The sequence below is a fragment of the Larus michahellis genome, chromosome 8 (genome assembly GCF_964199755.1).
Source record: "Larus michahellis chromosome 8, bLarMic1.1, whole genome shotgun sequence".
Classification (NCBI taxonomy): domain Eukaryota; kingdom Metazoa; phylum Chordata; class Aves; order Charadriiformes; family Laridae; genus Larus; species Larus michahellis.
The window spans coordinates 50,876,888-51,314,788 of NC_133903.1; the positions used below are offsets into that span (position 1 = coordinate 50,876,888).

The 437,901-nt window shown below is 41.4% G+C and overlaps 7 protein-coding genes and 1 long non-coding RNA gene across 21 annotated transcripts; 4 read left to right on the plus strand and 4 right to left on the minus strand.

The window, feature by feature from the left end:
• The first annotated feature begins 284 nt into the window (after nt 1–284).
• PODN (podocan) lies at nt 285–27,663 on the plus strand. Of its 4 annotated transcripts, none has more exons than XM_074596680.1 (11): nt 285–626; nt 4,104–4,363; nt 6,044–6,137; nt 7,731–7,795; nt 12,030–12,139; nt 14,399–14,555; nt 16,564–16,679; nt 18,698–19,355; nt 22,029–22,177; nt 24,032–24,233; nt 25,557–27,663. In XM_074596680.1, the coding sequence occupies exons 2-10, from the start codon at nt 4,109–4,111 to the stop codon at nt 24,198–24,200; spliced, it is 1,773 nt and encodes a 590-aa protein (XP_074452781.1). In that variant the 5' UTR covers nt 285–626; nt 4,104–4,108; the 3' UTR covers nt 24,201–24,233; nt 25,557–27,663. The 4 variants fall into 4 exon arrangements, with proteins under 4 accessions (XP_074452781.1, XP_074452783.1, XP_074452784.1 ...); XM_074596682.1 differs by having other exon boundaries at nt 464–594; XM_074596683.1 differs by having other exon boundaries at nt 479–663.
• A 5,036-nt stretch (nt 27,664–32,699) lies between these two features.
• Nucleotides 32,700–92,604, minus strand: SLC1A7 (solute carrier family 1 member 7). 3 transcript variants are annotated; one of them, XM_074596684.1, is made up of 11 exons: nt 92,392–92,604; nt 91,236–91,315; nt 76,182–76,397; nt 63,901–63,943; nt 62,786–63,005; nt 59,121–59,220; nt 57,285–57,518; nt 47,684–47,878; nt 44,351–44,485; nt 40,474–40,573; nt 32,700–38,408 (listed from the first exon to the last, which is right to left on the minus strand). In XM_074596684.1, exons 1-11 carry the CDS (start codon nt 92,530–92,532, stop codon nt 38,172–38,174), a joined length of 1,701 nt encoding a protein of 566 aa, XP_074452785.1. In that variant the 5' UTR covers nt 92,533–92,604; the 3' UTR covers nt 32,700–38,171. The 3 variants fall into 3 exon arrangements, with proteins under 3 accessions (XP_074452785.1, XP_074452787.1, XP_074452786.1); XM_074596686.1 differs by lacking the exon at nt 76,182–76,397; XM_074596685.1 differs by lacking the exon at nt 44,351–44,485.
• Nucleotides 92,605–93,938: 1,334 nt separating this feature from the next.
• Nucleotides 93,939–109,225, plus strand: CPT2 (carnitine palmitoyltransferase 2). 4 transcript variants are annotated; one of them, XR_012588631.1, is made up of 7 exons: nt 94,154–94,312; nt 95,236–95,316; nt 95,431–95,537; nt 97,780–99,084; nt 99,969–100,168; nt 101,494–101,640; nt 109,088–109,225. XR_012588631.1 is itself a non-coding variant. In XM_074597050.1 (6 exons), the coding sequence occupies exons 1-6, from the start codon at nt 94,179–94,181 to the stop codon at nt 106,785–106,787; spliced, it is 1,854 nt and encodes a 617-aa protein (XP_074453151.1). In that variant the 5' UTR covers nt 94,154–94,178; the 3' UTR covers nt 106,788–107,724. The 4 variants fall into 4 exon arrangements, 3 of the variants coding, with proteins under 3 accessions (XP_074453148.1, XP_074453151.1, XP_074453149.1); XM_074597050.1 differs by lacking the exons at nt 101,494–101,640; nt 109,088–109,225 and adding an exon at nt 106,761–107,724; XM_074597048.1 differs by lacking the exon at nt 109,088–109,225 and having other exon boundaries at nt 101,494–102,511.
• Nucleotides 102,797–110,618, minus strand: CZIB (CXXC motif containing zinc binding protein). 3 transcript variants are annotated; one of them, XM_074597051.1, is made up of 8 exons: nt 110,330–110,618; nt 110,154–110,237; nt 109,108–109,164; nt 108,250–108,331; nt 107,727–107,758; nt 107,241–107,318; nt 103,873–103,938; nt 102,797–103,039 (listed from the first exon to the last, which is right to left on the minus strand). In XM_074597051.1, exons 1-8 carry the CDS (start codon nt 110,333–110,335, stop codon nt 102,962–102,964), a joined length of 483 nt encoding a protein of 160 aa, XP_074453152.1. In that variant the 5' UTR covers nt 110,336–110,618; the 3' UTR covers nt 102,797–102,961. The 3 variants fall into 3 exon arrangements, with proteins under 3 accessions (XP_074453152.1, XP_074453154.1, XP_074453153.1); XM_074597053.1 differs by lacking the exon at nt 103,873–103,938 and having other exon boundaries at nt 110,330–110,596; XM_074597052.1 differs by lacking the exons at nt 102,797–103,039; nt 103,873–103,938 and adding an exon at nt 104,021–105,391 and having other exon boundaries at nt 110,330–110,596.
• A 148-nt stretch (nt 110,619–110,766) lies between these two features.
• Nucleotides 110,767–113,411, minus strand: MAGOH (mago homolog, exon junction complex subunit). Its single transcript, XM_074597011.1, has 5 exons — nt 113,255–113,411; nt 113,034–113,092; nt 112,780–112,890; nt 112,404–112,486; nt 110,767–111,810 (listed from the first exon to the last, which is right to left on the minus strand). Exons 1-5 carry the CDS (start codon nt 113,340–113,342, stop codon nt 111,711–111,713), a joined length of 441 nt encoding a protein of 146 aa, XP_074453112.1. The 5' UTR covers nt 113,343–113,411; the 3' UTR covers nt 110,767–111,710.
• Nucleotides 113,412–113,456: 45 nt separating this feature from the next.
• On the plus strand, nt 113,457–122,741 carry LOC141747160 (uncharacterized). Its single transcript, XR_012588626.1, has 8 exons — nt 113,457–113,700; nt 116,395–116,472; nt 116,566–116,647; nt 117,218–117,282; nt 120,207–120,280; nt 120,859–120,928; nt 121,804–121,922; nt 122,247–122,741. It is a non-coding gene; the product is annotated as an uncharacterized LOC141747160 (long non-coding RNA).
• Nucleotides 122,742–134,369: 11,628 nt separating this feature from the next.
• Nucleotides 134,370–324,696, minus strand: LRP8 (LDL receptor related protein 8). Of its 4 annotated transcripts, none has more exons than XM_074597007.1 (19): nt 324,538–324,696; nt 323,581–323,700; nt 212,327–212,449; nt 179,343–179,471; nt 161,792–162,154; nt 155,288–155,410; nt 154,816–154,935; nt 151,766–151,885; nt 151,511–151,636; nt 149,493–149,664; nt 146,496–146,723; nt 145,799–145,917; nt 144,209–144,348; nt 141,671–141,812; nt 141,082–141,234; nt 140,187–140,417; nt 138,131–138,199; nt 137,765–137,937; nt 134,370–136,744 (listed from the first exon to the last, which is right to left on the minus strand). In XM_074597007.1, exons 1-19 carry the CDS (start codon nt 324,605–324,607, stop codon nt 136,706–136,708), a joined length of 2,760 nt encoding a protein of 919 aa, XP_074453108.1. In that variant the 5' UTR covers nt 324,608–324,696; the 3' UTR covers nt 134,370–136,705. The 4 variants fall into 4 exon arrangements, with proteins under 4 accessions (XP_074453108.1, XP_074453107.1, XP_074453110.1 ...); XM_074597006.1 differs by having other exon boundaries at nt 154,813–154,935; XM_074597009.1 differs by lacking the exon at nt 154,816–154,935.
• A 74,446-nt stretch (nt 324,697–399,142) lies between these two features.
• DMRTB1 (DMRT like family B with proline rich C-terminal 1) lies at nt 399,143–406,587 on the plus strand. Its single transcript, XM_074598114.1, has 4 exons — nt 399,143–399,548; nt 401,251–401,483; nt 403,126–403,270; nt 406,481–406,587. The coding sequence occupies exons 1-4, from the start codon at nt 399,143–399,145 to the stop codon at nt 406,585–406,587; spliced, it is 891 nt and encodes a 296-aa protein (XP_074454215.1).
• Nucleotides 406,588–437,901: the final 31,314 nt, after the last annotated feature.

Consider the following 437,901-nt stretch of genomic DNA (forward strand, 5'->3'; position numbering starts at 1 on the left):
CCCCCTAAAGGAGGCATAATGCCCCTCTTTTTATAATGTAGTACCTCAAGATGCTACATGACAGCGAAGTACTATACTTACACAACAAAAACACAGATAAAAATGCAGTTTTGGCGAAAGGTGAATCCTGCTCTCTTCCTCTCCTTTGTGATCTGCTCTGGCATCAATAGGGAGCTGGGTAATTGCCCTCCTCCTCCTCCTCTCTGTCTCCAGACTGGGGTAAGATGGGCTGGTGCCCCAACATAAGCATGTTTTTTTTCTCCTCCCTGAAAACACTGTGTCAATTCTGTTGTATAGACTCAGGATACTGTAATTAATAAAGGGTAGCAGGCAAATGCATCCTGGATCTCTGAATCACTAAGAAAAAGCAGCCAGCTATACTTTGTTTTTATTTTTGTTCTAGTAAAAACGCATTTCCCGCACTAACTTTTGAAACTTACACGTGGCACAGAGGGGGATCAGTTCCAGTTGATATGAGCCTGGAAGAAGAGAGGGAGGAAATAACTTAATTGCTTTAGACTTTAGTTCAGCTGGAGTCGAGAGGAAAGAATCAGTGTCCCGCTTTTGGAATTCAGCAAGAAGGTCGTGTTCTTGGTGAGAACTGATCCTCTGCAGATTTTGTGGAGGTACTGTACGGAGCGCTGTGGGGCATTCACAAAACAGGTGGCTTTATATTTAAAATAGTAACTCTGCTGTCAGTGACAAAAATCTTTGTTGCTTTCTTGGAATTCTTGTTGCACTTTGATCGTACTGTGTTTTGAACAGCACGTTCCTCCCTTTTTTACCAAGAGGGGAGAAATAAGAAACGGGAGGCTTCTGGGGTAAACATAACCTGGGCTGGAGCGAGAGAGTGTGTGTGTGTGTGTGTGGTGGAGGGTTGTTTTGATGTTTAGTGCTGTAATATGGGGCTTAGAAGATAAAAAAGAGATTAGGTGCAGGGGGTGTTATATCAAATTTGGGGACTTTGCCTCTAAGACGTTAGTTTCAGCCTATCTACCCCTGGTCACTGAAGATCAGTTGATGGGTTGAAAACCAGGGGGAGTTAAAGGGGAGGGAGATGAAATGCAGGAAAAACTGCTGATCTGCTTGTTCCTGGCTAATTTGAACCAGACCCCCAGGGAATGGGAGGACATGCCCACCTGGAATTCAGATTTTCAGTTGAATGCAGCTAAAGTTAAAGATTTGGTAACAGATAGTGCAGCTCCGATATCCTGCAATGAAATGCTAAAGCACACACTGTCTCTGCTTCTCTTCTGTCAATTCCAGCATGCTTTCTTTTGGCATCTCTCATGGATCTTGCAAACTGTGTTGACAAAAAGCAATGGGAGATTGTTTTTTGCCCTAAGTCTTTATATTCAGACTATAGCTGCTTCCTCTTTCCTACTCACATTTTCCCATATGGTGACTTTGGAAAATTCCTCTCCGATTTTGTTGGGAAGTGCAGGAAACTCTCGTTGGTAGAGGGTTGCCTGTTACTCTCTCTCTAATTCTGCTGCTCACATCTGGAAAGGATCTGGCTTGGAAAGGGGAGACTCACTCTGAGCTCAGCGCATGTAACTGACATGGCATGAGCCGAGGGAGCCTGTGGGGGCAAGAGAAATGTTCTTCTCCATTCATCTGATTTCTGACAGCAAAGGTGAGTTTTTCAGCACTTTATTTTTGTCTAAATGCTGGGTTGTCAGACAACATCCAGCAGCCTGCCTTTCAGCTGCAGCTTTTAGAAAGGATATTAAATGTAAGTAACAAACTCGGTTAACCTGTTGATACTGAAGGAGAGGATGTTTTTCCATCTGTGTGTGTGTGTCCTGTGAGAATGTGCGTGGAGAATAACAGATACAGAGAAGAGATATTATGAATATGATTCTGTTGTTTATTGAGGTAACTGTAATCACTGAGAAGTATACAGTAACTCCTGAAACTTCAGCTTACTTCTTGAGACCGTGCCTTTTGCAGCGCTCTGCCTCTGGTGCTGTGTGGCAGCAAAGTGCAGAAATCAGTGGAGGTTTTCCCCAGGCTCAGAAAGATGCAACCACAGAACCCCCTGAGCTGCTTTCAGTGTAACTTCAGTCTTTGGGTGGAAGGACCTGGTCCAAAGCCCACTGGCAGCGAGGGAAGAGGACTCTTTCTAGTGGGTTTTGAGCTACTCCTTTAATAAGGTTTCTTAGTAAGGCTTTGGATCAGGCCCATGGGAATAAGTTTAAATGGAGTGAGTTACTTCAGACTTTCTTTGAACTAAAAGAAAATCAAAATCATGCCTGGTTTTACTGCCTGCGCTCCAGATGTAAGCAGATGTTTCTGTATCCAAAGTGTCTCCCTGTGGCACCAGAGCAGCATTCACTTCAAAGGCATTGTAACAGAAGCATGCATATTGATGACAACAGGGTGAGATTGCTTCAGAAATTTTAGTGTGCAATAGGTACAACATTTCATGTTAATTTTTAAACATCTTTTCAGCTATTTATGTGGAAAAGTCAGCTCATTGCAAATCTATAGAGCCGAATATCAACCATGATGTAACTATGTGCTATGGGAACAGTGTTGCTATTGTTACAGCAGGGCTGATTGTGACCTGCATGTAAGAAGTTGTTTGTTTTTTGTTTGGTTTCTTTTTTAAGTCTTTATAAGGGTGAGCTGATATAGAGGAAAAATATGTTTTTAGAGATCTGATATCTCATAGTTTCTGAGATTACTTTCTGAGATTATTTTCTCTAAGATTTCTGAAATATTTTCTGAGATTAGGTCACCAAATACTAAGGATTTTACTAATCCGCTGTTGGCATATTCATATGGCCAATTTTGATCTCACTATTAATATCTAGCTGCCATATAAGGAACACCAGCTGATCTCTGGAATGTTTTATAACAGAGATTAATCTCATTATATTCAGCTTTCACAGATATGGAAGCTGTGGAATAGTGGAGCAGGGGGAAGAGGGATCAAGCAAACAATGTTAAATGCTTAAAATCACCCAGCATGTTAGTAGCAAGGACCAGGACCAAAGCAAAACCATCTGCGTCTTGGGATGCTCTGTCCTGTAGTCCCACCTTCTCCCATTTCTTCAAGGATAAATCAGCGTTTAAAGAGATTTTTAAAGATTTTTATAACCATGACTGAGAGCAGGATCTCATGCTTCCCAAGCACCCAAAGTCTGTGAGAGCCCTAGAGAGAGTTTCAGCTGGTGCAAAGCAGCAAAGCCCCGTGCATGTAAACAGAGATGTGCCAGTTCTGATGGCTGCCAGTCTGGCTCTGGGAGGTTCTTCTTTCCGATGCAAAGAAGGAACCTGGGCTGGCAGAGGTGAACAGAGTACTTATTTTGTATTAAGGTCATGAATGCATTGTGCTTTTTCACCTTAAATACCAGCCTAAATAAGAATTTCTCATTGCTGTTGAATGCTTCGGCGAAGAATAGCCAAAAGGATAAAAGACAAGCCCTTACTGCAAATCATTATGTGTGAAACCTGAGAAGGGCAAGAAATGAGACGAGGGGGCTGGATTAGGGCCAGCTGGACGGTCCAGGAGACCTCAACTTCTGTTTCAATTATTTTAACCTGCTGCCAGAAAGATAAAAGCTGAACGTTAGCCAGGCCTCTAAGGTTCAGATCAGCACTGCCCAAAATCAATAGGAAGCCCATTTTGTTTTCAGTAGCCATGAGATTTTGTTATTGTTCGATGGAGGTGAAGCAGCCCCTCGAGAGGCATCCTGACAGCGTGAGTCACTTGTTTCCAGCATACCTTGTTTACATTAACCAGAGGGGTTTCTTCCCTATGCAAAACCGCGAGGAACAGTACGACCAACAGTTCCATAGAAATAACATTGCATAACCTCCTCTATAAATCTCCGGGATCATCTGGTGTTTTCTCAGTAGGGAAGAAAAAAAAAGGCAATAAATAACTTGAGGGAGTCAGGGAGGGTGTGTGGGATGCTGCCAGGCCGCCGGGGACCCGCTGGCCGGTCAAGCTCGAGGGGCAGCGCTGGGGCCGGTGGCATCCCGGTCCCCGAACCCCTTGAGATGATGTGAGAGCACCCAGGGGAGGCGGGAGGTGGGGGGGTCTCGGCCGCCCCCCGCCGGGCCTGACCCCTGGCCGTGCTCTCGCCTTGCAGGGGCGATGCCGGCCGGCGGCCGGGCGCTGCTGGCGCTGGGGCTCCTGACGCTGGGCTGCGCCGCCGCCGCCCGCCCGCCGTCCGCCGCCGACAACGACTTCCCCGAGGGCGGCCCCGAGCGGCGGCGGCCGCCCGTCCCGGCCCCCGCCTGCCCCCGCGACTGCGGCTGCAGCCAGGAGGGCGTCGTGGACTGCGGCGGCATCGACCTGAAGGAGTTCCCGCTCCTGCTGCCGGAGCTGACCAACCACCTCTCCCTGCAGGTAAGGGAGCCCGGCCCCGCCCCGCCCCGGCCGCCTGAGGGGTCTCCCCGGGCCGCGCAGGCCCCAGTCCCCGCCTTGGCCTGGGCCCGGCTCCGTCCCGCATCTCGGAGGCGCAGCAGGCCCAGCACTCGCCCTCCGCCAACGCGCCCGGTCATCGGCGTCGGTGCTCTTCCCTACACACCCAGGGAGGAGGAAAGATAAGAAATCTTTCTCCTTAGTCTCTCCCCAGCTCCAAGGGAAGAATTTTTGTCCAAAGTAATAATCACCCTTTCTGGTGAAGGCCTTTCATTTTGCGGTGTCTTCGAAGAGCGTGGGCTAAATTGCGTTATTAACGAGAAGCTTTCTCACAGCACTACCTGTTAGCTGAAGTGTTGTAAACATGGTGTCCCAGTCCAGACAGGGACCCAGCCAGTGTCCCCCAGAGCCCCGTCTCCCCCACGCCCTCTCCCTGCAGCAGGTGGGCTCAGCGAGGAGCAGGGGTGACAGGGCTGGAGCCACCCGTCACACTGAGCGCCATCACCTGTGACATCCAGACTTGCTGGGCTGTCTGCTGCTGGGACACTCTTGGGTCATTTTACCCAGGAAACTCCTATCGTGCCTGCAGGAGACGTCACATCTTGTCAGGACAAGGGCAGGTAATGAAATGAGCTTCAGGCCTCAGGTGGAAGCAGCAGTCCATGTGACACTGTCGGCAGGTTTCCGTGCTCTGCTGTCAGCTAATCTATCCCTCTGACCGGCATTTGGGCAGCCATCCTTTCCCTGCCTGTGCTCGGTCTCCTGAGGACGTGGGCAGGACCAGAGCATGGCAGCCCCATGTCCGTTCCTCCTCTGAGCAGTGGCTCCAGGCTTCTCCATAAGGCTTCTTTGGCCCTTAACCAGCTGCTTTTTGCTTATTGCTCCCATTTGCCAGTTCTCTTCGATGGATAAATTGCAGGTTTTTTTCAGAGCTTTCCGTCCAAGTGCAGCACAGTTAGAAAAACTGTAATATAAGCTGGCACCTTCCTCGGCAGATCTGTCCCAGGCGTGTGCTAGCCATGGCTCCTGCCTCTACTGCCAACAGCAAAGAAGCTTTTTGGAGCAGCAGCTGTCACTTTCTGTGTATTGACCTGGCTTCCAGCCCAGTGGGTCCTCGACTGGTCCCCTAGATGCTAAAACACTAGAATCACTCATTAATGGTCTAAATGTTAGTCAGCATGTTAATGAGAATCTGACGGCAGTCACCCCTGACAGTAAAACCAGAGAAAGTGAGCCGGGTTTGACTCTCCCTGCCCACAGTGAGTGGTTTTTAAAACAACATGTAAATAAGAGAAGTAATAAACTTGGAAATCCACACTGCCAGCCTTGTCACAAATGCTTTGCTGCATCTACGAGGTTCGGCTGCGGCAGATGGATTATGGGCCTTGCCAGGCATAGTCACACTCCTTGTGTGCTACCAGTGCATAAGCTGGATATTTCTGGAGATGAGCACAAGCTACAGAACTTGGTTCAGGCCTTCAAATGCTGCTGGGTTTGGATGTCTCGATTTTGAGATCTGAGCTTGGCTTATTATGGAGAGAAGTCTGTTGACAATGATTTGACATGGTGAGTGAATTTCCAAATTTTATTGGAGTTCACAGTCTGGGCTTATTTGGATCCTTCTTGGATTACTTTGCTGATGATTAATACTCTCCATTTTCTTAGAATAACCAGATAGAAGAAATCTTCCCAGAAGAGCTCGCTCGTCTTTACAGACTGGAAACTCTCAATTTGCAAAACAACAGGCTAACTTCAAAAGGTAAGCCGGCAGAGCCGTGAATTGGACAGAGCCTGTGCCTTCACGACCCCAGCTTGTCCAGTTGCACCAGTGACAGCTGATAAGGAAGGCCAGGAGGAGTGATGGACTGACTAGATTGGAGTGGTTAGCTATAAACCGCGCTCCTTTGGCCATCAGACAGATCATGGAGGCACTTTATCATCCGAAACATAATACTCAGTGTGTAAGAATGCAGCCTTATGGAACCAGTGGAGGAGACCTGGCAGCAGCACTGCATGCTGCGGCGTGAGATCTTATTCAGGAAACTCCCTCTGGTCCCACAGGCACATCAATGCAATGCACTTGAGAACCAGAAATGTCTACATGCTGAATGGTTTCCTTTCGACTGCCCTTGTTTCATAATCCATTTGTTTAGTTCAGTCTAGTCAGTCAGTGCAGTTTAGTCCAGTTCGGCCCTTGTAAAATTGAATATAAATAATAATGTATTAAAAATAAAGCAACTTCTGCCCTTTTTCTAAAACTGTTTTGATTTTTGTAGTCAGGTTTTGCTTGCTAAGTCACATGCTTATTAGAGAAATTTGACAAGGGGTTAGTAAGGAAAGCAAAAGAAACAGAGGAGTTGGAGTAAATCGTAAGAGAGGAGGATATGCAATACAAAAAATGTAATTGTTGTTGTTTGTCACCCAGTTGCTCTGAATGCTGTTGCTCTCCTTATTCCAATGATACAGAACAACCTTTACTGAGAACGTGGGCACACTACGCATGGCACCCAAACCATATCACTCATGTAGCAGAAAGAAGGCTGTGCTTAATAGATTCAGACTTTGACATTATTACCTTTGGGGCTTGATGTTTCTTTCACAAGCTTCAGCGCAGCCCTGATTTCCAATATGTTTTGACATGGGAAATAGCTTCACCTTTGACTTACGGTTACCTAAGTGCCAGGTGAAAATGTTATTTGTGGCCTTTCCATTGTGACAGCAATTGTGCTTGTGTGATCAGCCGGACATGGAGTGATTCAGATGAAAAGTAATAATTATTGGGGGAGGGTAAACTCTGAGTTGGATCAGCTCTCTGAGCTGGTTACTGCATGGCTATCATCTGCATTGCGGCAGAGCAGAACAAGAGAAGGGTTATGACATGCAGATAGTGGTGTTATTTTGGCAACATCATGGTCATAGATCAGATTGATCTGAGCATTAAACAACCTGAGATTACATCCTTCCAAGAAGAAAGATTGGCAGATTATGAGCAAATGACAAAAGAAACTTCTCAGATAGCATGATTGCTGCAAGCACTGATAATAGCCCTACAGCGAGTCTGCACAGTTCCGTACCTGACCCCTGCCAGTGGGGCTGGCCACAAGCCTTGCATGCTTAGGACTTTTAATGGTCTTCCATTGCTCTTAACAGTATGTGTTTTGCATATTTTTTTTTTTATTTAAAAAAAACTCCAAAAGACAACAGTAAGTCTGAGTCAGACTGTTCCAGTGGCACTGAAAAATATTTAAATCTCACATTAAAGATATCTGAAAGAGAAAGCTACCCTCTGGTATTTTCACTCAGAGAGGCAATAAAGTGCCAATGTGACTGATTAGTTATTCCTGTTTTTAAGGGTTGCCAGAGGAAGCATTTGAGCATCTGGAGAACCTGAATTACCTGTACCTGGCAAACAATAAGGTAAGAGGCTCACTAGGCATTCAGAGTTCTTTTCTAATTGGGTTCTGAAAGTTAAATGAGCAAGTCTTCAATTCTTTTAAAATACATATCCTACATAAGTAAAATTGCGCTGAAGTGATATTCTAATGCAGGTTCATCTAAGGTCAAGACAATCAGTATGCTAAAAAATTAGAGGCTACACAGGCTGGTATATTTTAAACACTTATTTATTTGTGCAACTGGTGAAAGGTGTCCCTTGTGTGTGTAGGGAGGTACAGAGACCCCCTGCATTTATAAATTACCGTAGTCTTCAGTAGGCTTTGGATCAGCTGCATGCAGATTTGGTAGCTGCCTGCATGCCAATATGCTGTGGGGTGATGAGATGTGAAATGCTGCATATCTCATCACATGAAGCTGGTTGAAAAATCTGTGAACAAACGCGTCCTAATACCTGTATTTGAGCCATCAAAATCTGTAAAAAGCTATCCAGTTTCCCCTGACTCCTGTTCTTATTATGTTTGATGTGGGGGGATACCCACACACAGTGAAACTGCGCAAGTATGAATTTATTCTTTTGGCTGCAGTGGTAGGAGCTGAATTTCTTTTTTAATGGAGAAGATCCTAGGTGCTTTCCTATTAATGACCCAAGTTGGATGTCATGACAGGAGCACGTGTTTCCTGCCAAGGCTAGGAAACGAACTTCTCCCATACCCATACATCTGGGTGATTTCCATTATGGCTTTCTTTATCCCCAGTATCATCCACAAATGTTTTCTACAGAAGAAACTGGGATGCCACAGAAAAATATAAGTTAAAACATCAGGCAGAGCTCCATTAGTCTGCAAAAACAGCGCCCTTTCATCCATCTATCCCTCCTCCTCTCTCTGTCTATATATATATTTATACACATGTCTGTACATATATTTTAGTATCCTCCTAAAATCCGTGACCTTCTGATGTTTTGTTTATATACATGTGGCCACATTCAGGTTTCATTCAGGCCAAGACATATCCAGAATCACTCCATAGATTTGCGTATGGAGTGATTAAGAATAGAACCCATTCCTTAGTACAGTAACACTGTGTTCTTTTCTCCCTTTCAAGCACCATTTCCATATAACAATCTTGGCAGTTAATAACTCCATAAAAAGGAACAAGCCAGACTGTGACTAATATTCCAGAACTTTGCACTCCAATTTTCCCTGTGTGACAAAACAAAGTGTTTGGTTTTTCTGGCTTTACTGCAGAGAGAAAAAGATCCCAAAAGAAAATGCAAACATCAGCGAATGTCAGAACTAGTTACAGTGAGAAGTTGTGGACCCACAGAAATAACACATTTCTTTATAAATCACAAGCCAGGACAAACCAGATTGGCTTCAAACTGCATCCACTCTCCAGCAGGAAACATTGCAGATCAAGTAACTGTGGTGTCTGGAGGAGAGCAGGGATTTGCTGGTAGTTTGCTGCTTGTTTTATGGATTATCTTAATGCTGCTTTATCTACAATTGTGATCCCATCAGATGTAGCTAAATTATCTTTCGTTAAACTAGCATAGTTGGTCAGAAAGAAGAAATACAATAGGCTAAAAGCCTTCTGTGGCTTATGAGTAGCAAGTACTTCAAGTAAGGAATGGACGCTGTCGTTTTTAATTTTTCACCCCACTCCCATAATTTGTATCTGTCACGTAGTATGCTCAGTAAGCCTTGTTAATAACAGACATCTCTTCCGCCAAACTGTAGACCAGTTCCCGAGCTGTCATTATTGTTTAGTATAAGCTGGTGATTTTGGTGTTAGGTCTTAACGTTTCCCAGTATCCCCAAAGTGATATGGGATTCACCTCGATCCAGTGCTTCTGTTTACATCAAAGCTTATTATAAGCAAGAAAACTTGTTCCAAACCTGGTAACAACTTCTGTATAATCCTTCTGAGTTCATTGGTTAACTCATTAGTTAGCAGAGAAACACTATCGTATCGAAAGAAAGATCCAGCAGTAAAGCTGCAAGAAAATCGCAGCTGGAGCAATGCAGATTGCCACTTACTAGGTGATATACTAGACAGAGCTACTCAGTCAACTTTATTTTTGCTAACAGTTAACAACAATCCAGCGTTAATCCTTCAAGCAGGCAACCAGTGGAGATCAATCAGTCTCATGACTAAGTGCTGAAATGCCAAAGCAAAGTCCTGAGCAAGTGAAAACTCTTTTTGGATGAAACTTTCTCTTTCCTCTTTCTTGTGGTTCTGATGGCTCTCATTCCACATATCTGAGCCATGCCCTTTGTTTTGTATAAAAGTTGGGACCTAATAGACTGTGTTTCAGGAGAAAAGCTTTAATGTGCCACCGTGTATGAAAGTGATTAAATCTGTTTCCTGTGTCTGAATTCTCAACTTTATGTTATGGTAGAGATATATTTCTTTCTGAGGCACTGACAGACCTACCTAGTCTGAGACGGGTGCCTTTATCCACTACCCTGGAATCATATCTCCCAGGTCAGGAGGTGAGAGATTGCTGGTAAAGCTAATAGCAGTAACTGTGGCAACTGCAGTAATATGTTAACTGGCCATTTCCACTGCTTACGTACTGTCTGGAAGTACTGATAGGAATGTGATTTGTGGGGAAGATCTTTCTTGTGCTTGTGACCATTAAACATTTAAGACAGCTTAAGGATGGAGGTTTTGGCACAGGTGAAAATGAAAAACAGTAAATAATGTACTTTGATCCTTTAAAAAATGGGACCATATTGTGAGTCAGTAAATTGCAAGTTCATGGATATAGTCCATCAATGTACACTTGACAAACAAGTAGAGAGACATCTAGGCACCCTTTAGGTAAACACATAGTTTAAGGCTTGGGTTAGTAAGTTCTCCAATAAAGTGTCTTTTCTCTCTCACATTATTCATCTTTTAAATATTTATGGGTTTACATTATTATTAACTAATTGCAGTTTTATTGTAATAAAAAATTGAAAAATATGTTTTCTCATCATGTGAGTCTTGCTGTGCCTAGCTGGCTGTAAGGACTAGGTCCTCTTTCACACAACAGTGCTGTGAGGAAGAAGCTTTACAGAGTCAAAGAATTTCAAGGCAAGTGTCTTCCATTGGCCAGAGTTTCCCATCCTGATCTCAAAGCTTTAGGTGACAAAGACTTCAGGATCTCCCTAGAAAAGATGTTCTCTCCAGAGCCTTTCAAAGCGTACGTAAAATATTTTAAGAGTGGTCTCATTAGTACTGTAATTAACGTCTGTAACCACAGTGATCGCACCTGCCTACTGCAATTCAGTAAGTAGTCTTCTGCTTACGTACTCAAGGGTCATATCTACTACAGCACTGGGTTAAGAATTTGATTCCCAAGGGCTTAATCTTGATGCATAGATCTTCTGGGTTTATGCTTTCCAGAAAGCCATCCTCCAGCCTGTATTGTAACCTGTATTCTTGATTTCTAGGTGAATAACTTGGCTATTAGTAGCCACTCAGTGAACCTAGCTATTGTATTATCTGGATGCTCTGTAAAACTGAGCTTTTTCAATCGTTAGTTTTCACTCCATGATTTCTGTTCCAATGCAGACGTTCCTAGCGTTCATTTTTCAAATCATTGATAAAAATAGCAATAGACCAAGAGCAAACACAGCAAGTCCTATACCTCTAGTCAACTATAAAGTTTTGGAGACAGGACTTTTCTGTATTTTGTTTCTGCTACATCAGTTGTTCAATGAACAAAAGTATCACTGTACAGTGGATCTTTGCTTTGAAGTCCCATTTGATATTGCACCATTTGGTTCAGAAGCATCCCTGTCCTTTGGGAACCTGAATCCTCTGTTGAAAAGATCATCATAAATGGATGCAATATTGGAACAGACATATGAAGTCACACTTCGGTCCTCCTCCCCAGTATACTTTCTGTATACTTCCTGTGAGGTGGGTCGGATTTTTTTTGGCACAGCAGACCGAGGAATTAGGAACAATAATAAGCAACGTGTTTGCTCTCTGAATAACAATTTCTTGATTTCTTCCATCAAAAAGAGACAGGACTCTTCCAACCAAAACAAACATTCACATATCTTGGAGCAAAAGTCTGTCTCCTTCCTGGAGAGATTAGTGAGCAAGGACAATTTGTTTTCATTCGTGCAATCTGCATTCAGTGTCATTTATTTTTGCCTGTTGGAGAAAATAAATTTGCAAGTGTTTTGTTGCTGGTCTAATACTTGGTTAAAAAATAAGTTGCATTTAATTGGAATTCCCTTGTATATTTCTTTTACAGCTAACAGTGGCTCCGAAGTTCCTACCAAATACCTTGATCAGTGCAGATTTTGCAGCCAATTATCTCACTAAGATATATGGGCTCACATTTGGACAGAAGCCAAACTTGAGGTAAGGGATTGGGAAGTAAAACAATAATAGTGTTCTGCCACTGCTTGGAGGCCATTGGTGAGAGATAAGAAACTATCTGACTAAACCATGTTATTGCCTACTTATGTTTTTTGGAAAGAAGCGGACTATTTGTCATTCTCAGCATGAAAGATCAAATAATCTCTCAGACAAACACATTCCAAGGGCTTTTACTAGCTGCCAGACACTTTTGCATATATAAAAATTAAATTGTCTCCATTTTATTTGTGTATCAGTTATGAGTCGAAAGGAACAGCCTTGGTTTCTCAGAATGGAGATTAACTGTTTATAAATTCCTACTTTTAGTCCATTCATTAAAAAAAAAATAGAATCAGATTGAGAGTACAGTACTCGGTGCAGCTGAATATAACTCAACTATATTAAAACGAAGCACTTTAGCACCTTCAGTAGTGGTTCGTACCCTTAGATCGTGTTTTAAAGGTCTCTCTGCTAGTTTCAGGTGGTGATTTTCTCAGCTGGGTCCAGTGCAGCACATTGGCTCATCTCAAATTCAGATGCACGCAGACCGCCTCCTGTGAGATACGGTCTTTTCCAAAGGCACTTGGGGTAATCTAGATGGACACTGCAGCATCTAAATCCTGCAAAGACATCTCAAACTCTGTTTTGTAGCCATTTATGCATCCAAGTTTGGAAGCAGTTAATAATAGCTGACCCAGTTGAGCTCCTAGAGCCCAGTCTTGTGATGAACTGAAGAACTCTCAGTTCCCACTGAATTCCTTGAGAGCTGAAGTTACTCTGCACTTACTAGGCCTTCAGTCTCATAGGCTCTTGGTAGCTGAAAAGCTGAGTCAGTCACTGATTGCTGTCAATATCTCATCATGAAAGAAGCTAGATTTACACATCTGTTCTTCCTTAATCTGAGTTGCAGAAGCTGCTGTGTTTTGATTTTATATTAACATTTTTCAACTCTTCTGAAGTGATTTTCACACTCTCCTATACCAACACTAATTTTAATCAGAATTGTAACTCATTGATTTCTGAGATTGCTGATATAAAATCCCAACACAGTTGTTTCGGTTGGTTTATTTGCCCCCAGCAGAGTTCATGGTCTCAGACTGATTATTTGGAAAGCAAGGTTTTCAGAAAGGCAAATATTTGCGAGTTAAAAGTACAGCTGACCCTGCAGGGTGAACAATATTTTCAGTGTGGCTCTGAACTCCCTGGAGTGTGTGATCACATGATTGTGTTTCCATACTGAGCCGTTCCTTCCTTCCAGAAAGATGTTGCCAAGTTCTCTGCAACTGGTAGTGTATCAAAGAACAAGTTAAAAAAGTGTACCGTGCACTGTGCTCTTTTGCAGTTTTAACCTGCTGCATCTCGGCGTACACACAGGAAAGGAAGGGGTAATCGAAGTCAGTAAACGCCTATAATTTCTTTTGTTAAAAAGAAGTCAGATGAATTAATTTAGCAGTTAAACCAATGAAAAGCAGGAATAACTTCATAGGGGTAAATTGTTTTATACAGAATTAAAACCTGTGTCAGAAAGAATTAATCCATTTTAAAAAATCTGTTTGGAGAAACTCTTCTGTGAATATTAAATGTTAAATTTAAGAAGGGCAAAGGTAAAATAAGAAACCCTCTTTTCTCTCGATCCCTAAGGGTCATTAAAACCCCAGATTCTTCCAGGTTGAGTAAATCTGGTCTGTCTTTCTGTCAGTACTCTATGCCTTTCTGAGTTCTAGGAGTAGGAGAGAAACTGTTCCCTGGGGTATTTCCAGCCTTCATGGAAGCAGAAAGAATGGAGGGGTAAGAGACGGCCCTTTCTTAAGAGATTTACAGGTTGATTTTTGCAAGCCCAAGAAGCCGAGATTTGATTCCAAATAGAAGTTAAAATTGGGGGCATATCTGTTAATCAGATATGAGTTCTAACCTTCTTGAGTGAGGCCACCACACCGGCATTCTTTGTTTCAAAGCACTGCACAATCCCAGACTTGCACTCAGTTTCTTATTAAGAAGTTAAGGCCACTTGTGAAATCTGTATTTATGTGCAGGTTTGGACTTTGAATAGGCCTAAACTTCAGAGAATATTTGGACCAACCATTTGGTTTAGCATCTATATCCCTTGCTAAATTAAAGGGCATGTTTTAGAAATAAATCTAATTATCTCAAGGAAAGAAGAAAAGATTGGAATACAGCTTTTAAACAGCTTTCTCTTTGTAAATGAAAAAAACCCCAGATCCCACTACCTGTTTAACTTCATCTTTTTTCTCCTTCCGACAGATCTGTGTATCTTCATAACAACAAACTTTCAGATGCTGGGTTACCTGATAATATGTTCAATGGCTCTGATAACGTGGAGATACTCATCATGTCCAGCAATTTCTTGAAGTATGTTCCAAAGAATCTTCCTCCAGCACTATATAAATTACACTTAAAGGTAATGACAACAAGATTTTGTATTCCTTTACGATTGTGACAAAGTCCTGTGTTTGTATGGGATTCAGACCACACAGCCAAGCCATTTCAGTGCACTTGGAAACATTCCCAGGCCCTTTTTAAGTCTTGTCTGTTATATCCTCAACAGTAGCTGTCTCCCATGTCCTGACTTTTTTCTTCAGAAGTAACAGTGTGTTTTTTGCAAAACAGCAAAATGTTCACGGGATAAAAATGCTTTTCTGTGTTGTCAGGGGAATGTATTGCAAATACCTGTGTGGTAGCACTGTTGGTCTCTTCCCTGCGCATAATGGTATTAATACATGTTAGTACAAGAAGGTAGATCATTCTCCATGGCCATCCAGTGACTTGCCTCCCAGTTAAGTTTGCCATTGATGCTGTGTTTCCTGACAGCTGCTTATCCACCATGTACTGGCTTTGCTCACTAACTCATTTCACATAGACTACTGTTTCCTAGCATCAGTGATTTTTGTTTGCTACTGAGCTGGCAATTCAGGAAACACAGAGCAAGTTTGGATCAGTGATTCTTTACTGCTACAACTTCTCCAGCAATAATGCAATAGCAGAAGTTGTGGTATTAACTAGTCTCCAGCATTTTTAATTTTGTGTCATCTGATTTTGATAAAAACACTTCATCATGTCTGTACTGGAGATCTCAGCCTTGTTAATGATGGAAGAGCTGCAGTGGTGGGGAATCCTCGTTCCGCTTGTTCCTTGTGTTGACAGCTCCTTGGACGTGTGTAAACTGGAGGCTGTTATCAGCCCCTGGACTCAGGCAGTTCTGTGTTGCCTCCCAGCTTTCTTTTCCCTTGAAGGTTTCACCACCAATTCCCATTAAAGTCTTCTAGAAAACAGACTTCTCCAGCTTGAAGAAAAGTAAAGGCAAACAGTCCGATCCTTTAAATTGCTGGAATTTCTCTGCAAAGTGTGAAGTTACTAGTCCCCTGCATTTTATTGCCATTTATAGGTAGTCATTATCTCCCAAAGGGATCTCAGACTTCGAGGACTACACTTTGAACTTGTATCCTTCCCTGCTGTCCCCAGTTGTGTTAAGGGCAAAGGAGCTGAAGAGAGAAACGAGCATTTTGTTTTCAAGTGCACTGCCTGTCAGTAATAACATTTACCTTGATATTTTGTGAAAAAAACAGGACAATGAGAAATGAGACAGCCGATAGTGAACCAAAAGTGTCCAAAAGGTTTACTTTAGACGTGACAGATCTTTTTGTGTCTTTCACTATTCACTGAGACATTCAGACTAAGTGAATGGTGAGTGGTATCCACTTTATATTGGTTAGCACATAAATCTAGTCCAGTCTGTCCATCATGTTATTGCGTATGTGTGGATTGTGGGAATTTCAACAAATTCAGTGTCAGTGTTTCATATATCCTTCTATAATTCCTAGTGGTTTATATATTTTCTATATAAATATAATTCCTACAGTTCCTGTATGGAATTTCTAGGTGGAATTTAATTTTATATTTTGTTTGTGTCTGCCTGCTGGCTACTCCAAAGCCATACTAAGGCAATAGGAGTAATTATTTTGTAATCTGCATTGCAGGAACTGTACCTTTTGGATTGCCATTAATGCTGGAAGGATGGCTCGTTGCCAGCTTCCAATCTAATTCTTCTTTATGGTGAAATCTGTCTTACAAAATTGAGAAATTTTGAGCAAACTCCAGAGGTAGTTACCTAGATTACATTATACATTTGCACATGGGCGGAAGGACTAAGAATACAAAATGAAACTGTCCGGCGCAGGGGCAAATTCTAACTCCTTACACCAAAGATTCCATAGGAAATCAATAAAAACAGGTTGCAATATTTCAGTCTAGTATTTGTATTTATTTCTTAAGCAGAATTATAATGCCCACTGAAATATCGTATGGCTAGCCCTTTTGAAGTTTAAGTGCCTGGTGTTAGTTGAGCAGAACCTGAATGCCCTGTGTTGTTCCGTGACAAATAATGTGTTTTGTGCTTCTGGTCACTCTAGAACAACAAGCTAGAGAAGATTCCCAAAGGAGCCTTCAGTGAACTTACAGGTCTGCGGGAGCTGTATTTACAGAATAACTACTTGACTAATGAAGGAATGGATAACGAAACTTTCTGGTGAGACTGAGATCTGCACTTTGCACCTCTATTTGTGTCTGTCTATCTCTTCTGGTACAGTAGTATATCTACTAAAACCAGTACATCTTCAAAAGTACATTTATTAAAAGCTGCATGATATTACGCATTTCTCTATAGTCTATAGGAAAATACTTAGATTCAGATGCCGCCATTCAAAATCGAAGGTCTGGGTGAGTGGTTTGAATACACACTGCAGAATACCTTTATACAAAACACACAACACTGAACATCAGGCTGCACCACTCCCTGATTGCCCCAGACCCAGTCATACCAGGTACTAAGTGCCTTCTGTGAAAAGGCCATCTAGAATGATGTTGAAGCTGATCTTTTTTCTTCCAAACCAGTCAAAATTGAGGCTACTTGGGACTTTACAGTTTCAAGGGCAATTCACTGGAAGTTAAGGCCAGACCTTCATCTTCACAAAAGCCACTTCTGTGTTTCTGTGAAGGTGACTTGAAAACAGCCACAGACACACAGTGATGAATACAGCTCATACAGCTGTACCCCAGTGCAGATGGATTGCTGGAATAAGAGGGGATGCAATGGTGCTGCTCAATAGCCAGATGGCTGCAAAGGCTTTGCTACAAACTGGTACAACAGAAATAGCCTTTGGCTGTCCTAAATTTAGCCTGGGACTTGGCTCTTCAAAAAATTAACATTTGTGACTCTGCTTGCACTCTCAGAGTGCTGCCCTTCTTCTACCTCAAAATCCAGATCACATAATCTGTCCTGCCCATAACTTAATTGTGGAAACTTTTCTGATTTCCAAACATGAAAATGTATTGAACTGTGCTTTCCCTTTCCGTATCCCACTCCCAGAAACCTCCCTTAGTAATTTCCCATAGCTGTGTTGTGTCCACCTCCAGGTGATGTTGGACATATCGTTTCTGTTAAGATTTTGATGAACAGAGTACAGTGGCTGTAGCTAAGGCACCAGTCACAGTCGGCAGAGGGGGTGGATATTGCTCCTTGCTCTCGTGATACTCTCTGTAGAGCACAGCACAGTGCTATTGAGATGTACCTAAGCTGGGGAACTGTTATAACTTGCAGCAATGAAGTGCTTTATGCAGAGAGTACATTTGCTCATTCAGAGCATCCTTGGATAGCTGTGAATAGCAGTGTAGTAACCAGTAAGTAATGTCTGTAATGCATTAGTTCCTGTATTTCCTGAAAACTTTCTAGTCATCTGCAGTGGGTTATGGAGTGCCATGCAGATTAAAAGTCTCATTTGAACTGAGAAACTGATTTGAAATACAAGGGAATAGAGGACTCCTCAGTCCTGGCATATAATACCATTGATCCACATCCAGTTGGTATAAGTGTCTGGTCTGAGGATTTATTTTAGTTTCAACTGAGTCTGTGGAATCCAGATTCAGTAGCTTACACAAAGCAGCTCTAGCCCTGACTCACTTCCATAATGCTGGAGGGTCAGGAGAAGTTCACTACCTTAGCCTAGGACACTGAATTAGCATTTCTGCTTTTCATAAGAGTAATACTTCATCATCTAAAAAGCAGGCCCGCTTTTCAGTTTCAATATACATTTTCAGAGAGACAAAAATTACTCATGCTCAGGCTATGTTTCTGTGAAACAGCTAAATTCTGTGTTCTGACGGTGCTCCCATGGCATCTTTCTCGTGCTCTTTGTTCACTGAAATTGCTCATGTGTTGCTACCTGTGGTGTCAAATGAGAGAACAGTAGACTGCAGGACTGATCTCAGGTCTCAGCCCAGTGTCAGTTTGGATGTCTGTGGACTCTAGCACGTTCTCTTGCTAGTGTGGCTGGGGAGCAATGGCAGCGCCTAGTCCTAATCGCTGATGGCAGTATGGGAGCCCCTTTTTTTACTGTCCACATCAGTCATATCATGAGACAAAAAAGGGCAGTAACAGGAGCTGTGCCGGGGAGAAAGACTCTGAAGCAAAGATTGTAAAAATCATAGGGGAAATTGGTTATTGTTTCACCTTGCAGAATCTAAATAGAGAGTGTTTTCTTTCCTAAGGAAATTGTCTAGTCTTGAATATCTGGATTTGTCCAGCAATAACCTCTCACAAATCCCAAGTGGTTTACCTCGAAACATCGTCCTCCTCCACCTGGAGAAGAATGCAATTAAGGTGATTGGCAGAGATGTCTTGACCCAAATTAAGAACCTGGAGTACCTACTGCTCCACAATAACAAACTAAAAGCCCGAGGTATTCACCCATTAGCCTTCCATGGCTTAAAGAAGCTGCACACTGTCCACCTGTACAACAACATGCTGGAAAGGATTCCCAGTGGGCTGCCCCGGCGAGTGAAAACACTTATGATCCTTCATAACCAGATCTCTGAGATTAACAGGAATGACTTTGCTACCACTTACTTCCTTGAAGAGCTGAACCTGAGCTACAATAAGCTCAAAAGTCCCCAGATCCATCGGGAGGCCTTCCGTAAACTGAGGCAACTAAAGTCCTTGGATCTTTCTGGAAACAATCTCCACACGGTGCCCTTTGGCTTTCCAAAGAACTTGCAGATTCTGAAGCTGAAGGAGAACGAGATAAGCAGCATCCCAAAAGGGACTTTGTCTGGGATGACAAAGCTGCGGGAACTGTATTTGAGCAACAATAAACTGAAAGTAAATTCCATTTATTCAAGAGCGTGGAGAGAACTCAGCAGTCTCCAGGTAGAAACATCCCCTTCTCTAATTGTTTTGGTAATGCTGATGTCCTCGTCTGTCTGCCTAAGCCAATTTGTGTAGCTCCAGTACTAGCCGTGCTTGGCCCTCATGTTTTGGGCTTGCATTGTAGGCGATACACCTTCTGTTTCTAGAGTAGAAATTTTGTGCTGTTGTGCTGGAGGTGGGTACCTCCCACTAATGACCAGGGTGGTGGTCCACCACATACTGCTAGTTCTGGGAAACCTAAAGACATCCTTGTTTCTGAACCCTAACAGTGTCTTACATTTTCAGATAAACATTAGTGAATGTTGTCATTAAAACTGAAATTATGCCTTTCAAATAGCTTGTCTCCCAAAAGATTTAAAATCAGCTCTGAGGAGAGACAGCAGGAGGAAGGAATGCATAAACAAAAACACTCTTAATTCTCAAAGCTCCCACATCAGCTTATAGTCAGACGGGCCAAGCTGTAGGATTTAGCAGCTCAGCTGGCTAAGGCACCTGGAAGCAGCTAGGAGGTCTGGATTCAATCAGCAGTCCTCTCATTTGCTTAATTGTTGGAGAAAGTTAAACAGAAACCAGAAGGCAGGCAGGAACAATCACATTTGTGCTGTGCAAAATGAGCTTTCAGAATTGTTACACTGGCTGAAGGATTTGTCTGCATTTCCTTTTAAGCAACAGCCTGTTTCCTGCAGTAGAAGGTATTACCTATGTCATATGGCAGCCATCTATGGTGCATATGGTTAGGTCACTGTACAGGCAAAGTTTGTACATCTCAGAGCAGATCAGGGATAAGGAACGTGGAGCATATGTCACTCTGGCCGCCAGTGTGTTTTCAGACAATTCAAATGCTTACTTATGTGAACACTTCTTTTTCTGGTGTTTCTGGGAATAAACAATAGCATGTCTTTCAGTTAATGTAAATCAGCAATGCAGCAACAGTATCTATAGAGCTGTTGGTTTGCATCAGCTGCAAATTATTATTACATTTTGCATTTGTTTGATATGTGTATGTGTGTGTGTCTGCGCACGCATGCGTGCAAGTGTTTCTAAGATGAAAAGCAGTCTCGAAGGAAGATGCTGTTGAGAATTACAGATGCTGGAATTGTTTCACTGCAGTAGCTTAATGAAATGTAAGCACTGTCACCTTGGTTGTTTGTTTTTCGAACAAAAATGGGTCACGAGACTCATTAGGCAGCTTTAGTTGTTGGTTGGAATGACAAGTTTTCCTTCTCAAAAGGTTTGATTCATAGCTACTTCGCATTACTTTTATTCTAGTGTCACTCCCTTGTAGTCAGCATCAAGCCAGAGTAACGTGTTGCTGAATCAACCATTGGCCCTTCAGTTGTACTTACTCCATAGTAAGCCCTGTTCATATTAAACAAGATTAAGATAATAGCGCATACTTGAAATTCTGTTAGATTAACAGTGCATTTTTGGCTGTTGCTTTTTTTCTGGAACAGTTACTATTTGATATTTCCATGATAGTATATATGAATCTTTTTTATCATTAAGGCTTAACTGTGCAATTTGTTTATGACTTGGTTCACTGGAGTGGATTTGACAAATAACCATCACATAAGATCCTGATGGTGCATGTATTTAGCATTCGCTTCAGTCCACACTGTTTCCATGGAAATCACCGAAGACTGTCTGCAATTGCAAAGCTAGACATTTACATAATTGTTTGCCAGACTGGGATTATGCGGAGAATAAAAACACTAAAAACATGACAATCGTTTGCAGAAGTGTAGCTCTGAATAATGTGTAACTCGTATGTCAGCTTGGTGCTATGAAAATGCTACAACACAGGATAACAAAACACGTATTTTGATCCATTTCCTTGCTTAAAATTCATCTGAGAAATGATCATGTCCTTTAGTCCTGACATCTTCATACCTTGGTCCATGTTAGAATATTTCCATGTGTTTTCAGATGTAACTCTAAATAATATAACCTTAGCTAGTGAAGTGTTTGCAGTAGCAGCTTCCAAGGAATTCCTATGCATGTCTGAAACCCAGTCTGGTTTTAATTCACTTTAAGCAGGCACGGGCTAGAGCCTGGGGACTTCTCAGTGTTGGGACTCCTAAACAAAACAGCATGATGTCTCATGTGAAATCGTAATGCTAAATGGCAGTGTAAGAGAGCAGAATTCTCATTGCCACACTTAAGGGTAGATTAAATTAGTTTATGCTACACTAAATATCACTTCAGTTTTCTGCCATGAGCTCAAGCTGAGCCTTTCTGCATGGCTGACAATTTACAGTTTCCACCGTACACACAGTGTTTGTCATTTTCCTGACCTCACCAGCAGGGAGAGGTTCTGAAACAGACTCGCCAATGTACCATATAAAAAATAAAGCCCATTTCCAGATGATTTTCAAATACAACAAATCCTGGATAAGCTTTGGATAAACATCTCACTTCTGCACTGTTACTATACAAGTTTTTTTATAAGTGCATACATATATATATATATGGGTTTTTTATAGACTTATATGTATGTGTGTGTATAGATATATATATATATATATATAAAACAATGAATAAACTTCCAGAGGGAGGGAGAGGGGTGTATACAGCCATCCTTTGGAAGCTTATTTGTTGTCAAGTCTCTTTTTGCACTGCTGCTAATATTTAAATACATTATTTTTTTTAACCCCTTCTTGTCTCTTCTTGCAGTCACTGGACATGGCTGGCAACCAGCTGACTTCTATCCCACTAGGCCTGCCGGAATCTCTAGAATATCTATATCTTCAGAACAACAAGATCACAACGATTTCAGAGAATGCTTTCGAATCCACACCCAAAATAAAGGGGATTTACCTCAGGTAGGATCAAGTTTCCACTTCAACACACAAGATTTTTTCTTCTTTATCCACTTTATAATTGTTTACTTTTTGGAAAATATTTAAATTCCTAACTTCATAAATAAGCAACTTAGTTTCATCATACATTACTATAAAACACTGTTCACCTGCTCAGAAAAGACACGGATACACATAATAGGCACTTTCTGTTTGGAGATTTTGTCCGTTCTGTGCTTATTAGAATGGCTTAGGCATGTTACAAATTTTGGGAAATTAACATTTAACCATTATGTCGTATTCCAATACTCAGCTGTGAACTAAAAGTTTACAGTTCACATGCAGGACTACAGCTTCACCTGTGTCTGTTAGCCCCGGACTTTGACAAAATCCTCCTCTAATGAGGTGTGTGTGACTAATCTTGAAGTCCGTCCCTTGATAGTTTTGTCAGAAACAAGTGACAAGTTACAACTGTGCCAATTATGTAACTAAGTTTAGAAAGCTTTTCTTTTTTTTTTTTCCTACTCTCAGTTGGATGAAGACCTTGTTTTTATAGGTGGCAGATAACTGACCTTTTTTACATGTAATGTAAAGACACAGTAATATAACCAATTTAAGCAGAGTTTTATGCCACAAGAAGTGCAGCCAGAATCTGGCCAAGTAATATATTAAATTTTAATCTGATGGAACATTATTGAAAATATTGCTTAGAAGTAATTTATGAAACCCTGTGGAATATGTGATTAAGCTGACCTATGCATGTGTTCAAAAAGCCTAGGCTGCACAAGTCTAAATATGGCCTTATTTTGTCTGTATGCAACGAAACTGTTCTCTAGTTCTGAATCATACTTTTTGGGATGAATGATTCCATACCAAGCAAATAAAATTGCGAAGTCTGGTGTAAATTAGAGCAGTCTGTCTATTCAGCTGCTCACATTTATGAGATTTTAGTGAATGCTTGGATGCAAACCAGAAACCACATACCACATTCTATATTTCTATATAAAGAGAAAAAAGGAATTTGCAAAACTGTTTTGCTAACATATTTAGGAGGCAACTCCACCCAAGCTAAGTTGTATTTCTTAATGGGAGGCTATTAATCACTGCAGTGCTGTGAAACAATAATATACATCTGGAATATTAGAATATGATTTTAAACATATTTGAGAGTAACAGACCAAGCAGTATATGTGAGAAGTTCTTAAATTGCCGATTAGTTGATTTATATTCTCGGAAACCCAAATAACAGATGAAAAATTATTGCAGGTTACTTGGTTTCTAAAGGGATACTTTGTGTTTTGAGTTTTGTGGGAGAAGAATTAAACTATCAAGGGATAACACAGAATTGCATGAAAAAGCAAGTTACACTTTGAAATGTGGGCTATGGAGCAGAAGCCTTTCCGCTCTGGGAAAGAGAAAGCAGAATACCAAGAGAAAGAATTTGTGGGGGAGGAATTCCAATACTGTGTTTTTTTTCCTTGCAGAATACAGTTGTAGAAGGGGGAAGAGGGGCTTGGGTGGAGGAAAGTAGGAGTCTTTTGAAAGCTTGGCAAATGAACTTGAAATTGGTGGGAGATACTTAATGTTTCCCAGTATTTTCCTGCAAGGTTCTTTGTGATGATACACAGTGCTGTGAGCAAACTTTGTTCAGTCACTGCATTTGCCTGCTTGCTAATCAGTACCTGCTTTCCCTTCCTTTTTCCATCCAGAGGAGTCAGTACTCCTGGAGGGCTGTTGTGGGTCAGTGTAAAGTTAGAGTAACTTGGGTCAGTGTAAGTTACAGTAACTCTACAGAATGCTTTCCTCCTAGTCTCATTTCTGTGTTGGATATAAAAATGGGTTTATTTTAACAGGAAGGCCTTTTTGTTTTGTTTAAAGGTTTAATAAGATTGCAGTTGGAGCACTGAAGGAAAGTATCTTCCAAAACCTAAAGCACTTACAGGTACTGGATATTGAAGGGAACCTGGAATTCAGCAACAGTTCAAAGAATAAGGATGACTCAGAAGAGGAAATGGAAGATGAGGAAGAGGAAGAAGAACTGAGATAAAATGTGAACTTACACAAGCACATCATGTGGGAGGTAACAACTGTAGTTTAGTTAAATTAAAGACCCAGTTCTCGGACTCTTGTCTGAGATAATAATTGCAACGTACAAGTATGATTGAAACATAACAAGTGGGTGTCTGAGCCCTAGACTCAAAGACTTTCACTAAAACATGACTGGGAATTGCAGAATCAAAAAGGGTTGAAAACACATTATTTTGTAAAATGAAACAGTCAGTATATATCTGTGTTTTATTAGAGGCAGTGGACTGTCCACAGGGGCTTCTGCTTACAGCCACAGAGATACAGTAGGTAAATATGAAGGTCATTATTTACTAGTTCTGATAGCAAATAATGAAAAGGTATTTCATTATATTTTTAAGCAGCTATTTCAAAAAGAAAACAAAGAACAAACTGTGAAGCTTACTGATGCAGAGGACCATGTGAGCTGAAAATGGATTAGAAAAATTAGACAAACTAAAGGAAGATAGACCCATCAGTGTCTGTTAAACATGGCATTGAGATTATGACCTCTGTCTCAAGCAGTAGTCCTCAAATCACTGACCACTTGGAGTGGGAAGATAATACTATACTCAGCATATTTCTTATGGAAAAAATATCTAGTTCAGGTCACTTTTTGAGACAGTATTGTAGGAATGGATTGATGAATGGTCCAGGATAGCCAGTTCTCACAACAGCCTGTGCTTTTGCTACTGGTACGTCTTGGTGAGGGTTCATTGCTCACTTCACCCAGATTCACTGAAAGGCCTCTGCCCAGTTACAAGTTGTGATTGCTGCTGACTTTGACCCCAGACTGGTAATCTTGAAATTAAGATCTCAGTATTTCATAAACAATCTGGCCAGCCACTCCATCTCTCTAGTTGAACCTCTTTTCAATAATTGCAAAAGAAAAGATGAAGGGAGAGTGATGTTTGAAGAATATGCAATTTTCCATAAGAATAGGTATCTGCTTTATGCATCTCAAACATTTTATGTTCAAAGATGATGAGGTTCAAGTCACTACTGTCTACTTTTGGAGATCTAAACTCTAAGACTTGAAAAAAAATGTTTACTTTTGTCCCTAATCAACGTATTGTCATGGAGAACAACATGAGGAAGAGCTAGGAATAGTGCTAATATGATGGGGCTTGAAAAGGCCAGAAGCTACTTGGAAATTTAAACATTAGACCTCCCTGCTGGTGTGAGAGAAGAAATATTTTAAATCTACAGCCTTAGAATGCATATAACTTCTGAATCAACGCATCTCTGGTTCGGTTTGGGACAGCAGGTATTAAGTTCAGCATATTCTGAATTCTGTATTCCATTATGTAATTGGTTTTGTTTTTCTGATGTTTTGCAGGAAAGCATATGGAAAATTACATATATGTCTATGTGTATATATCTATATAGATATACAGAGAACACTTAGCAAAACGTGCAATGAATTACGCAGAAACTGTCATGGCACTGGGCCAGGCTCATGGAAGACAGTGTGTTACAGTGCCTTATTCAGGGAGAGACCCTGAATGCCTTTCCAAAGCTTCCAGATCATCTTATACAAGACCCAGGATCATAAGGGATTGCTCTGGAACTCACAAAAGCTGGCTTTTGTTTCTTCTGTTTCTATTCCTTCACTCTTTCCATCTGTAATAACAATATGGGACTGTTTTGAACACATGCCTTCAAATGCTGTTTTTGTCACTGCATTTTAAGTGAACCATGTATATGCTTTTCCTCCACCCCAAAGAAGCTGTTGTTTATCAGGTGAGATGGATATTTGCAGTACTTTCATGCGTGGAGCAGTATATGAGGCGTTTTGGCTATCAAGCAGCAGTAATAATTCTGGATGCAACTATTCCTCTGTTATAACAATGTGTATATTTGGATGAGAAAAACAAAGTAAGGCTGGATCCCATAATATTTTATCTTTACTGCCAAAGCCTGCAGTATATGCCTGTTTTAGAAAGGTTTTAAGATAAAACTATTGCTCTTGTGAATATATATAAAAATCTGTATGTCTGCCTTCCAGAGCTTTGGGAAAGTTTCTGTCTTGCTGTTTGCCCATGTGGCAGTTTTGTGAATGTCTCCGAAGGTATGTCCAGAAGATTGCGTAACAGTATGCAGTTTAATATATGTGGTAGAATTTTTCATATATTGTATATCATTCACATTAAGAGTCAGAATTGAGACTAATGAAGCAAAAGAGATAAGTGAGTGCGGCGTGTCTTAGGAGAAAACTGTTAAGCATCAAGAGAAATTTCTTTGTTTAGTTCAAGTGTGGAGACAGTGTCTGCTGTCATACTTTCTTAAGGCCTCACCTGGTTTATGGTGTTGAGCATTTTCAGCTCCTGTTGGAATCGTGGAAAATATGGAAACGAAGAAAAAGACGACCTGCAGAGAGTTGCTTACTTGATTATAATGTCCTTCATCTGAGGTAGCTAATCTGCTTGAGGAAATGGTCTTTTCTTTTGAGGATTTCTGATTGAACACATGTTGTTTTGCATGCTGCATTCCAGGATTTACTTGGAAACACAGTTGGCTTAATTTTTCACCAGCTGTTTTTCGTGCTGGAGAAGATCTAGTTCCACACTCTCCCTTTGGGTTCCCATAGCACATGACAGTACTTTCAAGCTGATATTTCCTACCTTAGACAATTCAACACCATCATGAATCGTAGAAGGCAAGATTGCTTCCTGAAAAAAGTCAAATCTTGGCCCCCAAAAAATTGCAAAACCCCACGTTTTTGAATATCAGCTACACAGCTGAGCAATAAAATAGCCTTCCAGCTGACCTTTGGGATAGATTTCTATGTAAAATGTTTTCAGAACATAGCTCAAATCAATTAGCCATCTCCAGCAAACTCCAGTGGAAGTTTTGCTAGTTTATTAGCAAAACCAATTTATTATACTCTCAAACACTAAAAATATGCAGATTTGTGTAGTTTCGTGGAGAACTGTTGAATTATCTTTAAACTTCAATCCCTTACGCTATGATTCTGTGTGAAGTTGGGGGCCCCAGACTCCCTTTGAATCCCTTGAGAGTCTGAGAATGCAGAGGTGAAGGTACATTTTAGCACCTTGTAGGATCAGGCCCAAAATTTCAGGATGATACATGCACTGTTAAACTTCTTAAATGAAGTGTCAGCCTTTGCCAAAGGAGACCCACCTACAGTCAAAGGGGAATATCCCGTAGACCAGTAGAGTTAGGAAACCCTTTTCCAAGTTTATTTCAAAATAATTGTACACTAAATCTGTCCTTTAAAAGGGACAATGTTTCCCAGCAGGAAAAAAAAACAAAAAAAAGACACCCCTTCCCCCCAGTAAAAGCCTCAACTGCCTCCTCCCCTGAGAGAAATGTCTTTTGATTGTCATGTAAGAGATTGATGAGGTAGAATCACAGGCTTGGTTCCTCGCTTATCTGGTATCATCAACACCTGTGACATTGGACATAAAACTGTCAAACCAAAATGGTAGTTTGTTTCTTTCTTTCAAAGGGATAAGAAGCTCCATGAGAGATGATGAGGAAGAGTCAGAAGTCCACGAGACAAAGCCCACATATTTTTCTTAGCTGTGGGTGGCACCTGTAATCCCAAGGTCCAGACCTTGGGTGGAGCAGGACCCAGAAACAGGGTCTTTATTATTCCCTGTAGTGAAAACGGGGAGTGTTGGGAAGTTGGCCTCTCCTTAGGCCACAAAGTGTGGCCAGAGACAATATAAATGTTGTTTTCATGTAACTTTCTTCCCATGAATTGCTTGGATTTGGGAAAGAGACAAATGGAAAGTTTTTAAAGCTGAGATGGATAAATGGATAGTGAAAACTTGAAGTTTAAAACATTCAGTTGGCAACTTTATTCCTAAGTATGTGTTTGCATATGCTTGGTATTCATGCGTGGTCTGTATGCAAACTGTGGTCTGAGTTTACTTGCTGTTTTTCTTTTAAAGGCCATGTTTCCTCCTTACAGACAATACTGCACAAAATGGGGGGGAGGGAGTGGGATTTTTCCTGAGACTGGATGTGATTTTTCACAGCAACAGGAGTACAAATGCAGCACGTGAGCTATAAAGAACTCAACAAGCACCAAAAATAACCCCTGGATAATGAGCTTTTATTTCAGACAGTGGGATTGGAGCCCAGCTGCATCTGCAATGCGGACGGGCCATTCTGCAGCCATTTTCCCCCTCATCCCTGTTACTTCGGGCTCCTCGCCCCCGTGGCTGTCCCCTCCTGAGGGCTGGGGCACCCGGTGCCCACTCCCTCCCCTCGCTCCTGCCCCGCTCTCCTCTGGGTAACGCCAAAGGTTTGTTCTTTGGGGATTTCCAGGAAAAAGAAGGCCAAGAATAATTGTATCTTCCCCAAAGGTTTTATCTCCCCGCAAAGGGGTTATGACCCCTTTTCTCTCCCTGGGTGCCAGGAGGGGCTGTGGGGCCCACACTGAGGGGAAGGGGTCAGACTGGATCTGCGGAGCCTGTTTCCCTCTGCTCCCCACGTTCACAGAAGTGGAGGGCTTCTCCTGCCCCAAAAATGCCCCACAAAGGAGCTGTTGCCGTCCCACCTGCTGTGAGGAGAGGAGAAGCTGCGGCCCTGGTGGCTCCTCTGTGGGGATGGAGGTAGGGCGAGGCCGAGGCCTTCACTGCTCCAAGATGGCGCCCTGCGAGACCCTCTGTGAGGGACAGCAGGACCTCACGGGTGACTGGATGTCCCCAGCCTTGGCTGGCAGGAGAGGTGAGTTGTGGGGGACGCCAGCAGCCATGCTGCCACGGGGGAGGCAAGGTGAGGGGCTCGGGGTGGTGGAGGAAGAAGCCCCTTTGTGGTGTGGTGAGGGGGCTCTTGCTCTGCCTCAAGGGCCTTGCCAAACCATGCTGTGTTGTTTGGGGTTTAAGTGCTATGTTTAATTGAAAAGAGGTGCTTTACACAGTAAGTAAATACTCTTTTAAGGAAAAATGAGTTAAGAAAGAAAAAAAAGTGCTCCAAAGGAAAACTTTTGACCAAATTTGAATGGGGATGTGGTGGGGCAGGAGGAAGGCTGTAAAGGGCTCCCTTGGGAGAGCAGCAGCAGCTCCTAAGGAACCACCAACTGCAGATCTCTGGCAGTGGTGCAGCCTCTCCGCAGGGCTGCTTCCACCGAGAATTCCCAACCACCCTCCTCGCAGCCGGCTCTGGGTCAGACAGCCATGCCGGGGTGAAGATCTGCTGTGTCTTCTGAGATTTGGGGACTTAGAGATTATTATTGTTAGCTCCCACCCATAAATGCTTCAGGATTGTCCATTAGAAGTGCTATCGGTGAAAGGATCCTCCAACTTCTGCAGGTGCTGAAGCATTGGGCTGGCAGACCTGCTCCTAAGGCTTCAGTGGTACAACCCCCCTCCTCCTCTTCTGCTGCTTTGCAAGAGGGATAGAGAGGACTTTTTCCTGAAAAAGCTGAGGATCTGGAGTAGCAGAAGTAAGGTATGTGGAGTGAGGCTATGGACATGTATTAACAAAGTGGATGAGAACAGGCAGTGTCCTCCTCCCTGGGACCCAGCTGCCATTTCTTCTGCTCCTCAGTGGTCCATGCAGAGCAGGGAGCTAGGAGGGACCTGACTGAAACTTCAAAATTGTTCTCTTTTGACAATGGTTCCTGATGGTCAATAAGAGTTTAGTTTATGATGCTTTGTCACCATGGTGACTGAGCTTACTGATGTTTTTACAAATTTTGCTTACAAAAAAGTAATTATTTTACAAATAATATTTTTGATGGGAAGCAGTCTCTTAGAAAGCTTCTATGATCTAGTCCAATATCCTATTAATTGGTTGCACTCTATACTGTAATATTGATGAGTCTTTCTCCCCTGGTTTGGGAATAGTTGTCCTAAAAACTTAAAACATATATAGAGTTTTATATAATACAAATCTAGCCTTGTTTTTTTTTCAAGATATTTCCTCCTCTACTGGGATTAATTTATGGACATAATTGTAATTTCTTTATTATGTTGCTAATATAAGAACAGTGAGTGAATTCCCTGAAGAGATCCATTTCCTTCAGTGAGGAAAATATTGGTATGCCCTGTAGCTCTGATTCATACTGCTATTGTAAAGTCAGCCAGCTGTGGGATATATGTGGAGGCAGTGGATGATACATGTGTTCTAATAATCCAGTATACAAAGTGTTTCCATAAAAATTCTTCGGTAGTATCCAAGGACGTTAAACAGTCCATCAATAAAGTCCTTCTTTAAATGGTTTTGAATCAGGCAAAGGCTGTTTTAATGCACAGTTGCACAGGCTATCTCAAGTTTTCCCCGTGGTAGTTCAAGAATCTGTTTTTAGCATATGATTATGATACTGCTGAGAACGTTGATAAAAATGCAGACCGATTTGCAGTATTCTCAGCTCCAGTTGCAGACAATAAATGAATGGGTCTTATGCTTTTATTACTTAGGATATAATTGCAGGTTTGTTGACAGTCACCAAAGATATTAGCTTTAAAAAATCTTTACTTAGAATATATCTTTTATATAGAATTAAAATTATCTTTGATTACTTATGTAGCAATCTAGGTCTCTCCCCTTTTTTGTGGAGGACCTCCGTTTTGTGTCTGTTTAATTCAAATGCAGCAGTGGGATAAAACCCAAAGCACTTCACTGCTAAAGACAGTAGAGTTGCTGCACCATGAGGCACAGTCATCATCCACAGCTTAAAAGATTTGGCACGCGAAGACACACTTTGATTGTTCCTATTCTCTCTGTAAAGCAGGTAGGAGGAACCAAAGTGAATCTCTCAATGCGAAATCAAGAAGGAACAGCCGAAGTGAGTCTTCTAGGTTGTTCCCACCTACTTTACAGAGATGGGACAAACAAAACTTCTTGTATGCAGATAATCTCTAATACCTTTTGTGAAATTTACTCTGGACAGCTGCAGATTACTTGTGCAAAAAGTATGGTATGGAGCTGTACATTAGTCCTGTGCACAGCACCAGTGAGAAAATAACAACTGAGAATACGCAGTCACAGTGGAAATTCTCTCCATCAGAGAGCTTTGAGACTTCCTTTCTGAACTTTCTGCTTAGAGCTAGCTCCAGCCCCAGTGCTGGACGGATACCCTGCTGTCCATCTTGATTCCTCCCTCCCCAGGTGTTTGGTTAGGAAGGATTTCATGTCAGAGAAGATTGATGTCAGAAGATTGGATTTATTCTAAAACAAAGATCATACATTTACTGATTAAACTACCAATAAAATATAACTACCCAAATCTCTGTATTTTGAATTTGTTTTCAAGAAAACTAATGAAATGCAAAAGAACTATTTAAAGTATTTAAATAGAAAAGAAGGTGGAAGTTTATGGTTGAAAATATTCAGTTTGACTTAGTTCTGTATAATTTCCGCATGTTTTTAATAGCCTAGTGGTAAAACCCAATAAAACCACTAGAAGCAATGAAATCATAATGAAACATCTCAAGGTCAGTCTTGTTTTTCTTTTGGTTTTGCCATCTAGCCCATACAGTATTTGTAGCAGATGTAATGTGAGATATCTGTGAACATAAAACACTTCTTGTTTTGCTTCCCCTGCTTTTTCCATCTTATTAAAATACCCTTCTTGGGGGGGGGGGGGGAAAGGGGAAGGCTAAAAAAATACGGAGTTGTTATATCCTTATTAGGAAAGTTCAAAAGCAACAATTAACTACAGTAAGTTTCACGTGGTGGGTCAAATCCTGGCTTTCAGCTAGTGTGTGCAGACACATACAAGCGTATGTTTAATTCTTAAATGAAATGCAGATACCTCTTTGTGATGAAAAATGACACTTTTCAAAGCAACAGATGCAGAACTCTAACTTACAGAAGAAAAACTCCTATGATGGAACCTGAAAAGCAGAACTGTGACCTACCCTCAGCACATCTGTAATTCCCAGGGGCATGAGAAGTCTAGGATTTTGTAATGACTTAATTGAAAAACACTTCAGCAACAGTATTTGCTTGTTTTTTTGCTGGACTGAATGCTCCATACTAGTTTGGAAGGAAGGACAGCATGGCCTACCACCAAAAGTGTTTGTCAGAGTACAAGTTTTCATCGTATCACAAACAGGAGAAGGAAAAGAGTTGTTCCATTAACTGCATGGTCTATTACAATAGTTTTCAGTGATTGAGAGACAGCCAAGAATTAGCTGTGAAGGGGTGACCAGTGAGTCACAGATGCTGTGGATACCTGCAGACCTGTTTGCTTTGTCTTTAGCAGCTGTCTGCAAGCAGAAGCTTTGTGAGGAGAGGGGTGGCTTGTTCCATCCCTACATCTCCAGCTGTTGATACCCTTTCATCTTGGAACCAGCAAGAAAATTAGGTTTGATTCTATTGCAGGAGAAGTGATTAAACACTCTTCTTCTTCACCATCTTGTCTTCCTGAAGCCTTCTTTATTCCTTCCCCAAAATACCACTCTCTGAGAAACAGACTGTTACGATTTTACTTTGACAGCCTGTAAAATATCTGAAATACCCTGTGACACAAATCTGCCGAAAGTCTCAGCTGTGCCAAATCCATTGCTATATATCATCTTCCAGGCTGTGGAGATGCTACTTTATAAATGATGGAATCTGAGGTTTTTTCACTTGAAACAGGAGCCTGGCAATTCCTGTGAATACTGTGGGTAGTGATCCTGTGCTTCCAGAGAGACCGAAGTGGCTAATCCAAGGTAATTAGATGAGTCCCCTGTAACGCGTTATGTAACTGTCTCAGTCTTCAGCTGACTTATCCTTACCATGCAACACCCCGTTGAATTAGAAAACTGCTTTTTCTCTGTTTATAGATGGGAAGCAAACCCTGCGTTCTTGTGGTCACTTGACCATGAGGTCACATGAGAAGTCTGAGATAGTGAATAATGAACCGAACTTAAGCAGTGACCACCCTTCCTGTTCTATTGATCTCATCCATTTGGGGTTTTGTGGGACAAACCCTCTTATAAATTCCAGAAGTATCAATCAGTATGGTCCAAAGTAGTTATTGAGGAATGTAATTTTGAGCATATATTGCCTCCTAAATTGTATGTGAAATCATAGGCTTAAAGTGAGAAATTTAATACATGTATTTCATTTGCAGCTTGGCCCTTAGTGAATGGATACATTAAATTTGTCTATTCTGTGGCCTCTTTTTCAAATGCGGTGAAGTCAGATATTTTCCAGCCGTTACTGTTGCAAAAACACGTGCTCTCCCACTGCAAGATATGCAGCAGTAGCATCCCTGTGGAAAAACCTACATTGCTTTCTCTCCTCACTGTACTCAGTCCTCAGCTGGAGGGCTGTGATCTCAGCCAGCCTAGTGCCTGCAGAGGAAACCCAGCAATTCCTCATTGCCACTGTGACTGTAATGAAAGATAGCTGTCTTGATGTAAAAATGCACCTGGTTGTTCAGTAGAGACACAGACATGGGAGTGCTTAGCATTGGGCAAGATGAAAGGCAGCCTGAGTTTTCCAGATTCAATTCATTTCCCAGGTTACACATTTTGCTTGCACACATCAGCCACCTTCTGCTAGTAGTTACCTCATTTTTATGGAAAGCACAGAAAGGACTGAGGTAATTTCCAAGACTATCCATCTGGCTTGAAGATGAAGCTTTCCGTCTGCTTTGAAAGTGTTACAAATCAGTTCACTGTTGTTAAAAGGGGACTAAAGTTAAATCTTTGTTATAGAACTGAAAGAGAGAGCTCATCAAATGGTGATGTTACAGAGTTACTGTATTTTCTGTGTTTTAGAATTGCTAGTATAGCATGGAGGGAATCTACGATTTAATGTTTTAGCTAATTATTTAGATCATCTTATTTGCATGTTGGGATACATATTCAGGTGACACAAACCAAGCGTAGCAGCAATTAAGTCATTTAAGTGGCATCAATTAAGACTAGCTGAGAATATGAGTAACTATATTAGTTCCATAAACTTCTATATTTGGGTTGGCAGCCTAAAACTCTTGGGATTTAGTGGGATGTGTTAAGTGCTCTGGTTGTGTCTCTTTCTCCCAGTTCTAATTCTTGCACAAGGATTTATTACAGCAATTCAACACTCAGAATTTCCTTGGCATTGGCAAAATCCTCAAGAGCCTGTTTTAAGATGTCTTTAATGATGTTTTATGCCACAACAATCTGCAGTGGCTTCTTTCCTCTCAGTAGTATCTCTAGAGCAATGCAGTTGCAAAATAATCAGCATTAGACGATGGTTTCTGATAAGTATTTTTAATTTGGATTACTTCCTAAATTATTTCTTCCATAGCTGTATACAATGCATCACCCTTCTTAATTATCTTCTCTCCTTCTTCAGCACCCTCCCCTAGTGTGTCTCGAGGACATTTTAATTGGCCAAGTTCCCTTTCTTTTTAGCAGCGGGAGGCAACTTCAAAATACAGTTGAATGTTGCCAGTTAAGAAATATGTTCTTTCCACATATACTTGAAAGTATTCCATGCAAACTGTTGTAATTAGTGATTGATTGGTTGATTGATTGACTTTTGTAATTTAAAAGTTTTGAGATTATAAAGGTCACATTTGTTTTTATGCTTGGAAAGTAGGAGAAACATATTTACCAACACAAAGCTTGCACTCTAACTTGATAGTCAACAGCTTCATTATTTTTGTTGGAAGAAAGTGTGACTGTAGCTGGAAAATGTGAACCTTGTATCAAGCTGCTTGACAACAAACACTATGAGACACAGAAAATAGCTAAAATGGAGGAAAGCTTACCATAAAAATTGTTTTAACTTCAGTGTTTACCTCTCCACTGTTAACAGTGGTGTCTCGTGTTCTTAGCACAGAATGTAGAAGCAGTCAGATGCTGAAGTCGAGGTCACACTAAGCAACATATATTTACCAGAACAAAGAACTAAAGTCCCGTAGGCCTCTAGTTCGCAGTATTTGATACCACGAACTATAAAGGTCAGGTGAGAAACTGAACCACTGCCTTCCTCCCAGCTGGTTCACATTGCAGCTACCACTGATGCAAAGCCCTAGGTAACATCAACAGAAAATAAACTTGCCCCAAAAAGAGTTTGTAAAAGCAAAATGTAAGACATCAAACAGTAGCTCCAAACTACGGGAGACAGTGACTCACCAACATAACGGAAAGTTATGATTGGTGTAAATTTTTAGGGTTAATGGCAGGCACATATTGGTATAAACCACAAGTTTTAAAGAGTCAAACAATATAATGTAAAAAAAGATAATGCATTTCAAATTTGCAAGGCAAAACTGTACCATCTATGAATAGAGTTTGAATGCAGAAGGTTAATTTTAAAACAGCCTGTTGATTCCATAAAAATATGCCTTCACACATGAGACTTTCACATTCCCTACTTGCCAAACAAAGAGTAAAGGACAAAAGTGTGGTTTTCATTATTGTATAGGACTTGTGTAGCACGACCAGCTGCTTATTCTGGTCTATGATGCTTTATCTCATCTGAAGTTCTCCTCGTGGAAATTGCAGCTTCTTAGCACAGGGGTTGGTTTAGACCTCTTGACCTATGACTAAGTTGAAGAGTGACAGACTAAGCAAGCTGTATCAACAAGCAGGCAAAAGGATTTGCACTTTGTAGTGAGCCAAAGGTGGCTGGAGAAGGTGGTGGTGGTAAGGCTAGCAGCACTTTCTGCTTGACAGGTCATGGCACCTTGGCATGATGTGTGGGCAAACTCATCCAAAAGCTCTTAGTTTGGAACTACTCATTCCAAATCTTGGATCTACTTGTTCTCTTTCTTCATCATTTCTATCTGTGCAAAGTGATTGTGAAGTGATGGATGACTGGCAGAATTTTACTATCACTTCACATAGCCGTAATTGCCTGTGTGAAGTTGAAACTTTTTGTTATGCTCTCTTTGCTGGCAGTCAGCATGCAGAGGTACTGGTTGTACTGCCTTCTCCACGTGCGCTTAGGCTGTTTCATCCCTGCTCGTTCTTGTCCCTGTGTCACCCCTTGTCGCGGAGTTGTGTTGACACAACTGTCTGTTAGAACTCTGCTAAAAAACATATGTGAACTGGTTTGAATTAAAAAAACTTCTCATTTGATTCTTTGTCTGGCCTCATAAATAATTGGGTTTGTACAGCTGGGAGAGGAGGGGAGGCAGTGCAGGGAGGAATGGACAGCTGGGGAAGGAAACATAAAGGGGACCTCTTGGAGCTGCCAGTGCTGTTGAAAGTGTCAGATGCCATCTGTGTTTGTCAGCTAGTGCTTCTTCCCATTCAGAGAGGCACAGACCAGCCTCAGCTCTCCCAAATCACTCATTTTAATGGCACTCTGCAGAGCAGGTCCACTACAGGACTTGTGCAGGAGCAAATTGTCCTGAATAATTTCAGTTCTTCCCTATTCTTTGTGTTCAGTGTTTGTTGTTTTCACTTGAGGACCAAACGAGGAAAATAGTTGCCAACTGTATGTATTTTCAATTTAATACATAATTTCTGAGGTATTATAGGCAAATAAGATGTATGTTTGTTCTTTCTGGCTGTACCATTTGATATATAAGCTACCTCTACTACAGCCCTCTGAAGCAACTAATTAATGTATGACAAAAGAAATGGTCTGAACAGGAGCCCTCAAATAAGAGGTGAACATGCGTATCCCAGGAAAACCATTAATCATGTGCATGAAACACTTCTGCTTCTGGTGAGTGCAGAAATTCTCCTTTTTGACTGCGTCATTTTTTTTCTACGGATGAGAATAGCATATTATAATACCAGGCACATGTTATCTTAAACTGATATGCCACAAGTAGCTAAATATAATATGTCTAGTGTATTGGTATGAACTAGTATGTAATCTCTGGATTGAATCCCAACTTTTCAAAAGGTCTCCTCACTTTCACTCTCCATTTTGGCAGAGAAATAAGAAGACAGTAATAATAGAAGTGGACAGAAAGCCTATTTTTGAAATGGCAGGTTTATTAGAAATGTTCTCTATTCACAAACATTGGAAACATACTCAGCAGATTTTATTGTAACTGAAAGATTCAGTAGATAGTGGAAAGGGAGTAACTGTCAATGTAGATTAACCACTGAATTATGAGAAATAACAGGCCAGTTTCCACAGCAAACTCCTCACAAAATGACAATATTACTCAGCATCACTGGGTTCCAGTTTGTGTTCAGTCTGCCCTTAAGATGAAGCGCATGGTTCAAGAGCTTGAGTTTTGGGTTTATAATATTTACAGTAGAACTGCCTACAGATTACAGGAGGGAACACGTTAGCACCAGTGTTTATGGATTAGGGCTCACGTCGCCTCTGCCACTGCATGTGCATGGTACTGACTCTACTGAAGAGTTAGGTTAAAAAAAGGTTAATAAATCTGGCACTTGGAAGGCAAACTGTGCTCTGCAGTGACCTAGGAATCCTTCATTTTATATGTGACACTTGAATGCCTGTCTCTGAAGGCTGACCATCAGATTTACCCTAATGTGCTTTCTTGCAAAAATGCGTGCTTTGCTTCACCTCTTCTTGAAGTGTTATTTAGTAATATATGTAACTCCTTGACATCAGGAAATCAGTGTGATTTTCTTACTGCTGTTCTAAAACTAAGCACAAACTCTATATTTAGCAAACATTAGACAAAATTAGTATCTTTAGCAGTTTTGGTGAAACATTTTCACATAGCAAAAAATCTACATAAATACAGTGTTCATCATTACTGAAATTCACAAAAAAAGGCTTTGGTTAGAAAATTAAAAAGGGTCAAATAAAAAAAAAACTTTAAAAAAAAGAAGCCAAAGGAGTGTCAAATACTATATTGGAGTCAAACGAGTGCAGAATAAAACAGTAGTTGTCCATTAGTTAATTTTTCAGTATTAAAATCTTCCACCTAAAGAAGCCCATCTCTTGCAAGCTGCGTGCCTTTCCTGACGTTCACAGCTGGTCTCCTTGTTCCAGTACAAGCAGGGTGGCGATAATTCCACATTTTCCTTTTCAAGGCAAAGAGTCCCTCTTCCAGCTGTGAGGTAGAGATTGGGTATCAGGTCCCTGGAGATACCACTGAGTGTAGCTTTTACACATTTGTTTCTAGTTCATTTATTTCAATAGTGCAGTGGTCTTTACTGTTGGATTTCTTAGTGTGATTCTCCACTGGACTTTCTTCTTGCTCCACTTGTACGGGTATGTGATGCTGAAACCCTTTCACCGTTTCTGGTCCACGAGATTCATTCATGGTCTTCACACAGCCATTTCTCTGGTAAGCCACAATCTGATGGACGTTAATAGGCTTAGTTTCACAGATCAATGGCACCTATGTGAAAAGCATTAAGATTTGGAATGCCACTGTTTGCTGTATACAACAGGAAAGGAATTTTTACTTCGAAAACCTGTGGTCCGCTTTACAGTCATCATAGGGCCTCCATAGAATTCCAGGACCTGTTTCTCATATACACTAAAGCATCTTTGCACCACCTGGATAAAGTGAAGGTGTCTCTACATCTGTAAAAATGCAAATTCTATCACAATTCTAATTTAACTTATACCCACAGGAATAACTGCTTGCATCAGTAAAGCAATAGAAGTAGGGTAAATAAAGACTACAATTTCAGGGCTAAATTCAAAAGATATGGACTCTCAATGTCCAAGTGCTTGCTCTTGAGTGCAATTACATAGACCAGTAAGTATTTGTTGTTGTCTTCTGCCTTTCATCTAACCCAATAAACTAACACCTGTCTTTTCAGTTTGCCCTATTTCAAAAGAAATAGAGGATTTTATTGACTGATTCATAAGTTAAATATTGAACTGTCCTTTAAATCAAACCAGAAGTTCTGATGGGGAAAACAAGACGCAAATACTGGCAGAGAAAAGAGGTGGGCTTGCAGCTGAGAAAATTTGGCCTTTGGGTATACATTACTAACTCCACAAATTACGCAGCCAAAACGTATGGCAGAGTAATGGTATATTTTAATACAATTATAGAGCATGATGCAAAGAAAAATCTCATCATGGATGACTAAATAATCCCTTAGGAGGAATTTTATATTCTTCAAACATCTCCTCTTGAGTTCTGACTGAGTTCTAAAGACAGCAATGAAATGTCAGGAGGCCTGTGTTATGCAGGAACTCAGACTTCACTTCTGGCTTTGTAACAGATGACATACATTACCATTAAGGTTGTATGTTTAGGTTTTTTGCAGCTAGCTATATGTGTAGCCCATATATTCAGGCCTGATCCTGTCATCAGTAATTACTACAGGTGCTAAGTACCTCAGAGGATAAGGCCTGTCTTTCTGTATAAAACTTGAAAGAGCAGGAATTTTAAATGAATGTCGCAGGAAGGCACGAGAATGGGATTTACCAGAAAAACTGTCTGTAAAATGTGACAAATAGTAATAGAAATAGAACTTTGCTATAAATACTGTTATTCTTCGTAGAATACTATAAGGCATGAAACATGCCTTGTGAAAATCAGTCCTGATGAAGAAACTTCTCTGCATAAACTACTCTGTCTTTGTGGAAGAAAGGTGGTGAGAGTCTGCCATGAGCTGAAATGGTTGGAGATTAGCACCTCCAAGCATGATGGGCACATGGAATTAGGAATCTCCTTTGTCAAGGATTTGAAGGAGGAGTTCCTGGTAAAAGGAAAGACTGAATGATGCATGACAAGGACAAAAGAAAAAAGTATAGGGGTGGAGAGAGGCAGGGGCAGAATACAGAGTGTATGTGGCATATGGAATAAGGTATAGAGAAGGAAAAACAAAGATGTAAGGAGGGACTTGTACTAAATATAGAAGGCATGAAGGTGTCTGAGAAGTCAAGAATGCAGCAATGTGCTCATGCTAGATGAGAAAGGAAATTATTGCAATGGTGGCTTCAGATTATGCTAACACAGAGGCTCAAAATAGGGTAGTTGCTTTTGTTATGAGCTTATTGATTATGCATATACACACTCATAAATACCTTTACCTCCCCCTACACACAAATACTCAAGGACATTTGTCACCCTGCTCTGTTGCTGTTCACATTTTTAGAAGAAGGATGACTTATTGGCCAGTCAGGACTTGGGTACTGAGTGTGGAACCCACAGTTCCAGCAGCTCTGCATTGGCAGGACAGTACAGCTGCTTCTCCTGCTCCTGTCCCCAGTGTGCCAGACACAGCTGGCTGGCAAGCTTTGAACTTGAGTAGGGTTTTCCATGCCCTCATGGAAAAGGACCCCTCCACCCCATCTGGCTAAACAGTACATTGCCCAGTTCTGTCCTCTCTCTGAAACACCTTTTATAAACTAGATGAAACAAATATGGGAGGCTGGGAGCTCGCGGGTTCTTTGCCTTAATATGGCACATGCTGGCACACCCTGGTTCATGGCGTTGTTACCTCATCACCGTCCTTGATAAACTCCTTCCGGCAGATGTGGGCCATGATCCCAGCAGCCAGCGCATCTCCCAGGACATTGATCATTGTTCTAAACCTGTCTCTGGAAAATGAAATAGCGACGGTAAGTTGTTGGCTCTTTGGGTCCATTCCTATGCCTTCATTGTTGCAGTAATTATAACTGAAGGCCAGTTTTGCTGTTTTTATGAGCTAACCAGTTTAGAAATGGCAGTAAGGAGTTTGGCATGGGGCAGACACTAGTTACTGAGCTGCTCAGTTGGGTTTTCCAGCCTTTTCTGAGCACTGTGTGCTGTGCTGCCACATACTTTAATTTGTAACTGAGCTGACTAGAGCAGCTATGCCTCCCTATACATACAAGCTGATTCAGCACTGAAAAGGTTTAACACAGCAGATCAAGATGGCATTTACATGGTTTTTATGTTAAGGTCCAGTATTGTGGCCTGATTTGGAGGCTGGTGCTGCACATGTCTTAACTCAATACACATAGAGGGCAGGCAGTACAACCAGTACCTTGTATTAGTTATCGAGGCCCCAATCTCAGCAACCAAAGTGCTAGTTAAGAAGATTATTGTATTGGTAGAATATGCAGAATAAAACCAAAATTATTCAGAAGATTGCTCAATAACTACACTCACAAACTAAGCAGGCACTGACCGTATTTAAATCATGTTCATTTTTGAAAAAGCTGTGGTTGCTATGGCTACCAGTGGCTCTTAAAGATTCTTCGTTTTCAGTTATCATCTTTTCCAATTTAAAATTGTATGCTTGACAGTACTTTGTATACATACAGTTTCACTATTCTTCATTTATGGGATCATTTCTTCCCTGTTTATGTCTTCTACACACTGTCTAAAAAATAAATTATTAAAATACAGACTATAAATACACAAAAGTAAGTGGTTGTCATGGACAAGTGTTACACTTGAAACAGCTTGGAATCTATTAGTTAAAATTGATGAGATTTCAAATAGACAATATAGCTTTTAAGTCTGAAATATATCATATCTTTTCCAAGAAAAACCTACACAAATGAAAACTGTGTCATATTATTAACTTAATTTATAAATGGGGGTTATAAAATGGAGGTTCAGAAATCTCCAGATGTTTGGCTTATTAAAGTCAGTGACGGTCCAATATCAACAGCCCAGATTTCTGATCCTGTATCTTAATATAGAAAAGAATTGAAACTGTGTGCTGATTTTTTTCCCCATATTTTAAGCATGTACTCTGTGCATGCAAATGTTTATGCAGTTGCTTGCCTAATTAGCGTGAAAGTTCCTACATGAAAGGTTATTTGCACATGCGGTTACCCAAATTCTACATGCAATTGCAAGTAACTTCAGCAATAATATTCCAAAGCCTACACCTGGATGTGGTTGTTGACTCCAACACTTTTTTGCTGAATCCATATTTCCAATTCCTGCTGTTCTGATTTTAGGTTTTGCCTTGAGGAAAATTCCCACAAAAATATGTTATGCGGGGAAAAATACCGTTACAGCATATATTGATAGATGTTCCTGTTACCAAGTACACACACAGACTTTTTTTTTTTTTCCTTGGTTGATCATCAGATTTGGATTCTTGGAAAGATATTTTGGGTTGTTAATTCTGGCTTGTGCAAAGAGTCACCTGTGGTAGAGAAGAAGCTGTATGAGCAGAGCTCAAGAGTTTGCATTCCCTTTTGGGCTCTGATTAGCATCTCTTCTGAAGACAGGATTTTTCTGAGGAAACAGTGCACCACACTGAAACTCTAAAGAAAATAAATTGCCTGGCACGTTGTTTGACCCGTTCTATTCCATATTTCTGTGTGTACAGAGTAGTCTGCACTATGCATGAGTAGAACCACACCACACATTACTGACATTTCTCCACTAAGAGGCCAACCTGCTGCTAGCGGCATTTCTTTCAGTGCGAACACGAGTCAGGTGTTGCAGTGGTATTTCAGCTTTAGATTATATTATTAAAGATGCAAAACTTTTACCTTGTGTTTAATAAATTAGCTGAGAAACATTTTGATTTTCTTCTTTATGTCTCTAGGCACTAGCTAAAGGTATGAAGTTCACATACATGTTATGGCTACCTACATGAGTTGTAATACCTGCAGTACATTGTAATGGGTATTTCAGTCTCTTGAGATCATCTAACCAGCCTTCTTTAAGCATTCTTCATACTTCAGTACTTCCAAAACTAATAATGAAAATATTCATTATGTCAACCATGTTGACACTTTGCATCTGCAGGCTCTTGAAACCACCAAGTGCCGAAATATAGAAATATACTTTTTGTATGAAAGGTCATCTGCAAAAGACAGAAAATTGAGTCTGTTCCTTGCTCACTTTTTAATACCATCTGGAATTACAGCCTGAAAAAGTTTTTTGTCTGTTGTTTTGAAAAGTTTTGTAAGACAAAAAGTAGCATCATTCCCATATATGCTGGAAGACTTACTGGAAAAACAGTGAAATGTTGATGTTGCAAGAGCTGGGCAAAAACTAAGCAATATAGAGGGAAAAGGCTTTTGTAATACAGCTTAAAATACTTTGATTTTGTTGTGCTTCATTAACTATTGAGCTTCAGTGACTAGCATTAGAAAGGCTGCTTTGTTAAAATCTGAACTGCCATTCACAAGTTTAGGTGGCCACAGCAGGTATTATTTTTCCTTCACATAAGAATATTCCTGGTATTCCTAAAATAAAGCATGTCTTAAAATATGCATACAACACAACACTCATTAATAATAATAATAACCATCATCATCATCATCTATTACACCGAACAGGAAAGTAAATAATTTCTTCCCACAATTCTTTGTACAAAAAAATCAGTGGCTTCAAATTGAATAAAATAGGATATATAACAGAATGGACTTGTAACACATTTTTACCCAGAACCTCAATGTAAGGAAACTCCAACTGTATTAATGGAGACATATTTTTTATTTAATCTATATAAAATAATTTGGATTCTTTCCTTGTGGATGTATACACTAGTTATGTCGTTAATTGAAATGCTAATGAGCTAGGGACCAGTATTTTATGATTCATCTTCCTAGACTATTCAAAAATTTTTGATGGACATTTATGTAGAAGTTAAGAGTTCAAATAAACCGATCCTTGTGAATTTTTAAAGTGGCTCTTCTCTTGGGTAACACAAATCTCTCTTATTCTGAGTGTGTTAAGTTTTAGCCTCTGCCTCTGCTGTTAAATCCTCAGTGATTAGGGATGCAGCAAAGCAACCTCTCTACAGAATGGCTGCACTTGCAAAACATAGCTCTGCATAGGGGGCTACAAATTGCTGCTGCCTTTTTAGCACTGAAATCAGAGTGAGCAGAATTGCCTCAGGATCTGTGATAAAAAGAAGACACGCAGTGCATTGCAAGTATTTCATCCAGGTTGTCTATATCATGGTTCTAGTTACAGTAGTAGTAGTAGCTATCACACCTGTGATCTGACTTAAGGTATTTACTTTGGTCTACTTCATCCTCCTTCTCAGTGAATGTGAAGAACAATTGATCACTGTCCTCTCCAGCACAATTTTATCTATATCAGAAACTGCTCTGGTGACCTCTTTCAGCCTGCTCCAGTTTTAGACTAAACGAACGCAGTTCTTCAGCCTTTCCATGTAGGTCATACTGTCCAAGTCTCATCTACACTCTCTCATTTGTTTATGTCTTTTTCAAATAGACATTTCAAATGCCCACTTCAGCAGAGTACTTAATCTGAGGCCACATTAGCACCATTCCAAGCAAAATAATTACTTTCCATGCCTTTTCTGTATATTTGTATTATTATGCCCCTGGAGACCATTTGCCTTTTTAGCAATGTTGCCACACAGGAAACTGCAAAAGCTTAAAGTTACTTACAGTGCCCAGTCGACGGCAATAATCAACGTGATGTCATCTGTTGGGAGCCCAACGGAGGTCAGAACGATGACCATCGTCACCAGGCCAGCTTGCGGGATACCTGCAGCACCTATGCTTGCAGCTGTTGCTGTGATACTTTAACAAAGAAAGAAAGGAAGGAGCTTTACCAGTGATGGGTTGCTCTGCAAGAAACAACACTGTGTTTCTACAGCAGCTTTCCTAAACCATAATCCTTCTTACACAAGCCACTGCATAGAAGTGTCAGTGTTTTGTGGACAGAAGCCAGGTCAGAGAGCAAGAACGAGCCAAACTGTGTGCCCAATGCTAAATTCTCACCCTCTACCTTTGCAGCCTTGGTGTTGGTGGGGCAGTTCAGTGTTATCTCTTAAAATTACAAGTGCAGAGATGGCGGGGCAGCCAGGCTGTCGGCTGTCAGGCGGTCTGAATTACGTCATCTTCTTGTGGGTCATGGCACCACACAGCGCTGTGTGCCATGAATCTGCCAGCACTCCTCATTGCTGCTTCACCCTTGGCAGCAGAGCTCCCAGCAGACATCTCTGAGTCATCACCAGCAGTTCCTGTGCCAGGCAAATCCGTGGCTGGCTGTGACTGGGCCCTTTAATGTCAATCCATCACAAAGACGCTAGGCCAAGGGTAAAGAGGCTGTGCCAAGGGTGAAGTCCTTGCACAGCACATGGCTTTGCATGCTTGGATCTAAATATGAAGCAAGCGTGAATGTGGCTGTACCTCTTCAGTTTCTGGAAAGTATTTTTACTTGACCTTCACACCAATTTTTCAGCCAGGCAAGCAGAAATGAATGTGAGACCAGGGCAAGAGTGGACCTGGCAGGTTTAACATTTTTTTCATAATGCTATTTTTAGGGGAGAGATTTCATTGCTTTTTCCAGGAGCAAAAGTGACCGGATATATTCATTTCCGCCCATCTGGCCATTTCCAAGAGCTAGGCCATCCAGCAGTAAGACAAAAACCGAATGTTGACAATTGTAAAAGGATGACATAAAGCATATACACTGATAATCCACTGCCTTCATCAATCCAGAATTTCAGAGCTTTTTGGCAAGCAGCTAAGTCTCATCAGCCTCCTATGATGGAAAATGAGGGTAACAGTATTCACCCATATGGAAACTGAGACACAGAGATATCCAATATCTTGCTCACAGCTGTACAGTGTACCACTAGAGTAGCATCAATATTTATAACTAGAGCCCTTTCCTGCAATTAAAAGAATACATTTGCATGTGGGTATGATGGGGAATGAGAAAGATCTAAAAGTACATTTTGAAAAGTTAGCTTGTATAGCATCCTACTAGCATTGTAATAGGCAGAGTATAGATAGAAAAGAAGGGACAGAAGCTCAGTAGTTGAATAAGAGGTAAATCTAATGAACATTAAAAGATTCTCCAGTTACTACTCTAAACTGGCTAGCTGATTAGGGCTGCTTTTGCCTCCTAAGACAGTTCAGGCCACAAAGTCTCATAACTCAACTGGGAGCAAAAATATGAATGTTTAACTAAGATTGTATAGGGAAGCTCATCTGCTATTCCATTGATTTTTTACCTTAATGTAGATGTTCCTTCCTATAATAGGCTCAATTGATGGGAATAGGATCTTTACTCTCTTTTTCTGCTACATCTAGGTTTGCATAATCACATGCATAATAACATAAACGGTCAACCTGGATTTTACAGATTACAAGCGAAGTAGACTGATTATTTTTCTAACATTTTTTCCCCTCTGGCAAAAATATCCTGGCACTCAGAAATATTTGAATTTAAAATCTCCAGATCCTAAAGTATCAAGATCTGGGGCAGGTTTGGCCCACAGAATACAATTAGAATTTGGCTTCAGATATTCAAGGTACTAAATACACTGTGATTTTCTATTTACCCCTTTCCTTTGTGAGTCAGTCTTTTTATTTCTTTTCCTTTCTTGGATTTTTCCAATCTTCATTCGTATTTTCATTCTACTATCTGTACTTCTGTCTGGTTCTTATGTACCAGAACTTAATATGGGGAGAGAAAATAAAGAGATAAAATAGGGTTCTGCTAAGAGAAAGTTAGAACTTACCTACTATCCATTTACCATCACCCTCCTTCTCCTTAATTTTTTCAAACCACCATTCTCTACTTCAAGGTGTATATAATGTCTGCCCATGCTTTGGGCCATATTTTGGGACCACATTCTAAAAACATCCCTGAATTCAAAATCACAAAGACTAAATTTTAGCACAGGGTCATTCCAATAATTTTCAGAGAGAGAGAGACAGCCTAAAGCAAGAGCTCATATGGGCACAATTTATTTCTTCTGCTTCTAGTCTAACCAGATCTTGCCAGAAGCCCATTAGCAAACCCCAGCTGTCATCTGGGGTTAGTTTCAGGACTCCCCTCCTCGTGTCATGAAGGTTTTCAAGTCCAGCAGAAGATGGGCAAGGCCCAGCAGTGTAAACGGGGCAGTGATGAGGTCACTGGGTGGGTAGGTCAGCAAATCTCAAATATATTGCACAAGGCTCTGACTATGAGGAATGTTTTTCTAATCATTTGTTCCCTGCTGGAAACCTGCAGGTTTCGGTCCCTGAGGCATTCTTTGGCAGCCACTGGAGTTATTCTGGCAGTAATTGTTCAGCTGGCTCTTCTAGTCTTTTGGATCCATTACAGACCTTTCAAGGATGGAGTATGCAGCTATAGCCCTCTCTACCCACTGAGAGCATGGCTGCTTATGAAGCTTTCAGCTTTAACAAGCAGCAGAGAAGACATGTAAAAAATATCCGGGTGATATGACATCTCCATGAAAACCTGCCCTGATGGTAGCATCTGTCCTCCTTCCCTGTTCCCCTACTCCTCCAAGGTCTGACAAAGAGCTTCCTGACACACACTATTTCCTGTTATCCTATATAGGACTTCTAGTTTTGTGGTTTTTTAACCTTTTCCTCTCATGTAAAGATGCAAACCAGAGTTAAAGTTGAACACAATTCTGACATCTAGAATACTGTCTTTAACACCAGTAATAATAGTAAAATGTTCCAATCCTAATAAATGATCAATGGGTTGCCTAAAAGTAAAAATTAGACAGTTATCCTCAAACAGAAACATGTTTTCTGGTGTCTGCATGCTTCTATTGAATGGTACCAGTACAATTTCCCTTTGTACTGACCCTGATCTCCACATTACTTAAAAATAACCATCCTATGAGGAATGGATCCTTTGACAATAGCAAAGATGAATTTCGTTTTGAACATAGAATGTTACAAGAATGTTAAGAGTGTCAGACTCAATGAGATAAACAAATCACAACATGTGGAATTTGGGGTTTATACCTTATAGTAATAATCTGCCCGAAGTCCAGCTCATAGTTGTTTACTTGCGCAATGAAGATGGCAGCCACCGCCTCGTAGAGCGCTGTACCGTCCATGTTGATGGTGGCTCCCACAGGCAGCACAAACCTCGCAATCCTCCTGTCCACGTGGTTATTCTCCAACAAGCACTTGAAAGTGATAGGCAATGTGGCTGAGCTGCAAAACAGCAGACAGAAGCACACATTGAATTATTTTTATTGCTGAGGAATAGAACAAATTGTAGCAAACCTTCTCCAGGCAGGATAAATTTTACAGTAACCATGTGAGCACTGTTTCTCATTCCTTGGTCTGCACGTGTAACTCGCTGTGTAACTCACTCTGCGTGAGGGGCGATAAAGACAGTTACAAGTATAAATGCTAGAGTTTGTGCAAATTTTGCTTCCCCAAAATTAAAAATGATGTTCTCTTTTTCCTTCTTTCTGAAGGAAAGTGTCAGAAATCGCGCAGAGGCAGTAACGCACACTCAAATGCAAGGCAGGAGAAACACCCTGTGCTGCTGAAAACTGTTGTGCTCTCACGGTTTCTAAAAAAGTGTCCTTCCAGGCCTTCTGAAACAAAAAGCCATTTTTAAACAGCAAGAGTAACCATAAACCAAGGAAAGGCATAAAGGAAGAAGGGCTCTTAAATCACTGTAAGGAAATGCTATATAGATGCCCTTAGGGACTGTTCCAGTTTTCACTGCATATTGACAGTAATTAAACCACCAGTTTAGGCAATTAATTATAATGGTAGCAACAACTTATAAGAGATTGGAATGCTGCTTGGGTTAAACTCTAAAACATCCCAGTGGGCAACAGTTCTGACCAAGAAACTACTCCTTCATTTGCCATAAGATGCATTAATGCCATAACGTCCTACTTCATGCGTAAGCAATTTCTTACTTCTGCAAGGAGTTAGGCAAAGATCTTATCAACAGCATCCCTGAAAATAAAAGCTACAGACCAAGCTCCTGTATTCAGGAATATACAATCTCATTTCCTCACATTTTCCTTGTGTGATCATGTAACAATCACATAATTGCAGGTCATAATAATGTGTACATATGCAAATGAGATACAAGTAGATGTGTGTGTGTAATGGTATGGAATGGAGTGGAATGGTGTAAGACTGTTTGACAAGTATATTCGTTTTAAAATGAGCTTGACCCCTTCCAAACTTTAACCCTCAATTTCATACTCTCTAAAAAAAACCACCTGATTTTTGCTTTCATTAACTCAGACAATTATTTAAATATCATCTGGTCATAAATTTCCTCATTTTCAATAAGATGCATGCATTTTTAAATAGCAACACACCTAAACATGTTTATCTTTATACTTTATCATCCTTTTTGTAACATTCTGCATTTTACTGTATCGTATCATATTCACTAATATATCAAGGGTAATCAAACTGCATTCAAGTGAGTGAGGGGGTATTTTTTATGGCACATCAGTGTGTACGGAAAATAATTAATACCATTGAAGAAAATACACAAATGGCAAAATATTGTCCTTGTTATGATACTCAGTTTAATACACTGCTCAGTATCTGAGACTATTTAAATAGATGTAATATAGCAAAGTCCTTTAAAATTATTCCAAAGTTACCTCTTTAAAGAGATAAGTAGTTATAGGGCAAATATTGGTACCATTACATTAAGGTCTCTAATGTCTTATTCTCTTGTGATCTACATGCCCCTGTGGGCATCTTTCCAGTAGTTTGGGCAGTTCAGATTGCTCAGTCACTGCCTGTTTTGAGCCTCAAATCAGCAATGTGGCTCTGATACCTAAATCTTATAATGACCATTATCTGTTCTTAACGGAAGATAACACATTTGATCTACAAATTCTTTCTCAGTCATGACCTACATCGTGTGACCTATAAAATCACAGAGAGATTCTGAAAGCTCTGAAATCATAACCCCAAGTTTGCAGGAATGCATTAGCGAAATGTTTCCATGAGTAGGAGTTGTCATTTTCTATTTGTGCAAGCTGTTGTTTGAGGAAAGTAACAGCATTTGGAAAGGAAAAGCAGCTTCCTGCAATAGAAACACAAAAGTAAAAAGACAAGTCTATGTTTTCACCACGATATCTCTGTTTTCTGTACCCTTATAAAGCCTGACTGGTGAATGATTTACTACAGACTGGCAGTCGCTGCCATGAAAATCTGGACAAAAGTAATTCTCTAAGTATGCAAATAAACTAAAAGGTCAAGGAAGCAATGGAAATCTGATTATCTCTGGTAACTGGGGTATATTCAACTTTTTCATCCTGGCAGACCTAACATTTAATCAATATTTGCTTTGAAAAAAGAACATAGCAAGGCATAACCCCCAAAACATTAGACACATTAGAAGCCAGTTCTCTCTTGGGCACACCTATCATTTTTCATACATTCATTTGTGAATGACTGAAATTCTCTATGTCTTGTTTACCATAAAGTGTTAATAGAATAAAAGGGTGATGCTGAGGCTCACAGGTAATATAGAACTGAAACCTCTGGTGTAGCTGTAACTAGGAGCAGACGGCCACAGTAACGCTTCTAGATGTTCTTAAATATAGGCATGGCCAGGAAGCAATTACTAAACTTACTATCTACTGTCTCCCTTCCCTGCAGCTACTTCAGTTGTGGAAGATTACTTGTTTTTAAAGACAGCCTTTCCTTGGCTGTTTGGCTTTTCTGTAACAAAACCCTGTCTAATTTCTTTGTGGGGAAAAAGAGGAGAAAAAAGTAATCTTACAAGTCTTCTTACGCCTTGCCCATACTTCGACATACCAGAATTTTAAACCTAAACTCTTCCTGTTCTGGGGGCAGACAGCTGAGCTGTGAAACGTGCAAATTTTAACTGACTGACATCTTCCAATTTGATTAAAATGTGACAAAGATTGTGAAAAATAATCCCATAATGGCAATGATACAAGCAGCAAAATCTGTATCTATTTCCACTGTTGTAAATAGAACGTATGACACTGTTTTTGCAAGAATTCAACTTTTAAAATTGTGCATTATCTCACAGAGTCAGGTGCTTCTTTCATTTTAGTTTTGTGCTGTTAAAAGTAAAATTTCTAGGGCACATAACTAGATGTTGGTTTTGTTGTTTATTAAATATTATAACAAAAATAGAAAATGGGCAGAATGTAAGTGCAATAATAATGAAAAACATTGTGCAAGATACTGAAAGGAAGAATCACAGATTCTTGTACCTTCCTAGCACAGGCCACTACTACACACAGTCTCACTCAGATTTATTGCACCGCATCTTAGAGCTAGCAAACTGTCTGTCCTAACTATTCCTATTGAAAAGCTTTCCAGAATTCACTGTTCAGATGAGAAATTTAATTTATGATCTAGATGTACTCTTTTCTATTTACACTGAATTTGCTTTTATGTGCTTTATGCATTTCTCCTTGCACGAAACAGTCCAGCTGTTACAACACCTATTGTCAGAAATCAGTTTTGTCCCCTCTCAGCCTGGATTGACCCAGTCAGACTTTTTAAAGTTTTCTCTTACGAGATTGCTACTTTACATCCCTGATTACTCTTTCAGCACCTGTTTTAATCTTAATGAACTTTTCCTGAATACAGTTGACAAAAGTTATGTGGAGTATCCTAGGAGAGGTTGTCTTGTTCAATGATGGTTCATTTTTACTCATAATGTATTATCTAGCACATATGAGAAAATATGTGTCTTATTTAAGGCTTTGGCTGTCAGTGACTTAGAAATGGCAAAGAAAGAAAAATGTTCCCACTGTAATTTTTGAGCTATATTAATGCATCATTTTGATGGCTGAAGAAAAAATGTTTTCAAATAAATACTTTAATTTGCCTTTCCAGTTAAATTAGGTAGAGTTTGTTTTCTTGAAAGCTGCTTTACCTGGTGTTAAACAGTGGAGCAGTAACATGAAAGCCTGACATGTAACATTTATTAGGAGGAAAAAATACCCTAAAGCACTGATCTTAATCTGTTAAATCTTTTAAAAACTGTCCTAAAGAGGAGAGGTATCTTCTCCCAGCACTAACTCTAACAATTAAAAATACATTTTTAGAGCCTTATCTCAATTTTGGGATAAAATGCTGCAGCTGCAGAGACTGAGCATAAGCTAATGCTGGATCAGGCCAAGCTCTTACTAGTGTGAGCCACAAAGACAGCTAGTCACTGTGGAAGAACAGCTGTTCAGCCTGCACTGTTTATCTTATCATTCAAATGCATTTTGATATTTGCTCCAAAAAATCAACAAACTGATCTCATCTCCTTTTTGCTAAATCTGCCTTTAATTTACACTGTGCAATAGCCAAGATCTTAGTGTTTCATAAGCAGCAAAAACATTGAAAAACTCATGTTTTATCATTTGTCTTCAGAGAAGATGAAAATTGCTTCTTTTGATGGGATGTACCATTGAGAAGATGCTGCTTTAATTCATTAATGATATGGAAAGATGACCTAGAAAAATAAAATTCCCGCATGCCATTGGAATGAGGAAAGCTAAAATCAAGAGGAATTTTACCTATAGGCCAAATACTGCTTTTTCAATACAGTAAGAGGTGACAAGATCAGGGGCGATGTGGGGGGAAGAAAGCAGCAAGTCAGAAATCCACAGCTATGTGGCCTAAGGACCACAGAGCAGGGGAAGGTGGGCAGTGACAGCACACGCTGTTCAAACCTTAGTGATGTAGTAAAGAGGAGCTGTGTACATTGCTGTGGGCGCCTCTTGCCAAAGCCAGTCCATACTGTGTACAAGGGTTTGGCTTTGGGGGCTGGCTGGCCAGGGGACTGATGCAGGGACTTGGTGCTAGCCCTAGGGATGGAGTTCATTGTGTCCTAAATGATGCACCAAAGGAATAAGAGATCTCATTCTCTGTCCCTGCCTCTCCAGTAATGTCTGTGAAAACCGAAATATTGTTGTGATTGGGAGTTCTGGAGAAATATAGGGGAACTGAGAATGGAGTGTAGAATCTTTCACTAAAGGGAAATGTGTTGAAATAATGTTCAGATTCAATAAAATCATTGTCATGAGATGGCTGTTTAGTGGCTTTCAGGTTCCCTTGTGTTACATTCTTGGGTTTTGTACATGGTATTGTTTTTGATTCTTGCAGTTTGATTTTTAGCTTAAAAAGAAAGCTTTTCACAGGTGCAGACTATCTGGAATGAATATCAGGAGACTGGTCTGTGGTTTTCTTTCTATCTTCAGATGTAGACATGAACTGACACAGAAACATCTGCGAGAAACACATCAGTATGCTTAAAACCAACTCTTTGTTCTCCTCTAAGATGATCTGAAAATCCAATACCCACATTATGAGTGTTATATAATGCCCCTGTGGCAAGCATTATTTAACCAAATCCAGATGTGTTGACTGTCAAGAGAAGCAGCTCTCCTGTCCAGCCCCAATCATTTGTGCATGTTCTTTTGGCAACAGCTCAGTTATGTGCAGTATCCATTCCTTTCAGTGTAACGAAGGTGAAAAGTTCAGCTATCTCTAGACAAGGCACTGCTATTTGAGCAGAAAAACATTAAACCCCATGTTGGGCCTGTGTTGGATTTGCAAAATATATACACTGGTAAAAAGACGCAAACAGAGCTAAATCCATCAAACGTGTCCAAGCCGCCAAATCCATAAGTTCAGAGCCTTTCCTCAGGACTCACCTCAACTTTGGTGGTACATTAGCTTTTGACAATAAAGATACTAAATCTCTTCTGATAGCAAGTCCTGATGGTGATTCTGGACAGCCTGAGCTGCCAGCTGGTGCCAGAGCTCTGTTGCCACATTATACCCTCTCTGGGTCTATAAATACGTAATTATTCCTTGCACAGTGGAAGAGGAGAGAGTTCTATCTCAAGGTACTCAATATCCCCAGGAAGAGGGGCTCTCTCCTGGGAGTCACAGCCCCAGAAAAGTCAAAGTCAGCACAAGTTTAAGGGAAAGCTGAATTCCCCGTGTATTCCCCACTCTCAGTGGCACTCTCACATCAGCCTGGGGTAAGGGAGTGGGGCTGGAGAAAACCTCAGGTGAGGATAGATTTACCTTGAAGAGACTCAGCAGAGAGAGACACATCTCTCTCGTCAGTTCTGTAGGTTGAAATTTTTGCTTTATAGCTCTGCCTGATGCCTGCCTAGCTCTCTTTACCACGCTGGCTTTTTGGGGCTCTTTCCTAGAAGCCCAACTCTCCCCATGAGGAGCCGAGTTCCTAGATGAACCATAGGCATCCTTTATGGTTGAAAGCTGCCGAAAAGTTAAGCTTTGCAATGACGATCACTGTGATATGCAGGTCTTTTAAAAGAGGTAGCTCACATTTGCTAGAGAGCATGCATGGTCTTTCCTTATGCTTCTAAAAGTAATTGAGATAAAAAAAAACCTGATCTAAAAATTCTCGAACTAACCAATGTTGGACTTCCTCCTAGCGGGAATATAACTTAGGCACTCACGTAGAACAGGGAAACCAAATCCCTGCATCCCTTTGTAGATCTGGTTGTGTATTTTTGTGACTACGTATCATGTCTGACTTTTTGTTTTGTTACTCTGATTGATGAGATTGGCGTTGGAACATTGCTAACTTTGAAATACACCTCAAGCAACCTGGACCGGAATATATCATGAGCTGCAAAGAGGGCACTTCATGATTGTAAAGCGGTTTGATACTTTCAGAGCTAGAGACAGAGTAAGGAGATAAGATCCAATGAAGAAACAATGAATTGCCTTGATAGGAATGGAAGATCATTATTTAAAAAAGCACAAGTCCTGAAAATTTCCAGACCGGTAAAGGACTAGTAAATTGGTTATAAAAATCAAAATGCAATGCTGATGCAAAGTAAGGAAAATTAAGAAAGGTAGTCTGATTTTGAACATGTCAGAATATGTGCTGACCTTTTAAGTTTTGATTAAACCTCCCTTGATAAAGGGATCTATACTGGTGAAAAAAATGGTTATTTTTGTTGCTTATTAACAGAAGAGAAAAGGACAAACTTCTATAGATGCTGTAGGTAAAACACAAACAAAATTTTCTCTTTTTTTTTTCCTAAAAAGAGAAAAATTCAGATTAGATTTTTGAGAAAAACTATCTTTCTTCTAGAAAAAGAGAATTAATGGAATAGCACAGATTAAAAAACCTGAGTTGTCAGCAATAGCGTTCTTCAGAAACAGAATTCTTAGAGGAGCAGGGCAGATAGTCAAGCATGTCAAATGTGAACCGGACGAGCCTTTTCCAACACGAACATCTTTGAGTGCAAAATTAGCATCTTACTTGAATCTGGGGATGTGACGACATCTCAATCTACACACTTATTATGTTCTAATAAAAAAGCTTGCCTGTATTGTCTAAGCCTAATTAGAGTTTAAAACACCACCCAGCACATAATTTTTTCTTTACTTTGTATTTCACAGTATGTTGCTCTTTATGGGTCATTTTGGAGCAAACCGTTACATATGAAAACACCTTGTAAAATGAAACATAGTGGAAAGTCAATACCTTCCAACTGTACAGAAATAATCATTCCCTCCTCTCCTTTCTTTTAATTCCTACCCATTCCTACACGTTCCTTCTTCTCTGCTTACTCCTGCCCTAACCACTTTATGTATATTCATAAGAGATAGACAACTGCACCTGACTTTGCCCCAGATTATCTTGTCGGACCTCGCTAGATCTGTAATGAGCCTGATCAGGCCAATGGGCTGGGGATAAAAGTTTTAGGCTCTTTTCCCAAGTCTGGCACAGGTCTAGTACAATTTAAGTTTTCTCTTTTTCATTGCCCCTTCAGTAAAATAGATATTATTTCTCTTTTAGCATTGACAGTAATTACCTCATTGAAAAGTAATGTTTTGTAACAAAAATAAGTTTTGCAGAAGATTATAGCAAAAACAAATAACATCAACTAATCTGAGTTCAGGGAAGTGACATTGTTACTTCTTCACGTATTTATTTACTTAGATAATTCTCAGAAGAGTTCCAGATTTCTGCAAAACTCACATAATTATTTATCAGTGGTGATGCCCTATGGAAAGCCATTTGCACTGCTTACATAATGGCCCTTATTAGTCTATTAAAAAGAATTTATTTAAATCGATACTTATTTGACTGCTTTCCCAGAATTTTTTATCTGTGTCATTCCTGCCTTTTCCTTCTGTAATCTCACCAATTACAAATGAACTTCATTTCTAAGCAGCTCACTCCATTGTAGGTGAGATTACATGAATTCTTCCTCTCGGAGCTTGGGAAGTTATGGGAAAAGTAAGATTAGAGGCCTAAGGGTTAAGAAGCTGGTACAATACTATTGCCTGAAAGGATATATTAGTCATCAGAGCTCAACTTATTAAAGAAAGCATTATAAGATAGAAGAAGGAATTGGTATTTAAGTATAACTAGATGAAGTACTCCTCAGTTATTATTTTTAATTAGAATAAATATTCTGGGGTTAATAAAGCCTTTTAAATTTTCATTATGTTTCTTTATAAACAGCCATTCCCAATTTATCATTGATTTTGTACTAACTACTAATTTGAAGTCTAAATCAGGTAGATGAAGGTAGGTGTTTTTCACTAGCTGTCATCATTTCAAAATCTGGATAAGAATTTAGTATTTTCCAGCATCTGTGTAAAGTAACAATAATAACTTTAAAAATCAAAAAGCAAAAATGAGGTAAAAGAAAGGTCTCTTTTCCTTTCTTTAGCCCTCTTCCTTTATAGCTGACAGTAGAAATAATGAACATTTAATATGCGCTAAAGAGACCTATTTACCTGGCATTTTCCACTTGTACTGTGGCTTTTATTGCTGCATAAAAAATGGTAGGTATACCTGCTCTTGTTACTTCAGAGTAACAAGCCTCCAGCCACAGATGCCATGAAACTGTGTTTTCATTATATTGGCTACAGGAAAATGTTATTTTAGTTGTCGTTCTTGTCTCCACTCCGTGCAAGTCAAATCTAGCCCTTTCAAGCACTTCTCACGAACCAGTATATCTGTGTTGGGAGTCATTTTCCTAATCAGTTCACAAGCTGTTTCCCATTTTCACTGTACCTTTGTTCAGCTACGGTTAAAACTCATTGCACATCTTCCCTAAAAGGACACGAAATATATTATTCCTTGAGCAGAATAGCTAAATACTTTCCCGGTGCTGGACAATAGCTTACAACCACAGCCTTTACTTAATGTACCAAGAAATAAAGATTAGATGAGTAGAAAGGGTAAAACGTTTCCATATGACTGAACTAAGAGGCTCTTCACTAATACCAAAAATGAAGTCTCGACAAACTGTGTGTCCCTTATATATATTAACGTTGTAGAAGTACAATGTTTGTTTTTATGGAAAAATACCCTTATTTCCTTTCTAGTCCTCTAAGAAAAAACATTTTTGTCCAATATTTTTTTAAACTGAGGGAAAACAATGTGACAAACATTATTGTCAAATGGCTCCCACGCATAACTTCCAAATGTTGAGACACATATTTTACAAATATATCAGTGAATTTGACACAGGCCATTGTTCAGATATAAATGTATCTGCTCCAGTACAGTGCTGTTCCCAAGAGAAAGCTGTAGTAAGGATCTAGCAAGTATTTTGCCATGTGTCTAGAAACTGTATAATACCTGGAGGACGTGGCCAGAGCAATGAGCAAGGCTTGAAGAATCCCTCTGATGAAGACAATGGGATTCTTCTTGGTGATAAAGAAGTACATCATTGGCAGAATAAACAGCCCATGCACCACCAGGCCGCAAACCACCGTAATGGCATAGAAACCCAGTTTCTTCCCAATGGCTGAAGGGTCATCCATTTCTAAGATTTTACCAGCAATTAGGAACACGATTCCAAATGGAAAATACCTGAGCAAAAAGAAAGACAGTCATTATTAGGAGATAGCTCACTTCTACCAAACAGCATGAGATGGGGAATCCTTGTGATTCCAGTAGCAGCGCAGTAACAGCAGCCTGTCTGGAAGCGGCACAGCTGGGTTCAGTCATTTTACCAGACTAAGCCCCTCTCTCTCACGCTTGAGGAGTGAGCCCAAAGCACTGGGTTAAAGAGTCTTTTATGTGGGGTACTCCTCAGCACAGCTGAGGTTATGGTGCTGGTCAGGAGTTACTTTAAAATGTTTTGGTTCAGAAAGCAGCTCAGACTTTTTAGCTTAAGATGGATCATTTACTGGGGAGAGGGGGAATGAATCCTAAGCTCTGCTGATGTGCTTGTGCTTGTGTAACTGTTCATGGATTTTATTTGGAAGCTGTTCAGTAAATGTTTATTTTGCCTTTGGAAGACATAGGAGAAATGTCAACATGCATTAGACGTGCTCTTGGACTGCCTGGGAGTTTGATTCAGGGCAGATAGGAGAAAGAATACCTAGTTTCTGAACCCTCTCTGGACTGGACTCCAGACCCCTCACCAGCTTCGTTGCCCTTCTCTGGACCCGCTCCAGCACCTCAATGTCTTTCTTGTAGTGAGGGGCCCAAAATGAACACAGTATTCAAGGTGAGGCCTCGCCGGTGCTGAGTACAGGGGGACGATCACTGCCCTAGTCCTGCTGGCCACACTGTTTCTGATACAAGCCGTCTTCAGAGACTTGCCACTTCCCTCTCATCCTTCCAGAAATTACCCCCTTGGACCCATCTAACCAAGTGATCATTCCCTGACCAGCTCACTCAGACTGGACCACGTAGCTGGAAACAAAGGCTCGTAGTGGGATCCTCCCATGTCGGGCTGAGCCATGTTTGGGGACCTTCTGAAGGGTGGGAAAGATGCTAAGCTCATAGTTTTTGTTGTTGGCAGTCACCTACTATTCCTTTGATCTTTGGGGTAGGTGGGTTGTCAGGTCTAGGTGTCTCTCGGTGTAATTTAGGATTGCTCTGAAGCTGTTCCTAAGTGACATGGCCTAGAATGGTTCATTGAGGGCTATTCTGCTGACTGGAGACATCCCGAGTCAAGCGCTCTGGGTATATCATCTCCACTGTGCTGTTCAGTGCAGAGAGAGCCAAGCTAGCAGCAACCATGTTAATGACAGTTGTCACGTCAGCACAAGAGCCCAGCCCTCTCCTGAGCAAGCTGAAGGCAGGCTAGTATTTCTAGTGGAGCAGTGCTGTAAGGGATGGAAGTACCAGCTCGAGGATCTCGTCATGCTCCTTCCTTGTGTGGGCTGGAAGTATTATAATCCCTCGTGGCATGCCCAAGGATTGGCAGTGCCCCTAGTGCATACAGCAGACACCCCCCCAGCTATACCATGTTTCATTATTTGGCAGTAATATGTAGACACGATGTATATGTATGTATCTTCTTTCAAATGCTGAGGCCCTGCAAAGCTAAGGATTGTTCACCCTCATTTATTTCCCTGGAAATATGTTTATTACATTCCTGTGCATCCTCTACTGTTGAAATTTTCTTACTCTCTAAAAAAAAAAAAAAAAAAAAAAATTATTACTAGAACAGTTACTTACCAAACAGCAACTGCCACTATCTTCATGACAGATTCGTTTAAACACTGGCAAAAGCTGACTAAAGGAACGCCGCTGTTCCCCATTCTTCCCAACATTATACCTGCAAACAAAGGCATTCAGGTTCAGTTTCTCAGGTGCCTTCATGCAAAGCCTCAGCGCTTTCCCTCCCTGCTGTAATTCAAAGTGAACTAAGTGGGAGGCAGTGGAAGAATATAGATCTTTGTGCTATATAAACACACGCGGTATCTGAAAAATCTTATATCACACACACAAACACAATGAGAGTGTGGGGGAGCCAGTCCACACCTTGTGCTTTGGCTCTCCCCTAGCTCGGTGTTCTTTCATTTGCAGTTCCCTGGAAGTTTCCCCGTGGTGGTATAGACTTTTGTGCTGTAGATTCACCTCCCCAGCGGCAAGCCTGTTTCCTTATCTGTCTTTCATAGAGCCCTGAGATGGATTTATCTGCTCTGAGGGATCCATGGAAGACAAACTGAAAAACATTTTTCTAATGAAGGAAGCCGTCTCTGCCTGCAGTCTGCCTTACCGCTGCGTGCTACGTACAACTGGGTAGCATCCATGAGACGCTTCTGGGGCAAAGCCAGTTACTGAGGTTTGTTCTGGTAACAGGGAGTTAATATGGGGGCTCTCCATCCCATTTTTAGTAGATATCTGTCTACATAATAGCAACCAACCCTCACTATCAGTCAGGCTTTGCAAACTTGGGGGAGATAAGAAATGAAACTTCATGTGAAGAAAAGCCAAATTGCTATACAGACTAACCAGCAAAAAAGGAAGCAAAGAAAACCCATTTATGTGCACCCAGTGCTCAGAAACAAAAAGAACACACCTCTGGGATATGTCATCTAACCGTATATTCTCCAGACAGTGTTAATTTCCAATAACGCATATAAATAGAGACATAATTTTCCTATTTTAATAGTTTTCTGCCATCACTCCCTGAAAGGATTATAAGTGATCAAGTTAATTGCTCAAGAAAGCACTTCAAAAGCTAGCTGCACCAAGTGAGACTGCCTTTGAAGGGAATTCCATGAGGAAGCAGGGGGCTATGAGTGGGATGTGTGCTGCCACTTGCTCTGGATATGCAGTGTCCTTGCTTTGAGCGGGAGCCTGGGCTCTGTCCCTCAGAGGGACGTCTGTGCTCGCGAGCCAGGTCTCAGGCAGCACCGCTTCCAGGGCAATCCCCTCCTGAGGCAGGGAGGGAGGCTCTCAGCTGTTTTATCCAGGGATTTCACAATAACAGTGCATTCAAAATGTGGATTTGTAAGCATGTTAATATTCATCTAAGCCATAACTTTTAGGTCAGATAATAACACTTTCATTAAGCATGTTGCTCATCTTTCATAATAGGACATTAAATATAGTTCACCTCTTCTAGCCCGGTCAGTGACAGTTTTACTAGGGTCTTGGCTTCTAATTCTGTATAATGCCAAAAAGAAGAAATGCCTTCTTTTTCATTTTACATGTATAACTGGAAGCTGCGCTTTAAAACACCATCCTACCTAAGCATGTGGCTATTGGTGGGGAAAGACAAGGCAGCAGCCAGGACTGGGGCCTTCTGTCTGCAGCCCTGGTGTACCAAGTTCCATTTTATTGAAAGAATTTTCCTTGTAGAGAATAAGTAATGTTTGCTCCTCCAAGAAATAAAGATCAGATGTCTCAACGCTTAGCTGCTTATGATAATCTCTAACAGAAATTCCTGCACACTATGTGAGAAGAGGTAATACAGCTAGTCACAGCTGAGCCCAGCATCAAGGCTTTTCATGTGCCTTGACCTCACAGTCTGCCTGTCAAATGTTGCCCATTTTAGTGTGTGCCTGGCAAAGAAGAGTCATTCATGCACAGGATTTATTCCTGGCCTGAGATTACTAAGCAATTCAGCTGCCACTTCAGGAAAATGAAAAGACAGTTAGCTCACATCTAAATTACTGTCCCTTTATGTTATTCTGGTGCTGTTCAAGGACCTTAAAGAAGCTATAATAAGAACTCATACCCACCCTCGTGCTGTTTTTCTATGCCAAAGTGGTGTAAAAAGACCCTTCTGCAAATAAGACTCAGCCAAAGGGAGCAAAACTGTTACAAAGCACCAAGGCCTGTATAACTTTTTTTTTGCAATAATTAAAAACTATAAAGGATGCTCTTCTTTCATAAAGATTCAAGGCACATATATTCTGTTTCATTGCTTCCATTTTTTTGTGGGGTGCTAAAAGCTGAAGAGAGTGATAAATGCTTGCCTGCAACCTTTGTTCAAAATGACAGTCTGAAATAGTCACCATTAGATGACAAGTTTTGAGGGTTTAGTGTCTCAAGTTTGTTCACAGCTAATATAGTCACAGCCGACTCAGCAGCTGGAGCTATGCTGCACATGGCAGTACTGGCGGTACATTTTCTGTACATCAGCCAAGAAGAAACCAGCTCTCAGCTTCCATCTCTTGAGCCCCAGGACAGCACGACTTCGGGGCACGGTAAAAGTAATACATTCAGTTCTGGGAAAACAATGAATGACCTGCTGTGCTCAGAAGTATAGAATTGCCACTGATCCTAATAAGCACATGTAATTAATCCATTCATATCCAATATTTTTTGGCTGGAATAGTGTTTGCTGTGATATTGTACTTTGGGAACCGACTATAAAATATTACAAACTGGGGCACAGTCAATTTCCAGCAGTGCTGCATGTGGAATACCACCCTCTGGAGAAACTAGAACAGACAAATCTGCTAATTCCAGACTTGATTTTTGACCCCTTGTCCTGGTATGAACCATAATATACTAAATACAGTCAAAAATGTTTTATGGAACTACCTCTGCTCACCAGATTAACTTCCAAGAATAAAATTAGATAAGGAAAATTTGATCAGCATTTTCTTGTAAAAATTATCAAATTAACTATGGTGTGTTTGTTTAAAGTCCCTCTTCTAAAACCACAAACATAATCTAGCACACATGGCACCAATGAGTTCCTCCAGCAAGTGAACCTGAATAAATTACCCAGACAAAATCTCTCCGTGAAAAGGTACTAAATGGTATATAACTATCAGCAAGATAGCAAAAATAAAATCAAGAAGTTTCAATCAAAGAGAAGATCTACAGATTTAAAACTCATAAAACAATATACCTTTGTAGCTCACTTATTCAAGATATCACTGAGGCTCATTATCTAAATTGTGTTCTTACATAGATAAGTGACAGTTATATTCTACACTAATGATGTGGTAAAATGTGACTAAGATTGGGCAAGAACAACAGACTGGGCAGACTCCAGGGCTAAAGTAATTTTCTGCCTAGTGGGGGGAACTTTAGCCAAAGAGTTCGTTGTGGAGCAGGTTTTTCTTGGACTGGCAGCTGCAGGGGTGAAACGTCCAGCCGTGAGAGCTCAAAATAATCCAGAAAAAAATAAAACAAGAAGAATGAAAGTGCATGCACAGAAAACAGAACTGCATGGAACAAAAGCCATCAAGGATTTTGAAGATTTATCTTCGAAAGGTTGGGAGAACAGCTCTGTAACAGCCTTGCCTTTTCCCCCACAAGGTTTAGACAAGCAGCAGTTAAAAAAGGTTAATCAAGAACGCAAACAACCCAACCCCTACCTTTTCCTTTTAAATGGATACTTGGATTATCACAAACCAAACGTGTCTGAAACCTACCCATTGTGGCAGAGAATATCACAATCCCTAGCACATTCATGCCGTCACTAGTGCCTGGTTCTGACTTGTAAATCACTTCAGGAGGGGGAGTGATATCCAAGGCAAAATTCTGGACATTGGATCCATTCTCATCCTGAACTCCATATATTATAATGCGACGAGTGGTGCTTTCAGATGATGCTTTGTTAGATTTAATGATGGGAATACTCTTGGTGCGATACTGAAAGAAAACAAAATAGTTTTTATTATAATATCCCAGCAGGAATTAATAGTGTAATGACACCTCCTAAGTGCTGTGTTTCAACAAGGCTGCATGTTAAAGGGACAAGCATGAAAAGAAGAATGACAGCTCCTGTCCCTATGCTGCTAAAATCTGTAAAAACAGTTGAATTTTTGGAAAAGCATAACAAAATCAGAGTTTCCTCTAGTCAGACCCTTGTGCAGCAAACACACCATCTCCTGATAGAGCTATTTTCCTATAAGACATAATCAGGAATGACTGCCTAGAGGTTATGAGTGCCCTTCTCTTTGTCTCACCAGAGGTAAGGTTCCCATGAAATATTCCGCCAGATGAAATAAATATAGCCATGCCTCTTGCTCACTCAGAACTTTTAGATGAGGTTTTTTGGCCAAATTGGATTCTGAGTAATTAGATTCTTCCCAAATACATTATTTTGTTGCTTTAATTGGACATGGTGTTCTGTTCTTCCTCTGCACGGTGTTACTGTGTGCTCTTAAAGAGATTCCAGCTACGCTGCAGTCCCATGATAAGAGAAACCATGCTCTAAGCATACAAGCATAAATTGTTCTGTTTCCCTACAGCATCTTTCTCAAGGTCCTCAAAGATCTGGCCTCAGGTGGAGGTGGAGCTGACATAGGTGTGCATGTCTACTCTCTAGTCACACTGTGCAATTTATGCTGTTTGTTTTGCCTTCAGATATCAAGGCTGATGAGACTAATGGAAAGGGACTCATTAATTCCTAAATGCTGAAGGTACTAACAGTATCTGGAATAATATGCAATGTCTGTATCTGGATTCTGTTTTACGAAGATACATCTTTTATATGATGCTGGCTCATCTCTTTCATCATGGTAAAAGGAATATAGCCACTTACCTGCTTGAATGTGGCCTCAACAAGATTGGCTGGAAACATGTTCCTAAAAATGAACAAATAAAAGAATAATTTCTATGGAACTGAAGACAACTTCTGTTTACTGTGTCTTGGGTCTCCCACAGGAAATCAGTTATTTACCCTCCTAGAGTGCAGGGGCTGGACGGGTGCAGAAGACTGCCACTCTCTCCCCCTCATGCCATACAGCTGTACCTGACTGAGCAAGGCTCAACAGAGAGACAGTTCCTCAGAATTAAAGTTTTGGGACTTGCTTCTAAAAAGCTGGAGTGAGACCCACAAGCTCTAGTTTCAGTTTCTGGCTCTGCCACATTCTCCGTGTTGTAACTGGGGCAAAACAATTGCTATCAATCCCTTCCCCATCTGCTAACTGCGGAGAAGAGTATTCCTTTATTCCATATTTTGTCTTTCCTACTTAGATAATGAGCTGTTCAAGACAAAGTCAGTGTTGGGGGATGTATTCCTGACACTCCTGGGTGCTGTAATCTACTTTGGGATTTCTAAGTAATCCTGTGAGGTGACTCATAAATTGTAGTACCTCCTGATACACTTTCATCACTGAAATTGTAAGTGATGTAGACATTGCAGTGGTTTGGACAAGAACAATTTTATTTTCAAAAAGAAGATCTCATTCCTGATTAAAATAATTGAGATTAGAGCTGCACAGTCTCTGCTAAATTTTATTTTAATGTGGTTCCCACTGCAGAACAAGAGTCTGAAGTGAGGCCAACACCTTCATCTTTGCGCACAACTGAGCTACAGAGGAAGACAATGACCATATGCTGTGAGATCTTCAGTGAGACCGATAGATTTTTAATTCCAAGAGGGACTCTTGTTGTTATCTTTTCTGACTTTCTGCTAATCTATGACTTCTGTTTGAGCTAGATTACTACTTTGCAGAAAGACATTCAATCCTAATTTGAAATGGAGAGCACACCCTCTACAGGCTTCAAAGGGGAATCATAGTATAGTTGGGAAAAAAAGCTAAAAAGTCATATATTTCCATGCAGCATTTGGGAATCAAGATTTGTGTGATGATTCCAATAGGATCATTTTCAGAACTGATTTATTTTCATCCCAGAGTTCTGAACCTATGGGCAGAAGACAGCGACAGCCTATGACCCAGTTCTATGTTTTCATATACATATATTTATGCAAGGAGAAACTCATGAATTCTCTAACAAAAAGACTTTTTATTCAAAGTCCAGCTCAGGCCCTAAGACAGGACAACACCTAAGTATATGTGAAAAGCCCATTCTCATTCCAAAGAGAATTGCTATATATATATATATATATACACACACACACACATATATATATATATTTAAGTGTATGCTGAAATGAGACCTTTTCCAGACCTGCTTTCCTCTTTGCAGCAGCAGCATATGCCTGCTGCTAATGGAGTCGCAGCAAGAGCATGCTGTGCTGCACTGGGTTAGAAAAAACAATTTTATTGCTATTTTAAGTGATCGTGACATGCCATTATGGTTGCGCTTAAAATTATGAGGTAGAATCTGTTTCAGTAGCATCAGGGACTGAGAGCAATTGCTACAAAGAGATAATTAATTATCCTTTTCAGGTTAAAGCAGAGGGAGAAGAATTTTAATTAAAGGGTAGTAGTACTGTCTGATGATTGAAACAGAAGATTGAAAGGGAGTGGGTTTTGTTGGCCTGCCGTGTGAGGGCAGACAAGCCACGTAAAGGCATCGTCGGTCATTTTGGTAAGGTTGTTGCTTTAGGGCAAACTAGTGTTATACAGACAAGTTACTACCAGGCAAGATACGAGGTTGATGTGCAGCACTTTAGTTACTCTTCTTTAACTGTCCTGGCATTTCCTTGCCTCAGTACAGGTGAGACAGTTCAGATTACCTACCCCTTGCAGCTTGATCTGCGACCTGGCATTCCTGCAGGATAACACCATACACTGCAACACCTCTGTGTTTAGAGGACCCTGCTGAAGAGCCCCAGGTCTGATGATGGCTCTGCGCTATAGGGATGTGATAGCAGAGAACAGCAGCTTTGGCTACGTAAGGAAATTATTATAAATTAGCAAGGTTTACTTAAATTAATGCAGTCCCTTTGTACACACTTTCATTTAATTGAAGTGATTTAGCTCAAGATACTTAAGACACTGTGTAGTGATGTGCTTAGTGATGAACAACACTCACGACACCATTGTAAGCAGTGCTGTACTTCTGAGTGCCATGCTGCCATCAACAGAGCTTTCATCCCAGTAACAACAGTGCAAAGCACAGGGTTATCTCTGCAAATTGTCCATAAAGCTGATGATTCTCTGGTTCAAATGCTGAACCTGTAGCCAAAGCAAGACACAGACAACAGCTGGCTGTACATCGCTTTCCTATCAGATGCAGACACAACCTTCTGCCTGAGCCCTGGGGACTCGGCTGACACAGGGGACTGACAGAAGGACCTAGGAAAAATGGAGAGGCTGTTTAAAGGATGGGGAAGCACTGGAGGGAAAAGATGGTTATTGCCTTATTATGCCTTATAAGGGAATTCTGCTTCCAGATTGTTAAAGGCTTCATTAATATTAAATTGTCTTTGTTTTGTGATTTGAGATGATCAGATGAAAGGTGCTACAGGAGCACACAGTGTTAGTGTGATGATTGTGCTCTGAGCTGCTGAGTGAATATGAATTATTCTGAAATCACGGATCCGTGATGAGGATTCCTGCACAGCTCTGAATATGAATGTCATGTATGAGCTGTAGCTTTACAAAGAAATATGAATATAATTGCCGATGATTTCCAGTTTCTGCCTTAGTTTTATAGTCCTAATTAGTAGAATTAAGAACAAATTAAGACTGCTCGAGAAAGGAAATATCATATGGTTAGTAGCTAGATTAAATGTTAGACAAATTTGTGGAGGATTAAAGCATTTTGTTTCTTTATCATTCTTTATCCTGCAGGAATTACAACTACCCACTTAATACTGTACGCTGGAATTCTCCCAATATTTTTTAATATATTATGCACTGTGATCCAGTCTTTGAGACTAGCCTTACCAAAGTTACACAATTTATCTAGTGAAGGGCTGACCTGAATGTGTTTGCCAGAGCTTCGGCTTATTTTTTATTTTAAGCTGGTTTACTTGGATTGAAAAAATCCAGTATTAGCCAAAATTTTGTTTCGTTAATTAAAAACATTCAAGAGAGCAATTCATGGATGAGAACTCTAATGGGCTAAAAACAAATAATGAGAAGAAAGTATCAAACCGTCACCTAGAGCTGGGGGATGACTGGGATGTTGGTTCAGTCAGGCCTCTTCAGAAACACTTGAGAAATTCTCGCTTTAGGGGTATGTGTTGCTGCACGTTGGTATTTCCAGCCATGAGCTGGATGTTTGGCAAGTACTCCTGCAGATGTTTCAGAACAGGAGACTGAAGTGAGACTGGTAGTGGGGGATTGGACTTTTTACCATGGAACTGGGATGAGGAGGGTTGGGAGGATCCTCACCACTGCCAGCCAGCCTGGCCGCCTCAGGGCATCCCTCCTGTGGATCTGTGTCCCACCAAACCTGAGCTCTGGGGAACGCTAGCTGGGGTGGGAGCTTCAGTCTATCACAAAATCCAGACACTTGCATTTGCCCGAACGTATTACAAAATTAATGACAGGGTGTTGCAACCTGTCGATCTCTCCTTGTGCTGCCCACCCATCTTCCAGGCATCCAGCCTGCAATCAAACTGGCTCCTGCAGATCTCTACTAGCTTTACTGCAGTTCTGCATAAGATAAAGATCTACCCACATGGATCTGGGATCAGGACCATAGAGTCTGTCTCTCTATTCATAACAGGCACTGTGTAACAGGCACTGTGATTATCACTAACGTATATTGAATTAAAGACACTGTCAGTGCTTACGAAGTAATAATTCAAGCTGAGCTACTCATTGCTGTCACCACCTATAAATGCCGTTGTGTTTATTCAACTAAGAGAGCTAAGCAGATAAAATACTTCTAAATTTCCAGCATTACTTTTAGATTGCTTACAAGATACAGGACACAAAATAGTAGTGTGGGAAACTTAAAATGATATGGGATTCATTTCTCTGGTTCAAGCAACATTGTCTCTAACCTCAGTGGCACAATTCAGCATTCCTGGAAAAAGTAATTTCACATAATAATAGGAAATTAAAAACAGTGAATATATTTGAGTGAGGCTGGTGTGGAACACAGATAAATTTAGGTGTAAGACAAGGATATGATTGTAAAACAAAAATCGAGACATATAGTTTCTGATTACATAAAAAATTAAGAGCTAAATACTGTCTGCCCTGAGGAAGAACATTTCCCAGAGCATCTTCTGCTTCAGGAATTCTGCCAGAGCAGGAGTGTTCAACACAGGCTAGAAGAGTGAACGTGCATGAAACTTCAATATCAGCTCAGTGAACCTCCTACAGACCATGAGCTATGGAGCCACAGCTGGCACAGCATGCCTGGCCTGATTCTGCTGTGATAGCAGCATATATGCACAAGTGACCTACTAAACACCTTCTTTGACTACATCCTGCTGCAATGTCTGGTTCATTCTACTAGCAAATTCTGCAGTCACTCCCTAATTCTGTATGGGATAAGAGGATTCAGATGTAAGGATGTACCAAGCTAGAAATGTGTATGTATGACTAAGGCAACATTGTTCTGCAATTTGGTAACCATGGAATTTGAAGAAAATCCTGAAGACTGGTGTGAAGTGTAGACAGCACCTGGTCTAAGGAGCAACTCTGAGGGTGCAGCTTCCCCCTACATGTAGGACTACGTAGCACCTTACTACTGCCAGAAGTGGGAGGTCCTCTTCCCTTCTACATTTTCTCCCAGCAATAAACCTACCAATTAACGCTATTCTCTCATTTTTGCTCCCCTAGTATTCTGCTGCTTTAGGAAATGAATTGTGTCAGGAATCCATTTTTCAGCACAGGCCATGCTGTAGCATTGCCCCCAGGGCATGGGAGCCCTCTTGCTCTCTTCAGAAGGTCGCTGACTCTGAGAACTGCAGTAGTGATACAAATATCAGCACTGTTAAGCTGTTTTACCACTCATGCTGAATTAGCTGAATCGTCCCACATCAGCCTACAGCTACTCGGATAGCCAGTTTGATGGCTGCTGGTTAACTTCTATTAGAAACAACAGGCTAAATTCTGGATGCAGTTATCTTCAATTCAATTGCAGATGTCTGAATATCTGTGACACTCAGAATGAGTCCCGAGTACATCTGTTGATTCAAAGCATTCGGCTTTTGCAGATCTTTTTAATGAGAAATGAGGCCAGCTGCTCTAGCGCAAGAGCAGCCACAGGTATGGCAGATGTTGTTTCCTCGACTCAGAACACCCATTCCCTCTGGGGCACTCTCTGCTCTGCAGCAGCAATCTGGTTTTGCTCTCAGACTTTCATGTTATCAGCACCTAATCCCGGCCACACCAGTCTTTGGCTGGAGTCTCCCACGCTGCGGAATTAAAGCCACCAGACTGGGTTGTTGCGGTGCACGCATCCTCATAATACTTTATTGGCCTATATTTGCACTGAGCAGAAACCAGCTTTGGACACTCTGCTCTCGAATTTGAACTAGCATAGTGGAGCTTGCAAGAACATCGTTTTAAGACTGGGTAGTTGTCAGTATTCTAATACTTCAGTGTTTGAGATCTCACCCTGTCACTCTATACAGCAAGGGTACAGAGAGAGCAAAACTGGAGTCTGAGTAGCTGGACGTGACAATGTAAACTTTCCAGGTTTTCCAGCTGTGCACAAGAACGAACAGCAATATGTTCCCTATTTACTACAGGCTGAGGTCCTTCTCAGTGACATTATCTTAATCTCAAAAATGAGTTTGCTTTTGCTGTCCCCTGCATGATTTCATCATGAGCTGCGTAGACTCCTGACTACTCTGACCGTACCACATGAGCCACAAATCCTGTCCTTAGTCATATGGGTACACATCTGAAATACCTTCCTGCTGCTGTCAGTGGGCTCCATCAGGGTTTGCACTCCAGAAATCAAGGGCAAAATTTAATTCAGCAAGACTGAACAAATGACCTATCTCAGGGCCCACAGGAGGATGCATCTTGCACACCAGTACCCACCTCCAGTGCCTCATCTCATTTCTCACTATCAGTCTTACTACCTCCTGCTAAAAGGACCAAAGACTTTGGTCTTTGCAGATTGCAGAATTAATGCAGAATTAATGAGGCATTTAAATCCTCATTATTGTGATAAACGATACTAATAGAATGCAAAAATCACTAATCAGGTCTAAGACATTTTGTCTTTCTTGTCTTTTTTGCAAATCAGAGAAGAACTCTTATTGGGGAATCATTTTGCCAAACATGTGGACTTTTTATCTGTCCTAAGGTAACACTGTTGCATGGCTTTCAGTTCCAGTAAGGGATCTGGAGGGTGAACTTCTGCTTCTCTGCTGCTTCTGAAAGAAAATGTCCTGACACAGCCCAACAGGGCTATGGCTTTCTGGGAAAATCATTCCTTGGAGTGGAAGCACAAGTACATCACATCTTTAGGAATCTTGAAAAGACTGGATTATATCAAAGGTAACATGACAGGCCCAACGCATTTCCACTATGGTTCCAGGCTCCACCAAGGCAAAAGTATTTCATAAAAAATGTATGTTTACATTGGAAGATGTCCAGGCCAATTGTCAGGAGGACAGATGATTTATTCCCTTTTAGGGTTGAGGCTTTCCTAATGCAGTTTTAACTCCTGGCCCCCATGCACGTCCCCATCTGCGACTAAGGCATCCTGACCAGAGAGCAGAAACTGCTTCATAGTCCATCTCCCCAGCGTTGTTTTCATCATGGAATTATCTTTCTTCCATGTTGGTTTCCTTTTGTGCCAAATTGGTTTCCTTTTGTGCCACACATTTAGGGGCTTCAAAGTCCTTTGTAAGTACTTGAGGTTCGGGCTTCTGTGCAGCTTGAAATGCTTAAAAATTAACCAGAAGTGAACATCTGGTCACATGCAGTACAGAATAGTGCTGGCACCAGGCTGGTTTTGTGAGATAAAAGAAAACTGGCAATCTGAAATGAGTAAAAAATGGTAGTTTGCCACAGAGGACAGATACATATTTCTATCATAGTACACAGTGGCTTTTGGCAAAAGATGCATGAATGTAGGGCAAAGTTATTTTAAAAAGTTCTTTCATAGCTTAAACCCTGGATCATTTCATGCACTATTAAATATCTTATTGCATGTATATACAATTCAGTCTTCAGCTGTAAACTTTTTTGAGCATGATTTCTGGTTCTGCACAGCCTGGACTTTTTCCAAACTACGGCAGATACTGGGTTTCTCCTGCCCTATTTTCAAGAAACACAATTTCTATAAAATGGGATATAGCCCTTAGCTTGAAAAGAGGGAAGGGAAATGATTTTAAAGAGTGCTCAGGATTCCCATGAAAACACAAATCCTCTACAGTGTTTATATCCTCTTCTAACTATTAATGGTATAAACCCCCTCCCCGTCTCTTGGTTAAGCCAGATTGAATTTTCTGGTACCTGCTATTAAATTGGATGCAATCCTGAATATTCAGAGGTAAAATGCTCCGACTTAACCTTCCAGTAAACTTCAGAAAAGTACAAATTTGTGTGTTATGGGTTAAGGCACGATTTGATCTTGATTGCATTCACTAAATTGTTTTATCTGTAGCTTTTGAACTGAATAAGCTTGCGATGTCACACTGTCTGGTTAGACTTGAGAAAGACTAAAAACGTATGTGAACCTTGCACTTGCTGGCACCCAGATTTGTACACACAGTCAGTCTTATATAAACCAGGAGGGTGAACCCCCAGTTTGGCTGGGATTTGTTTCCTCATGTGAATATTTGTGGTGTTTGCTTGTTTGTTTTTACCTCATCAGCAAAATGAAAGCAGCTTTGCAACAAGATTTACCCTTCTAAATCAAAGGTATTTTGATAATGGCAATCAAATGTGGTGGAAATAATAACTGCTAATGTAAATAGTGTAGTCCTGAGTCATGTATCTTGTTTTATAAATGTTTGTCCCCCAGTTATAGGCATTTTCTATTCTGCTTGTCAGGTGAATATAAGTTGTAGAATTATACAAACCTAATATTTTAAATTGAACACTATTCCTGTAAGTATGTCCCTTTTTGTCCTTTTGAATAAGATACTCAAAGTCTTTATTATGTTAAAAAAATCATATCTTGCCTTTCTTCATTTCTTAACTCACAAAAGGCTACTAAAAATTCACTCTTTTATTTTTTGGGACCTAGTACAGAGTTAATTTTGATAATTCACACAGGAAAAAGAAGGTAAAGGTGTGTGTCAGTTCATTGCTATTACTACCATGGGGCTGCCCCAAAAGCCACATTCCTGGAACAAGACTCCTACTAGGTCTCGTATGAGCTGGGGATATTTCCTCTGGCACCACAGATTTCTCTGAACAATCTTCAGTGAAGTAATTTCTTTTCCATGTGTCTTGGTTCTCTAGCTGTAAGAAAGAAAAATGGTCCTTGCCTACTTCACAAGTATTGCACATCATGACAGTAAACCATTAAAATTCATAAAGCATCAGGTACTTTGGTGTGTTAAAGAGAAGAAGATGATCCTTAGCCTGGGGATTTACAGTTTTATATATGGAAGAAAATATACTTTCATGAGCCTTGCACTGCTTGCACCAGAAACCTTGAATATAACTAAGGCAGATTGGTCCATCTATTTCAATGTAGTTACAAAGTGGCAGCTAAAGAGACATCAGAACAGCATCTCCTGCACAGCTTCAGACTCACAGCTGCCTTCTGAATTACCTGTCCTTAGCCTGGATCCTGGCACACTGCCGATGGAGAGGAACAAGGTATGCAAGGGGAGATTCCTGTACAGGCACGAAGGTGAACTACGTGGTTAAATGGGTATCTTCCACAGACAGCAGAAGATGTATTTGCTTTAAAGCTGGATCAGATCAAAGCAAAATTTCAGACATTTAAGGCCAAAGCAGCAGTAAAGATTTTAGGTATTTGAATGTTGATTTTAGGTATTTGAATGTTGAAAACACTTCTATTATGCTGCATTCAGCGGCCCCTCTGTCTAGATTGACTCTATGAGGAAATCCGTAGGGGCAGATTGACATCCACAGATCTTGTCCCCAGTCTCTTTGGGTTCCCTTTAGAAAGGAAGTCTTTCAAGTACTTTTGTTTTGCATGGCAAAAAATGGTTGACATGCGGAGAAAATTTTTGAGGCATGAAATTCAGTATGTTGATGAGATGATGTATGTCCTGCTTGATGCGAGGTTTAGAGCCATTTCTGAATTAAGCGGTACAGTGTCACTGTTATGTCCTAATCAAGTCATATACACTGGAGGTTTTCTTGCTGGTTTTTTTACATTAGAGACAAATATTCAGGGGAAGCACCGTCTGCAAAATGATGCAGAATAATAATGTGATTATTGATTAATGTTGCAGGTGTTTAGGATGACCATGAGGCTCTGCAATAGTTCGTGGTTTCATTTTTTGCTAAGTCAGTACATTCTTTAGTTTCTGATTCAAACCACTTCTAAAAGGAAAATCCTCGCTCAAAAATTCAGTTTCTAGCAACATCCTCCCTGCCAAAAATTCCAGACCTGACAATGTCACATATAAAATCACAAGAAATAAAAATGTATTTCATCATTTCAAAGTGGCTTCAAATCTGAAATCAGAGAGGGTTAATACGTGTATCACCACGCCAAGATTCATGCTTTAAAATAAACCCCTCAATTATGTCACATGTATCATCTCTCCACTTGTACATTTAGCATTCTTCATTTGCAGAATGCCAGATGTTTCCTGTGTAAACTTCTGTGCACATGTGCAATTGATAAATTGAGAGGAAATTAATGAATTGAGAAGATAAGCCAATCTGGGCCTAAAAAGATGGTCTCCAGCTGTGAATGGAAGTGATTTATCATTGAGCTAAAGGATCAGCTTTTCAAGCTCAAACCAGCAGATACATCATTACATTTAATCCAGACTTCCACATAGATATTTAGGAGTTTTGCAATTGACTTCAGCAGAGCCAGGATTTCACTCATAGTGTTTGCCTAGGCTGAAAGCCCATTCCCCACAGTTGTGTTATTTATTTATTTAGTAAATGTGGTTATTTCTGTAGTGGAGGAATAAAAACCATCAGTTTGTGCACTCAGAGTAGAAAGATTGCAGCTGTGACTGCTGCTTAGCACAGCAAAAGGAGAGAGCTTTATTCTCTCTTTTTAAGCTTCAGTAATGAGAGTGGCTCACTGGCCTGTCGTTGTTGGCACTTGCCCAAACCAGTGAGGACTTTAAGGTTTCGCAGACCAAAAGCACGTGCCTGCCTGGAAACATGAATACCTGAAATATGCAGGCAAACTCTTTTGCTAAGGCAAATGTTTGTAGGAAGTCGAATTATAGATGATATTTGCAAACGTTTAGATCAGGACATAGTATTTTACCTGCAATGAGGCTCAGCCGAATAAAGTGTTCCCAAACCTCACCACTAAACCTGTGGTGTACAGGGACTGGCCAGACAGAGATGGAGACATGAGATTGCAACTCAGATCTCAAGTTCCAGTCATACAGACATTTTGTCATTTTATGCAAACATAATCTATAGAACTGAATTTAAATTATGCAGGCCCAAATCACTTTTCATCTGACTCATCTCCATGAACTAGCTTACTCCGGGTCTCAAAAAGCAACTGGGCTGGTGTGAGGAAGGGGATGGGAACCTATGATGAGGGAGACCCTTTCCAGAGACAGCTGTAAGGTCAGTTTGGATGTAAGATTGCACCATATGTCTCACTATGCCTCTACTTGTCTAAGACCGAGGCCTTAGAAACAGCCCAGCACGCCACAAAGGGTTTCCAAACACTGCCATTATGAAGATAATAATTGAGATTTCAGTTTTCTTAATTTCTCTTTACTTTTCATGCTACCCTGTCATACTAAGGGGTTCAAAGCTCCAGTAACTTGCTCAGTTCCTTCCTCTTGGTGTAGGAATTATGCATCAGAAACAAAATAATGTGACCTAACATTATGCCACAAAGACACATGCATGAATTTCACTGCACACATATAATGGCAAAGTCACTGGGGAGATACAGATGCCATGAAGTGGGCATCTTCCCATTGCAGATGAAGATGGTGGTCTTCTGGAAAGCTACAAAAGAGAGAGCGCTCAACTGCTGCTCCATGACTAATATAATTTGGCTCATTCTCAGTAAGACACTGCTTGATACAATAGAACAACATGCGGGTTTCAGATGGCCTGGCTAAGTACAACTTGGAGGAGAAAACCAAGATTTTTCTAAGCTTTTCATCCCAGTTCCTTCTGATTTGAGGTCCCAGTAACTCTCATTAAAGCACTCAGTGTGCTGATGCCTTGTCAGGGTCAGGAATTTGGGTTTTTGAAAAACAAACCATGCAACATTTTTAACAAGTCAAACTCCAAAGAGAACTCTTGATGTTTTAGATACACACTGGGCCTAGATGACCCTGAACAATATAGCATGAGATCACTAGCTTGAGAAACTACCAACCAAAGGCAAAACTTGGTCCTTCTGCATGAGCAAAATAAATCTGAGGCAAGTACTACGTTCAGTCAGGAAACTAATCCCGCTAGCACCTGAAATGTTGAGACAAAGAGGGATATTTAGGCAAGGCCATCAATATAGCATCTGTACTCTAATGCTGGTCTAAAAGAACAACCCTCTCTTCTCCAAAACAAAATACAACAAACAAGAAAAAGCCACGAAGCAAAACAAATAATATGATAAAAATAAGGAATAAAAAGATCACAACAGTGATCTTTCTAATTGTGTCCTTCATCTGAGAGTTGCTACGAGCAGTCATAACAGCACTTTTAAGAACTGTTTCCTGAAAAATGTGGATTTCAGCTCTTGTATTTAAGGTTTTGCCTATTACAACTGTCTGCCTTATTTAAACATTACATTTTAATGCTATCTTGGCCTTAATAATAGATTTCATGATGAACTCCACAGGCTACATGTGATTCTGTGGGGGTAAAAAAAACCCCTACCCCAGCGTTGTTAGTACTTCTCATACATTTGGTGGCCCTTCATGTAAATTTTGCTAGAAACAGCCAGTATAAACATCTGATAACTTGACAATCATCTTCTGAAATTTTCTTGATTCTTGTTCTTGATTTAAACAAAATGTTCATCCTTAGGTTCAGAATTTATCCTCAGGCCACAGTTCCTCATGCAGTTATGCACAAAATGTTACCTCCAGAAAGCAGAAAGAATGGATGTAGTTACCGGATTAAGTCAAGCAGTGCATCTGCAGAGCTCATGATGGGCTTTCCGCCCTCTTCAGTGCTCTCCTTCTGTGCCGCTCCGCCAGGATGGATAATGGAGACCATAATTATTCCCACAATCACAGCCACAAATGTTGTCCACAGGTAGTAAGTGACGGTTATGATACCTAATCGACTGGAAGTCTTGGCATCCAGGGCTGCTAGTCCAGACATTAAGCTGTGGAAAGAAAACACATATAGTATCTTTTGCATAACATTAATGTTGTTGAAAACACAATTTCCTAATTATTCCAGTTTACCTGCTTCTCTCAGGATTGCCTACATATCAGTGTTTTCAGAAGCCTGCCAGTAACAGCCTCTGTGTCTATTGTCATGTGAGATCCTGGTTATATGAAGGAACTTGCAAGCTCACATGGGGACTGAATCCTGTCGACTGTTCCTTGAGGATGGAGGGACAGTTTTACATAACCTACACGTGTGATGGCTCAGTTCACAGGAGCAATGGCAATAATCAGTCCTACAAACTTAGGTATGAAACTCTACACATAATTTTACAGAATCAAAGAATAATTCAGGTTAGAAGGGGCCTCTGAAGGAAATACAGTGAAGCCCCTTACCCCTTCCTGTGTGAAGCCGGATCATGGCTTCAAAATGAAAAACACTAACGCGCAATATATTTTTGCTTTACCAGTGGGCATACTGAGGAGCGGACTGTCATTCAGTGTGTCTCCAGTGGAAGCGGAGACAGTGTATGGCGTGCAGAGGAAACTCCTTCATGGGCAGGTGTGGCTGCACAGTGGGGAGCAAAGAAAATGCTATGGTCACTTCAGCCTTTTCTGTCCTCTTTAGCTCCCTGCCCACCACTGCCAGAGGATGACCAATGTCCATCCTCTTGCTCATATAGCTTGCCTCTGCCAAGCTATGCAACCCCCCACCAACTGCTTTAGCTCCCACTGACGCTCTTTCATAGCCAAATTAGACAGGGCACTGTTTGGTCCCTGAACTTACTCCAGGCTGCTTTGATATAGACCCTGACGCTGTTTCCAAGTAACCCGGGAATGAAATTTGAGTTTCCAGTGACACCAGTGTTGCCTGGGGCTTTAAATTGAGATTTTTCTTTAAATAATTCTCTGTAAACTCTTCAAAGCATGGATCTCAGGAAAACTGCAGGTGAAGTAAAATACCACATTTACTATGTGGTGTGCCCCACTGTCCAGCTTTCTCATCAAAAGAGAACCATTTATCAGGCCTTTCCTCATAAATAGTCATTTACTAAGCTGTACCTCCTTGAATGAGATCTCCTTGACCTCACTCTGCTGAGTGAGGTTGTCTAGAGCCAATGCTAAAGTGCAGCTTAACCTTCATAGTAGATTTAATGAAATCAAATGGGTGGGATTTAGTGCTCAGGTTCCTGCTATCCACTAGATTAATTAAGAAAATGTATTGCTTTTCTGCATTGCCAATCTCTCATCAAGCATGGGTTTTGTTAACACTATAGGAGCAAGGGGAAACACTGCTTGCACTGTAATATGGATCATTTAGAAAATGAACATCTTGATAACTCTCACTCTTGTAACCATTGTTCTTCCCTCTCTTTTATCATTGTATTTGATAAAAATTCCACCTTTCTGCATGTCTATAAAGCACTGTGTACAAACACAGCACTACATACTAAAAAAGCAGTAGCAGCAATGACACTTAGTTCCTTTGCATTTCCCTTGGATGGGTCCATACAGAATAGTAAATATTTTAAAACATATTTTTGATAGAACACTTGAGGTAAATACATTTATCTCAAATTAAAGTGTTAGTTTTCTGTAAAACAACCTCTGTGTTGTTTCTTGAATTCTAGGACTGAACTCTTCTCGCAGAGTGAGGTTCCACAGGCCATTGAGCCAGTTCAACAGCTTGTTGATGCCCAAAGGAGATACCTATATTATACTAGACTGAGCACTGTTCCACTCCTCACCCTAACCTTCCCAGAAAAAAAAAAAAAAAGGAAAAATGAAAATCAGGTTGATTTTTCACTAGCTGGATGTTTTTCACGGTAATAATTTTCAGTGTTCTTTATAGACATATTATGCAGGGAAACAGACACTAGTGGTATGAAGGCCTGATGGTTGACCAGCAGATCTGTAACTTGTGGGTAGGACACCATGCAGAGTGATGACTTGGAGAGGGCACTACCGAGGAGACAGACAATACCCTTCTCTTCCTGGTACTGCCCTGAAGCCACTCTCAATGTGGTAGAGCCACACTGTTTCTGTTATTCTTGATGTCACGTTGTGTTTGTTCTACAGAACAATGGAGAAATGAACCCTGCACGTAGCGCTTGAACTGTCTTGACTGTCCACCTGAGAAGTATGTCCAGAAGTATTTAGGGACAAAAATCCTAATGAAATATGTCCAGTGGTTCATGTCCCTTTGGGGGTTCTACCTCAGCCTCAAGGTGGTGGGCGGTTAGGATCTGGGAAGATGTTGTACAGCTAGAATCTAATCATACATTGGCTCTTAGGTGACAAATCCTGAGGGGGCTAATAATGAGATTGCTCTGTCTTGGGGATATTCATTAACAAGATCATCATCTGTAATGAGATTATCCTGTCACCAGATAGAGTCATGCTCAGTTCATGCTGTGATGAGAAAGTCCTCAAAAGTAATTAACTATGGAGGTGCAACAGGGGTAACTGTGGTGTGACAGAAGCATGAATAAAGGTCTGGGTTCAGACAAAGCTCTGTGTTTTTCATGGCCTGCAACGCTCAGTTTTAAGGAGGGACCAGTGCAAGCAAAGACACTGGAGGAACACTGGTCATGTCCTTTTAAGCAATCACTCAGAATTATTTTCAGAAATAAATGTCTGTAAATAGTATAAGAGAGTAATCGCTCATTAACTATTTTTCATTTGACTTCATATGTATGATGTCAGAGGGGACAGGACAGACGACATAAAGATTAAGAGATGTTTTGATTATCACAGTTATTGTATGAAGTAGGTAATACACAGTTATATCACAGGATTTCCTCACCATTGATCTCTAGAGCTCTAACATTCACATAACGTAGTCGAAGAATGACAAGAAAAAATACTTTTCTTATTTGCTAGGGAATAGGGAAGTCAGGAAGAATAAGCTTCCACATGGTTTAACTTAAGATCACTGTATCATGTTCAGGTTTTCCCTTTAAATCTAATTTTCATCAGACACTCGGTTACATAAAAACTTCCCCAACAGTTTCCTAAGCTGCTTCTAAGACTGAACAAAGATGTTCCCATGCCATCCACTACTAGATTCTCATAAAACATAATGGAATGAAAAGCAGTGTACCTTTAATACTTGTCAAGCCTCAGAATCTGGTTAGGCTTGAAATAACAGGACAGATATTTCATTCATAGATTAAAAATAATTTGACTCCCTATGGAGATAAGTAGCTTCCACAGGCATGTTTCATGTGTAGCTTCCATAACATGTTTTAATGACTGCCACATGGACAAAACAGGATTAAGACAATGAAAAACAATCTGCACCTTTTCTGAATAATTACAGTACATCTCACTCACTTAACCCGTCTGGCAAAAAAAATTCCACAAAAGTGTAATTTCATATTGAGGGACCATTTCTTAATTTGTATAGAAAAAAATGATGTCAGGCCTAAAGCTTCCAAAATATGTGTTAATGAGTTTTGGATGAGATATTAAGTCTTCTAGTGCAGGATTTAAGTGAAATCTCTGATTACTATGATTTAAAGGTTTCTTGCACCTTGCGTTGAAACATCTGCTGCTGGATATAGAAACAGACACCATAATAAAGTAAGTAGCTCCATGACCTCTTTCTCTCCTGCATTGATCGTTCCAATTACATGTAAAAATCATCCTCCTGTGGCTTTTCTTTCTGCTGTCTAGAACAGTCTGCTTCATTTTTTTTTATTCTATCTTGTTTAGCCAACAAGTGCTGGATGAAAATTGTGTATTCTCAGAGACTACACATAATTTGAGGAATAGCCTCCAAAATTGTTGTACCTGCAGTATATCTGTGCAAATATCTGTCCTATGGTCCTTAGATGTCTATCGCTTTCAGGCCTCTTCAAAGTTGTGTTTTGATAACCTGAGGATCTCTACACAATGCAAACCTGATGCTCCACAATATTTTCATGTTTACAATCTTTCTAAGGTTTGTATTTTTATTCTTAACAAGTAAAAGATATCTGTTTTTTTACTGGGATTTAGGTAATTCTAAATCTACTCTGTTTTGTTTTCTGGGAAATAAGTTTTTCTGATGCAGCCAAATCTGTCTTGTCTCTTCTCTGGACTTTCTAGACACATTTTTATTGGAGAAAGAAAGTCAGAAAGGCAGTAAACCAAATAGCAGCATTTTAATCAAAAGATTGATACGGCCAATAATTCAAAAAAGTTTATTTACCTGCAGCATTTTAATGGGACAGATATTTAAGACAATTATTTCACTAAGACTTCAATTTGTTCATTGCTGATTGTTAGTAAATGAAAATCCTACTTTATCTAGGATGGCTTGATTAAAGTTTGTTTACTTTTTTTGGACAGTCTCCATGTTATTTATGAAAGGTTACAATAAATTATTTCTTTATGGGGTCCTTCTTGAGGGAGGAAGGTGAAGAGTGAAGCCAGGATCAGTGGAAGATCTAATGAAAGCCAGGTTAAGCTTTTAAGGGGAAACTAGAAACTTCCCCTTGTTGAGAAGACCTCAATAACTCCAGGAATTATTATTTTATGTGACTTGTTAAAAATGTAAAGTCAGTTACTTGGTTGTTTAAAATATTGGTAATAGTACAAACCAGTGAAACTATTAAGTAGTAAGTTTCATGTCTGCTTCAAGAGAAATCTCCATAAAACCCTCAAAACTGCTATAGCAATTTTGACATAATGAGGAAGGGAATTCTTTCAATATCTTGGAAATCTAACAAGTCCCATGCAGACAAGCAGCTAAACCCTTATGAGCACCCTCGGCTTGTTCTGGCTGTCAGTGAGGTGCATCAGAGTACTTATGAAGTATTTTATTTACAAATGAAAACAGAACTTTTTATCTTCTCTGCAATTATCTATTTTTTTCTGTTGCTCTCTGATAAAAGCACATTTTTTTACTTGTCTCAGGATCAAAACTTCTCTCCCCAGAAAGGGAAAATACAAGAAGCTGCTGTTAAGACCCCATTCTGCATGTTTACTTTGTCTTCCTCTCCACCAGAAGCCATCTGGATGTTGCTTTGAAATAGATGGATTATGGATAAAGTTATCAGAAAGGATTAGTGTGATTAGAAAGACATTAATCCTGTCAAGAAGTAATGGTCAAGTATTAACAACCAACGGTTGTTCCTAGAATCATGGTTGTTTTCATTCATCGCGTACCCTCCCTCGCATTCTCATTTTCTAATTGCACGCCGTAGAAAAGACCTTCCTAAGCAAGTTGTCCCAGTGAGGCTGGGAAGCTCCTCTAACAGCTACATTAGAGATGATTATATTACAGTTGAGCATCATGAAAGTGAAGTGCTGGCTTCACTAATGCTGCTTGATCATGCAGGCAGGCTGTCGCTTACCTTTTTGTCAAGGTCAGTGCCTTCAAGTTTCAACATGGTAATAATCTCCATTTCCACAGCACAAGCCATTTAATCATCTTAAAATGCTGTACTAATATAATCTAATACAATACAGCAAGGCTCTTTCTATAGTTTAATGCTTAATTTTGCTCTTAGTCTCTAGTGTAATCACAATTATGTCAGCAGTGAGAAAGAGGAATCAGAATGACTTTTTCTTTCCAAGATATTCGTTTGCTTTCTTCTAACATGACAGAATACCTAGAGCAAGACATGGCTGCAACAGAGAAGCCTGCTGCTCTCAGCACGTGCCAGAGTGACTGGTGGGAGGACCATAAGGACCATAACCTGTTCCTGTCTGGTTCACCCTACATGGTCTGCCTTTACTTACAGTGATGTAGTTTAGTTTTTTCATCTCCAGATGTTGTAACACACTGCACAGGAAAAAATGCCGCCTGCCCAGATATGTGCAGACAGCTAGTTAGCACATACACACATATGTAATATACAATTACATATTATAAACAATCAAGTGGCATCTTGGTTGGAATCTGGTGCCACCCTACACCTCCAGTCCCATCCACCCACTTTTGAGTGATGCCAGGACCTCTCATGTGCCATGACACCATTTGTCTAAGTGCAGAGGAAGATAAAATCCTGCAATAATCCGTGTTCACACCCCGAACTAAGCTGGATCAGGTAAGTGGTGTGCGCTTGTTGAGACAGCCATTTGTACAGATGAACACTCTTTCTGTGTATGTTTGTGTACAGTCCAGGCAGGCAATAAAATGACATCCCAGGCAGGCAATAAAATGACACCCAGGCTCTCTGTGAATTTCACTCAGACTCAACAGTTTTGTAGACCACCAGTGTACTAACAGGCTGATGCTGATCTGAACGCGACCGAGGAACCATCATGCTCACTTGTACTCAGCGGAATAATCCCCAATGCCATGTATTAGTAAAAGTTTCATAGTATTACAGCATGATTTTCAAAGGAGATGAGACGTCTAGAATCCTCCTGAAGGCCCAGGGATTTACTAAGGTTTGCCTCCTTTGAAAATCAAGTAATAGGAAACAGCACTTTTAAGGTTTAGATATCTTGATATAAATGAAAATAGTGTCTATGCTCAAAAAAATGAATACAAAAAGTGGAAGCTGTTTAACAAATAGGACCATTCAGCAGTTTCTGTATGGTTAGATTATCAGTCGTAAATAGCACTTGAAATGTGAATCAACTTTTCAGAGCGCATAAGTATATAGCTATTTTACTAAACACAGTGGAAGCTCAAAGGTGTCAGGCATGATGGAAAGTCTGGCTCTTGATCTTCAAACAACAGCAAATGAACAATATGTTAGAAGATCTTGCTGTCTGTAATACACTATTTGCAGTGATTGTGTTTAATTTTACAGCTAGGCTGTTGGAAAAGGAACTGAAATCTACAAAAGAAACCAAATCTACATTTCTAGTACATCATAACATGCAGCTTTTTGAGATTCTGTTTTTTAAATAATGCTTTATATTTTATTTACCCAAAACGTTGAGGTCTCCTTTTCCTTATTATCTAACACTTGTAACTGTTAACGATAAACTGACATACATAGCAAAAAACCCGCCAGGAATTCACACCATGCATTGTATTTTCTTAGTGTGCAATAGGAAATTTGTTTTTATGGACTTATGTAAACAAGGTAGGACTTTGTTTCAGGACACAGTGAAGATCAATGTCTGATCAATGGCCATTCTGTCACTGCTTCCTCCCAAATAGCCCAATATGCAAAGCTGCTGCGGTACATCTATGAATGCTGGAGGGGACGAACAGCAACTTGTCATCACTGACTGAGAAAGGAGATCTGAGACACTGTAGTATAGCTCATGCAAAATTCAGGCTGGCTTGTTGAATTTAGCTGTTCTGATTGATTAAAAAAAAAAAGGTGTTGACTAAATTCAAAGGTCAGGATGCAAATGGAACAAAATTATCTATTAAATATGGCTGTGTAGCTTCACATCTGTGGAAAGAGTCAAGAATCTTAGTAATACTTGTTTTTCTGTTCTGTCAGTTCTTTCAAGTGTTTTTAGATTAAGAAAAGGGCAAAAGGATTTGAAACACAAATGTGGATTATAAACAAATGTCAGATTTATTCAACTGTTTATACTTCATACATGTTTCTACCCTAAGGAAACAGAGGGAATCCAGCCAGCCCCTCAAGCTTCACACGTCATTGCCATTTCTTTTACAAGACACCAAGTACTTTAGAGCTCTTAGAGGATCACAGAAAAATTCTGTCAGATCACAAACTGCTCATACCCCATTTGTAATCACTTCAGTGCTTTCCACACCCATTCACTTGGTGACTGTAGATGTCTATTGCACCTCACTAGATCCCTACTGACATCACCTAAATACTTTGTACTGAGTTGGTCCAATATTGTCATTATGACATCCGTAACTCTGCACCATGTCATTTTTCACCGAAACGGTTTGGACTTCTAAGTTGCACAAGCAAAAGGAAACACTAGAAGACAGTATGGGATCTGACCATTACACTCCGGATTCCTAACCACAGATAAGAATATTGATAATGTTACAGATTATAATGTAGTGAAACTTCTGAAGATGTCTGAGGCATGGAGGAGGGATTCTTAGTAAGGCTTCCTAAGAAGGTAGAATGGAATTTTATTCTACAAGCTCAGGCAATCTCAAAGTATCCTTTGGGGAACTTTTGGGGTAATCTGACATGAGTTCTTCAATATAATAGCGATACAAATAATTGAAAGTAGTATAATGGTGCTGAGTGAGACTGCTCTCTGACCAGTTCTTCTTACCCTTGGGTAATCCTTTCGGTTTCACCCAAGTACTGTTTTGCTTTTCACTCTACTGAAAGTAAATATATTTATCGCCTCTTGTCATCTACTTAAAACTTACATCTCCAGACTGACTTTCTCCACAATAATGACTGTAGGTCGCATTTCCTAGGAAAGGGCTAACAGGTTGTTCTCACTGGGGTGAAATTTATTTTTCTTATTATTTACATGGCAGGTAGTTCAGAAGTGGGACATTATACATGCTTTACATTATCATTCAGGTACCCCACAGATTTTCCCATACTAACCCAGCAGAAGGTCTACCCCCCTCTCTTGGGGAAGACCTCTTCCCAAGTGCCATTATTTTTCTATTGGCAAGGTAACACAGGTGAAATAGAGGGAAAAATCCAGAGTCTAATAATGTGAAGAAAAAGCCCCGTGTTTCCAAGAGCAATTTAATTCTATGGGAAAATACAGCTGCTTTGGTACATTACAAAACATTGTTCTGAGCAGGTTCCTCAGAGAACCATAGGCAGCGTTTTGCAGCTGCTCCTCAACACTTCACTGGATAATACAGTACATAAATTTGATTGCACTTGATTATGCCCTGGTTTGGCAGCTGCACAAGCATAAGAACAGAGCGACTGGTACTTACAAAAGAAATACCAGAGGAAATAGTTTAACTCTTACCTAGCAGAAAAGACCAAGCCAAAACTGAGCAGAAGCTTATGTTATCTATCCTTTCCTGTACAGTCTTCAGTTAAATTATGGGAATTTCTCAAGACAACATAGAAAATATCTCTCAGTACCAGAAATGGATTAGAAGAAATAGTACTGCACATATTACCATTCATGTAAAACCAGTATTTTTGAGCAAATTAATTTTGGCTGTCCTCTTGGTTTAAATTTAAAGATAAACAAGAAAAAAGGTAGATTTCATGGCCTTTTAGAGATCTATATTTTCCTTCTGAATGACATTATATTGACCATACCAGACACTGATTTATAATCATGGTAGGAGATTTAGATTGCATTGAGTTAAATTTTAAAATTGGGTTAAATTTTTCATCCCTAACAAAGTGTAAGCTTAAGTAGTAAAACCAAAAATAATCTCCAGTCTGTGGTCTATTACCAGTTTCATCTACAGCAACCAAAACAGCACCCAACACCACTTACCCAAGCTAATGGTCTGTCTCACAGCGTGCTTTTAACCAAACCCTGAACTCCCAAAGAATATACTGTTGCTGTGAAGTTATTTAGGGTATGCCTGCACAGACAACTGCAGGCAGACATGAACTCACTCTGCCTTCACTCTGAGCTGCCAAGACTGGTCTGGAAGCCATAGAGCCACATTAGTCCTTCGCGGAGGAGCTTGGGCGCAAAGCCACACTAATGCGGCTATACGCCTTCCGGTGGGGATCTGGCACCGGTCTGCCCAGTTTGGCTCATGGCTAAATGAGCTCACATCTGCTTGCACCCAGAGCATCTCCACACACTCTTGCACAGTTTAGACAGTTGTCAACTCTTCAAACGTAACTAATGAGTCCTGAGAGGCGGAATTTGGTACGGCACAGTACAGCTGAACGACGACCGAATTGCATTAGAACAGAATGAGCAATGTTTTTCATTAGTGGGATGTTAAAATGCCAATGCATTCCCCAAATCAGAAGGCTGTGGAAAAAAAAAAAATTATATGGGGAAAAGGATACTATAAAGGAGTAGTTTCTAATTAAATGCTAGGCTTTAACAGCATGAGTAAGAATGACCCACTCAGGAATCGAGCAGAAGGATAGGGGATTACCAGAACTGATGGAATTATGGACAGGAATCCCCTTAAAGAAAGACAGTTCTATATTTAGCATATCATATTTAATTCAGCAACAAAACCCCAATAGTAACAAATATTTATTACTACCCCCAAATGAGCCTTCAAATAAATATAACATTTTATTAGCATACATTTGCTTGTGTCAGGCACAATATACTCAGAGAAACGAGCTTTATAATTTTAAAAAATGCAGGTCAAATTGGTTACTTAGATTTGACTATGAAGGGAACAATCTTTCTTTAACAGATTCTGCACATGGAAAAGGATCAAATCTCTGCTACTCATTATTTCTTAAACATCTAGAAAATGGTCAGTGGTAAATAAATACTAAATGTAATAATTATCTAAGCTTAAACATAAAAACCTGCTTTTCTAAAGGGACTATTCACTGGGCTGACAAGCCTGTTAGACAGCCTTCACAATTCTTTCCCACAAATAGTCTCACTGCTCACTGCTAATCATAGCCTTAGAAAACTGGGCCCTGTTACCAGATAAAAGCTTAATCATATAAATAAGGAGGGTGTTGAAATAAAGGATGCAATATTCTATTACATATAGTTGTATACATATAAGACAAAGAGAACTCAACAGGTTCAGCTGGTGTAAACCCGTGTAACTGGCTTTAGCCTGCTTTCCTGAAGCAGCAAGGCTTATGGAGTCAAACTCCGTGCGTGTGAGAGCCCTTGCTCCCGCACCTCTGCCTTTCCAACAGCAAGGAGAGTTCAGTGTCCTCTCTGGGGTAAATGTCGCAGTATAAGCTCTCTGCCTACTGGATAGAATCCATGTCACAAAGAAGCATTATAAATGCCTCAGCAGTGGCAAATTTTTCAGTCAGAGTTTGCAGCTTCTTCAAAACCTCAGCCACAAGAAGATGTGAAAAAAACCTCCCCCCAAACCATAAATCAATGCAGTTACGCTTACTGAAAATCAACTTTCTGGCCCTATGGAAGTCAATCAGTAGAAAACTGGTAACCTGAGATGAAGACGATGGGGCAGGGAAGAGGCACAAGGACAAAGATGAAGGAAGGTGACAGCCCATGAGTTACGGCACAGTCCCTGCCAGCATGGCTGGCCTGCGCTTGCGCCAGCGCCCACCCTGGCACTGCTAGCACAGATTTGGTCAGAGGGTTTATATTATCTTCAGCAAATGTGAGAAGATATTAATGGGAAAGTTGAACTTTTGTTCCTCTCCCAGTTGTTTGCTTCATGCAGAGCACAAAGACTTTGACATCAGATTTGATTATTTCAAGCATTTAAGAAGCTGAGAAACTAAAGTGATGCACAGCTATCTCGGCCAATCAACGTGTCCTGAAAGCACCACCTGCAAGTGAAGAATACACGTGTGTGCAAGTTTATAATTAACCATAGCAAAAGAGAGTAGAAATGTTATTATTGTCTGGGTAGGCAGCGCTATTAGAAATCGCCTTGGACGAAGGGCCTCCCAGATGCACAGGTCATCCCTGGGCTGGTGACTGAGCACCCACAACAACTCGTGGTTCCTCAGTCTTCCAGACGGAGCCACCTCCTGGCTACAGGGTGTAACACAGACTGAGCCTCCACACACGCCTGGAAACGCGTTAGATGGAAGGAAAGATGGTTCAACAAACTTGAGCACCTTGGGCCAGCTGATCGGCAGATGTCTGTCTGAAGACCTGGACCCATGTTTTTTTAAACATACCACAGGACTCACGGCAGGATGGCACTGAGATTCACCTCTATCACTGCCGCCTAGGCGTGCGGCTCTTTGAAAACCTAGGATATTTGCTGAAACCTTTTGCGTATAAGGGAGAAAATTTATTATTTGCATTGCAGTTGTCAAATGAGAATCAAGGTCTCTGTCCCAAAGAGAATCAGGGAACTTCAGATCTCCTGCAGTCAATCTTTCAGGCATCTTGAGGACATCCCCTTGTCCAGCTGCAGTAATAGCTCAGGCAGAGTGTAAGTGTAAGTCTGTAGCTATGAATTCAGATTTGGCTCCTATTCTCTCTGAGCTTCTTAATATTCCCATCCCCAGGTTTAAAAGTAGTATCCTATGTTTATACATATAATAAGTACTGTACATCTGGTAACTGCAGGATCTAAAATTTGGTCTTGTAACACTTGCTTCCTGAGTATTCCTAGGAAAGATACAAACTGTCAGACTAGTTTTAATCGCTTCTTTCTTTATGTTGCTAATAGAAACAGCATCCTTTGTTATGTGAGTACCTGTTCTCATCACTGAGAAGAACAAATTCTATACGTGAGACACTTGGTGGATACTAATAGGTATGAACAGGGCTAAACCTCTGGCAGAGGATGGGGGAAATCAATATATACTTCTTTTTAGAGTCATTGTATGATGCTATGAAGCTTATTTATGTAACCAGATAACTGAAACAATACCAACCCCCACCCTTAATGAAGGTTCATGTCACAACAAAAACAAAAGCTTGTGAAGGGCTCAGACTGGAACGCCAGTTTTACTGGTGGTTGCTTTTTCAAGATTTTTCTTTTCTTTTTGTGGGAAAAGAAAAAGTAAGACCCCAGGTGAGAGGAGATGTCAGGAACAGGTACGGGGGCTCTGGGATACAGCACTGCCAAGCGCTGGGGCAGAGCTGGGTAAGACAAGGAACTGTACATTGAAGCAACAGTCTCCTGTTGTTCGACTGATTTCTTTTGCATTCAGAACTTTTAAAACAAACACAGTTCAGCCAAAGATACCTGACTATATAATCAGTTTCTCTTTCCTAATGGATACAATCTGCAAAGTTCCTGTTTTAATTCTCTGACTATCAGGTCAAAAGAGGGTTAGTACAAATTTTCAGCCACTTCTTTTTAAAGCTGGATTTGTGCTAGTGACCTATAAATGCAAGATTTTCTACTCTATTATCAGCCTTTGGAGCCACACACTTGCCAACTTTTACTTCTGACACAACCCTTCAAGATAAACTCTGGACTTTGTGACAGTGTATTTTGCACTGAGTGCCTCTTTCAACCCTCCTTTCTCACTTTAACTTTTCTTTACAAGTTTTGTTTTTACTTGTTAGTTCAAGAAAAAAACTTGCTTTAACTTCAATTAAGAGAGTAAAATTAGAGCTTGGTGCTGTACCCCTGGCTTTTGTAAACAATAATACAGAGTAATTTAGAAGATGATTTAAATGTTGTTGCTCCCACAGGACAGACTGAGAATATTCCAAATCCACAAAGAAATTTAGTTTAAATGTGTATGCAGACTGGTAAAAACACAGAGCACTGGTTTACTCATTTTATGAAAAATATATGTGGGAAATACTGTGCTTGTTCTGGGGAAAAAAAAAAAAAAGGACTGTACAAGAATGTAATTATATCTAGAGTATTTTTTGCTTGCAAAACCCTGAAATTTCAGTATGCAATAGCAAGTGATGGTTAGATTGTTACACAGGGAGATAGACTCACGCTGCCTTACAATGAGAGGTAATCTGTTTCAAGATCTGTGAAGTTTCTTCTCTTTCTTCCCCAGAGGAGAGAGTCCATCAGTTCTAACAGTGCGGCTCAGAGGTTCGTTCCTGACACATCTGTAGGTAACCCAGAGCTATCACAGACTGTGTCAGAGCAGCTCTTCCCCACTGTGCTGCTTCTCCTCCCAGCATCTCTAAAAGCCAAAGGGATTTAAAGAACTATACATTTTAGGGAAGGGCATGTGACTCAGCTCTTACCCTTTTATGTCCTTACTACGTCACTTCCTCATGTGAGATTCTTTTTGTCCTTGGAAAACTCCCCTTTCACCTCTCAAAAAGAATCTAACATGTTTTGCCTTGACGTTCTCTAGCTACGCGGGACAGAACCAGGTATGAGTCTATAGTCATACTATGGCCAGTTCTCAGCATGCAAGCACCATGAATCAGCTTCATTCTGTGAAAAACCAGGAGAACATAGATGTAAAAGTATATGATTTAAAAATAAATTAATGCTGAGTTGTATTTATTTTCAGCAGCTCTTGGTGATCTGAAGCCTAGAAATTTATCTTTTTCTTAAAATGGAATGTGAGTTTTTGAGTTTTTGGCTTTTGTATTCAGTTCTAGAAGCTAGTGCTTTCAAGGAAAGGCACCAAAGAGTGCAAGATTTTTTTCTCAGATCTGGTTAGGTAAAGTTAGCTTTGTTACTCTCCATCTCTCCTTATGTCTTCTCTCAGCATTGGGCTGACAGCTTTTGGCCATCCAACTGGTATTTGTGATTGTAGACAGTTGGAAGACAAGACAAATTTAGAGGACAGAAACAAAAAAGCTATCCTAAATTATGCAAAGGCAGCTACTGTGCACCGTTCCTCAGCACCCGGATCTAGATCATTAATCCTGACACCAATAAAGTGGCACCACTAAAGGTTCTGCCTTTAATGTACTAAGAAATCACTTTCACTTCCAGCTGAAGCCAGGTACATATTATTAGTTCACTGGAGACATGTTGGTTTTATTTCAATATTCATCATACTACAGCACATCTCTCAAAGTACTGCAGAGGACTTCAAATTAACAGTGCTTTTTCATCTTATTTGAATGGTGTATTATTTAAATTGTTTAGATTTAAGGTAGGCTTTACTTATTCTATATATTTAACTTCAAGTCAGCTTAAAGCGAAAAGTCCTCCCGTTACAAGGAAAGAAGAAAACGTCAATTAAAAAACCAACAACATGGGTTTTAAAGAAAATAATACCTATATGAGGTATTGCATAAATGTTCCTATTGATTAAAAATATGTTCATAGCTCCACTAAAATACGAATATACAGCAGTCAGTAATGGTCCTGGCACTTTGACATGAATTCAGTTAAACCCAAAATAGTGGTGATGCCATGTCTCATTTAGGAAACTTAAAAAGTTACTGGAATAATCATTGTCCTCACTTACCTTGAGACAACCAGTGGGAGAATCAACATTTTCAGCATCCTCATCAGTAACTCACCAGGAAACTGGAAATAACTAATTTCCTAGAAATACATGGAGAGATGCTTATTGTTTTGAGATAAAGACTATCTGTCTTCATGAGTCCTGCTAGAGCTCTGGATCAGATAACATTGGTAAAATCTGCAGCTTTGGTATATAAGGTGGCAAAGATAGTAGGCTTTAAAAGATCATTTTAAAATTAATTAATTACATATTGTGTTGTAATTCAACAAAAACACACTACATTGTTCGTTCCTTTACAAAGGAAGACAAAAATGAAATATGCCATCTGTTGGGGACTACTGTTAATAGGTTGCCCTGAATAATCTCTTCATTCTGTATTTTGTGTGTTTTGCTAGATGTATGAAGCTACTGATCGGACATAAAAGATGTCCAGACTGCAGTTAGCAGTAGCAGAATGAAGAATTGTCTTAGTTTAGTCACATTTACTAAGTGCCATATTTTTTAATTGAGATTTATATTTTATGCTCAAACAATGTATTCAGCAATGCAAGTTGCCCCCTCTCTTCTGTCTGACCGACACAGCAGAAAGAAACGAGTACCTGCAAAGAGCTTAGCTGAAGTATGCTGGAGGAGAAAACCCAAGTGCCTTTAATGGTCTGTTAATGATGGCAAATCTCAAATTTATCAATACAAAACACCGATGGTGTAATATAATCATCTGTACCTCTGTACACCTGATGATGAAAAATCCTCCCAGTGTTTTCTTTAGACGGACATGTTCCAAGGTAATATAAAATCCAATGAATATATTGCACCTCCATTTTTTTACGGGTCTATATTAGATGCTACATTTCATCTAGCTAAACACCCACCCACTATTATTACCCCTACTTGCAACATTATAATATGCTTATGCTAGACTCACTAGGTGTCTTAAAGACCAGCAGCCCTTGCAAACGCATCGTTTGAGAATGTGTAAAAAGACCCAAAGAACAGTGTAGATTAACAAACAAATGAAATTAAATGAATTTAACAAACACACATACACGCGTTTTATCTTCAACAGTCCAATCCTGAAGTTCCACAAGTTGCTATGTCTTTTGTTACGTAAGTATGGTATTTTCTGTGTAGTGAAACACGGCCGTGCCACACATACCTGCTGGGAGAGCCGTCTCGTCCTCAGGAAGAATCCGAGAAGGCAGCCGATGGTGACCGACAACACCGAGAGAATGAGCAAACCATTTCTTTTACAAACATCCTTGATCCGAGCGAGGATTGCATCAAAACCCACTGCCATGCTGTCCTCCGTGCTCTTTGGAGAAGAATCAGCATCCCATGGGGAGAGAATTCACTGGCTCCTCTTGTTTGGGTAGACAGCTCTAGCTCTGTATAGATCAGATCAAAGCACTTCCAGTTCTGCTTAGCTGACCTGCAAGGTCACCCCTCTGCCAATAGCCACCAAGCAAGCAGCTGGCATTATTGTTCCAAATTAATACCAACAATCCTATTATCGACTACATCATTAAGACCCTGGAAGAAGATTAGGGGGCTCTGGAAAATTAGAACAGAATGCAGTAGTATTTCTAAAACAAGACCGGTTGAAAACAAAGTGACACTCCTGGGAGAAAAATGGTGTTTGAGTGCGTTCCTCGGTCTCCCTGGTTTGGGATCTGGACATCCAAACCTGGAAAGGGAACAGTGCGAGTCACGCGTTCAAATGGGTAAAAGTAATGAATGTTACTGCAGATATTCTGAAGGGCAGAGCAGGTAACATTTTGAACTGGACTATCACAACAGGGCAAGCTAGGTGAAACTGAACTTCATTAACTAAAGCAGGCTTGGGGTTTTTGTTTTCATGGGAAGAAAGGGCTGAATGAGTAGCCTAAGAGCTACGCATCAGTCAGAAAATAGCTGTATACTCAGGCACGCAAGGGCACCTTCTGGCATTTGTCATTTATTATCTTGGAAGTGAAATGATTTCACTTTTTCTCCAACCACTATGTTGATTAGAGTAGGGCCAATTTACTTTCAGAGGATTATCGGACTAAGCCACAGGGATTGCTTTCCTTTCCTTTGCCCGCATTCAATCCCAACGCTGATTTTTATGCGAGTGAGTATCTGATAAAAATACACCACCATAACCGTTCACCGTGCCACGCGTTCTGCCTGAAACATTTCTTTGGTTTCTGGGTTATTGTATTTAGTGCCTTTATGGAAAATATTCCATAGAGTACAACAAAACTGTGTGTTTACAATATTGTATTTTACACTGTGATACAGTATTTGTTGATACATGCTCACATATGAGTAAAAGAGCTCATGAGAGATAAAACTGTGCTCTTTGGAGCAGGAGATGAATAATGTATGGCCAGGAAGACATACCCACACACACCAAAAAAAAAAAAAAAGGAGAAAAAAGTATGTGGAGTCTACATGCTGAACAAAAACACTCAAAACAAGAGGATCAGAGAGAATTTTACTAATGCATATGTAGAAGAGGACTGAACTAATGCCGCACCGTCCCACTCCAAGCATTTTCTACCACCAGGTAACTTTGCTACCTCGGTAGCGTGCATCAAATAATACCCTTTCCAAATGAAATAATAATTTTAAAATGCTTCATGAAAGCTCCCCGCAACCCTGAGTTTTACCGCTGGGATTTCCCCCCCCGCCCCCGGACGGCCGTGCGCCGGAGGAGCCGCCGCTGCCGGGGCGGGCTGGGGGACCCCCCGGCCGCCATTTAGCTGCTTCCCCCTCGTCCCTTCCCCGGGCGGCTGTCGGGGAACCAACCCCAGCCCCTCCGGCGCGAGGCGCCGCCACCTGCCGAGCTGCCGCCTCCGCTGGGGGCCCTTGTGAGCTCGTCCCGAACGGGGCCGGCTGCCATCGGGGCGGCAGCGAGGGGAGCGTCGCGGGCGGCGCCTCACGGCTTCTGACGCGGGCATCATGGCGGCGCGGCGGCAGCTGCTGCTGCGGCGGGCGGCGGCGGGCTGGCGGCGGGGCTACAGCTCGGCGGGCGCTGCCGAGTACCTGCACCGCAGCATCGTGCCCACCATGCACTACCAGAAGAGCTTGCCCAGGTACGGCGGGCCGCGGCTCCGCTCCCTGCTGCGCCCGCCGGGCCCATGCCCTCCCGGACCGCCCGTCCCGCGGCCTCCTGAGGCGCTGCCGGGCGGGGGCCTGGGCAGGACCCGCAGTGAGCGACCTCCGGGGAGCGACCGGGGCTGCCGGCCCCGGGGTGGCCGCCCGGGGCTCCGGGGGGACGCGGGCGGAGGTCGGTGGCGGCAGGCGGCCGTGTGGGGCCGGCGGCCCCGGGTGTCCGCAGGGCTGGGGGGGGGGGGGGGGAAATGCCCTCCCTCCCGGGTCTGAACAGCCGCGCTCGGCGGGTGCTACTCGCCTCGTGTTGTACGTGCTCTGCCTAAATCACAGCGGACAGGAATGATTTTATTTTTTAAAGAGTAAATGTGACTACAGGCCTACTACTGACACATCCCTTCAGGGTGCAAAGTAGCTTCCGTGAGTGTAACAGGGTTATTTTATAGTAAAAAGAGCGTTTTAGTGTTTAGGGCGAGAAGAAGATGACAAAGATACTGGTTAGGAAATTTGCAAGGAAGAGTCGATGTTCAGCCCCAGCAGTGAGGGGAGGTCCCGATGCAGGGGTGGCTGCGGAACTAAACCGTCCTCCTAAGTAGCTGCTTCTCCTTGCGGTGGTTCATGTTGTTGTATTCCCTGTAAGTTATTGAGAACCTCCACTGCAATACCTTTGGAACCAGACGGTCAAGTTGTTTTTCTGCCTTGTTTTCCAAGAACCTTATGCTGTGGTGACATATGTCCATCTGTTCTCTTTCTTCTCATCTTCCACAGGAAGCTTTTGAGCTGTTTGGATAATATGGGATAAAAGGAAGGATAGGGAAGAGGGAAGGCAAAGAGAGACGGCTGTGTAAGAAACAGGCTTCATTAGTACTATTGTTTATAAAGCACATGTCTTTTCCCCTTCCTTCAGGCTGCCAGTTCCCAAATTAGAAGATACAATTACGAGATATCTGAATGCCCAGAAACCACTTTTAAATGATGACCAATTCAGGTATGGACAAACAAGATATGCGTATTGCAGTAGCATGTGCTGCTTCAAAGCCAAGTGTTATATATAAAAAAATATGACTTCTGACAGCATTTTGTCTCTTACTAATTGCTGTAGGAAAACTGAAGAACTTGCTCATCACTTTGAAAAGGGAATTGGAAGAGAGCTGCATGAGCAACTGGTTGCTCAAGATAATCAGAACAAGCATACTAGTTATATCACAGGTATGTTGGCCTATTGGATGTAGACAGAGTCTGTAGATCATCATGCTTGATAACAGGCAGTTTATAAGCTTCAGCCTATTTTATTTGTAGCATTAAGTTCTCTACTCTGTAAACTTGGAATAACGTACTGTGAATATTACCTGTGACTGTATTTGAGCAAATTCTGAGTCTCTGATGGAAAGAAAAATGCCCATCATCTCACTTGTATATACCAGAATTCTGGGCAGGTGGATATTGGAAAAACGGTGCTTTTTCATGAGTTACTGTATTTAAATTTGAGTTTATGGCGTTTATCTTTTTTCTTTTTTCATTGCTGTCTAATAGAGTAGCTTAACTGCTAACTTCCTTAAGGAAACCAAAGCAATCATTTTCAAATAATTCCAAGTTATTTAGAAAGAAAACTGAACTCTGAGGGGATCAGAAAATACGACTAAGCTTTGGGAGGCAGAGGTGGACAGTGCTCTGGACTTAACCCCCCCCAAAACTACAAAACCGTATTGTGCTAAAGAGCAAAACAAAAGGATTGACAGAAAGAGGAAGATGAGAATAAAGAAAAACACATTAAGAGAGTGAGAGTGTGCATATAGCTTTTTATTATTATTCCTTATTATTGCTTCCATTGACTTAAAAATACAAGTGTCTGCTTATGAAAGTATTTGGGTGGATAGCAACAGAGGTGGAAGTATTCAAATACCTGTGGAAGTAGAAGTTTGCATGTTGCCCAGTGAATGCACTTCTGTCCTTGCTATCTGTTGACACTAGCTATAAGGGTGGTAGCTACCACGAGTTCTGTGGAGAATACCAGATCATTTCACAAAAGCTGCTGTTCGGTTTGTTATCTTTTACTTTCTGTTCACATTGAACAACATCTGGTGTTTTAACTGGTGGCTTTATGGTGTTTGTCAACACTAACCAGCATGCTGCTTTGTGTCTGTGAACTGTGGGGTGTTTGTATTTCTGTTTGTTTAGTTATTATTCTTTTCAGGCCTCATGAAAGACCTGTTCCACTTGAAATTGGTTTCTGAAAGTAGGTATAGTTGCCTCCACCTTGGACTTTCAAGTCCAAGGTTAAAAGGCTATGTGACGCTGACAGATGTGGTTTTAAAACGGTAGATGAAGGCTAGTTACTCACCTGTGAGGACCTGGAATTAAAGTTGTAATTTAGGTCCTCGAGTTACCCATTGCCCTTCTTACAGCCCAGCTAGAAGGTTCTACTGGTGACCGATCCAGGCTTGGAATAATAATTTTTAATACAGTGGCTGCCTTGAGATGAAGTTGGTGTGCGCTTGCTTCGTTGGTCTGTATCCACTCAGTGTGCAATACCAGAGCTTGCTGAGTTTGAACTTGCTAATGATAATGAAATAGAACTTACCTAAAAAATGCCTTCTCTGTGTATGCCCCCTGGATTTTCGTTTCATTAACAGGTGTAAAAGTGTGACTGCTTTTTACAGCTATGATTGATTCCCTTGGTTTTGTCAAGGACAAAACCTTTGGGTCACATTCATGCCTCTTGTTATGCTGACAGACTGTCTAAAAGACCTGTGGGTATCAAATGTAATTCTGCTTTCTGAAGTCAATTTTAGGCCTGGAAGAATAACTGTGAGGTCCCCTGTAACCTCGTCTTTTTGCCAGCTTGAGAGACCAATGGGAATGCATTGGTATCAAGAGTTTTGGCCTGTGCTGATCATTTTAGTGGAGAGAAAGAGGAAGGAGGTGGAAATGTAAAACAGCAAATGTTGATGGAGGAGTGCTGCCAGGAATGAGCAAAACTCTGTATCAGAAATAAATATGGTTCTAAAGAGAAGCATGCCCTCAGTGACAGAGAGTTGCAGAAATCAATAGCTTAAGAATAGGTAAAGGCATATTCCATTCCAGATGTGAGGTGTGCACCAAAGTACAGTCCTGGGGAGCTGCATTGTATGTGGTGGGAGTTATGGTTTATCACTGAGCCATACGGAAAACTTGGAAATTGTCTCTCGCTGCTGCTGACATTTACGCTTTTGATATGGATTGCTCCATACACAGCATTTTTACAATTAGTAAATACAGTACCTTTCTTCATAATTGGAGGTTGGGAGAATCCTTGGGGGAATCACTGCATATGTTTGTCTTGTTTGTATGAACTTGAAGAGGTATTATTCATGATCACTGTTGGAGACAGGATATTGACTACATGAACTTCTGGTCTGACTCAGTAAGCTGCTTTTTTGTTCTGACCTATTTTTCAACTCTCCATTTTCAGGTCCCTGGTTTGACATGTACCTAAAAGCACGTGAACCTGTTGTTTTGAATTTTAATGCATTTATGTCTTTTAATCCTGATCCGAAATCTGAATATAACGATCAGCTCATACGAGCTACGAACATGACAGTTTCTGCTATACGTTTCATGAAGACCTTCAGGGCTGGTCTTCTTGAACCAGAGGTTTTTCACCTCAATCCGGAAAAAAGTGACACTGAGATCTTCAAAAAAATTATCCGATTTGTGCCTTCTTCACTTTCTTGGTTTGGTGCCTACATGGTCAATGCATACCCCCTAGATATGTCTCAGTACTTCAGGCTTTTCAATTCTACGCGGCTGCCTAAACTCAACAGAGATGAGCTTTATACAGATGAAAAGGCAAAACATTTACTGGTACAGAGAAATGGGAATTTTTATGTATTTGATGTTCTTGATAGAGATGGAAATATGTTGAAACCTTCAGAAATACAAGCACACTTGAAATACATCCTCAGCGACAACAGTCCAGCCCCGGCCTTTCCTCTTGGCTACCTCTCCAGTGAAAACCGAGATACGTGGGCATTGCTGAGAAAGAATCTACTGGATAATGGCAATGAAGAAGCTCTTCAAAAAGTAGACTCTGCTGTGTTTTGTTTAAGTTTAGATGACTTTCCCATTAAAGACTTTGTGCATTTGTCCCACACTATGTTGCATGGAGATGGTGCTAACCGCTGGTATGACAAATCCTTTAATCTTATTATAACTAAGGATGGCACTGCAGGAATTAATTTTGAACATTCCTGGGGAGATGGTGTGGCTGTGCTCAGGTTCCAGAACGAGGTTTTTAAAGATAGCACCAAGGCACCAGCCATCAGCCCCCAGTCCCAGCCTGCTTCAGTAGACTCTTCTAGAGCAGTGCAGAAACTTGACTTTAAGCTAAATGATGCCTTAAAAGCAGGAATTACAAAAGCCAAACAGAAATTCGATGCCAGCGTAGAAGCACTGTCTCTTAATCTGATTCAGTTCCATGAAGGGGGCAAGGAGCTTCTAAAGAAGAAGAAGGTAAGCCCAGATGCTGTGGCTCAGCTTGCCTTCCAGATGGCTTTCTTTAGACAATACAATCAGACTGTTGCTACATATGAGTCTTGTAGTACTGCAGCTTTCAAACATGGTCGTACAGAAACTATACGTCCTGCCTCTATCCATACGAAGAAATGTTCGGAAGCTTTTGTCAGGGAACTGTCTAAGCATAGCACAGAAGAGCTTCAGAAGCTGATAGTGGAGTGCTCAAAATACCATGGCCGTTTGACAAAAGAAGCTGCTATGGGTAAGTAGGAATATATCAAACACTCTTGCTTTTGCACTAAAATGTCTATTAAGGTTGCTGTAAACAGGAACTTCACAACTAAGTAATTTAATTTTGATGGAGGTTAATGTAATGTAAACTTGACGAAAACAGTAGCAGAAAGCTGCAGTTTAAAAGGCATTCTCTAAGACTCATTCCTTGATGGAGGAGAGTGCCTCTGTGCTTCCCACTCCACTGAGAATGTGTTGAGAATCTTTTATACTTTAGTGCTTGTTGTACTCCCCAAGGCAACCAAGAACTTCCGCTTTATGTCTGAGGAGTTACTGTCTTATCCCTGCAGAGGACGAAGGCTTTAAAAACTTCCAAATCAAACTGATTCTTTGGCTGTGATACTACTGGCATTTTTCTAAGTGCTTTCTTTTAAATTGTCTGTTCCAGAAGCGTAACTTGTTGTATTGTTTCAGTAAAATTGGCTGTTTAACATTACCCCGTGGAGTCTAAAATTTGTCTCCTTTTGTTGATACAAGATCCTTTTCCTCTTTAGATTTATAAATTTTAGGAAAGCCTTTCTCTGTTTTAAACAACATAGGTACGTTTGGATAAATAGTTAATCAAAGAATGCAATGTATTATTAAAATTGCCTGTTAACATTGCATTTTTTTTTACTATCATGATTCCTGGTTGAGGCTAGCAGTAAAACAGCAAGCCCTCATTCCCTAGGATACATGTAATACAAGTGCAGAATGTCTGGGTTCTGAAAAATAATTTCCTGAAATATGAAAATAAACCCCAGTTCTGTAGACCTCCTCTTTTGTGGCTGAAAAATGATGTGATGTCAAAATAAGTGAGTTTACTTCCCACAGAAATTAGTCATCTCTCTAATACTTGTTATTTTATTTTAACAGGTCAGGGATTTGACCGACATCTCTTTGGCTTGCGCTATTTAGCGTTATCCAAAGGTATCGCACTGCCTGATTTCTATCAAGACCAAGCCTACGCTCGCCTTAATCACAACATCATTTCTACAAGCACATTGGTCAGCCCAGCTGTGCAGTTAGGGGGGTTTGGCCCCGTGGTGTCCGATGGCTTTGGAGTAGGATATCAGGTACATGATGATTGGATAGGTTGTAATGTTTCCTCTTACCCAACTAGGAATGGTAAAGAATACCTTCAGTGTATATACAAGTCACTAGAAGATATCTTTAATGTTTTAAAGGGCAAGAAAATTGGTAGTTAGACACAAAAACATTAGAACACTTTACAGTTGCAGTACAAAATGCAGACCGTCTACTTGGTACACTAATCAGTGTTCAATGTGGCTGAGACTGCCCAGCTTAATTGGCTTCGTTTGTCTTTGTTGAACTTGAATACTGTTAGATTCACTATGAAATTTATACCTATTTTAAAGAAATCAAGTACAGACCTTGAGTGCATGTTTCAGGAAATACAGACATTCACAATGTCAAAATTAAGTAACAGATTGATCTGTTCCAACAGATCCATGTGTTCTTAAACACATTATTTAAAATAAAAAGCATTGTTACCGAGTTTATGAACTCGGAACATCTATGTTCCATGAATGTTGGGACAGACAACAGCACTGTGATACCGCTCTTAAACCGTTTGATTTAAAAAAAACAACCATATGCAGTAATTTTAAATGTGAAAGAGTGGTTACATTTGCACTCTTGCAGTAAGCTCACTTACCAACTCATCACACTTACTTTTCTCTTTAAACTTGAATTAATGCTGGAACTGATTGTGCCTCAACTGCTTGAAGCCTTTCCACTGTAACAGCTTTTTGAGAAACAAAAAATGAAGTGGGAGGCTTTAAGTAACCTGCAATCACCGTGTTGTTAAATTGACTGGAAAAGACTGTATTGTAATAAAACTGTCTATTAATAACTACAAAGTTCTTTTATTGCCATATCAAAATTAGACAGAATGGATAGTCCCTTTATCAATAGCTCATGTTTTTTACAGAGGTTGAAAGGAACACTGCTGAAAGCAAAGCATGCTGCAGTGTTGGCTCTCCCTTTCCAGATGTGAAGTCTGTCCAATAACCTGCTTTTGTTTTGCTACATAGACCTGTGCTCTTGTGCCTTAAAAAAGAAAAATCGCTGAACTTTGTATCTTTTGGGGTTCTCTCTTTCCAAACTTCCTCTTACTGTGGGAAAGTAACCTCGACAGAACATTTTCCTGTTTCCTCCTTGTTCTGTCAGCTACAACTTTTGACTATTTATTGTAGCAAATGCCAGTCTTAGTGCCTAGAGCTGCTTCTTTAATGCATGGGGCTTGTCACAGAAATTCTGAAGACTAAGACTTGATAGAACTGTCAGAAGGATTGCAGGAGCTTGAGCATAGACACCAGTAAAACTTAGCGATGCTGTGAACATTGATGCAGACAGGTTCCTCACATGCTGTTCACAGGTGGGACTCTGCCAGCTACAAAGTGGGTGATAGCAAAAGGGGAACGGGCCTTTTTTGGTTAAGAAGCCAAAGGTGCTCAGAGTTGCTGGGATTACAACACAGATGCCCTTTGCATGAGATAACCCTTGCTGCACAAAATTCATTATGGTATGTATAACTTGAACTCCTCTGCCTTTTAAACCCTCTTGACTTCCAGTCTTTTTCTTCTGGGAAGACGTTTCTTACTCTGGAGCTGAATAGCACAGTAGCGTCTGCCTCTGCAGCTCAGTGTAAAGCTAATGCAGCTCATGTCTTTCAGCACAGCCCAGTGTGTCCTGGACAACCAAATATATCAGCAGAACATAAAGTCTGAGCACGTTGGTTGGATGTGACAGATTAGGTTCAGAAGCTCAGAAACCTCCTTGCTTTTACTCTTCCTTTGGATATTTCAGCTTCCAGGTTCTCCTAGTGTCTTTTTCCTTTATCACAGTAAGTGTAAGCAATACCGTATCTTGAAGCATGAAGTGCAGGTGCTAGGAAGGGGAGCGGCATGCTTTAAATATATAAGTCCAAACTCTTTTCCTAGTCATGGCTGTTTCTTCTGCAGCCTGTAATATGCTGTTCTAGTTTTCAGTTGAAAAGAATTATTTTAAAACTTACTGTGATTGTTATTGTTCGTTTAAACAAAGAAAGGAAGGTGATCATTTGGGGGGGATGAAGGAAACAATCAGACCAAAAGTCTGAATGAAGTTCACTAAAGGTTTTTGCGTTTGTGTTTTTGGTTGGTTGTTGTTTTTTTTTAAACATGAGAACAGCTGGCACACTTGCCAAGAAGTACATTTGTCTTCAACTAGAAATAAGTGAGGTTTACTTAATAAGTGAGGTTTACTTAATGACACTCTCAGAAAGATAACTTGATTTTCAGAAGATTGTAAGAGCTATGTGTGTCAGTAATGGTCAAGCTTAATGAGTTCTCAGTAAACTCACCTCAGGGTCCTTACTTGAACTGACTGAAAGCTATTAAAGATGAACCTTTTCACTTGATCAGTTAACGCAGTCTTTTAGTAATACTCAGCCACTTCCTGGTGATAGGAGTGGTGGGTGAAAAAAACTTACTTGCTTATGCTGGAGAATCAAACGTGGGTACTTCGTGGTGATAGGCTATTAAAAACTTTAAGGCAATAAGTTGTCCAAGTAGTTTCTGTTGATAGAATAGTAATTTACAGTCCATCGCAACCATATATATTCCCAAAAAAGACAACATTAACAAAAATGTCAAGTGTATATACTATTTTCAGTTTATACTGAGGCCATCTCAAAGTGCTCTGTGGAAAATATTTTATTAGGACATCCTGGAGAAAGTGAGTACAATTTAGGTTTCCATTTCTGCAGTACAGCCATGTGAAAAGTAACTCGCAGGAAACTGAGTCTCTGATGGTTACAGCTCCTTCATCAGTAAGCATGTCAAGATTTATTAGGGGTATGAACTTCAGCATTTTACAAATTTGTGGGTAACTTCATAGATTCCAACAGATTCCTTTGTTTTTTCATCATAGTCATTCCAATCCTATAGGAAATAAGATTTCACATGATTAGTCACAGAAGACAGAATGCAATAGCATCTAAATCACAGACTGGAATTCAAACTGAAACTAAGCCTTTCTCAAAGTTTGGGTCTTAGATTTCTGTGGAGAGCACTGTGCAGTCACTAAGCTACGTTCTAATACCTGAGAGAAGCCAGAGCACTGACCTGAAATTAAATGAGCTTCAGTCTCAGTGTTTTTATTTTAACAATTTTTTTTTTTCATATATAGTCCACGGCCTGTAGTGGACAACAGCCATGGCAGATGAAAGGATTATCTATCATTTACAATACCCTTGTCAGGTGGGTAAGCAGACAAGCAGATCCCTGCCAAGTAGGATACCAGGGAACAGATTTGACCTTGAGATCCTTGCTCACAGCCAAGGAAGATTTGCAATGCTGGAATCGTTACCCTGAGCTTTGAAGGACGGTGTCTTTATATTACTTTTTAATATTTTTGCTTACAGAAAAAAATGCAGGCACCTTCCTAGAAAAATCAGTTCAACACTCTGAATAATCCCAGACATTTAGTATTCCAGGTGTTTGCTCTCTGGAATTCCTGAGTGACTTAAAAGAAAAAGTTGGATTTCTACCTTTGTCAGCTGCTAAGCTATAAAAGGCGCACTTCTAAAATGACACTGTTAGTAATGCTGGTCGTTCATAGTTGATTTCGTTTCTCTCTCCAGCTATGACCTTCCCATGCCTGCATGAAAGGGCAAAACTTGTCTCTTGCATGTGCAGGGTGTGTATTTTGGACTAGCGACTTAGGGAAAGAAAGCTAGATGATCAGATTTTCTAACGAAACTGAGAGAACGTACCTTTTCTAACAAGTTTATGTCATTGAAAGGTGTGCCAGATTCTGCACCTTCAGCAACAAACCCTGCCTGAAAACACATTTGCAGTAAGTTTTTAAGAATAAGTTTTTAAGACCAAGAAAATAATAAATATCATTGAAAAAATATGTTTAAAGAAAGTAACTCAGCACAAACTTTTATTGTATTTCTTTTACATTAGGTAGAAAGAATGATTTTTAGGTTTTTAGAGTTTTTAGAAAGCTCTTTCCTGGGTAAGGGTCAATATAAGGTTGTGACCCTGTTTGTGAACTGAGAAAATTCAGTCTGAGGAACCACAGAGTCAAATGAGGGAACACTGCTTCTGTATTTTTTTCCTGCCAAAAAGGTGTTTCCAAGGATTCTAGATAATGTTAAACCTGAGTTTCTAAGTTTATGTAGCAGCATCCAACCACTAATAGCTTTGTGTTTAGGATCCATACCGGCATTATGTATAAAATAGCTTCACAATAAACTTACAGTGCAAGAAAAAAATCAGAAAATGTGGAAGAAAGTTAATAGTTTTGGCTTAAATATCATTAGTATCCAAGACACTCGAGAGAAGGAGCAGCCTGTATTTGGGGTGCAGAAGTTACTGGCAAGCTTTACCTGAAAGGAATGAACAGATTAGTATACCCAAACAATCATTTCAAATGGGAGAGTTCTTCACTGTTGTTACTTTGCTGTTTTTAAAGAGGTGAAGGGAAGGATAGCACTAGGAAGGAAATAGTTTATTGGTGGGGTATAGCACAAGAACAAGGTGTTCTTTTCTATGTTCTGTAGGAACAGCTTTCCTGTTTTAGGGTTCACAGTTATCAAGCTGTAAATTGTTTTATTAGTTTTAAAAGTAAATTTTAAAATCTCAGCTACCTCTGTAGCATATAGGAAGGTTTCTTACATTGCCATTTCTAACTACAGAATTTTATTTAAAAAGCAAAAATAGCTTCTTCCTGGTTTTCTGCAAGGGATCTACACTTGCATTTTTGATAAAGAAATCCCCAATAGTGCCAGTCAGACGTTTAACTGTGTAAGAATATGTGATGTAAGCCACATGATTTTAAAATACTTTGGGGTTTGAATGGAAGGTTAAGCACTTGGGAGTTGAATAAACTACGGAGTGTGGCAGACGGAACAACAGGACAGCTATCTGCAGGGCACAGTGTGCATAATGGCCTTTATATCATTGTCAGAAGCCCATCTCAAGGGAACTGTCAGGGGTGCAGAGGGAGATCAGCATCACGGGAGGACAAAAATGCAGAGCTGCAGTCTAGAACAAACACTAGAAAAATAAAAGAAGCCTTGGTTTTGCCACCTGGAGGTATTCACCAGCCCTCCAAGGAACAAGAAGCCATGTGACTGGAATTACAAGCTGCTGTAGCAGACACGCAGCCGGACTTGCGTTCTTACAGCTTTGGCGTCAGGGCAGAGACTGGAGTAACCTCTGCTGAAGGGAGCTGGGACCTGCAGTGACTCGTCTGCCCTCTGCTGACCGGCGAAGGACCAGCGGCTAAAAGCAGAAACACACAGCAAAGAACCAAAACTGCCCCCTGACTGCATAACGCAGTGATATGTCACGCCTTTGTTACCAAAGAAACCGTTGGTTGTGCCACAAAGTGTAGAAGCTTAAGAAAGTTTAAAGGAAATTTTATAAAGAAAACTCAGTTTTTTAGTTGCAGCCTTTACTTGAACTATGCTCAAGTAAAAACAAAAATGGCATATCAGAATTTGCAGATGTACCTACTTAAGCACATTAAACAGGAAAGATAAGTAATTTGGGGGAAAAAATTGTCCTAGCCCATTATTTGAACACACAAGTACCTAGTTTGAATTTGTTGCTGCTACTAGGTAGGAAAAGAGGGTTTATATCCCACAAAGGATACCTTCTCTTTCGGACTCCAGTGATTTTTTTGAGAAAACTACTATAATTTGAATATGGCATGCAAATATTAAGCTACTTTAAATTGACTTCAGGTATGGGTGTATTATATCTATAAAAAAATACAAAAAAGATACAGTAATGCTATGGCCTATCCTGTTTGGTGCTAATCGAAGCCAGATCTAAGGTTGTGGAGAAGCCAGGCTGGCTTCAATCACGTCAAATATAAATCAGTTTATAGAATTATCTGGAACTGCAGAACTCTGTATATTTACTCATTTAGGCATCAGAAAAGTCACTGAAATATCTGCTCAGGGATTGAAGTGTGCTCTCAAATAGAGTGCACAGACCAAACTTTGACAAATTAAAAGCTTTATGACAGGTGTGCAGTCTTTGATCTGCAGATAAAAATAAAATTGACAGCCAGGATGCAGAGCTATGAACATCTCCTGCATTTTGTGGCCTTCTCATACATTTTCCTTGAAGTGCAAGCTCCTAGGTCTGCAAAGCTTTCAAACAGGAATAAACTAATAACCATTCTGTTCCTCAAAAAGATGGGCTTCACATAAATAAATAATTAGATAAAAGAAGACCTCCTGCAGAACACTGCAGTGGTGATTTTATTTATACCGAATTCTTTGTAGGATCAGCTTTTTTTGGTCTGTTTCTTAGCACAGTGTCACAGTCTGAGGGAAGGATAAGGCAGGTTTATATTTATCATTCTATTTACACCTAATCCGACTGGAATAATAGGTTAAATATAGTAGGGAGTTAGCTGGCATACAGCATGACCATGCACAAGCAAATGAATCAGGGAAGACTGGCCTGGCCCTGAAGAAATCCTTTAACTCTGGACCTTGAGGAGCACTTTGCAACGGTCTTTAACCACTGTCAATCTTCAGCCTTTGTCTCATCAAGTTTCAAACGGAAAAATGCCAATATTCATTTCCTATGGCTTTGGTGATGTCAGATCTCAAAGAAAATTTTATTTTTTTTTTAGAGGCCATATACCAAAGACTGTTCATAACCTGAGCTGAACTTCATTTGCTCTCTGTGACATACCAAGACGCAAAGTGCCCCTCTCCTGAATGTGGCTATCTGATGGTGCACTCCTGCAATTCCCCCTTGGGAAAGATGACCTTTTGCAATGACCTGTGCAGTGAAGACCTTTCAAATGAGCTCAAATGAGCAGTGCTGAGTCACCTGTATGTCAATTTAACACAACTCTAAGGTGTATTTAATTTTAGATTTTACAGGCACAAAGAATACCAGAGTTGTTAGTGTTTGCTGCTTGTGGTTTTGGGGTTTTTTGGGAGTAAAATGAAGTAAAAGAAGGAACTGTGGAAAGGATGTAAAACTGGGGAGGTCTAGGACATCCCAGGTGGAGCCATACCCTTTCAAATAGTGTGTATTTTATCGCTCTAGAGTCTATAAGAAGTGCTCTTAAAAATTGAGAAACAAATCACAAATAAGAACTCACCTGTGGTTGAAAGTCAACTGGTTCCAGACCTCGGCATTCAAACTCCACTATCGTTTTGAACTTCTCGCTGTCTTCAGCCTATAATTGAGTCAGAGTACCATCAGTTTTCATCTAACACAGGAAGACAGCGACAAGCATTAGTCTAGGAATGAATTGCTTTAAAGGCAGTACTATCACCTCTGATGTCCCAAGTGACAGCAAAATCCTAGGGCTCATATAATAGGTGGTCATTAGTTAGAATTTCCTAATCTGCCACAATGAAGCCTTCGGAAGGAAACTAATACAAGCAGTATATAATTGCCTATAATTTGAGTGATACAGTTTTCTGTTTTCCTTATGAAATGTAGCACAGACAATTTTATGTCAGAGGAGAATACCAGCTTTTTGTGCTCTTGAAAGAAGAATGTGATGATAAAGCAAAAACTCAAAAATATTATTAATCCTTACTTATCTTTCACTTGTTATATAAAAGAGAAGCAAACTTACGTTGTAAGGTTTGATTGTCTGGCTTAAAATATCTGAAAAAAAAGTCAGAAGTGTAAAAGTGAGTGGAATTATGTCTTCAGATTTATTTCAGAATAATTATATTATTTAATAATAATTTAATTTCAGAAAGAAATTTCCTTATACAAAGTAAAAGAAATAAAGTAACCAAGCAGTTCCTGTAGTTGGCCCTCAAAAGGCAGAATTCAATTTTTCTCACTTCTCCTGAGAAGTTTACATTACACCATCTTGTTACCCTACCAATGCAAAAAGAATTATGCGCTTTTGTAAAATGACATTAAGGATATGAGTTTTGCTCATGCAGAAACCTGAACTCACCAGGAGGCCTTGCTGTCTCCTTCATGAGCAGGGTGACAAGCACGTACCTGTTGTGAACTCAAGCACCCACGTACAAGGAAAGAAATCCCCGGTGAATGCTCTTTACAAACAGTATCGAGCAAGAATGAGGACTCAAAAATAAACTTAGGTGAAAAAGTGTAAAATGGATGATGCCTCAAGCACATACCAATGGAGTTCTCCCTGGAGCACAGCTTGCATTTCTGCACCATAGTGGCGCTTCCTCTGCCTCCTTTCAGGGGAGCACTGTCCTAAAAACCATGACAATAGCGACATCATTTTTAACTGCACTCTAGCTGAGCCACTGGAAACCTCTGCAAAGGTAAAGTAGTTTTTACAACAATGGTCTTTAACTTGTTAAAAATATTGCAATGAGAAGGCTTTTTTTTAAATTACTGAGATCTATAATTCAGAAAGCTGTGATTATCAAAAGTATTCTGTTCTACACTTAAAGTAGTGAATAATGAATAGTTATGTCTTGTCCATATAGGCATGTTCCATTAATTCCACAAAATACATTCTCACCATTCAGTAGTATGCAACAAAAAGGGATGATTGTTCCTAAGAACAGAACCTCTTCCTATCCCTGACAAATGTTATCTTGCTTTTTCAGTTTCCAAATGCTAATTTAGCATGCTTAACTCAACTTGAATTACCTAAACTTCTCCAAAAAGATTCCATCAGCATCAGAGAAATACGTTACAGCCACAAACTTATTCTGGTATCGCTTCAAATTTTTTTTTTCTAATTAAAGTTTTACAGAAAGGCAGCTTTTCAAAGCAGACCTAAATACTTTGTCACCAACAGTCACCATTCCAATGGCATATTTCAGTTAACAGTCTCCAAATATATATATATATATTTAATATAGAATATAACAACATTTCCTGAATGCATATAGCTATTAAAATACTATCTCATCTAAAGCGCAAGTCGTCACATCCCTGACACTAATATCCCTTGCGTGTAAGAGGCAGGTTTGATTTCTCATTTTTGTTCTGATGCAGGTTACAACAGGGACACATACCATCAAGCGCAGATACTGCCATTTCTCAGAAACTTCACCACAGTTCCCACATTTCAGCTGAAAAATAAAACACAAACCAGAGCATTTAAAGCTGTCAATAAACAGGGATTAAAAAGCCGCAGAAGCTGATGTGAGCCCTCCTGATCCACCATCCCACTGTTTCCCAGCTGAGAGGAGCCAGAGGCAGGTACCAGTCGCCATCTATTGCAACAGGCTGCTGAGCTGACCCGACGTGGCGGGTCTGGTCGCCCCACAGGGCCTGCCCTTCGGCACAGGGGGTGGAAAATGTGGTACAAAGCATGGTCCAGACATAAAAGAATGAGGACAGGCTGAGAGAGCTGGGGTTGTTCAGCCTGAAGAAGAGAAGGCTCCGAGGAGACCTTATAGCTGCTTCCCGTACCTGAAGGGGGCTACAGGAAGGATGGGGAGGGACTAAGAGGGAGTGTAGCAACAGGATGACAGGTAGTGGTTTCAAATTGTAGGAAGGTAGATTTAGATTGGATATTAGGAAGAAATTCTTTAGTGAGGCACTGGCACAGTTTGCCCAGGGAGGTTGTGGATGCCCCATCCCTGGAGGTGTTCAAGGCCAGGCTGGATGGGGCTTTGAGCAGCCTGGTCTGGTGGGAGGTGTCCCTGCCCAGGGCAGGGGGGTGGAACTGGGTGATTTTTAAGGTCCCTTCCAACCCAAACCATTCTATGATTCTATGATCTTGCTGTTTACCTGGGTTACCTGCCAATGGGAATTGGATTACCAACCGCCTCACCACTGGAGGTACCAACCAACACTTGTACTAAAGACTCTTCGTTATTGCAAACTCACATATAACGTCATGCATATACTAACGTATACGTGCCTATAGATTTCTACCATCACATCTGTTGCTCCTGTAGCAGCCCGCTTGCACCGTGCGGAAGAAAAAAAACACATCCCGTTTTAGCCGAGTGACGTGACATCCAGCGCCACGGGCCTCCCTCGCCTGGTGTCCCGCCGGGCAGTTCCCGAACGCCCGGCACGGCCTGTCCCAGCTCCCGCGGCTGCCCCGCACCTTGAGGTACCATCGGAAGTCCTCGCCCGCGGCCCGCAGCCCCGTGATGTTCTCCAGCGTGGCGCGCAGCTGCAGCCCGATCCTCTGCAAGGCAAGAGGCAGCGAGAGAGGCCCTCAGCTCGGCTCGGCTCGGCTCGGCTCACCTCAGCTCCGCTCCCTTCCCGGCTCCTACCTACCCCCATGGCCTCGCAGGGTGCCCGGCACCTCACGGCGCCGCCGCGCTGTCGGGGCTGTCCTGGCCGCCCCCGTCAGCCCTGGCGGGTTCAGCCCGCTGCTGCGTGGTTTTCGCGCTGGGTTTGGTTGGTTATTTTTCCCCCCCCACCCTCCACCGCGCTGCACTGGTGCCCTCAGCCAAGCTGGCCGCCGCCTCCCGCTGCTCTCTGCCGCGCTGAAGCCGCCGGGAAGCCCGAGCTGCCCTCAGCCAAGATGGCGCCCGGCGGCGCGGCCCGTCACCGCCCCGGCCCCGGGCGGGAGGAGCGGCGGGCCGGGCCCCGGGGAGCGGGGCGGACCGCTCGGGGGAAGGAGGGGAACGGGGGGGCGGTGGGGAAGCGGGGCCGTGTGGGGAGGGAGCGGGAGGGAGCAGGGGGAAAGGCAGGAGGTGCTGGCACAGCTAGTGGGGGTTAGGTGTTTCCACCTTAAAAAGTCATTTAATCACAATCCTTTTTTAATCGCAGTGGATACTGATTTAGGAAAAACAGAAAGAGGTGCCAGGGAAAGAAAGGGCGCAGGGTGGCAGAGCTGTGGGGAAGCACCCTCAGAGCCTGCAGGGAGCCCTGGACCACTGTGCCAGTCTACAGGGTTCTACAAAAATTACCATTTCGAAATTGAGACGTGTTTGGTCCTCTGAGTCTCTTAATCAGTTCTGCACAACAGACGTGCTAGTCTGGAACTAAACTAAATACATTCTACATTGCTTTTCTTTTCAGTGTTTCTAAAGCTGGCTGGAGTATCAGTGAAGATCCTGGATGGCTCCCGCGTGGCCTGTTGTCCACTTCTGCTCTGAAAGCAAAGCGGTAATCACAGCAGCAGGTTGTTTGGAAGTTGACGTGTGTCTTTGCTATAACCAGTTATCATGTGTAGAGTCAGGGCCTCAGGTGCCCAGGTTGGCAGGGACGCCAAGAATCACGTAGTTCAACCTTTCTTGGTTGTTTTGTATATTTGAGCTGGCCACAGAATATCCAGCTCGGGATAGTAACAGAAGTTTATCTTGACAGCTGGCAAAAGTGTCATTTTACAGAGCCAGACTTAATTCCATTTTCTACTGATAGAGAGGTGAAATATAGCTTTGTGTGATACAACTAAAGTAACACACGCTGAATGTACCATGATAAAAGAAGTGCTGGGAAGTCACTTTCTCACCAGAACTTATAAATTAAAAATACAGATCTCACCATTTTATTACGACAGTCACTGACAGTTTATAAAAAAAAATTCTAACATACATAAAAGCTTCAGGCCAGAAATAGTGAAAAATTGAAACAGCGTTTCCCCCCCCCTTCCCCTTCCCCCCCACTCCCCCCGTACAGATGCTGCAGTACAAACTTATGTTTATTTGATTTAAATTGGCTTAATCTTGAAGTGTAGTCCAATAAGACTGAAGACTAGACACTTAAGGTCCTGGACCAGGTAGTAGAACACTCTCAAGCCTTCTGGATCCCTGCAGTGCACAACGGAAGGAAGGAAAAAAAAAAGTCAGACTGATGTTTTAAGAGACCAGTTTATAGAAGTAACCTATTAAAAAACCCAAGGCCTACTGGGAGACTTTTCAGAGATCATCTTAGACATTAACAGTTTTTTTTCATCCTGCATGGACTGATAAAACAGTCTACAGTTCAAGTTTGCAAGTTGTAAGTCTTGACAAAATCTGCATTTTTATCAAGAAAGCAAGTAGTAACATCACTTTGGATTTACAAACGACAATAGCCAGTCTTTTCAGCTTAGGTGGAACACAGAAGTCTTGGTTCTTCCAGAGACATCAGTGTCACAGTGACAGTTCATGTCAGACTCTTGAGTACACCTGAACAGGGATTCCTGCAGGAAGGTTAACTGCTCAACAAGTCTGAAAAAATAATGCATAGTGCCACAGTCTAAAAGTGTTTGGTACATTACGCTGGAACACAGAGCACTTGTGCCCCCAGGAACTGATCTGTACTTTGAAATAATATAAAATACAAGTACCTGCTAATCAGCAAGTTGTCATATAGATCATTACATAAAAACAACAGCAACATAAAAAAGCAGAGTACGTACTTGGATTGATTTACATCAATGAGTGAACCGATTTTTGACGTGGTAAAGGAGATGTGCTCATCACCAATTACTATTTCAAGCTCCTGAAAAATAAGATTATAGGAAGTCAAACTACTGCTTTATGGTATTAGTTACAGAAATAACTAGGCACTGAGATGAGGGCTTTTCCATTTTTATTACAGAGGTGTTGAATGCAGCAGCGCTGTGAATGACATTAACTCTCATGACTAGATTACCATGCCCAGCTTTTAAAATAATATTTGTTTCCCCTCTTGGTTACAAACAATGCTGATGTAAAGAAAACGTTCATTTATGTTTCTAATGAGCTAACACATAAACATTCGATCAGCTATTAGAAATGACCCTGTACACCAACCTGTCGGCCAACTCTGTCAGGAGGCGGCCACAGCGCGTCATCCTCTTTTGTGATCTCGCTGTCGTCGATGATCCTCTTCAGCTCCTCCATCACACTCTTGTGCACATAAGCCTACGAACGGCACATCATCATGGACGGTCGGCTCCGCTCGCACGGACCGTGCGCTTTGGCCCGCCCGCGGCCCCCAGCCCGGCTCCGGGCATGGCCCGTCGGAGCCGCCCGCCCCCCCTCGCCCCCCGCCGCCTCCCCCGTACCTCCTTTCGGATCATGACGTCGTTCTTGTAGTTGCTGTTGTTGGCGTAACGCAGCTTCCCTGACGGAGACAGGGCGGACGTTAAACCCCCCCAGCCGAGGCAGCGCCAGGCAGGCGGGCGGGCCCCAGCCCGGCCCCGCGTCCTCCCGGCAGCGGGGAGCGGCGCCCGCCCGCTCGCTCGCTCGCTCGCTCCCTCCCTCCCTCCCGGCCCCGGCCCCTCACCGTCGGGCCGGAACTCGAACTCGAGGAACTCGTGGCCGAACTTGCCCTTGTGCCCCACGTAGTAGCGGAGGTAGAAGTCGCTCGCCATGGTCCCGCCGCCGCCGCCCCGGCATGCGCCGCGGCGGCGCGGGCCAGGCGCGTCACGGCGCGCGGGGGCGGGGCGGAGAGCGCTCCCCGCTCCGATTGGTTGCGGCTGCCCCCTGGTGGGGGCCGGGGGCTGGTGGCCGCGGCCGGGCGCGTGAGGTCGGGGCGGGGTTCCCTCTCCCTCAGCCGGCGGCGCGAGGCGGCGCCTCGGCCGAAGCTCCGGTGGGGCGGCCCGGATACGGCCGGGTTCCCCTGCAAGACGAAGCGGTAGAGGTGAGGGGCGCCGCCTCATCCGCTTCCCTCCGGCCGACCGCCTTCCGCAGGCCAAAGGCTTGGGCCTTCGGCAGCTGGCTCCCCCTAAGGTACCTGGAACCCGGGCAGTGGACACAGAGCTGGTCCATCTTAGTACTGTTTGCAATGTTTGACAGAAAAAAGTCATCGTGGTGTTTGATTATCACCTCCCCTTTCCTCACACTGCAGCTGCCGTCGTGGCGATGGCTTGCGTGCCGTCACTGACACACAGAATGGACTGAAGTCCGCGTGCAAGTATTGGTCTGTCAGTCAGAGTGTGGTGGTTTGGGCTGACCAGGACACAGGCCGCCCGATTGAGTCGGTAAAGGACATGCCGCATGCTTGTCCCTGAAACTTGTGATTTTTTTCCTAGGTGGAAAATGAAAATTATTCACTTGTTACTAATAAAGTCTTTCTTGTAATATTTAGACGTAATAGTAATAAAAGAAAAATGAGGTGCAGCTACCCTTTTATTATGAATACAGACATTAATATTTAGCATTACTGTGTTAGAATTTGAAGCGGTTTGTGCCTCCCCTTGGGCGAAGGCAGTAACCCCGCCAGGCTGTTCCGTGGGCTGGGTTTGGCCCCCACACAGCCACTGCGCCCCTGTGCCCCCTCCTCACTGGTATGGGTTTGCTGAGTAAGCCTCATCGCCAGTCGCCTGAACTTTGAGGGCAAATGGACTTGTGGCAGTATCTGCCTTTTTGCTCTTTGGGGAACAAACGGCTGAGAGAAACAAAATAGCTGGAGACATGCCCTTTTGTAAAATATTCCCTGCTGAAAGAAAAATTTAGAAACAGAGTATCTCTTGTGCTGATTACTACAAGGGACACTTTTTATTGAGGACACTGAATGGGGGAGGACGTTTTGTACAGTGGTAGTATTAAAAATGGATTTTACATTGGTGAACTTGATCTCATATAGGTGGTGCTGTGTCCTGTCCCCGGTGTAGGCAGTTGGTGCAGTGTTAATAAAGCTCACTCTGCTTACTTTAGAGTTATGGCAAGGTTAAGTCTGGCAATATTTACTATTATGAACTGAGTGGGAACAGCTGAACTGCTTCCAGACCTAATCTGTCCATGGAAATAACATAGTCTTTGGTATGGTATTGTGTAAATAATCAAATAAACCTTTTGATCTAAGTTAATTCTGCATGGAGGAAAGCCCTAGGTGTCCACATCTGGACATCACTCATACGTAAACTGACTAAACCCCCCATTGATAGGTCAGATTTGGTTGTAGTTTGTTTTTCAGGAGCCCTGTATGTTTTGTGACCTAGATCCCTTTTCTGACTATCTAGGAGCTCTAAGCTTTCACTACTGTAGTCAAAACTAAAACATGTTGGGATTGGTGGTTGATTTAACATGCATTATTGCAGTGAGAGGCAATACAGTGTTTTTCTGGAAAAATATGAACGTTTAAATCTAGGCACTCATAAATTAGAGGTAAGTAGCTACTTTGGATATATTATAGGATATAATTGGATTAAAATAATGGAGCAAAGAAATTGCATTTTTGTCTCATTTAACTTAAATTACTATTCGCTCAAACCTAAAGACACTATTGACTGCGCACACACAAAATAAAGAACAATTTATTATAGACTCACCAAGACTGAGAGAAGAAAATAAAAAGATGGGTAGAGGGAGGTGAAATATTTAAGGCTCACTCTTGAACAGATTATGGGCTTCTAGTGTCATTCACTCTGTGGTGGTAGGTCAAGGTCCTTCTCCTCTGTGTTTACTGTGTTTACTCTGGGTAAATTTAATCCTTACCTGTAGTTAGAAGTTAATAGAATGACATCTTCAGAGTCATTCTGCCAGATGTCATTACAAAAGCGAAGACAACTTTTGAAGTTAGAGATTTTTTTTCTATTAGAAAACCAGAGTTATGGTTCATTTTGAAGTGAAATCCACAGAAGCACCTCAGAAGGCATTAATGAAACAAGACAGAAGTTTGGTGAACTGAAATAACATTAGGTTAAAGATGTTCGCTAAATAAACTGTAAATTATTTTTTTTTTTTAAGTTTCACAATATATGAAGAGAGGTTTTAGAGTGTAAATTTTAAAATAAATGTTAAATCACTTTTCTTCATTTTACATTATGGTTTGGAATAATGGAAATATTAAATCTCGCTGAGTTTGACTGGAAGATATATTTGACTTCAGAACATACATGAGTCTTTTCTGTTCACATCAGGGATGCTAGGAGGCAATGTAGTGGAAAGCTGACCTGCAGGAGGAAGTTAGTATATGCACTTTACCTGGATTTATGTCTAGTTTACTTCAGTTTAGCTTCTCATGGTTAAGTGACTGGCACACATAAAAGATATTCACATACTACACTCACTTCTGTTTAATGAAGACTCATGTTGCACTAATCTGATTAAATGACTTTCTGTAAGCCTCATAGACTCCTCTGGTTTACAGCTTCCTGACGTTCAGTCCCTTTGGGTGCTATATTCCCACTAGAGCAGTTATGGTAAGAAAGACCTCAACTTCTGTGAATACAAAAAAGTGCTTGGCCTGTTCTGCATATTTGTTCTAAGTGTAAGCATAAGAAGAGGCCCAGTACATTGCAGAAAATGTTGGGAATCCTTTATTCCTGTTGAAAGTAAATTGGAGTTGCACTCTTTTACAGCATTTAAGGATCAAACACTTAAATGTCTTTTTATTACCTTTCATCTTCCTGAATTTTTCCATGTAAAAAAGATCTAATGTGCATATATCACCTTGTTCTGTTCCTGTCTGTCCACTCCTAGCACTGGCAGGAAGTTGACGTGGTTCACTCCTGTTCCAACTATCCAGTAAGGAGCACTTTCAGTGCCGCTCCGTGTAAGGTGTGAATCTTTGTTTAAAGACTGTTGTCCTTTTCTAGCCATGTTGTCTTGAAACTTATCACTTAATACAGTTCTAATCTTTAAAACTAACAGAGTACCAGCTAGCAAAGCCCTCTGATGCAAAGAGATGGAAGCCTTGCCAGACATGGGCATCCGATGAGGAAGTTTTTCTGGGGTGAGTTCTGTCTAAATGACTGGGACAAAGTCATGCCTGTCCTGCTCAGTTTAGTAGCTTGGGCTGTTGAATCAAAGGTCCCCATATCTTTCCCATCACAATAAACCTACCTGCATATCATTTTGTGACTTATGGCACCTTTCTGGTAAAATTTTTGAGTTTTTCTCCACAATTTAGCTGGCTATAGATAGTACCCAAAGTGTATTCATTCAAGAAAAGTGCGTTCTTTTGGAATCTCAAAGGGCAGTTTAAAATGGGTCATTAAAAATAACTGATTTCTTGGCCATATTTTCATGGGTTTAGGCAGATTCTTGGTAGTAGCTCTATAAATGTGAAAAAGGATTCATTATTTTTCATATCTTAGGGCTTGAATATTCGCAGTTGCATTCTGCATTCTTTATGAATTGCCATTCTACAAAATATCTAAAAGTTGGCCCTTTAGTAGAAGAGTCCTACTGATACAGAAGTAGCTGACCAATTGCTTTCTTAACATTTACAGGTAGAGCAAAGAAATTAAAACATGAGCCTAAAAAAAGTAACATTCAAAAGTAACATTCGTATTTATACCAGGTTGAAGGACTCTTGGCGGAACTATTACCCTGCTCATGATATGAACTTGGTTGTCCCATCTAAAGGTAATTGCAAGTATAAACTTTGTATGTTCCTCAAGTACTGTCTGGTTTGACTTACAGAGGGTTTGGGTTTTGGGTTTTTTTTGGGAGAATGACTCTACTGTAATTGGCTAAATTGGTTTATAAGCCTTTTCTGGAATATCAGTGCTTAATGCATTGTTGTTTAAATTACTGTGTTGGAAGGAAGATCAAACTGGAATATGAGTTATCCTGAGAATCTGCGTTTAAATTCACCTGGGAGGTGTCAGCTGTCTTTGAGATCTGTATACTCATTCTAACATATTTTATGATGAATGCATATTATGGATGAGATGATAGAAATGTTTTTTTCTGTGTGCGCATTAGGTTTTTTGTCTTCTTAAAATAAATGTCATGTTTGATGGCATTACAATAGATGGTGTATTGCTACCACAGTGCTGTTTGGGTTATCTTGACACATTTGTAATGAAAAGGCATGCTATGCTTGAATGCATTGGCTTAAGGTTGTATTTGTGAAAGACAGAAATGTGTGGATTGTAGTTCTTTTCATTCTGCTTAAAAGCATATACAAACAGTAATTGTTCTGTCTCTGAAGAAAATATCTCTATAAATACACGTTTTTAGCGTTATTATTTTAGATATGACAGAAGGACTGATAGAACAATGTGCATATGAAATCTTGATACTGATACTGGTTTATAAGTTTTTTGGGGCGTTTTTTGTTGTTTTAAGAAGGGCAAAATTTACATGATTTTCACTTTTGACATATGGGGAGCAGGTATCTATGGGACTTGGTGAAACAGGAGAAATCAGATAAACATGCTCTAAATATTTCTATTTGTTGGGTTTTTTCCTCATGTCAGTAAAGGCTGTCAGAAAGCTCTAATAAAATCAACCTACTTTGGATCCCTAATTTAACTTAATTTTAAGGTTGCAAGATTTATTAATTATTTGTATTTTCCAGAAAATGTGCTCATGACATTGAAATAGTTGTATTTCTGCTATTTTTTTCTCTTCATTAGAAACGTTGAACACTTTGGAGAATTGGCTGACAGCTTTTTTTTAACAGATTCCAAATAAGTCAGGTTCTTCTCTGCTATTTTTCATGTCTGCAAGTTGTGAAACTGTGTTTTAAACATGCAGAATTTTATGGAATCACTTCCCCTTCTATCTACAGAGACTTTAATTCTTAATGATTCCCTTAACAAATAAAGTACTTTCACTGACTGAATTAAGACAATATAATTTTTGGAAGTTAATAAATTCATAAAATGTTACTTTAAGATGAATGTGATGGCATTTAGTGTGTTCCATGGTGTGGATCTTGACTTTATATATGGATTGTTGTTATACCTGTGTTACTTTAGTTGCTGGGAAGAGAATTATATTCTAGTTTTGAAGAATGTTAATGTGTATGTCTCTGTGTTGTGTGAAAGATAATTAGTATCAAAATACAGCTGAGGCAGCAATGTGTTGTGGCTGTTAGAGACAAACTGACTGTGGATTTCTATGTTAATACTAAGCCATGCATCATAACATGCTATTTAGAAAAGCCATCCCTTTTTGCATCTTGAAATTGTGATATGGCTAAGTTTTATCTACGCGGTTAAAAATATAGCACTGCAGGAAGTAACATCTACTGTTTTGGTGCCAAATAAAATGATCTTATTACTGTCTGAGTTAAGGTTTTCCCTGCAGTACTGTGCTGCTGTTGCCAGCTATTGACTGAAAGACATTCTTTGCAAAGGCACGTCCTTGCTTACAAGACAATACTCGCTAAAAATGACTAAGTAAACAAAAATGCAGTGTATTGGCATCTGTATTAGAAGAAAAAAAAACGCCTAGTAGGGACTTAGATGTATAAATGAGTGTCTGAAAAGGAGAAAGATTAATGGAAATTAATATAAACCAGGACTGAAAGGGACTGTCATAGTTGCCACGTTCATCCCTCTGTCCTCAGACGAGATCAGCTCTCTCTCATGTGAACCTTTTTGTGAATTTTAATGAAGCATTTTGATTGATTGTGATTCTCTGCTTTTTCTATAGATTGTTTTTGTGGCAAATGCAAGTTTAGCATGTAATTTACTTTCTCATTTGAAAGGTCAGCTCCTATATGAATCTATTTGGTTCTAACCTGTTGGTTTGTCAGTGCTAGAAGTTGGTGTACTAGAACTGCTATCTGGAAAGAGTAACAGGGGTGTTGTACAGACAAATCTACCTCATTACAGTTTATTTCCACAAATAATAATAAAAAAAATTACTTATTTAAATTGGGTTTTCTCATGGTAGAACTGAGGCTTCAACTTACACAAAATATTACTTTCTCTTATTTAAAAATAGATGTGTGTTAATTCTCACTTCAAAACCTTACAGAGATATTTACGAGGGCTAACATGAGGAAGCTTGTCCCCAGTGGTTCCTTCTGAGATGCAGAAAGAATCTGGCACGTCTTGACTGAAGTTAGCCTATGTGAATTGTCCTTTAAGTAGTTCCCCCAAAATGCTGGTGTTAAATAAGAAAGAGGTATCTTACATCACTGCATGTTTCAAGCTCTTCATGTAGAAATTAGCCAAGTGCTGTATTCTATTCACGTATTTCTGTGGAAGCTCATTTTGTTTAAACAAATCTGCCAAACTGTTCCCCAAGTGGCAGGGAGCAAAGGTATTTGCTTAACCTTTAGCCCATGACCTTCCTATAGGGGCGGGTTATGTCTACAAAGGGCTGGATGTCTGTGGAAATAATCAAGGGAGTGTTCGACATTTTACCCCTTTAGTTGGAATATCCAGGTTCTGGTCCATGTCACTTGAAACAATGTCGTACTTGTGTCCAGCTGCTCAAGATGATACTTCAGACATGGGCTACTAAGCAGCTGTTGCTTGCTTTCATGTGGTCTGGCTTTGTGTTCAATAAACACTGTGCTAATTTTTTTCTGTTCCTTTTATTTGAAGTGGTTTGCCAAATCCAAGTTTTGATCATCTGAAAGAGCCTTTTGACACACCAGAATTTCACAGACTTTACAGAGGTGAGGGACCTGGGGCAGAGTCCTTATAACAGAAACTTTAAATTTTTCCCTTTAGAGATATGCTAATGCTGCTCTGAGTGAACCTCATGTTCTTTGTTACACTTTGACATGAAGCTGAATTGAACTTTATTTCTTTCTAACATTTTTACCTGTGTTTCTGCATACTTTTTAATTGGTTTTGCATTTAATTTTCTCTCATGCTTGTCATGTCCTCTAAACAGCTCATGTTCTTCCAACATCTTTAATTCCAATGTTTGGTTCTTTGCTTTTCCCTTATTCTATAAAGAAGGAAACTAGTCTAGTAGATCAGGAGATCTGAACATGAGGCTTCATTAGCAAAAAGGTAGAGACCTCTGGCATGTCCTGTCTTCTCACAGAAAACTGCGAGGCCTTACTTCCGTGCATGCATCAGATTTTCCAATCTCTACAGCCATTTGAAAGCTTATGTCAAGAAAAATACATTGCTTTCCTTTTACATAGATAATTGTACTTTTGAGCAGTCTTTGATCTGGTGGATGCAGGAGTACCATCCATTTCCTGTGCAATCCTTATTTGTAAAACCTTTGTATAATTTTCAGGGATTCCTAGCAAGAAGCTGGCAAACCCTCAACTTTCAAGACAGCCCTTGCAGATCGACTTTATGTGCAGGTGATGTGCTGAGTTCATTCAGGGTTGCCATGGCAGCCTTTTTTTTTTCTTTATCCAGAAAAAGACTGCTTTATCAGTAAACATCATACACTTTCACAGTACCCTGTGACTTTTGTCCAAGGGTCTCATAGCTGTTAGAAGCAGTAGATAGGTGCGCCCTGAAATCGGCAGTGTCATAGGCCCCTTGCGCATCTTTGCTCACTAATGCACTTTATCCTTCATCTTTAGGTATACCAGTATTTATTCCCTCCACCTTCTCAACATTTTTTTTGGCAAAAAATTGTCCCTTCCAGACTGCATGGGGGCATGTAATTTCCTGTTCTGGGGTTTGAGCACTATTATTTTATAGCTAGGTGGTAAAATCCTCAGTCCTACTGTTCTCCTGTCCACTTCCCCTGATCTCAAAGAGTTCTTGCTCATCTTTTCCAAGAGTCTACTTTGTTGTGTGTAACTGCTCTCCTGCCCCTTGGAGCCAACAGACTGGGTCTGTTTCATGTCACTGGCAATTTTTTCAGTGATAAAAAAGAAAACAGGAGGATGGAAACCCAAACTGAGATGAAAATGATGATAGTGACTGTAATAAACTAATCCTGTCCAGAAGCGACGGAGTTATTTCTCTGTCTGTAGATCTCATAATAAAGTGATTTGATTCTCTCTCAGAAAATTATTCTTCATTTCCATTCAGTCAGGATTACTGTGACTATAAGTCTATCCCGTTAAACCATGGTGCATAAGCAGTACGTTATTGACAACAGTTTAACAGAGTGATGGATGGCAGCTTAATGAATTAATGTATATATTTTTATGTATTTCCACATACGCAAGTGCATATGCGTATGTTTTTTTCTACATCAAATAAAATATCTTGCCCACAGATGGCTCTTGGGATTAAAAGGATTGGAAAAATAATAAACCTATTTTGCAGTTATCCCAGTCCGCAACATCCATCTGTTGAACATTACTTGGGCACTGCCCCCACAGAGAAAAATTACAGGTAAAATTATGTTCAGAATATCATTACATTAATTATGTAATTATCATTGATTTACATTATATTTTGATTTTATGCTAATTATAAAAGTTTGTGTAGAGAATCCAGTAAATGACCAAGACGTTATGTCGTGGTAATACCACAGAAAGGGATAATTTCAGGAAATATATTTTGTGCTTCTGATTCTTTGAGACTAGCATGCGAAATGGTATCAGTATTAGGTATAATATCTCAATGTTGACATAATAGATATAATATCATATAGACATACCTCACTTTTAATGATCATCATTGTACAGGCCATGAACTGATACTTGTGTGTTGTAGGATGCTGAGGAGATATGGGCCTGGTTTGGATGCGCCAGTCGTATCCCAGCCTTCATTGCTTTTGGCCTCTGTGTGGTCTTCGACCCAACTTTGATGGAGATGTTACAGAGCTCTGATGGTACCTACAGAAGCTCCTGTGGTGAAAGATGTGCACGTTTTCCCTCTATGTTTCCCACAAAACTCTGATTTAGGAAGAACAAAAGAGCTTAAATGCTTGCACAATCACTTTGCATCCTGCAGTGGAATAAGAAAGGTCAGGCAATAACTTGCGCTCAAAAAGAAGACTTCAGTAGAATGGATTTGGTTTATTTAATAGTAAAGAAAAGGTCATGTCTTTTGTTCTTTTATTCTCACATAAATTGATTTTGTGAAGTTGAAGTTGGTTTATCACCATTTGTGTTCTATGCCTTTGTTATTTAAGTACTGGAGAAAAGGTCGTCATCTTGATGGGTACCTGATATTCCATGGTCCATTAAAACTGCATTATTTCTGCTGAAGCTGAAGTTTGGGTTTTTTTTAAATTGTTTTCTCTTTTCTTCCCCCCTCACCTTCATCTGCCCCAAGTCAACCCAGCTCCAACCAGATATTTTGTCATGCAGCCTAGCATATCAGAGGTGCCTGCATATGATTATATCTTTTATTTGGGCTACAGAAACTCAAATGTCTTGGCTGTGCAAGCCTGGTACGCCATTTAGATTCATGTAGATTTTCTTCATGTTTTGTTCACTGTGCAAGAGCTTGAAGAGATTCCCACTCTGGTATCTTTCCTTATGGGCGTGAATTGCATTATCTGTCTCAAAATGAAGTGTCAGTAGAAGACAGTGACTGAGTATTGGCATTCTTATTGTTTCATTGACCTCTAACTTCTCAACATGAAGCTGCTCCAAGAACTGAAAGCCTTTCTAATAGCTCAATGTGTTTCCTCTTTTATTTTCAGTAAAACACCCCCGGTAGAGATCTAACTAAGAAAATATGAGGGCATCTCAGGAGTGAAAGCATCAGGGAGGAAGGAACTGGTTTGGGGCTTGCAGGACCGGTAGTAGTTAAACAAAACCAAACCAAAAAAGTCAGAAACCCCAACGCAAAACCTTGAGACCCTTCTGTCTCCTCAAACCTTTATATTTCCTTTGTATACTCGGAAAATACTACCTGGAATCACAGAGATACAATACAAAGTAAAACTATATTTCCATTATTAGTATGATGATATTCTGTAGGATGAGACTTTAGTTCTTATTGAGAAGCTTTTTGATGTAGCATTTATATCCCATAAGAGGATTTTTGTTATTGTTTTAGAGGCCTTTCTATTGCTTTTGACATAGAGGGGTAATACTAGCATCTATAAAGATAAGGGAAACAGATAAAGATATTATGCCACGCTTGAGCAATTTACAAACTGAATAAACATAAATCTTTTTGCACCAGAATGGTGCCTTTTTCTGTTCTTAATGCAAAGCGACTACAATTCCAAGTTCCCTTTAGTTTTAAATGTAGTTCAAAGTATGCAAGTTTGTGAAAGAACCAGAACAGTCTAGAGGAAAAGTATTTGCGTACTGGAATTGAGGCTGGCAGTGGTTCTGCAGTTGTCGTCTCTCTCTCCCCCCTTTAGCTTATGTACATTTCCAACTGCTTTCTTCACAGGTCTCCAGACAGGTAAGACTATCTCTGTAATCTGCCTTGCGGACCAAGACAGAAAGTTAAGCCTGTGATAAAGTAATACAATTAAAATATCCAGTGCAGGTTAAAATAAAGACTTCCCTTCTTTCATTTAATTTTCTATGTTGGTAATTATCTTTTGGGGAGGTAGGTGATGGTAAATTTTTGCAGGAGAAAGGAAATGCATGCAAGGTGTCAGTGCAGCTGGCTCAATATGAAAGTGATTTCTAATCCTTAGGGTAATCAGAATAATCTGCTCGAACAGAAATCTATCAAAGCCTCTGCTGGAACAGGCCATCAACCGTGGGCGGCACATTCAACAAACTGAGAGATCTCTAGTGTAGCCGTGGAAGAAATTGATACAGAGCAGCAGGAGAGTATGTGTATGTTATGTAGTCTTCTGCTTGTAACTCTTTGAATACATTACATCTCCCCCCATGTAGCACGCCCGCTAACCTTTGATCTAGACTGTCTGTTGTAAAAAATTGGATTGTAAGATCACTAAAGAGCTTCATGAAAGGGAGAATCATTTATTTGAAATATCTTTAAAAGCCTGTATTTCACCAGGCTTTAACAGTATAGGTTTTGAATTTTTAATAGAAATGCTTGATTTTAATACTCTGGGGGATTTCACACTTTTTAACCATCATGAAAGATTCCTTAAAGTGATAAAATGCATTTATACCTATTTTGACTATCACAGCCGCTTCCCTTTCAGATAAAGTTACCAATCTTCCAAAAGTCTTCTCTGCAGCTACCTCTAACACATTTTTTAGCATTGCTAATATATAGCAAACACATTTTACTGAGAGTTAATGTGGTCCTTGAAAATTAATTCTTTATTCAAGGTAGGTGTTATCCTTGTATACTCTTGAGAATGCTGCAGGTAATCATACACTGATACCTTTTTTTTTCTTCTTTTTCCTCTGGCATACAAAATTTCTAAATCTCGTGCCAGAAAAACTACAAGACATCCCTGTGTGTCCTCTGAATGAAAAAAGTAGCACCTAACTAGGTGTTTCAAGGTCTTAGCCTGAAGAACTTCTTGTTCTTAGAAGTATTGTCTTGACTGGTTGTTTCTTTTTTGTGTTGATTCCCATTCTAATGTCTCTTGGCATTCTTGTAGTGTGATGCTTCTAGACACTTTTGTAAGCATCCTCTCTCTGAATCTGTCAGAACCAGCATACGGAGCTGATATTGCTAAGCTGGAGTACGAACTGGTGGCTAGAGAGCATCGCTTGAAGTACTAACAGCACATAATCATTAACAGAGCTCAACAAATCATATGTTGAACATTGTTTTCTGCATTAGAAGCCTGAAATGCTTAGGTTTACATTGCAACTCTTTAATTCATAGTTTTGCATGGTTTTAAAGACTACAGAGGGATAATGGTTTTGCATATAATAAAGACCCATGTCCATTTTTTGCCAAGTACCTCAAAACTGTAAGGTTAGTGAGGTGAAGATTTACAGTTCAGGGTGGAGATTTTATGACATCAATTATAAAAAGAATGAGTGTGGAGTAAAGAAGGCTAAATACAAAGCAATTGGTCTTTGACTAAGACAATTTTTTTTTGCATGGAGTAAGAAAGAAAGTAAAATGAAAGCGTTTAAAAATACTGAAGTCTGATGTGAAATTTATAATGTGACTCTTTTACAAAGGAAATAGCATTTTCTTTACAGCCAGCTCATCACTGACCATTTGTCTGACTTCAGTTTTACTCCAGCAGTCTTTGAGATGATTAAAGAGGAACTAGAAAAGACTTACTTCAACACGCTCATCAAATCAGAGGTGTTAGCCAAATGAGTGTCAGTGGGGAAAGGCTTAATTTTAGGGTAGTGGCAGAAAAGAAAGCAATCATCTTTGTTCTTCTGGTGTTGTCATAGTAGCGTAAAGTAGTGGCTTGAGGAGTTGCCTGTCTTTTTATCAGAAATTACCATGCAGTTCTTTGCATACTCTTATTGAATAGAGTGAATGCCAGTGCAGTAATTATATGTGAGCACAATTTTCAAACTGCCAAATATTTTTGCTTTATACTAAGTACTAGTACTAATGATCAGGTGCCAAAGGCTGACATGAATGCACATATAAAAAGTTATCCTGTGTATTTTTTTCTTATAGCTACTTGCGCGTCTTTTGTGAGCAACACCTGTGTGTATGTGCACTGGGAGGTTAAAATTCCTTGATTACCAGATTTCTGAATAAGTATCAGCTGGAGTCATTCCCCACCCAAAATTCCAGCCCAGCTGCCCTTTGCTTTGTTCTAATTGCCATTGGTCTCAGATCACTCACATTTCATGCTCTTTCCTTATCAGAGCCTCCTATCCTCTCTGGAAGCAAGCTTTATTTGTACTTTGAGTATAATTTAGACAGTTTGTGTTTATTTCCTTTCTGTTTTAAAATTTTGGTAGAGGAGAGGAGGTACTTGAGGCCTGCTGCTGCAGATGTTGGGGTAAGTAAGCAAAACTGACATTGCATGAGATCGGTGTCAACCAGCAAAATTTCTGCTTGATGCAGAAAGGAGAGCTTACTGGGGTCAGAGCTTTTCTGTAGCCCAGCAGAGCAAGAGAGACCTAGAATCTTCCACAACAGACCGAGGGAAACTGCATTGCTAAGCCTCTGGAGTAAAGACAGTAGCTAGTACTGTATGCATGGAATCTGACATCTTGATATTCACTGGATCTGATGACATAAATATTCTGAGAGTACTGTGTATTCATTTTTCTCAAAGGAGAAAATGTTAATCAAAATGATATATGGCTGTAGACTCCTGATTTGCAGGAGCAGCTGCAGGTTGCTCCTTGTTGGCCTTATTCTTGTTATGAAGGTAGTGTGTGCTCTAAAAGGGAGATACTAGATCAAAGCGCAAGGTATTTTATAGCCTTCATAGCACTAATAGCTATTGACGCTACAAATTATGTTGTCTTCATTAAGATTTTGCCTTGAATTGACTAACTGAAATAAAAAAGCTTCTGTATACCTGCAGATTAGAAGGTGCTGCTCCAGTATTTAGGATTAAATTGAGCCTTTTGTAGGCTGCTGTATAGGTATTACAAACAGTGCATAGGTCCCTCAGGAAAGAGGGAGATAACCATGTATCAAATAAGTATATACGAATATACATTTGTGTTTTGGGTAAGATGTGAGTGGGTGTTAGACGCTTTGCTGTTTGTGCTCCCTTCGGAAAGCTCCAGTTGGCTCCCCTGGCCCATCCCTGCCCTGTTCTGTCCCAGGTAGTGGATTTGCCAAACATGTATCTGCTCTGTAAGGTGAAAACTCTTAACAAATGTAATGCCAGCTCTGAAGTGACGATGTGTTACCAGATAAGGCCCTAGAGATTTGCACGTAGTCATTCATATTACCTGTACTAGTTTGCTGTGCCGTCACAATTAAAAGCATAATCAATGCAGAACCGGTCTGCATCATCACTGTGCAGGGAAAGTGAACTGAATGACAGTGATTTTGTACGCACAGTTTCTGTGCTCAAGACTTACTAAAATCTTTGATAAATTTACGGTTTATATTATTTTGTGTGTGATTATGTTGGATATCTATTTTTCTGCTTTTCCATATGCCAGCTGCTGTGGTCTTGGTTTTGTCACCTTACCTTTCTTGCAAGTTGATGCTTTTTTCCCCTCCAGTTAATTCAAGATAGTCTTCCCACCCACGCCGTAGATCCCAAATGAAACAATTCACTTTCTGCTTTGAAGGCACGATGGGAAACCAGAAATTGTCAGCTTGTTGTTTTGGATGGTAACTTCCTGAGCATTTCATGCTGAAGTCCATCAGACTGGATTTGATTGTTGTAGGCTGGGGTGAGGAGTTTAGAAGAATGTGTTCTTACAGGGTTGCTTTTTTGAGTTTCCTGTAAACCAAGGAAACCCTTGGGTAAGCTCACGGTGGGGAGGTGTAGCTCCCATTTGGCTGTTTTTTCCTGAACAATTAGTCCCATGTACCTTGTTGCTGTGGGGAACCTTAACTGTAGCTAATTCCTGGGATACTGTAGCTGAAAGTCCAGAGTAACATACTACAAACAAATACAGCATCATCACTAGATGCTTCTTTCACAGCTTCTCGATTAATTTATCATAGTCTACAGATGGGCCCACGTCTTATCTTTGGCTGTGTATAAATCAGGCTTGGGGTGCATCCCCATCTGTGTATATTTGTATTACTTAGAGTCTGAATCTAGCCCGGTGATCATACTTTGAATATCACACCTGCTCTAATTTAATTGTTTTGGTGCCCTATATATTGATGTTATATGAGCTTCTGTAAACTGATAACATGACTGAAGAAAAAGCCAAAATGTTCTATATTTGATGGTTGTCCACGTAAGTTGTAACACTTAAGACATCATGGTTCTGGGGCAAAGGAACAACCTGAGCTATCGTTTGGGATTGCGTGCCCTGTGTCTTTGTCTCTTAGTCTGCAAGAGACAAAGTAGGTATCCATGATCAGAGTCTGTATTGATAGTTCTTAATAAGTAGTTCTTAAATCACCAAAAAAACCCCAAAACTAGAACAAACAAAGGGAGATGTAGTTTGGAGAGTTCATGCCGCACCACACTGGGACGGAGCTCACATCTACTTAACCCCAGAAGGGAAAAAGGATTTGAAATTTGGCCTTCCCTGCAAAAAGACCACTGGTCGTTAATGGCAGTCTGTCGGGGCATCTCATATGGTTGAGAGAACAAACTTACTCTCAGAATAAACTTATCCAGGTAGCTGAACTATTTAAAATTTCTTGTTCTTACAATGCTTGTATTTATGGTACAATGATACAGGTCTGTGAAGCTCATGTTTATCTGTCAGTTTGGGAAATGAAAATAATTTTACACAGTTGTTTAAAATCTTTGCTGTGCACGCTCCACCATGTTTTGTAATCTTGAGATTGCACAGACTGTGAGTGTCTGTCTTTTTTTATTCCTTTTAGTAAAGAGATGTTCTTTTTTTTCTCAAGTCCATTGGCCTTAAAATTTTGCTGTTCCCTTTTGCTGTGTTAAGATTCTAATCTTGATAACAAAAAGGCCTGTGTGAACAACAAAACCTCCTAAAATATCTATTTTGAAATTATTAACATTGATTTTTTGTTTTAAAAAAAATGTGTTTGTTAAGCACCATCAGTTTTACTACCTGAGCAGTGTCTCTTTGGGTGATGATGCTTCTGTTTTGACGCCAGCTGCTATTTCATAACTGAGTTTTGCAGTTTCACAGGACTGTCTTAAAGGAAGAGCGGACGTTAAACATCCCAGCCAGAGTATCATTCTCATTGAACTCATAGGGGTATAATTAACAATACTATGCGGTCAAAGCCACTGTGCTGAATATTGCCTTTTAAACAAGGGATATTAGGTATTTATTGGAGAATGGTGCTCTAAAAGAACAACAGGAGGCAACTGAGATGAACAGAAAGGCAGGAACAGGTGCAGAAGTTATACTGTGACCTTAATGGCAGCCTAGAGATAAAGGTTTTTGGTCAGGTGTTGCCTGAAAGAGGTAAACTGCGATGGTTCTCCTTCTCCTGTAAGTATTAAGGAATAAAGGAAGGAAAGGCGTGTAATTGTCTAGTGTAGCTCTGCATGGAACCAGAGCTGACTTTAAGGTCCATGAACTGCTTTGTTCATAGGGACAATATGTCTGATAAGCTTCAGCTATTGTATTTTCTAAAAAAAGTTCCATGTTCTGTAGTAAATAAGGCAATGCCTAAAAAAGAAAGAAAAGCAAATGTGAGAAATTACTCATCAGGACTGTCATTGGATCAGACTAATCCCATTTACCCCAGCTCCTATCCACTAGGAGCTAGTCATGGATGCTTAGAAAAATAACTACGTCCTGGTGCTTTCTCTGGGCCACTAATGATTTTACATATAGGGGCTGTACATCCTCTCAGTTGTGTCTTTCTGAGTTGAAGCCTTGAAAAATGTAAAATCTTCCTCAGTTATCCTTGTTGACCTTCTCAGTGTCTTTTCTAGCTGCATTAGGCCTTTTTAGAAATGGGAAGATCAAAGTGGTATGCAAAATCAAAAATACATATTCACCATGAGCTTCCGCTACAGCAACAGATTCTGTTAACCTCACCTGCTCTTTTGCAGGCTTCCAGCCTCTGATGTGTTTGAAAGAGTTTTTATTATTAACTTCCTCACGACTTTTATTGCTGCTGATGCCTTTAGCATTGAAATAATGTGAATTCAGTTTATGAGGTCAGGCTTTTAAATGTGGCACACATTTCAAGTCATGCTAATAATAATTTCATATATATTTCCAATAATTTCATGTCAGTTTTTCATTCTTACAAGAAGTCTAAAAGTCAACTTAGCCTTTGTAAGAAAAATTCCTGTCATCAAAATTTAGACCTAAACATAATTTTCCAAGTATTATTTGTCTTCTGAGTGTTATTGCGAGGTGTTCTCTATGCTTAGACCTTATTTAGGTCTGTGTCTTATTAACAAAATACGTACATTCAAGGTTTTTTCTTGAATGTGTGGTCATAAGGTTTTCCATTATCCTTTTTGTGTAATGGCTTGAATTAAATGAATGTATGTGCTTTCAGCTAAGTCTGAGTGGGGGAATATATGCCTGAAAATAAAATACAACAGTTGGAACTAATCGATTCCTTGCTTGGCAGACTCAGCAGATAAAACCCTGAACAGGGTCATGTGACGTGTCTTTGTTATTTGTCCTCAGTTGTACCTGGCCAAGAACTGTAAGTTACAGCCTCTACTCTTCCACCTGAGTTTGTAGCCTGTAGGCAAGGACTGAAGAACTGAACTGATGTGAAGACCAAAAAAAAAAAAAAAAAATCAGTTCAGCCTTCTTTTTTTGCTGGACTCCTGTGTAAGCCATGCATGTCACCAGGCCAGGGCCTATCAAAATAAGAGGGAGATTTGCTTGTTACACTGTCGTAGCTTCTAACTCCCTGCTAAGGCGGCTGCCTTATCGTGACTGATGAGATTGCAGTGGTTTCCTTAACAGAGGGGGGCACTTAGCAGGCAGCTGCGGCTAATCCCTTAAGAAAATGTTCTCCCACTGAGGTACACAGTGAAATTTGAATGCTGCAAACAATTTGAAAAACATTATTATTTTTTAAATCGTGTTAATTCTTATTCTGCTTGTTGATGCGTAAGTACGGAGACAAGTTAGCGTTGCTGACCTCCTGTAAGAGCTAAGAACGTGGCCTTAACGCGTGCTTGTTGGTTTCTGCCGGTAGATGCTACCACTGTCGGTATGAGAAATCCAAGGGCAGTGTCCTGAGGCAGGTGGCCTCACTTCTGGGGACACTGTTGCGAGGTAATCTTTTGTGACGCTCATCTTTTGTGTTACTGTGTCTGCTGCTGTGATATCAAAAGCCACAGGTTCGTCTTTATCTATGTAAAATTTGATTCTGTGAGACTTGTGTCGTGGCTGGGGAGTCTGTGCTTGTGGCCGTACAAGTCAGGTGAGGTGCGCTGGCTCAGTTTGTTTCCTCCTGCTCTAGGTGCAGTGAGCCTGGTACGCAATTTGCCAGGCTGAGAATATTTTAATCTCAATGCCCCAGAGAGGTTTGGGACTCTAATGAGGTTCTTTCACTTCTTTTCAGCTGTGCTGTCCTCTATATTTAGACCTGGAGAGATTTTTCGTTTGTTGTTTTTGTCAGTTTTTTCTATTTGCTACCGTATTACTCTGTTAAAATATTTAACTGAAATGGAGAAATATTTTAAAGTAACAAAAACCTCCTTTTCGTTAAATAGAAAACTAAACCACCACTATTTACCAGTTTACACAATTTAATCTAGCTGAGAATAGCCAGTTAGGGCTCTGTCACTACCCCAAAGAAAGCCAATACCCCATTTCTTTGCTTACAGGGACTTCAGATTATTTACTGAAGCGCACAGCTCTGCATATTTTTTCTGTGACTAGGATGGACCAGTGTAGGCCTTTCCTCCAGCTCATTGTCTCGACGTGCGAGAGCTCAGACAGTCCTGTCCCTGGCACAGACTTTGAGAGCTGCACTTCACCCCAGGCTTCCCACATTTCACCTCATCATGAAATGAGTCTTGGCGGGGAGATGCTTGCTGCCTTCCCATGGGAATGACTGTTTGCGAGTTGTTGCAGAAACACACAGCTGCAGCCCCAATTTTTGTCAGCAGGACAGGCCACAACAACCCTCCGCCTACAACTGAAAGCGACTCTGTCAAGCTGTCTCCTGGGACTGTACCGATACCTTCATCACCCAGCGTGCTGTTTCCAGGGCATCCCGGGTCAGTGCAGACTGGCGCAGTGCTCCTGGTACCCTGTTTGAATAGAGGGCACCAGGACCCACAAAGTGAGAGAGAGGAAGCGTGTGAGTGTGGGTGTTTTGTTAATTAGTGTTTTGAGCTGGCCACTGAGCACCCAGCATGTTAATGTGCAAATGGACTGTGGCTTGAATCTAAAACGTGGCTCATGCATCCCACATCTAAATTCACTGTCTCTGTTGGTGTCTTTTCCCTTTGAATCTTTCCAATGTTGACACTGTGCATTTAGGAGACAACTGAAATTGGGGCTATATGAGCTCCTGCATTGAAGCAGTGAAAAACCGTGCAACAGACCATGGCCACAGCTCCCTTCCTGATGGCAAGGATGTAAATTAGGAAGACAGATTTAAAACTGTTTCACAAAGTTGAAGGACTTATTTTCTGGAGAACAACCTCAGTGTGAGGAAATGATGCGTACGTGCTCCTGCAGAAGGCAGAAAGGTACCCGAGGGATTTATAGGAGTACATGTAGGTGTACAGCATCTTAATGAAAGCAGGCAGCACAGTACTAGTATGGATGGACTCATACTGTAAAGTTACTATGTGTAAAAAGGGAAACAAAAAAACAAGAGAGTTTTATTGCTAATACAGCATAGAGTCAAAATAAATTAAAAAAACCTAAAAAAAGAGTAAGAAGAGATTTGTGTTGGCAGAATACATCAATGCCCCAGAGAGGTTTGGGACTCTAATGAGGTTCTTTCACATCTTGGTTGTGCTGTCCTCTGTATTTAGACCTGGAGAGATGTTTTGTTTGTTGTTGTTGTCAGTTTTTTCTGTTTGCCACCTTATTACTCTGCTAAAATATTTAACTGAAATGGAGAAACATTTTAAAGTAACAAAAACCTACTTTCAGTTACACAGAAAACAAAGCCACCAATGTTTACCAGTACATAAGTCCACACTAATTTGGTAATAACTATTTGTGTCTGGAAAGGATTAGCTGCTTGGCAGTGTTCCTTTAGGGACAAAAAGTGACTGAAAGTTACTTTCAGTAAATCTACTGCTTCTAAAGGCTTTATAACAACGCGTGACAGTGAAAGGTTGTATTACGTGCGGTGCTCTGATTGCTAATGATTCTTTCCTGCAAATTACCTGGGGTAGGAAAAAGAACGGTCATTTGATGCACAGTTTGGTTTTCTTGGTTTTGAGGAGGTACATATCAAGGGATGTTGGTATTTATGGCTACTTTATTCCCCTGGCTGATAACATGGATTTTAAGTTAAGTTACACAGTAGATTCCCCACAGAGACAGACCGAAGGGGACATCCAGCAATACCCAAAAGGAGAAAAGTCTTTCAAGCACTGGACTGCCTGCTCAAGCATCTCTCTGCACAGGGAAATGTTGCACATAAGATCCAAACCACTCATCCATTTCAGGAAACGCCTCCAGTCATCCCTCCTTGTTCACAATATCCTTGTTTCTTATCTAGGATTTCATTTTTACAAGAGAAGGGGAAGAGAGCAAGCTAACTGCACATTTAGTTCTCACTCACTCGTCTCCGACTAAAGCTATCACTGTACTTCTACTACAGGCGATCTCATTTTGGCTTTATTTCCATAGAGGAGGTTGTTTGTATGTTTATATGAAAAAAAAAAAAAAAAAGTTAAGACTGCCTGTTGTGTTTCCAAGAATAGCAGTATTTCTGTCTCTCTTTTTTCAGGATGGCAAAAGAGTGCGTATTTGCCTGTAACAACGTTTTCAGCTTCTGTACGTACGTGTTACCAAAAGCTGTATGAAGAAACTGAGTGGTTTGCAACAGTTGAACAGTCTAACACGTAATAGTGCGGGTTAAGAACTACACCAGTTTTGTTGTATGCACCACTCGGTTCTGAGACAACATTTTCTCACAATGGGTAACGACTAGTGTACTTGGAAGCTTTACTCATTTTTGCTACATCACTGAGATATTTGTTCAGCACAAGGAAATAATGAACCCTGTACTGTTTTCTGTGTGATTTGAAGGTGATCAAAACCAAAGTAGCAGAGAAAGATAATTCAGAGCAAAACGGTCTGTTCATTTACATGTAGAACGTGAACTCTTCTCGCTGTTGCGAATAGCTGAATTATACAATAGCGCTCCCAAGTCCCACTTTGCGTTTGGACAATTAAGAGTTGAGGAAAACTCAGCCCAAAATATGACACAGTCCCAGCATTTCAGGCGCTATAAAATAATTAGTTCAGTAGTCCCAGATAAAAAAATTTAATCGTTCTATAGAAACAGTGCACTGTTTTACAAATGTGTTCATTTGGTTTTCAGTAATCCTTATCGATGTAAGTACAGCAAGTGTTACACTGAGCAGATCCCTCCCCCGCCCCTCCCTGGTCCTTTTGTCGGTCACATAAAAACTGAAACACAAAAGGCACCAAGCAAGAACTTACTCTAACAGAACTTCAATATGACAAGACAGAGATCAGAAATGATTACAATGTTAAATATCATCCTAACAATCTGAACCATTATTTAAAATAATTAATTTCTTAAAAAACAAATTTGGTGTTTGACTTCTCAGTAGTTATAAATCTGTAAAGGCTGAAATCAGCACTGCACATTGAGTTCATTTACAATGGTTTGAAAAAAACTGCAGCCTTTTTATACATGGTTTATACAGGTTTGTTTGTGTGCATGTGTTCTTAAAAAAGTATCAAAACTGTAGAACTTTCAAATATATTTACATTCGTCTGTTAGTTACAGTGTTATCACATACAGCCTTTTCTCAGTTTTTTATTTCATGCACACAGTGCATGGATTTGTAGAAACAGAGCTTCAGACCTTAAAACAATAATGGGATATTCGCAATCGTTTTTTTCACTGCCTTAAAATCTAAAATTTGAATAGAAGGATGCTTGATTATTTCTGTATTGTCTATGCAGGCCATGAAGTATTTTGAGAGTATGTATTATGTTTGTAATGCAAAATTGCCCTTTAGACACTTTCTTCCTTTTCTTAGTCAAGAATCCACTTCCAGCTCACATTACACTGTGAATTTATTCTAAAAGAAGGAAAAACACAAGGAAAAAACCCCAAACCTACTCAGGCTGAGTCTCTTCTACTCACTTGAATACCAAAGCTCAGACTGACGTAAGAACACTAGGAAATTTCCCTAGGTTTTGGTACAGCTCAGGGAGGTGCTAGTCACTCACTCCCCACAGAGATTCCCTCGGAATCTCACAGAATGAGATAAGAAAAAACCGGTGTTTTTTCTGCAAGGTGCAGGATGCCCCAGCCAACAATATTGATACGGCCGTGAGTTTTTAACCTCCTTTAACCTTCTTGCCTAGTGCTCCGTGTGGTGTGGGAGAGCTGCCCTGGGGCAGGTTGTTCCATGGGCAGTAATTTGCAAGATAATTGCTGCGCTTCAAAGAATTCTGTGTAAGACCCTGCCCCAGAGCATCTCCTAAATTTGGACTCTTAATCAGTATGAGTAGGGGAAAAGGGCAAGGAGGGAAGGAATTACCTTTTGTTACTGTCCTGGGGTTTTTTCTTCCTCATGAGCCAGGTGAGTGTGCTCACTGTGGGTGTATGGAAGTACAAGGCTAAATCTTTGTTTCTCTAATTCTAAGCTAATTTGAGAGATGCAATATTCCCAGGGGGAAAAAGCATTTAGATTTGCATTTAGAAACAAACAAGAAACCTAAATCAAATTTGTACCAAGCCGTAAAAAGCAACAAGACAAAAAAAATTGGGTGCTGTAGGAGTTTCTCCTGGCTGAGATGCAGTAAGCAATAGCGCTTTAGTGAAAAGCACCGCAGAGGAAGCTTTCTGGATAGAGTGGAAAATGTAAAAGCAACCCTTTTGAGCCCGTTTGGAAACCGGAGCTCTGTTTGTTACGGGAGCACTTCATTCGGCAGCTGTCTTACCGCACAGCTCTTCCTTAGTGTCTTTAGATTTCAAAGCAAACTTCTCAAACATCCTGTAAAAATTCAATTGTTCCTAATGTTCATAAACGTAGGCTAGTAGTTTTAAAATATATGTATATATTTTTTTATATATGTATATATTTATATGCCTATATATCTATCTAGTCTAGATAGATATATACACAGATAATCTATGCACAGCAAGCCAAACATACCAAAAATAAATACTTTCACCCCTCTACTATATTTACAGAACAGGTCTTATAATCCAGATTTTGTTAATAAATATTTCTAAACTGCCTGTACAGAATATTTTTTTTACTTATGTTGATGGATAGCCACAAAGCATATTCAACATATTTACAAAATATCTATAAATATAGTCTTAGAATAAAGCAATAGCTACTGAACCTTCGGCCTGGCTGGTTATGTACATTGAGTTAGTAGCTCAGCTGTCGCTTATTCACTATCACAAATGGGTAGTGCAACAAGTTAAAACGTGTATAAAAGATTATACATACAAAACTCTCACATCCTTTGGATGTTTGCAGTTCATTATAACTTTGTGGTTACCCTTCTGCAACATAAATAACGATCAGAAAGAAAAAGCGGGTTCTGTGATCCAAAGCAAATTCGTTCAGTGTCTTGTCTGGAGCAGCAACTTCATCCTCATGGCAACCCGTCATCTTCTAAGCTTAACGCTACACGCTGTGAAGGAGAAAAAAAAAACAAACCACACTTGAGAAAATCTGTGACTTGTGATACTGCTGCTTCTTAAAAATCTCATTGTTGTCCGTAGTGTATTGGTGACAAATCTGTTTCGTGTACTGATTTTTTTTCCCCTCAAATGGGGTCTCTCACTCGAGTGTTACTGAAGAGGTGTTGGGAAGTTTACTTCACTGTGTATTGAATAAAGTTCCTTGTAAGGGATGACACCTTGTCAAGTGTGATTTTTAGCAGGACCTTTAGATAACACAGGGCATTACCTATGTACACGCCTGCCCGCCTGCAGAAGCTCCACTGCCTCCACTCATTACTTACGGATCTTTGTGCTCTCTTCTAAAAATACAATGCAGTTATAACTGCCAATGCTTCATCTCCCCAGGGCTGCCGCTTTGCAGGAGGCTCCTTTACAGACAAACGGCCGTGCAGAACAGCTTCTCTCTCTTCTGCATACGCTGGGCTTGCTATCAAAATGAGTGTTTGCTTTTTGTAGAGCTCAATCTTGCCAAGGCAAATTCCCTTAACTTCTTACAGAACCTCATTTGCTCTCCTCCTTGTGAGGAATCTGACTCTTCTTTACACTCTTACACAGATAATGTTCTCCCTGGTTTGTAGAGAAACTCAGGTTTTCCTTAAGGTATTTAGACACTTGGTAGAAGTCTAGGGACAGAAATAATGGAATCCAGTAAAGGATAAGTAACCAGCTGTCACATATTGAGCTCTTGAGGTAGCCAGTTTTACACGGGCTGGCTTCCTAGGTGTATTGGTTAGGACAATTATTCTTCATTTGAGTAGAATATCTCTATACAGACCGCTATATTCTAAGACAACTGCACGAGCTGCCTAGAAGTTTAGGCTTCTGCCTATTCAATGATTATTAAAGAAGTTCCGTTTTTTTGTCATTGTATGGCAAATAACCAACACTGTAATCGGCTGGCGATAATTCTGTATCTAAACTCTCAACAAAATTAATCTTCTCCATCAGCAGTTTCCTCAGATACTTACTGCTGGGTAGACATGGCCAATTTGGGCAGTCCGCCCAATGTGGATTTCGTCTTCATCTTCCTCTTCTGTTGTCTTCCTATACACTGGATTATCAAAATTCATGCTTTTAGTGTTCTTCCGTTTCCAGTTTCGCCAGATGAGGTATCCCCCCATGCACAGCAGGCCGATGACCACTAAGGAAAGGGGAAAGGAAGGGCTGTTAGCCAGGCTCGAATCTGCTGGGATTGTACAATTTTCTCAAAGCCAGGCTCTTTTGCCCATTTCAACAGTTCCCTTTGCCACCCCCAACCCTGAAAATCGGAAGAGAGTATTTCCACGAGCATTTTGGCCTGAGCTCCTGCAAAGGTTAAATTGAAATCAGCTTACCGACAGGAATGACAATCCCAATAACAGCTGCTGTCACAGTTGAATCAAAGCCTTGGTCATTATTTGCATCTGTAATTACAGAAATCATTTTGATCATTTAACTCATTTGCTGGTTTTTAAAGCCACATCTAAAGAATGTTTTATGTTAGTAACCGTGTTGCTCTGCCCATCAGAAAGCTTCTGTAATTGAGTTTATGAAAAGTTTTGTAATAAAATCACTACGGAGAAGATAAAAAGCATGTACACCCAAATCTGGGCCGAGCTGAGCTGCTCCTTCTTAGGAACCATAAACAGCCTGGCCGTAAAGTGCTGCTGCCCTGGCAGGACTGGAAACCACACACCAGGAGAGTGGCCAGAGACGGGAACTGCTCGGTACAGCGTCATCAGATCGAGAACCTCTGCCCAGAAACAAGGAAGTGACTGTACTTGTGCCTCTAATTTTCAAGCACAAAAACAGAGGCCAGTTTTAAAAACCATGACATTTAATGGAATTTTCATGCATGGGTCGGGGAGGGTGAATAGTGCTCTTCAAAAGCCACAGAACGCTTTCTAGCACTGACGCAATCAATGATTTATTGAGCTGTCAGAAGAAGAATGTCGTTCAAAGCCATCTGCACAGCTTTTCTTATTAATGTTTTTTTTATTTATTGACAGCTAGGGAGTCAGTCAACACACATCTCTCTCATTGGGGCAGTCTGCCTCGGCATGCAAGAATTACCCCAAAACTCAATATCGTACTTACAAGAGAAAAAAACAGTTATTGGGAAAAATAGTTAAAAAAATATCACTCTACTTTTCAAGTTATATATTTAAAAATGTTTGCTCTGAGCTCTTATAACAGGGGATCAGCACAGAAAATTCCTTTTTGCTAAAATACCAGGAACTGAGAGAGGAGGAACTAACTGCAGTTTGTCTTTTGATAGACCAATTCATGGAACTTAAAAGGCAATTTATCCTTTTAAATACTTCCCTGTGGCAGGTTGTTCTATTACATAGTTATTTACTTAATAACAAGCCAGACTATTTCAAACATGGACAATTAAAGCACCTAGCTTCCATGGATTATTAAAAAGTTAATTACTGCATTTGAAAGAAATTTGCACAAAAAGGACTTACAAGAATGAATTTTACAAATCAATTCTGCTTTCCCCCGCGCAGTACGAGCGTGCTGCATCGCTCTGCCTACAAACAGCGCCCTCCTCACACAGGGATGGATTAGTTGTGCTTTCCAGACGCACGGGAAACTGCCTGTTCTGCTCAGTGAAACGTTTAAGGAAAAAAAGTATTTTACTGTTTTTAAAGCAATCTAGATGTGTTTGAGGTCCTGAAGAGTAAAGTTGTCTCTCTGGACTGGATTTTTTTTATTTTTTGGAAAGGCAGTTCAGCTTTTCTGCTGTACCTCATCAGCAGGATCTGGCGGGATTAGCTGTTAGAACGGAGATGGCAGAGTGGTGTCATTGCTCACTCATTCCGTAGGGAGAACTTGAGGATCACCTATTAGTGCTCTCCATTGGGACACTTTTCTGAGATTGTAATGCCAAACTTCCAACAGGTGTCCTGGATCAGGCCACATTAATGTGCAAAGCACAGCCACGCAAAACACAGGCAGCTCATCTTGGGCCGTAGTCATTCCAAACGTCCAGGAGGGCTAAAGCCGGACAGGAGGCATTTCTCACACACAACTTGTGCCCGATCACATTAAAAATTCAACAATTAAAACAGGTGAAGCACCTGTGGAATCCTCCATATTACGGTCTGCAGCACTACAAACAGCACTGAAGCTGGGATGAACTCGTATCAGGCCCAAGGCAAAGACTAGTACCAACTCTCAGGGCCTCGTCTCTAGAGTCCGTTTCACGTGTGATGGATGAAAACCTGACATAACTCCCTCAACACCCTGCATGGCTGGAATCACATCAGCCATCGTAACAGAGAGAAAACCTGCTGTGCCTCTACCTGTTTATACCCGAGATGTTAGGTCAGGTCTCCCACCAGTCCATGAGTGTTTGTGATACGGCTTATATAGGAAAAGAAAAGAATAATCTCATTCTCTTACAGTGCTGTGACAAATTGCTGTTTCCAGTGGTCATCTCAGAATCTACCAGGATGGATGTGGTGGAAAGTAAATGAAAACTCGGGGTGGTAATCGTGGCTTCTGACACAGCTTTGGGGATGACTTCAGTGGTGTTACTGGCACTGCCAAGTACAGCTGCGATGGTCGTGGTACCGGCAGTACGGGATGCTGCGGTTGTAGAAACCAGGACAGTAGTTGAAGTAGTTGGAAGATCTGAAAAGCAAGAGCAATAATAAAATTTGGTTAAAGTAAGTATACAAACAAAATCACAAATGGTGATATAAATATGGGGAGGATTGTTATGTTTACTGATTAGAAACAGAAATCAAATTCCAATTCTATTTACCAAATAGTCAGACTATCAATAGTTCTCTGCCTAAAGCTACGGAAATTATTTCCTGAAGTCAAGCCTAATTTGTTAAGAGTAATAAAGCACTCTGGATGGAAGGCAGTGAACAAGTTAAAAAACTTAGGGTTTTTTTCAGTACCTCAGAAAATACTGAATTTGTAGCGGGAACTATTTGCGCGTTAGGGAAAACTACACTGAAACCACCCGTCTCTTCAGGATATTGTCAGCAATGACTGTGGCCTCTCCAGTATCTATAGGGCAGTAACGTGGCAAATTTTAATGATTTATTGACCATTCACACTTTTAGTGCTGGGCCTTATCCCTTTTTTCCTCTTCCTGCTGTATCTTTTTCTGGTTATGCTTTCAAAAACAAGCAAGCTTTCAATAAAGGACACGACGATGCTGAGTTCCAAAGGCAGCAAGTAGCAGAGTACAAAAGCTAGTGTTTTGTGTTCCACCATCAGGCAATATATTCACTCTAAGTATGATTTTGTTGGAATAATGAAAGAGTGACACAACTGTATTTACCTTTGTAGCATTTTTTCATGTCAGGACCCAGCCACATATTGTCAGGACAGGCACACGTGTACTTGGGAGAATGGGGAGAGATCTGAGGTGCGGGGAGACACAAATAGTCACAGCCTCCGTTGGGCTGGGGGCTGAGCTCACAGGAATCTGGAGCTGTTCAAAGGACGGAAGAAAAAAGTTATTTTTCTAATTATTTCTTGTTCTTGGCAAAGAAATATCAGGCTCTCTAAGAAGACTCTTCCACTCCCTACCTCAATTAATCGAGCTGCTTAAGCATCTTTACAGTTTGGAGTAGAGCGAAACCTTACACGCGACTATAAAAACTGCCCAGATGTATAACGAATGGCAAGCATCACAGTGATGAGAGTAACTCGTTGTTACCAAAGATGCTAATTAAACAGCCATTAACAAATTGCAGACTTCTCAATAAATGCTGCTGCTGAATTAATTATGCAGGAACTTCAAACATTAGGCATTGATTTCGCGTTATTACCTGTGCTTTCTCTCATTGAGAACCACGCGGAAGCATTTCATTTACTAGTCGAATAAACCTGACTTAGGGCCATGATGCCCTGAGGACATGTCTTACCTTTGGGCTGCTTTAATTCATGAAATACCACGATGTCATGAGGATTATTGAGATTTTCTGCCAAAATGGAGATGTCCAAGCCATTCAGCCTGTTTGCGCTGAAGATTGCTTCATTTTCCAGGTCAGTCCAGAACACTCTGTCCTGCAGGAAACGCACAGGATTTCTGACCCGGCCCTGCTCAAATCCAACTCAAGTTGAATTAAACTCCAGTAATCACAAAGTCAGTGCACTGCGTTCTACCTTGGGGCACCTTCGGTTCACGCTACTTCTGCCTGCAGTGTTGTGGTTTTTTTTTTTTTGACATTGTTATTTCTAATGGTCAAAAGCACAGCCATCCTACATGTTTATGAAGTGGTTAGTAATTCTGAGTAGCGAGGAGACTGAGGTGAGCGAGCAGAGATTTGGTTAAGTACAGCAGAGCTGCATGCATTCTGGTTCTGAACCTTTTTTTTTTTAAAGACAGGGTGGATGATGTGCAGAACCAAAGGGACAGAAACTTTTGTTATTTCTGCTGATTTTTTTCTCCTTTCCAAAGAGAAGACCTGCATAAGCAGGTATCTATGAAGAGGCCAGTGCCTAGAGCACACCTGGAAGATGAGTATCTGTTTCTCTTTTTTATGAATATCTTTTGCATGGCATACTGTGATTGAAGGTACAAAATAACTGGTCAAGGAGGTACGCGGGAATTGCAGTTATCAGAGTTGTCTGGTCAGCTATGGCTGCTCCTGCCTGCTAAAAACCACCTGTATTTCAGTAAGGAAAGCCACATCGCTGGAGAACAAGGGCAAATCATCAAAAGCAAAAGGGTTCTCTGTTATTCTAACCAGCCATTCAGATGAGGAAGGTCGTACAGAGGTTAAATAACCCAAGAGATCCTTCCAAACAGTGCTGATGAGGGTAAAGCTAACGAGCACCAATGTGTTGGGGAAACCCGTGCCCAAAGTTAGATGCCTGCACATCACACGGGAGGAATAAGGGTTTTAAGGAAGAGGGTTTTGCTGAGTCAAAAGCCAACCTAGTTAAGTGAAATGAAGAGAAAAGGAGTCTGTGACACACACTTCGACAGGGAGCCAACCAGACACCTTCCTCTGCTGTAGCTTACCTACAGTGAGGTGCCAAAGTTAACACTTTCGTTCCTATAATTGTTTAAATAATCACAGCAAGGAGCTTAGCTCCACTGCCCCAGGCTAGTGATACTTGCAATCCTCTGCCAGGGGAGGAAGAGCTGGATTGTCTCTCCACTTCCACCCAGGCAAAGCAGGAATTTGAATTATGACTTCCATACCCCTGGAGCACTCCTGAGACGGGACGGGGAACACAAGAGTTTCAAACACATGCTTAGCATGAGATACAAACTGCAAGGACACCGTCAGCCCTGGGCCCTGCCACTGGGTACCTGCGTATAAACTAATGGCAGAAACACGGACGCCCACGTGCGTAGTAATTTCTGCAGATCTCAGTTCCTCCTTGACTGTACTATGTAATTAATTACCACACTGCTTTTAGTAAGGCGACAGTGTGACACTGAAAGGTACAAGAGTATCAAATCTACAGCACTAATTGGATTTTCAATGGAACATACTCAAGTAGGAGGCTGGAATTCTTTGTGAAAATGGGCTTATGTCTTTGTAGGATCAGAGCTATAATTTTGGGGAAAAGCGAAGTTTCACTGACGTTGTGGCAGGGTTTGTGTGTCACACCTGAAGCAGTTCAGCCTGAAAGAGAATTATCTGACCCTTTCAGAACTACGTGAACACCTTTTTAATGCCAAGTCCCCAACCTCAGCCATGCACTGGTGCACAGTGACTGCAGGGGGAGCCCTGCGAGTGCCTTGCTGGCACAGGTACTCCGGGCTGAAGCCTTGAGACTCCCGAGACATGTGAAAACGTTTCTGAGGATACTTCTGCGAATGCTGGGAGGACAACAGAAACAACTAGCTAACGCTGCAAAATTTAAGGGGCCATCCTCCCGTGAGGGTTCTGTGGGCACCAGAAAAATGCAACACAGGTATGCAAAAATGGTGTGAGACAAAGCTGGTGAGAGCAGCAGAGTGCTCCGCTGCAGGCTGAGGGGCTCCTCTGCGCCCGTGCAGCTCCTCCCAAAGTCCGGCTTTCAAAAGATGAGACATGTTGCAGTGTCACTCAGTGAATGGTTGTCCCAGCTGCTGATCACAGTAAGTGGCTTCTCCCTTCCCTTGCTAATAGTTTTGGCCCTTGCACAGACAGTTGGCTCAACTCAGATCAAGGAAAACCCACTACCCGTTTTCCAGTTCTGTGGGAAGTGTTACACCAGGCACCACCAGCCCCTCACGGACGCACCAGTACTACATTAGGTAAGAGCACGAGACAACGCATTGCTCCTGATTAAGAGCTTTAGAATTTTCCCCGCTGAACCCACGCCAGGTTAATCGGTTTCTATAGCAGCGAACGCCCTCGCTAAGCTTTCTGTGCTATGCAAAAGGCAGAGCTTTTAATCAAGAAGAGCTTTGAGACCTCTTGCAGTCTCCAGTCTGTTCTGCATCCGTTTTCAACTCTTACCTCAAACACAGCTAAGCCGAAAGGATGGCTCAGATCATCAACAGAAGAGATCAGAACTTTTCTGTTGCTGCCATTGAAATCAATGCAGGACAGCGAATGCAATTTGGAGTCCACCCAGTAGAGACGCTGATTCAGCAAATCTGGAAAGTGAAACACAATGAAGCAAAATTACACACAGCTCCTGCAACTCTTTTTCTCTTGCCCAGCATGTTTTTCCTGCTGGCAGCATGACTAATCTCTTTATTATTGGGCCCTTTTTTTTTTAACACTAGTTCTGATTTTGAATCGGTGCCCAGATATACTGGGATAAGACCCTATAAATAAGATTAAAAAGGAGGAACATTCTGTTGTGTGTGGGGGGAATGCCTGACTGACAGCTTTGTGCAATGAGGTTCTTTTGTTACCAGGAGGAGCCGGCCAGCAGCAGTTTGGGCTTCCCAGAGTCACTCCATGAGTGCCTGAGCGAGAAGCTTCGTCCCTCTCAAGGCTATTCAGTCCTTGGCCTCTTGCTGGAGAACAACCACTGGGATTCAAATGAAACACCTCTGAAGGAGATGTTCGATTGACACATTTTCAGTGAAGAAGAATCCTGGGTCCAGGAACCCTTCTTGTGCTGCTGGGTGGGGGAGCGCTGGTGGTGGGGACACTCCCGCCACAGCCAGCTAGGTTTTGGGGAGGGTGCAGGCAAGGATCCTGGGTTAGGATTCCCTGGAGGGAAGGATCCAGTGTTATTTAGGATGCTGAGCACTGTATTTCTCTTCCTGGAGCAAATTCACTCATTTTGGATGAGATTCACTAAACAGAACGCACGTGGATGAGTGCCAACACAAAACAAGTTCTGTAATTAAACAAGTCATTAATTAATTTCTTAATTACTAAAGGACAACATTATTTGTTCACAGCAGTAGTACTTCAACACTATGGTAGCAGCATTTTCTCCTACATCCCTGTCATGGCCAGAATTTTCAAATATAAAACCACGCAGAGAACCTCACATCTGCATGGCATTAAATGCATACGGCTGTACCTGCAGGAAACCTCCCTTCCACTCCTGCAAATCCACGTGGCAGCGAGAACAACCACAGCCCTCTGTGCGCCAGCAGGATGCAGGATACAAGCCAAGATGGGTTCCGTGTCACCACCTCCACCCAGGGCGGCTGGGCAGGCACGCTGAAGGCCCCTGCAGGCCGCGTCGCTTTCCTTGATGCACCGTGCATTAATCAGTCCAATGAAGTATCGTGACACTGCTCCTGAGACAGGTCCAGGTCCAGAGTCACTACCACCACGGACTCCCTGATGCTTCCCGGACTTCCAAAGGGTTGTTGCAGCTCTGCATCCTCCCCAAAATTTCCCTCTGCCTTAAGGCACACCTGAAAGCAACTCAGAGCTCCTGCAGTGTGAAGTTCTGACTGTGGCAAGACTTACCACATATGCTTGCTACTGAAATAAAATTGTCCATGTTGGTGAGCATTTCCAGGATTTTTATGTGCAGGTGCCTTTGCAAAATTACTATTTTGTTTTCCTATTTAACAATAAAAATAAATTTACATCAGCCACAGTGGATGCTGTAGCTCTAACCTGGGCACTTACCAAGTGTGATGCCATTTGGCCACTCAATGTTGTCAGTCACCAGCACTTGCCGCCCCACGCCATTCAGGCCAGCTTTCTCGATCTTAGCTTTGTCTCCCCAGTCAGACCAGTACATGAACCTCAAGGAGACACAAGCAAGAAAACAGTCAATTGGATCCTAGTGTAAGAAATCTGCACTACTAATCGGAGTAGGAGGTGCACTGCTCTCTCCTTAATAGAGCAAAGCCCCTCAGCCACTTCAGTTCATTCTGATACGCACCTAGTGGAGCCACATACTGTCCCACAGGGTACTCTGCCACAAAACTTGCACCAGGATGCAAAATGTCACCTTAGTAACCCCATGCAAACTACCTCCTGGTGTGTCTGCTAGGTATGTGGACTTCACTTATCCAGGCAGCCCATACACGTCAGACAGGCTACTTATTTCCCAGCACAACCTGTGTGCCTGGACCAGCTCAGGCCCATCGAACACACGACCTCACCATTATTTTCAGAACTTTCTTTAACAGCAGCGGCCTTCCAAAGAGTTAGTTGAACCATCTCGGCAGTCCCATTTAAGTTCAATGGATCTATCTATCTTAAAGGGCATCTGTAAGTCTTGACGAGATGAGAACCACCCACAAGTTCGTAAGAGAGGGAGAAAGAAGACTAGAACGTCCCTGTTAGTGAAGGGAGTGTTTGTGGTCTTTACGCCTACCTCCTTGTGGGATCAACAGCAATGGCTCTCGGCTCACTGAGGTCGCTGTTGAAAAGTGTCCTCCTCCTGCTTCCATCTGCAGTGGCCACTGAGATGGTCTTGTTTCCGGAATCTGTCCAGTAGATATTCTTATGAACCCAGTCTATTGCCAGTCCTTCGGGAGAGTTCAGCTGGCTGTCTATCAAAATCACCTGCTCAGCGGTGTCACTCGCTTTGTCTATGTAGGCACTGCAAAGACAGGATTCATCACAGGACTGACACACAGCACAGAGAGGGCCGTGCAGATGTGCACGGGGTTGGACCTCAGACAGCTGAATGCCGGGTAGCACCACTCCAACCCCACGGAAAGAAAGTACACATGGAGCAGCGTGACCGACACAGAAACCTTTACAGCTGCGTGCTGCCTCCTTCCATGTTCTCCTACAAATTGTTCTCATTTCCCTGTATCTGGATGGCAGGCGTTTGCAGAACAGGGAACTGTCACTTTATTTTTCTACCTGCTTCCTGCTGTAACTGCACGATTCAGCAAAACATTTGACTTCAGGCACGTTAACTTCAATAGCATCGATTCATGGGATTTATGGACGTTAGAAATACAATCTCCAGTGCTCTGCTGAACAGAGATGAACTTGGCATGCATATAAACGTGCTTAAATGTATTGTAGAATTAGGACCTGTGTAACTAATTATGATTCATCAAAGGAATTCATGGACCTGCATTAATTTGGCAATGATCTCTTATTAGATACAAAGAAAATGTTCAGCAAATAGCGGCAGCCTCAAAATCTTTCGAAATATTAAAAGGCAGCAAACTCCACGTGGATGTTTCACAAATAACTCAGTGTTGCTCCTACAAGCACATGGTCTGATTCTGCTCTGTTGCCCCAGCACCAATATCAATTGCACTGAGCGAACTGAAATGGAGTTATTCTGAGTTTGTATTGGTGTTCCTAAGAGCTTAGTCTGGCTCTTAGAATAATTTGGTACATCTTAAAAAAGTTATCAACCACAGAAAGGGTTTTTTTACCCTCTGAACATCTGAAACTCCAAGATGATTTACATTTTCTGTCCACTAGCCATCCTGCCTTTGGTCATGGAATGAGAAGATAAGTCATACGGGAGCTGAGCTCTCAAGTATCAGATCAGATACTTGGAAACAAACATCTAACCCTAGGAATTTTTAACACTGTTTTATGGTCTGTGTCCCAGGCTGGGATGACTATGCAGAGTCAGCCTGGATTAACAGCAAACTGCTGCATCTTCACTATATGGAATGGTTTTGCTTTCTCTCTGACCCAACACCAAATGAACGGTATCACTGGGGTTCTGCAGGGCATCTGACAATGTTCCCAAGACTGTTGTTTTAATCTGCTGGGTACCACACACTCTGACTCTACAACTCCAGGTCGATTAATTCCTGCCCAGTGAAACAGCCATGTTCACGCTTCCTGTCCATCACTGTGGCGAGGTGCTGTGCCGTACCCTCAGTGTGACTTGCTGCACTGGTGGGGAAGCCAAGAGAGGCTCCTGCAGCTTCGTGAAATACAGAGATGACACTGCAATTCTCCCAGTAACTAAATACTGTAAAATATCTTCTGGCACCCCAACGGGGACATCACCTCAACAGGAGAGGGACTGGAAAGGCAAGGGAGGTGAATGTTAAGAAAGGTGGGATCTCTTGCTAGCAATTACCTCCTGTACCATAGTTTTCACCTGGCAACAGCCTCTTACAACTACAGACTGCTTTTCCCCCACAGGACTCCTGCAGGCAGAGTCCTGTTCTCCATGGACATGGTGGCCTTTGTTTAGAAGTGTTTGATATTGGTGATAGTAGCAGTATCTTAAACAGCAACATTAATTGTTATGAAGTTATGTTTGCACAGCTTGGTCTGCAGAGAAGGCGGGATTTACAACAAAGCTAATACAAGTAGGAGTAAGAAAGAGAAAAATTCTGCTGTTTGGAAGAAGAAAAAGTTGGTACAGTCAGGGGCTCCCAGCGCCCCAGGGCATTCCCTGTCAGAGTGCTGCAGAAGGACCAGTGTGTCTTGAATAATTCTCTGCATATGAATACGAAGCCCTTACCTGTGCCTACAGAATCAGTCATAGTGAAAGCAGTCAGCTTTTTTCTGAACCCTCTCCCCATTTTCAGAGCCCCACAGGGCTGCTCAGGTACCTGCCTACCTACTTCAATGCTCCATACTCAGCACAGCCTGGGCAAATTGCCCGGCCAATACCATGGGAGCTACCACAGCCTGCAGAAACCCCAGCTTGGCTCCCACGCACTGAAACCCATCAACCTTTGCCTGATCGTTAGCTAAAATCCAGAGCAAATCACTGTAGCAGCTGCAATAGGGTGCAACAGCTATGCAAATCAGAATATACAGGGGGGATTTTCAGCGCATAAATTAAATGCATTTTTGACTAGGCACACCCACAAGCCCCGGTACATAATACTGTGATGGTGGCCATAAAAACAGCTGAATGAGGAGGGAGAATGAGAATTACAGAATGCATACTGTGGTCAAGTGCTGTGAATTTAAACCCAGTCTACCAGAGACTGGAGTGGGCAGCGAGTATCCGCGTTGCTACCTCCTTGCTCCTGCCATTTGCTTCCTTTATGCTTTCAGATGCTGAGTCCTTTGTGGTTTCACGTATAGCAAGCACACAGCACAGCGGCAGTCTCACGCAGCACTGCTTAGCAATACTGTGACTCAGTAAACAAGAGTCTATGTGTAATTGCACAAATGCAGCAGGATCTATTATTGACGAAAAGCCTTCCTGTATTATCAAACCAGATAACTGCACAAGCCATAATTTTGTTATCAATTACGGAAAAAGCTTATCAAGTCTGGGCCACAACAGGTAACCCAGTAAGAGAAGAAAAGCCCTCAGGTTCACTGTACCCTGTATTTTTCTCTGCAGACTGTCCTTAGGGGGTACAGACTAAACCATAGCCTTGGAAAGGTACCAATACACACATCCTCTCCTGCTCCTTACCTGTAGATTTTTCGGTAGAATAAATCACACCAATATATTCTGTTTGTTGCCACCTCTACATCCAGCGCCACAACATTCTTCAACATGGGAATGATGCGAGAGTAGTCCCTTTTCACCAGGTCTATCTTACGGACCTCATGGCGATTGGTGAAGATCAGGTATGGACTCTTGCCTACCACAGAAAATAAGCACATTTGTCATTTTACCAGCTGACGCAAGGGCTACATTCAGCTTTCATTTCTCGAACAACAACAGAACTGTCAGCCACTGATAGTTCTGCTTTGTAAGAAAAGCTTTACACTGCACCAGAGGCAAATGCAAGAGGCAGAGCTATCACACACGGATCTGGAGAACCGCAGCACCTCTGTGGTCACGAGATGCACGCTGGCTCTTGGTCTGCCCGTTCTGCTAAGCCACAAGCAAAACTCTGGGGAATGTTTTCACCTTCAATTACACATTTTAGACACAAAATACACAGGCCACATTTTAGTGACTCATGGCCAGGACAAGGAAGAGACAGCCCTTCGGGCTAGCTGGAGGGAATGGAGGCAGACAGACTTGAGGCACGATAGAGCCACATTGAATCCAGCAAAGCCAGGACTGGTTGCCAGGGAGGAATTTTTGACCCTCACGCCCATGCAGAACTCACACAGTCCACCTGAGCACTAGGCCTCAGGCAGTTCATGTCTCTTTTTTGTGGGCCAGAGCCTGCAGCCTGGGTGCTGGTGATACCGCTACTGCAGTCGTGATCTCAGGCCAGCCCAGGCCATCGCCTCTCGTGGAGCATGAAGTTGACAGGGGAGCACGACACACAGAAACTCAATAGTTATTTTGCTTAGAACACCACCTTAGACTCCACAGTGGGCCCCATGGAGGCCAGTTTCCTACTGCAGGAGGCAGACACCTATGTCTGCAGGCTCAGATCAAGAGATGCACATCCCTGCCCTCTGCAAGTAGCACAGCATGTGACTCTCTGGGTTCTTAGGCGTCACTAAAATAAGCTGCAAATCAAACAACTGAAGCTTTAGTTCCTCTTTGTGCATCTCCCTGTTTGAGGTAGGGACAGGATGGGAGGCTCAGAACAAGCTTTAGTGGGTTAGACCGGTTTGCCTCCAGCAGTGTCCAGTAGAAGATCCTAACAAAGAGCGTCTTTCCACTGGGAAGGACAAAAGGGGATTGAGGAACATGATACTGAAAGGGGAGCAGTGGGACAAGGTTCTAGCACTGGAACACATGGTGCTGCAGGGTTCCCGGCACAGACTCTCAGGCACAACATAATTTTCTAACCAACAAGCAGATCAGTGTCCCAGGATCTGGGTCAGTCCTAACTCACTGCAGGTGTAACACTAACAGATTTTATGAGGACAGCTGGACACTGTACATACCATATAGAACTTGGGAAAAAGAGGCCACACGGATGTGCAGGATAACACTAGAGAAGCAATTTTGTATTGCAGGGAACTCACCCTTCCCCAAGAGACCGTCTATTTCCATTAATGAAACCTTCACCATGGCCAGTGCTCAGTCTTGCACAAATCAACTTTCTATCCCTCTGACATTAACATTCATTTTTGCAATAAGGTCAAGCAAACTGCTGGTTGGTATTTGCATAAGAAGTTGGGAGAGTGGAGAGGTGGCTAACCTACCACGCTTTAATTGGGATGTTTTCTTCCTTGTAATACTACTACCACTAAATGTTTTTGCTGCACTGTTTTTAATAACACCTGTCAAGAGACTTTCTTTTCTGGTTTCAGCTTCAAACAGCCAACTAGTGACTGTAATCTTGCTCTGTACACTGTTAAAATATTCTGATCTGCATGATCAGTAGTTCTTGCCTAGAGACGCATCTGCTATCACTGCAGCAGTTCTGTGCTGCTCGAAATGAAGCTTCTTTGCTTGCTTGCTTTGCTAGTTTCCTTTTGTTTCCGTTCCCCTAGCCTCAGCCCTGCAAGCATGTTTTCTTATTGGAGTTGTGATGTTGAGCAAGCAGAGTTTAAGTGCCTGTGGGGTTGTCTTACCTACAGCTTTGCAGTTCTTCGACAGGGTGTCCATCTCATATCCCTCGTAGCACTCGCATTTGTAGTCCCCCTTGTAATTAATGCAGATCTGGCTACAAGCGTCTGGATTCTCACATTCATCTATGTCTGAAAGGAGTGTTTGAAACCCATCAATAACTTGAAATCAAACCATCTGTGATGGAGCAATGCTGAAGTGAATATAATCACTTCTCTGTATGGTGAAACACAAGGGACTGCTGTTTGCATGTAAATTACCTCCACACGTTTTTTTATCCAGAAGCTTGTATCCGGGTGGGCATTCACATTCATAACCGATCTTCAAGTCTTTGCATATGTGTGAGCAACCACCATTGTTCATAGAGCATTCATTAATACCTGGAAGGGATATACAGATTATCTGTGATATAGGAAGGCTTTTAGTTGTAAAATGGAATAAAATTAAGAGAGGTCGAGGTCCTCAGAAATTTTCCCATACCTATCAGCTTTTGGTAGCCAGGACTGGCCCCACAGAGCATACGAGTGACTTCACAGATGGGGAAGTCACCACCATATCACTTTCTTGCCTCTTCTTATTCCAAACCAACACTGTAGGATCATTTGGACTGAAAGCTAGTGGCTACATGAACAGGGAGCCCTGGGGATACAGCGTATATGAATCTCTGCATCTCATCTCATCAGAGAGCTGCTGCTTTGAGCATGTTCTGCCGCATGTGAGAAACTTCCAAGGGACCTAAGGGCTCTCTCCAGGAGACTCCTTCTTCCCCATGCACTGGTTTATGTTGACTTTTCTGAACAGTCTCTCTGAGCTTTAATAATTCATGCTGGGGGAGTCTCATCTCCCAGGGGCCAGCTATTTTGAAATACTGCACCATTTTCCCATCTAGCTCCAAGGAATGATCTATGTGAAAATTCCAGAAAACACCACAGTACAGTCTGTCAGAGATACTCCATTAGCACTGAGATACAGCCCTCCCACAAACGCCTCCCACACGGCAGTCTCTGCTGGCAGCCTGCATCAGCCCAAGTGTGCAATCTATGAAGCAACAGTCCCATCCTCTCCTGGGTCCCTCTCTAGTCCAAGGCCACCTCTCTGATCCTGCTTTCAAGTGCTGAAATGAAAAACAGACTAAATGGATCCTTGTAACTAGAACTGAATGAGAGGCTGAGGAAAGCTGGTTTCCTGTCACAAATAACATCTCTTGGTCTTGTAATTAACCTACACAAGGTGAAGCGAAAGTCCTCTCCCTAAGTAAGACTGCTGAACAGCAGCTGTGGGATTTCAGGGATAGAGGGCTCACTAGAACAAACACAACTGATTTGCTTCAATCTGTAATGCAATTTAAAGGCAAATTTTTCATTTATTTTTTACTTCTTGCTTCCTTGCACACTGCAGGTGAGCAGTACAGCAGAGCCATTAAACCAGTGCTCTTGGAAGACAATGAAAACAACCACAAGCCAATTAAGTCAGTAAGACTAGGAAAATATCATGCCAGAAGGAACTCCATCTCAGCTCTGGGATGCTTTCACCTTCCTATCAAAGACACACACATACAGATATCAATACATTATTAATAGAGCATGTTCACTAGGCTCCAAGAAGGTGTCCACAGACTCACACTGTGTTGTCACTGTTCGATGATGTTTATTAATGGCTATCACCTACTCCTACCTTGCATAAGCTTCTAGCAAATTGGGTCATAAACATGCACAACTGCTCTCTGCAAAATACTACAAAGGCTGTTTCGACTGACAAGCAAATCCTCACTCAGATGATTCCCCTGGTTTCAGAGGTGCTTTGTGGAAAGGATTTAGAGACTGTAAATCAAGTGCTGGTTCACTTGCTGCACTTCTCAACAGGAGCTGAGGAGGAGCCAGGCAGAGATGTTTGCCTGTTCTCTTTCTACTGGGCAGCTGCTGCCCATTACCCAAACTTCAGCGGTATATTCACCGTCTGCCTAAAATAAGACAAGTGATGTTCTGCCTTGTGCTGTGTTTTTTTTTTTTAGGAATCTCGGAGGGCACTACAGTGCCTAGCACACAGCTAGACAGATGCACCAAGATGAGGAGTGTGCCCTGCACCTCCTGCCTTACCCGTGGATTACTTGTGGGCAGGCATTACATTCACAGCAATCCACACCATTCTGCACTCTTAAAGAAGCATGTTTCCTTTGGGGGCTGCTCTCTGCTCAGCTTCCTAACTCAAATGATACTTCACTGCCAGCCTCCGACTGCACCAAGTCAGCCACAGCACCACGGCAAGGTTGAGCACCAAACCCAGCTGTGCCATGCCACTGCGTGGTCTCCTGAGACAAACTGGGCTGCCAGCTTTGTTGGGAGACCTCCACAGACAGACAAGTTGCGACACCCACTCAGAAAGACAGGGAGATGTGGATTAGTGTGGAAGAAAGCAAGGGCATACTGAAAGGACAAGGTAAGAGCATCCTCACTAGGCATGCACACACGCTTGTCTGATACAGAGGAGAGACTGACAGTTCTTCCTGAATGCAAGTTATTTAAGAGGCTGGCACTGAGCTCCATGCTACTGGTGCTCCATGATGTCATGGAAAGTGATGCCTGTCTGAGACATTTCTGCACTGGGGAAAAAAAAAAAGCGTTTGAGTAACACTCCAGACTGGGGCTGGTGCCCACAACACCTGGTGGCAAAGAAGAGAGAGGGGCTGCCCTTGGGAGAGGAGCACTGCTCTCTGGCCTGGGCTTTCCATTCTGCTGACTGACATCCCTGATGCAGACCCGGCTCTCGTGTCTTGCTCATTCTCACTAGCCCAGAGCTGGCAGGACACTGCAGAGAGCAACCTGCTGTCATTTCTAAGGGAAGCAGCAACAATGTGTAAAACCCAGAAATGGTTGAAGTCATCTCTCAGTGATTGCTGCCGCTCTATGTATTTTCACCTTCTAAGCATGTTCCCAGTGCTAAATCTTTATGATGTTATCATCATCTTACAAATCCAAGATAATTTAGGCAATGAGGTCTGTGCTGTGGAAGACACTAGTATCTGGGGAGAGGGGGAATTCCCGGCTCCTAGTCCCATGCTGAGTTCATACATCTCTCCAAGAATAAAAGCTGAGCTGAGAAGGGCACAGTTCAAACTTGCAGATGATCAGATTAGGCTACTAATTATATTCATATGAAGGGTGATGAGAGAATAAAGGCAAGGAAAGAGGAGCAGAGTGAGAAATAGCATTAGCAGCTACATGTGGTTACACTCAAAGCTGTGAGCACCAGATGGAGGAGAGGGGAAACAGTTACAACAGGAGCAACACGTAGAAGGCAAGTACTGTACCACATTCTTTCAGAGGCTCGTCAGACCAGTCCCTGCAGTCTCTATGTGAATCGCACACTTTGCCTCCGTCAATGCACTCTCCACTCTTACACTGAAACTTGCTGGGACTTTCACATGCTGACTCTGTCATGTCGGGCAAGAGAGGAAAGCAACTAAGTTAGATGAGGCTCATGACAATAAAAAGCCTGACATAAAGCTTCAAGAGGGTGTCATTAGCAGAAATAGGATGAGATTAAGCAAATGAACATTAAGCCTGAGTATCATGCAAGGAACTTTTCACAACATGCAGTCTGCCTGGTCAGCACAATCATCTCTCCCAAGCAACCCCACTGCAAGAATGGCTTAAAACTCTCTACAGGAAGCAGCCTGCCATGGCCCAGAGGAGCAGCAAAAGCCTCTTCCCTTTCCAATGGCCACGCAGCTCTCGCAGGCTTACACAGCAGAGCATGAGGAGTGCAGAGCTGTCTGTACCTACCTTGGACGCAGCCTGCCTCATCGCTGTTGTCAGGACAGTCATGCACCTTGTCACACTGCTTTGCTCCGTGGATACAGGTCCCATCGCCACACTGGAATTCATCCGGCTGGCAGGTCACCAGAGCTTTAAGACAACACATTCAAGCATTAGCCACACAGGACCTGAATCTTTTGTGTGATACCTTTTAGCCATGTATCTCTGACACTGCTGGAGTTTTGCACCCCCAGTCAGCAAACGGCACAGAGCATCATCTGCTTCCACTCAGCCACTGTCCCTCCGTGCCCCTCTGCCATCCCGGATCACCCTCTACATCCTTGGGAAGAGCCCCAAAGCCCATGTGAGCAGATCTAGTCAAAACAGAATCAGTGCAGGCTGTGAAGCTTCTTCAGTGAGACACAAGAAAGCAACTGGGCAGCAAAACTGTCAGCACTGGAGCACCTGTGGGGTCTTCAGTCTATGTGAGAGGCCAGGCTGCTTTCCAACTAGGAGTGCAGAGTAGGCAACTGCAACTGCTCCTCAGCTCTCCTTCCTTCAGAAAAAATAATATTTAAGATATATTTCAAAACATGCTCGGGTTAAGGGCATGGGCAAGAGACATGTATTGACTCTCTGCCAAACCCAGTGTGGTCACATTCGGGACGAATCTAGCAACACAGACATCATCATTTGGGTTACTGAATGCCCATGAGTTAACAGACCACTGGAAGGCAGAAAAGATCCACTGCACTGCAGCTTGGTGTTTCTTGGCATTACAGGCCAAAAACATAAAAACATCTCCACAGCATCAGGCCAGGTTTCAAGCCTGAAGCTCGTTTGCCCAGGTCAGACTATTACAGACTCACAACGTATCTGATGAACAGCAAAGCTGGGGAAAAACATAAAACAGACAGCTGCAATGACCATACTAAAAGCAGTCATGTTTCCCTCCCCAAGGTTACACTCAGTGAGAGACCTCCCTAGCTGGGACCAGGCCTGCACTGACAAAGGCTACAGGCACTTGCTAGCCAGCAAAGGGCTGCAGCCCATAGTTCACTGGCAAAACAGGCTCCTCCTTCCTGGGACGTTACGCAGCTTACTTCTGAGGAGCCCATCTTGTAAATGTTTTCTTAAAATCCTATTAAGGCAGAGCACCCTGGAGAGCTCTTGATTCTAGCCTTTCCATCTTGCTGATTGCACCCTGGTATCATATGGCAGAAAATCACTGCCTCTGAATAGCTAGAGGGGGTCAGCACTGATGTTACTACATGGGAGGCGAGAGCTACGTGGCAGACCTTCCTTGACAATTTGACAAACTGGCTCTAACACAAAAATTACTACTTTCAGATAAACCAGGAAGAACTATAAACATGAAGTGAACTTGCATCAGTACCACAAAGTATTAGTTGCACAAAGGGTCAGCATTACTGGTGATTGCATCCCACAGGATGCAGGATCCAGGTTCACAGCTGCTTCACTGGACTTAGCTCTAGTGCATCTTCAACCGATGAAGGGCACAAGAGACAGGAAAAGCCGCAACTGCAGGGCTGGTGGGGGAAGGGAGAAATCCTGCCTTCGGAAATACACAGTATTCACATGAGAAAAGTTTGGAAATAGCACTGCTCCTTGGAGAGGAAAACCATATGCACTATATTCATAAAAAGCTGCAAAGCAAGAAAAAAATTGCAAGCAATAAGCATAGTTATGGGACCAGCTGTGTTGCCACATTTCAGCTAATAAACTCAGGCACAGAAATGGGAAACCTCAGTGGGACATCTGGGACAGCAGCTCCAAACTAAGCATGTGGGAACTGCTGCTCTAAATGGAGAAAAATGAGGGAGAGGAGGAAACAAAGCCGTGGTCTGGGACAATCACAGACGACAGATCTGGAAGTGGCACTGAGAGCTCCTGCAGGGAGGCAGAAGCACTTCTCCTTGAACCGTTCCTGCCATGTACAACCACCTGCCTGGAGAAAGACCTGATGATGGAGACACCACTCTCCCCCTAGGCAATCCCAACCTCTTCCAAGCTAAACCCTGGCCATGGCAAAGCTTTTCCTACTGTCTAGCTAAAAATTCCCTTGCCACAATTATTTCTTGTCTTCACCCCCAACATGAAAAACAGTTTACTTCACCTTTTATGTAGCAACTTCTAGGCGTGGAGACAGGAAACGATGGTCCTCCATTGCTAACTACAAGTATTAATCCCTCGCAAAAGTGCTACATGCAATTAAAGCCAACAGGGGTCTTGTCTTTCCTGTAGTAGAAACGGGTCTCCTGTTTATCAAGTAAATCTGCATGGCAACAGCCACAGATTTGGAAGGCAGCCGTTACAAAACCTACTAATTGTCCTCAGTTGTAATCTTCAAAGCTCTTCTAGAAAGCAGTTATAGCTAGATGCTAAGAATAGAAAGGTTTCTAATCCTAAAACAAATTTAAACGAAGGAGAATTTTTCAGGAACTGCAAAGACAATGTTGCAAAAGCACCACTAGACTGAGAAAAATGACAGCACAGCTCCCAGCCTTGCTGCTACGAGGACTGCAAAACACAAACATGGGACCATACAACATCATTGCACAAAGCTTTTGCTTCAAGAAGAAAAGACATAAGTCTGGAGACCAGGTTTGGTTTCCTGGCTCACTTCTCACTCCAGCAGAGCTGTGGAAGTTCAGACCTTTGAGGAATAGCCCCTGAGGCTCTTAATGGACATCCAAAAAGAGGAGATACAGTAACAACTCTTACTGATCACTAAGTTATTAAAATGCTCATACAGCATTTCTCTTTTGGTGTGATTTTCAGTAGGAGGAGAGAGAATACTATGTTTATACCTGGCCTGGAGAGCATCAGCTTGAGGGGAGAGGGCCAGGAAATTTTCTGCCCTGAAGCCAGGACACAAACCCATCTCAGCACCACTGGCAGAGTCGACAGCAGGTCACCATCAGGGCCATTCCCGAAGCAGAGCAATATCCCAAGGAGAGGGAAGAGCTGCGCTGTTTATTTGCACGAGATGTTCAGAAAATTGCTGTGCTATTTTGGGGGGTTTAAATCAGTGAAATCTCAGCAGTTTTATAGACATCTCCTCTGCTCTGCAAATCAAATATGAAACAATTTACAAAAGCCCTGCTAAATTAACAGGCATCAAACAGACACGCTTCCTATTTACGAATACTGGGCACAAAGCTGTACTGCTCAAATTCAGCAGATACAGTCCAGATTCCAAGTCAGAGCCTGTGTTTCTTCTGTTTTCTGTTTGTTGTTTTTTCTTCCCCAAATTAACTTAATCTCAAGAAAACACCAGCATTTGCAAAATGTATCAATCACATTTTATAGATGGGGAGCCAGAGGCACAAACGTGTGAGGTCGGGTCTCAAGGGATCTGTTTTCTAGCTGTCAGTTGTAAGCATTATTTTTTCTCCCTCCTGGATACCCCCTAATGTGAGTTGCAAAGGACATTTTAAAATACAACCATTCCAGATTTGGGGACTAATTAATCTAACCTAATGTTCACTTTATAAATATATATACATATTTTAATATATATGCTAGGGAAAAAACCTCAACCACTCAATGTTATCACTCAGCTTTCCTGAAATGACTCATTCCCTCCTATTTATTTGCTGTCTTGCTGCCAAAACCTGTTCACCAATTGTCACCCTTCATTTCTGCTCTACTCATTTATCCCCCCCAAATGATTATAATAAATGACTGGTGACGGCCTTGTGACATTTTTTTAAAGCATTAGGTCCCATCCCTCTATTTTATACAGTGCAAACCCTACATGATTCCCACTTGCAAGAGAAGACATAGCGCTGGTAGCTGCAGTTTTAATCAAGTCAAACCTAGTGGTGCTTGTGCCATCCCTGTTGCTAAGGGGATGGAGCAGTGTCATATACCTGTAACTCCCTGCATACCACGCGATACCAATCTCAAAATGAGGATTTCTGGAGAGGAAAATAATAAAGGTCAATCCCTAAACTCTCCAGTCCAACAGCTGCATTTAGGGTGGGGAAGCAATATTAGTTTTGACTCTGACCCAGACGATGCATCAGCTACACAAGTGCTCAGAGCTGCAAGTCCTCTCCTGGCTACTGGCTTAGAGATTCCCCTCCCCGCGGTGTAAACAGCAGCAGGCTCAGGCAGCTCTCTGGCACCGGGGAGGTTCCTAGTTTGCATGGGCGTAAAGGGCACAACCAGGCACTGCAGCAGCTAAAACTTCGAATCCCACTGTTTCCTGGCCCACAGGACTGAAGGCAGCAGAAGCGGCTCACATGCCCGTTTCTCCCGGGTAGATAAGCTGCACATTGTGCAGTTACTGAGACTTACTGGGAAAAAACCTCGGGCGCTAAATCTCTGCTAGTCAGGGATATAATTGCCTCAAGACACTTCTGCCACATTTCCTCCTTCCTCCACTGGTTGTCAGCACCGTGCTGTGCTGCAGCGGTGTCCAGCTGTGTCCTCTGCCCCAGGGAGGCTGCCCTTGGCATATCTGAAGATGCTACTTGGTGAAGTTGCTCTGTAGCTGACGGATGCTGTCAGAGCCGCGCTCCTTTTGGGCCTCACGTCTCGGCAATCTGTGCTCAGCCGGTATTGCTGGTGCCTGTCAGGTCAAGGAAATAAGCTGGGGAGCAGAGTGCTCCCTCTGCCTCAGCAAGGTACGTGGGCACAGTCCCCTCCTCTCACCCAGCAAATAACCAAGGTAAATGAGCCTCGTATGAGTCTTAAAAAAACAATTTCAAGTTGAATAACAGGGCTTGAAATCCCATTCTAGTGACGTTTCACCAGAAAAAGACATCCCTAAGCTGCTCCCCTCTTTTTTCACCACTTGGAAATAAACGGGAGCTCATTTTTCCCCTCTCCTGAGTTGTTTAAACTCAGCCATCCTGCCACGTCACTGTCACTTCAGGAATGCAACCTGTGGGACACAGATAGGTTCTCTTGCTGGAAGCAGCCTGTGCCAGACACCAGTTCTTCACCTGTGTTTGTAACACAGGCCTAGCCACTGCCTCCTGATTCGGAGGAGATGCAAGTACAGGATTGTCTGCAGGAAGTCTGGAATGAAAATAGGCACCAAATAACACAGGCTGACCCAGCTAGTGGTGCACGTCCCTGTTGGACATGCTCCTGCCTGGCTTCCTTATTGTCACTTTACACTGAAATGGATGCCAGGAACCAACTTTGTCTCCTGATTCCACTGTCTGTGCGATGCTGCCTGCCAGGGGCTGTGCTGACAGCACGTCAGACCCTGGAAGTATTGCCTGGGTACCTGCTGCCCAAGGACTCTGTCAGCTCTTGTAACACCTTCTTGGAGATGACGGAAAAGACATCCTACCTATTCCATCCCTACTCAGTCGAAGCTGCTCTCTTCCTAACAAAACATATTTGGCTTCTCCTACTCTGCTCTCACCTCTCTTTTAAGAGTCCTTGGTTCTTTCAAAGGCACAGCAGCTCCAGGGTTACCTGTGGCACATCTCCCTGCTCTCCTGCAGTGTAAAAAGCGGTGTCCAGGACTTACTACATCCTCCTCCACTTGCTAAAGAAGCCACTGAATTTACATTTGCCTCTCTCTGCCCAGGAGTGAGTCTGATCCCCTGCTCCTTGAAGGGCTCTCCCACACAGCTGCTCTGAGCTCCCCACCCTGGGCTCAGTGTTGTCACGTCTATGAAAAGATGGGGCTGGCAAAAATGGTAAATTTTGTTAGGTATCTTTTTGCAAAAATGTCTGTTTTCTGCAGCTGGTTGCTGCCTTCTTCCCCAGAGGTGGCCCAATGTCAGAGCTGCTAAATATACACAGCTATGTAAATATTTTATTTTATTTCAATCTTGTGATTATAAATATTTTAGCAAAACATTTTGCTCTTATTTTCTTGTCTGTCTCTCTCCCCTTCCTCAGGTAAGTGACCAGCTTGAACAGTTTAGTGGCTAAAAACGGATGAGACATTCAAAACACCACAAACACCAACAACACCATGTTAAATGCATAAAGCCAGCTGAAAAGAAATCCATTATTTATTAGCTCTGTGCCTTTATCAAGCCAAGCTCAAAGTGCATTTCAAACTGGATTCTTCAGAGGTGCTGCTCTTGACTGCCTTGTTCAGTATACTCTAACTTCAGAGGCAGAAAACTAATTATTTTTTTTCTGCTGATCATGTATTCCCTTTAGCATGGCGGCTTCTAACCTCCAGGCTGTGACCCACCATGCAGCCAGAAGGGCTTTGAACATTTTTCCCATTTTCCATTCCTTGTCGTTCTAGTGAAACAGATCTCTTCTGAGGCAAGGCACCATTCAACAGCTCTTGCACCTCCTCTCTGAATCCTCAAGGAAAAAGCATAAAAGGAGTCTGGAATATACCTGACCCTGCTGGGTCGGGCACCCAGCCATGCGATTTGGGAAACAAGCGCTCCTTGTCAGGCACACAGCTGCTGCATAGACATCAAAGACTTGCTTAGAACACAGCCCACAGCAGCCTTCTGGCCCCTCTCCCCAACAAAGAAGAGCCCTCAGCCCTGCCCTGCCCCTGCAGACACTCACGGCAATCCTGCTCATCAGACTTGTCCTTGCAGTCTTCGTCCCCGTCGCACTTCCAGTTCAGGTGGATGCATTCACCATTGCCGCACTGGAACTCATGAGCCGCACAGGTGTTGAGGGCCTTGGCATCGTAGCCACACTTGTCTACGGACTCGTCTGACTGATCCTCACAGTCCGGCTGGTTATCGCAGACCCACAGCTCTGGGATGCACACGCTGTTGTTGCACTGGAACTCATTGGGGTTGCAGGTCAGAGGGGAGCATTTTCTTTCATCACTGCCGTCCCCACAGTCATTGTCACCGTCACACACGAAGATGATGGAGATGCAGGACTTGTTACTGCACTGGAACTCATTGGGAGAACAGGCTTGGGAAAAACAAACAGGTGAGCTGTGAGGTCTCCAACCCACCCCTCACCACTGTGCCAGCTTTAGCACATTAGGAATATCAGAGACAGCAGGAGGGCGAGAGCACAAAAGCATTATCTGGGCTGTCCTAACCCAAAACATTTTTCCTAATGGCAAAGAGCAGGTGAAGACGCAGTGGTCATCACCCCAACCGTGCCATAGGATGCATCCTCTAGGGGCCACGGGTAGCCCTGAAGAAGGGGCAGTAGGGCTGCGAGAACTGCAGGTAGGAAAAGTGGGGGCCAGCTGCAGCGCTGCCCGGGTGTTGAGGCCGGGTGTATGGGGTGACAGCACGGAAGGAGCGGGAAGGCTGCAGGGCAGGCTGGAGGTGTGCTGGCACACGCCGGTGGACTCGCACAGTGCTTCGCTTTGCTCGGCATTGACATTATCAGCTTCCTGACTTTCACAAGCACAGAATCAGGTTTCAGGATTTCACAGTGTGCCTGGTTTTGGACATATTAAGTGGGATGTGTAGGGTAAATATTTAGTGAGTCGAGCATCAATTTAGCTGCAATCTGCCAGTAAGGCCCTTTACAACACACTGAATGCCTTCCCTGGAAATCACAACTCAACATTAACATACAAATGAGGCGCTTGTCAGATAGGAAGCTGAGTGGAGTACTCTCCTCTGCAAGCCTAATGGACAGCTGAATCAGAGAAGCCTGATCAAATTAAACTTTCAGGTACTCCAACAATGTGCAGTTCACAATCCCTTTATTTCATCAAGGTGTGGGGGAAACAAAACCCTGGAAGAAATTCTCCACAAGTACTTTTATGTAGTTACTTAAAAAAGAATTCTGCTTCTGCAGTATCAGTCGTCTACAGGAAAGTTATGGCTTTGATAAATTACAAGTACAATAAATACATACAAATAAATTACAATTATCTTTTTTTTTTTAACATTGCACTTGGGGGGTCTTTTTGTCTTCAAAAGCGGAACTATTTACTGTCATATCTGCAGAGCCCCTACGATAAACCACACAGTTCAGGTTGTACCAAACACGGCAATGGCAAGTGCATCTGGACAGCAGCAGAATCTCTGTAAAGGGAGTTGTCATACCCCAGCTTCCAGCCAACGACAGGAACCCAGTGGTATTCTACTGAAATACTATGTCTGTTTTATACCTGGGAATGAAAATCTATTTATCTAACAATTAAGAACACGTTCACTTGTACACAGACACCTATTTACATTCTAGCTCGCAAACTTCCCAGGCTCTCCGTTAAACTAAGCAGCCTGTAGTTTTACATCAGAGCATGACAATATATATACTTCTCCCCTCCTGCCCTGTGCTCTGTCCTACTTAGTCCCAGGTTTTCCAGATGTTACTGTGTCTACCAGAGTAGCAATCTGCCTAATTAGAAGGGAAGAGGTTTGCCTTCCTTGCTGCAATACTACCATGCACTGGCCACGATCCAAGACCCTCCGACAGAGATAAATGTTAAAGAGAATCTCAGCTGCACTCCGCTGTGTGCCCAATTTGACATCAATAATTAAATGCAACAGAGGGTGGTCACCAAAGGAGCATCTAGTGTTAGACACCAAAGTATCATCCGGTCCAGGCTGGTTGCTCAGGCTTCTTCTGTAGTCAGCAGAGTATTTTGGATGTAGAGAGATGCCCTCAACAGCCAACTCCTGACACCTACCTTGGGATAAGAACTGTCCCTTGGAGGGGCCAATGCTGCTCTCCTCTCCAAAGAGAGGGAACTGAGATCAGACAACTAATATTAGGAGATGAATACCTCTCTCATATGGACGTGAAATAGGAGCACAATCGGGTAGAAAAGCATCTGAAAAAACCCTCTCGCATGGCAGAATTGAGACCATTAAAATGCTCTGGCTTTCACCCAAATTCTGCTCTTTTTCTTCACTGAGCATACTTTTCAATCCTTATCCCATAACCAGAAATAAAATAACCTATTAAACCTACTGATCAGTACACAGATGAATAACCTAACACTCTTTTCAGATGATGCCAAGTGGAAATCTAAGGTAACAGTTATAATCTTACCAATCTATTTAAAAAAGGAAATAAGAAACAGCAATATTTCTAGGGCTACATAGAGTTTCTGTAACAGATCAAGGCTAAGAAGAAGAAATTGCTTTTCTGGCATTATTTTGATGAATCTCAGAAACTGATCACTGAGCAAAATTTTGCGTAGTCCTTTGATCCCTAATTTTTGGGCAAGGTTGCAATGATTTTCACACTCCAAATGTGCATTAATTTCCTTTCCCCCAACTGTAACAAGCCCATCTTTTTTCCCTCGTTGTATTCCTGGTCCCACCTCCACCCCTCCTTCTGTCTGTACGCACTTCCCTTCAGAAACCTGCTGCATTGGCAAATTAGTGACTGATAAACATATGCGTGGGATACAGACAATGGAAGTTTGCACAAAAGCTCCTCCTCTGCACCTACAAATCCCAGTACAGATATAAAATTATGGATAATCGCAGCCAGAAAATAGAAGCAGTTCAGCTTTTGTAACCTCTCATGAGGACTTTCTCAGTGAAGCTTGTGAATTACTAGCTAGAAAAATTGCACGGTCATGATTATTTTATTTCTCTTTAAAAATTAAATTTAGTGTGATGACAGCACTAGAGACTACAAGTTCTCCCTCTGCTGAACAAGCACAGCAGCCTGGCTGTTGCTAACTCCCCCTTCCCGCCACCACAGTCCTTAGGTGGGGATCAATCTCTGCAACTCACTGGCGCAGCTAAAGACAGGGCATCACCTGCACTGGGACAAGGGCTGGGAGGCAGAAGAGCAGCTCTCTGTGCTCACGTCTTCCTGCCTGCAGCTACAGCAGCCATGTGCTGCTGGGACAGCTAGTAAGACTGATGGGCTGCAACCAGTGTGCCACGACAAGGAAGCCACTGGACAGCCACTAGAGCTGTCACAGGGGCCACTGCTGTGCGTGTACTAGCAGCCAGTGGCAGTGCCAAATGGGAGCACATGGTCCCTCACTGTAGAAGGCTGCTCTACGCACCTCCTGGTGAACTCAAGAAATAAAAAGGTCCTTTTCTTCATTTACTGACCTAATGACCACCTTCAGGCCAGCTCAAATGGGACAGTTCCTCCCGGGTCACTCGTGCCTCCAGCGGAGAACGCGTCCACCTCCGTGTGCAGCTGGCTCTCCTGCTGGCCACGGGAAGGCAGATAACGTCCCAGTTCCTCTCACCCTTCCGTTATCCTCTCTGACAGCTAAAATCCGCAGGGCATGCCAGGATAAAGCAAAGCCTGCAGCTTCCAGCCACTCGGGGACTTGCTCTGGCACAAACAGGCAACAGAGGAGAAAAGCTGCTTACAGTCCCTCTGTATCTAGGCAAGAGCCAGCACGCTTGTCCTCTTCGGAGTCCCCTCTGCGGGGTTTGGTGCTGGTTTGAAGAACCTAATAAAAAGCAGCACTACAAATTATCCTTACATAGCACCTGGAGAAATGAGGATAGGGAAGTAAAGTCCCAGGGACAGTTTCCTTCACATCTCCTTTCATAAATCTGTCAGGGTACCTAGGCAGCCCCATCACCACAGCATTCCACTGCCTCCAGAGCATTTCAACAGAAAACGTGTGAATAGTAATTAAATGATCATGGGGGTATTTCTTCTTTGACTTGAGCAATTTGTTTGCATTCTCTGATTTTGCTACCTGTCCTAGTGTAAGCCTATTTGTGCAAAACAAAGCAAACAAATATTAGCTTGATTTCCTTAGTGCCAAAGAAATTAATAAATGTTGTACTCTAAGGTGCAAAACCTACTTCAAATATGAAGTGATCCCAGTAGAAATCTTGGAAACGTTTGTCAAGAAGAAGTGTTTAACCAACAGGCTTCAAAGCAATAAACAAGAATAATTACAAAAGCTATGCTGTAGAGTACTGTAATCTGTTAAAGTTCTTCACAGTTTTAGGAAGCAAAATATCACATCTAAATGATAGTGTACATGTGCCTTGGCCTATAGACAATATATACTAGAGGTGTTCTGCATTAATTTCTGCCTTGTACTATATACCAGTACATAGGGGGCAACTGCCACAGCCTCCAGCTGCAGCCTTGACACATCTATTGAGGGAAGTGGAGCAGAAGCAGTTTTTGGATAGAAGAAGTCTTAACAAAAAGAGAGAGCGACACTGCAGTTGTGGAGTTAGTGTTTCAGTAGTGGCTGCTTCTCTTTTGCCTGGAGCCAGGATTTAACCGGAGGCTTTAGTGAGCAGTCTGGTGCAGCAGCGACAATCTTAGCTCAGGCATTGCACCAAAAAATTAAGATAATTCTACCACATGCTTTTAAGTGCTTATAGAGAAAAGCAGAATGCTCTGAAGATACAGAGCACTCTTTGAGAACTGTAACTTCAAAAAATGTGTATTTGTACATAACAATATTTCTACAATGGATGTCTCTATCAAGCATGGATCCTCAAATCCGCATAAAACTCAAAATATGAAATAAACAGGATATCCATCATTAATAAGAGCTGGGAATTATGTACAATGGACTATAACTGCTGTCACTGCTAATCTTTAATTAAATACTTCCTAGCTTTTCAGTAAGAGTCAGATATTTAATTCATGTCTCTCCTCCAAAAAAGTCAGTTCCACTTGAAATTACATGAATGGCTTAAAGAAAGATTATTTTTTGGTAAAATTTGTGGTAAAGTGGATAACAGCAATTACTGATGCTGAAGACAAGAAAAGACGACAAATTATTACACTGCATTTTTCTGACACCTTCCCCAAAGCAACTTAAAATACTGCGGCTCAAAATTTCTTGTTTGCTTAAATCTGATAATGGATCTTCTAAAGAAGGCACAGGACAATTTGCACTGGGGAGGGAGAGATCTGCTGTTGATTTATCACTGCTTTAACACTGGCAGGAGAGGCTGGTGGACTTCAGGAACTCTCCTAAGCTGTGAGGTTTAGGATCTGAGCTCCACACGGCTGCAGGAGTGGAACACCTGTGCTCCATCTGCCCAGGTACTCTGCACAAGGTGCAAACCCAGCTTACCACAGCCCACATAAATTAATTTTTGAGCTGGACTGTGGATAAGGAGGTCAGAGTCCAGACAGGCTAAATTAAGTTGGAACTCCCAGGCCAGTTACCAATGCTTGTCATCATGTTAGTTTTATTTAACTGGTATTTATTTTCAGGCTTAATTGTATCTAAATTACTTGTTTTGTCTGCAGACAATTGGTGTGCTTACCAAATATCTGAATATTTCATACAGATCTTGGGTCAAATGCCAGTCTTTAAAGCACGGATTGATGCCTAGAAGGACAAGTTTCCCACAGAAAGCTGCCCTCCTGGAAGGGCAGCAAAGAGATGGAGGTAAATGAAGATGACCTTGAAGCGCATTGCTCTGAAAAAACGACAGCCCTCCCGTGGAGGGAATAATGCAGCTGAATTGCAGTCTCACTACTAACGGTGGTTGTTGCTATGGTGATTGATACCAAAAAGCCCATATAGACGAAGACTGCAGGAGGAATAGTAATTCCTGATATTGTTCAAATCATTAATGTAGCTAAGGAGCCATTTCACGCACTCTTGCAGATTAATATTTGCATGCGCTCACTGCCTTCGCCACACTGCTCCCCTCAAACACAAATGACTTATTTTTCAATTCTCTGCAGCAGTATTTGCATAGTATTAGTTAATTATAATGGAGCAACCAGATGCCAAAGTCCCTGCTGATAAATAATAGTTGGTTCAAAAACGTATTTACTGATTCAGAATATATTTCCTGAGAATCATATATTCATTCAAAGTGGTTTAATTTTCTGAAAACAGAATTAATTATGACCCCATAATTTATGGAGAGAAGCAGCTTATGTACAAAAGGTTTGCACTCTCTGAATGTCTCCCCTGTCTTTATTCTTACTTAGGTGCAATAAGGTTGCTAACTTATACTTGCATTCTCCTCAATTTCACTTTGTACTAGGAAAGTGTTAGGAAGTTTATCACAGGCTCTTCTGGTTAAATGACTAAAAATGGCCTCAAAATATGAAGAAGTGAGTCCAGGGTTTAGGGGTAAAATACGTCAACTTGGTAGCAAAACCAGCATGGTCGGAATGCTTAAGGTTGACACCATACAGCTTTTTTGCTAAAATCCAAGACACCCCACTGGGATCTCGTGGGGATAAAGACCTATCACTACTCTTTTATATTCTGATTGGAATATAATCAGTTGAATCAGGATCGGAGACGTTTGGTACTACCCAAAATTTAAATGGAAAAAGAAATATGCCCGGATGTGTTTGGTGGGTTTCTTTTCTGACTTTGAAAATTGGAACCTGTACGGGACATGCTCGCTCCTATTCCCTCACACATGACTTGCTTATTAAAATGGCAATTTTACAAATTACAGCAATTTGGCAAATCCCTCAGAAACAGCTGATAATATCCATGAAACTAACAGCTGCTCTAATATTATCACACAAACTCCATAATTCTAAGGAATATATAAATATTCTTTCAGCAACCAGAACAGAGCATTACTTGATCCTGTGACAGTACACAAAACCCCTCACATTACAGTACACAGACCTCTTGGATTCAGCAGGATTCCCTGTGGTTACGAGAACTGCCGGCACAGACCTTTCTGCATGATCGGGAGTTAATTTTGCCATTGCAGAGTTTAAATCGCAGACACTTTGCCAGGAAAAGCCTACTCCATTGATCTTACCTTCCATCCATTGGACAGACTTCCACTCTGTGCTCATCCGCTAAGAGAGACACAAACTGCCTTTTTTCTCCATTGCTTTCCGGCTTCTTATGTCCAGCTCAGGAGAGAGAATTCATCAGAATCTTAAAAGCTACACTTCAGTCACATTGGCAAGCGACAGCACAATTTCTTTTATTCTCCAAAAACTTGCAAGCTCTGTTTGTTTTTTTTTTTTTTCTGACTGGGAAAATCGAGGAATTCAAACCGATGTCTGTCGGTCCCCAGCTATGTGGCTGGCCTGCCGCTTCCTCCTTACCCACACGTTCCCAAGCAGAGGGATGGCACCAGTTTAACCAGTTGGAAAACCGAACAGTTCCACCAGAATAAACTGAGTCTTTTACACGGCCGTAACTAAGAAGGGAATCCTGGAGGTTTGTAACAATCTACAATACTTATCTTTATTGAACGCAGATAAGGAACGAGGGAGCAGCAACTGACACTTCAAAGCTACATGCACCGCTAATGCTTGTGCAGCCACTCTAACGTCATGAAAACTGTGCACACCTCACAGAGAAAGAAAAAAATCCAAATTCTTAGCTAGAATTCTTTGTTGATGGAATCGCCGCACAGGCCTATCTGTGAGAAACAGAGCAAAGCAAAGCCACGTTGGCCACCCTCAGGACACGTTTCTGAGCCAATGGGCCAAACAGGTAAGGCAGACAGAAAAGCCTGGCTTCAGCACGATAATCTGGCAGCTACAGCCGCTAAGGGCTCACGGGTTTTAACTCAGCTGAGTAATGAGGGACAAAGCAGCGTTCACATTGCAAGCAATGAGGTCACTGCCCCATAAAATCTCCATTTCCACTAATTTACTTTGCTTGATGGGAATTCTGTGTAAGAGGAGATATTTCTGGTATTTCTTCTTATTGCAGTTTGCTTCACTATTAGACTTCAATATTCACTGCATTTGGAAAATGGCAGTATTAACTCTTCTGGAGCACACACAAAACAAGGCAAACGTTGAGAGTTGTCACATCTCACACCCCCAGTTTACCCAACCGTCTCTCACATTTCTCCAGGAACAGAGATCCAAAATGAGCTTGAATGTATGTGCAGTAACAATTAAAAACATGCTTTTGAAATGAAAGAGTTTGCAAGGCAACTGATCTGAAGGGAAAAGTACCTTAAAAAAGCAGCATTGAGGACAGGACGAGACAACTGGCAGAATTCAGTGTAGCCAGATTCCAGGTTATGAAGCACATACTGTATTGACCGGGTCTATAAAGACAAGATGACTGTGGTGGTTTTGGGAGGGGGAGAGATTAACAGACTTTTCAGGAAACTACCAGCCCCTACTTATTTTCAGTTATGTGATATTAGGGGGCACAGCTATTATTCGATGCAAACAACGTATGCACATAATGTACCCACAATTCCACAAAAGAACGGCAATCATTTTTAGAAAAAAATGTCCTAGATTTTCTACTCAAATGGAAAATTTAAGCACTGAGTGACACTCACTGCAATTAAAAGTGTAAGGGTCGTGTGCTAACTGCACTCTCTTTAATAGCACTGAGATTTCTATGGCATTAGGATTTGCCCTTCAGTTTCTGTGGCTTTGAAATAGAAGGCAGCGCTTTGCTTGGTTTGTGATTTGGGGCTGAGATGAAGAATCAATTTTACAACATGAGCAATTACTTTCAACTTGTTGGAAAAAAGAAGTGTATTGAAGTGTTTTTTATTGTGAGCTAAACTTTCCCAGTTATATTTTATCAAATAAAAAAATTTCTTTGCAAGATATAAGCAAAGTTAATCCAACCATTTTATCTTCCTTGGCATAAAAATAGTGTTTTTCAGCCACTAAGATAATTTTCAGATGTTGCTTTATCCGTTAACATGACTCACAAAACAGCTTTTCTTTGGTTTTGCATCAAATATTACACGGTCCTCTCCTGCGTAGGACTGTACTGAGTTCAAGCTAACTGATTTTGATTCAGTCTTCAGATCATATGCTCAGGAAGCATAACTGTTAAGCACTCGTTAATTAGTGTAACGCATAGGCACCCATGGCCACCGAACGATGGAAGTCCTACCCACGTATCTCCCATCATAACACGATCGTTGGCACTGACAGCTACAGACGATTTCCCTTCATAAAACTAATGGATTCCTGCTTTTTGGATGAACAGGCTCAGAATTATAGCTCCATTCTTATGAAGAAAGCACTTCAGGGACATGAAATACAATTGTATTTGGCAATAAGAGATGCAATTTCTTGGCTATTTCAACTCCAAGAGCTCTAACTGTTGAAAGATAGACTGCCCAGAAGATAAACATAACTACAGGCCAATTTTTGCTCCTCTGACAGCATGATACATGAGACTGGAAAGAAGAATCAGAGACAACTTCTCCAGCTAAAGTACAGAAACAGCAGCAGGACAAAGCTTTTGTGTGTGTGCACAGGTAACATGCGGTCCAGCAGTATTAGGCTTTTGTTTTAATTATCCACAATATTTGTATAAAACCAGTTCTTTCACACCACTCTTCCACAACTCTGTGAAAAACTATCATTTGCGGGCTGTAGGACTTGTGTGCGTGCGACAGAGCGTGCATGCAGCGTGTTCTTTGCCTCTACTCTTTTCTCCTAGCGCACCTTCAGGGGAACATTGTAGAAGTACCAAATTCTAAATGGTCTTGTTTTCATATTGTGTTTTTGTCTATTACGCTTTAAATAATAAATTAGTCATGGAACATACCGATACAGACTATTTATCTGTAACTGAGGGATTAGCACAGAGCAAATGTGCAGAGGCCACCACCAAAGCCTGCTGGGGTGAGTGAGGCACCACTCTGTACTGGGAAACTCCGTTTGCAGAATGTTACATGTCTGTTCTTTCTTTAAACCTAAGCTCAAGAGACAGCAGTATGGAAAATAAAGCCGTTTTGCCCTAACCTTCTGCAGGTAGAGCCCTGGCACAGCTTAGGCCATGGCTTTAGAGTTTAATTCTTGACTATCTTACCTCTAATCTAAGTTCATGCAGTTTTACATTTAATTACAACAAGCATCCAATATATTAAAAATGCAACTACCTTCATTTTTCCTGTAAGAGTGCAATTAAAGGTAACTACCAATCTCATTTTTCTTGCTGTTTTGTTCTGAAGGAACTCAGGACAAATATGATTATGGGCTGAGATTTTTCCTAAATAACAATGGGGATTTTTCTGCAATTACTACCGCTTTTGAAGGAGCTCTAATACTTTAAGCAGTGATAAAGTGGCAGCTGTACATGTTTAATTTCTGAGAGCCAGGGCATAATGCACAAGCATTAATCCCTCCAGCTGTCCAGTAATTAAACATCATGTAAAGCCCAGAGGATATCATTGCTGTGCTACCTTATCTTATTTATGAAGGACTTTCATTTGTTAAATCTACAGTCATTTTCTCTCCATTCTTGGAAATAATTGTAGATTCCTCCACCACGGTAAGTATACTCAAGTTACAGCTACCTTCTATAAAATGACAGAAATTTCAGGCCAACCATGTCTCTTTTAATCACATGCTGAAATAATCACGAATAGTGACAGTAGATAAATATTTCCTCTACAGGCACAAATGCAATACTGTGGGCTTTAAGCCGACTAAAATTGGTGGGTTTCTCAGGGAGAATATGTGGCAAAATCTACTCCTTTGGGTTTGATTTCCCTCTGAGCTGACTGAGGAACAGTACATCACTGTGCACCTGGCCTGTTAATGAAGGTAACAGAATTCCTAACTTTGATGAATGCATGTATTAATCATGCTGCAGAGGAAGATAAAATTAGTGCTACGTTATCCCCACCTATGTTCGCACCCCTATAAGTAGCACTGGAAGCATGACTCAGATGCAAAACACAGGTACCTTTTACTGCGTCAAGAAGAAAATGATGCTGAGATGACACGATGCTCCTTATTGCAACAGGACAATGATAAAAGATGATAAAATGATTTAACTGCCAACAGAAAGGTCACTTCATGTGAGTGCAGGGGCAGTGTGGAGGAAGGTGGCTTTAAATCAGCTTTGTAATTTCTCCACTTCAGCTGGCTCATCACCAGGTGGATCTGCTGGAGGGATGAGACCAGCTTTAGCCTGCTTTAAATTCTGCCTTCTGGCACTGGCTCTCAGGTGATGCGAGGGCTATTGAGCAGAGCATTGGAAAGAGTTGACTCTGAAAGTTTCCTGCACTTGGACCTTCCAAGAAAAGGACCCTTTACTTGTAGGCATTGCTGCTTTTTATGGAGCATCACACATATGCCTGGAGCTTTGCCAGAAAGGAGTCAGTGAAAAGTTTCTGCCCTGAGGATCTTATAAGTGTTATACATATATACACTATGAAAATTTGAAGGCTGTGAGCTACCATAGCAAGGTCATGTAGCTTACAGCTGAGCAAGAATGTGCTTACTGTTGTTTTCCTTATTAATTTAAAAACCTTTACCCAGTTTGTTTACTTTTAATCTGGCATATCATATCATAGAGCTGAAAATCTAGAACTAATTCTGAGATATATGGTCAGCAATGAAAAGCCAGAAGACCAGGGTCCAAAAGAAGATGTTCTCAGTAGTGAGGCTGTCACTGTCATAAGACTCCTGCAGGAATTCCTGGGTTTCACCCTGGGACAACTTTACGAGATCAGTATAAGTATGTCCGGTACTTGCACAGGTTCCCACGGATTGCTGTCTCTACACCATAGTTAAGCAGAAAAAATCACAGTATGGGAAAATAGCTTATTATGCTATCAATATGAATACATCATTTCACTGTATCTGACTATTGGGTACACTTCCAACTCCTCATCTGCAAGACACAATTTCCATACTGGGTGCAAGAAGTGGTCCAGGTGAGAACCAGTAGCACAATCAGAAGAGACGGGGCCAGAACCTTGCTCTCTCTGTTGAGCACCCCAGAGTCCTGTCAGGAAGAACAAGCGATGTGTGCATTAAAGGGGTGCAATGCCCATTTCAGCTGCTACAGGATGGTAGCTCTTCTATTCTAAAGCCATGCTGAAATGCTCTCTGCATTTCTGAGCGGCTGACAAAACACTGGTTAATATCTCTCTTAGCCGAGATTTAACAAGTTCTGCAGTAGTTAGTAAGTCCAGACTGACCCCAAGTTGTGATGCTTTAATTACGGTCTCTCATATTTAATTTCTCTTTTTAGTCTCAGTAAACGCATTCCTAAGCTCATCCAATCCATTGTGACAAAGGTTAGGTACACTGGGAGCAAAAAAGCTCAACCAGGGAAATAAGAAAGAGGAAGGCAGCACCTCCAAGCCAGCAAACTCAAGACTACTCTTACATTACTAACCGTTGATGTCTATTTTAGAGGACTAAACCAGACCTATGACTACAACACACTTAGTATTGTAAAGACACAAATTACTTCTGCTCCAAATAACTGAAAATACAATAATTTTATTTTTATACACTTTTTTCTTTTAAAAAGGCAGACGCTTGCATTTTCAAAAATTGTTTGTGCACTGGAAGTTAGCAGTGGACTTAAAGCCTACCTGCTGGAAGTAAATTATTTAGGAAGACAGGCACTTAGCTACCTACGTGCAAGGATTAATACCTGCAATTAATCCCCGGTGCAACTACAGCCTGTGCAGACACAAATCTGGGTCCCTAATCACTGGTGCTTTATCCACTGCAGGTTAAGTGATTCACAGCTTCCATTGCTTCCTTGGGAAGTTCTTCCACAGAGTGAAAATCACACCATTTTTCCTCCTTGTTCATGGGTGAACAACAACAGTAAAGTGCCTTACTATCCATTGACAATGGCTTCAACAGTATGATGGGGTCAGTGGCTGTACTGCTTATGAGAATAACTGCTTTCCTAATACTGGTACCAGACCAGGCCTAGGAGGGCAGCAAAGGCTGTTTTACAAATCTCTGCGCAAGTTTTTATTTTAATGGATTTCACTTATCAAATTGTTGTTTCTCACTCCAGACATGGCAAACAGGACCCTTATTTCAGATGAATACAGTTTGCTTTTCTTCCTCCTAGGGCTAGCTTTTTCTAGGGCTAGATTGTGCAGGGGGAGATGAGAAGCTCAAAGGAAATATTTGACTTATCCATTGTTTGAGATGATGGTTTCGTTTTTTTTCGGCATACCTGCACTCAGGTTAAGTCCAGACCTTGCTAACTGCAGCTGAACTCATTGTCTGAAGGAGGTTACACAAGGACAGCACAGAAGACTGCAAATTCTCTCCTACCTTGAAGGAAAGATACTCTGAGTACTGCACAATTGAAACTGCAAGTCTTCAACAGTGGGCAAAAGCAAAGGAGAGGGATATAGAGCACCAGTTTGTTTCCTTCTGTGCAAGGTGCACCAAAACTGTGGCTGATACAAAGCACAAAGGAGAACCCAACCCAAACAGAAGATTCTGTTATTCACATTTTATACTTCTGTCTCTGAATTTCTGAACGGCAGCTTTCTCCCTCCAGCTGGCCTTGCCGTGCCTACACTGAGTATGCTGGATAAATTTCATACTGATTCAAAAAGCAACTGCATAATGCTGAGAAGAAAAATCCATCAAGAATTATCAAATCCAGAACAGTATCTGAAAAGCAAGCTGTTGGAGGCCAGAAGCAGACATAGGAGGAAAAACCATAATACGCTTGCACTGCTGTTACAGTTATGAGTGATACTACTACCATAATTACTGTTTTCCTCTCCTGTGCTCTCCTGCAGTCACTCAGACCGTGAACATTTTGACATAGGGACAGGCACTTGCACAGCCTCAACACAACCAGGCCCTGCTCCTGTATCTGGATACCAGCACAATCTTGTTAGTGGTACAAATTACCAATGCAAAAATGCAGGCTCATAAACTCCATATTAAGTTTTTTTAAGAATTATAATACTAAGAGCCAGTTATTCTTATCAAGAAATAGGAGTATCCATAGTTAAAATATGTTTAAAGTGTCACATTAGCTCAAAGTAATGGCTTTATTAATATGGATTTAGAAAGAGCTTAGGGTTTTTTTTTCTTCTGGATGCCCTCACTCATAATATCTTCAAGTCATTTTCCACTTGTATATTGCACATGCAAGCTCTCACCACAGAAATTATCCTGAGCACAAATAAACTCCCTTCCAATCATTTATCCAGAAAGGTATATTATTTATAGACAAGTTGGTCAGCTCTGCGAGAGGTACAGCTTTAGCTGTGACAGGGAGCTCTGCTCCAAGGGGCTGCAGGTGACAGTCAGTGCTGAAGCTTCATTTAAAATGAGAACAAAAACATGAGTGCAGAGGTTAAAAAAAAAAAAAAAAAAAAGGAGTCTGAACCTAGGAACAGACTTAATTTTTTTTTGTCAGGATGCTGTACTACTGAGATAAGAGAAAACGGGATTCTAAACAGAGAAGAAATGGGAATGTTAACAGAGTATCAGCGGATAGGCTTAGTGAGGTTTATCAGATTTGGATAAAAGAGAGGATAGCTATCAATCCTCCACAAGCTCTCACAGTTTAAACGGCTGACACATTTGTTCTCATCCATGAGGAAAACACCTTAATTTGACGAGCAACTTCACTGAAAATGCTCCCACTACAGCCATTCAGCGGTGCCTCCTGTTTTTCTCACAGTGAATTATTTAATGCCTCTGAAAGGTGCTGAGTTGACAGATCCTAGGACTGAAAGCTTCTGATGTTTGCATCCACCCAGGAAGCTCCAAGTTTGCCTGTCAGTGCCCTTCTGCCTGGTCCCCTGGTCAAAGCTCGGCCCATCCCACATCCAGACCCAGCAGCGACCCCTCGGCAGAGACTGCCAATCTGCACCCACCGAGGTGGCAGCCTACGTGGGGACAACACTCAACCATAAGGAACTAATGAAAGTGCACTAATTCATTTCACATGAGTTACCCAACAACCATCAAAAGATGGTAATTTGTCCTTGGATTAAATTTCCATTTTAAGAACCTGCATGTGCACTAAACCTGTGGAGGATAAGCAAGACTAGAGATGCTGAAACATCCAGAAGGGAAACAATCGTCTATTTCTAAATCCATTAATAGCATCATTATGCAGAAATTGTATGGCATTCAGAACATATTTACATTTATTTTGGTGGTTACCTAGAGCCTTGAAAAAAAGAAGTTCAAAGCAATTTCAGTAGATTTTTATTATAAATAAAAGACTCCATAAGACAACTCCTACTGGTCGAAGCAGCAGCAGCATTAAATTAGTGGAGGCAGCCTCCAGTGTAAAAATGGTTTTAACGTCACTAACTCTTATTGGGAAAAGAATAATTTTTCAGTAGCAGTTACAATTCTCTTCTGAACTTGTTCAGAATTCAAGCCTGCCATTCGAAGGAAATAAACGCATATGCTATACAGAGAACACCAAGAGTTTAAAGAATCACAGAATGGTTTGAGTTGAAAGGGACTTCAAAGATCATCAAATAAAAGACTTTTGAAAACTGCCAAAATATCATTAGCTTAAATGACACAGGAGCAGAGGTTTAAGCACATAACCAACTTACCACATCATAGTAATTTATTACTTAGGAATTGTCCACGCACATGCACTTAATTCCACAAGAAATAGAAGGCAACGTAAAGCAATCTATGCCTTTTCCATGTGAGCCAACTCAACTGGAACTATGCTGTACAGGCTCAGCACAAGCACAATAACCCATTACCATTACCTCTGGACCTCTGAGTCATGTACAATATGGAATGGAGATACTTTGAAAAACTTTTTGTCTAATCTGTAGTTAACTGACTTAGTGAGTCGTATTGAACCTTCATAACGAGCTTCATACATAACAAACCTCACGCTGGGTTTCATCAGCAAGAGTGAGGCCATCAGGTTGAGGAAAGTGGTTATTCTCCTCTAGCTGGTACTTGTTAGGTCACATCTGAAACACTGTCTGAAATATGTCCTGCTTTGTGCCACCCTGACAGTACAGGAAAGGCATTTGCAACCTGGAGAGGGTCCAGTGGAAGTCCATCAAGATGGTTATGGTGCTGGAGCACATGATATACGAGGAGGGGCTGAGGGAAATGGGTTTGCTTAACCTGGAGAAGGTTAGAGGGAGATCTTAGTGCAATTTTCCAATGTCTAAAGGAGTGATACAGCAAAGCTGGAGGCCAATTCTTCTCAGAAGTGCACAGCAAAAGGAGAAGTAGCCATGGGCACGAGTTATGACAAGGAAAAAAGTAAAAAAGGACAAAGAAAAAAAAAATTTATGAGTGGCTAAACACTGGAACAGGTTGCTCAGACAGTAAGATCGGTGGTAGGATTTTGTTTGATAAAGCTGACTGCAAAGAAATAAATTTATCCACAGTGTTTTACTCAGAACCACAAAATGTTCACATAAACCATATTTCATAACACAACTTCAATGAAAAGATATAATGTGGATTATGAACTGGCCGGGTATTAGAGTCTAAAATTTGGTTTTCAAATGAAGAAACATCAATATGTGCTTGCATGTAATCATTCAACCCTTTTATCAGTAATCTGAAAGTAAAAATAAGCAGAAATCAACACCAGAAATATTGATGGATGGGTGAATAACTACAGAGCATGAGATAGCGTCTTAATAGCCTGGGACCATTTGCACACGAAGAATTTAATAACACCAGAGTTACATAAGAACAGTATTAGAAAGGTGATTTTACGTTTGCACAGACTGGTAAGACTGATATTCCCTAAGTTCTGGTGGTCTGTATAAAAAGAAAGAAAATCAGCTGGGATACCGAAGGGAGCCACAAAAATGAGTCAAGCATTCATTCAAAAAAAAATTTGACAACAAGAAGCATAAAGAACTAAATATGTTTAGTCTATCAAAAAGACAGTTTGAGAAATGGCTTGATTACACACAGTGTAGGAGTTTTCACAGAGGGAAAACGCTGTTAAAGAGCTCTTTCATTCAGCAGAGAAAGGCCTAATAAAAGGCAATGGCCATTTAGGGACTGAATTTAAAACAGTTACAGTAAATAGTATATCATTCTCTCTCTGTCCAGTGAAACCAACAAGCTATTAATGACGAAGTGTCCAGGCCTGTCTATTATATTCCAGCAGAAGCTAATTTAAGCCTATAGGGCTATGCTCTGCAGGAGGAAGGACATGGCAGCAAGATGCTCACCACAGAGGAAGGTTTGAACGTTGTTATTTAAGTCTTCTCTGTATCATCTGGGTATTAACCCTGATAATCATGTTCCAAACTGACTAACTATATCCTGCAACAGTAGTAAACTATATTCTGCAACAGCAGTAAAAGAATACTTAATTCTGCACAGACCTCACTTCATATTCTCCAGGCAGCTCCAACTGGAGAATCCTTCTTTCCTCTCTTTTTCCCAAATTCACTGCTTAGCATTGCAAATGTAGAGTGGATGAATTTGTTGGCAGGAAAAGTCATCCCTTTACATGCAATTTGTAATAGTCACTCTAGGACTTTTATAGTCCTAAAGGGAGATGTTGCATACATATTAAAGTATTAGTCTAACTCACCAGGAGTGCAACCAGCCTCATCAATACCACTTTCACAATCCTTCTGCCCATCACATCTCCAGGACGACGGGATACACTTGTTGCTTAAATCTCCGCAGCTAATTTTTTCAGCTGGACATACTTGCTTGGCTGGAAAAATAAAATAAAGAAAAAAACCTCAAGTTAAACATAATTCTAGACATTGCTAACATTGTTTGCGCTTTTAAAGTTACTTTTATTTTGTATGGCTCAATCCTGAAACATATTGTAATGAAATCCCAAGTCAACACTGATTTCGAGGTATGGCTGCTTACATGTTCTGTATGTGTTCCCCAAAAGAGATCACAATGTTTTTACATGAAAAAAATAAAAAAAAAAAAAAAGAGGGGGGCGCAAAAAAGTGCCACTGTTTATTTCAACAAAATCCCAGAAACTGAACTTTAAACTCAAAAGGAATTAGGGGAGAGGAACAGAAGTCAGATTCGTATGCAAATTCTCCTACCTAGCATTTTCTTGCAGGCAGGCTCTCGTTTCTGGCCATCCCAGTGATGCCAAGTCGCAGCAAACTGTGCACAGGCCCTGTGGCTCTTTACGCACTCTTGGGGCCTGGTGGCCCTTTCCCACCTTCTCCTTGCCATCTCACCTGTGCACGGGCTAGAAGTGCCCAGCTTTGTGCTGCCACTTTCCTGTCTGCAACATGCTGCTGCCTTTTGAATCAGGTCTCCTTGCACCGGCTTCCCCAGAAACAAGGACCCTCCTGTCCTTCCAGCCTGTGCCTGACCCAGCCAATCCCTTCCAGGGACATAACTGTACAGGCATATGCAAATAAAACAAATACCATCCCTCAGTCTTATTCTGAAGCTTAATTCAACGACAATGAACTGGCAGAGTTGCCTGAATAGATCAACAGAGATTTCAACTAAGAACCTAGGGCTGGTCGAAGGACTGGCAGAAGGATGGGAATACTCAGCAATGCTCAGTACAGCAACAGCACGGCCTGTTTGCGACTGCCTCAAACCCCCATACACCACGCTTTTGCTATCATTAAAACACTAGCACCCTGCACACAGCAGCACTAGTACTGGACGAACTACTCTGAAAATACTACCTCAAACCAAGCCAGGAAATATGAATCGCCCAATTTTAGTATAAGGGTTTACTTACATGTTTGGTATTGCAAGGCATTTTCTAAATGTAATGATCTAGGCAAATTATGGTCAGTAAACTTGGTGAAAAAGCAGAAAGCACAAGCACAAACTCACACATATTAAAAATTAAAGGCAAATATGATCTAAGACATGGAGACACGGGACGACCTGCAGAAGCAAAAACCCCAGTCAGTACGTGCAAGAATACAAATACGAAAAAAAAAATCTGCAAAATTTATCTGGAACCAAGTAAGCTGTGAAGCTCGTTCTCTTATAACTATTTTGCATTGCCAAAATTCCTTTTTTTTTTTTTTCATACTAGTGTAAAGAGCAACAGATCTACATTTATTGTGACAAGGCTGCTCAAATGCATAATGTTCCACGGTTTATACAATTGTTTAGTATTCTGGAATCATCATCCAGTTTCTCAGGATTTGCTTATTAAACAGACCAATTTATCTCTTAAAAAAACCCTGTATGTTTTCAAATAGTTCTTCCATTGGTATTAATGATGATAATGCCATATATGGCTGCAGGTCTACTGAAAAGGGAGAAACCTGAATTCTGAATTAAAACTTTCACATTACCCTGCCCTGGTAAAGGTATTTATGCAAAGTCAATCAGCTTCCCAAGTGCTGAGCAAAAGAGGATGAAAATTATACCTCTCCCTTTCCACCTGCACAAGAAGGCCAGAGCGGGGCATCTTACAGCCCCAAAGCGTCAATCAGCCACTTAGAAAGCAGAGCCATTTAATCCAAGGATTCCTTGGTCTTAGCACCTTGAAGTGCTCTAAGAAGCAGTTTCTAGAAGCTGTGGGCAACCAATATATCAAGACAAATTAGGTCCTGCCACAGACAGACAGTTAATAACGAACGTAATGAAGTTTTATGACCCTGAGGCAAGACAGCACTTTCGTTGAAATTTGCTCACTGCATACCTAAATAACATTTATGAATGTTGCACGATCTACAGAGTGGGGGCGTAAAAAGGGATCCTTACATAGGCTTTTTCAATATTTACCAGCCGGTCAGTAATAAAAATCACCTGACATTGGAAAGGGATCTGCCAGCCCAGATCGGTGCCCTGCCACAGGCCAGGACCTGTGTCCTGGATTTGCCGCTCAGCCCTGGTCTCTCTAAGCTGCTGGTTTATAATGCACGACTGCAGGGACGCTCGGTGGCGCTGAGCACTCGCGTCCTTCCACACAAGTCAGACAGCACGTCTGAAAAACGGGTCACTTGCCAACTGTGCAAAATGGTGTCACAACAAGGTGCTTGCCCTCGCCCTGGAGGAAGCTGGCATGCCTCACCACGGCTGAGCCACTCCAGATATCATCCCAGAGCCGTACTCCAGGGTCCACCATCCTTAAACATGCCCAAATAATTCATGGATACAGAAGGAAAAACAAATTCGGTGACAGTTTATTGGCAACCAGCAGCCCCCTCAAACAAGAAAAAATGGAGCTAAAATATTCCACTTGGCCTAGAAGCACCCCAGCCCCTCAGCACAGAGGGCTTGCACCCCAAAAATGCTGCTTCTGCCAGCCTTACCCAGCCCTCACGTGCCTAGATGGCAATTCTGAGGAGAAGACAGCAACTTCTGGGAAGGAGACAGGGATGGCCACAGGCAGCACAGGAGGCCTGGGGAGGTGAGAGGGGAACAACGCCTGGCTGCAGGGAAGGGATCCCAACCCCAGCAGCAGGGCTGCCTTGTCTTCTGAGGGACCTGCCAAGCAGTGTCGGTGAAAACAGCTTTTTATCACAAATACCATACAGAGGGATGACGTGGCTGGGGTCTCCAGCAGCTGCCTGGGCTTTGCATTCCTCCACCAAAGCCTCTAAAGCCTCTCAGCTCTGAGGTGCACCGCTCCATGGCCACAGAAACCCAGCTGCTCCCTCCCAAATGGCTTCACCACCACAGCCCTGCTGCTGAGGAGCTGATTCAGAGGACCAGGCAGATGGGGTTTGTTGCTGGGGCAAGGAGGTCCCTGCTCCCCCCACCCTGCACATGGCTGTTCGAGACAGAACACTTGCACCCTGCTGAGACCATCTTCTCCCCTCCATTCAATGCCAGGTTGGGCCCTGTGATGAGGTTTCCTTCTAGGCCACCCTGTGCTCTAAAACATGTTTTTACATGCTTAGAATACATAGGATAAAAATATATTTCCTCACTAGATTTACTACTCCAAATGGCTTTCCATGTTTTTGCACTTTGAAAGTTTGTCTCCTGTCTGCATTGGTGCAGCACGTTCAAGAACAAGGAAAACTGGGAGACCAGAGAAAGTCTTGAAGAAATTTGTTAATCAGGTTATTGGTCCACATCCCAAAAAATTGTTCTAGTTCTTCTTGCTGTGGTGATGGAAAGAAAAATTTGTTTTAATGCCAAGTAGGACCAGCTTTTTCATCCTTGTAGTAAAACTCCATTAAGAACTAAGTGGGTCAAGACAGGTGAGAACACTTTCCACACTCCTGATTTTGAAGGTGAGATATAATTATAAAATGGTATCATAACACACCGGGATCATTAACCAGCAAAAAGGTTATTTATTGGTATTATTGGTATAAAGTATTTGTTATTACTTTTGCTTGGCCGCTGTGTGCAGACAGGTAATAGCTCTGGGAAGCTGAAAGGTTTGGAAAGGTATGGACAGAAGGTTCCTATTTACGGAAAAAAAATCTCTGTGTTATGTTAATCACTTTTCTGACAGAGTAATTACAGACATTTAAAAAATGTAAATCAAAGCTTGAAGTTGCAGGGAGGCAGCACCAGAAGCTGCCGTTGGTCACAATTCATCAAATCTCTGTGTTCCTGTGGTTTCTGCACCCAAGCAATCGTTGCATGATAGCCAACAACTTGTAAATCCTGGCAGATAACAGATAGGGGGATCTTGCATAAAACTCAAAGCAAAATTTTGATGAAAATACTTCTGCGTTATTTCAGCAAGTTGGGATTTTTTTCTCCCCACCCCCCAGAGATGCTTCCAGCAGTGCAAGTGAACTCAACATTGCTGTCCATGCTATGAAATGAGCTTTTAGCAATTGCAATCCAGACTTAACATTTCTGCACACTGCTTACACAAACCCAGGCCTCTTGGGCTGACGTGACCAAAATGTTTACTTCCTGCTTTCCTCTTCATCTACCCAGAAAGGAAAGGGTTAGTGCTGTACGTGATGGTGAGTGCTCTTACCCTGGTTATATTCAGGACCAATGCAAGTTATAGCAAGATCTGCCTTTTCAGAAAAGCACCATTAAACAACTTGGTTGAAATGTCAGACACATCAAGACCAATTTATCACAATGAACTGCAAATGCCAAGGATGGACAACAATGGTTTATTTATAAGGAGACAAGAGCAAAGAAGACAAGAAGGTTCCATTTACTCACTACCGCCAATGGCACATTCTTCTTTTTCTTTACAGGAGGCTACAAAGTCTTTCAGAGAACCATAGAGCCTAACTGGCGCCCCACTGTTTGCTTCCTCTTGTGCCACTGCTGTGCTTTTCAGGCTCCGGACATCATGTATATTCAAGAAAGCCCAAGAAAACAGAATTGATTTACTTTCAGAAGACCATTTGTCAGGTTCTCACCAAACAGGTACTCTAAGAGCATACACAAAATGTAATTAAGTGGCTTCTACTGGTGGGAAACCCACAAGACTTTTCATCAGCAGATTGAAAAGAACGCCCTTTGTGGAAATACATCATCTTACAGGTCTGAACAGTCTCTCTATATTTGCTGAAATAACTCCCCATCCTCTCCAGACTGCCCCCCCGTGTTTTTCCCAGGTTCTACAGAAGAAAAATCCCAACCCAAAATTTCATTCTGCAACAGAGAAAATACCACACTAAAATGGTTTAATTCATTTCTGACATGCCAATAAATTGTTCCTGGAAGACTTCCACTACCACCTTTATCATGGAACTTAAAATTCCTACCTCCCTCTTTCCTCCAGCAATGATTTAGTTGTCAGCTTTTTTTTTTTAAAGGAATGGTTTTTAACAAGGACGTCCCCTCCTCAAATACGGCCCTTAAATCTTTTGTCATTGCTGGCAGTCCTATCTCAGAGATGTACGAAGAACAAAATAAACGTTCATACCTGCCCATGTACACGACAGTACTAGTATGTTTCCAACCAAAACAAGCACAATTGTTAAACAAGCAACTGTTCAGAAGAGAGGAAGGGAGCTGGCAGGTAGAGATTGCTTAGGGAAATTCAGAACTCAGTATTCCCAGTTCCTGGAGATTTGTGATTCAGAAAAACATCTCAGTCAGAAGTCTGCATGTATAGTTGTTTTTTTTATGTATATGTGTATATGTATATGGAGAGAGATATATCAATGTATACACCAGTCTACACTCACTATTGACCTACATCTGACACTTTCCCATTGAAGTATTTAGGGGAGCATAAAAAAAAATTTCAAAGTCCATCTTGTGACTTAAAATGACTATCACAGCTAAAGGTGTGTCTGCACTGGCATTTTTCTTCCCTTGTCTCTTCTCTCACCTCACCGTGGGTCCTAGGAACACTGACTTCTACCCTATTCACCCACTAGTTCACTCCATAGCTCAGGACGGGTTGCTGTTGCCTTAGTTTACTTCACTTAACCCTGCGAGACACAACAGATTTTCTGCTAAAGAGCATTATGTAATCATATTTGTTATCTTTAGTTAATCCCCCTTATCTCCTCCTTGTGCCAAACCAAACAATACCAAACGAGAGCCTCATTTACAGTGAGAAGTGTTTGCACGAGGCCAGCAACATCCATGGTAGATGCATCTCCGGAACTTCTTTGGCATTAGCGTACAAAGCACAGACAGTGTGACTGCACAGGAACTCCCCTGAGCCCACAGCTTTGCTGAGTGCCTGCATATGGATTTATGTGTTAGCAATACACAAAGACAGAACACGTTATATGGGGAATGTTAATCAAAGAATTCTTTGCGAAAAGGTCAGGATTCTGCAGTGAACTTCCCCTTGTGTCACGTAAAGCAACATGGTGTGAGCACCAGCCTGCTGAGATAGCAAGCTTTACGTGGACTTGCAAATTCTACTAAAGCCAGCGCAAGTGCATCCAGCAGCAGTATTCGGGTTGCTCACCATCTGTATTATCCATACGCTTGAGATCACTGAGAGAAAGGCAACTTTACGTTTCTAGTTGAAACCAGCCCAGGCCAAAATGAATGTGATGATTAGTGGCTTAGGTGAGTTAAGATTACAGCATGCAGAGATGTGGAATGAGACGCAGCCACCACCACAATTGATGCCTTTGTTGGCAGAGGAGGCACAGAAGCTGAGCCATCCATCTGCTAGCACGGGATGGTCTGTCCAGGTCAGAATTGGGGCATGCTGACAACACCGATTCCCAGGACCTGGGAGGTCGGACTGCTGCTACCTGACTCAACATTTTTGAGTATGTAAGTACACACTTATGTGCAATGACCTTTGTGGGAGCATGCAAAGGCAGAGAAATAGTGAAAATCTATTATTTTTGCACAGAAGGATAATTACCTTATGGTCATTATGTTTAAACATTGAACATTAATCACTATAAGCAATTCAAAAGACAGATTAGGAAAAGCTACTAAGAAAACTGAACTATAAAGGTCAAGAAATTGTATCATAAACAGCATAAACAGTTGATACAACTGATAAAAGTTAGATTCTGTGGTGTGATTTGTTTGATGACAACTTATGTTCAGAAGTTCCCAGGGGAATGGAAAAGGATTTACACAGATTTAACTCCATTGCACTGCATAGTACAGCCCTTAGTAAATCCATTCTTGCGTACTTGTAAGAAAGGCTTCTTTACAACAGCATGGGTTAGGACTCTTGGACGAGTCCCCAACTCCTCTACCTAGAAACTGAAGGGAGAAAATAAGCTTAGTGTACAAAGGGTTCAGCACATCCAAAATAGGCAGCATGTACCTTGCTTTTGTGCAGATTATCACGTTGGTGATTATCACCTCTGAGATCAGAGAGAAATAATCAGGAATTCAAAATCCCAGGATTAATCCTAATTACTGAAATACAGACTCACTGTCAGAATAAAAGTGAGGTAGCTTTTATAGGAAAAGCATGTTTCAAACACAGACACTACAAACAACATCCATAAAGAAAATTATTCTCGGGGGTAGTGCCAATAGTTTTAATAGGTAATACAAACTGTGTTTGAGCACAGTGTAAAGAGGTAAGTTAGTTCTATAGTAGACTAAAAAGACAAACAGCATCGGGTTTTACAGTAACAAATAACTAAGCTTCATGTCCCACAATTTGAGTCACCTGTGTGGGTCAGGAAGGGATTCTTTAACCCAAGTTCAGAGCTGTCCTGGCACACTCACAGTTTGTTTTTAAGCCTTTCCCAGAATACTGAATATTGAGCACAGCTCGAGATATTATGCTGGACAGAAAGGACTAGTACTCTTGGCCTTCCAGCACATTATTTTCCTTAGATTCCTGATTGCTATGTCTTACTCACCCACTTTAAAAAAATCAAAACTACCACCAAACTTGGATAAGAAAAGCATTTCCTTCCCTCAGTCAGACTGGCATGACTTCAGCTGATTTTGTCTTTCTGTAAACATAGCAAATGCTCACTTGCTGCAATCATCTGAGCACATCTCACCTAATTAAATTCATAGCTTTGCAAGATACTGTGTTGATGGCACTTTGTTCTCTACCTGTTATGCCCAACAGGCCCTGCTGCTGAGAACTGAAGTCCTTTAAGTCAAGTCACTTGGTTCATTTTGGGTAAATCCAAGTCAATGTTAATGGTCCATAGTAAACAGGAGTCAAATGGGATGGTATCACAATCGTCCTTGGCCTCAAACTATAGGAAACTTGCGATACTTTCAGTAGGAGTCAGGAAGCTTTTAAGTTGTTTTTAACCTGTCCTCATGGTCATACTTTCTAAAATTTCAGAACTTAAAAACTATGATCAGATGACAACAGTCAGGATACAGTTGTTGAGCTTCATTAAATTTATTTTTTTTGTTTGTTTTAACTATCTAGCACTTGTAAAGTGACAGTGGTATCTGGACAATACACAGTGACATTCCCCCAGTGTCAAGTCTGGTTGAGACAGAGAGACCAGTTTCGAAGAGATCACGACAGGTTTTAAAGTGTGAGAAAGATTTACATGGTACAATAAGGGTTTTCTGTTCCCATACAAACCACATTTCACTACCTGCTATTACACACATGACAATTCAAGAAAATACTGTAAAGGCTCATACCCTTCAGCAGCTTTTATGCCCAAACAACTTGTTACAAAAGTTCCCTTCCCAGGGGACACTTAACACCCCCGCACAGAGGGTTAGCAATTCTTCAACAAGGTCAGTCCTCGGACTGTCTTGACCTTTGTACTCTACCTAGCTCATCCAGCTCAGCTTCTTATGATCAGTTGTACTTAGATGTCTCTTAGATGTTAGTTAGATGTCTCTAAGCACTGATGTGGTCAGAGATGCATGAATCCTTTAATAAACTTGAATGAGACATAACATAACCCAACCCTGGTATTCCAATCCTCACTATCATTTTATATAGATTCTGGACAACAGTAACATACAAAACAACTATGACCATCACCTACTTGTGGCGTGATGGTACTAGAAGGTGTTGATCCTGTTACAGAGATGAGCATGAAGGGTAGGACTCCACGTGGCAAGACAGAAAAGGTGTACAACAGAAACAAGGCTGGTGTAGTCCAACTCCATCCGAGTAAAACCTTATTATACTGAGTGTAGCTATGTGAGATACCGTGAACCACGTGCCATCTCCAAACCCTACAGAGTTTTACATCTTTCCTGACACCACAGCCGTATGGTCACTAGGAATGTTTACTCAGATTAATCCTGAGAAGAAAGTAACACAGCCCTGTAATGACAGGCCAGTGCCTAGCTTAGTCACTATGAAGCACAGCCCTCATTGTTCCGGGGACCAAAAAGGGGATTTCGACAAACTGAAGTCCAATGCCATCTGCCAACTTTTCCCTCTACTTCTACCAACTTTGGCCCTTTGCATTGTCTTCCCTATGGATGAGACAAATCCATGATTTACCCTGGACTTAAAATGTAGAAGTGTCCAAGCATTCATGGAAAAATCCTGGCCCAAGAAATTTGCTGCTGACTTCAACTGAATCAGAAATCAAGTCACAGATCACGTTGAGAATTTGCCAACAATTGGCCCAGCAACTGCTCCATCCTAGCCAGTATCCTGAAGGCCAACCTTAAATATGGACACCAATGAAAATATATCCTTGCCAGTTGCGCCATTTACTTCTTATATTAAGTCACAAAATTATATTACTGCTACAGTGATTTTTAAGAGAATAGCTATACAGAAGATTTAGTTTTGTACTTTTATCAGCAGCAGACATAAGGTAGACTAGCCCTTTTAAACTCAAGAGGGATAAAACCTTAACTTATATCTGCTTACAGAAGAGTTCAAAGTACTCATTTAAATAAGCACAAAAGTAGCCTCTGTTGGTATTTGTGGGTAAAAAAAGTGCAATGTCAGAGACTTCAAACAGGCTGGTGCTACAAATGCCACTGAAGTCCATCATGGAGCCACACAGGAGGAATAGGCATGGAGTCAGAGTGGCAGGACGCTTCACCCTGCCACGTTGAAACCCCAACATGGTCCCTTCCTGTGAAACCACCAGACGTTTTTTGCCCTTCTCTCTGCTCCCCTCCTAAGCCAGGGCAGAACTTGTCTTCAAGAGAAGCTGTGACTCTAGGACATGATTCTGGCTACTGAAAACCTCAGTTTCCATGTTAAGAGTCCTTCAGATCATTTTGCACAACTATAAATTTTTTCTTCACTGATGAGCATGTCTGATCTCAGGGATCATGCCTTTAGCTTGGCATGGGGAGAAGATATTAGTCATAAACACAGGCAAAAACTTAGACATCAAAGTAAGAAACAAGAACAGTTAAAAAAGAACCTGGTTTTGGTGCACCTAAAGCAGCAATGTGCAATGCTGATCTCAAACTGACAGTTGACTTTGTCAGTTAGTGAATACATAGGCCCGTTAGCAAAACCCAAGACTCAATTTTCTTTAGAGATAGTTTTCTAATAGCAAAGCTATTAAATATTCCCTTTTCTGAGAGGCATTTTTCATGCTCAATCAAAAGCGAAGATTAAAAAAAACCAATAAAGTAATGGCTTTGTTTAAGGTCAGCTAAAATATTCCCCTTTTTTCTATCCTGAACATAACATCTTCTTTAAATTCTATTGTTTTTAGAGCTAGTTTGAAAGTGAGTGATGTACAACATTGTCCTGTCAACCACCCCATCCCACCACTGTCTACATCAATAATTACCCTGTCAGTCTGTGCACACATTGCCAGTTGCAGTGCAGTTCAGCCTGCCCTCCTTTTTGCAATAAGAGTAATGGGTGAGGTCAGGAAAAAAAAAAAAAAAGAAAGAGGGGGGAATAAAAGCAATTTGCATTTTCTATAGCCCAGAAACCAAACTGAACTCCAATCTTTGGCAAGGTTGTCAGCTGAGCTCTGCTCCTCAACATAGATCCGCCACCTCTGCTTATATCCAGGGGTACCTACTGTGAAAACCTATGTCTGGCTGCGGAGAGACTTTAAAAATCTATCATGACCCACTGGTGTTCCCCCATGATTAGTGATGCATGATGCTTCCAAGGCAATTCTGATTCAGGCAAGTCTTCAGAGAATAAAACACTCAAAGGTAACAGCTGACCCAGCACAGACTGGTAGCAATGGAGCTGGGAATCAGCAAAGTTCAAACACAGACACGCTATGGGAAGAAAGGAGAGTGTCAAGGAAGAAATGAGAGTCAGGAGGTTAAGGCGGCACAAGCTAGGTATGAATGGAAGTCAGCTAATCAACCCTGAGAAATGCAACTTTCGAAGGGAAAGCTTGTTCTCTGCCCTAGACCAGTGATTTCGAAGCCTTGCGGGCAAATAGATCTTTGAACAACTTTCAAACTTTCTCACGCAGCCACACAGCTGACAAATTGATGCATTTCGCTGCTGAATACAGCTCTCGGGGCCTACGATGGCCTTGCTCAGCAAAGGTGCACAGCTGGGCAACAACTCCCTTAGCCCTCCTCCACCGAAGTGTGACTTATTACTAGTCTTTTGTCATCTAGTCAGGTACCAGCCTGGCTGCGTCAGCTGTGTGCCTGATTCCCATTACCTGGCCATCCCATGGGCACACCAGACCCCACTCTCAAGCCTTGACTTATGAAGCCTATCCCTCATGGCCTGACCTAGCAAAGACCACGGAAAGAGCTGTTCTCGACTCAAACACAGATAATAACTATATTCTCCCAATCTGTAGTGATACAGTAATGCTTCTTTCTTTATTCCTAGGCTTTTGGTCTGAATACGTTGCAGCTTTATTAACATCAACTTTCTTCACTAAAGATTCAGTGATAAAATACTCCAGATTGCAGCACACGATAAATCAATCATACCTCACCATCCGATTTGTAACTCAGCAGTTTGAAAGCATCTGGGAACAACTTTTGCACAGATACTTTTAGACAAGAGACACGTTTACTTTTTATTGAATCAAATGTTATTTGACTGGTTTTGGTTTACAGATTCAAATGATGGAGAGTTTTCTCGACTGTCTTAAAATCTGTGGCACCATGACCCTGAACTGTTAAAAACTGACTTCCAAAAAGAATTCATTCTTTTCACTAGCAATAGTTTTGCTTAGTACAAACCTACCAGCCACAACCACCTTGCTCACTTGTTAAATTCTTACACAAGCAGTTCAGCACAGCACCAGGACCTATTTATGCATAACAGAGTGTTCCATTCCTATTACAGCAAATCCAGAAACAAGTTCCAGAAGGTGGCTTATTTCATACAGATTCTGGCACATTTAAGCTCTCGCCTTCTCCACTGCTTATGAAGCAAATTAATGCTCAAAATTAGGTTTTTAAGCACATTTAAAAACCAGTTCGCCAGACTATATCACATAATTAACGAAAATCAGTTACCCAATGTCAGTCTGAACCTGAAGATAAAAAAAAAAAAAAATCTCATTTTGTAAGCACTGAAAGCAATTACAAAAGTCACTTAAGTTAGAGAAATGCCTCTGTGAAGGTGGCTCTGTTTTACAGGGCCAGCACACAGACCGGAGTTGAGAGTACTAAGCAGATTAAAGCAAACAACCAGAACGATACTGGGATGAACCCACTGGCCAGCAACCTTGGTAAAAAGGGTGTTGTGGGAACAAAAGATATGAAAAAAACCCTGTAATGATCCTCACAGTAAGTGCCCATTTAGCAATCACAGAAGCCAAGAAATATGTGGGGACAACTTCTATCTCCAAGGCAATATGAGAGTACTTGGCCTGTAAACTGAGATGTAAAATAATACATATATATAAACTGGCAGATAACAGATATGTATACTCTATTACATAAATTTTTCTGTGGCAGTTCCTGTTTCTTGCTATTATCACTTAAGCAATAACTAGGAAATTATCAGATATTCTAGCACTATCCTGAAGATAAGCATAGTTTGATATCTGATGAACTCCTAATGAATATACTGTTAATTGCATAACCTTCCTTCAGTACAGTAACTTTTCTGTTCATCAAGGGCATGGATTAAACAGCTTCTCTGCTTTAGAGCATCCTTGTAATTAATAATATATTCTTCCCACTTCTAAATATAACCTATAACGAGATGCTTTAGAGATTCCAAGCTGCACCTTTCACTAAGTACTTTTGATCAGAAGAAAATGAGCCAGAGTTTGTTCAGACAAGAGAGCCTGCTCTAACTGTGACTGTCAGCTTCCCTGCGGGCCCAATCCTGAGAGGCAGCAAGCCTACTTCAAGCAGGTCACGGCAGCAAAACCTGCCAATGGCAGAAAACGCCGCCTTCTACCTCAAATACAGTGTCTTGTTATCTCTGGGGATATCCTGTGCAGATCAGAGATGAAAAAAAGTATATATCGATATATTAGTATAGACGTAAGACAGTATACATACATATATATCAGATAACTTCTCCTCAGTGAAAAATAATTAACTCCATGAAAACTGTGCCACCAATCTGCCTATCAGGCAGTACGCTAATAAACTGTGCAAAATCTCACCAACTACGTTTTCCATACACATGACATGTCCCCTCCTCTCAAGAGGTTTCTCCTGGTTTCCATTTGTTGAGGAAAGACATATCTCCAAGGATCACAGAACAGAAAAAAGGTTTCTTGATTACTGCGACTGTCTTTGGAGATCTACAAATGATGATCCATGGCTGGGGAGGAGGAAGGTGAGTGGCGCTCCCCTACCCATGAACAAACTATTTTCCCTTAGCCAAACAAGGCTATTTTTGCCCTGAGAATTCCTTCCCCGTCATCTGGATACCAAACTAGATCCCGGATGGAGTACCTCCTGGTGTCGGAGCTCACTGCAGCTTGCAGCAGCTGGGCCAAATGTCTTTACCTATAAACTGTGCAGGTTCACCAACATCTGCTTGCACCGGCTGAGACAACTTCCCATATTTAAAAGCTACAGGACCATTAAATCAGCTGAATGTTTGCACAGCAAAAGGCTGTCATTTCTGCATCAACATCCCATTTAAATGACACCATATCTTTAAGACAGGTATCTATTTTGATGTAAAGACTTCAATCAGTAAGCATTTCTGAACAAGTGAGTCCATTTGTTTATTTACCACTTCTGTTAAGAGCTGTATCTTATCTCTATTTCTAGTCCTTATCTCTAGTTCTCTTACCTAGTTTCGGATTTTGTTTGCTGGATCAAATTATGCTGTTTCTTGCTAAGCTAAAGAAACAACTGTGTGATGAAACCTCTTCTCTGACAGGTGTAAATTGATAAAGGCAACTCTCAACCCTCTCCAATAAATCAAATACCCTTCTAGTAAGGCGTATTTTCCAACTCTATAATCATGTGTGCCTTGTAAGATTGTTCACAACCCCTTGTCTAATAACCTTTCTAATTTATAGCAGCTACCCATGTCCCTTACCACCTCAGTCACCTATTCAATTTGTTTAACATGGCTCCTAATAATTTTGTAAACTACATTTTTATAACCTTTACGCTTAAGTCAAATCATGTATCACAAAATACACACAGTAGCTCATTAACACCCACAGTATGCTATTAACAAGGCCACGATTCAATCAACAAAGTGAAAGTGAGACAACTCCTGTTTTCCCTAACACATTGACACAATTTTAATTTATTTTCTTTTTTAATCTTGATGTATTATATTCCATTATCAGCCTTTCTATAGTTTTGTCTATACTCTAGATAGAGATCATGCTAATAACAGCATGATCAGCACATACAGCTCGTGGAGCTGCACTGTGTATTGCTGCGGCAGTTGGGAACTCAAGTCTTGGACTGCAGACCACCTACAGCAGGTTCTGTACAGGGCTCTGTTTAACCTTTTCAACTACCATTAAAATACCGGCTTGTACTAACGTACTGAAACTTCCACCAATGTTCCAACATCTGTTAAAAAAATAGTAATAAAAGTTTTTTAAAAAAATAAAAATCAAAATACAGATCAGAAAACTCGCTGGCTGGTTTCTTTTCAATGAGTTTGCCAGTACTTCTGTTTTAAAAACACAAAACTTAAATAGCTGCTGTTTAGTAGCAGGCATGTTGTTAAATTTGCAAATGTGTCATTTTCCTCCTCTTTCTGAACAGATGTTAGAAATATTCTTAGTATTTTCTCATTTTTTGCCACTGCGGCTTACTGTTTCACTCTCATTGACCAGTATCACACTATATATGGATTTGCTTTTCATCCAGCTAAAGAATTCCTTACAATCCATAATATGTCTGGCCATAAACTTTTCATTCATACTTCTGTCTTTCCTTACTTATTCAATGTCTTTATTATCTAACTACCCCGTGTACCTAGACTGTAATTGCTTCAACTTTCAATATTATAGGTTCTTACACTGATTTCCTATGGAAACAAAAGTTCCGTATATAAATAAAACCCCAATCTATTTATCTGCCCTCACAAATTCTAAGTGCAGTGGCCAAATCAAAGAAAATAAAAGATAAAATAAAAAGATAAGAGGTCTCAAGGACAGTTCCTATAAGGTCAGTGAAAACACCTGACTGGGCAGAATACCCTGACAGAACGAAAGGCTGCCATATAAACTCAACCGATATTGGAAGACAAATAATCCACGCAGGAGGAAACTGAGGAAAGCTTTTAATTGGAATTCTTACCCTCTTATGCACCAAAAGGTCAACCAAGCCAGGACATAAACGAATAGGGAGGGGGGTGAGAGAAAAATCAAACTTCACTAGTTCTGGTGCATCTGAAGCTATTTGGTAACCCAGTGACTGGTTTGTTGTTTTTTATTTGCCAGAATCTGACCCACATAGCAAGGGCTTTTTAACTTTTTCGGTAGGAAGACTTCGTTCTGTAACTAAAAGAGTTTAGATCTCCAAAACAAGGTTTTGTCACCTGTATAGTAGGTAAGATTGCATTTGGTCTAGATAAGGTAATTTTTATGACTTTCAAGTTGAAAGTACACCTCATTTCCTATGCAGGTCAGCTATAATTTCTTATGCAGCCACCTAAGACTTGAGGGAGTCTGATGTCAGAACTTTAAATAACTTGCACTCGCAGTGCCTGACCTTTCCAAAACACCTCTGACAATGAGACAGAACTGTCTTTATGTAGGTTTTTCCACCTGCCAACAGCAGGAGAGAAGACACATGGAGGTCAATGGGAAAGGGTCTAGCAGACTGTAAGAGCTTTGCTGTAAGAGTCAAAGCACCTGCCCAAGCCCCGCTTCACACTAAGCCATGAGTAGCAAGAAGCCACCATCCCTGTCTAACATCAGGGACATGGGATGGCTGGCAAGCACGCGTGCACCTTCCATTAATCATTCTACGCCTTGCAGAAAGGTCAGCTATGCCGCTGTGAGTCGGCTTCTCTGCAGTGTGGGCATCTGTGCTATCTTCCCTGAGGAAAACAGATGCCAGTCTGCTAATCTGCTTTCAGAAGAGGGGAAGGATAGCATGGCAGAGATTTTGATCCGTGTCACAACTACAGTCTAGTCCTGCAGCACCACACACTTCTGATGATCCCAGGCTGGAGTTAATAACAAAGGCTGAGCTGAACCAATGTAACCTTCAAAATGTAAATGGAAGAGTCTCTTACATTTCCCCTAAAAAGCAACTGGAAGTATGAAAAGTGTCTGAATGCATAAAGAAGTCTTCATCCTGTCGGGTTAAAAAAAGCCCCACAAAACAAACCAAACAAGAGTAACCACGTGAAATCAGCAAAATCAAATACCCATTTCTTACTGTTCGAAACAACCCCAATATCCTGATTGACTATGAGCGGAGAAGTGTGCTTGTAACAATGTTTAAGTGTATTCATTGATTACCTCAGCCTTTTCAATAAAGGTAACACCATGAGGCCCTCCAAAAGACTAAAATGAGCCTACAAATTGCCCCAGCATCCAGATTGCAGCACTATTTTGAAATAGTTCCTAGTCTTAAGGAACCAGGGTATGGAGAAAATTGACTGCAAATTCTGTGATCATATTCAAGACGATGATATAACACGCTCTTGTTGACTTTTAATCAACAGAACAACCTGACTTGCTCTGTCCAATCTCTCTGCTGTCTAGGTCCAGTTCATAATATGGTTTTAGCTGACAGCACCTACACACTACACGATGTGCAGGAGCTCCAGGCATAGCAAATGTTTCTTAGAAGACAGATTCGTGCATCCATGTATTGGCATGTCTTACCCATGGTTACCATAACTGTGCATTGAATCGTCACGCTGGAGGACTGCATGCTGCAGTTCCTCCTTCTTCTCCTCCTCTCAAACCTCTCCATTTTCTTGATCCAGTCAGGTTTGATCTCTAAATATCTCTGGGGTTTGGGAAAGTGGTTAAGTAATTACAGTACAGTGGAACTAAGTCAGCACATGTGCAGGTTTGAACTATCAAAATTTTTCCTTTGACTCAGTAGGAGAGAAAATGTGTCTTGAAAGCCAGAAACATCAGCCCTAGTTCTCATAATATTTGATGAGCAGAGAGGGATGTATTCACTCCTTCTGGGACATATGTTACACAACAGCTCCCAGTGGCAGCTGCTTTACACTCTTTGGAAAAAACCTGCTTCTTCCAAGCCAGAACCACAGGAGATGAATGAAAAAAAAAATCCAAGTGAAGGAGAAGAATATGCAGAATTGTTGTTAGGCTATGAAAAGGTAAGAACTGATCCCACAACTATGAAGTTCCTGATTTTACATAATCATTGAACACACTTTTCTCAGGAACCCTAATCCCAGACACTTTTTTATTTCTTTTACACAGTTTTAGAGATGTCTCCTCCATTTATTCTGTATAACAGGGATTACTTTTTTTATTTATTTTCAATTGGCCTTTTCTAAACATCATTCTATAGCTTCAAGCTATTTCCCTTTGAAATGTTTTCACAGTGGTCGTTTCCCTGGTATTGAGAAATCACCATGACTAACTCCTCATAGCTTCTTAGATATATGCCAAAAGAAAAGGATTTTGATTTATGTTACTAAATGCAGTCACATTACAGACTGTCTCCTGACGGTCCTGAAGCCAACCTTTAAAACCAGTATTTTATACCATAGGATGAAAATATCATGGGCTCCCATCTCATAAAGAAAACAGCCACACACATGGAAATTCCTTGCTCACTCATCCGTGGAAAGAAACTGTAATGCGGAACTTCGACATACGCGTGTATAGAAGTTGGTATGCATAAGCACAGTGCAATGGCCACTATAAGATAAACAGAAACTCCTTCATATTAGGACTCAAACTGTGCTCAGAGTTCAGGCCACCAGCAATTGGAGGCCACCAACAGTTTAGATTCTGTTTTTCATTGCAAGTATCGTTTAAAAGGATAATTCTGCATTTCAAATAGAACAACGTGTAATGTTTGCACCAGCACAGTCTGGCAATGAAATGAAGGAAAAAGAAGAACAATCAAAATTCTGCTTTTTCTCCATAATCCTGACATACAATACTGCTTAAATATTTCTCCTTAAACCTTCACAACCAAGATTACTGACTCATGAAAAGTAACAAGGAATAGGTCAAAACACACTGAACAATGGAGTGTGACTGGTACCGAGGCAATGTCATACTGCTATTCTGCAATGATGGGCTGACTTCTAGAAACCCCAAAACTCCATGCTCCCAGTCCAACAGCAGCTGGAAGTTGCAATAGTGACCTTTAAATTTCAGGAAAATAAAGTCCAGCTACAGCATAACAGCAAGATGCAAAATCTGAGAGCACATATGGAACGGATGCTCTGTGTCTGAAGGCTACACAGATTCAAAACTCCCCCCCCCTTTTTTTTTATTTTAAACTTTCACACAGATGATTTTGAAGAAGTTGCTTATGATCAGTTTTTGTCAGAGCCTGTGCACCTCACTGCCCTCACTAAACTACTGATGCATGTGCACATGATATTAAAGCATGGACATGGCCAGATGCCCCCCTTCCCACTAGCACTAGAAAAGTAAAGTCTGCAAAAGAAATTGCTTCTTCAAGGCCATTAATTTAGGGCATTCAGCTTAGAAGAAACTGTCTACACTGTCAAGCACCCAAAATAGGTGCATTTAAAAATTGGTAATCTTTTTCAAAAGTTTCAGCCCAGAGCCTGTAGAGATTTCCTTGTGCAATTCTAAACATTGAGGCTTGACTCCTTGCCTTCACTTCTTAGAAAATGGTAACTTAAGAAAATATCTTACTAAAGAGGTGTGGAAAAAAATTTAAGTAAAGGATTGAGAAAGAGCAACATTCAACTTAAAATGTCCCCATGTCTTCAACTTTTACTCAGTTAATAAAAAATACCTGGCAAGAAATTAGACCAAGAAGAGTATCACGATTAAGAACTTCTAATCCCATGGTAATATCCAACTACAATTCATAGCCCTGTTATCAGCTGGTGCCTATCAAAGAGGAATATAATCAACAGACTTACTCCAACCACCTAGAAAGATACAGCAGTACCCCTGCAAGCAGCTTTGACAAAATCACCCCACTGTTTTTGCAGATGGTGACACTTTTAACTAATTCACTCACCTATGGTGGCAGCTGGTCACAAGTGGTGTCCCTCAGGGCTCAGTGTTGGGACCATTTCTGTTTAACATCTTTATTGATGACCTTGATAAGGACATAGAGTGTACCATCAGCAAGTTTGCAGATGACACGAAGCTAAGCGGGAGTGTTGATCTACATGAGGATATGGAGGCTCTACAGAGAGACTTGGATAGATTGAACCAATGGGCCAATACTAATGGAATGTGCTTCAACAAGGTCAAGTGCCGGGTCCTGCACTTGGGCCACAACAACCCCATGCATCGCCACAGGCTTGGGGAAGTGTGGCTGGAGAGCTGCCCGGCAGAAAAGGACCTGGGGGTTCTAATTGACAAGCGGCTGAACATGAGCCAGCAGTGTGCCCAGGTGGCCAAGAGGGTCAATGCCATCCTGGCTTGTATTAGAAATAGTGTGACCAGCAGAAGTAGGGAGGTGACTGTTCCCCTGTACTCAGCACTGGTGAGGCCACACCTTGAGTATCGTGTCCAGTTTTGGGCACCTCAATATGACAGAGATATAGAGGTGCTGGAGCGAGTGCAGAGGAGGGCAATGAAGCTGGTGAAGGGCCTGGCGAATAAATCTTATGAGGAGCGATTGAAGGAGTTGGGACTGTTTAGTTTGAGGAAGAGGAGGCTGAGGGGAGACCTCATCACTCTCTACAATGTCCTTTCAAGTAGTTGTAGAGAGGTTGGTGCTGGTCTCTTCTCATAGGTAATTAGTGATAGAACAAGAGGGAATGGGTTCAAGCTGCAGCAGGATAGGTTTAGGCTGGACATTAGGAAAAAACTCTTCACCGAAAGAGTGGTTAGACACTGGAATAGGCTGCCCAGGGAGGTGGTGGAGTCAGCATCCCTGGATGTGTTTTAAGACTTTGTTTAGATGTGGTGTTAAGGGATATGGTGTAAGGGAGAACTTTGTAGAGTGGAGCTGATGGATGGACTCAATGATCCCAAGGGTCTTTTCCAACCTAAATGATTCTATGATATGATTCTATGGTCCCACCACCAGGCAGCAGCAGAGCCAAAAAACTCCCAGGTTTCTTGACTGCCAGACTTCCATCTCAGCTACTTTGTCTCTGGAGAAACGTGTACCAATATCTTAATTTGCTATCGCTACTTCAGCGTGGAAAGCAGAAGCAGCTGCTCCACCACTGGCACTAGACTCCTGTTTCTCACACCCCTTCCCTTTCTCCCTCCTACCGTAACTGCTGCTCACCCTGCCCTTTGCACAGAGCGTCCTCTCCCACCTCTTGCTCATGCTGTTTCTCTTCCTCATATCCACTCTCACAGGCTACTTTTGCCAAACCTATAATAATCTTGTTAATGGAATTATGTATCTCTGCTTCTATTGTATATCTATGTGTATATATAAGGGTAACAGTCAAGTCATGCTTGGCCTCAGATGACCTTATTACTATAATCTTCGTTATGCTCCTCCTGCTATTCCTCTGTTTCATTAGTCTTCTTGCTTTACTTGAGTCTGTTCTGACATAAGACCCACTCTACCCATGGGAGTAGCTCCAGCACAGCCGTAAGGTCTCTCCTAGAAGGCAGCTGCAGAGGCCTGGGCAGAAGCCCCCCGGCTTCAGCAATGCTCTGCTGCAAACACAATTACTTAATTATAAAGGAAATGGCGAATGCTATTACAGGACCCATGTTTGATCTGCTTTTCCGAAGCACCTCACAAACCTCCCAGCACTGAAATAACCACCAAGTTTAATCACAGTTTGTAAAGTGCTTGGTGGTTATCGTATAGAAGTACAATTTAAAAGGGGCTTGTAGTAGAGTAGTTAAGTGCAAGAAGGATTTAAAAATGTAATTTTAAGGTTGACAATGTTTCTTTAATCCCTTAAAAGCAGTTTAGTTTGTGGTCTGGACTGAATATAATGGATCAGGAACTGTTTCTCTGTGTTTGACATCAGATAAGCAGTTAGGTAATTATGGAAACAGAATGGAACTTTAATTATGAGAAAAAACATAGATTGTTCTATTGTGATCTTCCACAGTATTGCTCTTTCTTATAAATGAACATATTGTGCAAGCTGGGAAGAAACCATTGATTAAAATAATCAAAAGCCCAATGAGAAACTTAAACATGTTTTTCCTTTGTAAAAAAACAAAACATCGTATCTGACTGGTTGAGAGATTTGAATTACCTCTTCCAAAGCCCACTTCAATTTTTTTTTCCTCACAGATTAATTTAATTAAATCTATTATTACAGGGTGGGTTTTTTCATTTTACGTAAACTATATAAAAGCTTGGTGCACTCTGATAAATCTAGAAGATTAGAAAACTTTACCAATAGCATTTTATCTTATTTCCTCCCAGTCATTTTCAGCTGAAGCAACCTATTTGATCAACATGCTGTTTCCAAAACATGCCAGCAATCAAATACTTTTAAAAGTGAAACATCAGTAGTTGCACTTACAGGTACCGGATAAGCAGAGCAACTATTCAGTTCCTGCTTTGAAATATCATTAAACACATGGTCAGAGAGGTTAGAGACAGGGAGGAGGCCATAACTGGAATTATCTACCATGTCAGGCTACTAATTGACTAGTTGCCACCTTTTCCGGAACACCTCGGCTTTGTCAGCGGAGAGGGCGCTCTGCAGTCGGTGCCAGCCCAGGAACAGCCACATAAGCACCAATATTTCAGGGAAGATCGGGTCCAGCGGAGGCAGCGCCGCTTCTCCAGATGCTCAAGAGTATAAATGAGACTGGGGGGCTCACGTACAAGTGCACGTGTACACACTGCCTCCTTCCCTTTCTTTCTCCGGCTAATCAAGAAGCAATTCTGTACCCCGAGCGCTGGGAAGAAGGAATGCTCACAGACCGCATGCTGGGCTTCATCGAGAGCCCGCTGGTTACAAACGGCGATGAAAACACAGCCTCTTCAGAAGTCTCTCAACTGTGGCTAAGAGTCCGGCACGCACCCGTGGGGCTCTCTGAGCCTCTGCATCAGCAGCTGCTCTTTCATTTTCCCTCTTCCCAGGCTCTTTTTCTTTCTCTCTTTCACAGAGATTACCCTGATTCTAATCAAAACAAGGGAGGAAAAAGCCCCACAGAATGCTAGGGGGACAAAATTATACAAAGGATAAAGGAGTCGAGCAGCATTGAGACCATACCCATTTGTAAAAGAGATTATGGTCGCAAAAGTGCTTCGTATCAATAGGGAGAATAAAGCCACAAAAGGTCCCTAGATGAGCAAACATAATGAAACCTGCCAAGATGAGTGATAAAAATTATAGAAAGAAAAATTATACAGGTCTCCAGGAAACTGCCAGAATTCATCATAAAATACTTTTTCCTGTTACTTGGGGTCTGCACCTTTTTTCAATTCAAACAAAAAGCTTGCCTAAGTATGTTGCACCATTGGTACTTCCCCTTGTATCTGCCATTGTGGTATCTCCTCACTGTTCCATCAAAGAACTGAGTATACCAAACAGCAGCCAGGGCTTTTTAAAAATTCATACCTAAAGGAAAAATTGAGTGCAGCGTCATCCTCCACGTAACGCCAACTCCAGCAGCCACAGCAGCTGGAAGGAAGCCATCCTGCACCATTGCTAGTAACATCTGCATGGCCACAAAGAGGCAATTGCTGCATCAAGATCCGAGCTCATCCCAAATGAACATGCTGCCTTTTCACACTCAGGTGACAACTGATCTGAGGTGTTAAAGGTACAAACAAATGAACTGCTGCTCAAAGGGACCAACAGAACATGAAGAACTCAGGGCAAAAAGAAGTATTCAGTAGATGAGCATAGACTTAATTTCTAATATATCCTCACTCTTATATGTGCAAAAGAAAGTAAGTCTGAAAAGGCTCTGCTGCTATTAAGTAATTGTGTTGCTTATCTGGGAGCTAGCATTTCATCTTTTATATATGTGCAAAGAAACCCCACCTGTTTTTCATAGGATGGAACCGGCAGCTCAGATGGCAATTTTAATTGAATGCGTTTAGGCTGTTGCACAAGAATAGTGGTGTGTAGACCCGTGGCTGAGAAGAAAAGGCTTTCCCCCACCACCTACACCTTTACTTCATTACAAATAACCCTGCTGGTTCACACAACTCAGCTCCAAGTTTGACAGTTGCAGCACGGCTAGAGGCAGGAACTGAAGCAGAAACATACAAATTCTAGCAGAATTCAGTACGTTATTCGCTATTCCTCATTCACATTCCATACAGAGCCGATATACCTGCTGAAATGCTTGAACAGCATACCATCATTTTTTTGTGTCTCTGCATATGTGCGTTTCTAAATACGTATGTATAATATAAATGCATACACAATGGCTAGAAATGAAATCGCTGATTGTCAAACATGCTAGACATGCTTCTCCCTGTACAGAAAAAAAAAAAGGGGGGAGGGAAGCACAGTTACGTTTGTGCTAAAATGACTAGTGTTTGCAAGCTCTATGCCAAAACAGAGAATTCACAGTCTTCATACAATAACTTGACTCTCGTACAACAGTACACTTAGAGAACTCAAATGACATGGGAAGATGACTACCCTGTCAGTATAAGCCAGAAAAATGGTGCAATAACTGGCATGAGTCCATTCGTATGGGAACGTATAAGCATACGCGGTCTAACAAAGCTACTGAGCTAAGTCCTTTGTATTTTAATGCAAAGGATTCTTAACGTGTTTAAACATGTTAAAACACAAGATGGAATGGGCGAGTTGAAATCTGTCACTTCAAATGTAGTCACTGAATACAGCGTCCCTAGAAAGGAGGCTTGAAGCTATTGCTAAAGCAAAGCCCCGATTAAGGCTCTCGGCAGCTACGGAAGCTCATTGCATCCCACAAACGCACAGGGTGAAGATCCAATACCCTCACACACGCCGACAGCGCCATGCCTCACCCCAGAGCACAATCTGACTGAGAGCATTTCAGAGAATTAAAGATCTCCAGTGCAAGGTTTAAATTACATAAATTATCTACCAAAGCATGCAGAGACTGCATATTAAACCAGTCTTAATCACGATCCTAATCCTCAAGGAAGCAGGATGGAGTATCACGAGACCCTTATTAAAACTGCAAATGATTTCAGTGGGAGCTTGTCCTGAATGAAAACACGATGCTACAACTGCAGAAATGGAGAAAGAAAGGAGAAGTATCTATCAAGGAAAAGGTTGTAGAACTAGGCACAGCTTCAACATACAATTCATTATGATACTAAAACACAGCAGCTCTGTAGACATGAGAAGTGTTAAAATAATATAACTTGATATTCACTTATTTTCCTCACATCGTAATACACCTATTTAAGAAAGGAGAAAAGATTTGCCTTCTGTGCTCTTGCAGTGCAACACTGCTTCATTCAGTTAGCAAAACATTTCAAATTATGTTTTGCCTTCGATTCCTAGAAATTATTTTCTTTTCACCTCAGCCATAGTAAGTAAACCAACCGTGATCCCTCCCTCCCACCAATAAACAAGGAAAAATATAAATATATAAATCAGGTAACCCACATTTCAGAAAGCAAGCAGCAAGAGAACAGAAAAAATGAAAGCACTAGGCAATGGAAAAGCTGCCTGAGATTTCTGAAAACCTCTTAAGTTTTTACTAGTTCAATAGTTATGGACTGTTAAATAATTACACATACAAGAGCTTCACATGCTCAACTTTCATTTTCCTGCTATTCTCTCCTATTGAAGTAACTGCAAGATTAATTATAGCCATAAAAAGGCAGCATCAAACTCTTTTACGACCATTCTTGTTTATGAACTGCATGAATGCATTAGACCAACAGGAAAAATATTTAAATGCCAGCGTTTAAATCTTAGTAGCAGTCAATGAGCAAAAGCTCAAAGTCGATCTAAGGTACAGAACACTGCAAATGTCAAAGCTTGCAGTGCTACATGAAAGGTGACTTTCTTGCAAGGTAAACACTGCTTAAGAAAAGAAAATAAAAACATCAGAAAAGACTCCATAGGTATTTTCTATTGGTTTTCCTATTGGACTCAGCTCTCTGAAGAGGTCATTTCTGAGATGTAAGCTCTAACCAACTTCCCTTAAAGGAAAAACACATTTTGCTTTCAACAAGTACTAAAACTTTAGCTCTGGTAGAATTGGAGCACAATCACTACGTACACTAAATTCATTTACATCTCTAGGTAAGTAAAATGCTGAGACCACCACAGCCATGTACTCATCAAAAAGGAGATGTAATTCACTGCCCATGAGCCACAGATAAAGTTATCCCACTACTCGGGATAAACAGCTAGGCTTTGACTTCGCTGACTTCCCTTTGATGTAAAAGGATAATTACACGCTGCAAGAAAAGGAACAGGATGCAGGAAAAACTGGATTTGGTTCCTTACCCTATCAAAGGCTTCTTGTGTTACTACCTACGGTTTTGTGTCCTTTGGGATATTGAGGTCAACTTGGGGTTGCTCAATAAGGACACACCTGGGAGGCATTCGAAGCAGTTCCAGTGGTTAAGGAATCAGAGGCACTTGGGAAGCAAGTATACACTGGCTGAGATAGGATGATTAAATCAGGAGTAAAGGGACATTTGTGAGAGTTTGAAGAGTTATATACACTTTGGATAAGGAGGACTTTTAAAAATCTGCACTGGACTATGAGTCATGATTCGTAGGGAACTACTAGCCTGCTGAAAGGCCTCAACAAGTCTTGCCCATCTCTAGTGTATTGTTAAACACTTCCATGGAGTTTTTGAGAGTCTGGAACCCTCTGCTAAGTAGTCCTGGAAGCTAAGTAGCATACTAAAGACATAACAATGAATTGATTTTTATGTTATATTTTGGATGCGGTAAAACTTTGAGAGGTGAGTGAATGATGCAAAAGCTGTATCCTGGTTGTAGGATTGTGCAATTTCCAATTATCTGACAAAAAAAAAATGCAACGAGAGACTACATACAAGGAGAAGTTGAGGAAACAGCATTTTTTCAGCCATCAGAAGAGAAGACTAAAAGAAGATTTTATTGCTGCCTTCAACTACAAAATGGGAGGGACTAAAGAAGATGGAGCCAGACTGTTCTCGGAGGTGCACAATGATAGGATGGGAGGTGACAGTCACATCCTACAACAAAGGAAGTTGTGGTGATATATAGGGATTTTTTTTTTCCATTAATAAGGGTGATCAAAAAGACAGGGGTCCACTTTGAGCAGGGCATTGGACTAGATGACCCCCAGAGGTCCCTCCTATCTTAAATTATTCTGTGACTTCATGGAGAGATGGTCACGGGGGTTTTTTCATTCTATTCTGTCCCAATAAATTTGATCACCTTGACAAATCAAAGCTTTCATCATTAGCCCTACAAACTGGTCTAGGCATCTGGAAAATGAGACTGCCTCTTTTGTGTCGCGCTGGGAGAATCCTGCAGCTCTAGAGGTGTTTCCACATCCTGCACCTTGTCCTTTATTTGCTTTACAGATGTGGTAGAAACCTGGGATATGGTCCTCAGCTGCAGTAATTCAGCAATGCTCCCAACAGCCCATGGGAGATGGTGACAGGGGGACGATTGCAGGGGGACAGTGACAAGACTACTGAAGCTGCTGTATTTTATGCTGTCAATAGCCAGTTAATGTAGCGGGACTGTTGTTAAAATGCACGCCTGTACACCTAACACTAACATCATCTTACTCAATTAATTCCCCAAATGATCTGTAACAAGTTAATCCAGTACAATGGTCTTTAATTTACAATCCCCCCCACCTTATCACCTATATACAAACAGATCTGCTTTTAATGTTCGGGGGGAAAAAAATAAGGAAGAAAATAAAAAAATCCTCTCTGTTACTGCCCCAAGTCCTAAAACCTGGTATCTGGCTGTGCCTGGCTGATTTGGCCTAGTTTTTTTTATTTTGCCACTTGAAGTTCAATGGCCCAGTGTATGCGATGCCCTGAGACAGTTCACCCTTCTCCAGGATAAATTCTCCAAGGGCAGGGAACAATTTATTAAGTCTCTATCCACAAAAGCGCAGTAATGTCACCAAACTCACTCAGTCATGCATGGGATCTGAATCAATGGAGAATAATAAAGATATAATATCTATTGGGGTGAATGGAGAGCTGGGAGAGGACTGTGCGTTTGGGGGTGAGCAATGCTATCAGCACTACCAACAACTACAGAATTTTGCATTTGGGCAACTGAACAGAAAACGAGGACAGAACTGATCACCACTGTGACAGATCAGCATACACAGCAGCAGCCCACAGAGTGCCTAGGACCATGGAAAATACCCATTAAAAATATAACTGTCAAGTTTGGATACATCTCCCTGAACGACTCGTGACATGTACTTCAAAACAAAAAAATGCATGAACCGGTACTGTATTTCAAACCAACATTCAGGGTTTGATTTTATGTTCCATTTCCATTTAAAATCTGTTTCCAGGACTGCTGCTTATTAAACCTGCCCTATTAAATGCAATATGAATTCAGGTCTCTCCTTCTCTTTTTCTTCCTCATAACACCCTACTGTACCTTTCTGTATAATAATTTCTGCTCTTAACTAGGAGAATGTCACATATCTGATAAAGCAGTAAGTGGTGAGTTTATGCTGCCTGCATTCCTCGATCTCATTATATATACAATGTCCTAAGGCAAGAGTTGCCAGCTTAGATTTTCACTTGCTCTACCCCTTTAATTTGTGTTCCCATCAGTGCTGTTACTGTTTGTAAGCACTTGTTTTTATTTTTCTCTAGAGATTTTTTTGTTTAAGTCACTGGTTAAATAATCAAAATACTTCAGAGGGAAATTTAAAATTTCTTCCTTGTATAAAAGCAGAATGATTCCGTACCTGTGCTGGAACAGCATTAGGTGGGTAACATTCATTGTGCTGGAGGTCTCTGTTAGCTCAGTAAGAGAAATGACTTCCCTTCCCCCTCTCTCTCAGCTTCAAGAAACTGGATAAGAAAATAGTGAGGAATCTTTCCATATGCATAAGCAAACGCCTGTGCATATCAGCAGTGGCTGCACTACTGCTCTAGGGGGATCATCGGGCCACACTGGGTTGCTTTTAGCGAGAGCAATGAAAAATAAGGCCAGGGCTCCGGCCAGGGTGGGCTTTTCGATGAGAGAGTACATGTAGGCTACCAGAGATGTCCTTGCACTTGGCAGAGGCGTGTTGCTGTACAGCCTTCCAGCAAGCAATTATAAAATCCTCAGTGTTTGAGCCTACTCTGGGGTCAAAAATATTTTCTGTATCTCAAAACAGCTGCTGGTGAGGTGTGTGGGAGTTGCAGGCGTCGGGCTGACAGAGGCACTAACTCTGCTCCCACTACTTCCAGATACTCTGCTATCCTTTTTAACGACTTGTGGGGAGCTCCTTGCATACTAACAAGCTGGCACAACGGAGATGAAATCCATTATCATTGCAGAGCTCCTTCCAGCAATGGCAGTTCTGCACCCAGTGTAGGCTCTCCCTCACGGCAGGTAGGGAGAAGCAGCAATGGCTGATACCAAACAGGAGGACATGCCTGCTTCTCTCCTGGCTATTTCCTTGGCATGTATCCTGCAAGGCCAAAGTGGTTCTATTGTTTTATTCTATTGTTTTATGTACCAATAGCCAGCCCTTCCTAAACAGACGCCTAGTTCAGGCAATTGCTGAATCTAAAAAGGCTTCAGTCAAGGAAGATGAGGCCAGAATTTGGCATGCCCAAGTGCTAACTCTTCCCCTTCCCCACCAGGAACATCGCTGCAGCACAGGAAAATGATGTTTCTCTGTTACCTCTCACCCACCATCCCATTTCTTTTCATTTTTTAGGTATGTTTCTCAAAATAACTTTGTTCTCTTCAATATTAAATTCCTCCTCCCTCTCCTCCCTCCCCTAGCCTCAAACAACACAACTTCTTAAATTGTGAATTTGGTCCCTTTTCCCCCTTGCGGATAGCAATAATTTCTGAGTTCACATGGTTTTGCTTCTCTTGATTTAGGAACTCATTCTGCTTCCACACAGAAACAACAAATATAATAAAACACATCTCTCCCCAAAACTGACAGTATTTCTGATGATGACTTCAGAGAGAACAGATCCGGCCCGCAGGATGCCCCTGAACAGATCAGCTTACAGAAAAGGGGGACGCTTTTCTTTGAAATCTTAATATAAATTAAATGAGACAAAACAAATTCAGCAGACAGATAATAGCACTGAAAAACTGACAGATGGCAGAACACTGAGGTTTAGTAGCGACACTCATATGTTACATGAATAATTCACTCGGACAAACCTATGGATGTGAGACTATGTTTAGGTTAAGGCTCCGGCTCGAAGAATAATGAAGAAATATAAGCAGTTTCTTATTCATAATGACCCACTTCAAAACAAAGGCTTAGGTAGCCATCTTCTCCCAAATCAGTCAATGCCAGAAAATAATTGACCTTCTACTAGCCCCCAAACCCTATTCCTATATATCTCATCAATTGAGAATTCAATAGGACTCAAAAAGACATTCTTACACCTGCTGCTCCCAGCTACATTCAGTGGCTTGAAGAAAATGCAGTTTTAAATAATTTAGTAATAGTTGCATAGATGGCAGTAAAGGCCCTAGACATCACAGGTCTGACACAAGTCAGGCCAGCTGTGATGCCATCTTACTGGGAAACAGAAAAAGCAAAGTACTGTTTTGTTTTTGCATTACTGTTATTAAAAAAAAAAACACCCAACCAAAACAAGAAAATCCACACCACAATCTGTTACCTTTAACCGAGCATGAGAGATGGGGACACAACATCCCAAAGTACCAATCAGAGAGCACAAAATGTATTTTAAAACACACCACAAAAGCATTCAGAAAATAAAAAGCCATTTAGCAGGTGGTTAGACATTGAGAGGAACAGCCTTGTTTTCATCACATTCTACGCTGGAAGTACTCCTAAAATGCAACAGTCAGCATTAGCAATGCTCTTAACCTCCCTAGCTCAAATGGACTATGGACAATATCCCAATGTTGCATTAATCGAGGAATAACCCTAGATCCTGGCAGAGGTGCTGGCAATTATGTGGCCTGTCTGAAAGCAATTGATTTTATAAAGCAGTCTGATCTTGCCAGAGGTGAGAAATCTCCATTTCCCAACCTGCCCCTTCCCAAGGGAAACTCTGCAGTGCCGGCTCCTCCAAAGGGCTGTGCTGCATTTCTAAACAGGAGAATGAGACAGGCACAGGGGCCTGCGGTCGTTCCTCAGCCACAGGGAGAAAGCTCAGCCTTGCTTTCATCAGGGAGAAAGAAAATGGGACCAGAGGGAGAGACCATTCAGGAATGTCCATCTATACATTTTGCCTCTCGCTACATTTTCTGTCTGTTTTTACAGCCTCTTCTTTGCCCTTAAAGAGCATTTACACACACAAAGAGCTAGGCCTTTTACATTAAGGGTGCTAATTGAAAGCAAAGCCCAGCATTCCAGTTTTTTGTTTAATAGTCCACCAGGTTTATAACTCACTGCCATCTTGACCGGCGGTGGTAGGAAGACCTGTGAACACACGTGAATTAACCCCCCAGCCAGCACTGTACTTACGCATTACCAGATTGATTCTGTTTCCTCACCGAGCAGATCCGATCAGCCTTTGAGATGACACATACTTTGACAAGGATACAAAACATCTGGAAAGAATGTCCTTACCGTGCAAATTAAAGCCTATAGCTATCAACAGTCGTAAGATTAAAACTACTTGATCTTCATCTGATTAAGTGTGAACTTCAGATCTGAATAATCCTATAAAACAAGTAAAGTTCCAAAATTCTGGTTGCAGACATTTGTAAGAATCAAAGGCAAGTTTTTAACTTGTACAGACAGAAACATTGGCTTCTCCTGTGTGCTAGCCACAAGTCAGACATAGGCTTGTATCAAGTATCCTGTGAAAGTCGAGACACAAGTTCATGCATCCACCACACAAAAACTGATCCATTTTGGCTAAAACTCATAACAAAACCTACAAGTCTTATGCTAAGGCAAAGCATGGTAAATCTGCTCGAGGCAGCTACAAACAAATAAAATACGCCATAGTAATTGCCATAGTCTTTGAGCTGCTTTTAAAGCCCTTGTATTTAAAAAAAAAAAAACAAAAAAAAAACAAATTAAGAATTGATCCATATAGGTACTGCTGCTTTCACTAGAAATTCCCGATTCGTCTGTTAGGCATGTTCTACAGAATGGGAACAAATTTCTTCCTGCACCGATGTGACGCTGGCTGACTCCCATTAGCAGCAGGAAGATATTTCAAGGGCAATCTATTTTTTTGAGAAATGCAGAACCTTAGAAGGTTTCAAGCAATAAAAAAAAAAAAAAAAGTATCACACAAAGCTGAACAAATTACTTTGTTACAGTACGGGACTGCTGTCCTGAGAATAATCAGAGGCTCAGGTCAAGTCTTTTTTGCGATACTTAAGTTTTAAGGCTGATTTCCCCAGAGGATGAAATAAGCGGGGGGAAAAATGGAAGGTGATACGGCTAGAAAAGGAATGGAAGGTGATTAAGAGACATTGCCAGGGATCTTAGCTGTGCATGGCCTATACACAGTCCATGCCATGGCCTCTGACAAGAGATTTACAGAGACTGCAGGGAATGCAGCTGCTTAGTTATTCACACCCCCCGCCTCCAGACAATCAGGTAGCGGAAGCATTAATAAGATAGCTTTTGACTAAGGGGGATGCAGGGCAAAAGACCAACACATACAGTACATCAATATGTTAATGTAGTTTTGGAAATAATTTTTTCTGTAGTCTGTATATGGCTGCACAAATGATTCCATTCATTTTATGCAAGAGAAGCGCATTCATCTTTCTTAATTAGGGAGAAAGTAGGACTGGTACTAGGCTTAAAAATAAAAGTATGGTTAATTTTGAAGTCCTCTGTGTGCCCCATTCTGCTGAAATCTTATCAAATATTTCCTCCAACACTGTTTCTGGCTCCTGGGAATATATTTGTGAAGTACATGACTGGAAATTCAATAGAATGGTTTGTACTAGTTTCTTGGTCTGTGCAAGAATAAATCTGCAGACATACGTAAGCACACAAATAAAAGACCACATATTAGTTAGCATTTTCATTAAAATATCCCTGGCTTCCCCTTCAACTCAACATCAGACAACCTTTCACAGTTCTAGAACAATGGAGCATGAATGGACCTCCTCAGAGAGTCAAAAGAACAAGATAAAACGTGCTACGTGAAAATCACTTACTGAACCAATTGGTTTTTAAAAAGTGTTACCTGCAGTTAACATCTGTCATACTTACTCCCAGCTTTAGTTATCTTACACTGCTCATCTTTCAATCTTTCATCTGCTTTTTTCTTCATTTGTTCTTGGAGGAAAAAATAATAATAAAAAAACCAATTGAGCGGTGCTCTAACATTGCAAAGTTCCTCTGTAATGAAAGAGTTGCTGTCTGCAGTGGTGATAAATCCCAATGCGCTACCATGCAAAGCACTGCAAACCTGAGCTCCCAAAGGCCTGATCCCGGGTGGGTGAGAATCTTTGTGCACGGCTGCTGCTCATGAGCCCTACGAGTAGATAAACTCTAACACAGCTAGAGACGTTTTCAATTCTGTTACAGACAGAAATACACACTAGATAGCACTGCCTGTATCACAGTCTGGAAAACTGGTACATTTGGAAGTTTGGAAACTGTCTGATTCGAATGACCTGAATCTTTTGTGTCTTTAATTTCTGTTCTAGCAGAAGCAAAAGTTGACAGATCATCCTGCAAGTGTTGGGAACACCATCTCCAATTTCTCTACGCTTTGATAAGACAAGACATTTGAAAAATACCAATTTTCTCTATTACTCACTGCATGCTGCTTCGGATTCGTCTGACCCATCAGGACATTCTTCTTCGCCATCACATTTCCACCGGGCTGGGATGCAGTGGCCATTGTCACAAGTGAAATCCGACTCGGCACAAGTTTTCTTTGCTGCAAGAAAAAAAAAAAAAAAAAGTACTCAGCACGAATAAAAGCAGTAGAGAAGACCTCCATCGCATCCAGTCCCAATAAGGATGACACTGATTGTCCTGTACGGAGAGGATTCACTTCACATTCAACATTGCTTCTTCATGACAGAGTCAAACAGATATCAAAGATGGGTGTTTCCACTAGAACTCTTATCCCTCCATTATTTAACATGGGTTCAGTCTTTTATGTTTTTTCCAGGCATTAGAAAACCAGGGATGTTCTTTTTCAAAATAATTTTCTAAGGCTTTTACTCCAAAAAGCTGCTACCCACACGGAACTGAAAGTGTGCTGCATGATTTACAGACAGGCAAGACAAACAAGTCTCACCTTTGGAGTACTGTAAGTAATAATGTTTTTATCTATGCAATGTATTCATGGCTTTTTAGTGTATCTGTCACCATAGTAGATGATCATAAAGCACTCCTCCAAACACTGAAAATCATTTCATTAAATGTCAACCACTCTGCACAATTTGCTTTGCCTGCATTAATCTAGGGTTTGAAAAAGATGCAAGATGTGAACTCGAGCAATTAATTGATCTATTCCTCTGTGCCAGTGGCGCAGCACAACCGGTGCCCTGTGATACAAATCAGCATTTTTCCACTGCAGCAGGAAGTAATCTACAGATATCTGGCCCCTTCGGCGCCAGCGCGATCACCAGTCACTCAGTGCTTTTGCAATGGTGACTTCAGTGGCTTTTCTGCTAGAAACCAGACCAAACAGCAATGCTGTGAGAGTCATGAGATCACTCTCAGTGTTACCACCCTTGAAGCACAAGACTCTACAGCTAACTGGTATCTACCTTTGTTAGCGATCAATTTACATAGGAAGTGGTGGCGGGGAGAAGATTTCTTTCTTCCCTCTGCAAAGTTGCTCACAACCTAATTGGATCACAGGAAAATTCAGGTAGCGAAGGACCTCAGGAGGTCATCAAGTCCAACCTCCTGCTCCGAGGTCAGAGCAGGTAACTCTGCGTTTTTTCCAGTCTGGTTTTAAAAACCCCCAAGATGGAGACAGCACAACCTCCCTGGGCAATCTGTTCCACTGCTCAGCTGCCCTCACCGTGAGGTTTGAGCTTGAGAGCTATTCCCTGATACAAGCCATGTGCACACATCATTGCCACATCAATATTTCTCCCAGCAAACATTTTCAAAGCATTAAACACAACAAATAAGCCTCCAGGGTTTGATTTTTTTTTCCCCTTTCTTTTTTTGTTATGTGAGTTGCTGTCAGGCAGGGAACCATATTAAATACAAGTCACGTGCATACGTAGGGAACAAGAAGCATTTCTGCGTGAGGTGCTGGAGAGGTCTACATGGCAGAAATCAAGCACTCATTTTCTAATACACAAAACACGCAGCTTCCTTGAGCAAGCATCCAGCAGGAAAACACTGCAAAGCATCACTAAGCAGCTGTACAATCTCTCAGGACACACTTTTCATAAAGAGAATATACATTCACTCCCCTTCTGTTGCTAAATGAGCCAGACTCAAAAAAAAAAAAAGACAGTTTTCTCTTCAGTCATTCAAAACCAGATATTATGAACTAATATAGGGAAAAAAACCCAAACAACCCCATATAGACAGAGAGTTTCACAAGAGACCAGTCATACAGCCTGATCTTCCAAAGATGTTGCACATGCGTTAGAGCAAACAGACCTTCTCCTGATCATCTCCAGTTAGAAAACCCAAATTTGTGGAACTGGCTATCGAGCATCACTTCTGATTTATTTAATGTCAGTTTGATTTAATTAATCTGATGTATTTAATGGTCAGAAACTTTGACCAGATACAGATGGGATATACATGCATAAGCAAAGTCTGAGCAGTCCCCGGCTCGCTGTGAAGCTGACTGGGTAAAATGTTGGTATCTGCTATCAGGGGACACCTACAAATGAAACAACGGCATCTCTATCCAGAAAGCAGGGACAAGCATAATACTGGAGATATAAGAAACTTAATTCTAAAAATATCTTTAGTTTTTATACTAGCGCTCTCAGTGTCCTAATGTCTTGTTTTCCATAGGAAAACTGTCCTATGACTCATTTTCTAGAGATTCAGAGAGCAACACAACTACTTTTCCACCTCAAAATGAGCCTCCCCTTTTTCTATCAGTCTAACACTCTGCTCACTGTTATTTCCGGGACATGTGGACGCAAGCGCGAGCGAGGGGTTCAGCCACAGAAAGGAGCGTAACAGGCATTCCCTTCAACATGGCCAACCTGCTCACAGCAGATGGTGGCACTGATTGCTTTGTTCCCCTGACGCTGCTCTTCGGCAGCACAATTAATAGATTGCCAGGATTCACAAAAGGGGGAGAGAAAAGCATTACTGACAGTCCCGGGGCGTCATTTGGAAGGTGTTAATGTGTTCCCCGAGTTCAGCTCCTCTCTGCAAAATTAAGTTGGGCACAACCACCCATCAGCAATGGCCTAATCGAAAACTGTCATCCCTGTCCACACGCCCACCCAAAGGTCCAATAGTCCCGTGCCAGATCAATCCGCAGGATACAAATGCATTTGGTCCTTTGTTTGAACCTAAACCATCTAATCTCTTAAAGGAGCAGGATTAAGAGAGGGGAAGCTCAAACCTTTCTACGATTATTATATTTACTTCTACTATTTCTTTTTTTAACTATTTCTGCTTTTTATCATTTATATTTGATATACTATATTCTATTTTTTATTATTTTTTACTATTACCCTCCAACACATTGGGTCACGGTTCTGCAGACTGTCTTAATTCCATTAAACTCTGCTTTGTGTTACGTACAGCAACCCAGATTATTCAACTCCAGAATACTGAAGCACTGTCTCATTTCTCACCTCTAATGCAAGACTGGAATCGCTTTATTTCCAACCAGATTCGCCTTCTGGCACTCAATCGTCATGTCTCTGGGATCACAACACAGGCAGGGAGCAGTTAATTAAAATATCAGCTCTCTGTCTTTTCCTTCCTTTTTCTTTTTCAAGTCTGATAACCTTTTCTATTAATCTCCCACGTTATACACCTTTCTTCTATCAATTCTCTATTAAAAATTCATTGAGGCTCATACCATAAATTGTCAGTGGTGCATTAAAATGTAAAATAAATAAATACATCCCATTTAGACAATGGAGAGAACACAGGTTCATTTTACGGTTTCACCTGGCTCAGAAATAGCCAAGCAAAATTAATTGTTCCCCCGAGATCCATTTCCTTTGCCGTGAGCAGCCCAGGCAGCTCTGCTCACATGTCTCTTCAAAATGAACATAAACAAACAAGAGTAAGTAGTCACAGCATCCCTGCGCCTCTGCTCCTCAGGGGGCAAACCGATACCTGGAACAAGAAAAGAGAAGGCTACTGAAGCGTACACGGAGCCTTTCATCATCTCCCCTGCCTGGATGCAGAGAGTGACACCAAAGAGACTGCTTTTCTTTTGACTCTTGCTTGATTTGCCTTTGGTACCTGCTTTTCCTCTCTCACATCTGCAGCTGGACAGATATGTCAGAAACTCCAGGGTGGAAGTCGGCGCCTGTGCGACCACGGGGCTTTCCAAAGGAAAGCTTGGTCAAAGCAAGTCATTCCTGCTCCTCTTCTCCCGGGAAGAAAGGCAAGGGGGGAAAAGGAGGTTTCAATTTCATCCAGTCATGACAGAAATACCCTAACACTAAGTTTTAAACTTAACTGCATCAAACCAACATGGTTCCTCATTTTGCAAAATGTCTTTTTCCTTTCCATTACTCACATTGCTTACCCTGAGCTGCAAGTAAGGATTCAGAATTCATCCCTGCAGCAAATTAAAAGCAGAGAACCCAGGGAGACTGGTTTAGAATATGAACATTTATAGAGGGAATTCATAAAAAAAAAGCAGTCACTAGGGATATGTATAATTAGACTGGAGGAAATAAATACATACTGAAAGAACCAAATCATGTACTGGCTAGGAACAGGGACTGGATTATCTAAATGTGACTTTTAAGTTCCCAAAATATCTCTCTGAAGGCCAAATCCCTGACTCAAAAGCCTAATAGGTATCCGAATCTAGTTTAAAGGCCCAGAATTTATTCTTCTTCCTTTTTCTAATAAACCCCAATATCCTCCCAGTGCCCTCCACAAGGCCTCCGTCACTTCACTTAACCTCACTTAACTTTTGTCTCAGTTCTAGAGGCTTTATGGGGCAGGAACATCTTTACAGTTGCTCTTTATAAGATACCAGGCCCTCTGTGATTCAATTTTCAATTCATGCCTCTTGTTTATTCCTAGTTTGCACATCTGTAATACTACGCAACGCACCACTCCCAAGCGAACACAGCTGAAAAGCAGAGTGAACGTATTTCCTCTCTTATCATCAAGAGTTCTGTGAACAAAGTTGTAGTTGTTCAACAGCAGCAGGGATGTAAAAGCACTTTTTCTGATTGCAACTTGCCTGCAAAAGGACAGTTAAAACAATTTTATTTTTTTTTCCCCTAAAAGAATGTATCCCTGCTAGTAATAACAGACTCTAACCACAGGATTTTTAGATTAAGGGTTTTGTTCAAACTCTGGGTTTCATATCCAGACAGAAAACCAGGCTGATGAGAGCATCCTTGCGCATTAACCCACGAAGATCCTGCAGACTGTGCTCTTTCCCCATGTTCCCCCCTCAGCAACTAACTGTTGGCCAATTTCCACCAGTTCTGAAAGAGGAGAAAGATGTGAAAAATACATCTACTCCTACAAGTTTCATAAAATTGGTAGCTGAATAGAGAACAATCAAAATTACAGCTCCACAGAAGGAGATGAAGGCAGAAAGTGGCCGTCGCGCCGGTCTGCAGCGTGTGCTGCCAGCCAGGGCAGCGCAGCTTCTGCATCTCATTCCCAAGGTAGATTTATTGCAGAGGAAAGAAGGCAATTAGGGATTAAAAAACAAATGACCTAAAAGCCCAGACACCAAACCCATTGAAAACTGGTTTCATTTGTTCCGCCACCCTCACTCCTTCACACAGATCCTGCTCCTATTTTAACTTCTGAGTCAACACCAGACCTCCCATCAAACTGTGCACCTGTTCTCATTTGCAGACAGTATTCAGCCTTCTTGCTGAAACTAGTTTCACCCATGCTGCTATAAAAATAAAATAAAATAAAATAAAATAAAATAAAATAAAATAAAATAAAATAAAAGGCCGTACAGTATAAGTTTGCTGTGATCCTTCCGCAGCAGTAAAACAGCACAACCCTGTAGGATGTGAGAATGGGAAGATGATGGTAGGCCAGAACACGAAATTGAAATTCATAAGACAGGTTTCATTTCATGCTGGGAAACTTCAATGGCAACTTTGATCAGTGGCTTATCTGAGCCGCTGACAAGACTCCATACAAGAAGAAGAAAAGCAGCATCACACGAGTTCAGGAGCTTAACACAGACCATCGCCATCACTCAGCCCTGAGAGGTGCCAACGGCAGCTTGAAGTGTAACACAGGACACAAGCTTGCTCTTCCCAGAACAAAATACATCATTAGGATGGCTCGCTCCGCACTTCTAATGGACCTCAATTAATCTAGTCTCACAGTGAGCAAAATACACCCCAACTGAATCATTTGCTTGGCGCATCAAAGTTTTTTGCTTACCAAGAGAAAGGTAAGGGCTGGGCTCATTATTCAGCTCTTGAGAGAGATTCTGAGCTATGCAAAACCTGACAGCAAACAGACGTCTTCAGTTTATAACCTCAGCCAACTCCTGATCGCAAACACAGCCACCATGACATTGCAGGTGCCACTCCCAAACAAAAGTTTCCAGCAATACAAGAAAACAAATTCTTTTTAAAATTTTTTAAAATGTGAAGTTAAGTTCACTGCAAACTCGGTATGTACTCCCAAACTCAGGAAACTGTTGGAGCAGGAGACTAAGCCCTAACCACATGCTTTGTCACGTCCTTGCCCTTCAAAAAAAAGTCTGTGATATTGATCCCAAATCCTTTAGCCAGGTTATATACCCAGAGGATGTCTTAGTCCTCTTAAGAAGATTTGAAAATCCTAACCTACATCTGACAATGCTGCAGCCCGAGCACTCGCAATTGCTGCTGTTGACTAACATGGTACCAGTTTTGCAGAGGAAGGAGCGTAGGACAGTCCACACCGAGGAGGTTTCCTGGTCACAGCAGGTGGGCACACAGTGCTCCATCCCTGGCCATGCCCAGCTGCCCCTGCTTTAGGCACCCAAACATCGTGTGTTGGGAGCCCGATCCCACCAGCAGTGCCTCTGCCAGGGGTACGGGGCCCTCACTGCCAAATCTGCGGCATGCAAAATCCCAGCACCATATTGGTTTGCAGCTACAAAATGGCAATAGGTAAGATCTGAAACGGGAAGTTGAAATCAGAAAATCCTAGTGGATGTGGACTGTCAAGTCCTTTTAATTTTCAGACCACTAAGGACACCTTGAAGTAATGAAAGGGAATATTTAACCACTGTCTGAATCCGGCCACTTTTTTTGATGCTGCCATCTCAGCAGGCAATTACATTTATAAAGCAAGATTAATCAGATCACCTCAAACAGCTGGTGCTCGGACACAGACCATGTCTCCTTTGATACTCCACATGAAACACATTTTACAGAAACTTTTCCCCAAGACCCCCTGAACCAGCCCCAGAAAACAACACAATGACAGAAGCCTCGTCAGAGGATTCAGGACTGCCTGAAGCTGCCGTTACAGTAACCAAAACATAAACATGCAGCTGCTGTGCCTAAACTAACCCCTCTGATCAATCAAATCAAATCAATTAAAAGGAGAAAGAGATGTCACCTGTGATTTCCATTAGTATGAAAGGTATCCACCTTTGTGCATTTTAAATGGTAATATGTGTAAGTCCCCTATTTAGAATTATTTAAATACATTTTAATGTTTAACACTGAGTTTAATGAGAAAAAAATGGCAGCACCTAATTGCAAGCTATGGAAAGCTATGGAAAACACAGAATGCTGAAACAGCATTTTGTTCTCATGTATGAAATTAAAGCGACTTCAACTAACAAATACATGCCTACATTGCCAAATTTACTCATGTAAGCAGGGCAAAACTGAACAAGAAATTTCCCCAATCTGTCCTCAGGTTGCTGCTGCCATTTCAGACTTCGAGAAGAGGCTGTATACTCAAAAGTTGATGTGTTTTTTTTCCAAATATACAAGTTGGTCTAACGAATGCAGAAACAAACCATGTTTCACAAGTAGGAAGAGCAGGAATCCCAGAAGAGAATCCAAGGACAAAATGACCACTTGGACTGATGTGCTCCTTTGAGGGCATCAGAGGTCTGTGAAACATATTACTTGGGTATCGAGACAAGTTCTCCTTTGGAGTCTGAAGGCTTTGGTAGGGCTCTGGGGCTTTGTCTTGGGGAGCTTCGCAGCAGGGAACAGCCTGGGCAGAGAGCTCAAGTGCTGCCTTGCTTTGGAGAAACATACTCCTTCGGGCAAGGCTCCATCCAACATCTGCTCCCTCCATTTTTCCTTTAGCTTTCTCTCTCTCTTTTTTTTTTTTTTTTTTTTTTTTTTTTTTTTAAGATCCACTCGTAAAGCATCAGTGATCTTTTAAGCTGTACAAAACCAGCTTTTGTAACAATTTCTCATTGCTATTCTCCATTAACCCACGTCATCTCAGTGTTTAAGTCTCCAGAGTTTAAAAAAAAAACCAAACCAAAACCCACAACCAAAAACCAAACCCACAAGAAAACGAACCAACCTCCCACCGATTCTACTTGTAAATTGAAAAATCGTGTCCTTCTGCAGAGGAAGGGGGAGGAAGGGACAGATTTTCCTACCTACAAGTTAAGCACACCCCAGCTTTGCTCAGAAATAGCCTGACAACCCTTTCCAGCCTGCGGTCACCTCTAGATGCTACCAGTCAACCTCGCTGCAATGTGGCAAGTTGGCAGGTGCGAAAAAGTACCTGCCATTCAGTGTCAAAACATGCCCACCGACAAAAATCTCACTGACGCTCATTCTCATACAGCAGCAACAGTGACAAGGAGGCTGGCAAGTGTACAGAGAGGGTCAGGCTTCAGAAAATGTAACTTTTATTAAAGCAAAGATGATGTGAGTACAACCATACTGTAAAAAAGGACTATCAGAAAGCTCGCTCCTCTTACTTAAGAGATCTGAAGACTTGAAATGCACAAATCATCCATGTCCTCAGTTACAGGTACATGGACATAGAGACATTACATGACATGCCAAAAGTCACGCAACAAATCTGTGACACAGCCAAGGATCTGACCCACAGCTTTCAGCCGCATCTACTAGTGAGGTATTTTAAGCTCAAGTCAAAAATTTCTCTTTAGGGAAAAGAGCAGCCATCACTCTGCTGTGGAAGCCGAATGCGTTTCCAGAACTCCATATTGCTGCAGTCACGACCCCTTCAAAGGATTTGGTACGCTCTGAGTTTCCAGTTTCTTTCTAAGTATTTCTTTGACTGAAGCTCATCTACACTGTTGCTGACAGAGTTGCCGGCTTCGTCTGCCTGCTCTGGGTTTTAAGTTTGCTTTTTTTTAACAAGCAGCAAGACACAAGCTCTTGGGTGGCACCTACATGGATGTTATTTCACAACGAAAGACGTCTGCAAATTCCCCAAGAGGCACTTGACATTATTCTGTCTTTCTATTTCTGGGAATGAAACACTAGGGGCCATATTCTACCCTGATGAAACACAACCAGAGTCCATGAATAATTATTGGCCTCAGTGGTCTCTGTGCAAAGTTGGATGCAGATGTTTTTTATGACAGCCTATGATGTCTGTTTTCAAAGTAGGTTTTTTAACCCTCGTTTAAGTCAGAGTTACGTGCCTCAAGGAGGCACCTATAAATACTGCTGTTCAACAGGATGGCCACAGAGATACAAAAATGCTCCTGGGCAGAAACATAAAAAGAGTGAAAATCTCCCCAGAATCTGAAACTTGGGAGTGATCACAAGCATTGGACTCTTCAGCCAGGCTGATACTGTGCTCCGGTCCCCAGAGCTCAAAAACTCTTGATATCCACAAATTATTAATGGCTATCCCTCTTCATAGAGAGGTTAAACAATCAGCGCCCCGATAGAAAAATACAGGCTTCCTGAGGACAAAACATACTGATGGCCATTTCTGCGACCAACTATATTAAGGTAGAAAAGCAGAAGTTGTTAATTCAAGTTCATGGAGCAATTTTTTTTCCCTACCTACAAACATGCCTATAGCTCGTCAGAAGGCACCAGGGAAAGAGAACAGCCATACTTTATGGCTGAATTTGCCTTCAGTTATTCAGAAAAGGAGAGAAAGGAGGCGACCGAGACAAGAATGCAGATCCTGTCACTAAGTGATACTGAGGAGGGATACAAGGAAAAGGAGGACCTCCCTATACAATCACTAAAGATTTCTGCTCTTTTTGATGTTTTAAAGTATTATTCCTTTTTTACAGGTGGCGGTAACAAAATCTCCAAGACCAGTAGAGAAGATGGCAAAGAACATACCCAGAGGCTGAAGGGCTACTATTTCTTGCCTGGGTTATGCTGTTGCATTGAAATGGTACAACACTGGAGTCCATGGGGGAGACACCAAGTTGCAGAAGTCCCCTTTCACAGCTTGGGCACAACATTTAAATTCTCATTGCCTGAATTTAGTATACATACCTGTAACATTGAAGTACACCAAAGAAAACATGTCACTTTCAGCGAATTTCACACTGAGTTTGCTGAAAATCAAGTTTGCACGTGGGAGGTAAATCCAAGAGTCCAAAACTCTGCGCAGACCCAGCTGGGGCAATCCCATTGTGCCCCAGCTGTAGTTGCACGACATATGCCGTGTCTGGGGTTAAAATCAGCATGAGGCATTTCTGGTGATCCTCAGCCCCTAGCTGCGTGTTTGCCACTTCACTGCTGGAGTCTGCCCTTGCACGCGTGTGCGCGCTCTGCAGCCCGGGTCACTGGGCCGACATGGGCTGCAGCAGTATAAAACACATCTGCTGGGAAGCAGCAGCAATGTCCCCAGTCACCTTTGCCACTGAAAGCAAATCACTGCGATTACACGCTGGGAATCCCCAAAATTGCAAGCAAAGTCACTTCTTCCGCAACTCAGCCTGAAAACAGCCAGAAGAGAAATATATACCATTTAAGCCCTGTTTTGCAGAACTTGGCATGGCTCCAGGCTGCATACTGTTCCTACAACTGTGTGCAAACACAGTAACCTGGTATTTACACCTGCAAGCGCCGTGTTGGTAAGCGCGGCAAAACATATGCATACAACATTCCTAAGAACAAGCATTATATGTTCCCAAAAATGTGTTGCTAATAGCCCAGGTATCTCTGGCTTGTAATATAAATTACCCAAATCTAATGACACACTGGAAACCCAGCAGAACTCAACACAAAACTCACAATCCCAAACAAAACAAAGAAAAGAAAAAAAAATATCAGAAAAAAAAAGCCATGGGCTCTTCAAGAGTCAGGATCAATGACCTGAATCACATACTTGAAGTCCCAGTCCTCTCAGTGGCAAAAAGATGCCTTCTGTGCGTAGGAAACAGGGAGAGGGGACAAGAGCCACATACCAGATCTGGGATGACCGAGAAGGTATTGCCGGTTCTGTGCACAAATCCGTGGGAGCAGCCAGCAGGGAAAGGGGACACGGGTCTGTGCTCCCGATTAGGGAATTACACATGTAGTAACACACCTGAGCATTCTGTTTGGCAGCCAACAGCAGGGGAAATGAAGCTGTTGCTTTCCTTATTTCTGCTGCATCTATTTATTTTTTTATTAGAAGGAACACCGCATTTTATGGGACTTCTATACATGGTCCAGTTGCTTAATATTGGATCAATGTTTGCTTTTCTTCTCCTATTCCTACTCTAATCAATAAGTTGCAGGGTGAAAAATGCAAGAAATGCTCTATACAGCTAAAAAAGCCCCACGTGCCATGGTTTACTTTTACAGGAGGCTGAAATACTACAATTAAAATACCCACTACACAGTCTTAGGAGAATGAAGAGTCAATAGCAATGAAAGGAGCAGGGATTTTCCTAAAGATTTCATTCAGTGTTTTCAGCTTCATCCTCTTTTTCTATTTGCTTTATTTTTAGCAAAATTATGGTACTTTTTGGAGTAAAAATTTATTTCTAGGATTATTAAAAAAAAGTTCCCCCCTCTGACCATGCATTTATTGTCCTGAATTCTTTAACTGCTTCAGACACCAAAAATAGAAAAAGAAAATGGAAAGTAATAATTGGTATGTCACAGAAGAAACAATATACACAGAAAATCCCTGTGCCATCATAAACACCACTGAAAAGCATTCTTGTGTCATACCAATATGTATGGTACAGGAACTTGCACTGAATTAACTGGGTAGCTATCGAGGAACAGCAACTCATCAGGAATGTCTAAGATGATTAAAAAAAAATTAAACCCTGGATCTTAATGATCTTTAGACAGACCAGTGCCACAGATGTCCCTGTGTAGGTACCTGTGAAGATACCTTTTCTTTACAGAGCATCTACCAGAGTTGTAGAAGACATGAATTGCATCCAGCGACTAACTTGCCAGGAATCTTGCTTTTTAAGACCCCTGATTCAGAGCTCTGGGAATTGTAAGGATCGCACACAAAAGCATTTTCAAAAACGTCTCTGAAGCCAGCATCGTTTCAGACTGAACAGCAGGTTCATCCTCTGATCCAAGTCTGTTACAGCGGAACAGTGCCAAACAAACGTCTATTAATATTCTGCCAGGAAACAGGAGCGGATGGGCTCTTGCATTACATTAAGTGAAGTGGTCAGGTTAAGAGTTAGGCATCAGTCACGCAGTTCCTCCATTCAGGCACAAACCTCTTCACCCATCATCGTGTGTTGTCAAATGCTTTTGTGCATTGCAATATTAAATACTAGTACCCTGGGGATGGGAAATGAATAGGCACAACATGGAAATCATGATGCATGCAACAATACCCTTTAACCTATTAACAAGTATGACCAAGCTTACTTATTCTGAGCTCTCTAATCATCAAGGCAAGAAGACATCAACAGCTACTGTGTCACACTGACAGGTCCATCAATGGCAAGCGTAGTTCAAAGGTCCATAGGAAACACAAAAAGGCTTTGTCTTGTGATGTAAAGAACAAAGCTACCATGTGGCACAGCATCACACATGCAATTAGTCAGGAAAGTTAATACAGTAGAAGCAGATGGTGGAATCATGTCAACATTTTTAGTGGGCACATTTCCCCTTGCTCTCACGTTGCTGTGAACTGAGGTCATGGGGGAGCAGCAGGCAGATTGTCTAAAAGCTGGACCACACCAGGGATCAACGTTACCCTTTTATCTCCCAGTCTGAGGTACCTGTGTGCTCCCATCTCTGCTGTCACAGCTCCCATCTTTCAGACGCCTCCTCTCCACCACATCCCCATGCCACAGCGAAGCACCATTAATCTCCCTGCACACGTTGAGAAACTGAGGCACAGAGAGACAAACAGTCTCTCACCTTGCTTGTGCTGGGAGATCCTGACAGGGAAAGATATTAAAAAATACGTCTTCTGTGGCACTTACACTGCTCATTTTGCTCATTTCTGCAGCCAAATGAATTACCAAATGCTATACAAATCACTTGTACAGTGCAGCTACAGGACACATCGCTCTGAAGTACTTCACAGATTTTGCAAAGAGCAACCGGCTCCTCTGATGCTTTTCACCTGCCAGCCCTAAAGCTCAGCTAACACAGGACAGGAACGTATGGCTTCTTGTTAACCACCAAACTGCAGTGGATGCACAGAAAATGTAAAACCCAAACCACACAAAGAAATACAATCTAGGGAACGCTGTGAATTCATATGACTTTGAAGTAACAGCCCTGCACACAGCCTTCAAAGTCTCCTCTGCTGTATTGTCAACCAGTTCTGCCCAATTCCCCAGCTCCATACCTCATGGGTTTCAATGGTACCCAGGTGAGGATGGCAGGAGCTTTCAGCTCTCTAACTCACTTAATTAAAATAAAATGAACAATCAGCAGTTAGTCAAACTGCACATACACTACAGCTGCCGAATTCTACAGCCCTCGGTCCAATCTGATTTCCTTTAAAGCTCCTGGCAACCCATTAATTAAAGCACGTTATTTACAGCTTCCAGGGGCTTGAAACCATGGGATGCACTTGATGGAATTTATGCAATTACATACAGTCAGTCCTAGCGACAGGCTCCATTCTTGCTCTCGCTCTCCTCTGCTCCCACACTCGTCTGTCTCCTTCCCCACAGCTTGTCCACACGGCGCCGTTGGGCCTAGGCCGGCCAGGGCTCGATCAGCTGCCATGGAAATGAGCAGGAGGCAACAAAGGAACCACGAGTCTCTCGATGGAGACGGAGGAGTTGCAAGGCAATAGCGCAGGAAGGCCGAGACAAAGAGAAACCAATTTGCCTGCTGCCTCTAAACACAAACAACCCTCCCCCTTTGTGCAAGATGCTGATGGATAGAATTTCCCCCTGGTTTAGAAAACCAAGCCCCTTCCAGCCAAAGGGCAGGTGGATGGAGCACCCTGCCTTCGGTCCTAGGCAGCAGTCCATCCCTCAGTGCTTTCTGGCAAAACATCAGTAACAAAGCGATCCACAACCAAAAGCAAACCCGGAGGATGTGTAGCTAACTTACTTAATAAGCAATCTCCATGTCACTCGTACAGCAGCACCAGCTGCAGACAGATCTCCCCTACTTTCAGAAGGAGTTTTTCTTTTTTTTTTTTTTTACTCCATTATTAAGTAGTCACACTCATCAGTAATTCCCTTGACTTTGTAAGAAAAAAGCATTTTAAAACATACATTAGAAGGTATGACTGACAAGCGTAACAAAGTCTACTGTGTCTTTGAACTGATTTCCAAAGGTGTTTTACAAGAATAAAGGGAAAATAAAGTTCTATGGAACTGTGAACTTTTTACTGCTTAAGGAGTCCCACATGAACACTGCTGAAAGATCAAGTACCATAAGCCCAAGACATCCACATATATAATCCCCCCAATGATTATTACTTTTTTTTTTCCGTCCATGTGTTTCTCAGTTTTTTTTCCACGAGGCCAGTGACTTACCTATGTAAAACCTATGTAAACCACCTTTAATGAGACATAAAAAAAAGGAGAAAACTCTGTGAAAATAAGCCGCTATCAAAGCCTAATAGCTTTCTTCCAGCAATACAAAAGTGGATTTTGGCCTTATTCTCCTGTGGTTCATTCACAGTAGGAAAGAAAGCAAAAAGTGGAGAAAGCATTTCTTGTATGATGCAGCAGCAGCTCTGCAGATTTCAGTCTGTAATTCCAAATACCAAACCTGCCCGTACCGTGCCCTCAGCTAGTGCGAGAAATGGCTTATCTGCTCTGAAGTCACTGTAGTTACTCCAATTCAGATTAGCTCTAAAAATCTCTTTCACCAAGATGTATTGCAATAGTGCATTGCTGTTATTTAAGTCCAGATTTAAATGTACTACAGAAGAGGCATTTGTTTTTTTTTTTAACCACAGGAAGTCCAGAAACACAGACCTTTGTATCAATATTTAGCTCCTGACTAAGTCTATCGTCACAGTGATTTTCCTAATAACAGCTATAAATGGATTTATAGGAGAGCAATGACCATGCAAAATGTCTCCGAGATGACTGTTTTATTATATTTTCTCTCTTTTCCAGCATTACCCATTCCATACTGGGTCCTTGTAGATGGTAAAGTACCAATATTTCTACCCAGGACAGCCAAAACGAAATGCCAGACACTTTTTAACACGAAAGTCAACAATATGTTTTTAGCCTGTTCAAAACAGGAGTTTGTAAAAGCCTAGCCATTTGAGTATGGAGCCCTAAACTTGCAATACTTCAGTAATTTTCTGGGTCGCCAGCATTAACATATGCTAAAAACATTAATCTACACATACAATTATAATTCAAAATAACATAAAAGATAATTAAAAAAAATAATTAAGCCTGTTATATCACATATACCGGCAATACTGTGTGGCTACTGCTGCAGTACAGTGAATGATCTGTAGCCCACAGCTAATCAGTGCCTTCTAGATATTAAAAAGTAGCATCAGAACCAAGAAAGTAAGATTCAGGAGTGACAGTTCTGCCTCCAGCAGGAGGGAGAGCATCCCCAAACTCAGCATCTCAGAAATTAAGGAAGAAGCAGAGGAATCATTTTCATATGTTCCTCCAAACTCTTCTCTAAATAGCAGCACAGGTAAGAACCTGTATGAAGATTATGGCTACATGGCAAAGTTAAAAGGTTTTGTAACTACTAAACACCGTCCAGCCTGCCACCACCAGAATTGGGACCGGTGAGCAATATCAGAATTAAACTTCCCCTCTGCAAATGGTTTCCAGTCACCTAAGTGTTACCAAGACAACTCCAGCGACCAGAATACGAATTACCTTTGGGGTACCGCGGTAAACTCCAGCACTTACCAACTCTGCATGCAAATTTAAATCACAACTATTTAAATGACAACTGTGTAAACAGCAGAAACTATTAAACTATCACAGGAGTCAATGGTACTATAGTCAGGAAAAATGTTACTGGAGGCAGCAACAAAACGGAGCAAGAGGAGGAGGAGACACACACATAAAAAAGTTCAGCCTTGTAATTCATGAGTGCCAGACAAGGGCTTCTCATTCCCTAGGAAACATCACTTTTTCTTTGACTTCTTCTCGTCCCGGATATCAACTATAAATAAGTCCCAATGTTGGGGCAGAACTTTACGTGTAAGAAAGCCAGGCAGCTTTGGGCGTCAAGAGATGCCCGGTTATAAACAACCCTGGAGCTGTGCGCTTCAATTGTTTTATTTCTCACAACCGCAAAAAAAGAAGAAAAAAAGAAATATACCTTCTTTTGCCTTTGGCACTGATGTCTGAGGCAATCGTAAAACTCAAGAGTGTTAAAGAAATGCTCTGGATGCACACACCATTCTGCAAAAATACTGATAAACCAAGTACAGGGTAGTTATGTTACCAGCCTGAAAAATTAAGTTAGTAAATAGCTTCACTAAGTGTAGCTACAAGGACTTAGGCAACATAACAAAGAATTTTAAGATGCACAACAAGGTCAGAGACTGAAGTCTGAGAACAAGGGAGGGGTGGGAAACACCGAAAGCTGCACTCCCCATTAAAGCTGAGTAACATACAGAAGTTTTTTTTATCCTGTCGAACATTTTTCACTGAAGAGTCCCAAAGACTTTACAACCAGATTTTCAGGAGGAGACTGGGGGTGCCCTCAATTTTAGGCCTCCATCAGGAGGTAACTTCACCTGAAACTTCTCATAACCAGTGAGAGCCAAGAGAGTTCTTGCCAAACTCCTTCCTCACCCTGCTGTCCCATCTTCACGCAGACTGTAACAAAAAGCAACAACAAAAAATCCCACAGCATTTAGGTAGAAGCACATTAAACCGGGTCTCTTGAGAGCAAACAGTGGGGCAATAAAAATGAGAAAGCTACAAAGATAAGCAAAATAAACCACTCTGCTGCCAGAACATCAACAACTATTTAAGATGTTACTTGTTATGTTAGATACATGGAATAAAGAAGATTTATTATTTGGCTCCATGTTCTTCCAGGAAGACTCTTGAAATATTCCTGACAGGAGGCCTGGACCCTCTGGCAGCTTTACAGATCCCCCACACAAACAAAAGCCAGCTCAGAAGTCCTGCTGTCCACAGCTCACATAGCTGCTTGGGTGTTGCTGAAGTGTTCATACCCCTTTATTTTTCCCCTTACACTGACACTTTATCAAGTGCTTGGCTACAAGAGGATTTACCTGATTAAAGTATCAACCGCAAGCAGCTCAACTGCAGAGAGCCAAAAGCAAGGCAACGTGAGTGTGACCGCTCTGTTCCACCTTTCCTTTTGCTAAAGTGAAGTCCTTTCTACCAGATTTAATAAAGTGCAGCTTTTAAGTAAAAATTCTCTCTCCTGCCAGGTTAAATTACTGTTGGATAGCCTGTATGACCAGGCAGGAGCCTCTGCTGGAGTACGACAATTTGCCTGGTGAGGCTCTCTGTGTAGCTAAAATCACTTGAGATGTTGATCGTTCCATAGAAGACGACATAGGGTGCGACCTCCCATTATTAGGTCTTTCCTTGCCCAGCTGGAAGTAATTGATAAATCCCAGAAGAGTTTATTTCAAAAATCAAGAGAACTCTCTTCATGTCTATGCATTAAAAAACCCTCACATTTTATAGTATATAAACATTCAGAAAAATATTTTGTAGAGCCTACGATGTATGTTTCTGGCTGGCCCTAAGATGCCAAAGTATGCTAATCAGAGAGGACTCCAAGGTGTCACGGCACACAGTTATCAGAAAATCTTTAATATTTTGGGTCAATAATTTGGGTCAATTTTCAGTCACGGAGACTGAAAAAATCAGTTCTCAATTAAAATCCAACTCATTCAACGCTCCACCTGACAGTAAAAGCAGCAGACTATTTCCCCATATTCTGTAAACTCTGGTGCCTTTGCTGTTTGTGTGAGGAGCCAGGAAGAGCAGTTGTGCCAGCGCAGTGGTCCTCATGACAGTAAGGGTGGATCTGATGGCAACCTAGGTTTTTAGTGACAACTCAAGAGAAAAAAAATGGGATTTAGCTGCCATGCTGGACTACATGGTGGGCTATCTGAGCCCAATATTACATGGACTTTAAGTGCAACTGGGGAAGAGGAGTACAACGGAGTATGACAGTCATCAACTCTAATGACAATGTGCTGAAGCGGCTGTGCCATGCAGACCTTCCTCTGCAAATCCCACAGTTACTCCAGCCTGTGGCTTATCTCCTGCAGTCACCAGGGCTAGGAGAGATGAATGAAGGTTTCAGACCAAGTTTACTGAGTAATCACCCACTCCTTGATGGTAACATAATTAAAAATAATGAAAAACACAGAGATACGGAACACCAGTTTCCCAAAAGATCACTCCCAACTATTCATCACTGTCAGAAGCTGCCCATTGAGCGGACAAGCCCTACCAGAGCCAGGTGCAGGACTTTCAAGGGGCTCAATATCTAGATCAGTAGGATATTCAAAACCTGACAATAACTTTCACCATCTTTTCTAATGTGAATCAATCTGGCAGCTGACCAAGGTCATAAACCTCAGAACTACCCTCAGTCTTCCAGTCTCATAAACAACTTGTCTGCTCCTTCTCCCTCCCTTCTCATTTCAAATCAAGTTGTAAATTTTACCCCAAGCAATATAGTCTGGCCACATCTCAAGCTTGCATTAATCATCTCACTTATGCCTGGTTTCATGAGACATTACACTTTACAGCAGAACTGAGTCTAAACAGAAAGCTCGTAACTCCCCACCAGATGCAGCTGAGTGCCCTGCTGTGCCCTGCTGCAGTTCCTGGCCAGCCAACTGAAATGAGAGTCCCTGAAACGTTCTGGCCACCTAGAACATTGGAGAAGCAGCTTGAAACAGCTCCAAGGATCAACCTGCATTCAGAAATGCTTTATGCTGGAGCAGCCACTATGAGCAGGCAAGAGCTGGGGAGCTCAACAGCACTGAACAGTGACCATCTCTGATGGGAAAAGGCAGTTTGATGAACTGTAATTCCCACCAGACTCCGTAAGACTGGTGCACATCCACTGTAACTCCAACTTCAGTAAAACCACAGAAGGACTTAAACATAGCCCTATCTACGCCATCCCTTCGACAATCATATATGCAGAAACAACTACTGAAGACTGGCAGTTTTTATTACTGAATTCACAGCCCGTGGTTCTCCTTAGGGTTTTTCTTAGCTCCTTCACTCTGAATTACAGGCATTTACAGTTTGAGGTTCTGTACACTTTCCCACTTGCCTGTTCAACAGCCTCAGACGATAAAATCTGAAGTTTCTGTAGTTCAGATGAGAAAACATCCTGCCCTTCAATAATTAGCTGCAGTCCTTCATAAAGTTACTGAAGCACTTAAACAAAAATATAATGGTTTCAGCACTGCCTTGAATGCATGAGTAAAAAAATCTGCTTTCAGAGTACTCATCATATTCCAGGAGGCCAAGCGTGTGCTGGCAGCTGGCACTGAAGTCACAGCAATGCAGTAATTAAACTCTCAGTGGTGTGCAATACAGAGACGTGGAAGAACTCTAACCAGCGGAATCACCTCTTCTCCCTGTGCTGGCGAGTCCTTCATTTTCAGACTGGAGGCACAATGGAGGCAGAAGGCACCTCTGTTGCACATTCCCTCTGCAAGTCAGTCCATGAAAACAATACAGAGTCCCTCACTTCTCTGTCAGGCCTTAAAAACTGCAGTAATCAAAGCCAATCAAAGCACGACAGAGCACTATGCTCACCTGTAACTTCCCTGCTCATCAGCCATTCCCTGGAGGCCAGAGTCCCCTCTGACTGTTTAGAGAGGGGCGAAGGAAGGTTTTTTTCCTAGAGATTCTGCTTCACACCATGGCAAGAAGATGCTATTCCTTCACGTGTGCAGACCAAAGACACTTCTAACTCGCTGGGAGTCAAACTGGGCTATGACATGGTGTGTAATAAATTAACCTGGGCCTGCTCATAAGCCAGCGGCAAGAATATGACTAACTTTAGCACCGATTGGAATTAATGTACAAAAGCAACAAGAGTTTCCTGCAAGCTGACAAATAAAGGCAAGACTTAACAGAATCAATTAAAATCTTCATTCTGAAAAGGAAAATAAAAAGGGCATGAGAAGATCTTCACGATTCCTACTACGCGACAGCTACAAGAAAGAGGTATTAAGGAGAAGCTGTGTGATGTGGTTCATCTAATCTCTCCGTTACCAAGTGCTTGTTTTCCCAAAAGCAGAAGATGAGAATAAGGGAAAACAAATCCCTCAGAAAGCCTAAAGAAGTCAAGAACCGCAAATTACTATTGTTAGAAATAATTTTGTTCTAATGACTTTGTCCTCCAGTACTCGGCATTGGGAAGTTCAATCCCACTATCATTAATCACTGGGAGACTTCTCCGTTCTCTGTCTATGTACACATTTCTCCATCGGTTGCCTCTGGGAAAGGAGAGGAAGCTGGGAAAGGAACACAGAGGGAAGGGTCCATCTGCATGGGAGGAAAAATAACTGCACACTGGCTTCGATGCTCTAAACGTCTCACACATTTCTTTGGCTGTTATGGACAAAAAAATAAGCAAAATAATGAATAGGTAGTTAAACCCATTGTCAAGTCAAAAGCAACTCAATAGCAGCTCAATCACATAATAGGTATCCTTGGACATGCATGTGGCCATTTATCACGAAACGGATTATTAACGAGGACAGATGTCTAAAACCAACACACACCCCTCCCCTCAAAAAGCTAACAAAACCCCCAAACCCCAACTGACATCAAATATCAAGCAAATGCATCTGGAAAAATTTTGAAGGCAGAAGCTTCTCCAAATGGCCATACGTTTAACACTCTTGTTCCTCAAACCTACAGCTGCTGGCCAGCAGGCATTTTCCTTCTGATGGACAGAGCCATTCACACATCCACCAGAAGCAGGTAACACAGACTCACCCATCCTCCCTCCTCTGCCTTCGGGTCTTTACTGGGAGAGCGGTGGAAGGGAGGAGTGGGTTGGCAGAGTAATTATTAGAGAATTTGCCTATGCACGAATGTACACCAACCTGCAAGCTTCCTTTCTCGTGAAAGAATAAATGATTCAAAGATGTGAAACTGCCAACAGATAGCAGAGAGAACCACTTACAATATTTTAATAAGAAAGCTTCTATTCCCTGCCTTGTGAAAAAAGGTTTTGTTTCTCCTAGAGCTGGCTCCATTCTTCTCCTTTTTACTTCTCGGCCCTCGGTCTGTGGCAGTTCATTACGAAGATATGAACATTTCGCTTTGTTCCTGGGTCAGCTAGGTCCTGTCATACGATTCAATTGGCAGGTGAATTTTAAATGGGTCAGAACTGAGGGTAAGCTGTTAAAATGAAAATAAGCCAATTGTCCCCAGGAATAGAAAAGAACAGAGGGGACTTTCAGAGTATCTGTGTCTCCAGGTAACCTTCGTTACGTAATGGAGCCGCCTTACACTGTTTTTAATTTTCTTTTACTTTTTCCATGGAAGCAACTAAGTCAAGGTTTGCTAACAGTGGAATAGCTGTTTATCAAGGGGTAAACTTGGTAAATGCATATAATGCCTGGAAACAGCGTAGGACTCTCAGGCTGCAAGAATCACAGCCTCCAGGTCCTGCACATGCAGGACAGGGGCCTCTCACAGTCCCTACGAGGCTGCTGCAGTGAGCGGGGACCAGCCACAGGTCTAAGGCTACAACACACAGAAATGCCCAAATCCAAATTAAGGACTAACAGTGACCTGTCTTGCATAGCAAAGATTTATTGGTTTGCTGGCAGCCTCCCAAAGACTAAATTTGACTCTTCCCTAAAGCCAGATACACTACATACAAGAGTATAAAATTATTTTGGTGACAAATGAATTTATAAATAGTTGCTTAGAAGTTTTCAGGCTCATGACAGTTTTCTCTGAAAACACCGAGTCCTTTGCTAACTCAATTCAGACACGGCTCAAGATTTAGATCAAACCCTCACTGTCCTTTCCACAAGTCATTCAAGGCCAAACGGAGACCAGTCACTAATATTTAAAACATAACCAAGGATAGCTACTGGCTGCTGAGAGGACACTGTTCAAAATTATATCCTCTCAAGAAATCCTCACTGATCAAAATCCAAGTCAGAAGGCAAAACCCTCCTGCTTCCCCAAGTCATGCTGTGCTTCCAAAGATAGCCTGGGAGAGCTCTCCTAGGGGGCTAATCTGAATTTACGTGAGCTCAAATGGAGAACAAAGTCTGGTCTTGTGTGTTTTAGCTGCAGTAAAACAAGAGGAAGAGCGGAAAGCCACAGACATCTGCTGCAGTCCTTGCAGTCACAGCCCAGTTTTCTCTGGACCAGCTTTTCTGCTTTGAGACCAGAATGGTTAACAAGTTTTTAAATAGCAGAGCAATAGAAAATCTGCAATTATTTCAGCTTCAGGCCTGTCCTCAGAGATTCAATATTATCTAAAAACTAATAAAAACATTCAGAACAAATACATGCAACAAAATTACAATTTGAAATATTTTTCTATATTCAACAATAAGAGACTACTTAAAACTGATTTATGCAAACATAAAATTGCAGAAAAAAATTGAGCCTGAGTGATATTTCCACCCCCTTCCCAATCACCACCTTGAAAAGTACGTATTCTTTTCCGCTTTATTTGAATTCATTCTTAAAACTGGATGTTTATATCAGTTTTTTATTAGTTGTTTTCACTGCTGTTTCTCAGCGTGATTTTACTGTACAACTTGCCCCACTGCAGAATCTTTTTTTATTGATGCAGCAAAGAGGCTGCCAGGGTGAAGCTTTAGTTTGTAGTTCAGTCCTTTTATGATTAGTCTACATTTTTGTGATCATCTTTTATAAGTCAATAAAGTATTTTATAACAGTGAAAGTGAAAAAGAAGCCAGAAATGAAAACCTCCCTCTAATCTTGCAAGGACACAGCAGAGCCCTAAATCAGTGACACCTGAGGTGCACCACAGTTGGCTGAACACCCATTCTGTGGCTGCATTGCCCCAAGGTTTCCTTCCTTCCCGGAATCCCAGGTGCCCCCAGAAAGAAATCCCAATACAAGGTGGAAAAAGCATGTGAGCACACACGCACCAGCCCACGGCCTCTGCTCTTCCAGAGCAACGTGCTGCCAGCTCCAAACTAAGCTGGGAGAGGTGGAAAAGAGGAGTCAAACCAGCCTCCGCATTCCCCCTGCACTTTTCCTTCACAGAATTCTTGTGTCACCTGTTAGTTATAAAACCTGCTCTCTGCAGGGACAAACCTCCTCTGGAGCAGCTATGTCCCAGATGTCTCCAAGCTGACCACTCTGCCAACAGCCACAGCCACGCTCAGCAGCTCTCACGTCCCAACCGAATGCTGTTATGGTGCTGGGCAGAAGCGGGGTGAGATGCCTTTTCCACACTGTAGCGCTTTGCAATCTACATTATGACAAGATAATAAGAGCATCGTAACATCCCATTCAAACAGCGACAATCCTCTCTACCTGCCCCCAGGGCACCTGTAAATCACAACCCCTCTTCCAGAATGCGTGCATCTCTAATTTTACAGATTCAAAAGGTCAAAACTTTACCTGCTTTTACTATAATGCTATTCATACATTATTAAAACCTTTTAGGAATCACCCGCTTGTTCCAGGCCCTCCCACAGGGCTGGGCAGCAAGGGCTCACTAGCTAGGGAATTGTTATATATTCCATGTCAAGGACAACAATTCAAAGTCAAGCACAGAAGAGAAAGACACTAAATAAGGTAGTCTTAATATTTCTAATTCAGCTCTAAAATAACCATTTTTATTTGAATTTGTGTGCACTACACAACTAACACTAGACTGTCTCATCTGAGCACATTTTACCCAAAAGTAGCAAATGCTGTAGAAAAATTCCCACATACAAATTGTAAGAAGCAAGCAAGAAACCAGTGTACCTGTACAAGAAATTCAGCCGCTTCTAATCTATTTATGAAAAGCCAAAGGATCAAACAGCCTATGGAGATGGAATATCATCGCATTCATCTGAAACTCTGAGAAAAGACTGATCCCAAATAGTCAGTCCTCTTTCCTGCTCCAGCTGTATGTACTGGAGAGCCCACACCTGCCATAGCTTTACACCCTCTTGCCAGAAAGACAGAATACTGATTTTTGCCCAGGGAAAAGGATGAGAAAAACAGACACAAACAACGTTTAACAGCATTTCCTGCAGCATTTTTCGTTTTTTAAAGACTCCCTTTGAAGATTAATAACTAGTTCATTCCCAATTAGTTTGCAAGATCTAATTCAAAACACAGCAGAAGGCAGCATGACAAATCAGACGTTGAGTTAAAAGGGGAACAGCCTGTTAGCAGAAAACATAACTCTTCCTGAAAACTTCTAACCTACTTGCTGGAAATCAACCTTCTAGCATGTGTGTGCTTGCGCACACACACACACGCATGCACGTATTCATACACAGTTGTTATGATCTTAACTATCCATCCTCAGTTATTTGGAAAGTATGCAACTCTACTACCACCTATCTAGCAGCAATATACCTTTCCAAGCATCCTCAAACTCAGAAATATTACCGATATGGTTATAGCTCCTTGTTTTCCAGGAGATATGACTGACTTAGGAGCCAATAAACACATACAACACTGTTTACAATGCTCAAGTGCCTGTTACTGCCTACTTATTCAAAGATTGAGTGGACAAGGAGTGCAACCCGATGACTGAAAGATGCACGTACAGTAACCAGGGAACCTCCTGACTACCCCGTGGCTCCCACACTTTAAAAGACCCTCCTAGCCACTTCTGCAGCGTCATTCTCTGACGCATGGAAACCTGTGCTCCATTTTGAGTTTTCAAAACTTGCTCAAACAGCTGCACACGAAACACTTCAGGATTGAACACGCAGGAATATTCAGTCTTTGTGACACCCCATTAGAAACTTTGCTGGGGCCTTACAGGCCATGCTAGCCCGCCATCCCACTGCAGCACCGACGGCAGTGAATGGCCTGATTTTTAACAATACAAGTGAACTCCAGTGACACACTACATTTTTAAAACTTAGTTTTTAAAAGAGCTGCCAGAAGCCCCAGCCTACTGCTAATGGCAGTAGGTATTTGAACACCGAAGAAATCAGATTTCACTGGAAATCTGGGGAATTCAGGGAGACCTGAAGTTAGTGCTTCCTCCTCCCATCAATGGATGTACACTGGTAGAGCGTACCAAGGGCAAGGACCACCAAGCCCAGCTATAGCCGTAGGCAGTTTTTTGTGAAAACAAGTAATATTTGAATCTAGTTTCAGACCATACGCTGCATTTTGACAACCCTCTCATCCATTTGAAATTGCAGATGGGAATCCTGCTCCTTAGTAAGAAAAATCTGACAACAAGAAGGAACTGGGAAGCATCTGGTCTGCCTTCCCCTACCCTAATCTCATGGGAACAGTTGCTACCACTCAGTAATCTGACCTTTTGACTGGGTTGTGCTTGAATTATCCTGGTAGGCTCACCCTTTCAACCCATCTCCTGCTTTCAGTTCATCTTAATTTATTGCCTATTTCCATAATGTGCTCCTTGGGTGACCTGTGTATAAACAACAGTCACTTATACAAATCAACATTTTCATTTGGTTCAAATGTTTTCATATTTACCTGTCATCTGTATAGTATTTTGGACTAAAAGTCTCTCCCTTCAGATATCCCACGTCTTACCTTAATGTTGTATTTCCTTCTCATTTACCTTGTAACATTGGCAAGAATGAATCATGAAATAAAAAAACCTGTTAAGTTACAATGCTGCTTATGTTACTGTGCTTGGAATAAACAGACCTTAACATCACAACATGCTGAGCCACCCTAACAGCTGTCAGGACATCATAAACTCACTGCACTGCAGTATCACACATCCATTCTTAAGGCTGAGGTTTCTCCAAAGCCTGGAAACTCCAAATACGCTTTATTTCTAAACATCCCTTGAGATGTCATTGTCCTAGAAACCCTTCCTACGAACAGTCAGCAAAGCCAAACAGGTTTAATTCCACTCCTGAGAACCTTCTCCACTTTTCAGACATTCATTGAAAGCATTTACCAAACTGCTCCCTCTAACTCACAGGATGTTCTGAGTGCCGGTTTGATGGACACTTTACCAGCAATGGCTGCTGCTAGCAGAAATGAGCGATGTTTAGTCTTGCATGTTCTACTAAGTACTAATATCAATTATGAGTTCTTGTACACTTACAACGTATCATGTTCACTGGTCTGTACTTGCAAATCATGATCACTGATGTAGCAGCAAAGCCACATTCATATCTTTGCTGTAGAGAAGGATAGCACAGCATCTCATGTGAAAGCAATAAAAATCATCCCCCAATGAAATCAAGCAAATAAATATGTTTCACAGAAAAGATCAGACCCTCCATGGTCCAGCCTTATTGATGCACATGAGCTCAAGGTTGGAGCCACTCACCTCTCTCTCTTACCCCCTTGCCACATGGCATATATAGTGCACACTTGAGCATAGGCACTGACAGCTTTATGATATTGTACGTGGCAACGAGCAGCCGAGTTTAAAACACAACCACAAGAATCTGTAACAAGTAAACCACAATGAAATTCTGGGACTGACAGGGTGAGCGCGGAGATTCTTTTGGGTTGTAGCATGAAGCACACAGGAAGCTTCTGTGCTTTACCTTATTTCTAATAGGTAGAAAGCTTCTTGTCTGCATTTTATTACCTACCCTTGAATAAGTAAGGCTATTTGCTCAATGGTGCAGCACCTCAGACATGAATAAGCCTAAGCAAATTTATTCTTAGTGAATCTCCACTGACATCACAAAGTTTTATTTCATCTAGCTTTCATACTCTCAGAAATGTGAGCAAGCATGAATCCCGTGTTCTAGGTCCAGGCAGCCCAGAGAGTCTCTGCTCCAAGCTGGCTCTGATCCCAACAACTTGAACTGAATCACTTACCCTCTCTTCTTAGTTTCCCATCTTTCATCTGGAACTTTAATACATACTTCACAGCCCTGATAAAAACAATCCCATTATTTAAAGTTTGCACAGAGCTTTGAAGATGAAGAGGGCTATGTTTTGTCACTAGCACAGCTTCAACAGAGAGACGTGGTTTATTTTTGCTCAGGAAATTTCTGCCATTTAGTTCTGTTTGAAGAATGTATTTATCTGGAGAAAAATCTACTTTATATGAATAAAAAGTAATGTATTTAATAACATGCCTGGAAAAAAAAACCATCAAAAACAAAAACTCCCAGAAAAGAGGAAACATGGCACAACAGGAAAAGATCCTGGACATGAAATGTTAGCTGGATCAGAAAGCTGCACTGTCTTTCCAAAGCACCCTGGAGATTTCGGGGATCCCTGGAGTGATCCTACGCGTCCGTGACACAAGCCAGAGCAGGCAATTTTATCGCATCAAAACTCCGAGGGTTCTAAGCTTCAAGAAAGGTTTGCCTTTTGCTTAGTTGCCCTCACTTCACGCTTAAGATAATAACATAGTACATCTTCCCTGTGAAGTCATAACCTCACCTACCAGAGCCAATAGAGATTTTTCCATCTGAATGAGCAGTTCTTGCTCCTTAAGTGGATTCTACTTCATCAAAGCTGTGTCGGTACATATTGCCATAATAAAATGCATGTTGCAGAACGTGACCTAAAGGAACATCTTATATCCTTCCTTGACTTCTGGCTGGTCAGAGGTGTACGACAGCTGGGGCCTGAAGCAAGGCAGCTACATGGATCTAGACTTGCCTGTTGTTTCCACACACCAACCCAATCCTGCTGCACAAACTGCCAAATTTATGCTACTTTCTCAAAATATGACATCATGTGATTTCACACCCCCCCTTCATTTATTTCAAAGAGGGGGGCTGCTTTTGTTTTGTTTAATTTGTTGTAACTGCTGGCATGTTTGAGGAGAGCAGCATCCCAGTTACAATAGTTTTGGAAGCTGGATTCATTATGTTGTGACGGGTTGCTCAGGGCTCTCTCTACATTTTTCCATTTCCTTGGCAGAGCTGCAAGCGGTACAATGTCAGAAGACAAATTACAGAGGCATTTACCCAGTTCTGGGGCTTGTTGTTTGCTATTCAGCCTTGACCGAACTGGCATGATGTACTGAGTGCGCTCCACTGCTTGTGGGACAATTTTCTTGGCATTGCAAAGAGACTCGTCATCGTATTTTTGGACAAATACGCTGTGCTAAACATACCTAACCCTAGTTGACGTAAACCAGCTTGGCTTTACAGAAATCAACACAGCTGTTTACATTCACTGCTGCTAAGGATTCAGTCCTTTAACGTCATACCAGTTTGAGAACAGGGATTTTGAAACACACAGCACTGTAGGATTCATGTTTGTTTATTACTGTACAAGATTTAAAACAGTCACCACAAAAGCTTCCAAATACAATCACCAACCAACACCATTCACACAAAAGCAGTATGGGAACTTGGCCAGCTTATAAATAACGAGAACGTGTATTGTATGTGCTGTTACCAGGTATATTTGTAAAATCGCCCACAGCCCAGCAATGGGAGAAGTCACACCAGGGCAAGTTTACCAGAAAAGCCCACATCATACCCAGTAACCTGATTTGCTCTCAACATCTCAGAGGGTGTTAGTTCTCCTTCAGTGGTCTTCCTGCCCCTAACGCTCTTTCCTTTCCACCCTCCAAGCATTTTTCCTCTATCCCAACTGCCATTTCAGCCTCTAACTTCAACTGCATTACCTTGAGAGCTTCTTTTAATGCGCCAGTTCCTGGCTATCCAAGGAACAGGCAGGTACCTACGTATTTCATGCATAACCAGCATGGTCACCTCTCCCTGACAGCTCCTGGGTCTCGTGCTCTGTCTCAAGTTTGAGAGAGATTCACTGAAATATTAGCCAAAGTGCTTGAGCTTGTTCATGGATTCACAGCTTTGTAGGAAGACCTTTAAAGCAAGAAGGAACTTATTTTTCATGTTTAAATGAAATATGTGAGAAATGTGTAGGAAAAAAGGCTCAAATTCTTCTCCCTTACACATATCTCCTCCAGTTTGACTTTTCCTGCACAATCAAGGCAGTGCTGCATCTAAAGCTGGGACAAGGTACCAAGCTTCAGAACAAGGATTTAACTTGCTCTCAAAGTGCAATGGAGCGATGGAATATCTCTAGGCAGATTCTGTGGTTTTTAGGGATAAAAGAACCGTATCCTAAAATAATTCAGAAGCAAGGTGAACACAACTCACAGCTCTTTTCTCAGGGAAGAGGGGATTCCTCTTCTTTTACTGCTGTGGAGTCTCCCCTAATCCAGAAAGTGCTGTTTGGGCTGGTTGAGAAAGAAAAATCCCAAGCAAAAGCCTTTCCTCTTTAGAACGTAAGAGCAAGCAACTATAAGTGAACTTCAGCCTGGATGCCAGCGTCTATCCCAGCACTAAAAAAATGCTTTTGAGATCTAGACATACTTCTAGTACGATAACAAGGCACCTGGTGGAGCCCTGAATGCCACTCACAGAAAGGTTTGGGTGAGAAACCAAGTGAAAAGCACATTTGTGGAGATGTAATGGATCAAACCCACCTGTGACAGGTGCAGTTCTGCAAATCTAAGTTGAGCTGTGCTCCCTTATAGCAGCCCTGTGTTCATACCCATGTCAAGAAATTCCATATCAGGCATGCAGCCCTGATGCAAGGCATCATTGACATTTTCTCAAATATGCAGCGTTCTATCTATTACTCACTTCAAAGCCTTTCCTAATATGCTATAAGGTTCTGGAAATTATTCCTTGAACAGGTTAATTTGTTAAATGGTTGGAATACTTTCCATTCTTTGCTTACACAAAGAGTTCATCCTGTGGTTTTGCTTTAATGATTATTTGTATAAGGTATTAGGTTGACTAGTAATAATACACAATTTTATTAAAAAATATATTGGCTAAATCTATTTAAAATCTACTTACATTAAACTAGATTTCTGCACCAAACATGAAAACGTAATGCAATTCTGCTTCTTGTCACCATGGATGGTGATATTATGTAAAAGGGATATTATGGAGGAGGAGAAACCTTGCACTAGCACAATACAGCAGTGCATAACAGCTTCAAAAACCAGCCACATTGCTGAATCGGGATGTGAAGAGGCAGAGCTGATCTTAGAAGGAAAAGTTATTACAGGTTATAAGAAAGAACAATGTAGTTGGGGATTCAAAGCAAGGATAACAGCCACTGGCTTCGTCTCCCTGGCTGCCTCCTTTACATGGAAAGGCTCAAAATTAGCAATGTCTGCATTATCTTTAAAGCACTCTGTAATACCAGGGATTAGGAAAGAACTCAATTTAAATATGAACCACTCATTTTCTGCTCTCTTCTGTTCCGCCCCCCCAGCACCCCCGCTTGCCCAAGTCGTTCACTCCCTGTACCCTGTCCTGCCCCAGCACAGTCACAGCTCTGGGACAAAGATTACCCTTATCACATGCCTGCATGACATCCTGAACTACAAGGTCCTAATTCTTCATGACAGTTCCCTTGGGGGCTGCCTCCATAAAAATTAGTTTATTAATCACCAACAAATCTGTTAGGTTCCTAGATCCTATGTGTATGGGCACACACACACGTGTGTACATCATCAAGAAAGACTGAGAAAAACATTTCCTGATTTTGCTCTTTGCTGAGACATAGCCACGGGAGACATTTCTGTTTGTCTGGCCAGCACTAAGACAAAAGATCAAGTAATGCAAACATGCCAACTCTTCTTAGTTTTAATCCTTTTCCCAATCCTTTCTTCTAATACACAGTGTCATTTTGCACCTAAGTGAACCCTAGCAATATCATGGAGTCTTTCTTGCAGAAAATGTTAAAATAAAGTCTAAATCTTAGACTTTAGGAAGGAAGTACTGAAGATCAAAAGACAGAACTGCACTACTGACTCAAAGCCCTGAAAGTGGTTCCTAAGACTTCAGCAAGCCTGACAGGACCTCGATAGAGTACCGCTAACAGGGATGCATTCTGAATTATCTGAAGGAAAACAATTGGAAACCCGAAGTATGGAGGCACTGAGTCTTTACCTGAACAAGTCTAACACCTGGAATATCTTCTCATCCCATGAAGGCAGCAGGAAGGGGAAAAAAATAATAAATGCATGCTGCTTTCTAGGAAGTGACAGCTGGAAAATGCAATGCTGTTTACTGTCTCAAATGCTTCATTTTCACACAGAAGAATTTGCTTCTATACAAACTCTTTCCTATGCCAGGGATCTCCCAGTCTTTCAGGGACCGTCTACATTGTCACTTCCGTGAGACAGGGACCATCACTTCTGTGTCATGCATATCCACAGTGAATAACAACTAGAGCCAGCCAGTCTCCCTCCATCAGAGCGTGTGCACATATCCCAGGTTGAAAGTCTCGTTTTCTTTATCAGAGTCTATTTTCCTTCAGGCTAAATCCTTCACCATCTTTTCTCTGACTCCTGCCATATGCAAATGTCAAAGGGTCACATACGAAACAGTGAGATGGAAAAGAATGAGGACAGAAACATCTACCAACCAGAGCGGTGCTGCCTGCAGACCCTCAGTCCCAGACTAGAGGCATTTTCCTCCTTGCTGTCTTTCAGCATAAAGGAACAAGCACTGTGCAAATATACAAAGATAAAGGAGATCCTGAGATGCAAAAGGATTTTAATGACTGGCTCTCACTGGGATCCTGATTATGCTTGGCTTGCAGTGTTCATCTCGTTTGGAATGATGTTGCATCATTTCCTTGATAAAGAGAAGGAAGACTGCCGATCATCTGGATTCACTGAATCTCATAAAATACAGGTTGTTCTCTTCCAATTCAAAGCGGTGGCAGTGACAAATTTTCTAGCAGCTATTCAGAGACTTAAAAGAGCAGTTAAGCTTCCACACTCAAAATCCCTTTCCCTCAAGAGATTTTGTAGGCCCCCACACCATTTATGTATTTGGAATGGATTTCCATACTTTTGAACTGAAACAGATGGAGATAAGTGACATGCATAAAGGGCCCAGAAAACTTTCATTTAGCAATCAGACTGAATAGTTTTGAGGACTAATTCCAAAAGTCCTAAAGAAGCCATGACAAGGCCAAAGCTGTTGCTGGTTGTGCTGGGTCATGACAGAACTCACTGATGGAAGTCAGACATCCTCCATAAGACCAAACTTCCCAATATCAAAACTAAGGATTGTTTTTCCCCCTGGACTTCCCCCTTTCCTTTTTGCTCCAAACACATACATGTGGGTGCTTAGGGCTCCTTCACTGACACTTAAGCCTATGTTTTGTTTCACACTTGTTGCAGAGTAGGTATATGCACACTAGAAATCATCCCTGAATCCTCAAAGTCTCCAAAGGGAGAGACAAACACGGCCAGGCTCTAGTACTTGCATCCTTACAGAGTACCAAGGAAACCTGTAGAACCTCCAGACCCTCATGGGAATCCCAGGTGTGGAAAAGCAGCAGCACTCGCAAGCACAGGAACACAGAGGTGGCTACTTCTCACAGCTCCCCAGGATGACTTTACTCCCCATGCTGCTGGCTCTGAATAGCACCACTGAGCCTTTGAAAGAGTCTCCGCAAGTTGAACAGCAAGTCAGACTGAGAGCAGCCGTAGAGAAGTATAAAAAAAGGTCTATTTCTCAGGGAGATCAGCCTCCTGTACAGGAAGGACAGGGTGCCCAGCGTGCCAAAGACACGTTCTTTGCCAAAACACCAAAAAGAAGCAATAGAAAGCTGTAAGTCAGTCTGCCAGTTCCACAAACACAAACTGACTCCAAAGCTAACACTGGATTACAAAGAATTACTTTTCTGTTTGTGTTAAGCAAACCTCTCCAACAACACTTAAAAAAGCTCACTATTTAAGCAGCAGGCATTGAGGCCACCTAACAATTATCAGCAGAGACAACAATAGTTAAAATAAAAACCAAGTATAATTACAAACACTTTAGTACCGGTTCTACATTTCCCCCCAGAAATAGTATGTTTTCTACATAGAGAAACAAGTATCCTGGTTATGGCACGCATCAAGCAACCAGGGGAAAAAATAAAATACTCAGAGCATGGAAATCACAAAGCAAGTTAAACAAAAGCAAAGAATTTTCAACATCCTGACACAAGAGAAAATATTTAGAAATTTAATTAACACTGACCACTGTACATTAGGCTTGCTATTTCCCAAGGGGCTTGACATTTCGGATAGTGCGAGAACATTGAGAAATATCAGCTCTTGCAGCAAGAACTGCTGTTAAAAATCTAAAACCCACTCTGAAATACAAAGACTATTTGCACAGCATTAAAATAATAGCTGGAACTGTCAGTCTGGGCTGAGCGAGAGCAGAACTACTTAGAGGAAGCACGTGAACCTGCCAAGTGATGTGCTGTGGAGATTTTGGCAGAACGCTGCCTCACACCCTTGCACCCGTAGCCGAGATCAACAAAAGCAGAACTGCATCTGCTTCAGGGCAGGCACTACTAACTGAACTGTGTTTCTCCACCTGCCTTCATAGAGTCAACTCCACAATACAGTTGGCTACTTCTGACCTATAAAAACTTAACATTTCCTGCAAACCCCAAGCACAACTATTCCTTCAAGTCTTTTTCCATTAATGTCTCCTACAGAGTCACCACTACAGGGTAAACAAACCACCCCGTGAGCCACAGCGCAGCCACAGCTGGTCTATGGGCAGGCGAGGCACACAAAGCTGCTGCTTCCAGTTTTGGAGAGGACATTTCCAAAGGATTTCCTCTGGGTGGCAACTGAAACTGCCGTCATGCTGTAGGCAATATAAAACCTCCTGGCTGGTTCCTTGGGAAGGTTTTCTCTAAAGTGAATGCACTGGTTCATGTTGTATTTCACCCCAAGTGATGCACGGCCTCCTTCTCTCTGCCCTCACCTCTGATCCACGCTGAATGCAGGCACCAGCGCCTCCACACGAGTCTCTCTCCTCCTTTCACTGCGTTTTTTCACTGGAAATTTCCCACCCTTCCTTTAATGCTCGGCTGTCAGATGGTTTATTGGAGTCCCCTGATCTCACTTGTCTTCTCCTATCTGCCAACAAGTAAGGATCTCAGGTCCTAGTTTCCGTGTTTCCCCATTCCCTGAAAACCTCCCTTGAGCAGCTGCCTGCTACAGTACTTCCATTCACATCTCTGCGAAAGGCCCAGCTCCATCATAGCACTGAAGAGAAACCTGGTAGAGGCCACTCCAAACAAGAGTTTTTGTTATGAACAGCAAACCGCTGAGAGTGAAGCCAAACTCAGCAACAACAGAGACTTGCCTGAGGCACTCATGACAGTAAGTCATATTGCCTTCTGAAATAAATATGGCATCAGTCATGACAAATGGTCTCAGTGACTGGTCTCTGTATTTTCACATAAATAAAAAGGAGTTTTGATCTGCTTAAGGTCAATTTCCATCGCATCAGTTTATATTTGCGTCATTTTTATTTTCTTATTCATTTATTTCACTTGCTTTGCATTCCTAGAATCCAAGGCCTTCCCAACAAAGTCCTCAATGTCTTTTTTGCTACGAAAACAAATAATACTGCCCGATTCTGCTGATGCAAGCACAGAGCCATGGGCACATCCACCCAGGGGAATTTTTCAATGCCATACAGCTCTATAGTGTCCAGGGGGTCCAGATGCAGTTGTTACTACTGTCGATCTTTAGGATCCAGAGACCAAGAACCACCTTTATCATTCCACTCTTTTGATGAGCTTAGACGACTTCCAGGGGCCACACTATGACAAACATCTGTGTTTGCCTACAGTTATTACTGAGTTACACTGTGTGAACCAGAGATCACTGGAAAGGTTCACTGACTTCAGAGCCTGTGTAAACAGACACCAGGTGAGAATTTAATTCTTTCTTTGCCTAATAGAAAGACAAAAGCACAGAGCTTCTGCTCTTGAGCCCGTGAGACAGATTCGTGCACCTTGGCTCTCCTGATATTTCCGTTTGGCCAAATGAACTGAATTTGTGCTTAAAAACAACCAACCTGAAGCTTTGCCAGATCCAGGGCTGGTAGGAACATTTTCCGTTTCCTCGAAGACTAAGATAATGTGTGATACCTAGTTAGCATATACACTAGAAAAGGAAATTCCTGTGTGTTTTCAATTAATTATTGAGTTCAAGCAGAGAAATGCACAATCTTTCTAGTACTTCATTAGCACAGGATACCTTTCTTCTCCACAAATACAGCACCTGTATTTCAGTGGAAACCACACTTGTTAAAATAGGATCCTTATTTATTGAGCTAATTTAGGCAGATAATCATAATTTTTCATGCAGAATTCATATTCTGCAAAAGACATAGGTTCAGAAGTTTATCACAGCTAGAAAGGGGCAGCGTTTGTTTACACTGCAGCATCCCAAAGATTTCCAGATTTCTCACAGAACACTAAAATTACTGAGAACTATCACCATGCAGTCCATCCCTCTTAATCATGTGTTACTTAGGAGGGAAGGAAGAAGCAAGCATTAAACATATTCCCATTTGGATGTGCAAAAGTACTTCAAATGGCTGGTTAGAGATCAGTGGCTTCCAGCCCATCTGACTGCCAGCAAGTCTTCCTAAGTTAAGACATTCTGAAACCAAAGAAAGCTCTGCTCTCAGTTCTTCCAATATGATTCCCAAATGACTCTTTTAGGTCGAAAAAAATTGTGCCCATGGTTCCAAATGAACACTCCCCCCACCGCCCTATCTTTAAGATCAAATCAGGTGATACCTGCTACAAAGAAATCAAGCAAAATTAAATTTTTATTTCAGCTTTTATATCACTTGGACCCAAACTAAACTGCAAGGTGCATTCATCAAAGGGTTAAAACACATGCCTAGCTCTCGTCGCTGTAAGTTTAGTGCTGTAATTTTGATTGTTTTTAGAGTGCACAGTTTTTGTCATTTATAAAAAAACTTAAAAGTTATTGGTTTATAGTTTTTTTTATTACTCGCACTGCAGTACAAATATAAAAGCATTATTTTTTGCCACCTTAGCATATGAATGCCTTATGATGATCTGGTACATTACATTAAGACCAAGAGAATTAGAAGGCAATAGCACACTTGTGTCTAAAGCTAATATAGACGTCTGCACATCTATAGTGCTGTTATATTTGAGTGGTCTTCACAAGAAGAGCCAAATCTTCCTCATACACAATACAGCCCTTGTTTACATGCCTGCTCAGAGCAGCATGATTAACTTGACTGGGCTTGGTAACAGAGCAGCACTCTGTAGCCCGAAGAGTGAGATAACGATATAATTACTCTCTCAGGAGAAGGCTAAAGGCAAGCCTCAGAGCTGACCTTCTCCGACACTCACGTACAATTGTGTCTTAGCATTTAATTAGTCTAATCTGACCTGAAAACATTTGCTATCACATCAGCACCGTGAAGGAACACGTAGCACAAAGTCGCAGTGGCAGTGACTGAAAACAAACCCAACCTACTACTGTGAAACCGAATTAAAACTAAAAGATACAGTCAGTGTTTCAGTGGGTTTTTTAAAATCACTAAGCACTGTCAAATACTCATCTCTGACAAGGATCAGCAGCAACGGACAGAAAAAACTGAGCTACCTCTGGGTCCCACCAACGGTAGAAGAGCTCTTTAAAAATGCATCCAAGAAACAACTTTCTCATGCTGCAAGTCAAGTTTTATTTAAACAAACTAAAAGCCAGACAACTAAGAAACTACAGGGACCCAGGCACCACACTCATCTCGGAATCTCCGAGGCTTTGTGCTGGAGAGCAATCACTCAGCCCTGAATGCCCAGGCTGGACTCTCCATGAGAATACAAAGAGCTTTCCACTTCCCCCACAAATCCTTAATTTCTCAGTCTGAGAGAATGCTGTTGGGAGTTTAAGTGACTGGCATTTGAAGCCAAATGCAAGTTATTAAACAGAAAGAAAACAAAGGCTTCTAGTACTTGTTTTTCTGTCTTAGTTCATACTTTGCTTCCATAGCATCATGGTTTAACCCCAGCTGGCAACTAAGCACCACGCAGTTGCTCCCTCACTCCCCCCAGGTGAGATGAGGGAGAAAACAAGAAGGGCTTTCCCTCACACAGTCACTAATGTTTCAGAGGATCTGCCATAATCATAAGGAATCACGTTACTGCTTTCAAATACTTCCTTGAAGATCCCACTTGCTACACCACTTAAGAAAACCCAAATACAGGTAAAGCTTGTAACATGTCCTTTCTCGCAGTTAATATACTGACCTCAGCGCAGTACCATCTCCTTATGCTTCCCCATGTGTGGACTTCAGAAATGGTCTTTTTGTTCCAGTAACACACAGCAAATACAACACGGTCCCAACCACACTAATAATAAAACCCTAACTGACATATATGTTACTATAGTCAAGCTAGTCCTTATGTCTCTCACAATTTGCTGGCCCATCTACCTACCCATTTCTAATACTACTCCAAAAAACTGCAAGTAATATCTTTTTGACTAGCTAAAATAAATATGCTTGTCAGCCCTACTATGTTTGCATCCACTATAAGTGTAAAGAACTTCCAGAAGCAATAGATAAAGCCAGGACTGACTGAAGTCCCACATAGTGGGGTACAAAACCCAGGCAAGTTTCATTCTGCTTTTACTTTTGCATCCTCATTTTGGTAGGACAGTCCCCAGAGATGTCTATTCATATGCAATGTGAGGTCTCCTTTTCCTTCCTCGTGCCAAAAATAATGCATTACCATCTGTTCGCAACTAACAGACATGAACTGCTTTCACAAGCATCCTGTGTAAAAGCTGGAAAACCTCACGCCAACCTCTGCCCAATACAAACACACACCAAGACAAAACTGCTGAAAACAAAACAATGCCACCCCCTTCACCACACACGCCCACCCCCGCCTTGTGTCACCAGCAGAAAGATGAGAATTAATAAGAACACTGCTCCCCAAGAGCTTTGCTGAACTGAACAAGGAATAGATCTGTCTCGTTCTGTTTTATTATTTATAAGATCCCAAATCTCTCTCGTAACCAGCCAGTGCAAAGACAGTGTCAAGAAGTGAATATGAATGGAAAGCTTCGTAAACATACAGGAAATAAAGCCAAAAAACCACAACAAATTTCTTAGAAATGAGAACTCAGAACTTCAAAGTCAAGTCAACCAAAAAGCAACCTGTCAGGGCAGTAACAAAGGAACCTGGTGCCACGTGCACGGCAATTAGTCTGTCTGCAAATTCTGCTGAAGAGCAGAATTGACTATAAAAAGAATTGCATCCAGCAATGAAGGCCCTCCCTGCTAGTCAACTGAAGGAAATACATCCTTCCGAAAACAATATAAGCAAATGAGAAAGCTAAGAGACTAGAACAAAAGGGACATCCCAAAATACTTGTTACAGTCCACTTTGTGATTTTACGTGCATAATTGAGAGCTATCAGAACTGCAGAGTCACTATTACTGCATGGTCATCATTAGCTCAAAACGTTTCTCGGCTAGTTAATTGGCTCAAAGGGAAGAAAAAGAACATCAAGGACACACATAGTTGTGCTGCCAGCATCAAAATGCTGAAATCGAAGTAATGTATAATGAGAATTTCTCTTGGTATACTCAACGCTGTCACATGTGGAAATGGAAATAAAAAGAGTTCTGCCAGGAGTTCATATCACCTATTGATTTCAAGGCCTATACCAAATAATGGCAATTGTTTTGAATCAATTATTGCAGAAGCATATGCTCCAGCACAGGCCTAAAACTGTATTAGTATGACAAAAAATAGCTTTTTTTGCCCCCCCCATAGTATCTTGAAGTATGCTGGAATTCCCATACACGATGCAATAAGATTTCTGCTTCAGAGCACTGATGATCTACCCTCCCCATTAAAAAAAGATGAAACTAAAATTATTTGAAACCATCCCAGGAACAGGAGGATGCTTATAATACTTGTCAGGCTGCCAGCTGGCCTCTGCAGGTTTCCACTACAGACAGCCTGCAAGTTCAACTTAAAAGAGTTATCTGACATTCACTTGTAAAAAAGGATGGAAAGAGATACAGGTATCAATGCTATTCACGCGTCTTATCGCTCAGACAGTGGCTGATGAAGCAGGCACGCTAGTCTGTTTTCAGTGCTTCAGTTGGTGTTCCTATTCCAGGATAAACTTTCAAATACACCCTCAAAATGGAAGAGAAAGAGCATCACCTCTTCAGCATTCAGTGGTACCTCTGGGCCACACGGAAGACAGGTTGGCAGAAGAGGCAGACAACTGCTCTTGAAGAGTAATTGCAATTTACTACATTGCTGTGTATGTATAATGAACACGTATAATGTTACCTCAGTGTTCAAAACAACTCTTATTCAGGGGTCTGCCTTACTTTGGCTGCTGGGATTTGAAGGTTTTCCTTACTGTTTTCTATCCTAGAGAATCACTAGCAAACACCAAACAGTTCATGGACAAGAGATGCATGACAGCACTTGCTCTGTTTTTAAACCACCTTATGGAGAACTTTAATAAGATCAGCTAACCCACAGGGAAGAGCAACTGCGTGTTTCTCAGCTGCCATTACACCTAAATTGAATGAGGCTTTTTTCCAGATTAAATTGATAAATTCATATCCCTGACAATGCAAGTCAAATCACTCCTGTTTACTTCAGCCCTCTCAAGGTTTTACCTTAATATATTCACACCTCCATCACTGTTTTAACTTAGCAAGCATGACTTCGATTAGGAAGCTCATATCTTTTGGGGAAGGCAGTGGACGGGAGATTTCCACTTAATCCTGCATATAGTGAGGCAGAAATTAGTTCTTTTGCTCCATTAAAATGAGACCTCAAAATACTAAACTTGTATTTCTTCTCTTAATTATTCCTGCTGTTGCAAAACTACCAGCACATATGTCACTGGAATAGAAAGATCAGTCTCGTAGGTAATAAGTTTTATTGAGTTCTTGGAACCATATCATCCGTCCACCAGACTTTTTAATTTGCCACATGAATGGTTCAGTGTAACACCAGCTCTTGGAGTATTTGGGTAGGATAGAGTTCATGCTGAGTGCTTTCCTGAGCCAAACAAAAGTATTCTCCAACATGTACACAGATTAGAGAACACTTCCCCCCCAGGAGTATTTAGATCATTTTTTATCACTTTAGGAGCAGATGGCTAACTTATATATGACTGTTTTCATGCAAACTTTACCTGCATCTTGTTTGACCACACTAAAAACCAAAGGAAAATCCCCAGGGTTGACATTCCATAGCAGGGGGGCTGGGGACAGGGACAGGACTAAAAAGTCTTCCGTATTGGTAACTGAGACCAATTACTGGGGAGTTCACATCACAGCCTTGTAAAAACCACACTCCACTTGAATGGAGAGTACTCAGGGCTGAGGGCCAAATTTTGTACTTAGTGAACTCAAAACAAAAAGGTAACCTACCAAGGAGTTAAACTTAGTCAAAATGAAAACAGAATGAATCCCAGAACCCCACAGAGTCTGACAGACACGAGCCCTTGCAAAAGCCTTCAGCATTTTCTTTTTTTACCTGCTTGTATGAATCAATACTGCATAATCAGGACAAATTCCTGCTTAGCACTCCATGTGTCTCTCAGGGCCAGAAGAGGTCCTGGGGTTAGACAGTACAGCAGGCAATGGTACAAGAGGACAATAATTAGTGGCAGTTCTGACAAGCTGTGATACCTCTGGAAGTGATAAATCCTGGGACTTGCATATGTATCGCATTATTAAGAAAAGCCAAGCATCCTCAGACTTGAGCAGCATTTGAAATCCTTGTCTGGTTTAAATGGCCATGGCTAAGCATCACTTTCTTATCACCACATTCCTCACAAAATTTTACCCTAAATTGGGTAAAAAAAGTACAGAGTCGACCTGTGCTTCCCATCATCAGTGAAGTGACTGCACTCGAAATACCCAAAGTATTCAAATAGTACCTGGTATTCAAAACCCAGGCAGGAGCATCTTTCTTTGCACAAGTAGATTCCTGATCCCTCCTCCCCCCATCCCCATCATCTTCAGTTCCATCAAAGGTTCTCACTCTTTTGCTGTCTTAACATGTTTGAAAAGTTTAAATGAATCTAGCATCAATATCTCAGTACAAAACTCGGGGGGGGGGGGGGGGGGGGGGGGGGGGGCGGGGTGGAGGATGGGAACCACTTGACTAGACATTTGTAATCTTAACTCCATCAATATAAGCCACATTTAACTCAAATTAAAGACATAAACATTAAATTCTATAAAAATTGACTAGAGGGATTTAACTGAAATTGATGCAACTTCTGCCTACGTATAAGCCTAGGGTAAGTAGAATACCTGTGTACCAAGTGAAATATTTATCTGGAAAGAGGGATACATTTAGTAGTATTAATCCTAAACAGATGACAGAATTGTAATTGGTTTTGTGGAGGAAAGAAAAAGGCAATTAATTTCAACTTTCATTGAACAAGATCCATCAGGGTAAAATATTGACAAAGCTGATGATTCTGTTCCCCTACGCAGAATGCCAACTGGCATCCAGTTTCAAAATGCCAGTTTAAAAACCAAACCAAAATAAGAATAAAGAAATCAACCATTTGAAAGACTACATTGCACATAATTGGATCACAAGCAAATTACTTCTCTCTACAGGAATATAAGAGAAGAAAACTCTACTGTTGTTAAGGGAAGCAACTACCTACTTTTTCAAAACGCAGGTACATAAGCATGTAAATATTTACATGTGTATGTACCTCCCCTTCATGGCCAAGGCCTATGTGACCTCAGGGACAGAGTACAAAAGTCAGAAATGTGGACAATTCACTAATCCTGTGTCCAAAAGATACGACAGCACAATCACGCTATTGGTGGTGCAATACTTTTTTGGTATTCTGCATTATTCTACGATAACAGAACTCTGTGTTATTAACAATTTGAAGGGTATCACCCCTCACTACCCTTCCAGCTAACAGGTGAAGGAAACCCATAAAGGGAGGACAGGATTGTCTTTAAACAACCCCACAGAGTTGCAGCTACCACAGACAGACCTGCCACTGCAAAGCCTTGGAAAACAAGCCAGCCAAGTCCTCGTTTGCTGTCTAGAGACGTCCTACCGCGGAGCTGGAGCCAGCCACTGTGTCTACAGATCCTCTGGGCTCTGCCCTGCCACATCTTGCCAAAGGTGCAACATTAACAGTGTCGTAAACTGCTGCCTTCATGCGGGTAGGGACAATCCAGGTCTCCATCTTTTGTCCACACAAGGTTTTTAAACATCCCCTGGATGGAGCAATGGTAGAAGCAGCAGCAGCTGAACTACGCCAACCACCTGATTGCTGCCACCATTGCAAGTCTACACAGCAAGTCCCTCTTACATCCACTTTCCACTCCCAATACCACCCACAAAAACCCAGGCGTGTAAGAAGAACAATCTGCCTGAATAAATTCAGTGCTGAGGTTTCTCTGCTCGGCAGGAACCAGGTACGACCAAGGAGCACACGACGGGTCCCCTCCCAACAGACAAAGACCGACATACATCACTGTTGGCGTTGGACATACTGGCCTCCAGCACAACTCAGACTTCTCTATTAGCAAGATCAGCATCTCATGAGAGCGGCCCTCACATAAGCCGAATGTATCTCACAATTCTTGCTTGCAGGTTCCCCTTGAAGCAAGTATATTATATGCTTTAGAAAACACACAGTAGTTTAGAAACTACTGTTCTAAAAGAGTATTAAGTTTATAAAAATCACACATTCAAAGCAAGCTGTCAAGCAAGAGTTCCTGAACAACCTTAATTGAGCTCCCTTGTGAATTTACAGTATAATATAGAATTATATATTCCTGGGCTATTTTCTTTCCCTACCAGCTGTGCCTCATTTGCAGAGCAGGGAATTACTGAATATTTCTCTTCACCATTTTAATTCTATACCTGCTTATTTGATCTTCAGCAAACATTATCCAGTCTCTCCACCGAATGCTAAGCTGGCAACTCCCTCGTGACATTATATAGTGCTCTCCCAACAGTCTCTAACTCATTTTAACCAAAAATGTGTATGTCGTAAATAAATAATAAAACGCTTGAAAAACACATCAACTGCACACAGAAAAGGTCAGACTAAAAGGTCACAGTTTGGCAAATGTTAAAACCCAGGGAAGCTTGTCATATAAATCGGAAGTATCAGACAAGTCCTTGCTATAAAACTACTATGTGTAATTTTGAACAATGATGACCTGTGAGACTTGAGCTACTAATGATTCAAGACAGAGACAATTTCAACTTTTGCCCCGGATGCCTCCTGGTCACCTCTTGCCTGGCAGAGACTGGAGATGCTAAGGGACTCTCACTCTATCCTCAACCCCAAGAATGTCACACAACAGCTGAATCCCAAAATGCACCAAAACCCCATGTTGTTTCTAGGCAATACAGCGTCAGCAGTTCCCACAATCACTTGGGATTCGTTCTTCTCTTACTGCCTGGATTGCAAATAAATGTCTTTGTGCTCTCTATTTTTTTTCCTGAAGTCAGCAGTATGGTAATCCTTGGAGACTTACCAGGCTGCTCTTCAGGGAAGTAGTTAAAAAGCTAGTGTTTGGCAAACAATATTCTTACTATAGCTCTTAAAAAAAAAAAAAAATTAAAAAAAAATCAGCAAGCAAATTTCTGTAATAAGTTTTGAAGCAAACCTATACTGCTCGGAAAACATAATCACATTACTGTTTAGAAATTTACAAGTATTTTTCATGCATTCCGCTTTAAGATGAACTGTAAAAGACAGACAATTTATTACTGCATCCTTTTTCTCCCTCTTCTTGTTTTTATGAACTGCAAAGGAAGTTCTCACACACAAAAACACACATTTTTTTTTTCTGCCTTTCTTTTTAAAATTAAACATTCAGGTCTGATCTCCCTTTGAACATGTCAGAACTAGGAGGCTTATGTTATCACGGGTAGCAAACAAAATCTGATTAACTGAAATGGAGGGGATTTCTTTTTGATAGTATTTAAACCTATTAGATGGCAACAAGAAACTTCTGTTTCATTAAAAAAAAACACTTGAGAGAAAGTGCTTGTTGCTAAGTATTCAGCAAGGTTGCTCCATCAGTAATGCACTGAAAGTTCTTAATCCATAACCTACGGATCACACAAGGAAACCCTCCCACAACAAAAAGATGAACCAGCAACAGCCCCACTAGTTCAGGTGACGTGGTAGGGGGGAAGCCGCGTGAAGTCAGACAATGAAAATAAAACATATGAAATATTCAAAAGGTTGGTGTGAGATTGCCGCCGCCGCCCCCCCCCCCCCAGTCACAAGTAGAACTAAACTAATTTCTATTCTCTAATGTGCTTTCCTTTAGAAAACGTATTCCAACTTTATCTGTTTTCAACAGAAGTGCTAATAGGCTGTGTACAGAGTGGAAGCGCCCATGTAATTTAGATACAATTTAGCAGTTAAATTATCTTTGTGGTAAAGGTCCGTTACTAAATCACTTCACTGGAAAATTAATAATAATGAAATAGTTATTAGCATCGCTTGGACATACACGCCATCCTCAGCATGGTTTTGACAATAAAGTGGTCCTTAGCCCTGTGCCAGCTAACTCAGTAAACATATATTAACTTGTTTCAGAACACACAGGATGCTTTGCTTGAAAACTACTTAGAAACCAAAGATGGACTGAAATCCAAGGCTAGATCATTTTATCTGATGCTCATTCCGTAGTCAATAAAAATGCGGACTGAGGGGTTTTTTTAAAAAACCCAACCTACACAGATGAGATGAAAACCAAAAAGCAAAGCTGATAGCAATAAATACAGAGCAGAAACTCTTGAAAGCATCATTCGAACAAGATATAAGGAGAAATTATCCAGGCAGCAAAATTAAAGACAAAAGACATTTTAAAATATGCTAGAAGTGACAGTAATAATGCAGAAAGTGCTCAAAAATAGCTTCCATTCCACAGCAGAAGATAACAAAATACTTCAATTTTAACAACTAACACAAGGCTGTTAAACAGCAGTTATTAAGTTTAGACTTTTTAAGGCAAATAACCTGCACTCAAAAATCTAAGAGAGCTGGCTGAGGGGAGGCAATAAAAAAAATACTGTTTATTTCCAGTAACTGTTACAATACTTGTGTCATTCCAGGAGACTCAAAGAAAGCTAACGTTATGTCAGAATTTAAATACAGCAAATGAGCGCTTATCAACCTGTCAACCTAATACCGATTCTAGCTAATCTAAGGAAATGAATTACATTCCTCTTTAATTTTAAGACAATCAACATAAGTTCATAAACACGAGATCCTGTCAAATTAACCAGTTGTTTTCCTTAGCAGGAGGGAGCCTTACAGAAATAACAGGTTTTGCAGTTTTTCAAAGCAGATGTGAAGAGCGATTTGATCACTGACTGGGAGCACCTACCTGGCAAACAAAAATAGGGTATTAGCAGGTTCATTTAGCCTAGCAGGCAAGTCTACCGTGCTCCAGTGACTTTAGGTTGAAGGTAAGTTCAGACTAGAAGTGTAACATCATTTCTAGGAGCTAATAAATCTAAAACAGCATTGCAGAGTCCACTGCTGGTTCTGCAGCAATAAGCTGTTAAATGAAATTTGGATTTTTGAAGGGATGAGAGGAAGAATAAAAAGGAGAATTACCTGTCCATGACGCAAAGAGCAAATCCCAGACAATCACACGATTGCTCTGCTCCCACCTGTGCCCAAACCCATTTCAAAACATAAGAATAAGTGTTCGCAAAGGATTTATACTTCCACATGTGCTTCCTCTGTAGGCTGCTCACGCCTTGACTCAGGGCAAGAACAGGCCCCCACAGACGGAAGGACACGCGCTTCAGTGAGAAACAGATGCTGAAGCACCACTAGTGCTGCCACACTACCAGTATTAACCTTCTAGAACAACTATTAAAGCAATAAAATTAAAATGAACAGTTATCTAGCTACTGCAAATTGATATTATGAAAATGAGTCCTGAAGTTGTAACAAAATTTCACGTGCTTCATAAACCATTAAATACTGAGACATAATGAGGTAGCTATCAAAGTAGTCAGGAAACGATCATTGGAAGACAAACTAACCAACTGGTTAGCCCAGGCCCCGACTGCACAAAGCAGTGACCAGCTAACCTCATCAAGCAAAAAATCGCTATCACATCAAAATGTCCAGGATCTGGAAAATAAATAGGTGAAAATGCATCTCCATGATCTGGAAAATAAATAAGTGAAAACCCATCTCCATGGGCGTCACATGCAAGAGTCGTTACCTGCAGCACTTTCCATCAAACACGATCAAGCAGAGCCGCACTGATACACCCGACCATGTTTAGGAAGGCAGAAGTGATAGAGCCGGAGTGATGCTAGGCTGGGCAGGAGACAGAAAGCCCCCGCAGCAGACCATAAACCATGAAACCAACTGAGCAGATCAGGCTTAAAAAGCATTGCATCCTGAGCGAAATGAAATCTCTTAAGATACTTGCAGGCCAATGCAAAGGGAGCAAGACAGCAAGAGTGACACACTGGGGGAGAGGGGGCTGAGACCGTTTTAGGACAACAAATAGAAGATGCTGTTAATAGAAAGAAAATATTTAATTGTTAACATCTGACAGTAATTCAAGAGATGACGCAACTAGCTTAAGGATAATCTGGAAAGTGTAACTAAACACACAAGTTTTGAAAGGACTGGCCCATTTTTGCTTTCACTGAAGTCACCAGAATATTTATTATTGATTTCAGCAGGGAAATATTCCCAGTCATTACCGGTGAGTGTTACGCATCTGCCTACTTATAGAGCAGACAGCGGGCATGGCTTTGGGCTGGACACAGGCAGAAGGTATCATCTCTGTACCACCTTCTCAGCTGCTCCACTGCTCCTCCTTCAGCTTCAAACTACCTGAATCCCTCCAGAATATTTGCCTACGCACCAGGTATGCTACAAAATGTCCTCAGACACCAACCCTAGCAGAATTCAGGATTTTTTTTATTTTATTTATTTTTTTTTTATATAACCAGTCCACACAGCTCCAGAACAAACACCAGACAGCCTTTGTAAATTACTAACCAGGTAATATTGAAGAATTTCTGGGAAAAGATGAAATAAAATTACCTATAGGTATCAATAGTCCCCAGATAAAAAGAAATACAGCCAAAGGCATGTTTGAAGCTTTGCTAGCTTTCGGTTACATTTTGCCTCATCTTTGAATGTGTTTGGAACATTAAGGAGGTTTTTCTGTAACATATATAAAAACTTGCGAACACAAGTGGGTATCTTACAGTATAGAGTTATTTTTACTTGAACTTGTTTGAAATGGCCTACATAACTTATGGCTAATATATTAACCATTGTAGCTTTCCCAAAGGCATGTTGATAAAACCTCGATGTGCATCACGTGCAGAGTATGTATTGTGGACTGGACTTTCTGTCATTTACAACTTTTGCAAAAAAAATATTTTCAACAGAAGTGTCCTACATACGGTCTATAGCACAGCCCACACAGTTTATTCGCCCACCTTGAAGTACCTTGAAGTCAGACAGCACAAATTTAAGCTATTATCAGTCTGCAAAGTCAGAGGAAATGTGTTTCTCCCAATTTAAAATATTTTTAATTTTAACATTTAACATTCAATTTTAACAACTGTTTTTGTGTTTTTATAACTATTTATGAACCAACAAAGGAGGAAAATCAAATTTTCTTGCTTCTACTCCTCTCCTTGCAATTTTGAGGAGCTGATTCAGAAGATGTTACAATATACACAATTAGGGTCACAAATATTTGCATAATCTAAAGGGCAGAGTTCAGTGTGCAATAGTCACTCACGTTCCATTATTCATAAATGCTCTGATAGCATTTCCACAAACACCCAGTAGTTAATGAATCCTGAAAGCTTTTAGTTCAAACAATTATTCCTCATGAAAATGTGTACCAAAGCATATTATTTGTTACCCTATTTACTTCTCCCCATTTAAATTTCCATTGCTGAGCAGGAAGCAGAAACAAAGCCTTCGCTGTTGGGTGACAGACACAGTAGAACAAAATATGAAGGCGAAGGTGCTGATGAGCATACACTAAATAAAAATAAGTCCTTCAAAGTACATCACTGTGAACACCACACATTTGTATAAAATAAGGGTCAGCTTATGAATTATTTACAAACCAAGAGGGTGATAAGAATTGATGAATATTATTTGCTATTTTCAGTTCAAAACAGCTGCAATTAACTCTGCCTTTGCTATTACCTGAACAGTTAATCTACAAAGTACTGTCACTAGGGAATGACACAGTGATGCCCAGTTCCAACAGATAACTACAGGAATTGCATTACAAAAGCCACTTTCAACAGTGTCTCTAACCCCGTCTCCTACCGGATAGTACTATTTTCTGGGAACGCTGTAGCTCAGGGCTGGCAGCAGCCATGTAACCTTACAGCCCTCCATGCTGCACCAGCCAGCAGTAAAGAAAGATGTTCAGGAACGCTGAAGGCAGATGCTCTGCATCCTCCCAACTGCTCGCAAGGGGAGCAAGCCGTGGCTTGATAAGAAACGTGTTTTACACACAGAACTTGGACTGAAAGAAGAGTGGAGAGGGGCAAGTCAATCCGACTAGTTTCAAAGTCCAACCTGCCTGATAAAGCAGTTTCTGCCACACCAAATAACGGTCCGCGCTCCCCCAGCAGATAGGCCAACCGTCATGCATAACAAGGGAGAAAAATCTGGTTGTCATGCCTGCAGTCCTCTCCTCGCCACGGGTGAAAGGTGCATCAGGAGATGTTACAATCTGTTTCCATCTGAATTACTTGAACTGATAAGCATTTTCAAGTGCCAGAGTTTCGCCTCCCAGGGAGGCTGGATCTGGGAGATGCCCCATTATATCTGCACGCTCTCTCACACACATACATCCTCCCTCTATGGAGGAAACATTTGTTGTAAACATATGGAGAGGCCCTGCTGGAGGCCAGCATTTAATGCTCTAGTTAATAACATTTTCAAGGGGGGGGGGGGGGGAGAAGGGAGGGGGAACAGAGAAAATACTAAATTCAGTAGGATGTGAACACAAATGGCAAGTACAACGTCTCTAAGGTGTAACAGGATTTGCCAAGGTTGGAACAAGCAAGCTTAAAGACATCCTAGGGATCTAATAAATAAGGGACATGGCCCCCATATAATACATGAAATAATTGGCTGCTTACATATACACACATACGCGTGCGCACAGTGGAAAGGGGGATTCAGCCTATTTGTGGTCATTCTGAGGCACGCTGACAACAATTTGCATTGGGCTGGGGTTTCTTAACATTCTCAAATACAACAGAACAGTTGTTTTTAAATGTCAGACAACATTTAGCTGACTTGTCTTGCATGGTCCTCCTCTTCTGTACAGGGAGTAGCAGCCGTCTGGCTGATGCTCTGGGTTGTTTTCCTCCTGGCTGGATTTCTCGATTTAGCTGCCAGCATTTTTGTTCTTTGATGACTGGGTTTTTAAGCTGGTACCCACTGCTAATGATAATGGCTAGTCAGGTCTATTACAGAGCAGTGTTAATACCGACGGCCCACATCCCAGAATGGGGAAAAAACCAAGAGGGTTGGATCATAGAGAGGCGGAATGTGTGGGTATGGATTTCGCTCCAGGATCAGCTGTGCCTTCCTTGACTAATTAATCTGCGAGATCTGAACAGTCGGTAGAATGGAAAAAATGGGTCAAGTTGGCAGCATGGGACTTAAATAAATAAAAATGAGGCATTAGCTTAGACTGTGTGTGCACTTTGTCCGGGTCTGAAAACAACACAATATAAAATATAGTCTTAGAAAATGAGATGAACTGATGACAAATTAGATGAGGGTGCACTCTGCGAGGCAACTTGTTCTGCACACAGGAAGGACAGCATCAGCACCTTTACAAAAGGCCAGACCATGACACCATTAGAATGCCAAGATGTATATGTACTTAATGGATGGAAATTAAACAGGCTTCTCACAGAGAAGGTTAACACCTAAAAGATAAAGGCAGATCTACTCCATAAAGCTACAACTTTACTTTAAATTAAAATTTATATGATATGTGTGTTTCTTTTCCAAAGTCTGGAGAGCTCAAACAGGCAATCTCAAAGAAGGAAGCCCAGTATCCCATCCTGTGCATTACTACCTGTCCTGCCAATTTAGTTTGTGATTTGTGGAAGCAGAGCTGAAGGACTGACCACCACAGTAAACCCTGTCACTCCTTACTGCAAAATGAGCTGGTGTCTGACTGGGGTAACACTGACTGCTCATCACTGGGGCATGGATCAGTGCTCAGGGACAAGAACTTTGCTTTCAGACGTGGAAAGCAAATTAATTTCCTGCACTTCTTGAAGCTCAGTTTTCAATACATTTGGTGTAGAAAATGTTCAAGAGATGAATGAAGATTTTTTTGTGACTGGAACATGATTCCTCTGTGCAGATTCTCTGTCTTATACAATTACATAAGACCCTTTTCTCCACCCTGCCACGTCCCCCCAAAAACCAAGAAATTCAAAAGATAGAGGCAGGAGACCTACTTCCTTACAGCTTTGAGACCTCCATCCCTCATTGAAATGCCACTACAATCAGTCCACAAATAAAAGAAGCTGGACACCGATATGCCAAGAATGAGTGTATTCAAGTCTTATTTCTACAGGAAAAAAAGGTTAGGCAACTGAACATCCCTCATGACAAACTGGACCTGAATCTACCCAGATTCACAGCAGACAGCCCATTTCTCCCAAGAAGGGAACCTGCAGCGTATATCGAGACAGTCAGAGGACGCCAGCTATGTTCACGTCTAGGCACTAAGTTCTTCTACCTCTCTCACATACAGCACTGATTTAATCTAAGAAGGTTTACAGAAAATAACTTGTTCTCGCCTTTCTTCACAGAGTGCCTCTTTCCCACTTGTCTCTGCCCACTCCCGTCCCACCCTTAGAGCACGAGCAGACGTATGTCGATCTGTTACCAGCTATCATTTGGGAGAAATCTTGCCTTGTACGAAGCACCAAAGAGTAAGAGCTGGGGACTCAAGAATGTTTTAAAAGGATCACTGAGCAGGACAAGGTTGCAAAACAAATTCTGGCTCCCAGTCATGCACGCAGACAACTGAGCCACCTGCCAACATTTAAAGCAAATGAGTAGAACAAATTTCTTTGTGAATTTACTGACCAACTTCCCTCCTCCTCCACAAAGAGAACGCTGTGCTCCACCCCTGCCTCATTTGGGCAGCTCACTCCCATCCTCTGCCCAGGGTTTTATTTTGCTCTTGTAATTGTTGTTTGCCACAGAAGTTGCTTACAGCTACAGAGACAAACGGCAGGCAAAAGCAGCTAAGAACCACTGAATTTGTCTAAAAGCATTACATGGTATATATTTCATCCTGTAACTTAACTAGGCAGCCACAATAACAGCCCCAGACTTCTCCCCTTGTCCAGAAGCAATTCAGGCCCTGGGGAACGATCACGAGTAGTGGCTAATGTGGGTGATGCCATCTCTAACGCAACAAGGTCAAAATATATAATTAGCATTCTTCTCTCAGGGTTTATTTCTTTTGCTGTAGTTTTCGGTCAGCTTGCTTTCCTGGGCTGGGGGCCGTTCTCACTTGCTGCAGGGTAAATCAAGAACGAGCTCCAGTAGAGACAATAGTGATAGCCCAGCGAAAGAGAAATCCAGCTCTCCGTTTCTAAGGGTACTTTGCATTCACTATTGCGATCTCAAATGTTACAATGAAAACTCATCCATCCAAACGGCTGGTCTTCCATTCACGTTGGATATTATCAGGCCAAAATTTACAGCAAGAAAAAAATCTGACCCACACAACCTTGACCCACATTAAAGCAAAAGCTAAGAGCAGAGCATGTGAACTGGGTGAAGGGGACCTCATGAGAGCCGTCAGCATATCAGGAACACAGCAGTGAACTTTCACTTACCAGGAACACAGCAATAAACTTTCACTGGGAACTTTGCACTTTTAGTGGAGTCTTAAAGACATTAAAGGGGTAACGAGTTGCCATGACAATGAAAGAGAAAGATCTATCTATGTAGGCAGGGCTTTACCAGCTTGGGTGGAGGGTACTTGCCGCTGGTTCTATGGGACAATGACTGTATTCACCTCCCTGGCTTAAAAACACTGCCCTCCTTTCTGCAGACAGCATTGGTAATAGCTAGTCATTTATATTTCATGGGCATCACCAAAGGACAGACTCCAAATGGAGAGTGCTGAGGGGGCAACCAAAACTTTATGGCATGGCCTAGATCTGTTCTTTTAATGGAGGCCTGCTATTATCTTTAGTAGGCTCACATCCTCCTCTCCCAGGGTGTATGTTGCAGCACTGCCCTTCCGTCTCACTCACCCGCAGATCTGTGGAGTCCCTTTCAGTGGAATCCGTGGGAAATTCACATCTGACAGGTGCATTTTGCTGTCACCTCCTTGGCAGGAAGGGGGCAGCTGGAAGGAGGAAGGGGTCACAGAAGCCTGTAATGCATTAACACAAATCTTCCACATCATCGCCCGAAGCAAAGAGCACATCTTTAATTCTGTCTCAGAGTAACCACCACAACCCGTGATGTACCCTTGATTCACATATGTCTCCCTCTGTTTCCCTCCCTGGCAGTTTTCTGCTCTTTTCCTCTACCTGAGACTCACAGCACGCTCGAAATCTGTCAGGCGGTTTCCATTTGTATCCAGGAATCTCAGTATTAATAATACATTTTTACCCTATTATTTCTACTTTCAGCGAAACTTCATATCAAGCTGGCAATTTCTGCCTTATAAACACTCCCATGACACGATTTCATGAAGTCTGGATGGCACCTAAAGCAGCAACAGGATCTGCAGTTCAGCCACACGAGTCCCTTCTTTGAGGAGGGACGCTCACATCCTTCACTGTGGTACGTGGGGTTTGTTGTCATCAAGTCACTTAAAGTAGTATGAAAGGTGCACATTTCAGAGCCCAGCTACTGGGGAAAGGCAAGTCCTGCTGTCCTCAGCTCTGAGAGGAAGGAAAGGAAAGCGGAAATCACCTGCTTTATTCTCCATATAACAAAAAAGGCAATAAAACAGGGTAATACTGTCTCAAGAGCCAAGCAATAATTTTTCAGTCTAAAGCCAAGGGATCATAAAGAGTGAGCCTCAAAGTCCGGAAGGCTGGTTGTGGTTAAATTCGATGTTCAAAAGATTACCATTCCTTTTTAAGTTTGGGGTTTTTTCCTGCTCTTTCACAAAGCCCCTCAATCTCCACAACACACCCCTCTTCCTTCCTGCATATCGCAGTGATCCAGTTTCACCCCACATCCCCATCTTTCTTACTGCTCCACCCCAGCTCTCTTAGCCCTCTACAATCCTGCTTGACGGAGACACGCAAAAATCTTAACCCCTCCTTTCCTCCTCACCTTCCAGAGCGATACCTTTAATAATATTAAGCTTGGGTTATGCAACCTGTATTCACTCTGTTCCTGGCAACATTTCCTGGGCTGTTCCTGCACTGACAGAGTTGCTCACTTCCACCTGCCTTCTCCTCTCCTCGAGTTCACCGAAGTCCTTCCCGTACCACACACTCCCAGGAGTTCAAACACACACCAGCCCTACACACATGTGATCCATGACTCACAATTCAAGTCAGCACTTAAGCTGCTTTCCCAAACCCAAATCCAAATCATCTGACTAAGCATGCCACAGAGTACAAACACAATCCACCTTAAAAATCGAGTTCTGTGACCCAGCATCATTTGCTGAAGGAAATTTCTCCCTTGCTACTTCAGAACACAGCAGAATTTCTAGACAATTTAAGTGCTGCAAAAACGCCACTGTAGTCTGAGCCCATCCTACTGCTTCAGCTCTGCTGCTGTAGAAATGCTTCTCTTAGCAAGATTTATTACTTCTAGTATCCTATGTGAAAATTAAATATATCGTGTAAAAAATAGTAATAATAGTAATAGCAGATAAGATATACAAATTAACCTATTACTGACATTAGAAATAAAAAAGACAAAGCCAATTGTTGCTGGCAGCCAGATTTGACATTTAAGCATGCATCATGCGCAGCTCGAGTCGTTCTTTTAATATGAGCACAGATGAGAAATCCTTGTCGTGTGACAGGCGTGTTCAGCAGCTCCTGGGGCAGATGCAACTACGAAGTGGATTTTGGTGCGGTGCAGTCCCATAGTACGGCAACAACAGGGGATGCACAGAAACACATGCTAAAGCAATGGGAATTCCTGAACAATTGGAATATGGATAACTGTGGGGATACCAGCAGAGCTAAAAAGCTGTATTCTGGAATCGTTATTTCATCAGTAAACACAGGGGGCCTAATTTTGTTCTCAACTACAGTGATATAAAAAGTTACAGTGGAATTGGAGTAATCACACTGCAAGAAAAAAGTGTTAATAACAGAATCAGGTTTGTACTACCTGTGAATCAATGGCCAACAATATCTGCTGTGCTGCTCTGTCTTATTTTGTTTCAAGATTTGTGGCAGTCCCTACGCTTACAATGGGAGGTCCAGCAAACAACTGCTTCTGTTGGTAGTAAATGATACCCTCTAGCAGGTGCTGCAGAAAATCTTATGAATAGCTGTCTCTGTGCTTCTCAAAAAGAAAAGAGATATTGCACTTAAAAAAAAAAAAAGAAAAGCCAAATAACACAATAGCCTTGCTTAGACATATCCTTCGTGAACAATTACCAGTCAAAATTATGTGAAGGTGATGTTTAATGTGTTCTCTACTTGAGGTTTGAAATAACATCATCCATTATTAAAAAAAAAAAAAAAAGGCAAAGACATCTACTGAATTGCTAAAGTTTCTTTACAACTTGGACCCACTCACAAGATTTTGGACTCAGAGCTCATCTCATTACCAGGCAGAAGCACGAGCTGCTTGCTTGTTCCCAACATGTGCTACCACAAGCTAGAGGTACGTTTCCTTTTACAGTGTAGTTTTGAAAGTAAATTTCACCAAAAATTTCTATTTTTTTCCCCCCTAAATCATGCGTCATACTTTATATATTCTAGCAAAGTACAGTTCCTTTTAAGGATCCCAGAAATCATGGAACTCTATCTCCAGGTTCAGATCACATGTAAGGTATTTAATGTGCAGAGGAAGAGTTAGATTAAAATAGTATTAGAGGTTGCAAAAACCAGCTCCTATTGTCAATTCTGACAATATCTAATTTTTAAGTGCTTGACTGTTCTTTTAATAGAAATCCTTGAAGATTATTCCCGTGTTTTGGAAAGAAAAAAAAAAATGAGACAGAAAAATCACAATTTCAGGATGGAAGCTAAGCATGCATCTACAGAGATTTGCACAAAGGTTTGTGCCCAGCCGAATTTTAATGGGGCTATTAAAAGCACATCCTCAACACAAAGGCAAAGCCATGACACATTTCAAGACCTTAATGACTCAAGTTCTTCAGTGAGGACCAAAAACATGTACATAAGTGAGATTATTTTCCTTAAGTCTCTCTGATAAATAACTCATTTTTTGCTTTATCAACAATACCTGTCTGAAGCAGAGTATGTTTGGATCTAGATAGCTAAACTAGGACAAACGAAAGCAGCATTTTAAAAAGGGAAGTTTTGAACAGTGTTCATCACAACCAGTGTCTCTTCTAGATCCATTTTACTCCAATACAGTTCCTGTGGCAGTGATACACGGTCTCAAATCCAAACCCTACAAAAGGGAAAGGGCACGTATATCTTTGTTAAACAGTCTATGAGAAAAGAATGGAAAGGTAAGTAGCTCGTATACCTTTTGTGAATTACAGCTGCAAAACGCTGGGAATAAGAATAGAGTGTCCAGCTACCTTTATTCCACTCTCATTCTCCACCATTGCCTTCCTGTGAGACAATGCAGGAGAGCTGTATGCAGACTGCATAGAAAACCTCAAACTTATACAGACAGCTGTGTATTTCATGAGCTTCTGTAAATATCGGGCAGGGTAACTACACAGACAGTATCTATATGTCTAGCATGCACCACCTAGGAAAAGTCACTATCCCTGGGAAGACAGACAGGTATCAATATAGCAATCGCTTTTACTCCTTTATTCTCAGATTGCACGCTACGACTCCTAAATACTACCTTCTCCTCTTACCTTAACCTATTAAATCAATATGTTGTTTGCAGTATGGGATGATTACCTCATTTACACAACCTACAGGGCACCAGATACTGTTACAAGAGATCTCACAAACTCATGCAGCGAAGGGTACGGTCTGGCATTACATTATTATATTTTCTCCAGTGCTGCTTCTTTAAAAAGCAAAAAAAAAAAAAAAAACCAAAAAAAACCCCACCCACAAACCCATGAAATCCCCAACCAGACAGTGATGATGATCCAGTTCTAACACTGCCCCAGAGCAACTGCAGCAGCCCAAGGGAGGGTGCTGGGACCACGGGGTGGGGTTAGCACAGTGGGTGGGAACCTGGGAGGACAGGAACTTCTGACAGTAATTTTTTTTCCACCTGTGAAAGTGTAATATTTAATTTGCCCATAAATCGATTAGCCTCCAGTGTATTTCACACACAGAGAATATCCATGACCTCAAGTCCTAAACAACCCCTCCCAAATTAGGGGAAATGAACCCCCACAACCACATCTAAACCAATCAAATTTAAAACCCATTAGAGCCACGTCTTTCCACCCTCCCCCTTCCAATTTAGCTAGTGTCAAAAGAGTAACGAGTAATCAGGAAAATTCCTGTTAAGCTTATCTCTCAGTCCAGTGGGATCTCTAAATCCTTTATCAGCATTCACAATGAAAAATAAGATAACACCCACACTTGTTTAGCCCAGATTACGACATACTCTGATACGCATTCACTGAGCGACTGGAATTTACATCTTGCAGGAACCCAGTTTCCCAGGAATCTTCCTGCAGCCTCACTGTGCTGAGCTTTGTGTGTAAGCATCCAAAGGAGCAACAGCATCTCACAGCTTCCAGAGACCTTCAGTGACCCTTTTAATGCATTTCAACCACCCCTCTTCACTCCTCCACTTCAAGATAAACGTATTATTGGTCTATAACTTGAGAAACACAAACTGCCAAGGCCACAGGGCGGCTTCATGATAATATTTGTATTCTGGAGAAACCCTTGTGCCACTGAAACTCACATAAGACTATAGCTTTTGCAGGTGTCACTGATTTCTGTTGGAGAGATATCAGAAGCTATTGCGGAAGTGATACGCCTTTGCTGACAACAGCCGCATCTGTACCAAAGGTTGCCCGGGCTCGGCTGATGAGTCATTCTGACTCCGCAGAGCCTTGGTCTAAGGCTACCAGATGGCCACAGATTCAAATTTGTTATGCAGACTGGTATTAACGTGCTCAGTCACCTCTGTGAATGAAATTTTGAGACCTCTTGACTCTCGATGAGAGAGTTTACCATTATTGCTAACACCAACTTAGCTGAACGAGCAAGCCTTCCAGACAGCGGGAAACAGGCTTGGAGAAAAATCAAAATTCTGTGGGCTGTGATCCTCCAACATCACGTGGCAATATCTGCTTCACACCTTTCTTCCTGTACAACAGGAAGGCAGAGTAGTCACAGTGCTAAAGGAACAGCCACTCTCCCCATCACACACCATCCACGTGGTGGAGCATCCCCCGCATGGATACTGCCACCAGGAAGAATGCTTTGCTGCCTTCACCCTTTCCTCACTCACCTGCTCAAACAGAGAGACCACACAGCACACTGCATGCGAATCAAACCACAATTTTAGTTTACCAGTTTATGCACCTCTAGATCAAAACTGTATAATTAGCCACCAGCACCAATGCCCCATCATGCCTCATCAGAAAGTGAAAATAATAAGAAAAAAACCCTAACAACCCAAACCAACCTAAAATTGTTAACAAAAATTGCAAGACTGATTTGCATGAGAAATATTCATGAGAAAAAATGAAAAGGAAAGAGTAAGAAGAGCATAAATACTCTGGAAGCCCACCACTTGGTCACCTATCCAATGAATTTGCACTAGGCACAAGAAAGCACTGAAAGATCTGGAGAAACCACAAAATTCAGGAAATTCTGCAGAGACCAAGACTCCTGTTAAGGCCAGGGGGAAAAAAATAAAATAAAATAAAAGAGCTCATTCATCTTACATACTTTGTCTAGAAAACATAAAATATAAAGTCCCTGAGTTAAGCTGAACTACAGCAGAGTGAAAGGGTTCACAGAGGAGGAATTACTCTTCTGGACACAAACTGGCTTCAACAAAGCAAGAGGGGGAATTTTTCTGTAACTGTCTGTGCATATTACTCTGAGGGCAAAAATAAATGTGTTACACGCTAACGTATTCAGCCCTGGCTACTGCTGGAGGCAGGATGTCAGCCACAAAGGGCCAATAGACTGATCCCATATGACAATCCTATATTTCTGTGTATTTAACCATATAATTAAAACCTGCTGCTGCTACACATACTAATCAGATGGACAGCATTTTTATTTCAGCAATCAGCACCCCCCGACAGCATGGCAGCGCCAGGTGAGTACAGCAGCTAGGCAAACACTTAGCTGTTTGGAGGTGCCAGCACTGGCTCGTCAGAGGACCCCCTGGTAGGGCTGGGTGGGGAGTTAACACACATCTCCACTGGACTGCACAATTATCCTTAAAATCACCAAAGATTTAATTGCTCCAAGCGTAAGACATGCTGACTGTAACCATCTTGCAAAGAGCCAGTGACAGAAAGCCAGATCCCAGGGAAGATCCGCTGGGGCCTCGGCAAAGGATGCTCAACAGTAAGTCTGAGAAGCCATAACTCAGGGCTTTAGCTAACTAAAGCTTCACATACCTGTTTCCAGTGACAGTGCAGCGTCCAGTTCTGATCATTTCTACAGACAGTACCATTTGCAGCTTGGTGATACATCCTAAAGCAGATTCATCAATGCACATGAAAAACTGCACTGAGGAAAGAACATGACTTAAGCCGATATAATTTATCTACCCGCTCCAACAACAGCCTCCTGGCATGTCTGCAACCAAATGCAGAAAAAAATTCAATCTTGCCTCCAGGTGCCTCTTATTAAGCATGCCCCTCTGCCCCTTCCCCCACAACCTCAGCACCAAGTGCAAGACTCTCCTGCAGACCTTCAGCTGGTCTTCAGACCTCTAATGGCCACAAATGTTTATAATTAACCCTCCTGGTTTCCAAGAAAAGACAAAAGACACTTCCACATACAGAATAGTAGCCACAAACCATAGAAAAGAAGCATTCTCTGGGTTGCAGAGCAAGACAAGCATCAAAGTCTCAGGGAAACTTCACCATTCTTGCACGGGGGTAGAAGCTCACAATTCAGTACCCAGCCTGAACAAACAGTTACAGTCACCACGCACATTCACTTACACATCATCCTGTGCTGTTAACCTAATTGCTTTCTGCATACATTAACTATTTTTCCATTGAATTTATCTCAGACCTCTACTGATCACAGCAACACACTGGGCACCACAAACCCCGTGGGCTCAGGCCAGAGCTGGTCGGGCTGCTTGGGATGAGTCGGCTCCACACCGCAGTACAACCCTTGGTCATTAGATGTACTAGGGTTGCCTTGCTCTCGTTAATCCCTGCCACTCAGCTGCCTTCAGGAAATGAATGGCTGTAATCATCACATTGCCTTTTAACTGAAAAGACAGCATTAGATTTCATCAGCCATTTCACTGTCACACTGCATTGTCCGCAAAGGATAATGAGCCCAAAGGCTGTGCCACTCCAACCACTTTAGTTTGATAGCGAACATATTCCTTCATGGCACACAATGACAGGCGACTGTCCTGGAGCACGAGGAGAGCCTGCAGACACTTGTAGAAACAAGGCACACCTGTGTCTGCTCCTATATTTTTTTTCTTGTACATTTGTATTGAGGCTTGGGCTTGAGTTTTCCCAGTTCTCATAGCGGAAAGTTGCTGCCCTCATGGAAACAAAGACAGAGCACCATTCTTTAAGGGTTCCTCTAGCTAAATAAATAAATAATAAAAATTAAAAAGTATTCCTTGAGGGGAAAAAAAAAAAAAATCTTTGTTGCATTTAGTAGCGAATTCTGGGTTACCTATAAGGGAAGTGATTTTAAGTTCTAACTTACTTGACCACATCTTCTGGTTTTTGCTTCTTTTTGGTTCATCCTGGATATTACAAAATTGTGTTGTTTATACTCTACACTCATTTTCATATTCCTAAGACATGCTAATAGCTAGGTTACAAGCACTGCAGTGAAGTGTTAACTGAATTTTTCCAGCACCTCTCTTCACCTTCCCACTCTCCACTGACAAAAAGGAAAAAATCTTTTCCAGCTGAGCTCAGCAAACGTGCATTTCTGAGCGACGACAGCAAGACCCCACACTGAGTCACAGCCAGTTTCAGTTACAAACAGTTCCAAGGTGGAATTAAAACAAACAAACCAACAACAAAAACTCAGATGCTTATTTAAAGCTAGAAACTGTTGATCTATTAAGTTGCTGCTGACTAGGGGGAAAATGGAGTCAAAACATTTTTAATTTGTGAAATACCAGCAAAATTTACTGATGGGGGATACCAAACTAAGCTATGCACAATCACAAGGCACTAATAAACACCAGTAAAATGAGCTAGGCTCAGAGCTTAGTGGCACTGGGATAAACTCCATCTCAATTTACAGTGGCATCACTAGGAAAGCTCTACCCCCCCAAATCTATCCAACAGACATCCGGAAGAATTTTAGTCACATAGAACATGAGTCAAGGAGGATCCATCCATCTGTACCCTGTACTCCTGCCTGTTCTGCCTGGATGCAGTTTAACTGGATAGGATCATTCCTATACTGCAATCACCCCCCTTCTGGCACCACAACATAATATTATCATTATTTAATCCCACATTATGTCATCTTGAGCTCCCTGCCTACACATGGCTTCTAGAAAGTAACTTACATGTAAACCATACAGCAACTATTAGTCCATACGTTACGTAAGTAATAATCTGGGGGAAAAAAAAAAGATAACAAATCCCTAACATTAGTAGGATGGCTAACGGCCCCATTTCCAAGTAAATGAATGTCAATTTGCTGGGTACCTGAACGGCAGAGGGATTACAGATTTCACCCATGCTGACAGATGGTATTTTACAGTTTTGATCCATGACACATTTAAAGGAATGCATTCATGAAGCAAGACACGTGAGAAAGAGTAAAGGACCCGAAACAGGAAAAAATGGACTGCATTAAGCATGCAAGATTCAAGCATGCAAGGTTTCACTCTGCTGTCACACCAGGATTGATCCCATTAACTTCCATGGGGTCAGGCCCCATTTACTCCATTGTAAACAATCAAATTGAGGCCTGTGGATCAAGTCCAACAGGGCGCTTCATTTTGAGCACGGCAGGCTCCATGGGCTCCATCAGGGCCATACCCCACTTACGGCCAGGTAACTTACTTGCTGCAGGGATCTGCTAGAACGAGCTGTGGCGTGCTCGGAGAGGCTGTCAGCACCGCCGCAGAGCTCCCATATGGACCAGGCTAATCCCGCTTTCGCTTTATCCAGTTCCATAACAGAAGTATTACAGGACAAGTAAGGTAACTTTACTCAGGATGTGGGAGCAATTGACCAGCACTGGGTCCAAGTTGTCCAGCTCATTGGTTAAATCTAAACGCCATGAGGATCAGCATGTCACTGTATCTTAATGTTCCCTAGACAGTCAAATATCATCCTGAGAGTTTTTCCTATTCCAGAGGTGAGTGTGCAAGGCCAGACAGAAAATACAGCATCTGTAAAGATACGGTAAAATACATTAATTAAGAGCATGCTACTGAACATAACATCCTTACATGACACAGGAAATTTCCAAGGTTTCTGTTTGCAATCTAAACAAAACACACCCTTATTTGCACTTAATTTCACTGTCTCTCCTTCCTCTGTATTCTCAATGACAGTACAAAAGCTGCTGCCTAGAAACTCTCTGCTCTCCTGCCCACATTTCACTTGCTGGCTTTCATAATAGTTTAAAGTTTTGTCAATTTTATTAGTTTTATATAAGCCACAGTGATCAATCACGAAGTGAAGGATATGAAGTAAAAACACAATAAACATTATTGCTTAGCGGCTGCTTGGTGACCCATGTGAGACTAGCTGATGGCATTACTCCAGTATCTAAGAGAGAATCATCTACCTTCAGATTAACATTAATTGGCGCCCTTAACGGCAGCACGAGCAAAGAGGCCAAGGACCAAATGGGCCACGAAAAAGCACTTCTCCCTCAGCCAAGGGGGAGGCAGACAGGCAGCCTCCAACACAAACTTCTTTGTTATTCCCAGGCAGAGGCAGATACACAGATACCCTGACAGGTCCCTGCAGAGGGTGACAGATTATTTCATAGATGATGAAGTTTTAAACAAAACAAATAACAAAAATATAAGAGACAGAGAGAGGAGATTGCCTCTGATGTGACCAGAGACAGAGACATCCGTTGAGGATGCTAATGGAGTAAAGAACTGATTTTAAAGCTTGCCTTTTTGCACCACACACAGGAAGAACAAGTGCTTGAATCAAACATGAGCATGCATAAAGATCCCTTTCCCTGGAAGACACTTTTAGACTGAATTTTTGGCAACAAGACGTGCAAAACACTATAATATTTATCAAACAATTTTGGGCCAAAGACCCAGGCACAGGCTCTGCACTACTTTGACATGCGTCTCTTGTGTCAGGCCAGGGAGCTCCCAGTACATCTGAAAAGATCAGCTCTTCATAGATCGGGCTTTTTGTTAATCCAAAACTAGAGATTTTATTTGTCCTCGCTGACGGGATTCATTGTAATTGTAAATGCAGCTGTAAGGAAGCTAACAACATCAGTGACTTCTTCCTTGTTTAGTTACGAGGGGGTTTTTTGTTTGATTTCTTCTCAGAAAATTCTGGCAACTTCCTCCTCTGGACAGGAGGCAGCACAGTAATATGTGATCTTGTGCATCAACACCCAGGCATCACATGGGACTTCTCAGAAAGTCAGATCTTCTCATGCAAAAATCTGCCACCCTCCCACATACACACACAATAGACTTGTTATTAATACATCAACTTGTTAAAAAAGTTTCAGTCCTCCTTAAGCATTCAGGACCCAGGTCACAGGAAAACTGTCTACCACACAATTTCTGAGCCCCTGACACGTGAGTATTTAAATGCTCACAGCAGGAGCCTGCTTGTGCCTGCTGCCTTCCCCTCTCCCCTTTTCCCCCATCACTGTGCCAGAGGCAGTGCGGGATTCGGCACCATGACACAGAAGCAAAAGGAAGCTTTTCCTCGGAGCCAGTGCCATGCCACTGCTGGGGATGAACAGGAAAAGCTGTCAGTGATATATTCACTGATTGAATTTGCACTTCACAAATTAAATTGGAACTATGAATTCAGACATATGACTCACTGTATTTTAGGCTGGACATTTTTACATAACGCGTGTTCCCTGCAGAGGCCGCAGAGGCACCTGCTTCCCTCCAAACCTTCCTGCGCTCAGCTCGCTCCAGACACAGACAACATGCCAAGAAAAAGGGAGGCACAAAAATAGCACGTTGAACCCAGAGCAAGTTTATCGCAAGGCTTGCCACTGATTCACGGGATATTCAGATGGTCCTATGATGTTTTCAGTCCAGTAATGGAGGACATGATGTCTTAAAGAGAGTCTTGGGCTCAGCGAAGGTGTGATGCATCAACCAACTGCTTCTAAGTGTAACACATGGTCTGGGGGGAAAAGCCTCAGCAACCCTCTCAAGCTGCACAAGAAACACCATCTCAGCCACCACCTCACTGTGCTGGGGTCTTTTGGGGAACAAAACCCCACTATGTGGGTATAAAGCTACAATGCAGGCAACTAGAAGAGCACACAGCATGGACATAACTGCTATGACCAACATAAAAGTGATCCTCATTACCTCAGAAACTAGGCTATGCATGTAAATTCAATCAAAAAAAATAGATGCTGGCCAAGAATCATTCTCTAAGAACTACTTGGCATGCAAGTGTGTACCAGGATCCAGTTAATTTAGGAGATGGGATGTGCCTTGCAAAGAAACCAGTCCCATGGGTAATGATGCTTGTACCAAGAGATCAGCAGGGGATGTCGGGGAAGGAAAGGGGTTAGGGAGAGTTGCCAGGCTGCAGTTCAGGGAAGAAGCTTTGATCTAAAACAGAAGGGGAAAAAAACAGAATTAAGAATCCTTCAGAATATACCAACATGGTTTATTTATCAAGCTAGAACCTATTATGACTGTACTGATTGCTTTGAAGTTCCCTGGCCTATGTCAATTGTTTATTTATGATTCCACAATTGAGTTATGTCAGAACTGCCAGCCTGGGAATTAAAAGAGCTTCCTAAGGGACAATGAACATGAGTACATTTTAACTCCACAGCGCTTCAGCATGTGCTGTCAGGATGCACAGGTTTCTGTTCCAAACTGGGCTCCTCTTCCCTAAGGGCTGAAAGATGTTGAGTGCTTCATGACAATGACACTAATGACTTGATTGAGAGAGGAAAAGACTGCCACTGTAACAACCAGCATCTGTCAGACCATGCAAAATCAGGAATGCCCACTTCACCCATGGCATCAGGAACATATGGAGGCTGATGCTGCTGGTCAAGGGTGGGAACTGAGCTCCACCAGAGTCACGATACCAAGCAGCGGCAGTCAGAGGTGAAATATTATGTACTAAAAATAAAAAAATTTAAAAAAAAATTGCCTGGATTTTCTCCTCCTACCATACTCCAGCCACAGGGAAAACAAACAAACCAACCCCGACCCACAAAACAAAACAAAACCCCATCACACTCAACCCACAGGAAAACTCATCTAAACCGAGCCCACAAAAGATTTACTTCCACAGGTGAACTATTTCCACTGGTGCTGGGCAGCCCCTACAACACATCTTAAGGCTTTTTACACTCCAGCTTCTGGTCAAATATTTTTAAAGTGTGCTGTTCTCATAGATTTTACTTCCCCAGCTTCTGTTCTTTTTCGTCTTGGCAATATATTTATCAAATAGTCATTAACAATCTAACGTTCTTTCCTGCTTATGGAGTAGTTGTTCACAGCACTATACACACTCCTCCTCTCCTCACAACATACGTCAACACAGGCATTTTCTATTCCTCCTAACCTTCCTCCTAACCTTCCCCCAGCTTTCACACTGCGATCTGCCTCCACTGCTTCCCTTTCTTCCATCTTGTACTTTGACCGAAAATCCAAATACAGGAAACAAATACTCCACTGTACAAAGCCATCATTACCCTATTCTTCTTTCTCACTTCATCATACATTTTGAGATGCTGAATATTACCAATAGGCCCCAATTTTTTAATTTTTTTTTTTTAATTCTGCTCTCACTCTTCCCTAGGCAGTAAATTTTGCAGTTCTCCAGGTATAATATCTTTTCTGTTTTAAGCATGAAACAATTTCCCACTGAGTTTCAGAAGCCTAGTAATTTCTCTTAGAGGTCATTATCAACAAGGTATGAGGGATTCACAAACACAAGTGATTGTGCCCTAAAGTGCTCCTGTGATGTAGAGGTAATGCATTTAGTTTCTAAATGAGGAACTGTGGGGCTCAGGGAACAAGGTACCTGGTCTGTGTCTCACACACAGGAAGGAGGCAGCCCAAGCCTGTAGTCTGAAAAGAATGTTTAAAACAAACTAAAAAAAACAAACCAAACAACAACAACAAAAATCACACAACAATTTTCTCTCAAGCACTTTGTGTTCACTAATGAGACATCAGTTAAAATACCTGAATTCTAACTAAATCCACAACATTCACTAACTTTAACTAGTTTCTCCTTCAGCAAGAAGATGGTTTTGCTCCACCTGAGTCCTATTCGCAAGGTACAACACGATCGGGGCATTCAGAGTCACTGGGTATCTCACTACTGAGGGAAGCTGAACATGTTAAATGCAGTTCTTTTAATCGTCTCATTCAGTCTTCAAAGTCCACATCAGCTGCCAAACGCAATTTCTTCTGGGCTTTGAAGTACTTATATCCTAACTTCAAAAATATCTCTGCCACAATCCCTCATTGTCAAATCATGGCTCACCAGCAACAAATGTCATGAACCTGGCCCTCCCTTCTCCTTCAGACGGCATGGCTTCACACCACACTTGGTTTTAACTATGCCCACTAAAATCTCATGTTGTAGATTTTAAATTATTTCAAATTTTTATCATTCATTTTTTCCACATACCTTCTATTACCATACAACATTTCAGTACATTGACACTTTTCTAATTCATCCTTCATTAAAAAAACCCCTCCGTCTTCAGTCTATCTTTCTGAAAAGGAGGAAGCTGCCAGAATTTAAAAGCTCTCTCTCCCCTCAGTCAATTTAAGAGTATATTTGATGAGCTCTGGCATGTCCAAACCCAGCATAATACTTTGAGCTTGAGACATTCTGCATAGTCTAGAATGTAACCTTGAGTCCCACAACCCTGGGCATCCTAAACCTCATGTTTTCTGTGCTAACAGCTGGGTCTCCAGTATTCATCACCTCCTTTCATCATTTATCTTTGGCATTAGAAACATGTCTGAGGAAACCACCTTTTTCTTAACCATCTGGATGACATCCCATTGTTTATTTCCACGAGCAGTGAAGGGGGGTCCCACCCAACCATCTCTCCCTTTCCCCGACTGATGCGTAGCTCTGTGCCACCGCTGAACGCTGAGAGCGCGATTGGTTCTTCTGTTTGTGATACAGAGCACTCAGAAATGGCTCTGCTCTCTGGGGCAGTCTTGTAGAGTAGAAATGGTGATGAACGAGAATTCAATTATGTAATGAGAAATTGCTTTAATTAGCCAGTTAATTGACTCCTCAATTGCAATAAGTAAAATCACTCGTTTTTACAAGGCACAATATTTATTTCCTAAGGGCTCCCAGGAATCCGCTCTGCATCTCGCTTTCCTCCCACCCCAACTAAAACTAAAAAGATCCAGGAGCATTGGCATGCTACTGAAGGATCAAACATTTGATCGCTGTTTCAGAGCAGCCCAGAAAAAAATACTTAAGGGGGCAGAGGTGCAGAGAGTTACAACTAGGTTAATGAGCCAGTCTTCCTGTGATGAAAAGAAGCCCGAATTTGAGGCAGGATAAAATGCAAATGCTGCCATGAATGCTGCCATCCTTTTACTTTTGTCCAAAGTGTCGCAACTCAGAAGGACATGGACTTCTCAACATAAGCGAGATCCAAGATCCATACACATGATCAAGAGATCTACTCAAATGTCAAAGAAGGGGAATACAGAGTGGCTTGGCAGATCTCCCAAAGACACAGTTCAGGGCCAGTTTAGCAATGATGTAGTTCCAGATATCTCAAAGATGAGCAGGAGAGGCAATCTAGGCCACTTTTGCAGCACACTGAACCAGGAAGTCAGCTCCTAATCTGGGATTAGGATACTACAAATCAAGACCCAAGATCAATAGCAGAATTTAGCCAAAGAAAGCTAGCTTCAGTTGGATTTGGCAACCCATTTAACACGGATGTAAAATTCTGCTCTGAAGCAGAGAAAAAGAGAACATGACTTGTGAGTCAAGCACTGTATTAGCACAAGGGAATTCCCTGATCTGGAACAGGAGGTATTGCTAGTGCAACTGGTAACTGGACTTCACACAGCAACAACAGCTAAGAACAGATAAAGGGTCAGACTGGAATGAACCATCAACCTCTCTGTCCCATGACCTGCACTCAGGTTATTCCCTGGAAAGCTACAAGGTCTTAAAAAGACTACTTCTCGGAGCACAGAACCATCACCACACTGGTAGCTGATGGAATCTTCTGCCTTCTTTCTCCTCCTATCCTGTCCCATAACGCTTTGTGACAAGGTTCCCTGGTGTCCCACAACATACGCTTGTGCCTGGATGTCTTACCCATGGTGAATCTTCACAGGACAAGCCTCTCTCCTTAGGGTCAGTCTGCCTCGAGGGACAGTCTTCCCCTTCAGTGAGAGAACTGCAGGCAAGCCTTCACACTAGGGGGGTTCTCCAGCAGCTCCCACCAGTAAGACTCTCTCAATGCTCTTGCTGTGCTAGTGACCTTCCATCTGGGAGGTGACATTAGGTCTCGTGCGATTCACCTTTTTCCCTCCCTCTCCAGTCTTGCATCAGGTCATCACCAGGAGGCAAATAATCATAAATGAACTGTGCAAAAGGCAGACTGGTGAGTTCTCTGACATTTTAAGCATCTGTTTTATAGCAAGGGATGCAACCTGGATGAATGCAAAGCAGCTGGGCACATTGCCTGGATGGGGGGGCTGAGCCTGAGAGCACTTTAAAAAAAAAAAAAACAACAAAAAACCACAAACAAACAGAGAAAACCTCTTACTTTGGTGAAACATGAGGTAAAGAGAATCAGTGGTGTGGCACCTTCACTGAAGTTCACACAGGACTTGAACAGGAATTGCAAATATTATTTATAAATAAACACTGCTTGTCAGAAACATTAGATATAATCAACAGGGAACATCTGTGTGTTTGATTAGGGCTGACATTTTAAACTGAAGCCAAACACTGTAATAACACCAAAAGCAGCAGCAATGTTGCAAAAAAGTCCCTGCTTTTGATGCAGATATGCCAGGACTGATTTTGGCCCAGTGTTCTGCACCTAAAGCACGAGTAAGTATCACCAAAAGAATGCCCTTCAGGATTTAAGCAGCAGCAGCTCCTGCTGGAGCCTGCAGAAACAATACACTTTTATGAGTGTCTAGGCAAGTAGCTTCCCAAACAGGGGCCAGAATCCCAGGTGTGATCATGAGCCGGATGAAATTCAACTGCAGTAGAAGAGTTTGCAACAGAAAATGGGGACACAAGCAGGCAAGTTTGAGAGACGCTTTTGTATAAATCTTCCACTGAAAAAAATAACATCATAGCTCAATTAAAAAAGCAAAATCCATCAGCTTTTGCAATATAATTCACTGCAAAAAGCCTGGAGAACTGGCTTCCCAACAAAGCATTGTATTTTAAATGAACGAGCCAGCTTAGGGAAGCACATGTTGAAATGGAAGGCACACCAGGACCAGCACAGACAGAGGAAACAGACTCTAGACACAGAAGCGTCCAGAACCTGCCCGATTCCCTCTCTTCCACTGCTGTCTGGGGGTCCCTAACACATCTTCCTGGCTCCAATGAACAAGAACCTTCTTCTTCCTGGGAGATAATGTCACCAAATACATTGTACAGCAGTAAACTGGGTAAAATAGGTTTAATTAAAAATTACTATAAAATACGTGGGAGATTTTAGATACTTTTCCTTTTTGCCTGAAGACATTCCTTTGTTTGACAACAATAACACAGAATTTCCATGACAGAGTTACAGTCATTACAGTTTTCCTTCAATTGAGAATATACTGTCAGTACTGATTCTGCACTAAGTCAGTGCTTTAACCTTTATAACACCAGATACTCAAGGATGGACCGTGGCAGCCTTTAAAAACAGTACAGGCATTGCCATAGAAGAGTTAGAGACTGGAATAAATGTCATGTCTGAGGTAGGTTGCATGGAGATTTAAAGTAGGCAAAATTACATTACCCATGAAAAAGGCAGCCTGAAACTCTGATCTGAATTTGGTCAGAAAGTTTGCTTTGTCTAACTCACTCAAATCAGGAGCTAGGCATTCAGTGCAAGACTGAAAGGTATGATGGTTAAGAGGACAGAAATGTCATAATAGATAGAAAGCACTGTGCCAAAACGCAGAAGGTGCAATACTGCAGATGCTAAAATCTAGCACAGGATCTCTGCAAGAGAAGGGTGTTTCCAAGAACCCATGCAATAACCTGGGAGACCAAAGCATCTAAAGCAATCAAGAATCACCGGGTGACCAGCAAGGGATTAATAAAACCACTGCAATTCAACAGAAGTAATAGAGAACACAAAAATAATCTTGAGAATCTCAAACATGGTCAGATTTCTTCAGTGATAAGCATATGTGTGTACCAAACCAAGCCACAACCTACAATAAACCAGCACTGGGAATTTTTGCGAGATAAAACCTATGAATTAATAGCTCTGTGGTATGGCCAGCACGTGAAGAAGGCCAATCCTCACCACGCTACTTAATAGAGATCCATCAGTTATGGGACAAGCCACCATGTTTGAATATGCACAGCCAAAGGCCTCTGTCCTCCCTTGGTTAACCCTATGTGCCGTTTCATATAGAGCACACAATCTCTTCCCACGTGTACGCTTCTGTGTGTGTGTGTGTGTTTACAGGCAGTCACCACGCACCGGGGCGGCTCCTCCTGGCAGAGCCGTGGGGTCTCAGTCATCCGTCCTGCCCCTGGCACTAGGGTACAAAGGGACAGCAGCAGAGGAACCCAGCGCTGAGGAAGAGGAATGAGCATGTGTCCAGTTTCCAGTGAGCAATTCTACAAGGAGCAAAGATGCTGGGTGCACAGACGGCGCTTTACAGTTCACAGTGAAGCCCTCATCTGGGAAAGGACAGCTGACAGACGGCATTGTGTGTACTGCAAGGGGCCACATTCATGGAAACAAGGAAAGAGAAGTAAGCGACCCCTCCAGAGCCAGCAGAGCCGTCTGTTCATTTCCCTGTTTGTTTGCTCTTTCAGACTTAAACGCTTGAGCAGATTTACACAAGTAAGTGCACTCAAGAAGTGGGCAAACTGAATATGAGCACTAGGCCAACTGGCTGCAGTGTCCAAGGAACAGAAAGTGGTATTAATCCTCTGAATTGGATACCAAAGCACCGCCTGTGCCCCATGGAGCTTCCCAGTGGGGTCACCTCCCCGCCCTTCTGCAGAGCTGCGTGGCGGGGAGGCTGTGGGGCACAGCAGCCGGGCAGGCTGGCTGCAATACATACCAACTCTGTGCCGTGTCCCTCCCCACTGCTCCTGACTGCCCTTCCACAGGCAAGGGATGGGCAATTGTTCGCAGGAGACTAAGGCAGTTACAGAAGGAGGAAAATAAGATACTCAGAAGTAATCTGTACTTGGAAGTTTAACAAAACAGCTCTCCCAAAATACTTATTCCAGAGGAATTACTGCAATAGATTTTTTTAAAACACAACCTGCCCCGTATCTGGGCAAACTCTGGGTTACCTTGAAAACTTGCTTCTTCTAGAGCCAGATATCCCTCTGGGCATATCGCTGCTTAGGGTACTCCTATGCCACAGCAGATCTGATATCGTTTGAAATGCAAACAGCACAATTTTAGCCTTCTAAACCATCAAAGTTGGAAACTAGTTTGCAATGGGAATGCTGCCTTCACGGGTATTTGTGCATGTGCACACAAAAGACGACTGAGAGTCCAGAAATGAAAATGAGATTTCAAAAACGCTGAAATCCTGCAGCTTGCATGTCCTCCCCTGTCTGTCAAACTCCGTTTCTCAGGAATATATTTACAATGCCTAGACAACTGCTCATCAAACCCAGTGCGTGTTTTTGCAATTTTTGACAGTTAGAAGAGCATATATTTGTTCAAGTTTATTTTTATAGTGTTCAACACTATATATCAAAGACTCGGTAGTATGGAAACCAAGAGCATTTTCTTCTACCCAGCTGTAACTTTTACCCTGCCACAAGCCTGCACAGGAGGCTGGAGAAAAAGATACCTATTCACATCTTCACATCCTCCTGCCTCCCTTCATGCAGTTTTCACACCAACAGAGAGAACAGAACTGCTCCTGTCCAGCCAGAGAATACTAGTGAAAGACGAGCTGTTCTCCAAAAATGAACCATCTACAGCTTTCTCTTAGACCAATGAAGTTACACGATAGATCCTCATCACTGCCAGAAGCAGTTGCTTGATGTTAATAATTAATTCACGTAAAACTGACTTGAACTAGAAGATAAAGCACCTGTTACTCACCTCTAAGCACAGGCTTCCCCATAATCCTCCAGCATTGTCCAGATATATCAGTGGCAGTGAAGAGTTTGCCCATTTTGTCATTCCTAGCAAAGATACAGTAACCTCTCCCTTTTGCGTCTGACTGCTTTTGAGTGCCAATTTCAAGGGATATCAGGGCCTACCCCTATCTTGTCCCTATCATTTTCAGCTCTGTGCCAGCAATGAGACTTCCCCTAAGCGTAACAGATACAACTGCATCTTCTACCTTTGCATACTACCATCTGCAAATTCTTACAACTCTTCCTGCTCTCATTGCTCCAGGCATAATCTTGAAATATCTGTGTTGCCATAAATAGTACCCATTGCATTATCTAAACAATGGTTTTTTTAAAAATAGTTATGTTGCAGCATCAAGCACACAGAAGAGTTGTACAGTCTTAGTTCTGTTCTCGTATGTGTCCACCACATTCACCAGCGAACACAGGAATTTTATGTGGCAGATCAAGACGCATCATATCATTGAAGAACGTAATTGCAGAACAGGCGAACATGTAATTGCAAGCAGTATTCATAAGCACACAGACATTCTTGCATATGTTTTTGTTCCTTTGGCAGTAACATAGGCCAGCATTTTAGAAACATCCTGCTAGTCTTATAAAACAACCCAGCAAAAGGAAAATACAATTTTTATCTCAACAAAACCTGAAAAGAATTTTATAGTTGGGACTTTCTTGATCTGCAGGCTTTCTTCCTCTTAGATTTCAAATGCCTGCCACAGAGGAAGAGGGACAGGTCATTAGCACCCTTCCCACAAACCATGGGAATCCTTTAAATTGATTTGAAAAGCAACAGGCATTCAGAACAGAGGAAATAACTGCTGGGTTTCACCACAACAGACTTGCAATGCTCTGCAGCTTTTTTGTCCAGCTGCCACGATGGTTTCTCCTTCTCTGCTGTTACAGTTGAGTACAAGACAGCTCTCTGGAAGCCACAGCTTGAGATGCGTTACAGCAGGCAATCCAAAATCATCAGGTGTTTCACACTGTCCCTGCTACTGCCTTTATCTGTCTGGATTTTCCTGGAATAAACTCCTTCCAGTAAATCCTAAGTCTGAGCTGCAGTCCGACAGCAAACAATAACTCAGTCCCAGAAACATAACAGCATGCAGGTTCCCTTTGGTCTTTAATAGATGACTTGGTATTTCTAAGGGTTATTTCAAATTTTGGTCAAGAGTTGTACCAAACGTGCAGTACCACAAATGCAGTTTTTCTAATTCTCAAGGTACTTCATAAGAAGGTGGAACACCAAGATGCATAACTAAAGCTCAGGACACCATAGTGCTCTACCCATGCCCTCCTCTCCAACATGAAACACCCCCTGCCCTTTCCCCAGCTCCTGTCTTGCTGTGTCTGTCTCCTCAGATTTCTTTCTGGTTGCCAAGTCTCCTGACACAGCCAACTTCCATTCAGTCCATCTGTCACCAGTCCAATGTGACGGACTCCACGAGCTGAAATCAAGGCGTCCTCTTGACTTTTCATTGAGCTGCACTTTATGACCTTGCATGCTGCTCTTCTAAAACCATCATTATCCTGTTTCAGTCAACTAGGCTCAGCCAAAACAGTCAAACCCCAGGTTGTGTCCTAAGAACGCCTAGAAAGCCACAGCTATCTCCAGAAGCAGGAGCTGGTGAACAAGACATGAAATTCCCTCAGTATTTCTCATGGCTCCAATTATCATGACAGATGTATGCTTACCCTCCCTGAAGGGTCAGCAGAGTAAGACAGCCAAGGGAAAGAATACCTAATAGAGACCAGCAATCCTACAAACAGACCATAAATATAGTCTGCAACACAGACTATAAAACTCTGCCCATCCTAAAGCAACATTTCAGTTGAGTTATGCCAACTTATCCCAGCACAGGCTGAAGATACGGGATTGTCCTACAGCCTGAGGACAATCAGGCTGTCCTGACTTGCACACCCATCTTCCTGTGCAGCTGCACACGCACGGCTGCTTGCACAGGAGTAAGGCTTTCATGCCCTTCAGCCAAGCACATTTAAACCAGCAGGGTTTGAAACTCCATGGCTTGTTTTTCCTCAATACACAAAAACTCTTGGCTTGACTACGGTCTCAGCAATACACATCAAAAATTACTCAGTGTATTAAACATATTTCAGAGGAGCACAGGATATACAATGTAAGTATGAAGGTCTGGCCTGAGAAAGTATGATTAAAAAAAAAGAAAAGGAAGAAAAAAATTAAAAAAATAACTTGGGTACCTTTTAATAATTCTTTTGAAGCCAAATTCACACCTGGCATGTTTTGAAGCACTCACTTATAAAAGGCAATGAGAGCCCAAAGCAAAGGGCACTGCTTCTAAGACCTACACAGCCTCTAAATTCATACAGTAAAATGAGTAGGCACACATCTGAGACTGGGGGTGAAGCCTGAAACTGAACAGTCAATCTTCTGAATACGCAAAAATATTTGAGAAGTGGTATAAAATCTAATAGGATTCCAGACTCTTACTAAAAGCTATTCATTTTTTATATTTTTATAGTTTCCCATATTTAAAAGGAGTGTGTTTTGCAGTGTCCACAGAGAGCAATGCATCATACAGCATGTTCCTGGAGGTTAAGCAAAAGTTTTTCTGCCTAATGGACAGCCAGGAAACAATCTGAACTGAAAGCCGTCCTTCCAGTCAACAGACATAGGCAGCACAAAGAAAAGACAGACCATAGGATACACTGTGTATTGAGGTCCAAGAAAGGACTCTCCTCCCAGGATCTCAGTCCCTGGAGATTTCATACAAGTTATTTTTCCAGCTCTGCTAGTTCTTTGCCAGGTACAGACTGGGAGGTGTATTTACTTTCTCATGATTCAGGGTGGGCTTTCCTAAAAGCATCAATAATTTATTTCACAGAAGAGAAAAAACTAAAAACTGTTTTGGGATCTCAAGATTCACTGGGGATCCCTGCAGTGCTCCACTCACATGGCATTCCTCTAGTAAACGATAAACTCATTCTGCTGTCTTAATGAGCGACACTATTGTATGTCCGTGTTGTAGGATCCAAGTATTTTTACAAACAAAACACACAAAAAATCCAACCCAACAACAAAAACCAACTTTAAACATACTGAGTGTACAGGCAACAGTAAAGACTCCTGGTAAAAGAATCCTAGATAGAGTGTCTAACCTGAGAAAGCTGCTGAAAACAATCCCTCAACCTGCCTTGCTTTTATTGTGGCTAAAAAGAAAGAAAACAAAAGCGCACAACAAACTAAGAGCCTCTAAGATGAACAGACTGGTGGTTTTTAAACCGATGACCCATCAGAAAAGGCTCGTGATGGTTGATGCCCCACTCTCTTGCAACAAAGATGTAACACGCACAAGCTCCTTCTTTTCAGGAACCACCAAAATTGTGGGTTTGCCTTTTAAGGGTCTGATTTTCTGTGTTGCAATTGTAAAACCTTCAGTTCCACCTTCAAATAAGAAGTCAATCACAGTTTGATCCCAGAAGGGCACAGAGCATCAGGGGGCCATACAATTTAGAGCCATCTGTTCCCACTCCCTCTTCTTTTTGCTCGTAACCAGGGGGAAGTCACCCCCCTCATCTTCTTTCCATTTGGCTTTTCCAACCCTCCCCAGCTTACCTGGCTCCACGGCTTCTCAGGCTCCACCATGAGCCTCCTATGCCTCTGGGCTTTTTCTCCCCTCTCTCTCCACCCCCTCCCACTGATATATTTTATGAAACACACCTGTCTGCCCCTTCATCCAACTGCTATTGCCATTTGCACTCATGCAAATACCCAGGCACACATGCTGCTAGTTAACGCTAACTATATTAAACCACTACTGGTGATGCACCTGTCAGAAACTGATGAGTAGGAAAGAAAACAACATTGTCTAGCTGGGATCAGACTTGCTAACCAAGGACTTTGAAAGCAGTGCATCAATACTGCATTCACAATACACCCCTGGGAATCTGGGTCACCCCGTCACCGCACACTGAAAGCGGAGCCTCAAACACAGACAGGAGGAGCAAAATGGGATTCAGCTCCTCACCACCACCAGAGCTGAAGGCAGCTTGAAAAGAAGCAAGAAAGAGGCATAAATTATAAAGGCAAGTGCATAGTGATGCATCCACAGAAGTTCTTCTTTCCTAGATGTTTTCAAATGAGAACACGTTCTCTCTGCATGATGCATTGACAGCTTATGCCCTAAGGTAAAGAAATCTGAGCATGACACAGAACCTGGCTAGACACTTGTTCAGAGATTTTCAGAGGCGAGACCCTCCAATCTTCTCTTTTCTGCATAGTGTGTAATAAAATACTATCTAAAGAACAGATTTCTCTCCAACGTATATTTGCCTTTGCTTCCCATTATTTTAAAACACAATTCCCTTCATGGTCTTAACTAAAACGGGGAAAAATTGTGCAATGTTTTCTTCGCTGTCAACAACTGTTCAAAATCCCACGTTAGTAAAGTTGAGAGCCTTAGTGTACCAGCTCCCTCTTAATATTTTAAGCATCAAGCAACAAGATTAAGTAAATAGTATAATACAAACAACAGGTGTATCAGCATGCCCAATTTCAGGAGAAACTGATGAAACTGAACTGGTCTTAAAAACCTGGAAAAATCTGCAGCACACACTAAGTGAGCAAACATTCATGCATCTGTCTTTTCACACTTGTTCTTTTTAAAAAGAATTCAATGATCAGTGCGCTGTTGCCGTTCTCTTTGTAACTGCTCTTAGGAATGAAAAGCACAGTAAAGATGAATATCCAGAAAAAACCACAAATTAAATGAAAGCAAAACAAGGAAAAGCATATGTTCAAAATCACTCTGAAACAGACTGATTAGGTAATTAGTATATGTATACATGCACATGTGCATGCATATATAGGTATAGTCTTCTCCCTTATAAAAGGGGAACAGAGTGTGATATCAGTATTTGAAGTATGTGATACAATATTTTAATTTTAGTGAAACAGCGAAACACAGAAAGTTAAGCTTAAATGGGAATTTAATCCACACCATAAATACAATTAAAAAAAAAATCTAAAAAAAAAAAAGTAACGGTGAGATGGTTGTAGTATTTTTTCCTTGCAAGGCAAGATGGCCAATAGATGACACATTTCAGTGTAAAATTTGAAAGGTCTTGGTTTTTTCCCCCGTGAGCTAGATTGAGTGTATACCTAAAGCTTGCCTCCCTGTAAAAATGAATATTGTTGCATTAAAAAAAAACACAACAAAAAAACAACAAAACAAAAAAAAGCCACCCACCCACAAACCTAAAAGACTAAAATAAATAAATAAATCACACTTTCCTGCAGCTGTGATGCAGCCATACAGTGAAAGACAGTGCAAAGTTTTAATCTGCCTCAGAGGAAAGCCAGGGAGGCCTCCTTGGGCAGGTTGCTTCCAACAAGTGAGCTAACAGAAAGTGTGCTTTAGTTCCTCCAAAAAAGCAGCAGCATACTCCTTAAAAACAGTGAACACAAGAAGTGTTACAAAACTTCAGCTATACTACATCCATTAAATGCATGTAAAGACTGGAAATTAAATTATACATAAGTTCTTGGAATGACATTGTTGAGTTCCCTCAAATTTGCATTTGGCTACATTCAAAGTTTAAGATTTATTTTGTTAAGTATCATCTTATGTTAAACTTTAGTTTTAAATTTTTTACTTTAAAATATTTTCCTGAAACTAGTGCAGTACATTTACAGCATAAGCATGAACTTTATGCAACTTTTCCAAAGTTGTTTCTAGATGTTTTTAATATTTACTTAATGCTTAATGATTCAAATACATGTTACTGGTTTGAAGGATTAAGAGTGTTTATTCCCCTTACATTTTTAACAGTATAATCCCCTGCAGAATCCATGAAGGATTTCAAAACTCCACTTTGAAGAGCGTGAAGTCTCTCGTAGTTGCGCAGCGCTGATATGCACTGCTGTTGTGTCAGGCCTTGGAGGCACCGAGCAGTTACCGGCTGCCCTCGGCGTGCAGAGCAGCCACTTACTCTGACCCCAGGTCCTCTCCGATAGCCTGCATTGTAGCAGGCCACCTGCAGAAGCACAGCGATACATACCTGCGTACCCAGAGTCATCTGCCTGTAAACGACGAATCACACAACTTCACAGGGGTGGAGAGGTAAATTTTAAAAGGGGTATCTAAAAAGTGTCTCAACACCCCCAGCTAAATTACATTAAACTGCATGTAGCACTACCAGGTAACCACCCTAGTTCTGTTTGCCCTGCATTCAAATTACTTACCTTTCATTTAGTATTTAATTCTCATTAAACTTACACAACAAAAGAGGTTTTCAAAACTTTCACTATATCATCAGCAGGCTATAAATTTGATATATTGCTTATGATAAAAATGCCACCATACCTGGGATTTATTCTATAGCTTTTGGCCTTTTTTTTTCCCCCATTTCTTTCGATTACTAGCAGAAAAGACATTTGCGCATTTTTGAATGTACAAGAGATTTTGTCTGTATGCATCTCTTTTGTCCACAAACTCCCATGTTGTCTTGTAAGTGTGGATACAGCTGAGGGACACTTGCCAGTCAAAACAGATGCTCAATTCCTATACTAGGGAATGGAGCACAAATACAGGATTTTGTTTAATGTATTCACAGCGCATCCAGCCCCAACTACTTCTGAGACTTTTCAGTATAAATTGCAGCTGAAACTGGCTTTGAAATCAAGTTCTCATTTGGAAGCTAGTGTAAAGCAAGGTACTTTGAAGGCAAAAGTCTGTCCACTTAAACACAAACCTTGTTCTGCACTGAAAGAAATACCTAGGTAGGTAAACAATTTTTCATAGTGACAGTTTTCTCTGCCAAACATTACATATTAAACTAGAATAAGCCACAGAAAATGAGTATTACATCTCAAAACTGGTTGTGTCCAAGCACAGCTCAATAATTTTGGGGCTGATGCGTACTATGGTGATGGCTGTGGAGTCTCCTCAGGAGCAGGGAATCAGCTGGGGAAGGAATGAAGAAAAAGTACACCAGGAGATGTGCAACAAGGACGACATTAGATAGCACTACAGTGATTTCTGGCCAGTGGACTGACTTGTCTAGACAGCACAGAGCAGAGCAGCCCTCACCTAAAGGGATGCCAGGAGCCAGCCAGGCTCTGGTGTCACTTGCAGATCAGCAGAACGTAAAGGCTAAATCCTCCCTTCCCAGAGCCTCAACAAAAAAGTGCTGGAAGTCAAATCCAAGTTTGGCAGCCTGTGCTGGGGACACTCAGTGGAATACACCGAGAGGTTGGAATTCAAAACCAAATCCCACGATAATTTCTAGTAAGTATCTTTTTGCTCATCAATGAGGTATGTCAGCCTGAGCCCAACTATTTTAAACCTGGCATTTCTAGAATAAACAATTGTTATCCTTTCTGGACAGAAATATTATCTTCCTCAGAATTTATGGCACATTCCTTATATTACAATTAAGGTTAAAAATTGTTATGTTTATCATTCTATGCTTTGTCCTCAAACTGGTGAATACAATACAAAATCTTGTATTATACTAATACTTCTCTTCCTTCGGGGGGAACTGGAAGGGTTGTTCTTTTGGACAGCACTGAGCACCAACTAAGATTACCCATTTTCCAGTCGTTCACAGCTCCAGGATGTGAAACTTTGCTTTGTCTCTGAGCACAACTTTACAACAAGCTTTATCTTACAAAGCCCAGCAGCCAGTGCCTAGCTGATGCTCTATGTAAAACCGTTATCATTAACATTTGAGAGCCATTCTAACAATGCAAGCTAAGTCATAAGAAAAAAAGAAAATCTTTTGAGTCTAGCAAAAAACTTGCAATGAAAAACAAACACTTGATTCACAAATGCTGTAGTTGGAGAGGGAGAAAATCAAGAACTAATCTACCATAGTAATTGGATTGAAAGATTCTGAGTTGGTGGAATTTAGTGGCTGTATTAAAAAGCCATCTCCTCTTCAAGGCAAGGAGCCAACATAATGAAGAAAAGACAGGAAACAAGTTAGGGAACGCCATCCAAGGTTAAAAGAAGATCCTGTTATCTTTAAAATGGAAGGGCAGCCTATTTCCATGAAACTGAGTTTCTCTGTCTTTTGCAATCTAAGGCTGTTTTTTTTATTACCAAAATCAGCAAGTGGAAAATACGTTTACCAGAGCATTATTCCCATCATTATAATAATAAAAGGGTCAATTAAAACTCAGTTAAGTGGTAAATCTGTTGTGTAGTGGACTGACTTTAAAAGAGAATTTCAGTTACTTCTATAAAAACTAAGTAATACCAAGCATTGCACTCGTTACCTTTCCAAGTTTTGAATCTCTACTGATGAAGAAAGTCAAATCCTTTTTGATATCCTTTTTCCTCCCCCCAGAATGACCACGCAATTCTGAACCATTTCTCAGTTCAACCATGGTATAAGTTTCCAGAAAGAACTGGTTTTCTAGAATAATTAAACACAACTTAAAAATGCAAATTCATGTTTACAGCAGGAAATAACCAAACTTGTCTCTGGTTACCAAAAAAGAAGGAATAAGAAGGAAGACAGATTTAATGAATCGGTGTTCATATTATGTCTATTAAATGGGAATCAACAGCTCTGAGAATCTATTGCACGGAAAAAATAGCAATGAGGACCCAGTTTTTGCAGAAATAAATTACGTTATAATATGCTAGTTGTTGCTGCAACGTGCAAACAAGTCTTGAATTCACACTACATCTGAGCTGTATTTGAAGCTCTGCATTGTAGACTCAACTTTGTATATCAACAAGGTTTTGTACTACACCCAACTGTCTAAATTAAATCAAAGGGAAATTTTGTACATTATTTACAAGGATTTGTCCCTTTAGCTCCTTCAACACAACATAACTTTCATAGCCAGGGTCTATGTACATATTTTTCAATGTATTTTTTCTTTCCTTTTCTACTAAAAAAGCATGACAGAATAAACTTCGCAGCATTAGAGAAGGCTAGATCACATCTTAGCTCCTTATAAGACAGGATAATGACATAGCAAATATTAAGAACAGTGACAGAAATAACTTCTCTTGATCACTCAGACTAAAAGGTTAATAATGATGTATTTCACATCTTACCACCAGTTGCTTTAAAATTCTTACCAGGAAGAGTCTGCAATACCATTTACACCGTAGGCTTCCCTAGTAGGACGTAAAATTTCCTTTAAGTTTTATTCCACTACTTATTTCTTCTCTGTTTCAACACTAGAACTGCTCCTTGGCCAAAACCCAAGAGCTCAATACTGCCAGTTTCAGGAGGACTTAAAACACACACACAAAACACCCTCTCAACGCAGGCCTGCATTCTGCAACGTAGGTCCACTTTTAATTAAAAGCAGAAGCTCAGATTATCCCACCCAACCATTAAGCAGTGTAACGAGTTTTCCTAGTGCCACTTTAATAGCCTGCTTTTTTAAGCAGCTTTTAATTCTGCATTCAGCTTCAAGACACCAAATGCTGCCAGCACTGTCTGATCTCAGCACGACAGGGAAAAGTACCACTAGGTCTCTATTCCAGTATTTCTAACAAACGTGGCTGCAGACAATTATTTGCCTGGATGATGGGGCTAATAAGTATTCCCCAAACCAATGATGAATTGCATTTGTTTTATTTTTCACTCTTGCTGGTAAGAAACCACCAAAGCTTTCTTCTAAAATATCTGCTTCAACTACAGCAGGGATGACTAATTATAAGCACCCTGTCTGGGGTAGAAAGAGAAAGAAAGAAAGAGTTTGTCTAAGCTTATGGAAATGTGGCTGCGTGCTTCACTTTCTGCCTTTTCTTCTTGTCACGCAAACAAAGCGGAAGGGTGGGAGGGGGAATGGCAGCACAAGCAACGAAACAGCCTCAGAAATTCAAAGCTGAAAAGATGTTCCAACTGATGAAAGGCAACGAGAGGAGGCTGCTCAGTTCTTACTCTGCTGTACCAGATAAGAGACCTTAGGATGGGCAAAATCTGTTCCCTAAGCATGGTTCATCAGGGCATATCAAGGCTTCAGAAATATTATTGCATTTTTAATAAATCAGGAATCTGCCTGTGTCCCTCTTGATTAACATCTATGTCGTAATTGTCCAAGCTTCACTGAGGCTGTCATTTTGCTGTCTGGAAATATCTGTAATTGCTTATACCAGCTGAAATGGTTGTTTGAGCTTTTCAGCGTCTTTTAAAGTTGGTGTCTTAATGGAAGGGCAAATTTTTTGACAGCAGATGAAAAAAAAAAATCATGAGAGGAGAACGAACAAGGAGAAAACATAAAAATTCATCTGCATACATAGAATTGCACATTGTACAGAAGCCTTTGAGGCCTCTTTAGACCTGTAGTCACCTGCTTGCAAGAGTGCATCCGTGAGAAAACGTGCACCAATGTCTTGACTACTTCAGCAGTAACCAACACATGCGTGTGCAGCTTCCACTAAAACCACAGGAGAGTGAATGAATGCCCCAGAACCAGGACTAGTTCTAGATTTTTTTAATGGCTGCACACAAGCAGTAAAGATTATCATACACCACAACTGGCAGGGAAAGGGAGCCCATTCAGTTTCCTAATAAAGTCTGCTGGTCTACACACGTTACAGTCTTCAGATCTGTTTCAGAACTTTATGTGTCTAGATATGCCAAGACACCTTTTGCCTCATCGTAGTTCACTGCTGAGCTATTTAGCTTTGAACCAAATTCTTCTGCTGACTAAGGTCTGCTAACTGAACTGAACAGTGGTCCAAATCCAGAACAATTAACTGAAGCCCATTTTTGACATTCCCTAGAGGAAGATCCCTCTCCTTAACAGATCTTACATTCATTCAGAGTAGGTGATTATGTTCTCCTGCTCACTGCATCAAAATTGTTTAGTTTATGCTTAAATGAGACTATAGAGCAACTTTGTTACTCTAAATAATATATTTTCCTAAGACTGACAGGTAATCAGCACTTTTTTCCATGGTAGCCCAAACAAAGCCAACCTTGGAGCCACGAAGACACCAGACACAGAGATAGTTGGTAAGACAGCCTCCAGACCAGGAAGGACAGACATCATCTATCTTCAGCAGTCTGGAAAAAATATATATTCTTTTGTACTGTCTACAGCAGTCTAATCTGCCCTGTGCCGTGAGGGATGTGACAAGTTCCCTGCATTCTTACCAAGAGGCCTAGGCGGTCTTGGTGTCTCCCAGGAAGAGAGGATTCGCGTTCAGTTGAAAACTGCATAATGAGAACAATAGAAGCAAGACGTGTGGTTAGCAAGTTCCCCATGATACTAGTCCTTCACATTCTCCTGAATCCTTGTGATTACTAAGTGGGAGACCATGACAACAGCAGAAAAGCCATTCATTGCTGACACTGGAGACACAATGGCCAACTAGTACGTCGGGTGAAATAAATCACCCACTAGGCTCTTTTATTAATGACCCAGACAGAAAGCTCATACTTCATTGCAGAAGGTGAAAGAGCCAAGTAAACCAAGCTGCTAGTCGACAGGAATGCATTAATATTCATTTAGCTTCTTATATGCTGCTGGTCCGATCAGAAGAGCTGGGCACTGCTGCTATGTCAGCACTTAGCAGGTTTCAGGTCTTGATTATATATCGAATTCCCATTTAAATTCAAGATAAACAGTGAAGACTGACATTGAAAACCACATATACACCAGACTGACGGCTATCTGCTAATTAACACAAGAATAAGAGTCAGAGGCATCCCAAAACTCTACTGTCTGCTCTTGAATGTAAGCAGTGATGGGAAGCTGATACTTCTGAACAGAAGCCCTGCCATCAGTGAGTACAGATACACTTTTCTCTAGGAAGCAAATTTTTGGAGATAGCCCAGTCCACATCCTCACACGCATTTGTACACACATGAAGACTTTGCCCTCCCTGAGAATTTATTTCTGCAGCTGTTCACCCATAACCAAATTCTCTTTTCACTTCTCCGCAGCATGACTCCAAAACAGAGGACAGGTAAGAAAAATGGTGAAAAAAATGTCACCGAGACACTATGGCTTCATTATTTTTTTTCCCCTTTCATGCTTTCCAAGCAATGCTTTCACTCTTGAGTCTGCTTACATTACTTTTCTCCTCCAAAGTATAAGTCAACAAAGTCAGCATCAGAAATTCACAAGAGGTAAAATTAAAGCATTGTCATGATGACTTAGGACAGTATCAAACCCCTTATGTTACCAATCTATAACTCCAGGACTCAAAATATCAATGGCTTAGACATCAAGTCTGTCAACAATGGAAAATTGATATTGCAATAGCACATAACTTAATTACCTGTCACACAAAGTCACACACACACCTAGCACTGTAATTTACTTTTGAGTGTGTGTACATGCTTAAAGAAAACCCACCACCACTGATTTCAAGCTTTTCAGGACAGAAGCTTCCTAGGAAGTCAGTAAGCTTTGCACTGGACAAGGTTACCCATGCACATTTGCGAGTCACGATTACAAGGCAACACTACTGGGGTATAGGTTTATGCCACTTGTTAGGAGGCTATTCCTGGTTTTGGTTTGGGTTTTTTTTTTTTTTTTTTTTTTTTTAAAAAAGTCCATGCAATGTTTTGCACACTCAGAAGAGCCTCGTCTGGCTTTTTCTTCTTTTTTTTTTTTTTTTTAAAGAAATAAGATACTGAGACTCACCTGAGAATTTCCTGAGAAGTAACACGCAAGAATCTACATGCAATTTTTGGAACATGTTAAGAGGTAAAATCTTTTTCCTTTACATCTACACACCTTTATTTAAGAGAATGCATTGCTCATGAAACGTACCAGAACAAAGGCTTTAAAAATTTAAATTCACAGGCTAAGCACACCACGGACAACAGCAATTCGTGTATCTTTGTTTCCTCCAGCAAGCCTGAACTGTTTAATGTAGAGAGGAGATGAAGAAGAGAAAGCATGGGGAAGTATTTTAACAAAGTAAGTGGTACAGAAAAAAAAAGGAAATTAGGTACTCTGCAGGCTCTTACATTACTCGGATATATCATGGCAGACTACAAAGCTGAAGAGCCTAAAATAAAGCAGAGAAAGATTTTAAACACCATATGGATTTCCAGTAGAAATCATGACCACATATCCCTAAGATCTGAGGTGAGAGGAAGGAAGAGATTTCTGCAGAAATAAAAAAAAGAAATTAGACTATTATTTTGACCGTAAGTACATTCACAGTTTTTTTTTTTAAATGGGAATTCTAGTTTTAATGAGATATAAATGTCTTCAGTTTCAGAGCCTAAGATAATCACTGAAGGAGATTAGGTGGCAGCTTTCACTGACGGTTTTCTAACTGGCTTCTGGCACCATCCCTTTAAGCCCACCATACTGGGTTCTTCACAGGACAGAATAATGAGGATGGGCCCCTGTGTCAGATTCACTGTCACAGGTCCTGCACGTCCCACACCACTCCTAGAATGACCCACTGATGGCTAATTTCTGTGAGCACAACTTTTCCAACAGTAAAGAAAAAAAAAAGTAGAAAACAAGATTCACAAAGATACATTAAATTGCAAATATTGGTATGCTTGGTTTTCAGTTTGAAAATCATTTCTAGGCATTGTAAAGTAAAAAAAGATTGCTGTGAAAGCCGCCTGTTTGATTTGTCTTCCGCACAGTTCTCACCACTCCATTTAAAACCATTCATCCAAACACAAGGTATTCTCAGAGGCACTATTGATAAAAGGCTGCACAGAAGCCAAGCGCTGCAAGCAGCTATTTTTAATTATCCAAACTTGCACTGAAAACATGCACAGCTTTACAAGCGAACTTAAGGTCAGAGAGGAAAGCAGGGGTTAAAAAAAAATTAAAAAAAAAAAAAAAAAAAAGAGGAAATCACAGCAACAAGCTACACGCTAAGAAAAATCTCCCTGTCTGGCCTAGGACTGTATATCAGTCCAGGTGAAACATTTTGGGCTATTATAAATGAAGATAAAACATGTTGGCATCTGTGTGACAGACATGGCCACAAATAAATCAAGCAATAAACAGCACAGCATGCTATTTCTGGCTTTGTGCCTCCTTTTTGTCACATTAGGGTAAAAAGTTGCATTCAAAGACCACGACTGTCTCTGAAACAAGAAGCCTCCTCACACCCCCCACCATCTAGGCAGAAAAGCAGACAAATTCAAGTGTCCGAAGGGATTATGGGATAACAGGGAAGCCTGCTAACAAAAGCAGACAGCCGTTGTGGCTTAAGGAATCAAAACGAACACCCCAACATCTTCCTCCTAGCTTAATGCAAGGGTTTTGCGATGACAGCGCTTGGCCTAAGACGACACTGCTGGCTACTGATTCTTTCCTGCTCCAGCCCTTCCCTGGTGTGCTTCTTTGAGTCCTAGACAAACCTCAACAAGCTTTTAAGGGACACCCTCAGACAGTCATTGCCAATCACAGCTTGAGTCATACCACATTTGCCACACAAAGTTTTTCCAGCAGTGAGAAAACATGGTTCTACCAGTACATCCAAGAGGCTTGAAGAACAAATAGCAACGGGTCACACAGACAAGGACTGACTCAAAGACACGGACTGACTCAAAGACACTTGTTCTGCCCTTATTGTACCCTATTCCTACAAGACACTGCATCTTTGTGCTTCTTCTCACTTCTCAGCTATCAGCATCTACCAGACTATTAAAAAACCTCAGAGCCAGGTCTTTGCTACATGTTTATAAAGTACCCAACACCGTGGTGCCCTGGTCCCATGCAGAACTGCCAAATGGTACCATACGCGCCAGATTTCTCAGATATGTTGCCCCAAGTCGTGCTCGCTGCTCTGCCCCACCGGCTCCTTATTTCCATGGGCTGTTTTGGCTGAGAACGGCTGAAAATGACAGCCCATGCATTTTTCCAGTGTAACTGTGCCCCAGAACAATGCTGCAAGATTTTCAAGTCACTCTGAAATAGTGACCGTCTGATAAGGGAGGATGTGTCTGAACAGCACAGCAAACAACCATTTCGGTACAAATTCTGTAGACGTGAAACAACCTGGCAGCAAAACTTACCACTTCCAAGAACTGTGTGAGGGATGAACATCATCAGCTCAGGGACGGAGGCAGCGTAGCCGTTAAGCAGGAGGACCTAGGGAAAAGCTAGCACATCAACTGATCTTCAGTAGCTGTCCATGTATGCTGCTCCTCCTATGTGGAATAATCTGAATTACCTTCCCTTTAAAACACTTTTTTCTTCTTTGTGACAATTTGCCACTTTTCATATTCAGGCTCTTTTTCTCAGTAAATGTAGCTAAAAAGTAGTTAGATATTATACTTATTTTAATTCTAAATGTTGTAATTAGAATGAAAATGCACAGGAAGAGTTTGCTTAAAAACAGGAGGCTAAGGACAAAGATCCAAGGAATTAAACAAATAAAGCAGAAGATGGGTTATTTGGAAATGCGACAATGTATTTTCTCTTCATCTGCCCACCCAGTTTGCTCATGATGGCTATGGTTGTCGGTGTCTATGCTGTCATCTTCCTAAACAGTTTTTGAAAGCATGGAGCTCAGAGAGTCCACTACAGAAAGTGAAGTTCTGCACTACATCACTAAACAACACTAAATCCTATTTAAAATATGTTTCTAAGCCAGTCTTAAGAATTTATAGGTAATCTTAGTATTTGGGCTATCTTGACTCAGGCAAAGACAGTTCATCCCCTCTCTCACACTTTTGGCATTTGTGACACTTCAAGGTAGCCCAGCTGTTTTACAAATAAACAAGATAAAATACATCATAAATGATGCTTACCCTTTCTACAGCAATTTTTATCCATTAATCCAGTGATAGCTCACAAAGGTTGGCAAGAATACTAGCACTTCCATTTTAAGCAACGATGCCCAAAGAGGTTAAGCGATTTGTCTAACGTCACATAAAAATGCAGAAGCCAAGGACAGACCAATTTCTGAAAAGCAGCGAAGCACAGACACCTTGCCTCAACCCACTGAAAGCTCTGCCATCACAGACATTCCCACTCAGTTGGGAGTCCCACTTCTTCCAAAGGCTACTACATACAGACACTGCAAGTGATTTGCACCTCTACATCTCACTGTACATACTGCTACTCATTACCTTTCCTGGGTACGCAGACCTGTAACAGGACAGTGAGTTATACAACCATCAATCCTGTCCGCTTGTGTACACACACTGTCCTGTTGATTTTACTCATTGGTTACATGGACACATCACAATTTCGTGAACACAGCCCAGTCCAGCAGAGCTTCAACTGCTTGATAGCTCAGACCAAGCCATGGGCTACTATAGGCTGCATATCCAAAATCCCACTGTGGAATTTACCTGGAGCAGCATATCCAGCAGAAAGGTACAGTGCCATACTGATGTCCTAAATCTTACCTGAATTTATAAGAAAGGTTGCACTTTGGGTGATTTTGTGAACTAGTCAAAGTTTTGGGCTAAGAGAACATGTAAAAGACTGGACAGACTCACATATTGGATTGCTTCACCAGAAGCTCATGAACAGATTTGTTTCCTCTAAGGCCACAGACTGGCTGCAAACTACTCAGAAGCCAGTTGTCTTCAGCTATTTTTAGGGTTGGGTGTCCAGATTTTCTTTAGGAAATGCATGCCAATCTTCAGCAAAAAGTCAATAAAAGAACTAATCTTTGCAGAATAACCAGGCTGTGACAACCCTGCATGTGGACGTCTGACACCAGCACCATCCCCTTTTTAATGAACACATTTTCAGCACTGACAGACACCAGAAAATCCCAGCATGGAGCTAACAGCCCCCTTAGACGGAATCCAGCAGCAGGCAGGCACAGCCCCAGACCCAAGGTACCCAACACCACTACCAATCTGTTTTTTGGGGTTTTTTTTTCAAAACTAAATTAGGGCCTACAGCCTTTAATTGCCAGGACCAGATTCAAATACATCTGGATTGTCTGTTCAGGGAGCAGACTGGACTTCTACATTCTTACTGCTTCTTGTCCTCCAGCAGTGGAAGCAGAGTCCCATGCATGCTTATTTTCTGAGATTACTGCCAGTTTACCATCCTTGCGCTTTTCTCCCCTTTGCTGAGTAGGTATCACTAACACATTCACATCACAGAATCCAAGTGTCAAAACACTCCATACCCTTGAATCGTTTTCACTGCAGGAGACACAGACTCATCCTGCAGATTCCTGGAGAAGAGAAGGCTCCCAGGAGACCTTCTTGTGGCCTTTCTATATATAAGGGGCTTAGAAGAAAGATAAACAGAGACTTTTTATCAGAGCCTGTAGTGATAGGACAAGGGGTAATGGTTTTAAACTAAAAGAGGGTAGATTTAGATTAGAGATAAGAAAGAAATTATTTACTCTGAGTGTGATGAGACACTGGAACAGGTTATCCAGAGAAGTTGTGGATGCCTCATCCTTGGAAGCATTCTAGGTCAGGTTGGTGGGACTTTGTGCAACCTGGTCTAGTGAAAGATGGCCCACCCCACAGCAGAGGGGTTGGACTAGATGATTTTTAAAGGCTCCTTCTGAGCCAAACCATTATATGATTTTATAATTATGTTCTCGCAGCTGGGATCTCTGAAGCTTGGAAAAAGAAAAATATCCCATATTTATTATATGGTTTGGTTTTGGTTTTTTGGGGTTTTTTTTTGTTTGGTTGTTTTTTTTTACACTGAAATACAGCAGCAATAAGTGTCAGTTGAAAACAATGTGTATTTTATGGGTATCAAAGATTTGGTGTGTGTTTTTTCTGTATGTACATCTGACAAATTACAAGACTCATTAAAAAAAAAGCAAAGCACATAAATAAACACTTCTTACTTAGTCCTAATACCAATCTCTAATATTTCATGAATACCAGACTGCATCTGCATGTCAGTAACAAAAAATTCCAAGAATACACTGACTCTTCTGTCAGTCTTATCCTTGGAATTACCATTTGTAGCTTTAATTCCTGCTACAAGAAATCACACAAGTTTTACAGTCAAAACTAAACAGCTAAACCAGATTAAAATGCAAGGACTTGCGCCTAAAGGCTTGATCTTAGTCATTTGAAATTAAGAGCTCCATCAACCCAACATGAAAGGCGGAAATGTTCAGCAATTTAGACAATCAGGACCAAAAAAAAAAAACCAACCCAAAGAAACCTCTCTACCTACAGCTTATGCATCCTAGTCAACACTGAAACCCCATTATCAAAGGCTGCATTTCCAAAGGCCTCCAAGGACCATGGAAGCCAGTCTCCACAGTCAAGGAGGACTAGTGAGGCACCAAACCGAGCACAGGGGAGACCAGATGAGCAAAGAGAAGGAAAACAGCTTGAAGAAATCAGATGGCCATGACGAAATCAATAGAATCAAAGAAAATAAATTCGCTCTTTACAGTGGAATAAGGCAGTTCAAGGGAACAGTCACAAGTCTAAGACTTGGTACCAATGAAATGGTACCAATTTCATAGCCGGGGCAAAGCTTCCATTGCCAGAGGGCCGTCACAGATACCAAGTCTCAGCCTCAAGGCAAATGTTCGAAGATTTAGGCAGTTCCTGGCCTAAAAGCTGCTCCATCCAAACTTGAACAAAGTCAAGTCTGGATCAACTCACAGCAGTCTGACAAGTGACCCTTGATTTAATATGAGACAACTGCACTTCAGGAATAAGCAAAATTTCAGCCAAATTGACATTAAAAATATCTATTATGAAGATAAAATATAATATGAAATCAAATTGGGGAAGAAAAATATCTGTGGTTTACAGAAAGATGAACAATAAAGGCATATCTGCAGCACCATGTAAACCAATTAATATCCCATGCCAAAAACTGATAACCTCCCACCAATTCTGACCTGCATTTCTTACAGCGACCTTAAGCCCTGAACTTACCTATCTACTTCTCTGTAACAAAGACCAACAATGTAAGCAATAAGTCTGCTCCCATTGGCAATCTACCAGCTTCATGGGTATTAACAGGGGATTTCTGCATTGATTCCCACTCCGCAGAGCTCAACAACTGCACCTATGAAGCAGGTACAATTTTTCACTATTCTGGAGGTGTGAGCATTGATAGGTCTCGTTTTGGAAGTATCTTTCCTGTATGGCACCCACATGGAGCCACGATCCACCAGTGGCACCTCTGTTCCCACTATAGTATTCAGCCACTAGATGTCTGTGTTAGGTATCTGTAACCTACCCCTGGTACTGGCAGAGACAATGCTGGAACTCCAGTTAAGTAGAAGCCTACTCTGTTTGTAGGCTGGTATCTTAAAGACACGATTGCGTGATCATGCTGTTTTTCTGTCTGTTACACCTCTTGTTAATATCCACTAATCAAACCAGCTGATTAATTTCAATCAAGTCTGAAAACAAAGTACAGGTCTCAAAGATGATTATCTTTATAGGAACTTTATTAAGATTCAGAAAGTGACAGCTTGTGTGAGAGAGCTCTGAATTAGCATCCTCACTGAAGGAAAGCAAATCTGTGCACACATCTTGTTTTGTGGCACTCAGCGATGCACTGACAACCCAATCAGAGTATCCACAGCTTCGCACATGGTACCTGGCTTTTTCTGCTCTCTTGAGAGCAGGTCACAGAAATCAGGCTGACTGCTGGGGGACAGGAGGGTGAAAATGCAGGTAAGACACATAGGACAAAAGTATGTGGCTCCGATTTTGTTAAGCTGAGTGTTTATGGAAGGTCTTGTTCTGTATCTCTAACTGCAATTTTCTTTAATAAATGCCTCCTGATTAAGGAAAAAAAAAAAAATCTAATCCTACTGATCTTGACAACTATGAACTAACAATATATGACCAAACCAAACAAACCAAGCAAAAATAGGAACAGACTTATAAACTGAGTATGGAAGATTCACGACTGAATTTCAAACCTACAATGACAGCAAACTCAGACAATTTCCTTTTTAATTTTGTCAAATGGAAAAGATTCACTCTGTGTTGATGTGTGACATAAAGACTTTGTTCTTCTAGCCAGGGACAGGGTGCTCAGAGCCCTAAAGAAACACCAACAATTGTCTATGGCCAAACATTGAAACATTATATTTCAAAAACTTAATAAAAATATAAAAAGCAATAAAGAAAAACCCAAAACAGTAGCCTGAAACACTACTAGGCTGGGTTTGGATTTGCTTGTGAGAATGCTTTAAAAACCACTCATTTGCTGCAATTAGTGGCATTAGTGTCATGGATTGGTTGTGCTTTTCAGGCACTCATCTCAGAAAAATACTGAACAGGAGGTAATCAGATGAGGCACCAGACCAAAGGTTTGTATAATTTATTGCAAGATACAAAAGTCAAGTGGAAGAGAAAGCCATTAGAAATCCTAAAAGCAACTGTTCTGTGAGAAATACAACTTGGAATGGAAAGATGGGGATCCTACTGGAGACTTAAGAAAACACTCAAAAGGGATAGCTGCAGAGCTCTGGTTTGGTAACGGTCTGTGAAATATTTCACACTTAAAACCCTGCTTCATCTCAAGTCAACGTAAGCAGTGACCAAAAAATACCATTCCTACTTGGAGGGAAGTGGTGAGAGTCTGAACTCACCCAACAGCTGTTTATTTCCTAAGTTCTGCCACCATGCTTGCACCCTTTCTGCGGGACGATTTTAAAGGCAAAGAACACAGACCACATTTTTCCTCTGACTTTGATGCTGCCAAAACAAGTCTGTAGAGAAGATTTTGTCGCTGTTCTGTTTACAGAAGTAAAGGTGAAGATGGCACAAAAGCCAAATAATCCTAAAGATAAGAATTAAGCAGGGAACAGGACCACCACTGTCCTCCTTCAGGCCACATATTATCTTTTCTGGTCTGTCAACACCTGGGACTACCAGCAGAAATCACAATGGGCCACTTGACCTGAATTCCTGGCAGGTGTGCAAGACTGCTAGGTTGCTGAGTCACCACTAGACCAGAGGGTAAGAGGAAGTCCCCCTTTTGTCATTTCTACAAAATATGAAAAGCATTTTAAAAAAGATTCAGATCAGACATTCAACAAAACCACCAAGTAGTACCCACCATGATGAAATGAAAAAACTAAATTTAAAATGTCCCACGAGTATAGGAAAGTCATGAGCCTAAGAGCAATGACTTGATAGGAATGCAGTACCATGCCAAAAACCTTGGGGACAAAGAGAAGAGCATGAGCATTTGCCACATGTTAATGGAAAAACTAATGTCCTCACTGCTCCTGCATAAACCCACACCAGATGATCCCTCAGGAGCAGCAGTGCTGACTTCAAAACGTGAAAGCTACAGAAGTTCAAATTCTGACTGAGGATTAAACTGGACTTCTTATACTGACCAATAACACATCAACACAACAGAAGACATGGTAGAGGGCCCAGAGGTTAAATCAAGGTCTTGTCTACTCTCAAGATTAACGATCTTGTACCTGGAAAAATCCCAATACCTTCAAAATCACTGTGCTAGCCTCAGACACCTTTAAAGTTCAGCTCTCAGTGCTGCTTCGAAGTGCCTTACAGCTTGGTGAGACTTTTCTGCCTCAGAGATAAAAAGAAAATAAACTGTCTCAGCAGGTACTAAAATATTACAGTGCCCCTTACAAGATCTTCCTGCTGTTGCTAGCAGAAGGGAGCAATGCACTGTTCCCTCTCCTCCTTGCAGCAGCTGCCGTTGCATACGAGAAGCACTGTGGCACTTTGGTTTTTGACAGTTCATCCAGCATCCCTGGAGCACAGCACTGACAAGCTATTAGAACATTTTGGAGGGATTCTTTGGAAAGAATCAAGCGAAAACTGAAACAGACTTCAAACTTTGCCAGCAAGAGAAATTGTATATGCACAGCAACCCTCTGCCATATTTATTGCTTCCTCTCTCTCGCAGCAGCTGATAGATCACTGCATAAACTACTGGAAGTAGTAGAGAGGAAGGAATCGAACCTTCCTGTGCATCAGGCACGAGGCAGATTCATCCTGTATTGAGGATGAGAGGAAAGCCACTCAGATGACTCAGCTGTCAGGATGTCTTCCTAATTACTGCGGTATTTAAAGAGGAGAAACACGCAGCTCTCAAACGTGATTCTGCTAGAAGTGATGTGAAAATTAAAATCCCCAGAACAGAAGAGTGCCATGACTATGTGACCTCAGGAGAAAGAAAAAAATTCTGACCAGGATTTTGCAGAAGCTTAGATTTCAGGTGACTCTTAAAACCGTGACTGCTGTTGCAAGATCAGCATTAATTGTGAAAATTAACTAGCTCCTCTGTGATTTTATTCTATACATGCCAAGAAAAGAACAAAATATTGATTGAGTGAGCTGCAAGTTTTATTTACATAAGGATCTGATTGCCAGGTTCATTCTTATGCAAAGCAGAGAGACAAAGCTCTTTCAGCAGGCATTTAAAAAAAAAAAAATCAGATCTAAAAATAACGTTATGCTTTAGCTTTACTTGTAAAATGCCTGAGAGTGCATGCCCATGTTTCTTTCTTCAGTAATCACTATGAAATACAGAACTAGATTGAGGAAATCCCTGCAATTTCCACTGACTTAAAACTGGAGATGAGTTTTCTCAGAAGTGCAACATAACTGACCCCAACTCAGTTGGGGTAAAATGGGAACAAGAAACTAGTGTACACTCTGATTCTCAGTTGAAAGCATCCCCCCAAAAAATCTCCCACTGCATCACTTTGAATGTGTAGCATTTTTCCACACACACGTGCGCTCCTGTGAAGCTCTGAAAACTTTTATTTTTTAGTGCTGCACCTCCAGGTCCTTCCCTGAAGCTATTACTGTTTCTCATACCACATCTTTTTGAAGTTGTAAAAACAAACGTGTGTGCTGTATTGGACTAATGCCAGAAGGAATGACCTAGCAAAGTCAGTTTTGAAAGAGACCTGTCCCCTCTGGAATGGAAGCAAGCTGGTGGCCTTTGAAAGGCAGATCTGCTGCCTAAGCCCTTGTCTGTGAAAAACAGGCATACCTGATGAAGTGATGAGGGAAAGCGCATCTGCATGTAATACTATCTGTTCAGTAAAAGTCAGATGTAACTTTTTGATAAAAAAAGGCTACTTCTATTTTGCATTTAATGTTTTCAAAAGCAGAACACTGCCTTTTTCATTACAGCTACACTGGGAGCATGCTACCTTGTGTGACGTGATAAAACTGAGCAAAACCCCATCTCCAGACCAAAGAGTGTCACGCAGAACATTTTTTTATTGTATAAAGCTAGTCCTAGATCACTCTTAGCATACACTCTTAGCACAATTCACACCTTGTTCCTATCTGGCTATTTACAAAATCCCATTCCTTTCTCCAACAGGCAGAACAGCACAAGGCAGTACACAACAGAATGCAATTCTGGGATAATGATATAATCCTACTTTCCCTGGGGGCTTTTTTTTTTTTTTTTTTAAATGGTTATGCCCCAGGAGAACAAAGTGAAAAATCTCACCATCATTACTCCTTTGCAGACAATTCTGCTCATTTTGAAAAAGCCACATCAAATTTCAGTGTAGAGTAAAAACTCAGAGCTAAGCAGCTGAAATAAATTACTGGGAGCAAAACTATTCCTTTCTAAAGCTCTTAGTGAAGCATTTACTAATTAAATCTGCTATGAGATCCTGAAGTCCTTGCTGGATGCAGAAGACTGTTTGGGAATTTGCCATTCTCCTACATAAAAACAAAACAAATGCACCTAGGAGTAAATCTTTGTAGCCAGAAACAGGCAGGCATACTGTGGTGCAGGCTTCCAGAACATCTGCTCTACAAACCTAATTATCTCTCGTTGCACAGATGCAAAAGCCATACGAAATGTTAGCACCTGAGACTTGGAGATGATTTTAAGTCCCCTTAAAATGGGCTTAAAAAAAAAAAAAAAAGGAAACCCGTGTAGAAATATTTCTGTAAACTGACACACATTCCATCAGTCAACAAAACCTGACACCAGTTCATTGTAGTATCGGATATGTCACATTCCCCACAGCTGTCCCATAACGGGTGTTTACTCTCACTGCTCTGTAGACTCAGTTCTTGGTGGGATGGTATGAAACTCTAGTACTACAATCTACTACAATGTAGCCAGTTTTTCGGGGATTTGGCAGCTCCTTTTGAGTCCAGAATGCAACAACTTCATTTAGTCTTAACCTGCAGCAGAAGTACCCAAGTCCTAAAATCTAGGTAAGAACATCATTTCCAGAAGGAAATATTAAATTTAACTTGCCTTCTACTAGCTACAAAGGCACTGGTCCAGCTATTGGTAGCCCTTTTATTTGCAGATTCCTTCCTGAGAACAAATTACAAGTGAAATTTGAGTGAAGTTTTAAATGGGTTTATTTATACAAAAGTGGCAGAGAAATGTATATAAATGAGGCTGAGCTATGTGGCTCTACAAGAGCAGACAGCTTATACCATGTAAGAAACAGTATCCACAAATCTCTTTTCTCAAGTGAAGACATCTTTCTCTTTGTCTCTCAGGAACTCTATTTCATCTCATCGCTCTCGAATTTTCACTAACAGTCAAGTGGCAAGCTGCCAAATAACTCACAGTTGGCTAGAAGCATGGTCACCTACAAGCTAATTGATGCCACAAAACTTCCCTCCAGGATGCCATCTGGGTTGCATTCAGTATTCTTACTGGGTTCAGAAGCCCGTCCCTCTAAACTTGAAAGCTGCTTCTCTTGACCAAATGCCAACTTGCTGATTTTGTTTGCAAGCACACACATTTAACTAAACAGCAATACCAAGCTCTTTTTCCACTCTTTTGACCATATATCGACTGCACTATTTTACAAAAATAAAGACAAACTCTTTTCCCATCTCACAAGTAGGTAAACTGGGAAAATGAGAGCTGAAGGGACTTGTCAATGCAAACTTAGAAAGGCACCAACATAAAATAAAAAGACATTTTATACCAAGTCCCTGCCCCTGCCTGAATAAATAGCCCTCACTTTAAAAGAGCTAAAGTACCCAGCATCTCTTGATTGCTATAATGAGAGTTCTAGTTTTCATTTTAAAAAATAGGGCATTTATTGAATAACCTAAACATTACTTTTGGGGCCTATCTGCTACACTAATAGTCCAATGGGTAAGGCAGGCATTCTTATTTTCCTATTGCTACTTATTGCAGCAGAAAAACACCTTACTGACGTGCAGTCACACCCTTCCACTTCTCCGCATTGACAGCGATGGTTTTCCGTAGACAAAGCCAGTTCCACAGGAAACAGCAACACTAAAAGCAATGCAAAGGTCTCCTGCTTTCCTGTTGTACATCTGCTGCCTGGCAAGTTTCAGTAACTGTGCTGCCACCCCATCAGACTCCGCCACAAGATGGGGAAAGCCACGCACCTTTACAGCATGACAGCTGGGATCAAACTAGCATTACCTGGCGAGGTCTACATGACACAGAACGCACCATCACAATTACTGTCAGCAGTCTGAGGCTAAGGAACGAACAGGCCTGAGCACAAACAGCTCTTCATTTCCAGATGAGGGCTTCCTCTGATGACATCTGAGGTTAAGTTTACACAGTTTCTTTGGGTGAGGAGGGGAGAGCCTGCCACAGACCCTGTTGAAACAGGGACATGTTTCAGCCTGCCCTTCCCATCACATCCTCTTTCTGCCCTTTATGGGTTCTCCACATTGGGCATATTTCTCGACAGGCATCACACAAGCTTCATTTATTAAAACCACAAAAAGTTTAGGCATGGTTGACTTTCCGGTTGGCTCACCAGACCGTGCACAGGGGTTTCATTCTCAGCCCTGGTGACGTTTTATTTCTGTTTAGGCTTCCTTGTCTTGCAGTGTCTGAGCCCAGTCAGGCAAGCTTACCTACAAACTCTCTGCACAGGGAGGCACCTTTCCAGCAGTGAACTGCAAACATAACTGTCCAAAGCACCTAAATCACCCATCAGCAGGCCCGGCTCTCACCTGCATGTTCCCACAGAACATGGCCCTTGAACGGTGACGCCAGAGGGGCTGCACGACGCTTTCGTGAGCAAGGATCCTTGCAAGAGCAGTACAATTTTACTGTCTAGCCACCTTCTTAGAAGAACTTTGTAATACAATAGATTCAGAAGGACTGAACCACAGTTACCTGCTCTTCATCTGGAGGAGGGAGAGCATGCTGGAAAATACAAAGGCAGTTTATTTGACTCACTTATTCAGACATAATGCTGTTTCAACAAAAGTCCAACCTGGAAAAAGCTCATCAAAACAAATCTCCATCAAGTTCATACACTTATAAACAAGTGCACATCAAGGATAGAAGCATAGAGTGCCTGCTCACATCTGGCAATTCTTCCTGGCCATCTTCTGCAGTCAAACTAAAAAAATCTAATACTCTGGAAGTGCTTTAGTATCTATATATTACAGGAAAATCCTATTAATATCAGCTGAGGAATGAGTACTGAAAAAGCAGGATGTAAGTTACAATACTGATGTAACAGAATTAAAGAGGTTTACCATGACTCACTAAATACTCACACAGCAACAATAAACTCGTTTTGAACTCACCAAGAGTTCTGCTGTGCAGTCTAATAGCCTGCAGCTTAGCAGGAGAAACCGCCTCTCCAAATGGCTCAGGGTTGGGGTTTTTTTTGTTCTGTTTTTTTGTCAATTGAATATACTGCACAATATCTAAACCAGAACATGAACCTAAAGATTTTTCATAAGCAAGTGGATCAAAGCAATAATATTGTGTCTTTCCAAGCCATGTTCAGGCCAGGATACAAGAGTGTCAGGCAGGACAAGGAGCTTCAACTGGGGATACTCAGCCCAAGCAGTGGTAGGAGCAGAGCCTGCACATCACTTTGTGGGACTGCGAAATGCTGCTTATTTCCCTCAGGTCCATCCGTGCTTTGACAGATAAGGCTGCAAACTGCAGGCCAAGCCTGGAGAAATCTCAGCTGCTGCGACGTTCACTGTCTAGGCCAGGGTGAACACCAGAGGGACTGGCAAGTCAAAGCTATGTGATAATTTTACTGCCATAAGCGGGCTTTCAATACATTTTAAATATTATGTCAACCCTTGCGATTTCCTGCTCTTTCAGCCTTCCTGTGTTAAAGAGCAGCCTATACACTACATCTATACCACACTGAGAACTCTGGGTCTTTCTGCTCCAAAAAGCAGAGACACCTGAAATTTAGCACATGAAGAACCTGCTTTAGCTGTAGGAATAACACACCATCTGTTGGAGTGAGTTTGGCCCCTTCCACAAAAGAGCAGAGCTGTAAGCGCAGACTATGCGGCCTACTGGCAATCTCCAAATTAAAAGCAAGATCATTCTTCAACTATGGATAGCACAAACTAAAATATACCTGTGATTGATCTGCTCTTCCGCAGGACACTGGAGAATACAAGCAAAAGAAATACCGGATACAGACCGAATGAATAGTCAATAAAAAAAGGATGGTTTCTATTGTTATGGCTTGCCTATGGCAAGTCCTCACACAACAATGTAGCTGGGGGATGCACGAGATCAGGAATGGAATGAAACTGTACTTTCTTTTCCAAGATAGAATTATAGAAGAGTTAATCTTCACATGGAACAAAACAGTTGTCCAAGCCCAGAAATTGCTGCTCCCCTCGTCGAGTCTACTCTGCCCATAACTAAGTGGGAACTGACGCCACGATTGATCAAGAAGTAGTCATAAAACATGGTATCTCCCCAGCAAGTCTGCTCTTCTTCCTGTCTGCAGTACTGCAGAAAACACTTCAATCTGTACCATTACAGATCACAGACCAGGACTGGACCTCGATTTTTGTAGGTCCACAGTGATGCTCCGTGTACTTCTGGAGGCTAAAAGGAAACAGGGTTCAAGACCAGACTGGATGGGGCTTTGAGTAACCTGGTCTAGCAGAAGGTCTCCCTGCCCAAAGCAGAGGAATTGGAACTAGATGATATTAAAGATCCCTTCCAACTCAAACCATTCTATGAACCCTTGAAACATCACTTAAAAATGTGATGTTTTATCCAGCATATTCCCCTGACAACGTTGCTCCCCTCACAGTTATTTCACACGGCTCACCTCAGCAGATAAAACACACCCAAGGTGAAACTCCACCTGGGCTGGGGGAGCCCCTGCCAGCACGGCTACATGGGTACAGCCCTGCAGGCACAGCAAGGCCAGCCAGGGCTCTTCTCTCAGCAGAACCTCACGGATTACACAAATCCATCTCCTTTCAGCCTTTCTGGGCCCACAGCAGCAGTTTTTCCAGCAAAGAGACGTCAATCTCAACAGACCTACGCCAGCAGGGAGAAGGTCAGGCCTGTGCTATGAAGCTGCAGGGCCGAGTTGTTAGCCAGCAATCTGAAATAACAGATCAGCATTTCCTCAGAGACTTCTGCAGCAGCCATATCAGGCTGAGCCATCACGCAGACAAGATGTTTTCTTTCTTCAAATTTCAACATCAGGGAATGGTGCTGTCCATAGATTAAAGTAATAAGGAAGCCCCACCAAATGCCACAATTAATTAGAGCAGAACACACAGCAAATATCTTCCCCAAATCCCGAGATACTCATCGTTTAATATTTTGATTTCTAACACTTCAGAATGAAATGAGATCCTCGCTCTTGCAATTCATATCCAATGAGAAATATAATTCTCTCTCACACGCACAGAGCACTAACAGGGATGAATCTTCTCATTCCCACTGACCAACGAGAACTTATCCAGTGTAAGACAGTGAAACCTGCATCATTCTATATACGTCAAACTGCTGTAAAAATCTCTGCTATTATAAAAGCAGAGGAAAAAAAACCACCACCACAGTTAACAGATAATCCCAACTGAATACTGTGAAAAAATGACATTTACACATGTCCTTTTTTTTGCTAAAGGTCAAGCTGATGCACCAAAAAGCTTCATCTGTAGGAAATTCACCCCCAACCAGCTCAAGGAGAGATGATATCAGCTTTCAGGTGTACCACAGTCACAAAAAATGGCCATAATTTTTAAAGAAAAGCTTTAGGGAATTTTGTTTTGTTGTTCTAGGTCTCACCAGGCTTGTTCTTTCCCTTAAGAAACCTAATCCCACAAGACTTCAGTAAAAACAACTAGCAAGGAGTAAAGCCTATTCAAAAATGATACAGCAAGATTCTGCCCTAAACCAGTCGTTGAATATGTTTCTAATGCCACATTCAAACTCACACTCCCCAACAGAAAGAAAAAAAAAATTCTTGTGGGAAGGGGGCAAATTAAGGTCCTGTACTTGGCTGCCTTCCTCCTCCTCTGTGGTTTTCACTGTCAGAAGCATCTTTTTTACACCGTAAAATCAATGCTGTGATATGATAATGAAGCCTGCACAACACAGTACAGAAAAGTAATCCATTAGTAAAAAAGATCACTGCTCAACCCTTACTATTACGGACAACCCACTGATAGGTATCCAGCTTGCATGGAGAAGGAAGGAAAGAAAACATTTTCCTAAGAGGATATTTTCGTTTCAAGTTTTCTTGAAACACTCCCACGTGTGCTGAGCGGGCAGAGATGAAGCTGCCAGGGCAACAGCCCTGTAAGCCAAGGACCTGTAAACCCCAGCACAAACCCGACTCTTGCTGCAGGAATGCAACATTTCCCATGGTGCTGAATATCTCAGTCCTGACCTTGAAAGCCGGAAAAATCAGAACTGCTCAGTGACAGGTGATGGCTTTTGTTCTGTGAACACACATCTTCCGGGTTATTGTTTGCCAATACACTTCACAGTATGTCCAACGATCTGGTGCACGACTGCCCTGAACTAAATTAGAGTCTACGCTAGGCAGGTGCGAAGCTCCACACCAGCTCTGGTCTCTCCAGCACTGTCACCCTAGCAGCCTCAACCTGGATTTCAGTCTCAAAGTTTAAAAATACCGTAAGTGAAGTAAATAGATGTGGGCAGAGTGAACTTAGCAGCTTCTAGCCAGCTGAAGCACAGCATTCGTGCAGGAGCTATTAATCCTTTCTACAAGCATTTGCACAAAATAAGGCTGTCAGCATTCACATGATTGTGTGCATAATCAAATGAGGAGAAATGCCTGCTGCTCTCAGCCAAGCTTTGCAGAGTCTCCTTCAATGCCTGAGCGAGAGAAGGTGTTAACCAAGGCTCTGTGCATTGCTGCTGCGGACAGGCACTCTGCGAAACAGGGCCATGAGAATTAACGTCTAAACTCATGCAGAAGGACTTGAAGGAAAAGGATTCCAGTAAGGCAACAAGATGCTGCATGCAAGCCTGGGAAAGACTCCACATTGCTCAGGCACATGCTCACCCACAACCATGAAGAAAAATTAACTATGTTATTCATCATTTCCCTCTAGAAGAGGGTGCCCGGATTTATACCGCAGGCCCCAGGATTTCTCCCCTGCTCCACACTCACGCTCTTTGAAGTGCCATGCCACGATCAGAGTCCCTCCAGTCAAAAATGGACGGATGCGATTCTTTTCGGCACCTGTCAACGCAGCTCCTTAATCCTTATTTAACTTCAGGGATCAACATGCACTGGCACCTTGGGCAAACATAGATAGCACATTATTTTATAAAAAATAGGACAGAATTCTGTGTTAAAGGGCTCTTGTGTAAAGGGGAGCAGAAATCACCCAGCAAAAAGCAATTCCTTCAAGTAAAGCATGTGATTTCAATACACCAACGTGATCCCGGCAGAGATTGTTCCAGAGCTTCCCTTTGAAACTGGTTATTTATCATCCACCAAAGAACTGTGTCCATATAGGTCTCCCCTTCTAAATTGTATAACAGGCCCAATAGTACCCAGCTAATTTAAATGCTACCTGTTATTGCCACCAAGGTAAGGATGCAGCCCTACTTATCAAGTTGGCAGAAATTAATATTGTTGCACAAACTTAAGAGTTGTGCAATCTAAACTGTATCTTTATTGTTTTACACAGGACAGGAAGAAGGAAAATAGAGGCAGCAATAAAATATATAATAGCAAATTAAACTTCCCTAGTCATCTTGGTTCTTGTCAGCCAAGGATACGTTACAAATAATTTGTCAAAGCAAGGGTGTGCTAGTGATAAATTACTTCACTAGTGAGTGCTCAACAGCAGCAAGGTGTGGGCATGGAGGTACAGGAGGTCAGGAGAGGCAGCATCCCCACACAAAACAGAAAGAGCCTCCTAAGTGATGAAGAAATCTGTTGTGTGCAGTCTCAAAACTGTGACGTTTGGCCAGCTGAAGAGGTGGCTGCAGTGATGACTGCCTGTATACAGGCTGTGCTCTATTATTCTTTAGGATATGTTAGAATGTACAAAAAGAAGTCAATTTTGAAAAGCAAAACTAATACCATGCTCCTTTTCAAGCACCTGTATTTTATGTTTTATACTAAATACAACAAATGATCCATTTGAAATATTTCTTGCATTTGACCCAACACTAAAGTTTTGAAACAGTGAGTTATCTAAACATTGGGATTTTTCTGAATATTTTACAAACTGTGTATGACAAAGGCTGAGCCCTTGAGCAGTCATTTAATCCAAGGAACACGATTATCTGTGTTAAACAATGCGATAATGGACCAGAAAACAAGAAATTGAGAACATTCTTCATGAGTCACTGATGTTCACAATGAGTTGCTGAATCACTCTACAGCCTTGGGCAAAGGATAACTTCTCTAAGCATCAGTTTTTATATCCATAAGATAATATTTAGTCCACTTGTATGCTGAGGATTTACAGAAAGCTAAACTGCTAACCAGCCACTGGATGACAAACATGTAATCAGCGTAACACAACTACACTAACAAGAATAGATCCACTCAGTCACAGAGACAGGAGGTGCATTTCTTGGCCTATATCAGTCAACACTGACATTTGCTATCAAAGAAACTGGGGCATTTCTCTCTGTTTATAAGAAGCTGCACAAATGTGATTCAGGATGAGAAGAGTAAAGGAACAGTTGTAAGTTTACATCTGAAATAGCCATCATCTGTCATTCTTATTCTCAGTGCGTGTACATTCACTACTCCTGCTATTGCTGATTTTTATGCTTTTAACCACTCCCCAGTTCACACAGAATAGCATCCTATCTGGATGACATAGGTCCAGCAAATCCACCAAGATTTACTGATATACAGTCATTGCTAAATAAGCAAGCCAAGCAGCTGAAAGCACTGGGGACCCATGCAATGCATCTGGAACGATACCTAAAACCTTACTCATCTCTCCATGCAAAGATGGATAAAAAACCTCTACCGGGTAACACACAGCTGAACAAAGACTTAGGATCAAAAGAAAATTTTAATTTACCCTTTGAAATGAAGTGAAACGTCACCTCAATGTACACCATACTACACATTACACCTCTAGGAAGGAAGCACGAAGAAAGTATGAAACAAGGCCAGTTAAAATACAAAACAAAGTTAAAACCTGGAATTGAAGCAGTTATCTAAACAAGGGAAAAAAGTACAGTTAAGAGTTTACTGTCAGTTGTACACACTAGTTTCTTCAACAATTATTTTTTTAAATTAGATAAAACCATGCTATAGGCTACCTGGGAAGGGAGAGAAGTCTACAACAACACAACATATTCCAAATTTAACTAAAATCAAGAGGAAATTTCCACCTATTTCCATGAATTTTAAACACATTCTCTTCCCCCCCACCCCCTTCAGTGTTTCACAAGCAAAAGGAGTCACACCCACAGAAACTACAGAAATCAAGCTGTAACTCCCGAAAAGATAAAAGAAACTTACAGCAGGCAAAATTCTCACCCAGGATGGACAAGATTCTGCAGCACTAATGAATTATATTTTAAATTATAGATCTATCTTTAAAAAGTGATCACAGCACGGAGAGCCGTTGCCAAAAAGAGCCCTTCTGCTTCTGCAAGTACAGGACTGAGGTCCTGCTGCCATGGAAACTCAGTCCCTGACTGCTCTGGTCCTGGTACAGTGCCACACATGCTCTCAAGCATTTAATAAATATTAATAATGAAAAAATAATACTGATGTATCAGAAACAACATCTAAAAAAATGGCAATAAAGCTCACTTTACATGGCTGCAGCCCAAAGGCTACCAGCCTTACTCTAAGCCAACCACAAATCCTGGTCTCTCCTAGTTTGTAACACGTGCTCTTGGCATTAACTGTAAGGTTAAACCGACCGCCAGGCTTTAGCTTAGACTGAAAAAATCCAGGAAACCTGGAGGAAAAATTGAAACACTTCCACTAGTCCGACAGGTACCTCTGCAGTAGCAATATGGTTGAGCGTATTGACCACAGGACTGGTAGGAAGGAGACCTCGTTTCTTTTCTTGGCTCTGCCGCTGACGACTTGTACAACTGTGTGTCACTCAGGGCCAACTCCCACCTGCAGAAAAGCTGTAACACCATTTATTCACCTCTTCATGAGGAGCAAGGCACAGGGCTGCCGGATCAGCCTCAGCTCTGGGGAAAAAGTCATGGTCCCTGCCAGGAACAAAACCACCGCCTATCAGGGCATCGTTACTGGGGCAAGACACAGAGTATATCTCACCCTGAGAGACCATCAGAGATGAAGCTCACATCCCCACTTTAAAAATCTCCTGGCTTCTCATAGGTTAAAATCTGGCTTTTGAAAATATTTCAGTTTGGATGGGTTTAGTTTTATTTTTCAACTAGCTTAAAGCATTATTGTAACTTTTAAAGTCTAATCAGCTTGTTATCTCTTGTATTTCAGCCAGAATTTTTCACTGAGCAGAAAGTCTGCATTAATTTTTATCACAGGGCCTTTCACCCCCTTCCCTTCCCTCGTGGCTATCTAAATATTAATAATTTTCACAGGAAATAGAGAGTTAGAAAAACTACAGTCGGCATTTTCAACACTTCCCACACACACACCGTAAAATAGCGTAGGTTTCCCTTTGGCTAGAACCAGCTGTCGGCACTGGAAGCAGAGCACACTGGAGCAGGCACTCTGCTGTTCTACCAAGGACATACCACTGCATAAGAAAAGAAGCAGCGACACAAATCTTCATCCCCATCACTCAAACTCAGCTTACTGATTTGTTTTCCTGGGCAAAGCAAAGAAAGAAAAATTGACATCTTATGGTACTTTACAAGGCGCGTAATGACACAGAAAAGCAGAGCTGAGCAGTAACATGCTTTGGGAACATCTTTAAAACTACCAGGGAAAACCTGCAGGTAAATGGGGAAGTTATAGAGAGGAAAAGGTCATCAGAGAAGCAACAGTACAAGGACCAGGAGAGCTTCACAACAAATCAAGTCTACCACAAACACATCTCTAATACAACATCGCAATCTCTGAGGCAAACCAAAGACATGGTAAATTTGCCATTAAAAAAGCTAGCAGAAACAAAAGCTGGGTGTCTGGTCTATTAGAAATAGATAAGAGAATCAATAACTGCCAGACATTTTCAGGCATTACAGAGTGTTTAATGGTCCTTTAGGTGGACAATGGAGTCAAGAAAACTCATTATTTCTAGCACTGGCAATGTCTTAGTGTAGACATGTCAGATGAATGTGTTCATCAACACATTACACTTGGTTCCTCCAGTCTCATAATTTGTTCATTTGAATTAATCTGTAAACATTTTCTCATTAAATTAAATTCTCTTAAGTATCTTCTACTCCAACATCAACCAATAAGAAATCATATCTCAAACCTGTGCTAATCCTGGATCTATAATACCGCAGACAAAAGAGAAGTGGTCTACATTGACTTCTGTTTTAACTTTTTATACATTAAAATGCTCTCGATAAAGCTTACCTACCTTGGCTCAAAATATAGAATATGCTTACATCCTCTGAAACAAAAGTTTTGTGCTCTTTGATAAACAAACCAAGTCACTGTCGGTTGTGACTGCACTTTCATAATTTCCTTCTTGAACTTTATTATTTTCAATCTTCTCGTTCTCCTTGACCTCAGGAAAACTTTTCAGATCACAGCTTGTTCCTGTAACTGTATCTAGAGCAACCCATGTGCTTTCTTGTTATAGCACAGCAGCACTCCATAAAAATCCAGTTCTCTCCCCTCTGTAGCCAGAATGCCCCCAGTGGCTATCCCATGCACCTGAGTTCCCTCTTCTGTCTTTGCAGTGCTCCTGTTCCAGCTCTCTCTCTCCCAGCCCATGAGCAGGAGTGACAGAAAAACACCAATTGCCGGAAAGCAGTTTGTATCTAGAGATAATAAAACTCCTCAAGCGAATGTGCCAGGAAATGGGGAAATGGAGAAGGGCATGTTTCCCACATGTACTTAATGCTTGATTTTCTACATAAAGGATGAAGCATGGGGAAAATAATACAAACCCAAAACAATATACAAGTTAGTTTTCTCAGAACAGACAATGAGAAAAAAGGAAGATAAGCCAATAACAACATTCACTGTGGAACACAAGAGACCAGTAAATCGGTTTTGAGCCTGGCTTGCACGTGAACACAGTACAGACCAGGACAGGAGGGCAACAGGCACACAGGCAAGCAAATGAGCCCTGTCTCTCTGTACCACTCTTCCCAGGGCTTCCAGTTTGGAGATGAGCCTGGTGTGCAAGCCGGCCACGCAACTCAGTTAAACTGTCACTGACATAATCAAGAGCATCTGACTATGCATATGTCAAGGAAACCTAAAACTCTCCACATGGTGACGTGCACTTATCTGAAGACACACTGGCATCTCCAGAGTAACACACAGCTATTGCTCAGCACAGAGAACACCGTCTCAACACTGAACATGAAGAAAAACTGGAGGAACAGTTAACAGAGGAAAAAAACTTACAGAATATGTGGCAATTGTGACTGCCTGCTGTCTCACTTTGTCATGCCCCAAAACCTGCAAGCATGGCACACCATTACACTCCTGCATTTCAAAGCCACTCAGGCCATATTTAACTCTTCACAGGATCCAGATTTTATTCTTAAACAGGCTTTTGATATGTTTTTATTCTATTTTATTTTACTTCCAGCTCTAGTGACATTTGAACTGAAAAGCAGGGAGAATACCAGGCTGCCTCCTGGGCTTCCACATAGGCAGCAGGAGTCAAACTCTCTGCAGATTCTCTACACACAAAGCCATCATAAGACCAGGAGTCTTCCGTCTTCCCAATAGCAAGGGAAGCATCTCGGCTATACAGCGACACACTGTGTCCCCAAGGCAGGGCAAGGGCTGAGGAAGGGGAAAGTTTGCTGATGCCACATGTTTACCCTGAATTCTGCACAAGTAGGAACAGTCTTTGAAGCATAACTCCCTTCAGACTGCATCTTAATCCTGTGCAGTATAAAATGGCCCTATGAACAGTACTGACCAGAAAGGATCCCAATACAAAGATAGAAAATGGACCTTTAAAATAGAAATGGTAATTGTGCATTTGGCTGTGTCCCCCTGCAGGCAGGTACACAAAGCTCAAGTGGCCTTGCAGCTTGTATTTCATTTTAGGAAACTGGTTAAGCTACTGCTTGCTTTTTGCAGCCATACTCTTTGCCACATTTAAGGATTAATCAACAGTGAAACATTTAAGCAGAGGTCCTCCAGTCTCTTTTACCCACTCTCAGGTCTGGCTTAAGATAGAATCCTACTTGCAGCAGAAAAATAAAATCCTATCAAACACAACCATCAAACTAAGAGCTCTTATTTTGCATCAAATATATGGTGTCTAGCTGTAATTTGCAAGTTCTTCCTTGTTTTCTGCTTGCTGCAGTGACAAGCAAGAAGAAACTTGCAAAACTGGGCAAAAAGCCTCCATCAAAGCAGCTCTCTAGGATTTTCCATTCTGGGCGACGTGTCACACAGCAGCAGCCACCCTGGGCACACAGTTTGCAGGCCCCAAGGCTGACCTGGTCCTGCAGAGCCCACCTATCCTGAGGGAGACAGAACAAACTCAGAGTGTGGGATAGCGGGTTATCTCAGCAAGGAGTGATCCTTTCCCAAAACACTGCGCCTCAGAAAACAGACATTTTTCTTACTATAAAAATAGCTTTGGTGTTTTATAATGTTGCTGTTGTACCGTTAAGGAAAAGTCTCGATGACTGTGTATCTGCGAGCATTCCCTGAAATAGCTTTTAAAATTCAGCCTTAACTTTCCAGAGTTTCCCGAGAGGAAAAAGCATCACTTACTTGTATAAGGAAGGAGCAAAATGCACCTAAAAAAAAAAATCATGTTCAAGACTGCCCTGCAGCCCTGTCCTCATTGTGTGGATCACTTGGAGTGCAGTGCATGACAATGCAAGCTGTAAATTGCGACGGGTTTTGTCTTGTAAGGTCTAGACAGACTGGATCAAGTTCAGGCAAATAATTTGGTACACACACAAAAACACCCAAAACCAAACAAACAGAAAAACCTAAACACAACAGCCCCTGTTTTGCACAAACAAAAATTATCTCATTCCAGAACTGTTTAAGATACTCTTGGCTACAAAAATCTTCCAGTGTATATAGACCATCAACCCCAAAGACAAGTTTGTTTCATAAACCAATTCTTAACACAGATGAAGAGCATCCTGTTTCTTCAACAAGGGATGATACATACAAGCAGCAGTGAGCTATTACAAATATGTTATCAGCTCTGGAAAAGCATCAGCAAGTAATTACAGACGTTATTGGGTTCCATATGAGTACTTATTACCAACAGGCTACCCACATTTTCTTTTCCCTCTCCCATCACCACTCCAATTTCTTCCAGTGTGTATGTTCATAAAAGAGTTTTAAATAAATAACTGTTTATTACAGCAGTGATAGCAGAGGTGGTATCTAGAAGCAAAAACATGGAACATATTCTTTCACCCAATGAGTATAACTGTAAACATTACATATGCTGAAAAGCAGTATGCATTTTTAAAAGAAAACAGCGTTCAGAAACAATGTAAACGAGAAAAATGTGTGAGAAAAATGCAATTTAAATGTCTTTTAGACTGCTTGGAGAAACAACTGCAAAGTCAATACATAGATGAACTAAATTAACAGTCCATGAGTAATTTCTGTAGTGCGCCCCTCGATCAATAATAAATGCCAAATTCAGATTAAAGCAAAGAACTCTTTCTGATGTCTCTATACCCAAAAATTCTTTTTCCTAACATCTCAAAAGTCACCATTCTACCACAAACTAGCCATCTTAAAACCCTCTGAAATAAAACTAAATCAGACGCAATTATCCATCTAACCATTCTAACACAGCACAATTCACACAGAGCTGATATTCAGCAGGATGTTATTTTACACTCTCACTTCTGACACAGTGCGTAGAGGGCAGATCACAAGGAAAAGGGAAAGATAAAAAAGCCCAGATACTGATGCACTCATTCGGCCTAGGCAAGGAGCTCAGGCCACAAATCTACCCTTCAATGTGGAGTGTGGGGTGCAGAATGTGTTCCTCAAGATGCTACTCCAGCCACAACCCCACATTTCCCAAAGCGCAGCTGATCAGGCACCTGCAGCTCACCAAGCCTTTCTACAGCAGTGCGCAGAGGGACTTCTAAATAGAAGGCTTCAGGAATACTATTATCAGCCTGCCCAGAGATTGACAGTGCTTCCACAGATTAGCGTCTCTCTCTGGAAACTCATACGCTTCTGAGAAAACTTGCCCAGTTATGACTACACGAGTCCAAGCTAGTTCTCAGTCAGCCATGGCTTCTCTGAGTCTTTTGTAATTTGAAACATTCCAAATCTAAGTTGCGTCTAACTAATGCCAATATAATTCCTGCATAAACCCTGTCTGTAGCAGCATTGCTTAATTCAGATAACTCCCCAGATCATAAATTTAGACATACGTAAAGCCTATCAAGTCCTGTGAATACAAAAGCACCAGAAATAAGTGTTATGTTTTATGTTGTAACATCAAGCTGTTTTCCATGAACAGGAGTTTAGGAATCCCTGCTCTGTTCAAACTAATCTAACTTTGACTTCACTCGGGGTATCACCTGACACAGATTTATCGGTGAAGCTGTTAACAGGATAGTGGCATACTGAAAAACACACAACCAATGACTCTTCTTTTCTTGATACACCCTGCTGGTCTATGAACTTTCAAGAGTTCGTTTAGTGAATTACAACCTGATTCACATTCAATGTCTACTATCCTACAGAGATATAATTCAGTAGATGTGGTACTTGCTACAATATTTGCAACTTAAAACTCCAAATTAAAGATACTTTTCTTTAATACTTCGATATCATAACTTCTCTTACAGCTGCTTCTTATACTCCATGGTTGAGACAAATTCTATTAGGCTGTCAGAAGCTGTAAGCAAAATAACAGAGAGGTAATAACAGCACAATCCTAGAAACTACTCAAAGTTTACTGGGTGCCACTCACATGCACCAGGGCCGTACCTCGCAAGAAGGTAAGACTGCCATCTTCCCAGGATTGAAAGTACAGATCTCCTTGCTCTCTCTTTCCTTACACTACTAGGGAATCAGTCAGCATTACGTGGCTGATACTGCCAAGCACTGCTACTTGTTCATCTCCCTTCTCCTCACTAGGACTGCAAACATATGTTTAAACACAAAACTCACACCAACCCCACATCTTGTGGTGATGCTTAAAAGTAGCAGCATTTCACGTGAGCACCTGTCATTGGCCCTGAGCACAGACCTCCCTCGCGGTCAAACATCTCTCCCATCTCCCCTGAGAACACAAATCGCGCCGCTCCCCTCAGACGCTCTGAGCAGAAACGTTGCCGGAGGCGAGGGCGGAACCTCACGGCGGGCAGGGAGCGGGCAGATGAACGCTGCCGCAGGACACTCCGGGTGTCCCTGGCCGAGCCAGCCCGGCCGCGGCCGGCAGCGAGGAGGAGCCGCTGCCCCGCGGCGGGCACGGACGCTGCGTCACGGATCTGCTGCTCCCGGCAGCCAATCGGCGCCGGAGCCAGGGACGGCGCGACTTCATTCATTCATTAAAAAAAAAAAAAGGGGGGGGGGGGGCGGCGCAGCGCAGCTGGGAATCGCGCCCTCCCGGGCTGGGCGCGGGGCCGGCTCCTCGCCCCGCCGGGGCGCGGACACTCACGGCAGTCCGCCTCGTCGCTGTTATCCGAGCAGTCGTCGTCCTCGTCGCATTTCCAGATGGCGGGGATGCACCGCTCGTTCCGGCACTGGAACTGGTCCTCCTCGCACTCCTTGACGGCGCCTGTGGAGACATGGGGCCGCGCCTGGGTCAGCGGGGCGCGCTCCCTCTGTGGGGGCATCCCGGGGCCGCCCCTCCGCCCGGTCCCGGCCGCGCACAAGCCGGGCAGGGCACCGGGAGCCACCGGCTGAGGGTGGGGGCTGGGGCTGGGCTCGCCGGAGCAGAGGGGCTCGGTGCGGGCAGGGGGAGATGCGCCTCCGCGGGACAACAGCGGTGATCCCGAAGCTGCTTTGTGCGGGGATAAAACGGGCCGTTCCCGTGCTTCCCAGCATTGTTTTAAAGGCAGGGGGAAAGGAGCCTAGGAATAGAAGATGGTTAAAACCGAAATGCAAAAGACAAAGAAAAATTATAAAGCACAACGGAAGCTGGGATCTCCTGCGCGTCCGTTACCGGGGGAAAACGCAGATGTCGGGGGACGCGGGGGGTAACAGGGACCGGCGCCGTCCCGGGAAAAGAGAACTGACCCAACTAAAGTTGAGGGCGGGGGGGGGGGGCGGACGGAGGAAATCTGCTTTGCAGACACGGTACAGCGCTGCTTTGATAAGGCACAAATCTCCTCAGAAAGGGATTAAAGGTGGCGGCTCCTGTCACCAGCGGTCGGGTTGCATTCGCCCGCTGAACAGTGTCCCCGGCCACCGCAGGTCACAACCCCCCGAGCGTGCCCGCCCCCCGCGCGGGGGCACCGCGGCGTGTGGGTGCCCGCGGCCGCGCACCCCCGGGTGCCCGGGCAGGCTGGACCGCTCACCCCTTGCCCGGGAGCGCCGAGCGGAGGCTCGCACTTGCCTCACGCCGCGGCCGCCCCGGCGCTGAGGCAGAGCCGCCGGGCCGCGCCGGACCCACCTTTGCCGAGGTGCAGCTTGAGCAGCAGCAGCTGGAGGAGCAGCAGGCGGGCGAGCGCTGGCCGGCACATGGTGCTCGCTCCCTGCCTGGCCGTGTGCGGGGTGCGCGCAACCGGCGCGCCTCTCGCTGCCCCGTGCCGACTGCGGCCGGCGCCGCCCCCGCCCCGCCGCGCGCCGCCGCCGCGCCGTGACGCGCCCCGCTGGGCGGGCCCCGCGCGCCGCCGCTCGGCTCGGCCGCGGCTGCCGCCTGCCGCTGCCCCCGAAGGGACGGAGCGGCCCCCACAGCCCCGCGGATCGACGCGCCGCGTTCGGGCACGCGTTGGCGGGCCGGTCTGCCCAGGCCGGGGGCCGCGGGGGGGAGGGGGGCTGGCAGCGGCTGGGCTCACCTGCTGCCGCTTGGCGAGGGGGAAAGCGCGGCCACGGCACCTCCGGGTGGAAGCGAAAGGGCCCTGGGGGAGACCGGGCAGGCGCAGGCCCCGCTACCGTAACCCCGGAGCTTCTACGCCGGGTAGACAGGCCTGCGCCGCCCGGAACTAGGGCACAGGCTCGGGCCCCGCGGCCACGAGCCTCCCTCTGTGTACCCGGTTGTGATGATAGCCGCGTTCATGATTGTAATTTTATTAAGTCAATTAAACGCGTGGACTCTTAATTTTAAATGGCCTTGAGTCACAAATTGTGTGCTCTCCTCATTACTTCAGAACTCCGACTGTGGGATTTCATGATGACCATACTGATGTGGTCATCTCCACTTAATTGCGTTCAAATTAGCGAAAGAAGTTCGAGGTGTGCTAAAGGTGGCAACCTCCCCTGGCAGGAGCTGCTCGCTCTGGCCGCTGCTCAAGCACACGGGGGTTGATCCATGACTACAAAGGAAAGGTTTTACAAGCTATCAGGGGCCGTGTTCACTGCTCCGTTCGCACAGGGCTGATGAGAAAGGGGTTCGCTGTCTTTAATTAACACCGCAGCGTTCGTCGTACAGTCAGGATTAAGAGTATTTCAGTAATCTCATTATGAAAAGATATTTTTCAGGAGTAATTTGAATCTAACATCACAACAGGATTAACGTGATTTTATGGGGAGTGTTATTTAAAAGAAAAATATCAAGCACTAATTTTCTATAAACCAATGTAATAAAACTTTGCCATTTCACACCCCGAAATGCCATTGACTTCAGAACTGCTCCACCATTTAAAAATGCACCTGTGCCTTTAACAAAAATTTTGCAAGTCATTAGTCAGTAGTGTCACTAATGCATTTGAATCATGTGGAGAAAAGCTAATCATTGAGCTATTTCACTAGCAGCTTATAGAGTATTAGCAATTTATTCAAACCTTTTTGAACAATTCTTTAGCATGCAAAATGTAGCATGTGTTTGTGTTGGCTGGATCAATGTGATAGATTACAATAATTGCTTAAAGCAAATGAGGTATTTATAATACATTACATCAAATTTCTCTTTTTTAAATGTGCCAAAACACAGATTCATAAAGCTATTATAATTCCTGGCCTCGTTCTTCTCTTTCCTAAATTAGTTTAGATTGGAAGTGGCTCCAAAGACAGTAATGAAGCTACCTGGTACGACACAGGTGTGAGTGTGCAGAGCATCAGTCACAGCAATGATTTGCTACGATTCCTATCAGAAGTTTGTTTTATTTTAAAAAGCCAAACAGGTGTTTTGGCCTGAATGCCTCTCACAGAAAACATTAATACGCTTTTTTTGAGTAAATTGCTCTGATGACACCTGACCCACAGCAATTTCAACAGCCTTCACTGCCCAGCCATTGTAGGGGCTACTTGTAGCCTAGTACCATCTTGTGGACATACGTGTCTCCAAGGGATTGCAGAGGCAAGAAGAAAAGTAGATGTGCTAAAGAGGAAGTAAATTGGGCATGGGAAACCATTTGGTATGTAAAAGAAATTAAATCTAGTTTTATCCACTATGTTCCAATAGTTAATTAGGACTGTTAACTTACCTCCCAAGGTGCATCTCGACCAGGAGCTCACCTCGAGTCAGAAACTGGAACAGGAACTCATGCTTCTATCCAGACTGTATGGAAATCTGTAAAGCAACAGCACAGACATATTTGGCCAAACAGCAAGTCTCCAACAGCTAATATGCATCATTTACCAACCATCATATACAAAATACATTCTAATACACTGCATTTGCTAGTTGGTGACTGAGTTTGCTTATAGATTTGACAAATACAAGCCAGTCTGTCTCCTGATCTCAAGATCGATTATGGTAGGTGAGACCAAGGGTCTGTCTCACTCATTCTGACCCACACTGCAGCTGACAGCAGTTGCCTGAGAGCGACTGTAAGAGGAGAGCCAGCATACAGCAACGCTTGTGCAGAATAGCTTCCTATACTCCAGCCAGTAGCGGCTTGAGGACTTCTGAGACGGTGGTAGTGTCTTTGTATTCAAATAGTCCTGAGTAAATTTTCAGGAATATCAGATCCTTTTCAAATGTAATGTAAGTAAAAGCTTTAGCAGGGGTCATACCCCAAAGCAAGGAGTTCCCCAGCTCTACATGTTGTGTGAAGTACTTCTGCTTCACATTGCTCTGCCCATGCTTGATTCTTACTGGCTCCAGGGATGTAACACAGAAGGTGTGCTCATGCCAGCCATGGAAATATTTCACCTTAAAAGTAACGTAAGTAAACTTTGGAATACAGTGCCATCCTAATGATTTTTAGAAGACCACACCAGTTCAATCTGTGTTGAACTACATGTTCCTTATTTTTGGTTGATCTGTAGCGTAAGGCTGACCCGGCTTTATTCAACACTTCTCAAGCTATTACAGGGCTCCTGCTGTAGCAGACTGTTTCTCCGCTGGCTGTTATGTATAGTTTTTATTAGCAATTAGGCTCAGGCTGCTGTGTCAACTCTTTTTCCTCTCCATCTGAGTGACTGGTATGTTCTACCTCTATCTACTAACTAAACATTCAAAGTTATCCTAAAAGTTCAGGCAGACCAACCAGCGATGGGCCAGCCTCCGTCTCAGGACATAAAGAAGATGCGAGCAGGAGGCTCTCACACCACGTCAAAGTGCTGTGAAGGAAGGGACGGTTCAATAACCTGCTGTATGTGTAATCTGCTAATTTGCTTCTGCTTCAGGTCACACCCCGCTGCACATTAAACAACACAAATTAACACAAAACAGCCTGCCTCTGACAGAGCAAGGAGGTACATCAAAACACTGAAATGCTATTTCGGTAGAGCTCCATTCAGATGGAGCTTCCCATCAACTACCTCTATGTCTTTCATCATACATATCATTTCATTGATCTATTTCACAAAATGATTTTTATAGATGGATTATTTTTTTTCCTAACACAGAACCCAGGTCTTTTTTTCATACATATACCCACTGCATATGTATGTGTCCATATACACACATATACACATATATGTATGCACCTGTGCATATACACACCCTGCCACTCACAGATTGTATTTGAATTGGAAAAATCATTCACAAGTACATAAAAAGCAATGCACCAAACGTATTTGAGTGAAAGTTCATCTGGTGTTTCCAGCTTTTGTCTACTGTACATATATTTTCCCTTGTTTTGCAGAACACTACACAGGTTCAGACCAAAAGCCCATCCTGAGCAATACGCTACAAGCACTTCCACCTGCTGTACAATATGCAGGAGCATCGCAGTGTTCACCACGTAGCAGCTGAAGAGGCCACAGACTATCTGTGCAAGATGAGGTGACCAACACCATCCACACTGACTTAGAGATGGGCAACACATTTCATCAAGTTTAACACTGACAGCCTGGGCATGATGGTGCCCAGTTAGAGCAGTATCAGACTTAACTGGGCTTATTTACTGCCACTTACAATCAGGAATGTCAGCAAGCCATGGACCTCCCCTGCCCTGTGACTACTGTCAGAAAGACCACCCAGCCAGAGAGAGCTCTCTCAAGTATGGAAGAATGGAAGGTGCTTCATTTTTTTGTCAATAAAATTTTTGCTAAATGTAAAAAAATAAATGTCAGACTGTCAGGGAAGAGAAAGAACATGACTAGTGTACATATATTTCCACTGGGGAGTCTCCAGTCTATCTGCTGAAACTATTCAAGCCATGGAGCCAAGTTTCCTAAGCTATTTGTACTAATGCTGATGCCCCCGCCTCATTTTCTCCCAAACAACTTAATGTCCTTCTGCAATCTGTTTTTACTTTCTTTCAAATGGCCATTTAAAAAACTGTCCTCCTCTGTATAATAGCCTTTGAAAATATCCCGTCCATTAGGCTGACTTTTTCAGTCTTCTCTTTCAACTAAACAAATCTAATTCCTTCAATCCCCTCATGGCTTTTAGATATGCTAATGTAATATATTTTGCAAACACATATTTAAATTAAACCCTTTAATTAAAGTTAGCTGAACCAGTGCACTAGTAGCCACATCCCTTAAACTGCCAAATGTGCCTGCAATATTATTTACATTTTTAAATAAAATCCTCTTGTCAAAATGACTGTGATTTTTCAGCTATACATAGTATTGTATATTACACTTAAAACTAAAATTCATTTTCTGCTGCTTCTACTAAATGAGGCACAAAACAAGCCACAAACCCAGCGAAGCATAAACACAGGTTCACTTCTGATCAGGACTTGTCCCTAAGACTCTGACAGAGCTCCTGGTTTTTACCTACTGTGCTCAAAATGACTAACACTTCACAAGCTTCCTTCCTACTTTTGGGATTCCCAAACCTACTTGTGTTTGTACCTTGTTTAATACTCTGTTTTAAAATGTTCTACTTACTGTTTTTATCTGTTAAGATACTATAGTCTTTTGATTTATTTCTTCAAAATCTGACCATTTTAAACTGCACAGAAAAGTTATTTCTCTTTCCCCTCTTTTCGTAATTTTCCCTAGACTGATTTCCAAGACCTCTCAATTAAAAATTTTCCCCTACTAACTTCTTTAAATACTTCCAGTCTTGTCCATGTGGCTATAGGAATTTCCCTAATTCATGCGTTTGACTACTGTTACTGTAGTATCAGTGTTCATTAATATTTTACCCTCCAGCCCTGTTACATCGTTGTGGCCATCCCCATCTGTCTTTTTGTAAGGGCACTTTTAATGACAAGTAATGCTACTTTTCATTTGCACAAGGCCTCTTTTGCATGTGGGAAAGCAAGTTAGCGCTCTAATTCTTTAGGGTTTTTTTTCCAATTCATATTTTTAATTGTATCTGACTAAATGATGTCCATACATCGACCTCCCTTTTCTATGCTCTTATTTTTGCAACTTTTCTTGTTTTAAAATGCTTTGTTCAATATCTTCTATAATCTCTTTTGTTTCTTAGCTTAATTTTATTCTCTTTTAACTTCAAATTCTTTCCAGAGGACTCCAGTCCCCTAAGTCAGCTGTTTGCTGTTTTCCTTTCCATATTTCTTATTTAAACCTATGCCCTGTACGACTTTGTCTATTGGATACATCTTCTCCTTTCACATTCTAGGGACCTTTCACAGTCATTGGGACTTTCTTTTTGCTTGTTTAACCCCCTTAGCACGCTCACAGTCTTCTAATGATATCCTTATTTTTAGTTAGCTCATGGCCTAGTAAAGAAAGGAGGACATCACACAATCAGATTTAAATTAAACTACAAACCCCATCAGTTTATCATCCAAGAATTCTCTCTCCTACAAGCCAGAATCTCTCATTTCCATAGCCATAATTCTTTGTCTTGAAACTGTCACTCAGTTCTCCTTTATTAAAGCGCAAGTAGCCACACTGCTGGCCAAACAAAATCTCAGTGGTGCTTATTGTCCATGGATGAAACTGCAACATTTAGTGACCAAAGCTTCCACTTAAATGTAAAAGACGCTGCACAACACATTCACTAACTGCAACTACGCGTACGTAGTTAACAGTCCATATTTCACACTCGTGAATTCCTGTCTTCAGAGCAATTCTGACTTACAACCACTCTCTTAATTTTTTATATATATATATATATATATATATATATATATATATATATAACTGCAAACCCAACTTAGTCCACTTTGACTACCACCTCCTGGTTTTCCTTAGCAAATCAACTGAAATATTACCCAGTGCCATTCAGCAGTACTCTGGCCATGTAAATGTAGCTGGGAAGAGCAGCTCCCGAGGAACCCGACTTCCTGGAGAGCGCTGCATTACTCACAATACTTTTCCAGATGGCTTCAAATCCATCTTCTTCCACTTCATCCTCTCGCTCCTGCCTCTCTATAGCAGCTCTTTCAAGGGAGTAGGGGAAAGAGATGCTTTGCAGTCCATTGGTAAAGTTTTTATTCAGCTGGAGAGGAGTTAACAGAAGACTTGTGCCCTTCTTTCCCATCCCAAGGCTGAACACCCTGCTGTAGCAGTATCCCTAGACAATAGATCTTTGAGTGCAACGAAACCTAGTGTCACAATAGGGACCTTTGCCATTAATTTTAATGAGCATAAGAATGAAGGGACCAAGAAGAAAAAAAGTGCGGATTAGGTGTCTGGCAAGATCTTTTACATGCTAGAGGAGCACTGCAGTAGACTGATCTACTCTTTGCTGTCGTACAGTGACTAATCACCATGAAAGCTAACAGAAATGCAGACTTGAGGCCACAGTTAGTAACAAGTACAGTGGGATTTTTTCAAGATGTTTCACTTCAAACCATTTATCCTATTACTACTAACAAAGGAATCATGAATTGGAGCAAAACTGAAGTTGACAGTGTCTCGTGTAACTCTACAGTGACCATCTACCAATGCTGTAAAGCAGCAGATTAGTACACACCACAGGCTGCTGTTTGCTCTATGGCTCCCAAAGGGCTTAGACACAAACAGTGAAACTTAGTAGCAGCACCAAGCATGGATTATTTTTTTTTCTTTGAAAAAATTCTGTAAGCTAGACACTCACTCAATTTTACTTCCACACCTTATTTGTTTAGGCCCCAATGCTGCAAAGAAGTGGTGTATTGTGTGTGGACGGCAAAAGCAGAGACAAGGTCTGGTTCTGTGAGGTGCAAAATTCCCTCAGCTCCTAGCAGTCCTCTGGAAAGCTCTAAGCATCTTGAAGGCTCACAGACAAATTATTTTAGCATTAATTACAACATCAATGAGAAAATAATACCCAAATGGGAATTGAGGAGGATGTCTGCATGGAATGTTTCTCATTATTTTTCTATGGATTTTGTATGACAGCAGAACACTTAAAAACCCATCATGCGTTCAAGCTAGTGCTGAATCTATGCCTTCACACTAAGCAGCGGGCAGAGCCTAAATCGTCTAATTTGTAAATTCTTATAGCTGCTCAACAAGGCTGTCTTTCTTTCTGAAGGAATATGAACCCAACATTTGTTTTCTTTTTTAAAGTGAAAGCTCATTAAAAGCAAATTTTTCAAGGTTGGATTCTGAATGTTTTTTTCTTGCTTTCTCTTTTGATTTACTAGTTTGTCTTTAATAATTTTTTTCAAAGCTATCCCATCAGATATTGCCATCTCATCACTTCCAATTCCTAAGTAACAAAGAGAATTAATGGAGTCTTGTGCATAACCAAAAGATTTGAGCTTGGTCAGAGTGGAATTATTTGTTTTTCAAAGTGGATAAAAATCAAACTGTTTTTTAAAATTACACCAAAAGAAGAATGGGGGGAGGGGAAGAAATGGGAAATGCTGGGAGATCTTTTTTCCAGGAGAGGAAAAGAATCCAATTAGCATCTTGCAAAGGCCTGATGCTCAAATATCTCCTCACTTTGCACAGTGTTTTACTTATTCAATGATAAAATTCTTCTGGGTGTCTCTAAGCACAGCTTCATTAGAGATACATGAGAGCCACACAAATGCAGCCTTGTTTACATTTGTCCATACATTTGAGAAGAGTTATTAATGTAACTGAGTTGTTAAAAACTTGTTTCTTTGAAGTTGAGAAACCTTTTCTCACAAACATCAGGACAGAGCTGATGTCATGTGTAGAATCCACATTTGTATGAGTGATAGACATGTGTATGTGCACTCCCAGAGCTACAGTTCTTTTAAACAAAGCTTCAGAAAACATGTCCTTTCAGATTTCCTGCCTGTTGTACCATGTTGCAACAACAGCAGTTGATGGAACAATCCCTGTGGCATTTTGTCATATCACATAAAGCATCAAGTGATAGATGCACTTCAGACTAACATGTCCTAGAGACATGGTTTCTAGAAGCATAAAACAGCTCTCCTCCTACCCTTCAAAATACTCCCCCATCCCCAATTCTTCTTTCAAAAGCAAAAGTGTTTCTCAGTTCCACAGATGTTAAGTACTAAGACAGATCAAGCCTGAAAGAATACAAGCAGATAAATACTTGTAGTCTAAACCAACCTAAACCAACTCCTACTAACTCAGCTGGTCCTTGATTTGCTGCCCCTCTTGTGGGCAGCCCTGCGTTCTCCTGTGGCTCTGATAAAGCACAGTATTTATGCATTTGCATGTCTGCAGAGATCTTGTCAGACTCATACAGTTTGAACTTCCACAAGCACTTCAAACAGCACTTGGTTAAAGCACTTATTTTTACTCATGACACTCCTCCTATTGTCTCAGAAGGAGTCTGTCTCCCTTCTCATTCACTCTTTCCAAAGCTTAAACATTCCAAGCTAAACTCAGAGTAACCATTTTTTTAAATAACTTTTCTTTTTCGATATAACCTGTGCCCCTTGGTAGGATTGGCAGATATTTGTTGTCCACTAGTCATCAAAGGCTGGTCTTGGTACTTGCTAAGGAGGCCCATGATCCCTAGGAGGACAAAAGGGCAACACCAGGCCAACACAAAGCACTGGAGTAGAGCACGGAAAGGCTGCAGCCAACCTCACAGCCCTGCACAGCTGTTCCCCTTCCCCTGGAAAATGATACATCCAGCAGCCAGAACATGTTAATGCAGCTCATGTTCTTCAGTTGGTTTAGAGGGCTAGGACCCAAACCATGGGCACGCTCACCTGCTAGAGAGCACAGGCCTCAAGGACTAACATGAGCTCCCAAAGATCATGAAAAGCCCTTGTAGTTCACCTGAAACTTGATTTGTGAAGTGGTTTATTTCTCTTGCCATTACAAAGCAGACACTGGAGAAATTCAGGTATTCCCACCCAAATGTTTGGGGTCTGTTTTGATTTAATACTAGCCAACTCTGTGGGTCCCAAAAACATGGCGTAGTGTGTGTATCTCATAATTCAGTGTAGAGTAACACCTGCTTTCAGTCTGAAAGTGAGACTTCAATTCAGCAAATCACCCAGCCATCACAAAGGCACAGAGGGAAGTAAAGGCCACTTCCCTTTGTACAGGTTTGCAATCTTATCTTTGCCTTGCCAAAACAAAATCAATAGAACAAAACACCAAGACTTGGACCTTTTGTTAATCATTTGACAACCAAAGTCTATAAATTCATTTCCCCATTTCATTCCTTTATTTATCCTGCTGCTCTGAAAGTCCTGAAAGGACAATGAAAACTGGCCTGACTCTGGCTGTCTCAGTCAAATAAAGCTGGCATGGACATGGAGTTACACTTAGCCACCCACCCACACAATTTTAGCTTCCCAGCCATCAAAGCACAATCAAAACTGCGTTTTCCTGACTGTCAGTTTCTCTATGCATTTTTTAGAGCGCAGATGTAATAGGTTTTACAGGGAGTCCCTTTGATTCGTGCCAGCCCTGCACATTCTCATTCTGCCCCTAATCTCTCCTTTGTGGCACGCGGACTCGGAGCAGTGGGCATGGATCCCAGCGGACACTGATTACCATCCAAATTCCCTTTTGGAAGTGATCCCATCTGGCAACTGCAGAACCCAAAGCTTCCACCCTCAGCCATTGTTCTTCTCCAAAATGAGCAGATTCAACTTTATTACAGATTAAACATTTGCTGTATTTTATGTTTAAAGCTAATTCCAAGTGCTATGTCAAAACACAGACGCTTTCCTGCTTACCCTCCTGTAGGGTTTTTTATTTTAAGGATGAATAAAAATTAAGCAGTCCAAGCCATTTATTTTTTTTCAGAATACATACAAAGAATTGCTCCCCGAGCTTAAATTTTGCATGTCAAGTTTCATCTGGGAGCAGATTCGTTTTTACAGCTCAGTTATCAGCTGTGCAAACAGGCTATTATTCATGTTCATCTAGGGTCTAACAGCATTATTGGTCTCTCAAAAATTTGCCAGGCCAGGAAAATTTATGCAGGACCCATTTTAGAGAGGGAAGAAAAAATGAGACAGGGCTGAACAGGCCCATGAAAGGCAACCAACAGCCTTGTACATCTTACCCACAGAGCTGAGAGCAATGTACTTATCTCCTGTTGCACACTCCCTGCAGTGAGGCTCATATCAAATCCATGCGCAGCTCTGCACTGTGACCTCTCTCTCCCCATCTGTGGTCACATTTGCAGGATGCAGATGGTCAGACTGCCCTGTGATCCAGTGTGGAGAAGGCATAGATGGTTTATAGGCCATGGCACTGCCTTGTAACTAGGGAGCGTACCAGGTAGTAGGGCCCTGCATGCACAGAAACCCTATCGAAAGCCCTGTTCCCCATCAACTGAGCCCTTCTTACCATTCGACCCATTTCTGTATCAACCCACCTAGCATATCTGATGCATGGATGATGATAGGTCTCAATTCATGACTCAGTTCCCCCCCCGAATAGCCAAAGGACACAAATCCAACCAGAAGAAATAGTGTCCAGCCGTGTTTCTTGAAGTGGTGCTCATAGTGTAAATGTTTCATGGATAAACATCGCTTTTGTTAAGCAAGAATAATCTGTAAGGCTAGACAGTGCAAATAAAAAAAAATAAAAATTGCCTTATATGCTTGTGTTATGATCTATTGATCATATTGATCTATTGATCATAACACATATCATGCAATTGAAATGAAATATGTACCAATGGCAGCAGTAATATTTTCTTGTACATTATATTCTTAAGAGTTTAGTAATCTGAAGTTACTTATCTTTCTGAAACACATAAAAAATTCTGGTAATATAAAATCAAAGTCTTCCCTTAACTAACAGAAATCCAGTAGAGTTAAGTTCTTGCTGGTTTTACCTGCAGCGTGAGATGATATTTTCATAAATTTTATTACGCCAGTTTTTCACAATATCAAAATGATTTCAAAATCAATTTTAAGAATCTGAAAGCATTGTACAATGTGTTTTCAAATCAAAATCTTTTTACTTTTATGCAGCAGCACTAGTGAGTATTTAATGACAATCTTTTAAGACACACTGACCTGGTATTTTTACCATTAACATTTGAATAGGTTACAATCCTGCTGTAAAAGTTTGTCTCTCTATGTAGCTTAAACGACTCTTTTGTCAGTCACTGTATTAAAAATGCAGAAACATAGTATCATCCCTTATCAAAAATTAAACCAGCATGGTTGGCACCCTTATAAAAATTTTAAATTGTCATTATTCTTATGTTAAGTTAAAGCCCCCTTGTTTGCTTTAGACATCTCTGGGAATTCATCCATCTTCAAAGGAAACTCAAAGGGCAAGACAGTGTTCCTGTGGTTAAATGCAAGAGTAAACAATGAGCATAGTGCAACATGGTGGTTTGTTGGTTTTTGGGTTTTTTTAACCATTGCACAAGGATTCAGATGTAAAAGATACCAGTACTTAAGAGAATTTATCTTGAAATAAGTCAATGTCTGAGTCCTGCACAGCAGAATGGAAATTTTTCAGTAGACAAAAACAGAAAAGTACCCCTAAAAAAGGCTGAAAAGTAAGATTTAAGTTGAATAGTAGCCTTTCTTTAATTATTGCTGTGGGCAGAGGAGCTAATTACTTAATGACCCTGCAGCTGCTCATGTCTTTCAGCAAATCCTAAATTCTGTCTTCTGCCATGTGGGAAGTCAGACCGACCACCATCTTCTGACACCTTCCTGTGTCATCAGCACCTTTTATCTAGGCCGCAGCAAACTTGATGTAAATCCATCCTCACACCAACCTTGTGAGCAACCTCATTGCCTCACATGATTCACTTCCATCCAGCTCAGATCTCTATATACTGCATTGCTGTCTCCCATGTAGAGTCTCCTTGAAATCCTCTCGGTGTTAACCAGTATTTATTTACAAAAACCACTTACAAAACCAGATAATTCATCCTTACCACCCGAAGGCTGACCAAACTGCCGTTCTATCCTCGAAGGCGGATAATTACACAGATTTTTCTTTCTGTAACAGCAGCATAGGACATAAACGGGACTGTTTATATTTATGGAAAAATATTTATATTCAGGAAAAGACTAGTCTGGTATCTCCCGTCACTACTGTTGTGAGTTGCATGAACCACCACTATATTCCTGAATAACACAGGAAATAGATACAATAGGAAATACTGAAGTCACCAAGGGATGTCTCAGTCCCTGCCCAGTACTTTCCATGATCAAATTCTGTTTCCATTTAGAGTATTAATAAAATTAATCATGTGAGATACCTGCACCAGGCTGGCTCTTTATTTTCTTAGTTTCAGCCAAAATAGTTCACGTATTTCAGAGAACTGAAGTGGGGAGAATATATTGTTCCCCCACATGAAAGAATAGAATAACCCTAGTACCATTTCACTGAAAAGGCTTCAGAGCCTTCAGATCTTAAAGTAGGGACTTCAAATGAGTTAAAAACCATGTAACCATTGTTTATTGCACACAAAAACTATGCTATGCTTACATTATAAAGGCTGCTGATCAAGCACATAAAATGGTGTGGTTGCCTGTGAAACGGTAATTCGTGTGCTTCGTGCGCAGGCACCACGATAGCACTGTAGATGACACTGTCACATATGCTCTTTTCTGTAAGACCCTTACCTCATTCAGAATGAACAACGTACAACTAACGGGTAGTTTTCAATAGTTTATTTTCCGTTCATTATTCACTCTCACTGGGCTTTCTTTATTGCACACTATTCAGATTCTGCTTTGAAAACAGAATTATTCATTTCTTCATAGGCTTTTCTGTGGTGCTTATCAAATAGTATGAATGCTTCAGGCATCACGGCATTCATTTTTATAGACTTTCTGGGATGTTAAGGTTATAGTTTTTGCCATTTTTATGGAACATGAACTGAGTAAGAAGTACCAGCTAAACCGCCTTGAAAAGTTTTGTTTGATGCAAGTAGGATGCTCAGAATCAAGTAAGAGTTCTCTGGCACATGTGGAGATAACAATCCATTTCTCTGCTATTCACTTGCCACAAGAGAAAGCCATCACAAAACCATCATTTTTCCTTCTGTAGAGCCTTGCATCACTGCCTATGTGCTTTTCACTTTCTGCGACAAGAGAGGCTTTGGTGCTCATCCACTACAAACTATCCATTTATCTCCAGAGCACACTTCATTATCTTAGTTTTTAAATGAAGCAAAGGTCCCAAGCAAAAAATAAATATTGTGTGGAATCCCGTAATTACAGATCAACAAAATTCAAGTGTGTAAAATAGCTGAATTAAGGCTGCATAGGAAACACAGGAAAGCTCAACTCTTGTGAATTTAACTTTCTCATTTTAATACTCCTTTGTCTAGGTTTTCTAAACATACGTATGTAAAGTCTGTGTTCTTTTTTAGCACAAACCATAGACCCAGCTGTTATCATCTCCTCAGATTTTCAGCCAGACAGCTTGCTTTTGCAGTTGCTGGGCTGTAAGAAGAGGGAGGATGAGTGCCCAGCCTGACTTAAAGTATCCCACAATTGCAAATAAACCCTGCTCAGCAAGAGCAGACCATGCTCACTGCACACAGAGTCACAAGAGGTGTCAACAGTGATGCTCCTGCAAGCCTTTTTGCACGCAAATGCACACGGATTTGGGGCTGTCAGCATGTGGATGACTATCCACAGGAAGATTCAAACACATAACAGTAACACTCCATCCAAACTGACTATTTCTCCCAGGCCTGGGGTCCCTAGAAAGGGTTGTTGGAGTGTTACTGAAGATGGTCAACCCCCTTCCCAAACCGCTGGCAATTTTGGCTAGTAATTTCCTGAAAAAAAAGAAGTTACCCAAACCAACCAGTCAATCAAAAACTGCTAGATGTATATACAAGATGAGCATCTTTGTTTTATATTTTATGCATCTTGCTTTTGTATTATTATTTTTGGAGTTAACTTAGCATGCCAAAAGGTGATTAACTACAACTGCAATTCTATTATTTCCCATTCCTCATGAGGCAGGTAAGACCCTCCGTGTGGATGAATACCAGGAAGTTTATGCTGAGAAGTTTATGTTCTCTGAGCAGCATCTCATTACTGGGAAAAGTTCCAAAACACCCGATTTGTGAAACATACAGACAATGAAAGCATTCAAGTGTAGAGAAAAATAGAAGCAAGCATCTGTAAAGGAAGAAGATGGAATAAGTTTGTTTGTTTGTTTGTTTGTTTGCGGGTGGTTCTGGCCTTGAGAATAGGGGAGTCAGCCATTGTGTAAAATATTGGCAAGGTGAACAATTTTCCAATAATATATTCCTGTAATCCTCACATTCCTAAGTCTGGCAATGTTCTGTCTTAGCTGTCATCCTATCTCAAAGGCATTGAATCATTGGAGAAGGCTCATTCTTTTGCTGTTTGGGGTACACCACTGACTACTGAATGTCTACAGGTGGCATCCCCTAAAAATCAATACATTCATGAGGGATGTTTTTTTCCTCCTTGCTAATAGGATTCGAAGTTCTACCACCTTCTCCTGTGGTATACACTGTCAGAGATAGGCAGAGGTCTGGCTCATGTGTAATTTATTTCACCTGAGCAGTCTCTAGCTCCTGAGGTGCCTCTAAATGATGACCGAAATATGCTGGTCCTGCAATGCCTCTACAGCTTACAGCTATGGATGGATCCTACTGTCCTCTCTGCTCCTGGACTGAGAGCAGAAACAGAGTAGCTGATTAACAGGAGGGTTTGAGAGACTAAAATGTTTTTTACGATGAGTGCTAGGATTGATTGGTTTGCGTGTTGGTAAATCAAGTCAGTCTGCATCATAAGTGAGTTTTATTGTCATAAGGTCCATCTTAATGTCCAGTCACAGGGAAGTTTGGACTGCATAAATGGCAGATGTATCTTGGTTATGTTGGCTGAGAGCTCATTTTAATGAGGAGGAGATGAGACGGAGGCAACAAACACCAAGCTAAGTGATCATTGTGGGAGACTGACTGAGGAGCTGAATAACTTAGAGAAAATAACTTTTACAGAAAAGGTCCAGCTGGGTGCATAGACAACTTGCATCTGCTCTTGTTAGCATTTGCAATTGTCTAACTATGAGTCAGAAACATGTATCTTGAGAATTACCTTCTGAAGAGGAAAGATTCCAACTAAACTTGTATTATACACCCACCACCATCTTCTCAAACACCTTCATTGTAAAGTAGCGCATGGGCAACCAAAAGAGCAGCTCAGAAATGCCAGATAGTTTCCTCTTTGCACATATATTGGAAGGCTCCTGTTGGGAATAACAACAGCAGCTTTGAGCTTACTCCAAATAGCACTTTTTGGGAGATACCAAATTTCAAAACAGAAGAGGGGAGTGAAGAAACCCAAACCCATCAATACCACTTCCCTATATGGCAAACTAGTAATTTGAACTAATCACACCAGCAAAGCTCAGACTTTAAAGCCTGGAGAATTCTCATCACTTGACTAGTTACTCTTTCAGAAATACCTTTCATATTACATGAGAAAGAAAACAGATTCTGGATGCATGCTTCTGCACAGCACAGGTACAGGCTGTTGTGCATATAAGCACAAGATGAAGGGATATAGAGCACCAGGAAACCACACATATTAATGGAAACATTACTGTGCAGTGATGCAATATTACTGGCCAGTAGCTGTCAGGAAGCACAAAAAGGAAACACGCAGCAGGGCACCTTATTAGGCAGGTTGGTGTTGTTGCTTAAGATCAGAGGAGTGAGTGTTTGGAGAATGACATGAGAGCCATAAAACCTGCTCACGGTGCTCTGCCTGGAGAGTAAGGGCAAACAGGACCAGTGACCAAATAGCACAGAACCTGTTGTGGCCAAGGGGAACTTCGTCACATCTTCAGACAAGGGCAGTCAGAGAAAAGGGGCTTTGAAGTACTTCAGCACAAAGAGCAACATCCAGGTCTGGGCATCCTTAAACTGCTGCTCATGCTTCTCCCAGGATGTGTGATTTTGTCCTGACTGAGCTCACCACAAAATAGTAATGATTTCATTGGAGGCAGTGCACTCTCAGACTCCTTACTCAAAAGGATCTGTCGAATGGTATTACAGTATATGGTTCCCTGGGACAGTATTTGGTTGCACAGATGTTCACCTGCTTGTTCAAATAAGAACTGATTTAGAGCCAATGATTTTTTTCATAGTAAGTGAAAGTTTCTCTGGGTGTAGAATTATTAAAAAATCGATTACCTGCTGTGAAAGACAGAGGTACTCAATGATGCTTACTTATTCTCCTAGCTGAATGGATTCAGCCATCTATAGATTTCCTCTCTTTTCACAAACAAGAGCAAAAGCTTCTCTGTGTTACTGTATTTCTTATTAGCAGCTCTGAAAAATCATGTTTTTTTCTATAATATTGTTGCTTTTCTTCTGACAAATACTGTTTTTTCCATGCTTTCTGCACTCTCCATGGGTATTTCCTCTTGCTACTCTTTTTACTGTTTTGACCTAACTGAGTACAGTCATCATTAATATGACCAGAGAACTATGTGTTTCAGTCATGGAACAAGGAGCATTTAAAAATTAAATTACCGTCTCAAATTAACTTAGATCACTTAAAACAAGAAGTTATCCTCAGCAGGCAGCTGATTTGAGGACATCAGTCCTGCACTGAGGACATCAGTTCTGCACTGGGCCAGGCAAGAATCCGCATAGCACAGAATCCTCCTTCCAGCAGTGGTCAGCAGCAGATGCTTGGGTAAGATCCTGTGTGATCCTTTTCTGACAAAAACTTCTGAAAAGCAGTACTTCAGGAAATTCATGGTGTACAGGTTTTCTCTAGACCATTATAATTGCTACCACCTGTGGATTTACTTTTAAGGACAACTGTTAACTTACATAGTGTTAAATAATAACAAAGCTTTGTATGGTGGGATTGGATGTTCCCACTGATACCAGAAAAGCAGCCAAACTATAGGGACTCTTTGTCCCCCATTTGGTATTAACATTATTTTTGGAAGACTCTGGACCACTGCACAAGAGGTTGAGAACAATATCCATCATCACTGTCCGTACTATCTTTGTTTGATAAGGAAAGGATGTACAGTTTCCAGGATTACCCAGTACCATTCGTGAACAGAACACATGCTTACAGAAAGATTTATCAAATCAAAAAAGATGTACTGTTTTGTTGTCATAAAAGTCCACAAAAGTCACAGTGAAGGATGAAGCTGGGTGAATGCAGTAGGCTTATAGAAAGAACTGAAACCGGTGATGTTGCTATGGACTACACAACCCATTTGATATGCTGTGCTGAAAGCATTGTGGCTGCTATGCAAATCTTAGAGCTCAAGTACAGGAAAATAAAGACACAACTAAAGTAGAATGGATCATTTAGGCAGGAGGAGAAAAGAAAAACATAACATCTTGAATATTACTTTAGAACCATTTCCTTTCAGACTGCAATGTTGACATCCCAGAAATTCAGTGTAAATCCTTGCCACTGAAGCATATCTGACTTCAAAATAACCTGCTGTTACAGACCTGCTAAGAAACAGCACTACACAATTTACTGGAGTTATTTCTGTTGAAGGCAACAAAGCTCTGCATTGTACACATCCAGATTTAGCTCAGTTAGAATGGTTCAGCAGTTAGCAGGTACCCTTGCTGATGACAATGTCAGCTATCTATCTGCCACACTGGGTTTCCCAATACCATGGCAGAAAAAACACCTTTCTCTGCTTCCAGGTACATTACTTCCAGATGTTCCAGTAACACAAAGTAAATGCATATGACCAAATCCATATGCCAGCATACCTCTCAGGAGCAGAGCAGCACAGGATCTGCAGTGGAAAGGTGAGTGATTGTTTTGCTTCAGATACTGGAGATACCAGGCAGGGTCTGGGCACCCTCTTTGGCTGGGGTTCGGCAGGCAAGTCTTGCTGCAGCTCTGAAAAAGATGCTCCTACTCTGCAAACTACACCATATTACCAATCCAATGTCTTCAGGGTAAAAAGCAATGGTAGATTTGTTTATGTATTTGAACCGTAGCAGAGCACTGACTTGTAACCAAAAGTCTGAATGACAAATTAACCCCTTTAAAGCAATTATTTATGAAGCTGAAAGTACAGTTTTTCAGAAACACACATGATCCCTATCAGTACATCTCTGTTAAAGTTGCAGCAAGCTGTTTTAGATTAACCTTTCTTTCCCTGCTTTATCATCCTTTCTATTTAATAATGGCCTAGATCTCATTTATATGGGGTGGGCATGTCTAGAGACTTTACTGCATTAAATTAGAAACTGTATTTCCATATTATCTGTGACATTCAGATGCACCTCTATTGATATTTTTTCCTTGGTTAATTAAGCACTGACTTGAGTATTAGCTCATATCCTGGCCTTCCTCTCAGAGGTGATAGTAAGCTCTACATTCTCTCCAGGAGCTAATATACATCAGCTGTGGTAATAAGTGTGTAAATTCTCTTTCCTATACCTTTTGGAGAGTCTGTCTTCTATCCTGTATTCCTATGGCTATATTTAATATTTCCTTATTTCCACAACATTACATAATCTACACCAAATTTTTGTTCTCTGAGGAATCAAAGAATAATTGAAGTGGGAAGGAACCTCTGGAGATCATCTACTCCAACCCCCTGCTCAGAGCAGTCAGCTAAAGCAGGTTGCCCAGGGCTGTGTCCAGTCAGGTTCTGAGTATCTCAAAGGATGGAGATACCGTAACTTCTCTAGGTAACCTGTTCTAGTGTTCAACCAATTCATAATAAAAAAAGTTCTGACGTTCATATGGAATTTCCTGCATTTCAATTTGTGCTCATAGTCTCTTTCCCTGTCACTGGGAACCACTGAGAAGAGTTTGCTTCTGTCCTCCTTACACGCCAAGCCAGTTTATTTAAAAAAAAAAAAAAAAAAGAAACAAGAAACAAACAAAAGCCAAAAGCAGATTAAAAAGCAGAATTTGCATTCTGTCATAAAAAGCATCTTGCATCTTTGATAACGTGACTAGCTCGTGGGTACCTGGGCATCTAACTTTAAACCCCTGAGTATCATATGCATTTGTGTGCTTTAAAACACAAAGGCTGGTTGGGTGTCAGGAGTCTAGGTAAAGTTTACTATGTCAGTACGCATGGTTCTGACATTTCCTAATGTTATGCTGCAGAGGAGAGTTGGCAATGCCTTTGATGTGCTTTATAGTTTCATTAGGAAAATGACGTGATGCTGTTAATCTCCAGAAAGTATCTTCCACAGAATTAGCAACATATTCCAGTGCCTTTTAAGAGCAAATCACCGTCACCCAGGAACACTGTGAAAAGAGACGCTGTGCCTAAAATACACTATTTTCCTGAAAGGTTGAAGAAACTGATACTGATCACCTTTTCCCTTGGTGCCAGCTGGCATCAGATGTTAACTAAAGCCATAGGTAGCAATACCAGCTATAACAACTCCCGAGGGGATGCAAGCACACAGCTGCCCCTCACACTTGCAGCTAAGATACCTGGCATTAGACTCAGCTCACCTGTCACAGAGCTTTAGAGGGGCTTAGAACAATTATGGAAATGGAGGAGGACCTTATCTATGAAAACTTGGATGAGTCACCTTTCCTACAGCGCAATTTAGCTATGCGTGAATCGCAAGACAATACTATTCAGCTATGGATGTCTTTAACAGTTATATTTAAAGGACTAAATCTGAAGTTCTTAATATTGTCTTGTACAGATAGGAATGCTCGATGTGTGTATGAAGAGACTTGCGAGGTAAGGCAGTGTCGGTGCCGCTGCACTGGCTCAGCTCACTAGTCCCATGGTGTGCAGGATGTCTGCGGTAATAGGAGAGTGGACGTTAAGAGTCCCTATCTTTTCATCCACAAGCTCATCGACTAAAGAGCATGACCAACCCACCTGCAATTTATTATCTCAAATTGCTCATAAGAATTCCTATAAACAGGCATAAAGTATTATTAATAACATTTTCCTAGCATAATAATGCCCCAAATCCTGATGCATTATAGCATTAATGCTTCATGATTTCCCTGGCACTTAATGAGGTTATTACTGTACTGATAAACTGATCTCTGTTAGACCCCTAAGGGGTTTGCATCAAGATGTCAGCAGTGAAATGACCATGCAAGTGGCCTTGCTGTATAACAAGTTTTATTTTTTTCACACAAGTCAATGAAGCATGGAGTGACTGTCAAAGCCCTCTGTTTGAAACCAGCAGCAATAGGGCAGACTACATATGCAGCTTCACTAAGCATTAATCATTTGCTTGCACCATTTAATTACTATCTATTATTTTATAGTTTTGATAAAGTATTCAATGGAATTAAATCCTGAGCATCACTTTCAGCCATTGTTATCCAATTTGGCTTTAGCAAAATTGCACAAACAAGTACACAATCTCAATATATTTCAGCACAATTTATGGCTCCAGGGATGTAAGTTCCAGGAACAATTTAATAGAAAATAAACATGATTATTAATAGAAGTGATAAAGGAGTGGGATGATAAAGCAATGTGACTATCACACAAATTACCTAATGGAATAATAAAGTATCCATTCTTCTCACCCAGCTACTTAGATTTAAAATCGCTTTTTGTCCTCTGTAGTAATAACCACTGGAGTTTGCCAGACTTGTACAAAACAGGAGGTTATAGAATATATATTTACAGTGATGCCATAAGCAAATGAATGGAGGAGGCAGAAAGATGAAACTCCCGTATAACGCATTAAGAAGTAATAATGTAAAAGCAGACAGTCCAGAATAGAGCACCCATTACTTCTACTGTCAGAGCAATTGATAAACTGAAAAATGAAATTGTTTTGGAGGAAAAATATGAGACTGTATGACTGGCATGCTCTTACCAGGGATTATAAATATACAGCTCTATCTGATGAGATATTCAGCAGTGAATGTGCTTGAAGTTATGACTTTAATGGGACTGAACTGGAAACAAAATATATTAATAATGCTAATAAAACACACAAAGGAGATTTCAAGATAGTTTTTATCTGTCCTTTGAAAAGTGACATGTTAAAACTGCTCAGGACATAAAGTTGTAGAGTTTAAAACTGTGGATGAAGTATGCACCATTAACAATCATGCAAAAACATTGCTGCAGTCCATTTCCTAATAACTTATAGCAAGACATCTCAGAAAAACTGACAAACTACAAAGAAATTGCTACATCTGCAAGTCCAGTAAATTGGGAATTTATCCCTGCCCTCTCTCCTCCTCACCACTTCCCCAGTTAAAGGGGAGAACCCATTTTCCCATTCAGAACCATGAGCTTCCTTGCTCTGGTCACCTGACAGCGTGGCTGCAGGAACCGAGAGCAGCTTGAAGTTACCAAGCAGCTTATACAGGGAAATAGTTTGAGAATTGTTCTCTCTCATGGCCAGATCAATAAAATCTGAGGGAATCATCAGTGAGTGATCAGAGGTGACTTCAACATGGGAGGCATAGGGGCCTGCATAAGTAGCATCACAGAAAACTGAACAGATTTAAGGTTGCCCTTGATTAATTTTAAATACTTCAAAATTCTTGGACAAAAGATCGTTTGGAAATGAAAGGCACTGTCATTAGAACAGAGCACTATTAGCAGTTCATTACGTTTAGCCACCTATATTTTAAACAAAATAGTATCTGCATGTCGGTACACCCTTCTGTGTGTATAAACCATGAACCACGTGCAGGTACCCCTGCCAGGGTACAGAAACTCAGCACAGCAAAGCAGTTAATTCTCATGCTAAAATGTTTAACTTAAAAGCCTTCACATTCAACATTTCTGCAGCCGTAACTGGTAACCTCATTAGGGTACACACCACGATGTCACACACCTCTCTGCTGTCCCACTTTAAAAAACATAAAGGCTGAGGTTTCCCCAGATTTCTTGTGGCTTTAGATGCCTGTCCCACATTAGCACTGGTCAGTGCCCACCATCATCTACCACAGCTCCATTGCTCATCACTGCCATGAGCTGGGTGAGGGCTGCATATGCACTGGAGATCACACAATTCCCTTCATGTTTCTCTTTAGGACCATGACTAAACCCCTCTTTTTTTCTTCTTTTTCTTTTTTTCTTCTTTTTTTCTCTTCCTAGTGCGCCATGTGCATTCTCTAGTTTTATTTGCGTATTCTTAAATTAATAACTGTTCTTTTAAATATAATAATTTTAATCACAACTATGCACTTTTGTGTAAAAGTCATCCAGATGTACAATAATCACAGCAGTCATTTTTCAGAAATTTAAATCAGAAATAAACTAGTTACTTTTTTTCTGGCTTTAGCTGTTACCTGAAGAGTGAACACAACCCTTCATCAGTCTTTTGCTGTTACTGACCATGATGGTGTACACTACACCAGTTCTGTCTTAGCATTGCATCCTTCTACACCATCCTGCTCATCTCTTCATACATGTAAGTAGAGCAGGTAGGATTTTCAGTTGGTCCAGCTCTTCAGATGTACACCAGCTATGGGTTTCAACAGACAGCTCCTCTCTGCCAGGCAACAGCCACTGCGTACCCTCGAAAGCTTTTCAGGATTCAAACAGAAGCACTTGTTAGCCAGGCCCATTCTGAAATGGCATATGAATTGATGCTTCAACAGGGCATCAGGCCAGGGAACTCAAGATGCTTTTCCTTTTATACTAGTCTAGAAAATGAAGATTTCCTCAGTTCAAGCCATAAGACAGCCCTAACAGAAGGTGGGAGACAATACCAGGATCCTTTATGTCAATCATCCATTTGGAATCTGTTCAGAGGCAGAAATGTTTTTTTTTCCCTTTGTCTTTTCCTTTAAAGACCTTTACTTTCCATCCTTTCATCTATCACTTTTTTCTTTGGTTCCCAGTACTTTGGGCTAATATAGCAGGATATTAGTCTCTCTCAGAAAATGCTGCTAATTAGTTTATTTCTGTATTCATCATCAGATCAATCTTGCAGGGTGCAACTCAGCTATCAGGCTATTTAGAAGAAATCCTGCTCACCTCAATTTCTGCAACATGTTTGTACCAATCTGTCTTGTGTTTTCTACAGGCTTTATAAAAATAAAGACAGACTTTTCTCCTCCTGTGGTTTATCTAAAGACCAGATTTTGCCATCCTCACTCATACCGAATGGTCACTTATGACATATATTCTTTAATTGATTTCAATGGGACTTCTTATGTAGTTTGCATGGTAAAATCTGACTTCATAAGCATTAACGAATGACCTTTTCCCCCAGGCAAGGAAGGGCTTCAAAAGAAAGATTCTTTATGCTCAGAAAAAAACCCTATATTAATTCCAAAAAATTAATATAGCAGCACTAGCAGGACCCCAGCTTCTAACATACAGATACAAGAGGTCACTTCTATTTTTCAGTATAAGAACTGAAAGAGTTTAATGCTGTTACTTTACCAGTGCAACGGCGTCACATCCTTACCCTGCTCAATTCACCTTTATGTTGTTATCCAGTCTGTTTAGATGGTCCTGCCACTCCCTTCTATCTTCATTATAAGTTTAAATTGCTCTTTAATCCCATGGACCTCTAAGCCTTTTAAAACCTAAGGATTGCTTTAAAATATCATTGGTGCTTAATCTACCCGGTGACTACCATTAAATATGGTGGGACTTACGTTATAGCCCCACTGTCAATTGATAGCTTTTGTGATACTATAATAATACAAGTCACTGTTTGCTACACTGATTCCTAAAAGTTAAACAGCTTCAAATAGAATTCAGGCCTAAAGAACCACAGAGAACCATTATCTGAACCTCAAAGAATAAACAAAACAAAAGTTCCTGATGGTTTTTGGCTTCTGTCCCTCAAGCAGAAGCAGTCTGCCATCATCACAGCAGCTGGCCCTGTGGCCACCTTTCACAGGAGATTTGGGATTCTAGCCCCCTTTAGACCAAAGCTCAGGCTGGAATTTGTTGCCACGGTGGCTTTCCCCACGTAAAAGCTCTTCAGGCAAGCAAGGCCTGCAGTTCTTACATCTCAACTAAAAAGGGAAAGACTTTTCTACTCTAACAACACAGTTATTTTCAGCAATTTCCAATTTGTTTATCAGTTACATAAAAGATGTACATCAGGCTGAGATGGGGCTGGAGAGACAAGGAAAAATGTTGATGGCTGAACCAGCAGGGTGAATTTCTCATGTCCTGCTTTTGCGTGCTACAGCATCTGCATCTCTGAGCAACAAGAATGAAGATGCCTAGTTCACAGGACACACTGGAGTGCAGCATTACTTAGAGGTCAAACTGCTGCTGCTGTTTTCTTGGAAAGTACTTTAGTCGGCTAATATATTAGAGTCAATAGATAGGTACTGCTGCAGTCTGTATGCCTCTCAAGCCCAAGGCTTGATAAGCACATTTGTATTGATCACGAAACAGCATATTCCAAGATTTCAGTTCTGAAGGAGTTTTCTCCAAAGGAAAACTAAAATACAAAAAATCCCTTCAGTCCAAATGAAGGAGCAAAGAGCTGGAAATGACTGCTGAGTTGCACACAGGATTGGTTAGATCATGCCCGCACCGTGTCTAGTATTGCACAGGTTAAGGTTTGGTTCACCAGACTTCCCTCTGCTCAGTGCTGCTGCAGTGGGGCCAGAGCATCCTGCTGGAGCCAGCCACAGAAGCAGCTGCACAAATGTCTGGTAGGCAAGAGAGAGGCAGGGAAGGCCACTTCTGTCACCATTGCCTGGTAAGCAGCTCCCAGGGAGCTCCACAGCACAGGACTCACCTGTGAAAAGGGACAAGAGGGAGGGCAGCCTATTCATGCTGGCATCCTCATGGGACGTGTGAGTCAGAAAGTTGGATGCATAGAGGTAAGTCTCGGGAAAATCAGCTGCAGGTGCACTGGCATTCATCTGTGCTGTGCCCTCCTAAGCAAAGTGCTCCCTGGAGGCAACATCAGCCTAAATGCCAGTCCGGCCTTTCCTCCTCTGCTGTTGGATTCCCAAGAATGGATACAGAAAAAAGCACTGAGGTTGCTATGGAATAGCCAGGTTCCTGCTAAATCACAACCATCTTGTGGAAACCCACATAAGAGACAGGGAAAGGACAATTCACTGTCAGTTAATTTTCTATATCTCCACCTGTAAAGTGCTACAAGAGAAGGCACAAAGTAGGCAACAAAAACGTCAGTTACATGGAAGTGCTGAGATAAATAAATAAAATAAACAAATCTGTGAAGTCAATGAGGAATATTCATGTAAACACTGTAACAGATTTAAAGAATTAGAAATTAATTAGGTCAAAGTAATGTCAGCCAAGATTTTGCGGAAATTAGCAGTAATTTTAGAATAGTTATAGCCATCATGATAGAAAAAAGCTGAGAAAAAATTTAGAAGACTAATTTGTGACACCTTAAAAAAATTTAAAGGGTTATCCCTCTGCTTTGCTATATCATATGACTTTTGCAGACTTGCATTTCATGCACCCATCTTAATCTCACAAGGCATTTGGAAGACGTTTGGAGAGATTTTTGGAACCATTCTGAATAAGCAGGGAGGTGCCAAATTTAACCAAAGTGGAAAAAACTAGTAGAGGCACCTTTCAATAGCCGTGATCAAGGTTAGCTTTTTTCTTCTTCCCATAATTCAAGGTAATGTTTTGTATCTCTCCCTGTGATATTATACCAGAAAGAGAAGTGCCAATATGCAGCAAGTAGACAAACATCTGAAAAAAATCAGGAAAAAACAATATTAGAATTTTGCTGAGCATCTTCTTCCTTGAGAGACTCCTGGACCAATTCTTGAAGGCCCAAAAAGCCTGGATGATTATCTTCGAACTCATAAAAGCTTCCACAAACCTAGAACTATGTCTTTTTACAAATATGTATCATGAAAATACTTTAAACATTATTATTTTCTATTATTTATTTCTTCACCACCAACACCACATACATAATTGATTTGACTCACAGAACAATGAACAAGGTAATGTGGACTCTTGCTACTTGCTGGTGATAATAGGAGATTTTTGTCTCTCTAGATGAATTTTTATTTCATGCTTCTGGGTTTTGAGCCTTACCATGAGGTTTGAGCTTCAAAGCAGTGTAGCAAGGAACAGGACATGTTTGCCACACATTTTAGCACCATAGGCAGCTGATTCTATTGTTTACTGGATAGACCACATTATACAACACATGGTACAAAGAGCAAAATAGATTAAAACATTTCATATGGAAGACAGCATTGAGGACTTATATAGTGATGGATGACAAAATATTAATTAGATATGGCAAGCTATCCAGGGGAATAAAAGACAAAGAAGAGGGAAAGCCTGGTTGTCCTTACTGGCTTTGAACTAATGACACATAAAGCAGGAGCTTACTGAATACAGAACCAAAGTCATGAATAATTTGACACTTCTCAGATGATTGTTGATTTTGCCAAACATTAAAGGGCAGTAGAAAGTCTTCCCTAATGACAGAAGTGGCATAACTGCCACTGATACTATAATTCAGGCTTGAAGTCCTGGAATCGAATGATGTGAAAGTCTTTTCAATTACAGCTTTTTTCCTGCCTAAGCAATTATTGAACACCCCCGCCACTATATTTCTTTTCTATTTTATAAATATTTTATATTTATATTTCTTTTGTGTATTTCTTTCCTGCCAACTCCTCCTTTGCAGAAAGTGGCAAAAGATGAGCCTTTCATGACAAAAGTATGCAAGTTGCTAAGATTAGTATTGTTTGTTGATCTTTTTCCTCAGCAAATTTGCAAACTAGCACAGTAAATACAACAAATATAAGCAAGCAAGAGAGGTGCATTAAGGAACTAAATAATTTTAATCAGTGTGACTAGATTAAACAGCTTCTTAAATATTTCAATGTGGCAATCCTTTAGGAAGTGTTTATGACAAGCTTCTAACAGTGCCAGGCAAAAGACAAAGTGGAATCCATCCAGGCTCATCCATATTTAAATGTGTGTGCTCAGTGCAAACATGGCTTAGGGATAAGTGATGACATCTCCAAACTTACGATAGGTGGCAGGCAAGAATGCTGACAGAAGCAACCAGGAGAAATAGAGGAAATAAATAGGGAAGCTGACAGCAAGAAACCATTTGAAAGTGTATATGAGCTCAGGGGAAAAAACACAATGACAATGCAAGTTCAACGGTCTAGGATGGACTATAGGTCGCCACAACATACCAAACGTCTTGCAAAATTTTTGCTTGCCTTTTGAATATTGTGTGTGAGAATCTAAGTGCAGAAAAGACACTAGGTATAAAACAATTTGGTTACGAAAATTGTGAGCAAACTATTCAAGGAAGAAGAAGAAGAGATGCAAGAAGATGGCCAAATATTCAGAAACATGAAGAGCTTCAAGCTGCCAGGAATGAGAGGAAGACAGTGGGCATGGAAGAAGCCCTCATGAACAGCAGCCTATGTGAAAAAGGAATGGGAAAATAAAACATTTTCCAACCGTTTTTCTTTCTGAACTGTTCCAAGTGCCTTGACTACAGCCTGTCTTTTTGGGGTGGAAACCTCTTCATCTGCTGCAGACATCTAACAAAGGGGCAGTTCAGCAAGCCCTCCCTGTGTGGCACATACGACTTCAATAGTCGTTGCAGGGAAGTAGGTGTCCCCAAATTGCTGGAGGCTTGGGTTGGCAATATACACATGCCAGCCCTTCCGCCTTTCATTTCAGGCCAGTAAGTCAGTTATAGAAACAAAGTACAGCTCGTATCTTCTGCCAACTCAATTTATTCTCTCCATCTGGATCACAGTCCAGCATTACAATATAAGATTAGCCTTTTCCAAGATACCCATCTGCAGAACATAAGCTATCAAAAGGTGAAGTTCCATTCTGTCTCCAGCTCCTTCCACTTTTAAACACTGACAAAAACTCAATTTTTCCACTTATCATTTTGAAACTAGCCAGTAGAAGAACATCCTTTTTTCCACTTCCTCCCCAATAAGACCACTGCCTAGTTTCAGTCTCAGAGGGTCCCTTTGGGATATCAGCAGGTATCAGATGTCTGGAGGTAGACAGAGCAACGTATATATAACTGGGTATGTCTGAATCTGTAGCTGACACTTTATTTGGGGGAGTGAATCACTGAATAGACAGTCCAAGATGAGGAAACAGTTGTCATCTCAAGTCCTACTCCAGAAGTCACATCTGAAATCACAGTGATATACCGATAAATGGAATTTGCTTAAAATGGCCATTTAGTAGGAAATTTTAAATGCACCCAAACAATGGGACAAAAGGATGAACCTCTCAGCAAAGCACCGGTAACAGTGTCAGCACTAAGGAGGAGAATCACCACAAAAACACTGACCACACATGCCAGCAGCTGACCGATATACAGGAGATTGAACATACTACCATGATCAGTCATGTGTTTTTGATCAATGCCAAAGGAAAAGAAAGAAGCTACTGCACAGGTAAAGAAAATCCCTCTCTCTCCAAGTCACTGGCTTCACTCTGTAAGAGCTACCTGCATACTTGGCATGCAACATGGAGCTTTGGAACATGAGCAACAACATATGACATGAAAATATGCCTCAAGGAAGAAAGGAAGAGGCCAAGCAAGTAGAGCGGGAAAGGAGGCAAAAAGGAAAGATGCTACCAAATCTGCCTATTTTTCTGCTCCTTGGTATTTCCTTACTGCCAATATTTTGCATAACTGTTCTGCAGAGCTTTCACTCCTCTGCTTTGCCAGTTAAAACATAAAGTCAGAGACCTCACAACCCAGAGAGAAAACTATAAATATATAAACAGCGGCATTTTTAAATCTACATAAACTTTAGGGAGAAAAAAAAAAAAGAAAAAAAACTTCAGAATTTGCATGACCTCTAGTTTTTGGGTTTCTTTTTTTTTTTGTTTTAACACCAATTAAGGTTTTAGGTCATCAATCTCTGAATGCTCAGTACTTAATTAGCATTAGGCACATGACCAGACACTGTTGTATCTAACTTGTGGTTTGGGACTTACGATTGTAAGCTTTCCACTGGTAGCACTCGTGGACAGTCACCCTTAGGTATTACATTTTCTTTGGTATGAAAACCCTCTCTGTAAATTGTTGTGTAATCCCAATTTTGTTTTTAAAATGCTGAATGCAAGATCTGTTCCTCACAGTACTGCTACCTTAAAAACAGATTAGTTTTAATATATGTAGACACTGATGCTTTCTTTTGTAACACCGTATGCATAAAAAACTTTTTTTGTTCATGCCAATATCCCAATTTGCATGCTTTCTGTCACATCAAATGAAACTGCTCATTGGAAATTGGGACATAAGCTACCACTTGCATTCATGAATATGTGCCGCCCGCTTTCATTTAGCACTTGACATTCTAATGTGCTCTTGAGCAGTTCTGCAGGTGAAAAGGCCAGTCATTATCAGTAGTCATGGGAGATAAGAATATATGGGAAAAGCATATCTGAATCTGAAGATTTTCAGCTTTAGCAAGTTTTTCACATGATTCAATCCTTAAAAATAAACCTGGAAGAAGCATTTCTCCCTCTTTGCTGCTAGAGATGGATCTCTGCATATTCACAGCAACCTCAACAAAGGATTTCTGTACTGCGCTTCCACTGTTTCCCGTACTGCACTTTACACGGTAAGAAGCAAGACAGGGTGACTCTCCCATGGCAACTACAAGGGGCTTCAATTTGTTAAAAGGTGCTTCAGTGCAACGAGACTCAGAAAAGCATGTGGGCACCGGTGTCTCTTCACAGCCAAGCCACATCAGCAGGAAACACTCTGAATTGTCAGTGTAACAATAAAAATAAAGCCATTCCTCTTAAAGTGATCCACTTATTATGATTAACATCATAATTTATTCGTTTGTGATTTCTCTCCAAATACATACTGAACATAACTACAAAAGTATATGAAGCACTCTTCCCTTCCTGGTTAAAATGTATATCCTCTCATAGCTGCAGGTTTCAAAGAAACAGCCTCACTATAACTCTGTGGAAATGGAGAAGGTTCACCAGAAGATTGGTCACATTGGTTTTTCTCACATGATGAACATAGATCTGGGTTAGAGCCTTGGGCTCTAATCCATCACGCTGGCTGTCACGTGTATCTGATCAACTGAGTGGTCTGTGGGCTCGTATTGTATTTAGCTTAATCAATGAGCTCAATCAACTCAAAGGACTCTGTATTTGCTGAGAAATTAGCTGGTAAGAAATATGTACCACTTTTCATGTGGGATGCTGCTCTCATGGAAGACAGGCAAAATTCCCACTGACTTCAGAGAATTCAAAGAGAATTTAATCTTATTTTTAAATCCAAGAGATTCAATTTTACACCCAGTTTTTAAGTTTTACCTTTCTTTTCCTCAGTGCTTTATTCTTTTAATTGCCATTGTTGTTTCCTGCCCTGGCATTGTTTTTCCAAGGAAACCCATTCATCTCCATGTTTGTGAGACTGACAGAGCTCATCACCAGCTTGCAGAATGATGGAGATAAACAGCATGCAGTTTATTCAGATTAATGTGTGCGATGACAATGAGCTCATGACAGGAGCAAACAAAAGGTCTTTACAAGGTAATGATAACTATTGCTATGATGAAGTATGAGTGATTTTTACAGACTGGAAATTGGCAATAAAAAGATTCACTATCTGCTAAAGGGATCTATTAATAACAAGCCTTCCTAAAAAAAAACAGGGCATTTTGAAGACAAATTGTGAGCCATAACTCCTTTATCTAGGGTGCTCAAGGAAGTAGTTGTGCCAACAGTCTGCAGCAGAGGAAAGCTTTCAAATAAAGGAATGGTGCCTGAGAAGCAAGACTTAGCCTGCAGCTTGCAAAAAAACCTTACCGTGTTAGTGCACCTGCTAATAAGCATTTGTTAAGACAAAACCATGTAAGGCAAATTATTTAAATGCTGACTGCCCAGTAACAGAAAAGTATCACACTAGCCCCCAAATGCCACCAGTAATGAATATGGTGCTAGGAACTCAGATTATCTTCAGAAAAGCCAAGGACAAAATAGTCTAGCAAATGAAACTCATGCTCAAAGTCCTCCATAGCTAGAAGGAGCCCATGTACAAGGCATAACAGAAGTTATCAGCTCTGGTAAAAGCCTGTTGAAACACATTTGAAATCATTGCTGATCATATACCTATCTCCTCCTACTAATCTAACAGTCCAAAGCATATATATGAATGTCCTCACATGTGCTTGCTGTAGTTCTCCAGCCCAGGCCAAATACAAGCTGAAGCATAGCACACAGGACGAAACTCTGATGCTCTAAGTCATGACAGTAGTTCCACCAGTTCATAAAAGTGCACGAAGAATTAAACAATTTGGGATCAAGTATTTGAACACCATATGGTAATGCTTAATATTTTAAGATTTCACATTCTGATGGAGAGAATTTTATTTGCAGTTTGATGGTACTTCAGGTTTACTGGGAATAGAAATAAACGTGTCTAAAATCAACAACTGAGAAGTGGTGATTTTGTGTGGCCATAGCTCTATAGTACATTTATGGTGGTTACTTTAAGGGCTGAGTTCAATTGGATTGCTTTGGATTTGTATCACAGCGCTATATCCTGTTCTCATTCAAACTGGTATTATTCTGGAGTACCTACATTAACTATAGTGGGATTACTCCAGAATTACACAATCTGGATTACTCCAGATTACACTTGCATTGAAGGCAGGTTTGCTTTGAACTACATCATATGAGCAGTATAAACTAGGACGCTGGCTACTTAAACACATGGCACTTATCTAGAAGCCTTTTTACAGTGTTCAGGTGAGGCAACAAAGAGGAGAAAGAACCAACACAAATAAAGATGAGACTAGGTTATTTACAGGATCTTTCCAGATTCCCAAGGATTAGAAATATGCCTATGAAAACTATACTTTTTCTTATTGTTTCTGAAATCATTAATCATGGTGCTGAATATGAAAACAATCATTTTGATGCAGCTGGAAAAATAACTTATCCACAGCTGAACTGGAACTGATTCCTTAGAAATCAGTAAATGAGCAAATTTTTAATCACTACTAAGTGCAAAATTATGCAGAAGCACTCAGAGTTCCCAGGCTGCACTCCCTCCAGCTGTCTTTAGCAAACAGGCTGGGAAAAAGGAGGAATGTGTTTTCACTGCAGCTATTGCTGTCTGTGCATCTATCTCTTATCCAGTACATTATGACCCTTTACTTCCTCCAGAATATGGAAGGATACTCCAATGCATCCTTTTCAGCCATACAGCTGTAGAAGTAGACTGTGTGCCCATGTTGAGGTGCTCTTCTCTATTATTATCAAGAAAATCTCTGTTTATAACCTGAAGTTAGGACAGATCATTAGGGCAGCATCAGTAGTGGTTAGCTACCAATACATATTTTCTTGAAGAGCTCCTTTTTAAGCAGATAAACCTAGAATTGTGCCTCAACTTTTTCTAAGACTCAGAAATCCCCTCATTAAGTATATGGAACAATCTGGATTCTGATGGGAATCCTCATTAAAATGAGCACAGAGCGTACAGTACAAGGTTCAAGAATTAACAGTGAATTTATGTCCAAAAAATAAATACAATTCAGCCCAGCCTTCCCTGAATCCCACACTATCTGAATTTAATAGTTATATAGTTCTTAAGCTAATATATCATGGTTAATGGCAGCACCTACAACACAGTAGATAATGCTACAGCAGTGATGGGAAAAACAGTGTTTCTTGAGATTATGGTTCTTTTCAGACCACATGCAAGACTACACTGAGCTTCATTAGTAAGGTCTTATAAAAACTGTATGTGCAGTATAGCATGCCAAATGATAACAGTCTAAAAAAGGAGGGGGTTTTAAAGTTACTTGTGAACAACTCTTCTCCTATCCTCAGTAAACCTGAGCAGATATATTAGCACTTGAATAAATTTAGGGTGGCTTTATTTCCTCTTCCAAAATCTAAGATTGAGAAGAAACACAGCTATTTGTCCAGCTGAAGTTAAAGCAATATACTTTAGCATAAGAAATCGGATGGCCAGGTGGGAGGAACTGTTGAGTGGAAAATGACAGAGGCAAAGAGAAGGTTCTCCAGAATGCAGACTTACATGCATTTGCTGGTGTGTAAAACGGGCAGGTGGGAAGGAGGAGGAAAAACATCTGGATCTTTAGCACTGGTCTGAGAAAGAAAGAATACCCCTTTGTTTTCCTTTTCTCCTGTTCAGTGTTAAATCTCTCTTCCCCCTGGCCAGACTCGCTGTTAATCATTCATTTAAATAACCGTTGCACAGCTAGCTGTGCAGAATTCCACTTCCCATTGCTTTCACCAGTGGGGACCTCTGCTCACGTGGGTGGGCTGAAGCCTAGGTGCTGAGAGAGCATGAGGAATAAACAGTCCAGGGAGGGTGAGTTAGGTGACACATGTCTTCAACTGGGAAAATGTTTTCAAAGATTAATTCTGGCTTTCCTCCTCACTGGCCAGGCAGCAAGTCTATTGAGCAAACGTTCAGTCTAGCACAAACCAAACAGTAAGCTCCGTTGGGGTACGAAGCCTGTACAAGTGAGTCTGCAGTCACCTCAGCTTGATGGGAGAACTTCCTAACGTGCACTTGTCTCTCACAGAATGACTATGCCATTGGTTGGTACCACCTGCCTTCTTTGTCTGGGTCAGAGTTTAAATCATCTCATGAAAAGAGAAGGGCCTAAATGTTAGAAAAAGTAATGTAAATCATTATATCACCTCTACACAAGCTTTTATACACCTCCTTGATCCAGGCCACAAAGTTTCTTGGCTGGAATGCTAGTGAAGGCTTGAAGACCATTCCCTAATTTGGATGAGAAGGCAGTGAAGGGTGCAAGGCCTGTAACACAGAAATCCTGTTGAGTTTTATCCAGGCTTTCTCAACACTAGCAAGGCAGGATCCATACAAAAAAAAAAAAAAAAAAGAATCTCTCCATCTGCCAATCCTTCTTTTCCCTTCATTCTCCCATACTGATTCCCACAACCTCTGCTTTGCTATGCTCCACCATTCCTTCTTGGGGTGAGAATTGCCCACTTCTTCTCTGTGACCCCCTCCATCACTAGCACTGCACTCAAGTCTCAGCTGCCCTACAATTTCTCCTTGTTCTTATCCTGTTCTTATCCTGAAAAGCCATCTCACTTCTCTACCAGGCCCCAGCACCTTCTCTCTCGACAGCCTCAGCTCTGTCAATCTGGAAATGTCTCCTAGATCCTAACAACCCTCCTGCCTTTTCTGTCAGCAAATTTCCAAATCCCATGCGCTTTCTTGTTCTCTGTTCCTTCTTCCTTTTGCTGGCTTCTTCCTTTTGGCTTTCACCAAACCAGAGGAAGCTGCAAGCAGCATGAAGGAGGCTGTACCAGCACTGCTACTCGTGGCAAGGGGACACGTATTTGGCAATTCTTCAAGAGCCTCCTTCCAAACCACTCCTTCCAACCTCTCCCCCACTGTCCCCCAGAGCACACTTGTCTACAGGAGCAGTTTGTCAATCCAGTAAAAGAATCCATGGACTTACCACTACATTTCTGTATGCATCCAAGTCCCCCATTTGTACATTATTTCCCATGTGTGTCCCTCTTTGGGACAGGCAATGCTTTCACTTTGTGTTTTAAATCAGCCACCAAAATCTGGATCTCCAGTGGAGACCCTAGGCACCAGTTCAAATAAGCAAGCATATTTGAAAATAGCTGCACTAGGGATACTCTGACCCTATTACAAAGCACAGAAGGGATGTGATCAGTCCGGCCTGTTATTACAGGAGGCAGCTCTTGCCCTGTGGCAGGTTGATCTTACTACACTAGCATCTAGGGGCTCCTTCCCATGAATAAGACAGCAAGATTAAATTTTATGATCAACTCAAATAGAGTTTGAGAGAAATGTTGCTTTTATTCATAAAACACAGCTCTACAGGATCCCACCAGTGGAAAGCTCCATACTTTTTAAGATGGCAGCCTATATGTAAGACATGGCTAGAAGCAGGCTTCTTTTGGATCTTTCACAAACACTGTTTGCTAAAGCATAACAAATTTATATGTTTCTCCTTGTGCTGTATACTCCTTGTGCTGTATACTCAGGATTTCACAAAGTGAATAACAAGTCAGACCATGTTTAATGTTGGAGGAGCACCATTAAAATCCCTTGCAAATGTCCATGTCACAGGTGTTTTGCTGTAGATTCTATCCCAATGAACACACAGCTGCTTATCATCAGTTAAGGTAGAGTTCAGATAAAAGGAAGATGCGACATGTTGGTTAATCAGGGAGAAGAAAAAGAAAAAAGAAAAAAAATATATGTTTCTGTCTCTAACTGTGTTTTCTACATCACTGAACACTGAGACACAATGTCATTTATTTCAACCATGTAAACCATGACCATATATTTACAGATGCAATTACTTCAACTTTATACTCACTAGCTCGGAAACAAGCCCCATTTGTCTCATTCCTCAAGGAAAATAAGAGCCATAATGCAGAAGTGGAGAATAGAGATGTCACATCCATTCAATTCACCCTCACAGCTTCCTTGTCTCCTATACCAATCCCTGTTAGTGAGTTACTGGGGACAGGTTTGCATAGACCTTACAGGAACTGATTCATTTTGTGGGATAAAGGTACAAGGAAAGAGGGAAAGATGAAAAGGTGCCAAAGAGGACAAGCATCCAGTATGCAAATTCAGCTTCCTTAAGGAGCAGCTCTTGGAGATAAGCAACAGCTCTAATGCTCTTTGCAAATATTATTCTTGTGCTGTTGGATAGCTAAATAGCCTGTTGAAAGACATTTTACTTATTCAAACTTAACTGTATTAGAAAGCATCAGTTAACTACTTAAGAGAATACTTCAAAACAGCTTTTTGTGCACTTCTTCGGTCATTAGCAACAACACTATAAGCCCCTCGTTAGACTAATAGCAAATTTATGCAGCATGGTAGCAGGAATCATGCTGGAAGGAAATTCCCTGGATTCCACTCCTGCACCACTGACTCTCAGTTTAAGGCAGCTGAGGTATTTGCCCAGCATAATCTTTACAGTAACATGAAGTGCAATGGCTGTTGCACTATTTGAGCCCACTCAGGCCTAGTTAGGCTGCTTGCAAGCACTGCTGAAAGGGAAGAGTGAGCAATTCCTTAATTATTTCTCCCTCATACTCTGTTGCCAGTCCCTGGGGGCCAGTGGCTTCAGCTGGCCACCTGCATCAGTTAGGTCTAGTGTAGCGGGTGGCCTAGTGGAGCCCCATGCAGTGAGAAGGTGTGTTTAACCTGCTTAAAGTGAAAGCTGGCTGCTGTCCCACTGTCCTGTCCTCCTTCCACTTACAGCTGACATAGCATCAGCTGGTTTATGTTGTAGGATGAACAACTGCCAGGGTTAATGGTCAGAGAACAGAGGAATTAGCAATACCTGTCCCGACCCGAAGGTAATTAACCAAAAGGCTTTCATTACACTGATGCAGACTGCGTAGGAGAGGAGACCCATATACCTTATTAGTCACGAAGCAGAGAAAATCCTGACTTAGAAGAAGCTCCCTTAAGTAGAACCCTGAGTTATTCTCAAGGTTCTCAAGACGTATGAAATCCATAACTACTTAATATTTTCCCGATGTCCTACAAAATAACCTTCCATATTGCCCAGCACACAGCTCATAGCAGGTAGTATTCAGAGAACGAGCTCTCTTCTGGGAGGTAGTATGAAGAGAACACATACAAAAAGTTGCTACACAGAAAACTAAGAGTAGTGGGAAACATGATCATTTTTTCCTGAACCCATATGGCCTCCAGCTGTGCCTTTACTGCAACATTTAGTGCACGTAGAGCTGCTGGAAGCAGAGCATATCACGGCAGAAGGAAGGGGTTGGGGTTTTTTTTAGGGTAAGTTATGCAATCTCTCTAAACAACATGAAGTAAGCTGAAGAAAATAATTCTTATTTAGTAATAGCTGTGTTCACACCAGGGATTTTGCTACCCTGATAAGCCAACCAAAATTACGAAGTTTGTAACAGTACCCCATTGTCATAGCTCTGTCTGCACAACTTTGTACTGCAGAGCTGGACAAAGAGTCATAGACAGGTTGTAAGATAATGCACGTTATTTGAGATGGCCATAGAGGTGCTCACATGTATAAAAGATTAGAATATAACATTGCATAAAGCAGAAGTTCTTAGCAGTCTGCTGTTTCACAGCTGTCCAATTAACAGTTTATTGAGCTGAGTAAAGATTCCAGTTTCTATGGTTTTTTTATTATTGATTATTATTAAGAACCAATCATTGATTCTTATAAGAGTTGAAATTGCTTGATCTGCTTAAGTTAGCACAACTAAATATGATTCTGTCCTCTTCCACACAGATTCTTGAGGTTATAGGGAGTACATCCAGGGATCCACATGATAACCAGAGATAACCACATCCTTAGAGAGCTCTTCCCCATTCTTAATTTCTTCTAATTTATTTTAAAAATGTCCATAGTTTCTGCTTCATGGTATTGTCTGTCTCCTCTGAGAAAAAAAACCTTAAGTAAAGGACAGTTACCTCCTAAAGGAGCATGATATTACACACTGATGCTGAAGTCTCATTTCCTTTGTACCTTGGGGCAAAGTGATTCCAGCGATTTTAGCAGTTTCTCACATTGTATTATGTAGCTATGGCTTCTGCTTGTACTGCTATTCCCAGTAAATTATTTCACGTATACAGAAAGCTGTAAAATCCTTGGAATACATTAACACGTCTTACATGAGAAACACATTGCTTGAATTTGTTCACCATAGTTTAGGCACGTTCCTACCAATTTACCTTCAGTAACTGGCCAAGACCGAATATTACTATTCCATTCAGTGGAGTATTACTATATATTCCCTATATTACTATTCCATTCAGTAAGTAGCCTTCATACTATTGTACTTGTCTGAACAGAAATTAGTTAACACATAGCTGCCTTTTACTATAATTTTTTTGTAGTCTGCATATCCTTTTCCATTGATGCTTCTGTCTCCTTTCATGACTTATCATCCCTATCAGCAGACACCAGTACACATTGATCTCCTTTTTTACTATGCTGGTTGAAGAAAACATACATTTGTCCTGGGATGTAAGCCTTCGCCAGATCCTCAGCTAAAGCACAGCAACAGAGAGTTTCATGAGCCCCTTGTTTACACCCAGAGGGGTGCAATTTATTTATAATTTAAAATAAAGATCCAGATTCTTTTGCATTCTTCCTTTGGCCCACTGTATAAAATTAGGGTAATGCCAGATCATCCCAGCCATCAGCTGGTGTGAGGCAACCTGTCATTGTCAACCTGACTCCCAGGACCTCTTCTGTCAGAAACTCTGGAAGAAGAGCTGGACTAGTCCTATGATCCCAATGATTTGAAAAAGGCAAAACCCACCTCTAAGAAAGACAAAAAGGAGGATTCGGGGAAATATAGGCCACTCAGCCTCACTTAAGGCCCTGAAAATATCAGGGCATGTTCTCAAGGAAGAATCGAAAAACTAGCAATTGCTCATGTAAAATTTCCAAACATCATTCAGCTATAGGAAGGCAAAATCCAGCATCCAGATCCATTTTGTCCTTGAAGATTATTAAGTGAGTTTTGTGAGCAAAATGAAAGACTGTAAAAGGGGAAAGATCAAACCAGAATATATATGAGAAGAATATTTTTTCTAAAAAGAGTGTTGGGGGAAAGAAAGATTTATCATGTAAATGCAGCATGAAATATATCAAGGCAGTATAGTGCAATGAAGTCGGATGCATCTGTAATGATGACATGCATACTAGTCCTAGGATAGCAACAGAAAATTATTTTAGTATCTTTGCTGCACAGATACATTCTTAAGACATTAATACTTCAAAGGCTGAAAAATTAATAAAAACACACACAAGGCATTAGCATTGTATCTGTATGTTGGAATGCATTTTCACATGGTCATGCTGATAAAAGCATATTATCCAATTAATGAGATAAATAATTACAGATGCACTTCATGGAAGAGCATGTTATTCTAAGAAAATTGCTGTAATTACTGGAGGTGCCCTGCAAAGTGTTATCCATTCCTAGCTGTTTCAGTCTTAAAACTTTGACTCAGTCAGCTCTTAATAAAATATTCTAGCTAGAAGTGTTATCTATGCCCCTAGTAACTGACCTTGAAAATAAATGACTAGTTTATCAGTGAAGGGCGCTGTCTATCTCTGTATAGACAAGTCAACTCTATATACCCTCAATGTAAGTCCAGTGCTCGTCATATAAAGAGAAGGCAAACCAAATTGATCGAGGGCAAAATGACTATGGTGCTCTGTGAGAAGAGTCCACTTATATCTGCAGAATGGCATGATCTCCTGCCGAAAAAAAATCTTTTATCTTAACCTGAAGATTAGCATCAGCAAAGTAACAGACACTGTGTCTGTTAACAGACACAGAGCTGCAATGTTCCCTTTTTTGTTTTGGTTTTTTTTTTTTCATTCTGTACCTAGTTTTGAGACACAAACAAAGGAAAATAAGTGTTTTGTTTATTAAAGGGGGAGAAGTAAGTGCTAGTGTCCAAAGCATGTTTTGCTCACCCTACCCCTTTGATGTCTGTAAAAGACTCTCAATTCCATCCTCTTCTGGAAAAGACAAGGAAAAGGAAAATCACCAATGCCCTAGTTGGTGTGGATCCCAGAATGAACTAAGCAATATTGTAAAATAAAGTAAAAATAAATGTGAAATGCTAACGGGTCACATACTAACAACATTAATAATTTTCCTGTTCCTGCTGAGCTAAATACTTGAAAGTAAGTATGGGAAACCTCTTTTATTACAGGCAGCTAAATACAAAGTTTAATTCCAACTTTGATATTTCCACGACAAAGTCAGTCATTTTTACTGAATTTCAACTTTAAAGCCATACTGGGTAACAATAAACAGCAATTTTGAATTATTTCTGTCAAATTGGCCTAGAAAAATGGGACTTATTTGACATCCTCCTATCTATTCAGCCAAGAAAACTGATCTAAATATTTTTATACTGTAGATGAGCAAAAAAAGCTAAATGCTGCTGTCTAGAGATATTTCCTTAGAAGTCCAATGATAACAGAACATTACTGACAGAACACAGTCAGTGTTCTGTCATGGGAATTTGTTTTTGCTCTCCTCCACCCCCATCAGCCCTGACATCCTTGGACTATCCCAATTTCTTCAGTCTTTCCTCAAAGCCATGGCTTTTTAGACCTGTGATTTTCTGGCTACCTTTGTCCAGAATTAGTTGGTCCAAATTCTTTCTTGAGGTGCAATGTGCCAAATGGGTCAAATTGTTCCAGCAGAGGTGAGGGAAGCATGAGCATTTACATACCTTATCTGCTGTGCTTCAGTTTGGACAGCTCAAATGATGTTTGTAATTTGCACAATAGTACAACATTGTTGACTGAAGTCCAATTTATGATCCACTGAAGTCCTCTAGACCCTTTTCTGCTGAACTCTCTCTAGCCAGTCATTCTGTTTTTCTGATGCTGTTGCATTCATTCCTACCTGTGTTGCACGTGTTCTTCTCAAGTTGTCTTTGCATTTTTTCAGTTCATTTCTCTAATTTATAAACATTGCTTCGAATACTAATCCTATCCTCCAAAATCCTTGCAGCCCTTCAATCCTGGTGTTAATCTGCAAATTTAATCATCATGTTCTCTAATACCTCATTGAAATCATTAATGAAGTTATTAAACATTTTCAGCTTGAGTAGCCCTGTTTGACATAGGGATGTGGCTCCATGTATGGCAAATTTAAGCTTCTCGATAATAGGGCGTTTTTTAACTGCCTTTTTTGATCTCCCGAGTTGAAGCATATTCCACAGGAAATAGTGCAGGATTCCTGACTCAGAGCTCTGTTCTCAACCCATGTGTGTGTCCTTTCTCTTCTGATGAAGAGGTAATAGTGTCTCCTTTTCAATGTCAGAGTCTTAGTTCCTATTGACTCATTGTTAGTGGAACCACTGATGCACTTCCATAGTGAATTTGTGCTCAAATAGGCAGGGAATAGACAAGGAAAGATCCAAAATATTTTTATGCCAGTTTGATAAGAACACAATTTTTGTCTTCCCTACTGTCTCGGAAGTTATATTTTGAACTGCTGTGTTAGTTCTTTATGTTCTAATTGTTTATAAGTTGCACGTACCTTCAGACTACAACAAACGTATGTTATTGAATAGAAAATATACTATCCAGAAATCACTAAGTTTTATATATCACATCAATCAAAGAAGATAAAAGAAAAGGGTATACAGCAAAATGATGAATTGCACTGCTGGTTAATTCTGCTAGCTACAGGATCTGTGATGGCAAAAAAGCAAGATGCTGAAAATGTACAGTATGCCCTTCAACTATTTGCCTTTCTGTCCATTAATCCCTGCATTTGTATGGGTCCTGTAACACGGTTATGCAAGTTCTTTGTGTGTCACAAAAGACCTGTCCTTTTCTTTTCATTGTTGCCACTTCATTACTTACTAGATGTAAACTAAGCTATAAATGTCCTAATACGCACATCTGCATCTCCAAAATCAAGGGTCTTAGCAATTTTATTTGCAAATGTTGCAGTTGTTCCATACCAATCCTTAAGTCGACGTAAACTCCCACTTGTCTTCAAAGATTCTTCATGTGAAAGTCTCTGTAAAGTTGGCATTGACTAGCACTACCAATAACAGGCAGATGGCACGCTTCTCATAAGGAAAGAATGGCTATGCTCTCAATTAATACATTTATTTTTCTCCTTCCAATATGCCGTCTCTCAAGGACTAGCCACGACAAACCCTATTTTATAAGACTTCTACATTTGTATGCCTCTGGTACAGCAGCATTTGGAGCATGTCCACAACGTACTGCATGCAAATGGCTCTCCCATGAAATTTTCAAAGAAACCCTTATGCTAGTGGCACATGAAGACGAGTTCCAGTAGTTCTGTGACAGGTGAAAACCACTTTTGCTCTGTGGTAATAAAGGGATGAGTAAATGCATACTATGGCAGGAAGTAAAACTCTGTCTTTGAGTCTGTATTAGCAGTGAAAAGGTTTCAGTGTAAGAACTGTGTTGTTTTGCATGCATCTGCATCAGTAGAAGATGGTCCTTTATTTACAAGTATGAATTACCTGCTGTTGCAGCTCAGTACTAGTATTAAGAATTGCTTTGGCCAGCGTGATGTGGGGGGAGAGTCTATGAATAGAAAACTGTCTTGACTCCAAGCAGGTGTGAAGTCTGAAAGATGCAGATGACAGTTTGATCAGGCATCTTCCTTCAGGCTGGGGGCTTCGGTGTAATGGAATAGACTTGCTACATGGAGAACTTCTAATGCTGCTGAATGGTTATTTTCAGAGAACTAAATAGCTTGAGCTCTTGAAAATAATGAACATAAACATGAAAGTTCTTTTTATTGGACCACCTATTGTTCTCCACATACATGGGTCAGAAGACCGACTTAGTAATCTCTATATCTTATGCCTGTAAAAGTAGAGAAAGAAAAAAAATAAATCAGTCAGTGACACCTAATGTGCTACAGCAAGATTCCCTTTGACTTCCAAAATATGTCTGATGTTTTGGGATGCTCCTCTTTTTGAACATTCAACTTGAAAGACAAGAGGGGGACTTCGCCTTCATAAAGTGCTGAGCATGCACTGCCTGTAAATCATATCCTCTTTAAGTGACTGTGTGCCAGGCAAAAGACAGCTATATTTGAAAATTTGAGATCGAAGTTTTACTGACCCGCTTTAAAATATCACTTTGTGATAATTTACTTCTGCAATAGAAAAGCAAAACTTAAAACTTAACTTTCCTAGAGCTTCCAAAGATGAGAATGTATAGATTCAAATAGAAATCCTGGAGCAAAGAGAGGTAAATATTTTTTTTCAAAGTCTCCCTCAGATGGTATTATCGTATTGAGTCTTGACTTGGCAGTTCACCTGGGTACTTTTTTGCAAAAGACTCAGTGCCTGCGCCTAAGGAATTACTCTTTAAGGCCAACATACAGCTCAAACCATGCAAAAATAGATATTTCATAGGTAGAAATTTTGATGGATACCCATTAGATGAATGAAAACTCTGGACAAAGGAGCTATACTTCTGAAAAATAAAATAAAATTTGAAGGTATTCAGGCATCTTTGAGAATGTAATTTAAAGAAAGTACTAATGCTCATTGTTCGTTCTCTTCTTCCCTATCTGCTCTCTTGCTCTCTTTCTTACACATACGCACTCACACATACTTGTATGAAGACAACACTGGAGAAAAACCCCACCAACCAGACAACACCTCAGCAGCTGCACTTTTAAAGCAATGAACAAAGACAGAGCCACCAGATCTACTTCTCAAATATGGAATTAAAATCACACATGTGACTACAGGTCTAATGAAAATAAGGAAGAGTTTCGGAGCTGCTAGCTAATAGGAAAACAGTAGTGAGACAGAATGGACACAGAAATGTTTCTTTGTTGTCTTTCACTGGCTGGGCAAAATCTATCCCCATGCTCTTGAGTGATTCCACTCTGCCAGAAGGCATCTTTACAGTTTTGCTTTGAGTGATGGCATATTTTGTAGCAGCAGACTTTAGTGACATGGAAAGCTCAATTTGTAAGCATTTCTTATAACGATGCGTTTAAGGGACCTCCTGAGGGCAGCTTTCATGTTTGTACATTGCAGTAATCATTGCTTTATTCAATTGAACTGTTTCTACTTATGATTTTATGCATCACAAAGTTGGTTCTTGGTTTAACATTCTCAAAACCAGGTGTGAGGTACAGGATATGATAATATCCTCTTCCTATGGTCATAGAAGTGTCATACGAGTAAGGAATAGTTCTGATGCCCAGACAGAAACAGATGGTGACCAGTGAGTAGAGTCAGTTAGTTATAAACTAGAAGGAAAGTAAGTGTACTAAAGAACATATTTATTCCCACTGAAAGGCCTAAGGGATACTGAAACAGTGCATAGGTGAAGTTTACTGTAAGTGGATAGATGCTAACTCACTGGAGATGGGAAAATCACTATTTCATTGTTTTTTACTTTTCCATCATAGCAACTTTGGAAAGAAGTGTGACTTCACTTTGCACATGTACATTTCTGTCACCCAATCTGCACCTTCACTCTTGCACAATGGTAAGGGGGAAAGGGTGCAAAAGGAATTGATTACCTTTGCAGCTTATCAGCAGTTTTTCCTTCCTAACTCAAGAGACTCAGATGTTCATGCAGCTCCAAAATTTTGTGGAGCCCCTCTGCCCACTGAGAGGACTGGAACAACAGGATCAGGCATTTAGCCATCAACTTAATAATATGAAAGATTATACTGCTACAATGCTATATATGGAGAATACTGCCTAAGACAGATGTAGGCTAAAAGAAAAACGTGAATGATACATTTTTTGCTGCCTGCAAAGGAAATGAAGTAAAGGATATGTACAGTAGTCAGCAAGACCTGCATCTTATCAATAAAACATTAACTATGCCAGCTGCAGGTGGAAATGCCATTCCATTTGAAGTGTTTGGGTTTTTTCCAAGCCTTCTCTTCATATATATACTTACTGAATGTATAAATATTATCATCATTAAAGAAAAAAAAGCACGTAGAAACACATATCAGATGCCCTCCTAGGGCTAGCACAAAGTGTCTGCAGTGTTTCCTAATTTTCAATAGGGCATGAATAGGATTTGCACTTGTAAGTACTTGTCTCTTAGAGGCATGATTTTCACCCACTCAAAACAATTCACCCTTTGAAAGGTTCCTGATTTTTCTTCTATCTGCACACTCCTTGTAGAAAGAGGAAATATATTGTCATAAAATATTGGGAAATTAAATATCACAAAGACCAGATACTGGCCTGCGTTCTGGGACATCAGAACTCAGCCCCATTCATTTTCAGAAGTTTTTTATCAAAAAAATGTTTTTAATTGCTGCTTGTTAAATCCTCTGTGCCTCAGGTGAAGTCTCATTTGAAGTCTGGTTCATGCCAGAAATAAAAGTCCCTGTCATGAAACAGTATTAATACCTTTAAAAATTCATTTACACATCATTTAAAAAGGACTTTTGTTTGGAAATGATGCTGTACATAACAATCCTGATTGAAAGGCATAGCTGCACACTAGTATACAGCAGGGCATGAGGTTAAGCAGGTATATCAGGGTGAGGAAAACTTGCTTTTGGTTTTTTTGCAGTGTGCTCAGACCACTTCTAATATTGCACAACTTTTGCACTCACATAATTTCATTGGTTCCAGTGGAATTGCACCACTTACACCAATGAAATAAGGAGGAGACTCAGGTGCCATGTTTGCACTGGCAGCCAGAGCAGAATGCTTATCAGGATCACAGTGTGTAACTTGCTGTGGTGAGGGTAAAATGATGATGATGTCAGGTTAAAAAGACAGTCTCCAATATAATTGGTATGGACAGCTATTCAGAAATCTGATGAAAGTGATTTGGGAGGACAGTCAAAGATACATAAGAGAGCACTAATTTCACTCTTCTACATATGGTTCAAAAGTATTTGTCACATCAAAATTGTTGATAGATCGTTGTCAGACACTGATTGATTGTTTTTATTGCTTATACCTATACAACTAGATTTCTGAGGCAACTAAAAATTAGAAGCTTCCTTTTGCTGTAATTTCATAGTTAAATGCTTAAACAGGGGCACATGGAGGTATCAGAATACAAAAATATGCATTGCTTAGTGTGCAGTACAGGCATGTGGCAGCACATATGGCATGATACGTGAAGACCAAACAATATGCTCAGGCCCCAATGAGTTTGTAGGAAGTCAGAGAAGACACAGGTGACAACAATAACAAGCAGTGTAAGAGGAAAGTGTGGAGCCAGCGGAGGATGAAAATGCATTCACTTTCCCTTCTCCCAGGATGGAATACAGAATATGGTTGAAAGCAAAGAGGATTGTCTTCAGCAGATCCATGACCTGTATCTGAGACTGTCAAGATAATTACAGTTGGATTTACTAGTGTTTGTGTTCCCATCCTGAGCTCATATGGATGCTCAATATTGTCTGTACTTCTAGAATGGGGAAACACTAGAAAGCAACACTCGTTTTTGAGAAGCCCAGCTTGTACACAATCCAAAATGTACAGCAGCATGAGAAAGTGCTGTACAGCATGCCTAACACACTTTAAATAATGCTACCCTATAAACATTTGAAGTAGCTACACTTACAGGTTCACCACAAAGACACTGGCTCTATTTCACAGATGCATCTTGTACCAATGTTATTTTGGAGACTGAAATAATAGTCTACCAGTAATGTACTGCCTTCTGAACTGCTATTCCCAACTGATTTTGAATTTTTCACATGCTTTCCCATTATTTCTTTTACTATTTATTGCATTATCTTTTCCACAATTAAAGCATAGCTATTTGGTGTGTTAAGCATAGAGTGGCTTAAGATGAACACATAACTAATCAAATATTTACATCATGGTGATTTGAACATGTGCGGTACTAACATACTGTGTGTTTCTTGTACAAGGAAAATGCACAGAAGCTACAGAGCATTACTGAACACACAGCAAATCATATCACATAGCAGATTTGCTGTTCAAGTGCAATTTGGAACGAAGGCAACAACAGCTCCTAAATAGGGAGAAGCACTGGGATCTTAGTAGAAAATTCTTGGTATTTTTATAATAGAAAACCTTTGTCTCAATACCACAAATTAAGCGTATTGTTTACAAACCTGAAAGATTGCACTGTTCATCCAAGTTTTCTCACTGAACTAAAAACTTTGGATAGAGAGATAGTTAATTAAAGAGGATTTACTAGTTGAGGACTAATAAAGCCAGAAAAATTATGGATATCTTCCCTATGTGGTGTTCTGTATTGACTGTATGAAGAGCTGCTCACAGGATTACAGCTGACAATGCAAAGGGAAGGTGCATTTCAGCTCCTGTGCAAAGGGAATTGAGGAAAATTTGATGTTGGCTTTTCTACATCTCTGCTGATCGGAACTATCCCTTCTTCTTTAATGTTGGGGGAAGAAGATGTCCAATAGTTTAATGGTTTTCAGATAGCTGACATAGCAAGCAAGCTGTAAAGACAAACTCCTCACAAGTGGTAGCTGGAACCAGGTACAGTACATTCTTGCTCTGTTTAGGGTTTGTTTGTTTTTTTGTTTGTTTAGGGTAATATAATTATTTGAGAATTTATTCCCTAAGCAGATAATAGAAAGGTATTGCAGAGGTAAGTATTTTTATGTCCTATCTGCCATATCTCAACAACATCTAAAGATTTAAAAGCTTCACATGCATGATAAAAGGCTTGCTTATGCCTAGGCAATTATTTTCCAAATTTAAATGTCTCTGTTATTTTAATAATGTTTTTTTACATTCCCTAAAGGGCTTTAGCTAGCCTGAGGAATCAGCTAACATCTGATTTCCCTTTTTAAAATTGAAGACAACTGTAATATTAAAATGCAGCATTTACTTGGTTCCTATTTAACTGAAATTTGATATATTTAGAAGCCTCCTAATTTATATTCAGGATCACCGTTTCAATACCAATGATCAAAATTTCATACATATTTGTGCACGGCAGCTACTGTATGCATATTGATGAGCACTTTTCAAGGCATTCCTGCTGCACTAAGATTTGCAAATGGTGTGCTGACATGACGGTCTCTCAGGTAAAAAGACTGCACATTGACAAACCCTCCACAGACCACTCCAGTGGTACCGTCAGTCCAAACCTCAGATAAACTAGTGAAAAAGGGCTGCAAAATGCAGGAAGACGGACAGAGTCCCTGGAAATTCCTGTACCTGAGAGTCTGTCTCAGTAAAAGCACCCTCTTCTCTTTTTCCTGGAAACTGAAGTCCTAGGAGTTTTTGCAGTGGCTTGTTACATGCATGATTGAGGAGTCTATATTTGTTAAACATGCTTCTCCTGAGAAGAGAAAAATCAAGGCTTCTCCCTGAAGGCAAGTAAAGTCATGTTACCACTTCCCTCTGATTTGTATCACATACATTTAAGAGAAGTTCTGAATATCACCCCTGCCTTAGGATGATACGAGGTCAGACCATTCCCACATACGCTCACCAAAGCTAGTGGCTATGGTTTTCATCATCAGTGACATGTCGAGGCCCTGCTGAGATCAGGGCCTGTCATGGGAAGCGAAGCATGTAGACATCATAAGTGAGTGCTCCAACCTCAGAGAATTCAGTCTTCTCAGACGAGGCAGACAGGAGTAAATGTGAGCACCTCCAGGAGGAATTGCTCCAGCGAGTCAAAGAAGGGTTTCTCAGAGCAACCTGTAATGGCTTTTTGAAGCTCACACCAGAAATCAGCAGAGAGGGGCACTGAATTAAAAGCTGTATGGATTGCAAGCCACGTGTGCCTTTGCCACATGACTTATGAACTGTCAAGTCTTTCTTCCCCAGACCTCACGCTACTGAGGGATCTCTTTCCCTCACAGAGTATTGCTTGTTAAAATTCACATCAGAATGTTTAATGGCTACTCCTAAAATAGAGAATAATTACAACAGATTTTTGACTGTTTCAGGCTCTGCTGTGCAGAACATGGCTAAATCTACTCTCTAATAATGTAATTTCAGATGCACTGTTGCATACATAGCTTTGCAGTGTACATCTGTGGTTCTGCTCCTCATGCACTGATTTATCAGCTTATCACTGTATGATAACTGGAATGATTTAATTCTTCTCCCTCTCTTCCTCTAGTGTCTATATCTTACTACATGAAGAACTTAATAAAGGACATTAAGCTGTTTTGGTGGCAAAAAGCATAGTCAAGACCAGTGAGTAGCTTTTCTAGTTGTACTTTCCTTTAATTTCTAGAAAACATTATTTCCTCAGCCATACTGATTTCTAATATAGAGCTAGGCTGAATGCCTGCCATTTTTATTTTGTTTAAAGAAAGGCTGGTGGAAAGAGACTAATACTGGGAACTGCAATTCAACAAGTTCACTCTTACAGTAAGAGTGCATATTTCCTGAGCAACCTGATCGAGTTGAAGCTGTCCCTGCTCATTGCAGGGGTGTTGGACTAGATGACATTTAAAGGTCCCTTCCAACCCAAATGATTCTATGGTTCTCAAGGGGTGAGTGGCTAGGAAAACCATGCTGTCTGGGGATTTCTGCAGCAACTGCCTCCGTGTCACTCAAGGGCTCTTCTCATAGCCAGTGCCATGGATGTCCCGAGATGGCTCTGCCCCAAAATTGCTGTTCTGCCATAGCAGAGGAACATTAAATGCACAAGTCAGACTCTAGATGTTTTGCAATCCCACCTGGCTAAGTACAACCACAGTGACAGGACCCTTTAGAAGCTGCTATACAACACTGAAATTTTTTGTTGTTGTTTTGGTTGCTTTACTTTTGCAGAGGACTGCCCTAGTGCAGTTCTTTATTTGCATGCTTCCTGCTAAAAACTACTATTTATGAATTTCATCAAACATATAAAAATTGAGTAATAACATTGCCTGTGAAATATATGGCCCCTTTAATAAAAGTATTTCTCCATTTGAAAATAATCAGGCATCATCTTTGCTTTTAATAGTTCCTTCTACAGAAGCCGTACTGGGTAGGGGCAGGAAAGCGTGTGCTGTTTTTGCTAAAGATCTTCAATCAATTACAAAACCTTTCCACAAAGTTTGATGAGTCATTTCTTGGCAAAGTTTCTAGATCTCTGGATTTGCACGGATCTTTCACAGGAAGCTAGAAAGATCTGGTATGTGGGATAAGGTAGAGGATATGGGGATACATAGTGGTCATCAAAAAGCCCTTTTTTTATCAATTTATCAGTATTCTTCCAGATTTTCTTTGTCTTGAGTATCTGACATATAACAAATTCTAACTGGGTAATTAAGTTAGTTCTTCAGGCAAATTTTGCCCATTTGTCTCAGTAATTCACTCTGTACTTCCATTCCCTGATACAGAGCTACATTGACACCGCACAACATCTCTTTACAAATCACGTTGAGTAGACTGATGGGCTCTCCGCAGTGGTGCAGAGCACTCCTCTTCTCTGTGAGGGAAACAACAATTTCTGGTTCTTAGTACCAGTAGTGTTTACACACTATGAAGCTGGTAAAAAGAAGCTCTAGTAATCTGAAAGCCAGATATGGAGTTGGTTAAAAGACCACTGAATACAAGGGAAAAAGATCTGTGGAAATTAATAAACTCTGGATTGCAGCCTTAGCAAGAGTCATGCTTGCATTTCCTTATATTCCCCACTATCACCCCACTTAGCTTTATTTTCACTTACTCTGCCTTTTCCTTGCATTTTGTACAGTCCCTTCTCTTATTCAGATTGCACAGCTGTTCTGAGTTCTGCAGGAGGAGCCTTAAATCATGTCTCAGAGGAAATAAAAATATTCCTGTTACATTCAGCAGAGGAACCCTGCCAGATAGGGGAGGGTTAGTAAATAGAAGTCAACACAAATTCAGTTTTCCCCTCATAGCTGCTGTACCTGCAGTGGTAGGGATGACCATATACCTGCCTTCCTCCTTCAGCCTTTCTGACAAGCTGTGATGGAAATAGTCAGCCCCCAAAATACCTGATCATTCAGTCCTGGGTTTAGAGGTGCCATTCTGAATTCAAATCCAATTATTCTGCATCTGTATGTTAGCCAGACAAAATATTTTATTGGCTTTGCTTCGCTTTTCTCCTCTCCTACAAAGTTTTGCCCTTGTCTTTTATGGGTTTTTTGCCTCACTGGGAGATGCCAGTATCTTTTAATAGAGACATCTTCTGAAGGGATATGAATTCAGCTTTCAAATACAAGTATCAAAGCCTAGACACCTGGTTTCATCTTCTGGTTCTATGAAATTGGCACTCAATCTCGTAATAATGGCACTTAGTCAGTAAGATCATCAATGGGTCATATGAATGTCAGCATCTGAGTTTGCAGAGCTATGTAACTAGCACAGCTTGGCAAGTCTCTCCTTTGCAATATTAGGTTTTGGGGGAAATGTGGCTTTTAGAGGACATCAGTGCAGAGCTATCAATGTGCAAATGCATCAATGAAAACCATAATGTAATTTGAAGTGCTGCAAAATAGCAATCACTAGCATGTGCTGTGAATAAGATATTCCATTTCCACCATCTGAAATATGCATAGAAGTGTGTGCATGTTTTCCCTCTCTGACTTCCCTTTCAGTGTTGTTTTTTCAGTGGCAGTGCCTTAGCTTTTTAGCACTGTATAGGGAAAACAATCTAATAACTGTTGGAGTGTTCACCTTTGGTTCCATTGATACATTAGTCTTGTATGCCATGTTTTTTGCTGCAAAATCTTTGCATTTCATGTGATTGATACCCTGGGGATCCGCAAAATTAAGGTCATCTACATGCTCTTCCCTAAGCACTGGAGCTCCTGTTCTCTCCCTTGCATTCTATCTAAGCATTCTACCATATAACAAAAAAGCTGAAGAAGGAAACAGATGAAACAAATTTTCCTTTGCAATACAAAGCAACATCAATTTGTAAAAAAAACTTATCACAGACAGGAAGCTTCTCATGCCAGTAAACCTCTGGATGCTTCAGGAAAGATGCACAGTTCCCTAATAAGGAGTTGAAGTGCTGAGCTCACAGTTGAAAAATATCAGATTTGCTACATCCTATAGGGCGTAATAAGGAAGCAAAATCCCAGACATCTCCAGGTGAGCTCCTTGTGCCTTTAACTTAAATATAGGAAGACATGTACAGAAGTATGTGGCATGCTCCATGTGGATCTGATAAGAGCGGTGTGGGAATAGGAGGGAGTGTGCCTGCTTTGTATTTCCTGATGGCCAACTTACTCATCAACTTCGATTCTACTGAGTCCAGCCTGGGAGCTGCAGTGTTTAGAACAAGGGCTTTGGCAGCTTAAGCGAAACAAAACAAGGATCAGACTTTCAAAATCATTTCAGAACACAAAGATGTGCATCCAATGTCATATTTTTCCTAGTAGGAAAGACCTGCCTGACTTCTGTTGGAACTAAGTATCTCTTCTCCCTACGCATCTGGAAAAAATTTACTATCTACCTAGCAGCAGCTTCCAGCATCTAGATACCACTGAAATCTTGCCCGTTCTACAGATGATTCATAAAATTCAAATATGGACTGAGAACACGGGTACAGAGACTAACCCTTACCCGGAGTGAAATTTCCCTCAAGACTGAGTAGATCAGGGAACTGGAATCCATCAAGATTTTCTGTTCAGCACTGTGCATTTCCTAGTTGTTTTTTCTTTTACTGGAAAGCACTGACTTACTCACCTGTACCTGGAGGCTGTCTGCACCTCTCACACAAGCTTGTCTGTATTGCCATGCAAATTTTCCACTCAGAAAGATAAAGTTTGTGGAGACGAGTAGGTTGTTATGGCAGAACTGTGCTGCAGGGTCTCCTGTGTTCTTCGAAGTGTTCTGTGGTGGATGTTTGTTTTTACTTCTTTCAGAATCCTTAATGACTCCATCTTTTCTGCTTTTCCACAGCCTTACGCACTGCACATGAAAGCAAAGTCAATAAGATCAGTGGAACTAATATCATACTGACTTCCTGAGGATAAGTAATCAGAATTCAAGCCATAAGGAAACAGCCTAAAAAGTAAGATGCTCCAAAATATCTGGCAACAAAAGGTCTTCACAGACATAAACAAAGAGCTTTTTTTTTCTCTGTCTTGCACACATTCTTTTTACTCTTTAATGGACAAAGATATAAACCCAGTTATCTTTGGGGAGAAAGCTAGACTGATAAATGGTCTGTCAATTAAGCTCTAATATTAAGATGCTGATACGATGATTCTTCACTGACTGAAGAGAAATGGCTTGCCTGCTTATACCAGGAGAGAAAGAGAACCTTTGTGAAAGCTTTTTACCAATCTTCTTGCAAAATGCTATTTATTAAAATAGTAGTTCACTGTTTGAAGTCTGGTGGAGAGGTTGGATTCTATTCTGATTCTGAACCATACGCATATTTTTGCTTTAGGATTTCCTCTGTATTTTCTCTTTGCAAGGATGGATAGGATTTAATTTAAACTCAGGCAGTGAAGATTTTAATGCAGAGTTCAAACCTGCTAAAAAAAGCTGCCTAGGGTAGATCCATGTGGCTGTGATGAGAGAAGAAAGTTACAAAGTCCTGCCTTCTATTAGTGGATGAGTTTGTGCTTTCCAGCCATTTCCAGGTTTTACTGATAGGACTTCACCCTTTCCAGACCTTCTAGCTAAGTTAAGTGGTCCAAATCTATCTCTGGTGGAAGCCCACTAAAGACTGTGGTATTAGCATACCGTGACTGACATACTGCAAAATCAGATTAGGCACCAATTTCTTCAATGGCCAATCTCAATAACTGTCATGCTGCCACACAGACTTACAGTCGCCCTCCTCTCTTCCTTGTAGAACTCAATTTTAGAGAGGTCCTGTAAATCATCCAGTTTGGCTTTTTACTGAAATAAGTGGAACATAAGCTATTTTTCTCTTCAAAATTGAATTAAGCATTTTTTGTACAGTACCTTCATTATCTATAACATAGCTGCATACAAAATGCTTAATTGGTCTTTGGGACATATGAAGCAAAACACTGCCCAGTTAGAACACAGCTTGAAAGAAATTCTCCTGATTAGGAATATAACTGAATCATGGTTCATTAGCAGATTTCTATCTGGAGAGGGAATCTGGAGAGGTATTTTCTAAATTATGGGGTTTATATTAATGATGTCTAGCCAAACAGACTGTCTGGCTTTATCTTTGTGTATGTTATCATGATCTCTGACAGAACAAAGCTATTGACTAGGTATCTCTTAGTAATTACTCTGCAGAGCGAGAGCTGAGGTCTTTTGCTTTTTTCTCCCTACAATTTTCCACTGAAAATGGTATCATTTTACTTAATCTTTTGTACTGCAAAGTGGGATGGAGTTTTTGATCAGCCTTTTTATGACACTTTCTTGAAAATGAGTAGCTATATTGCATTTTTTTATTGTTCCAAACTGGTTTGAATCCTTTCACAGACAAATTTATTTGTCTTTCATTATATCACTACTGTAGACTTCTTGTGACAGCTTTTCTCCTCTTAGCCACAAGAACTGGCCCTGTCCTTACCTCTCTCCAAGAAATGGAGTGGAGGGGATACACTACCCAATTATGTTTTCACAGGATTCAATCAGTCAAGCTATGCTGATTTACACTAGCTGAGGTCTTGGATGACTATCTCTGAAATAAGCTGTCTTCTTGGTCCGAGAGATTTCAGGCATATTATTTTACATGGGCGGCTTCTCCAGTAAATGAGCCTAGCCTGTCTGTCTTTGAAGTTTTAGCCTAAAGTGGATCATTTCCTGAATCATTCACTGTATTGTCAATGCTATTTCTATTTAAAAAAAAAAAACACCTACCATGACTATAAGTCTTATCAGACCATTAACATTTGCCTTGAAATTCCAGCTAAAGCTTAGGCCAGCAAGCAATTTATGAGAGGAGCTGGAATTCTGTTGCTGGATTTGTTTCCTTATTTCTTTGCTCTTCCCTAATTCTTGTGAAACCTTTCCATGGAGAGATTGGAGTCCTGAAGGATGATAAATGTGGACGTGGCCAGAGCATTCCAAGACTCCCAGACAGAGGCTGGAGAAAGACAAAGCATTAAGAGGAAGTGACAGTTCTTTTACGCGGTTTTGTGCTACAGCTCTTTGCCTCTCTTGCCTTCTGGCCAGAGAGCATTCAATGTCTGTGGGTCCCATTGATAGGATGTAGAAGAAAGAATGTGGTATATAGTGTAATTTTTTCTTCTATCAGTAGCACATGGGTCCCCTCCCCTTAGCCTTTCCCTGCTGTTGCTGCTATATTTTGGCTCAGTACTAGATTTTTTACTCACGTTAACAAATACATGAGAGCAAGCTCTGTGAAACTTCAGTGTGAGCAAACTGTACCTATTCAAGAACAATCAAATAACCTGTAGTTGGTTTTGACACTTTTGCCTGGGTTTGCTTGTTTGAAGTTCTAGACAGGTTTGGCTTTGGAGCAAAAAATTAACATTCTGTACGTTTGCAGGAGAATTTCTCCTAGAGCACTGCTTATAATAAGTGCTTGCTACTCTGCTGGTTTATGCCAGGTGGAAAGGGAAATGTCAAAGACTCCTGATTTATCCTGTATTTCCTTTTGTCCTCTGAAACTTCTCAGTATCATTCTCATCCAGCTTACTTCTCCACTTCATGAAACCAGAGTCGACTTGAATGAAAGAAATGTTTTATATAGAAAGCATTTCACTATCTACTTTTCTCCCTGCACGTGCTGGTCAGTAGGTACACGGAGACTGAACTATCTCTGATCATGGAATTCATGATCTAATTAATTTCCATCTGTGCTGGTTTAAGAATTCAGGTTGTGTTCCATAGCACTTTCTTATCAAAATCGTATGGCTTCTCTGCTTAAACTTTATCATATATGTGTCTGTCCTTTCCTTTCTTTCAAAAAAATCCCAAAGGATTTTAAAAGATGGACATTTCACCATTAATGTATTTCAGATATTAGTTTAACTAATAACAGCTAATTATTACTATTTTTGTTTGTTACTATTTATATATATTTATTTATTATTTATGACTATGACTTACTATTAGCTAATAGTAAAACTATACTTCTTAACTCCCATCTTGCAATGTTTACCTTAATAATTAAAAGTAACAATCAACACTTAGAGTATTTCCAAGGGATTGACAACCACCTGTGAGACTGGAACACTGAAGGCAAGGCCAAGGGCTATTAGCTTCCACAAGCTGCTCCCCAGCCAGTGTTCTGTGACAAGGTTGCTATCGCTATTTTAACCTCTTTTTTAAAAAAAGAAATCCAATATATGTGTTCTGTGTTATTCCCAACAGAGCCATTTCACCTCCAAGGCATAACGGAAGAGTGGGTTTTAATAACAAAGCTGGACTGCAGTATAAAACATAGCTAAAAAAATCAGCCACAGTTCTGATTAAAGTTGCTGCTCTGAGTACCAAGGGTTACAGTTATATGGAATTGAATTTTAGAACAGCAGAAGGTGTTTTGCTTTTTCCACCTAATTAATTTTCCTTTTTTAAAGGCTTCCCCTTTGAGGTCTTTTTTTTGGATACTCAAGGATTTTGGTGAAAGTTAACTGTGAGTGGCATCAATGGAAATCCTCTATGCAGATCTCTTGGGGATTTACAGGGCCTCACAAGCTTAGCCAAACATTTTCATAAATATTGCAAGGAGGTCACAGCAGGAGAACTCTGCAGAACCTCAGAGAAAATTTCTGCTGCAAAATCCTAGCAAACATAGCTTATGCCCAGCTCTTTCTTTGCACACACTCTCCAGGGTCCTCCAAGGTCAGCAGAAGGGGAGGGAGCTGGTCCCCTAAAGCACAGCCATTTTGCAGCAGCAACTCATAGAAGGCTACACATCTGCATTTTTCTGCTAGCCTGCAGCAGGGCCTGCAGCATGGTAGAGCAGGAAGCTAAGTAAGGGGTTCTGTCCTCTACATCTCAGCATTGTTCCCATGGGAGGAAACATTATCTCAACTTCCACTGTCAGCTGTGCACTCTAGCTCTAATGAATGCTCTTTCCAAGAAACATTCATAACAAATCTGTGTCCGATCATTTTCACTGTTGATCTGCTCTTCTCACAAAGCTGGGATTTATTCTTCCAAGGGTACAGGAAGGTAAACTGGGATGCAGTGTGAGCCGCAGCCTTAGGAAAACCACCAGGCAGAATCTAAGTGAAGACGGAAACAGGTCCCCAAGGTGTGTGACTCATCATCTCCAACAATTCATGTTACTAGGATTCACAATGCTAGGTCCCAGCATCTTTACATCACCTGCCTGAAGATTACTATCCCTTTATCTGAGTTGGAAGCACAAGCAAGAATTCTTCCCTATTGCAGACAAAGTTCAAAGCCCAGCCTATTAGCTCACATCACTATTAATTTCATTTTACATTAATATATAATATTGCTAATGCTTCTCTGTGGATTTCTCACACATCAGAAGCAGCAAATACATATTTATTTAACCAACAAGATAGAGCCCGAGTCTCAATAAATTAGTATAGTAACCCTGGTTTCACTGGTACTTCATGAAGTTATCAGATAGCCAAATACAAAACAAAACAAGCAGCATTGTCCATCCCACATTATGAACAACAGGACATTAATTCAGACCTAATCCAGATTTCCAGAATCAATCCTTATCTTGTCTTTCATTTACAAAAAGCTGGGCCTGTTCTCATCACCTCCTAACTCTTCCCAATTTCACTTACCTGGAATGCAGCTGCACGGCAATCTACTTTCTATGTTCTAATTAGTTTGTATCTCTCTGGCAATTATTTTAGTGAAGCTCAAATTCTCATAAAACAAATTTACATTCTTGTCATATCCTCAGTCATTTATTAATAACTTTAAGACCATCTATTTCTGCTCTGACATCTTATCTTTTACTGTTGCTCCAATAAAAATGTTGCTGGAAAACTGCATCTTTTATAGACACCACAGTTTAAGGGACAATTCTCATTGTTGATGTTTCTTCTGTTTTACTCAAAATGTTTGGTTTTTTTTTATCAGGCACTCGGCAGTCTCCACTGCCTGAAGTTCTAAGGGATGCATTTAAACAGTGGGAACAATTAGCAAATATGTAAACAGTAGAGGTCAAAGACAATTTGAAGAATAATGAAAAGTCCACTAAAGTAGAAAGTCAGATTTTTGAACAATGCTTATAGCAGTAAATATAGACCATAATTTGGGAGACCAAGGGCCAAAATGGAAACCACGGAAGTCAGTACTATCCGTTCATATTACATGGGGAAAATGCAATGAATTTAAGAGGGTGAAAATTAAAGCACGTTATCATAAGCAGGTTTCTATAAACTAGACCGTAATAGGCAGTTGAAGAAAAAGCACTGAAGCCAAAAGTACATGTATGACTTTGGCTATCATTCAGAGTCTTCTAAACACTTGGAAATCCAACACCAGGGACATCTGGCAGAGAGACACAGAATGACTTTTTCTCTCTAACAAACCTCTATACATGTATGATAAGATTTTTAGAATAAGATGTATAAATCCCCATAAATCCCCAGTGATTATTTAAGGATAACATTTAGTCTTGTAATTACTGTCGTCTCTTAACAGCTGTATGTTTAATTGATTGCAATGCTTCAGGGCTAGAACGATTTATCTTGGAGCTCCATCTACTGATCCAAAGGTGGCACGACGTATTGGAAACCATCCCACTCTGCCTTCAGACAGATCTCAGCTCTGTTTCAAACCAAGGTAAATCCCACTGTAATGAAGGGCCAAATAAACAAGTCTGAGAACTGCTGGGGCATATAGCAGGGATATAGCTATATTCCACTTCATTGCTGCAGCTCACTCACGCTGTAGTTCGACAAGCATCAATCTCTGCAGTGTCAGCACAAGCACTCTTTGCCCGCTAACTGCACGTAACCAGTTCTTATACCTCCCAGTGCGATACTATTAGTCACACCTGTAAAGCTACTTTCCAGGCTTTGTCGTGAACACAGGGAACTAATTCAGAAAATTTCACATGTTTTGGTCCCAGGTTCTGGGATGAAGGCAATCTTTTCCTGGGCTAGCACACCCACCCCTTTCCCTCTCACACACCGAGTTTGAGAAAAGCACTGCACAGATTGAGCACATTACAATTGAAATAATGAACGTCACGTACTGTCATGCATCTTTAGAAAATGAATACAAATAGATCCTCTTTCTGTAGAAAGCCAAGTATCTTTATAAGATTTTACTCAGAGGGTTCTACCTTCACTCCAGTAGGATTAAATGAGATGTATCAGAGTAAAATCATTGTTCTTTGGCCCATTATAATTTTCATGAAAGATATTCAGCACTGTTTTAGAAAACAGAAGTCACTCACACCATCATCTTGGATATTCATCATAAAAAACACTCTAAATAGCTTTAATGCCAGCTCTCTTTAAAAAGAACTGAATTGTTTTTTTCAAATAAGCTATCCCAGATTGCTTATGGAGAGACCAAGGAAAATTAAACCTCTATGAAGAATAACAGGGCTTTTGGAAATAGACTGCACCTGAAATTTCAAACACTGGAAACAATGCAGGCAGAACAAGCGCTTTCTATAAAATTAACTGTGTAGAGACAGAGCAGTGGCTATATATTGAGATTTGGGACTAAATCTATTCTATTGTCTCCCTATTCTTGAGAAAGGATGGATGAGATGTCATTTGTACCTCCATGACCTGGCATCTAGCACTGATCAGAGAAACTCTGAGAGTTGTTCATTTTGCAACTCAGTTGTTTGTGCCCCTATAGCTTTACATGAAACAAAGTGCCTAAATGAACTTAGTCTTTTGCCATCCTAAATGCAGCTCATGGAGTAAGAGTGGACTCCAGAAAGAAATACGTATCATTGCGGTACATAAAGAGGAGACAGCAGCATCACTTTGCTCCATAGCCTGAGGTGCCCTGCTGGACTCCGAGTCTCGTGAGGAATTCACTGCAGGAAAGTCTCTGGAATTAATCTGGCTGTGCTAGCACTGCACACAGCCTGCTGGCAACACAGAGAAAAAAGGATGTGCGGGGTCAAAAATACTCCATTTTGCCAACAACAAGAAAGAATGCTACAGGCAAGTGCAGTTACACCTGCCAGCAAAATGACCCAGCCAGACATCATGTGCACTAACCTCTATCCAAACTGGATTCCACCCAGAGGAATAAGAAAATTCAAAGAGAAAAACTAGGGCATTAAAAGTCTCCTTTGGAGATTTGTTAATATAATAAAGCACAACAGAAATCTTTTTGTAGGATTGTATTTCTATCCTGAGGTCTTCACTGGCTATTAATTAAAATCATATTGTCTGTTTATACAGACAAAGACATCCAGGGGCTCAAGCAAAAGATAAAAAGTAGACCCCATATAATTAAAAGGAAGTCTGAAAAATATTTAATTATGTGTTTTATCCTCTCTGAAAAAACGCAATTTAAGTATGTTTCCTTTGCTATCAATAATGACATTAACTAGATGATTTTCAACCGTCACAAGAACCCAGTAAATCAAAGGCCCCTCAGGCAGATGTACTGTGCTCTGAAAACCAGGGCCATGCACATTGAGCACGCATGCACAATGCAGCAGTTTCTTCTGGACCTGGCTGCACTTCCTGAAACAGTGTTTTCAACTCAATTCTTTCCAAATGTATTGTACATTTACATTTTTCTTTATTAATATGCCTGATGCACTGTAAACACTAAAAGCTGTGTTGATTTTACAGGTCACTAAGAACAGAACCAGCAGTAGGACAAAATTAATTACTGTAGCCTTTTCTTTCATCTCATGAGTTTTGCTTTGGTTCTGCCCTTTCACAGGCAACACCCACCTAATCTATAACATCCTGCTAATTAGTCCTTGTCAAGACTACTTTTATCCATATGAAACTTCCACCTGCCACTGCGACAGAAACAAAGCATAAATGCCTGGCATAAAGGAATAAGATCTAGCAGAAGCTTATAACATTTTCTTGACAGAACTGTCTACTTTAATTTGAATTTCTAGAAACAGCACTCTGTTGAAAAAAGGCAACCCCCCCCAAAACCCATTTAATGAATTCTTTATCTAGATCCACTCGCAACACAGCAAAATTTTGTCATGAGTTTTAAGAGACAGCAAGCAGCAGCACATCAGCCCCAACCAGGGAGGGCCGTGGCTGGCAAACAAAATCTGGCAATGCCCTGGATGAAGCTGTCAGTGCCGGGCTCCGGAGCAGGGCTAGTGGTGCCAGGGCCTGTTAACCCTTGCTGCCCTTCCGCCCCTGCCATTTTATTCTCACAGATGCAGAGTTTATAACTGCAGCGCATAGAAACTCTGCAGAGCCAGGCTAAGGAGGCTGAAGCAGCCTCCTGGCCCAAGGAAGGACTACAGAGCAGAGGGTTCTAGGAGACGACTTTTATGAGAGAATATAACCAACCTGGTTTAGCCCATCTTCCTCACATCCTCATTTTTGCCCCTGACTTTTGGTCAGAACAAGCCACAGGAGCCACCAGCTGCTGCCACAACGCCAGGTACTACAAAAACAGCAAGCACCATGACAGTACCAATTTCTTAGCTGCAAGCAAGACCTTTGCAATGCCAGAAGAGCCACAAAACAATGCCTCCTTAGTTAAAAAAACCTAACCTTTTCCTCAGTGGCTTCTTCCCCTGAGGCCTGGGATCCTCCCAGTGCTGTGCCTGCTCCTCCTGTGTACTGCTGCCCCGTGCCATCTGCCAGGCTGGTGAGAGCGCTTCCCTTGCCACCTTCAGGGACGGCCATGTTGTGCTTCCCCTGGGGCAGTACTGTGGTGAAGAATGGGCTCACACTTCCTGCACAGATCTTCAGCAATGGCATCTGCTGCTTGACAAGCTACGGTGGCCCTTGGTGATCTTCTCTTGCCCCAGCTGCACAGGGCAGAGACACAAAGCCTGAAGACAGGAGGGTGAATAATGGCTCACCACCGTGCAATGCCCACTTCAGCTACCACCTATTTTGTTGTCCTTTTTTCTATTTCTTCCTCTCTTCCTGGGCATTTTTCACTTCAGCGGTGCTGCACACAGCTATCTCCCCAGCCGCAGCACAGGGCTCCACGTTCCCCCTGAGGCGGCCATGTTATTTTTCCCGCCTCAGCCCCTCTGTTGTGGTGCAGGACTGGGATCAGGGAGGGTCCTGCTGAGGCACCAGGGCAGGAGGGTATGCAGAGACCCATGAGCAACCCTAACCCAAACATGAGCAAGAAAGCTGCCACGAAAATCTCCCTTGCCTTGCCCTGAGGAACACACCGGCCCCTAGACACCATGGAGACTCAGCTGAGGGCCGCAGGGGGAGCGCTCCATCATCACACCTCAGCAAAATGGCTGCTGTGCTGCAGGGCAGGGAAGGGGCATTGTGAAGGAGATGGGGGGCACAGGGCAGCAGGCAGAGCTTTCTGCTGCTACAGTGTTGCTTTCTTTAAATGGAAATACTAGATTTGTTTAATCTAGGCTTTCATTGTTCAGACGCAGAGGACAGTGGCGAGTGAGGGGACTCAGGCAGTGAAGCTTCAACATGAAAGGCAGAAGCAGTGCTTGCCCCAGGTGATTTTGGGGGCTGAATTGGAGGAGGAGGTTTCCTTCACATTTTGACTAAAATTTCCAGGTAATCTATGTCTCAGTTCCATGTTTACAGAGAAAGAGACTTGTCTTTCAGAAAATGCCACAGTTCAGGATGTTTCTTGTCTTTACGGTTAAGTCACTCTGATATCTGAAAAGATTTAGTGGGGCACCAAAGTTTGGAAAAAAATATCTCAGTATATACTGAAATCCTCCTTTTAAGTCTTCTGGGAAATCCAGTTATGCTTTTAACAGTCATTGTATATGCCTGAATTTCTGTCCTATACATGTATTACGCATGCACGCCATCTGCCTGCACGTGAACATCTGTGAGCCAGATTCTGCCCTGCTGGAAAAACACACTGGTATGATTCTTTTATGAGTTTTTCTTTGATGTTGACTATACCGATATCAATTTAGTGTAATTTCATTAAATTAAACAGAGCTTTTTTTTTTTTTACTCTGATGAAAAGTTGGAGCAGACTATTCTGCGTTATGTCAGTCTAAAAAGATCATAAATAAGGCCAGATTCCATCTTCAATTATTTTTGCTTCCAATAGTCTTTGCTGAAAGAGATGCATATCAACCAGTTCAAACCTCGAATCTTCATTGGAAGAAGCGCATCCTCACTTGTGCATGGTTTAAGACTGCCTAAACTGCATGTGTAAGTATCAACAGCACTGGGACTGTTATATGGCGTTACATTGGCGATTGCTCTGTTTTGACACCAGGTAACATGCTTTAGAGGGGAGTTCTTTATGAGCAACAAGTCTATTGTTTCATGAATTGCTAAAATTCCTGTATTGTTATACAGTTCCATGTGATGAATGCAAAGGCCTGCTGCCTAATGAATTAGGATCATCTACAGTAATTTTTATTAACAATACATTGCTTTATTCTGAGCATAAAGAAATTAAAAATAGAAATTCCCTCTTCCTTCAGTGCCCCACATAAATTTTATTTTTCTATTAATCATCTACTGTAGGACTGATCAAAATCAAGCTGAAAACCCTGAGCACAATATCTCTCATTTTCACGTAATTCTGTAAATCTAGCCTCCATTCTTTTTTCTGCTCCTACGCATATTCTTTCATTTTTTTCTCAGGTATACATTTTCTTTCCTAATTGTTCCTCATTCATTCCATTTCTGGTCTGTCTCTCTTCACCACATACTCTGTTCTTCACCTTTTTGTTGTCAGGCTTTTCTCCCTGTGAACCCCACTTTCATAACAGAAATGGGTGTAAAAGGGAGACACTTTGCTTTGTCATTTTTCATACAAAAGTGCACAGAGCTCAAACTGAGAAAATGAAAAATAATAAATCCTTTTTCTTTAATATAATTTCTTTAGATCTTACTTTGAGAATTATGTGTAATTTTCTGCCAGGCAAGACAGACTTGCAATTTTTCTTTATTTCCTTGTTATTATGTATACAGTATGTAAACTTTGTACATGCCATTATAGCTATTCAGTAGTTTGCACACAGAAAATCAGATACAGGCACATTTGAGAAAAAACAAATCAGGATATCCCAGGATCTCCTTATAAGGCCTGTATTTCATTTTTTCTTTATGTGAGTTTCTTTACATCAGCTTCTCTGATAACCCAAGGCTGGTGCAGTAGCCATTTGCCCACACCCACTTTCTGAGTATCTAGGGCTAGTACACAGGTAGCTCAGGGTGGAAGCTAGTTGTCATATGATACACGCAAAAGAAACAGACTGTTTATCAATTGTCCATTTGTTAGGACAAATAGCTAAAAATTATACTGTACTAATTCACAGCCTTAGCCCAGTGACTCTTACGAGCCTTACCCTGGAAAATCCTCAGAGTAATTATAACTCTTTCCTAAACAGCCCACAAGAACTCACCCTACCTTGGGAAGTACCTCAATCTGCCACCCACAATCCTAAACTCTAGTCTGTGAAGTTTTGTAATTCCACAAAAGTCTAACTGTGTCCTGTGGAGCTCAGAGAGACGTGCTGGAGGCTCCTGAATAAAATAGTCTGATACCAGATTGAAATCCCTAATGCTGCAAGTCATTTAATTGCAGTGTTTTCTGTTCAGTTCTGCCATTTGCACTTCACAAATCCAGTCATTTTCAGACGTATTTGTATTCTAAACAGTGCATAGTCTGATAGTATTAACATTGTCATAGCACTATTACATGCATGGATGCGTAACTGTTTCTTTCCTTTCACAGTAAAGTTTATACACAGAATTGGCTGTAAAAACGTCCACAAACCACCAAACTGTGTTTTTTTTATTTATTGTGGCAAAGCCTAATAATTGACATAGAACTGTGATTTATGAAAATAAGTCCTAATAAGAATTGCTTTGCCAGGCACTTAAAGATAAAACTATCCAGAAAGGAGAAATGTAATATGTAAATGGATGAGGATATAGAAATGGAAATTATTATATGCGAAGTAGAAGAAAAACTCAAAGAGCTTAAAGCGCTGAAATTGGAGGGACAGGATAATCTCTGTCCCTGGGTTCTGAAAGAACTGGCACATGAAATTGCATGTCCAGCAGCAAGGATTTTTAATAAAGCTGCCAACTGGTAGCGTATCACTACCGAAAAGCAAACCTCTTGCCTGTAGTTCAGAAATGGGAAAAAAGGATAACCAGAAAACATTAGGGTGACCTCAACTCTATTCAAAGCTCTAGCAGGTATTTTTAAGGAAAACATCTATGTAAGTAGACATAAATGGAAAATGGGACAAAATGAAACCTAAGTTTACCAAAGGTAAAGTAGGTTGAGTGAATATAAAAAAAATGCTGTAGATACTATCTATTAGACTTATGAAAAGTAAGTTGTGAATAAAATGATAAAGCAGGAAAAAACCTTGGTTGTGCTAGAAGAGAAACTGCTGTCTGGAGGGAGGATATTATTGTAATTCTTAAAGGATCAGTATTGGAATCTGTCTTATTTAATATTTCCAGTAATGTCTGTGACACAAAAAGAGTATGCTAATGAAATTTTGCTGAAAGCAAACACTGAAAAATATTACTAATATAGAAGAGGATTAAAGGCTCATATAGGAAAGAAATAGATACTGTGGCAACTAGAATAACAGAAATAGAGGAAATTTAACAGCATACAATGTATGTATGAAAAAACAATAGCAGGAGCTCAGCACTTGGAAACCAAACAAGGAAGAGATAAATTAGTTGAACCCAGGCTACCTACGAGTCACTACTGTGAAGACATCTGTGGAAAAGCTAAACACAGTCCTAAAATGTTCTAGGTTTGCTATTGCTAGTAGAATATGAAAATATTAATACCATTGTATAAGGATTCCTGAAATCTCATGTCAAATATTCATTTTTACACTCCATGTTTGAGTGCTAGGACAGGTGGAAAAGACTGCTGTAAAAATAGGAAAGCTTGTCTTAGCTGAGATAATGAGGATAGTTCAGCTTCTTTCCCTAGGCTTATTATCAAGTCGCTAGCAATCTGTAATATCCAACAGTTCACCATTTTGAATCACAAAACTGTTGGATAGATCATTGTCATGACAATGTAGCTAATAAATCAAGTCTAAACTATATAATTTTGGGAGGATGGTTGCCTAATAATTGGCCCTGTGTAATCACCCATAAATACCCATACCATACTTTATTTACTATCTCAACACAAATATTCTTGATAATCTCTATTTCTTACAGTGATGGAAACTTGTATAGATAAGATTTCCTGTAGATAATGATGTTTTTATTTGGTTTTTAACTATTTGCTTCAAAACTGTAACACTTAACAAATAACACTTGGGAAAAGAGAGGATTGAAATATGTGTAGTGACTGGGACTCATCTGAATGAAGAATACACACAAATATTTTATTTAAGATGTTGCCTTATTCCCTTATTAAAGAAAATTAATGACATTGTTTTCAATTTGTACTTTTAAATAGCTGTGGTTTTTTAAGAGATATATATTGTGTTAATTAGTTCATATATTATACCATATCAACTATCCCTGGTTAATAATTTAAAATACAGTACAGACATGTACAGATTTTCTATTAAAGTGCAAGAAAACCTTTGGATGTCTTCCAGTAAATATTCTGTGAACTTTTCTGCCAACTGCAAACAACAGTAACTATCATTAATGCTTCAACCTTTAAGAATACAGTGTGCTCAAAAAATACTGAACTTGTTCGGTTTTGTATGAGTTCTGAGGCAAAGAATGGTAAAATAGATTACAAATATTGTAAATATGCAATTTCAATAAATTGCATAGATACTCACTTTAGGAACACATCATTATATGAATTTATTAATTCACTTTATTATAGGTAGTCATGTTAGTGTTTTGGTTGCATTAAATATTCAAGGATAAGTCTTCTGTTAAATATATATCAGAATTTTTACCACAGTAGTAGAATACAGCACATTCCAGTTCAACATTTTCAGATTCATTGTCCATGGAAAACAGCAGTCATATGTTAAGAGACTAGAGTCCTAATAGACTTTAAGACAACAGTCATGTGTAAGTTCATGTCTGTGTGAACTGAGTGTGACTACTTTGAAAGCAAACTGTTTTTCAGTTAATAAAGACATTTCTGGTGGTGGAGGCTAAGGAAGGCTGAGGAAGACCTCAGCATATCCTGCAGCATGTTATGCCCAAATGGGACACTGGGCATGAAATAAACTCCTTGTGCTGGGGTTACTGTACTGCTATGTCAAAGCAGGTGTACCTCACCTCCTCCCAGCAATGCAACTCCTGTCCTCAGTTTAAATGTGCAATGGAAGTAATTGGAAAGTTCAACCCTCCAGTATTTTATTTTAAATAAAAAACCAGCTGGTGCTGTTATTTTAAAGATGAAGATACATATGTAGAAAGATGGAGGACTGCTGTAGTTCAGCCAAACCTAGGGATCATTAACAGGGATCATTTATCACCATGAGCCATCAGGTAGCGATGACTTCCCACCACTGCTGACTTTTTATTTCCTTTTATTTCATATGTATATAACAGGTATGGGAAATAAGCATAAGTCTGAAAGGTTTCAAGCAGCTACGTTACATCTGTGTATGGATGGGTGAAGGCTGTATGACCTGCTGCTGGGCTTTCAGCTGCCCTTTAATTGCCTCCTGTGGTTGTTGAGAGTCGGAGCACATTGATGGCTGCCACGGCTGCCCAAAGCACGGTGCTTCAGAGGAGCTGGGTCTCAGAGCAGAGCAGTCACACAGAGAAACAGCCCACTGCTGAGGAAAAAGCTAAAGAGGGGACTGCCCGGAGGAGCCACTGCTGTGTAGGTCAAGCTTTCCAACAGCACAACCCTGCAGCAAAAGGCAACCTTTTGTGACAGTTAGGTCCCACAGCTTCAGGGAAATTGAAGAGATGATTTGGTGTCTTTTTCTATTTGTTTTCCGGAGTTGATCAAACTAAACTTTCCTGACTTAAAATCAGTTTTGTTTTAGAGTCCAAAGAAAAACTGCTAACAACCCATGGTCTGATTCTATTATTTTTATGCTTCATAATAACTTATCTTGCAAATAGTTCCATTTATTGTGATGAAAGACAATCTGATTTTATGATCACAAAGTATGAAATGCCAAGTGTGCCTCTTTGGTTTCCCTCTTGCTTCCGCTGTGAAAATGCTTTAGTATGGCTTCACATCAGCGTCCTCTTATCATTAATCTGTCAATGCTGCTGGTCAGGTCTCCTCTACTTTCATGTCTTCTTTATCTATAATCTCTGCTGCCACAGGTGAGCTGTTGAATAAGTCTCTCTGTTTTTAATTTGCTGCATCAAGGAGGTAGAAGAGGAGAATGCCCTATCGATGCATTAATTTTATTTTCTATTTCATTTTTTACTTTCTACATTGTGTTAGCAGACTTCAAAGTTACCTCAGCAGCCAGCTGAGGTAGCTCATCAACACATTTCACGTCGGAAAGAAGAAGAAAGAAATGCAAGTTGTCTTAACATAGAAAGAAAGTAAGTCTGTCAGGGAAGACGAGCCTGACTTCCTCAACTTGGAGACAGGCAGGCATTCTTTCAACTTATCTTTTTATGTTTATATTTGAAGAAGTCCTCTCCAGTGAAAATATACGTGAAATATATGTACATATACATATAGTGTATATACATAATCTAGAAGGTTTGACTAAATTGGAAAGATTCTGTTGTCATTGTCCATAGGAGAATTTTATGGAAATAACATAGAAGAGAAGGGATGCTCCTGAACGCATCCTTCAGTATACCTGGCTGGAATCAGCTAATGCAAATTCATCAATGCTAGTGCTTGTTTTCTCTTTCCCACTACAAACCGCAGTTTGTCTCTGACATATGGGGTTAAGGAGCCAAGAAGAAACTTTATCACCTCACTGGGAGTCTGTCAATTCCCAGAATTATGTCCAAAGAGCAGATGATATGCTACTGGTATGAATACCAGAAACCAAGTCTAGCATGCATACCAGAGGTTAATCATCATTATTCTTGTCTTTTCTCTCTATGTGGTAAACATTTTGATGATAGTCTTCATGCTATGCTGATAAGTAACTACTATTTGGTCACTTCATTTTTAGTTGCTTTGTTGAAGTATCCGTGAAGCCCAGGCTGAAGAGGAAGAAATTATGGGAAACAGCTGTTTTTATTTATTTTTCATTGTTTAAGCTACTTCAGATATTCTGAAATCTAATTCAGATGTGAGGTGGAGAAACGCAGTTAGAAAATGTGGGATATATACCAGTGTTGACAATCACAAATGGAATTCTGCCCACAGCAAGTACACTTGATGTTTGTAGCAGTCTTTGAGCTGTCTCCTGCCTTATCCATTTATCAGCATTGCTTTAGGCTTGCTGACAAGGTAATATGACAATTTCAGCACAAAATAGGTGCTAAGCAAAGATGACTCTAAACGGGCCACCTACTTACTGTGGTGAGCGTGACTGTTTCTGCATAAAATCCCTTTTTTGCTGTTTGGGAGAATTCAAATGTGATTTTTTGTTCTTTGTGCTTAAGAGAACCTGACAAGAACTACAGCTGAGGGGAAAGAGAATGAGGACTTTGGATTAAAAATGTGTTTATTTCTCCAGGCAGAAGACTGATTGACAAGCCTAGTGGCATCCAGGCTAAAACCCGCTAACTTTGGGAGCCTACTAAAGTAAAATGGTGTAACTAAGGCTTCCCTGCAGCTGCCATAGCAGAGTGGACTATTCTTTGGGTTTTCAGTTTCTCTATTGTATGAATGTCTACAAAGGTGACCTTCTAAAGAAACAAAAGATTTATTCTGAAGAGATAATTATGGAGTTTCTTAGGGGAATATAAGGAAACGACCAGACTTTGATGATACAGGGATCCTTATTTATTGCAAACTGACTGAACATCTTCCACAGAAGGTTTTAGCATAGAGATGTTTCTTCTAGATAGGGATTTTTAAACACTCTTGTTTGAGGAAAGGATCTGCGAGAGTGTATTTATGTCTGTCTCATTCTTTCCCCCTTAATACATTTTATTTCCTGCTTATATGGGAGATCTATTAATGCAGGATAAGAACTGATGTGTTTTGTTTCCTTGCTGGGGTTGATTTCTCTCTTGGTCCAGCCTGCCCTTCTGGTACTCATGAAATAACCAGATCACAGACTTTCCAGTTTAATCACTATTGCTTTTCTCTTAAAGAAAGGTCTTGTTACAATAAACAAACAGCAGTCATAGTAATAAAGTCTCTATTGTTAATACTTAAGAACTAAGTTTTCCTGTAATATATTTAAAAGATCCCCAATTTTAAGTACTCAAGCTTTATTTTAGTTGTGTTTGTTAAAGAAACCAGAAGTGCTTTATATATTTTTTATAAATTTTTAAGATTTAAACTTATGTATGAACTCCATCCAATTTTCTCTGATCATAGCATAGAGTTTCACCTTTTTGATACAGCAGATGAAAATCAACATCTAATTGTGCTCCATCTAAAACCTGTGTAACAACAACAAAAAACTCCATCCTAGTGCAATTTCTGTTTGAACTGCTGAAGACAACATTTTAAAGTAAAGGAATTGACATGGCAAGAAAATTGAAAAGGTAAATCTGTTTATATGAATTTAAACAACTTAACTGTAACCAGTTTTAGAAATGGTATAATCCAAACACATTTTAGCCATTAAAATCTTAAGGTAGATATGATCTAATCCTATTGAACTGTTTCTATACTGCACTTTCCCTCACATTTAAAAAAAATGTTTACTACAGTACAATTTCACAGTGATTAGAAAGGTAGAAAATATAGATCACAAAAACAACTCAAAGAACTTTATTCCTTGTCATGTAGGCTTGCTTTGGGCAGGATTAGGCAACCTCATAAGCATGTCAGCAGATAGCTGATCCTTGCAATTCTATGATAGATATCATTTATGGATATGCAGTAGTGTTAGCTCAACAGTGAAAGGGAGATTTTTGTCCTGCAGGTCAGTCAGAGGATGTTTTAAAGGCTTTGATGGTTTTTATAAGGATCTTCTAAATATGAGGATGACTACAGAAGAAAGCATGAAGGTGTGTTATCAATGCTACTTAGAAAATTATATTCTGGGCCAAGTGAAGGTGAAAGTCCGTACCTTGCCAATGAACGTGAGCTGATGGGTATGATGGGGATAAAATGTGAAAGGGATTTTTCTTCCCTTGTGAAAGGGAAGAGAGGCAGGACGTAATTAATGCAAAAGGGATGTGGGAGGAAGGCAAAGGGATGCACGACATAATCCAGAACAATCCTTCCTGAAGGCTCCTGATGTTCTAAGGGTGGGAAAAGATTGCACATGTGGAGTTCAGAGGAAAGACCACTGCAGTATCCAAGCCTGGTTTTCTAGCCATGTGGGTGGACAGAAAAGACATATATGCCTGCAGAAGAGTATGAAGATAACCAAGCTATATTTCAATGAACAAATACACCAGGGATGTGTAAGGAGGTGAAAACACCTTCTTCCCTGCAACATGACAGGGAAGGAAGTACTGATGTTCCTTGGCAGTTTAGAGAAAATTTCTTGACAGATGGTGGGCCAGACCTGACTTGAGAGGTCCAGTAAGGGATCGGCAATTTACCTGCAAGCTCATCAGCCAGTAGAGGAAGCACGGTCTCCCTGTAAACCGAAAAAGTGAGCGATGTCAGGGGATCAGTTGCTAATCCACAGGCAGAGTCAAGGTATTTGTTAAGACTGGATAACAGAAGGGGCCTGGGTGTGAAGTGGTGGGGAACATCTAAAGCCTGGCTACTCCTCCTTAGGCAGTTCCGTTATAATGTAAAAGAGCTAATAATACTATCACTATATCAATTTTTATATAGTGACTTACAGCAGTACATAATGAACACTTCCAAACTACTAAGAAAATTTGTGAACAGTGGATTTTATCTTCATAAGTGATGTCTTAAAATTTCAAAAGATATTCTTGATTATTATGCATAAGAAAACATTTATTTTGAAACAAGTTTGCAAAGATTTGTTAATGGAGATCTCAGACTGAACAAATTTCTTGATTATGTTGCTATTGCTCTGTGAAATATCAGATGTAAGGACAACAATTTCCTTGCCAAAAACACTTACTGTGTAAAATGTTAGCTGGAAAGTCTGAGAAGGAGGAAAAAACCAAACCCCCAGTTTTCTGTTACTCAATTTAAAGGCAGACAGTCTTTTGATTTGTTCCCTTTTAGCTAAATCATTGTTTTTCTTCACTGTTTCACATACAAGGAAACTGCATACCAAAACCACACGCTCTATATGATTCAGACATTGGAAAGAAGTAGACATTATTGCTATTGATTTCAATAACATGAAATCAGCAGGTTGCTTTCCTTTCATTTTGGCAAGATAATAATTCTTATAAATGCTATTTTAATACAGAACTCTGTACACACTTTATGTTACAGTACCACCATACGTTAAATAAAATGCTAGGGTGAACTCAGTAAGTTTTAGAGAAAAGCGTCTTTATTGTGCCTCATTTTCTTTCAAATATAAATAAAGGAGAAAATGATAATAGATACAGAGCTGCATCCACATACAATTCTACACCTCATTCCAAAAATTTATTTTGAAATTGTTCTGTCTTCTCTGTGGAATGGTCTTGCTAATGGTGTATGATAAGCTAAATCAAACGTATATATAAACACATAACAGGACTGGAATAGCAGAATTCTTTGAACTGTCTGTAGAAGTATATATTGACCTCACAAGCAAAATAAAATGTTCACTTTTCTATAAAAAGCAAGTCTAGTTATGTTTGAAACTATGTGGAGAGCAGAATAAATCCTGAATGCTTAGATGAAAATTGTTAAAAGAAAAATCCACATGATTTTGAAAGACATGGTTTATTAATGGAGAAAATGTTGCAGCCCATGGCTGGTATACTTTTTTTGGAGAGGGGAGAGAGATAAACTTAAGTATGTTTGAGCAAATGTTGAATAGTAGTATTATGTGACTCAGAAAATTACGGTGGAAAATCTACGTAGCCTACCTTTCTCCTCCACTGCTTAAGTATCCAAATGAACAGATTGTGTATCTATGGAAAGATATAATTACAGTTTTTTAAAATGTGTCATCCATCCCCTTTCATTCTACAGCTAAATAGGCATATCTTCAACATACAGCAAAAATATGGAGCATAAAATTAGGAGTATATTATCTGTCCATATTTAATACAGAGTGAATGTTTAGAATGATTACAGGAACACCAAGCTGAGCAGCACTTCAAGACTCCATTTAAGAGCAGCTTCTACTGAAGGCATATCAACCAAGTACCTTTCCGCACTAGGAAGAAACGGTAATGTTTTCAGGTCAAATTTTTAAAGGTATTTAGCCACAATGCACGCACACCCATGCCCATGAAACTGGCTTTCTAGACAGTGCTTTAGAAGTCTTCTGGGGAAAATGGTCTGGAACTGAGGGCAGGGGGCTGATTATATTTGGTTGTGTGCTTTGCTGCCTCACGTTCACACCAGGAGCTGCTATGCGTGCAATCCAGCACTGTGGTGGTCTCTCCTACGAGACGTGCTGTGTGCCCATGCAGTTTTGTTGTTGCTCTGCACAGGATCCCTGAATGCACAGGTGGAAAGGCATGGCTGAGAGCCCCTCACAAAAACCAGCTACCAAAGACTCAGTCTGCAACTGGGATAGCAAAATCTGCAGGCTGGGATTGCATGCATTTGAGGATTTGGGTCTGAATTGCTTTTTGAGTCTGGGTTTGCATGCCGATAATCTCTCTAGGAGATGAAATCCTACTGGAAACCTGCAGGACTCAGATGCAAAGTCCTACTGGGTCTTTTGCAAAGTGAGGAGCCTGAATCTTGGCTGAGCCGTGGGGGCTTGCAGGGCACAGGGGCTGGCTGCTCACTGCTAAGGCAAACCAGACTGCTGCCAAATCTTTTAAGGAGCCTGCTCTACTGGGGTATCACCCTCCCAGATGTTGAGGGGTGCACCCATGTCTTGCAGGAAGGTTTGCTCTCAGGGAAGGGCTTCTGAAAGGCATACTCTGTTGCGTATTAGAACTGTTTCAGAGCAGCAGACAGATGTTACCTGGTTGTCTTGAAACTAATTGGTAAAAAAACTTCACAACTACTTGGTCGTTTATTTTTATGGTATTCTTTTTAACGTAGAAGAAGCTATTGGCATCCCAGGATTTCAAAACAGAATTAACTATTGCGTATGTGTCAAAAAATCAGCAGTGTTGTGCCTTACATTGCAAAGTGTAGAGTTTTCTCCTGGAAAGAGGCTACTGTGTAAAACCATGGTTTTGTAGCTACCAGCAGTAACAAATAACAAGTGCGTTCTACACAATACTGGAACTGGAGCATTCCTGTATTTCTAATTGGAAGCCTGTCTTTGTTTCCAGAGAATAAGGAATTCTGAGAAAAGGAGACAGGTCTTTTGAATGACATATGCTTTCTGCCTTCATCTTAGTACTGTGTTTTGAAAAACAGAATGATGAAAGAGTGAGTTTTTTTCTGCTGAGGCAGTCACTCTCCTCCTGATCAAGAGAAGCATACTGCAAATTGCAAACAAAATGGAACTGAAATCATGCGCATATTAAAACAAATGCATGAGAGGTACGAAACTGAGTGTGGATGTTGAAGTGCCAAAAGGGAAAGCTATCACTTAGGGCAGTAGTGTAAAGGACTGTGCATTTCTCTCCCGTGCACAACCATGCGTGTCAAAAACTCCCCATCTCTGCGTGCACCAGCACAGGGAAGTGTACTAAAATGTGCGGCACAGCCCCCCTGCTCTTGCAGACGCAGTCCCTGATCTTTCTCTTCCTCCAGCCCCCATGTCCCCGGCCCGCACCAGGGGCCTGGAGGGGCAGGCGGGCAGGTACACCCGTGCCTGGCTGAGGGAGGGGAGGCCTGCGGGGCCAAGGCCACTCCTGTGCTGCAGGCCCCCCCGCAGCAGGGCATTCCCCACCCGCTGCCATGGGCTCTCCTGCCCCGCCTGCCCAGGTTGCTACATGTTGGGACAGCAGTGGCCATGCCCTATATAAGAGCCCTGAGAAGCCAGCCCCAGCGTGCCAGGGTAGGTAGCCAGGACCACTGTGCCATGGAGGCTGAGGAGGCTGCAGCGATGGCGGCAAAGGCGTCACTGCGGACCCCCAAGTGCTCCCGCTGCCGTAACCACGGCTTTGTGGTGCCAGTGAAGGGCCACGCCGGCCACTGCCGCTGGAAGCTCTGCCTATGCGACAAGTGCGCCCTCATCACCGAGCGACAGAAGATCATGGCAGCCCAGAAGGCCCTGAGGCAGCAGGTGCCCGACCCACCGACTGGGGCGGCCACAGGCCCTGCTTCCCTGGGCGAAGGCCCCGCGGTGGCCGCTGGGGTGGCTGGTGCCCCTGAGCAGAGCGGCCATGAAGGGATGAAGGGCATCCAGCCCACCGGCAGCAACGGCAAAGGCATGGCGTGCAGGGGGCCACCACCGCCTCCCAGCGGCCCTCCCTTCTGGGATTACGGTAAGGGCCTGTCCTCAAAGCCTCTTCCCCTGTCCTGCCATCTTTCTTTCCATGTTCATCTCCCTCTTCCTCCAATCAAACACTGCCACTTGCGCAGTTTGCACCCCCCTGCTTCCTCAAGCTCCAGCTCCCTGGAGAGACATTCCTGCTGTCTCTCCCTCTTTCCTTCCTCAGTGGACACAGGTACCCAACTTGCATGTTGAATATGCAATCCTGCATTTATTTTCCCTTTTGCGGGATTTGCGACATGGGTCACACAGGGCTGTGTGACAGGAGCACCATGCTCAGCCTCGCTGCTCACTGCGAAGTTGAAGCTTAAGCAAGTGGCTTTTCTCTGAGAGGGAGACTGGTCTGGGAGGGAAACCAAACTGTGATCCACTCTTCTGTGCGCTGTTATCCACTGCACTGCAGATGTTCATGCATGTTTCTCCGAGTGGTCTCTCACTGTTTGTAAATCCACAGGCACAAGCCTCCAGCATCAAAAGACTCAGTGACGGCAGGTAAAGGGGAAAGTTACTGCTGCAGTTGCCTGAAGCAAGCGCTTTATGATAGCACTGTAAAAGAAAGAGACCTTTTGGCCTTAATTCCTGTAGCAAAGACTAAATTTGGCTGGGATCACTTGGTATAAAAGTGCATTTGGTATTTAAGAGCAGAGCATAGATTCTGCAGGTGCAACAGTTGTATGGTCTGTCACCTCTTAAATTGCTTCCTTTAATAGAGTCTTTCATGTCACTTGTCTAGTTCATTACTATTTATTACAGTAACTTCATGCTATGACGATTTACTATAGTAATTTTACGGAAATCCCTACTGACTGCAATAGTCATTAGTCTGAGCCTCTGGAGAGTTGGCAGCCTGCAAGACAAAATGCTTTTCTGAGAAGCCTGGGGGAAAGAGTCATTTCAGACATCTCTAGTTGCCACCTGATCTGTCAATAACTGCTCCCCCTTTTCTTACTTTTGTTTCCTAAGAAAATTATGTTTATGGATAACACTGTCAGTCATTCCCTTAATAACATTTTTTAACCTGCTGACCAATTTAAAAAAAGGTTAGGAACAAATAGTATAATTCTAGTACTCCAGAAGTTGACCTACTCTCGAAGCAAATTCTTCCACTTCTCTACCAACAGGAGATTGTGCAGGCAAGAAAGACCCTACTCATTTTCAAATAATCACTCTCTTTTTTTAAGACTTCAGAGAGGCCATATAAGGTTCCAGATGCAAGATAAAAAACAAAGGAAGTAATTGATTCCTGCATCTGAAATTACCTGTGTATGTCCCTAAAATCGAGCCTTTGTCTGTAAATTAACTTAAGAAGTGACAGATAGAACTAAAGTTAGAACTCTATTATTTCTGTAGATTTTTGTTTTAAGTCCTGCTAGAGTTAATTCTTAAGGTAGGTTGTTTTGCTGTTTCTGATGTCCTGGAAGAATAAGATTCTGCAGCCAGTGCTTTACTAAGGACTAGCTTCACAATGCACAAGGCAGAAAAGAATGCGGATCATTCTGCATTACAGTATCATCTGCTGCACCTTTTCCTTAGTTCCTTAAAAAATGACAAAATAAATTCATGAGGAGCTAAGCATGAAACCGAAGGGCTAGTTTCTCCTGCCTCAGAGTGGAATTTGGTCCTGCAGCTACTTCTACTGAACTCCGTAGGATTACATGGATACTTTTATTTTTTCTTTTCTCATTGTTTCCTAGCTCACTCTACTTTTCCTCCAGAATACATGGTCAACCCAGAATACCTGGAGAGAGAACCTCCGAAAGTGTACTCTGGGTATTCTGGGTGTTACCCTTACCACCCATTTCCCATGGGATTTGCCATCAATCAGTCAAGCTGTAGGGGAGCACCATCACCTCCAGGGATATCACTTCAGAGGGGTTTCCGAAACATTCCTAGCAACTATGGGCCAGGGAATGCAGCTTCTGTGTCAGTAAGTAGCGGTCTTTTGATTACCTCTGGAAATACTGCTGTCTTTATTTTTAGCTGCGTTCTTGTTTTTAGTACCCATGAAAAGTCACCCTGCTTACCAGTTACTTCACAGCATTTTGATATATTATGCTGAAGAAAACATTAGCGAATGGTGATGTTAATAGTCTGGCCTGAACTCAGAAGAGCAAACCCACGCACTAGTAAGGGGCCAGATTCTGTGAAGCGTTTTGGGGCATTTACGTCCTGCTAACATCTGCGACAGCCTTTTGGAATGATGGCAGTTGGACACATAATATGATCATGTTGTGCGAGCATAGATGGCAGAGAAATGCACGTTGTGAGGTTCCTCTTCTTCCCTGCAGGACAAATCTAACAGGGAGGGAGAGCGTCAGAGCTTGGCCAAGGCACCATAGCCACAGAGAAGAACAGGGGAAAATCAGCTTCCATAAGGAAGCGAATCAGCATGGTCAGATTTGAGACATTTGGTTTCTCAAAAACAGTGGAAAATAGTTGTGGTTAACAGAAGTTTCAGATGAAAAATGATGTTTATCATCATAGGGCCTACACCTTCAAACCACATGGACATGGTAAGAAACAAGATGCTAAATTGCCTGTCAGTTATAATGGTGTGTATGTGCCCTTCCAGGTCCCTTCAGTGCTGTCAGTAATGTTGGTTTAAACTGGTGGTGCCCAGTTTTTGTCACACAGTTGGGCACTTTATCAGATTTCCAGCTGCCATCCACCATTCTATCTGCATTGAGTACAATTCATTGGTTCATGTTAAGATAGAGTGATCTGCCTGAAGACCTCTAGATTTATGCTTGCACAGAAATTCCCTGTCACATTTTAGGGGTTATTGAGAGAGAGGTTGGCTAGCAGCAGTCTGAATCCTGGTGGGCTGGATATGCACAGGTTGGGAAATGCCTTGTCTATACCATCACTGTATATGGTTTTGAACTTAATTTTTAACTGTCCTGAAGCAGATGGAAAGATCTCATACAAGTTCTATTTGTAGCAGGATACATGGCCAGATCCAAGAGAGAAATGCTTCTGTTTCTCTGATGCTGGTGTTTCTGAGGGATGGAAATCTCTCCTTGCACGTGGAATGAGTTTTATCATGCTCTAACAGGTCTGGTGATCACAGAAGACCAAGGCTGTGGGGCACCCCGAGGTGCACACCAGCCCCTCAGTGTAGGCAGAACCACTCACTTCACTGCTCTCGGGGGAGAATACAGAACTAGCAGGGAGGTGATGGCAAGGAGCACTTCCCTCAGTTGCCTCTCTTGCATGAAGACTTCCAGACTTGTTCAGTGGCAAGTACACTGGGTCAGTGGTGAAGGTGAGCTGCTCCTGATATAAACTGACTGCTCTAATGAGATAGCAGAACAGAAGACAAGGATGTAGAAGGTCAGTTTCAGCTCAGACATGGTCTGAGAAGCTGATACTTCTCACTTTCAGCATGCTAGACTACGCACGTGCTTTGCACGTACTAATAGGTGCACAGATGTGGCAGCGTAGGGCCCCAAAATGGACAAAAAATGTAATATTCACAGGTAAAAACTGAAACAGAAATTGTTTGATACTGCAGACGTGTCCTGGAGAGTCTTTAGATGGAAGATGCTTTGCTTCATGTGTTTCCACAGATTACAGATGGAGGTGGAGATTTCCACCAAGGATACTACACTCCTTTGCCCCAGTTCATCCCACCGAGTTTTCTGCCAGGGATTCGTTACATTCCACCTCCCCTTTCACTGAACGTGTTGGCTGAAACAACAAAGGAAGCCCCCGGTAAGGAAGTATGAGATGAACTCTAGGAGATTCAGTTTTAACCTGGTTTCAATACCTAACCACTGAGGTGGAAGCCCCCAGGTTTTCAGGGTTTCACAGATCACTGTGATGGAGCTAGGACTGAGATCCTGAAGGCCCATGACAGATTTCCAGCTTGTACAGGTCTGGGAAGCTGGAAAAGGGAAAGCAGCCTGACGTGCTTGGGCTTTCCGCCTAACAAGCACCTCAATCTCATGCAGATGATGGAGGCCCCAGGACTCAGAGCCATTCCAGAGCATGAACTATTGATGTTCTCAAAATGAAAACATTTTTCTAAATAGCTAGTTTGTGGGACATATTTTTAAAATTATTTGGCTCTGTTTCAATTTAGACAAAATGTTAAAAAAATGGGGACTTGCACTTAGCATGAGCAATATGAAATTTCTTGCTCACGTGAAAAACCTACCATTTAATTGCTGTCAATGAAAGAGCGAATCTTCAAAATCTCAAGTTGTTTTATTGAATCTCACAGGATTTTAAATTTCTGGCATAGGTTAAGTCTTTGTGCCCCTCTCTTCTGGGTCTTTTTTGTGTATTGTGCCTACATGTGGACGTATTTATGATTGTATTGGTAAGTTTTTCATTTGGTTGCAGCTAGCTGTGACCACAAGAGGGTAGAGCTGCTTAGAGAATTAAAACACTAGCACTGGATGAGTGAACAGCCAGTTTTATTTTAAATTTGTTTTGAAAATGCAGATAAATAAAACCAACTTTATTTCTCTTCTTGAACATGAGAATAAAAAATTGTTCATCTGACTGTTTATGAAATAGATTACAATAATCACGCAGTGAAAAATCAAATCTCTCGTATAAGAAGGAGAAATAGAGGAGTCTAATTATGTCATTTGAATTGAAAAGACATCAGTGGTGGTTATGTGGGACAAAATGTAAGTTGGGGGGGGTTTGGCCTGGTTTCTCAACAGCATAAGGCTCGCGAAGTCTTATTTTCTATTAATGTCAGTCCTCTTACAACTTCTCAACCCATTAGTTATTTTCAGCCAAACATATCTGTTGTGATCACAGGCCTACACAATATTGATCTGCAAGGGAAACAGATGCCTCCCACAAAATGGTTTGTTTGCAGCCATGTTGTGGTGGTTGGCTGGCTGTCAGCTTGCACTCGGTTCCTGACTGACGTGTGTGTACCTTGGCCAATAACCAAGTGCCTGCCAGTCAGCCCAGCAGTGGGCACGTATCTCCAGAGCAGTCAGAGCATACCTGCTTCTGGTCTGGCTGGAAAGCCAAAGAAAAGTAGGCAGGAAATGTGATGGACGAAAGGAATATGAAGAATATGGCAGTGTGTGGGGTGTACAGACATTGTAGAAATGTAAAGCTATTTTAAGATACTGACAAAGACTTTAGGACTTTAATGCAGTATGTAGGAGATACTGGTGTGCTGGAGGGGAAATAATATGGGCTGAGTTTGAGTTGAAGAGAGGAAACTGAGGCTGGCAGGCAAACCAGAAAGTGTATGTAAAAATTAATGGGGTGATTTGAAGGTGGCAAAAGATCTGGGGGATACTGCAGTGGCAGAGAACCTCTAGGGAGCTGCAGCTAATCTATTGCAGTATGCCGGAATGGAAAGGAACTGTGAGTAGCAGACAAAAATAGGGGACATGGAGAGAAGCAGTGGTATTGCGTGAGGAAAACAGAGGAAATCCAGTCCTGTATTGGTAAAGTGAAGTTGTACTGGCCAAACAATCATGAAAACAGGTAACTGGATAGAGAAGAGAGGTCATGAGAGCACCCCCCAGAGAGCAAAATGCCATCTAATGACCTCAGCCCTTATTACACACCAGGGAAATCACAACCCAGGCACAAAGCCATAGGAAATAATGCATCATCGATTGTGCTGTTCAGAGAAGAATCCAGTTTTCTTAGTAATACAAAGAAATTACAAATTAATTCCACTACGTAGCATTTTTGCTCCAGGATATGTAGGAATTTGCAATTGTGACCCAGTGAGGGGGGATACTTCTGAATGAGGTCATACACAAAATAGCCTGCCAGCAGAAGATGCAGATGTAGAGGGAAGACACAGTGAAACTAATTCTTTGATTCTGGTATTAAAGATGCCTGAAATAAAGAGAAAAGCTGAAACATTTAGTACATAGGGATGTGTTAGGATTGCATCATGTCTTTTTTCCCAAGACAGGAACTGACTCAAACCTGCAGTTAGACTTGGGAATATCCTTCCTCCAGAGAGACGCCCAGAATTGAGTGAAATGGGCTCTCTGGCGAAACTGTTGCAGTAAAATTGATATAGAAAAACTCTACGGGGGACAACTGGTGAGAAGAAATGTCTGTGATCTCTGCCCCGAAGGGAATCTGAGATGAAGACAAACATTAAAAAAAAAAACCCGAGTCTTGTCTGAATAAGATTTTCCAAGGCTACAAGCTGCTGCCAGAAAGGTTTGAGTCAGTAGTTGACTGCAGTTGAATAACTGAGGCCAGTTAGGTTTACAACTGTGATGTGAAGTATAGGCCACGTTGTTACACAATTTTATGCAGCATTGACTAGTAATGTTATGGACATTTGACAAAATAGACAAAAGGTATGTCCAGTAAAACAGCCAGTACAGCATCTGAGGATAGAGTCTGATTGCAGATTGTTGGCTTTCTAAAAGAGCAAGCCACAGAAAAACAAACAAAACCCCAAGTCGCCTGTGAGGAAATGAGGGGGCTTTTCATGCAAATTGGCAAGTAAATAATTTATAAAATTAAAATCCCTAGTTGGATTTGAAGAAGGGATTAGTTAGTCTGCCAAGGCCTTTGGGAGTTCACAGGAGTGTTAAAAAGGCATGGCACAGATTCACTGTGGTTAAGTGGGCAAAGGAGTCTGCCTCATACTTCTATTCCAATGCAGCTTCAACACTTGCCATCTTGAAGCACTCTTGCTGCATTTCTTCAAGCATGGCTGAAACAATCAACTGCTGTCTGAAGTGCAGTATCTCAGCTCGGAGAGCTGCAGCTCTTGATGTCAAGCACCTTTGAATTAATGGGGTTGAAAAACAAACTGGATTGACAAAAGTCATTTTGCATTGAGAATTTACCTCTGGAAGTATGGTTGATACTAGGTGTAATACAAACTGAAATACAGAGTTTGGGGTGATTGCCTTGCTTTGTTTGTGTTTGACTCTCACCTTTTTCTATTCTTCATTTTTATTTCAGCTACTGAAGCTGACAGTCAGGATTCAGGGGTGGTTCGTGAACCTGGTCAACCATCTTCTTCCCCAGAAGAAACAAGCAGAGAACAATCCGTGTATTCTAAACAGTAAACGGGCTGGAGAAGAGCTGAGTAGCAGGCAGTGCTATTTTCATTTCTGAATTTCTGAGGAGAGCATTAGTTAATGTGAGGGTAGAGTGACAGTCACTGAGCAGTCACAACAGCTAGAAGGGGATTAGCCCCCTGCCTCACTTTATGATCATGTTAGAGCTACCAGGCTCACAGCTCTGCCTCCCTAGCACTATAAAGCCCTTGTTCCTAAAAGTGGTTTTCCAGGGCCATGGTAAATCCCTTCCCCCTTAGGCAGGTGGAAGCAGCAAAAGATTATGACTCTGAAGTTGTTTCCTTTCCTCAGGTTAGATGGCTCCCTGACTTTGGAGTGAGGTCTCCGAGCCATGTACATTCTGTAGCCTTCTCATGTTCATGACAGTAGTCAAAAATGCGTTGTTTGTATATCAATTTTCTGGAAGGGAAGCCTGGTTCTTACTATTATGGAGGAGTTAATTGATGTGCAGCCTGAAGACTAAGTGAGAGAGGATGGGCACACAGTCTGGGTTGCTGATTTACTTGACTGCCTAAGAGCATGATTCACTGGATTCAGCAAGGCAAGGGAACAGTAGGTGCTTGGTACACTTGTCAAGAAGGGCATGGGAGGAATTTGCAAAAAGGTCTGGTATAGGCTGAAATCCAGCACCTCCGCATTGTTTTCTGCATGAACTGCCTTTAAGGGACCTTCTGTTCAGGTTGGGGACAGACTGATTTGGAATCGCCTCCTGTCACACAGGCTTCGGGATTTTGAATGTCCTTGATGGTTTACACATAATTTCAATGTTGTTTAACTCAGTACAGCTGAAACTAAACAGTACTATTTGTTTCTAAAGGAGTCGTGTAGACAGCTTTATACATGTGTATTGGAAGTGCGCTGTGGCATATCAAAGGTGTGGAGAGATTGCATAAGAAACTAGGACAAAACACCATTTAGAGTAATAATTAGTCAATCCATACATATTATAATTTTCAATGATAATGTTTAATTAAGAATGAAAGGTACATTCCTCTACTGTTTTGCCTAAAGTAATTGGTTTTGTATTAAGTGGATCCGTTGTTAATGTTTGAATAATTTGGGGGGGCTTTTGTACAATTAAAAAAGATACATTAAAAAGTTAATATGGTTTTGATGATTTGAGGCTTGCATATCTACACATAATTTTTCTAGCCAAATGTCAGATGTTGCCCTGAACAGCTCTGTGTAACAGTGGTCTGGAGAGAAATTTAGGCTGCTGCTGTAGAGGTGAGTGCAGTAAAATAAACATTCTTCTTTTCTGCTACTTTTACTAATAATCCCTTGCTCAATGCAAGACGCAAAGACATTATACTAAGCTGAAATATTTTTTTTAACGTAGTAGATGATCTGCTGGAATGCTTTCCAGCACACATGGTTTTGGGGGACAGTGAGTGCAAGTGGCAAACTTGGAACTGCCAAGAGGAAAAACTGAAAAACACATGTATGTATAGCAAATAATCTGATGTACAACTTGTTATATACTAGATTTACAACAGCATCTCTCTGTTGTGCCAAACCTCCTTTTAAAACTGCTGTCTGCTTGGGAAAATCTGGATACTTCTTTAAGATACCTGGATAGAGCAAAGCTCTTTTTCAAAATAAAATAATCTACAAATAGAAATACCAGCAGCACCCACAGAGCAGGTTCTTCTTTGGACGGAGGGCTGAGGTTTCTTATAATGTAATGATTTAAGGAAACAATAGTGTACAAGATGAATAATTGAATAGTCTCCTTCACAGATATTTTTCTAAAGTAATATTCAGTGTTGTATTACTCCTTAAATCTCAAAGTAAGATGGACTCCAGTGCATTTCACTGACTGTAATGCACAGTCATTGTAGATATATTGCATATACAGTACTGTTTTCTCTCTGTTTTGCTGTGCCAGTGACTGCTTCCAGATTGCCAAGCCAAACTCCTTATTTTCCTTTTCTTCTATCTTTTTGAACTATCAGTGAGTGAACCAAAAGCCTTTACTTTGGCTGTTTGAATGATGGTATCACGCTCCAGTAGGATCTCTCTCACTGCACTGCTGCAGACCAGTGTTCATCTCCAGAGGGATGTAGTGAGTTTAAAGAGGTGCAAGACAACTAAACTGAACAAGGAGATGGAGGAGTTGCCTTACGAGAGGAGTCTAGAAATAGACTAGAGTCTTCAGTTTGGAGAGGAGAAAGTCTGTGTGTGTGTATGCGTGTGAGATATATATAGCAGTTTTAGAACATCATGTCAGCTGTGGCAAAGTAGATGCAAACCCGTTACCAAACCTTGCTATTTCCATACACATGAAGGACAAGAAGGTGACCAGGGACATGGGCAAATGATGTCTGACCATCCTGATTGCCTTCTGTAATGAAATGACAGGCGTCTACCCCAGTCTAAAGCCTAACAGGTGAACAGTTACAATTGGCTTTCCTAGGGTATCAGTAGTGAGGTCAATACTGTTTAATACACGTAATCACATCATCAGTCAAACTGGTGTCATTTCAGATTTTTACATTTTAGGAAATTTGTCCCCAAGTTCTTGCACGTATCTCGGCATGGAAAAGTAAATGACTTGGTAAGAGAATTAAAGTCAGTAACTTTCCAGCTGACAGGAAGAATTATCTTATGTGGATAATTCAACGTTTCATTCTTCTATTTTATGCTCAGCTTGTCCTTTTTAACCAAGGAAAAAACGTTCCTTGACAACTGGTATTGTCATACTGTGCACTTAAGGACTTCAAAGCGAATAATTTTAATTCCAAACTTAGTGCCAACCAATGTTTCCAATAATTAAACTCTGTGATCTCTTCTGACTCCATTTATTTAAATAAATGACTTAGGGATAATGAAATCAATTTGGATTGAAATGGAATGATTTGTATTAGACAAGTCATTCAGAGGTTGTTCCAGCCTAAATCATCCCAGAATTTTATTGTTTTTTATTAAGGCTGAAGCCATATAGACTTTGGTCAAATTCATAAAATTTGGGGAGAAAAGCAAAGTTAGATACAATACTCACTTCTGAAATCTGCGTGCAAGCTGCTACTGACTGCGGTAGGAATTCTGCACATAGCACTTGTCATCATTACTATTTTCTGATTTCTGAGGATTGACTCTTGTGCTAAATCGATCTGAGCTTCTGAAGATGCAATTCCTAACACCTGACACGTCTGTCAATCCTCTGTCCTCACTGCAAGCCCCTCGGTCATCACAGAGCAACAAGCTTTGTTTGTACACTGAAGGAGAAAACCTGAAATTAGGAACCAGTTCTTTAACATTTACTCACACCGCTGATTTCATTACTTGGAGTGGAATTATTTGCAAGGGTACAGAGTTGACAACGTTGGTTAGGTATGCAAGTTTAGGATCCAAGTTTTATATACAGAGGTGTCTGTGACACTGTCCAAAACCTCAAATTATTGTAGATTTGCATTTTCTGTAGGAGCTTTGGAAAAAAGAAAACAAACCCAAGGGATTCTAGAAGGATCACGTAATACGTCCTTTCTGCAAACATATGGAAGATTCATTTGTCATTGCCCTGCAGCAAACTGCTAGATGTTAACATTTCTGTGGTATCGGCTTCTACATCTGGACTGAAGCAGGTTTTGGTATGACAGTAATTATAATACTCTTTCTAGGTCTTTTTTTTTTTTCTTTTTCTTCTTGGAATTAGATGCACCCAGTTGGAAACCTCTGAATCCACAGCAAGACTATAGCTGTTTTTTCCACATTAATGAGTAATTAATTTTGAACAGCAATCCAAAGAAATATTTAATTGCCTACCAATAAAGTCAGCTTGCTGCAAACAAAATTCTCCCTCCCCTTAAAAAAATAATTTTCATGACAGAAAAATTCTTTATGATGTGAAACATACCTATTTTGGAACAGTGGAAACTTTAATTAAATCATTCTTATGGGCAAGTGGGTCTGGTTTTCCTATTTTTTGCCCAGTATTTTACTACTGCAACATTAGCATTAGTCACAGAGTTATGTCTCTTCTTAGCTTGCCAGAACGCAAGGGAGAAATCCAAACGTAAAGAAAGACTTTGTGGAATCTACTCCTGAAATTGGAGTGTTGCTGCATGTCTTATTGTAGTCCAGGGCATTGAGGGCTCCAGATCCACCACAGATGACCAGGCAGTGATATGCCCATTCACCCACCTATGCATTTTACTTGCCTGTATCCTTACAGGTACATCTTATCATACATGAGTAAGGCTTGAAGAGCCTAGGCTAAAACATTTCTGAAAATTCCCACCCCAAACCAGCTGGCTTATTTTGGTATTACTTTTATTTACAGTAGGTAACATTTTTCTCTTGTTTCTCCTTGCTGGCCCTTCCCACTGGCCCTTTGACTATTGTCCTCAGCTAGGCAACATCAGTGACAACCTTGCTACTGGTTTCATAGGGTGATCCCCTAGGGATCTAACGATGGGCCAGTTGTGATCTCCCACTGTTTTCACTTTTATTTTATGCAACTGTCTTTAGTGGAGGCATTTCTGGTTTTATTTACTAATTACTGTCAGGTTTTTATAGTCTTACTGGTACAATCTACTCAAAAGTGTCCAGGCCACGTAAGCTAGGGCAAATACAAAACATTTCCTTTTTACAAAATGTGGTTTAAATAATAGTCATGTGCATAATTCCCTGGGAGAACCTTCCTAGTTTTTCACGACAGGCTCTGTTTCCCATTAAGAAATGTGTTCTTCTGATCAAGGTGCAAATCGACTATTTCTCATGCTTTTCCAACAGTAAATATACAAGTAATTCAAAAGCCTCATGTACCTGCAGATAGTTAATTTTTTAACATTCCTTTCCTCATGGATTGTCTCACATCATGAAATGGTTCTTTACTACCCAATGTTTTTAAATATGTCTAAGCACTTTGGCTATCTTCTTGCTTGTCTTTCCAAAGGCACGCACAAGGCTAGGAGTCCCATTCCCCAAAGCTGCGCAGCTTTGGGAGATTTGCAGAGGCCACACCTGCTTAATTTACTTTCCCGACTGACCGAGTCCGCAGCTGCGTTCTGTTTTTCTCAAAACACTTTATAGTATTTTTCATGGCCGGTGCAATGATAGCATGCAAATGAATCAGAGAGGCAAACTTTAAAAAAAAGTTTAGAGAAATAACAAAATAATTTTTATCTAAAGAAGCAAAGCACCTGGCATACTCAAAGGGGATGCTGAGGGGACGATGGAAAATCAGAACCTGGGCTCACATTTCCTTGCAGGGTTGGGAGTGACTCTAAAGGACAAAGCCACCCACATATCATCAGCATCCATAGAAGTCCAATGGTTGTGTTCATGTAGTGCGAGATGCCCCACGACTTTGGTTTTGAGGGCCAAGGCACTACCAATACTCTTTAGCAAGTGTGTATTTCAGAGCCCGTGAAAGGCCTCCTTGCCCTCTTCCCACAGCGAGGGGCACAGCCCAGCCCCGCGGTAAGAAGGTGACCAGGAGCCCCTGCAGCACAGCTGGGACACCCCTGGCCGCCCTCCCCTCAGCCCGGGGGCCCGCACCGAAGCATCCCTTCACCCTGCCCCGAGTGGTCTCACGGCACCGGGCCGAGAGTCAGGAGGTACTGCCACCCCTCCCCAGCAGCGTCCCCACACCCTCACAGCGGCCTCACGAGTTAAGCAGCGCAGGCGGGGTTGGCGGAGGGAAGGGGGACGGGTAGGGTCAACCCTTCATTAGCGGGCGCTAATGAGCAGGGTGGGGCGAACGCTGAGGCAGAAGCCGCGGGGCGGTAGGACCGCGTGCTGCAGTCCCCGAGCCTCGCGCTCGCGGAGGGAGAAGAGGCGGCGTGAGGCGGCGTGAGGCGGCGTGAGGCGGCGTGAGGCGGCGTGAGGCGGCGTGAGGCGGCGTGAGGCGGCGTGAGGCGGCGTGAGGCGGCGTGAGGCGGCGTGAGGCGGCGTGAGGCGGCGTGAGGCGGCGTGAGGCGGCGTGAGGCGGCGTGGCCCCGGCGGTTCGCCGGACTTCCTGTGAGTATTGGGCCTCCACCTCAGCTTTGGGCGGGCGTAGTGAAACGTGTATTTGCTGACATGGGTCAGACACGTAGTCTTGGTTTGAGGTCGCGATTCCCTCGCAGTTTTCCTGCTGCAGTAGCCACACGTGGTGTGAAATTCCTCGGTGTGTTGCATGGGCGGGGGAATACAGTGCAAATGGTGACTTCATGGCGGGGCTGGGCTGCTGATTCGCACTTGGTAATGCATGTGCCATACCACAGCCTCAGTGGTGCAAAGGGGAAAACAGATCTATCTTCTGTTGTGTTTGGGTTTGTTAAGCAGTATGGAGCAACCGGACAGCCCTCTGGCAACGTTACAAGTGTTTACCGTATGCCCATAGGGTAATGGTGGCAGGATGGAAGTTTGCCACAGCTCTCATACAGTGAGACCGTGGGGGGGCATCAGACACTTAGGTCTGTTCGTGCCAGGAGAAGCTGAGGGAGCTTTCCGCATGCTAGCGGGTCGGTCATTGGACATCTCTATAGAGTAGCTTAACTTATGGTTGTAAACTTTGTCAGTTACTGTATCTAAGTCATTACTAGCATGAAAAGGACAAGTTCATGTTATAAGGTGTTTATCTGACTGCTTACATAGTAAGAAATAACTACAGTTTAAAACCACGTTTTGGAAGGCATATATGGCATTGCCTTTCATGGTATAAATCAAGCTTGTAACATGTTACTAGTACTTGTTGTAGCTTTATGTTTGATACCCCTTTAAAAAGTTCTTGCTTTCAGAATATTTTTACCATTTGAAAAGCCCAAAAGTCCCGTGTAGCTTAAAAACAGGAAAAGGAAACATTTGAGACTTAAGCCAAAATGCTTTTATTTTTAAAGTAATTCAACACAGTTATTCATGGCTTTGGAATTGTTGGACTTAAATTTAGTTATAATGGACATTTAGTCCTAATGTTAGCTGTATGAGACGTGCTTATTCATGTTGAACTTCTTCAGTCTAAGAAGATTCAAGGTCAAATGAAATTTGATTCTCTCAGACCAATTTACGTCTTTACAGTGTTTCTTACTGGCTAAACTAATTTGGTTTGTTTACACCCAGTTTCCAAGTTCAAAAGTGAAACTTCAGAAGAAGACAGTTAACCAGTGGAACAGATTGCCAGCAGGGTGGTGTGAATTTTCCATTACTTTAAATCTAAAATAAGTAAGCGTGTTTCTCTAGAAGAAATGCAGGTGGCAGAGGATAACGACTGCTCTTGGTGCCACAGAATAGACTGGAGCTCAGGAAGGAGCTTGCCTTTTAGGGTAGGCAACTCTCGGTCTGCCTGCTAAAAGGACCAAGTACTATTAAGGAAGGGCACTATAAGAAAGACTAATGTGCTGTGAGGACTGTCCATTTGTTTCAGTATGGCAGGCAGTGGTATTCATTCTCTCTAGAGCATGTTCAGTGGTAGTTGGTGCAGCTTGACCTATAATGTGTTACCTTCAATTTCAGATCCCATTTTTGAGGACCTCTCTGCATGAGAGTTACATATATTTGTATAGTAATATATAAATAAATAAACTTCTTTGTGTAACTGTAGGGAAAAGATCGGTCAAATGTATTTTTATACCTTTCCCCCTCTAAGCTGGAGATTGTCAAATTGAGTAGTGATTATAACAGTGTTTAAATCATACAACTTTTAAGTAGATGTTAAATAAGCTAGCTCTTAGTGGATGATTCATGAAGCAGGGTGGTATAGTAGTTGAAGCTGAGTCAGGAAGGCTTTGTTCAATACCTGACCTCAGGCCTACCGAGTAAAGTCAGGCAGTTAATTCGCTTCTTATCTTGGTTGCGCTAGATCAATGGTTTTACAGACCTTTTTTGGACTTGAAATGTTTGCAGCAAAATGATGTCTGAGAGCTGTTATAATTGTATAATATAAACCTGTGGAAGTACAGCCTGTGTACAGATTTGGTTTGTGTCTTTTGTGCTAGTGTTCTAGAGCAGTAGACTGTAGTTAAGGCAATTCTAAAGTGTTGGGTTTTTTTCTCCTAGGGTATAAACCTCCCTCACAGAAAAATGGCTTTCTGTTTTCAAACTTGAGTGAGACAATGAGGAAATGAAGAACCTTTGCAGATGAAGAGATAGAATGTATCACAATGGAGCAGGATCTCCAGCAGGGAAAACTAGAGGAAGTGGCAATAGCTCAGAGCTTACAAAGACCTGATGAGGACCTTGTAGCAGTCACACAAACTTACTTAGCATCGGTCACAGTTCAGTTTTCAACTTAATGTATTTCAAGCGTGATTTCCTACATTTTATCTTATTCTGATACATTAAAGCACTACAGTTCTAGAATATTGACTTTTCCCATACCAGACACAAGACTCTTTCCCTTCAAATATAAAATGCTTTTACATCTGACTAAATTGAGAGCCAGAGTTTAGAGAAATAAGTTTGACTAAGAAACTAGAAACATGCAAAGAAGGTGACGACTGTTGGAGGGAATTAACTTGGGCTAGTATTTAATCCGGTGAGTTTAGCTCCTTCTAGAGGGATGTGCAGTCAGAGGCAACAAAAAACACAGGCTAGCTCTGAAAAATGCAAAGAAAACTATGTATTCATCTGTGCTCAGAATGCAGTCTCGGAACCTTACAAGATGTTCATTCCATGGAAGAAAAGCAGTGTATGATCCAGAATGCAAACCCATACATATTTCTGGCAAAGGACATCATATGATATTTATCTGGAATATCACAGCTGTGTTATTCTGAAATGAAAATTCCAAAGCAGAATTTATAATTTTCAATAGAATCCTTGTTAAAAGCATAAAACACATGTGCATGATGATGTTGAAGGGTAGTTTCTCAGTAGCAGCAGGACTGTCATTGGAGAACACGTGCAGGACTGATGCAGTTCAGGAGTATCTGACTTGAGTGTAAGTGAGCTACATCTTACATGAGAAGCCTTTGAATTACAACAGTGCAGCTCTCCTTGTTAGATCAGCCCAAGAAGCAGATGAAATCTAAGTCATCATGCTTTGAGGCTGCCTCCAGTGCTTCGGTTAATGTGAGTTCCTGTACATGGGAACAGTCATGCAAGTGTTTTCCTTAACTTGTAGTCTGAGCATAACATTAACCACTTGCCATCAAAGCAAAACTTTCACTGGGACTCCTGTCTCTGGCAATAAAGAAGCTTGAAGCTACAACCTCAGTGCATTGCAAAGTTTCAGCAAGTAGAATAATCAGACTGTTCTGAGAAGGGATGATCTGTAGGTTTTGAGTAACTAGTGGTAGAATTGTTCAACCTGAGCAGTGACCGAAACGAAGAGGCCAGACTGATACCGTTCTCTAGGGAATTTCTGGATCATCAGAGGTTAGTTTTTTCCTTCTCAGCGAAGTGCTGTACCCTCAGGTAAGACTACCTGTATGAATAGGTACTGCTTGAGGTAACATAATGAAGCTCGTGTTGGAGCGGCTGGTTTTAGTGTGCTGACTGTGAAAATAAGATCTTTTCCAATAGGTGGTTCATTTTTCTTATCTGTGCGAGCAACATCAAGTAGACAGTTTTATTCACTATTTTAGAATACTACATTAAACAGGGCTAGTGTATATTTTACTGCTTACAAAAAAGTCCTGTCAGAAAAAGCAGAATCTTTGAGCTATCTTCGCAGTGAATCACTGTGTGGGCTGGGGCTAATGCAACTACAAGGAGGTAGGGGAAGCATGCCCCTGTGTAGTTAAGTGGGGCTCCAAGGGAGGGCACAGGAAAATGCATTCAGAAGTTTGGTGTTTAACCTATTTGGGACTGATGATAGATACACACTTGACTCCAGAAGACTCATATTTTAATTTTGCTGGTTTTGTTTGATTTGAATGTGATGAAACCTGAAAACAAGTATGGAAAATATGAGCCCCTTCTGGAGGGAATGTACAGAAATACTGCTGGTGTGTACCTCAGCACTCTTTGCTGCCCTCCACTCCTCTTACACTTTCATGTTGCTTATTCTCTTGAAAAGTTAAGGACTTGGAAGTTCCGTGAATCTGAAAAAAAATCTGCAATTAAATTAAAAATAAAAGCCAATTTCTTCAATAATTAATTGCAAGAAACACTGGCATTGAGAAGACTTTTCTCAACTAAAGAGTAATGTTTAATGCAGATTCACAAAATGCAGACATAAACATTTGGCAGTGACTGGGATCAAAAGGAGAGACCTACTGGTATAAAGAACGTATTTTTGTTGCAATATATTCTTATTTTAAATTTCAAACATTTGTCCATTACGTTCATGTTGATTAAACACTCTGGAATATTTTGTCAGATTTTCCAGCATTGTTGAACTGAGTTAAATTGTAATCGACTTAAAACAAATAGAACAAAACACTCATCTAATAAATGTCAGTTTCATGCTGACTGGAAAGAAAACATCGTGTTCCTGCCCTGTGACCCCGGTGCTTGTGTTAAAGGACAAAGTCTCCTATCATACAAATGGAACATAAAACCTTTCACTATTCACTTCTTTCTCCGTGTAACCAAGCAAGTATGTGGTAGCGTGGGCAATATAAGAAGCTGGCTTTTTATTTATGTAGAAATTTTATAGTGCAACTCACTGAGCAGCCTGGTAAAGGCTCAGCTGAAGATAAGACTCTAACTGATGAGCACCATGGACCACATCCTATAGAGTCACTGGTGTTAAAGATTGGTTTGGACTGAGCTGCCCAGGGGCATGTCTGCGTGGAGTGTGGAGCAGACATCTCTGGGCTGATGATGGCAAGAGCTGCGTCTCGTGAGCTGACAGAAGTCTGCCTGCCTCCATGCAGAGCTATGTCCTGTCCTGTCAGCCCTGCTCAGAGATTTGCAGCCCCTCTGCAGAGCACACCCGAGCTTATTGCACAACACTGGCAGCTCTCACATTCTTTAGAAGACAGATAGGAAGATGGTGGATAACAACATTGTAGATGAGGTGTGTCTGGCATGGCTGTGGTAGATCCAGGACATCCTCTCCCTTATGGGGAATTTTGCACTCTGCCATGCACTGGCACAGCTTTAAGGGCAGGGATGGGCAATGCCTGTTCTTGACTCCTGTTTCTTCTTTGGAAAGTGTATCTGAGTAAGCATTCGTGCTCCATTTACTTAAAGTGAATCTTTTGGAGACCAGGTGGTTGCAAAGAGATCCAGAAAGAGGTGTTGGTTGAAGCTGTATTTAAGCATTTCAGTAGCATACTGATGAGTAGAAGATGAAAGCCCACATTTGTAAGCAAGGGTTCAAGAAATGCAGCTTTCCATGTGAGTATCTTCTGTTCTTGGGTTTAACCTCCCTCTCCAAAATCCTTGCTGTTTTGAGTTGTAGTGGCAGGCAGGTTAGTTTGCCTTCTTGCTGTCATTAAGGAATGTATCAGTATTGTAGGTATCCCACCGTGTGCTTTTCTGATTTTCCTTTCAATGTGACTCATTGCTTCTAAGCAAAAAGCTAATGAACTTCACTTGTGCACTTTGCCTTGTTGTGTGCTTTCTCCTGTGCTTTGCACTTTCTATTTAGACAATAAAAGGACCAAAGGGAAAACAATGTTTCTTTATGTTAGAAGTACAGTGGCCTCACATGTCAATATTTCTTTTCCCCCTATGCACTCTGACTTGGTTTATTTTTTTAAACACTTTGGCTTCTTTTAAGGAGATTTGAGTTCCAGAGCAAACCAGTTTGCACAATGTGTGCAGCTTCATGTTGCATTGGACTGATCGCATTTGTTATGTCTACCAGCTGATAGTTTTCTGAAAATATTTAGCCTGTAATGTAACCCTCCCTGGTCTTCTGTTTTTATTGCAAACATGCAATTAATCACTGTAATTGTTCCAATTACCCAGAAGCCCAAGTGATTATGATTAAAAAAAAAATAAATAAAGATAGTGATGGCATGGTGTGGCTGTAGGACTGAGATGAACTTTCAGCACAGCCTAGCAATCTTCCACTAGTCCTTTTATGTCTGGGGAGATGTCCTGGATCTGGCTTGATGCACATGCCGGGTGTCACCTAATCCAACCTGGGTGCTGCCTATGTCTTTCAGGTGATAATTGCATGCTGCACTCCAAAATATTGCCAGATCTGTCTGTACCAGAAGGTGTTAACTGTCAAATACCTGCATGAGAAAGAGTTCAGGAAACAAGCACATATTCTCTTAGAAAAATATATTTAAGAACTATTAGAGCTGTTATTTGCATCAACAGGACCAGCATCATTTAGAGGTCAGGTGTATAGGAATAATTATAATTCCTGAAAATATCTGAAACCAAAATGCTGTTTCTGTCTTTTGTACATTAAAAACAGGGCAGATTTGCCCCCTGTCAAATAATTCTCATGCTAGGAGCTTGAGTCTGTAATAAGTTTCACTTGTTTGGCACATCCTTAGGCCCAGTTAAAAAATCGTTGGAAATGGTTCTCAAATTAATGTCCAAACATAAACCTGCAAGCACTGATCCTTATGGGTGTGCCAGGGAGAGGTCTGTGCTTCCAAGCCTTCTGAAAATCTCTGCAATGACTCTGACCAGCTCTGGGGAAAATAAGGCCAATCATAGTCTGAATTTCTTCTGTTTAGAAGGAAATGGCATTTTAATGTTCCAGAAAAGTGCAAGCCACATACTTTTATTCTGCTACTGAGAGGCTGTTTGAGGAGTTTACAGTGTTCTCTAAGAAATAGAAATGTTTTATTTTTTTTATATATATATATTTGTGCTTTTATATATACATATGAGGATGTAATTCTTCTCTTATAGTAGCATTACATCACTGTTTATCGATTGTAAATCTGGGTCACTACCGAATTACATTACTGTGAATGCAGATGGAGCTTGGACTGCAGCACGGGCCTGAAATGCTGTTTTCTAATAGGATTAGTGAGTCATTTGTGTCCAGATGTGGACTTGTTTGGGGGAAAAGAGGGGGAGGTGGCGTCCTGACTTCTGATCCCCGCAACATCCATGGGAATTTCTGGCCCTTTGTTGTCTGTCCTTGCAACTCTGCTCCAAGAACAGGGAGCTGGAGCTGGAGAGAGCCAGGGCAGCTCCTAGGAGCGAGACACTCTTCCTCTCTGTGGCTTGAGGCTGACCCTGAGAGAGGGAAGAGGTAGCCAGCACAACTGAGGTGTTTCCATGCTAGGAAAGATTAAGCTGATTAGGACTTTTGAGTCCTCAAAGAGATGTGGGAATGGACGTAACAGAGGTTTACAAAATCCTAATCACCAGGGAGCCAACAAATGCAAAATCAACTAAGTTGCAAAAAGTAAGGAGGCCCCAGTGTACACGCTGTTAGGTGGCAGAATACTATCAAGACCAAAAAGACTGAATTATTTCAATAGGGATTGGACAAAATCATGGGGAGAGGCCCACGAGGACTATTATACACCACTATCCAGGGCAGGATAAGAGCGTATTGAATAGGAGGTTTAATTGCTACAACCCCAGAGTTAATGCTGAGAGTACTTTTCCCTGGAACAATGGTTCCTTGAAAATCTTTCTGCTGAGCAAGTATGGGCTGGATAATAATCTCTGTATTTTCAATAGTATTAATGAGGTTGGCAGAAGTCAAAGGGTAGAATAACTTTTATATATAGGTTTTTCTTTGCTTGAACTCTAAAGGCAATTTCTCATCACTTGCAGTATAAGCTGGCTGTACACAGCTAGCCCATCATCTGACACAAAAATATAATTATATTATTACAGATATGGACATGTACACTTTATGGGAAAAATTAGTATGCTACCCTGTAAGGTAAATATTTACAAAGATCTGTAGCCTAGAAAATGCTAAGAGGGACAAAAGGAGTGCCAGTTAATTCTGTATACTTTGGATCAGATTTCAGCTACAGTCAGTGCCAATTATAAAACTGAATGGAGTGACACAGTATATTAAGGAACATATAATTTGTCATACAGTGTCAACATTGCTGGCATTTTATATTTCTTGAGGTAGCACTTTTGAGCCAACTCTTGTTAAGTGTCCCAAAATCTCATTTAGCACGTCAAAAAGTACTTTCGTTGTTAATTCTCTGAATATGGGAGAAATAAGCCTTCTGGTAGACAGCTTTTGACAATCATAGCTGGGCTAAACCTCTTAATGGTGGGATTTAGCTTGTTACAAGTATACAGTGTCTGAAGCCAGCCCTGCTAGAAAAAGCTGTTCACTGCAGCTGTCTAACTGACTGAAATAGCAGTTACTTGGAATAGTATGTGGGTATCTTCAGACTCTGACCTGCTGTATTCATCACTTAGTGTTAAACAAACCCACAATAAAAACCAAAATGGACAGAAATTCCCATTTCCTAAGAGCAGACCCGAAACCATAAAATTACTCTTTATTTGGTGGCTAGAATTGGAGTCTTATAGTCCTAAACACATCCTAAATATTTACTTTATGCCAATTCTCTGCTCTATGTCCCAAATAGTTGAGACACTTTTAGCATGAAGTGTGAGAAGGCAAAACAGTTTGACACCTGAAGTGGCTTTGTTACCTAAAGCTGGGGCAGCTCTGCCATGCTGTGGGAGTAAAACTGCTGAGGATCCTCTTTTTGAGTTACAGATAATGCATAAAAACTGAAGTGAGCTCCGTGGCTTCAGTGATGCTCAGCGCTGGGAGTGGATGGCAGGCACAGGCTGTGGGGCTGTATGCTGAGGATACAGCATGCTCCTCCAGGCACTCAGTGGGTATGTGGAATGGTGTTTACTTTCCAGGAAAAGGTGCGATTTGTTATTTTTGACATAGTATTTTATTTTGAGACTTTGTGACATGCAAGCCAGATGCAACAAAATGCACTACCTTCAGGGAAACAGAACTGGTGGGAGTGCTGACAAGTGGATGTGCCCAGAGATTGGGGCTGCACCCAAGTGTCTGCACAGGTGAATTTCTCCTGTAAGCTCCAGGCTTCTCCAGCTAGATGTCTTCTGATGCTGACCTATATTATGTGGCAGCCGTGACATCCCCAGGTAGGGCGCAAAATGGCTTAGTTGGATTCAGTGAAGCTCATTAGCTTGTGCTCCCTTTTGTTCATCAGCTCCCTTAAAATCTTGGCCTGCCCCAGTGTTAGGTGCTGTCACCTCTGTTTCCCCACTCTGGTGATTTGGTTCCCTTGCATCTGTGAGGAAGGATCAGCTGGTGCCCACAAACACCAGAGTAGCCTCACCTTTACTCATGCTTGTCCCTGCCATATACCTGCACTCCTGCCTCTTTTAATTCTTTTAATTCACTGGTGTTGCAATATGATTTCAAGAACTCAGAACATATTCTTCCCACATAAGCTTAGTGAAATTGGATACCTTTTTTTTTTTTTAATTAAAAAGATAAAGTTGTTTTGGCTGCAGTAAAATCTAAGAGCAATGTTTTACAATGAGGGAGAGATGTATGACATGCATGACTTTTCTTAGTACACTGTTCTTGCACAACTCATTAGAGGATCTAAAAGCTCATTATATTCTGGGCTAAGCCTGATTTCTATGTTTCCCCTATATAATATTTTACAAATTCACATAAAAGAAAGAAACACTAGACTAAATTAATGTTTTTAAGTACTAGGAGTCTGACTGCAAATGAGGAATGGGACTTTGATTACTGCCTAAAGATTACATTCTAAAATGTTATTTTACATGCTATCCTAAGTAAAGGCTTATTTTAAAAGCAAACTTTGACAGCAAAAATTCACATGACTATTTGCATAAGGCTGGATATATTTTGTGATGATGGTTTAAATTACCATGATCTTTTCAACACCTTTCAATGCCATGAAAGCAAGCTTTCTTCACTGCTTTTCAATGCAATGAGTCTGGCATACTGAAATATCAGCTGCACTTCCTAGGAAGATTTTTCTGAAAAGCAACTACCTGTAAGTATAATCAATATTAGAAACCTTTGGGCCTGAATTCCGCCACCTACATGTGCTGGCTGTGCAAATTATTCCACTGAAGCCAACACTCTTTGCATTAAATAATTTTGTAAGCCACAGGATGAAATTCTGTAAGTTACTATTCTGACTGTGGTTTGTGCTCTCATATCTGCTCTGAGTAGAAAAGGTAGTTTAAAATTGAGACAAAAGAAAAAAAAAACCTCATAACTTGCATTAACTTTTATTTAATTTTTGAAACTTTTTAACAACCTGCTAAATAATGGTGAGCAGGAGTCTTCCTTGACATATGCTCTTTGAAATCACAACTGAATGTGGGTCTTTGGTTTAAGGAATTTTTACTGAGTTTTCATTACTTTTTAAATTACTCTGTTACTTTTCTGCTTGGCTGAAAGGAAAAAGCTGGTTTTAGTCAAAACACTGTAATTAAATGTTCTGTAATGCAAACTCTTGCATAGTGGGAAGACCTGGCAAGTAGTGAGACGCTTCACAGCTTAATGTTTGCACTTCACTGTCTGCCTGTGTAAAAATGGTACCCAGACACTGAACACACTCAGGCTCAGGTATTGAATTTACTGAAGCTGCTGAAGTTTGAGTTTCTGACTTCATTTATGTTGCTGTGCAGCCCAGCCTTTATGCACATCCTGCTTATGCCCAGCTCTCAGGTACAGTAAAAAACAAAAAAAAACAAAAAAAAAAAACAAAACAAAAAAACAAAACAAAACAAACCCAAAAAACCAAACCCTTTTAGATGGTCAAAAGTGGAGTTAGTTGTGGGCTTTTTTGATATTATCCCTCTGGGATATTTAAGGCAACGCAATTGCATCACTCACTTATCAAGTACCATGAAGAAATCTGGAAGCCTGAAAATGGAGGTTTGCTCCTCATCTTTGGCCAGGAACATGTCATCCATAATGCACTTGTATATCATTATCATGGATTATTATTTGTTTTACAGTAGTGGGCAGTGAGAGCAAATTCAAGACCCAACTAAGCCACAGCTACAAAATCACCATCCTTTTGCTCTGAAAAATGTATAGGCAAAATAACAAAACCAGCAGAGGACTGAAGAAAGGAACTGGAACTAGACACAAATGGGAACCAAACCCTGTAGATACAAAAAATATTTTTAAAAATACCATATATATTCAAAGAAGGGTGCCCAGGCTAGACTCAGAGCACACCTGCAAGCATTTGCAGGGACAAAGCATTGAGTCTCTCCTGATTTGTAAAGTGGATTATTTTTAACAATTGAGATTTTTTCGAAGTTCTCTGGCCTGCCTTTGAGCCTAGCTGGTCTTTTAAGTATCTGGTTTACTCTGTGAGAGCAGATCTGAGCGTTCATTGTAATGCATTAAGTGGTGCAGCTGGCATCAGGCATGCAGTGTGTCTTCTCCTAGTCTGTCCTTGGGGCAAAAACTCCATTGAGTGAGGTGACTATTTTATCTTAAGCTTTTTGATTTGTCTTTTATGTGTCACCAGTAATATGTATTTCTGTTAGAGAAGGCAAAGCTTGGAGCATCCTCTGCACTTGGGAACATCCAGGTGAGAGTTGTGGTGCTCCTTAGCTTAGGCTCCACCCAGACCTCACCAACAAGGGGCTGCAAGTTGAGATGAACCTTGGGCCCAAGTGTGGTGCCCGCAGGAATAATGAGGCTATGCTGACACGAGAAACTTCCCAAATGGCTGTGACCATCCCAAAGTAATAGGAGGGGAATCTCTGATAGCACTCAGTGCCCAGATCTGCTCAGAGCAGAATGCAGAGAGCCAATGCAGCTCATTGCCAGCCTGGATATCATCTTGGGTTTTGTTCTGTATGTAGTTTTGTGGAGTTTTCTTTGGGAAGAAGGAGTTAAGGCTTCCTTGGTGTTGTTTATCAGTTTATTGTTTCTAATGAAAAAATATTTCATTTGTTACTTTTGGTAGCATCCATACAGCAACCTGTTGTCAGCCTTGGTCGGAGAATCAATGCTGCATTTCCTTCTGTTTTGGATTCACCCCTTTGGCATTTCCCTCTGTCAGGCAGCTCTGTCCCTTTCCCTACCTTTCCCCCCAAGTACTTTCTCACAGTACTGCAGCCATTGAGGGGGTGCTTGTGTTTGTGTCCCTGCTTTTCCCTGTCTTCAAACACCAGTGCTGCATCCAAATTGCTTATCCCAGGGAGAACTGGTGCCAGGAAGGAACCTACATTACTGAGAGATTTCTCTTTGGCTTTCGGATATGTCTCTCTTCCTTCTATCCTTTTCAGTTCTTAGACTGTTGTCTATATTGTCATCACCTGGTGACTCTGCTGGTGCCACTGGTGTCTGTGCAGCCTTAAGCTTGGTTTATCCAGTTTATTAAACCAGTTTTATAGATGATTCATTTTACTTTGGAGGTGCAAATCTGCTAAGTGTGGGGCAAATTGCTGTCTGCCGTGGGGAGGGGAGCATAGCTGCCAGCCAGGGACTGGCTGCTCTCCCCTCCTGACACATCCAACAGCCGATGAGCAATTACTTCTGTTGAAACTTTTGGTGAGGAAGAATGCAAGCTGGACAAGATTTTAAGATTAAAATTCTTCTTTCTTTCTTTCAAAGTTTCATGAGGTAATCTCTGAATAATAAATGGTCAAGATTTTGGTTGTATTTCTTATATGAAAGATTGTCTTTCCAGCAGCTCAATTTCCCCAACACCAAACTGGGAATTAGTTCAACACTAACACAGGAGGAGAGTGTCATATTCTGAAAAATCCCCTGCAGAACCTGCCTTTTCTTTTCTGGAGGGTTGTGGCATTGGGTGCGTTTTGTGCACGTACTAAACAAAGTTAGGAAAACTTGGCTTGTGACTAAAGAAACTTTGAAAAAACACCAATCTTAGATCACAGCCCTCTTGCACTTCTACTGTGATGCAAAAACTTGCTGCTAGGGGGAAAGCCTGTGGCCGTATTAAATATTGCTGATAACATCATTTGCTGACTGTTCTGCGAAGGCACTGATGACGTCTGTGTAACTGGAAACTGCCTCGTGAGCTGGTTTGGGATACTGAGTCCCAGCACGCAGAGTCAATCATATGTTGTGTTATTCAGCTTTAATCTTGTTAAGTAAAACTTCTAGAGGTATTTATAGCTTTATTCAGTACGTAATGTTCAACAAAAGGTCATTGGGCAGCATAACGTCAGTTAAAATAATAAAGGCACTAATTAATTGACAAGATGTTTTTACTCCAATTTAATCTGCCAGAATTTAACTCTGCCTGGAGGACATAAACTTTCTTCCCTTTCTTTTTGGTTTCCGGACCTTCCAGTTTTAGCACTTGTAAGGCTTTACCTAATCTACTGATTATTGCTGAGGTAGTTTGAGAAGCCAGTGTGAAAACAAACAAAAGTATCAAATGCATCTCTTACCTTTTTCAAGTTGTCTTTCATTTTCTCTGTTTGAAGGAGCACAGTCTGACAGCAGCATTTCTAAGTTGCCATGTTGTATTTCCAACTGTTTCAAAGACTCTCCATTGAGGAGAAGCTTAGAAGAGTATCACAGCACTAATATATCTTCAGCAATATTGTTTATCTTTCCACGACATCTATGGAAACCTTCATGCATCATTTTTTTGGCCTTAAATTAATATTAACTTGCTAGACCTGAAGCAATTGCTTTTAGGATAATTTCTGACATACAGCTATTACCAAGTTGTGTTTAAATGTTGTCTAATAATATATTAATTAAAGAAAGCTATTAGCTAGACATCATAAACTCTCACATATAAGTTCCTGGTTGTATTCCCTTGGCCTCTGTAATCCTCCCCCCTGCCTCATCTCTCTTGTGTTACCTTTAACTACCTCTTGCATTACCCTCAGTGCCAATCTTGTCTCTTCTTAGGAGATGACCATTCAAAATTTGCTTTTGGTGCTGTTTTGGTGTATGCTTGCAGGCAAGCCAGGCTGAACAAGAGAAGTACTAATATTTTTTTGGTTGATGATGTGTGCCAGTCATTTGGGAGGTAATTAGTCCATGTTTCTCATTGGCACAAAGCTCTGCAAGAAGCAAAGATTAATGTACTAGAGGGCAGGTACAGTGAGGTATGTGAGGTGCTAGAGTTCTTCTATCCATGCAAAGCTATTATTTTTAAAGGGAATATGGAGTATGAAAGGAATAAACTATTTGGGCTGATGAGTTTCATTAGGGTTACCTATTTTGCAGATCATGTTATTCTGAATAGTGTTATTGACTTCAACTGTTATTTTTAAGTGTGTGTTTAAAGACATGACTAGGTAATCTGAAGTGATGGGTAAAGTGATCCTAGACAGTGTGTGTACACATCTAGAGAAATAATTATTCAAAACAATTGCTGAAAACTTCCACTATCACAGATGTTTAAATAATCAGACAAATATTACAGCTATTCTCCTGCAGTGTTTTAATGCTTTACTGTGTCTTTCCCTTACTGAATGTCTAGTGAGTGAGAAAAATGGGATATCAGAAGTGCATGCAGCTGCACAACACTGGGGAATTACCTTGCAGACCAGCTTCTGTCCCCAGTCAGCGAAGTGGGCACTGCCCAATGTTGTTGGGACCACCGACTTGCAGCTCCTGCCCATGGCATCAGGAGAGTGCCAAAATCCCTCCAGGGCCAATGGGAAACTACTGCAGGGTTGCTTTTTTATTTTTAAAATATTCATTATGTTCATAATTATTGGTTTTATTAATAATTATAATGTACATGGGGAAAAGCAACCTCTGCAAGTGTTACTCATCTTTCACTCAAACCTACACAAATCCATTGCTGTAGAGGAGGAAGCTTATTCACATTAAAAGTGTTCTGCCTTCCGAAATACTGCTTCTGCTTCAGGTACAGGCCACATGAATATTAAATACAATGAACATGAAGTAAATATAGTATATTGTATGGGATAAGCAAAAGCTGTAGTGCGCACCATGAATTTCATGTGTTTTCCATTAGCAAAATATCTAAAAGTGAACTGGAAAATAACATTTAACAAATATTACCCTGAAATCAACCATAACTTTAATTAAATAAACATAAGCAGGCAGTTGAAAATCGGATCTGAAGTCTTTAGTAATGAGCACCATAACCAGTCAGATACCGCATCAGTGTTGGTAATTCATTAACAATACTGGGAGAGATCATATAAAAATGACAGTTTCTATTTCAGAAAGGAAGTTGATGAAATGTTGGCAAATATGTGCTGCTGTGGGGGGAGGTGTGTTTGTGTATCCCCCTGTGGCAGCATAGTGACTATGAATTAAACTTTTTCAAAGACACAGATTAAAAATAAATCCTTGCTTGGAGCTGTGCCTCAGGAGCTTCGTCCAAACCCCTGCTCCCCGATATGCTCATCCTGGCATGCCAAGCCCTAGGTTTGGGAACAAGTGCCCCTCTGGCCCCTGGTCTGTTGTTCTTTGTCCCTGAGCAAGGCAGATGTCTCGCCACCTGCATTAATGACAACATCCAGTAAGGGGAAAATCCTTACAAAAATTAAAATGTGTTTTTCTGGTTGTTAATGAGTGTCCCCAAGTACGATGTCCGGGTATCCCGTATCCTCCATTTTGGCAGCAATGCGCTGTGACCTTTATGGTTTGTTTGCTCTGACACTGTCCCTCTGGCACAGTGAACTGTAAGAGTGGTAATAAGAAAAGTCATGCTCCTACAAAATGGCATTTTTTAGAGTCCAAAGTCTGTTAACTCTTCAAAGAGGCACATGTTCTGCTGATCCAGAGCTTTGGATCCCTTTTGATCCCCTCCAACACCTTGGGGACAGAAAATACCCAAAAGGTTAAGCGATAATAGGAGCCGGTAGCTGGCTTCACAATGCAGGAAAAAGGCAAAAAACCCAACCTCAAAAGCACCAAAAAAGCCGACAGGAAACTATAGAGAAAATAAAAGAAGAAATAACACTAGTAAGCCATCTCACTGCAAACAGCATACAAAAATGTCAAAAATACCGGGAGAAGTACCTGCAACTTATAAGTATCTGCTACTTTCCAGAGAAAAAAGACCCGAGGACTTAAGTAGTTTACAAGTACATTAAAAAGTGAAACCTCATTTTGGTGACATTGAGCGGTGACACAGTGATGTATACCTTGATCAGACTGTAAGCAGTATTTTGTTCTAGGAGATCCATTCAGTGCTGTACGGTTCAACCGGGGCTATCCTGGGCTAGGGGAAATAGTCGCACTGTCCCACAGAGTCCTGGCAAACCCCACGGGCAGAGCCAGTGCAAGATGGTGCAGAGCAGGACTGACTGCCAAACAGCTTGCAGACACTTTTGGAGCAAATCCCGAGAGCTGAGAAAAGCTTTTGTCCAGGCTTGTCGCCCTTGTTCTCCTGGGACATGATCCCTAAAGGATCAGCTAGGAGGTTTGGGGGAGCGCCGGGCAATCTGCTAAGCTGCATTAGCTGTAAAATCCCATATATAGAGTGAAAGAGGTTTAACTTTGTGTATGTTTTCCTTAGTTTAGCCAGTGCAGAACAGCAGGCTGTCCTGATTAACCAGTGTTTCCCTTGACACAAACCAAATGGCTTACAGCTTGAGTAACTGTCTGTTGAGTCCCATGTTTATTATAAATTCAGTAGATGAAAAAAATTATTTAACTTTCTATGTTTTTTTTTACAGCATTTCCCACCAGAGAACGCTAACACTTGTAAAACAATAAATGCCATAGTATAACATAGCAAGACTAGTAAAATGCTGAACAGCGGATAAAATTATTTACAAAAGACCATTATGGTTTCTTTTGGAGAAATAATGCAGCATTTAATTTTAATATACATGTGCCAGGCATAACTTTTAGATGTTACAATAAGGAACATAAATATAGAAGTGCACATGTGCAGTAAGGTACGTTCACAATCTTAATTATTTGCCTCACTAAAAATAATTTTCCCCTGCGTTTGATCTCATCTCTGCGCCACCCCTTTCTGCAAAGTAAACTACTTTGCTACGCAGTTCAAGGGAAAAACTTCAGCATCTAAACTTCTGTGTCCCACTTGGGCTGATTTTAAAACAAGGTTTCATGGGAGGATCGGGTATGCAGAGGATCAGAGAGAAAGTTTTGTTGTTTTGGAGCAGTGAATGGATCAGGGACATTTCTTCAGTTAAGCTAATTTGTTCCCTGACGAGGTTTTTTCCATTCTTGCTGTAATACCGAATTCCAGTGCAAATGTTGACTGCTGCTGTCACAGGATGGTGGTTGGAAGGGAAATGCTTGTTGCTGCCTCCTGTAACTCATTGTGCAGTCAAGTCAGAGCCAGCTTACAAAATGGGAAACTGCACATTAGCATAAAGAAATTTAGTCCTGGAAGCAAGAGACTGGCTGGTGCGGATCCATCACTTACCTGCGCGTTTCAGCCTTTTTTCTCCTTCTTGCTAGAAAAATGAAGGCCAGTGGCTTTAAGGACAGAGAGGTGGTAGCTCTGTTTCAAGTGGTACTTGAACTCCACCAGCTTTTTCTGTTGATATTGCCTGCAGATGAATTTCCACCTCTGGAAAAGCAAAAAGTGGAGACCCAACACAATAGGCTCTGCCACTTGGCGAAGTCCACAAAGGTGGCCAGGAATGTTTATTGCTTGCTCCTGGGGAACAGTTGTTTCCATCAATATAATTCCTAAATAAAGATTGTGTGAGGTACTTTCAGCCATACTAGAAAATCATTAATTTCCCAACATAAGAAGTCTGAATTTGCCACTTTTTGTTTGATTTTCATTGCATCAATAAGTAAACAAAGGTGTCGTTAGCTTGGCCACTTTGCAGATCTACCTGGGCCTGTGGCTGCAAGGGCCGTTGCCACGGGTCAGTGTGTGCTGAGCGCAGACAGTGCTGGGGGTGGACAGCACAGATTAGTGACGAGGCCTGGGCATCCCTGCAAAGTGCTGGGAATGAACAAAAAGTTCTCCTGGTTTGGGAATTTTTCTGGCTAAAATACACTGGAACTTCAGTTCAGAGCCGACTTTAATTCAGGTAGCTACTTCATCATGTATAATCATCCAGCTTAACTTTTCTCTAAAATTTCACATTGGGAGGGGGGGGAAAAAGTGACTCAGTAAGAGCTGCAGATCTTTTTTTTCCCCCCAAAGTGAGCTCTACCCTTTTTTATATACTTTGATTTTATAGAACTAAAAGAACCACTTTGGCAAAAAGTTCAACATTTGACAGCTTTTATTTAGATTTCAACATGTGGTTTTTATATTCTTAAGTTTAGAGAGATGGCGAATTCTGTCTTTTGGATTTTTTCAAATGTTTAAGTTGTAACTATTGTAATCTACTGGGTGTTTAAAATGGATCTGAGAAAGGAAGTAGGGTATTAGTTTTATTGGAAAAAAACAGAAAAATTATTTTGAAAGTTCCTTTAAAGCAATATATTTCTGACATAATATAGAAGAACATATTTATATTGATCATGATATTTGATACTGTATAATATAAATGTCAATTCAGAAATATTGCTGCAATAAAATATGCTGTATTGATTGTATAATATAGAAATAGCATATGATATTTAGGAAAAATAAAATAGGATTAGAGGGAATCTATTGCATGGATAAAGGTTTTATGTGTTGCTAATAGTACTTCAAAACCTATTTTGTATTAAATACAGTATTTGCAATACACTGTGAGAAAAATTGATATTTTTAAAGACAGACTTTTATCATTGTCTGGAAGAAGCCTTTAGCCAACACCAAATTCACGTTCCCTCTCACAGTTAATTAATCAAAGCTGAGCTGAATAGGAAGGCAATGAGCTAATTTTAGACTCTTAATCCACGGATATAAAATAATTTTCTAAAATCGGGAGTGAGCATGCTAACATGTTTTACATGCAGGGAAACTGAGGCAGACCGAGACTGCAAAATCCCTTGGGATTATGCAAAAGAAGAGAAGGTAGAGATGCTCAGGACCCGAGTATCGCCCTGCGTGACGCCTGGGTGCCCTTGTTGGCTCTGGCAGAGCTGTCTGAGGCCAGGACTTGTTTCCAGCCTGCAAACCTGCCTGGAGCCTCTGTGCTAGCAGGCAAGCAGCAGCCTTTGAACAACTTGTTTTAATTATGTGAGGAGCACGCTAGCTTTCCACAGTCGTCTTTTAATCTTTTTTATATTTTTGTTCACACTATGTCACAGATATGTACTGCATTTAATTACTCCAACTTAGTTCAGTATGCAATAGATAAAACGCAAGACTGAAAAGTGGTTGTTGCAATTGCCCTGCTGACCCCACAGCAGAGCTGCCATGCATATGCCTTCTTAACCTTAGGCTTAGACGAATATGAAATTCTTCTGGTTGCTGGTCACAGAAAATCCTTGCAGATTTATATTTTCAAGACAGATTTGTTGCTTAGAGTAAATCAGAAGGAACGGATCTGCCCCTGCAGCCTGGCCATGTGCTGCTTTGCCTGGCGGTTCCTGTGGGGTGCCCAGTTGTTGGGGCCTGATCCAGAGGGGATGGAGCCTCAGGCTGCACGACTGTTTTCCCCAGTCATGGCTGCCTGCTTCTACGGTTCATGAGGGGCATTTGCTCCTGCCTGGGCCACATATGGGCCCATCCTGGGTCAGTTTCCCTAGAGAACAGGAGCATCCGGCACATTCCTCTGCTCCCTGCCCCAGAGGATGCCTGTGCACCTGGTATCAGCCCAGGGATACATCTCTGGCTTATTGGAGATACTATTGGCATTGCTGTAGTTGGAGAGCACGTCATGATTTTGTAGATGCAAATAATCATGGGGTCAGCAGAGGGAGCTCAAGGACATGCAGTCTCAATTTTGGGTTTCAGACCAACAACGTTTACTGGGTGCTGAAGTGTTCCTGACATAAACTCTCTGCCTTTGGGTGTTACAGTAACTTATTTTTAAGCCCCCAAACTGTGCAGCAACTGTGTGGGGCCACCTGGGTTGTGCTGGAAGGAAGAGAGCTGAGCGGGAGAGGTGTTGCTAATAGGAATCCCTTTGGGAAGGGAGGTTTTTCTTAATATTGTTAATAATGAGATCAGCACAGAAATCCAAGGTGTGCTAACACGATCCACTGGTGACACCAGTTCAGACTGAAAAATAATGTAGGAAAAATTGGCTGGTGTTGCAGTGTACACTAAGAGAAGTGGGGAGGAAAAGCAACAGTATAAAATGTAAAGCTGTGCCCATTGAATAACGTATAGACACACATAGGTTGGAGGTAGCAGACCATCACTAAGCACCAATGTAGCAACGGTGTGGAATTACCTTCCGTACACAGAAGGGTCAAAAATACTGCAGCTACCAAATATCTCCCACCAAAACCCATGGTAGCTGCTCACAGCTTTGCTTTGCAGTGGGGTGTTGCTTTTTTAAAGCTCCCACCATGGCTGTTAGTCCAAGCGCAGGGAGACTTGCAGCTGTCCTGTGTATGGGGATTGCATCTGCAATGTAAACTTACCCAGGGACGGGGGCTTTTCCCTCTTCCCTCCCTCAGGCGAACTGGAAAGCAGTGGCCGTGGTCACTGGTGTCTCTGCACATGTGCTTGTCCCCCTGTGCCCAGCACGGCTGGCCACAGAGGTGTCTGTGAGCCTGAGCAAGAGGCAGGAGTGGATCTTGATAGAGGGGGGAGTTAAGCAAACAGTCTATGCAAAATGTTACTTTAGCTGGGATTTGCTGAGAGGTCTTCACATCAGAAAAATACCGATAATGGACGTTATTGGTATTCTTGTTGTCTAGTTCCTTGGCCCTTTTATCGCTTCTGACTGATCATATTTCATTGCTCAGCTGTAACACCCATCTGATTTTTAAGGAAAAAAAAAATATTAGGCAATCACTACTCTTTCTGGCACTGTTCAAAAAAATACAATTTGCTTAGAAAATTTCTGGAAAATATTATGACAATGACAATTCTTTGATCATTTAAATTCATGTTGAGATTCAAGCTCTTGGTGATGAGTTTTTAACTGCAAAAAGGAGCCCTGTAAGCCCAACCTTGGACAAGACATGGGCGTTTTCAGAGGCAGCAGAGCAGCAGGGTCTGGGCAGGACATTTTCATAGCGTTATTCCAGAGCGGGAGCTCCCTCTTGCGAGAAAAGAGAAATATCAGAAGTCCTGGGCTATCAATTGGAAATGTGCAGGGAAGATGGTGTGCAATAGGCAAACAATTTCCAGTAGCTTTTCCTGTAAGTCTGCACATACCTCCATCCACTGGGGCAAGAAAAGGTGGAATTTGTGGCTATGGTCAAAATTAGAAACTGGCACTATAATTTGTATATTGCCACTATCTGTCACAGAGTCCTGAGGCTTAATAAAAATATGGAAATAATTCTCAATGGAAATAATTTTCCTGGTTTTTTTCCCCTTCCTTTTAATGACTTTTGTCTCTGACAGAAAGACCCTAACTTTATGTCAGCTAATAAAAAGCAGAAAATAAAAGAATCTGTCAAAAGTGATAAATACTGTTTGCATTTTTGTGCTTGCTGTGCTCAGTGTCAGCCGTGATGAATCAGTAACTCTTCTGCCATCCTCTTGCATGGAGCACCAGAGCTGGGCTCTCATGTCTGTACCAAGACCATCTCCCTTTGAAAGGACAGGTGTCCGGCCATGCACTGGCTGATCAGGTATAATGGGATACACATATACAATAACTGTATGTATGAAAACCTGATAGATGGCTCCAGGTGTATTTTAGTCTGGGAAAATTTATGGAAAATACTTGGTATTTAGTGAGATCTGGTGTGCTTTGAAGGGGAAAAGATGTGTTTCAGAAGTATTTTTATGAGCCCTAGGATTAAGTTCTTTCTGGCAAGTGTGATTTAATATCAGCCAAAAGAGGTGACGGTTGCTGTCAACGGCTGCCCTGACCCTCCCCTGACTTCAGTGATGAGTCCCGTGGCAGGGTCTGGGCAGTCCATCTGTTACAAAAGCCTAGGACTTTGGGGTCCTCCACACTGCTGGGGTGGGACCTTGCCCCGCCTCCGCTGCCAAGCATGAGTTGTCTCTTACAGAAAGTAAGTGTTTAGGGAGCCTTCTGAAACATTTGTTGGGTTTATTTTGCTGCTGAGAAGCAGAGCCCCCATGTTTGCCATCAGTTCAGCTGCCATGGCTGTAAGACCACAACCAACACAGTTGGTTGGGTTGTTCCCCCCAACCTTGTCCCCACCAGGACCTGTCATCTCTGGCACTTCCTCATCAGGGAAAGGAGGACTCTTGTTGACTGTCCCCCAAAACCAGGGTGCACCAGGTGGTGGCATCTCCAGAGAATGATGCATTGCTTTTCTGGGATGTAGTTTATTAAACGAACCTCTTTTCCCTCCGCACAGCAAGGGTTAATTGTGCTAGTCTAAGAATATTATTCCAACAGATTATTAAAAAAAAAAAATTATCATTTTTCTTACAGCAGGGAACATGTCCAATAATTGATGTGGGAATATTAATGCAATATGTGTGTGTTATCAATTTAGAAAAGCAGAATACATATTTCCTTAAGCTTCTAATCATTTATACATATGACCTTCATTTATACAGCAGAAGGGCTCTTCCAGAGAGCTACAATTTGCTTCAGATGTTTAACTTGGGTATTTTGCTTTACCTTCTAACTGCCAAGTTTGGGATTATTTAGCAGTAAAATTAGAAATGTGGATTTGAATATGTACCAAAGTCCTGACAGGTGTTAATGGAACTCAAGTTGAATATTTTATTCTTTAAATAGTAAAATGTAAACCTGCATTTGTTTAGCTTTGCCTTCCTGCCAACTGTATCAGGTATCTTGTGTGACTAGAATCACTGTTTTCTGTACATGGTCTTCATGGCAGTTTCCAATGCATGTTCCCAGCTCAGCCTATATTTATAATCCTAGCAGATTTCAGCTCCACAGAGAATTCCTTAGGGAAATGTGTGGTTCTCAACCCAAAGAGATAGGAAAGAAAACTCGTTATGCAATATAGCCCAGATTTGCAGAATGTGCCTAAAGATGCAAATAGGCACCTAAGAGGATTTTTAGGAGGAAATAAAATCCTGGAGATGAAATTAAAGCAATTAAAGCAATTCTGAAAAATCCCACTTAATGCCCTTTTTTCACTTATAGGTGTTCGGACACCTTTAAAAAAATTGTCCCTCAGCCCGTTGCAATTCAGCAATGTTGCTTTGGATTATATTCAGGGCAAACTGATTCAGAGGGATTTCTTTTGGTACCACTGGTCCCCAGTTTTGCTCCTAGAGGTGGTGCAGATTGCTGTACGGGGTCATGCTCTGTTTCGAAGAGGAACACTGGCTGCGTAGGAAGGGATGTAGGACACCAGCACACCACAGGCTCAGCCTTCCTTGTTACAGGAGACATGCTGGGAGGGATTTATATTGTTTGAATGTTGATGTCCCTCAGTAGAGATTGTGGCTCCTCAATGTCTTCCTGGGACAGGCTGACTCCCCCTTTGGAGGCATCTTTCCCTTCCCAGCGGCCGAGAGGTTTGACAACTCGTGGATGCCTGGAGTATGGTGAAATGAAGCCATCTCTGAGTTATTTAAGAGGAAAATTCTGAATCTGGTGTCCAAACCACATACTGAACTGGGGTGCTGGGAGCGGAAGAGCTGCTGTGGGGCTGTCTCAGTTGACATTGCCCTGAGGATGGGTGGTGTTATACTGCCTTTCTGGAATGAAGGAAACCTGAAAGCATGGAAAAGTGGGTCTAATCCTCCAATAAACCAGCTTAATGCTCTCCCTTCCTAGCTCAGTCCCTGGCCAGTGTCTCCACATGTCCTCTCATGTCTCTGTATCATCCCTGCGTCCAGCAGCACATTCCGGTCCACTGCTTGCCACTCAGTCACACTGCAAGGGGACAGAGATACGGCCCCTCTCAGAAGGAAGGGAGAAAACCCTTTGAAATAAACCAGGCCAAAACTTGCAGAAGTTTTGAAAATTAACATCATGCTTTTCTTGGTGTCCTTGATTAATTGAAGAGAACTATATAGCACAGGGCCAGAAATACACTTTTAAAGTCGAGCCACTTAGTTTTGAATGAGAGTTACTGGCTCCGGACAGAAAATCTGTGTTAGTGCAGAAGAATTATTTGATTTTTTTTCTGGATTCAGCATCACTGAAAAATCTTTTTGCCAAAGGAATGGACAAATTTCTTTTCATCTCAGTAGAAATCAGGTAGAAAGCTCAATCTTGTAAGGGCTTTAGCAAGATTGGGACTTTATAGGGTTTAGACTCTTTAAAAAAAATGACTGTCGTTGTTTGACTGGTTTTGCAAGTATGAGTGGCTAACAGTCCATAGAGCCAGGATAGGCAACCTTGCAGGACTTTGACAATCTAGACATCTACAGCTCTTTTTCTGCTGACTCTGGGCCATAGACTTCTAAATCACTTAAGGGAGTTTGCAGTTTTCTTTGAAATTTAAGTAGAGAGGTACTTCCAGTGTAACTCTGTAGATCTCAGAAGGGCTTATCTCGGGAGGGAATATTCCAACAGCTTTTTGCTGTCAGTGAATTGAATGATATAGGCTGCAGTGATCTTCTAATTTAATACAAATATATTACTGAAGAGCTGAACTAAACTCGTGTAGATTTTAATAAGATCATAACAAAAACCATTGAAATTTTTTACTCTTATGCAATTTAAATTCAATTTACAGTCATTGTTTATTTTCACATACTTGGTTCTTTTAAGAACTGGGGTTTTTTTTCACGGCTTGCGTAACTGACATCTATTGCAGTATCAAATCGGTGCTCTTAATGTGCTCTGGAATTTGTTTTTTTGGACGTTTACCATTTAGAAAATGTATCCAGTTGAAAGGACAATCTCAGAAGCAGGGAAGCATTTCCACAAGCAGCAGCTGTCCCTGCTGGTGGTGTGTACATAACTAGAAAATAGGATCTGAACGTGTACTGCCGACTCCGTAGTCTTTCCATGGGAGCATATCTGATACCTGCCACAGGCTGTAACCATTCCTACTGCAGACCTGAGACTTTGGTCTTGCAAATTCCTGTGTCATGTTGCCACATCAGAATTATGGCATTAAAATTGTGTTATTTTGTCAGGAGATGCCACATGTGTACATCTCATTTGCTCACTTGCAAAGGCACCTCTGTAGCACTGAAAGGACAATTACTGCTATAGCTTCTGAAGTACTGCAGCTAGTAAACAGGAACAGAACAAGCATTTTGGTTTTCTATACAATGAAAAGCTTGAACTTGATTATATTAAAAATATAGAGGTCCTGCTGAATGTTTGGCTTGCATCCCAGCTGGTGGAAAGTGCAAAGAAGTGCTTTAGCTGCTTCAGCGTCAACTTGAAATTAATTTTCTCTCTCCCAGCTCCATCAGCCACTGAAGGTCATCTTATTTCATTCGTTCCTAAAGCATCCTGCATAATACAGAGTACATACACAGGGGTAAATGGGGTTTTCATTCACCGGGGAAATGATTTGTAGCTATTTATAATGTAGTGTTGTAATTTATTATTTGAATACTGTTGCCTAGATTGAAAAAGTATCTGACAGTCAACTGGAACCAGCAGTTCCATTTTAATTCCACAGGGTAATAATTTTCTACTATT

Bases quoted from the DNA above. Each gene is read 5' to 3' on its own strand.
- DMRTB1 (XM_074598114.1), top strand. From the start codon at position 399,143: ATGGAGGCTGAGGAGGCTGCAGCGATGGCGGCAAAGGCGTCACTGCGG. The intron at 399,549-401,250 runs GTAAGGGCCTGT...ATTGTTTCCTAG, and splicing joins CCCTCCCTTCTGGGATTACG to CTCACTCTACTTTTCCTCCA. The intron at 401,484-403,125 runs GTAAGTAGCGGT...GTGTTTCCACAG, and splicing joins GGAATGCAGCTTCTGTGTCA to ATTACAGATGGAGGTGGAGA.
- MAGOH (XM_074597011.1), bottom strand. From the start codon at position 113,342: ATGGCGAGCGACTTCTACCTCCGCTACTACGTGGGGCACAAGGGCAAG. The intron at 113,093-113,254 runs GTGAGGGGCCGG...TGTCTCCGTCAG, and splicing joins GTTCGAGTTCCGGCCCGACG to GGAAGCTGCGTTACGCCAAC. The intron at 112,487-112,779 runs GTTGGTGTACAG...CTTATTTTTCAG, and splicing joins CTGACAGAGTTGGCCGACAG to GAGCTTGAAATAGTAATTGG.
- PODN (XM_074596679.1), top strand. From the start codon at position 1,600: ATGTTCTTCTCCATTCATCTGATTTCTGACAGCAAAG. The intron at 4,364-6,043 runs GTAAGGGAGCCC...CCATTTTCTTAG, and splicing joins CCAACCACCTCTCCCTGCAG to AATAACCAGATAGAAGAAAT. The intron at 12,140-14,398 runs GTAAGGGATTGG...TCCTTCCGACAG, and splicing joins GGACAGAAGCCAAACTTGAG to ATCTGTGTATCTTCATAACA.
- LRP8 (XM_074597006.1), bottom strand. From the start codon at position 324,607: ATGTGCCGGCCAGCGCTCGCCCGCCTGCTGCTCCTCCAGCTGCTGCTG. The intron at 162,155-179,342 runs GTGAGTTAGACT...GTTTTTCCCAAG, and splicing joins TGAGGCTGGTTGCACTCCTG to CCTGTTCTCCCAATGAGTTC. The intron at 140,418-141,081 runs GTAAATACAGTT...CTTGCTTTTCAG, and splicing joins CATGAAAAAATGCTACAAAG to ATCTTCCAACTACTTCAACT.
- CZIB (XM_074597051.1), bottom strand. The intron at 109,165-110,153 runs GTGCGGGGCAGC...TTTATTTTTCAG, and splicing joins ACTTCCGATGGTACCTCAAG to CTGAAATGTGGGAACTGTGG. The intron at 103,939-107,240 runs GTGAGTTCTTAT...ATGTGTTTTCAG, and splicing joins CAGTTGACTTTCAACCACAG to GCAGGGTTTGTTGCTGAAGG.
- SLC1A7 (XM_074596684.1), bottom strand. From the start codon at position 92,532: ATGGCAGTGGGTTTTGATGCAATCCTCGCTCGGATCAAGGATGTTTGT. The intron at 44,486-47,683 runs GTATAAACCCCA...TCTTTGTTAAAG, and splicing joins GGGCAGATTATTACTATAAG to TATCACAGCAACAGCTGCAA. The intron at 38,409-40,473 runs GTAACAACGCCA...CTTTTCACATAG, and splicing joins TTATCAAGGACGGTGATGAG to GTGCCATTGATCTGTGAAAC.
- CPT2 (XM_074597047.1), top strand. From the start codon at position 94,179: ATGGCGGCGCGGCGGCAGCTGCTGCTGCGGCGGGCGGCGGCGGGCTGG. The intron at 95,538-97,779 runs GTATGTTGGCCT...CTCCATTTTCAG, and splicing joins GCATACTAGTTATATCACAG to GTCCCTGGTTTGACATGTAC. The intron at 99,085-99,968 runs GTAAGTAGGAAT...TTATTTTAACAG, and splicing joins GACAAAAGAAGCTGCTATGG to GTCAGGGATTTGACCGACAT.